General features: G+C 47.7%; 1 protein-coding gene and 2 long non-coding RNA genes across 14 annotated transcripts, besides 27 other annotated features; 1 reads left to right on the plus strand and 2 right to left on the minus strand.

Moving 5' to 3' along the window:
- Nucleotides 1260–1800: an enhancer, noted in NCBI's record as "H3K4me1 hESC enhancer chr1:48056158-48056698 (GRCh37/hg19 assembly coordinates)". NCBI's record gives its function as "activates a minimal SCP1, AML or CMV promoter by ChIP-STARR-seq in primed H9 embryonic stem cells {active_cell/tissue: H9 hESC(primed)}" and the evidence as "EXISTENCE:reporter gene assay evidence [ECO:0000049][PMID:30033119]".
- Nucleotides 53863–54418: an enhancer, noted in NCBI's record as "H3K4me1 hESC enhancer chr1:48108761-48109316 (GRCh37/hg19 assembly coordinates)". NCBI's record gives its function as "activates a minimal SCP1, AML or CMV promoter by ChIP-STARR-seq in naive H9 embryonic stem cells {active_cell/tissue: H9 hESC(naive)}" and the evidence as "EXISTENCE:reporter gene assay evidence [ECO:0000049][PMID:30033119]".
- Nucleotides 97614–98302: an enhancer, noted in NCBI's record as "H3K4me1 hESC enhancer chr1:48152512-48153200 (GRCh37/hg19 assembly coordinates)". NCBI's record gives its function as "activates a minimal SCP1, AML or CMV promoter by ChIP-STARR-seq in primed H9 embryonic stem cells {active_cell/tissue: H9 hESC(primed)}" and the evidence as "EXISTENCE:reporter gene assay evidence [ECO:0000049][PMID:30033119]".
- Nucleotides 98303–98991: an enhancer, noted in NCBI's record as "H3K27ac-H3K4me1 hESC enhancer chr1:48153201-48153889 (GRCh37/hg19 assembly coordinates)". NCBI's record gives its function as "activates a minimal SCP1, AML or CMV promoter by ChIP-STARR-seq in naive H9 embryonic stem cells {active_cell/tissue: H9 hESC(naive)}" and the evidence as "EXISTENCE:reporter gene assay evidence [ECO:0000049][PMID:30033119]".
- On the plus strand, nucleotides 99272–114799 carry LINC01738 (long intergenic non-protein coding RNA 1738). Its single transcript, XR_001738040.3, has 3 exons — nucleotides 99272–99356; nucleotides 104969–105008; nucleotides 113503–114799. It is a non-coding gene; the product is annotated as a long intergenic non-protein coding RNA 1738 (long non-coding RNA).
- Nucleotides 101295–105202, minus strand: LOC124904174 (uncharacterized). The gene is made up of 2 exons (XR_007066067.1): nucleotides 104862–105202; nucleotides 101295–101870 (listed from the first exon to the last, which is right to left on the minus strand). It is a non-coding gene; the product is annotated as an uncharacterized LOC124904174 (long non-coding RNA).
- Nucleotides 118831–119797: an enhancer, noted in NCBI's record as "H3K4me1 hESC enhancer chr1:48173729-48174695 (GRCh37/hg19 assembly coordinates)". NCBI's record gives its function as "activates a minimal SCP1, AML or CMV promoter by ChIP-STARR-seq in primed H9 embryonic stem cells {active_cell/tissue: H9 hESC(primed)}" and the evidence as "EXISTENCE:reporter gene assay evidence [ECO:0000049][PMID:30033119]".
- Nucleotides 121445–121514: a silencer, noted in NCBI's record as "silent region_860". NCBI's record gives its function as "represses an Ori minimal core promoter by ATAC-STARR-seq in GM12878 lymphoblastoid cells {active_cell/tissue: GM12878}" and the evidence as "EXISTENCE:reporter gene assay evidence [ECO:0000049][PMID:35858748]".
- Nucleotides 121584–122084: an enhancer, noted in NCBI's record as "H3K4me1 hESC enhancer chr1:48176482-48176982 (GRCh37/hg19 assembly coordinates)". NCBI's record gives its function as "activates a minimal SCP1, AML or CMV promoter by ChIP-STARR-seq in naive H9 embryonic stem cells {active_cell/tissue: H9 hESC(naive)}" and the evidence as "EXISTENCE:reporter gene assay evidence [ECO:0000049][PMID:30033119]".
- Nucleotides 135599–136166: an enhancer, noted in NCBI's record as "H3K4me1 hESC enhancer chr1:48190497-48191064 (GRCh37/hg19 assembly coordinates)". NCBI's record gives its function as "activates a minimal SCP1, AML or CMV promoter by ChIP-STARR-seq in naive H9 embryonic stem cells {active_cell/tissue: H9 hESC(naive)}" and the evidence as "EXISTENCE:reporter gene assay evidence [ECO:0000049][PMID:30033119]".
- Nucleotides 137031–137325: a silencer, noted in NCBI's record as "tiled region #13425; K562 Repressive DNase matched - State 12:CtcfO". NCBI's record gives its function as "represses a minimal TATA promoter and a strong SV40 promoter by Sharpr-MPRA in K562 cells {active_cell/tissue: K562}" and the evidence as "EXISTENCE:reporter gene assay evidence [ECO:0000049][PMID:27701403]".
- Nucleotides 171302–408159, minus strand: TRABD2B (TraB domain containing 2B). Of its 12 annotated transcripts, none has more exons than XM_006710640.5 (8): nucleotides 407462–408159; nucleotides 404808–405371; nucleotides 212247–212393; nucleotides 205360–205534; nucleotides 192239–192343; nucleotides 189228–189318; nucleotides 185944–186213; nucleotides 171302–176880 (listed from the first exon to the last, which is right to left on the minus strand). In XM_006710640.5, the coding sequence occupies exons 1-8, from the start codon at nucleotides 407561–407563 to the stop codon at nucleotides 176676–176678; spliced, it is 1659 nt and encodes a 552-aa protein (XP_006710703.1). In that variant the 5' UTR covers nucleotides 407564–408159; the 3' UTR covers nucleotides 171302–176675. The 12 variants fall into 12 exon arrangements, with proteins under 12 accessions (XP_006710703.1, XP_024302701.1, NP_001181915.1 ...); XM_011541443.4 differs by lacking the exon at nucleotides 171302–176880 and adding an exon at nucleotides 184478–185783; XM_024446933.2 differs by lacking the exon at nucleotides 212247–212393.
- Nucleotides 186089–186623: an enhancer, noted in NCBI's record as "H3K4me1 hESC enhancer chr1:48240987-48241521 (GRCh37/hg19 assembly coordinates)". NCBI's record gives its function as "activates a minimal SCP1, AML or CMV promoter by ChIP-STARR-seq in primed H9 embryonic stem cells {active_cell/tissue: H9 hESC(primed)}" and the evidence as "EXISTENCE:reporter gene assay evidence [ECO:0000049][PMID:30033119]".
- Nucleotides 196693–197193: an enhancer, noted in NCBI's record as "H3K4me1 hESC enhancer chr1:48251591-48252091 (GRCh37/hg19 assembly coordinates)". NCBI's record gives its function as "activates a minimal SCP1, AML or CMV promoter by ChIP-STARR-seq in naive H9 embryonic stem cells {active_cell/tissue: H9 hESC(naive)}" and the evidence as "EXISTENCE:reporter gene assay evidence [ECO:0000049][PMID:30033119]".
- Nucleotides 204989–205222: a silencer, noted in NCBI's record as "fragment chr1:48259887-48260120 (GRCh37/hg19 assembly coordinates)". NCBI's record gives its function as "represses an EF-1alpha promoter that drives an FKBP-Casp9 reporter gene in an ReSE screen in phorbol 12-myristate 13-acetate-treated (for megakaryocytic differentiation) K562 erythroleukemia cells {active_cell/tissue: K562(+PMA)}" and the evidence as "EXISTENCE:reporter gene assay evidence [ECO:0000049][PMID:32094911]".
- Nucleotides 264491–264660: an enhancer, noted in NCBI's record as "experimental_8222 CRE fragment used in MPRA reporter constructs". NCBI's record gives its function as "activates a minimal promoter by MPRAs in K562 erythroleukemia cells, with activity observed for both the introgressed and non-introgressed 1:48319474 variant alleles {active_cell/tissue: K562}" and the evidence as "EXISTENCE:reporter gene assay evidence [ECO:0000049][PMID:34662402]".
- Nucleotides 292430–292956: an enhancer, noted in NCBI's record as "H3K4me1 hESC enhancer chr1:48347328-48347854 (GRCh37/hg19 assembly coordinates)". NCBI's record gives its function as "activates a minimal SCP1, AML or CMV promoter by ChIP-STARR-seq in primed H9 embryonic stem cells {active_cell/tissue: H9 hESC(primed)}" and the evidence as "EXISTENCE:reporter gene assay evidence [ECO:0000049][PMID:30033119]".
- Nucleotides 292957–293482: an enhancer, noted in NCBI's record as "H3K4me1 hESC enhancer chr1:48347855-48348380 (GRCh37/hg19 assembly coordinates)". NCBI's record gives its function as "activates a minimal SCP1, AML or CMV promoter by ChIP-STARR-seq in primed H9 embryonic stem cells {active_cell/tissue: H9 hESC(primed)}" and the evidence as "EXISTENCE:reporter gene assay evidence [ECO:0000049][PMID:30033119]".
- Nucleotides 305389–306386: an enhancer, noted in NCBI's record as "OCT4-NANOG-H3K27ac-H3K4me1 hESC enhancer chr1:48360287-48361284 (GRCh37/hg19 assembly coordinates)". NCBI's record gives its function as "activates a minimal SCP1, AML or CMV promoter by ChIP-STARR-seq in naive H9 embryonic stem cells {active_cell/tissue: H9 hESC(naive)}" and the evidence as "EXISTENCE:reporter gene assay evidence [ECO:0000049][PMID:30033119]".
- Nucleotides 307854–308354: an enhancer, noted in NCBI's record as "H3K4me1 hESC enhancer chr1:48362752-48363252 (GRCh37/hg19 assembly coordinates)". NCBI's record gives its function as "activates a minimal SCP1, AML or CMV promoter by ChIP-STARR-seq in primed H9 embryonic stem cells {active_cell/tissue: H9 hESC(primed)}" and the evidence as "EXISTENCE:reporter gene assay evidence [ECO:0000049][PMID:30033119]".
- Nucleotides 308857–309382: an enhancer, noted in NCBI's record as "OCT4-NANOG hESC enhancer chr1:48363755-48364280 (GRCh37/hg19 assembly coordinates)". NCBI's record gives its function as "activates a minimal SCP1, AML or CMV promoter by ChIP-STARR-seq in naive and primed H9 embryonic stem cells {active_cell/tissue: H9 hESC(naive and primed)}" and the evidence as "EXISTENCE:reporter gene assay evidence [ECO:0000049][PMID:30033119]".
- Nucleotides 337484–337653: an enhancer, noted in NCBI's record as "experimental_8235 CRE fragment used in MPRA reporter constructs". NCBI's record gives its function as "activates a minimal promoter by MPRAs in K562 erythroleukemia cells, with activity observed for both the introgressed and non-introgressed 1:48392467 variant alleles {active_cell/tissue: K562}" and the evidence as "EXISTENCE:reporter gene assay evidence [ECO:0000049][PMID:34662402]".
- Nucleotides 338011–338305: a silencer, noted in NCBI's record as "tiled region #2886; K562 Repressive non-DNase unmatched - State 24:Quies". NCBI's record gives its function as "represses a minimal TATA promoter and a strong SV40 promoter by Sharpr-MPRA in K562 cells {active_cell/tissue: K562}" and the evidence as "EXISTENCE:reporter gene assay evidence [ECO:0000049][PMID:27701403]".
- Nucleotides 341886–342055: an enhancer, noted in NCBI's record as "experimental_8236 CRE fragment used in MPRA reporter constructs". NCBI's record gives its function as "activates a minimal promoter by MPRAs in K562 erythroleukemia cells, with activity observed for both the introgressed and non-introgressed 1:48396869 variant alleles {active_cell/tissue: K562}" and the evidence as "EXISTENCE:reporter gene assay evidence [ECO:0000049][PMID:34662402]".
- Nucleotides 344666–345181: an enhancer, noted in NCBI's record as "H3K4me1 hESC enhancer chr1:48399564-48400079 (GRCh37/hg19 assembly coordinates)". NCBI's record gives its function as "activates a minimal SCP1, AML or CMV promoter by ChIP-STARR-seq in primed H9 embryonic stem cells {active_cell/tissue: H9 hESC(primed)}" and the evidence as "EXISTENCE:reporter gene assay evidence [ECO:0000049][PMID:30033119]".
- Nucleotides 388238–388407: an enhancer, noted in NCBI's record as "experimental_8247 CRE fragment used in MPRA reporter constructs". NCBI's record gives its function as "activates a minimal promoter by MPRAs in K562 erythroleukemia cells, with activity observed for both the introgressed and non-introgressed 1:48443221 variant alleles {active_cell/tissue: K562}" and the evidence as "EXISTENCE:reporter gene assay evidence [ECO:0000049][PMID:34662402]".
- Nucleotides 408651–408700: an enhancer, noted in NCBI's record as "active region_1009". NCBI's record gives its function as "activates an Ori minimal core promoter by ATAC-STARR-seq in GM12878 lymphoblastoid cells {active_cell/tissue: GM12878}" and the evidence as "EXISTENCE:reporter gene assay evidence [ECO:0000049][PMID:35858748]".
- Nucleotides 416188–416738: an enhancer, noted in NCBI's record as "OCT4-NANOG hESC enhancer chr1:48471086-48471636 (GRCh37/hg19 assembly coordinates)". NCBI's record gives its function as "activates a minimal SCP1, AML or CMV promoter by ChIP-STARR-seq in naive and primed H9 embryonic stem cells {active_cell/tissue: H9 hESC(naive and primed)}" and the evidence as "EXISTENCE:reporter gene assay evidence [ECO:0000049][PMID:30033119]".
- Nucleotides 435447–436278: an enhancer, noted in NCBI's record as "OCT4-NANOG hESC enhancer chr1:48490345-48491176 (GRCh37/hg19 assembly coordinates)". NCBI's record gives its function as "activates a minimal SCP1, AML or CMV promoter by ChIP-STARR-seq in naive H9 embryonic stem cells {active_cell/tissue: H9 hESC(naive)}" and the evidence as "EXISTENCE:reporter gene assay evidence [ECO:0000049][PMID:30033119]".
- Nucleotides 444072–444572: an enhancer, noted in NCBI's record as "H3K4me1 hESC enhancer chr1:48498970-48499470 (GRCh37/hg19 assembly coordinates)". NCBI's record gives its function as "activates a minimal SCP1, AML or CMV promoter by ChIP-STARR-seq in naive H9 embryonic stem cells {active_cell/tissue: H9 hESC(naive)}" and the evidence as "EXISTENCE:reporter gene assay evidence [ECO:0000049][PMID:30033119]".

Raw genomic sequence — 451670 nt, forward strand, 5'->3', positions numbered from 1 at the left:
AATAAGCAAATAGAGAGGAGTCTTCAGAGAATTCCTTTCCACATGAGCTCCAGTGCTCAGCATGGGGTCTGGGAGAGAGTAGGATCATGGATTACTCTACATCATGGTTACCAACTTCAGCTAGGACCCAATCACAGTCTGCAGCCTTTCTGTTGAAGTACACAAATTCTCTTCTCTCTTCTCAGATCTTCACCCACCCTTTCCATCCTATCCTCTTACCCAGAAGACACCTTGTTCCCTACTCACAGAGACGCAGAAGGTGCCACATGAGACTTTCCTCAGCTTCCCACAACCAAAGCTATGTCTAGTTCCACCCTCACCATCATCCCTCCTTCCTCACCGTCTCCAGCCACTCAGCCCTTCTCTGCATTCTCTGGATTTCTTCCCGACTTCTTCTGCTGCCTGACTCCTCTCTTACACCATTCAGGTCTCCCTTAAGCATAATTTCTTCCAGGGTGAAAAGGAGGTGGTAGGGAGCTTCCCTGATGCCCTGTCTGCCCCTGTTAGAGGAGAGTTCTGTCTATTACAAACTTCAGTGGCTTTCCTTCCTTTTGCATAATACTCTGTGCATTTGCAATTTACTTCTTCAGTTTCTCTTCTTCCGTGGTAGACTGTGGGTGCCCACGGCAGGGATGGTAAATGCCTCCTTCACTTGCGACAGCTTCAGTGCCTAGTCCCTAGCCTGGTATGTGAAATGGGGGGCAGGGCTGGCATTTACTGTCTGTGGCTGAACAAATGTGTGACTGTGTGTGAAGTGAGGTATAAATGAATTTGGGAATGAATGCTATGAGTTCCTGTGGCTCGCTCCCCTTGACCTCATTTGCAACAGGGACCCATGGATCCCACAAAGATAAAAAATGGAAGGAACAGTACTGATTGTCCAAGTCTGTCCTGCTATTCTACCGCATAGGAAACTGAGACCCAGAGAGAGTAAAGAGGAATGGGCCTGCCTAATGTCACGTGGCCAGGAAACAGCAGAGACTGAGGTCCAAGTCGGGCTCCTTGCCCTGGTCTAGGGCCCAGAGGAGAGAGGTCGTTCAAGAGAAAATTTATTGGGAGTAGCTCCTGTAATACGAAGTGGTACCTCCATGTATACAGCCATTTAAGCTTCTGAAAGACTGCCACTGCACCCTCTCACTAGCTCTGCAAGATAGGCCATGCATGGCTGGCCAGCCCCTCTGTTTAAATGGAGAAACTGAGCCCTGTGCTCCTGGAGTGGGGCTGGGGCTGCTGCCTCCCTCCCATATTCCTGGAGAAGATCACCTCAAAGGAAGTGAAGATATTTTTGAAAGTGTGTGTGCGTGTGTGTGTGTGTGTGTATGAAATGGGGGAGTTTTCAGCATCAGCTGAGGATAGAGAGGGAGGCTGGGGTCAGGGGGGCCTAGAATGACAGGTTAAGGAGTCTGGGTTTTGCCCAGTAGTGGAATGGGAGCTACCAATGGTGTTTGGTCTGAGGGTGCCATGCTGGGAGTGGGTTTTCAGGAAGGCACCTCTGGTACATGGGAAGGTGGGAGGGTGGGTGTGAATCTGAGACTCAGGTCGGGGGTGCAAGCTTGATTTCTCTCCTCCTTTGGGTGGGCAGCTGGCAGCCTGCTGGGCAGGGCAGGGTGGGTGGGAGGCAGATAGTGGGGGTGAGCTCCTTAAGAACAGCATCAGCCTTCAGCCTGTGGAAGGATAAAGAGCTCACGTTTGGGAGCAGCCAGCCAGCATGTGTCCTGGGACTGGGCTTCCTAGCCACACACTTTCCTGTAAGGAATCCCACCCAGAGCTGTTCCTCCCAGGCCCAGCCCTCTGGGGAGCGGGGAAGGCGGGGCCTGGCTGTTTGCACTGCAGGGAACCAGGTGGGATGTCCGGGTCCCTTTTATTGTACTGCCAGGGGCACTGAGGGAACTTGGTGTGTAGGGTGTGTGCCCGTGAGAGTAAGACGGACTGGGGGCACCTGAGAGAGGTGTGTACAAGTGTGAGGCTGTGTGTGCATGTGAACAAGAGGACATCTCTTGCAATGTGTGTGAAGCTGAGTGTGGGTGAGTGTGAGATTGTGTGAGGCCTCTGTGCATGAGCATGAAACGGCACAGCAATGACAGGGGGTGTGTGTGTGTGTGTGTGTGAGTGAGTCTGTGAGGTGAAGGTGAGTGTGCTTGTGTAACTTTAGTGTGTGTGTGCCTGTGGGGTGAAGGGGTGTGTGTGTGTGTGCCTGTGGGGTGAAGGGGTGTGTGTGTGTGTGTGTAACTGTAGTAGGTGGGTGTGTGTGAGCCTGTGAGATGAAGGTGAGTGTGCATGTGTAACTGTGTTGTGTGTGTAGTGTGTGAGTCTGTGAGGTGAAGGTGAGTGTGCGTGTGTAACTGTTGTGTGTGTGTAGTGTGTGTGTGAATCTGAGGTGAAGGTGAGTGTGCATGTGTAACTGTTGTGTGTGTGTAGTGTGTGTCTATGAGATGGTGAGTGTGCGTGTGTAACTGTGTTGTGTGTGTCTATGAGGTGAAGGTGAGTGTGCGTGTGTAACTGTGTGTTGTGTATGAGTCTATGAGATGAAGGTGAGTGTGCGTGTGTAACTGTGTTGTGCGTGTTGTGTGTGTCTGTGAGGTGAAGGTGAGTGCGCATGTGCGTGTGTAACTGTGTTGTGTGTGTGAGTCTATGAGAAGGTGAGGTGCATGTGTCACTCTGTGTAGTGTGTGAGTCTATGAGATGAAGGTGAGTGTGCACAACTGTGTGTTGTGTGTGTGTAGTGTGTGTGTCTATGAGATGAAGGTGAGTGTGCGTGTGTAACTGTGTGTTGTGTGTGTAGTGTGTGAGAGAGTCTGAGATGAAGGTGAGTGTGCATAACTGTGTTGTGTGTGTAGTGTGTGTGAGTCTGAGGTGAAGGTGAGTGTGCGTGTGTAACTGTGTTGTGTGTGTAATGTGCGTGTGGGTCTGTGAGGTGAAAGTGTGTTTGCGTGTGTAACTGCATGGTGTGTGTGCGTGAGATTCTGTGTTGTGTGTGCACAGCCAGCAGCATGTAGAGGCAGGGAGGCCTGGTGGAGCACACCTGCTTCCCGGTGACTCCAAGTCTTCCCAAGGGTTTTCTTCCTTTGAAGTGGGCGGCAGGAAGGAGGGGCACTGAGAGCTGGCAGTGAGGGGCCAGCTCAGAACCCAGAAGCCCTTTTCAGGGGATCGAGCATCTGGGCCGCAGAGGCCCTCGGAGATCCTGCTGCCCAGCTACAGCTCACCTGCAGCGCCTGCAATGCCGTCGGGGCTGAACAGGCCAGTGCTGTAGCTGCCTCCCCGCCAAGGCCTCTGCCTGCTGCACCTGCTGCCCTGACCTGTGTGCTCCCTATTGTAGCTGAGCCCAGGACTGGGGCAAAGAGGCTAGGAAAACCTTGCCAGGTGAGCAGTTTTTGGAGCTGGCACAGTGCTCAAAATAAAATGAAACAAAACCTGGACTGGAACTCAGGAGTCGTGGGCCTGTCGCAGACCTGCTGGTGATCTTGAGTAAGCCCCTTGCCCACTCTGGGTGCCGAATGGATGAGCCTGGATGCCCTCTCAAGATCAAAGGGAACGATGAGGCCTGTCTGATCTCCCAGCTTCAGAGGCAAAGTCCTGTGACCCATTGAAAGTAATTTTATCTCCCAGCTCCTGAGCGCAGGTGCTGAGTGGGATTCAGTGAAGGGCTGGCGCACGGGGAGGGCATCAGGAAGTGCTAGAGGAACTGGACTGGGGACTGATCCCCTGGGGCTACTGAGTCTATGCCCCAGGTAACTGGCTGGGCACAGACTTCATCCCCAGGCTCTGGGAGAGAGAGGGGGAAGGGGAGGCAGGGCTGCCACTAGCCCTTAGGACTTGTTCGTGCGAATTAGAACAATTAGAAAAAGGCGCTCAGTGAGTGGAGCATCCTGGCAAAACCGGACTGGTGAAGGTTCTGCGCGCGTCTGCCAGGTGCCAGGGAAGGTCTCCCAGCGGTCTTGCGCGGAAGGCGTTATCAGCCCCGCTTATTAGATGAGGCGGCGCCTGCAGTAGAGGGGGCCGTCTCCGCAGGGTCTGCAGCGCCGGGGCCCGCACCTCCTGCTCCGCGGCCCGCCGCCGCCAGCCCGGGGCTGACCTCTCAGAGCAGGGCGGAGGATTTTCACAGCACAGCTTCCCGAGAGAGCGGGATTAAGGGGGAACTGCTCGGGTGGGCCAGAGCCAGGGGCTAGGGGGAGGCCGGGCGGAAACCCAAAACCTCCGCAGCTGTTTCCAGTTTGCCGCCCTGGCTGGACCGCGGTGGCTGCGTGCAGAGCGAGCAAGGCTGCGCGGGCCTGGAGCGCCCACGGGGCGCGGGACCTCTCTCTGTCTCCCCCCGCCCCGCGGGGCTCTCTCTCGTCCTCTCTGTCTTGGTGGGGCTCAGTCTGTCTCTCGTTTTCTCTCCCTGTTTCTAAGATCTCGTGGAATCAAAGACATTTTGGAGGTCTCTGGTCCATCTGAAAGGGGGATACTGGGTTCACCCGATCCCACGCTTTGCCTTCTAGAGCTTGCTGCCCTGGACACCCCCCACCCCATTCCCCCACCCCGACCCCGCCCCTCGGCCCCCAGCTCCAGGCCCGCCAACCCCGCCAACCCCGTTGCACTCCCATGCAGAGAGGTGGCCCTCCAAGCCCAGGGTTCAGAGCTCAGGTCAGGAGTCCTGGCAAGGGCTTTGGGGACAGGCTTTGCCTCCCAGCCAAACTCTGCCCTTCAGGCCCACACCCTCCTCTCCTGGGCATCTTTTCCACCTGCCTGCACCCCTAAGCCCCAGGCTTACCCCATGGGAGTCCCCATGAAGGTCCAGGGTCCCAGCACTGACTTTATACTCTAGGCAGAGGCAGGAAACCTCCAAGCCCCGCTCCCACCCAGGAGTCAAACCCTGGAGACAGCTCAGACAGAGATTGAGCAGTAGTGGAGGAGCCAGGGCCTGCGCTCTGGAGTCATACAGATCTTGGTGCAAATTCTGCTTTGCTGCTTACTAGCTGTGCTCCCTTGAGCAGACACCTTGAGCCTCAGTTCTAAGATGAGGGTGTACTCAGGAAGCAGTAGGTGCAGTGCTTGGCGCAGAATAGGCTTCAGGGCACAGGGGTTCTGCTCAATCCCTCTACAGCCCAATACTCCATATGATCCCATCACTCTCCTGTTCTAATGCCTTCCATGGCTCCCTAGTACCTATAGAATAACCCAAATCCCTCTATTGACAGTACAGGCCTTCTATGATGGCTTCCAAATCCACCTTTCATGCTCTTACCTCAAAAGCACTAGAGAGAGGCTGGAACAACACACTCCACGTTCTCCTACTGCCATGCTTTTCCTCAGTCTGTAGCTGTCACCAGGAACACATTTCCCACAACCTCCTGCTTGCCCACATATTTATGCAACTTAAGGTCTGCAAGGCCTTGCCTGGTGCCTTTCCTAGTCAATCTGCCAGAAAGGAGTGGTTTATTCCTTGCTTCACTTGACCATGCAGCTTCACAGACAATCAGCCAGGCCCTCAGCTGGGCAATGGGGTCAGAGAAGAGTAAGACCAGCCATATACTTGGGTAGCTCGAGTCTGGGGGGTTAGACCAGGTTCATCCTTGGCATCTGGCAGGTGCGGTGGTCTTCCAGGGAGGGGAGCATGTGGGCAGGTACTGCCGAGGGCAGCTGGCAGGAGCCGAAGTGGGTACTCTCCAAGAGCTGGCTCTGGCCCTCTCTTCTCTCCACAGCATGTGTCCCCACCAGACCTCATCACTTACCAACTCATCCACAGTAGAACTCCTGGGTTGAGCCTTAGAGTTTAAACTTCAAGTCATAAGCTGGGGCTGAGGCCACTGGTTTGCCACCTGATATAGTTTGGGTATTTGTCCCCTCCAAATCTCATGTTGAAATTTGATCCCCAGTGTTGGTGGTGGGGCCTAATGGGAGGTGTTTGGGTCATGGAGGTGAGTCCCTCATGAATGGCTTGTTGCTGTCCCTGAAGTAATGAGTGCATTACTGTTAGTTCACTGGAGAGCTGGTTGTTTAAAAGAGCCTGGCACCCCCGCCCCACTTTCTTGCTCTATCTCTTTCTATGTGACACACCTGCTCCCCCTTCACCTTCTGCCATGATTGGAAGCTTCCTCAGCCCTCACCAGAAGCAGGTGCCGGTGCCATACTTCTTGAATAGCCTGCAGAACTGTAAGCCAAGCAAACCTCTTTACTTTATAAATTATCAAGCTTCAAGTATTCCTTTATAGGAATGTAAAATGGACTAAGACCACCTTAGACAGGAAGCCCCTCCACAAGCAGGGGTTTCCAGCTTCCAGTAGCTCTCCTTTAGGCCAAGGAACTCAACACCCCCAGATGGGCGAGGGAAGAGTCAGCTACACCCATGTTTGAATTTTGCTTTCATTGCTTCCTTGCTTTAAAACCTTGGGCAAGTTCCTTAACCTGCTATAGCCTCAGCTGCTGCTTCTGGAAAATGATGATAAATAGAGATAATATAATAGGAGGTAATATAGAACAGTGCTTCTTAAACTTTAGTGTGCATCACCTGGAGGGCTTGTGAAAACAGATTGCTGTACTCCACCTAGGAAATTTTGATTCAGTAGGTCTGGGATGGGGGTTCAAGAATTTGCATTTCTGTCCTGCTCCCACTTGACAGCTGAGGGCTGCCAGACTACAGACCAAGTGGCACCGATGTAGAAAAAATGGACCAATACTGTTGTATTAGTCCATTCTCACACTGCTATGAAGAACTAACTAAGACAAGGTAACTTATAAAGAAAACAGGTTTAATTGACTCACAGTGCCACAGGCTGTACAGGAGGCATGGCTGGGGAGGCCTAAGGAAACTTACCATCATGGTGGAAGGGTGAAGGGGAAGCAAGCATGTCTTCAGATGGTGGCAGGAGAGAGACAGAGAGAGAGAGACAAGCACAAGTGCAAAGGGAGAAGTGCTGCATACTTTCAAACAACCAGAACTCATAAGAACTCAATCACTATCACGAGAACAGCAAGGGGGAAATCTGCCCCTATGATCCAATCACTTCCCACCAGGTCCCTTCCCTAACATTGTGGATTACAATTCAACATGAGATTTGGGTGGGGACACAGAGCCAAATTATGTCAACTGTCAGTTGCTGTTACAGTGTTGCATGACATGTGTCTGGTGCTCTCACCTCTTTGGGACAGAGCCCTAATTTATCTCTTTCCCACTGACTTGGCCCACCTCACCTGGCTGGGCCTGGGCAGCAAACACTCTCCCGGCTGCTGGTCCAGCAGCCTGTGTTGTCAAAGTCAAGTCCTTATAAACCTGACAGCCGCCCACAAGGCCACAAGATGAATAGTCATTTTAGCTCGGTTCCAGAAGAGACACAGAGAAGCCAGGCCTGGGGTATGGGATGGTCAGGGAAGAGGAATCATCTCAGGCCTATGACAACCCTCTCAGATCACTCACTGAGGGTTCTCCTGGGCTCTGTGGCCACCCCTGGGCCAGGCCACAGTCCAGACCCCTGCTATTAAAGCATGTCAAGAAGCCACTTTAATTCTCAAACTAAAAAGTCACAATGGCGGACATCACCGAGAGCTGGCTGCTTGGCACTCTGGGTAGTGCTCAATGTGCTTTTTCTTTAGTTCTGAAAACAGGCTTCTGAGCTTGTACTATACTTGTCCCTTAAAACTTAGAAGTCATTATCCTCAGCAAACTAACACAGGGACAGAAAACCAAACACCACATGTTCTCATTTATAAGTGGGAGCTGAACAATGAGAACACATGGACACAGGGAGAGGAACAACATACACTGGGGCCTGTGGGGGTAGGGGTCGGGGGAGGGAAAGCATTAGGAAAAATAGCTAATGCATGCTCGGCTTAAACCTAGGTGACGGGTTGATGGGTGCAGCAAACCGCCATGGCACACGTTTACCTATGTAACAAACCTGCACATCCTGCACACGTACCCTGGAACTTAAAATAAAAATAAAAATTAATTTTAAAAAAGTTCAGTGAAGGCCGGGCATGGTGCCTCACGCCTGTAATCCCAGCACTATGGGAGGCCAAGATGGGTGGATCGTGAGGTCAGGAGATAGAGACCATCCTGGCTAACACGGTGAAACCCTGTCTGTACTAAAAATACAAAAAAAAATTAGCCGGGTGTGGTGGCAGGCGCCTGTAGTTCCAGCTACTCGGGAGGCTGAGGCAGGAGAATGGCGTGACCTGGGAGGCGAAGCTTGCAGTGAGCCAAGATCACACCACTGCACTCCAGCCTGGACGACTGAGCGAGACTCCGTCTCAAAAAAAAAAAAAAGTTCAGTGACTTGATCTAGTTCATATAATGAGAAGACAGTACTTGTTTAAAGTCATAGAGTGAGTTTTTTTGTGGGGTGAGAGGCTAGGACCAGGAATTCTCCCCCGGGGTGCTTCCTCTTTTCCTTACATACCTATGACCATGGTGATGGTGGCACGCTGTCTTTGGTGGAAGATTTGAGGTAGCTGTACCAGGTGTGCCACCAAGACGTGAGGGGCTGGCTGTCGTTGTAGTACTGTGTGTGTGAGTGTGTGTGCTTATTTTTTGAGTCCTTACTACACGCCTGACAATACATGCATCTTATTTGAGCCTCAACCCACCCCTAATGTAGCAACCATCCTGATCCCCCTTTTAGAGATGACGTCACTCAGAGCCATCTTTGGTGCTTATCTCCCCAAACACGGAGCCTCTGCACACCTCGGGATTCCACATCCCCCCTCTGAGAGTACTGCCCTCACAGAGTGTCCTGGTGACCCTGGGCAGCTGTGCCCCTTTCTTGGTCTCCTCTTCCTTAGTCAAATAAGTGCTGGACCATGATCTTAAAAATCCCATCCATGATGCAGAATGATAAGTGCCCTAATCATGGTGATACCCTGAGACTGATCATAGCCTCAGGCATGGGGCACTATTGGTCGCAGGGGCACATGGAGAGTAGGTGCAGCATTGCAGCTTTTCTTCAAGGAAAATCTTTTGTCCACAAAGCACCTTTATTCTGTGAAGCTATGAAATTCTTGTGTATGATTATTTAGAATTTGGAAAAGGAAATAGACTCCATTTTTGTTCAGAAAAGTACAACACCAAAATGTCTATAATGAAAGACTTTTAAAGCCACCACTAAATGTGTAAGGCTCCTGACCTCAAAGGCAAGGCAGGAAGCATTTGTCCTCAGGGCTCAGAAACGGTGGGTGAGGATTGCCTTTATACTCACCTCCAAGGCTCTAGGGAAGTTTGAAGATTTGACTTCAGCTTTGTGCAGCCAGGGCCTTTGGCATTGCTTTAGGTTTTATTACCCAAACAGAATGTGTGTGAGTGTGTGTTGACCGGTCTGTGGGCCAGAGTGTGAGCCCGTGCCAGGATGAGCATGCGTGTGTGGTATGTGTGTGCTTGTAGGTGACACAGGCTGCATGTGATATGCATGGGAGGGTTGAATGTGTCTGACTTTGTTCCTGGGTGTGTGGGGTGGCCGGCATGGGGTAAGCGACTCCGGAAGGCCTTGGAGCTCCATGTATGTTGCCTGGCTCTTCGGGAGTTTGTTGTGGGTTTGTGGAAGGCTATTATGTGAGTGGTGACTGGATAGCAAAGCTGACTGGGACCTGATTAGGACACTAAACAAATACAAGAAACGTATGATCTTCTAAATCTCCCCAGAGCTGAGGTTTGGGTTGATAAAAAGGCAACAGTTTGAAAACAGACCATCAAACGAGACCGTTTCTGATCTACTTTTTTTGCTTTAAAAAAGAAACCAGCCCCAAATGACAGTGCAATTAATGCAAAAGTTCTGGCTTTCACAGAAAAGACATCTCTCCCCAGGGAGTCCAGGGCACAAAGCCAGTCATGAAGCCAGAAGGAGGAGTACAGGGGCCATAGGATTATGTGGCATTCTTGAATTTCCCCCACATTGCCCTCAATGGGTCACTGCCCATCCTGTTGCCACTGCAGGGTAGAAAACACCAGTGACAGTGATAATAACACATGCAGTGAATGGATCAACCCTTGAGCTTTCCACCTTCCCAGTTCCCATCAATCCTTGATTGCATCTGAGATATAGATGATTGCATCTGAGGGAGAGAGCTAACAGACCAGGAGGAACAATAATTTAAAATAAGCATAGTGAGAGTCCTCAAAGAGACAAAGTGGGATATGGGGACCATGAAGCACATCCAAGTAATTACAGAGGAGAAACAAGGGGAGCTCGTGTATGAGAGAGTTTATCACCAAAAACCTTCACTAAAGGAACTTCTAAAGGCATATTTGGGAAGAAGGATACTGAACCCAGAAAGAGGGAATGTGATGCAAGAAGGAACGCTGGGTAAGAAAAGTAAATATGAGGATACATGTAAACAAACACTGACTGTCAAACAATAATATAATATTAAGGATTATGACTAATTGGGGGTCAAAAATCAAGGTAGAACTAAAATACTGGAGAATAATATTGTATAAGATGGGAAGAAGAGTAATTTAAGTTGAAGCATTCTAAAGTCTTTGTATTGTTGGGGAGGAGGAAAAATATTACTTCATTTTAGATTGTGTTAAGAATGCATGTTAAAAATTTAAAGGTAACTAGTAAAAAAGTAGAAATAAAATGTATAACTTATAAACCAGTAAAGGAAAAAATGAATTAAAGAAAAGCCTTGATTAATTCAAAAGAGGATGGAAAATGAAAGTAAATAAAGAAGCAAAGAGAAGCAGGGTAAGCAAAAAGCAGAAAATAAGATGGTAGATATAAACCTAAATATATGAGGAACTGCAGTAAATGTAAATGGATTAAAATCTCTAGTTAAAAGATAAGGATGGTAATATTGGGCAAAAATAAACAAATATGTCTATCTACCCCATTTTGGCTGTATGCTATTTACCCCAAACACACTTAAAACATAAGGACCCAGAAAGGTTAAAAATAAAGTATTGGAAAAGGATGTCGTGAAGATAAATAAGACTAACGAATGATCCCTTAATCGCCAAATCCAGCAGTTTACTAAAACATTGTGACTAGTTGTGTTTATTTCATTAATGCAAAGATTATGTAACATTTTGAAATCTATTAACTCAATCCCAAATATTAGCAAGTTAAGAGGAAAAAAAACCAATGGTCCCAATGAATTAAGAAAAAGGATTTGATGAAATTCCATATCCATTTATGATAAAGATCTCAGCAAACTAGTAATATAAGGGATATTTCTAAACCTGAAAAGAGGTTTCTACCAAGAACTTACAGCTAACACAGTATGTGGTGGGAAAATATTTGAAGCACTTTCTTTAAAATTAGGAATTATGCAAGGATATCTGCAATCACTGTTTCAATTAAACGTTGACCTGGAATTCCTCACCAGAATAGTAAGGCAAGATAAAGAAATAAACTAGATTGTGATTGATTATGATAGGATATAATGATCTATGTAGAAACCTAAGAGCATCTACAGACAAACTATTAAGATGAGTGAGAACTAAGTGAATTTGCTCACTACAAATAAGATCAATGTACAAAAATCAATTGTATTCCCATATACCACAACAAAGTATTAAAAATAAACATTTAAAAAGATAGCATTTATAATATGCACAGAAAACATAAGGTACTTAGGAATGAATCTAACAAAATATATAAGAGACCTTTTGGGAAAAAATATAAAACTTTAAGATATCAAAGATCCAAATAAATTAAAAATATATAATATTAATGGATAGGAAGAGTCAATGTTATGAAAGTGCCAATTTTCTCTAAATTAATAATATATTTATTAGGATTAAAATAAAATACCAACAGTGCGTGTGTGTGTGTATGTGTGTATATAATTTTTAAAACTTATTCTAAAATTTACATGAAAGAACTAAGGTTCAGTAACAGTTAAACAATTGAAGAAAAGAAACAAGGTGGTTAAATTTGCCCTAGCAAAAAGTAAGACTTATTTTAAAATCTTGGTAATTAAGACAGTGTGTACATCTGGAATAGATATGGTTGTATAAATCAGCATATTTCTCCTTCTCTTAGAAATCATCCAAAAGCAACAAAAAGGATGAAAAAATAAACTCTATTTTTGGCAAAACTTGAGGACAGGTATTACCCAAGACTCCCAAGTATGTGTAAGAATTGTCCAAAGAAGCTGAGATTAGGAAGAAAATAAATAGGAGGAAATGAAGAGAAAGAAGCTCCCAGAAAGATCTCTTTGATGAGATAGCTAGGCAAAAATATTCTTCCTAAAGGTAAGGGGTATATATTCAGAGATGCAAAAGCTATATCTCCTATTTTCAAAAACAGGTGCGATAACTGGAGTGAAACGTGCTAAAGGGAAAAGACTTCTTGGACTTGATTTGGTTGAGAAAAACTGAAGATGCAGGTCTACACAAAAAATCATAAGGGTGAACCTCTTTTCAGAAGCAATTTGTTTCTGTGGCAGCAGAGAAGAGGCCCTTCTAGTAAAAACCAGCAAGTAAGGGATTCCATCTTGCCCTAACCAAAGTACTCTCCTGTCTGGCAGTGGAAAATCTAGGAAAACTGAACTCAACTTATTCAGTGCTAGCAAAGATTTTTAGTGCTATGAGGAGTTATAACAAGGATCTAACAGAGCATCAATACAAAGATATTATAAGAAATGCATCAATACAAAGATAATTTTTTGTACTAAGATAAAAGGAAAATATTCAGAAGTTTATTAATGGACAAGGACTCCTCCCCAGAGAAAGGTTGCCACAGAGCAGATAAAAATTGGGACCAAACATTATCATGAATTTAAAAAATCTTTTTGGAGCTATTGCCTATATGAAGTAAGACAACAAAACAAAGATGAAAGAGCCCAGGGAAGAAAAGGTATGATTACAGAAAGAAAAAATACATTAGCTGGCAAAATCCAAGAAAGGATTATTAAAAAAAAAATCCAGAAATGAAGATAGCTTAGAATGAGTACAAAGGAGAATGTACTTTGAGGAAAACAGTAAGTGAACTAGAGGATAAAAACGAGAAAAGCAAGCAAAATGAAACAGGAGAATATTTTTAAAAAGGATTGGGGGAAAGAAAATGATTAATATATAAAACAGGCAATGGGGGCAGTTCCAAGATGGTCGAATAGGAACAGCTGCAGTCTACAGCTCCCAGTGTGAGCGATGCAGAAGACAGGTGATTATTGCATTTTCAACTCAGGTACCGGGTTCAGCTCACCAGGGCTCGTAGGACAGTGGGGGCAGGACAGTGGGTGCAGCACACTGAGCATGAGCCAAAGCAGGGCGAGGCACTGCCTCACCCAGGAAGTGCAAGGAGTCAGGGAATTCCCTTTCCTAGCCAAGCAAAGCTATGACAGATGGCACCTGGAAAATTGGGTCACTCCCACCCTAGTACTGCACTTTTCCAATGGTCTTAGCAAACGGCACACCAGGAGATTATATCCTGTGCCTGGCTCAGAGGGTCCCACGCCCACAGAGCCTCACTCATTGCTAGCACAGCAGTCTGAGATCGAACTGCAAAGCGGCAGCGAGGCTGGGGGAGGGGCGTCCGCCATTGCTGAGGCTTGAGTAGGTAAACAAAGCGGCCGGGAAGTTCGAACTGGGTGGAACCCATTGCAGCTCAAGGAGGCCTGCCTGCCTTTGTAGACTCCAGCTCTGGGGGCAGGGCATAGCCAAACAAAAGGCAGCAGAAACCTCTGCAAACTTAAATGTCCCTGTCTGACAGCTTTGAAGAGAGTAGTCGTTCTCCCAGCATGGAGTTTGAGATCTGAGAACGGACAGACTGCCTCCTCAAGTGGGTCCCTGACCCCTGAGTAGCCTAACTGGGAGGCACCCCCGAGTAGGGGCAGACTGACACTTCCCACGGCTGGGTACCCCTCTGAGACGAAACTTCCAGAGGAACGATCAGGCAGCAACATTTCCTGTTCAGCAATATTCACTGTTCTGCAGCTTCCGCTGCTGATACCCAGGCAAACAGGGTCTGGAGTGGACCTCCAGCAAACTCCAACAGGCCTGCAGCTGAGCATCCTGACTGTTACAAGGAAAACTAACAAACAGAAAGGACATCCACACCAAAACCCAATCAATGTGCAAAAATCACAAGCATTCTTACACACCAATAACAGACAACAGGAGCCAAATCATGAGTGAACTCCCATTCACAATTGCTTCAAAGAGAATAAAATACCTAGGAATCCAAGTTACAAGGGATGAGAAGGACCTCTTCAAGGAGAACTACAAACCACTGCTCAACAAAATAAAAGAGGACACAAACAAATGGAAGAACACTCCATGCTCATGGATAGGAAGAATCAATATCGTGAAAGTGGCCATACTGCCCAAGGTAATTTGTAGATTCACCGCCGTCCCCATCAAGCTACAAATGACTTTCTTCACAGAATTGGAAAAAACTACTTTAAAGTTCATATGGAACCACAAAAGAGCCTGCATTGCCAAGTCAATCCTAAGCCAAAAGAACAAAGCTGGAGGCATCACGCTACCTGACTTCAAACTATACTACAAGGCTACAGTAACCAAAACAGCATGGTACTGGTACCCAAACAGATGTATAGACCAATGGAACAGAACAGAACCCTCAGAAATAATACCACACATCTACAATTATCTGATCTTGGCAAACCTGACAAAAACAAGAAATGGGGAAAGGATTCCCTATTTAACAAATGGTGCTGGGAAAACTGGCTAGCCATATGTAGAAAGCTGAAACTGGATCCCTTCCTTACACCTTATACAAAAATTAATTCAAGGTGGATGAAAGACTTAAATGTTAGACCTAAAACCATAAAAACCCTAGAAGAAAACCTAGGCAATACCATTCAAGACATAGACATGGGCAAAGACTTCATGACTAAAACACCAAAAGCAATGGCAACAAAGCAAAACTTGACAAATGGGATCTAATTAAACTAAAGAGCTTCTGCACAGCAAAAGAAACTACCATCAGAGTGAATAGGCAACCTACAGAATGAGAGAAAATTTTTGCAATCTCTTCATCTGACAAAGGGCTAATATCCAGAATCTACAAAGAACTCAAACAAATTTACAAGAAAAAAGCAAACAACCCCATCAACAAGTGGGCAAAGGATATGAACAGACACTTCTCAAAAGAAGACATTTATGCAGCCAACAGACACATGAAAAAATGCTCATCACCACTGGCCATCAGAGAAATGCAAATCAAAATCACAATGAGATACCATCTCACACCAGTTAGAACGGAGATCATTAAAAAGTCAGGAAACAACAGGTGCTGGAGAGGATGTGGAGAAATAGGAACACTTTTACACTGTTGGTGGGACTGTAAACTAGTTCAACCATTGTGGAAGACAGTGTGGCGATTCCTTAGGGATCTAGAACTAGAAATACCATTTGACCCAGCCATCCCATTACTGGGTATATACCCAAAGGATTATAAATCATGCTACTATAAAGACACATGCACAAGTATGTTTACTGTGGCACTATTCACAATAGCAAAGACTTGGAACCAACCCAAATGTCCAACAATGATAGACTGGATTAAGAAAATGTGGCACATATACACCATGGAATACTATGCAGCCATAAAAAATGATGAGTTCCTGTCCTTTGTAGGGACATGGATGAATCTGGAAAACATCATTCTCAGCAAACTATCGTGAGGACAAAAAAAAACCAAACACAGCATGTTCTCACTCATAGTTGGGAATTGAACAATGAGAACACATGGACACAGGAAGGGGAACATCACACACCTAGGCCTGTTGTGTGGTGGGGGGAGTGGGGAGGGATAGCATTAGGAGATATACCTAATGTACATGACAAGTTAATGGGTGCAGCACGCCAACATGGCACATGTGTACATATGTAACAAACCTGCACATTGTGCACATGTACCCTAGAACTTAAAGTATAATAAATAAATAAATAAATAAATAAATAAATAAATAAATATATATATATATATAAACAGGCAATGAAGATTCAACTTGTGGACTTTTGGAGTCATCAAAGCAGTTAACCAATATAATAATACAGAATGAATATTTAAAGCTTAATTCAAGAGGCTATTTCCTGAAATAAAGTAGGCTTGACTATATATATTAATTCATGGTAATACCAAGACATATTCTGGTAAATGTATTCTACCTTACAGATAAAGGAAGAATCTTGATAATCCAGGTAAGTTTAGGTCATGTATAGAGGAAAAAAAGAAATAAGAATAGCCTTAGATTTATTCAAATTAACTTTTAATGTTATAAGACAGAGAAGTAATATCTACAAAATCCTCAAGATAAGAAAATGATACCTGAGGGTTTTTATATCCAGCCCAAGTGCTCTTCAGTGAACAGTTCTTCGGTTATAAAGGCTATAGACAAGCAATTTTGAACATGCATGATTTCAGCATAATCAACCAATAGTTAATTAGGGAAGTTGGAGCAAAATAACTAAAAAACTAAAAAGAGTGTGAAGATTAGGCTGAGGAATAGAAGATAAATAATGTTCAAAAAATATAGGAATGATACAACTAATATAAATTATGAGAGGATCAGGAGGAAGATTGAAGGTAGAGTGTTTGCTGTTTGCTTAAACTTTTACAACCAAGAGTAAAAGCATGTATTTTAAAGCTGACAAATCAAGTGATTGAACTATATGCCTATTTAATAGTACAGAAGTATACACTGAAAAGGTAATATTAATGACAGAAATCGAGAAGTGGAGAAAAGAAAAGGAAAGGAGAAGAAAGAAGTACACCACTTTATCATTTTTCATAGGAGGGAACTAATAGATGATATCTAATGAAGTAGAGAACCAAAGAAGTTATATAAAGTCCTAAGTATAAATATAACCACTAAAACAAAAATGCAATTTTTCTAACTGTCAAAGTAACTTCACACACACACACACACACACACACACACACACACAAATAAAGAAAAGAGAGCTCATAGTAAAGAACTTGGCAAAGTAACATCAATACTGAAAAATATGCAGAAGCCAAGATCAAATACATCAGTCATATTAATAAATGTGAACAGGCTAAAATCACCTATTAAAAGAAAAAGACTGTCAGGAAGAAAGAAATTCTAAGCAGTATAAAAGAGACATATTATACCTAAAGCAAAGCCATTCATATAGATTTAAAATAAATATTTTGGCAAAGGTCTATCCATCAAATGCAGACACGAATAGAGAGATCATAATTAGACAAATAGGATCTCAAGTCAAAAAGCATTAAATGAGTCAAAGACAGACATGTTATATGTAAAGGTTGCCATTTGCAATTAACATATTTATTATCCATTGACGCATATCAAATTACCCTAACATTTAGCAGTTTAACCCAATGAACACTTATTATTTCATACAGTTTCTGAAGATCAGGAATCTTGGAGCTGCTTAGCTGGGTGGTTCTGGCTTGGTTCAGGGTTCCTCAGGAGGCTGCAGTAGGCTGCTGGCCAGGGATATAATCAGCTGGAAGCTTTACTGGGACTAGCAGATGCAGCTCCAAGCTCACTCATTTGGCTGTTGGGGCAGCAGAGAGAAAGGGGGAGGGAGGGAGGGAGAGAGAGAGAGAGAGAGTGCACCCGAGATGAAAGTCATGGTGTCTTTTATAACCTAATATCAAAAATAATATATACCATAATTTTTGTGATATTTTCATATTCTATTGGTCATAAAGACCAACCCTGATACATGGACTACACATGTATATGATACCAGGACATCATTGTTCATAACCATTATAGGTATCTATGCACAAAACAATATAGCATCAATATTCATAAAACTGAAACTACAGGAGCTACAAGGGGAAATAAACCATAAATACATGATTAAGGGAAGACTTAATTCAGTGATCATAGTATATGATTAGGCAAATGGACAAGAAATAGTCAAGGATAGAGAAGACTAAATATCATTTTGAAATCTATATTCCAAAAACAGATAATCTACCATTTAAAAATTCAGTTGGCCATAAAATGTTTGTGACAATTAATGTAAGACCAACAAGAAAACCTTGATAAATTACAAAAATAAAAATAAAAATAAAAATATTAATAATGTGGACACTGTAATGTTCCCAACAGAAAGAAAAGATAAACGTTTAAGGTGATGGATATCTCAATTATCCTGATTTGATCATTACACCTCATATACTGGTATCAAATCATCAACTAGTATGTATCAATACAAAAGTAAAAGTGATGGTTTAGACAATATTCTCTAATTCCAATAAGTTTAAATTAGAAATTAATACTAAAATCAGAAAACAAAAAAGCCCCTCTCTATTAATCAATTTTCACACTGCTATAAAGAACTACCTGAGTTTGGATAATTTATAAAGAAAAGAGGCTTAATTGACTCAGAGTTCTCCATGGCTGGGAGGCCTCAGGAAATTTACAATCATGGTGGAAGGTGGAGGGGAAGCAAGGCATGTCTTACATAGCAGCAGGAGAAAGACAGTGAAGGAATAACTGCCACTTTTAAACTTTTAAACCATCAGATCTTGTGAGAACTCACTCACTATCATGAGAACAGCATAGGGGAAACCATCCCCATGATCCAATCAACTCCAACCAGATCCCTCCCCTGACATGTAGGGATTACAATTTGACATGAGATTTGGGTGGGGACAGAGCCAAGACATATCATTCTGCCCTGGCCCCTCCCAAACCTCATGTTCTTCTCACATTTCAAAAGCAATTGTGCCTTCCCAACAGTCCCCCAAAGTCTTAACTCATTCCAGCATTAACTTGAAAGTCCAAGTCCAATGTTTTATCCGAGACAACAGAAGTCCTTTCTGCCTATAAGCCTGTAAAATAAAATATAAAAAACAAGTTAGTTACCTCCAAGATATAATGAGGGTACAGGCATTAGGTAAATGCTTCCATTCCGAAAGGGAGAAGTTGGCCAAAACAAAGGGGCTATAGGCCCTATGCAAGTCTGAAACCCAGCAGGGCGGTTATTAAATCTTAAAGCTCCAAAATAATCTCCTCTGACTCCATATCTTACATCCAGGGCGTGCTGATGCAAGGGGTGAACTCCCAAGGCCTTGGGCAGCTCCACTCCTGTGACTCTGCAGGGTAGAGCTCCTGTGACTGCTTTCATGGGCAGGTGTTAAGTGCCTGTGGCTTTTTCAGGTGTACAGTGCAAGCTATCAGTGGATCTACCATTCTGGGGTCTGGAGGATGGTGGCCTTCTTCTCACAGCTGTACTAGGCAGTGCCTCAGTGGGGACTCTGTGTGGAGCCTCCAACTTCACATTTCCCCTTCACACTGCCCTGCTAGAAGTTCTCCATGAGGACTCCACCTCTGTGGCAGACTTCTTCCTGGACATCCGGGCATTTCCATGCATCCTCTGAAATCTAGGTGGAGGTTCCCAAACCCCAATTATTCTCTTCTGCACACCCACAGACCCAACACCACATGGAAGCTGCCAAGGCTTGGGGTTTGCACCATCTGAGCTGTACCTTGGTCCATTTTAGCCATGGCTGGAGCTGGAGCTGCTGGGACACAGAGTGCCATGTCCCGAGGCTGCGAAGAAGAGCCGGGCCCTGGGCGCCCATGAAACCATTTTTTCCTCGTAGACCTCCAGGCCTGTGATGGGAGGGGCTTCCACGAAGATCTCTGAAATGCCCTGGAGACACTTTTCCCATAGTCTTGGCTATTAACATTTGGCTTCTTGTTACTATGCAAATCTCTGTAGCTGGCTTGAATTTCCCCCCAGAAAATGGGTTTTCCTTTTCTACCACATGGCCAGGCTGGAAATTTTCTAAGCGTTTATGCTCTACTTCCCTTTTAAGCATAAGTTCCAATTTCAGATCATCTGTTCATGAATGCGTATGACTGTACACTTTTAGAAACAGCCAGGTTACATCTTGATTGTTTTGCTGCTTAGAAATTTCTTCCACCAGATACCCTAAATCATCTCTCTCTAGTTCAAAGTTCCACAAATCTCTAGGGCAAGGGCAAAATCCTGCCAGTCTCTGCTAAAGCACAGCAAGAGTGACCTTTACTCCAGTTCTCAGTAAGTTGTTCATCTCCGTCTGAGAGCACCTCAGCCTGGACTTCATTGTCCATTTTACTATTAGTATTTTGGTCACAACCATTCAACAAGTCTCTAGGAAGTTCTAAACTTTCCCACATCTTCCTGTCTTCTTCTGAGCCCTCCAGACTGTTCCAACTTCTGCCTGTAACCCAGTCCCAAAGTTGCTTCCACACGTTCAGATATCTTTATAGCAGTACCTCACTCTCCCAGTACCAATTTTCTGTATTAGTCCGTTTTTACACTGCTATAAAGAGCTATCTAAGACTGGGTAATTTATAAAGAAAAGAGGTTTAATTGACTTACAGTTCCACATGGTTGGGGAGGCCTCAGGAAACTTACAATCATGGTGGAAGGTAAAGGGGAACCACAGCACCTCTTACATGGTGGCAGGGGAAAGAGAGGGAGGGGTGGAACTGTCACACACCTTTAAACCATCAGATCTCAAGAGAACTCCCTCACTATCATGAGAACAGCATGGGGAAAATCACCCCCATGATCCAATCACCTCCCATCAAGTCCCTCCCCCAATACATGGGGATTATGATTAGACATGAGATTTGGATGGGGACACAGAACCAAATAACATCACCCTCTATCTGGAAAATGAAAACAATCAAACAAAAACTTTGACCCAACAGCCTTGGGTCAAAGAGGAAATATGAATTGAAGAATATTTTAAAATGAATTTTGATGGAAATACTCCATGTCAGAGCCCATGGACTATGGTTAAAGGGGTGCACCCAGGCCAGTGTTGCTTGTGAATGAGTGGGTAGGGCAGATAGGAGCCACACTTTCTATACCTAAACTTTATCAGCAATAAAATAATATTTTGTCCTCCATCTGTTTTATTCTCAGTGGGTTCAGAATTTGGGCAAAGAAGAAGGATGTTATTTGTTGGACTGCCCGTATACTACTAAACGATGCAACAAGGCAAAAGAAAAATATTAGAGAGACAAAAGCTAGGAAGGAGGATGTAACATTAGCACTACTTGTAGATGATTTTATACCTGGAAGCCCTGAAGAACCTACAGGGAAACTATTGCCAACAGTAAGAGAATTTAGTAAGAGGGATACGTAAAGTTAAAAAACAAGAATTAACTACCATCATGTATAAATATAACCATTTGGAAGACAGAATGAAAGAAAAGATCTCATTTACAAGAGTAGTGACAATGACAACAACAAAAATAAACTACCTTTCAATAAAGTTAAAGGTAGTAGCAAGTCCTATACAAAGAAAATGTTGAAACACTTCTAAAGGACACAAAAGAAGACTTGAATAATTGGAAAGACCATGTTTTTGGCTAGGAAGACTCAACATCATAAAGATGTCAATTCTCCGTGAGTTAATTTCTAAATTTAATGTGAGCTCAATAAAATATCAGCAGTTTTATTTTTTAGCCAGACAAGCTGATTCTAAAGTTCATGTGAAAAAAAAAAAGAAACAAAAACATTCAGAAAAACTCTGAAGAGTACTATCAGGGGACTAGCTCTACCAGATATTAAAACATAATAGTCTCAGTAACTGAAACAGTGAGGAACTGATGCATGAATAGCAAGACAGGCCGATCAACTATAATAGAAAGTCCAGAAATAGAAGTTACTACACATATGGGAGCTTAGTATATGAAAAAAACTGGCTTCTAAGATCAGTGGGAGAAATGATTAACTGTTCAATAAATGTGGTTGGGGTCATTGGTTGGCCATGTGGAAAAAAAATAAAGTTAGATTCATACCTAGCACCATACACCAGGATAACTTCCAAATGGATCAAAGATTGAAAAACCAGAATAATGCCACAATATGCTAGAAGAAAACTTGAGAAAATCCTTTTGTAATCTTGGGATCAGAAAGATCTTTCAAATTATGACCTAAAATAGAGAAGACCTTAGAGAAAAAAAAATAGAAAAGTTACACTACATTAAGGAAATCTTTATGCCAAAATACAAAGCCAAAGATAACTTAATTGGGAAAGAATATTTGATACTCATTTCATCAGAAGGTTAATCTCCCTAATTTATAAAGTGGTCATAGAAACCAATGAGATAAAGAATCAAGAACTCAATAGAAAAATTGGCAAAGGATATGATCAAGTGGTTCACAGAAAAAGTTCTACCTCACTCATAATAGAAATGCAGATTAAAGCAACACCAAGATACCATTTTTCACCTGTCAGAATGATAAAAAAAAATCCAAGAATTTGAAATATATACTCTGTTGATAAGGCTGAGGAAACAATGCTGTTAGGGTATAAACTGGTCTGGTCTCCATGAAGGACAATCTGGCAAAAACCTATTCACATTAGAAATGTATGTATTCTCTGATCTAACAAATCTAAGAATTTAAAGGTTGATTTGCAGAATATGCAGAGGGAAGGGGCATATGCAGAGTTCTTTGTAATAGTTAAGATTGAAAACAACCTAAATACTCATCAATAGGGGAATGATTAAATAAACTATAATACATATATTATTCCCATACAAAAGAAAGCCATAAACCTATACAAAACATGAGGAATCTCTCAGTGTACTCACATGGCAGATCTTCAAGGCATACTGTTAGGTAAAATATCTAGTGTAAATGACACATCACAATTTGTGTGAAAAGATGGAGGGATAATTATATATTTATATTTGCTTGAATATACGTAAAAATCTGTGTTTATCTGTTTAGAAGTGGGATGGGGGAAAGAATGTGGGATGGACACTTTTATATCTTATTTTGCCTTATATAAATGTATTACCTATTTAAATAATTAAATACTTTTAAAAATCTCATAAATGAAAACATTTGATACTTGGTACAGGATTAAATAAATAGAGCAACAGATAAGAATAGAGAGCCTAAAAACAGACCCCTACCCCTATGGAAAATTTTTACATCAGGGGTCCCCAACCCCCGGCCACAGACTGATAAGGGTCTGTCACCTGTTAGAAACTGGGCTGCAGAGCAGAAGGTGAGTGACAGGTGGTGAGTGAGCCAGCCAGCAGGAGCAAACCTTCCTCTGTGTTTACTGCCACTCCCCATTGCTCGTGGTACTGCCTGAGCTCTGCTTTCTGCCAGATCAGCAGTGGCATTAGATTCTCACAGGATCACAAACCCTGTTGTGAACTGTGCATGTGAGGGATCTAGGTTGCATGCTCCTTACAAGAATCTCATGCCTGATGATCTGTCACTGTCTCCCATCACCCCTAGATGGGACCATCTAGTTGCAGGAAAACAAGCTCAGGGATCCCACTGATTCTCCATTATGGTGAGTTGTATAATTATTTCATTATATATTACAATGTAGTAATAACAGAAATAAAGTGCACAATAAACGTAATGCCCTTGCATCATCCCCAAAGCATCCCTGCCCCCATGTCCGTGGAAAAATTGTCTTCCACAAAACCGGTCCTCGGTGCCAAAAAGATTGGGGACCACTGTTTTACATGACAGAGGTGACATTCCAAACCAGTGGCAAATTGATGGACAATTCAATCAGCTGGGACAAGTGTTATCTATCTACAGATAGTTCTCGATCTATGGAAAAAGTAAAATTGTTCTGCTAACTCTCACTTTATGCAAAAATTAATTCTAGAATCAATATGGAAGAATATGGAAAACCAAAAACATAACAGTTTCAGATAAAAACCTAGGAGAATATCTTTCTGACCTCAGGGATTTCTTAAACAGTTTACAAAAAAACCAGAAACAAGTATGGGAAAACATGGATAGATTTGACTACATTAAAATTCAAATGTTTATATGCATCAAAAGACAAAGACACTACAAACAATGTAAAAAGAGAAGTTACAGACTAGGAGAGGATATATGCAACACATTTCACAAAAAAGTGATGAGTATGCAGAATACATAAAAAGACCTACAAATCAATTAGATATGCAAAGAACCTACAGAAAAATAGCCAAAATATGCCAAGAGTCAATTCACAGAAGAGAAAACCTGAATGGCCAATACATATTTGAAATGGCGGTTGGTCACACTATTAAGCAGTGAAAATCAAATTAAAATTACACTGTAATTATATTATGCACATATCATATTTGCAAAAATGTGAAAGTCTGACAATTTCATATGTTGAAGAGACTATGGGGCCATAGGAGCTCTCATACACTGCACATGGGAGAGGACATCTGTGAAACTACATTTCAGGGCAAGTTGGTAATATCTGATAAAGATCACACACAAACACATCTCATATATATATGAAATTCTCACATAAGGAAGCATGCACAGGAATATTTCTTCAATATTGTTTGAAAGAGTGAACAAGGCCGGGTGTGGTTGCTCACGCCTGTATTCCCAGCACTTTGGGAGGCTGAGGTGGGTGGATCACAAGGTCAGGAGATGGAGACCATCTTGGCCAACAAGGTGAAACCCCATCTCCACTAAAAATACAAAAATTAGCTGGGCGTGGTGGTGCATGCCTGTAATCCCAGCTACTCGGGAGGCTGAGGCAGGAGAATCGCTTGAACCTGGGAGGCGGAGGTTGCAGTGAGCTGAGATGGGAATCTCATTAAAAAAAAAAAAAAAAGAAAGAAAGAAAGAGTAAAAAGAAAATGCATGCAACCTAAATGTTGATCAAGAGCAGAATTGGTGAATAGGTTGTGGGATAACTCTATACTGTAAAGTACTATGTGTCAGTGAAAATAAAAAAAAAAAAGACCCAGAGCTACGTGAATCAATGTGGGGAAATCTCACACACACACTATTGGATGAAAACAAAACAAAACAGGACAAAACAAAAAAACAAATCGCAGAAGTATATACAGTAGGATAACATTTGTATGAAGTTTAAAGGCAGGCAAAATGATGCTATGTAATGTTTATGTTCACACAAACTCAAAAACATGCAAAATGATACTATACAATGTGTGAAGGAGTATAAGAGCATAAGATATAAATGGAAAGGATGCATCCTATCTGGGAGGGTGGTTACTCTAGTGGGAGGGAAAGGAATGAGGTTGAGGGGAGGTCCTCAGAGGTCTTCAACTGTATGTATATTGTTTTTATTCTTATCAGAATAGTGGGTACCGGGTGCTCATTTTCTTATTCTCTGTACCTTCTGATGTCAGACATATTTTATAATTGCAAAAGATTAAGTGTTCCTTTACAACAATAATAACTAACTAGAAAATCGAGTAAGTCCCCCCTTTTTGTTTTGTTTTGTTTTTTTTGTTTTTTTTTTGAGACGGAGTCTCGCTCTGTCGCCCAGGCTGGAGTGCAGTGGCGGGATCTCGGCTCACTGCAAGCTCCGCCTCCCGGGTTCACGCCATTCTCCTGCCTCAGCCTCCCAAGTAGCTGGGACTACAGGCGCCCGCCACTACGCCCGGCTAATTTTTTGTATTTTTAGTAGAGACGGGGTTTCACCGTTTTAGCCGGGATGGTCTCGATCTCCTGACCTCGTGATCCGCCCGCCTCGGCCTCCCAAAGTGCTGGGATTACAGGCGTGAGCCACCGCGCCCGGCCCCCCCTTTTTACAATAACAATAGAAACTATAAAGTAGGAATTAAGAGTGTGCAAGAACTTTTTGAAGAAAAATTTTAAACTTTAAGAAAATATAAAATAAGGCCTTAATAAAGGAATAGAAGCAACATATTGATGGACTGCATAGCTGTTAATTCTCCCCAAATTAACATATAAACTCAGTGTAGTATTATAACATTTCCCTCTCCCCTCATGCTCACCCTACTCTTTGAGAAAGACAGTTGATGTTTTCTTAGTTTTATAAGCCAGCATGTCTGAAGCACTGAGCAGTGTCTCACACACAGTAAACACCATCACATGAGACTATTATGATGGTTCAGTCCACCACCTCATAACGTGGACTCTTGCACTTTGATTTTTTGGGGGGACTCCTAAAAGATCAAGGTCCTTTGAATGTTAGCAGAATAAACGGTAAACCACTGATTGGTCAAGGGTGTGTGTGTATGTGTATGTGTGTGTGTGTGAGAGAGAGAGAGAGAGGGAGAGAAGTAGCTATGAGAGAGGCTACCATTTTCAATTTACAAAGGAGAAAATGGGACCTAGAGAAAGAGTTTTATTCAAGGTGTGCAGCAGTTGTGCTGAGAAGGAGAAGGAGGAAAGGTTGTGGAAGGGACTGGTGAGGCAGAAAGCTGGGACGGGAAAGAAGAGAGAGAAGGGAAGGCACAGTGAGGTTGCTGAGGAGGTAAGATTCCATTTGTGTCCCTCTGCTGGTTCACTGGTGATGGAAATAGTATTTGCTCTCCCCACTCATGGTCAAGGACACCTCCACCTCCTCTTCTGAGGAAATTACTTGTCAGTCTTCATGGAGCTGTTTCATTTCCCCACTGCAGTGGGGTTCTTTGGCCAGCTGGGCACTTCCAACCCTGACCACATCTCTCTGCACTCTCATGAAAAACCACGAGTTCTTAAATGGTCCAAAGCACAATGTCAGTTCCTGGGAGTTTCTACTGAAGGAATATTATTCATGACACTTGTTAAAGATGGTAAGGGAGACTTTTTCCAAGTGGGACTATTGCAACGGGGGTTTTGCAGGAGGGGAGAGAGATCAGGCTCAACTCTGAATACAGCAGGACAAATGGGGAATTATAGCCAAGGAGCAGGGTGGGGGGCAGTGTATGGAAAATTACTAAGAGGAAAGAAACATCAAGGGGAAGAGGGATTCTGGGTAACCTGACTCAACAGGATTCTTGCTGAAGGCAAGTTGGGTGATAAGCTATAGAGAGTGGGGATGAGGAATTTGATCATATATGGAGGGTGATCAGAGGCCGGGATTTTCACTAAACTGATCAGCAGGATTCTTTCTAAAAGTGCACTAAGCGAGCCAAGGATAGGGCCCTGAATCAGAGCCTAGTCCAGAAGAGGGCTCAGAGGAGCTGACTCAAGATCCGTCAAGGAGCAAGTCCTTGTCATTTCAGCCAGCATAATCCCTGGGAGTTTGGTGAGGGATGAGTGCCTGGGCCCTGCTTGGAGCAAAATCCCATGACTTCTCCCGGGCCAGTCCCTTGTGAGACTTGAGTCCAGCAGAACAGGATCATCAGTGGGACTGGTGTAGGTCTCCAACCTGGGGACAGATTCACCAAGGGTCTCAAGGCCCATGGGAGGGCTCTCCATCCCGAAATCATAGTCACCCCACACTGTCCATTTCACCTGCCCCCTCCATTGGACACAGTTGCATCTGCATGCACAGGAAGTGGTGAGCTGCTCTCTGGGTTAAGGCTGGAGATTCCTTGACTGAAAACATGCCACCCCTGTGGAGGGGACAGAACAGCCTCTCACTACAAGAAGATAGAGCAGAAAGTAGGGAAGGACACTGGTTTCCCTTCTGAATTCTGCATTCTGAATTGTTTCATCTTCACAATAACTCTATGAGATGGGCATGACTAATTCCTTTTCATAGAAGAAGAAAGTGAGGCTCAGAGGGGTGAAGTAACAAGGCAAGGAAACATAGTGAGCATATGGGGCTGATGGTGGTGGAGTCAAGAGCCAAACCTACAGACATCTGGTTGTAAAACTAGCTGTTTCTGGTACTATTCTATGATGCCTTGTGCTGGAATCACATGGCAGGGAATAATGTTAGAATTACTTTCTAAAACACTTGAGGCTGGAGCCAGAAAGACAATGACAGAATCCTAGAGCAAAACCTTGGAGATTACAAGGGAAGGACTCTCAAGAAGGGACCTAGTCCATGTCCTGATTATCTCAGGACATGAGGTCCTCTGGTCTTGCCTCCAAGTTTCCCTTCAGGTTGTAAATGCTCAAGCCCACAGCTCACTGAGCTCTCTGGAAAACCAATTTTTCACCTCTAAGCCTGTTACCCCCATATCACAATCATTATCCTCTGGGATGTGGCTCTTGGCCCATGGCATGGCTGCAGAGCCCAACCTCAGGCATGGACACCTACGGTTCCCACACTGGACTCCTGTGAAGTGAGAGACAACATCTTTGGTAGGTGAGGATGGGAATGTTTTATAGGAATGGTGGTCGGGGGCATGCCTCCAGGCCTGGGGCACAACCCTCTGTTGGAAGGAAGGGATCATACTGAGGGAGCCAAATCTGGAATCTGTTAAAAGTCGTCATCTCCAGTCCTCAATTTTCTTGTCCATGTTCCTAACTCTGGTGCCATACAGGTGGGTGTGCATGGGTGTATGGTGGATGTATATGCTTATGGCAAGTGTGTATAGATAATATTTACTTTGTGAAGTGCCTCCACTCTTCCTCATCCTTTTGCATTAATTCACTAAATCATGCAATCCAATAGGAAGAGCCATAAGCCTTTCCTTGGGTATCCGCACCTCTGGGATAATGTCCAAGCTACTCTGTAGACTACATCAGCCCTCCCTGACCTGGCCCTGATGGCCTCTTGGCCTCTTCTCTTGCCATTCCTACTTACCACCTGTACTACTCCCTCACCTCAGGTGCTTGCCATTCTCAGAGGCACCAGACTTACTTACCTCTACACTTTTGTACATGTCTCTCTGCCTGCAATGCCCATTCTCTCCCCTATATCTGGCCAACACAGTCAAGGGCCACTTCCTCCAAGAAGTCTCCTCTAACCTGACCAGGGTGGGCTGGCTGTGCTGGCCTCTGCTGAGGAACTTCCCCACACTCACCCCTGCCTTTGCCCCACTGTAATGACTCACTTTTTTTATTCTTCCCCTAGACCATGACCTCCTTGTGGGAAGTGGGTCTAAACCATCATGGTGTTTCTAGAGCCCAGTCCAGGGCTGGGCACAATGGAGGCGTTCAGTGAGTGTTTGATGAATAAATGAATGAATGAATGAGTTACACAGTGCCGGGGTTTATGAATGCTGGCCTTGGAATCCTGCTGCTTGGGTTGGAATCCCAGTTACTGAACTTGTTGTATATGACTGTGAGCAAGTTACTAATTTTCCTATGCCTCAGTTTTCTCATCTGTAGAATGGGGCTAAATAAGAGAAACTACCTCATAGTGTTGTTATGACGACTCAATGAGTCAATACATGAAAAACGTTTAAAATGGTGCATGGCACGTGGTAAGCAGCACAGTAAATATTAGTCATAATTATTGCAACTAAATCATTTATTCATTGATTCAATCATCACTCACTTTTTTCCATAAAAAATTTTCATCTAGTATCTTTTCTGTGCTAGGCACTTGGCTGGGCCTTGGAGCCACAGATAAAAATCAGGCAGCTCTTGTCCTCAATATGGAATCAGGGGAAAACAGAAGCAGATACTGGTAATTACATCCCCAGGGAGGGATGCCCAGTGCTTAGAGGGGCATGGCTCAGGGCCAGCAGAGACCCCGCACTTGGAATAGACAGGCCTCTCTCCTCCCAGAGATCCCTGGGGACAAGGCAGCTCTCGGGAGAGGGATATGTGTAAGTGAAGGCTGGGCCTGGAAAGCCTGTGGGGTCTGGAAGTCTCGGCTCGGCCTTCATGGACAGCTGAGCCCTGAAATCCAGGGCCTTTGATTTTTCATTGACTAATGCTGCATTTCATTGAACAGAAGCTTCCTGTTAAATCAAAACAGATGAGGTTTCAAAAATAATTCTAATTGATTCCATTCCTAAAGTTCACATCAGTAGCTCTCAGACCCAGCGAAGAGAGGAGTTGTGTCTGTACGTGTGTGTGTGCACGTGGCTGTGCATGTACATGCACAGGAGTGTATGATTGATAGATAACAAGAGCGGTCACTTTTCAAATACGTGTGATGCGTTTTTCCTATTTGACTTCATGTAGACTTCACAGCACCCCCAGTAGGTAAGTGCTATTATTAGCACCATTTCCAAATAAAGAGACTGGAGCTCAGAGGGCTCAAGTAACTTGCCCAAGATCATAAAGCTGTAAGTGGTAGAGTCAGGGCTTGATCTTCTTTCTCACTTCAAAGCCTCAATTCCTAGCAACACGAGAGAAAGATTAGGAGAGGAGGAGGCCACAGGGCGATGGAGTCACTGAGCCTGTTTGACCAGGCAAGGAACCTGAGAGGCGTGGAATGACAACGAAAAACAATCATGACAGATGCCATCTAGTGACCCCACCTACTACTTGCCAAGCTCTGTCACTGGTGATTTACAGATACTAAATCCTCACACTATTTCAGTGCAATAAGTATTATTTCCACTTTTCAGATAAGAAAATTGAGGTACAGAGGGATTTAAAAAAATCCTCCAAAGCCATATCACTAATGAATGTTTCCATTTCCCCAAATCTTTGTTTCTTTGTGGATATTATGTACATTATATGCACGTGTATATATGGCAGGAAGTTATGAATTGGGCCTGTTTCTTCAGAATATTGCATTTAGTTCTCATATTATGAGGTATGAGCAGCTTCATTCATTTATCCATTTGTTCACTCAACAACTCCCCTAGGCCCAGCTCTGGTTCAGGAAGTCAGAGCAGACAAGATGGACAAGGTCTTTGCTTGTCAGAGACAGACAATATGTCCCTGAATTGAGATAGCAGGAGGGCTCCAATTGGCTAGGGATTGGCTACTTTGGTAGGTAGATTTAGGAAGGGAGAACATTTACAAAAATAAAAAAAGAGCTGACTATGTAATGTTCTTGGGGAAGAGTGATTCAAGCAGCGGGGCAGCTACTGTAAAGATCCTGGGGCTGGAACAAGCTGGGTGCATTGGAGGACCAGAAAGAAGGCCAGCGTGGATGGTGCTGATGACAGGGAGCAGATGATTCCAGAGGCAGAAGCCTGGATTAAGTGGGCCTTGTAGACGAGCACAAGGAGGTTGGATTATGTTTTAATTGCAGTGGGGAGTCAACGGAGGGTTGTAGCAAGTGTGTAGCTTGATCTGATCTCCATTTATAAGGATTGCTTTGGCTACAGAGTGGAGAATGTTGAGGGACAAGGTAGGGAATGTGGAATCAGAGCAACCTGTCTGGAAGCTACTGCAGTGTCCAGGAGAAAGATGACAGTGACTGACTAAGATGTCTCAGTAGAGATCAAGGGAGGTGGATAGATTTGGGATGTGCTTCTGAGGAACAGTGCTTTCTGATGGATTAGATGAAGGGCATGTGGGACAGATGAATCAAAGATGATCTTTATGTGAGCAACCTGAGGCAGGGTGGAGACATTTACTGAGATGCAGGAAGACTGGGGAGTAGGATTTGGCGGTAAATCAGGAGTTGGACAGGAAAGTGGAAGATGCCAATTAGAAGCCTAAGTTGATGCATCTGGAGTTCATGGCTATGGATTTAGATTTTAGAGTCATGGTCAGAGAGTCAATATTTATAGCCAAAACACTGGCCAAGATCACATAAGGGAGAGTACGGGACAAAATCAAAAGGAGCCAAGGGAAACCCAATGCGTATCCATGAGTCAGCCATGGTTCTATTTCAAACTAGAAAGCCCAAAGTCCAGCCTTATGTGGATCTTTCAGGGCAACCATGGGGAAAGCAATGGGGGCTTCCAGGGAGGAGATCAGTGTTTGATCTCAGTCTGCTACTTTTATTATTTCCTAACTTCAGTGACTGCTCTTCATTGTGCCTTGGTTTATTCATCTGTCCAATGACAATAGTGCTCACCAGAGAACAGAATGAATTAATGACTGCAACAGTAATACAAGTATGAGGGACTGTACTGTTGCTTTGGGGTGAACTGGGAAGGAAACAAAATGCTTCAGGTAATTTAAGGTTCTGGTTTGAAACTGGAATTTCAATAGACCATGCTAACTGTAAATCCCAACCAATTTCAAATCATCCTCAAGTATTCTCCTTTAAAGACTTTCTCTAATCTCTCCAGTGCAGTGATTGACACCAATGCTACTCTCACTCCTGGCTGCCCCCTGGGGTAGAAGAGGAGGGGGAGGAAGGAAGTATCTGATTGCCAAGGTTGGGGAAAAAAAACTAGGCTTGAGTACCTGCTCACAGAGCACTTTCCCAGGTGACCCAGCCTCCTCTTATCTCCCAGCACCCCCCACCACCTCTCTCTCTCTATATATATATATATATACACACAAACACACACACATATGTGTGTATATGTGTGTGTGTGTGTTTGTTTATAAATGGAGTCTCACTGTGTGACCCAAGCGGTCTCTAACTTGGGTTAGTGCTCCCCCTACCTCAGCTTCCCAAAGTGTTGGGATTACAGGTGTGAGCCACTGTACCTGGCCAACACACTCATCTGCTACATGGGTGAGCCAAACCTACCACCCTGTGGACTTGTACTTTCTCTCCTCCCTTTTGCCTTCCTCCCTGAGGATGCTAGTGAATTGGCTAGAGAGCCATAGGTAGTGCTTCTGTTCAGCTCAAGTCCATAGATTGTCCTCGGCCTCTCTGTGCAGACCCTGTGTTGGGCCTGAGGAGATGAGACAATCCCATGAGAAACAACTGGGAATAGATCCAAGAGGGGATCAAACCCAGCGTGAAGTGTGTCACCAGGATCCTTCCAGTGCTGAAATAGTGGACTGAGACAGCCAGGGACATCTCCACTGCAGCCTCCAAGTTAACATGGTCCCGGCTGAGCCCACCATCTTCTCCACGCGCCCATGGAGTGTGTGCCACTCACTGCTGTCTCCTCCTAGACTGTAAACGCTGTGAAGGGAAGGAAGGTGCCAAATTTGCATTGTTTCCTTAGTGTAGGGTATAAAGCTAGTGTGGAGCTGGCCTGCAGACGGGTGATGAATGAGGAAACTGAGGCCACAGACCCTGAGGCTGCAGGGCCTGTGGAGAGAAAGGGACCCAGCAGGCAGGCTAGTGGGGCACAGGGTGGGCTCAATCCTGTTGGGTATGGTGCTTACAAATGGTTGTAGGGCTTTCTGAGAAGTGAGGGAGGACTTCTTGCTTGATTAGCCTGTAGTCTAGCTCTAGAGTCAGAATCACAAGAGACCGATTGAATTGGCCATTTACATGGGGGAAATTGTAAATGGGAAAGATAAACGTTGGAAAATTAGGCACTGACCCATGGGCTCACCAGTGGGACAGGGAAATCTGAACCGAGCTCATGGAAAAACTATAACCAGAGCAGGCTGAGCTGCATAGTCCCAGAAAAGCAGATGGGGACAGCCATAAAACATGACCCCTTTGAGTCAGCCAGGCCAAGCTGCACACTATTTTTAGATGCCAGGATATTTTTAAAGCATTTCTCTTCCTTTAAGTGCTGCCCTTTGCCCTTGTGGGCAGTGTGATTGGGGCAAGTCACTTAACTTCCCTGGTCTTCCATCTCCCCATCTGTGGAATGGGGTTTTATCTCTCTTTCTCTCTCTCTTTCTGTCTACCAATACAAGTCTGCTTGGGTTAAGAGAGTTCTAGAGAATGTTTTTTGCTAGAACATCCTAGATACTCTGAGATTTTTGATTCCCACCTTCACTTCCCCTCTAAGCCCTAATCTGACCAGGGAACCATGTATAATTTTTCTCTGGGTGTCTCTGGCCAGTCCAGTGCTCACATGGATTTTTGTTTATTGCCATTCTGACATGGCTTCCGGGTTCCCATCCTAACTTTCAGACATAATGTCCTCTAGAGTAGGGCAAGACCTTAAAGATGATCTTATCCAACCCCCACTTTTATAGTTGGAGAAACTGAGATCTACCTAAGGGCAGATTTAGGACACGAGTGTGGATCTTCTGACTCCGAGGCTAGGACTCTGCCCAGCCATGGCCTGCCTCCCAGAGCCTAGAGCGTCCTGGGCAGAATAAGATGGGGAGGCAAGGAGGGAACTGTGGCTGGTGGTCCTTGGATCTCACTTCTTGGGATTTGATCAGTCTCTCGAGGGACCCTTCTGCATCTCATTTCCTCCCATCCATTTTAAGGGCAAGTTGCTTGTAAAACAGTAAAACTTATGTCATCATAGCTGGGAAGTTTGGAACGGGTTATGAAAATGTGTGGTGGGAGTAGGGAGATTGTTTTTCTTTTTCCATTTCTCTTTTGACTTTCTCTTCCAAGAGCTGAACTGGAATTATCTGGAGCCCAGAACTCCTCAAAAATGAATGCCAGCAAGGGCCCAATTGTGGAAAACTGTGAGGAGCGGGCATCACTCAGGCAGGCATTTCCGGGAAAGGTTGGGTGTACACCTTCACAGGAGTCTGAGTGGACTGTGGAATTCCAAGGCTACAGCCTCAGAAATATATCTGAGACATTTCTTAAGAAGAAAGAGAACATGGAAGAAGTGAAGGAGATAGACAACAGGAGAGACTCAAACTGAAGCTGGAGTTTGGGAAAGAGAGAGCCCCACAGGAGCAGGGAGGGGGCCGGGGCCAAGGTGGTGGAACAGTGTAATATTGGGGAAAGCGCTTTTGCCTGAGTGTCAGAAGACCTTGTCCAGCCCCTACTGCAAACTCTGCAAGACCACGAGCATCTCCTGACCCTTGCTGTCCTCATCCCCAAAATACAGAGGCTGCTCCCTGACCTGCTCAAATGGCTGTTAGTCCATGGAGATTCTGGAGTGATAGCATCATGTAATGGTCTAAACAAAGAAAAGGAAGCATTTTGGACATCATTGTTATTATTTGTGAAGGATGGTAAATCTTCATCTTTGGCCTTGGGAGAATCACAGCAGAGAGAGCCTGGCCTGGGCCGCCATAGAGCCCTGAATGGGCATCTTGCCCCAAGGCCCTGTCCTATGGATCCACTGTCCAGGACAGGTCAGTGGCATAGTCTCCCATGTGCAGAACCAAACGGTACAGCGCTTCTCACTGTATGGGCCCACCTGTCCACCATCTAACGGAGTCCTTGCCCCAAGCCTACAGAGCAGGTACGGCAGAGATCATTGATATGATCTTATGGTAAATTGCTCAAAGCCATGTAGTTACTAAATGGAAGAGGCAGACCTGGAGCCCACACTTGCAAATTCTGACCACTGGGCCCCTTGCCTCCCTAACAAGTGAGTACCAGCAAGTTGGCCTGTAGCCACAAACAGAGTAGGTGTCACTTGTTGACTCTTGCTGGCCTGTCTCCACACTTACCTTGTGCCAGGCCCTCTCCTAAGTGCTCCACAAGCACAGCAATGCACTTTAATCCTCACATCAACTCTAGGAAATCGGTGCTATTATCATCCCATGTTTTCTGGGCAAACAGAGGCACAGAAAGAGCAAATCAATTGCCTGGGGTCACACAGCCAGGAAGTGGTAGAGCTGGGATTGGAACCCAGGCAATCTGGCTCCAACACCCCATCTTCTTAAACACTAGCTATATGCACATTCCCTGGAGGAATTTCTTGGAATAAAGTGGCATGTGATGACTATCTTATTCTTTCCTCAGATCAGCTCATAGCAGGAAGGCCAGAGAACCCCAGGCCTGCGGTGGGAAAGGCAGTCCCTCTGAGTTCCAGCATGAGGTTTGTTTAAGTCTCTCTTGGTACTGGGGAATCTCATGTGCCATGGGCCAGTTGACAAGAGCACTCTTGCCTCCCAAGCTCCTCCAACTCCATATGCAGCACCATAATCTGCCTAATTCTGTGAGCCATAAACCAGGGTGTGATTCCTGATCCCCCAACCCTTTGCTCTCCTTCCCCATAGCCAATCCACCTGCGAGTCCCATCCATTCTGCACCACCTGGTGCAGAGCCAGCCTCTTGAATCTGTTTACCTCTTCCTGCTTCCCCTGCTGCCACCTCCTGGACTCACAGCCTCTGCTTCCCCTCTCACCCCGCTACGGTCCATTCTCCACACAGCTGCAGGAGGGATTTTCTTAAAATGTAAATCAAATCATGTCACTCTTCAGCTTAAAAACTCTTCATTGCACTTAAATAAAATCCAGATTTCTGGCCATGCCTAGAAGATCCTGTGCGACCCAGCCCATTAACCTCAGCAACTTCATCTGTGCCTCTTTGCCTCTCACTCATCAGGCTCCAACTAGGCCAGTTCCTTTCAGTTCCTGTAACATACCAAGCAACTTTCCTCCCCAGGGCCTTTGGACATGCTGTTCCCTCTGCCCACACAGTTATCTTTCACTGTTCCTGATGAGAATCCTCATAAATGCCATGTTTTCAGGTCTTCTCTGGCTGGCCTCTTGTTGGTTTTCTTCATATTTCTTTTTATGGTTCGGGATTATTTTAGTTAGTTTTCCATTTTTCTAACCTTTCTCTTTAGAATGTAAAATCTTCAAAGAGAAGGATTCCTATTGAATCACCTAGCATCAACTGGCACATGGTAGATATGCATAAGTACTGTTGGATGAATGGATGGATAAATGAATCCTGGATAACCAAAAGGGAGTCTATGGAAACTTCCCTTTGCCAATTACCTTCTTCCCCTGCCCACCCCTGGCCAATCTCTCCACTCACAGACAGCTAGCTCCTCTCCTCCCTAAAATCCCTTGGGTGGGGGCACATTCACCCATTTTCCTGAAACAGCCTCATCATTCCTAGCCCTGGTCAAGCTTTCATTAGCTTGTTTGATCTATATGACCAGCTCATCTGGTTTGGCTGTGTCCCAACTCAAATCTTGTTTGGAATTGTAGTTCCCATAATCCCCATGTGTCATGGGGGGGACCCGGTGGGAGGTAATTTAATCATGGCGGTAGTTACCATCATGCTGTTCTCTTGATAGCGAGTGAGTTCTCATGAGATCTGATGGTTTTATAAAGGGCTTTCCCCCCTTTTGCTCAGCACTTCTTGCCATCATGTGAAGAAGGACATGTTTGGCTTCCCCTTCCACTGTGATCGTAAGCTTCCTGCGGCCTCCCCAGCCATGCAAAGCTGTGAGTTAATTAAACCTTTTTCCTTTTTAAATTACCCAGTCTTGGGCAGTTCTTCATAACAGTGTGAGAACGGACTAATACAACAGCCTTTAAGGAATATTTCCATTTTACAGGTGGGAAAGTGAGGAAAAGTCATGTCATTTGCCAAGGCAATAGGGATAAGAAGTGAAGGAGGCAAGCAGGACTCTAATCCAGGCAACCTGAGCCTGGAGCAAATGCCCACGCCATGGCCCATGTCCACTTTCTGTGACAAGCACATGGGTGTGTCCCTCCAAGGTACAAGACTGTTGAGTGACTTGGCATCTCACACAGTAGTGTTTCCCAAACTTGCCTGGTTTATAAGAATCACCTAGGGCGCTTAATAGAAATACAGATTCCAGATTCCCAGGTCCCTTGCCAAGGGGCTCTGTCTCAGTAGGGGTGAGGTGGGGACCTGGGAATCTGTATTTTTAAGAATTGCCACAGGTAATTCTGATGATCATGAAAGTTTGGAATACACTGGTCTAGAAGATAAAACCTCTACCACACAGCCTAGCCTACAAGGCCTTTGCTGTGGCAGCTCCTGTTCACTTCTCTGGACTCATCCATCCATGACACCCCCTGGGCCAATGCTCCATTCTTTCTATGCCTGTCTACTCACTGTTGCCAGAAAACCCATATGGCATCCAGACCCTGTGCCTTTGCTTCTGCTGTGTCCCCCACTGCAATACTCTCCCATCTTCTCTCTCTTGCCTCTTCCTCCTTCCCAGATGGTTCTGCTGAAATGTCCTATTCCTCAAGGATATTGTATCTAGATTGGACCCCTAGGGCAAGGTTGCGACTGGGGCTTAGAATTTCAGAACTTCAGAGCTGGAAGAGACAGGGAGACCTTGCCATCTAACCTCTTTATTTGACAAGTGAGGAAACTGAGTCCCAGAGAGAGGAATGGACCTACCTGAGGTCACAGAGTGCTATGGCAGAGCCAGCAGTGGGTGTATCTGGGGACCCACCTAACCCCTACTTAATTCAGTTAATTTTTCAGACTTCCTTCTCAACTGAGTATTTCTAGAAAAATCCATTCTCTGGTCATGAAAATGCAGGGCAGACAGTGGACTTCTTAGTCACTCACTCAACCAACACTGAGTTCCCACTGTGGGCCAAAGGGTAATGTTGGCTTCACACCTTGGAGCTCATAGATCAGGGCAGGGACCAGGCACAGGGGTCACGAGCCACAGTCATTGTGGTTGCCATCATGTAATAATATGTGTAATGGATAATTTTAATTGAGTGATGACTCTATGCCAGCCTTTGAATCAATGTTTACTTCTCCCTATAGCCCCGCAAGGTAGATGCTATTACCATCTTCATGTCATGGCAGTGCCTGCTCTGACCTTCAAGTCAGGGCCCAATTTGGGGATCCATGGAGGGGAGCCTTCCCTCTGCTGGCTGGAGTAGGGAGAGCTTTTTGAAGAGGAGTGATGAGCTCACCTTGAAGGATGAGTAGCTTGGACTTGAAGATGTGAGTTGGGGAGGGCATTTCAGGTAGCAGGAAGAGATTTCAAAAGACTTGGAAGAGGGGACATGTATAGCATGGGAAGAGGTGAAGAGGGTGAAGCGGTGGTGGTGGGGATCCCAGCAAGAGGGCAGGGCCAGGTGGGAAGTCAGCCCTGCTTATCCCTGAGGGCAGGACTCCCGGCCTGTGTTATCTCCACAGCCATATTAACAGCACCATCAGCAAGGCCTGGGGTTGTCTCTGAACTTGGAAATTGGGGCCAGGGAGCCTAGTGAGGCTGGGTTCTTAGTTGCAAGGCCCTGGCAGCAGCGACTTTTCAGGGTTGTCTGACAGAGGTCTCCACTCGGGTGACTGTGCAAGGTGAGGAGAAGCAGGCATTCCTGTGTGCTGGCCAGATAGGGCTCTGTAAACGCCTGTGGAATGTGCGTGCGTGTGTGCATGGTGTGGGTCTTCAGGGGGTTGTGCAAGCTGTTAAGTGTGGGATCTCTGTGTGTGTGCATGCGTGTGCATGCACGTGTGTTTCTAAGGGGTGTGCTGCCTGTTCGGCTCTGTGAACCTGTGTGTCTGTGAGTCTCTGCAGGCGGGTGCATGCATGTGTGTGGCGTACGTGAAGCTGTGGGTGTGGGGCCGTCCTGTGTGTAGTTGCTCCCCTCAGCTGGTGTTAAACACTCTTTGGACAGCTCAGTAGGTAAACATTCAATAATGTAATTTGGAAACCCGTCCCCAGGGCTCTGCTGTGTGGCCAGGCAGCTGGCCGGTGGTGGCTGGATTAAGATATTAGCGCATTAATGTCGTATCAAAGCCCAGTACCCTCAGCCTCGGGAGTGTCTGCTGACAGCCCCACCATGCCCAGGGCTTCATGGGCCGGCCGCCCCCGCCACATCCCTCTTGGAATCACAAGGAGGCCTTGTGTTCAGAGCCCACTCTGAGAGCTGCAGGGCTCTGCAGACATGAGCTCATGCCTGCCGGTCCCTTCAGGAGGAGGTGGGTGGCCTGCCCAACCACCAGGCCTCTTTCCCATCGCAGGGGCCAGGCCATGGGAGCAGTGGAAGCTGGCCTTTGGGTCTGAGCTGGTCTTTTGACCTGGCCAGAGTAGATTCTTATGTGTTTGTTGAATGAACGAATGACTGAGTCTCTTTCTAGGAACTTTCTTAAAATTCCTCAATAGCATGGGCCAAGTCCCTCTCACCTTGATACTCCCAGTGCCCTAGCAGTGCTTGGTACTCAGTTATTGTGTATTGAATAATAGACTGCTGGACTGCTGACTGCTAGAAGGGTACTGGACTGGAAGTCAGGAGACCTGGATTTGAGGCTTGATTATTACCTTTAATCTGCTTGGTGGCTGGGGATGGAGTGGGGGGTGGGGCAAGGCAGAGGGCCCTTTACCTAACTGGGGACACTGGGGACACCTAACTGGGGACACACGACGTAAACAGTGATTCTGATTCTAGCCTTTAGTGTCACACTCTGTGGGTATGCAGGTGGTGGCTGGGTCTGACTCCTTTTCCCTGGGAACCGAACATGTGGAAGGTTGAAAATATTGGCGGAAATCATCGTAAGGGGAGGTCCTCAGGACTGACAAGAAGAAAAGGGGCCAATGTGCAGATTTCTACCGAGTAGATGGGCTGGGGAAGGGAGGGGCACAGTGCTCAGATAGATGACTGGGGTGTCTGAGGCTAGGGCCATCTCAAAGAAAATTTAGCCTGATCCTCCATTGTATAGCTCTGCAAACTGAGGCCCAGAGGAGAGAAGGGGTGTGACCAAGGTTGCTCTCCCAGAAAAGCAGTGTCCATACTAGGACCGGGACCATCTCTGAGCAGAGGGAGTCTGCTGTTCCTGGCATCTGAGGCTGCAGGGAAGAGGCTAAATAAGGAAAGGGAGAGGGTAGAGAGTGAGGCTGGGCACTAAACCTCAGGCTGGTGAGAAACTTTACCTTTTCATCCATTTACCTGGGGCCTGCCCTGACCTCAGGTAGTCAAGAAGCATTTTCTGGCAATTAGACTGCTAAACAATGGCCAGTATTGTCAGTAATAACAGTAATAGGCCAACAGGATTAGTGACGGTAATAAAAACTACCTTTGATAAAGGCCTCACTGTATGCTGGGTGTTATGTTAAGTGCTCTACACATTTTGTCATATTAATCCCCACAAAAACCCTATTCTCACAAAAATCTCAGAAAGGGACAGTTATTTGCCTCAGATAACAGTGCTGGTAAGCCAAGGACTTCTTTACCACTAGATAATACTGTGATCCCTTGAGGTCTTGGGCTTCCTGCCTCCGGCACCTGAGCGGGGGCTGGTGGCCCCTTTAGGGGAGATGTGGAGGGGTCCTGGTTTTGAGGCCATTGAAAAATGGGGGAAAATATCAGACCTGATGACTTGTGAGTCTATCATTCTATTCCTGGAAGAGCTTCTGGCTGCTGTGAATCTATGCTCTATATGAAAGTCAAGGAGTTTCAAGACTTATGTTAACTTCTACCAGCCATCATGATTGTTTGCTCCTCTGACCTTGAAGGAGGTTGCTGATAAAAATAAGGAAACTGTCCCACAGCCCCATGTCTGCTTCCCAGACCAAGGAGGAGTCATATCCACCAGCAAATGAGGGACAGAGTGGAAAGGACACACTTTCTGCCTGTGGGGACTCTTGCTTCTTGGCGTCCTAGTTTTTCAGAGTTGGGGATTCTTTGGAGATCATTGGCTTGAGGCTCGCCTGCTGTAACAGAGCAAGTTAATAGAAGAGTCATACTATGGAATCATCTCATCGATTCATTTTTACCCCACTCAGCTCAGCTTACTTTAGCTCAACTCAGCTTAAATCAATGCAGTGGAACTCAACTCATCACTCAGCATGGTACACATGGAGCTCAACCAACTCATCCAACCCAAACTAAACAAAAGGAGCAGAGCTCAATCCAAACCGATTAATCAAATTCTACTCAGCCCTCAACTCATCGCAACTCGACTCACATTCCAGGCAGGAGAGACAACATGAGCAGAGACATGAAGGCAAGAACGCTTGCTTGGGGGAAAACAGGAGCATAGTGGGCCAGGGCAGCCTGACAGAACAGCACAGTGGAGCCAGAAGCACCAAAATGGCACAGATTGGGAGGAACCTGGGGGTTCTCACTGCCATGCTGTCCTGCAGGGTCAGGCAGACAGTTTTGTCTACCTCCACACTTGCCTGCCTCTCAGCTGATGCTGTGAGTTCCTCGAAGGAGCTCAACTCCGCAGAAAGAGGGGGTACCCCAGAGCTCTGCTGAGGAGCTGCGAGCAGCAGCAGTTGCCTACTAGGCCTCTGCTGTGGTCTTGGGGAGGATGCTGGGAGGGGAGGTCTAGCCGCTGCCCCTCCCACACAGGTTTTCCTGGGGAGCCACTGAGATTCTCCATAGTGTGGCAGAATCTGGAAGAAGAGGTTGCCTTCCTTTTCCAGGAGCTCCAGAAAGGAAGGGGGCAACCACCCCACGCTGCATGGCTTTGGTCCCGGCCATGCCACTTGTTAGCTCTGTGTATGGCCCATGGCAGGGCACATAGCATCTCTTAGTCTCCATATCTGTCAGTGGAGCCCTCATATGTTATCGTGAATGTCTAATGAGGTGGCACCTCCTAGATTTCAGGTGCTGTAGCTTGAACTTAGCTCATGCACGGCACTTGGCATCTAGGAGCTGAGGACAAACAGCAGAGTGCCCTACCTAACTTCCTCCTCACCAGGTGGGAAGAAGGCCAGGCACCACGCTATGGGGAACGACAACCTGGGTGACTATCCCAGCTCTGCTACTTACATCAACCAGTGATCTTGGAACAATTACCCACCCTCTCCTGAGCTTCAGTTTTCTCAAGTGAAGCCAATTCAGCATTTATCTTATGGCATTGACAGGACAGTTGAAAGCACTTGACACAGATCCTGACACTTAGCAAACATTCAATACATGCTTTCATTATTACCCACCTTCTCCCATTTGAGATAGAAATCAAAAATAAGAAAAAGCTCATTTTCCTCTGCTTTGGGCCGTGACATCTCCACCTGTCTAGTGGGTGTGCCTAGCACACTGCAAGGTCCCTTGCTTCTGATATTCTAGGATTTCTAGTCTATGCAGGGCATGAGTCTCAGGGCCAAGTAAAGGCAAGGGGACATGGGGTTGGGGGCAGTTTTCCAATATGCTGGGGTGAGCCCCAGAGTGTCCCTGAACCACAACCTCTGCAGGGCCCCGAGCCCGCCCCTCTGTCCTCCCCTGGGGCTGTCATGGGAACAGTGCAAACCGATGTGCAGCAGCTTGTGATAAATATGCATGAATGGGCTGTGGCCGCGGCCCCTCCTCAAGTCCATTTGGGGCACCTCAGTGAGCTAATTGAGGGTGGCCATTGTCCCTGTGCTCCCAGTGCCTGGGCCCCGTTTTCACATTCAAGTGCCTGGCCTCGGTTTAAAGTGGCCGAGTGGCGGGTGCTATTTTATGCAACAAAAGCCCCTCGAGAGGCTGGACAGAGAACTCCGTGGGCTGGCCCATTGCCTGAGCCCATTCCTGTCCTGGGCCAGGGGGATGGGGGGCCACACCAGACCACCTGATCGCAATTGAGGTGGAGGCGGCAGGCTGGGCACAATGGGTGCTCGAGAGGCCGCTCAGCCGCTGGGATGAATAGAGGGGACGCTTTCCTTCAGCCCCCATTAGAACCTGGTATAATTTCCCCCTGAATGGCAGTGGTGAGGGGTGGGCTCTCCAGGATGAGAAGGGGAAGGGGAGAAAGCCAGAGGCCCTTTGAGACCCACCCAAAAGGCCCTGCTCCTTTGCCCCCCTCTGCTACCAGGAAAATGTCCACTTAGCTTGATGATGCAAGTGGTCTTCATCAAAGGCAGAGAACTTCAGGACCACGGGTGGAGGGGGAGAGTGCGGTCATGCCTTGGGGTGTCTCACCTCCACCCACAACTCCATGGTGGGGGCTCTCAGCTGAAATATAAAGAAGAAGAGAACAGCAAGACACCACCCCCCAACATACACACACTCAGTGGGGGCCCCTTTCGAATGCAGGGGCCAAAGACTGGATGGTCCAGGGCATTAGCTCTGTGTCTGAGCTATCAATGGCACTAGCAGAGAGGAGAGGGCAGGAAGAAAGGGGGCTGCTGCACCCTAACTCCATCCACCGATGGGGAGCACATGTGGAGAGGGCAGCAGCGCCGAGGTCCCAGCACCTCTGTCCTGGGTGCTCCTCAATTCTCACAAGCCCACAGGGGGAGAAGGGGTCAGTTTGGTGTGATGGAAAGGCTGAGCTCAAACAGCTGTAACGACTTGCCCAAGAGCAGGCACCAGAAGGCAATGGGGCACAGTGGTGAGGACACAGCGTGTTGGAGGCATTGGCTCTGACCATGAACCCCATAGGGCATGTGGTCAGAGCCAAGGACAGAACCCTGGGGAACTGAATATGCAGAAAAGGTGTGTATTCAAAGAATAACAAGCAGAGAAAGCAGAAAAGGAAGTGGCCCGTGAAGAGGACAGTGGGAGAACTGGAGTGAGCACTGTCCCAGAAACCAAGAGAAGAGAGAATTTCAAGAAAAAGGGAGTAACCAACAGTTTCAAATTCAGCAGAAGCTCAGGCAAGATGAGGACCGGAAAGTGTCCATTTAGCACAAGGAGGTTCCCAGCAGCCTTGGTGAGCACTGGCTCCTGGCAGCTGATAGGTACCAGCCAGACTGGGGTGGGTGGAGGGGTGAGTGTGGTGTGAACGGTTTGAGAAGGGCTTCGAGAGGTAGGGCCAGAAAAGAGGGGCCTGTGGAGGAATAAGCGAGGGGCTGGGGGGATTTGAACCTGCTCAGAGGCAGAGGGGAGGGGCTTCTCAGCTCTTGGGCCATAAGGCAGTGCCATAGGCTGTAGTGGTTAAGAGCTCAGATGCTAGAGTTAGGCTGCCTCAATTCAGATCTTGGCTCTACCATTCTCCAGCGATAGTCCTTGGGGTTCCTCTCTGAGCCTCAGCTTCTGAAGCTTCATCATGGTATTGTCATGATGAAATGAATCTATGTCACCCCTTAGCACAGTGCCGGGATGTAGCCAACACTCAATAAAAGTTAACTCCGTTATTATCTTACTTTTATTATTATTCTCTGCATACCAAAGCTAAAGATTTCAAGCCACGTGGCACTGGCTGTGAATTCCACCTTTGCTACTAGCTGTGTAACTCTGGAGCAGCTCAGTGCATTCATTTCTTTCTTAAGGTGGGACAGCCGTACCTGTCTCACAGAGCTGCTGAGGGGTCACCCAAATCCAGTGGTCCTGCAACTCCCCCAGACTTTTCACCTGTTCTGTCATTTTCTTCATCATCAGCGTGTGAAGTGGTATCTTTATTGCTCCCATTTGACAGATGAGGATACTGAGGCTTACACAGGGACCTGATTTGCTCCAAGTGACAGAATGACATCTGGCAAAGCCACAGTTAGAATCCAGAGGTGTCTGGCCCTAACCTCTACTTTCCACTATTTCAGGCTTTGGAGAGGAGACACTGTCTGAGGACCACCCCAGTTTCAACCTGTCATGGAAACAAGGCTGGACCACAGCAAAGCCCAGGGAAGAAGTAGCATAGAGAGCTCAGAAGGCTTCCGGGGGGAGGTGGCTTGTGGGGTTATGGCATGGTTGGAAATAGTGTTCCCATCCTTGGGCATAGGATAGGAAAAAGAAGGAAGTGGCTCTGATGACAGAGAGCTAAAGGGCCAGATGGGAAAGGACCATCTGTAAGGATGGCCACCACACATCCCACTCTGTGCTGGTGGGAAGATTCTAGCTTGGGCATGGACAAGTCTCTTCCTTCTTTGACATCTCACCATCCTGTCCCTCCCTGTCTTCCTTTCCCTGCCCTTTACTCCATCCAGCCACTGTGTCAAGTTCTTCACTAGGCGCTTGGGATGAAGACATGAATCAGAGTCCCTGCTCTGAGGGTTTCACAGTCTGGGGGACAGGGCAGGGTGCAATAGAAAAAGGATATTAGTAGAAATCATTATGCAAGATAGTATTGTTTGATTGCCCACAGGAATAGAGAGCTCACTGCCCCATGAGTTCACCTTGCTTTCTGCTTTTCTCTTTTGCAGAGGCATATCCCAGGCCCAGAGAAAGTGTGGTTTTGCTAAGAACACATGAACCTTCACATCAGAGTCAAGACCTGGCCTCAGGGGCTCAGTGGGACTCCACTCAAATCTGCCTCTGGGCCTTTGGCAGCTTCCCAGAGCCAAGGAGAGACAGCAGGGGGACAGTGAATGGTAGAAATGTTTTTTGTCATGAGAGGCAGTACACTGGGGGAGTTAAGAGCACAGATGGTAATGCCAGACTGCCTGGGTTCAAATCCCAGCTCTGCCATTTACCAACTACTCAACCCATCTGTGCCTCTGTTTCTTCATCTGTAAAATGGGGATAGTCGTAGCAGACATCTCCTGGGGCTATGGTGAAGGTTACAGGAATTAAGATACATAAGGTGCAGCCAGGCACTGCAGTTGTTCCTCTGTAGCCATGGTTTTGCTTTCCATGGTTCAAGTTGCCTGTGGTTAACTGTGGTCCAAGAACAGGTGGGTACAGTACAATATTTTGAGAGAGACAGCGCACATTTACATAACTTTTATTATGATATATTTTTATAATTATTCTATTTTATTAGTATTGTTGTGAATCTCTTACTGTGCCTAATTTATAAGTTAAACTTTATCATAGGTATGTATGTATGTATAGGGAAAAACATAGCATACATAGGGTTTGGTGATCCGTGGTTTCAGGCATCTGGGGCGGGGGATCTTGGAGTGCCTTCTTCCAGGATCAGTGGGGACTGCTGTACTTGACTCTCAGGCAGCAGGTGCCAGTGCAAATGGCCAGGCTTGGTCTCAGATAGGCCTGATTTTATACTCTCTGCCTAATTGTACAGTGTGGCTGATCCCTCCGTGAACCTCAGTACTTCATCTATTAAATGGGACCATAGTAGTACCTGCCCCCCAGGCCTGTGGTGCAGATGGGTTGAGATGACAAGGCATGTGGACCGGGAGAGTGTCACATGCGTTACCTGCCTGCCACATCTCAGGTGCTGTCCTGGGGGTCAAGTGGTACCTGACAGCCACTCAGTGGAGACTTTCAGGGCCCAAACCTTTCTGCCGACGTGGTATTGCCCACTGTGCTTAATGTGGAGTTAAGTAGAGGAAGCCAAAAAGGCCAGGTGCACACACTCCCCCTGAACCCTGGCTTTTCCAGCTGGATGCTTCCACCTAGGGCACTGAATCTGGAGCTAGTGATGCAAAGAAGCAGAGATGATTAAAATTTATCCCAGCAGGAGCAGACAGGCTGCCTGAACCTGGCTGTTTCTGGGGAACGACCCTGGCTATGATACTTGTCCCTGGTTCCTGCCTGTTTTCTGAGCCTGGTTCTTCATTCAGGATTCCCTTTAATCCTGTGGACCATCCAAAAGCGTCCTAGTACATCCTTCTCCTCTTCTTCCTTTTCTACATCCTTTTCCTCCTCTGCCTCCCCTCTTCTTCTTCCTTGCCTTCCTCATCTTCCTCATGGTTGTTGCCATCCTCCTCCTCCTTCTCTTCATCCCTTTTCTCCTTCTCCCTCCACCTCCTGTTCCTTCCTTTTCTTTCTCCTTCTCCTCCTTCTTCTTTAAGTTAGTCAGAGTTGATTTCTGTTACTTGCAACTAAGAACCATGACTGATCCATTTGGAGATTTACTCATTGCCAGAGCTAATCTGAGGTACTGATTCATATTTAGATGTGAGCGGTTGATAAAGCCAGGAGGGCCTCTAGAGATTACAAAGTGTAGCTTTCTCATTGTGAGAAAATGGGGGAAATGGAGGTCCTAGGAAGTGAGGCAATTAACCTAGGATCACACAAAATTAATATCAGGGCTGTAGCTTGAATGCCAGCTGAGGGTACCATGAGTGGAAATTCTCCTGGAGACATTTTTTGAGGCCTTTTACACCTTCTATGTTGCACCAAGAACCCTCCATGGCTGTATTTAAGTTAATGGTGGCTATTTTTGGCACAGAAATACACCAGGGGAGGCATCATTGTATTGAGGCTTTGTCTTCTCGTCTCCCCACCCGTTAGGCAGTGGCCGCATGAAGGGCCAGCCCTGAACTCTGGAGCTTCCCTCCCTGTCCCGCGCCCCTCTGCCTTCATTTCCCCTGGATGGGATGGCTGATGGCTCTTAGAAATGCCAAGAATCACAATAATTTGAGCACATTATTGCTGCCTCTGATTTCTTTCCATCATGCTTTTCCGTGGCTGGTAATTTCCCCCCCAGCCCTGGGCTCCTGTCCTTTCTCTGCCACTGACTCCTTGTGTGACCTTGGCTAAGTCACTTGCTTCTCTGTGCCCCAGTTTCCTCCCCAGTAAAATCAGACCTGTCAGCTCTCAGAGTCACCTACCGTTCCGCTCTGCATATTTTGAGGTCAAAATATGGACTGGACTCATGATAAATGGTGACAAAAATCCCACAAATGGGAGATTTTAAAAGTTTTTATAAAAATCTCAATGATAAGAAAAAATTCCAGAGAAAGGAGGAAACTGCGAATGTTTTGGAGAAGAAAATGAGGGGAGGTGAGGGTGGGTGGAGAGCATGGTCTCCTCACCTTGTAGAATTGTCACAGGCCGATGAAGCAGCTATGATCTGTGTGGGGCACATTCACCCTGAGGCTGGGGTAAGGTAGGTTACAGGCAGGCAGATGCCAGTTCTACATGGGGAAGAGCTTAGCAGTCAGGGCTACTCCACAACAAAGCTAAAGCCCTTCAGGTAGTGAGGTACCCGCCAACAGAGGTGTGCAAGCAGGGAGTGATGCTGCCTGAGATGCTGCAAGGAGATTGAACAAGATATCTCTATATGCCTTTTATCAGAACCAAGAATCCTCTTAGTCACTGAGAGTGTTTTCAGTGTGCAGGGTAGAATGAAACCACCTGGAAATACTTGGCAACTAACTGCCAGGCGAAAGGCTGCCTGCTGTGCCAGCCCAGGAGGAATGTCCATGAGGGATCCATGGCAGACCACAACCTTGGCGAGACCAGATTTTTCCATCACAACTGACAGGCGTTGCTAGGATGGAGGAACGTCGGTGGCTGTTCACAAGAAACTAGGCCACTGGGATTTATAGGAGTACAGAGGGGCGGTCCTGGGTCTGTATCACCCACAGGTGGGGGCCTGGCCAAGTGGGTGAGCTGTATGTACTCAGCAGGGCCCCTGCCTGACCATTGGCCAGTCAGTCAGCAAGTATTTTATTGAGCAACTATTATGTGCTGGGCACTGTGCCAGGGCTGAGGCTACCACAGTGAATGAGATGAGCTGGGCCTTGCTTTTAGAGTCTGGCAAGCAGACACAGAAGTACAATAATAATGGATAACCCTTACCTGGCAGAAAGTGTCTACTTTCTGCCAGGCCCTATTCTAAATGCTTGCATTAGTCGGGATAGGACAGTTTTGCTGTAGAAACAAATGCCACCCAAATCTTGGTGGCTTAAAATAACAAGGCCTTATTTCTGGTTCATGGCATGTGTGCATATGGGTTAGCAGGAGGTGCTTGGCACATCTCAGTTAGAGACCAAGGCTGAGGCAGAGACAGAACAAGGGGGCATGGCAAATGTCTTTTAAGCTCCCTCTGGAAGTGGCACATATAACTCAAATCATTGGCCAAAGCTAGTCACATGGCCACCATATGACTTCAAAGGCAGTGGGGACATCAGTTCTACGGGCGGATGAGGATAGCTGTGAACAGTGGCTACCACAGGGCTTCATGTCCATTATCAATGTAAACTTCACACAACCCTCTGGAGTAGGGAATTGTGTTATCCCCATTTTACTGGTGAGGAAACTGAGGTGCAGGGAGGTTGTGGGATGGTCCTAAGGACACAGAGCTGGTGGATGGCAGAGCTGAGAGGTGAGCCAGGCAGTCTGGCCCCAAGTCCATACCCTTAACTGCTGTGCCTCACTGCCACTCACTGAAACAGGAAGGATACAGAAGTATGATTGCAGTGGCAAAGGGAGGGGGGCAAGGGGCTGAGGGAGCTGAGTGCAGGGGACCCCGGCACAGTGTGGGGTCCACGACGGCCTCTGAGGAAGTAACCTTTGTCCTGAGCCGGGAAGAAGGAATATGTGAGAAGAGGGCAGCTTCCGGGTGAAGGAGGAGCACTGTGGTGGCCCAGGGAGGGAGGCAACATGGCGTATGAAGCCCGGGCTTAGTGGGTGAGGTGCCTGGGTCGGTAATGAATAAGCCAGCCATTGTCAGGGGGTCACCTGCAGGGATTCAGGGGAGCTGGAGCTGGGGCCTGCAAGAGCCCAAAGATGACTCCATCCTGGGGGCATCGCAGAGAGCTTCCTGGAGGAGGTGAGATCTAAACTGGATAAGGGGTAGGGGAGGACAACCATGTTCCTCTCAGAGGGAGCACCATGAACACAAGCCAGGAGGAAGGAGGAAGTGTGGGGGGCCCAGGGAATTGCGGTTGGCTCACCTGCCTGGGGCAGAGGGTGGGAAGTGTGAGGGTGGGCAGAAAAGGACTGTACTAGAGAGGATCTCTGCTTCTCGTCATCCTGGTTGCTGGGAGTTTGGGCTGAAAGTGTAGAGGCAGGACTGTTTGATCTGAGATATTGATTGAGAACCTACTGTCTGCCAGGCCTTGGACCTGGGGTTTGGGCTGGCTAGAGTGGGCTGCTTCTGGCTGCCACATGCCCTGTTCTTATCTGACTTCCTTGTGGGTAACTGTCTGGCTTCAGGGTGCCAGGAACGCCACTCATGCCCTTCCGTCTGTCTGCGAGGGCCCCCAGACCCTTTTTCTTGGCAGGCAAACTAGGAGCACACCCAATATTCCATCCCAGAATGAAGCCTGGGTCCTTGAGAGGGCAGCTGTCCACTCTTTGTCTCTGGATGGGACTGGACTGCTCCTGTGTGCTGTGGGCTTGCCCATCTCCAGGCCTTCTCCTAGGCTGGCCCCCTCCCAGCAGAGCTTCCAGGCCCATCCTGATCCTCAGGTGAGGTGGGCCTTCACAAGTGGGACACTCTCTACTCTATTGGGAAAAGGAGACAAATCACCTCAATTTAAGTCAACTCATCTCAACTGCACACCTAACATGTGCTCTGGCCCTTGCTAAGTGCTCAGAAGTGACTGCTTATGGCCACCTTTACCCTATTCTCCACCCAAAGCTTGCATGTATAGTGTGTCCAGAGAAAATCCAGTCCTTGTTAGTTGTGTAAGAGTCCCACGTGGGAAAACCCAGAGCCACTCTTATCCCCATTCTCCCTCCAGCATCCTAAAAAGTCAGTCACGAAGTACCATCCACGCTGCCTCCGAAGCAGGTCTCAGATCCATGGCTGCATCTCCACTCCCTCTCCTGAGTACAGGTTGTCAGCATCTCTCTTACAGAGTCTGCTGGAGCCTCTTAACTGGTCTCCCACACACATCACAGCCAGGGAGACCCTTCTAACATGGAGATTTAATCATGGCTTAATTATAAACATCTCCTACTTAAAATCCTCTGATACTTCCCCATTGACCTCGGGATAAAGTCCAAACTCATAAGCTTGGTATGTGGGGCTCTGTCTCTTCTTATCCTTCCAGACTCAACTCCAGCCACTCCTCCTCCAGGAAGCCTTCTCAGATCACTCAATATTCGGAGATTTCTGCCACTTCCTCCATCCTTCCTGTCTGTCCTACCAGTTCTGTTCCAAATCGATTTAGCTGTTTACCCCTCCCTCACCTTTCACTCTTCTTCAACAGATGTTTTTGGCCAGGTCAATAGATACTAGAGACTGGTGAATGGCTGACTGACTGAATGAATAGATGCATCTCACTCCTTACAGGGCAGGAATCCAAGAGACATTCCTAGAGGAAGTGAAGACCGAACCAAGACTTAAAAAGGAACTGATATTTTCTAGGAGAGAGGAGTTTCACGTAGAAGGGACAGCATGTTCAAAGTTGGAAAGCGTAGGAAATGTTGCACTTTTAGAAGTGCGTGTGGCTGGAATGTGGAGTGGGAGGGGAGAGGTGGCAAGAGATGAGACTGGGAGAGGGCAGGTGAGCCAGGGCCTGAACACTGAGAGTCTTGCAGCCCTTCATCTTGACTCCAGAGTGGAAGGTTTTAAGCAGGGACATGACCTAAGCTCGTTTGGGCTTTAGATAGATGACTCTATCTAATATGATAATTCAGGTGAGTGGACAAATTCTAGACATTTAGGAGGTGGCCCTGGCAAGTCTTGGTGACTGATAAGATGGTTGGGGGTGGGGGTGGGGGTGGAGTGAGTGGGAGGAGGGGAGAATGAATATCATCACTGTGGAAATCCTAGTCCCCTGGGCTCTGACCACAGTCCACAGTGGGTCCCATTGAGTGCCTGGACACCATCCGTGGGGCTCTCAGCTTGGAGCTCCATGTGTCACTTACACTGAACACAGACCCCATGTCTTCTCTGGCCCTTGAGGCTGGTCCAAGGGCTTCACATGCCAGAGAGCCTTGGCTGAGATTCACAAAGCTTGAGGGGTGAAGTCTGAGACTCAGTGTATACATCCCTGTCTGCCCCTAGACACATCAGGGTGGGGCGGGGTGGGAGGGGGAAGGTGTCAGGGGCCAACATCTTGGTGATTAGAGGGACATGCAGGCTGAGCTCTCCTGAGGGCTTGGAGAGTAGGGAATGGATCAGAGTCAGATTTCACAAGCACTAATTGAGCTATTGCTATGTGCCAAGCACTGTGCTAGTTGCTGGGGGAGCCATAGCAACACAAGTCTCTGCCCTTGGAGAGCACCCAGTTTCGATAAGTAAAATGTGCTGAAGGGTGTCTGCCTTTTAGCTGCCCCAGCTGTAGGTGAAGGAGGCCGAAGGAGGCCAGAGGATAGAAGAGAGGGCTCAGGACAGTCAGGGGGGCAGCTGTGGCTCTGGCTCTGCACAGGACTCTGCTTTTAGACTGGGGATCTGTGACTGGCTTTGGACTGCTGGGGGGGTTAGCTGCAGGTCGTCATCCCCCTTCTTCATGGCAGCCCTATCAAAGACCTCCTTCCCCTTTGCTCCACTAGCCAGCCCACGGCATCTGCCCTCTGGAGCTCACCCTGTATGGACTAGGGCTTTATTCCCAAACCTCCAGGCTCCCTGCCACTCCTGATAGCTCTGCCACTGGATCTTAATCTATTTCTGTCATTCATATACTCATTCATTTATTCATTCAACACATTCTGAGTGTCCTTCCTTATGGGCATTTGAGCAGGCACTAGAGTAGGGTAGTAAACAAAGTTCTCAAGACCTGGTGTTCATGGAACTCACAGTCCAAGAAGGAGCAGACAATAAGTAGCCAATTCTCATAGAGTGTGAGTGGAGCTGAGAAAGCCCGGAGGAGGGGCTCCCAGCAGAGTGGGAGATCCAGAGCCAGCTTCTCAGGGCGAGGCCGAGGATGGGCAAGCGTTACCTAAGTGACTTGTGAGGATGAGGGCTTCAGGCAGAGGGAACAGCTTTCCAAAAGGCATAGCGGTGAGAGAGCATGGACTTTCAAGGCACTGAAGGGAGTGTGTGACTGGGGCGTTATCAACTCTTCCTGGCTCTCCCCTTCTGAGCACATGGGAGGGTGGCCCTCCTGGCTCGTTTGTGGGTGAATGGTTCCACGTGACCAGTTCCAGCCGATGCATGTGAGAAGTGGCATGTGCCATTTCCACATTTCCAGACCTAAGTAATTTTTTCTTTTTTCTTTTTCTTTTCTTTTTTTTTTTTCGAGACAGAGTCTTCCTCTGTCGCCCAGGCCGGAGTGCAGTGGTGCAATCTCTGCTCACTGCAACCTCCACCTCCCCGGGTTCAAGTGATCCTGCCTCAGCCTCCCGAGTAGCTGGGATTACAGGCGTGCACCATCATGCCCCACTAATTTTTTGTATTTTTAGTAGAGAAGGGGTTTTATCATGTTGACCAGGCTGGTCTCCAACTCCTGATCTCAGGTGATCCACCTGCCTCGGCCTCCCAAAGTGCCGGGATTACAGGCATGAGCCACCAAGCCCAGCCCAGGCTTAAGTGTTAATTGCCAATGCACCACCTTCCAAGGCAGCCTTTCCTTCCATCACAGTGACTGACAACTTTCAAGATGGCAGTTGCTCCAGTAGCCCAGGACCTGAGTGAGCCCCCATCAACTCTTAATGGCCATGTGTGAGTGAGAAACATTGATAGTTTAACTTTGAGAATTCTGAGATATTAGTTACCACGGCATATCCTATCCCATCTGGACTAGCACAGTGATGATGTGGGGAGTATTTCCTATGAAGAATTAATGTAACGGTTTTGAGCAGAGAGAGCCCAGGTAAGTTCTGTGTTTTAGGAAGATGGCCCTGGCTGCTGGGTGGAGGATGAATGGGCAGGTGGGGGGTCTGGACATCATTCCAGTACATGCTGCGGTGAGGCAGGCATGAAATGGTGAGGCCTGAACGAGGGCATTGTAGTGAGGCTGGAAAGATGTGAATGGATTTGAGGAATCGGTGGAAGAAAGGATGGATGGGGCTTTAGATTTTGGAAACTGGATGTGAGAGGAGAGGGCAAGAGAGGTGTCAGGGAGGAGTCCCTGGGTTCAGGGTGGGGCACCTGGTGGATGGTGGTGCTTTCTCTGAGATAGGGAGCACTGAGGAGGAGCCACTTCAGGGTGATGAAGAGTCCTGATTGGGACGTGCTGGGTCTCAGAGCCTTGAGACATCAAGGAGAGGGTGTCTGGCAGGCATTTGGATACATGGGTCTCCACTCAAGGCGGAAGCGCAGGCCGAACAGAGTCAGGATCGGAAGCACAGAGCAGTGGCCTGGGGCAGTTCCTGGGGCAGAGGAGGAAAGGAAGTGGAGAGGTCCTGACTACCAGCAAGGGGAGCCCATCCCCCTTGTGACCCCACCCAGCACTCTGGGGCAGAGACCCTTGCCCAGAGGCACTCCTTGTCCAAGGGTAGGAGCCTCCCTTCTGTCCTGAGGGCTCTCCCAGTCCCTGGAGGCTCAGGCACCTGTGTGGGTCTCCAGGCTTCCCAGGCCCCACTACCACCTCTTCAGCAAATCAACACTTCCAAGCGTGGAGACAAGTTCAGCATTTGGGATTCCCTATACCAAGGGGAGAGGCTTGGAGAGTCTAAAGTTTCTAGAGCTCTCTGCTGTTAAGAGTCTGTGCTTCCAGACGTCTCAGGCAGTTGGATGCACGGATCTGCAGATCCTGTTATTCTAAGACCAAGTGACTAGGGCCCACAGTAACCCCTTCCACCTCAGGATGCTGGTGGTGGAACAGATAGAGTCCCCGGTTTTGGCCTTGCCCGTGCTGGCTATGCCGTGTGTTAATGTGGCCCAGCGTGTGAGTTCATCTCAGCAGGTTCCCTGAGCGCGGCAGATGCCGCCTTTGCCGACTCACCACCAAAGGTGCCTTGAGTCCTCTGGGGAGTGTGGGTGCTTAGAGGGCCAGGTCTCATGTGGGGACGGTATGAGCTTCAGCCCTTTCCAAGTCTTGGAGTCCGGAAGCCACCAGGAACCAAAAGGATCTTTGCAAATCATTGTTTTGCAGCAGTTTCTTCTCCAGGGCAGCCAAAATCTGGCTGGGGTAAGAGCCTAGAATTTGACCTGAGGCTGCTTCCCAGGAGGAGGTGGCCGGAGCTTCCAAGGGAGAGGGCAGGGGGGTGGGCCAGGACTCTGGCCCTGGGCCCCTGCTGTCTTCTGACTCTCCATCTGGTGCTCGGGCCATATTAATGATTTAAGGAACAATTATTGTAAGACCGAATTTCTTTTTGCAAACGCAAATGAAATGTGTTCCATCCTGCAATGAATTCCAGATGGTGGGAGCTCTCAGTGAGGGAGCTGGCTCCTCCGAGGATGGCCTTCCCCTACAGAGTGACAGCAGGCCGAGGACGAGCCAGCATCTCCTCAGCACTCCAGGCTTTACAAGTTACCCGACCCCTTTCCAGTTTGTTTAAAACCTTTTTCTTTTTCTGTGCAGATGTTCCTCTGGGTGAGCAATCTTTATAGTTTTGAAAAGATTATATCAGTTTTCCATGATATTGTGTTACTGTATTTCTTGGGCTCCCCCTTTTTTTAATAGCACTAGAAAGGCCAATTCCTTAATCAGACATTACTAATGGAATGCAGAGAGGGAGGGTGGAAAGCCAGGCGAACTGGGAGAACTAAGCCCTGGGCTCAGAGTAATGCAGAAGGAAAACAGACTTCCAACGGACTCCTTCCAGAGGCAGCTGTTATGGTCAGAAAGCTGAGAAAACTGCTTGGGCCGTGCATTTTTCGATGATTATCAAAGGTGTTAAAATAGAGACAGAGGCACATGTTTGGCTCGAGGGTGGGAGAGGCTGCCACACAGTTTTGCAGGCTTCAGCTGTCTTGAATCAAAACTATCACTTTGATACTGGAAAATTATTATGAAAATGTTAGTTTTGGGCCTTGGAGCACAAAGCAAAGATTGCTTGGAAGGCTGGGGGCTCTTCATTTAGCATTTGTGTCAGGTCCAAAAATAACCTCTCTCAACTGTTGGATTTCACCTTTATCCAGGCTTAGAGGCAGCTCCATTCTGCCCCGCAGCTCTTCGATTAAGGGACCGACAGAGACATGAGTGAGCTGGAGGCCACCTAGTTTTCAAGCTCGGCAAAGTTGGAGGATGGGGAGGTCAGGGAAAGCTTCCTGGGCAAGAGGGATTAACTCCTGATATTGGGAGAGAAAAACAATTTATACAGGGAAAGAAGGCAAGAAAGGGGAACTGACATTTTTTGAAGGCCTGTTCCATAGCAGGAATCAGCCTCCTGTTTTAAGGTGGGGGTTCGAGTAGTCACACCACATCCAGGACACCTGGTGAAAGAGTTGAGGTTCCGTTGCACTTAACCCACTCCACTGGCCATGAGGGAGAGAAGGGGAGAGAGGAAAGGAAAGCTGGAAGCCCGTGGCCCTGCGGGGTGGGGAATAAATGATCCGAGGTCATCTCAGTTGCAATATGAGAGGGTGGGGTTGGGGCAGCCGTGACCCTAGGGAAGGCTGGCCGAGGAGGACTTTATTCTATTAGATACTGGGAGATTTAAACAACCACTGTTCAAATTTCAAATTGGTTTTTTTATGCTTCAAGTTTTTTTGCTGGGCTCTCTTCCCAGAAAGGAAAGGGAAGAGATCTAGACATTTACTGACCTCCTACCACATGTGAGGCTCCGGGAACCGGGGACCAGGAAGACATAAACCCTGCCCTCACAAGCTTCACAGTCCACCTGGAGAGGCAAGAGAAGGATGGGGCTGCAGGAGCCCAGAGGAGAGGCTCCTCCCTGAGATCGGAGGAGACTTCCTGGAGGAGGACTAGGGTACCTGCTCTGAGCTCTGGAGGACAGGGAAGAGATGGCTGAGCTAAGCCTTCAAGGATGGCAGGCATTTGCCCAGGAAAGAGGCTGGAGCAGTCTGTGAGACAGAGGGACTATGGGCAGGCCAGTGCGGCCACAGCTCCAGGGGAACAGTGAGAGTGGTCCTGAGTATCACATGGCAGTGGAAGGAGTTAAATCTGGGCTGAACCAACAGAGAGATCATGAGAGAAAGAAGGGGATCACAGCCCTTGCAGACTCCAAGCTGCTTGGACTATATTGAGGTGGGGTTTGTGACTCTGGCTGGGAGAGACACTCTGCAAGGGAGATGGAGAGGGACTGGGGTTCCGTCCTGGCAATGACGATGGCAGGAGCTGGGCAGCTGTGCCAGGAGTTGCTCAGACACAGGGCAGAGCTACTGCCTTTAAGTATTGGTAGGCATGTTCTGGGGCAGAGAAAACAGGTACGCTGTGGGGATGTAGCTCCCAGGAAGGGCTGGGACAAATTAAGGGCAATCATCAGCACTGTGAGCTTTGCACAGTGGTCAGTTGTCTACATGGTGTTCTCAGATGTGCCACCGTGCTTCGTTCCCCTTCACTCCCAGACCTTCTTTCCACTGGACAAATTTTGGCACCTTGAGCCTCGTACCTGTGCTCCTTTGGTGTGACTTTTGCCTCCTTTCTCTGCCCTAACATTTTATCTCCATCCTTGAGGCTGTTCATTCCCACAGGGCCAGGTTCTTGATAGAGTGCTCATTCTGGGGAATAATCTCATCTAACTTCAGGTCAGAGGACAAGCTACTGGGCCATGTTCCACTGATGTGTTGCATGATGCCTGGTAAGCCCATTCACCTCCCTGGGCCTGGGCTTCCTGAACTGGGTCAGGGAATTGAAGACCTCTGTATCTGCCTCCCTCCCCAAGGGCTGGAAGGGCCAAATGAGGTCAAGGATGGCAGTAAGCACATTCTGATTGTTAAGGAGGCAGCCCTGGGACTGGGAAGGACCTGCTTATATACTAGATCCTGGCACTTACTGGCCAGATGACTTTGGGCCAATTCCTTCATCTCTGAAGCCTCAGATCCTAGAAGTTCTTGCAGATGGGAGGTGAAGTTTTATCCATGATCACAAACTCCCACTGGCATAATCTTTTAAAGCTGTAAGTAGAGTTGTACGAAGCCCCTGTTGAACACAGTTGGGGGCTTCCTGCCTGCTCTGTTCTCTGTCTACTTTGCCAGCTTCACCTCATGCTACTTCCCCCTCTCTTTTTGCTCTCTGCCCATGAGAAGGAGATGAGTCAAGTGCTTCCCTGCCTCAGGGCCTTGGCACATGCTGTTCTTGTGCATGACACACTCTGCCCCAAACCCTTCTTCTGGCTTACTCTTACTCAGCATTCAGGTCTCAGCTCAGATATCATTTCTCCAGACAGGCTTCCTTCACCCCTACCCCTTTGAATGCTCTGTAGCATGCACACATGCACCTAGCATGTCCTTTTCAAAGCATTAACCCAATTTGTAAATTGTATATTTGTTTGTGTGTAGACTTGTTTTGCCTGTCTATCATGTCTGTTTTGTTCACCATCATATTCCCAGTACCTCATCCAATACTTGACCCACAATGAATGCCCAATAAGTATTTGTTTAATTGAATGAAGGAACTATCCAGTAAACTAGGAGGTCATTATTAATGTGCCCATGTTGCTTATAGGAAAACTGAGGCTCAGACAGAAAAGGTAATTGCCCAATTTCTCCTCACAAGGGAGTATAGTTTAGACATTAATAAATCCTCAGAGCCTGTATTGGGAATTAGGAGGAAGGGGAAAATAATCAGAGGTGGGAACTGTCCCAGCAGCAATCTATGGCCTTACCCTACAGCCCCTCAGTGTCTCCAAGTTCAGGCCAGTTGGGGGCTGAACTTGGTGGGCAGCCTGAAGCTATCGTGCGTCCAGGCCGCCTACAGGTGCAACCCACATGAGCAGGTGAAAATGCAGAGGTGCTGACAGCTCTCAACCCTGCACGCCCTGGGGCATCTGGTTTGGATTTGGTCAGGGTTTTTACTAGTTGTTTTAGAGACACTTAAGCCTGCACATTACACCTTGAGCCCACCACATGGCTCCTCCAGGGCCTCACTGAGCCACCCAGGGGCAGGGAAAGGGCATCCCACAGACCTGCCATAGGGAGAATAAGAGGTCCCTGCCAAGACCCCATTGGGAACCAGGCAATGAGCAATCTCCCCTGGCCTCTGACAGTGCCATAGACCATGCTACCAAGAGATGTAGGAGAGGCACGCAGAGTCCAGCCTCTGAGCCTCCTGGGCCTTTGCCATTTTATCCCAGCGTCCAGCATCTTCTCTTTTCCATTGTCCCATTGTGACCTGGACACCCTGACGTATTTACTTTCTGTGAACATGCCCCATGCTCTGGCCTCTCTGCTTTTGCTTATGTGCTTGTCCTTGTCAGAAGTGCCCTTGCTGATGCGGGACAAAGTACTGCGAACCCTCTTCCATTAGTCTGGCATTCTACAGAGGCCAGAACCAGGACAGGATGAGGATATTCCAGATTGTATTGATTCCAGAGCCATATAAGCAGTCTTCCCATCAGAGCCACCCAGCAATGAGCTGACTTGTCTCAGCTTTGTCCAGGACCTGGGAAATCCTCCATTAGCAGGAAACGAGACCAGTCAAGAAGGTCTGCCTCCAGTTTGGCCTTTCCTTATCCTATCAGGGGTCCCTGTGTCCTTGGTCTTTATTTCGGAGCCACTTCATGCCTCAGCAGAGCTCCTGCCATTTGCCCCTTTCTCATCCTTCGGGCCAGTTTCCTCTCGCTGGTATGTGTCCTGGTTGCCACCCCCTCACTGACATTGTACTGGAAATGTCTTTTCTTCTCCAAACTTGCCTCCCGTGCAGGGTGGGCTGGCCTGGTTGAAATAAAGCATGACGTACAGAGACCTCCAGCAACCTGTGCTGGCTCTGTGTAGCCCTAAGGTTCTGGGTTTCCAAGGTCCCGTGATTCTAGATTTTACTTATCTAATATCTTGTGATTCTAGATTCCAGGACCTGAAAAATTCATGATGCTACAGTTTGTAGGATTCTCTGACTCTAGACTGTCCTGTACTTTCAAGTCTCCAGGGTCCCACATAGGGCCTGACACCTTGTAAATGTTTAATGTTTGCCTGTATGATTCTCTGAGTTGATTACTTGGAAATTCTACGCATTTCCAAATTTCCAGGACTCCCCAGATCTGTAGTTGGTCATTTCATTTAGCATCAACAGGGACCAATCTTTCCATTTTCCAATTGATTGTTGCAGAGACAGCTTAAAAGAGGTTACAATGAGTCAGTGTTTGGGGAGTGGGAATTTGGAGTTGGGGGGGTGGCATGTAACATAGATGGCCCAGTTTTTTAGCTCATTTCCTCTATTTAGAGGTGGGTGGTTGGGTGGAGTCTTGGGGGTCAGCTTTTATTGGGGCAGGCTTGTATACTTGATAGGGTATGGAGGGAGTCAGGATTGATGGCCCAGCATGCATCTCAGGACAGCCTGTGTCTCAGGCAGGGAGGAGCTCTAACAAGTCACAGGCTGGAGCCAGCACAGGTCTTGGGAGATCCTCTAGGTAGTTGCTGTGCCCCCTTGGGACTCTTGTGAAGGAGATGGGAGCTTTCTGGGTCTTTAGCCCCTCACAGGTTGGACTCTCTGGGCATTTGAGGACAAAAGGACTTTCAGTGCTTCCCCTGAAGAAAAAACACGAGTGGCTTCTAGGCTATCCTTCTACTCCTTTTTAAAATAAATTTTCAACTTTTGTGGGTACATAGTAGGTATTTATATATTTATGGGGCATATGAGATATTTTGATATGTCTTTTATTCTTATGCACCAAAGGTGAGCCTACCCCAGACAGATCAAATTTCCTCTTAAGGTGGAAGGTGGGTCTGGTTTGGTTTGAGGCTGAACACCTGAGCGTGAAGGCAGTGCATGGGGAGGACCCATCTCTGGGAAAGAATCCCCTGGGGGCAAGAGTGAGGGGGGTCAGCATCCTGAGGACAACAGAGGGACCCTGCCCAATACTCATGGCAGAAGCCCTTAGGAGGAAGATTCTAGCCTGAAAGTAAGAGTGATCCAATCTTGGATACATACAGGGAATATGCAAGAGACTGCAGAAGCCCCAGGCCCAGGTGCTTTTGAAGGGAAATTGGTGACATGACTTCAATGGTCCCTTTCTGTTGAGGGAGTCTACAAATTCAGGGTGCCAGCGCAAAAAGGGGCCCTTAAGATAAATCTCTCATTGTGCATATGCAGAAACTGAGGACCCAATGAGGAAATAACTCACTGTGTGAGTAGATTGCAGAGCTGAGACAAGATGCCCCAGACTTTGTTTCAGATCAATGTTAGCATTTTTATTATTAGCAGAGTATTGAGTTTACATTTGTAACCCTCTTGGCCTCTGGAATAGAGTGGTTCTTAGTTAAAAACCTTTAGAGCAAGAAGGACTTGGTTGGGTTCAAGGACCAGCTAGACCACTTGGAACGATGGACTTGGGCAAGTTAATTGTTCCAAGCTTCAGTTTTTCATGTATAAAATGATAATAATAAGACTGCCATGGAAGCTTTCATGGCCCCCAGTCCTCAAACTATTTGTGGTGAAAGACTTTTTTATTTTCAGTCTTTTGCTGACCACTGATATTTCCGTAAAATACAATCAATGTTGTCATGGCAATGCCAACTATCTGTAAACATTTCTAATTGCTCTCTCTCAACTTCTGTGAACTCATCACAAACCGGTAACCAGTCAGGGGCTGGCTGGCACCAGGCCCTGGAGCACACTTGGAGTGGGCTGATCTAGGCTGTGTGTACTCAAGCACTTCTCGAGTAAGTTCAGGGCGGAGGAGTGAATCAGCATGAATCACAATATTGTCATGTATTAAGCACCTGCTCAGCGCCTGGTGGGCCACATACATTATTTCATGTAAAATCCCTTCCGCCTGCCTGGGTGGCATGATGACTGCATTCTGCAGGCTTCTCTCTGTTTCCGTGTTCCTTCCCCTGAGAGAAATGCCCTGGATGATGATCACATTTTATTCTCTGCTCTGCTCTAGAGTTGGCCCTGCAAGGGTTATTCAGGTTGAGAAAGTGAACATTTCCTGTTGCCTCCATGGCCCTGGTAAGCAGCTCTGGTCCCCATCTGGGGCAGAGAAAACCAGCCAGCACCTCCCCCAGCTCCTTTGTGGGGGTTCCAGACTTCAAAGGGACTCACAGGGACTTGACCCTTGGGTGATTGGGCACAGGACTCAAATCCATGCCTTGCTCTGCCACTCTGAGTGCACATGGGAAGGGAGATTTATGGTGGCAATCTGGGGGAAGGGATAGTTTATCTTCTAAATGAAAACTTGGGAAGCCTCTGCTTGGGACCCAGACCTCACAAGGATCTCATTAAAGGCCTATTAGTCAAACTAATTCCTGACATGACATCGGTTTGCATTAGACAAACATCTCTGACTTTTCAAACACCCTCTTGGGAGCCAAGACTAGATTGTGTGACATCTATTGATACATTATTGGGGAAATGGCTGACACAACATCGGGCTATCTGACGCCAGGGAGCTCGAGTGCTGGGAAATTAGGAGGGCTGGTTTTATATGGTTGGCAGGTGTTCATCTCATAAAACCTGTGGGACCCCATAGCTCTGCAAGGTGATTGCTCTCGTTGGTTTATCGATTAAGTAAATGATTAAAGATCTAATAGGGCCCTCGGTAGTGTCTGTGCTGGGCCATGAGGCTGCTCATCTCTGTGTCTCTATGAGCACACCAGGGCCCAGCACTCAGCAGGTGTTCAGGAGTGAGGCAGAAGGAAGGATCAGTGACAGCAGCCTGGCCTGCAAGCGAATAAACAGTCCCTGCCCTCAAGGAAAGCAGAGGCCAGAGGGTGGGTGCACACATAAACAGTGATGCAGTGAACAAGTGCCATGGCTGGGTGAGCAAGGAGCGGTGAGAGCTTGGGAGGGAGGAAGACTGTGCTTTCAAAGGCAGGGCTGCGCTCCACACAGTGCTGAGTGTAAAATATGTCTGCCTCAGGCATCAGGGATTTGGACATTGCTCCAGGCGTGGCTATGAGCTGCACTGAGCCTTTTATGTTCATTCTTTAATAACAGGCATCTGTTCATGAGGCCATAGGTGAGAGTCAGGGCTCAGTTGTGACAAGGATCTGGACTCAGTCTATAAAAGAATTAAACTTCAGACTGAAACTGGGCCCAGTCTGAGTTGGGCCTAGGGCTTAGTTCAGGGCTCAGTTTGCTGTCCAAAATCAGGGCTGAGTCTAGAAGAGAATCGGACTCGGACTATGATCAGGGTCAGGGCTCAGTCAACAGCCAGGGTCAGGGCAACATCTGTTTTCCCTTCTGAAAGCTCTCAGAGGCAGGGGACCAGTTCTTAACCATCTTTCTTCTCATAATCTTGTTGCACAGTGAGTGTTCAGTTAGTGTTTATCAAATCGAACTCTGCCGACTTAAATCAAGAATGATCACAGACTTCGCACAATTCTGCTGTGGCAAAGGAAACAGACAAAGGGCATTTTCTGAGTGACCCCACACAGAGAGCTGCCCCACAGCCTTTATAGGTAGTGAGCTTCTCATTACTAGAGGTGTGCAAGCACTGTCCTCACAGTCCCACATCAAGCTGAGGGAAGAGGGGATTCCTACTCTGGCAGGGGATGAGCCACAGTTCAGAGGTTTGGATTATGGGCATTTAGCTCCTGGACACTGACCAGCATGATAAAGAATCTGCGCAGATAGCAGCTTCCCAAGGCACAGCCAGGGACCAGTCCCAAGCTTCTGATTGCTCCCCATGTCTTCAGCTCGCCGGGGTCAGCCTCATTCATCAGCAATGCTGCCTGTCATTGGTGCTCTGACAGGCCTCTGGCCACCAGGGTCTGCTGCTTGGTGAAAGCCCTTATTAAAATTAATCTCATTTTTACGACGGCACTATCTATCTTCTGTCCAGTGGGAACTCGGGGTCACTGTATTTTTGTTTACTGTCAGGCTACTTCCTTTGGCCATAAATTGCTTCCCTTCCCAGCTGAGCTGGAGCCCTAGAGAACAACCCAATTCTGGTGTGTTTGTGTGTCTGTGTGTGTGTGTGTGTGTGTGTGTGTGTGTGTGTGTGTGTGTTTTCAAAGCCAACCCTGCTTGGCTGCCTCATTTCTCTGGCCTCTGCTGCTACCCTCCATCTGCTCTCTATTTGAGGAATCTGAAGATTTCAGCTTTTCCTGTCTCTTGGCGGCAGCCACCTACACTCTATCCTCTGTTCCCTCTTCTTGTTTAGAGAGTCTGTTCAAGGCTCTGCATGTTCAAGAGATAGTGCTGAGCATTTGTCACAACACAGACTTGCACTAAGGGAACCAGGGAGCACAGTCCAGCAGGAGAGACCAACGGGATGCACAGGGAGTGCTGCTGTTCCTTCTGCCTACAGTGCTTTCTCCCACTACCTTCCTCCAGGGAACTCCTACTCATCCTTCAAAACCCGGCTTCAACTGTGCGCCTGCTCTGGAGGCTTTTTTTTTTTTTTTTTTTTTTTTTGAGACAGTCTCACTCTTTCGCCAGGCTGGAGTTCTGTGGCCCAATCTCTGCTCACTGCAACCTCCAACTCCCTGGTTCAAGCGATTCTCCTGCCTCAGCCTCCGAGTAGCTGGGATTACAGGCAAGTGACACTATGCCCAGCTAATTTTTGTATTTTTAGTAGAGATGGGATTTCACTATGTTGGCCAGGCTGGTCTTGATCTTCTGACCTCATGGTCTGCCCACCTTGGCCTCCCAGTGCTGGGATTACCAGGTGAGCCACTGCGCCCCGCCCTCTGGAGGTCTTTTTGGATCCTCTTCCAAGGCTGAGTTACTTGTTATGTCCTCTGTGATTGTACAGAGCACATCCCGTACTATTTTGTAATTATTGGTTTAATGTATTGCTCCTTGAAAGTGGCGAACATTTCTGTATTTGTTTCCTAGAAATGCCATAACAAAATACCACAAATTGGGTGGCTTAAAACAACAGAAATTTATTCTGTCACAGTTCTGGAGTCTAGACGTCTGAGATTAACATGTCGGCAGGGCCGTGCTCCCTCTCAAGCTTCTCGGGGAGAAGCCTCTTTCAGCTTCTGGTGGCCCCAGGCATTCCTTGGATTTTGGCAGCACCTCTGCCTCTGTGCGTTTGTATCTCTTCTTATACTGACACCACCCTACTCCACTATGGCCTCATTTAATGTTACTAATTATATCTGCAATGACTCTATTTCTAAACAAGGTCACATTTTGAGGTACTTGGGGTTAGGACTTCAACTTGTCTTTTTGAGGCACACAGTTCAGCCCATCACAATCTCTCATTCATGATTATATTCCCAACATCTGGCACAACCCTTGGCTTGGAGCAGGTGCTCAGATCACATCGAACAAACGAACACTTTCCTAAATGATTAAACAATTATATAAAATACAATAGCAAGATATGTAAGCCCCAGTGAAAGACAGAAGTGAGTGTTCCATGCACCCAGTGGGAGGGGGGCTCATTCCACCTGGGGCTTCTGGGATGGCACTTCCACGAGGCTTTGAGGAATAAGTAGAGGTTCAACTCATGCAAAAGTTGAGACAAGGCACAAAAGGACCAAAATCATGGACACAAAGTGAGGACTATTCTCATTGACCTGAGGACCAGCTGAAGCTTGGACAGTAGACTTTATTTTGGGCCACACAGCTAGGAAGTGGCAGAAGTAGCACTGAGACCCGTGACAATCTGTCACTTTCTCTGTTATTATGTTTCTCTCTTGTGTTAAAAACAAGTTCCCTCTGTGGCCCCTGAAAGACCTGTGGCTCTTTTCTTGAAAGATCTTACTTGTCTTAAATAGGCAAGTCTCTGAAGCTTCTCTCCGAGACTTTTATAATTTATGTTGTTATTGTGGGTCTGTGGACAGATGTTAATTTTCACTTTGCAAGCCCATTTTTCAGATTGGCTTGTGGAAGCAGAGCGTGCTTTGGTGGCTGGTCCTTTCAGATCACCATGGAGTGTAGGGAACTGGACAGGCCATAGAGAGTGGCTACTTACCTGCTCCCACAAAATACCTCACATCCAATAATTCCTCTGGCATTTCTTTTAAAGCATATATTCAGGGGAATATGGCAGGCATGGAAAGCCCGCCCATTAACCTCTTTCTCTGCATCAAAGTCTTATGAGTGATTAACCCCACCAATGAAGCCTATCCATGGGGTTGTGTGAAGGGAAGAACTGGGTCCCAAATGACAAGCAGCCAAGAGTGGGGGTGTACAACCTGAACCCCAAAGACACATCCTGGGTTTGAATCTTGGTTTGGCCATTCATTAGCCAAAGGCTGTGCCTCAGTTTACCATCTGTCAGTGAGAATTATGGTGGCATCCACCCCATGAGGATTTTTGTGAGAATAAAATGAGTTGGTAGATGTGAAGTGCTCAGAGCAGCACCTGTTACAGAGCAGGCACAGACAGAAGTGGTAGCTGTTGCTATTGTTATTGTAATGAATAGAGCTTCATGTATGGAGTGCGGAGAGAACTGGGTTGGAAGGTTTGGGTTTCTAACATATTATCTATGATGATAGTAACTTTGGCTAAAGACGTTTAGCAAAATCCAGCATTATATCAACATCATTTTCATTGCACAAGAAGGCTGCTGCATGCTGGAAGGAGCTATTGAGAGAGAGTGGGAGGACAGTGTTTCAAGGCAGAATCTTAGTGAACGAATGCCTTGAGGCAGCAGGGTGAGGGTGCTTAGGGCTGGGAGAAAACCAGAGACTTAGGAAGCAATCATGAAACACAGACGAAACTAGAGAAAACATCAGTTTGTGCCTATTCCACATATTTATTTCAGTCTTGCTCATTTAAAAAATCTTGCTTTATATATATGTATAACTGAGATTAATCTTATCTTTTAAAATATGCTGTTATTTGAGTCCAAAAAATGGCCCATAACCAGCCTCTGGGGAAAACCAGAGGACTCTTTAAGGACAGCTTTTTCTTCATCAACCCCACATGAAGTCAGCTTCCAGATGCCTGAGTCCCCCTTTCCAGCCGCTCATATCTGTCCCCTTTCTCCATCCAGCCTGCCCTGGCCCTGCTGCCTCAGTATCCCTCACTTGGAGCCCTGCTGGAGCTCCTCCAGCTGGGGCAGGTTGGGCTTCCATCCCTTCAGCCTCTCCTCCCTGTGCCAAATGGCTCTGTTGCTTCAGGGCTGGGCTGGCAGAGATTGGCATCTGAGGCCCCCCAGGATTTGGCCCCAACCTCTGTTTCCAAACCTCTTTCCCACCACTCCTCGAACATATCCTCTCCTCTAGCCAAACTGGACAGCTTGTATGGGAAAAGAAAGGAAAAACCATTAGGCCTCATATGCAAAACCACAGTTAAAAAAAAAAAGTTCGTGTCTCTATAAAGTTTGTGATTTCTTTCTTCACCATGTTTCCTGAATGACTTCCCAGCTCTCTCCCCAGTTTATCTACTGAACCTCCCCTCCCTTGGCTCCCACCAGTTGTCCCAGCTCCACTCTGCCAGCCATTTCCCCTCGCCAGCCCTGCCAGAGAAACTTATGTCCACTCAGAGCCTCTACAACTCTTTATTTTTCCATTTCCTTTGACTTTGATCATTTTCTGCCTTTTATTATTTTTTCTATAGTTTCTCTACCAAGCTCTGAAGTCCCTGAATGAATAAGCTGTCATTCATTCACTCACTTACTCATTCACGCATTCATTCATTCATTCCACTGGACGTCCAAAATGCCAGGTCTTTTCCTACACTGTGATGACACCAAGATGAATAAGACAGGTCCTTGTTTCTAAGGATTTCAATTCTCAATTAAAAAGTTGAATAAAAAAGCCAGTGATTCTTAGCCTTTTGGGGTATTTGTCCCCTTAGAGAATTTGATAAATGTTTTCACCAGTGAAGATATGCACAAAAAATATTGTCTACTACTCGGGATGTTTCCAGATCTTCAGAAGCCATGGGTACCAGGGTTAACAGAGATGAGGAGAGCACCTAATAAGTGTCGGTTCCTGCAGAAGGTGCCTTGTTTGTATTGCCTCTAAATCATCACATCCACCAGTCTCTCCCGCTACCCACTGCAGACTGACACATTGGTGGCTCGGGATGAGCAAACATAGGCATGTATGAGGGGCACAGCTCCCCCTGGCCATGCAGCCAGTGCCCAGGTCACTTGGACCTTCTCTTCCCTGCCCTGTTGAGGGATGGGTGGAATGGAGGCTGCCAAGAAATTGCCCTCCAGATCAGAGGCTGTTTCTTTTTGCTGGGGGACTCTGTGTTCTCAGAGGCAATGGTTTCGTGTTTCTCTAAGAAACGGTTTCCTATTTTAGACTTGTCACTGGAACAGGATGGCCTTTGGCCAGCCAGCCTCACTGTGGGGAGGCAACTATGTTTTGGAGTGGAGCTGTCCCAGGCCTATCACACGAGAGCCTCCGTCTGGGCCTCCCTGACATTTATGCCTGTGCCTCTGCCTATTACAGCCCAGGAGCAATGGGAGAGGGTGAGGAGAGGTGCCCAGACTTACCCTTTCTGGAGCCATGGAAGTAAGGAGGAGTGGGGAAGAGAGGACTCAAGTCTCGAAGGAGCTGCGGCTGAGAGTTCTCACTGTAGCACAGACATGGGTCCTGGGACTTTGAATGCAGCCATCTTGGGTCATGTTTGCATGGAAGAACAATCTAGAAGTCCCTCCTTGGTCGCTCTCCCTTTTTTTTCCCCTCCAGCAGAAGATTTGTGGTATCTGGGAAAAAAAGAAAGGAAAAACTATTAGGTCTTGAATGTAAAACCACGGGACTTTTAAAAAAAGTGTTTATTTTTCTGCAAAGTTTGTTTTTCTTCCGATGGGAGCCAAGACGCTCTCTAATGCTGGTCTTTGCTGGCAGCGGGGAGCAATGGAAAAGATTGCTCTATATGGAAGAAGTCTGCTGATTGGGAAACAGCAGGCCCAAGCGGAGCGGATCTGATTCACACGTCTTCCTGCGAGTGGCTCATGCGGGGCAGGAGGAGGTCGTGTCTGAGGAGACAGGGGACCAAGAAGAATAGGAGGGCAACACATGGCCCCCTTCCCTGGGAAGAGAGCTATCGTGACTGCAGGGCAAAAATGATGCTACCAGTTCCTGAATACCTACTATGTGCCAAGCACTGAACTAGGTGCTTCACATTTATATAATTTGCTCCCCACCAGAAACCCGTGAAGTTGGTATTGTTACTATTTCACAAATGGCAACACTGAGGCTAGAGAATGTAAGTCATGAAGATTCCACAGCAGCCAAGTGGTACAGCTGGGACCTGAACCTAGGTGTAGCCAGATTCCCATACCTGTGCTTTAGAGTTCTGTTATTTAGTGTCTCTCAAGTGACACTTGAGAGACATTAAATATGCAAGTTACTCAACCTTTCTGAGCCTTGGTTTTCTGATATATAAAATGGATACTGCAGAGTTTTTCTGAGGATCCAATGAGAAGATAGGTGTAAAGCAACTTAGAGTAGGGCCTGTAAATCGTTACTGTGTAAGAGTTTGCTCTAATAAAAGTAATTATTAGTGCTACATTCTAACAGACTTGTGCTTGACAACATGGTATTGAGGGACAGATGAAGAAGGACATTGGTCTTTGTCCTCAGGTTGTGCATAGTCTGGTTGCACAGACAAGCCCCACCTATTTGGTCATTAAGTCCTTCATTCACACATGTGTACCCCCTCCCCAGCATGTGCCAGGCCTCAGGTCATTGCAGGGCTCCCAGGTGAGAGTCAGATGTAGTCGTTGCCCTGGGGGAGGACACAGCTTGTTGGGCAGAACAGATGGGTCCACAGAGGAGGACGACACAGCGTGATGCCCTGTGATGAAGGGCATGCTGTGATCTGCCCTCCCCTCTACCCTGGCTTCCACCTCGGCTCTTGCCTGGGCTGTCCCCTCTTCCTAGAGTGCCCCTCTGCCTGGCTAATTCCTCCATCTTTCAGCACTGACTCAGGTGCCATGTCCTCCAAGAAGATTTTCCCAACCCGGGCTTCACCCCCAACCCCCATCTCCAAGCTCCTGGTGCTCCCCTCTCCCAGTCTTGTGGTCATCTACTCCTCCGTCATTCCCATGCCGGGTGGGGACTCCGGTGCCTCACCCTGACCCTAGCACATGCTCAGGGAGTTTTTGCTGAACTTCTGTGACTCTCATTTTTTCCCCTCAAGGTAAGTGTGGCTTTGTCAATCATGCCAAAGGAAGTGCCAGAACGGTGTGACTTCAGGCTCTGGTTGGAGGAAGAAGGGATGTGTTGGGTGGGTGGAAAAGGTTTTTGGCCACAGCAGTTGCAGCAAGCCTGCATGGTGAGCATGCTTGCTGGAGTTGGACAAACATGGGCCAGAGACCAGGCTCTGACACTTTCATTAATGCCCTTATGAGTGACTTATTTAATCTTAGTTTCCACATCTGGAAAAAGGGTGCCAATAATACCTACTTCACAGACTTGTCAGGAGTTTAAATGAGTTAATTAATATAAAGTTATTGTACCCTGTGCCTATCCATGGTCAGAGTACAATAAATATCAGTGCTGTCACTGTCATTACCATGGCGATGATGACAGTGGTCAACCAATGCTAGCTGGACTGAGCCTTGGCAATGACCAACAAGTTATCTCTTTAAGACTGATTTCCTTGAAGAGTGCTAAGAGAGCCATTGAGACATCATCCTCTGTGCTGGAGGAAAGAGAAATGTGTGTCGCTGTGTAACAGTCATATTTTAAATGTCACAGCTCCTGCGTGGGGCTCCTCCTACAAGAAGCTTTCGCTGACCGTGCCTGCTTGGTCTGTTCTCTCCTCTTTGAGCTCTCACAGCACGTAGCCCCAAGCTGCCCATTCAGCACTTGATTATAGACTGTCTGGCTTGCCCTCTAATTGCTTTCTCTGTGTATGGGCTTGTCTGCCAGGCTAAATCACAAGATCTGTAAGAATAATGATTGCCTCTCATTTACGTCTCTCCAAACACCTAGTTCAGTACTTTCTGCACGGTAGAAATTTAATAAGTAACATGTTGATTTGACCTCCTTAGAAACATTTGGTGTAGTACCTGTCATAAAAGAAACATTAAGATCCCACTAGAAATAGGGCAGAAATGGCCATGTAAATGGCCAAGAAATATGAAAAAAATTAATTTGGCCTATTAGAAATCAAAGAAATGTAAATTAAATTGAGATCCCATTTTCCTTATTTGTAGACACTCATTTAAAATGATAAAAGTGCTAGGGAGGTGGGTTGGGGCTCTCTCAAATGTTGTTGGTGGGAGGGTAATCCAATTCTTTCTATGACAATTTGCAGTATTTAGCAAAAGTCTAAAAAAAAGCCTGTACCTATTGACTCAGTAATTCCACTTCTATAAATCTTTCCCAGGAAATACTAAGAGATATAGACAAATATTTATGTACAAGGATGATCATCACACTGCAATTTTTAATAGTGAATTTTGAAAGATGGGCTAAGTAAATTATGGCATAGGATGGAGTATCAAGGAGCCAATAAAACAATGGTTTTATTTGAAAAGATGCTGAACTCTTCCACAGTGAAAGAGATGAAAGTTAAGGCACTTTTTAACTACAAAAATAAAAAATAATAATTTATGAAACACACCGTAGAAAGACAAGCATTTAAACAGACTGTGAGGATATTCATCCTCAATGACAATTTTGCAAAAGACATCACATTTTAAAAATGCACATATCTTTTGTACCCCTAAGAATCTAGTCCATAGATATGACTTCCCTTATATGCACAGATATATGAATATGGTTATTTATTGTATATTATTTAAAATAGCAAAAAATTGAAAATAGCTGAAATACAAATCTCCTGCCTCGCCTCCCATTGGCAGCATCCAACCAGAGGACAAGGAAGCCACCGGATTAATTAAAAAATGAGATAGACCTTTATTTAAGGAAAGCGTGTGAAGTATGTCAAATGAAAAACAAAACAAAAGGTGTAAGGCAAGAACTGAAAGGCATATTATTAAGTGAATGAAATCACGATTGATATATATAATATGCTTCAATTTATACAAAATCAACAGACAATATTTAGATGAGGATAGATGTAAATGTTAGTGTAGTTTTCTGAGAGGCAATGTGTGTAAGTATATTTAAGAGCACAGATTCTGTAGCCAGGTTACTTGGGTTTAAATCCCAGCTCTTCCACTTATGAGCTGTGTGACTATGGGCAAGTCATTTAATCTCTTTGTCTTTCAATTGCTTCATCTATAAAATACTATACATGTCAGCAATTATTATTTTTAAACAAATAACTTTTGAGGGTGCTCAACTTTGAGCAGTAAACTTGGGAGCCTGCCAAAACCAGGGAAGAAGCCTCGTTTTCCCTGTATAACTTTGAAATGGCTAATTATTAGTGCACATGAAATTTTTATCCATGCACATGTTGTGCATGGATAAAACAGTCAGGGCCCCAGCAGGAAACAGATGGCCCAATCAACCTGGATAATTTGACAAGAGGTTATCAAAAGGGCTTTTTAGGAAAGTGTAGGCAGGGAGTAGGGATAGTACTCTAACACTAGCAACCACAGGTAGCTGTTAGCACCCCTGGGCCTTCGGGGCTAGGGGAGGACACGGTTAGTGAAACTGGAAAGAGAGCTGTGTGGAGAGGGCCTCCTGAGGGGGGCTGTGGCTTTGGGTAGAGGGAGGCAGCCAGTCTACAGCAGCCCCAGCAGGAACGGAGCCCTGGGAATAAAAACTCCAGCTGCTCTCTGTCTCCTGCCATGCCTCCCTTTGGCATAACCAACCAGAGGGCAGAGGAGCTGGTGGAGGCCGTCCATACACGTGAGCCCACTGAGGCCTGGGAGAAGGGAAGAGAGCATCCCAGCACATGCGGGTAATTCAAATGACATAATTCCTAGGCTGGGAGAATGAAATGGCTCCATACATATGAAATCCTGGAACGGTGTTGACATAGTGAACGTTCAACAAATGTTAATAACCATGAGTACTAGCATTATTCTCCATGTATCAGAGCAAATAGAAGACATCCTACGCACATGTATTATTAATATTTTCAGCTGGGTGCAGTGGCTCATGCCTGTAATCCCAGCACTTTGGGAGGCCGAGGCGGGTGGATCACGAGGTCAAGAGATCGAGACCATCCTGGCCAACATGGTGAAACCCCATCTCTATTAAAAATATAAAAATTAGCTGGGCGTGGTGGCAGGCGCCTGTAGTCCCAGCTACTCAGGAGGCTGAGGCAGGAGAATTGCTTGAACCCGGGAGGCGGAGGTTGCAGTGAGCCGAGATCACGCCATTGCACCCCAGCCTGGGTGACAGAGTGAGACGCTGTCTCAAAAAAAAAAAAATTATATATATATATATATTTTTTCATAACAGTTTTTAAAAAATTTTTGCCTTTGAGCCTTTGAAGAATTTCTAAGGACATGGGAAAAGTCTTATGGTGTGACATTAAGAGAAAAAAATAAAATTCCATATAGCCTAGGACTTCAAATTTATGAAGATAAGCAAGCAAACCATGTCCTACAGGATAAGAGACTTGGAAATAGCTACAAAATACCAGCCATGGTTGGTTGTGAGTAGTGGGATTATGGGTGATTTTTAAATGTTCATCTTCGTACTTTTCTATAATTTTTTTAAAAGAGATGGGATCTTGCTGTGTTGCCCAGGCTGGAGTGCACTGGCTATTCACTGTTCACAGGTGCGATCATAGTGCACTGAACCCTGAACTCCTGGCCTCAAGGGATCCTCACACCTCAGCCTCCTGAGTAGCTGGGACTACAGGTGTGCACCACTGTGCCCAGCTTGTACTTTTCCATGTTTTATGAGTTTTCTGTAACAAATATATTTTGCTTTTACGAAAGAAAGAAAGAAAACAAGAAACAACCAACACCTTTTTATGGTTCTTCATGGATCAATAATAACAGAGGTTTGACTCACAACAGGGTCATTACTAACCCTGTTTTGATATGAGGAAACTAAGGCACAAAGAGGTAAGTGACTTGCTAAAGGTTTACATGGATAGGAAATGGCCAAACCAAGGTTCAAATTAAGGAGCCTGCTTCTTGAGGCTGCTCTCTGAATTACTTTCGTCACTTTGCCACCTCCCTTAGTCAGTAAAGCTCAGATTTTACCTGATGCTGTTCACTGTTCCAGCCTCACTCTGCCTACCCTGACTGCTGTCCCACCTATGTTACAGGGATGCTTTCCTCCCAGATGTCACCATTGCCACACCAGTCCTTAAGACAGGCTGTTTCCTCTGCCAGGAACATCTTTGTCACCTTGTTACCTGCCTTACATGTCTTCATTCTTCAAGAACCAAGCCCAATGCCTCTTGCTTCACGGTGCATTCCTGACCTCCTTTGGCTAGGTTAGGTGCCTCTCCTGAGCTCCTGGAGCCCTGGGGCTTAACTTTCCCTGCATTTAACTCCCCCTTTTAAGATTATTGTTTGTTACTATTATTATCTCTGTTGTTGCCATTTAAAGTATTACCTTTCTTCCATCAATTTAGAGTTGCAAGCTGGAGGCCTGTGGGCCAGATTAGGCCTGCAGATGCTTAGACTATGCAGGTTAAAGATAGTTAAATTGTTAACATTTAAGCATTGGAAGATCTTGCGTAAGTGTCCTGATTTTTGGCTTCTCTTTAAAACTCTGCCTGGCAACACTGGGTACACATTCCTCAATGGCAGCAATTAGAAAGAGCTGAATAGAGGCTGTTTCCTTTAGATGAAGTCCATTTGCCATCATTTCCACTACTCCCTGTACCAAGCTAGTTTCACATATTTACTTACTGGCCTGCCTTCTAAGGTAAAGAGAGGTCTTTATGAGCAGCGTCTCAGTTATTTTTTGCTGCGTAACAAACCACACAAACCTCAATGTCTGAAAACAACAACCACGTATCTAGCTCACGATTCTGTGAGTTAGTAGTTTGATCTGGGCTCAGCTGAGTAGCTCCTCTGCTGGCGTTAGCTGGGCTCACTCAAGCATTTGTGGTTGCTTGGCTGTTGGCTGGGGTAATGAGGTGGCATGATTTTCATCATTCAGCAGGCTAACCTGGGCTTCTTCATATGGTGGTGGTTGCAGGGTTCTCAAGAGCAGCAAAAGGCCTCGCTGAAGAGGTGACATTTGAGGAAAGCCTTGATGGAAGTGAAGCTATGGGAATGGAGGAGAAAGCCCCCAAAGGAGTGGATTCTTATCTGGGGTCTGTGAGCAGAATTCTGGAGTCTGGGAGCATCTGGAAACTGGATGGATGTGTGTGTGTGTGAGTGTGGATAAGCTCAGTGTACATGTGCTTTTCAAGACATGCCTCCAAGTCGCATAATGTCCCATTGGTCAAAGCAAGTCATGAGGGCAGTCCAGAGTCAAGGGGTTAAAAAACATATTTCATTTCTTGGTTGGAAGGTTTGCAAAATGACATTGCAAAGTTGCAAGAATGAGGAGAGTTTGTGGTCATTTTTGCAGTGTACTGTGGGAAAAGATCTTATTTATCTGTGTGCCTGACACACAGGAAGGTAATCAGTAAATGTTTGTTTAATTAAATGGAAATGAATGCAAATGAACCTATCTCCCTCTGGTTTTGAAATCTCTTCAATAGACTCTTCTTGTCGGCCTTCATTAGCTCACCTTGCATCTTCAAAGGCCCCTGATGCTGAGAAGAAGCAGGGAGGATGGGCCTCTCAGGACCCTGAGGACAAAGGCCCTGGTTAGGGCAGATATTGGAGGAAGGCACCATTCCAGGCAGGGTTGTTGGCAGTGAGATTCTGTCGGATCTGTGGCCACTCTAGGCAAATGCCAGTGAAGCCACAATCGAAATGCTAGTTTGTTGATTGGTCCCCTGTGATTCTGAAATTGTGGTGAGAAGTTCCCAACATATCTAAAGATGACATTGTTTTGGGCGGGGATGTAGTAGAATCCTCTTGCTAAATGGCTGTACCTGCCATGTAACCTGACCTTGCCCTTGACACGGCCCATGGCCCACTGCTGAGACCACAGCCACCCCCGAGGCAGAGCTGGAGACAGAGGTACAGATGGTGACAAAGTGGCTCCAGGCTGGTGATACATGATGACCTGGTTTTCCACTCATGGAGCAGCCAGCTGCTAAGTCCTGGGCCAGGAATTGGAAGATGTGAGTTCTCATCTCAGCCCAGCAGATAACTTGCTCTCTGCAAGCAAACTCAGACTTCTGCAGTAACACAGGAAGGTGGGGATAGGATGAAATGTTCTTATGTTTTGTTTGTTTGTTTGTTTTGAGACAGAGTTTCACTCCTGTCACCCAGGCTAGAGTGCAATGACGCGATCTTGGCTCACTGCAACCTCCGCCTCCTGGGTTCAAGCAATTCTCCTGCCTCAGCCTCCTGAATAGATGGGACTACAGGTGCCTGCCACCACACCCAGCTAATTTTTGTGTTTTTAGTAGAGATGGGGTTTCGCCTTGTTGCCCAGGCTGGTCTTGAACTCCTGACCTCAGGTGATCCACCCGCCTCGGCCTCCCAAAGTGGTGGGATTACAAGCATAAGCCACCGCACCCGGCCAGAATGCAATGTTCTCTAAGCGCCCTTCCAGTGCTGAGACTTGAAGAGTTTGTACACACACACACACACACACACACACACACACCCAGCTTCAAGATGCTTCCAGACTCCAGAATTCTGCTCACAGATCCCAGATTAGAATTCCAATCTCTTTGGGGCTTTCCTATCCACTCCCGTGGCTTCTGTTACCTCCTTCACGATTTGGCTCAAATGTCACCTTCTCAGTGAGGCTTACCCCAACATCCCATTTAAAACTTTCGTCCCCTCCCCTTTGCTGCCCTCCCCTCATCCTGCTCTACTTTTTCTTTTGGTCATCACATTTATAACCTAATATGCCACATGATTTACTTATGCATTATGTTTGTTGTTATTGTATGTCCCCCCCCTGCAGAATGCAAGTGCCACTGGGCTGAATCTTTATTTGATTTGCTGATGTATCAGTGCCTAGAAAGTGCCTGGCACAACACTAAATGGCACAAAGGTATTGAATGAATTAATCAATCTCTGTGCCCATTAAGTGCCCCAGTCCACTCCTTCAGCTCCCTTCTGTGGCCTGAGTACCACACCCATAGACTTAACTGCCCACTGGGCTTGCCCAACATCCACGCCAGGACCTGGTTTTACCCTCACTGCCTTCCTTCTGGTGGTGGCCATCATTCCCATTTTATAGGGGAAGAAACTGAGGCCCAGTGAGAAGTGGAGGCTTGTCCACAATGCACAGCTTCTTTGCTGGACTCACCCCTACACTCAGTCACATTTTGAGGCTGTTCTGAGGTGAGCAGGGTAACCCTGATTCACCTGATCCACCTGCCTAATGCTTTTCCCACAGGTCAGGATGAAAGAGACCCTCAGAGGAAATGATCCTAGCCAGAGCAGACCAGACAGAGCCAGATCCACAATAGCAGTCACTGGAATAAAGGACATCTAGTCTAGGTCAGCCTGACATCTCTTCCCTCCAGACACTCCCTCTTCCTATGGGGAGACAGCTCCTCTCCTGCTCCATGAGACAGGTGCCTAGTCAGTCTGTCCTCTCTGTTCATGGAGTCCTTTAGAATACCCCATCTTTTTGAGCACAGAGATTGGCTCAGGGGTGGGCACGTGACCAAAGCTAGACTATGCATTAAATCCTTCCTTAGGATTTAATATATGGATACCAGGAAAGAGAAAGTCTGGAGTCATCAAGCTAGGATAATGTAAGAGTGGAGCTGTCAGAGATCATTCCTCCCCATCCCTCCACTCTCCACCCCAAGGCATGAAGGACAGTTGTCTAGAGACAGGAAGCCTGTCTACAGCAGAAGGTATTAATAACATGATGCAGAGAGCCTGAAAGAGAGGCAGAGTGGAAGCAGGTGCACACACGAGAGATCCGACAATTGTCCTTTGGTCCTGATGCTAGTGCCACTCCTGGACTTTCTAATAAAGTGAGGTAATAAATCCTCTTTTTGGCTCAATCAGTTTAAGTTGGGTTACTGTCAATTACAACTGAGAGTGCCCTGTGGAATGCTCCAGGTCAGGTTAGGAGGAAATCAACCAAGGAAACTCAATCCAACAAAACCCAAATGAATGGAACTAAATCAGTGCAATTCAACTCAATGATTCCAATCCAAATAAAACCCATACCAATGGAACTTAGCAAGTGGTCTCTCTTGTCTCCTGGGCTTCAGTGTCTGAGTCAGTGTAGCATTGAAAGAGCCCTATCGGTAGTCAGAGGCCTTTTTCTCCAGGCTTGTTCCTGGCCTAACAATAAGCCTTGGGTGAGCTGCTGTAGCTCTATGAAGCCTAATTTCTTTTTTCTTTTTTTTTTTTTTTTGAGATGGTGTCTTGATCTGTCACTCAGGCTGGAGTGCAGTGTCGTGATCTTGGCTCCCGGGTTCAAGTGATTCTCCTGCCTCAGCCTCCCAAGTAGCTGGGATTACAGGCACATACCACCATACCCGGCTAATTTTTTGTATTTTTAGTAGAGACGGGGTTTTACCATGTTGGCCCGGCTGGTCTTGAACTCTTGACCTCAAGTGATCTGCCTGTCTCAGCCTCCCAAACTGCTGGCATTATAGGCATGAGCCACTGCACCCGGCTGATGGCGCCTAATTAATAATCTGCCACATGTGGTTAATATACACCCAACCTGAGAATATCCAGTGAGATAAGAGACGGGGCAAAAATGGTCAAAGTTGAGTGGGTTCCTACTGTGGTTTGAATATTTGTGTCTCCTCCAAAATTCATGTTGAAACATCTCCAATGCAGTAGAATTAAGAGGTGGGGCCTTTTGGAGGTGATTAGGTCCTGAGGGCTTTTCCCTTGTTAATAGGATTAAGGCCTTTTATAAAAGAGGCTTCATACAGCAATTGCCCCTTCTGCACTTTGCCCTTCTTGTCTTCAGCCGTGGGATGACACAGCATTTGTCCCCTCCAGAGGGTGTCATCTTGGAAGTAGAGAACAACCCTCACCAGACACCAAACCTTCTGGTGCCTTGATCTTGGACTTCCCAGCCTCCAGAACTGTGAGAAATAAATTTCTATTGTTTATAAATTACCCAGTCTCAGATATTTTGTTATGGCAGCACAAATGGACTAAGACAGTTTCCTAGCATGTATGGTAATGACCCTGAGGTCCTATTCCTCATTCTAATGCTCCCTGCTACTCCCACAAGGGGTCTACCTGGCACTCACCTGGAGGAGAAGGCTGAGAAACCCTCAGAATGAGTTCTCTTGAACTATGGCAGGAGGCAGCATCAGGTAGCTCTGAGCACAGGCCCCTCTGAAGTAGGACTGCCTGCATCTGTTTCTTGACTCCAGCACTTCTTAGCTGAGTGACCTGGGGCAAACTACTTACTCCTAAACTTCAGCTCCTTCTCATGTAAAATGAAGCTGGTAAGTGTTAACTGCTTCCTAGGATTGTAAGGGTTTCATGAAATAATGTCTATAAGACATTCATAGCCCTGTGTCCGACACATGGAAAGTACTCAATCAGTGTTTTGACTATCATTATTGCTATTGACATTTACACAGCATTTTTCATTTCCTAATTTTATGCATAATTATATGCATAATTTCAGTTAATTATGATCTTACCCGTGTGAAGGAGAGTTTAAAATCCCATTATATGTAGAAAGACACTGAGGTTTGGAGAACAAAGGGACTTATCCAAGGTCACGGAGTTGGTGAGCGACAGAGTTTAGCACCAAATTCAGCGCATGTATCACCATGACTTTAACCAACACTTCGCTGTTTCAGATTTCTGCTCTGAGACAGAACACATCCATCCTCTGCTCTGAGACATCACAACTTGAAGGGAGGGCATGACTGAATCAACAAGCTTTTAGTAAAGACCCTCCAGGTGCCCAGCCTGGTACTGGGGTCAGGGTGGAGGTGAGAGAAGGAGGAGGTGGAGGGAGGTCCCTCAAGGTGAACCTCACTTGGGGACATCCCTACATCCTTCAAAGCCCACCTCTGGGAATCCTTTGCTAGGGAGGGAAAGGGAAAAGGCTAAGTCTTGTTGAGCACCTACTATGTACCAGGCATGTACCTGTGTTATCTTATTTGGCCCTCAAAATATCTTGGCAGGATCCCCCTGCTTTACTGATAAAAAATCTGAGGATGGAGAGTTTAAGGAACTTACCAGCAGTCCCAGCTAGAATGTGGTAGAGCTAGGACATGCCACCATGTCTACCTGATACTGACCCATGCTCTTCTTTTTGTTCCAACAACAGTTCCTTCAGCCGCAGCCCGAGGTCACTTAACGCTTGCACATCTCTGCTGTTGCACTGAGTGCATCATATTAATTTTTACTTGCTCCTTCTGTAGACTAAACTCCTTGAGGGCCAGCACTATATTAGTCATCTTTGTATCTCTACTACCTAGTATAGGGTTGGGTACAGAGTGGGAGAAGAAGAAAGTTTTGACAACAATGAGTTTGAGGGTTCTGGGAGGGGGCTTGTTCATGGTATGAAGTTTGAGTTTTAAGAGTCAGATAAGACATCTGGAAGATGGAACCACTGGAGTGTAGGAAGAAGATTAATTTTTTTTTTTGTTTAGCCTTTTATCTAATATAACACACTACAGAAAAGTGCAGAAATGAAGATGCGCTCTGATGATCACAAAGTCTATGCATCAGCACACCAGAAGCTTTGCTTATGCCCCTCCCCAGTCTATTCTCGCCTTCTCCCAAGGGTCACCACTACCTGACAATATCATAAATTTGTTTTGGCCATTTTAGAACTTTATGTAAAGCCAGGTGTGGTGGCTCACTCCTGTAATCCTCACACTTTGGGGGGCCGAGGTGGGTGGATCACTTGAGGCCAGGAGTTTGTGACCAGCCGGGCCAACATGGTGAAACCCCATCTCTACTGCAAATATGAAAATTAGCCAGGCATTGTGGTAGGTGCCTGTAATCCCAGCTACTCGGGAGGCTGAGGCACGAGAATCGCTTGAACCCAGGAGGCGGAGGTTGCAGTGAGCGAGATCGTGCCATTGCACTCCAGACTGGGTGACAGAGTGAGATTCTGTCTCAAAATAAATATAAATAAATAAATAAACACGTAAATAAAATCATGTATGTAAATAGAATCATATTTTTTCATTTCTTGCTGCTTTTAGGCAGCATTTTGTTTGTGAGACTTACACATATTGCTGTATGTAACTGCGGTTTATTATTTTCATTTCTGTATAATATGCGATTGTATGAATATGCTACAATGTATTAATTCATTCTACTGTCATTGGACATTTAAGTTGTTACTGGTTTGGAACTGTTACAAATACTATTGTTATGAATGTTCTTGAGCATGTTTTTTGCTTCACATGTCCATGTATTTATGCTGGACATAAATACCTGCCTATGAGTGAAATTTCTGAGTAATAGGGCATGTATATTCTCAGGTTTAGCAGATAATGCCAAACAGTGTCCCAAAGTGGTTATACCAATTTGAGCTCCCACAAGCAATACATAAGAGTTCTAATTCAAATCCTCTCCAACACTCATTACTATTAGTTTTGTTTGTTATAAATTTTAGCCATTTTGATGGGTGTGTACTATTCTCATTGTGGTTTTAATTTGCATTTTCCTGAGGACCAATAAGGTTGAATACCTTTTCATATATTTATTGACCATTTGGATTTCCTCTTCTGTGAGTTGGCTTTTGAAATCTCTTTTTAACTTTTTAATTGGTTCACCCTTTTCTTGTTGGCTACTAGAATTCTTTAAATATTCTGAATCAATTTCTTTGTCAGTTATACATGTTGCAGATATCTTCTTCCACTCTTTAGCTTGCCTTTTTGCTCTCTTAATCAAGTCTTATAATGAACAGAAGTTCTGGATTTTAATGTAATCCAATTCATTAAAGCTTTCTATTTATGACTAGAACTTTTGTGTCCTCTTTAAGAAATCTTTCCCTATGCCTAGTTCATGATGATATTCTTCTATGTTGTCTTTATTGCTTCTTGTTTCACTTTAGATCTATAATTTGTTTTTAATTGATTTTGTATGGTGTGAGGAAGGAATCGGTTTTAATCCCCTCCCTCCCTGCATATTATACACATTTGACTGAGTACCATTCGTGAAAAAGTTCATTCTTTCTCTAATGATCTGTGGTGTCATCTTTCTCTTTAAAGAAGCCCCCATATAAGCACGAGTCTTTCTGAACTTTGTTCTGTTGATCTATTTCCCTATCCTTGTGGCCAATTAGCAAAATAATTTCTGTAGGGTACTGTCTCTTTGTAATACATTTTTGTATCCACAGAATAAGTCTTCTAATCTTACTATTCTTCCTGAAGTGAATCTTGGATGTTTTTAGCTCTTTGCATTCTATGTAATTTTAGAATCAGCTTGTGAACTTTCATAAAGCAATTGCTGGGAATTTTATTAAAATTCCATTGACTCTATAGATCAAATTGAGGAGAACTGATATCTTTGCAACACTGAGTTTTTAATACGTGAATTTGTTATGTCCTTCCATAGGGTTTCTTTAATTTCTCTCAACAATGTTTTATAGTTTTTGATGTAGAGATTGTACATGCCTTTAATTAGATTTATTTATAGGTAATAAACATTGTTTAGTACTATAATATCTGTCACCTTTGAAGTGTTTGGTAAAGAGATACAGAAATAAAATTGAATTTTAGATTATTGATCTTATATCCATCAACCTTACTAAAACTTTACCTTAAAGTTTACATAGTCTGATATTAGTATAGTTACACCAATTTTTAAAATTATAGTTCGCATGTTATCTTAGTCTATTTTGTGCTGCCATCATAGAATACCACAGAAAGAGTAATTTACAAAGAACAGAAATTTGTTTATCACAATTCTGGAGGCAGGAAGTCCAAAGTGAAGGCACTGGCATCTGGTATCTGATGAGGGTCTGCTTTCTGCTTCCAAGATGGCGCCTTGAATGCTGAGTCCCATGGAGGAGAGGAACGCTGTGCTCACATGGCAGAACGCAAAAGGGGAGAAAGGGCTGAACTCCCTCATTAAGCCCTTTTATAAGGGCACATACTCCTATTCATGAAGGAGGAGCCCTCATGGCCTAATCACCTCTTAAAGGCCCCACCTCAATACTATCACACTGGCAACATATTCAAATCATAGCACATGTTATGTCCTTTTGCATCCTTCTATTTTCAATCTTTCTGTATATTTATATTTTAGGTGCATTTCTTATAAGCAGCATATAATTGATTTCATTTTAAAATATGGGCTAACAATTTTTGTTTTTTAATTAGAATACTTAGGTCATTAATATTTTAATGTAATTATTAAATTATTTAGGTTTAAATCTTCATTTCATCATTGACTTTCTATTTGTCCTTCCTGTTCTACATTCCCCTTTTTCCTTTTCTTGCTTTCTTTTGCCTGTATTATTTTTATTCTTTTACTAATATTTATTTAGAGATTATAAAATGTATTCTTAACTTATTGAACATTACATAATATATAAATTGATACTTTTACTTCTTCCTGAAAGTGCTAATTCCTTAGAACAATTTAACTACATTTATCTTTTCTGAACTGTAATAGGATTCTTTCATATTTTTAAATTATTTATATTTCTAACCCACACAAGATATTGCTGTTGTTATTTTACATCATCAATATTCCTTTTTATTTGCCCATACACTCATACTTTTTATTGTACTTTCTTTCTTTCAGCCTCTCCAACTTTCTATCTGGGATATTTTTCCTTTGAGAACTTTCTTAATATTTCTTATAGTTCAGATTTTCTGGTTATAATTCTTTTATTTCTTAAATTTTGTCTAAAAATGATTTTACCATCAATTTTTGATGGATATTTTCCCTGGGAATAGAATTTGAGATTAAGATTATTTTCTTCCAACTGTTTGATGTTATTCTACTGTGTAGTTTTGTTTCTGTTGAGAAGTAAGCTTTCAATCTACTTATTACTCTTTTGAAAGTAATGTCTTTTTTTTTTTTTTAATTTGGTTGCTTGTAAGATTTTTTTTCATCTTTGATCTTCAGCAGTTTAATTGTAATATGATATGGTTTACTTTGAGTTAAACCTTCTTGGGTTTTTCAAAGTTTATTGATTCTGTGGTTTGGTGTCTTTTGGCAATTTTAGAAAGTTCTCATTTATCATCTTTTTATATAATGTTTCTGTTCCATTCTTTCTCATTTTTCTCTCTGGGATTCACATTATAGGTATGTTAGGCCTGTCTTATATTCTGTTTTGTATTTCACATTCCTTTGCTCTCTGTATGTCATTCTGGTTATTTCCTTCTAATCTATCTTCTAACTCACTAATTCTATCCTCAACTACATCCAATTTGCCATTAAACTGATCCATTGATTCACTAAGTTCTTAATTTCAGAGATTTTAATTTTCAGTTCTAAAATTTCCAATTAATTATTTTTTTGTTTTATTTTCTCTGCTGAAATCCTCCAAATGTTACTTAATTTCTTAAACATATTAATGACGTTTTAAAAATATTTTAAATTGACACATAATAATTGTACATATTTATGGGACACATAGTGATGCTATGGTACATATAATATATAGTGATCAGATCAGGGTAATAAGCTTATCCATCATCTCAAACACTTACCATTTTTTTGTGTGTGAACATTCAATATCTTCCTTCTAGCTATTTGAAACTATATATTATTGACTATAGTCATTCTACAGAACTGTCTAACAGTAGAACTTATTTCTCTTATAACAATGGTTATTTTAAAATCTATGTCTGATTAACTAAATTATCTGGCTTCCCTGTAGGTCTGTTTTGTCATATCTTATATAGTTTTTTAAATTTGCAGTCTTATGTGCCTAGATATTTTAAGTTGTTTTCTAAACATTGTCTATGAAAAATTATAGAGATAATTTTGAGGCCTGGGCTGATATTATATTTGTCCAGAGATGATTTACCTTTTCTTAATAGTGGTTGTGGGTACTATCTGTGCTAGATCACTTTAATACAATCAGTGATTAAAATCATTTAAAACTAGGCCACAGTCCCTCATAGGGCAGTCTATTTCCTGCTCACCCTTTTCTCTTAGGATGTAGTCACCAGGATCTCCACCAAAAGCCTTAAGTGTTACTAGAATCCTTCCTTCTTGGCTGACTTTGAACTCCAGCTTTTGTTTCCTTGGTTTCGTGAATCTGTTGAAAGTTCTGTTCAGTTTCTCAGCCTCTCAATGGGTCTTCTCTGAAATCAGCAGATACACCTAGTCAAAAAGCAACCTTAAATGCTAAGTCTCTCTGTCTGAGTTTCTTTTTCTTTCAGTTTTGTTCCTATAATTCTTCACTGCCTTTTTAGCTCTCCAATGTCTTCAAACAGATGTGTTTTATTATTGTTCAGCTTTTCTATAGTACCTAACAGGAGATTCTGGTCTGAATTAATCAGTCTGCCAATACTAGAAGTCACACTGAATTATATGTAATAACAATGGTAACAAAATTAATGGCAACAGTGGTGTAGTGGCAAATATTTAAACTTGTCCCTCAAGAAATGTGTATATATGTATAATATACATATATATGTTTATTATACATTTTACTGATACAAAGAATGTGTAGCACACAATTTACAAATAATTAAATGTACAGTGTATTTATTTTATTGTTGATTGCATATTGCCAATTAATTCTTACAGAATGCTTCTGTTGATTTTTTTTATCCATAGCCAGCTAATGCTTATAGTTGATGAATGATGTAGTTCTTACAGAAACCTTGGTTGATAATTTTGTTTACATTAACAAGAAAGATGAAAGTATATCAACAAAGATATTATGTCACAATTTCACTCATTCATCAATGATGTTAACAAATTTCTTGCTGAATTGCACAATAGTTTTGAATGCTAAAGAGAATTTTTTCAAATTTTTGTGGTACAGACATGACATACTTTTAAGTTTACATTGCATTATTACATTTTCTCCACCATTTTCTTAAATCTAGACATTCAACAAAACAGTAACTCAAACCCTGATTGGTAGCCTTTGCAAATTTTGGGTATAATTACTCCTATCATAGCTAATTCCAAGCTACGAATCTGACATCACTAAACAGACTTGAGATGGTATGCACAGTAGCATATCATTATGTAGTATCTATCTATGCCACACAGATACAACAGCTGTTAAGAGTATAAATACCAGTAAAGTGTAAATCATTAGAAAATGATGAGTTTTGAATGTTACCATTGTTTTTAATATAATGCCTTTAATTGTAAGTTTATATATTTTAAGTTTTAATAATAGCTGGCTTATACAATTCCTGAACATTTAATAATCTTTGTTTTACAAGAGGAAATAAGCTGACTCCAACACTCACTTGACCACCCACTTCCGTATTTCCTCTGTGTCAGACACCATGACAAATTTCATACATTCATTATCTCATTTAATCATAACAACTGTGCAAGGGAAGTTCTGTTATGCTCTCTTTTTTGAAGGTATATACTCCGAGATTCAGAAGTTGAATAGTTTGTTCAAGGACACACAATTCAAATCCATATCTGTCTGACTCTTAATTACCAATAATAATTATCAGGATCATCAATACCTTTTACTGAATAGTAACTGTGTAGGGCTTTACCTAGGTTAGTTCTTGTAGTCCACTTAATTCTTTCAACCACCACCTTTGTTCTCTGCAGTCAATGCAGTCAACACTTCTGGAAATAAAAAGGACATTCTCCTGCAGGAGGCAGCACTAGAAAGGTGGGGTGGGAACAAGTAGAGTGGCAGTCAGATGGCAAGGCAGGCTCAGTCTCCCTCACATGGTCTCAGCTCCTTGGGCTTCTGTGGATGGTCCACAGGGAGTCTCTGAGGCTCTCTTTGTCCCTGTCCTCCTGACTGCATGCCCACTGAAAAGTGTTGGTGGGCCTTTCTGGACGGCAGGTCTGAGCACCACCCATGGGAAGCACTGGCTCTCAGGCAGGGCTATCCAAGAGAGCCCCAGGAGGTGACAGCAGAGGTGCAGGACCCTGGCAGGGAGGCCGCGACTCCTGCCTCTCCTCCTCATACCACACCCACACCAATCTGTCTGCAAATCCTGTGCACTCTACCTTTGAAACATCTAGAACCTGACAGTTTCTTACCACCTCCACAGCTAGCACCCTGGTTGGTCCAAGTCACCACCATCTCTTGTCACACCTATGGCAGTCACCTCCTAAATAAAGTAAGTCGTTTCACATCACTCCTCTGCTCAAAGCCCTCGCTGATTCCTTATTTCACTCAGAGCCCGAACCAGCACCTACATGGGCCTGCGGGACCCGCAAGGCCTGGCCCCTCTTCCAGTCCTGCCCTCATCTCCCACTGGGCCTTGTGTCCCCTCCCCTCTGGCCCACTCTTCTTGCTCTCCATGGACGTGCCAGGCCCGTTTTCCCTAGCGTCCTCACAGCTCGCTCCTCCACACTCTCAAGGCCTCTCTGCTGGGTCTTCCCTGAACTGGGCTGGTGTGAGCACCCTGCTTAAAATCACCAGCCTCCTAGCACTCTCTCCTCCTCCCCTGCCGCTTGTATTCACAGCTCCCATTCCCGCCTGCCATGCCATACATTGCAAGCCTTTGTTTCTTATTCTCTTTCTCCTCTCACTAGGAAGCAAGCTCCGTGAGGGTACATTTCTTCCGTTGTGTTCACTGTGGTATCCCCAGCAACAGGAGGACTGCCTGGCACTTAGTAGAGGCTCAATAAATAGTTACTGAGTGGATTCCTGTCCTAGTGGAGGCTGGACTTCCTAGCTTTCAAACTGGAGTCTGATGCTATGAAAAACACAGTGGTCCTTGGCCTCAGAGAAAGTGGGATCCTTTCCTTTCTTCTCTTCCTCCCCATCAGCTCAGCCAGGATTCCTGATAGCTCCCGCTTCACCAGCCCTCCATCATCACCACCACTGCAGCCCCCCCACAAAAGGGCTCTTTCCTCCACCTCCCTGGGCTCCCCTCACAGCCACCCACACCAGGCCTTCGACACAGTCCCCCTCCCTTGGGGACCCAACGGACCTGTGCTCTCATCCCCTACCTGTACTTCTGAGGACTTGCTGCTATCCAGGAAGTGGGTGAGCAGGCAGGTTTGCGTGACAGGGCCTGAGATTTGAATGGCCCATACATTTGTTCTAAATGAAGGTGGAACCAACCCACGTCTTTCACTGGGGTCACAGAGATTTGGTTTTTTCACCTCAGTGTCCTGTGTGGACTGTGACAGCCTCCTCCACATTGGCCTCTCCGCCCACAGCTCTTCTTTTCTCTGTCTCCTGGCCTCTTCCTTCACTTCTTCCTAGGCCCTCACTCCCTGTCTGTCTCATCTTTCGGCTCTGTCTGGAGCTCTCCCTTGCTGTCTCTCCGGCCTTCTTGCTGCCTCTCCATGGCCCCAGCCCACGCCGCCGTCGCTTACTGCACGTGTTTACCGTCCCTTCTCCCTCCTTGCTCTGTCTTTCCCTGTCTCTGAGGCTCTCCATCACCATGTGCTTTTGTTCTTGGGCACTTCCTCTGTTCCTTCCCTGCCCAGACTCTGTCTCTGTGTCATTCTCAGTCTTTTTGACTTTTGAGCTCTCTGTGCCTGTGTCTACATCTCTGCCTCTCTTCCCCCCTCTCTGCATCCCTGTATCTCTGTTTCTGTGGCCACTCTGCAGCCTCTGAGACCAAGAGGGTCTGGTGTAGAAGGGGCAGAGAGCCAGGCCAGGCTTCCCTCCCAGCCCACGAGAGCTCTGTGGCCCTCTCAGAACCTTTATGAGGCCGTTCTGCCCGGCAGAATGTGCTTGGGCTGAGGCCTGGAGCTAAGGAAATCCATTTGTCATTTCTGATGGAAACGGCCCCTTCCCAGGAGGCCCCGGCCTCCCCGTCGCCTGCCGGTGAACTCTGTGAGCACCTGAGGGAGAGCTCCTTGCCGGGAAGAGGGTTCCACGCAGGAGCAGCTTTCCAAGGAAAACATCGCCCTTGACAGATCATGTGTCGGGAGAGAGTTGGTCCCACACACCATAAATTGCCAGCCTGACCTTCCCCCGCAGGGCCCCGCGGTTCCCGAGCTGAGGTTCTCCTGCTGGGCCAGGCTGGGTCAGCACCGCCGGACTCGACGCACAGAGAGGGAGGCCTGGGTGCAAGTGGAGCTCGAGGACGCCCAGCAGCCAGGCTAAGACGCCCCAGCCCAGGAGCCGCAGGGGAAACTGGAGCCACATTAAGGGGGCTCCCTGGGGCTTTGTAGTTTGCAAAGTATGCTCATAGCCAGCACCTCCTCTGTTCTCAAATCAGGGGCCTTCCTGCCCCCATTTTAGGGAAAGTGGTATTAAGATTCAGATTCTGATAGGTCCACAGAAATTAGGGACAAAACTGAGAATGTCTGGCTTAAAATCCCATCCTTCCTCCCCTCCTGGTCCCTATTTATTATCAGAGAAAATCTTGGAGGAGAAAGGTGTTAGCTTAGGCCTGAATGTTGAGCAACATCATTCATTCATTTATACACCAAATATTTACTAGGTATCTACTCTGTGCTAGGTGCTCAGGAGACACAGGGTTGAATCTTACTTGATTTTTGCCTTCAAGAAGATCATAGTCGGCCGGGCACAGTGGCTCATGCCTGTAATCCCAGCACTTTGGGAGGCCAAGGCGGGCAGATCACCTGAGGTCAGGAGTTCGAGACCAGCCTGGCTAACATGGTGAAACCCTGTCTCTAATAAAAATACAAAAATTAGCCAGGCATGGTGGCTCATGCCTATAATCGCAGCTACTTGGGAGGCTGAGGCAGGAGAATCACTTGAGCCTGGGAGGTGGAGTTGCAGTGAGCCGAGATAGCACCACTGCACTCCAGCCTGGGTAACAGAGTGAGACTCCATATCAAAAAAAAAAAAAAAAAAAGAAAGCAGCTCACAGTCTATGGGTTGACACACTCAAGGTAAAAAGCGAATAGGGCTGTACGGGGGAAATACCAGTAGGAACTGGAGGAATCTAAAGGAGAATCTGGGGAAATATAAAGTCCCCTTCTAGACGGGACTGGGGCAGTTAGGGAAGACTTCCTGGAGGAAGTGGTCTGTAAGTTGCTCTTAGAGGAAGGGTATTGCAGGCAGCTGGAACAGGCAGGGTGGTGTGGAGGTGCAGAGACCTGAAAGCAAACTGTGTTCAGAAAGCAGGGGGCAGCTAACTTGGCTGGAAGGAGGGGCACAGTGAGAAGCAGAGGAAAGGAAAGGAAAGGGTAGTGAGGGGTAGGTCACGGGGCAGGCCCTGAGGAGGGAAGGTTGGATTTCATTCCGAAGACCAAGATGTCATGGGAGGGTTGAAGCATGGTGGGGGTGTTACAGGCTTAGATTTGCATTCAAGTGGTGGAATCTATGGAGGGGGTTGGCAGGAATGCTGGTCAGGAAGATTTTAGTGACCTGGTGCAGGGACTAAGATAGCTTAGAATCCTGTCTCGGCCACAGAGCAGCTGTAGAACAAGTTAACTTCTCTATGCCTCAGTTTCTTGATCTGTAAAAAGGGACTGATAATGGTACCTTCCTCTCAGAGCTGTCCTTGGGATTAGATGAACTCATGCAAAGACCGACACTGGCTATTAACACTGTCATGGGTGTGAATCTTAGTCCACACATTCAAGTATGCACGACACAGTGAGTCCCTGTATTGCTTAAAAAAGAAGTTGGCGTTTGAGTCCCCACTTCGCAGAGCTAGTAGGAAAGGTGACCTTAGTCACTCGCGATACAGGATTTTGCACTATGCTAAGGTGGGGAGGGGGCTGCTGTGGTTGTCAGTCAGCTGAAGTCACAGTGACATTAGAGCTGTCCCTCACCCCGTCACATGGCCCCATCTGGCCTGGCAGCTCTAGGAGGCTCCTGCGCTGTATTGGGGGTGTGTCTGTCTAGACATACCTCCCACAGATGCATTATCCCCGGAGCAGTCAGTCCTCTCCACTTAGGGGATCCACAGATCTTGCTCTGTTCCTCCGCACAGCCTGGGTCTGTGGAAAACCCTGCCTCTTCCTGTGTCTCCAAGCTGGTTCGTCTCATTTCTCTGTTTTAGCAACTCTGCACAGCCCTGCTTCTCTTTTCCATCTCCTCTGCAGGCCCTCTCAGTGCTCTTGGGCTTAAGCTTTTGGAAAGAAGCCAGGAGCCTTTGCTGACCACATTTTTTCTGCCACACACCTCCCATGGGGCAACAAGCATAGAGTCAGTCTTTGCTGGAGTGAGCGGGAGGGCAAGAAGAAACTACAAGGGGAGGAATGAAACATAACAATTATCTTCACATACCATCCACTATCACTGTCATAGTCATCATCTCAACAAGAGGAACAAAACCAGGAGCAGGGAACAAGCGCCCCGAGAGGGGACACATTACGTAGGCAAAGGTCTGACCGCTGAACTGAGCGTACTCTGTATAGGGGAGTGGGTCAGGGACAGGGACAGGTCCAAGGGGAGCCACTGCTGGCTCAGTTTCTCAGTTTTTCCCCTCCACCACCCCTCAAGGCTGGGCCTATGCTAGCTGGGCCCAACCTCACTTCAGAAAGCGCTTTCTGTGAGTCCACCTCATGGAGGGCCAGCAGCTCCAGCTCTGACGCCTTCCAAGAACTCAGCTGGGGCAGAGACCCCATCACTGCCCCAGCCACAGAACATTCCTGGAAGAGGAGGGTGGACACATGTGAGTGCAAGGACATACTTGACACACAGAGACCCAGACTTGAGTTCACATGCACCATCACTGACATGTTTAGACCCATAAAGACAGGCGCACACTCATTTTCATGTGAGCACATGGATATGCCCAGATGCACACTTGTGTGGAAAGCTCACAGACACACACACAGCACCATCCATGCTTACACTCCCGCACCTACCACACCTCTGTTCACACCTGACTATGTGCCCACTGGCAGGTACATCTGCTCTTACAGATAGATATACTCGGAAACACATATTCACACTGTATCACAGATCCTTGCATGCTCCGACATGTATAAGCATCACACACATTTACGTATATTCAATCAACAGATATTTACCTACAGCCTACTTCTGGGTGGGATGAAATGCTACGCTCAGGAGAACAAGGAGTAAAGAAGACAGTGTCCCTCAGGGAGTGTATGTCAGCTCAGGCTGCCACAACAGTGCCACAGACTGGCTCAAATGACAGAAATACATATTCTCAAAGTTCTGGAGGATAGAAGTCCACGATCAAGGTGTTGGTAGGGTTGGTTCCTTCCGCAGCCTCTCTCCTTGGCTTATAGATAGCCGTCTTCTCCCTGTGTCTTCAGAGGGTCCTGCCTCAGGTCTGTCTGTGCTAATCTTTTCTTATAAGGATCAGGGCCCAGACTCATGACCTCATTTAACCATAATTCCCTCTTTAAAGACCCCACCTCTGAATACAGTCACATCTGAGGCCCTAGCGGTTGGAACTTCAGCATGGAAATTTGAAGACACAATTCAGTTAACAAGGAGCTTGCCTCGAATAGGGCGGATGGGCACAACAGGTGGAAATAACGATTCAGCTGTGATGAGGGTCTGAATAAACAGCACAGGGTTGAGAGAGGCACAGGGAGAGTGGAGTCGTGCCTTTGGACAGGGCAGTTGGGTAGGAGCCTCTGCAGAGCTCAGGCCCCCTGCCCTGCCCTGGGCTGAAGGCTGAATGCACTGTGAGGCAGGGGGGGTTCGTGAATCTGTTCACCTTCCTGTCTCCAGGCTCCACACAGGCTGTGGCCCAGAGCAGAGTTCAGTGAGTGTGTTGGGTGGACGGGTGGATGATGGAGGGTGAGTGATTGTGGGGCTCCCTGCAGTTGAGGAGACTGGGCTGTCATGCAGGAAAGCCCTGCAGAGGTGTGCGAGGCTCATCCTGTGCCTGAGTGTCTGGGTGATCGGACAGGGTGTGGACAGCCTGGTGGGAACCCAGAGCCTGAGCCTCGGAGAAAAGCAGGAGAGAGGGAAGGATGGAGATGCTGAGGGCTGCCCTGAATGCCAGCCTGGGTCTGCTGTGTGACTTTCCGCAAGTTACCTTACCTTTCTGAGCCAGTTTCCTCATCTGTAAAATGAGAGATAAAACAGAAGCTGCCTCACAGAATTGCTGTGAGGATTCAATGAGATCATGCATGTAAAATGCTTAGCACGTTGCCTGGCACATAATACATGCTCAATACATGCAAGTGGCACCATGAGTGACTCAGGTGTGTGCCATGTGTGTACTCTTGTTTGTTTTCCTGAAGGAATACTGTGGCTAATAATGGTATTCCTTCTGGAAAACAAACATGGCACACGCCTGAGTCATTCATGGGCCCATTTCTCCCTCACCACACACACATCCTCCAATCACCAAGCTCCTGTCAACTCTGCCTCCTGCATGGGGCTTCAGTCTGGTCATGCCCCTCCACCCCTCTTGGTGATGGCCTTATCTATCGTCTCTCCCCTGGACATCCCACCAGCCTCTTCCCTGGTTTCTCAGCCTCCAGCCTCTTGCTCATCAGTCCAGCCTCCTCACCGGCTTCCAGAGAAACTTTCTAAGCTGCAAATCTGATACATGACCCTCAGGCGTAAAATCCTCCAGAGCTCAGTGCCACCCATGTGATAAAGGGCACTTGAGGCCTTTCAGGCTATAGCCTTGAATTCTAGCCTCATCTCCAGCCACGGTCAATGTGCCCCATACACTACAGGCATATGGGACCACTTCCCATGCCCCAACTATCTCAGGCTTTCTCAGACCTCTGTGCCTTTGCACTTACTGCTCCCTCTGTTGCTTTATTTGCACTTACTGCTCCCTCCCATCTTCTCAGCCTTGACTCTCTTACTCATCCTTTCAAGATGGAGCCTGAGGGTCAGGAAGTCAGTGAAGCTGCCCCTATCACCCCAGCCAGAGTCAACTCAGCCGTCTGGGCTACTGGGGAACCGGGCCCAATCCCTGGGACAGCCCTTCAGCTGCTGCACGGCCACGGTCTGGAGCCCCTTAAGAGCAGGAGCGTGCCTTGCTCTTCTGAATGCCCCTGGCACCTGCACAGGGCCTGGCTTAGTAGGTTCTCAGAACGTTTTCTGAATGGCCAAATGAAGGCTTGACCCTGCGAGGCCCATACTGTTCTCTCAGTTTCACAGATAAAGAAACAGGGGTTCAAAAAAGCTAAGCCATCTTCCCAAGCTTACATAACCAGGCTGAATCGTATGCAGGCATCTTTCTACACACCATTTTCTCTGCCTGTAATTCTCTCTTCTCTCTTTTTCCTGGCTCATTCTTTAGACTCAGCTTAGGTATCACTGCCTCGAGGAAGCCCTCCAGGGTCTTTCTTCTGGGCTCACCCAGCACTTCTCTCCCAACACTGCAGAGTAGACTGTTTTTCCCACTGGATTGTGAACACAGGGACCAGGACTGCCTCTAGGGTGTGTGAGGCCTCTGTCTCTGGAAACAATTTGTCACTTAAAATCAGTATGTCAGCGCCATTCTGGAGGCCCCATTTCATGGGATTCTATAAAAGAAGTACTACACTGGCCAGTGGAAGTGATCCATTTGCCAGACTGCTCTACTGGGACCAGGGCCTGGCCATGCAGTCCCAGGTAAAGCCTATAGGAGTTAATCCTAGAGTTCCTTAGGGCATCTGGTCAACCCCCGGTGTGAAGGAGAGGGTTGGAAAGAGCCCCGAAGGGGAGAAATGGACCAGGGCCTATACAGGTCTCAGTCTGGGCTCACAGCATCCCATCTGTAAGATACTGCAAGCCCTAGTCACCTGATACTGTCACCGGATCCAAGTACCCACAAATAATACTCAAACCTGGCTCAGACGTCACCAGCAGGGATCAGCAAAGACTAGCACATTCTAGGCCTCAGTTTCGCCACTTGTAAAATAAGGCTGTTAGGTTGAATAGTCTCTGAGGATTTTAGGATTGCTCCAGGAAATCAGTGAAGGATCGTTATTGATTGCCCCCAAATATTTCTTGGTATTTACTGCAAATCCCAAGTCCCAGGCAATGGAGAGGGATTTAGAAAATGTTGAGGTTGGCACTCAAAGTGTGAGGCTGCTTGAGAAGTAAGGCAGGAGCAGTGTCCCTGCACACCCAGGTCAAAGAGCAGTATTGACAGAGGCCTTTTCCATTCCATTCACCACTGGGGCAACGTAGTCATGGGCCATGCATATGGCCTGGGAGGTGTATACAACCCAAACCCAAGATGAGCCTATGGAGTAATGAAGCTGCTAAATGTGTGGGTGGCCCTAGCAGAAGAATAGTCTCTAGATCAAGGGAGGTCAGTATCTGCTATCCTTGCTGACCAGCCCACATCTAGAATTAGGCATTCCGTGATGAGCTTCTTGTTTCAAGAGGAACATGGAGGAATTATATACTATGTCTAGCTCTTAGAAGGGTCATTACATAGAAACAAAAGCAAAATTAATATTGTGAGACGCCAGAGGGCGGAGCAAGGGTAGACGATGCAAGTAGGGAGATTTCAGCTAGATTTGAGAAAGTCTATTCTAATAATCCCAGCCGCTCAGAAATGGACTCAGCTGCCTGGGGAGATAGTGAGGTCTCTGCCCCCAGAGGTGTGCAAACAGTGGGTGGATGGGCTACCTCTGAGAGGCTGCAGGGCAGGTCCCTGCCCCGGGAGCAGTTCTGTTAGACTCCCTTTAAGGTCCTTTACAACTCTAAGATTCTGAGACTAAATCATCATTGAGAATCTGTCTTGTGCTGGATGCCGTGGAGGTGAAAAGAGAAAAGAGACAGGACCCCAGCCCCCAAAGTGCTCTCATTCAGGTGGGCAAGACAGACAGGACATTGTCATTTATAATTGAGTGGCAACTGTCATGATTGGGGGTAGTGAAAGTACTGAGGGCTGTGAAAGCCTAGAGGAAGGGGCCACCTTGCACCATGACCACAAGCATGTCCTTGGGGCTGGTGATGGTGGCCCTTAGAACAGCACTATCCAATAGAACTCTCTACAGAGATGGAAATGTGTTATATCTGTGCTGTTCAATATGGTAGCCCTTGAATTGTGGCTGGTTGGACTGAATTTTACATTTTACTTAATTTAATAGCTGTATGTGGCAAGTGCCTACTATATTGGGCAGCACAGACAGAAGACATTTCTACCATTGCAGAAAGTTCTATTGGACATCACTGCTCTAACGAGTTAAAATAGGCAGCTCTGTGATCCCAAGGCGCCTTCCTTTCCTCCCCTCACCGTGTCAGTACCACAGAGAGTGAGGCCTGCAGACACGGGTGTCAGAGCACCGCACGGGCCAGCTTCCTGTGTGACACTGAATCAATCCCTCCACCTCTCTGGGCTACAGCATCAATAAAATGAGGCATCAAACTATAAGGCTTTACAAAATAATAACAATAAAGACTCTGAGGGTCTAGAACTAGGAGAAAAAGGAAGCTTCACTTTTTCTCCTTGTTCTTCCCTTTCCCCTCTATTGACCCCAACCTTCCACCACCCAGACCACAGCTCCCAAAGACCCCAAGAACTTTTGTATTTACCGCTTAGCACTTGCTATACGGGTCTATGACCTTCTTTAGAAACTTTTTCTTTACGAGTTTATTTTGGCTTGTGCTGAGCATTCATAAAATTCCTAGGGAACTGGAGGTTTAAACCTTGGGCTTGTAAAAGGAGTAGGTGGGAGGGAGTGGGAACCCGGCAGAGAAGGGAGAGGACTGCAGCCAGCCCTTGGAAGTTGGAAGACAAGACTAAGTTTTCCACTCTCCACTCAAGGCCTCGCCTTCTGTGAGTCCTGGGTCTTTTAGGTCATGAAAGGGGAGAAGAAGAGAAGGAGAAAGAGAAAGAGGGGTGGGGCGGGAGGTGGGTGGAAGGAATTAGAGGCATGAAGGGCTGGGATTTTCCCACTGAGTGAGCAGAGCAGGGCCCATTTCTGATAAGCGGTCTCTCTGTCTCCTCTTGGGTTTTTCTTGTCATTCATCTCTTCTCCAGCCAAGCTGCTCCTCAGCAGGTTGGAGGTGCTGGTGAATGGCTCAGAGAGCGCAGGGCATGTGAAACAAATTAGGTCTCTGTTACAGCCACCCAGAGGCGGGTGATGGATGGGGGCCTGTGTTCACGGCAAAGCTAATTGGCAACACACAGAGACATCCAAGAAAGTATATTATTTTGCCAGACTTCAGAGTCATTGGACTTTTTTTCTTATTGTAGAACATTATACAGCCAGAGATAAGCACAGTGAAAGTTTTAAATCTAATAAAAGCTTTTGACTGCGGAGTAAAAATAACATACACAGAGAAGTTTGATTTGGATTCAGGTTTTATTAATGTTCTTTCATTGCAAAATGTTTCCAATTATAAAACAATTCGGAGAGCTCTGCATTAATAAACTTGCCTGTCTTTCAGAAGGGCCAGAGATTTTGAAATGCCTGGTGGACAAACACACACATACACAAACACACATGCACAGTGTTACCAGAGGGTTATTACAACAATATCTAAAATGTTCCAAATTCAGACTTGTGTGGCTCAGACCTGGGTAGAAGTGAAAAACCTCATGACTGAGCTTAGAGAAAAAGCACCTGAAGTTTCCTTAGCATCACCTGTTCCAAGTACTCACAAATAATACTCAAACCCGGCTCAGATGTCACCAGCAGGGATCAGCAAAGACTAGCATATTCTAGGCCTCAGTTTCCCCATTTGTAAAATAAGGCTGTTAGGTTGAATAGTATCTGAGGATTTTAGGATAGCTCCAGGAAATCAGTGAAGGATCATTATTGATTGCCCCCAAATATTTCTTCCTCTTTGCTTTAGAAAAAGTTAACTAAATCTGAATTTGATCAGCAATGGGAAAAAGGACCAAATCATAGTTCTAACCTGACAAACCAGGAGCTGAAGCTTGTGCCAAGTTGTTTGTAAAGAATAACTAGTAGCATGACTAACTCCAAGTGGAAGTTTGCAGAATAACCAGCCATCTTCATAAAATAGGAGAGGGATATCAGATTGTTTTAAACCAGTAGTTTTCAAAGGAACTTCATGTTTGCAAAGTGACTGGTAAATTAATGTTTCTTGGTGAATTGCGGACAAGTTGTTTCTCAAATAACTGGCCATTTTCAATTCAAGTACTTGCTTAACTATATCCAACTGTTTTGTTTTCTGCCCCCACATAACTGAAGTTTTAACCCTGGGGAGGAAATACAATTCTAACTCCGGGCTTTTTTTAGGTGGCTTCAGCTGTTTGGTCCAAGAGGCCTGGCTGGTGTGGGTCAATGAAGAGGAGGTAATATCTTCTTAGGAGACCTCGCACAGGCTCAGTCAGCCCAGGGCCAGGAATTTTTATCACAAACCTAAAGATAAGCACCTCCTTCCCCAAAGGCAGGAGCAAGATCTGTTCCGGCAGGGTGTCAGAGAGGGTTGGGCTCAGGTTTCACTGTCTGCAGATTTGGAAGCTGAATGTACTCCTTAACAGCATCCCCCACCCCATAACGTCCCTCTTTCCCATCCATCCTCCTAGTCCCAGTCCTGGCCCCTGATCTAGAGCTCCCCAGAGAAGAGCAAAGACAGAGTCACTCAGTCAAGACAGACACATGGAGACAGGTTTCCAGAGCTTTCACTCCCACGAGCCCTGTGCAGCCAGCTCAGCACCACCTTAAAGCCCACTGCTTTTCCAATGGATGAGAGAAGGGAATTTACTTGTCTTTTCTTTTCAGTGGCTCCAGATCATACTCCAACTAGCCCTTCCCCACACCTGCGCTGCCCCATACTGACTTCAGGGGTCTGGAGAAAGGACACGGTCACCAGTGTGAAGTACGGGCCTGGTTTCCCCGGGGAGAACAGAGTCAGCCTATCTCCCTGCCCAACCTCACCACCTGAGGACCTGTCCAGGCCCCGTGTCTACACCACACCCCACTAGCCCTTGGCTGGCTCGGCCTGGCAGTGACCACGGGCCCCGGGCTCTCTTCTCTCCACCTTCCCAGGGCCTGGATGGCCTTTGAGTAAACAGATAGCCCAGCGAGGTATGTGATCAATTAGCTTTGCTGAAAATGCAATCATTTTGTTATTCCAAGCTGATGAGAAGGCCTGCTCTCCCAGCCTCCACATGCCAATCAGCCCGTGTCACCGATATAATTTTCCACATAAACACAACCTTTGTGCAACATCTACTCTTGTAAATAGATGTAATTCCCAAACCAAATAACGCACTTGGAGGGGAAATGGATATTATGCATGCAAAAAGAAAAGCCGGCGATTTTTACACTTTCCAGGCAACAAAAGATTACCCCTAATTGCGAACGGGGGAGGGGGTGGCGGCGAAGCAGGGAGGTGGCCCGCTGCTGGGAAGCCAGGGAGGCCAGCTTCCAGGCAGATTTTTTTCTCTCTCTGCACATGTGTGAGCACAGACCACCAGGAACTGCTTAACCGGGGACTTGTCCTGTTTAGGCAACTGGGGAGAACGTGGTTGTTGTTGTTGATATCTTAAAGGAAACGGAGAGTTACTTAATTATAAGGTTTGGTCTCTCTTGCCAGGAGAGACCCCCTCCAAACCCTAAACTATACACATCCTGTTGCAGAACTTCCTCCTACATTCCTGGTAGGGAATGGCCTCGCTGGGTTGTGGAGTGTGTGAGTTCCTCTGAAATGCATTGGTGTGTCTTTCTCAATGTTCTGCTCATTTAAGTGAATCCATAAATTAGACCTTGAAAGCAGCGGAAGTTCTCGGGCAGCCAGGGAGTGAGAACGCTGCAGAACCCACTTATAATCCTGGCCAGGTTCTGGGCACGGGCTGCTCCCTGGGCTCTCTGAATGCTACGGAAATGAAGGCTGGGACGCCTCTCCCGAGCCCCTGGCCTCTCCTCATCCCCTGGCACAAGAGGGAGAAAGCTCTTTGGGGTCACTGTCAGCCCCCTCAGAGCCCCGAGCCAAAGGGAGAGAGCAGCCCGGCACAGGGAACGGCAGGATTGCTGAGCTGCCCCCGTGTGGTGCCAGGGGGCCCAGGGGCCCCACAGGCAACCCCACCCCGGGCCAGGCGGTGTGGCCCACATGAGAGCTGACAGCAGCCTCTGGATGTACTCCCGTGCATCTGGAAGGGGAGAGAATCACAGACGATGTAATTTCAACAAGGACGATTTCGGTCTTTTGCAAAGACCCTTCTATTAGCAGGTGAGTAATCACATCTTGGCCTCAAGAAGGCCTCGATGTTTCCTATAATGCTTCTGGGTCTTTATTTCATCAAGGTTCAAAACAGTGTGTGAGGCGTTAGAAAGGGAGTGTGGGTCTCTATATTGACAGCGAGCCAACACGGGCGAGCGGGAAGGAGCAAGCAGCGTAACCACGGCTCCAGCTCCTTTCCAGGTTCTGTCCCCAGGCCTGGGAGGGGTGGACGGCCCCTAATACTTCAGCTACAAAACATTCTCCTATCTGACCCCCACCCCTCCCCCTGCCCACGGAACTCAGCCTAAGAACCCTCCTCTCTGAGCGTCCATCCGTCCCTGGCTCCCAAAGCCCATCTGAAACTCATTAGCTGCTTGAAATGATTGTCATGGGAGCCCTTGATGGGGAACAAGAAAAGGAGAGGGATACTTTTAAAGGACAGCAATCGGGACCCAAATGCTGGCAGATGTTTGGAAACCTGGCTTTTGAGGAGGGGCCTCCCGGAGGCATGGGGCCAACTCCTCGGCCTGACCCTGGCCAGGCCCCCACCTCCCATGCCTTTGTCTTTCCAGGCAGCTCCTGGAGCACTGGCTGGGTAAAGCAGCTGTCTTCAGGTCTCCTTTGCCACTGAGGAAGAATCCATGGCCATGGGATGTGCTCCAATCTGATTAGGAGGACAGCTGTGGAGGTCCCTTGATTCTTTGTCACTTGCAGCTTAATTCCTGCATTTTGTAGATAAAATGACTTTGTGTTTGTAATAATGATATCATAAAATATGAGACATGTTGGAATCATGATAGCATATAATATTAACGTTTCAGAACTAAGACTCCTTGACATTTAATCTTCAAAATACAGAACATTGAATAAAAAAAAAAATTGTATTGTAGGGTCTTAGAAACCCAGTATGTTAGAATCTTAGATTGTGGGAATTCTTGAAAACTTGATTTAAAAAATCATATAAATGCTTTAGATTTTTAGTAGCATAAAACATTAGAATTCTAGAATTTTAGGATTATGAAATCAGAATTCTAGAATACTAGAATTATAGAGCATTATAAATATAAAAGAATAAATTTATAGAAATACAGAATCATGACCTCTTTCAATCACAGAACTTGAGAATGGTGGAATATTAAATTAAGGAAACAATGATAGAATCTTAGAATTACAGGAGGATATTAGCATCATGGAATGGTAGAATTAGAGAACCATAGTGTTTAGAATTAGAGAATCATAGCAGTTTATAATTACAGACTCATTGGATTATAAACTCTTAGAATCACAGAACCTTAGAATCACAGTGTCTGTTAGAGAAGTATCAGATCTATGAATTACAGAATTTTAGAATTATAGGCTTTTAGACATAGCCTTGAAGAATTTCAGAGGCAAAAAGGGATTTAGAGGCCATTTGGCCCTACTCCTTGCTCAGTCCTATTCACACACACACACACACACACACACACACACATGCGTGCAAGCGCGCGCGAAACCTCTCGGTAACCCTGTGCTTATGTCTAGACAACGCAGTCTAATTTTATCGTTCCTTACATCCCCTAGAGCCGCCGACCTCCTTTTCTGTCTCCCCTCTCTGCCTGCCTCTCATCATTACAAATTCCTACCAGCCCCCTGTTTTTCAAGGGAGAGCTTGCTTTTCGTTTTGCAAATCATCCAGCATCTTAATTCACCATGCCTGTGTCTTGCAGGACAAGGCTATTTCAGTGATTAACATATCAGGGAAACGAAGCCTTGGCTTCATTTGGGATATGGGAGGGAGAGCAGGAGGGACAGGCAGGGGTGTGTGTGTGGCCTCCTAGAAACAGCATCAAGCAGGCCCACATAGGAACCCATGCTGCCCATTCCCTCTTGGAAGGAGGTGGGAGCCACGACAGTGGCTGCAATCATGCAGCCTGGCCTATCTAGGTGAAAGGAGATTCGAAACTGTAAGCCATTTCATGCTTATTTATTTTATGATCCTCATGGGCTGGGTTTACACAGATCGGACAACATGTGGATTAGATAATTTGCTGGGAATTAACAGCCTCCGATGGTTATCAGTCTTGGGGATTAAAGCTGGGTTGATGACGATGGTTCAGTGATGAGTTGATGATGTTATCCATGTCCTCATCGGGGTTCAGAGAGACGTGGTGGCTCATCACCCAGTCATAAATCCCCACCGGGACAGCATAGTGGAAGAGGATGGTTAGGTATCAACTGGAGATTAACACTTGGGATTCTATTACATTTAGGAATAAACCAAAAGCAAAACAAAGTCGGCTTCAGAGTCAGCCTGGTAATTTAGAAAATATTGCCTTCGGAATGAATTCATCCCAAAGCTCTGTAGAAGAACTAGCCGAAGATAAACAATTTAAATATGAAACCTCCTGCTTTTTATTTAAGCACTATAAAGACAGAGTCTGTGCAGTGACCGCCAAAAGACGAGGCTATCTTCCTTGAATGATCTTTTCTCCAGCTCAGTTCCCATGCAGAATCTCCCAGCCCCAGGATCACGTAAAGCACCTCCTAGGGGAGGGAGCAGCCTGGGTTAGAAATGCTCAGAGATTGTGGCAATCTTCCCATAGATGAAGCATTGAAATCAACCGCTTTTGCTGCTTTCACATCTATTCTTTTATTATTATTATTATACTTTAAGTTCTGGGATACATGTGTAAAATGTGCAGGTTTGTTACATAGGAATACACGCGCCATGGTGGTTTGCTGCACCCATCAACCCGTCATCTATATTAGGTATTTATCCTAATGCTCTCCCTCCCCTAGCCACCCCCTCCACCCAACAGGCCCTTGTGTGTGATGGTCCCCTCCCTATGTCCACGTGTTCTCATTGTTCGACTCCCACTTATGAGTGAGAACATGTGGTCTTTGGTTTTCTGTTCCTGTGTTAGTTTGCTGAGAATGATGGTTCCCAGCTTCATCCATGTCCCTGCAAAGGACATGAACTCATCCTTTTTTATGGCTGCATAGTATTCCATGGTGTATATGTGCCACATTTTCGTCATCCAGTCTATCATTGATGGGCATTTGGGTTGGTTCCCAGTCTTAGCTATTGTGAATAGTGCTGCAATAAACATACATGTACATGTGTCTTTATAGTAGAATGATTTTTAATTCTTTGGGTGTATACCCAGTAATGGGATTGCTGGATCTAATGGGATTGCTGGATCAAATGGTATTGCTGGGTCAAATGGTATTTCTGGTTCTAGGTCCTTGAGGAATCGCCACACTGTCTTCCACAGTGGTTGAACTAATTTACACTCCCACTAACAGTGTAAAAGCATTCCTATTTCTCCACATCCTCTCCAACATCTGTTGTTTCCTGACTTTTTAATGATCGCCATTCTAACTGGCATAAGATAGTATCTCACAGATCTATTCTTTTTTTTTTTTTTTTTTGACAGAGTTTTGCTCTTGTTGCCCAGGCTGGAGTGCAGTGGCGCGATCTCAGCTCACTGCAACCTCCGCCTCCTGGGTTCAAGTGATTCTCCTGCCTCAGCCTCCTGAGTAGCTGGGATTACAGGCATGTACCACCATGCCCTGCTAATTTTGTATTTTCAGTAGAGACAGGGTTTCTCTATGTTGGTCAGGCTGGTCTCAAACTCCCAACCTGAGGTGATCCACTTGCCTTGGCCTCCCAAAGTGCTGAGATTACAGGCATGAGCCACTGTGCCTGGCCTGACACATCTATTCTTAATAAACCATTTAGTTTAGAAACTGCAAAGCCACACAGCTAACCAAATTGCAGTGCCCAACTGGTTCTAGGAATACCATTTCGATGTAGCCGAGATTTTTCCAACACCGAAATGCGTGCCGGAGAGGTAGAGGATAGTCAGGCCAAACCCGCCTGCCATGCTGTGTGCCTTTGGGCAAGTTAGAGCTCCTTTCTGGTCCCCAGCAGGCCCACCCACAGATAGGTAGTTGGATTAAATAATCTAAATGTGGGAGCAAAAATATTAGAAACAGAAAAATTACAATTTGGCTTTATTCCTTTTCGTGAGTTGAATTTCAAATTAGTTAGGTGAGTATTTCTATTTATTTTAGAGGCAGTTCAACCAAGATCTGCTATTTTCATGGCTCTGGGTTTTGATTTCAGATGTGAAACAACAAAACCATGACCCCAAACTTCCTAGACTGTTGGCTGCAGCCATTGTACACAGTTTTCAGTGGTGTGGCATATTGTTAACACAAATGACAAATGTCATTACCTCCTCAATTCTGAAAGAAGTAAGAAAAGAAATGGGGAGTGAAAACGAGCTAATGGAATAGCACACTAGGTGTCAAGAGGCCTCATTCTATGACTCTCAGTTTCCCCATCTGTAAAATGGGGAGCGGGTGGAGGCCGGAGAAATCTAGAGGTTGTCTTCCGGCTCTGAAACAAAGTTTGAGTTTCTGAGGCTTCAGCCCTGATTCTAAACAAGGGTGTTGGGTGTGTTGTGCTCTGTTGCATCCATCTGCAGCTCTGCAGGGGCCACCCCTACTGATTCTGGAGATGGGAGGGGTGGGGCTGAGGAAAATGGAGAGTCTTTACAAAGGGCACAATGGTAAATCCCCGATTTCTGGACAAGTCCCTTTCACTGTGAGCCTGAAAGGCCAAGGAGGGGTGGGCAGGGTGAATGGGCTTGGGGGTGGGTGGGTGAGTACCCTCTTGCCACAGCCCCATTGAAAGTTGGTGGACCTGTCAGCAATGAAAGGAAGTGAGTTAAAGAGGCAAGTGAGGGGGCTGTGCTAGGGGCTCAGCAATCCCCCGACACGGATGAGGGACAGAACCGCAGCCTCGGTCCAGCCCACGTGGACTGCCTGGCAAGGCTGCAGGGCACAACGGGTCCTCCATTGGGACTTTCTGCCCTCTTGATTTGAATCCCAGTTTTAAACCTGTGACAATATTGTGTGTCCTTTCATGGTGGATTTGGCCGGGATTTATGCCTGAAACTCATGGAACTGCAATTCTCTGGAAAAGCCGAGGCTGGTGGTGAGGTTGGGGAGTGGGGCTGGGGTGATTGCAGGGCTCGGACCAGTCCATTTCATCAAAATATCTAATCTGGAAAGCTACACACCAACCAGCTCCACATCCACAGCTGACCGTGGCCGACAAACAGCCTGTCAGTTGAGTCCAGCAACGGGTCAGTTTAGATGAGCAACGGGCCAGTCCAATCAAAGCAATCAGTTCAGTTATAAAAATGGTAGCGGGGAAAGGAACAACAGAAAAACAACAATACCAGCAGTTCCGTTTTTACAAAGTGACCGTGCAACTTTCTTGACTATGTACAGGGAAGCAACCAAGCGGTTCCCCAACACAAGCTCAGCCTTGTCCGGTCAATCACTTGGCAGGTCTGGAGGTAGAAGCATTCAGAAATGATCCTGTGGTCCAGTCTGACCCCCTGTCTCATGCCGTGGAACCTCAGAATTACGACATTGTCAGAACTGGTAGAGTGGGGCTTGGGATTCATGCAGCCTCACCCCTCCTCATCCCAGGGGTTACAAAGAGTCTAGGGTCCTTACCAAGATGCCATGGCACTTCAGGAGATTCCGCTTCTCTCTCTGAGCTGAATGTCCCTCAGTGGCAGCTAGTTCTTCCTTGTGTCTAACCAGAGTCTCTCTCGCTGCAGGAGCAGCTTGGATGCTCCTCCTCATGGCCAGTCTCCAGAGGTGAGTGTGCTGGGATCCTGGCCTGGGGGTGGGCTGGTGACCCCTCTTCCCTGAGGTAGCAGAGGCCTGGAGGGCCGTCTCTGTGTTTGGTGAATAAACATCAGAGTCCAGTTGCCGGCCTGTCACTCTGCAGCCTTTCAGCGTGTGAGAGGCCAGGTGGGCCAGAGGGAGTTCCCATGGGCGGCATATGAAGAGGCCGGGGTCTGCGGGGGCTGTGGGGGGCTGTGGGGACTGTGGGGGCTGCAGGGGCTGGGGCCCAGGCAGGTCTGCTTTGGATAGCCAGTAGAATCAGCTTTTGCAGGCCATGGAACTTCACACCTTTGAAAGGCTCCAGAGCGGCCCACAGAAAAAATAAACCGTTCCTCCCATCCGTGGCAGATCGGCCATCCTTAGGGGCTCCCGGTCATGCACATGGAAACCCTGTAAAAGGGCCCAGTGTTTCCTTTGCCACTCCCTGAAAGGATATGGGCTGAGTCTTGCCATGGCTGCTGGGGTCGGGCAAGAGTGCTTCATCCACACCAATGAGGCCTGGGGCCCAGCCCCACTCCCCTGGGACAGCCACCCCAGCCTCTGAGCCTTAGTTTACACATCTGGCAAGCAGGCATTAAAAAAAACCCACCTTAGGGTTTTGTGTGTGTGTGATGGCAGAATAAGGCATATATGTGTATGAACATACTTAGCACACAGTAGATGCATGATCAATGTCTTCCTCCTCCTGCTGTCTATGGAACCTAGAACAGGTCGGATTTCCTTTAGGAGCCACAGTTCACTTTCCCGGAAAGTGGGGTAGCATCTACGTGTGTCAGGATGAAATGAGACAAAGGGCTTAGCACAGGGCCTGGTACCAGAAGGTTCTGTTATAGTATAATTTCTTTTTTCTTTCTGTTCCTCCTCCCCTCTGGGTCTCGGGGACATCATCTTATAAATGGGAATGGTAATACTTTCTTGACCTACTAGGTCAAGAATGCTGAGGATAAACGCAATGCTACCAGCACTTGATGAGCTTCATTATGCTGCAGAACCATAGGAGAGACTAGATCTCAAAACACTTTGACAGCAAGAAGAAAGATTACAAGGCTTAGAGAGTCCTAGGAGTATTATGACAAGACTTAGATGAGGACATGGCTCTTGTCTCATCGAGTGATGGTTCAGGCAGGAATGTTGGGAGTCTTAAGGAGAAAGAAGGGTCCCTGCTTCTTGTTGGTACCAGGGAGGGCTTGCTGGAGGCATGGTTTGTCCAAAGCTATGGAGCTCTGTCTTTTCATGGGTCTAGTTTGTTGCAAATGCTTGAGGCCTAGGCTGCTGCTGGCTCCCAGCAAGTTGGGAGATGTCCCCAGAAGTGTCTGTGGTCTCTTGCCTGGGCTTTTCAGAGCTGCAAAGAGACAAACTAGGACCAAGGGGGTTAGAAGGAGCGAAAGTAAGAGCAGATCCCAGTGTGAGCTCTCCAGCCACAGAGCTGGCTGTCTCCAGTGGCAGTGAGCTCCCTGACACGGCAGGTGCCCAGCAGAGGCTGGAGGACCCTGTGACAGGTACTGAGGAGAGACTGTGGCAGTGGGTGAGGGGTAGGATTATCTGAGAGATAGGCTTGGAGTCAGGTACCCTGGGCTCCTCCTGTTCAAGCTTTGCAATTTACCCCTGTGACCTTGGATTAGTCTCCTACCTTTGCAAAGTTTGTTTCCTTATATGTAAATTGCCTGTAATTCCTACTTCCAAGAGTTGTTTTGGAGATTAAATGAGATAATGCACATAAGGTATTTAGTACAGTGTCAGAAACTTGGGGGCTCTCCCTGTCACAGCTTAGATTCTAAGATCTTACAGGCTGAAATTTGTAGGGGAAGGTTAAGATCCTATTCTTTGAGGATCTGGAATTATAGGAAATTGAATCCATTTATTTAACAGGTACTTATTTAAAGCTTATCCTATGCTGAATACTTTTATATGGGCTTTATAAATATTCATTGAGTCTTCACAACACTATGAGCTAGGTACTATTCTTACCCCCAGTTTATAGATAAATAAACTGAGGCAGAGAGAAGGTTAAGTAACTTGCCCATGGTCACACAGCTAAGGAAGTGATAGAGCTGAGATTGAAGTCTGGTTCCAGAGTCTATGCACGAAGATTCTAAAACCATGAGACTTTAAAACCATTCCATATTCCTAAGGTTACAGAGAATTTGAGATTATGGGACTTATATTAATAATTGCAAATGTCCAGGATGAAACAGTTCTAGGGCATACTTTTTCTGCAAAGGACCAGGTTGTAAATATTTTCCTTTGGCTTGGCAGGCCATAAGGTCTCTTGTCACATTACTCAACTCTGCTGTTGTAGCCATATCTAAACAAATGGGTTCCAATAAAACTTTATTTACAAAAGCAGGTGGCAGGTGGATTTGGCCCTTGTGTTATAGTTTGCTGATCCCTGTTCTTGATGCATTGTCTGCTCTGCTGAGCGCCTTGGTGGGGGCTCCCTTCAGGACTGAGCCCCAGAGGAGCCCAGCTGTGCCCCTCATTTGGAGATGCAGAGGGGTCTGCGGGGGCCAGGCTGGCTCCCAGGGTGCGGGTGCCTCTGAGTGTGGCTCTCCCTTTCTGTCCTAAAGAGGCTGTTGAAAAGGCTCCTCTCTCCAGCAGTGGCGCCTCATTACTCATGGTTGGAAAACAATGTTAATTTCCCCCAAGCGGGAAGCAGCTGCACTTGTGAGCCAGGGCTCATTTTGCTGCATGAATATTTATGGCATGTCCCCTAATTAAGCTCAGAAATAAAATTTATCCTGCTAACAGGGTCCACAGAAGACTGGAAGGCCATGTCAGGAACCAGCCTCTTATGCCTGTGAAGTAGGTTTGTCAATGAAACATTTGTTTCCAGAGCCACTTGGCCAGGGACAGTGTCCACAGTAGCATTTCCTGGAAGGTCAAGCACCCTTTGTGTAGTCACATGCTTGTGCAAGGGGACACCTACACTACCTTGCTGAGCAGTGATGGATGGCTATTGTCCCAGGCCTGCATGTGGTGACACAGAGGTGACTCTAGGCCAGAGCCCTTAGCAATACTTCTTTTCTTTTAGCCAGTGTGACTCAGGTATTTTCTGATTGGGTGTCAAAGGCCACTCCAGTATAAATAGCCCAGTGAGAAAGCGCCCTGGAGTGGGAACCAGGAAAGATGGGTTTGAGTTGCTCCCCTGACACTGATTCTAGCTGACCAGGGGCCGGCCTGCCTGCTCTCCCAGCCTCAGGCCCCCATTTCGTTAAAATGATGGCGGACTGTCAACATCATGTAGTTACTGGGAATCATGGGAGACCATGGAAGATAAAGTCTTTTGGGGAATGATTCTCACCATGATTTGGAATTTCCTTTACCTCCAGGCCCTCCCTCCCTTAAATCCCCAGAACCAAGGAAAGCCTAGGCCTAGGCCAGTAACCTTGAGGGCTTCCGGAAACCATAAATCTTGGCCTTTCCTTGAGGGGTCCTATCTCCAGAGAACTGCCTGGGCCCTCATATCCTCTTCCACAAAGCCAATAAACCAAGCAAACACCATAAAGCTCCTCACCCCACCTGAGCTTTCCCCCACGGTCAGAGTCGGACCTGGTCAAGAGTCATGAGTTTCAGAACATGGCTATAAAATTGCACGTGGCTCCTCCCCATTTCCTTTCCAGAATGGAACTTACCTTTGCTTTCTCTCTTCCATCCTCTTTTTGATAAGTTTCCTCTTTAATTTCTTTCCAGCACCTGAGAGATCCCATCTTGCGTTCCCAGCCTCACCTCCCAGTTGCTGGTGGGGGCTTGGAGAGGAGGATGCTTTCCTAAGGCAGGTCCGGGGGTGTAATCAACCAGGGGCCTTGGCAACTGGCACACCTTGTAAATTCAAAAGTCAACAAGATGTGGAAGCAAAGGAGACCCTGGGGCTGGAGAGGAGGAAGTGGGGAGGTGAGGGTGGGCCTTATCTTGTGAAGTCGGTCAGGGGTGGCTTCTGTGCCCTCTGCCTCCCCTGGTGGGGCCTGCCCCACCCCCTGGAGCCTGGAACTTCCTGCTCTCATTCTTCACCTTCACATCCTGAGCTCAGAACTGATCACAGCTACAGCCTGGACCCTGGAAGGGGCCCTAGAGGCTTTCTCTCCCACACCCTCTCACTACAGATAGGGAGGCTGAAAAAACTGGGAGGGCCTTGCCCTAGGTCAGTGTCAGAGTGGAAATAACACTGGGCTGGGGCCAGGAGACCGGGTCTCTGGTTCTTGCCTGGGCTGAGTCCAGACCTCAGTTGCAGACTGTAGCCTTACCTCTAACCCCTAGGTTACCATGAGATGGGAGGAAAGATCACAGCTTCTTAGGGCCCATCTCAACCACAGAACCATATGAACCACTTAATGGCTATTTGCATCCGGGACACACTCTTCACTGAAAAAGGATGCCATGATCTTACCAATTTGGAAGTTTGGTGCAGTGGGCTTATTAGAGCACTGTAGCAGAGGTGTGACATTCACAAAAGTCACTTTAACCTCTCTGGACTTGAGCTTCCTCATCTGTAAAATGAGGATAATAATCCCCCTCGCCCCCCTCCACCCACTGCCAACTATCCCCTCAGCTTCTGATGAGGGTCAAAGGAGATACTGATTCAGTCTTTTGTTAGATGAATGTGTTTACATGTGAAAGAATAAATATTAAAATTATACCTATTGTTTTGTTATTATTTGGTGTTTACTCTCCTTCCTGGCTAGCCAGAAAGAGCTGGTGTTTTTTGAAGACCTAAGCCCGGGAGCAAATTTTTCCTGGTCAAAGAGGCCAAGAGTGGGCCCAGGATCTCTGCCAGGACCTGCCAGGGCCCAGAAGATTTGGGGAGGGGAGCTGCAGCATTAGAGGGCTGAGACCCCTTTATCCTTGATTAGGTCCAAAGCTGTTGGGTGGAACTGTGGCACCTGCAGAGTTAACCGCGTCCATGGTGTATCATTGCGCTAAGACAGGCTTAGAGAGAGCTCAAGGGGCCTACATTTAAATACACACCTTTCTGTTTCCACAGCTCATGTATTTTAGGGAGGAAAATTTAATCCATATACTTTTAGTTCATTTGCATTAAAGTCATCACAAAGCTTTGTCTGAGCCATTTTGAGCTTGTGTGGCCTGTTGGAGAACCTTCACTGTCTTTCGAAGGCCTTTTCTTCCTCTCTAGGCAAACAGGAAATCATACTCTGCCCAGGAGCAACCAACCTGAAACCTTCAGCGCTGCCTGCCTCACCTGCCTTCTCACACCTGGAAATGACAGGCCGAGATCAAGTTCCTCTGGAGCCCAGGAAACTCTCATGCCTGACAATTAAATGCCTCCATGATTTGCCCCAAGCTATCTTGATAGCAGTTGTACCCTAACCACCAGGCAGGGTGATGTTCATGGAAACCTCTGTTCCTGCCATTCCCTCTCCCCTGGCTACATTTCCTCCTGACATTTTGCCCATTCTCTGAGGCCCAGCTGCGGCTCAACCTCAGCCTTCCCTTGATCATCCTTATGCAAGCAGTTGCATAAGCAGTTGCCGGCTCAGGATTCAGTACTAAGTGTCATTGGTAAACGTTTATTGGATGGATGAATGGAATGGTGGATGACAGGGGCTGGGATAATTTATCCTATATTTTCTTCTTGCTTCTCCCTCTTCTGAAATGTGTCTGGCCCAGGTTTTGGTACACACGGAGGTTTGAGGAATGCCTAAAGAATGAATGCACGTGCAGTGAATGGATGGCTGTAGAAATCCATTTATAGAGCACATGCTATGGGCTCTGCATGGGGCCAGATGCTGGTATCACAGCTGTGAAGAAGACATGCTTCCTGCCCTCATCTTTCACATTGTAGCTGAGAAGTCAGGCAGACACTGGGAGTTGCACAATCTATGATGTATTTAGTTACTCTTGTGATAAGTTTGAGGAGGGAGGAAAATGAATATGTGTATGAGTGAAGAAAGGAGTAAACAAATAGAATGAGGGAGGAAATGAATATGTACATGAATAAAAGAATACTGGGGAGAATAATTAATGGAATGATGGATGAAGATGAATTCATTGTGAAGGAAAAGACCCCAAGCCGTGTGACACAGTATTTGTGGACACAAGGCCTAGAGGCCACTAGGCCACTGTGGCCTGAAGTCAGCCCCTCTTTTGTTTCCCAGGGTGCAGGAGCAGCAGGTGGGTGGGGAGAGGTAAGGCCCTCTGCATCCTGAGGTTGGCAGCACTGCTACCATCTTAGCATCTCCCAAACTTTAGTCTCAGAAAGGGTGGGTGTTTGTGACTTTAACCTGGAGAATCTCAGGGCCTGCAGGGCTGGATTTTTCTTTTTTTTTGAGACAGTCTCACTCTGTTGCCCAGGCTGGAGTGCAGTGGTGTGATCTCGGCTCACTGCAACCTCCGCCTCCTGGGTTCAAGCAATTCTCCTGCCTTAGCCTCCTGAGTGGCTGGGACTACAGACGCACACCACCATGCCTGGCTGCTTTTTTTTTTTTTTTTTTTTTTTGAGATGGAGTCTCGCTCTGTCACCAGGCTGGAGTGCAGTGGTGCAATTTCGGCTCACTGCAACCTCGGCTCACTGCAACCTCCATCTCCTGGGTTCAAGCGATTCTATTGCCTCAGCCTCTTAAATAGCTGGGATTACAGGCATGCGCCACCACGCCCTGCTAATTTTTGTATTTTTAGTAGAGATGGGGTTTCACCATGTTGGCCAGGCTGATCTTGAACTCCTGACCTCAGGTGATCCACCCATCTCGGCCTCCCAAAGTGCTGGGATTACAGGAGTGAGCCACCCCACCTGGCCACAGGGTCTGAGTTTTGCTCAGCACATGGCATAATCCTCAAAGCTTTCACAATCATATCCACACCACACGTATCCTCCACTGGGAGAAATCAGCTGGAGAGGGAAGGGCCTGCCCAAGGCCCCAACACCAGAGTCCTGACCTCCAGGAGCCTGAGACAGACAAGGCCCATTTTGACTTAGCTCCTTTCGTCCCCCTCTGAGTTCTCCTAATCCTCTCCCTTTGTGCCCCCTCCAGCCCCACAGGCCCTACCCTCTCCTGGCACATGCTGGGCACGCTCCTGCCTTGGAGCCTTGGTGCTCCTAATTCCCTTTGCCTGGGATGCTCCCTCTAGATGTCTGCAGGGCTCACTCTTGCTTCCTTCCAGTCTTCTCTCAGAAGTTACCCTATTAGCGAGGCCTTCTGTGGCTACTGTATCCATAATTTTGTCACTGACCCCTTCCTTTGATATCCCATTCCCTTGCTTTGATGTTTCTTTATAGCACTTATCCTTATCTAACACTGTATGTTTTTCTTATTAGTTTATGATCTGTTTCTCCCATGATCTGTTTCTCCCACTAGGATGTAAACTCCAGGAGGGCAGAGATTTCATATTGCTTTGTTCACTACTGTATCCCAGCAGCTGGAATCCAGCCTGACACACAGTAGTTGCCCACCCCATATGCACTGAATGGATGAATGAAGCAAACTCTCAAACCCGGCCTCTCCTCTCCATCTAAAAGTCACTCTCATTGTCTTTCCTTGCTGGGACCCTGCAACAGCCTCTTACCTGATTCTCAGCCTCCTCTCGGACCCCTCAGCTTCCTCCCTGACGATCAGCCTCCTCCCTGACCCCTCAGCTTCCTCCCTGACGCTCAGCTTCCTCCCTGACCCTTCAGCTTCCTCCCTGACACTCAGCCTACTCCCTGATCCCCAGCCTCTTCCTTAACCCTCAGTTCCCTGCCTGACCCCAACCTCCTCCCTGACCCCCAGCCTCCTCCCTGACACTTGGCCTCCTCCCCTACTCCACAATCTCTTCTTTGGCTCAGAGCAATGTTTCCTCTATGGTAAATCTGACCATATTTTTTGACTTCTGGAAATTTCTTACTGTGTTCCCTTTCCTTTCTCTTGATTCTGTCTCTCCTGATCCTGTAAAACATAGATCTAAAATAACATACGTGCAGTGTCTGACCCACAGCGTGCACTTGTAAGTGGTAGTTCTCGCCACCCCTGATGACAGGGCCTCTGGACGGACGGTGCAATGAGGAGGGTGTGCTGGGTGTGGATGGCATGGGCAAGCAGCTGGGGGTGCAGTGGTGTAGAGTGAATGGACAGGGTGTGGCCAGGCCCTGCACACCAATTTTAGTAGGAGGATCCTGGGACGCCAGGTGAGAGGATTGGTTGGGATCAGATCCCAGAAGGTATTGACTGTAAAAGTGAGAGCTCTGCCCCATTCTGCAGGCAATGGGAAACCTCTGTGAGCTCCTTCAACAAACTCAACATGTTGCCAAGCACTGATTGTGAGTAAGTGCTATAATGGGCACTCTCATGGGCAGGCTTCAATAGTATCCTGTACCAATCCGTAGACATCTGTATTACTGTCCCCATTCTACATATGGGGAAACTAAAACACAAAAAGTTTGAATAATTTCCCCTAGGTAACCTTGGGAAACTAATACAGCGGGGAATTGAGCCCAGGCCCAGGAGACCCTAAATCTTTGTATCTTTTCACCATCCAGAGGCCTACTGCTCACCAGATGTGTGGATGAACAAACCTGAACAGCCTGGAGGCTGGTGATATCTACCCCCACAGCGCTTCTTCCTTGGTCCCCCAAGCAGGCTCCATAACTCCAAGACTTCACGCAGCCTTTTCTGAACTTGGAAGTCAAGAGAAAATTCACAGAACTTTGGAAAATACATTTTCTTTTAAGGAAGAATTTTTTGTTTTCATTTCAACAGCCCTGGCTGGTGATGAGGGGTGATGCGAGGTGCCCTGTTTTCCATCCTAACACCTATTTCCAGGTGGGGGCAGGGAGGGCTCCAACCTGAAATGTTATTTCAAAACCTTTCCGGGCCTTGCAGCTCCATTTCCAGGCCACATGCTGCAAAGCACGGCACGATTTCCCATTACGTGCTGTTGCCCTTTCTCGTCTGAGCACCTTTCAAAGTGGGAAGACCCAGCCTGCTGCAACACCCTCCCTCCTGTCCCCATAAATTAAGTCTCACTGCCTGATGTGAGGCTTAAATAAATAGCCTTGCCCGGCACCCGATGGCCACACTCCTGATAGATGGGCTTGCCAAGAGCAGCAAACTCAGCTCGCTCCTCCTTGCCCCTCCACAGAGAGAAGATGAAACTGGTGTTTTGCAAATGCTTCCTGCCTGCTTTCTGCCAGCCAAGGCACATTCCAAGAAGGAGCAGGCCAGCAAAGTCTTGTCATCTGACGGGGTGAGGACAGAGATGGATGATGCGCTCTTTGCCAGAGAAGGCCACGTTCAGACACTCCCAGATAGCCAGCTGCCACTTTATTAACAGCAAAGATCCCCATCTGAACGAGGCTGGGAAAGAAAATATTTATGCTTGCCTGTCAGGAGGACCTTCATTTTTCTTCTGGGGAGCCAGCCAGGGTGCTAGTCCAGGGATGGAGGAGTGTGACGTGCCTATGGGGTTGCCCCAGGCCCTTCTGCATCCCAGGGTTGATGGAGAGTCCAGAATGTTCCCAGGGCAGCTCTGGATGGGGTCGGGAGGTTTCAGAAGAGCTGGATATAGGGAGTTCAGGGCCTGAGAAAGCAGAACACACCCTGGCACCTGTTAACTGCAAACAAGAGGACCTGGGTGGGGGAGTGGGTGCTACAGTTAGAAATCAGTGGCAAATAGGCCATTAAATGATCTCATTATTAATTAAAAACACATAGCAGCATGCATCTGATAAGAAACTTTGTACTAAGGATAAAATAATTTTGTATTGGCAGAAAATATCAACACTGGAGCAGAGCTTATCATTTAAGCTGGGCATATATTAAAATCAGTTTATATTATTACTCTTCTCATGGTCATTATTTTGAACAAAAGTTGAAAACCAGTTCTTTAACGGTTTCAGAGATGCCTGTGAATCTGCACTTGGGAAGACCTTGCCACACTCTGGGAGACAGCTGTACCCAATTACAGTAAGTGAGTCATAAGGTGCTAGGCTGAACAAGTCCCGCGCCCTAGGGAATGGAGGCTTTGGCCTCACTGGAGTGCCAGGATTGTTCTCTTAGACCCTACTGAGGTTCCTCTCCCCCAGCTCTGAATGCTGGATTATTTATGATCCCGATGGAGCATGCACATTGGAGTCAGCAGACCTGAGTTCAAATCCCAGCTCTACCGCTTAGCAGCTGTGCAATCAACCCTGAACACCTTATTCATTTTAGCCTCCTGTTTTATAAAATGGAGCTAATAAATGTCTCCCTCTTGGGGCTGTCCTGAGAATAAAGTGAGAGGAAGTCTGTGAAATGCTCGCCACGGTAAGAGTTGCATACATAAGAGGCAGCAGTAATGGGAGCAGTGCGCACACATTCCACTATGTCTCTAGGAGTGTAGCAATAATTTTCATTGATGTGTGACTGAATATGAGCAAATGTGTGCAAGCACCATTCCTAGTGCATATCTGTTTAAGTCTGCTCAGGCTGCTATGACAAAATACTATAGACTGAGTGGCTTAAACAACAGACATTTATTTCTCATAGTTTTGGAGGCTGTGAAGTCCAAGATCAAGGTGCCAGCAACTTTGGTTTCTGGTGAGGACTTTTTCTGGCTTGTGTGTGGCCACTTTCTCCCTGTATCCTCAAGTGGGAGGGGAGAGAGAGAGAGCGCGCGCGCGCGAGAGAGAGATCTTATAAAAACACTAATCCCATCATAGGGTCCCACCCTCAAGACTTGATCTAAACCTAATTACCTCCCAAGGGCCCAACCCCAGATACCATCACATTGGGGGTTAGGGCTTTGACATGTGAATTTTAGGGGAGCACATTCAGTCCATAACAGTATCTACATCTGATATCTGTATAGTTCATATCTCTATCAGCTGGTGAACCTGTATATTGTATAGGTGTTATTGTCTACTTATGGAGGTATGGAGGTTTATAGATATTGTGTACACCTCTATGTATGGACCTTTCTACACATGAGAGTGTACCAGAGGTTAAAACCAAGGGCTCAGACTACAGGTGTGTGTAGCATGTGTACACGTGTGTATACAAGCATGGGAAGGGCATGACTTGGGCTACAGTAGGCAGCTACCCCTCAGCCCAGTATGGCAAGTCTCCTGCTCCCACCAGCCCATAGCACTGCCAAAGGGACCCAGGCAGAGGGACTCAGAGGTTCACTAGGACTGGGGATCTGTCAAGCCTGAGATCCTCAGCTGCAGGTACCTGAGGATTTGTCTGTGCTGTGGCAGAGCCCCTGCCCTTGAGGGTGCAGTTTGCCTGGGGAGGGGACATGGAGCCTGTCCTTGATATTATGGGAACTTTATTAGCTCATCTTCATCCAGTGTGGGACCCATCTTCATCTATTCAAATGGATCATTTTTCTCATTGAGAGCCTTCCAAGCTCCAGCTCAAATGACATTTGCTTAGCAATTGGCCTGTTTGAAAAAGCCGACATATTGGAGTTGAGGCATGCACAGGCTGCACCATCTTTCCAAGCTGGGGGTGCAGGGAGACAGACCCACGGGAGAGGGTAGAGGGAGGTGGGGGCATTCAGTTGGTCAAGAATCCCGCGGAAACAGGCAAACACATTATCCACTCCAACACAGGCAATTTTTTCCCCAGGGTAGCTAATTAGCAGGCAGCTGCACGGGCTCTCTACTTGACTTGCAGAATTAGAATGCTCAGCACAGAGATCTGTGTTTATGCTCAAAATCTGTTGTCCCTCTTCTCCAATCAGGAGAGGAGCTCTGTCAGCTCTGGAGCCAAGAGATTGCTCAACTGGCATTTCAGGGGCCTGATGGGCTCCTCCTCCAGAGAAACTTCTTCCCTGTTGGAGGCTTCAGAAAATGGCAAGCCCATCAATGAAGGCACAGGACACATCCACACAAGCACAAATATTTCCTCATTTACATAAACGTGACACAAAGGCACAGTCACACACATTTGCCCAGAAGCATAGGCACCCACCCCCAGAGACACATGTGTGTAGCATATGCACCTTCACAGCTTCTGGGAACATATGTGTAAGGGTACACACACAGAGAAATTGCTTAAATCTACAGAAACAAAAATTCTCAGAAACCAGCATCAGTGATTCTCAATTGGAATCTCAGAATCAGAGACGAGATCACATAAGAATGATAGGTATAAGATATCTGACACTGGATTCAGAAATTATATGAGAATCAGAATTCTCAAATCAGAATCACCAGGGAGCTTTGTATAAATACTCATATTGGGTTCCTCCAGAATCTGGTAAGTCATCAAGTGAGACATGGTAGTAGCCATGTGAATTTTGAAAGGCTCACTTGTGTAATGAAAACAGAACATTTTTATTATTAAAAATAAAATTAAATGGCTCATCCCTATTAAGGTGAAGAATAATTTGATTTGGTGAGAACTGTTATGATTTAAAAAAATTTTTCTAATTTTAGTTTTTTTGAGACAGGGTCGTGCTCTGTTGCCCAGGCTGGAGTACAGTGGCATAATCTTGGCTTAGTGCAACCTCTGCTTCCTGGGCTCAACTGATGCTCTCATTTCAGCCTCTCAAAAAGCTGGGACTACAGGCCCACACCACCACACCTGGTTAATTTTTGAATCTTTTTTGGTAGAGATGGGGTTTTGGCATGTTGTCCAGGCTGGTCTCAAACTACTGGGCTCAAGCAATCCTTCAGCCTCGGCCTCCCAAAATGCTAAGATTACAGGCCTGATCTACTGTTCCCAGTCGTGATTTTTTTTTTAAAGTGATGGCATTCTTGTTTTGTTGTTTCAAGAACAGAATAACTTGAAGCTGGAACTTCCCTGGTGGATGTCTTTATGTCATTTAAAACAGATAGGAACAGTGACAAATACAACTCGTCCAGGAGATTTTGTTTCCATTACAGGTGTTTCAGACTCACTGTCTAAATAGGGAGGGCCTCTGGTTCCACCTTTCCTGCTACAGATAGGGAAACTGAGGTCCAGGTAGGACGAGCTACTGCTTGAAGTCATAGAGCCATTAGTGATTTCTGTGAGTAAATGTATACAGAGCACACAGTAAGTGGTCAATAAATGTTAGCTACTATATTACTATTATTGTTATCATCATAAGTTATTATGATTAGCAGAGCAAGACTAAGACTCCAGAACTCCTTCTCCCTCTGGTTTATGGGCTCAAGATCTCTCTCCCAGTTGAGAAGACACTGAAGGTGAAGTAGAAATCTGGGCCCCCACCCAGTCCTATCTTCTGTAATTAAGCCTAGTGGATGTACTCCAGTTCTTCCAGTTTCCAGAGAAAAAGGCTAAGGAAGGTTGTTAGGAATAAGTGGGGGCGGGGAGAGGGGGCAGCATGATGAAACTTTGAAGGGAGGTCCTGTCTTGGTGAGGGGCTTCAAAAGGCAGCAGCCTACTTGTGCAACCTTGGGAGAGGCCAGCCTTTGGAGACACCATCTTTGATTAGCATGGGCAGGACACAGCAGCTGCAGGTCGTGGGGCTGGCAGCACCCTTTCTGCCTTCAGTTCCCTGGGGAGTCTCTTCAGGTCAAGGAAATCTTTGGTTCTAACCACTTCTCCGAGCCAGGACTGCTGGGTGGTCTAGGGGCAGGAGGGCAGAATGAGGGTGGGTCAGGGCAGGCCTCTGGTGCAACAAGGGGTGTGGGGTGGAAGACTTGGGATGGGGGGAGGTGGAATCGATGTGAGTGGGGTGGGGACGGGGAGGGCTGGCGCAAAAGGAGAGTTGAGGTCAGCGTTGGGAAAGTTTGTGGGGGGGGGGGGGTGGGGAGGGAGTAGGCGGGACCAGCAGATGCCAGAACGCTAAAAGGGTCCAGGGGACCCGGTAGGGGTCCATGACAGGGTGGAGAGGAGACTCCCTTCCCCCCAGATCCCGCTGTCCCAGGTGGCTAGCAGGAGGGGTACACCGCGAGTCACTGAGCTCCCCCTACATTTTGCGTCTGAGGCTCCAGAACATGTGGCCGACACACCCCTACTCCCAAAGGGCTGTCATTTGGAACGTATTTGCAGACACATGGCTTGTTTTTAAGTTAATGCTTTTTAATTCACTGTTTCCCAGTTGTCGTTTTTTATTGCAAAGGCGGATTCTGCCCGTGTGTGTTCCTTTGCGGGGGCGGGGGATGGGGGTAGCTTCGCGGGCAAAGATCCGATGAGAGAGAGGCAGAGAAAATGAGAGGCAGAGACAGAGGCAAAGGCACAGCGAGACACCGGGGAAACGGGGAAGCAGGTCAGAGAGGAAGAGAGAGACAGGCCGGAAGAGACTGTGCCCAGGAGCCTGGACAAGGGATGCCGTGCCCAGCAGCCTGGACAAGGGATGCCGTGCCCAGGAGCCTGGACAAGGGATGCCGTGCCCAGGAGCCTGGACAAGGGATGCCGTGCCCAGGAGCCTGGACAAGGGATGCCGTGCCCAGGAGCCTGGACAAGGGATGCCGTGCCCAGGAGCCTGGACAAGGGATGCCGTGCCCAGGGAGGGGAAGGCCAGGGGCCGCTCTAGCGGCGAGGGGCGGAGGGTGTGCTGAGAAACCCGGCTCCGGGGACCTAGGCTGACGCCCCCATCTCCGCCTAAGGCCCCTGGGGCTGAGCTTGCTTCCCCCTGGCTCTCTGGTTCCTTTCCGAGTGGAGGAGGGTGAACTGGCCCTTGGGAGAGGGCTGGAGGGACGCGGCGGGAACGGGCTGAGTACGCAGCACCCGGGTCGGCAAGGGCTGGGGTTCTGAGATCAGAGAGAAAAGAGGACCTGGGAGTCGGAGGCGATCTCCCTGGCCCCAGCCGACCCTCTGAGCTCTAGCGAGCCTGAATCCGGCTCTGGGGGTGGCGCCCCCCGCCTGCTGCGGCTCCCGGGGCCAGCGCCCTAACCTTTCAGAGCCTGGCCCTGCCACCTGTAGAAGGAAGGCGCGCTGGTGGCCCGTTCAAGCAGGCAGTGGCAGCACCGGGGGCCTTCTAGAAGGGACGAAACGGCTCAGGGGCCGGGGAAACTTGTTTGGCTTGACAACGCCTGGGCTGGGCGGTTACAGCAGCAATCCCGGGATTCTCGGCCCCGGGGGGTCCTGTTTACGCAGGACTCGCGGCAGACTGGAGGGAGTGGGGCGCTAGAGCTTCCTTCCTTAGCAGCTGAGAACCATTTCATCCCCACCACCGCTATCCTGAGACCCCCTCCTCTCCCCATCTGCGTCGGCTTCCCGCGAACCTTCCCCGGCGGCATCTTCAAACACACAGCGGCGGACACACAAAGACGCTCGCGAGCCAGCACTAGTGTAGGCACTCGGGCACACACAGATACACGACGCAAGGTCCCGGGGACTCGGATGGAGCCGCAGTGTCCCCGGCCCGGGCGGAGAGGGCTCGCGCGTAGGGGCAGCTGCTCCCGGGCCGCTCTCACACCGGGCGCGCGGCTCTCAAGCCGGGAGCTGGCGAGCTGAAAGCCCGGGATAATTAGCGCTAATTACATGTGTGCAAACAGCCGCGGCAGAGGGCGCGGGCTAGGCCGCGGGGCCGCCCCTCCCCCGGCCTGACCCTGGCAGTCCCACCGCAGTGGAGGGGCTCTGCTGGCGCAGCTCGAGCCGACCGCTAGGGGAGAGCGCGCAGGAGCACCCACGAGACCCGGGAATCGGGGTGCGCCGTCAGTGCCCAGAGCCACCGAGCCCCGACCACACACGCGGGCGCGCGTTGCGGCCCGGCAATCTCGGGATGGCGGGTTACAGTCGGGCCAGAGGCTGAGCCCAGAACTGGGGGCCGAACACCCGCTGCCCTTCGCTGCCCTTCAGCGGGGACCGGGCGGGGTGGGGCTGAGCATTCTGGCCCCTAGGCTTCTCCGACTGTTTTGGCCTCCGGAGCAACCCGGTGTCTGCGGAAGATTGGAAGCGACTCTCCAGCACCCCGCCGCCGAGGCCCGCTCTCCCAGGCCATGCCGGCTGGCGCCGAGGCCGCGGGACCTGGAAGGGTCGGAGTCTGGTGCTGGTGCCGGAAGGCCAGCCAGTCTCTGTCCGGATGAGCCACATGATCCCAGAAAGAGCAGCCTGAGCCTTAGTCTGCGCGCCCAAAAAATGAGAATGCAGAGACCATTCATACCTCGCTGGAGGGGCTTCAGATGCTGAGTACACGGGGGTGGGGGCGGGGAGAGCAGGAGAAAGGGCTTTACATGAATCCTAACGTGTGAATGTTTGCACTGAGAGCCAGACTTAGCCATCTCTTTTTATGGGCCTAGGTGCCTGCGGCGGGCTGGCTTGGCGTGGCGGCAGATAATTATATTCCTATAATTATAAATGAAGCTCAGAGAGGCCAAACGTCTCACAAGAGGTCACACAGCAGTAAGAGGCAGCTGGTTTTTCTGACTTCAAATTTCAAGTTCAGACTGCACAACTCTCCGCCATCCCTCCCGGACGCCCCTGGAACCCCACGCACCTCCAGGCCCTGAGCGAAGCCTGGAAGCTGCGGGGCGAAGCGGAGCGCGAGAGAGGTTGCGCTCTGCGGGTCGGGCAGCCGGGGCTCGCTGCAGGCCCATGGCGCCCTCTTGCGTTCGTGGCCGGAGGCGCAGGCGGCTGCTGGGCTGACCCGTGTCCCGCGGTCCTGCTGGACTTGGACGCGGCATCTGACTCCTCTCTCTCAATGATTGCGCAGGCGAGGATCGATTAGCTGCGGAGAGGGTGACCTGAGACCACACGAGGATGCATTTTGTATACCGTACGCTTTGTATGCTGTAAAGCACATGGGACACCCAGTCACAGCGTTTGAACACCACGGTAGTTTTCCACTCGCTTCCACCCCGTCCTTGATTTTTTACAGGAGTCCTGTAAGGCCAGCAGGGCAATAATTATTATTCCCACTATACAGATGGGGCAACCGAAGCAGGCCCAAGGCCACTCGCTGGCGAGTAGCGGAGCCAGCACCCAGACTGGATCTGCTTCCCCCCTCACGTGCACCCGGCTCCCAGGCTAGGGTCTGGCTCTCACCGAGGTTTAAGGAAGAGGGCTTTGGAGTCAGACAGACTCGGGTTCAAATTCTAGTCTAGAACAGGCTGTGAGGTCTCAGACAAACTACAGAACATTTTTGGGTCTCAGTTCTGAATCTGTAAAACCGGGAGGACCCCGCCTCTTAGGACTGTTGGGGGAGGGGTGAATTACGAACCAGGGCCAGGCGACTGGAGCACTGAGTCCAGCGCGGGGTACCAGCGCCATGGCTGCTTTAATCAGGGAGGATGGCATTTGGTGTGACTACTCCAGCTGGTGGTGGGTGGGCGGCAAACCGAGGATTACATACCTCCGTGGCTAACCAGAGAACCGAGAGCTCAGGGTTGGGGCTGCTGCTGGGACATGAGCCCAGCACTGTGTTGCCGGCTGCCCACAGTCCTGCAATTCAGCAACTTTTCTCCAGGGCCTTGGACAGGTTCTGGGAGGCCTCCTCCTCCTTACAGGTGGGGACACAGACCCCGAGATGAAAGCTGTAACCTTCCCCATCTGCAAGACCCGGAGTCTAGGGCTGTCTTCAGAGCCAACAAAAACCAGTGTGGGGAAGGTGGGGCTTCCTGAGATCTAGCTGGGGAGACAGGTGCCTGGCTGCAGGTGCAGGGAGTTGGTGCAGTTTGAGCCCAGTGGTTCTCAAACTGCTGGAGCATCAGAATCAACTAGAAGCCTTGCTAAAACACTTGCTAAGCCCCTTCCCCTAGGGTTCCGACACATTAGTTCTGGTGTGGGGCAGGAGAATCAGCAGTTCCCAGGTGATGCATGACACTTTGACAGTCACTGCTCTAACCCTTCAGAGAACTTCCTCTGAGGCTTCTCAGTTCACCAGCTCCACATTCACACTACCTCTGTCTGGGCTGCTCTTATTCTGGTCAGTTTCACAGAACATTTCTGGGCTGGCCCTCAGCATCAACAGAAGCAATGCGGCTGGGCCTCCAAGCCCCCTTCCTCTTGGTCCCTTCACACCTGTGGCTCAGAGGAGAACGACTTCTACAACTGCCAGATAGGACAGTCAGGCCAACTTTCTGGAGGAGAACTGAACTTGAAGATCTGCTGGAGGGGAGTTAGGGCCACAGCCTGGCCAGGGAGTGAAAGGTGAACACTGAGCCAAAGTCAGACCCTCCGATGGTTGCATGCATCTAGTCAGCAGGGACTTAGGGTCCTGGCTCTAATCCTTCTGGTGGAACACTCACAGCCCAGCGCTGGAAACAGGGGTGAAGGGGATGGCAATAAGCACTCAAATGAATGAACCGCTGCCAGCCAGGCAGGCCAGGCCCAGGTGGCAGAAAAGTCCTTCAGATGGTGGTTCAAACAGGAGTACGGCAGGGGGCCACAGTAGCTGCCCTTCCTGCCTTGGTTTCTCCATCTGAGGAATGCACGTCATGTGTTTGCTGTTTCCCTGACCTTCCCAAGCTGCCAGCAGGATAATATATGGAAATTGCTTTGACCTCCTGAGAAAAGAGGGTCTCCAGGAATAGAAAGTTCAGCTGCTAATCCCGTCCCCCCAGACTTCCCACTAATTCCGGCTTCCGATGTCAGCCTGGCAGGTTGAGTTTAGCAAAAGAAAGAACAACTTAGAGGGCTGATGGTTTTTCTAATGGCCCCAGTTCTCCAAACACACCCACACACAATACACATGCACACACAGCCTGGTCACAGACCTCCCCACATGCACAGCCTTCCCTACCCTCGCTCACACACGCACCTCCCGCGGAGCAGTCATAATTGTAGAGAATAATTAGAACTAACATTTGCACAGCGCCCTGCCATTAACAAAGCAGTCCCACCCAGCACTTTCATTTAATCCTCACAACCACCCGAGAGGCAGGGATTATTGCTATTATTAACTGAGGCTCAGCAAGGTTAAGTGACTTGCCTAAGGTCACTCAGCTAGTAGGTGACAGGCATGGATCCAACTTGGGTCTCCTGACTCCAAATGTTATTCTCTTGCTGCTGGCCCACGCTTCTTCATGCATTCACGCGCATTCATTTGTTTGCTCGTTTATTCATTCATTCATTCATTCATTTGTTCACTAACTCAACAAATATTTATTTTGCATTAGTCGTGGACGAGACTCTATGCTAAGTGCTAGCTGCTTTGCTGCACCTTTTCACCTATCCTCATAATGACCTGGTGCTTTTCCTGTCCTCATTTCGTAGTGGAAGAAATGGGGTTGAGTAACAACAACAAGTAAGTGACAGAGTTGAGATTGAGCCCACAGTGTGACTTTTCCAACCCCTCCTGTCTCAGGCAGGGGCTGGAAGAGCAAGTAGCCCTGCCCAGGCCCCATGGATCAGAGCTCCTAGCTCGTCCCTGTCACCCAGACATTTCAACTGAACAGGCCCAGAAAATCAAGGATAGGATTTTCTCCAAAATGCCATTGGCATCTCTGGGGACAGAGTCACATTTTCCTACTGATTACACAACACGGTAGCATTTACAATAGTCGCTCCATCCATCAATATCAGTCAGAGCCAGCAAGAAATGTCCCCCTTCCCCCAACCCTGTGGTGACCCAGACTGAGAGCAGAGGCAGGATGGAGGGAAGAGGGGACATGGCTCTGCCCTTCACAGAGCCCAGGGATGAAGGGGAGATGCGCCCCTTCGGGGGGAGCGTGGGAGTTGTCTGGCATTGACGCCTATGGACCTTGGAGTCACACAGACGTGGACTCTGATCCCGGCTTTGCACTCTCTAGCTCTGTGGCCTTGGGCAATTCAGTTACTTCTTCTCTAGAAGCCTCAGTTTTCTTATGTGCAAAATGGGTATAATGACCCCTCCTTCTGAGGCTTGTCTGTGCAAACTGAATAAGACCATGTTCTGAGCAGTAACTACTTGGAGGCTGGTTGACTGAGTAGAGAGATATGGTCTCAGACTCCTGTCTGGGCTGGTTATCCTGTCCTCTCTTGGAAGGGCGAGCACATTTTCCAAATGGAATTGTCTGGCACCTCCTCTATTCTCTGCCTCTAAAAAGAGTCTAACTGAAGGCAGACGATGGAGTGGGGTGATGTTTGTTGTGCACCTACCATACCAGGACTGGGTCAGGCATGCTCGGAGGTCTGAGTGCAGAGGCCTCTTCCCTTGATCCTGAGCCAGTGTGTCAGGTCCAGGAAAACCCAAGGAGCAGAGATGGGATAAGACTTCAAGGACTTGGGACAAGGGGCCCTTGTCACAAGGGCTCTGTGTGTGTGTGTGTGTGTGTGTGTGTTTCTGAACATGGGTTTCTGACATTTGGATTTCTTTCCCCATTTATTTAGTAAGCGTATATGTGCATTGAATAAATGTAATTGAGCACCTACCATGTGTCCTAACTGTTCAAAATGCTGGGGCTACAACCATGAACAATGAGGCAAAATTGCAAACCTCATAGAGGCTGGATGCTAGTTAAGGAGACAATGTTTATGTAAACAACAACCAAAAAATCAAATCCTAGCCCTGCTGTGTGACTTTGGGCAAGGCACTTAGCCTCTCTGAGCATGAGTGTCTCTCTTTGGGATGTTACCTAATGACTCCTGCCTTACAGAGCTACTCAGAGAGAATGTATGTAAACTGAAACTGCATTGCAAACTGGAAAGCTTTGTGCTTATATGCATTACTCTGCATGTAAACATGTGTGCTTGCCAGCACCCATTTTCCTTGGCTCAGTGAACACAGCACCTGTGGGACTCCGGAACTGGTCCCAAATTCCATAAAATCCACAACGCCTCCCACCAGAAATGTAGGGAGGGAACCATATGGCTCTGATATCCTGACTTTGGGTTTGGTTTTGCCCCAAGACAACACATCCTGCAAGTTTCTCTGCTTGTAACTTAAGTCCCAAGCCTCTTGCTCTAATAGCTTTCATGTTAAGGAGGGCAGAAAAGGTTGAGCTGAACATTGGAAATGCCCTAAGCCTGGAGAGAGGTCTGGCTTCAGTGAAGGGGACATGAGCCTGGCCCCAGGAAGTGGAGAGGAAACCCAATGAGGGTGGACTGACAGAGGTGCTACTATCATCAATAATGTCATTCTCCAAGTCCTCCCTTCCTGGCTCTGAGTGAGTAAAACACTCACACTCCACTGCTCTCAAAGGGCTTGACACCAGTGCCCAAGCACTGGCCTCACTGAGGCTCTCAACATAAATCACCTATCCTGATCCAACTCCTGCCAATGCTGCCTAACCCAGCTCAGTCCTGCTCACCTAAGTATAGCCCAAACTTTCCAACATAACCTAGTCCAACCCATCCAACACCTCTCTTAACCTAGCCTAGTCCAACCCAGGCAACCTCGTCCATTGCAACTCATCCCAACCCAACCTGTGTAGCTCAATGGTGGTAGAAACTGTAGACTGATTCATTCAGCCCCTTTCCCTCTCTCCTTCTAGTGTGCCTTTTTATCTCATAGGGGCTGAAAAGCTAAAAACTGTATTTCCCAGACTGCCCTAGAGTTAGAATGCAGATGTTATGTAGGTTTTACCGCATGCCATACATTCATGCAAGGCTTGAAGTCAGAAGTGTATTGAATGGGCAGAAAGGCAAGGAATGAGCCGTCCTTTCAAAACAATAACCATAGAAAAAACTCATGCAAAAGAAGAGAGAAGAGTGTGATGTACCTCTATCTGTATGACCCAGATTCAACAATTAGGAACATTTTTCCAATTTTGTGTTACCTGCCCAAATAATTTCCTCACCGTACTTTTTTTTATCTGGAGAGAAACCCTGTCAATGCTTTCACTGAAGTGTGCATTTAGCTAGTGTGGACATGCAGGTGAGCATGTTTCTTGAGTCAGAAGCCAAATTGGTGGCTTCCTGACTTGGCAGATGGTTTCCTAATGGTTGCAAAAGGAGCAGCTGCCTTGGTGGTCCATTCTGCAGCCTAACTTTGGGAGTTGGTCCTGAAGATGAAGCCTAGAATCTGTTTTCAGCTCTCCAAATATTTCTGTGAGCCATGAAATACTGTTAATACATTTATTTTTGCTTAAACTATTCAGAGTAGATTCTGTCTCTGAAACTAAAAGCTAATACATCCCCAACCAAATATATCCTCAGCTCAGTCTAACCCTGCTAAAAACCAACCCATCCTAAAATCATTCCAACCCACCCAAGCATGTTAAATCCAGCCTGATTCAAATTAGCCTAGCTCAGCCAAACCCAGCCCCAACCAAGCTATGCCTGACTCACCTCTTTCTACCTCAGCCCATCTAAACTCAATGCAATCCATCACATCTCAGCCTAGGTCAATTACCTTAATTTAAACAAGCCATTTAATCTGCACCTCAGCTTATATGACCCATCCAACTCATCTCAACTCAGTCTCTCCCAGCCCTAATCCCAACCTACCCAATGAATCTCAACCCAACCCATTCCATGGGAGTTGAGTGACACAGCCCATTTAATTTCACACGTATTTACTGAGTATCTTTTGGGGCCCCTGTGAGAGAACAAAGGGAACTTGAACTTCTTTACAGATGTAAGGCTGCATTCTTTTTTTTTATGCATTTCCTTTGTTCTTTTTTGCCTCCTTCTTTCCGATATCCCCCCCACTATAGACCCTGCCTCCTTGTTTACGTCCTTTCACCTTGGCTACCCAGTGTCCCCACAGTGCTTTCCAGGTGTTCAAGACCTCCAGTGGGAAGCCCCTCTCCTTCCCGGTCCTACCTGCCTGGAGAGTACCCCTAGAACCTCCACTCCTGCAAAGCTTATCTATTGTAGTAGTCAGAATTTCTAAAATGGGCTCCCAAAGATGCCCTTCCCTGATTCCTGAAACTTGTGAATATGATTAGACATCGCTCCTGTGATGATGTTATGTTATATGGTATAGTTGGCCTTAAGATAGGGAAGTTATCCTGAAGTATCTGGTGGTCCCAGTGGAATCAGATGAGCCCTTAAAAGCAGCAAGCTTTCTTTAGCCAACAGCAGAAAAGGAAGTCAGAAGAAGGAGATCTTGGAGATATTTGAAGTATGAGAATAACTTGCTGCATCATTGCTGGCTTTGAAAATGGAGAGGACCATGTGAGAAGGAAAATGAATGGCCTTAAGGAGCTGATGGCTAGCAAGGAACCAGGGACTTCAGTCTACAACTGCAAAGAACTGGATTTTGCCAACATCCTGATTGAGCTTGGAAGGGCATTTTTCCCAGAGCCTTCCCATAAGACCCCAGATGGCTAACACCTTGATTTTAGCCTGTGAGACCCAGGGCAGAAGACTCACATAAGCCCACCCGGATTTCTGGGCTACACAATTATACCATAGTAAATAGGTACTGCTATAAGTTGCTAAATTTATGGTAATTTGTTTCATAGCAATAGAAAACTAATATGCCTAGCCTGTGTTCACTCTCTCAGAATTATCTTGATTTTTTTTTTTTCCTAATCAACCTAAGAGATGAATCATCACAGAATAGGGAAAGAATACAGTATTGAACACAAATACACCTGGGTTCCAATCCTGGCTCAGTCACCTACTAGCCATGTGACTTCAGCCAAGTTACATAACCCTTCTAGGAAGAGCTTTATTCATCAATAAAATATGAGGATGATAACTTTCCTGGTCAGTTTGCTTGGAAAATTAAATATAATGCACATTGCATGTCTGACACATAGTAGGGGCTTAAATGTTTCTTTTACTTGTTTGGGATAGCAATAAGCTAATATTAAGTAGTCAGTTTAAAGATGTTAGAGTAAGTGCAGTTATTTTTTTCACTACCATCATTAATAGTCGGACAATTTTAATAGCACATCACTGACTTGACCTAGAGGGAGAGCTACTAGTGGAATTGAGGCCATGCTGATGAAGAGGGGTACTTGGTAGAGTGCCCAACATCACAGATCTCTAAGCCTATGTCAGAGTCTGGGTCTTGGATTAGTCACTGGACACACTATGAGACCAGGAGGAAGGAAATAAGCGGTGAAAATGACCCAAAGTTAAATTGAGAAATACATGCTGTACTCTGGAAATGAAATCACCTGATCTCCCTTTCTGGACCCAGGGAGCAGGTGACCCCAGCCACGGCTTCTTCTTTCAGGAACTGCAAAGCAGGCAGGACTGAGCTCATACTGCCACATCCTGCTCAATCTAGGAGGGTATCAGGAACCAAGCCATTTCCCTTTCTTCTCCCCAAGTCTAAACTTTACAAGTTATCAGAGAGAGCATAGAACAAGCAATCTTGAGTGTGTGGAGAAGGAAGACCTATTGAACTTTTCAGAGCTCTTCGGGGTTCAGCATTTTGTCCCTCTCCTTTTCCTCCTATCCTCATAGCCCCACTCCTCATCTACATGGACCCTTGGGGCCGTTGGATTTGGTGGTATCCTGTAAAGGTCTCCAGGCTTGTCAGAAAGCCTAGGTTCTGGTCCGTGGTGTGCAGAGCTTGTTTGCACCCACTGGCCAGAGCTGACCGTAAGTGCCTCTATTCAACTGCACTATCAAGTGATCTCACTTCAGTTTGAAATCTGCCATGGTGAGAACACACCATAGAAACTGGCAAAGACTGCAAATCAGGCTTTCTCTTCTCTAGAGAGCTGGTGTTAAATTTACCAGTAGACTGATGCTTCTAGCCTTGGCGGCCTGGGAAGAGGCAGATTCCTGCCCTTTTCTGGGCCTCAGTTCCCTCTTTAGTCAGTGCCTTAGCTACCCTCTAAGGGCCTTTAAAAAAAGCTCATTAGATACCAAAGAAAAGAGAGAAAGTGTGGATAACAAAATTATTGCTTTCATGGTAATACTTTCACAATAAAAATAGGGTTCACAATAGTCACATTTAGAAAGAGCTCTCTCTTTGCTAAATACCATGCTATGTATGTCATCTAAGGCCCTCCCTTGCCTTACTTAACCCCCCCTCACACCTGATTCAATCAGCTAGTGAGGTACGCAGGGCTGAAGATTTTTCCCCACTTGGCTCTGAAATTTGAGTGTCTGCATATGATTCTGGGCTCCACCACTTTCTCAGTTAGTTTGACTAAGTTATTTAATTTCTTTGTCTCTTGTTTCCTAACATGTAAAATGGAACAATAATAAAAGTTTCTACTTCTTCAGGTTGTTATGAGTATTAAGTGAGAAAACCCATGTAAAATGCTTGGATTAGTGTCAGTCACACAGTAAGGGCTAAAGGAATGTTGAGAAATGTCTTAACATTGTCTATCCCTGCATCTGTGGAGCCCACACAGGCCTGTTCCATGGTAGATGCCTAATAAATGTTTGTATTGGAAAAGAAGGGAGGCCAATAGACAAAAATGACAGAGAGAAATATTTGTATTAATAACTAAATGAATCTTTCATGTTTACTCACCTCGGTCTTTCCCATTTACTTTCACCAACTTATCTCATGACCGCCCTCATAGATGTTCTACAAAGAGTTGGAAATTCATTTACGTAGTCACTCAACAAATATTAATTGAGCCCCTCTGGTGCCAGGTCCTGGCTAGATGCTGAGGCTACCATTGGGAATGAGCTCTGGGTTTAGCTGGCGTTAGAATCGTGGAGTCCTTGGTCTTCTGTTGGGCAGACAGGCTCTGAGGGGCCACAAGCTTTGTGCTTGCAGGTACAAGGGGTGATGTGCTATGTTCCACTGCCACCTGCCACTCTGATCCCTGGGTTAGATGATCCTACATTTGAACCTTGGCTCTGCTATTTACAAGTGATGTCTCTTGTTCTTGGACAGGTGGTCCCCTCTTTTTTCTAAATCCCTCTTTCCTCTTAAGTCAAATGGATAAAAACATCCACCCTACTTCAAGGTTCAAACCTGTGTTTGAGGGGTAGAGCAGATGCTGGCATCTGGCACGGAAAAACACAATAAGTACATGCTTGCCCCTTCCTCTGGGCCACAGTCGGAGGTAGGCCCCCATTTTTCAGGGAAACAGAGGCCCAGGGAGGTGAAGAAACTTTCTTAAGCTCCCCGAACCTTGTGCATGTGGTGGGGAGCAGGATTCCCACCCACCTCTGCAGCCTGAGCTTTGCCACTGCATGAGTCCCCTGCCCATGTGGGAGGAAAGGCACTGGGGACCTTGGGCTATAGCAGGCCCAGGCGGGCCACAGGGGAGGGTGAGGGGTGTACAAGCCTGGCCCATGGACATGCAGAGAGCCCTCGCTAGGAGATTGGCTAGCCCCACACAAATAAACCCAGACATGGGGGCTGGGCCTGGGACTCACTGGGGACTGCTCCAGGGCAGGGCTGGAGTTTCACTTTTCACCCAGCTCAGATGGGGAGTGACAGGGCTGGGGGCTGCCTGACAGTTCAAAGAGGGTATGTGGCTCTGAGGTCGCAGTTCAGCAGAGAAGTCATTCCCCAGCCCCCTCAGCTGGGAAAAATGTGTTCAAGCTGTTCCCCCTCCCGGAGTGTTCTTGCCTCCCTCTCCCCTCCCCCTGTCCCTCCCACTGCACTGCTTGCAGGGGTTGGTGGGGGTGGTACTCCAGGACCCACTGGGCCACTCCTCCTGCAGGAGGTCTACGCTGAACATTCTTGCCCCCTCAACCTCTTTATTTCCTTCACTCTCATTTCACTGAGCACCTGCTATATGCCAGGCCCTGGGCCAGGCACAGGCGATGCTGAGATACATAAACTCTGTCTGCTGAAAGAGCTCATGAGGTGATGAGAGAAATAGACAAAAACAGATAATGTCAGTGCAACATGATAGGAGCTAAGATAATGGTAGTTTCCATTTATTGAGTGCTTGTTATGAACCACAGGTTTTATATGTAGTATATCATTTGCTCCTCACAAGAAATATAATCCCTGCACAGTAATTACTCCATTTGACAGCTGAGAAGACTGAGGCTTTGGAAGGCAGCCTGCTCATGTCACATGACAAGCTCCAAAGCCTTGCCCTTTCTACCATCTCCTCCTGCCCCAGGGGCTATGAGAAGTCTGGAGAACCTTGGGAAGGAGAGGTGGGTTGGGGATGCTTCCTGGAGGAGACTGTACCTGGGCAGCACCTTGGACTAGGCAGTGGCTAGCTGGCTTGGTGGGGAGATGGCTTTTCAGACAGAGAGAGGAGTTTGTATAAAGATCCCGGGAACTGAATGCCAGTCCTCTCTTGGGCACCATGCTTGGCTGTTCTGACTGCTTTCTCTGAAGTCTTTTCCTGGCTCATCCTCTCCTCCCAGGTGGTTAACTTCCATTCTGCTTCCTCTCCCACAGATTCTCTCTCCCTACATGACCTCATCCATGCCCTTGGCTTCAGCTACCATCTCTCTGCCAATGACATGAACATCTCTCTCCCATAAGAACCGTACATCCCACTGCTTACTTGACCCCTTCAGTTCAGTGTCTTAAAGGGACTTGAAATGCCAACATGCCCCAAAGAGAATGTCCATTCCAGGGCTCTTGTCTCTGGGCCTGGTAACAGCCTTCAGCCTGCAGCCTGTACCCAGGGCAGAGTCAGCCTGACACCTCCTCCTCCCTCACCTCCGCAGCTGAGCCCTCACCAAGGCCCATGGATCCTGTCTCCATCCACATTTCCCATCTCCACTTCTGCTGTCCTGTCTGAGCTACCATCCCCTGCCTAGATTATAGCAAAGCCTCCCCAAATGGGCTGTCCTCTCCACTTCTGTTCACAATGCAATCCATGCTCAACATCGTTGCCAGTGTGATCTCTTGAACACACCTTACATTCTGCTGCTTACATCCATGACTTGCTATTGCTTTTAGGATAAGAGTCCAGTTCCTTCTGGGGAACTGGGGAAGCCTCCAGGGACCTGTGTGATCTAGGCCTGCCAACTTCTTCAGGTTTATCTTTCGCCATGGAACCCACTGAACCATCACGTCACCATTGTGGACTCTGGTTATTTGAAATGTTCCCGGCTTCCTCCCACCCAGGGAAGTTCAAATGCACAGATTCCACTGCTAGGAATGCCCCTCCTGACTCCAGGCCGGCCCTAGTCAATTCCTCTGTGTAGTCACATCTTACATCCACTCCGACATTCACTCCTCACTCAGGAAACTTCTCCCGGCACTCACAGTAGGTCGCCCTTGCCTGTTGGTGTGCTTATTGTCCCCTGAGCTTTTCTATCATAGCACTTATTCACTTGTGTTTCATATTAGGTTAAAAATGACGCCGTTTCTCTCCCGCATTCGGCTGTGAGCTCCTCCAGGGCAGGCCTATGCCCAGGTCATCTCTTTGCCCCACAGTGCTCAGCACAGTGCCTAGCCAGCCCAGGCCCTCAGCCAGCCTCTGCTAAGGGAGCCCCCCAGGAGCTGGTGTGGTTTAGTGGCAGTGGCTGTTGTGCAGGCTGTGGCTGAGACTGGCCAGGGAAATGCTAAGCGGCATCTGAGAAAAGCATCGCATCTGCAGCTCACCCTTTATGTCTCAGCGCGTAGGCAAGCTCTGGCTTCACCTCTGGCTTGCTGTGTGACCTGGGGCAAGATCCTGTACCTCTCTTGGCTTTGAATTACTCAGGGGATTGGACCCATGACCTTGTGGCTCAGTCTAAGACTCCAAATGGATAAACCCTCTGATCCTGAAGAGGAGGTTGGGGTGTCAAGGGCCCATTTGCAGAAGTCTCTGGAGAGAGTAGAGTGGTCTGAAGCTGTGGAAGAGGAAGATTTCAGGCTCAGGGTCCATGGAGCTCTTTTTCCTGCTCCTACTGCCCATGAGGAGGCAGCCACAATAAGCCTCAGCCTCCCCCTGCCACTCCCTGTGACAGCTACCACTCACATCTGGGGAGCAGCCTGGCATCCCCAAGGTCACGTTAGGACAGGGAGCAACTCACATCTTGTGTTCATAAAAAGGTAGTGGCGGCAATGGATGGAGGCCTTGGCCCCCCAGAGAGGTGAGCACTGCCAGTGATGTGCCCCTACTCTTTATCTCAGGGACCTGGCTTGCCATCTTATTTTACAATGGGGTAAACGGAGGTCCCAAGCAGGGGCATTGTCCCCTAGGGCCACACAGCCAGGCACTGAATGGCAGAGCTGGTACTAAAGCTGGCCATCAGAAGTCATTGCTCAGGGATATGTTGGTTGGTAACCCGGGCCTGGCTGTACTAGGGGAAGGTGCACATTCACAACCCTGGGCAGGGAGCCAGGAGCTGGTGTGGTGTGGAAACCTGGGCTCTAGAGCCACTGACTCGGTGTTGTGACCTGGGAAAGTTGCCCTGTTTCTCTGGCCCCAAGGTCCTCACCTGCCTGATGGGAGAAGAGCAAAGGATCGGGCTGAAGTGGCACAGCATATGTTGGAGCGTGGATGGTGGCCCCTCAGCTCCCAGAGCTCCGAGACAGCATGGTGGGCCTGCGGGTGGCATGACCTTGCCAATGATAACCCTACAGGGCTCGGGGCCAGGCCCCTTCTCTCCGTGGGTCATTCATTTACCAAGGCAGAGGCACCGGGGAAGAGGACTGGGCAGGACCTTATCTTATCAGGACTGATCAAGGAAGGGGCTGCTAGGGGGCTGAGGGGAAGAGCGGCAGGAAGGAGGCCACTCCCCAGCTCTGGGGCCACCTGCTTCCCTGGCTCCTCAGAATCTTGAGTCAGGTCCTCCTGGGCATGACTGGTATTCTGGGCAGACAGTTATTTTGTGTAGGGCATTAGCACCTATGGCAACTCACTGTGACAAAATGTTCCCAAACATTCCCTAATGCCTCCTGGGGTGACATGCAAACCCCTCTGGGCCATCCTGTCATCCCTTCTGCTCAGAGCTCATGAGTGCACACCTGCCTCAGTGCACTGATTGGGGCCTAGGCCACAAGAAGGCCGTGGGGGAGAGTGAGGTACTCATCCCCCAGTGGGGAGACTGCCTGAGTCTCCTTCCCCCGACCCTGTCACGATCATGCTGATGGCTGCCATCTAGAACCTGGGCCCCCTCTGTAGCACACATTGCAGACAGCCAAGACCAAGGCGAGCAGCACACCACAACCTATCAGGAGTCTAATCCCTGTTCCGGTGCTAACTTGCTGAACAAGCTGAGGCAACTCTCTTCCCCTCTCTGAGCCTTTGTTTGCTCGGGTGTAACATGTGGGGGTAGGAGGAAGGATCTCTAAATAAACCAGAAGACATTCTCTTAGCGCACAGGTGGGTGCACTAAGGTGGGTGCACAGCATTGTCCTCACCCGCTTCCTGCCAAGGGTCTGCCATTTCAAGTTGCCCATCCCCAGAGCTGTCACCAGCAGCAGCAGCAGGGTGCAGTAGGCAGAGCATGGTTTGAATCCCAGTTCCTCCTGTTGCTGACTTTTATGGTTCTGGGCAAGTTGCTTCCCCTCTCTGAGTCTCAGTTTGCTCAATTGTAAAAAAAAAAAAAAAAAAAAAAAAAAAAAAAAGTGGAGAAAAGAATAGGTACGAGAATTAATGTGATACCTTTGCAGCGTTGGGCGCTTCAGGGGCATTTATTAAACACGCACTGTGGCTCCTGTCCTGGTGGGAGCTGGTCTAACGCGGTGGTACATGGTGTGGGGCTGCCTGTGCTGCAGTTTCCAACAGACAGCAAGGGGATTCCCAGCGAGGAATCGCTAAGACTTAACTCGGATTGCTGCAGCACCTGGGCACACACCACAGCCACACCTTGGGTGTAGCCACACCCATGTCCATGCACACATCCCAGATGTGCACTCACACAGCCTAGCCACCCACGAATACGCGTGTGAATGTGTCCTTGCCTGTCCAGGGCCAGGTGCCCTCTGACCTGCCTGTTTCAGGAGATGAGTCTGAGGCTGAAGCAGGGAAGTGACTTGCAAGAAGAGATAGGGCAATGGCAGAACCAGAATTCTGGCACACAGAGCTCTGGCTTCCCAGACTGGCTGGCTCCAGTGTTCCAGGTAGCCCACGCCAGATGTCCAGGTGCGAGGGTGCACGCCCAGGCACACTCTCACAAGGTTACACAGGCCGTGCATTCAAACGAGTGGCCCTGGAGCAAAAGCTAAGGCACAGCCACATTACCCTACCCATCCAGGACCCACCAGAGCCCAGGAGGGTAACCCTGAGGGAGACAGACCAGGGCACCGCACACTGGGTCCCAAGCACATCTACCCTGCGGTTCCCCTGGGCCAAGCCGAGTCCTCCCCAGCACAACAGCGCGGCCCCTCGGCCTCCGCTTAACCTGGGCGCGCGGGCTGGCTGGGCCGGGGCCATTATGCGGGCGCATGGCCGGCCGCGCCGGGGCGCAGAGCAAACTTAACCTTCATTTGGGAGCGCCCAGCGGCCGGAGCGCGCGGCGCAGCCATCGATCGCGGCTAATGGCCTCGTCTAAATGCGGAGCCGCTGCCTCCGCCCCCCGGGTCAGGGCGCCCCCGCCCTCGCCCCCCGCTCCGTGCAAAATGGTGTTTACCAAAGTCAATATTGGCCGCGGCGCCCGCCCGGGGCACCCGGGAGCCCCTCTGGCCTCCCCCAGCCCAAGGCTGGATCTGGGCCACCAGAGCCTCATCTTGGTGTCCCAACTAGCCCCGGCCCTGACAAGGAGTCTTTTGAGGGCTAGACACAGGCGGGTCTCGCCCAGGGTCTCCCAGGACCCGACCTGGAGTCTCAGGCCTCCTTCCTGTCTCGGCGCTGTACTCCCTGGGCAGCGCCTGCAGTGGGAAGAGAGCCTCGGCTTGACTCCTGACTCCATCTCTGTATAGATCTGGGCAGGTCCCTTCCCCTTTCTGAGCCCTCAGAGCTGTCATTTTTTTTAACGCCTTCCTCAAAGTGTTCTTGAAAGGATTGCATTAGAGATAATGCAGGCCAAGTGCCCAGCACAGAACCTGACATTCGGGGTCGTTTTGGGAGGGGCTACTCTGACATAAGGCAGAGGGGTGTCTGCCCCTGTCCTGTGTCACCCTTCCCTGTCTTCTGTCTGGTTGCCTCCTTCAGGGCACTGCTGAGCGGGCTGCTGCCAGCATCAGCCTAACGGAGACACAGCACCGGCCGTGGAAAATTCTTTATCTTAATCCTACCTCACTACTGAAGAGCCTGAGGCAAATCCTTGACCCCTTGGATGCTCTCGTCTGTGAGGGCAGCAATGAGAATTCCTGCTCTCCCGGCCGCTGGGCAGATGTGCCCTCGCAGATGAGTGGGTGTCTGAACTGGGGGCACTGAGGACCACACAGCTCCCAGGCAGGGCGGCGGTGTGAGAGGCCCGGAACGTGCTGATGCGTCGTCTCTGCCTTTCCAGCCTGCAGCCAGTGAGCCGTGTTGAAACGGCATCATATTAAGCTCATTTCGTTATGAGACCTCCACCCCGCTCTGGGTCGCCTTTCATTCTTGCATTGCGGATCTTTGGATTGATAAGAAAAACATGGTAATTGCAACTTCCCCTTACTCCCCCTTCATTCTCTGTTCACATCAGAGAAAGGAACTTTTAAATGAGAGCCAGAGAGAAGACTTGAGGGCTGGTCCCAGAGCTCCTTCAGCCACCCGGTTATGGTTACGGAGGGACTGGTAACCTGAGCCTGCCATCTGGTGGCCATGGCTGTGCTGACAGCCTTGCTCCTAGAATGCGGTCTCAGTCCTAGTCCCTACGAACTTAGGCTGATGTGTGACATCTGAGAGTCACAGAGTCCTAGAATCACAGGATGGTACTTACTTAGGATGGGAGAATATTCGATTCTTGAGATAATGCATTCATGGAATGTTAGAACAATAACAATACCTACCATTTCTTGATAGCTTTCTCTGTGTCAAAGTATTAAGAAAGTGCCTTGTGGGAGCTGTTTCATTTAAGTCTCTCTCCATCATCATCACATGGCGACGACATTTATCCCCATTGTATAGGTGAGAAAACTGAGAATCTCATTAAGTAATTTGTTCAAAATCACATTATGATAAGCAGTGGGTTGAAATGTGAACCCAGGTCTCCTGACTCCAGACCCAGGCTGTTAACCACCATACTTTACTATAGAACCTTAAGATAGTACAATCTGAAACTGCCAAATTTTAATATTATAGGATCGTCGGGTATGAGAATCTTAGAATTGGAGAATCTTAAGATTTTGGAATCATAAAATTCTGGGAGGAGTGCGTCTTAGACTTGTGGACTCAAGAACCATGGACAGTTAGGGCTGAGACGGTCTTTAGGGGCCCCTGGTTTTGCACATGAGGTCAGACAGGAAAGGCGCCTGGTTGGATGGTACAGCGCAGGGTGGGAAGTCTGGGCTTCCTGTCTCCTGACCTAGAGTTCTTTCCACTGTGGGTTTCTCAATCAAGGCTTTTCCAATTATGCTCTTTTATAGCCACTGCAATAAAGCTGTGGACTTTTGCTCCAGAACAGCACATAAAATATCCCATTATTTGCCTCTTAACCTGAGCTTCTGTTTTACATTTTAAGTCTAAAGTGTAAGCCTCATAAAAGGTAATCATCTAAGGCCTGTTCAAAGAGAAGCCATAAATTGGCCATTTAGTCCAATCAGTGTTTATTGTGCTCCTACAGGGTACCCAACCAGTACTAGCGTGTGTTTTGTGGAGAGGAAGGGGGAGCATAAACCTCAGTCCCGACCGTAAGCTGCTTAACTCTCCTTTGGGGAGGAGTGCAGAGATACAGTGTCAACCCGAGACAGAAATATCACAGGAGGTGTCACTCCATAGTTAGGTACAAGACAGAATGGGGGACACGGGAGAGGCCAGTGTGGGCTGTGGAAGAGTGAGAGCAGAGGGGGGCTTTTTTGGCTACTAATTATTAAGTAATGACTATGCCCTAGACCCTGGGCTAAGTCTATGAGGTACATTATCACACAGAATCTCGTAATAATTTTATGAGGTCGTATGGGCAAACCGAGGCTCAGCGTGGTTAAGTGGTTTACCCATAGTCACATAGTAAATTCTGGAGCTGGGATTTGGACCTAGGTCTATTTGACTTCAAAGCCTTTGCTTTTAACCGCTGTGTCACACTGCTTTGGAGCTGAGCCTTAAATGACCACAGTGGTTTATGCATGGAGGCCATGTGGGGTATGTGGATGTGCAAGGCTGGGAGGCAGGCAGAAGGTAAGCTCAGCTAGAAAATAGCACCTCTCCCTGCTGGCTCACCCTGCTCACTCTGGTCTTATTCTGCCCTTCAAAGTCTCTGAGTTGAACAAGAAAACAGGTCTTCTCATAGTACTGGTAACCCAGAATTCAGCTCCACCGTTAGGCTGTCTTGGGCTGGGCCGGGGCCACGCTGCTTTAGGCAGCCCAGGCTCCCTGGAAGCCATCTCTCAGGGAAATATCCCAACCCAGTTCCAAACCTCCTCACTAGAGGAGACTCCCTGCTATCTCCCCTCTCTCCCACCAACTCCCAAATCTTCCCAAAACCCATAAAAGCCCAGGTTTGTGACTCAAAACTATTACACAAATTAAGATTATTATATTATTATTATTTTCCTTTTTAAACTTCATTCCTGTTGCCTGTCAAATTTCTATAGCAGTACAACTCTTAATGAAATAATGTTTTCCCAGCACTTTGAGATGATAGCTAACACCTGCAGAAAACACAACATTAAATTTAGCAATAGATACTGGGTAGACAGCTTGAGAGCCATGCCCTCCAAACATCCCTTGTTGCACAACTGTGGCTAAATGGGTTTTCACCCATTGCTTATCATGATTGGTGACTCACTTCTAGTCATCATTCTCTCCAGTGTGAGACCAGACCAACAAACTGGGAGGTCCATTCCGGCACTGAGGGATGATCAAAATCTAACTATGGGGTGATTAATCAGCCATGCTTTCAGAGAAAGATCTTAATTAAAAGGAGAAAATGTGAAAGTTGTCAAAATCAAAAGAAAGCCACATGCTAAAAATTCTCACAAATGGAATCAGGGGAGGCCATGAAGGAAGGGTTGTCATGTACAAATACCTGATAACAGGAGCTATCACAAAAGACTGTGTAAAAACCACAACCTTGAACAAAGGTGATCATACTCTAACACACACACACACACACACACACACACACACACACACAAATACTTGTATGAGGCCCAGTAACTGCCTGTCCAACCTTGGACTGGCAACACCCTTGTTATTGATCCTTGTAGCCAAAGACAATTACCTCAAAACAATTAAGTAATCCTCCTCATTTCTTTCTTTCAAAACCTTTGTCTTTCTTTACCTACCTGATAAGCACATAGTTGACTTTGGCACACATATTCCCATTAAAGTGCCCATTTCCAAATAAATATAATTTTCCTTTAGAGAGCTGATATGGTTAGGCTGTGTCCCCACCCAAATCTCATCTTGAATTTTACCTCCCATAATTCCCACTTGTTGTGGGAGGGAACAGTGGGAGATAATTAAATCACAGGGATGGTTTAGCCCATACTGCTCTCATGGTGGTGAATAAGTCTCACGAGATCTGATGGTTTTATAAGGGAAAACCCCTTTCACTTGGCTCTCATTTCTCTCTTGTCTGTTGCCATTTAAGGCACGCCTTTCGTCTTCCACCATGATTGTGAGGCCTCCCCAGCCACGTGGAACTGCGAGTCCATTAAACGTCTTTTTCTTTATAAGTTACCCAGCCTAAGGTATGTCTTTATCAGCAGCATTAACATGGACTAATACAAGAGCCCTTTAGGCTGACACCTTAAATGTGGTCTGGTCTGTGACTGCTTTGACCAATATAGTGTAACAGAAGTGACTATACTAATTTTGGGCCTGCCTTTAAAAGGACAGGCTGTTGTCATTTTCATATCTGGGAACCTTGGCCATGTGAGAAGTCTTCTGACCATTCTCCTGGAGAGACGATATGGAGAGGCCCTGAGACTTCATAGACAGGGCCCAGCTGAGTTCAGCACTCTAGCTATGCCCACCAAGATACTAGACTTCTGAGTACATCTGTCTTGTATCCCAAGCCCAGTTGCTAGCTGAAAACTACTGAGTGTTCCCAGCTGACACTCTGTGAAGCAGAAGAACTACCCTGCCAAGCCCTGCCTGAACTCTTGACCTGTGAAATCAAGGGATATAATAAAAAATTTACCGAGTTTTGGGATAGTTGGTACACAAAAGTAGATAACTGAAACAATGACCAAGTGGTGTCTGGGCTTGGAGAGAAAGACTCACTACCACTGGTATTTAATAAAAAATATTTTTAAAAGATATTATTAAACATCAAATAATAATTAGAAACAAAGCAATATTTAAATATTTTAATATGCTATAAACTTAAATAAGCACATTGTTTTACATAGTTTAAATTGCAATTATACATTTTGCAATATATACTTTTGACTCTTTCAAACTCAGGAAGAAAACACATTAAACATATACAAAACAGAATTATTATAACTTATGACTATGTTGCCATTTATACCTGTTGGTTTCTTTTTTTTTTTTTTTTTTTTTTTGAGATGAAGTCTTGCTCTGTCGCCCAGGCTGGAGTGCACAGGTGCCATCTCGGTTCACTGCAATCTCCGCTTCCCGGGTTCACGCCATTCTCCTGCCTCAGCCTCCTGAGTAGCTGGGACTACAGGTGCCCGCCACCACGCCCAGCTAATTTTTTTGTATTTTTAGTAGAGACGGGGTTTCACCATGTTAGCCAGGATGGTCTCGATCTCCTGACCTCGTGATCCGCCCACCTCAGCCTCCCAAAGTGCTGGGATTACAGGCGTGAGCCACCACGCCCGGCTATACTTATTCTTAAAGCATCAGTTCCATGGGTTAATTTATTTCTTTGTTATTTCTATAATGTTATATCTTCTTAGCTTTTCATATATTTATTTTGATACCTACCTAGGGTGCAACAACTTTCTAGGTTGAAGCAAAAAGTAATAATAACCCAGGATACGATGTGGGTTACCTATTCAATTCTTAATTTGACATGGAAACTGATTACTTTTTCCAAGGGTTTTGAAGAGCCATTGGGTCAACAGGCTGGGCTGCCATTTTTTTTTTTTTTCTTGGCTTAATCTTCACTTGTTACATCAGTGAAATTTGTAAGTCTGGGTCTTTTACACAGTCTTCCGTTTTATTGCAACCTGGTGTCTCTCTCCAAAATTTTATACATTGCAAGTCTCACTTGGCCAATGTTACATAACCCATTGTCCTGTCATTGTGACATATGGATCTGGTCTGTGAGCATTATTTAAGACTGCTAGATACCTTTTATTACCTTGTAATTAGTAGGGTCATCTAGAGGTTTCACAGGAGATGAGAGATTGGGTCTGCGTGTTTTTCTCCTCCCCAAGACATTCAGCTAATCCATCACTGTGAAACACCTGGCAAAATGTTCCATCTACTTGGTTACTGGGTCCACATGCCTGCCAGGGCTGGCTCACCAAGCTCATCTTCCATCTGATTGTCAGTGAGGCCAGCAGTGCCACCTTGTCCTTTTGGTTGTCTTACCGTTTCCATGACTTCTTAGCTTACTCATGGGTCCCCGTGATTTTTCTTTCCTGTTTCTATAGCTAGAAACAGATACATGGTAATAAGTTATAAAGAAATACAATGAATAGCAAAAAATAAAAGATCCATATGTAACCATACCTCAACTTATTGGAATAATAAAAACAAATAGATCTTATTATTTTACCTTTTAATTACAACCACCTTTTTGTATAACTTATATGAACTTTTTTAGTGTCATGAATTCATGGCTTTTCATTAACTTATCTTGTTCTAATCAACTATATTTCATCCTCTTCTCCTCATTTCCTTCCCTCTTTTTGCTGTTCAGATGATCACTTTGCCAGTGGAAAGCGCTTTCATCTGCCCCCTCCCCTCTTTTAATGCTACACTGATATCCTTGAAAGCAATCTTATTTTCCGCCAACAGCAGGATGCTTGATAGCCATCCTTACTTTCCATTTTTTCTCCAAGGCATAGAACCACCTACCCTCTAAAAGATCCCAATTCCTTTTAGTGGGGAATAGTGTTAGAGCCCAGGATCTGAATACGATGTGGGTGTGTGCAGTCTCGGTGCCCAGGATCTGGGATCTGAATACGATGTGGGTGTGTGCAGTCTCGGTGCCCGGGATCTGAATACGATGTGGGTGTGTGCAGTCTTGGTGCCCAGGATATGGGATCTGAATACGATGTGGGTGTGTGCAGTCTCGGTGCTGTGACTCCAGCTCTTCTGTTTGGGTCTCATGTCATGCTGCCCCATGGGACCAAACACAATTGTACTTCAGACTCATGGTGCTCTGCTAGAGGCTGTTCTTTCCACCACTGGCCTTGGGAAGCAACAGAAGCTGTTCTTCCCACCACCACTCTGGCCTAACGTTCCCTTAATTTCTCATAGAAGAGTGGAGATTGTTCATATCTTTTGATGGGAAGGTTCAGGGAAAATGGAGGGGGCATTCTGTAGAGGATAACATAATCTCTACTATTGGGGGTTTCTCTTAGAGCCCTAGAGCCCAAGTCCATTCTAAAGTCAGTTTCAAAGCATTGCCTGCTTACCTCCCTACATGTCTCTGCAGAAGAGAGGCTGGAGCACCCCCCCACATCCCTCATCCTAGCCAGGAATTCACTGAGGATGTGTATGTTACAAGTTTGGCCCAACCACCACAAGGCCCAATGAGAAGTTTTCTCTCATTTCCACTGTCAGGATCGATGGCTGGCCTAGATGGTTGACAGTAGGGATGTCTACTTCCTTACCCATATTTGTAAGAATGAAGCCTTGTCCTAAGTGTCCCAAGACAATTACATCGGAAAGCAACAATCGAACATCAGTCAGCACACTTCCCAAAGCCTGAGTCATTTAGGCTTAAGTAACCTGTGGAGGACATCATAACCGTGGTCAGCTAGACCCAGCCAGCTAACCCAGCCCAGTTAATTATTACCATTGGTCCTTCAGGTATCATGTCTGGACATATCTCCAGACTCTCAGCTTAGACTGTCTGGAGAACTACTATTAAATAAGAACACACACACACACACACACAGACACACACAATCACACACAATGAAGTCTAACTCATATAGAGCAAAGAAATAGTTTTTCTATTTTTGTGTGTTTTTTTAAAGGACAATAAAACCTACAGAAACACAGCCCTCATCACAACAACAAGATCAAATATCCACTTCAAGCTACTTAAATGTTCCCCAAAAAGAAACTGGAGGGTATTTGCTTTATAAGATATTACTAAATGGCCAGTTCATGTATTTTCCCAAAATGAATAGATATTCTGCCCCCAAAGACTGAAATCACATGTAAATTTTTGTTTTTCTAAAAAACTTTATTTTAAAAATTTATTTTAAATTCATATGACCCTAACTATAGAAGTTACAAAAGGATGTACAGTGAAAAGTCTTTTGCCACCCCTGTCTCCAGCCTTTCAGCCATCCTCTCTCCTGACTCCCACTTCTGGAGGACCCAGTGTCTCTTTCCAGAGATATTTTTATTCATTTGTAAATGAATGTGTGTATATGGTCACCCCATCCTGCTCCTTTTTAAGAAACAAATGGAAGCATACAAAAAATTAGTGGGGCATGATGGCAGGTGCCTGTAATCCCAGCTACTCAGGAGGTAGAGGCAGGAGAATCACTTGAACCCAGGAGGCAGAGGTTGCAGTGAGCAGAGATTGTGCCACTGCACTCCAGCCTGGGCAACAGAGCGAGACTCCATCTCAAAAACAAAGAAACAAACAAACAAACAACAAATGGGAGCATACTGTTCACTGTGTTCTTCTCCATCTCACTTTTTGCACCTAACAATGTATTTTGGAGAACATTCCTTAGCAACTCACTAAGATCATTCTTATTCTTCTCCATGGTTGCAAAGAATGGAATTGATGAGTATACCTCAATATATTTAAATGTCCCCTATTAATTAACAATTAGTTTGTTTCTAATTCTTTACTATTACAAACAATGCTACAAATAACAATTTTTGTACTAACATCACTTTGCAGGTGCATAATTATGTCAGCAGGATAAATTCCTAGAAATAGGGAGTTGCTGGTACACAGAGTACATACATATGTACTTTAATTGCCATTCAAGGGAGCAGAACTAGTTTACACTCTCCAGCAATGTGATGTTGGCTTCAACATATCCTTGCCAACATAGTATATTATTGGATTTCTTTTATCACGGCCAGTCTGGTAGGTGTAAAAGAGATCTTAGTGAAGTCTTAATTTGCATTTCTCGTATTTTAATTGTGAACATCTTTCCACACACTTAAGAGTTGTATTTCCTTCTCTCTGAATTGTGTGCTTTATATCCTTTACTTATTTTCAGAGGTAGGGGTGAAGTGTTGATCTTTTTAATCAATTTTCAGAGCTTACATTTTAAAGGAAATTTACTTTTGCCTGTGATATGAGTTAAAAGTATTTTTCTCAGTTCATTATTTGTCCTTCAACTTTCTTATAAATCATTTTTACATATTTACTTTTCCATATGAACTTTATTTAATTTGTATTATTTTAGATTCAATGGGTACATGTTTCATATGAATGTTAGAGTTTGTGAAGTTCCAAAAGAAAATTTTTTTTTTTGAGACGGAGACTCACTCTGTCGCCCAGGCTGGAGTGCAGTGGTGCTATCTCCGCTCACTGCAGCCTCTGCCCTTCACCCCCCACCCCTCTGGGGTTCAAGCAATTCTGGTGTCTCAGCTTCCTGAGTAGCTGGGGTTACAGGTGGCTGCCACTGCACCCAGCTAATTTTTGTATTTTTAGTAGAGACAGGGTTTCACCATTTTGGCCAGGCTGGTTTCGAACTCCTAAGCTCAAGCAATCCTCCCACCTTGGCCTCCCAAAGTGCTGGGATTACAGGTGTGAGCCATAGCACCCAGCCAAGTTCGAAAAAAAAATCTGTTGATAATTTTATTGAGTGTTTTTGCCATGAATAAAATTTATAGTTTTTTTTATAGTCAAACATTAGCTTTTTAAAAATTTGAGACTTCTTGATTTTGTCATATTTAGAAAGGTCATCCTTGTTCTGAAATTATAAAATCATTCTCTCATGCTCCTTTGAACTTTTATTGTTTTACATTCAAATCTTTGATTCATTTGAAATTTATCCTGAAGTAAGGTGTAAGGTTAAACTCAAATTTACTTTGTCCCAGAAGACTACCTAGTTGTTGCCATACCATTTATTAAATAACGCATCTTTTCCCTACTGATATGAAATGCCACCTTCACAATACACTAAATTCCAGTCTGTATCTTCATCTTTTTCTGGACTTTTCATTCTGTTCTGTTGATCTGTCCGTGTGCCAGTACCACATTGTTTTAATCAGCGTGGCTTTGTAAATGTTGTTTTAACTATAGGGCTAGCCATCCCTTATTACGCTTCCTTTTTAGACTTTTACAGAATATTATTGCACACATTTTGCCATATAAACTTTAGAATTGACTATTCAGTTAAAAAAATATTGTTGATCCTTTCATCAAGATTACATTAAATTTTATATTAACTTAGGGATAACTGGCATCTTTATGACGTTGTGTCTTCCCATTCAGGAACATGGGCTAGCCTTTCCCTTTGTTCGAGTATGTTTTCATGTCTCTTGGGAATGTCTTTAGGATTTCTAGTTGAGTTTATTCCTAGATATTTTATCGTTATTGTTGCTATTATAAGTTTTTCCTCCATTACACTATATCTTCGAATTGAATGTTATTTGTATATATTAGAGCTATTTATTTTGTATTCAACTGAATTCCTGAGCCCTCTTAATCTTTCTGTAGATACTTTCTCAGGTTTTCTCTTCTTCATTTCATTTTTTTACACCTCGATTTTGTTCGTCTTGTCTTACTGCATTGATTAGTACTCATGGAGTCTCAGGGGATTCGATTAATACTCTCCTCTTCCCTGCTCAAGACAGGGAAAGTACAAAGCAGACGCCAGCACCAGTTTTATCCACGAGGACTAGTTATTGGAGAATGTGACTCATATCTGTAAGGTAAGGGGATCTTCTAAAACAGACTTACTTACCATGTCATGGGCACTGTGGGATGAGTGTGGATGCTCTCATGTGGTGGAGTGAGTGGCAGCTGCTCCTGTAAGATTCAGGTATGGGGGTGGGTGCAGAGGGGAAGGTGTATTCTCTGTGGGCAGGTCTCTCCCAAAGTAAGGCTCCCAAATACACGAGTCTAAGCCACTCCATTTTCCCTGGAGTGGAGTGAATAAGGGGTGGAGAAAGGCCAGGTGTGTTATTCTGATTGGGCTCCCTCCAAGATGAAGAAAACATCAGAAGTGGAGAAGAAATAGTTCTGCATCCCTGCCTCCTGCAACAAGTAAATTCAGAATAAGCAAAAATAATAGTAGAAGAAGTGGCCATTCTTATCTTTCTCCTGGATTTCAGTGATAGTCCTTTTGTGACATTAAAGCTGATACTGCTTTTCCTTATCCCAAGGAAGATCTACTTAGGAACATCCATCCATTTCCACTCTATTTTGCATTTTGTTTCTTTTTCATCAAGAATTGTTAAGTTCTGTAACATATCTTGTCATTGTCCCTGGGGATCATCATCTGATTTTTCTTCTTTGCTCTTTTAATATGATGAATAATAGTAGATTTCCTAATATTGACCTATCCTTACATTGTGAAATGAATCCCACTTGGAAATAGTAGTATTCTTTTAATGTTCTTCTGTATCCTGATTGTTAATATTTTAATAAAGATTTTGCATCTAAATCTCTAAGTGAGATTACCCTGTAGTTTTCTTTTTGTTTTTGTACAGTATTTATTGTTTTTTTCTAACATTATGGTCCATTTTTGAAAGATGTTTTGAAGATTTCCTTATTTTTTTCTATGCTCTTGAACAATTCAAATAATATCAGCGTCACCCCATCTGGGACCATGTGTCTGTGTGTGTGTTTAATATTCACAATAACTCTACAAGGGAAGCATTATTATTGTCTTCATTATGCAGTTGAGGAAACCAAGGCCCCAAGCAGTTTCTTGCCCAAAGTCACATAATGAATTAGTGGGGATGACACTTGATTCAGGGTCAAGTCAGACTCAAGGTCAGGTCAAACTCAAAGTCAAACTTCTATTTCCCTTATATGCTCCTTCATGCAGCCACTCTCAAGACAGAGAATGTGGGGCTTGCAACAGACAGATCTTGAGACAACATCTCAGTTCTGCCACTTTCCAGAAGTGTGCCCTTGAACAGATCACTTCACCACTTGACATATGTGTTCCGTTCTCTGACAAATAGGTATAATAATGTCCTCTTCCTCATGGGGTTGCTGTGAGGATGCAATGGGGCAGGATACGAGCAAGAACCTAGTGGAGAAGGATTCACATTCAGCAAGTCTTCAATGCTCACCCACCGTATGCCTGGTAATGCCCACAGGGTGTGGAGAGGAGACATGGCCTCAGCCCCTGCTCCTCTGTAATTGCACAGCCACCACACAGGGTGGTCGCTGTGGCATATCTTAAAGTGGTGGGAGTTGGGGAGGAGCAGTCACACCTGCAGTAACAGCTTTCACACAATTGTCCCCAGTGTTTGATTTGCTCCTCTCAGTAGACTGTGATGCTCTGTGGCAGGCCCAGTGGTTGAGATATGTTCCCTAACGCTGGGATCCAATCACATTTCTAAGTACCGAGGAGATGTTGGCTGAGCCCAGGGCAATGGGAAGACATTTGTGATTCCTTCTTGACCTTGAATCTGGTGGGTCTCAGAAGACCTCGAAACTCTCTATCCCCAGAGTAGAAAAAGTCCAAAGACTTCCCAGTTTGATAATGAGCTTTATAGACTATTTGGAGAACCATTTCCCCACTAATGCAATACAATTGTATTAGCTTTAGTTTTCATGTGGTACCTTAGGCCTCTCAACTTGTTCATCCTACATATGTGCTATTATATATGCTTTGACCTGCGTCTCCCATTCTCTCTTCCCTTCTCTACCTGTAGTAACCACTGTTTTATTCTCTGAAAGAACCATCTTAATACAGATTTATTTCATATTTTTAAATATTTCTTTTCTTTCAGATTATTCTAGTATTTTTTAGGTTTATTCTAATTTTTCATTGTAAATGAAACACAAGCTCATTACATTTTCGGGAATAAAGAAAAATAAAAAATGAATTCCGCAGAACAACCATTAAGAATATTTGAGACTATTCTCTCATAATCTTTCCACACATGTATTTTTATTTTACACAATTGAGATAATACTTCCTACACAAGTTGTAAACTGTTTTCCTACCCCCAAATTAGCTCAAAACTAAGTCCTCACGTTATTATACAGCACTTACATGCATTATTTTAGTGGCATACTATTCAAGCAAGTGGATGTGCTATAACTTAGTCTTCTACTGTTGGGCAGGTTGGTTGTTTCTACATGTTTGCCATTACATGCAGTGATGGATTGTGCTTTCTTATTCATGAACCTCTGCCCACATGATGAAATTACCAGACCAGTTTTTGAGGCATTCAGTCCAAACTGCCAGAACAATGCCTGTGGGTTTAGAAAAGCAATAGTAGCTGAGAATAAGAGAAATACTTGTTTCCTTTCACATGCCTTCTCTCATAACTGTAAGTTCCTCTTGATACCTTGCATGGGGTCTTAAATATTGTTGTTACTCATGAAATATTTGCTGTATTGTAATACCAATTGGAATTATTAGCTAAAGTTGAGAAGAGAAAAACAGAACTGGAGAGAAGAAGGGAAAGACAGGTAGATCAAACATTAGAGGGAAATACTTTGAACCACATCTGTCCCTCTCTCTGCCCTGCTGCAGTTTTCTGTTTTAAAGTCTCCACTAGGCACTTAGGGAATTGTAGAAACGGTAATACATTGAATCCAGGAAAATGAAGTGTGAAGACCCAGAGATGTGCTCAGAACATAAGGTGGAGGGGCCAAGGCAGAGTTGGGCCGCACTAGGCTGGACAGCGGTCAAGGGCTCTGGGGTTGGCCCATCTCATAGATGAACTCTAGGTGGCGCTGTGGCCACAAAAGTTTTGGGCTGAGGAATTTTGGCAAAGCTGTTAGGAATCTGTGGGTGGGAGCGAGGAAGGGAGAGAGGTAAAGAAAGAATAGTGGACTGGAGTGAAGGAGACACACACACACACACACACACACACACACACGTAGATGGGTGGGGGGGTGGGGGTGGTGGTGGCAGGAATAAGTGAATGGCTCAGACAGTGCTTGGTCCAGAAGAGAGAAAATAAACTGAGGGATCATCAAATTCATTCATTTACTTAATATAAGCATTGATCAAGCCCCATCTTGTGCCTGTCGCTGGGACAGATGGTGGGGATAAAAGGGCGCTTGAGCAGCCACCTCCCTGAGGTCCTGTGGCTTATGAGAAGTGAGTGTGATGGCCATCCATTAGCCCCCAGTGAATCAGTAGTGGCAGACTTGAGATGGACCCTGAAGAAAGAAAAGGGGGCCTATGAAGGGCTGTGATGAGGAAGTGACCTGGTTTTGTAGAGAAGGAAGGATTGCAGAGATGGTTGCCCAGTGGAAGGTACTAAAGGTGAGATCTGAAGGTAGCCAAGACTGAACCGGGGAGAGAGGATTGCCTGCAGGCTTGGCATGTTCTGCTCTGCTCCTTCTTTCATGTAGGAAGCATGTTGGGGCAGTGTCTGGCCTGCCTTCTAGAGTTTATCCAGAGTTTGTACCCTCTTTGCTCCTATTATTGTAGTTCAGTGGGCATATAGAAGTGATTCTGCAGGAATATGTTTGCTCTGCTGACCCAAATGCTCACCTGGGTGCATCACCCAAAGGACTTGTGTTGGGATAAGTTTTAGGAAGTATGATTGTGGCCATACATCAAAGCAGCCTTTTCAATCTATATTCACCAGTACTGAGGCTGATATTTTTATCTCCTCCTATATGATTCACATATCTGTCTCTCTGTTGGTTTTGAATGGAAGAGATGAGTGTGAATTATTGCCTTAGAGACAGCTAAATGCAGATGTCAGCTAGGTCTGAAACTTGGACAAGAGGTCTCTCTGGACCAGAGAGATAAATGTGAGTCACCAGTGAGAGATGGGAATGGAGGAGAAGAGAAGAGGTCTTAGGCTGAGCCATGGGGAGCTCCAACATTGAAAGGCTGGGAACAGGAAGATGATCTTACCAAGCGATCAAATGAGGGAGAGTAGAAATAAATTCAGGAGGAGGTGTCACTGAAGCCTGTAGAAGAGGGTGTTTCCACATGATTATCTCAATAGGCACAGAATAGGCTTTCAATAAAATCCAACACCGCTTCATGTTTAAAACACTCAATAAACTAGGTATTGAAGGAACATACCTCAAAATATCAAGAGCCATCTATGACAAACCCACAGCCAACATCACACTGAATGGGCAAAAACTGGAAGCATTCCCCTTGAAAACTAGCACAAGACAAGGATGCATTCTCTCACCACTTCTATTCAATATAGTATTGGAAGTCTTAACCAGAACAATCAGGCAAGAGAATGAAATAAGGGACATCCAAATAGGAAGAGAAGAAGTCAAACTATCTGTTTGCAGACAATGTAATTATATGTGTAGAAAACCCCATGGTCTCAGCCCAACAGCTCCTCCAGCGGATAAACAACTTCAGCAAAGTTGCAGGATACAAAATCAATGTACAAAAATCACTAGTATTCCTATATACCAACAATAGCCAAACCGAGAGCCAAATCAGAAAGGCAATCCCATTCACAATTGCCACAAAAAGAATAAAATGCTTAGGGATACAGCTAACCAGTGAGGTGAAAGATTTCTACAATGAGAATTACAAAACACTTCTCAAACAAATCAGAGAAGACACAAACAAATGGAAAAACATCCCAGGCTCATGGATAGGAAAAACCAATATCATTAAAATGGCTACTGCCCAAAGCAATTTACAGATTCGATGCTATTCGTATCGAATTACCAATGACATTCTTCACAGAACTAGAAAAAAAATTTAAAATTCATATAGAACCAAAAAAGAGCCCGAATAGCCAAGGCAATCCTAAGCACAAAGAACAAAGCTGGAGGCATCATGTTACCCAACTGCAAACTATACTATAAGGCTACAGTAACCCAAACAGCATGGTAGGGATACAAAAACAGACAGATAGACCAATGGGACAGAATAGAGAGCCCAGAAATAAGGCCACACATCTATGACCATCTGATCTTCTACAAAGCTGAAAATAACAAGCAATGGAGAAAAGACTCTCTATTCAATAAATGGTACTGAGATAACTGGCTAGCCATATGCAGAAGATTGAAACTGGAACCCTTCCTTATACCTTATACAAAAATCAACTCAAGATGGATTAAAGGCTTAAATGTAAAACCCCAAACTATAAAAAACCTGTAAGACAACTTAGGCAATACCATCCTGGACATAGGAGCAGGCAAAGATTTTATGACAAAGACATCAAAAGCAATCACAACTAAAGCAAAAATTGACAAGTGGGATCTAATTAAACTTAAGACCTCCTGCACAGCAAAAGGAAACTATCAACAGAGTAAACAGACTACTTACAGAATGGGAGAAAACATTTGCAAACTATGCATCTGACCAAGGTCTAATATCCAGCATCTATAAGGAACTTAAACAAATTTTCAAGAGAAAAAAAAACCCATTAAAAAGTGGGCAAAAGACATGAACAGACACTTTTCAAAAGAAGACATACATGTGACCAACAAGCATATGAAAAAAAGTACAATATCACTGATCATTAGAGAAAAGCAAATCAAAACTACAATGAGATACCATCTCACACCAGTCAGAATGGCTATTACTATTTAAAGTAAAAAAAAAAAACAACAGATACTGGGGAGATTGTGGAGAAAAGGGAACACTTATACACTGTTGGTGGGAGTATAAATTAGTTCAACCATTGTGGAAAGCAGTATGATGATTCCTCAAAGAGCTAAAAGCAGAACTACCATTTGACCTAGCAATTCCATTACTGGGTATATACCCAGAGGAATATAAATCATTCTACCATAAAGATACATGCACATGAGTGTTCATTGCAGCAGTATTCACAATAGCAAAGATATGGAATCAACATAAATGCCCATCAATGGCACAAGATAAAGAAAACATGGTACATATACACCATGGAATACTATGCAGCCATAAAAAAGAATGAGATTATGTATTTTGCATGAACATGGATGGAGCTGGAGGCTATTATCCTTAGCAAACTAACTCAGGAACAGAATATCAAATACCACATGGTGTCACTTATAAGTGGGAGCTAAGTTATAAGAACCCGTGGACACAAAGAAGGAAACGATAGACACTGGGGTCTACTTGATGGTGGAGGCTGGAAGGAGGGAGAGGAGCAGGAAAGGTCACTATTGGGTACTGGTCTTAATACCTGGGTAATGAAATAATATGTAAAAACAGACCCCTGTGACGTGTGTTTACCTGTGTAACAAACCTTCACATGTACCCCCAAACCTAAAATAAAAGTTAAAAAAATTCCCATTAACCGATGGGAGCACTTTGGTTTATAAGAAAAGGCACTTGGAGCTTAGGAGAAAAACTAGCATGGTATATGAGCTTTCCCTTACTGCCTCCCTCATACCTTGTAAATTGTCACAGAAGTCTCCCTCACTAGATTCAGTTTTAGAACAGGAACATAGTTTATTTTTGTTAAATCAATCAAATACATTTACCAAATACTGCTTAACAAAAAAAAAGAAGGTGTCTGTTAGGTTAAGAGAAAGGGAGGCCGTTGGTGACCTTAGCAAGCCATGTTTGGGAGAGTGATGGGGGTCGTATAAGCTGGATTGCAGTGGGGAAGAGAATGGGAGATGAAACAGAGGTAGCTAGTGTAGACAATTCTTTTGAGGAGTTTGTGTGAGGTGTAGGAGTAGGCACCTGTCATTCTTTTTGGTTGCCCAGTAACTGCATCATCTCCCTATTTTTGGAGAATTCTCTACCTATGAATCTTGCTGAGAAACAGAGCCTGTCTCACATTACACATGAGGAAGGTACCAGATAAATACAGTACCTGTCTTCCCAGCTGGCCTGGAGTGGGGATGAACATAGGACAAGGCTTATGTATCAGAAGTGTTATCCCAGACTCAAAATCAGGAACAAGTAATGCACAAGAGGAATGTGTTCTGAGAGCACTGCTGGCTGTAAAATGATGAGTTCCTGGGATAGCAGAGCTAGCTACAGTGGTGTAAGCAGGGCTCACCATGGCACCAACAGAAAGGGAAGCGGTGGTAGTGGTAGTGGTGATGGTGTTAGTGGTGGTGATGGTGGTGGTGGCAGTGGTGGTGATGGTGGTGGCGGTGGCAATGGTAGGGGCAGTGGCGATGGCAGGGAGGTGGCAGTGATGGTGATGGTGATGGTGATGGAGGTGATGGTGATGGCCATGTTGGTGGAAGTGATGGTGGTGGTAGTGATGGTGGTGATGGTGATGGTGGTGGTGGTGGTGGTAGTGATGGTGGTGGTGGTGATAATGGTGACGGTGGTGATGGTGGCGGTGGTGGTGGTAGAAGTGGTGGTGGTGGTAGTGATGGTGGTGGTGGTGATAATGGTGATGGTGGTGATGGTGGTGGTGGTGGTGGTAGTGGTGGTGGTGGTGGTGGTGATGGTGATGGTGGTGGCAGTGGTGATAGCGGGAGTTGTGTTGGTGATGGTGGTGGTGGTGGTGGTGGTGATGGTGGTGGTGGTGATGGTGATGGAGGTGGTGATGGTGGTGGCAGTGATTATGGTGATATTGGTGGTGGTGGCCATGACGGGGGTGGTGGCAGTGATGGTGATGGTGATGGAGGTGATGGTGGTGGTCGTGTTGGTGGAAGTGGTGGTGGTGATGGTGGTTTTAGAAGCAGACCCAAACTGGTTTCTCCAGCCTCCTGGCAATTCTGTAAGCCAACCAAGTATGTGCGCACCTGTTAATTATGTATGTATGTATGTATGTATGTATGTATAGCTTTAAAAGTACACTTTATTGAGGTACAAGTCAATGAATTTTGAAAAATGTGTACCCCTATGTGATCACTTTTGTAATCAAGATATGGAGCACTTCCATCACCCCAAAAAGTTGCCTTGTGCCCTTTTGCAGTTCATTTCCCACCGACTTCTGGTCCAAGGGAACTGCTTATTGGTTTCTATATCTATAGTTTTTCCTGTTCTAGAGTTTTATACAAATTCAATCAATATTGTTGTATCTGACTTCTTTCCCTCAGCTTAATGTTCTCGAGAGTCATCCATGTAGGTGTGTGCCTACCTACAGTAAACATGTTTATCTACAGTGGTTAATGCTTTCTTGGTGCTGGATCATATTCTGCACTATTTAATATACTGCATGTGCTTATCCACTCACCTGTTGGTGAATATTAAAGCCATATCCAGTTTTTGGCTACGATGAATAAGGCTGCAATGAACATTTGTGTACAGGTCTTTTTGTGGACATATGTTTCAATATCCTTTTAATCAGTTCCATTTTTGCTTAAATCAGCAAGTGTTGGCTCCTGTTACTTGTAGCTAAGAGATCTGACTGCAATAGAATGAGAGGAGGGAAATTAGCTGGCAGCTGGAAGGGGATGTTAGGTCACAGAGAGGATTTTATTTTTAAGGTGTAAAAGACTTAAGCATGTTTAAATATTGATGCTCATAATCTGGTTGAGAGGGAGCTGTTGAGAAGAGAAAATTGATCTTGTGAACCCCTGCAAAGGTGGGAGGGGAAGAGTTCCAAAGCCGAGGTGGCAGAAATGTCTTTGAAGGGGAGCAGAAGCAGGGCCTCAAGTGGAGCAAAGGGGAATGAGGAGAGGACAGGAAGGTGGGTATGGAGGGAGGGTAGCAGGAAGTTGAGGAAGCTCTCATCTAAGGTCTTCAACTTTTACTGGGAAGTAGCAGGCAAGATTACATACTGAGACTGAGGGAGGAGATGGGTGTCAGAGGTCTGGGGATGGGGCAGCTATGCAATGGTCATTACAAGGAGCTCAAGAGGGAAGTGATTGTGGAAATAAAGCAGCAATGCCAGGCAGCCTTGAAAGCCCAGCTGAGGCTGGTGACTATAACATAGAGTGATACCAACAGCTCCACTGTTGATGTTCCAGCATAGCTGAGGTCCTTGGAGACAAGCCTGGGGAAGGGGGTGAGGGAATGGGAGATTTTTCCAAGAGTTAGGGGCCTGTACTGAAGATCCCTGCCCTACCCCAGGATCTAGCACAGCACCCTGAGTTGTATTCTGTTCTAACATTAGTATTTGTTAAATGGATGAATGAGTTTAGAGGGCACGAAGAATGAGAGCTTAGCATTGGACTGGTAACCCCTCCTGGTCATATAGAGAGAAACCCTGATATACAGAGAGGGGAAAGGACTTGGCCAAGGTCACATGGCAAGCCCATGGCAGGGATGGGATTTACCTTTGGGTCTGTCTGATCTCAAGTCCAGGGCTCTTTTTATGATTGAATGGACAAAGAGGTCTGTGTTCAAATCCTGTCTCCACCAGTGGCTTGCCATAAGACTTCAGGCAAGTCACTTAAATGCTGGAAAGCATTATTCACTCCATTTTGTTGTTGTTGTTGCTTTTTAAAATTTTTTAAAATTTTACTTTAAGTTCTGGGCTACATGTGCAGGTTTGTTGCATAGGTATACATGTGCCATGGTGGTTTGTTGCACCCATCAACCCGTCATCTAGGTTTTAAGTCCCACATGCATCAGACTGCATTTTATAGATGTGGATACTGAGTCTCAGAGACATTGAACAGGAAGCCCTGACTATGTCACTGGAAACAGGTGGAGCAAGATTTCATGCATTCCTTTGTTTAGTCAATATTTATTGGTTGCTGGGGTAGATTAAATTTTGGGTCCCAATTCTTCATTCCATTGTAATAGGATTACACACCCACACTCTTTACCATGTACTTTTGCACTGAGAAAAGTAATTCCTCCTTCCATTGATGTTGGCTTAGCCATATGACTTGATTTGGTCGGTGGTAAATTAGTGGATGAAACACAGCAGAGGATGTAAAGGAGCTGGTGTTTTGGTGATTTCCATAAGAAGAGCGTGCTCTAGAAAGCCACCGCCCCTTCAGCCTGCCCCAGAATGAACACACACGGGCTAGACTTAAGCTCAGCTGCATCCTGGAGCCCATCCAGCTGCTCTTCAGTGTGGACATCATCACCCAACTGAACCCGGATTAGAACAGTCACACTGAAGCTGGCCTGCAGTCAGCTCCTGAGCAGGAGAACAAATGTCTGCTATTGTAAGCCATTCAGCTGGGTGGTTTGTTATGCAGTATTGTTGCAGCAGTTATTGACTGATACAGGACCAGGTCCCATGCTAAGTGTAGACTTGGCTTACAGAGATGAATCAGATACTGTCTCTATTCTCAGGAGTTCACAGTTCAGTGGAGGTGGGGATTTTTTTTTTAACAAATTCTTATTTCTAAAATTCATATCTAAATCTAAGAGGCAAATGCAAATTTGTTCAATGCTTCTTTTAAGGGCAGCCTTAGATTATCCTTGGAAGATGAAACTGACAAATAAAGAAACACTTAATAATTTCTGCAGTTTACAAACATCAGAATTTATTTTGGGATAACAAGAGATGGGTGAGCTGGGAAGCTGCCTTTACTGAATGATGTCATCAAACAGTATATTTGATGAGTCCAAAGACAAACGTCTTTGGCAACAATTTTAATGAATGAGATTAACTTGATACTTTATCCTAGAGTTGTATAAAAACAAGGATGTTAATGATTTGACCATTTTATTACTTTTTTCCCCCAATGTATAATATCATGTCTTTGCATGTTAGTTTGCAAAGTGCTTGAAGCAATTTTCAACCAAACGCGAGTGTTTGGTGAGGGTTGAATCTGCTGGACAAATCCATGGCTGTGTGAGCACCTGCACTCAGGCCACTGTGTGGTCCTGTCAGGGACTTAGTTTCCTCATCTGTAAAGGGGATAATACCACACTGTCTAGGGTCACTGGGGAGATTCACAGAGGTGATCTGAATGTAGCACACAGCACCGGCACAGTCCCACCTCCCCTACACCCACCTCCCATCTCTTCCGTGTGGGACGAGCTTCCCTGCTCTCTGGCTCCATCAATAGCTTGTAAGTCAGTTTCCCTCTCCAAGCCTCAGTTCTCCATCTGTAAACCCACCAACACCACATTGATTTATGGCTCCCTAGACTGCAAAGTCCTTGAGAGCCAGGCCTGTGTTTGACTCACACGCACAGCATCCCTAGGATGTGCCCAGGGCTGAGTGTATGATGGGCTGAGTCAAGGCTACTTTTCATGAATATTATTATTGTTTTGGTAGAGGTTTCTGTCACTACAACCCAGAGTAACACCCTTAGTAGGGCAAGGGTATAACATCCATGGTTTGGAAAGCTTGCTGTTAACTGGTGGCCCACTCATATGGACCAGAAAGAAAGTTCTTTACTTCAGCCTTCAGTCATATCCTGAAGAGCATGTGTTATTTCTCTGTGGGTCCTCATGGTCCAGGCAGGGATTGACACATTGCATACATCTGAGATCTGGCCAATGGGTCAGGCCCCTGAATTGAGGTTTGAAACCAGCCTCAAATTTTCCTATAATTATTTTATTTATTTATTTAGTCTATCTATCTATCATCTATCTATCTATCTATCTATCTATCTATCTATCTATCTATCTATCATCTCTCTATCAATCAGTCAATTATAGGGTCTCACTCTGTTGCCCAGGCTGAAGTACACTGGTGTGATCACGGCTCACTGCAGCCTCAACCTCCTAGGCTCAAGCAATCCTCCCAGCTTACCCTCCCGAGTATCTGGGACTACAGGCACACATTAGCAACACCTGGTTAATTTTTTATTTTTTTTGTAGAGACAGGGTCTTCCCATGTTGCCCAGGCTGGTCTTGAACTCCTGGGCCTGAGCTATCCTCCTGCCATGACCTCCCAAATTGCTAGGATTACAGGCACGAGCCACCATGCCCAGCCTAAATTTACCTATAATTATACACATTTCATAAAAATACGTAACCCTAATTTCATCACAAACAAAACTTTTCAACACTCATAGCACAAATATTTTTTTGAGAGCTGGCTCTGGGCCAGAGAGTGGAGGCACAGCAGTGGAGATGCAGAAAAGGTGTGAGCCACAGGCAGCTCCTGTTCTAGTGGTGGCGGTGAATGCTGACCTCAGGCACAGAGAAATCTGCAGTATGATGTCAGGTGGTGACTGGTGATACAACGAAAACTAATACAGGAAAAAGGATAGAGAAAGTCTTGGGGGCAATATTTTATATGAAATGACCAGGGAGGGCCTCTTTGAGAAGGTGACGTTTAAGCAGAGATATCAGAGGAAGTCAAGAAATGTCTAGGGAAGAAAGTTCTGGGCAGAAGGAACAAGTGCAAAGCCCTAACACCGGAAGATGCTAGGGATGTTTAGGAGTGACAAGGGGACCACTGTGGTTGGCATAGAATAAGCAAGGAGAAGGGGGTAGGGAATAATGTTGGGGGTAGGGAATAATGTCAGAGGAAACTGGATCCTGGCAGGCCATGGAAAGCAATGGTGATTTCATTCTAAGTCTGATGGGAAAGCAAGGGGGGCTCTGAGCAGGGGAATGCCATGATCTGACTTACATTTTAAAGGGTTTGTGACCTTGTCGAGTGTAGACTGGAGTTGGTGGCCACAGTGGCAACGAGGAAACCTGCTGGGAGGCTGGAGAGATGAGGGTGGCTTGCTCAGGGTAGAAGCAGTGGGGGATGAATGTGGCCCGTTTCTGGATGTGTTCTGATAGTAGAAGCAAGAGGATGGAAAGGATGTAGGGGATGAGAGGGGAGAGTGATCAGGGTTGACTCCACCATGTCTTGTCTAAGAGACCAAGTAGACAGTGGCACTATTTACTGAGGTGGGTGCTGGAGATCTGGGGGAAGACGTCACAAGTTTGGTTTTGAATATGCTGCCTGGGAGATGCTTTCTGACCTCCAAGTGCAGAGGTCTCAGTGGCAGCTGAGTGTCAGGGGAGAGGTGGTCTGGAGTGTAAGTTTGGGATTCAGCAGAGTATTTAGAACCATGAAATGGGCTAAGGTCACCGGGGGAGTGAGTGTGGACAGAGAAAAGGACTTAGACCAAGGGAGCCATTAAAAAAAAAAAAAAAAAAAGATCTGGCTACCTGTAAATATCATTACATTAGTCAGACTGCCATGTGCTGTAAGAGAGGGCAGGTATTGTAGTGTGATGGGGGTCGGAGGAGGAGGAAGATTCTTTGAAAGATGGAGTTGGGCTCGGGACTGGGGGTGGTTAAGATCTGGACATGGCAACATTTTAGTTTCCAAAAGTCAGGGCTGGGGCTGGGGCTAGGTCAGCCCCTGGCTTAGGGTAGTTGAGAAAGCACAGGTTTAGAGTCTTATGGGTCTTAATTCCCAACCTTGCAGCCACTTCTTAGGTGCGAGTTCTGGAAGAGGTGACTCACCTTCAAAAGCTCAGTGTCCATGTCTATAAAACAGGGTCAGTAGCACTGACCTCACTGGAGAAGTGCATGAGACAATTTATGTACAGTGCCCTGCATGAGAACACCAGAAAAATGAGGCCCTAAGATAATGGATATTAATGGGTATTAATGGATGTTTCATACCAGCCTTTGCATGGGAAATGTGAACTTGAGTGCCAAGTTTGTGAATCAAGATCTTACTTTAAGTCAGAGATATGTCACTTTTGAGAATCTTTCATGGAGAATCCCTTGATAAAATGTACCACCCCATAGTGGTGGGTGCTGGATGCTGACTTGGTTCTCTCTGGGCTCCAGAATCTGGACTCTGATGATCTACCCAGTTAAGTTATATCCACATAACAAAATTTGCAGGCTAAAAAAAAAAACAACTCAGAACTTTCATCTGGGGAGTGTTTGAGCCATACCCTAGAATGAAAATTATACACAGCTTACTATGTACTTAACACAATCATATTTAATTGCTCTGACGTGCCCCATCAGTGGCTTCTGAGATGGGTCTCCAATACCTCCTTACAAATGAACTGGAAAGAATGATTGCCATGGTACCTGAGGGCAGAATCCCAGTGACGGTCTGGTTTGAATTCCTTTTCTCCTTGCCCCGCCTGGTTGCTACTTGTGTGGCCTACTCCAGTGGCCTGGTTTCCAAATGTAGCCCGCTATTGATCCAGTTGGACTCATTGGGGCACCAAGAGAAAATAACTTTAATTTTTTTCCAACTCCCACTGCCCTTTTGACTGGCTATATGGCAGACCACGTCCCCATCCCTGGAGGGCCTCTCATGTAGATTCAATAGCTTTCCTTGTCACTATCAGGGACACTATCTCCTTTTCATCTACAAAAAACTCTCATCTGATCAAAATCAATCTGAATTTTTCACCAAATTCAAAGTGTTTGTTTCCCCTTAGCTCAGGGAAAGCCCAAGCCTCTTGTCCCCTCTGGAGGCTGCTTCTGGCTCCTGCAAGGATGGGTGGGAGGTGAAATGAAAGGAAAGGAGGACATTGGTGCCCTCTGTGTGGAGACATCCAAATGCCAGCTCTTTCCCTGACTAGGGGCTTATATGTGGGTTTTTTCAGAGCCACTGTGCTCTTCCTTGGTGTGGGCAAAGCTCTCCCTGGCTGGTGTCTTCCAACCCCCTTGCAGCTTCTGCTCTGACAGTCCACTCCTCATACCCTGAGGATGGCTGGCTTCAATCTGGCCCATTGGTTGGCTGGTTGGGGAAAGGTGAGAGGGTGGGGGCATATGAGGTTCCAAATCAGTTTTGCTATCCCTCAGCAAGTCCTGCATGAGTGGACTGGCTGCCTTCTTCTGAATGGGAACATACTATCTTCAGCTTTGGAGCCTCAGATGTGACTTCCAGATACCAGGAAAAGTTCCAAGTAATATTCTGTTATATAACATATTAACTTTCTCAACTCAAATGCTCAACTTTTATCTTCAGCATAGAAGAATGGTTAAGTCTGCAGTTCTGGAGTCTGACATTGGCTGGGTGACCATGAGCAAATCATTTAACCGTTCTGGATCTCAGTTTCCTGATCTGTAAAGCAGAGGCAATGGCCTTCACTCTCAAGTATGTTGTTTAGATTGATTTGTTCTTCAGGTGCCAGGTGGCACATAGCAAGCCCTCAATAAACGGAAGCCCTTATTTGTATGTTTCTGAGGAGTCTTCATTTCCTCCAACCTAGACTGGATGTCAGTGCTTCTTGCTAATCCAGGTACCATTCCCTCCTGCCATTTGCCTGGCCTGCATGGCTGTCTTTGATAATAACACTTAGTGTATCTCGAGCATCACTATCTTATTTGCATCTCACAACAACCTTGCAGGATACATATTATCATCATTCCCATTTACAGATAACAAAACTGAGATTCAGGAGGAGGTTGAGTCACTTGCACAGGGGCAAACAGCTTGTAAATAGCAGAACTGGGGTTTGCCCCCAGACCTGTCTGATCTCAGAACCTGCCTGTTCTACCACTCGTTTTATCTCCTTAATTATCTGTCCTGTCTCTTTGTGCCCTCTGCCAAGAGTAACTCTTCTGCACTCTATGGACATAATAGCGGATCCTTTGAATGAAATCACTTCCTGCTTGGAGCGCACCCTGAAAATGGATCCCTCACTGCCCAGTAAAATGATACTTCCTGTGTTACATAATAACAAATTCCCAAAGCAGATTTGTAGAGGTAATATTGACTCCATCCACTTCCTGTGTATGGTTATTCAAGTTATATAAAGTTGCATTCTCATGAAAAGCATCCGGTTACTGTTGGTTCAGTACCTACCTGGTGTCCAATGCTGGATTAGCCAAGAAGGGAAAGGTGTTTTCTGATCTTAAGCCTAGAATCTATTTTGAGTGTAAGACAGGTAAAAAAAATTACTGCCAGTGCCAAGATGTTTGTAGTAAATACCTGTGAGGGGTCACCAGAAGTAAGTACCATAGGAACTTAAAGGTGGGAAAAATCAAGTGGCTGGGTGGGTGGGGAGGGGTAGGGAGGAAGTCACAAAAGGCTTCCCGGAAGATCTGGAGCTGGGGCTGAGCGTTGAAGGCCAGGTAGAATGTGCAGAGGTGAAGGTGAGAAAGACATGTTTGGTGTGTTTGCAGCAAAGGAGCAGGGGCCCAAAGAGGCAGGAACCCAGCATGGGTGCAGAGACTCATTTTTCCAAAACAGTCTCTCTTTTACAACCATGAGCCTCTTTGCTCCCTGCGTGGAGATTTTTATGACCCCATCCATCTGTTTGCAGTCAGCCTTAGGTTTGCTTTGAAATTCAAAAGCTGAAAGGGAAGTGTTATATTGAAGCCAGAGCAGCAGGCTGGGCAGCTTTCTCAGAGGAGGAGGGAGCGGCCTCATGGAGCATTAACCACTGCAGGCAAACACCTCTTCTTGTTGGCCTGAGTCCCTGTGAAGTATGGGACCAGGAGCGCTCAAAGGGGCGGTGGATGACCAGCCAGGGAGGAGCTTCCAGCACGGGTCTGAGCTGACGGCTTCATGCTCACCAGTAGGCAGGCCGTGAGCGTGCACGGCCAAGCATGGAGATTCAGGAGACCTTCAGCTGGGGCTTCGTGCCCGCTCCGGATCCGTCCGGCCTGTGTTTATTTCTCTTTCCTGCTCTGGCAGACGGGCCTGGGCCCGCTGGGAGAGTTGGCTCAGCCCTCCCTGGCTCCTGAATTCCCTAGCCCAGCTACCACCCCCTGCATTCCTTAGGAGCCTCAGTGTCCCAGAGAGACACGATTTTTTCCATCTTCTTGAATAAAAGACTTTTAGGGACAGTCATTGATCAAATCCAAAATCCACAGTCCGGGCTTCCAAGTCCTGCTCCAGACCCTCTACTTCTCTCAGTTCCATGTGCTCTAAGACCACACCCTCGCTAACATGCTTTGCCCAGCGCCTCCTCTAGCACGTCTCTCCATGCCCTCCTTCTCTGTCATTCATACAGCCACCAATGGTCTACGGCCCCCACCCCCCTCTTGAAAGTCCTGCTGGATGGCTCCGTCTTACCCAGCCTGTCCACGCTCCACACTGCCACAGCTGTCTTCCCTGCCTCCCCTTCTGAGTACCCCCTGAGCCCACTCTCTGTGCCCCGCCCACCACTAACTCTGGCTGCACCTTCGTGCCTCTGCCCGAATGTGTGTGGAACGCTCCTAACGTGGATTTGGAGCTTCTCTTCATGTCCTGGAGACCTTAAAGGGCCCCTTCGAAAGAGGATCAAGCTGCCAGGCTGGAAGCTGCTAAGGGCAGCAACTAGTTGTTGGGCTTTAGCATTTGATGCAAATTAATTTTTTAGAAGGGGTGGCTTTAAAATTTGGGAGTTTTATTAAGAGGTTAGAGGGTAGAGAAAGATCTTGGAATCCTAACCTATCAAACTTAGAAGGCTCTTCAAAGATCATCTGCTCTAATTGCTGCATTTTTTTGAATAGGGAAACTGAAGCTCAGTAAGGAGATGCCATTGGCCTAATGTTATTTATGAAGTCAGTGGCAAAGCAGGAATGGAACTCTCTTTGGGTCCTGAATTAGTCAAAATCTTCCACTCACAGCACCTGGGGTTCTTGAGCGAAGCTTGAAGCATTGTGGAAATTCAGGGGCACATGCTTCTTCCCTCTTTCAAGAACCATGATAACATGCATTGAAGTTGATTTTGCAGATATAAAGCACTTCAGGCCTGTTGTCTCAGGTCATCGCCATTATAGCTCTATAAAGTAAGTCATATTTATCTCCATTTCCCAGATAAGGCTAATAATACCAGGGTTAAGTGACATGCCCAAGGAAAAATAACCAGTAGGTAGCCAAAGAGGGTCTTGGGCTCAGGCCTGTTGCTATGTGCAATGTGTCACTCTACCTCCTATTCCTCGAAAGGTGCTCCACTCTTTTAGAAAATCATGCAGAAAAGGCTGCAGTAGAAAATAGAATAGCTCCAGGATCCAGGGACTGGTACAACAGCTCAGGACATTTCATTTCTCGTAGTGGAAAGAAACATCTAGAACAGGGGCTCTTTATCCTTTCAGACCCAGGATCCCATTTTATCACAAATACTTTAAAGTGTCCCTTCTGTACTGAAATGAAACTTATGAATAATATAACACACCTACACATATGATTTTTTAAAAATTAATTCAGTGCCCTAACTATAAGGAAAAAGAAATAGTAGCTTATAATAAAATAATATGTAATTTGGTTTGTCCACACTTGGGTACATCAACACTTGTAGACATAATGTAATAGTCAAAGCTTGTACCTAACTGTTGAGTCACCCTGAAAGTGACAGCTAAAATACCAAGGAGTACAGCTGTGTGTCTCTCTGACACCCGGAATACACAGGCATTGTTGTTAGTAAGGTGGCACTCAAAAATAGTGAACAACTCTTGGTAAAGTTCAGAACAAAATGAAGCACATTCTTCTCTCAATATACATGGCAATTACATTCCTGTAAGATTTAGTGCACATTAAACCTTTACAAACAAATACTACGTGTTTACGTAAAATGGATTCAGGTTCTAGGCTCAGATAATTACAAATGATTTTTTTTTCTCCCCTAATGAATGTTTGGCAAAACATGCAAAAATTTTGCAGGATGGGGGATAATTCTTTATGTGGGGCTCTTAGCAGGTCACTAAGTGTCGCTAGCCCTTGACCACAACTACCCCCGCACCACCCCGCCCCTGCAACAGCTGTATGAAAGCCAAAAACTCCCCGACGAATTCCCAAAGCATCCTATGGGTGTTGATACTACCCCTGCTGAAAAACACTAATTTGGAGATTTTCTCTGAGAAGCCAGGCATGAAAGAGGGAAGGCTCAGACCTCTATTGTACCTAGATGTTTGGATTTCTCTCAGTTTTGCTTTTGATGAACATAATTTAATACTAACCTTGGATGATGCTTAGTCTTCAGACTTAAAATTAATGCAATAAATGTTGACCACGTGTCCTCTATTTTAAAGACTATTCATCCAGGGGATGGAAAAATGAATATGACCTGGGCTCTGCATGCACGGCTTTCCCTTTATCATATTCTAAGGGTGATAAGCCATACGAAACCCATCATCTAAGACTGGATGCATACAAAGGCTGGGGCTTCAGGAGAGGTGGAAGTGTGAGCCCGGGGGACCAGAGCACGCTTCTACGAGGAAGCACAAATTAAGTGAGGCCTTGAATACCAGGAAAGAAGTTTTCAGGTGAAAATAGGGGGAATGAGCAGCTAGCTGTGGAAGGGACAGTGGGGATGGAGATGGAGTTGGGAAATTGCAGATACGTTCAGGGAGCCCGAGTAGCTCTCTATGGCTGGAGCATGGTTTTAGGGGAGGGGAGGAGACACATGTCTGGAGAGATTCGTTGGGCAAACTGTAGAGGGCCTGTGAGGGAGCACTGCTGGGAGGGGAAGGGAGGGGGAGAGGAAGCAAATGCACATTCCATATTAATTTTAACTTCTTGAGGAAGGTCCCCAGTACTATGGTAACCATCACATACTTGATGGATGCTACTCAGTGTCTGCCTCCCCCACCGAGCTGCAGGCTCTGCATTTCTCTAGTTGGGCCTGGCACCCTGCAGGCTCAGGTTTGGGATGTGGAAGGCTTTTGGACCCAAGGTGAACTGGACTCTTTGGGCCAGTTCTCTGTATCTAGGTGAGCCAGTGTGCTGAGGCCAGAAGGGGGGCCTGGGAGTCTGGACTCCTGGGTTGGCCTCCGACTCGCACATGCCAAGAGGCCTTGGGTGGGTCCATCTCTTGGTGTTCCCCTTATCTGTTCAGTGAGGGGCCTGAGCCCACAGAAGAATCATGTCCCCTCCAGCTCCCACTTTCCTGCCTTGTTCCGTCAGGTCACCTGTTTAGAGCCTGAGGTCACGACCTGAGTAGCACTGCCCCCTGGTGGCAGCTGCTGGATGGCAGGAGAGACAGTAGCACCTTCCAAGTCCAATCCCCCTACCAGTACCACCTTCCAAGTCCAAGCAGAGGTTGGCCCAAGCTTCAGTGTCTGTCTTTGGGTATGGCTCCAGAGCAGAGGGGTGGGCAACTCAGCAGAGTCAGTCCCTTCCCAGGGGACTCCCAGTAGTGCTTCCAGTGCCCTCCCATGACCACCCACCATCACTGAGGAAAGTCCCTGGGACCACATGACTTCATGGGTCATTCTGTCCCTGGGATCGGGCAAGGGGCATAGGGGGAGGTGGGGCTCAGGAAATACCGTCCTCCCTCATCTTCATCATCATCACCACCACAAAGCTCTTGGAGTCTACGAGCACAGGCAAACCTGCCTTATCCTAAATCCTCACGGTATCTCTGTGGGGTGAGGCTATCCTCTCCCATTTTATTGATGGGAAAACTGAGATTCAATGGGAGGAGGAGATGGCCCCAGGGCATCAGGCTTTTCCTCGACCTCTATGCCACTCCTCTGTTCTTAAGCTGCCTGGGGCTCCTGCTGCCCACCGGGTGGTGTCCTCATGCCTTGACCTGTGAGTCACAGCCTCTAAAGCCTGATTCCACCAGCTCCAGAGAGTATCCCCTCTGCTGCCACTTGGAGCCTGGGCACTCTGAGGCCAGCCCTCCACCTGTGCTGCTGGTCTCTGCTGCCTGTGGGGGTGGCAGTAACAGCTAACACGTGCTCTGGGCCTTGGTTTCCAAAGCTTTCTTACATCCACCATCTCATTAAAACCTCACTGCAGCCTGTGCCAGAATTAGTTTTATTAAACTCACCATAGAGATGAGAAAAACGAGGCTGAGAGAAGGGAGGGACTACCTGGCGCAAAAGCAGGTCCAGGACTCTGGCTCCCCCTGACCATAAGCCCAAGACCCCGACTGAGCCGGGACAACCTCTGGGACGGGGTGAAGGGTGAGAGGCTGAATGCGGGGAGACTGGCTGGCCCTGGAAGCAATCTGTGTTTTCAGGTCTCCCCGGGAGCAGGAAGACTGCTGGACCCAGGAGCTGTCTCCAGTGGCCCGTCTGTCTTGGCCCCTCAAGCCAGGCCCCAGCCTGTGCTGTGGATCTGAACCAGGCCTCCTCCCTCTTGCTGAGACCCTGCTGTGTTCTGACTCCAGCCAGTCCTGCCTCTCTCTGTTTCCACCCATGCTCGTCTGTGTTTTTCTGCCTCCCCATCCAGGCTTCTTCCGATGACTCCCTTTCATTCTCCCCCTTTCTCTCTGCCTCTCTCTGCTTCTCTGTTGCTGTCTCCTACTGTGTCTTCACTCTCTCTCCATCCATCTTTCTATGTGTTTTTGTCTCTTTTGCTTATCTTCTCCTTCACTCTTCGTCCCCACCCTTGGTCACCATCCTGCTCAGCCCCCTTGTCCCCCTCTTGGGTCTCAGGGCAGCAGAGGTGAGGGAACACTGGGAAGGGATGTCTGGGGACCTGCAAGTCCCCAACCCTTCCTTGCCTGGGAACTTGTGTCTTCAGGTTGGGAATTTTATCACTGTTTTTTTGTGGCTGATCAGGGAGGAAGAAATGAAAACTAAGAAAAAACAAAACAACAACAACAAAACAAACCAGGAACTGTTTTGCAAGCCCAGAACCAACTGATATGAAACAAGATTTTACGAATATTTTCTGAAAATAATTTCATTTTGCGATACCGTAACAGTGGCCAGCCCAGCTCCCCTGGCTGGCGGCTGCTATGAGCAGCAGCTGGAGCCCCTACCTCCTCCCCTCCAAGCCCAGCCCATCCCAGCCTTCATTCTGTCCTGCTGGCTAGGCCAGGGTGCTCCCTCTGCTGCAGCACCCCTAGAAGGTAGTTGTGAGGTGGGGGGTTTCTTGCCTGCCTGAGAGAGCCCTGCAGCTCCCAAGTCCCTTACCTCATGAAAGCCCAAGGCTGGCAGGTCTAAACTTGTTATTCCCAGCTACCTGTAACCCAGTATTGCTACTGCAAAGTACCTGGTTAAGACACTCTTGGCACCCTACTCTGTGGCTGAGGTTCCAAGCCCTCCCAGAGTGCATGGGCTCCCTGGGGCTCACACACTTGTGATCTTGGTCTCCAGCTTGCAGCCTCTGCTTTACCCCATGTCTACTTGGGGGCAATCAGCCCCTTCCATGGTACCACCCCGCTCCGTCCCAAATCTTCACAGGCCATGAGGACCTAGTGGAGACTGGCAGAGCAGATGGGGGTGGGGTTCTTATGGCCACTGTGAAAATGACTGCTGTTGGCAGGTTTTCTCCCCATCAACGAGATGTTCCTCCTCCTTCACTTTCTCTCCATTTGCCTAGCTCCTGACTTCTCATCCTTCTCTCTTGATTTCCTCTGTCTCCTGCTCTCCTTTTCAGGAGTAAAATGATAAAATTCCTACCCCAGTCATAAAGAATACCTTCTCTCTACCTCCTTTGAGGTGGGAGACAGTGGTTTTCCTTCCTACCTCAAGCCCTGATAGAAGCAGTCTTTCAAAGAAAGATGCTGCTCTTTCTAAAAGGAATTTTAGTGACTACAATTTGCTCCACTTTTTGCTCTTTCTATGCAGATAAGGAGACAGAGGTCCAAGAATGGCAGAGCTTGCCCAAGGTCACACAGCGGGCCAGCTGAGCTGGGACTGAAACCCAGCACCCGTTGTCCTCATCTCAAGAGTCCGGCTGCTGCAGGACATCATTGTCCGATGGTTCCTCTGAAGGGCTAGGCTGTTGAACCCTAGATGTTCAGGGACAGAAAGGCCTCAGAGAATGCAGAAAGATGGAGAGGGAGTGAAGACCTGCTGCCGTACGGAGAACAGTGTGTCAGGAGCTCTGAGGAATCCCTCGCCCCTCCCTCAGCCACCCATTGCGTCATGTCTGAGAGCCTATTTCTGGGCCACGGCCTCTCCAGGGAGTAAGTGAGCTGGGCACTACCGCCCCTAAGAAAGGACAAGACCTCATTCGCTCACCGAACTTCTGGGTGGATGGATGACAGCAGCCTCCTTCCTGTGTGTGAGGGGCAGAGAGGACAGGGGTCACAGCCACAGCAGGAATCCTCACACCATTGACGTCAGCTCTTAAGACCATCATCGGGTGTGGTGGGGAGTGGGGCAGGGCTTCTCTGGATCTCTGCCCAGAGTCTGATGAGTGGGACAGAGGTCTGGGCAGGCTCCTGGACATGGAAGAGGCTCACTGTGTTGGGCCTCAGTCGCTTCCTGACTTTGTCCCCCGCCTGTGAAATGTGGATGCTGGATGCATCCTCGCCCACCTCGCAGGCCGCAGCCCACACCTGACATCGCGGAATTGCCGGATAAAAATGAGAATAGGCCTGGAGCTGGACTACTTGGGTTCCCAGCCTGGCTTCAGCATTTATAAACTGTGTTGGGTTACTTAACCTTCCTGTGTCTCAGTTGCTTCATCAGTAGACGGAGATAAGGAAGAGCAGCCACGTGAGTGAAATGATTTAGTATTTATAAATGCCTAGAACATTGTCTCATGCATCATAAATGCTCAACAAATGTTAGCTTCCAGTTGCATTCTTGTCACCCTATGTGCAGGTGAGGCCACTGTGTGGAGTCCATATTCCTCTTAGTAGGAACCAAAAGAACTCAGTAACCATGGGCAATAAATCACCTCTGGTAGAGGCTTCTGGGGCTTTAGAATAGAGTCCTCTTCCTCTCTAAACTTCTCAGTGACCTGTCCCTCCTTCCCCGCAATTCCAGTGACTAAGTCTCTCCCGGTGAAACTTGCTGCAGGAATACCTTGTGTGGTTCCCAGTCAGCTGACACTGGACGGTATGTTGTGCTGTGATAGAACAGATATGACATGTTGTATTTGAAGTCTTCCCTTCTTTCTTTCCTCTTTGTTTACTCCATCATTCTTCCACAAGTCCCCACTATATATAGTGTCTATATGGCATACATAAACGACTGTGCTGAGGCTGACTTCACAGAGAGGCAACCCGTGGCCCTGGCACGAGGAAGCCAAGGGGCAGAGTGGGCACTACAGATCATCTCAGCACAACCTTAAGTGCTCCGAGGAACAGCGAGCTGTAGGATCAGAGGGGAGGCATGGCTTGGGGAGTTGGGGAAGTCTCTGTGCAACAGATACCACTGGAGCTGGGTTGTGCAGGATGTGTAGGAGTTCAACAGAGCAATGGGTGAGGCATAAAGAGGAAAGACTGGCAGTGCTGTGGAAACAGCAAGTGCAGAGGTGGCGGGTGGTGAAGCGGGGGATGGAGTTAGAAAACACTGAGGCTGGCAGTAACTCTGGAGTGTGGAATGCTGGGGGAAGACTTGGCAAGGCGCGGCTTTCTTGTAGGAGGCATGGGCAGGGACCAGATCTTAGAGGGCCTTGTGTAACCTTTGTCAACCTCGAGGAGACACTGAAGAATTTTCAAAGCAGGGGAGATATGTGGTCATTTTTGTTGGTTGACAGCGCTCTCTGGCTGCCGAAGGAAGAGTGGACTGGAGGGGCCTGGCTAGGTGGCAGGGGCTCAGGTAAAAGGTCTGGACCAGGGTGGAGCAATGGGGATGAGGGAGTGTGTAGGAAGAGCTGATCGGGAAGAATCAGTAGGTCTTGGTGAGTGAGAAAGGCAAAAAAAAAGGGAGACTGCAAGCCTGAGCCCCAGATTTGAGCTGTGTTTAAAGTCCCCGAGCAGCTCCTTCTCCACATCGTTGGGCAGCTCAATCTGGCTGGGGAGAGGGTATCTGGACCTCATTTGGCATGAGGCCTCTCAAGCCATTGGGTTCCTGCTGAAACCATCCTCCCAAAGTCTGCCCGATTCTGTGCATGAAAACCGGGCTCATTCCAACTCCTCTGCTTCACTGCAGGCCTTGGCCCTCACAGCAAAGGCAATTTTCCTGAACGTTCCCTGGCAGGAAGAGAGGAGCTGTCACACAGAAACACTAAGCCATTGAATTCATAATATCTTTTATTAATATATTATGCTACAAAAATATTTTTGGCAAAATAACATTAATAGCATCTTTCTTTGTCTTCTATTTATACTCTTAAAGGACTCTTCATGATAATTCACAGAGGTGAGGGGCAGAGGTGATAAGAGAACAACATCATGAATACCTTTCAAATACATGAATCTGAAGCCTGTGTTGCACAGTGAATCAACTCGGGGACAAGCTCTGTGAGGCTCAAGAATGGGGCAGGGGCTCTGGCTTCCTCTGTTCTGGGCTAGAGCCTCCTTTGGCTGAATCAGCCCCTGCCCACCCCAGCCACTGGGGACCCAAGATGTCTGAGAGCCCTTTGTCCCTGGCAGCTCACCGGAAACATCTTAGACTTGGATCCCGTTCAAAGCCCACTTTCCCCACAGCAGGACTGGGATGAAGGGGGCCTTGGAGGCATGCTACTCTGTCACCTTTCCCACCTCCACATGCTTTCAATCCCATGGCAGCCTGTGGGTCCTGGGAAGAAAGCCAAGCACCTCATCTCCATGGAGGCCCAAGATTGTCCATGTCACCCCTGCCCTCCAGCCCTAGAACTGCCCAGGCAGGAATCAAGGTCTTCATTTGACAGATGAGGAAGTGAAGGCTCAGAGAGGGACAGGAACTTGCCCAAGGTCATCCAGCAAAGTGAAGGAGTATCCAGAGTATCTCCGGAAAGGAAGAGCCCAGCTCCCACTTGGAGAAAGGGTGAGGATAGCCGATGCTCCCTGGAAAGAGCCAAGTAGGGGGTCAATCAGTTCTCGTGAACCCTTTCCTCCCCTGGGGTCAGGGAGTGGGGCAGAGCGGGAAGGAGCTCTGGGCTGGGCTGCAGGCCTGGGTTCCAGTTCACTCCTCCTCCACCTTTCAGAAGTTCCCCCACCCAAAGGCAGCAGTCAAGCCCAGCTGGGTCATTGAAGGGGGCGCTGTGAGGGGTGGTGGTGGTTGTGGGTGGAGTGGGGAGGCTGGACTTATTCCTGAACCTTACTGGTTTAGACAGCCAGCGGGGTGATTTTTTTTGGCTGCTCAGATGAATTTCTGGAAAAATAACAATGTTCATAGAACTTGATCATTGCAGAGCCAGGAGGGACCCTCAATGTCATCTACACCAGGCCCTTGGCAAGATGTCAACTCTCCTACCACTTCTTCAGCCAGTGGGCACACTGCCCCTGCTCAAACACCTCTCCCGATGGGAAACCTGCCACCCTTGGGGGCTCCGGGCCATCCCCAGACAGCTTTGGCTTGGTGGAAATTATGCCACTGGTGGAACTAAGGTCTGCCTCTCTCCTTCTTTTCTGCCTTCATTCCTTTCTTCCTCCCCTTCCTTCAGCTTCCTTCCCTTCCTTTCTCTCTCTACACATCTGTTGAGCACCACCTTTGTGTCAGATGAGGGTACAAAAACAAATTTACATGACCCCTGCCATTAAGCTGCTCACAGTCCGAGAGGAGCAGATACACACTAGATAGTCACAACACTGGGCAGTGGGTATTGTGATAGATGCTAAGAAAGCACAAAGGAATGGGAGGGGGCTTCCTGGAGGAAGTGCTATCTGTGTTGATCCTCAATGGATGAGCAGTTACAGGGGAGAGAAGGGAGTTTCCAGGGGTAGGGAGCAGCATGTGTGAAACATCCTGTCTATTCTAGAGATGACTGCACATCACGCTGGCCAGGCACAGGGTAAGAGACATGAGAGACGTGGCTGGTCAGCAGGGTTGGGTCACGAAGGGTCTAGCGGACACTTCAGGGTGAGGCTGAGGACTCTGGTTCTTATCTCACAGTCACTGAAAAACTATCACCAGCCCCAATTCTGCTGTCTGCCACACAGGATGCCATCAAAGCTGCAATTCCCTGGAGAACTTCTCTTGTCCTTCACAGCATTTTCAATAGACTTTCCTTTTGGTAGAAGGACTTTCCCTCCTCTTTGGGATCCACTGTGACAATGGCCCTGGGCTGGAGATTAGGCAAGTGGGACAAGGGGCCTGAGCACCTAGGCTTGTCCAGGTCTAGCCGAGGCCAGGAAGTTGTAGATAACACATTATTTAGCATGAAGAAAATATGCTTAGGGTCTTTCAATGCAAGGACAAATTTGTTCATAACCAGCACAAGGTTCCATGCTTCCTAGATCCCAGATCTTTGACTCTCAGGACTGGAGGCATCCTCAGCAGCCCTTTGCAGCTCCCTGGCAGCCTGATTCTTCTCCCTCCACTGTGGATGACAGGGCTCTCCCTGTCTTCATCTGGCTGCTGGTGCATCAGACCCACCACTGGAGGAAGACCTGGGGACATGGCCATTCCAACATGCCCCAGAGAGCCCTTCATCACACAGTCAGCTTTCGTGAGAGGTAGAGGACCCAGGGCCACAATAACATGCTGCCCGACCTTAAGCAGATCACTTTACCTGCTGGGTCTCAGACCTTTCATCTTTCCTGCCTGCCTCACAGTCAAACAGAAAAGTCTAAGAAGTGCACACAAATTTCTCAGAGCAACAGGAGCATTTTATGAGGCTGGGCACAAAGAACGTTTCTGGAAGAAATGTCAGTTAGTGGTGGATAGATCGTGTCAAAGGTGTGGGTTGCTGCTTATGGAATGGTGGTTCTCTGGCCCAGGATGAGAGAATTCAAGTGCCCCAGACATGCAGATTCCTGCATATGTGCCTCAAGTCTTTTGGGTCATAAGTCAGCAAGTTGAGTTCATTTCAGACCCTGGCCAGCTGGTGGTCCTCAGAGATCAGTGAACTTTGGCAACAGATGTCTGACCACATTGGCTCTTGCTCTCCTGTAGGTACATGTCTACTCCATCGGTTAGTCTAGCCATCTTTCTTTAAACACTTGAATTAGGGTAAGGGAGAGTTTAGGATCCCCTAATATGCCCAGAGGAGGGATCTGGGAAAGACTAAGGCTGAATCTTCCTGAAGTTAGGGGCCAGGACGACGTAATCTAGCATTGCACTGCTTGTCCCATCTTGATAATGAGTTCCTCTGGGCCAAGGAGAGTGGTTAGATTCAGCTCTAATACAGAGCCTGGCATTGCATGTGCTCAGTAATTACAAGCTGCATTAATTTACCTTCTTGGCTCAGTGCCTGGCACAGATCTGGGCACACGGTCAGGTGCCTGGACTGTTTACCCAAATGCTTCATCTTTAATTAACCTCAAGCTCCATCTCAATACGTCTCACGCCATACTCTGCCCCAAACAGAGAGGAATCTGGCCTGTGTGCTTCTAATTCCTTTACACTTATCTCATCCAAATAGTGCACTGCACGATCCGTTTGATGTCCAACTTCTGAGCCTGCTTTATAAGTCAGCTAAGCCCCTTCCCGCTCAGAAATAGGAAGTCACATTTTTGCCAAGGATAAACCAACTCCAGCCTGGATTGAGGTCAAGTTCAGTTTAGAGCATGGTGCCCACAGGGCTGGCTGGGCCCTCTAAGGCAGAGCTCCAGTCTCCTGCCAGGTCTCAAGCTCAAACACGTCCATCAGGGCTGAGCTGTAAAGAATTCAGCTGCCTGCCAAGATGCCCGTGGGACTCCTGACCATCCCATGAGCTGCCCAGAACTTGCCGTCTCAGAAGGGAGATAGCTGCCAAGCTGGGCAAGATGGCACTGGGGCCAATTAGCTGCCATCAAGCCTGCCAGGGAAACCCACGAAGCTATAAAGTTGGGGTGCACTGGGCTGGGAGTCAGCAGGCCCACCCGGCTGTGCAGCCTTGGAGAAGTGTCTCCTCTCTGTGGGCCTTATTATTCCTCCTACTGTTACTATTATCCATCAAGTGAAGGGTCCTTTCTGCTGTCAGGTTCCAGGACTCTGTAATTACTGAGGCACCTGCCCCATAGGGTTTCAGGCCTCCCAGGTGGGAGTTAGCCCACCTGGGTCCTCTGTCTCCTCAACCACCACCTTGAGGAGCCGAGGGGCTAAAGTCTCTCGGAGTCCCTGTCACCTGCCTCCCCACTTGGCTGCTGTGCCTCCCCAGGTGCCCCACAGCTGTGCCCACCTCTCAGCCTTTGATTTGGCAGGAAAGCTTCTCGTGGGCTCCAAGATCTGGCAAGTCAGGACATGCGACACATGGCACATGCAGTTGCCAGAGCCCTTTGGCCAGAGGGGTCAACATAAGCAGCCGGCCAAAAGGTTTCTTGGTGGAGTGAAAGCTTGTGCTGGCCCCAGTTTGGGTGAGATCTGCTCCCTTGCAGAGAGAACGTGGCAGAACAGGGAACAGGAGGCAGGAATTGTTTTGCATCACACTGATCTGGGGCCACATCCTGGCTGGGGGATCTTCAGCAAGTCCCTTCGCCTCTTTGGGGGGCTCAGTTTCCTCATCTGTGAAATGGGGATAGTCACATCTCACAGAACTAGCGCAAGAATCAGTGAAGCAAGTGTGCAAAGTGCTTGCCACGCTGCAGGCTTTGGAAAAATGGCAGCTCTCATTACTATTAACATCATGTGAGGCCTAAGCCCCTGTCTCTAAAACTGCCCTCCTGTGCCCACTCCAGTCCCTCGGCCCAGCTCAATCCATTTAGCCAGGACTTCAACAGCCTCTCCTTTAACCCAAGCTGGATTCATGACACCAGAACAGAGAGGTCTGGATTTATGTCCTCACTCTCCCACTTGCCGTGTGACCTTGGGCTACCCACCTGGTTCTCTCTGGATCTCAGTTTATTCATTTGTTCTGTGGGGTGGGGACTGCTTTCCTCAGCACCAGTATCCCACCTCCCACCCCACCCCAGCGCTTTGGTTGAAAACACTTACCAAGAGCTCTGGAGGGCCAGATAGACACTCAGGGGTTTCACAATAGCAGCATTCTCTTTCCTAAATTATCTTCCCAGGCCGCGGGTGCATCCAGCAGAGGGGAGGATGGCCAACGTTCACACCTCTGGCTCCCAAATCCAGCTTCACAAAGGCTAAGCCTGCCTGCCTGCCCCTCCTGCTGAGGGCCCCACAGTCGGAGAAGCCAAACCCAGACCCAGGAGGCTTCGGTGATCCAAGAGCAAGCCAGTCCAGAGCCACAGTCCACAGGAGGTCACTGATGTCCCGGGTTCCCCTCCCGGGCCAGCACTAGGGCTAGGGGGTTATAACACAGGCCACATAAGAATAGTTTTATCGGTAGAATAAATACATTTTTCTTTTTTAATATGGACACGTATTTTACAAAAGAGCCCCATAGCACTATGGGAAATTAAGATCCTTCTACAAAAAAGAAGATGTAACTTGGGTACAGTAAAGCTCTAGAGTGTCTAGCCAATCCCATGTGGACTGCCCTCGACGTGTTGGGCACCCCCTGGAGGTGGTGGCAGGAGCAGTTGGGTGTGGCCGAAGACCCCTGTGTCATTTCTCTGGCTTCTCCACTTGGGGTGGCCGAGGTCAGGAGGGCCCAAGGCTATGCAGCAGGAAGCAGACAGCGATGGTGGTGGCGATGGCGGGGAGAAGGCCCAGGGTGGGTGCCGAGCTGCTGGCGGGCCCTGGCGGGTCCTGCTGTTGTAGCTGGTCTGAAAGCTGGAAGGGGGGCTTGGCGGTCCCCGAGCTGTGGGTGGGCTGCAGGGGCAGCGGGGGTGGTGAGGCGGTGGTGCTGGAAAGGAGGAAGCACATGGCAGAGTCACCATCGGCAGCCTCGTCCTGGGCAGAAGCCTTGGGGCTCAGATCTGATTTTTTCAGGTCTATTTTGCCTAATACAATGGAGAAGGGAACAAGGAGCTTGAGCAGGCAAACCGGGCAGCCCAGAGCCACACAACCAGCCTGGCTGAGCTCCAGAGTCCACACGGACCCCCTTTGCCGGGCTCTGGGGGATGGGCCAGGCCCTGGCAGCCACAGGTTGTCACATCTCAGCCACTCAGATGTCACCACTCGAGAGAATGGGTCCCAGGCAGAAAGAATAGTGTTTTGGGGAGATAGATCTGGGGTACCATGGGGTGGTCAGTCATCGACGTACACAGGTGCCCTGCCTGCTGGCTGCTCTCCCCTTGCAGACCGCCAAAACACGCAGAAAACAAGACAAGCAACCCCACCGCGTTCCCTGCCATTATCATAACTACCGCTTGTTGAGCATCCATCATGAGCTCAGCACTTTCCAAGCAATATTTCTGATCCTCATAACAAGCCTTCAAAATGGGTCTCATTGCTCCCTTTCCATGAATGAGAAAACTGAGGCTCAGAGAGGCTGTGTGGTGGCTGGCGGGGAGGCTACCTGGTGGTCAGGTCCCAGAGGAAAGTGGGAGTGGGACGCCATGAAGCAGGAGCCCTGGGTCTGCCTTACTTTGCACAGTTGCAGGATATGTTTAGTGAGAGGTGCAGTCTTTCACGAATTTACAAAAACAGAATCTAGTTTTGGAAATAACAGGTGAGATTCTTGGCTCAAGAAAGCCCACGTGACAGAGAGAGATGGAAGGAGAGTCAGGGCAGGAGCCAACTGGAAGCTGACCTGAGCCCAGCACACGGTGGCCTTGGGAAGCTGGAGGCGGGGGCAGGGGGTACTCAGGGCCAGGTTACTGGCTCAGGTCCAGGAAAGAGACATAGGAAATGGACAGGCAGAGAGAGACAGAGGCTAACACAGGGACTGAGGAGGGAGTGCACAACTACAGAGGCCTAGCAGAGAGGTCAGGAGGCTGACAGGAGACCTGTGGACGAGAGGGACAGGCTCTGGGATAGAGAAACAGGCTGGGCCCTGAAGTAATGGCCATGCCTATCCTCGAGGAACCCTGAGCAGGCAGGAGGCAGACAGAGATGCAGATGCAGACAGAGGAGCCCACAAGCCCCGTCACCCAGAGGGGAGCACCGGGGGGCAGCAGGTAGATGAAGGGAAGGCCATGAGGGCCTCCCGGAAGCAGGGAGGCCACAGTCAGCCTGAAAGGCATAGTGAATTTAGTTTGAGCATGGGGAGGGCACTCCTGGACGGTGAAAAAAGAACGTACAGAGCCCTGCCCCTGCACCAGGCTCTGTGTGAAGCACTGGCCACTCTTTAACCTTTGGACCTCATGACAACACTGGGAGGCAGGGATGACTGCTGTCCCCATTGTACTTAGGAAGAAACTGAGGCACAAAGCGGTTAAGTGGCTTTCCTCCAAGACACAAAACAGGGCCAGGATCTGAACTGGGCACACAGTAGGTGCTCAATAGCAGATGGGTGGGCAAGAAGCTTGCCCTTCCCTTTGGGCTGGCCAGCCTAGAGGGTAGGCTGTAGAAACAGGGCAGGGCAGGCTTCATGGGGTCTGCAGCATGCGTGCCTTCCTGCCACGCTTCCCACTGCTTGCCCCACCTCGACAGGCTGCCCTGGGTCACTCCGGGCTGCATTTCCTCGGGCTGGGCCGTGAGGTCCTAACAGCTGGCCATAATCACAGTGGTGACAGCCTGTAATCACCACCACCAGAACTAAGTCCAGGCCACCGTCCTGGCCAGACGCCTCTCACATAGCCCTGGCTCAGCTTCAGCTAGGCCAGGTGGGCAGGGGAGGGAACCCGGGGCCACCAAGCATATCCTGACTCCACATGGGCTCTTGGCTTGGGAGCAGGTGTCCAAACGGCCTCTGGCACTCTGTCCTGGCTTGACGTATGTCATTAAAGAGAGGGGTCCTCACTCACTGCCCCATCCCTCTCTCCCTTTACTTTCTTCCGGTGATGCTCTGGCCTTCAGCACCCCCTGCAGTTGCATAAGGTTCCTTTCAACCTGGTGTGATGTGCCATGATCTTCTGTCTTTAGAGAGACTCCAAGGAACTATCAGGAGGGGAGGGAGCAAACTCTTGTTCCACCCAGAGGATGCAGGGATGGCGTTTCTGAGTAGAGTGTGTGTGTGTGGAAGTGGGGGGGGAGGGCCAGGTGGCTTCCAATGTCCCTTACACACCCACAGAATCAAGCATGTTGTGCCTCCCACCCCATGCCGGCCTGATCTGGCCTGACTGCCCTCCCCTTTCATGGTTCTCTCAACACATACCACCCTCTCCATCACACCTACAGTCTTGCTGCCATTTTCCTACTCACCTTCGAAGGCCAGACTCAATGCCCTTCCCCTGGAGGGCTTCTTTGATCTGCCTTCCATCCCTCAATGCCACTTGGGGCAGTTAAGGCTTCTCCCAAACCTTGTACATTTCTCATTGACCTCTCTGTGTTGTAGGTCTCCATTTATTATACGTAGTTTGCATGGGTTTCTATATGTAACGTGCTTTGAACAGTGCCTGGCACACAAGAAGTGCTAGAAGAGGTTGGCTATTTTTAGCATCATTATTAATATTTTTGTGTCTGTGTCTCTCCTAATAATAACACCTTCCACTTATAGAGCACTTACAATGTGCTGACATACATTGCTTGGTGCTATACACGTGTTATGTTATTATTATTCCCCTTTCTAAGGTGTGGAAACTGAGCTTGAAGGACTTCAGATTTCTTGCAAGAGACAGTGTCTCCCCAGCCTGAGACAGGCCAAGGAGCCGTCCCTGAATGAACAGATGAGCAAACCCCTGATGGAGAGCCCATGAGCGAAGCGTGGGTGCTTCCGGCTGAGATCTCTCAAACCCGCAGATGGAGGCTTGCCAGGCGGGGACACTGAGGCCTCATCTGGCCTCAGCCCCTGGAGGGGATTAGTGCCTGTGCCGGGCAGGGATCATTACCTCAGCCCCTTTCCTCCCTTTCTTTTCTAATGAAAACAAAAACAAAAATAAAAAAAAAGAAACCCACATACAAAACACAAGAAGTCCATAAAAACGTCCTCCTAGCTGCTGCCCCATCCTTTCAGCCTGAGGAACTGTTGGTTTGGTGGGCTGGCTTCAGGACAGCAGGCTGGTGTGCCCCTTGAGGTGCCCGGAGCTGGGGCCCCCACCATCAGAAGGCGAGACCAAGTAGGAGTTATGAATACTATGTCTCACAAGGTGCCCAAAGGCATTTTCTTTCACACTTTGAAAACCAAAGATGAAAACTCCCGCTTGGAGCCTGAGTGGGCTTTTTATTGCTTGGCAGGAGTCCCAGAGAAATGGGGCAGGACTGGTGGGTGGGGGGTGTGGAGGACAAGCCCCTCCAAATGCCCCCAGCCCACCTCCTGGGCCTGATTCTGCTCACAAAGCTCAGTCCCCCAGTCCAGATCCCCACCCCTTCCTAGGCTCACAATGGGGGAAACTGTCTCATGGCAAAGTGGCCTCAAAGCCAAACCAAACACTGCAAGTGTTCCCAGGCTCCACAGATGGCTGGCACCAAGAGGCCGCATCGGCTCTGAGTCAACAGGGACCCCAAAGTGGGGAAGAGGCCCTCTGCTTGGGCAGAAGGCAGAAGCCTGGCTCTAGCCTGTAGTGCGTTCCTGGCTTGCTGTGTGACTTTGGCAAGTGCTATCCTCTAGACCTCGGTTTCCCCATCAACACAATGAACAGGAACAGACCCGTGGACTTTAAAATGTTTACTAGCAGCAGAAGCCAGAGCGAGATCTTAGGTGGAAGCCCAAGGCAGAAAGCAAGGCTGTGTGTGTCTGAGACACTGTCAGCTGTCTGACCATGAGGCACCTCCAAGGGGCTCCCTGGAGCAGGGGTGGGTCTTGGCACTAGAGGGTCTCTGAGAGCCATCCCAGTCTAGGATCTGGGCATCCCAAGCCTTCTTGCCGGTACAAGGGGCTGGTGGGCTGTACCCTGACTGACCTCCTTAGAGAGCTTTTCAGCCTGAGGAGACCGGATTTGGGGCACACAGGGCCTGGGTCACAGGTGGCCCTCTGCCTGGGGATAGAGATCTCACTGTGATCACTTAGCAGAGACCCTGTTGTGATGCCAGTCTGGGCCTCAGCCTCTCTGGGCCAAGCAGGTCGGATGAGAGATCCAAAGCAACTGGTTTGCCTGCGGCTCTGGGTATCTAGGACTTTGTGATATCTAGGGCTCCTCCCGCCTCCACACCTTTGTCCACATGGTCTTCTGTGCTGGGAATGCCTTCACGCTTTGCTCAGCCTCACTGGGCCATGACTGATCAATTCCATCTTGGGCACAGGGCAGACAGGCTTGTTTTCTAATAGCTTCATAGCAGACCATAGCTGGAAGGGCCTGTCTGTCCCTCAGATGGGAAACTGGGCCCAGAGAGGAAACGGGACTTACCAAGATCACTCAGGAGAGCTGAGGCAGGGTCTCTGGACTGTGGCTCCAGGGCTCTTCAGTGGCACCACACTGGAAGCCATCTGTCCCTGGCCATGACACGAGACTTTTCCTCTTCCTGTCCCTCACTAGCACTAAATGCAGTATGTGCCCAATATGTTCCTGTCAAACTGGGGGAAGTTCACAGCACCCAACCAATGCCTCATTTAAGGGTTTGGCCAAAGGCCCTTTCTGCTAGGGTAGGGGGCTGGTCATCTCAGACCAGAGACTCTGAAAGTCACAGGTGTCAATACCAGCTGCAACTGTTACCGAGTGTTACTGGTGGTCTGATGCCAGCTTAAAGCTTACGAGCATCATCTCACATAATCTCTAAGCCTCAAAGTAAGTAAAAGGGGGGACTGGATTTGAACCCCATTCTGCCTGAATTTGTCTGTTTTTATTCATTGGATGATCCTGCTTCTCATTCTCATGGGGGCATCTTCTACCTCGAATCTGATGGGGTCATCTTCTGCCTCTAATCTGATGGGGTCCTGTCCTCACCTGGAGACTCTGCCCATCTCGAACCATCCCAGAAGGAGGACTGGCTGTGCTATGGGGAACTGGAGCTGGAGAATCTGGGGGCAGGAGGGAGACACTGCGTCTCTTCCCCTCTTTGAGAGCTCTAGCCATCTGCTCAAACTTCAGGGGAAGCTGAGACCCAGAGGACAATGACTCTGTGGCACATGTGTCCTGCACCCCCTCCCCCTGCATGGTGGAACTCACCAAGGCTCTGTATCTGTCTTGTCACCCACCTCTGTGCCCTGCTTTGGGCCATGCCTGACACTGGGAAGGTAGTCTCTTCCCTACACCTGGCCAGCATGACTTGCCCAAGGACTTCCAATCTAGATGGCCCAGACATTCTGCTCCCTGTTTATGAAACTCCCCTTCCTCTCCCATGTCAGCTGTGGACTTGGAGAATAAGAGCTGGCATGACCTCCAAAGACCCATCAAGGCCCTAACTGCACAAAAGGAGAAACAGAAGGAGTAGTACAGGTCCCACGCTGCACAGAAATGACCTCTACCCTGTTTTAGAGCACCCTGGTCACAGCCCTGCCCTTCCCCCAAGCCTGGCTCTCAGCGGTGGGGGTTCCCCAAGAATATTCTGCCACTGCACAGCCATCTGTGGACACACGCTTCGTCTGCCCTTTCCATGGGTCCCCATAAATCATCCTGCCATGGGCTACTGCTTCTCTAAACTTCCTCCAGTGTGTGTTTACATCTCCGGTAATGAGGGGCAAGGGGGAGGCCAGCCTGTTCCAGGTGGCATCCGGGACAGGCACTCCAGGCGCGTCCCTGGCTCACTCCCTCCTTCTCACACTCGCTCCCAGCCCAACCCGGATCTGATCCTCACGGCCTCCCAGCCTGGAGCATGAGTGAGGACTCGCAGTCTGTGCTACTGTGTCAGGACAGGGGCACCCACCGGCACTGCGTGGAGGAAGGGAGGCCTCAGCTGGGCCAGGGAGAGGGGGAAGGGCAACCACATGGTGCTGGGTGATGACAGCGACCCTTAGGGTCAGGCAGGTCTGCCTGACTCTCTGCCTGGCCTTAGGCAAGTTACCTAACCTGCTGAGTCTGTTTCCTCTGGTATAAAATAGGCCTACCTTCCACAATTCTTGACAGAAAAAGGGACAGAATGGAGGCAGGTATCTGGCACAGCAGGGGAAGCTTGACAAATATCCACTGGCACCCCACTCCAAGCAGAGAGAGGAGCAGGACGAAGGTGTGGAGGTGGGACGGGGCACCTCGGGTGGCACTCAGCCTGGTGAGGACAGGGGCAGCAGACCTCGAGGAAGCAGTGTGGTGGCTGAGGCGGAAAGAAGGTGAAGGCCCTGCATCTGGGCTGAGCAGCGGCGTGGGGGCACTGTAGGACCCCAGGCTGAGGAGCGGCCATATGGGAGGGCACTCGGGGCCAGGACGACAGGTGCAAGATGAGCTGGGAGAGGTGATGGGGAGTAGGAGATGGCTCCAATGGGGTTTCGGAGGAGAAAAATGAGAAATGGGAGTAAAAGCTTCCCCAAAAATGGTTTTGTTAGAAGGACTATCAGTGGGCCCCAGGTCACCCCCAGAGAGCTCTCATCTGCTTCTCTTAGAAAATTGGAAACCTGGGGACTGCAGGAGGGTGGGATGAGTCCCCTGGGAGCAACGGAGGCTGTGCCCTGCACCTGGGCCTCTCAGGGAGCTCAGGGCCTGCTCCCCTAGAAGCGGCAAGAAATTTCAACAAACAGGCTGCCAGGCGGTGGTGGAAACTTTCTTCTCCAACCCAATCAGATGGAATAAAGTTAGCCAACTGCAATTTACCTGTGGGGACAGAAAAGGGGCTCCCTTCTTGCCAAAGAAAAGCTGTTTTCTTCTCCTGAAATCAGGCTCTGTGTTTCGGAGCTATGTGTTGTGAGAAGGAAGCCGTTTGGAGTCATTTGCTGAAATTTACCTTCAGACATGGTTAGGGGCCGGAGCTCCATTGCTGGAGCTGACAGCCCAGCTTCCCGTCACCCCATGGGCTGGCCCCACCACTGGCCAGGTCTCCTGATTACCCTAGTGTGTTGATCAGGGCTCTGAGTGACCAGCCTAATTGGAACTTTTAATGGGTTGCCAGCTCCTTCACTTGCTTCAAGCCTCCCTGGCAGCTTGCAAACCCTCCCTGCCACTGACGAAAGTGGCTCTCAGTAACTCTATGCCCTCACTCCCGATTAGAAGGGGGAGGCCCATGCTGGGCACGTGAACCAAATGTGTCATAGCCAATATAGCCACAGTAATGCCTCTGCCTTAGGCAGGCAGGGTGATATGGTTAGGCTGTGTCTCCACCCAAATCTCATCTTGAATCGTAACTCCCATAATTCCCACGTGTTGTGGGAGGGATCTGGTGGGAGATAATTGAATCATGGGGGCGGTTTCCCACGTACTATTCTTGTGGCAGTGAATAAGTCTCATGAGATCTGAAGGTTTTATAACCCCTTTGGCTTGGTTCTCATTCTCTCTCTTTGCCTGCTGCCATGTAAGATGTGGCTTTGCTCCTCCTTGCCTTCTTTCATGATTGTGAGGCTTCCTCAGCCATGTGGAACTGTGAGTCAATGAAACCTCTTTTCTTTATAAATTACCCAGTCTCGGGTATGTCTTTATTAGCAGCATGAGAACAGACTAATACACAGGGCCAGGTTCTGCAGAAGTACATTTCTCAGTAACCCAAGGTTCTCTGAAACCAATGCCCAAAGGATCAATGGGCTTGACTCTTATTTGCTGGAAGTCTTTTAAAGATAGTGTGTACCCCACAGTTTATGATAATGGGCTGGACCATGGCAACATTTTGGCATTGGCTCTGAGACCTGGCTGTAGGAGATTCATGAAGTGCAAAGTGCAAGAGGCAGCCCTTGATTCCTTGTGGGGACCCTGGTCAAACCCTCTCCGACTCAGGCCTTGGTTCACCATCTATAATGCACAGTGTAGTCAGGGCTTCCCACAGCTGCTCAGAAGAATCTCCAGGTGTACACGCAACATACAGAGTCCCAGGCCCTTGTCCTACACATTCTGATACATGAGGTCTGCGGTGGGGCCTGAGAATCTGTTTATTTAACGAATAGCCAAGGTGATTCTCTCTAGGGTTTCGGGGGAAAATCCTGGATGGCGATCTCTAGGGTCCAGATGGAGAGTCTAAGGCTCCCCCTGATAGAGACTCTGAGATGGAGACTCTATGACTGCTAAGCATGGCATATTCAGAGCTGGGCCAGTGCAGTGGGTAGGATTCTACCCCATCACTGACAGTCCCTCCCTGGGACATTCCTTGTGCTCTAGCAACACTGTTCACTAAATATGGAGACTCCTGCCAAAAAGTGGAATCTGGGGAAACTCCTGTGTACTGAGATTGCAGGCAGAGGTTGGAAGACAGCATCCTGGTCACAGCAGGACTTTGGTGACAGACAAGCTGAGGTGGGTGGTAGAGGTGGCAGGAGGGGCATATAGGAAGAGGACAGAAGGGTCTCCGTGCATTAGGATGATTTCTCCTATCTGTCCATTTTCAACAAGATATATCACAAATCCCCCATCCACTCCTAAGACAGAGCCCACAGCTTCAAGGGCATTGATCACCATCTATCCCATCTCTCTCTTAGAGCACGGTTCCCTTTGCAGCCTCCCTGCCAGGGTGTCGGCTACTCACAGCTTCTAGGCACAGGGAGCTCATGCCTTTTGGCTTAGCCAGCTTGTTCCATTTTCTCCTAGTTTCACCTCCAGTCCATGGGACAAATGGCGCCCTGTTTGTACAGGTGTGTCCCAGGAAAGCTGAGTGCAAAGCAGATTTGTGCGCTGTGCCTGAAGAAAGCTTCTATTTCCTCACCTTTAAGGTGCAGAGAATTGTACTTGTTGTTGAATTGCTTTTGTTTTGAGAATAAAACTGAAAAATCAGATGGGAACGTGCTGTAGAAAGCCACCTGCCACACTTCCTTAGAGCAGGGCTGGCCTGACGACAGTGTGCCCAGCTGTGGGGGGTTCAGGGTATACTATCCCGGGTGCAGACGCCCAGCTCCTGGGCAGACCTGCCCTCCCTGGCTCACCTGTCCTCGATGCGGACCCAGAGGTCATTGAACTGCCGCGGCCGCTGGTGTGTGCTCTGCCTCTTGTGCCACTTCCTCTGCCGGCCAAACTCCTCCAGCTGGCTGAGGCTGTCGGGGAGCAGGAGGTGTGGGGACAGGGCTGGATCCTCATCCTCTGGTGGGGCGGTGGGGGTCACAGAGGGTGCTTCGGGGACAGCGGCAGCTGGGGTCACTGGGGCCGGGCTCGTCGAGGTCCCCTCAGGAGAGGGCGCTGGGCTCTGGGGGGCAGGGCTGGAAAGAGGTAATGGCACATGGGGCACATGTGTTGGAGAATGTCATCCATGTGTGGTGGGAATACAGTCCAATTCAGTGGGAGTTTGTCATGGCAGGAGAAAGTGCCAGGGTGCCCCTGCTGGGCCCGGTGACAGCAGCCCAGGAAAACCTCGTCTGGTGCTGAAAGCCAGTGCTTTGAGTCATGCCTTCATTTGTTTAGTCGACGGATATTTACTGAGCACCAACCCTGTCCCAGGCACTTTTTTAGGAGGTAGGTATCAGCATGATGGAAACAGACAATGCCTCTGATCTCTGAGAGCTTACATTCCAAAGCAGCAGACAGAGAGTAAAACAGAGGATGCCAGACGCTGCTAACTGCCGAGGAGCAAATGAAACAGAGACAGGTGTGAGAGTGGGGGTGAAGGGTGCTACTCAGGGAAGGTGGTCTGGTCACCAGCAGGTGACATTTGAGCCCAGGCTAGGAAGACGTGAGGGAGCGAGCCCTGGGTACGTCTCTGGGGCGTATCTGAGCTTGGTCAGGGTCTCATTTATTCAACAACTCTGGCTGAGACTTTAGGTGAGTTTAACCTCACTGTGCCTCAGTCTCCTACGCTGTGAAATGGGGGTGTTGCAGACTCTATCTCACAGGGTACTTCATCAGGATTATGAAGGTGAACACCGGCAAAGCACCGAGAACAGTGTCTGGCAAATAGTAAGCAGCCAAAACATTTAAGTAATTAAGATTATTAGCATTGTGCATTCATCCAACCTTCCATTCATACATTCAATACACATTTCCTGTGCACCTTTTCAGTGGAGCAAAGACAGTGTTAAGTAGTCAGAGCTGGAGGTAGACTGATGTGGGTCCACAGCCCGGCTCCACAACTTGCAAGCCGTGTGATGAAGGGCAAGTTACTTAATCATATCAAGCAGCAATGAGCTATAGCACAAGAATAATAATACTACCTACTTCATGGGGTTGTCATGAGGATGAATGAGATGAGGTCTTAACACAGTGCCTGGCACATAAGCCTCTCTTGGATGTTGGCCGACAAGCAAATAGACCTGGCTGTCAGGCAGGCGCTAAAGTGTCATTTGTCACATTGTGGAATTCATGTTTTATACAGGGGCATACACGTGCACCGCTTAGCCCAAGGGCACCCTCTGTTTTTCTCCCTTTTATTCTTTCCTCTCCATGGCCACAATAGAATTTGTTTTAGGGACATGTGATCCTGGGAGAAGGTTGGGAATGGTTTCAGGAATTGTGGCTGAGTGGGCAGCTTGCAAGGTTAGACAGTACCCAAGACAGCAGGCAGGCCGTCTTCCCAGCCCACTCTCACACGGCACGATGGGTGAGGAGCTTCTCTCTTTGAAGGAAAGAAGGCCATCAGCTCAGCCTCTCCTCCCCTACCCCCATGGCAACCCCAGATTCTCAGGATTCAGGCTGCCTGGAGATGCCGCAGCTGCTGGGGAGATAATTCAAAACAGTCAGACAAAAAGCTAGATCCAGGAAGCACCTGTGGCCGATGATGGCTTTTATTGTTGGAGCCTCCTCAGCATTCCCGCCCCCCTCCGCCCTGCCAACTCCCTTGCTCCCCCGTGCAGGAGGCTAAGGCTGAGAGTCCTTGGAGCAGAGCCCATGGGGGAGCTGTGGAGGGCCCCCTCCCCTAATGCCTGGGCTCTGAGATGAATAGGAGGCTCGCTAGCCTCACTGGCCTGCCTGCCTCCCCTGCCCTGGCCAGAACAGACACAATGAGCTTCAAGGGGAAGGTCCTTGGGGCTGCTGGGGTGAGGGCTGGGGTGAGGGGAGAGGAGGGAAACTTGAAGAAGGCTTTGTCCCTGAGGCTACCTTGGAATCCCCAACCCTCAAACACATGCTTGCCCCTGGCCCCCAGTATAAACTAATGCGTGCTGGGCCCAAACGGTTCAGGTAGGAAGAGCAGCCTTGTCAGTTTGACTCAGATGAGAAGTGGTGGGAGACTGGGATGAAGTCCCAATGTGAGGGTTTATCGAGACCTCAGTTCACCCTCAGAGCTGGTACAGGGAGTAATAGTTCAGGGAGGCCCTGGAGCCAGACTGCCACTTACACCGCTGTGTGTCCTTCTGCAAGTGACTTCACCTCTCTGGGCCTCATGTTCCTCAAGGATAAGGTGGGGAAACTCATAGCTTTGACCTCACAGGGCTGTTATGCAGATTAAATGAGTTAAAAGGTCTTAGAGCCTGGTACGGAGAGAGCAGTTAATAAATACTGGCTATGAAGATCCAAGCTTCTTTCAAACTCCGGGTCTTTATGCTGGAGCACGAGCTGCATGGAACCCTGGAGTCTGAGGATCCTGTCACTGACCTCTGGGGCTCCCCGGGACTCAGAGCCTGGCTCTCGCTGACACCTCTCATGTCTGGCCTGGTGCTGGTGCTGTGGAACCACAGATGGACTGAGCTGGTCCCTACCCTCGGGCAGCTCCCAGACTGTGGGGGTGGGGGTTGGAAGACCTGGCAGGAATAGCGGATGGCCATTAGTGGCTATTTGAGCAGGGTGGGTATGCCCTGGCAGGAAAGTTAGGGGTGAGGGGCATAGCCAGAGACAGCAACGGAGAAGGTGAGGACCAGGAGTGGGTGGGGCAGCAGGGCTGCCACAGAGTGGGGCTGTGACCCAGGAAAGAGACCAGGGCCCTGCCCATCCTCCCAGTACCATCTCGATTCAGAGCCAGGGCAGCCACAGTCTTCCAAGCAGCACCCAGGAGTTCTACTGAGTCCCTCTACCCCCGACCCAACCCACCATCTGTAAATCATAAGTACCTCTCCAGTCTTAACGCTGCTCTCACTCCCACCCATGCTCTGGCCCTGCTGTCACCTAGAGCCAAGACGGCTCACCAGCTCCTTCCCAATCTCCTGCCTCCAGCCCAGCCTTTCCATTCTTGCTTCCTGGTAGAGACCTGCCTCTGCCTCACCAGAAGCCTCTTCACAGCTCTCCTGAAAGCCTGGGCAGGAAGGCAGGGTCAGTGAGGGCCAAGGCACACCCAGATGTGGCTTACCTGTGTATGGCCTGCCCGGCGGGTGTGTGGTCCACCTCCAGCCCTGCCTGCCGCAGGATGTCGATGACTGTGTTGTTCCCCAGAAAGTGACCTGGAACACAAGTGACAAAAGGGGCTCAGCCACATGCCAGGCCACCGGCCACAGGGGACTGCCCCAGGCCATCCCCTAAGTTTGTATCTGGGCCAGTGACCTACACCAAAGTCAATGCCCCAGATTCCCTGAGAGGCAGTATAGCATAGAAGGTAAGACATGGTCCTGGTGCCACCCTGCCTGGGTTCAAATCCTGGCTCTGCCGCTCATTAACTGTATCTCCCCATGCCTCAGTTTCCTCATCTGCAAAGTGAGAATGGCTGTAATAGCAACATCCAGGGTTGCTGTGAGGATTATAAAAAACAGCTACCTGCACGTAGTAAGGGCTCTCCGTGCTTCCCTGGTGCATCTCTGTGCCTCACACCATGAAGCTGACCCCAGCCCCCCACAGTCCAGGCTGGGACAGCCTCCAGCAGTCACTCAAAGCCCAGCTCCAGGGAACCCTCAAGCCCCTAGCAGGGCTATGGCTCATCTTGGTAAGTTCTACCAGCAACTCAGGCCTCCCTCCTTTAGCATGGGAGTGGGGTTCTGTGTGTTCATGTGGGCCTCCTCACTCAGCTCCCAGAGAGCAGAGATGGCATCTCCACTGCCCTGCACAGGCTCAGCACCTACTGGCTGGATTCACAGACTCATCCACCTAGTACCTGTGGAGAACGCACTATGGGCCAGGTCCTGGGACTCACTGAGGTGTAAGATCCCAGCCGGGGTAACCAAAAACCCTGACTGATTGCAGGGCCTGGCAGACAGTGACGGTCACCTACAGGAGGCAGAAACATAGAACTGAACCCTCCAGAGGTGTGTGTGGGGAGAGGGGCTGGCCTCCATGTCAGTCCCCCACTCACTATTCATTCATTCAGCAAACATTCATGACAACCTTGCTCTGTGGTCAGTTCTGCACTAGGAACGATGAATACAGAAATGGGCAATTTAGTTGAAAGCCCCATTTGGGAGTGGAAATCGTCTTCCTGTGTTGGAATGCAGGCTTGATGTCTGAGTACTCAGGGGAGCCTCTCCTGGGCTCTGGTTGGGAAGAACCCTCAGGAGGCCCAGTGGCTCTGGACACAGGAGGTGCTGGGAGTCAACACTCTGGGATGTCCCTCTGCCTCGGGGGCCTCAGTCTCCCCCACCTGCTCAATGTGGTGCTTGTTCAGGGCCCATGGGCCCCTCCTGCCATGGGCCTGCCCTGTGGCTGCACTCATTAGGGAAGCACTCTCCCCTACTGCTCCCTGTTCATCCTGAACCCTAGGGGAGATCCCTGCACTATTCCTCTAATTGCCTGTGAATGGTGGTGACAGGTGGAAGCCAGAAGGTCAGCATGCTGACAGCCCCAGGGAGGTCTAGGAGAGTAGAAAGTGGACAGGCTGTTGGGGAACAGAGATGCTCTGGCAGAGGAAGCCAGCATAGAACTGCATAGTGGCTGGAGCAGAGAATGAACCGTGCTGCTGTCTTGCCCCACCAGCCTCGCACACCTCTGGGCTGGTTTCACAACTCCTCAGGAAGTCTCCCAGCCCAGTGATCTCCCTCTTGCTGACCATGCCCTGCCAGAGCATCTGGAGTTACCTTAGGCCTGGCTGACCATGCCTGACTATGTGCCATGTGGCTGGCTGACCCTGCCTCCCTGAAGTTTCACTTGAGGATCACTGGGAAAGGTCACTGGGCTTGGAATGTCAGAGGGCTCTAGTCTGGCAACCACCACACTTACTCTGAGACCTCAGGCAAGCATATTACCCTCTAATGCCCTCAGTTTCTTGCTATGCATAATATCTATAGGCTCTTCTGGCTCTCAGAGCCTATGGGGAAGGTTTTTGTTTCATTCCAGAGACCCTTATGAAAAGATACCTCCCTCTCTTATTTCCTTTCCCCACCTATTCATCTCGTTCATTTAATGAACACTGCCTAGGTGCATATCTTGTGCTGGGTAGTGATGAAGAGGCAGGGTCTTTTTCCAGGCACTCACAGACTTGAGAATGGGAATCCTGTAATCCGGGCACTAAGTATGATGGAGAGGGAACTGTTCACACAGGAGGCTGTGAGGGCACACAGGAGGCCTCTAAGCCAGCCTGGGGTCAAGCAGACTTCCTGGAGGGGGCACTGCTAGCTGCAGGGTGGGATAAGAGTTATCGAGGTGAGGATAGGAGTGGGTGGCACAGTGGGGGAGGCTGTTCCAGTAGGGGGAACAGCATGTGCAATGACTAGGAGGTGAATGAGGCACATTTGGGAAGCTAACTGCAGAAGAGGCATGGGCAGCACAGGCATGAACAGGCCCTTCCGGAGCTCTGGCCCTGACCTAGTGCTGTTGAGGACAAAAGATCCAGGCTCCCGCCAAGGCTCTCATTCTGCCCCGCAGCCTGTGATCCTAAGCAAGTGGCTTCCCTGCCACCAGCCTCAGTTTTCTTGTGCGTCAAACGGGCCTACAGTTCTTTGACCGACTCCTTGGGGCAACTGTAAAGCCCTAATGAGGCAGAAGAAGTGGATGTCCCTTGGAAAAGCCCAGAGTGCAGTACTGAGTGATGGGCTGGAGACAGTCCCCGGCAGGGCGGGGTCATCCCCACTCTTGCCTTTCCCCACAGCACCATAAAGCTGGAAAGGGACGGGAAGAGGCAGCCTCCAGCACGCAGGCTGGAGGAACTCTCTGCAAGCGGCTCTTGGACTCTACTCCTGGCAGCAAAGGCAACTCCTTTTCTGCCTCCTTGGAGACCTGTGCAAAGACAAGGCCTCCCAGCCCAACAGCGGTCCTCGCGTTTGCCCAGAGGATTTCAAGAGCTGCCAGGAAAAAAAGCCCTGCCTCGGGCTGTACAGGAGCAGCAGCAAATATTTACTGACTGCTGCGCGGCTGCTCCAAGAGGAGCGTTTCTGGGACTGAGTAGAGGAGACACTTAGAGGGCCCAGGCCTCAGCCCGGCCGATGGTGCAGGCCTCACCGGATGCCCACTGGATCCTGAGCACTGCGCGGCAATGGTCCACGTGTCTGGCCGGCGTTCCTATCCATCCCCTCAACCTCAACCATTCCACACCTTTATTGTTTTCTGTAAGACCCAAAACAGAAGACTTCAGATGCTTTGAGAAAATGAAACCAATCAGGAATAATCCTTCCAATTCCCATTCTCTCCTTCTCTAAGCCACACTCACCTTCCTTTCCCTCTGCCAGGGCAGGGAGAATGGTCACCTCCACCCAGGTGGCTACTCCTTGCACAACTCCAGGAGGCGCCATTCCCATGTGGCCTGTGCCCCAGAACTGTGTAATGCGGTTCCTGCGCTCCCGAGCCCATGTTTCTACCACCCTGCCCTCTCTGGGCTTGGTTTCACAGCACCCCACAGCTGGGTTGGCAACACTTGCAACGGCCCCAGTGCTCACGACTCCATTCCATCCTGGTTCTCTCTGTACTTCTCTCACTGCCCCCTATCTGTCCTGTTGGTGGGCTCCTCTTTCTCCTGCCCAGTCAATGTGGGAGCCCTGGGAACCATGCCCTTGGCCCTCTTCTTCTCACCCACAGACAGATCATCCACCCTGATGGTTTTGGTAACTACACAATGCTGACCACTCTGGAATTGCCACTTTTGCCCAGATGCATTTGTCCAGCGACCTACTGGGCATCTCCACCTAAACATCCTCAGAACCTATAGAATCCAACTCTTCCTTCTCTGCAACAATGTCTTGCGTCTCAACCAGGCTCTGCTATTCAACCTAAATAGGTCCTATCTTGATTCTCCTCGCTCCTCATCTTCATACGATCAGTTCCCAGAGGCCCCCTGCTGTGACCTCCTAAACGTGCTTGACTCTGGCCTAGGTCACCATCACCTTCTGCCTGAATCACTGCAGAAACTGCTCTCCTTGCTCTCTCTAGTTCACACCCCAGAGCTGACTTTGTCAGAACGTGCTCCCAACCCACCTGAGGGGGATCTAAGAGCTTTTTGAGGGCAGGGGTCATGCCTGATTCATCTTTATCCCCAGAGATAAACTCAAGTCTGGCATGTGGCAGTGGCTTTGTGAATGTGTGTTGAATGAATGAGTGAAAAAACCTGTTACTCCATATCCTTTCCATGATCTCATCCTATCCCCAGGAGACCTGAGCTCATGGATCTCCTCTTCTTGTAACTCAGCCCTGCCCCTTGGTGGTGCTCCTCCAGATTCTACCAATCCCAGGAATTTGGCCCTTGGACCAGCCCGAGTCAGGGCCCAGAGCATGCCGTCCTCAGGAGCTGGCAGACAGGAACCATGCTTGCCTCCAAGGTCAGAAATCCTAAAATAGGTGCCACACCTATCCTGGAACCTGCAGGGAAAGTCATGGAAAGTCTCCAAAGGGGCCCCACGATGTTGGGGCTCAGCCTGCAAGGCTTGCCCAGGCTCCCCAGGTCTCCTGGCCACGGCTCAGCAGCCCCTTCCAACACTGACAGCTGTTCTCTGGCCAGCTCTCTGCAGGAAGATACGTTCCATTTCATCTGCTGAGGCCTCGTGGATGAGAAGAGGAGGAAACAGAGGGAGGACCATGGGGTGGGGGGGTTGCGGCACACAGAGCCATGCAGACAAAGAGAGGGAGAGAGGAGAAAGAGAGAGAGAGGTAGGGAGAAGAGCAGAGAGATACTCACAGAAAGGGGCACGGAGGAGGAAGAGAGCTTCAGGAGCAGATGGAGAGCAGAAAGGCAATGTGGAGAGAAAGAGAAAGGGGCCCAGAGACAGGCAGTAAGAGACACAGAGACAACAGTAGGGAGAGAGGGAAGAAGAGACACCAAGAAAAACAGAAAGAGACAAGGACAGGACAAAGAGATACAAAGACACAGAGACAGAGAGGTAAGGAGAGAAGGGAGAAAGAGGAGAGAGGGAACTCAGAAATGAAGACAAAAAGCGTGGTGGAGACCAATTCACTGAGGACATCAGGGAAGGCTTCCGAGAGGAGGGGCTCATGTATCCAGTCATGTATCGAGGACTCCCCCAGGATGGGTGGGATTCAGATGCAGATGTAAGAGAAGACAGGCAAAGTAAGGAGAAGCAAGGGCCTAAAGGTGGACTGGATCTTAAAAATTGCGGGGCTGGGATGGTGCCTGCCTACCTTGAGAGAAGCCAGGGTCCCACATAAAGGACACTTATATACAAACAGGAAGAGGTTCCCTGCTCTGAGCAGGTGCAGCCCCCATGATGTTTTAGTGCAAAGAAAAAGACTCCCTTTCTCCTAAGCGCAATCTAGCCTATGCCAGGGCACAAGGCTCAGTGAGCAGAGCACAGGCCAAGGCCAGATCTACCCCGCCTCCCATCAGCCTGGCACAGCCTGACAGCCCCTGTTGATCCTCTGACATGGGAAGGCAGGGTAGAGCGAGTGCTGTCCTAGGGTTAGGACTGTTAGAACACCCCACTCATCAATTAACCATGTCACCTTGGGGAGTTTCCAGTCTCACTTTGTGCCTCAGTTTCCCCACATGGTGTTGGGCCCCATGGTCTCGGTCTCATGGGTCCTCCCACCTCTATGATTCCTTCGTTTGATGACCTGCACACATGCTCATACTTAGTGGGCCTCCCGAGTACAGGATGCTTCTCAAACGTCATTTCATTTCATCCTTGCAGCGGCCCTTTGAGGTGTTGCCAGTTTCCAGATGAGGAAACAGGCTCAGTGAGGGGACGTGACTCGCCCAAGGTCACACACCTGGTAAAAGGCAAAGCTTGGACTTCAATCCAGAGATGTCCCAGTTTACTGCATGTCCTACTACACCCACTCTGAAGTATTGGCAGCTGCAAGGGATCCTGAGTTCACATTTGGGGGCAGGAAATTGTCAGAAACATGCGTCCCTTCCAAGGTTCACCAGATCGGAGAGGAGAGTGTGCAAGTGCTCAGCAAGAATAACACACAATTAACAGGGCAGTTTCAGGACCGTGTTGAGGGGCTGGGCAGAGGGAGGAGGGGAGAACCAGATGTTCCCACAAAGGCTCCAAAGCAGCACTGGCTCCCCCCGATCAGCACACATGTTTTCTCTCCAGTGAGTATGCTGGGTTTCCAGTTTTCTCCTCCTGGAAGAGGCATCCCAAGCCCATATTTATGTTCCGTCTGAAATTAATGCAAGGGAAACTTTCAAATGCTAATCTAGCTGCCAGGACAGGCCGGCCGGATATCAAGCTATGGCGGTGTTTTTTTTCCTGAGGAAGTATGACAGGAGGGCTGGATGGGAGGGCCAGTGGAGGATGGACAACTGGTCTCTCAAAGAGTGTCTGGAGGGACACTGGCAGAGCCGAGCTTCCTTTCTCCTGCTTTGCAGGCCGCCCAGGGAAGGGCTAGGGACCTTTCAGTTCAGTGGGGCCTGAGATGACACCACCTCTGTACCCAACCTTGTGCCAGGAGCTGACACACAGTCCCCTCCCCTGAGGAGGTCACGGTATGGAGAGGGGGAGATGGGCAGGCAAACACTCACAGGACAGCATGAGCCATGCAGTGCCAGGGGCCATGGGGTTGAAGTGGAAGGAGAGGGACCCAGACTAAGGAGATGAGTGAGGAGTGAGAGGAAGAGAGGAGAAAGGGCATTCCTGGTAGAGCACAGCAGGATCAAATGCACGGAGGGGAGAGGTGGTGTGGCACGTGCTGGCCAACAGCAGTTCTGGGTTGCAGTAACATAAAGTGAAAGGAGAGGTGGCAATAGTGAGGGTTGGAACACGAGGGTGTCCCTCCTCCATGACATTCTGATTGCTGCAGGACATGGTGAAGGGGACAGATTCAAGCTGGGACCAAAAAACACTCTCCCAGGCAACTGTCCAGCTGTAAGGAAGTGAGTGCTCCACCCTGGGAGGTGTGTAAGCTGAGGGTCGAAGAGCACTTGTCAGGCCTGTGAGGGGTATTCAGACATCCTATGGGGAACTGCTGTGTCTGGGTGGAACCAGAGATTCTGCCTGCTTTAGCAGCCTTTACCAGCTGCTCCTCTTTGGAGGCTGTTAGAACGCAGGACGTCAGAAATGAAAGTGCCCCAGGTCTTCAGCTGGACAGCTCAGCTCTGCCATGAACAGCGCAAAGATGGTTACAAATTCCGAGAGGAGCAACCCTGCTGAGGCTAACAGAACTTGCCCTGTGTCACGCTGGCAGAAAGGGGCAGAGCTGGGCTCAAGCCCAGGCATGGCACGGGGTGCATCCATGTCAAGGCCCAGATCCAGGCAATGGCCATGCAGGCTGATTCCAGGTCAGCACAGGACAGAGCCTGTGATGGGTTCTGTGAACTGCAGGAGGCAGTGCTCAGCCAGGGATCTCCATGGCCATGTCAGTCACTCTTTACAACATCCAGAGGCTCCTTTTTTAGAATCACAACACCCCAGGACTCCTGGGAGCTCCCTGTTGGCAGGGACAGGGCCCCACGCCTCCTGAGCCTCAGTGCTACTTGGAGCTGAATTTGGCTCTTGGGGTTTTGCCACAGCGTCCCAGTTGCATCCTCAGAGGCCACCAAGCACTTCTGCCCCTCGACCCCAGTGGCTCTACTGTCTCCTGTGTGGGAGTCCTGTTCTTAGAGGACTTCGAGCTCTGAGGGGCCAGGGACCCTGAAATAATGGTGGCAACACAAGAGCTCACATTTACGGAATGACTGTGCAAGGCCAGGCCCTGAGTGCTAGTGAGCTGGATCTCAGGCTCATCTGCAGAGTGGGAGGCCGCAGGCTGAGAGAAGTGAAGCAACTGATCTGCCCAAGGCGACTTCTGATCAGGAGAACGCAGGGTTTCTAACTCACACAGTCTGGGTCCAAGCCCATGCTTTTAATCTACACTTTCTTCTCTTCTTGCCTTTCTCACACTGTCCAGGAAGAATGTTGAGCTCCCTGCCAGATTTGTACATTCTCCTTCACTGATGGAGCAGCCCTGGGATCTGTCCTGGGGTGTGGGCACTCTGTTCTTCTAGACTCTCCTCTGTTTCGGAGGGTGAGGGCTGGCTCCAGCTAGGGACAAGCCAGGAGGGGATGTTCCTCTGGCTGGCTGGATGTTCTGGCCTGAAGCAGCAACGGCGACTCTGGCCAAGGATTGCAGCCCTTCACAGGAATGCCAGTTGCCAGATGCATGCGTGGTGGGGTGGCAGGACCCTTTGAAGCACCGTTGGAAATTCTGAAACACTTCAGATGCTGTGGCCTCAAGCTCCAGCTTGGGGAGGGTGGCAGACCAGGGCGCTTGCCAGTGAGAGAGGATAGCAGCTGTTATTTTTGTTTGTTCATTTGTTTTGTTTTTTTTTAGAGATGAGGGTCTCACTCTGTCACCCAGGCTGGAGTGCAGCCTTGGCTCACTGCAGCCTTGACATCTGGGCTCAAGCAACCCTTCCACCTTAGCCTCTTGAGTATCTGGGACTATAGGCATGCATCACCATGACTATGACTGGCAAATTTTTTTATTTTTGTAGAAATGGGGTCTTGGGATATTGCCCAGGCTGGTCTCAAACTCCTGGCTTCAGGTGATTCTCCTGCCTCAGCCTCCCAAAGTGCTGGGACTACAAATGTGAGCCACTGTGACTGGCCTGCCTCTTGTTTCCAAGGTGAAAAAGGCCCTATATGGACGATGGCCGCTCTTCTGTGCCCAGCTATGAGCTCTGAAGGGCTGCCATTCTGACGCCACCAAGTGAAGAACCATGATGGGGAAGGAGGTTGGTGTGGGTCTTGCCCTGAGGACTATGGAGATGATGAGTAAACTGGAAGGCAGCTGGATCTGCATCAGGGAAATTTCAACTGGTTTTCACCTCCTCCAGGAAGCTTTCTCTAACTTACCCTGCCTCCTTTCAGTGCCAGTCACTCAAACCTCTGTTAGACATGTGTGGAAACGCTGAATGTTGGGGGCTAAAGGGGACCTTGGACCTAGCTCTGTCTAAAGCCCCTCACTGTGCAGACAGAGGAGGAAAGACTCTGAGAAGGCCACATAGAAGATCTCAGAATCCCCTTTCTACCCTCACGTCTTTGGCGTAACTCTCACCTTGCTCTATTTTCTTTCTTTTCTGGCTTTTCCCTACCTAATCATCTTGCCGCCTCCCCTCCCTACAAATGCTCCTGCTTAGCACTAAACTCCCCCTCCTCTAGCTGTGATTGCATGGTTTACTCAGCAGTACCTGGGACTCTCTTTCCTTAGGTCTTTTCACCTGTCAATCTAGCCTCAGCTTCCAAAGGCAGATGTGATGTGGTTGGACCCCTCAGTCTCCCACCATGGGGGCAGAAGATGTAGGTTTTAGGCTGGGTTTTGCTGTGGGATAATGTAGAAGCAGGCAGCATTTCTGTTTATGGACCTCAGGGTTGGTGCATTCATTCATTCATTCATTCATTCATTCAACAAGTGGGTAATACGCACCTTCTTAGTGCTCAGGGAGTGGACATCCTAGACTGGGAGCATGAGAGAGGCTGTGATAGCAAAATCCTGGAGGCCTATGGGAGCCCAGAAGGGAAATCAGGGAAGGCCCAGCAGAAGAATTCCCAGCAGAACAGAGGGCCCAAGTGACAGCTGGATGGATTTTTTAGGGATCAGGATGACTTCCTGGTCATCAGGAAGAATGACCTAGACAATGTGACCACCATTTCACTTCAGTTCTAAGACTCTCTGACATCCCATCTGTACTTGGATTTACTGACCAGCCAAATGGAATAATAAATACCATCCTGTTTCCCTCCAAGAGGAATTGAGGATGTGGAAGGGCCATATAAGTTGATGGATATGGGAATTTTTTCAAGCAGGATGGTGTCCACTCTCTAGGGAGCAATTTCTAACGTTATGAATTTTAAAAGGTGTTAATGGTATTCTGTGTGTTGGTCTTATATCTCTCCCTTCTCTCAAGCCTGGGTGCTTACCTCTGATCTGCTTCTGTGTCCCAGCTTCACAGGTGTGTTTTGGATTATGGGGTCTGCGGCACTCTAGCTGGGGTAGAAACAGGCTGGCATGAGCCTGGGGGCTGCATGTGCCAAATGTGTGGGTGCCTGAGTAATGGAGCCAGCCTCTCTGTCTCTGGTGCTCACACTGCTTGCCTCTTAACTCTTCAAGTTCTGCCTTCTGCCTGGACTTCTGCTCCCTGTGGAGCAGGTGACAGCAGTCCTGCGAAGAGTGATTTCCATTCCTGGAAGGCTCTTAGCTCCATACTCCTCCCAAGGAATCCAAGAGAGGCTGGAGCAAATAATGCTAGCATGTTAGAAGGCTCTGATTACAGCATGCTGGAATATTAGAGCTGTGCAACTTTAAAGCAACAGCATGTTAGGGTCAAGGATTTTGGAATGTCAGAAGTTAGAATTATACTCAGATTATAGCACGTGCTAGGGACGGAGTGTGTGATAACCACTGGTTCTCAGAGTTTGAAATGAATGGGCCCTAGAGGTTACCTGGTCCACCCCTGAGTCCGGCTCATGTCTCCAGCCCAGTTCCTCTAATTCCTACATTACTCATTCTAGTCCAGGAAAAAAGAATGCTAGAAGATTTCTGGATGGCTGAACAAGTAAATATCCTGAGAAACCTGTTTCCCTGGAACTAAGGGTAAAATTGTAATTTTCTTCTAGTGCATAAGACTGGACCCCACCCCCACAATTGGGCCTGGAGATACCTTGACTCAATGGAATGAACTTCATTCTGTGTGATTTGGTCCAGTATGTCCTCACAGAACATCTCCTAGGTGTCAGCAATTCTGAGGCGTATGTGCCCTGTCCTGGAGTAGTTCACATGCAATGGGATGATCACTGAGCAGTGGGTGCTAGGATAAAATCAGCACACAGGCCTGGGTGACAACATCCACATTTACACCCCAGCTGCTTGGTGTTGCTGGAGAAAATCTTACACCCGTGACTTGGCAGGTTCATGGGCCCTCATTGCAGTCAGCATCCTCTATGTTCCTAGCATAGACAGAGCAGATTTGTAGCTGGCATGTGCCCTAATCTCGGTCCCCAGCAGACATCACAAATCAATAAGGGCCTCTTCTCTGCTGGGCTCTGATGCGACTTTATCATCTTATACCATAACGTTCCAGGCAGGTGCTACCAATCAATCATAATGGCCCATGGGAGGAAACATCTTTAACTTCTTGTCCTGGTCAGTTCTTGTGGCCAATTTCTCTTATGTCAAATAGTCTCACCTCTTCAAACCAAGAATCCTCCCTTCTCTCTCCTCTTCCTCTGTGGATGACTTCACCTTCTACTTCAGACAGTGGTGCTCTGATTAGAAGCCATCAGCTGAGAATTTGCTCCCTTTTTGGCTGCCAAATTACTTGCCTGCCAGCCTCCTCCCTCCTTCCCTTCAGTTACAGGTGAAGAGGTGTCTTCCTCCACCCAAGGCGTCCTCCTCAACCCTGCACCCAAGCTCTGGTCCCCACCTTGCTGCCTTCTTGGAACCTCAGGCTTATCATTTTTCCCCCCTCTCTCCTGTATCATCAGCCTCACTCATCCTAGAATATTCTCTTCCTCATATTTCAAGCATGCTCAATTCTTTCTCATCTTAAAAAAAAAAAAGGTAGGTGAGTGGGAAGAACAATGCAATTACCAGATTTTCATTTTGCCAAATGAGGACTTTGAGACTTTTATCTGCTTCCCACCATCATCTTTTTAATTTTCTTAAGTAAGGAATATTTTAACTTCAAACACAGTTGAAAGGAGATAATTTCAGAATATAAACCTGTAAATTGAATAAATTTAGCTAACAAGGAATTCACCACCTTGTACTTATTTTTCTGTTAATTGTACCAGAGGAAACCCAAGGACCTGCATCTACAAGCAACTGGACTAGAAAATCTTGGGGGGCTCTTGAGGCTCAGCCTGTCCAGCTACAGGAGCTCAGCAGACAGAAAATGGGCTTTTCCTCCCCTCTGGATGACACACCCCTCCATGGCCACAGCCTGGCTACTTCCAGAACATCTGGGCTTGCACACTGGCCACAGCCACCTCCTGGATAGGGAGGGCTTCCATCTGGGCCCCCCCAGCATCACCCAGGCCTGCTCAAGGTTGTCACACATTTGCACCCCACCTGCCCTGAACTGCAGGGTAACCTCTAGAAGAGGTCACACAGTGCCAGGTTGCAGAAACATCACAGATGCTAAGAGTATTTCATGAGAGGCACCAGCTAAACAGGCACTCGTTTCCACAAAATCATCAACACTTTTGTATGCATACAGCAAGGGCACCACGTGCAAGGGAAATGGCCACACCTGGGACTCAAGAGGCCAGGCTTCCCATGGCAGGTCTGCCTCCATGGCCTTGAGGAAGCCGTTCATCTTCCCTGAGGCTTTGTTTTCATCTGCAAAATGAGTATCATTAAAATCCATCTCGTGGTGTTACGTAATCAGAGAGCCTGGAATGGTGGCTGGCACATAGTAAGGGCTTTTATGATAAGAACCCTTCCACCATGGAAGAGCATTTTAATACTGTGTTCTCAAATGAGTGTATCCAGAACAATCCCATGAGGCAGATGTATTGTCCCAGTTTTACAGATGAGGGACTGAGGCCCTTGGAGGTGAAATGGCTTTCCCAGCATCTCTTAGCTCACAGTGGCAGAGCCATACTTTACACCCAGGCCTCCTGACCCCAAAGCTCTTACCCTTTGCACTGAAGCCCCCTCAGAGCAGAAGAGAGGAGAAGCCAGACTGCAGTCAGCACTGGAAATCCCTGTCTGTCCTCGCAGGCTCTCAGGGCAGGATTCTGGAGCTGGGCTGGGTCGGGGTTGGGTCCTAACAAGCACTGGAGGGGCCAGGCAGGCGGAGGCTCAATCTCTCACCTTCACATGCTTGGCCCCATCCAGACTCCAGAACCACAGAGCTTTCAGGAACTTCAGCTGGACACTGAGGCTGGGCCTGTCGTGGAATGACAGAAGAGCCCCCAGCAGGGGCTTGGCTCAGACACCTGGCAAGGCTGGGTTGGTGGGGGTCATATGTTTCTATTTCCAGAGATGTTTCTTAGAGATACCCATGGACTCTAGGCTTGAGAGACATTTGCATGAGCAGACACATGCCTGGGGGATGGATAGCTGCATTCCTGGTAGTATAGACCCTTCCTACATCCCATAGCCTTGGGGGTCTTATGAGTTATTTGGGACCTGGCAGGCAATGGGCTGCGAGAGCCCACTGAGTCCCAGGGTCCCCACTGCCCGGCAGTCCGGGGACAGAACTGCAGGGGCCCCCAGGTGGGTAGGTGAGGAGTGGAGCGGGTATGTCTTCAGGTCTCACTCCACCAAGAGAGTGCTTAGTCCCAGCTCTGCACGTAAGTCAGCCTGTCACCAGATGTGGGACTCAGAAATTACATGATCATAAGAATGTAACGAGGCCGGAGTGGACTTCCCTCACCACAGCTTTCATGCGGATGCGTTCCATGTCAATAGGATGACTCTGTAACAGGCCCGCTGGGGTGGCTCAATGCCCTGCACACAAAAACAGAGCCCTTGGATCATAGATCCTGGGCCTAGGGTACGGTTCTGGCCTTGTCCTGGACTTTCTGGGGGCTTTGCTCATGTCCCTGCCCTCTGTGGACCTCAGTTGTCCCACAGCCAGGATGAGGTGGGCAGCTCAAGCTCAGAGGCTCTGTCCAGCTTGGAAATTCTTGGGTGGAAAGGAGATCTGCTGTGCAGAGTGGGCCATTTGTTCCAGGCATGGCTGAGCCAGGAGAAGTGGCAGCTGCCAGCAGGATCTGCACGTGGCTCCAGATCTGTTGTTTTTGGAGAGTGGATTCATGAGAGCGGAGGTGAGTCTCCCTTTGCCCTGACTTTACTGCTGGCCTATCCTTATAAATTCACCAGCCCAGAGGAGAACAGGATGGGAGACCCTGGTCAACGTTCATTTCTTCACTCATTCATTCTTTCATTCACTCAGCAAACTTAAAGCCTATTACATGCTACCAAAGACACAGCGATGATTAAGTGGTGCCCCACCTCTGAGGCGAGCATGGGAGACAAAGCCAGCACCACTCACTGACCACAATGTGGGGAGGAGTCCAGAGGCAGGGAGGAGGGGAGGAGGCTGGGACTGGGATAGTGCCAGTGGGCATGGACAGAATGGATGGGTGTGAGGTCTTTCTGGTGGCCTGTCAACAGGATTCACTGGGGACTGATTACATTTTGGAGATGGGAGAAGCTGGCGTTTGGCATGCCTGTGTGCTGGCCTGTTGCTGGAGTGGACATCAGTGCCCCTACAAACCTAGGGTTTCAGGAAAAGGAGGTTAGTGTCCACGGCTCCCCTCACTGCTGTGATTTTCATTGTTAGACTCTTCTGCTTTCTTGCTCACAGACAGAGCTGGTGGTAGCTACCCCCAGCCCTGGGAGACTCTGCTCCTGGGTCCTGGGGCAGGCAGGACTACTCAGGTGGGGTGTGTAGAATGAAGGCCCCTTCACTGACTGCACTCTCTGGGGGCTCCCCTTAGGCCTGGGGAGGAGCCTGGGGGCTGGATGACTCAGGGTGGTTCCCCATTTGGAGTCTACTGGGGGCTGTTCCAGAGCAGGATGCACTGCCCTGATGCCTATAGGAGGGAGGGCGGAAGAGGCAGCTGGATGGTGAGGGAGTGGGAGGGGACTCTTCCCTGCACAGTCCTCAAAGCTGTCCTGACTCACACCGAGCTCCCAGCAGGTGCCCTGCGGCTGGAGAGTGGCTTACCCTCTCCATGCTGCCAGTCAATGTCCTGCTCCTGCCCCTACACCCCTACAGGAATCCCTCCCTTCTCTAAAACCTATGGCTGAATAGCTCTGGAATCCTAGATGGCCCAAGTGAGTCCTGGCTCTTCCTGTTCAGATGGGTAAACTGAGGCTACAAGAGGGAAAGAGACTTGCCGGAGGCCACAACAGGCCACAGCAGAGATCCTGCATGAACCCAGAACTCTTTCTGCCCAACTGCTGTGCCTTAAAGGTGCTGTCCCAGGAGGACTGTATCTACTTCTGAGCCCCTCCCCTGTGTCTCTACTACGTGAGGGCTGCAAAGGAGGGGCGAGGCCCAGCAGATGTGCCTCTGGCTCTTGCCCTTAAGGATGAATGTTCAAACAGTGGACATATCCCATTACAAAATCAGGACATCCACAAGGGCCCTGGTGGGTTAGACTGACTGCTCGCCCTGGAGGGCGGCATGAGGGTGACAGGAGGGGAAGGGAACACAGTGGCACCAGGTGTGGTGAGCATGTCCAGGAGCCATCTCATTAATTCTCACAATGCAGGAGGTGAGTTCTGGCAACCCAAATTGCAGGTAACATGAGCAAGAAATAAATGTCTGTTGCTGTCAGTTACTGAGCAAAAGCTGGTTAGTAACAAGAGGCAAACACAATATCCTGGTCCCAGTGTAAACATAGTGTTACTGGCAGGGACAGCCATATAGAAGGAAACAAAGAGTGAGGGAGGAGAGGAAAAATGAAAGGCAAAGGAACAGGGAGAGAAATGCTAAGTGAGCCCTGCACCTGAACATGTAGACTCCCCTTTGCATGAGGAGGCCAGGTCCCCCAGAAGCAAGCATCAAGTTCACTGTTCCATGTGTGATGATCACACTTATACTCAGTATCATCATCATCATGATGATCATTGCAGCTGCCTTTTTGAGTTCCTACTATGTGGCAGGTTATTTTTAAAATATTATCACTAATCTTTACAACTATTCTACAAAGTAGATATTTTCAGTTCATCAAATAGTTATTGCTATCACTGCCCATTTATATAAGAAAGAATTGAGTCTTTGAGAAGGTACCAGCCAAGGTGATGTGGATGGGCTGGGATCTAGAGCCAGGACTGTGGGACGCCAGAGCCAGCCTCTCCCTCTGGGGCCACATGTGCTTCACAGCCTTGCTCCTGGCTCTGTGGGTGGGCCTGAGGCTGGGCTGGGCAGTGGGAGCTGGCTTTAGTCCTGGGCTCTCACATGGCTGCCTGGGGGCATGAAGGCACCACAGAAATTATCCTGGCCATGGCAGGGGTCATCACTCCCCTTTCCCGTGGGGACCGTTATGGAAGAACCCTTGACCCGAATCAGGAGAACTGCCTTGGATCTCGGTGCTGCTGCTAAGCACTGTGTGGCTTTTCCTGCCCCATCCTGGGCCTCGACTTCTCCCTCGATGAAGTAGAGGTTAGGGGAGAGCCAAGCAAATCTCCCAGGATTCTGCAAACAATCCCTTCCCCACACTGGCCCAAACCTGCTCCGAAGGCAAAGAAGCAGATCTTGTCCTCGTTCTCCCGTAGAAGCGCCATGACCCTCTTCCCCATGCGCTCATTCCTCTTGTAGATGAGCTCCTGGCGGAAGTAGCTGTCAATCTCCTGGGCCGTCACCTGCTCGTGTGGCGGGAGGGTGGTGTTGATAAAGTTGGGCAGCTGCAAAGGCAAGACAGAGGCTGCCTTCAGTTTTTTTTTTTTTTTTTTTTTTGATAAAGGGTGTTACTGTCACCCAGGTTGGAGTGCAGTGGCTCACTGCAGCCTCAACTCTCTGGCTCAAGCCATCCTCCTGCCTCAGCCTCCCAAATAGGTATGAACCACCATGACTAGCTAATTTTTAAATATTTTGTAGAGATTGAATCCCACTATGTTGCCCTGGCTGATCTCGAACTCCTCCTGGCTCAAGCAATCCTCCTGCCTTGGCTTCGCAAAGTGCTAGGATTATAGGCATGAGCCACTGCGCATGACCTGCTGTCAGTTCTTTATGGAGCAAGGTGGACTTAGGATAAGTATGCACAGCCCCAGTGGGGCTGGGCAACTTCCTTTTATGAGGCCCCTACAGTGGGCTACATGTTTTGTACATGTTTCTCATCAATTCCAAAATCCTCTCAGATAAGCATTGTTATTCCAGTTTTACAGATGAAGCAAGCAAGAGTGGAAAAGATCCAGAGATGTGCTGGCAGTGCCAGGATAAGGCCTAGCTTCTGGGCTTCCACATGTGTTGCTCTGCCTTGTGTCTCTGCCCTGCTGAACCTCAGCAGATGCTGAGGTCTGGGGAGGCTGGCACTGTGCTCATCTTGTTAACTGCTCTCACTTCACCGCCGAGCCTGGTGCTGGCAAGTACAAGGAATTTAGTTCAGCAAGAGGATGTGCAGGGTCAGTTGAGCTGCCTGGTACAGCGGGAAGGCCACTGAGTACAAGAGTAGGCTCACCCCCTGTTCTGATGCTGCGTGGCACCGGGCAAGTTACTTAACTTTTCCGAGTCCCAGCTTTGTCACTTGTAAGATGAAACTGATGATATTGTGGGGATTCAATAAGAGGATGGGGGCTGTCATGGGCTACATTCAGCACATGCCACCCTACAGAGATGAGAGAAAGGATCATCACTTTTGATTTTCCCAATGCCTGAGCCACCATCTGCTGCCACCACCAACTCCCCATCCCTGCACCACCACTTTCCAGGACATAATGCAAATGCCTCCATCCCTTTTTGAATACCTCAACCCCAGGACCATGGCTTCCCCCAAGTTGGCTTGCTCAACAACCTAGCTTGGAGCTGCCTAGGTGTTTTGCCATCACCCCACACTATACGCCCAGCCACATGGCCTGGGAACAGCATTAACAGGGTCTTGAACTAGGCAGAGAGCTTCCTGGGTTCAGGGACAGAGCTTTTGTCATTCCTGGCCCCCAACAGCCGGCACAAAGAAGGTACCCAGATTCCTTGAACCTTGAACTTAAAGTTGTGCTGTCCCTTTCTGACCACAGTTGCCCCACTGTGTTCTTCTATTCCCAACATTTTGTCTTTCCAACCTGGATAACAGGCCCAGGTGCTCCTGCACTGTCTCCTCCAATATGCACATGGGGCTGTTGAGGAAATTGAGGCAGGGAATCAGAATATACTCTCTCTTTCCTCACAACCTGTCAGTGTCATTCCAACCTCCAAGCTCCTGCTCACAGGATGGTTTCCACCTGGTGTCCCCTCTTCCACTTCTCTATCTTCACCTACCCAGGCCCAAAGCACAAGACACCAGACCTTGCAAACTGAAGGGTGAGGTGGATGGAGAGCCTGGCATGAAGAGGCTAATTTTCTACAGGATTAAGCCCCTAAATGGCCCTGCAGCCCAGCCACATGGCTTCTAGAGCCACTGCAGTGTTGTCAACACTCCTTCTGAGGAAAATGGAGTCAATGGAGGCTGAGCCCTAAGGGACTCTAAGGAGGCTAGGATATTTGCCTCTGCTATCTGCTGGCCAAGGCCTAGTGTGTTCCCCAGAGTGAGAGGAGAGGTAAAGGTACATGCACCATGGGGCTTCTCTGCCAGAAAGGCCTGACTCACCGCTCTGGGATGAACAAGACAATAATATGGCTGATGTCCCCTAACCTTGTGCAGTGCGCAACCTGGATAGCTATAGACAGCAGTGTTGCTAGTGCCCAATCAGAGTTGGCAATGGAATTCTTACTTCCCTACATACCCCCTTTGAAAGCGATAATTGGAAACCCTAACACAACAGGGCATGCTTGAACTTGATGCAGCTATGGGAACACTGACGGCTTCTGAACGGGGAGAAGCACAGAAAGCCCATGACTCAGAGGAGTTATTTCTGGAAATGTGACCCTCACAGGTTCTACCGTTCTTTAGGTATGGAAAATAATGTGAAAACTATGTTGTACCACCAAATAAATATTTGTCTAATCAGTGAATGAATGAGTGAGCTGAGGGGCCTTAGAAGTATGGGGCTATGAATGTAGGGCCTGAAGTCAGACAGCCAGGACAACTTGGGTTGGAATCCCTCTTTTGCAGCTTACTAGCTGAGTGGTCTCTCTAGAACCAGAAAGTGACTTGGCCTCTCTAAGACTAAGTTTCCAAATTGGTAACATGGGGGTAACACACATTATTGTAGGGATTAAACAAGATGTGTTTTGGAAAGTGCTTACTGAGCACTGTGCCTGGCACAAAGGAAGTCCTGAATCAATGTCAGCTATTACACAACTGGCCTGGGGATGGAGCTGGCTTCATCACTTTTCCCAGTGAAGGGTGGCTTTGGGCACAGGGTAAGGATGAAGATGACAAATAAATGGCTCTGAACCATTGGAGAGTACCATGAAGGCAGCAGTCCACTTCCCCTCTCCTTCCAAGGGTCCCTGGAACCTGAACACGGGTCCAGCCCCTCCTCCTATGCTTCCTGACCACAAATGTGCATGTACACAAAGATGATTCTCCATTTGTTAATTGGGGAGTCAAAAAAAATTAACAAGGACAAGAACCCAAAAGTGAAAGTTTAAAGCCATGAAGGAAACTGGGCTAGCTCCCCAGGCTCCAGGGGCTGGCCAGCCGCTGGCCAGCATTCTCTGCATGTTTCATGCTGATGGGCCTTGGCTCCTTGCCAAGGATGAGTTCTGGGTTTGGGCCACGGCTGGGATGGAAGCAAATTAATGATGTCATTAGACTTGTTGGGGGCCTTAAATCTTCTATGACAAGTTTAAGTGCAGGATGCACAATGACATTTTAAAGAGGACATGTGAGGTCTCCAGGGATGGGGTGATGAGGTGATTGGTTGGACAGGGCTGGGGTGGGGCTGTGGGGGATGAGTTCAGTGTAGTCTTCCCTGACCCATGAACCATGTCAGGTCTAATAGTCAAATGCTCAGGTCTGCTGACACCACCTATCTAAACTCTGCACCCCTTCCCTGTAGCCCATCCATCCAACAGACACCCTGTGGGAAATTCCATGAGCCGGGCCCTGTGTTGGGCTAGGGGGCCTGAGAGCTTCCTCAGACTGGGTCTGCTCCTCTTGATGAGGGTCACAGACTGATGGGGGAGTCACATATGCGCACAAGAACACTGATGGATATGCGCTTTGAGAGGACAACGAGGAATGTGTGAGCCCAGAGGAGGCACCTAATAGGGTAACTACGTGTCTTGGTTTGACCAGAACAGTCCAGGTCGATGGCTAGAGGAGATTGCTCCATGCCTGTTAATTATCTTGATCCTCAATTGTATCTGACTCTCAAAATTATCTGGGTTTGGACAATAAATGCATGCAGCAACTCTACACCTAAGGCAGTCTTGAGGCTCAGGCCAGGCTTCCAAGGGGAAGGCCTTTGGATCACCCTGCTGTTGCTAGGCACAGACAGTGCCAGTGGCCTGGGGGCTGCAGAGGCCAGGGATGCAGCCATTGCTGCAGGTGGGGACAGTGGAGCCAGGATGCAGGCCAAGGATGAGGTGCCCCTGGCCCCTTTCCCAGTGTTATCCACCCAGGCCTGCACCTGTCCTGCCCTGGCCTCCAGATGTTGCTTCCTCATCCTCCACATTATAGCCAGAGGCATCTTTCTGACCACATTGCTCTCCAGCTTGCGCTCTCCACCCCTCAGCATCCCCTCTTTACCCCCATCTAGGGGACCCTACTGCCAAGCCTGGTTCTCGTATCACTGTCTCCCTAAAGCCTTCAGGCAAAGGCACTGTGGCCCCACAGCCTCCGTATCCTCAGTGCCCTGCAGACTTTGAGGCCCCCAGCTACAGACACAGCCCCACCTCCAACAGATCCTCATGGGAACTGGATTCAGCCTTGCTACCCTGACACCAGGCTTTTCTGCACCTTGGGGTAGGGTTGCCTAGCCCCTCCTCAAGCGACTAGATTCTATCTGTGCATCCTTGGGGCAGCCTGGGTTGCTCTTCGAATCCAGGTGGCCCAATCCACCTACCTTCTGTCCCACTTCAAGTACGGGAACTGTTGGGAGACCTCTGAGGCAGTTCCACTTGCCAAAGGCAAATCAGTGGTCTGGACCCAAGCTCAAAGAAAATCTGAGCTTGCCTTCTCCTGAGGTCACCTCATGCCTCCGTTTCTCAGCTTAGGGTCAGCCACAGTCTGGCCAGCACCCTGTCCTGCACACTCCCGCCCTCCTGGCCACATCATGGCCAGACCATCCTAAGTCATGACCAGGGTCTCCTTTGCCACAGAGCTCCCTGGCTGCTCAGGACTCACGGGGGTCTCCCTCAGCAGATGAAGCAGGGTGGGCCTGGCCACAAAGGGGGTCACTCGTAGGTGAGATTCCTAGGAGCCTCGTGGTGTCAGGGTGCTTCTCTCCACCCTCACTTCTCTGCCACTGAGTCAGAGCTCTCGGAATCCTGAGTGTCCTGCAGCAAAGCCTCCAGTTCTTTTCTCTTTCATTCTCTATGCTGCTGCAAGGATGCCACATGCCTACATTTGCTCGGGTGACAGTCACTCACTGCCATGTGCTCTGTGCCAGGCCTAAGCTGGGCAACGGGGACCAAGATAGGCAGCACACCATCACCCTCAGGAGCTCCTGGTCGTGTGGGGGCAAGTACTGATGGAACACCATGGCCCGGCCCGGTCTGTCTGCAGGCTATACTCTCAGCACCCCTCTCCGGCTCACTGGTGCATGGTTTCCTCTGCTGGAATATTATTCCTCCCCTTGTCTATGGCCAACTCAGGTTCTTCCATGCCCTCTCATCTTGCAAAAATCTTTCCTTCTCTCCCCAGTCCCAGGCCCTACCCACAAGCCCATCTAAATCAGCCGTTCCTTCCACAGGCTCCAAATGCTTCCTCCACTCCATCCTCATAGCAAGGATCACACTTTGGTGCAATTCATTCTCGAATGTCCCCATCTTCCCTATGTGACTGTAAGCCCCTTTTCATAGCACTGTGTCTAGCATTTATAAACTATTTCATTCCTTCCTTCCTTCCTTCCTTCCTTCATTCATTCATTCAGCAAATGTTTACTGAGTCCAGCTCTGGGCCAGGGGCTGCTCCAGCCAGTTGAGATAAATCCATGAATAAAACAGACCGAACTCCCTGCCCTCATGGAGCTTATGATCTAGTAGGGAGAGCAACCAATAAACAGTCACTAATCAATGAATCAAGTAGATAGTGTGTTAGAGGATGGCAAAGGCCATGGGGAAAAAAAGTGGAGCATAATAAAGAGGGTGAGAGTGTGGTCATGCAGGCCAGGTTGCAATTCTGAGTCAGGTGGTTGGGGCCAGCCTCACTGAGATGACGAGATTTTAGTTAAATGCTGCAGGCAGAGAGGGAGTGAGCCATGGTCATACCTGGGAGAGGCATTCGGCAGAGGGAGCAGCCAGTGCAAAGGCAGAAGCTGGTGAGTTGGGTTCGCACACCAGCAAGAAGGCCCATGCAGCCCAAGTGGTGTGCAGGAGGGGAGAGCAGAAAGTGACAGGGTAGGGAGAGAGCATGGGGGCCATGCAGGCCACTGTAGAGACTCTGGCTTTCACCTTGATAAAAATGGGAAGTCCACGCAATGTCCTGAGCAGGGAAGTGGTGTGTTCTGCCTAATTCAACTGCTTCTTGAATGAACGGGTATTCAAGCACAATGACAGAGGAGGCACAAGGCCCTAGAGGTGCCTGGGAGAATGCCTGACCCTATCCAGGGGCTCAGGAAGGTTTCTCAGGAGGTGACATATGACTATGACCAAGTGGGAGGAACCCTGGAGGAGAAAGGAGCCTGAACAAAGGCCCAGAAGCTTGAAAAGACAAGGTACAATGGAAGAGTTGCAAGTTCCACAGTCTGCAGAGCAAGGTCTGTAGGGTGGAGGACCTGGGCTGTGACAAGGCCAGCAGAGGGCACGTTGTAAGGTCCTTGAATGCTGGAGGAAGCATCTTGGAATTCACCATGAGAGCAATGAATGGGGAGGCATGGTGGAGTCTGAGCAGGGGTGAGCCATGCTCAGCCCCTTGGGTTCTACTTGCTGCCCGACCAGCTGGTGACAATCTTTCCTCTGAGACTCAAATCAAAGCAGAATGCTCTGGGCTGGACTCAAGTCCAAGCTCTGAGTAACTGTGGGCTTTTCCTTCCCTGGAACTTAATTTCCCCAGATGTAGAACTGAACCTCTGAGGCCTCCCTGGTCTTACAAGCTAAGTTTCCAGAGTCCTAGGCCCCAGAGCCACATAGATCTGGCTCAAGTTGCTGCTCTTGGTAACTTAAAACTCAACAACTCATAAGCTGTGTTGCCTTGGACAAATCTCTTCTCATCTCTGAGCCTCAATTTCCCCACCTATAAAAGGGGAATAACGATAGCTCCTTCTTGCCATGGCTGGAGAGAAGATTACCTATGCCTGGCACGTCATAGGGATCTAATAAATGCCAGGTATCCAGGTCTTTGGAGAGGAGCCTCACCTGGGATGTGTCGTGGTTGAAGATGACTGCGCTGAGGTCTCCGCAGTTGTAGTGCTTGATGAGGTCCTCCGTGGTGTAGGAGGCCTGCAGGCTCCCGGCCCGCACACTCTCCTGCTGCAGCAGGGTTTGGTTCAGGGCAAACAGCACCTGGGCCGAGGAAAGAGAGAGGAATGAGGGCTGTGCTCAGGGACCCTGGCTGAGCTCTAGGACTGACCCTCCTCCCTCTGGACTTCAGAGCAACAGGCCTGAAACAGAGAAGGTGTGTGGGGCTGGCACCAGCTGGCTCAGGCTGTGTGTTTCCAGTTTCTGCTCCTGCCTCATGTCTCTGAGCACGTTCAGCCTGCTCTCACCTCCAGCCCTTTGCCCACACAGGTCCCCATTCCTGCTCTGGGTCTCAACATCTTATTAAAGAAGCAGCAAAATGAGAACCCAACTTGTGTCTGGGTTTCGGAATGATGGGTGAGTTTTTCTTTTGACTCCTTTGTGTTCCTGTGCTTAAAAGTGCATGAATTAATTTTGTAATCAAGAGCATCCTGCAAACAAAGCAACAGGACAAGAACAAAAGGCCCGGTTGGATGTCAAGGCCCAACCTAAAGGCCGCCTACCCTGGAAGCCTTCCTCACCCAGGGAAAGGCCTGAGGAGCTCGGTCCTGAACATCTGCTCTATCCTTGTATTCAGCATGCATGTCCTCAAGCTCCTCTGTCCTCGGGGCCACCGTGCCTGTGCCCAGCCAGATCTGTGGGCATCAGGATCACTGTGGGCATCAGGATCACTGACAAAATGTCAGATGCCCAGATCTCGCCCTCTGGGATCAGAGGCTCTGTATTTTTAACAGGATCCCTGCACACTTCCTAAGCAGTCTGACCGTCTCTGGCATTTGAGGATCGTGGCTCTAATGGAACACAACCTGCTCATTTTAGATGGGGACACTGAGGCCCAGGGAAGGGAAGGGAAGGGAGGGACCTGCTCAATTCACATAGCTAGGCCTGGAGCTAGTTTTAGGAGACAGAGTATCCCAGACTCCTTTGTTCAACAGAAGGGAGGAGGCTGATCATTATTTGGGCTATTTAACACAGATAAAGAGAAAAACTTGGTCCCTGTACAGAAAGTCAGGAGGCTGTCTCAGGGAACTGGTCCCTGCTGTTAGCCCAGCCTAGCCCTCAGTCTTTAGGCCCTGCTCATTCTGTCTGCACAATGCCTTGGACACCAAGTTCCCAGCCTTGTCACCCACCTCAATTCAGGCCCCAGCATTTCTCGTTGAGTCCCCTGCACCAGTCCCGCCCATCTCCGGGCACACCCCCTCCCTTCTCTTCTATACCATAGTTATCTGTCATGGTCCTCTTTTAAATGCACAAATCTGATGATTTCTCTCTCTCTCTTTTGCTCAAAACGTTCACAGGTCCCTCCCACCTGCAGGCTAAAGGGCTAGCTCTTGAGTAGAGCCTCCAAGGCAGTAACCTGGACCCTGCTATGGTCAATAACCTCATTTCTTACATGGCTTTCATGCCTCCAAATACTAAAATACTCAGCATTCCTTCAAGCAAAAAAAAAAAAATCTTCTGCCTTTGTGCCTCTGTAAATGCTGTTCCATAGGGAAATCCGGCTCCCTCGTCTCCACTTGCAAACTCAGACTTAGCTGTCCAGACTCTCCTCGGCTGTCTCCTCCAGGAAGCTTCTCTGACCACCTGGGGACTGGGTTAGGCCCCTCACTGGGGGTCCCACAGCCTCCATGGGTGGCAGACTGATAGATTAATGGCCCTAAACCTTAGCCCCTCCCTGTATTCATGCCCTTTTCCATGGAACTTTGTAGCTCCTTTCCAGTCTGACCCTGGACATCCTTCAGCCAAGGGGATGCTAGTAACCATTATAAATTCAGGCCTGAAAAGTAGTTACGTGCTGCTGATGCTGCTGCTGCTGTCTGCACCTCTGCCACTGCCCTGAGAACAATCCAGGCTAGACTGCTGGATGATGAGAGACATGTGGCGCAGAGCCGTCCAGCGAAGGCCATCCTCCACCAAGAATAGCCAACAGCCTGCCAATCCCCATACATGCAAACTAGCCCAGCCAAGATCAGCAGAGACTATTCACAATTGTCCCCAGATGCATGAGTGGAAAACTCTTATTGTTATTGTTACACAGCATAGTTGTGGTGATAGATACACCATGCTTCCTTCCACTACGGAGTGAACATTATATTGTATTTGCTGTTTAGCTACCAGCCTCCCACATTAGGCTATGAGCTCCTTCAAGACAGGAATTGTGTCGTGTTCATTTTTGAATTTGCAGCACTCAGCACTGTGCCTGGTGAAGATAAAGTGTCACTTCATTGTTTCTTTATTTCTTTGACACTGCTATGGTCACTTCATAGTTCAAGGCTGCTCATTGAGTCCTTAAATCTAGCCCCTACAACTTCTGCACTCTGCATTTTGAGGCATGCCACCACCTTGTGGCAGAAGGTCCCACCAAGTGGCAGCAGTCACTTGGTTCAAGAACACATAATCTGACCAGAAAAGCTCATAAAATAGGTGTGCACAGCCAGGCCAAAGTACTAACATAGGCAACAGGGCCAAGCGTGTGCTCATGAGATCACCTCCCTCCCCTCTCATTTTGTTCATGGCTGGGCAGGAGCGCTAGATTGCACTGGATGCAGCCCAGGCTGCTCCACCTAATGAGCTGGCTGGAGATGAGGTCAGCCCCCACCACCCCCTACCCAAAACTCCACCTCTGGGCCTTCTCCAGGCCTCTAGGCTCTGGCCGCCACCATTGAAATCTGATATGTAGCCATCTGGTGCAGGGTGTCGATGGCAGCATGGTGGCTGGGGATGGATCACAGGAGGCAGTGGCCCTGTTGCTGTGGGCATTGCTAAGGCAACAGGCACTTCCTCCCACACGGCACATGCCTCGGATGAAAGTGTCCATGTCGAGTTGATCCGCTCTCCTTCCCTGGGGGCCTGGGACACAGGCTTCCCGTGACTACACTCGGCCACTGCACACACCTGCTCCCTTGTTTCTCGGCGTCGGCTTGGCCAAGACACCACCTGACCTGTGGTGAGGTCATCGGCCCAGGCACCCAGAAGAGCTGACTGGAGGAGAAATGTCTCCCCAGGACCTTGCTCGACTCACAGAGTTGCTTCTGCAATCATGCAACCATCACAGAGCTGGAAGGTGTTCCAGTGAATTTAGTATGTTATAATCTGTGGGGTGCTAAAAACAGTCCTGGCATGTAGTAAGTGCTGGATAAGTGTTTGTTAAATAAAACTGAGAGGAAAATAGACCTAAAGCTTCCCAGATTGGAGCTGGAAGAGCCCTGGAGGTCATCTGGTCCAGAGGCTTTTCAGGCCTTTTAAAGCCATGTTCTTGCTGTTGTTTTCCAAAGGAATCTTACTTAGAACTCAAAATATGGAGAAGGTAAAAATGGAAACTTCCCTGGTTGATGTAAGGGAGGCAGGCGGGCGCCTGAAGTCTCACTAGCTCAATGTCTCCCTGCAGCAGGGACTTCTGCACCAAGGCCCTTCTGTGGAACCCACAGGTACCCTGGAGCCTAGTTTGAGAACCACTGATCTCATCCTGTGGCCTCCTCATATTAAAGAGGAGAGGAGGCTAGGGTCCAGAGCAGGCAGGATGGGGCTTGCCTAAGGCCACACAATGAGCTGTGGGCAGAGTGGACTCAACCCCAACTCTTAACTCCTGGTCCAGAACTCTGCAGTGCCCTGGACCACATGGCTGGATTTCCAGATGTCCACAGGCACAGCCCACATTCATCCACACACACTGCCACACCCATTTTTTTTTTTTTTAGAGCCTTGTGAAATAGCCAGGGAATATTTATTGTTAGTCTGTTACTAATAAGTCTGTTATTAATAGTCTATTACAAATATATAAAACAGAGGCCAGACCATTTATGAGGCCTTCCCATGTGTCACAGCAGGAGTGTGGTGGGGCCAGGACTGAAACCCAAGCCTATCATCCTGATTCTCCCTACCTCGGTGGGGTTTGGTGTCTCCCAAAGACCCCTGTCCTTCTTTTTCCTTAGACACTTATCTCACTGAATTGTCCCTGTTCTCTGCCTCTCTGTTTCCTGCTGAATCCCAATGTCTCCATTAGCAGACATTCAGGAAGCACTGCAAGAAGAGGTATGCTGATCCAGAATCATGCGCACTTTCCCTTACACCTCCTGCCCCGTACCATCATTTTGCAATTTATAAAGAAGTCTTCATCCATTCATTACCAGGATTACGATGTTTATTGAGCACTTACTATGTGTCAGGAACTTTCTAAACTCATGTTCATTTATTTAATCTTTACAGCAACTCTGAGGTAACTCTATTATTAGCTCCATTTAATTAAAAAAAAAAAACTGCAGCAAAGAGACATCAAATACCTTGCCAAAGGTGACAAAGCTGGAGAGGGATGGATCAGGCATTTGGGCCAGGCCTGGAATGTATCCTCCTAGTTAACCACTGTCCTGTAGGCCCTCCCTCTGCTCTCCCTGGAAGAGAGCCAAGAGGGATGTTGTCCGTAGTCAAAGATGGGAAACCAAAGAAGCAGAAGGGAGTGATGGGCACAAGGCCACACAGCTGGTAAAAGACAGGGCTGGGGTTTGAAATTACGTCTGGCACCGGACCAGGTTCTCACAACCAGGACTTCAGCGCGGTATGTGCTCCTTCACCAGCATCCTTGGTGCTTCCAACAGACAGAGGGAAGCTACATCCATTCATTCACAAACATTTACTTTCAGCTCCTCTCTGCAGGGATTTGAGATTAGTAGATTAATTGGACTTGGCTTCCATCTGTGCAGAGCTCATTTTAGAGGCAGATGTGCCAACTGGCCAGCACAGCAAGGGTGGTAAGTACACAGGCTTTATAATGAAGCGCCTGGCCCTGACTCCTGCCTCTCTTTCACTCACCCTGAATTCCCAAGCCTGGTGCTGCTCAGACTCGAGATGTCTTCTGCTCCTGGCCACCTTAGAATAACAAACCTTCTTTGTACATAGCCTCGGTGGCCCACTCTAGGATAATGTTTATGATAAGGCTTTGACATGGAATAACAAACATCGGGTGAAGGCTAGAGCTGCCTCTCTCACCCTGGATGGCTGTGTGGAGGCCCAGCCACCAGGAGCTCCAGAGCATCCTCTGTGGACTCCCCTCACCAACGCTGGCTGGACATGAAATGGCTTGTGGCATCTGCTGAATGTAGGCCCAGAATTTAAACACGTCTTCAAACGAGGAACTAGGAAGGAGTGAGGCAGGCGCCAGGAGGGTGGGAACAGGTTTATTGTTCCAGAGTAGTCCTGTAAACAGTCCTAGATGGGCTGGAATGGTAGACTTGAAGGCCTATGTTCACTTGATGGCCCAGCAATGGCACTGAGAAGGCAGCAGGACCCCCTTAGTCAAGAAGAGGGTTTAGAGTCAGGGTCCCTTGGGACAAGCCTGGCTCTCAGCTTGCAAGTCTGCTCACCCAACTCAAAGCCCAAGGGAATCACTGCAAAGGCCCCAATCCACTCAGCCATTCTTCCTGAGCACCAGGCATTGTTCTAGGTGCTGGGGAGTTAGCCAGGGACAAAACAGACTTTAAAAATCCCTGCCCTTACAGAGCTCACCTGCTAGAGGGGTAAAGTGAGAATACATAAATTATTAGTAAAAATACTAATATGCAGCATGTTGGACACACAACAATGGCTTCATTAAACTGGAAGTGAAGACTGCCACCCAGCCACATGGATTCCTCACACCTCTGAGTCAACAGGCAAAGAAGGGGTTACTATGCTGCCTGGAATGATTGATCCTGACTACCAAGGGGGAAATTAGATTGCCACCCCAGTGGAGGTGAGGAAGAGTGTTTCTGGAATGCAGGAGACCTTTTAGGGCATCTCTTAGTATTACCATACCCTGAGATTAAAGTCAATGGAAAACCACAACAACCCAATCCAGACAGGACTACTAATGGCCCAGACCATTCAACAATGAAGGCTTGGGTCATGCCGCCAGGTTAAGAACCATGAGCAGTTGAGGTTGTTGTTGAAAGCAAAGAGAATACAGAATGGGTAGTAGAAGAAGGTAGTCAGCAATACCAGCTATGATAACGTGACCAGTGACAGAGATGAGAACTGTAATTGTGATGAGAGTTCCTCCCTCTTTTGTTATTCATATTTGTGTGTGTGTGTGTCTGTGTGTGTGTTTCTATCTCAAATATCTTTGCTTTCTTCCCTCTCATCCCTTTATCATATAACATAAGATATATTGACTTATAGTATTTAGGTATTGTTAGCTTTACATCATATATTTAAGGTACAGGATATCAAGAAAAGTAAATGTCACCCAAAGACTTTGCATCCTCTTCTGGGGAAAGAAACAGAGCATTTTTGGTGTATGCAGGATAGCAGCATCATGTTAGGTGGAACTATGGCCATGTTATTGTCAGTATTTGGAGATTCAGTATGGTTGAAGATGTGTATGGGAGCCCAACTGAGAAGGGGTGAACTTGTGATGGTTAATTTTATGTGTCAACTTGGTTAGGCCACGCTATCCAGATATTTGGTCAAACTTTTTTTAGATGCTTCTGTGAAGGTACTTTTTAGATGAGACTCATATTTAAATCAGTAGGCTTTGAGATGCAGATTACCCTCCATAACGTAGGTGGGCTTCATCCGCTCAGTTGAAGGCCTTACTAGAAAAAATCTGACCCTGTCAAAGAACAAGGAATTCTACCAGCAGACTGCTTTTGGACTTGAACTGCAGCATCAACTCTTCCCTGGATTTCCAGCCCGCTGGCCTGCCCTGCAAATTTTAGACTTACCCACCAATGTCACCAACACTACGTGTGTGTGTGTGTGTGTGTATAAAATGTATATACCTATATATATATTTACAGAGATACATACACACATACATATATTCTATTGGTTCTGTTTTTCTGGAGAACTAATACAGAATATGTTATAGAAAAAAATAAAGCAGTAAATTGGATGGGGAGTGATGAAGGAAGGGGAACCAGCAGGTGCAAAGGCCCTGTACATATGTGAGGAGAAGCAGAGGCCAGCGTGGCTGAAGCTGAGCCAACAAGGAAGACAGTGATGGGAGACAAAGTTAGGGTTAATGAGCAAGCCCCCAATTACATGGAGCATTGTAAAGATGCTAGGAAACCATCTCACACCATAATTCTTTCAGATAAGGACTATTTCCATATGACAAACAAGGAAACTGAGCCCTTGAGGAGGGTAAAGTCACTTGCATAAGGTCCCACATTGAAGAACTAACGAGTTAGGATTCAAACTCAGGTCCAGCTGGCAGGTCTGGGTTCTTTCTGCTGTCCCTGGTCCTGGCCCACCAAGCCACCTCCACCCAACCAGCTGGTAGGAAGTACAGACAAGAAGAGACAAGTAGGGGCCAGTCTTTGAGGCCCAGGTTCTAAGCTGTCAGCTGGGAAGGAGAGGGGGTGTTAGAACTTTAGCTGTGGTGCACTGTCAGAGCTGCCATATGAGAATAAGAAAGAGGTCACCCTTGCTAAGGTAACCTCACCTGGTTCACGGCCTCCCCAGTCTGCTTTCACTGCCCAGGCTGACGAAACCTTGCTCCCTGCCCAGGATCCCCTCCTCTGCACGTCCTCTGTCTGGAAACCTCTCTCCATCTACCAGCTGACACTCCCCTTTGCACCTGGCTGTAGAGGCTCCTTCCCTCAGGAGAACTCTGAGCCATGGACTGCAAGGGTCCCCTGCTAAGTGCCCCCAAAGCACCTGACACTTCCCAGGCCAGGTACTCCCCATTTTATTACTAACACTCGTCCTTCCCGCTTGAGGATGAATGCTCTGAGGTCAGGCAAATCCTCTGTCTTCATCTTGACTATGTTCCCAGAGTGCAGTGCCCAATACACACATAGCAGCTGCTTGAGGAATGCTTGTAGGATGAATAAGTGAATGGAAAGCCAAGTGAGTCGCCCGTCACAGGACCCCCACCCTGAGCAGCTCCCTGCCAGAAGCCAGTACCTCCCATGGTGCAGAGCTGGGAGGAGCTGCGCCTGCTAGACCCTGGGCCCAAATCATCTCTCAGCACTGGGTAGGGGTGGAGGACAGCTCACTTCACAGGAAGCCTTCTCTGGCCTGGGGGACATTTCTTCAAAGGTTAGAGCTGCCAGGCTCTGGCTGAGATTTATTTATTTATTCTCCTTGCCCCATCGGCAGCACCAAAGCCATGCCGACTACCTCCCTGCTTCCTGTTCAGTATTCCGAGTCTCCTAGGCCTCCAGCACTGAATCCTGTCTCCGGACACTGGGCTACTGAGCAGCAGGCATCCAAATAAACACAAGATTTCCTGGAGCTGTGGACTGGCTCTGGGCTGGGAGCAGGGACCAGGGATCTAGTCACCACTGGACTCTTCACTACGAACCTCTGGGTGAATTATTTTCCTTCCCTGGGTCTTGGTTTACTCACCTTTGAAAAGAACTAATTTACACATTCATTGAACAAATATTTATTGAGCACTTATGTAGCAGATGCTGTTCCAGGCCCTGGAGGTATAGGAGTGAACACTGCAAATAAAGATCCCCACCCTAAAGGAGCTTTCATTCCAGTAGGAGAAAGCTGACCATAAAGAAACAAGAAGTAAACCATCCAGTATGTTGGAGAGTGATAGTTGCTATGGAGAAAATAAGGCAAAGAGGAATATAGGGTGTGTGTGTGTGTGTGCGCGCGCGCGCGCGCACGTGTGTGTGTTGGGAGTTGATATTTTATTATTATTATTTTAAATTTTTTTAGAGTTGGGGCCCTGCTCTGTTGTCGAGGCTGGAGTGCAGTGGTGCGATCTCTGCTTGCTGCAGCCTGAGCCTCCTGGACTCAAGTGATCCTCCTGCCTTAGCCTCCCAATAAACTAGGACAACAAGTTCGTGCCATCACCCCCTGCCCCCCCGCCACCCATTTTAGATAAGATGTCCAGGTAAGGTTGCAATGAGAGGTGACATTTGAGAAAAGGTCTGAAGGAGATGAGGGAGGGAGCCACGTGGGTATCTGAGAGAAGAGGGAACAGGCCCTGAGGCAGAGCAGGCCTGATAGGTTTGCAGCCAATGTGGCTGGAGATGCATGAGCAAGGGGGAGTGAGGCGACGGACCTGTGTTAGGCAGGGACCCAACAGCAACCAGGTGGCACACTGCCAGTGAGATGAGTTCCAAAGAAGTAATTTCAGCTGAAAGAGTGACTGAAGAGCAGTGATTGTCAGAATATTCACGAAGGTGTGGGCAGGCCATAGTGAGGCAGCAGGGAGTAGCTGCAGGGGGAAGCTTACCTGTCTCTAAACCTTTAGGGGAAGAGAGGGAGCAGGGATCTGGACCTGGCACAGCCACAGGCTTGAAAGGGAGCACAACTATGGCTGAGCATGGCCTGGACCACGGCAACGCCAGGGAAGGAGGAGAAGGGTGGGCGGAGGTAAGAAATATTCAACTCCCTTTCCCTTCTGCCTGCCCATCTCCTGCCAGGGAGGACAAGGCGGGAGCCTAGGTGATGCTGCGTCAGCTCATGCACAGGGTGGGGCAGGGAGAGCAGAAAGTGGATCTGGAGAGGAAAGTGGAGAATTTCCAGCACAAGGGAGAGAGGTCATAGTGAGGTGGGTGGTGGGCAGGGCCTGTAGAGCCCTGTGGTCTTTGAAGGCCTGTGGCTTCCTGCTGAGATGTGAAGTCACGGGGAGTCTGGGCAGAAGAACGTGGGGGGAGCTGTGTTGATAATGGAATCTAGGGAGGCAGGGGTGAAGCAGAGAGGTCCAACTGAAGATGAAGGCAGCTCTGCCCTCCTCCCTTCCCCTCACCACCCCCCCATCGCCCACCCAGTGCCCAGCCACAACCCAAGAAGCATGGACTTGGCCTCTAGTACAGCTGTCGCCTGCCCCGTGGACTTGGTGGTGCTGCCCACACCTCCATCTGCCCTGCAGTGGGCTGGCTGAGCTCTCAGTGCTTTCCTGGGCGGGCATCGGGAAGCCTGACTCACCCTAGCTTTCTTTCCTTCTTTTCTCTGAATGCTTAGTTTCTCCACCCAAAGACCACCCTTAAAGATCCTAGTGTTCCTCCTCTGTCCTTCAAGTCATGCCAGGAAATGCTCATAAATCCGGAGCCACCCACATGATGAGATTAGCATTCTGCTGGGTGGGTAGGGAGGCTGATGGTTGGGACTGGCTGGGGCTGGCCCAGAGGCTTGGGGTCTCCAGGAAAGGAGTTTATGTGGGGTCTGCCCTGTTGGAGGGCAAAGGGATCCCTTCGATTTTAGCTTTCAGTACAGCTAAGTCCAAGGGCGCTCAGAGATGCATATTCTGGTGCTGTGGGCTCTGACCCAGACCAGCTGTGAGACCCACTCTCTGGGCCACAGGGTTCCTCTGAAACAGGAGGGTGTGGGAGTACCTCCTAGCTCTGGAAGACCTATTCCAGGAGCCCAACATTTCAGAACATTACACCTACCATCCCATGATTTCAACAGTCTATGTTTCCAAATACTTTACATGTGGAGGCTCATTTATTTTTCTTCAGAGCCCTGTGAGGACAGCATTATTGAAAACCCAAGGCTCAGAGCAGTAAGTGGCATCCCTTGTTCCCCAGTGATGGGGCTCCATACCCAGGGCCTCCACTCTGCCCAGGCTTAATGCATCGAGCTCTCTCTGCTTCTGCTGTGAATCTTCTATTTCTATTCTTCAGTAACTACCTTTGATTTCATAAACCGAACACACTCTGTCCATTGAGGAAAATAATAAAACATACTGGAAAGTCCCAGAGAATCACCTACACCAACTTATCCTCAGTTATAAAGCTTTGAGCAACTTCAAGGTGATGGAGGAGATGACGGAAGGCACGGGTAATTATAATGTGGTAAGTTAATAATAAAACACAGAGGTTGGGGGCCTCAGAGGGGTTTCTGACCCAGCCTGGGAGTCGGTGAGGGAATCACAGGCTTCAGCTGGGCTGCAAAGATGAGTAGCGTTGAGAAGGAAAGTGTTCACCGCAGGCTGTGCATGGTGGCTCACATCTGTAATCCCAGCACTTTGCGGGGCTGAGGCAGGAGGATGGCCAGAAGTTTGAGACAGGCCTGGGAAACACAGGGAGACCCCATCTCTAAAAACAACAACAAAGAGCCAGATATGCTGTCACGTGCCTGTAGTCCCAGCTACGCAGCAGGCTAAGGTGAGAGGATTGCCTGAGGCCAGGAGTTCAAGGCTGCAGTGAGCTATGATCTTACCACTATACTGCAGCCTGGGCAACAGAGTGAGATTCTGTCTCAAAAGAAAAAACAAAGAAAGAAAGAAAAAGAAAGTGTTAACTGCAGAATGATATAGAGGAGCATGGTGTGTTTAAAGACGAGCCAGCAGTCAGGGCTGGAAGACATTCAGTAGTGGAGGGTCTTCAATCTCATGCCATGGACCATGCACTCAACCCAAGCAGCATACATGACCCTCTCTACCTGATCTTCAGACAGTAGACAAGTCACCTGTGGAGGCTGGAATGGATGAGAAATCAGAGATGAGCTGACTGAGGCCCATGGAGGGATAATGGTCTACACGGGAGGCGATCAGTCAGCGGTAGCCGTGGTTACCATTATCACTGTTATTGTTATTAAGCAGCTGCTTCCATTGGTTCGAGGCATGTCATTTTTATTTTCCCTGCTGTCTCAGACCTGCCCTGCTGACACAGCTGCCTAAACTTCAAAAGGCAAGTCTCCATTTTCATTTGCAAAATCAGTATGAAATTCCTAGAGGGCCCCTCTAATTCCTCTGGTCTGACCACATAGCAATTACCAATTTGCAGAGGAGGGAGGGGGTCTCACAGGCCCTCCAGCAGTATGGGGACCTCTGCTCTTCCTTAGTCCTGGGCAGTAGCCAAGGAGGACCGGATTGGAGGGGGCACCTCCAGGTGGCCAGGGATGGAAGGAGAGGAGTTGAGTCTGGGAGTGCTCAATACTGATGAGAGAAATTGTAACATGCCTCTCTGTTTGTCTGCTAAGCCACCGGTTACCAAGCCTTCAGAGACAAACAGCAGCTGAAAGGGCAGAGATCTGACCCAGTTTTAAACCTAGGACCTGCTACATGCAGGCTGTGTGAAGTTCTTATTCTGGCTCTTTGGGGCAGACTCTTCTCTTCTCTTTGCTGCGTCTCAGCTTACCCATCTGCCAAGTGGGGTGTATATTTGTCCTGCCTGCTTGAGACTAGCATTCTAAAAACCTTGTAAAGCAATATTGCCCTTCCTTAGGACACATACCCACACCCACACACACACTTTAAGAAATTTCTGTTCCCTAAGCACCGGGGTGGGTCCCAGTTGCAGGAGGTGTTCTGAAGAGAGGCTGGAATTCTGCATATGTGGATGAGATTTCCGTTCTCTCTTCAGTCTTCAGTATGGACTAGTGCTAGGCTCTGTGCTGGGTGCCAAGGCCATGGGACCAAATCAGTACCCTGTCCATCCTTGACAAGCTCAAAGGCAGGGTGGAGCAAGGGAGGAAGTTCCAGGAAGACTTGCGACAAGATCAAGTAACATTCATTAAGGCTGGGGCTAAGGGATGGACAAGGTGCTGTGAGAGTCCAGCAAATGTGGGGGACCACAAACAGGATTCCCAAAGGAGGTGGCTCTGGCTCTGCAGCAATCCCCTGTGGGGACACACATTTGCCACACAGAAGGGAAAGAAAAGGAATTCCAGGCAGTGTCAACAGCCCATGCAGAGGAATGGGGGCTGCGGTGAAGCTGGCATGTTCAGGGCCGTGTCAGTGACGGCAGGGGCTGGAGTGCAGCCTGTGGCTGGTGGAGGTGGACATGGGATAGACCCAGAGCAGGGAGTCGAGGTGGATCTGGAGCTCAGACTTTACTCTACGGACAATGGGATGCCACTGAATTTATTAAGGAGGGAGTGATCATCAGGCTTTCTCTTTAGAAGCTGCCCCTGGCTGCTGTGTGGAGAAAGGCTTTGAGGACACTGACTGTAGCAGGAGACATTCTTGGCTCTGGACAAGGAGAGGTGAGAAGGCCCCACTTGGGCCCCAGGGGCTTTGGGGAGGCATGGAGGAAGGGAGGGGCAGATTAGAATTCCAAATCTTTCCTGGCTTGCATGTTTTAGAACTCTCCAACTCAGGGCTCTGAGGCTTTCCTATTGCCCATTACTGCCCCCGCTCTCCTTCCCCGACTTTTGAATCTGGGCCCTCCCCACTCCCTTCCCTTTTAGGAATCCTTGAGCCCCACTTGAGGGAGCGGTTGGACAAATGCAGATGAGACCCAGAATGGCCGGAAGAAAAGAAGACTGCGTGGGACCCGCCTGGGACTCTGTGGTGCTGACAGTCCAGGGAACAGATACTCCTCCCAGGGTGCATCAAAGGAGACAGCTGCGCAGAACTTGGCCTCACAGACAAAACTAAAATGCAGTGCCAACTTCTGCTTTTTGCCTGTCTGAAGTCACAGGAGACACTTCCTGGCAACAGGATGGGAACACTGGAGACTCTGGCACTGCAAGAGACGGTCAGGCGAGGGAGGGTCCTTAGATCCTGCATGGGGCTTCTCGTTGTGCAGAGAGAACACTGAGCCCCAGAGAGGGCAGCAAAGTGCCCAAGGTCACACAGCAAGCCAGGGGATGCAGAATAAGGCAAGAACAAGGGATCGGTCTGCTTCATTTGGGCAGCTCGGGTCTCCTATGCTCCCTTATCCCCTCCTTCCCCCTACCACAGAAAGGGAAAATGTTTTTAGACCCAAGGCAAAAGAATGTGAAACTGAAATCTGAGCCTTGGGTCTTGGGAAAAGAACACAGAGAAGTCAGACACATTCTGGATGAGCACAGATCTGCTTACACTGCAGATGGGAAATACTCAGGGCTATCCAAGGCCTCCTTGTTGTGCAGGTCTGACCTGGGAGGGCGGGCTGTATGTGAGGCGATGAGAGCAGACAGGGGCCCTTGAAGGAGCAGGTTAAAGGGGCCAGTCTGCTTCCAGGATCCACCTTGGGCAGAGGGAGGACTGCTCCAGCCTTTTAGCTCCCTGCCCAGAATCTTCTCAAGGAGCCTCAGGCTCATGCAGGCATTCCAGCATGGACCTGCCACCAGGGACCCACCAGGTCAGAAACAGGGGTCCCTGCTGGCCACCACTTGTCCACAGCCCAAGCATCCATCCTGCCCCACCTGGAAGCTCACCTCCTCCAAGAAGGCCTTCCCTTCTGCTCCAGCCTTTATTTGTCTTCCTCTTGTGTGAGCTCCTGCAACCGGGAAGCACAGCTGCAGGCCAGAGCTTCTTTCAACCTGGAGTGTCTGGGGCTCCAAGTGACTGAGGGTTGTGTAAGAATGTGTGTGCACACATGTGTGGGCAAGAGAGAGGTAGAGATGGTGACAGAGATAGATAGATAGATAGATAGATAGATAGATAGATAGATAGATAGATAGATAGAAATAGAGTCAGGAGTGTGGACTGTGCTTTGTGTTATCCCAGCCATCAAGAGACCCAACCACAGACTTATATTCACACATGTAACAAGCATATGTGTTTGTTCTTGGTCAGGTGCTGTGCGGGGGTCCTGGGGAGACTGAGATTAATGGGACTTGGTTCCCTCCTTCCTGACACCAAGGAGCCCCATCAATCATTCTCCATGGTCTGGTCTTAGACTGACTTGCCAGGCCCTTTGTGATCTGGTCTGGCTGTTTTTGTGTCTTCAGCCTCACCCCCTTCCCCTCTCTCTCTTTTACTTTTACTTCTTGCTGCTGGAGGGCATGCACACAGTGATCTCAGGCCCTGGGGCCCGGGGTCTGGGCTGCATCTTGAATCCTGAGCAGCCCTGACCTGAGGTAGGGCCCACTGGTCTTGGCCTAATGGGGAAAGGGCATGCTGTGTGTGGGTGAGACCACGGCACTCTCCCAGGCTCAAATTCCCCATGGCTCCCCTCTGCCCTGGGAATAACCATGAACTTCTTCAACATGGACTCTCAGAAGTACTTGGCAGGGACCTGTCTGTCTCTCTGGACTCCTCCTGCTCCCTAACCTCCTTGCTTTGGGTTTTTACTGCCTTCATGTGCCGCCCATATAGTTTTTTTGAATGTGCAATTTGTTTCCTGCTTCAGGACCTTTGCACATGCTGGTCCTTCTGCCCGGTATGCCATTCCCATCATCTCTCCCCTTTGCCTCCTTAACTTGTAATATTTCAGACAGTTGCTCAAGTACCACCTCCTGCACACTCCTTCCCTGATCCCCCAGATCCACTCAGGGGCCCCTGTTTGAAGCTCTCCTACACCCTGGACTCTTTATTCAGAGTACTTATAATGGTTTGTCTTTATATACTTATGAGGTTAATCATTTGTTCCATGACAGGGAGTATGTGAAGTTTGTCACAAGTATTTCATTCAAATCCTGCCAACTCTGTGAGGTGGTTCTCAATTTTATCCCTATTTTACTGGTGAGACAAAGGAGGCACAGAGAGGTTAAGTGACTTTCCTGAGGTCACACAGCAAGTAAGTGGTGGATGAATGAAAATAGTCTAGCAATTTTAGCCATGTGCCAAACAGTCATCTACCGACTTCTCTGCAGATGTAACGAGAGTGGGGGCTATGTCAGCTTTACTCATTCTCGTATCCCAGTACCTAGTCCAGGACCTGCCATTTGTAGCCACTCACTAAAGGGAAAAAGGGAATGGAGGAAGGAAGTGGGAAGGAAGGAAGGAGGGGAGGAGTGGCTGGTGTGCCAGCTGTTAGAGAGATATCCTTGAGCAGCCTTTCCTAGAGGGGCGGCCTCCAGAGGCCATGTTTTCCATCCCCCCCAACACCCCTGCCCCAGCTCCTGGATCCAGGAGAGCCAGTGTTCAAAACCAGTCAGTGTGCTTTCTCAAAAGAGGATGGAAGGAGCACACTGGGAACCCAGATGTGAACCAGAGCACTCCCATCTGGGTTCCCAGTGTGAAGCCAGGGCAAAAGCAACAGAACCTCGGGATTGGGGGCCCTGAAACGGTGCGTCCAGGGGTCCTCAGCTGTGGAACCTCCCTTTTCAAAATACCTCCCCTTCCCTCTACCTCCAACTCCCACCTCATCTCCTTGGGGAACATGCCTCAGCTACAGGGAGAGACATGTCAGTGTAGTGACAGGGAGCTCATCACCTGCCTGGCTGCTCCATGCCCTCTCGGGGCACGGATGTCGGCTGTGAAGAGGACCTTCCGTCTCTGGTCCTGAAATCTGTCCCCAGGAGGCTTCATCTCTGCTGGGGGAGCCCAACTCCACCCAGCCTGCTCCCAGGACTGATATCTGCTCCTCTAGGGATGAGGGCCCAGTCCCTTCACGGGCTCCTCGCAGGACATGCAAGGAGGCCTCACTGCTCTCTCTTGTGGCCAGACTCCCACCATCCCCAGCCACACCCAGACCGAAGCTGTCCAGAGCCGCTCTCAGGGGCCGTGGGCCCAGGAGCAGGCCTGGGAGGTCAGCAAGCCTGGGAGGCTTCCACCCCAGCTCCTCCACCCCCGTTTGAAGGGGATCAGGTTCCCCCACAAACATAATTGAACGAAAATATGAGAGAGAAAAGGTCTTTGTTCTCCCATTTACAGCGTCAGAAAATATGTAACAAATTAGCCGTTTATGAGGTAAGAGAGCAGGGCTGTGTGCCGCCGCGGAGAGGCAGGGCTGCGCATAAGGGGGCCTTTCAGCCGGCTTCAGGGGGCGGCCAGGCGGGCAGGCGTTGCGGGGGACCGGCTCTGCCCCAGGCCTGCCAGTATGGCCTGGCACCCATGGGATGGAGGGCTGGGAGGCCCTGGTTGACCTCTGGCTTGGACTCTGGGTGAGGCTTGGCAAATGGGGACGTGATGCCCACCAGCTCATGATGCACACAGCTCTTGGAAGTCAGATGGCCAGGATGGGGAGTGGGGACCACAGGGCTTGGCTCCCAAACATGCCACTCACCTGGTCCCCTGAGTAACCCCGAGTCCTTCTTCTCCTTCTTGGGACCTGTTTTGCCATCTCTGACAGGAGTGGGGTGTTCACAATGATATCTAATAGTTTGTCCAATGCTCTTGGGGCACCAGTGTCCAACTGCACGGACTTCAATATCTTCCCTGCTGGTTTCTCTGAAACTTAGGAGCTGGGAGGTGGTTCTTGGTATTACACATGACTTTCCTCTCAAACACCTTTGATTTCTCTTCCAAGGTTTGATGAAGAGTTCCAGCGGAAGCATCAGCCAGTCATTAATTCCAGGGGAGGGTGCACGTGGAACCAGAAGGGGTGGCTGGCCAGGCAGGAGGCTGTCCCTCACCAGGGAGAGGAAAGAGCGCTCCTCTCTCCAGCCTTGCTGTGGCCTTTAACTTGCTTCACTGGGTGTCCAGAATCACAGGCGGGTGGAATGACAGCAGTTTGAATGACACCTGGTAGGCAGACAGTTTGGTATTGAAGTGCTGGGATTTCACATCCTCTGGGTTGTCTCGCTGTGGCTCCGATGCCTTTGACGTGAACAGCTCACAAGTCCATCACTCGCATTCTGTGGCGTCTGGCCATCTCCCAATTTGGAGTTTCTGATTCTGTGGTTAGACCTTATGTTTCCAGGGCCTGGGCTTTTCATTCTTTCTAATTTTTTAAAAATGTATGATTATTGTCTAGAGACATTATTTTTAAAAAGTATAAACCATCCCAGTGCTGACAAGCCTGTTGTGGGGAGGACTCAGCGTGATAAGGCATCTCAGGGTGCTGGCATTTAGCCTCCAATACAATCTAGCAGGGCTAGGGCACAGGGCCAGCGGCCACCCTGCAGGCTCACAGGGACAGGATTCCGCTCTGCAGTTAGCCCCAAGGATGGGACTCTCCAGCACTTTTCCCTCCAGTCGCTCCAGGGCGGGAGGATCACGGCCCATGCCAGTGGAGTGTAAGGAACCCCCTGGAAAAGCGGGGCGCTTGAATATCCTGAGTGTTTGGTCTGCAGTCACCAACACATCGCTTTCCTGGATCTGATTTTATTTATTTTGATTGGATCTTTAACAGCTCTTTACAAGGCTGAAACCGAAGCCGCCTGAGGTCCCCAGGAGGCTTGCTAAAACTTCAACTGCACCCAGTTTAGCAGAGCAACTTGAAAGTTAATCAGCGGTGAGGGACAATTTGCCTCATTATTTCCAGCCCTGGAATTTGGCGGCAGATGGAATTTGGGGCCTGGTGTGGACACGGCAATGAACACAGCAAGGACTGTCGCCCCTTGGTATGGCCTTGTGGGGTCTGGGCCTGGATGGGCTGATACTCCCTCTGAAGACGGGCGGTGCCGGGAAGGATTTCCCACTTGAGAGAACAAGGGCAATCAGGCTGCCCTATCTCAGGTCCAGGCCAGTGTGGAGTAATCCTTAGATACACAGTTCTGAGCACGTATTCGGGCTGAACCCTGCACTGGATTCTGGGGAAACAAGAGTGGAATCCGATACAGTTGCATCCAATATAGGACGCAGACCAGAGACACTGGGGTAAATTCTCACAGGAGAGGAACACCTGTGGCTGGCACCTTCTGCATGAATCTGCGAAAAACAAATCTGCCCCACTTGCCCTCACTTTCTCAATAAGGTCCACTCAGACCCTTGACTTTAATGTTAACCCCCTCCCAGGCACTCCCACCTCCACACTCTGCCATACTCTCCACAGCACATAGCACTGACCACCTTCTAACACACTATGTTAGTTCCTCACTTATCATGTTTATTGTTTATCACATCACCTTCCACAGGAAGGTAAGACCCTCCTTCCATGAGGGCAGGAATGTTTGTTTTGTTCATTAGTCTATCTCCAGCCCCAGCACATATGATGCACTCAATAAATGTCGTGTGAACAAATGAATGAACTGTGTGGCCTTTTATTACCTGTTACCAGTCCCAGGCCCTCCTATGTAAGTCCAGTCCCCCTGAGCCTCCATCCTTTCAGCAGCAGGGTGCTGGTGCCTAGGGAGAAGGCAAGGTGGTGCTTACACAGCAAGTGAAATTGCTTACTTTACAGAAAAGCTCAAAGAGGGGCAGGGGCCTGTCCAAGGTCACACAGCACGAGAACACATGTTTAGACAGACCGTGGGATATGCCTGGGCCTGGCCTACCTCAAGCTTGGTGAGGTACCAGGAAAATGCGCCTAAAAGGAAGAAGTGGAAGCTCTCAGTGAGGTCAGCAGCGGTGGGCAGGGCTAGGGCCCCTGGCTACCGGGGCATCCTTTCCCACCCTGCTTTTTTCCCCAGCCAGCCCTATGCCCTCACTGCTTCCAGCACCCTGTGTCCTGTGACTCAAGGGCCCACTTTCCCCTGTTGGTCTCATGTCCGTCCTCCATCAACAGGTGGGAATAGCAACGTTAAGGCAACAGATACCATTTATTCAATACTGAGAAGTTCACACACACCACACACACACACACACACACACACACACACACACACACAAAATCTTACTTACTCTTCCCATAATCCATGAAGGAATTATTATTTCAGTTTTTAAAATAATAAGACTACGGCTCAGAGAGGCTGAACAAGTTGCCAAGGTCACTCAGGTAGTAGCAGGAAGTTCTGACCTCAAAGAGTTCTTTCCTTCCTCCTGGACGTTTGGACACCCACCGTCCTTGCATCCTCTGGGCATCTGTGTATCGTGATGGTGCCCCTGTCTGGGTTCCCCTCCCCTTGATGCTGTCTTGCAGACCGCTCCCTGCAACATGAGCACAGGCTCTCACCCTCTGAGCTGAAACGGCCTCCTGTTTCTCCCAGTAGTGTTCCAGAAATGCCAGGGCATCATTTTCACATGATGGTGCTACAGAGGCAGCAAGCCAGTCAGTGGCACCCACCAGTGGCTGTTCTGTATAAGGCTCTGTGCTATGGAGTCTTGAGAGGTGGACAGAGAAACATATTAGCAGTCAGAGGCCCTGGGTTCAAGTCCCCCTGAACATGGTTAGGGACAATCAATTCACCCCTCTGAGTGTTCCATGTTCTCATCTGAAAAAATGGATATAAGAAATCCCAGGACTGTTTGAGGAATGGTAGGGGCCCACAGGAGTCTGACTCAGCTACAGGACTTGGCTGTGGGAGCAGAAATGAATAGCCCCAAATATCAGGACTGGAAGGAACCCGATTGTTTCTCCAGGGCGGGAGTTGCCCTGGCAATGCCCCTGACAGGCAGATGCTCAGGGCTGTGCCATGCCTCTGTGGCAGGAGCTCAGTATCCCCAAAGCAGCCTGCCACATCCTTGGACCACTCCCACATCTAGAATGCTTTTCACACTGAGCTTGACCCTGCCTGCCTGCCTCAGTCCAGCCCAGTAGCCCCTTAGAACTTGTCTGCACCCTGTGATCCTGCAAAGGCCTGCAGAGATTTAGGGCAGCAACCACCAGTGTCAGCCAGTCCTTCTCCAGCATGGATTCCAGGATGCCCCTCAACCCTGGTCACCCTCTTTGTACACCCTTCAGGCTGTCATCATCCCTCTTCAAAAGCAGCAGATGCAGACATTTGAGGAAAAAAATTATTCTACAGGGGGTGGAACAATGAGGCACTGCTGATTAACTCTCAGCCAACCAGAAAATGTAACTGCCTACCCCTGGAGCACTGGGTAATGTGTTCTCTCGTAGACATTCACACAGAGACGTGCACAAACACGTGCATGCACACACTCTCAGTCATATTCATACTCTAAAACACACCACTGACATCTTACACAAAGGTACGTTTCATGTACAGACACAAATAGATGCACACAGACCTCTAGGCACATGTGTGTACACGTACACACACACACACACACAAACACACATACACTCCTCCAGTGGAGATTCAGCTCACCCCCGAGGCCTGACCGATCCACTACACATTGCTTTGGGCTCTCTTCCTCCTTCCCACACATCTGTGGGCTCACTGTCGGGAAAGAACTCTCCACCTTTCTACTCTGGGCATCTATAAGTCCCAGAAATTAGGCCCCTGCCTGGTTTTTAGGTTCTGGAGTGAAGTGCAGATACCACCTCAACTATCTTGGGACTCAAACAGGCTTTTCAGTACAGTGCCTGCTGAGCTCTGAGCTTCCCTGTCACAGGGGTGATGAGGGGAGGGGGGCAGGTAGAGAATCAGGCTGTGGAATCAAATTTTCTGGCTTTGCCACTTGCTCACTCTGTGACTCTGGGCCAGTCCCTTGACCTCACTGATGGCATTTTCTCATCTGTAAAATGGGATGTCTTTCTTGCAGGGTTGCTGTGAAAGTTGGAGCTAACATACATACTATGCTTTTCATTTGTTAATAACTCTTTTAATCCTATAAGGTAGCTACTCTTATTATCCCCATTTCAGAGATGAGGAAACAGAAGTTAAATCACAATACATGGTTGTGATGATAATTTGTAGCATTGCCCTTTCCCAAGATGCCTTTACATTTTAGTTCTAGCAGCTGAGGGTCAGGACACGAGTAATAAGAACACACTTGTAAGCACTAGCAACTCCTGATCCAGGTGGTCTCGTAGAAGGCTGTGGTTCCATCCAGCATGTCATCCAGAGAGAGTGCCACCTGGCCACACCCTCAGCTCCTGGATTATCTGAGTACCTCCAAGGTGCCATCTTCCCTGAAGGCCTCTCATTCCAGGGGTGGACTCCTTCTCCACCCTAAGTGAAGAGTGGTGATGGGGACATGATGCTGGTGAGGCATTCAGGGCACTGAAGTGAGAGATGGGGCCGGCCTGGCAGATCCATCTGTGTGATAGGGTCTTGCTGTGCTCATGCATCCCCTGGGACGCCACAGGTTCTTGCCTGGAGATCTGCTGCAGGCTGGGAAGGCAGAGGTACTGAACATGTAGCTGCATGGGGGAGGCAGACGGCAGAAAGTCTGCCAAGCTGCTGCAGTGTCAGCACATTCTTGGAACAAATGCACTGAAAGGCTGGTCCTCCGATTCCACTTCCAAGTGAGAATCAGGACCTTGCTGTCCCAGCAGGTTCGTGCCTGGGTCACTGACTGGGGCTGGAGGCTTCTGGGGGAAGAGGAGAGGCTTCAGAGCTCTGCCAGCTGCCATTCTACAGAGGCAAGCCCCTCCGGCCCCATCTGGCCTCCCTGACCCAGGGCGCTGGCCTCTGATTGCATTCCCCTAGTGACAGGGAGCTCATTAGGGCCTGGGGCTTTGGGGAAGGTTGTTCCTCTGTAGGCATGCCTGGTTCTAGAGAATGGATATGTGTGTTTGCTGGGGCTGTCAGAGCAGGGGGAGGTGCAGACAAATGGGGAGGAGAGAGGCACATCCTTGCTACAGACTGAGAATGGGGTGGTGAGAGAGAGGCCTTCAGCCCGGCTGAACAGGAAGGCAGAGACTTTGTTACAGAGCAGCAGCATCCAGGCAGCCGAGGCCTGTAAAGATCTTCCTTCTAGTCTAACCCTCTGGGTTTTCACAAGGTGGGACCAAGGCCCAGCATCAAAGTCTGTCGATTCCTACTTCAGAACTCTTTCTGTGGGGTAGCCATGAAAGGGGTGAGATTTGAGGGGCTCCAGGAATCACTACCAACATCAACAGGGCTCTTCTGGGGCCTGCCTGCAATGGCTCCTTGCTCCCTCTGTTTGGAAGGTTGTAGGTGCCTGATAATGTGGACAGCTTCTTGGGTCCCCTGCTTGGGGGAATGGGTGTATCCCAAGCCTGGAGGCCTGATCGCTGTCACTGGCCTTCAGAGGAAAGTTGGCAATTCTCTCATCCTTCCTGAGCCTGGATTTCCTCACGGTGAAGTGGGGGCTGCTCCTATCTACTGCACAGGGTTGCTGTGAGGGTCAGTGACACATAAGGACATCACCCAGCACAGAGCCAGGCTCGCTCGTGTCCTCTTTCCTCACTCCTTTTTTTGGAGAAGGCAGTGTCTGGGCAGGCCCAGCTCCTTAGGCAACACAGATGGGTAAATCCAGTTCCCGCCAGTTCCACAGAGGCAGGTCTGGGGGGAATCTTTCAGCAACGTGAGTTACCAGCGCCCCCTCAACAGCCTGCAAATTCAACCCTGACTCTGACGCCCACCTACTGACCACTCACTTTGTGCTGTACATGCCCTTCATCCCATGCTGTAACTGGTCAGACTGGTCCAACAAACCTGTGGGTGGATGGGGTTAACACACCCACTTCACAGATGAGGAAACTGAGGCCCAGGCACACAGTTCACCTGGTAGGCAGAGGAAGTGGCACTCAAACCCATGTCTGCCTGACTTCAAAGCCCATGCCCTATTCATTCTGATCTCAAACTTGCTGGAAGCAGAGGACACAGGCAGAGAAGACCTTTGTGGGAGAGAGGCCCCACAACCAAGAGGCTGAGAGCAGGTGCAGGATGAATTATTGAGGGTGACATTCGAGGCTCCTGGCCCTTTAATAGTTCCTTTCCTTCCTCTGTGTTCCATTGTTTCCGGGCCCAGAGCTGCCTGTGGAGCTGCTAATCATGGGCAGTTACCAGAGTGGCACATCATAAATAGTCTGTAAAGGGCCCAGGGAGCTCAGCCCACACCCTCAGAGCCAGGCAGCACCCTCCAACATATGCATATTCACACGGCTGCCCACAGGAGGAGGCCAACTTGGCCAGCACAGCCCTGGCTTTGCACTGTCTTCTTCATGGTCAGAAGTCCCTGCGACGAGGATGAACCGCCAGCCCAATTTTACCCACGGGGGAATCTCAGGCTCAGAGAGAGGGGTGACTTTGCCAAGGTCACAGAGCGGGCTGTGGGAGGAGCAGGGACTGGATGTCTTTGTTTCACAGAACAACATGAGCAGGAATAAAGGCAGGCCCCACTGTGCTTTCCAAAGCTCTTCCAAATCTGGGGTCTCAATAATTCTCACAATAGCCATTTTGCAAATGCAGAGAGTCAGGCTCAGAGAAAGAAAGTCAAAGTCCATCATGAGCCCTGCTGATGGAATTACCTTCCCACAGCACAAATCCAACAGCACTGCCTTGCTCCAAAGCCCCGTGTGGCTCCCACTGCCTCCTTATCCTCCACAGCCTGTCACCTCCTTTTTACATTCACTGTCCCCTCATTCACACCATGGTTCTGAAAAGCCAAATAACAACTCATGAGTCTCCCAAGACCCCATTCTCTTTTACTCCTCCACACTTCTGTTAAGCTATGCCCTCCACCTAGAAGGGCCTCCTGCCAAACCTCCACCTGGCTGACACCCACTTGCACTGAGCACCCATCATTCTTTACCTGTGGGATTGGATGCTGAGCTCTGCCAGGGCAGCATCCTTGGCACAGTTCCCAAAACCCAGCCTGGTGCGGAGTAGGTGCCCAGAAAGGCCCTCACTTCAAGAATCACTGTCTATACTCTCAGAAGGCACCCACCCTCCCAACCCTTAGTTCAGGAGGTTCAGGAAATCCTCAGGGTGGGCACTGAGCCGGGAGGAAGTGGCTGAGTTCCCAGCATGTAGTTCTACTCTTAAGGAAGGGAAAGCAACTCCCTGAGGCTCTAACAGTGTGTAGGGCCTTGGACTGGGAGTCAGGAGCCTGGGTTCATGTTCTGCCTCCACCACTAACTTGCTGTGTGGAACTGGGCAAGTCACCAACCCTTGCTGGGTTTTGGTTTCCTCATCTGTTCAACAGGGAGAGGTTAGAGGTTTCAACAGAATGGAGACCAGGTCTGTTTCCTCACCAATGCAGGTCCCCCATGCCTGGCAGATGATAGATGCTCAGGAAACATTTATTTACCCAATGGCAGTTGGGCAAGTGAGGTTGGAAGGTCGCATGTAGTTTGAAAGTCTAGCAGCCCAACTGGCTTGAAGGGGACTGTGGTGAGCTCCATCCATCACACATACATCAAGGCAGAAGGGCTGGGCTGGAGCTGAGCCACAGACTTAACTGTGGTCAAAGGAGAAATACCTATCTTTCTAGTTGAAAGGACATTTCTAATTTTACCATTGTGTTTGGTTGTGGTTTAGCTCATGACATATAATTTATTTAATATGAAATATATTTAAGTGGGGTGCAAATCTGGGGTCTCACTAATTCTCACAACATCATTATATCATATATCATTACACATGTGATATATAATGTATTTTACATATGTAATTTATTTTAAAATATATATTTATTTCAAATAAATAAAAGAGAGTTTGAGCTGCTCAAGTTGCATTAAAAGGAGCCATGATGTTAAACATACAAAGAGTTGAGAAACACTGTCTTGGGTGAAGGGACGTTTCTAGGAGCCATTTTTTTGGTGGTGGTTTGTTTTTTTTGAGACAGGATTTCACTCTGTTACCCAGGCTGGAGTGCACTGGCGTGATCATAACTCACTGCAGCCTCAAACTCCTGGGCTCAAGCAATCCTCCTGCTTCAGCCTCCCGAATAGCTAGAACTACAGGTGCGTGCCATCATGCCTGGCTAATTTTTAATTTTTAGTGGAGACGTGATCTTGTTATGTTGCCCAGGCTGGTCTCAAACTCCTAGCCTCAAGTGATCCTCCCTCCTTGGCCTCCCAAAGGGTCAGGATTACAGGTGTGAGCTACTGCGCCCGGCCTAGGGAGCCATTCTTGGAGAAGATGATGTTTAGGAAGTCATCGGGAAGTACTGGGGCAGGACTCTTGAGTTCTATTTCTGTAGTGACCCCCACACACTGTGGGGCCTAGGGCAAAGATGGGGAAACCTTTGGGGCCTCATAGTCTGGCTCTGCCAAGGTGTCCACACTCCATGGAGGACTGAGTATGAATGGGTGTGTGACTGTAGGGTGGGGAGGGCGAGGATGCAGCACGGGCCTCGCTGGGGCTGCCAGGGATGCCACCCAGACTCTTTACTCCCTGTAATGCCATCTATCCCAGCAAGCTCCCCAAACTCAGCCTCCGGCTCACAGGGTGTGTAATGGAGGAGACAGCCAGGGAATTCCCCAGCTCATCAGCTCAGGGCTCCGGAAACATGAATGCATCAGGGAAATCTGCAGGCAGTGCCGAAGACACGCTTGATTTCTCAAATCGAGAGGCACATTTTCAGCATCTGCATGTGCTCTGCAGTGGGACCACCTAGGTTGGAATGCCTCTGTCTGTGTGGCCCATGGCAAGACCCTTATCTCTCTGCTCTGCATGCAGGGCCTTTAAATTGCTGGGACATGAAACATTTGGGGTGGAGCTGGCCAAGGGAGCTCCTAAAAGATCCAGAGCCTGAAAGAAGCATTTCCCTCCCTTCAGATTCACAGCACCTGACTTGTCTTGTTTGTGTTGAGGTCAAGGCCCACAGCCCTGAGGAAACAAACGGCAAATTGAGAAGGGGCCTATTAGGGAAAAATAATCAGAACAGCCACTTGTCACTGCTCTGAGAATGGGAGCTGAGGCCCCAGCAAGGGACAACCACCAACACTTTGGCCCACAATGAGGTACCCCCCTTTTTAAACAGGAGGGATTTAAACAAGGTTTGAGTCCACTTTGGCCCACAATGAGGTACCCCCCCTTATTAAACAGGAGGGATTTAAACAAGGTTTGAGTCCACTTTGGCCCACAATGAGGTACCCCCCTTTTTAAACAGAAGGGATTTAAATAAGGTTTGAGTCAAGCTGAGCCACCACCACCTGGGGACAGCTACTCCAAGGCTTAGTCAAGTGAGCTTGGATGCAGGGGCATAAAGGGGTGGGAGTCCAGCAAGGTCAGAAGGCTTGGCCACCCTTCAGCCCGGGCATCTCAGGCTAGGATCCTCAGTTTCCTCCTGTTAACTGGGGACAATGAGCCCTTCCTTGCAGGCCTGCCTGAGGTATTAACAACATACATACAAACGGGAGCATAAGGGCTCAGTCCAGGGCCACACACAGTAGGTGCGACCTAGATAGCCGATGTTTCCTCCTTCTCTCTAGGGCTCCTGGGTTCTAGCTCTCACCCTCTGTGGTCCCACCCCCATGGGCAGCACTGTCCCCCTCGCTGGCTGGTCCTTGGAATTCTGAAGTCTTCCAAACTCCCCTCCTTCCTCACAAACAGGCTCCTGAACTGAAAATCCCCCACCAAGTCCCTGGCGTCCCCCTATGTGGGTGAGGGGGACAGTATAGGCAGAGGGGTGAGTGGCGACCACATCACTTGCCCCTCCTGTCTTCCCATCCCCTTTAATTGTGCTAGAAAGTCACTGGGATTTGACAGTGCACGAGGGCCGCTCAGTCAGCAGCTGCTGCAGCCTTTGAGGAACATATGACCTACGGTTTGTAGAACAAATAATAAAGGAAAAATACTCAGCAAATGATTCCCTTTTGTGGCCAGAGCATGCCGAGGCCAGAGGTATAAGTCCCTTTGGTCAGGAACTCTAAGTGGCCCCTTGTCAGGATTTGGGTTCCCAGAGGGGCTTCTTCATCCTCAGCCTCTCTCAGAAGCTGCCCCTGGTATTTCCTATTGTAGATGGACTGAATTTAACCCAATAGCAACATTGGGTGAGCCTCAACATTAAGCACCCACACCCTAGAAAGTGGAGCCCTTAAAAGATCAGGGAGTTTTAGACTCTCACGTGACAGGTGCCACCTAGAGCGGTCTCACAGCACACAGGTGGCAGAGGCAGGGCTATGACCCAGCCCCCTTCCCCACGAGCCTCTCAAGCTCCACAGCCTGCCTCCGTCCTGTGCACACCTACTGTGCGTCTGCATCGGCCAATGCTGCGGATGCAGGAACCATGGCTGGAGGACAATGCTCTCATTTGATGCCTACCCTGAGCCTGTGATGTGGGGAGGGCAGGGAGGGTCATTACTGCTGAGGAAACTGAGGATGACTGGCCCCAGGGACCCCAGAGAGGTCCTGTGCCTGACTTGTCTCTTATGTTGGGACATCAGTATGGGTCTGGTCTTGGCTTTTCAAATGCTTACAAGAGGCTAATTTTAAATATCCCAGGGGACAAGAAGGAAGGAATGTGCTGGCTTCTCAAACCTCGAGCTGCCCATAGAGTTCTTCTTTCAAGGAGCAGTCTCCAGCCAGTTCCTGGAGGGGCTTCACTTACCCCCACTCCCCTGGGAGAGGGGCTCAGTTAGGGCAGGCTGTGAGCGGAGCCCAAGTGTTTAGAAGCTGCAGCTTGAAGAACCTGAGGTTGCAGCTCAGCTCCTACGCAGCCTAGGAGTGACTGCTGGCATATCACTCCTGTGCGCTAGACTCCTCACTGTCGATGGCGTGCATAATCCACATCCGTCTGCAGGAGCAGATGCCCTGGGCTGGGGTCAGCCCGGACTCCATCCTCTCCATCACCACTCCCTGCCAGATCCCCAAGCCTACCTCCCAAATCTTCAACCCAGAACTCCTCTCTGTCGCCACTCCCATGCTCAGGCCACTTTCCTGGTCCTCCCTTCCTTATCCTGTCCCCTTCACTTCACTCGTCATCAGTTCTAAGATTTAAATTGGAACACAAGCACCTATGGCACATTCAATGACTTCCCGTGAATAAATTCATGCATGACACTTAGGACATTCTAAAAAATATTACCAACCACAAAAAGTCCTTTACTGCACCCCATTGTTCTTAGGAGAAAGTCAGTTTTGTCACTGAACACTGGGGCCAGTGGCCCCCATGGCCACTTCCTCTTGGTCTCTTGTCACTACTCACCCCATGGTTTTACCTGGCTATACTGGGCTTCTTTGTGTCAGGCCTTCTCTGGTCTCTGGGCCTTAAACTTTCTTCTCTCTTCCCTGCCACCCCCCAAGCCTCTTCCATGACCCCCTCTGCCTAAATTCCATCCGTCCTTAGAATTCCCAGCTAAGTATTATTCTTGAGACCCTTTCCTGCCTGGTCAGAAGTGCTCCTGTGCTCTTGACTCTCCATCTGCTCTTCTGGGGTCTTACTGCCTTGCCCCAGGATGTCCCCCTCCCAGATGGGACCTCCCTGAAGGCAGCAGCATCGCACCCTCATTCACCCCTTGCCCCGTTCCCAGCCCCAAGGATGGGCCTGGCCCAGAGGATGGCCCTCAATACATCTTTGATGAACACATGAAAGACAAGTTGCCTGTGATAACATTAAATTCTAGACCCTTGGGGAGACAGTAAGGACAGAGAGATCACAGGGGCTGCATATGCACCAGGCATTTGCTACCAAGAAATGAAGTGACTTCGTAAGTTCACTTGCATGAGAAAACCCACCAAGCTGGGAATCAGAAGGAACTGGGTTCTAGTCCCAGCTCTGCCTCAAAGCCAAAGCACCTTCATTCTCCAGGGCCTTGGTTTCCCCTCCTAACAAAAGGGATGTGCCCCTCCCTGCTTTGCACATCTTTGAGGATTAAACAATGTAAGAGTGGTGAAAGGAGGCTTTGACAAGTACAAAGCTCTAGTCAGACATATAGGATGACGGATATTATTCAGGCACAAAGAGAGGTTTCTCCAAGGCCTGTTATCTCTTTTTTATTTTCTTTCAAGGAAATGGCTTAGCCCAGCCTGCCTGCATTATTGTTGGCACTGTGAGCCAGGGAAAGACGGAGGCAAAGAGGGAGAAGGAATCTTTAAGAGAGACTCTCTGGGGGACACTAATATTTTTAATAGTTTGTGGGTTATGAAGCAAATCTCTGTTCTCTGTATTATATATCTCAGCTGAGCCCGAAGAATGTTTCCAGCGTCTTTAATGAAACTGAAGCAGTAACCCAGCAGAGAGAGAGAAAGGCAGAAAGAGGAGATTTATTTGCAGAGATGTTTGCTCAGAGAAAGGTGAAAGCGACCAGAGAGGCAGGGGGCCCGACTGAGCCACATTCCCCCAGCCCTTGAGTGCCCTGATTCTGTCCTTGGTTGCCACGTGTCCTCACCTTTGAAGAGTATAGGCAGCTACGTGTGCTGGTCTCCTATCCCCATGGCTGGGGGGTGCCTATGCTTTTCCCTCTAATTGTCTGGAGACGGGGGGCAAACTCACCAACAGTTGGGAGGACTGGCTTTTACAGCACGTAAGAAAGCCGGCTGTAGCCCAGAGCCTCGGTGGGAGAGCAGAATTATTAATAGGTCCTACTGAGGCCTCGGGAAAAATGCAAGACTGCATGGAGTTTAAAAGGTCAGCGTGAATAACAAAAACAGACTTTCTGGGGAGTCAGAATGGATTTAAAATACACTCAGAGGAGCCTGGGGCTCCTTTGCTGCTGCGGGCGCAGTGTGAACGTCTTTTGTGTGTTCGCAGGCATGTGTGTATACACCTCCAGGATCTGCAGACATTTGTCAGCTCCCAGGGAGCTTGCAGCCTCACAGGGTGTGTGCTCTGGGCAACTTTTAGGTGCCAAGAATGGCAGCTCAGTGACAGAGCTGCTGTATGCTGGGTGATCACTCCCCCCTCTCTTTATAAAGAGAGGAGAGTGGATTAATTGGTCTTAAGGACATTTCCAATTCGAAAGTCGAAGCCGTGGAGGATGGAGAGAACCTTTCAAATCACCAGCGGGTCGCAAACTGGCTAGGTGACTCTGGGTGAGTTGGCATGCTCCTTGGCCTGGGTGTGTAGTTCCCACCCACAGCTACTGCAGGACGACTGGCACACGGAGCACCTGGCTCTTTCTCCTCTTGCCAGGCTTCTTCTTCCAGTATGTCGTCGCTCATCCTTTACTTGAACTTTGGAAGACTCATTCAATGAGATGAGTATTTACTGAACACCTACTGTGTGCTCCAAGTGCTGTTCTAGGCACTGTGATACAGCAAAAAAACTCCTATGGTCTGGAGCTTATGTTTTATGATCACTGGTGTCTGCCTGTCCTGGAGTCATGTGAGTCAGACTCTTAAAGAAGAGGTCGGGCTGGGCGCAGTGGCTCATGCCTGTAATCCCAGCACTTTGGGAGGCCAAGGCGCGCGGATCACGAGGTCAGGAGATCGAGACCATCTTGGCTAATGTGGTGAAGCCCCATCTCTACTAAAAAAATACAAAAATTGGCCAGGCATGGTGGCGGGTGCCTGTATTCCCAGCTACTTGGGAGGCTGAGGCAGGAGAAAGGCGTGAATCCGGGAGGCGGAGCTTGCAGTGAGCCAAGATCACGCCACTGCACTCCAGCCTGGGCAACAAGCAAGACTCCGTCTCAAAAAAAAAAAAGAGGTCAGACGTGGGTCCAGTCCGACCAGTCATGACCACAGGGGAGGCACATCATCTCTCAGAAACTTGGCTTCCTAAACTGCAGAATAGGGATAACAATAGCAATCCTGTTTTGGGGGGGATGATTTAAATGCATGGGACTAGCAGGGGCTTAGCAAATATTTGTTAGTGGATAACTAATAGGTACCAAAGCATTTACAAATTTAAATGGCTATAATTCTTCCTTCCTCTCTCCCTTTCACAGTCTTCTGCAGGTGCTGAAGGGCTGCACTGTGACTATCAGGAAACCCTAGTTAAGTCCCAATAATTTTATAATAGTAGGGACTAACATTACTTGAGCACCTGCTGTCTACAAGTCTTGACGCTGGGTGCTAGGGGCACAGAGAAGAATCTGGTAGTTTCTTTGTTCTTTTTATATTTGGTGTGGTTAGGGAGACACAGTTGCAAATAGTCACTAGCTATTTGGGGCTCTCAGAGTGGGGCAGGGGGAGGCACGGGAGCTTGTGAGGACCTGGGAAGGCACCTAACTCTGCTTTGAGGAGCTGGGAAGGCTTTGTAACTCCCTGAAAAAGTGACCCTCCACCTGGCTGTCACAGTCATAGGCTCCTAGTCTCAGAGGGTCCTTATTTAATAAGATCCTCCTGTTTATTTTACAGCCATAGAAATTCAGACCATATAAATTGTGTGGTAAGTGGCAGAATTCATTAGGATTGACTCCCAGGCTTGTAACCCCTTGAAACTTGTATTTTAGCAAATCAGAATTCATTTAAACACAGATGCTTGGACCAGGCAATGATGTAGTCAGCACTGATGACTGGAATCCCAGGCTCTGTGGGGGATGGTGGCAGAGAGGTTCTGAGCCAGGGAGTCTTGATCTGACTCCTGATTTGCCAAGGAGTTCTGAGTCCAGATTTACCTGACCCTGGGCTCTTAGGTAGCAGGGGAAAGGACATGTTACAGGTGAGAAGAAGATGTGGAGTTAAGATAAAGTCTCAGGTCCTACCTGGCTGAGCAGGTCAAAAGGTGCAGCCTTGAAAAGAGGTTGAAATTTAAAAACTAAAACCAACTTTCCCAGATAGGGCAGTAGCATTTGGTTGAGTTAAGATAACCATGACCCTGGTCAAAGATCTGGCTGGGGAATGATCATTGGCAGAAGAGGTTGTCAGGAGACAGAAGATGCTGGGATGGGTGAACACATGCCTAGTCCTTCCCTCTTGGTAGCTGGAGTAATCTGGAGTCTCACTGCCTCTAGTAACATTTACCTGTTTTTCAGTCTACCTTAATCATGCCCTTCTGAGGGCTTCTATGACCCTTATAATACCCATACCTTTTGCCACTTAGTAGATCTTCAGGACATTGCCTTCTGCATTCTCTTACATCCAGCTTGCCCTTTCACACCTGTATATCCTGCCTCCTGGCAAAAGTGGAAGGAGTTGGATATCAGTGAACCATTTGGTGGACTAAGGACCTCTGAAAATTCTCCCCTTCATAAAGCAACAAGAACACAGACAAAAATGGTCAGAATAAGCTTTTTCAGAACTCTGGAAATTAACCAAAGGCTTGCGGGATTCCAGGGAACATTAATCAGCAAAATCTCAGTAAAAACAGTAAGCTTTGTGGCATTTTAACTTGCCCTATTACCCATACGCCTTCTGCAGTATCCTTGAAAACCAACACCTGCAATCCCAGTGAAAACCAGCAGCCTGGCAGTCACTGGCAAAGGAAAAACTGGGTTGGAGCTCCTTCAAAATCCCATTCCCAGACAACTATCACTGTTTGACCCATCTGATGGTTCTCTGGAAGATCCTACCCTCAATGCTGTCTGTATTTGATCTGACCTAAAGCTTGCTTTGTGCTAACAGCATTTTCCCCAGGGGCGTTTGTTGCAGACAATCAGAGTCAAATTTTTGAACATCACAGCAGCCTGAGGCATTCGAAAACAGCTGGATCATACAAGAGACTAACCAAAAAGCTTTAAAGGAAAAGCTAGGAAATAAGATGTCCACATGGGCTCTGAGAAGCTCCAACATATTCCTGAGAATCTAGAAGGCTGCATGCAAGCATAGGGCTGTGTAAATGCCCAGAGCTATGTACATGCTCAGGAAAGACCTGAGAAGGCTCTAAGCTCTCACCTCTGCTAACCTTGAGGCTTTAAAACAGGAAGTGCAGGCTAAGGCAGAGTTGTAAACTGCATGGATGGGTGTTAAGGATGTGCTCCAACACACACACACACGCGCACACACACACACACACACACACAGAGCCCTTCAGCAAAGACTGAGGGACTTACTGGTTCCAGACGTTTAAGTAAATCTCTGTCTAATCATTAGCTGATCACAAAGCTAACTGAGCAGAGACTTCAATGGCTTTACAGACTTTACAGAATTAGTTCAGAAAAGTCATTAATTAAATAGTGACAACAAACAGCAAAGGCAACAACAAATCCTGAGAAGGGAAGAGAATCTGATTTCCAGATTTGCCACATTATATTCTTTTAAGTGTCAAATTTTCAACAAAAATATTACTAGAAATACATAGAAACAAGAAACTATGAGCCATAAATAGGAGAAAAAAGCAGTTAATAAGGAGTATCTTTGAGGAAGTCCAGAAGTTGGACTTACTAGGCAAAGACTTTAAATCAGCTATTTTAATATGATCAAGGAACTAGGAAACCATGTCTGAAGAACTAAAGAAATGTATGAGAATTATGCCTCATCACATATAGAATAGTAATAAATAAACAGAAATTATTTTAAAGAAAGAACCAAATAAACATTCACATATTGTATAGTTGAAAAGTACAATAACTGAAATGAAAAATTCACTAGAGGAGCTCAAAATATTTCAGCAGGCAGAAGAATCAACAAATTTGAAGATAGGCCAATTGGGATTATTCAGTCTGAGGAACAAAAAGATAAAATAATTTAAAAAATGAACAAACATGGCACACCATCAAGTGTACCAACATATGCATACTGGGAGTTCAAGAAGGAAAGGAAAGAAAGAAGGATAAAGGATTTTGATGAAATAATGGCTGAACACTGCCAAAATTTGATTTAAAAACATTAATCTACACAACCAAGAAGCTCAGTGAACTCCAAGTAGGATAAATTCAAAGAGATCCACACCCAGACATATCATAATCAAGCTGTCAAAAGCCAAGGACAGAAAGAACCTTGAAAGGAGCAAGAGACAACTGAACCATCATACAGCTCAGTAAGATTAATGGCTGATTTCTCAACAGAAATCATGGAGGCCAGAAGGTGATATATTAAAAAGTGCTAAAAGGAAAAGAACGTCAATGAAGAATTCTATATCCAGCAAAACTATCTCTCAATAACAAAGAAGAAATTAAGATATTCTCAGATGAACAAATATTGAGATAATTTGTAACCAACATACCTTCCCTTCACTAAATGCTGAAGTGAATCATTTAGGCTGAAATGAAAGGACACTAGACAGCGACATAAACCCAGGAAGAAATAAAGGGTACCAGTAAAGATAACTATGTAGGTAAGTATAAAAGACAGTACAAATGAAAAATGAATTTTGAAGGGTTCTGGTTCTTAGTTCATTTCTTCATTTGTGACTTTTTTCCACTGTCTGATTTAAAAGGCATAAAAGCAGTTATAAATCTATACTGATGAGGTACAAGGATGCAATTTGTATGACAATAATGGCACAAAGGAGGAGGGAGGAAAAGGAGCTACACAGAAAAAGTTTTTATATATTATTGTCATTAAGTTGATATTAATATGAATTTATAATTCTCGGGGCAACTACTAGGAAAACTAACTCAAAATGCAAGTAGTCATAGACCTGGGTTCACATGAAAAAGCTGTCATTTCAGTCTAGATGACCTTGGGCAAGTAATGCCCCATTTTTGAATCTTAGTTTCCTTATCTTTCAAATGGGGATAACTATGGACAATCCAAGGTTTACCTATATCCCTAATAAGGTAATGAGTGTGCCATGCATGTCAAAGAGAAGAGACTGACCTCCAGTGGACTGTGGGAGGCCACCCTGGTGGCCTGGCCTGAATCTTGCCCCTCAGCCTTCTTAGCTGTGTGGCTTGGGGCAATCATTCAACTTCTCAGGGCCCCAGTTCCTTCTTTTGTGCAAAGGAGAAACAACAGCCCCTCATCTAGAGACTGCATGGAATTATGTGTGTTGTCCTTAAAGCAGAGTGCTTGGCATATAGTAGGTATCCAATAAATGTTGGTATCCAAGAAATGTTGGCGATTATTCTTAACTGTGAGCAATCCAAGAGGGCAGTGATGCCTTCATAGACAGAATGTTTTTGTCCCCTCAAAGTTCATTGTTGAAACCTAATTCCCACTGTGATAGTATTTCTAGGTGGGGCCTTTGGGAGGTAATTAGGTTATGTGGGCGGAGCCCTCATGAATGAGATTAGTACTTACAAAAGAGACCCCAGAGAGGTCCTTTGCCCCTTCCACCATATGAGGACACAGCTAGAAGACTGCCTTTTATGAACCAGGAAGCACACCCTTACCAGACACTGAATATGCTGGTGCCTTGATCTTGGACTTCCTGGCCTCCAGGACTGTGAGAAATAAATTTCTGTTGTTTATAAGCCACCCAGTCTATGGCATTTAGGTCCAATAGCCCAAATGAACTAGGAAACCCTCTTAATCTGGGGTCCCCCAAAGCCTGTCATAGAGTGGCTTCCTATTAGGTGTGGTGTTTGTTCACTGAACTGAAATTCACTGGCCTTTTTGTCATCCAGAGAGAAGCCTAAAATCCTGTGAAAGTTCACACCACAGGGGAGAGCACTGGGGCTCAGGAAGCCAGGGCTGGGATGAGAACAGTTGCTGGTGGGATCCAACCCTCTCCCCTGCTGGGCTCTGGGAGTCCACAGCCAGGGCCAGCAGTACAGTGGACTCCTTATGAGGAAATGTCATAACCTCAGCACCAAGAGGGAACAGATCTGCATTTTTCCCACATTAGGACGTCTTGTTAAGAACGGGTTCTTGGCCCTGACAGATATTTGGGATCCAAGGGTGACCAGGCCTGTTTAAAATCTCTTAAAGGAACCCTCACACTCCCTCTACCCAATGCAGCCCCATCTCCTTCACAGCCGATCTCAACAGTCTCCATTTCCTACTTCCCCATCTCCTACCAGATCTAATTTGACTTCCACCCAGACCCTCCCTGCCTCTGCTCCCGCCAAGGTCCCCAAGAGCCTCCTGTGACTGTATCTGAGTTCAGTGCCTTGGACTCGCCTCCTGTCTGTATCACCTTGACCATCAGGCCTCTGCAGGGCGGAGAGAGAGACGAACCGGGCTTCTGAAGAATGCACATTCCATGGCCCGAGTCCTCCTGAAAACTCTGAGTGATGAGCGGAAAATGATTCCCGAGGGCAATTATTGCACTAGGTTTGCACAGCGGTGCAAATAAGCACGAAAAAAGGAAGAATGTAGCCTGCTATGGGCCAGGCCTTTTCCAGGCCCCTTCCATGGGTTTCCTCATTTAATACTCACAGCAACCCTAAGAGGCAGATACTATTATAGCCCATGGTTCATCTCATGAGGAAACCGAGGCACAGATAGGTTAAATTATGTGCTCAAGTCTACAGAGTGAGAAGGTGGAGCCAGCACGGGGATTCAAGTAATCTCAGGGCGAAGTCCAGCCCTTAACCAGAATCCCATGTAACCTTTCAAGGCTGGACACCTGCCCTGGGCAGGCCGGCACAGCCCTGCCTTTGTGTAATTTAGGGCCAATTTACACAGCACTCAAAGGAAGCAGTGTGAGACAGTCTGTTTGCAATGAGACTTTGCCACTGTCCTCCCTCTCACCCTACCCCACTTCCAAGAACACTGGTTTCCCTTTGTCAGACACATCCATGGCTGGTTTCTAAGCTAAGCTGACCTTTCTGGAAGTCATTCATCCAGGGACCCAAAGGCATCTGGGCAAGAAGGCAAATGTTAATTGTCCTGCTTGGAAGATGAGGCAGGGAAGGCTGAGGCTTGAGATTATCAATGCCCATAGCAGAATGGACTTCCCAAGGAGGTGGTGAGCATCCATCTCTGGAGGAGGGTCAGCAGGGTCTGCAGCCCAAGAAGAGCGGCTGCAGCTCATGTCTGAGGTTCCTGCAGGCTCTGTGAGGCTCTGAGTCTGTCTGCAGCTTGCTGGCTGCTTTTGGGCACTTCATTAACTTCTCTGAATCTTCTGTTTCCTGGTCAGTAACCCAAGAGTGTTGAACAATAGTCCCTAGGGTCAGTTACTGCTGATAGGTTTAGATATTCACTTCCAAGTCATCCACTGAAGAAGACTAAGTCCCTTTGGTGACACTTGTAAGGAGACGCAGTGTAAACCACAAATGGTCAGTGCTGGAAAGACATGGCTATCGACTGATGCAGTCACATGGCTGACAGATATGATGGCTGACGCCCAGAAGAGTAAGGGACATACTGAGGGCCACACAGCAGATTCAGCACACTGGGGCCTGACCAAGAAGAGAGGAGGAAATGGAGAAATGAGCAGTCCAATCAGAGGGTCAAGGCTGAGCCCTAAATACTCCTGAGACGAAACGGGAGAGATGTCCAGGCAGGGGCGAAAGCTGGAGCTCCAGCTGGCTTGCGGCCTGGGCTGTTTCTGTCTGCCCTTGTTACTCTGATACCCTCATGTGGCGGGAGGGCACTGGGTTGGCACGGAGGCCATCAGTCCTGGTCCCCATCTGCTGTGATAAGCCACACCCTTGGCGTCAGGCCTTGTGGGATAGATTGGAACGCTGCCTTCAAGACATTGTGGGATAAGGTGAGATCATGGATGCCAGTGCTCTGGTGACAGGACGTTATACAATGGAGTAAGCGTTACCCGAGAGGTCACAACCCCACCACAGAGTCTATTCTCAGAGAAGAGACTACTGCATAAAGGCCAGGGGCCTGACACACACACCCGTGAGCAAGCAGAGTGGGCACGGGGACATATGGGATGGCCTTTAGCTCTGTGCACACCTCCACTGCAAGTGCTAGGAGCCTGCCCCCTCACTCCCACCACACACACACACTCACCCACACAGAAACACATTCACTCACACCTAACCAGTCCCCCAGTGAGACTGATTCAGCCTCTTCAATGTCTCTGGATGCTACAGCTTTCCCTTTATCAAGCTGACACTACCTGGCTTCAGGCCTCATGGTCCTCCACCCAGAGTAGTGGATCAACCTCCTCTCTGGATCCCTGCCATCCACGCTCCAGCCTGCAGCCAGAGGGAATTTATGAAATGCAAACTACACCTCTGATGGGAAGGGCAGAGAGAGAATGAACTGAGGCTGTTCAAACCCGAGGGTCTGGAGCAGGCCCAGCTCCTGCATGGAGTGCGTGGGAACTTTGGGCAACACTGACAGTGTCCTCGCCATCATCACTGCTGTTACTATAATGGCCAGCAATAAATGATGAGGGGAGGGCAACCGCTTAACTCCGGTCACACCATTTAATCTCTCTCTGTGACTCTCTCCATAGCAGTAAAGCAGAACCCCTGGCTACCTGGTAGAATAAAGTTGAGGGTGGGGAGCTGGACATGGGCAGTGTTGAGTGCTGTGTCTGGCTGCCCCCTCCATCGATGGCCAAGCTTGTTGCTGCCACTGTCATCAGCCTTTCTGTAGGTCCAGGGTAGTGTGGACATCTCCCCTGTAAACTGTGAGTTCCTGGAGAGTGTTTACCTCCTCGGATTCTGTTCTGGGGCCTGGGGTGCAGCCCAGGGCCTAATGAGAGTCTGGGTTTGCTGAGTGAACAATCGGAGGATCTTGGTCTCTGGACCAGGACCATGAGTCCTGGTCACTATCACAGCAGATGGTGGGCACTATCATGTAGGGACTGGGGAAGTTAAGCACGCTCACTCCAGGGCCGTCCTTTCCTCAGTCAACAACTGATGGGCACTCGCTACATGCTGAGCCCTTTCACATACATTGCCTTAAGCAGTCTTCGACAAGGCCCCCAGAGGTACGTATCATCCTTTCCATTTCCAGCAGTGGAGACTGAGGCCCTCAGAGATTCAGTAACTTGTTCAAGGTCACACTAGTCAAGCTGGTAAGTGGTACAGCCATGATTCCAAGGCAAATCCCCTGAGTCTTCCTCTAACATTCTTTTCTCTGCTTAGACAGACCCTATAGGCCCAGCCTCCTGTCCCTCCCTGGTCCACAGCATTCTTTAGAGCACTCATGTTGGCAACAGAGTTTGGCAGACCCACTGGGATTAATTAATGACAGGCCTGTCTTCAGGGTGGCCCTGGTGGCTATCGAGGCTGCTTCATACCTGTTGATTACATAATCCATAAATATATTTGACATCTTTAATTGGAATCAGGCCCCCCCAGGTCCTGACCACAGTTGAGTTATGAGCTCCAAACTCCCTGCTGGCAGCACTGAGCTTCTGCCTGAAGTGGGGCCCAGGGAGAAGGAATCAACTTGGGGCGTGATGACATTTCTCAAGGATTAAGAAAAAGAGAAAAATTTGCTGCTTAAGTTTAAGGATGGAGATTGTCCTTAAGCTCTGTGGCTGTAGCTCACCTGCCAATTCCATCTCCCCTCCTCCAGAAAGCCTTTTTGACCTTCTGAACCCTGGGCTGCTGGACCCATGTGACAGGGAAGGAAAGAGAGAGAGAATGAATGAAGCCTATTCAAACCTGACAGTCTGGAGCAGGCCTACCTCCTGCGTGGAGTGCTTGGTGACCTTGGGCAACACTGACAGTGTCCTTGCCATCACCACTGCTGTTACTAAAATGGCCAGCAATAAATGACTGACGAGGGGAGGGCAACTGCTTAACTCCTTAACTCATTTAATCTCTCTCTGTGACTCTCTCTCCATAGCAGTAAAGCAGAGCCCCTGGTTACCTGCTGCCTGCACCCATTTTGGTTTTGCTGTAGGGCCTTTGGACTCTCTTGCTAGAAAACTGGGTAAGGCACACAATTTGCCTTACCTGTCTTGTCTCCTAAGGCAGGCCAAGGCTTTCCCCAACCCAACACACATACCAGATGTTGCAGCAACAAGATAAGACTCCCTGCTCCCCTGGATACAAGGTTTTCACCTGTTCCTATATCTGCAGGGGCAGCCAGGCCAGCGCCTGAATCCCTGAACTGTCACACAACCCACCCCTATCTTCTTTCACTCACTCTTTCACTTATTCATTCATTGTCACTGAATGCTTACCACTTGCCAGGCTCTCTGGGAGGTGCAGGAAGAGGCATGGATGGGGAGTTACACTGCCGAGGAGCTCCTGGTCTAGAGGAGCCCACAGCCCGGTGGGAATCATGTCAGCAGAGAAGCCAGGGGAGGCACAAGCCAGGGACTAATGAGCTCAGCTTGGGGAGGGGCAAGGTGGAGGAAAGGCAGGTTCCCAGAGCCAGGGGCAACCAGTTGAGCAGTCTTTCTGGACAGGTCTTGCAAGGATGACCCAACCTTCTCCTTTTCTTTTCTTTTTCTTTTTTTTTTTTTTTTGAGACAGAGTCTCGCTCTGTCATGCAATGGTGTGATTTCAGCTCACTGCAACCTCTGCTTCCTGGATTCAAACAGTTCTCTGCCTCAGCTTCCTGAGTAGCTGGGATTACAGGCACCTGCCACCATGCCTGGCTAATTTTTTTGTATTTTTAGTAGAGATGGGGTTTCACGACCGTGGCCAGGCTGGTCTTGAGCTCCCAACCTCGTGATCCACCCGCCTCAGCCTCCCAAAGTGCTGGGATTACAGGCATGAACCACTGCGCCTGGCCGAAACCAACCTTCTCCTTTGCCTTGTTTGATAACAAAGCTGGCTCCTGTGAAAATTTAGACAAAAGGTTTGTAGAAAGTGCCGGGCACAATGTAGCTCTTTGATTTTAGCTTCCCTTTCTGAGCTTTTCCCCATCTAGACTCTCATAGAGAATGGTGATACTGGCAGGGTGCACTAGGGTAAAAGGCAGAGGCTGCCCACGGTTGGAGGCCACTGATTCAGGGGCTCTGGCCACCTCAGAGTTCGTTTGACCACCCCCAGGGCTCAGGGGATCACATTTTGGCTCACCTTGCCTCAGGGCAGTAGACTCCATCTGTCCCCAGGCTCCCTCCTTTGCCTTTCTTATTCTGCCTGGTCCCTGCTGGGGCTATACCCTCCCAGGGGGGAGGATACTGGTCCTACAGACATCTGCCTTTCCTCTCCCTCCAGCACCAGCCTCGGTGGAAAGCTTCCAGGTGACATGGTTTGGAAGTTCAAACTTCAGGAAAGAAAAAGCATGCTCTATAACACAACAAGTACGCAGCCAGGACTAGATTCAGTCCCCAGTGTGGGCACTCACTTGGGCAAGTGGCTTACTTCTCTGAGCTTCATTTTCCTCCCTGCAATGCTTCTGAAATAGCTAATTGGATGATTCATTCCTATGGATGCGTCTGCCCCATTCAGAAACTGTTTATGGCAGTGAACAAAACTAACTCTCTAATGTGTGGAGATTTCATTGTAGCAGAAGAGAGGAATTAACAAGTGGATACTTGGTGTGTAGGGTGGTGATAACCCCTGTGGACAAACATAAAGCAAAGTAAGGGAGGTGGCAGGAGCTGTTCTGTTTAGTGTGGCCAAGGACAGCTTCACTGGGATGGGGATGTTGGAGCTGAGAACTGAAGGGGCTAAGAGAGCTGTCCTGGGGAGATCTAAGGACCATTTTAGACAGAGGTAGTGTCATGATGAAGGAGCATGGCAGCTGCCCGAAGGACAGCAAGAGGCCAGTGTGGCTGCTGTATAGTGAAAGGGGGTGGAGGAGGGAGGTGTGAGATGAGGTCAGTGGTGACAGTAGGGGTGGGGTGATTGTCAAGCAGGACCTAAGGCCATCCTGAAGACCCTTTTCCTTAGAGCAAGGAGGGAGCCACTGGAGGGTTTTAAGCCGGGGGCATAAGACCTGATTTGCATGTTAAAGGCTCCCTCTGCCTGTAGAGTGGAGGAGAAAATGCCAGGGTGCAGGGCAGACGCAGGGACCCTGGTCCAGCGGCTTATGAGAGAAGGGGAGAAAGTGAGCAGGGGTGTTCTGGATGCAGACTGAAGGTAGAGCCAATAGGGTCTGCTGACCAACTGGACGTAGGGCGAGAGCAAGAGGAGTCAGCATGAGCCCCGTTGATCTGGCCTGAGCAACTGTCGGAGTGGAGCAGGCTTGGGAGTAGGGGAAGATTTGGAGTTTGGTTTAGGGTATGTGCATTTTGAAGTGCCTGCTGAACAACCAGACGGAGTGTCAGGAAGGAAGTCCAGGATGGAGTTATACATTTGGGAGATGACTTTTTAAAGGAAGGAAGACAGAAGAGAGGTTTATGGGTAGAGACCTTAATGTTTAGAGGTCAGGGGCATGAGGAGGAACCAGCTGGAACACTGTGAAGGAGTGGCCAGCCAGGCAAGCAGTGAAGACAGAGGGGTGGCCCGAAATTCAAGTAAGAACTGTTTTAAGAAGTTGCCAACTCAGTCAAAGCCTGCTGACAACAGGACTCCCTTGCAGGAGAAGGCAGATGAGTGGGGTGTGGAGCCTGAAAAGAAGAGGAAACCAAACATGGGGTAGTTTATCCCCTCCCAAGATGCCAATTCAGAATAGATCTTTTTGGAAATGGAATGGCCAGGGCTGTGGAGCCTCTCTCGATGGGCACCCAGCCCCAGGCCCGTAACATGTGGAAGAAAGCCCCAATAGAAGCTGACTTTAGCCCTAACTCCTGGAATGTCTTTGAACCCCACAAGGAAAAGCTGGAGCTCGGAAGCAGGTAATTTCAGCCAAGTGCACTGTGTTTGCTTAGAGTTTGGGTGCAGCAACCAGTTAATTACTCAAGTAAATCATGTCACCGTCCCCTGCAGCCCCAGTGCAATAACACCGTGCTGACCACACTTTAAAAAGTGATATAAGCCTCTGAGTGCAAGCTAAGAGGTTTTATAGGCCACCCTTTGAATAGGCCTTTTTCTCCCGGAGCCCACAAGAGTCGTGTGTGTCCATGCCTGCCCAGAGTTGGGGAGGGAGGGTGGCTCTTGGGGGCCACCTTCTTATACGAGGTCCATATGAGTTGGGGCCCATCCAGGGCTGGCTGGCAGCCCAGCTTGGAGGCGGGAGAAGTTCATCTTTTCTGTGTCCTCTGATCACATCAATGTGATGTGTTTCTCTCATTGCCCAGATGCCGTTAGCCCTCCAACTCCAATCCCTATGATCTCAATGAACATCTTTTGGGCCAGGCTCTGGCCTGAGTGCCTGGGACTCAGGTGTGCTAAGGTACAGTGCTTACTCTCTGGCAAACCCAAGAGATGGGCAGACGCTCTGCTCCAAGGGTAAGGCAGAATGAACTAAATTCTTCACAGGAGAAAAAAGCATAAAGTGATGTGAGTCCCGGAGAGGGAATGATGGATTCAGGAACATCTGTTGGGCCTACGAGGATAAGATTTCAACAGACAGGATTCATGGTAAGAGAATTACAGGCAGTGAAAGCAGCATGAGTAAAGGTCAGGAACTTGGGTAAATTCTTCAACTGGATATTAACAGAAGCTGAGATCCTTTGACTTAGACACTCAGAGTCAGACTCTCAGGTGGCTTGAGTCACAGACTGATGGGCCCCTGTAATGTAAGAACTGCAGTTCTTTGAGCAAGACAGAAGTACACCTGGTCACATCCCTCCCCCAGGGCAGGAGATCCTCCAGCAGTCACCAACAGGTAGCACCTTCCAAGACAGGTGGAGACAGGGTGAGGATTCCATCCTGTGCAGGCATCCACCCAGCATCACTGTCCCCCGTCCATCAATCTCCAGACGCTGGTCAGGTGCGTGCTCGTGACCAGCTTTGGCCCCTGTGTTCCAATGACTATGCCTTGCCCCTTCCACCTCCAAGAAAAGCTCACCTTCCCACCCCTTTTTCTGCCACGTTATGGAAAGAGCATGTCCGTTAGCATGGTAGTGATTGATAACTGGAGATGATCTCATTTAGGAGCTTGGTCTCAGGTCTAACCCTACCCTGACATATTTTACCTCCTTAATCCACACTTTCTCTTCTTAATATTAGGATAATAACAACAAAAATAGTGAGTAATTATTTTGCTCTTACTAAGTGTCTGGCACTGGGGTAAAACCTTGACAGCCATGATCTTTGCTAATTTTCAAAACAATCTATGCTACAGGCACTATTATTCTCCTCTTACATATTAGGAGACTGAGGCACAGAGAGGTAAAGTAATTTGCCCACAGTCACCCAGCCAGTAAATGGTGAAACTGGGATATGAACCAAGGAAGTCTGACTTTAGAGACTGCTATTAATGACAATGAGAAGAAAAATTATAATTATAATCATAATAAACTATCTCTCCTCAGGCATATGTGCAGCAAATTCATTATAGAGTGGGTGTTTAAAGTCTGCTTTTAGGGGCTTTAGATACAAGGTATGTGAATATATGACCACAGACAATGTGGCTGCTGAGAGATTATTTTTGTATAATAAGGAATGTATTTTTATAATCTGAATAGTTACCTCCTAATGTGTTTAGTCCTCATTGAACTGTGGGCTTCTTAAAGGAAATGAACACGTTTTATTCTATTTGAAATCCCTAGAACAATGCCTGGCACATAGTAAGTGCTTAGTAAATGCTTGCTGAATGAACTGACACACACAGTACGTTTCCTCTTTCCAGGGCTGACCTGCATGCTGGGAAAGTGAAAGGGTGGAGGAAGTGTCTCTATCTTCATAAATTTGCAAAGGGGGTCTGCGTGAGTAGCCAGGCTTAAGGACTTCCCATACCTGGCTTTATGGCAATACTTTAATAGCTGCTATGCAAAGACTGCTAGAGCTTCTCAATGAAGAAGTTAAAAAAAGAAAAGAACCAGCATATAGCTAAGATGTGGTTAATACATTCAGCATGCTTCCCCCTCCAGTTAATTAAAAAACTTGATTACAGGAAAGTTGAAGTGGCTTTTCTTTCCAAGGGAAATGCACCAACTTCTGAGGAATGGGAAAGAGGGATGCCAAGAGCTGCCCCATTGCCATTTCCACCTGCTCCAACTGCCCATCTGGCTCATCTGTGAAATGAGCTAGACTTACTCCTGGGCAGTGAGAAGGAGCTGATGTGGTAGAAGTGATATGTGCTCATCCAAGAGCCGAAGGCCTGAGTTCCTAGCCTGTTTCTCTAATTCTCTGTATGACCATAGCTGGGGCTGTGCCTGTTTGGGTCTTCATTTCCTCACCTGTGGAGGGGATTGATTGTGACCCTCACGTCTGAGGTGCTGGGGAGGTTGAGTGAGACAGTGAGAGTGAGGTACATGAAACATAGAGGCCAGGTCTCAGGGAAGGCAAGGCATCTGGTCAATTCAGGGAACAAAAGGAAAAAAATCCCTGCAGGGGCTCACTGAGTCCTGTAGACGAAACATCTGGGGGACTTACTGTATTTTTCAGTTTGAACCACTCTTGAGTTGGAACATGGACAATGGGTGAACATCCATATAGATCATCCACCTAGACTGGGAGTGATTCACACCTGTAACACATTCTGGCTTAACATAATGCAGGCCAGGTTAAGTTAAAACATGCATACACACACACACACACACACACACACACACACACACACAAATGAGGGCTGGGTGCCCTCTGACCCTCAGCTCGATAGCTACCTCCTGGGCAGTGATCTGCGGGAGATAGGAGTGTCCAGATCAAAGGATGGAGAGGGGTAGATTTATGGTGTGCAGGGATCCTCCCAGGTGTTTCTTCTCTGACCTCCTCCCCACTGGAGCATCTGGAGAGGAGGTGTTGGCCTTGGGAAAGGAGAAAGAATAAGGGCTTTTCCTGGAAACTGCTCCTTCTTGGGGGAACTTGGAGGTGGTCTTGCACTTGGGGAGGCTGGGCCTGCCGCCAAGGTCTTAGCTAAGGTTAAAGAGGACACTACCTCAACTGAAAAGCTCTGCAGTGGGTCATTCCTAGCCAGGTAAAATGGACTTATCTTCCATGGTGCGCTGCCACACCACCCCCTTCACAGGAAGGACTGGTCGCCTCTATGTTCTGAAAGCATGCAACTCCTTTTGGAGAGTTCTTCCATCTTGGAGGAAGGGCCCATATTGATTATCTTCGTGTCTCCAATGGCCAGCACAGTGGCTGGCATGGGTCATTATGCATGGAAATATGTCGGGTTGCAATGAATTGAATAGTTTTGACATTGTTATGTCAACTGACATTGAATGGTGCCCTCTCACTGGACTGATGGGGAAACTGAGGCCCAGAGCTGGAAAGTCAATTGCACACAGTGGCTGCAGGAGTCAGCAGCAGATGCGGAACTGAGCTCAGTATTCCCTCACATCTGCTCCAGCGCCCTGCAGCCCTTGCACATGGATCTGGGCCTCAGAAAAAAGCTCTCCCTCTCCATCCTGCCTTAATCCACTCAACTAGGTTGTGCACAGCCCAGTCAAGAGGGGGAAATGTCCACATTACCAAAATCATACGAAAGAAATTATGGATGGAAAAATCATTACCTTATAAATCGGCCGAGCTGTTCAGAACTTGTAGGAAACGGCATATAAAACTCATATGGCACGTTAGGGCTTTGATAGCGCCTCATTACAGCCCTCAGACTCCAGTGAAAAATGTCCTCACCCAGAGGGGGCTAATTTTCCTTTATTAATGACATGGGGCGGGGCTGACGCCATAAATTCCAGCTACCTGAGAGCCCTGAGCTTGAGACAAACTCTTCTAAGAGACGTCTCTCTCCAGGCTAGGCTGCTCCACCCCGTTTTACTCTGCTGTATGCAAAGGAAGCAAGACTAGAGAAGACAGCCTCCCCTGACTCAAGGACCCCAGCCCCTAGACTAGAGAAACACATGGAGAGACAGCAAGATCTTTCTTTTCTCTATGAGGGCCAAACCCAAAATGTTAAGTAATTCAGGCACTTAATAGAAAGTAGAGGGCTGAGAAAAGGGGGATACACATATTACCCCCAATTTTAGGTGTGATTTCTATAATGGAAGTTGTGTGCATTCTACCATCTACATTCCTCACAGCCAGTCTGTGACCAGGGTGAGGGGTCAGCTATGACCAGGATCAGGGCTCTGGCTGTGACCAAGATTACGGCTCAGGCTGTAACCAGGATCAGGGCTCAGGCTATCCTGAGTGGGCAGAACTAGACCCTGCTCACAGGCCCACAGGGGATTTAAGAATGTAGTCACAGTCATCATATCAGAAAACACTCAACCAAACCTGGACCCTAAAAGCAAACGTGGCTTCCAGCCCATGGTTTTGCCTTTGTTACAGATGCATGAACCCCCAGAGTGACACAGCTTAGCATCTTCTAGTTTAAATTCTCAGCTTGCCCATGACACAAACGAGGAAACTGAGGGCTGCAAATATTCCCTGAATGTTGGGTTAGTAACCTGGAAGGGCAGGGAAAGTTTGTCCAGGTCACCAGACCCCCAGCCGAACACAATTTCCTAGCTGCCTTCACTTGCTCCACAGCAAAGGAATAATGGGAAATCATGGCCTGTCAAGTCTGGCTGTATGGTTCTAATCCTTGACCATGTGTCCCCAGGAGAAAAGAAAAGGGAGAGTTTGTCTGTCTTCTCAGGTAGTCACATGTCCTTAAGGATATTAGGCTATCTTCCCTATGGACATGGCTCCCTGAAATGCCAGAGGCCTTCATCCCTGTGGGTCCCCATCGGCAACCCTTCCTGTCTATATGTGGCTATTAAAGGCTTCATGCACATTGCCTGATGTGAGCTCTGCAGCAGCCTTTCAGTCTCTGGTACAGCTGAGAAAATAATTGAGGATCACAGCAGTTAAGTGGCTGATAAGGCTGAATTGTGTCCTACTCCCTCCTAATTCATATGGTGAAGCTCCCACCCCCAGGACCTCAGAATGTGATGTATTTGGAGATAGGGCCTTTACAAAGGTAATTAAGTTTAAATGAGGCCATTAGGGTGGGCCCTAATCCAATCTGACTGTTGCCCTTATAAAAAGAGGTGGATTGGGAAACACAGAGACACCAGACATGTGTACAACTGGACAATCACGAGAAGAGGCATCCAGAACACTGCCATCTGTGAACGAAGGAGGAAGGCCCCAGAGGAAACCAATGCTGGCAGCACCTTGACCTTGGACTGTGCCTCCAGGACTGTGAGGAAGTACATTCCTGTTGCTTCGGCCACCCAGTCTGTGGTTCTTTGTTACGGCAGTCTCAGCAGATGAATACAGTGGCTCACCTAAGATTTGCCAAAATAAGACAGGAAAATCTTCCCAGTGCTGAATTCTTCCCTACTGTGAGTGGGCACCTCTCAAAGCCCCAGCTAGCTAGAATGTAAGTTCTGAGATGGCAGAAGTTGTGTCTTTACCTCTCTGTCTCCATCTGGCATTGGGCATTGTCAGTCTTTGTTGTTTTGTTTGACCTGGTGTGAGCCGGTGGGATTGGCTGCTAAGTGAGGGGATGGGGTGCGGGAGGGAGGACAGGGCAAACCTGGCCCCTGAAGGCCAACGTGGCTCCCGCCCAAGGTTTTTGCTTTTGTTACCACTGTGGTCAGCACCCTGCCTTACACAACTGCCTTCCTGCTCCATCCCCACCCACTGCAGCCCAAAGTAGAATCCCCTGATGGGACATTTGGCTTAACCTGGCATTTCACAGGCCTGTTCCTTCCAGAAGAAGCTGCAGCCCCAGCCAGCACTGGCCCACAGACTCACAGGAGAATTGCAAAACCAAGGCATGCACCCCAGATCAAATTCCCCTGCCTTGGGTCTTCGAGCTACTTGTTTATACAAAAGAAAATCTATTTCCCACCCTCAGCTGGGAGGTGGCTGGACCACAGACAATCCTGTCACTGGGGCCTGCATAGGAGGTGTGGCTTCTAGGGAGCTTTCCCCTAGTCACAAGTCCTAGAGGATGCTGTAGACTTCTCACAGGAGCTGGCCCAGTCCCTCTCAGCCAGGACAGGGGCAAAGGCCTGAACACAGAGTCAGTAACCAAGAGGACGTGTGATGGAGGACTTTCTCACAGTCTGTGCTATCTCATGATGGAGTAGGCTGTCCCAGGCAGAGCTGAGCTCACCAGGAGGAGTATATGCAAGCTACTGTCAGAAACTGAGGAAAGGCCCCTAACACCATATGGAAGCTTGGCCAAAATAATCCGAAAGGCCTCTTCCAACCTTGAAAGAGCAGGGGTCTAAGAATCTAGATTCATGCATTCAATGAACATTCATAGGTGCTCTCCACCCTAAGGGCACATTGCATGGACACTGCAGAGCTAGAGCTGAGCCTTGACCCTTGGTCTCCCACACTCCAGCTTGTGCCCTTCCCTCCAGGCCAAGCCACCTCCCCATCTTGGTGCCCCAGTGCCTGACTTGGGATTTGGCCTGGACCAAGGGGTGAGTGAGTGCTGCCTGGCACCACTAAGAAGGAAGTGCAGACGGGAGGGAGGGAATGAATGAATCCTGCAGGTGGGCCCCTGCCCACTCTCCGCCTCCTCTGGCTCATGTCTTCTATATCAGTGGTCCCCAACCTTTTTGGCACCTGGGACCGATTTCATGGAAGACAATTTCTCCACAGACTCGGGGGTTGGGAGATGGTTTAGGGATTAAATTGTTCCACTTCAGATCATCAGACCTTAGATTCTCATAAGGAGCACACAACCTAGATCACTTGCATGCACAGTTCACAACAGGGTTCATGCTCCTCTGAGAATCTAATGCCACCGCTGATCTGACAGGAGGCGGAGCTCAGGTGGTAATGCTCGCTCACCTGCTCACCTCCTGCTGTGTGGCCTGGTTCCTAACAGGCTATGGACTGGTACCAGTCCACAGACCAGGTGGTGGAGACCCCTGTTCTATATGAATGTTCTACCTGAGAAGGAGGGCAGAGTCTGGGCTCACTGAGGACTGACTGGTGACAGGCCCCATTCTCCTTGTTTCAGGCTGTCTTGGACTCTGCTGCACACTCATGACTCTCCTTCTTCCCACCCCATGCTCCATGGCCCACCCCAGCCCTTCAGAACTAAAGCAGCTCATCAGCACATAAAATATAACAAATTATAAATAATCAAAATGGGAAACCAGCCTTTTAAATATCAAGGCCTCTTGGGATAATAACTATGTCCCCCAACCTAAGGAGAGTCACAAGAATGTATGTGAACCTGCGGGGTGGTGTGTGTAGTCACAGAGTGGGACATGGGTGAGGAAAAAGAGGGAGGAAGGGAGGGAGAGAGGGAAAGAGATTGATTTTTGACATTATGCTCAGTAAGAAATTTAGATCTTCTTTTGAGTTATACTGGAGCTGAAGAAATGTCAGAGAGTTTTGTAGAGTCAGAAGTTTCTGCTCCAAGTCCTTCTCTGTCATTTGCTCGGACAAGTGATATTCAGTGTCCCAAGCCACAATGGGAGTGACAATCCCCACTTCCCAGGGCCACTGTGAGAATTAGTTGAGTGTGTGTGTACATATCCCACAGAGGCTGACCTACTAAGTACTAGACATGAGCAAATCGCACCACATGCATCACTGTCCTGGGCCTTCCCATTGGTTCTGTGAGCATTATCATTTTATTGGCGAGGAACCCTAGGCTTAGAGAAATTGCGGAAATAGCTCAATATAACTCAGCTAATATGTGCCAGAGGTGGGATTTGAACCCAGACTGTCTGGCTACAGAATTTGTGCTCTTAATCAATGTGATTCACAAAGTAGGCTCTTGACAAATGTCTATGAAATGACAAAAGGGCAACCCAAAGGCAGAGTGAGCAAAAGCAAGGGAGGCTAGCAAGAGTCATTCTAGAGCTCTGTGCTAAGGGAAAGGAAAACAGAAAGCTAGAAACTGTCCAAAGAATAACCCCAAACCCAAACACCCACCAGCCACCGCCATGGGCCCTGGGGGACTAGGCTCCCGAGAAACCTCCGGGGCTCTGGAATGAGAGCTGGGCCCAGACTGCGGCCTGAGATAGACGAGGCCAGGCGGAGGTTTGGGGCAGAGTCCCTTGGTAAGGCGTGCGGAGCTCCTGGCCCCATGGAGCCACACACATAAGGATTCTAAGGCAGCCTTTGTTGCTGTTGGAGGCTAGGAATTCCAGGCCAAAGTAATCTAACCGACCATGAACAGAATTAAATTTCTGCCTCCCCCACTTCCTGACCCACTATGGGATTCATTTTCACGATCCCCTTTCAATGATGTGAGCCCGTTTCAGAGAGCTGGAAGCAGGCCCCATGTGGCTGCGCAACGCCAAGAATCTGAGCCTTCCCTGCAGCCCACCAGGGCCACCATTGCTGGTCACGTCTGGCCAGAACTCTCCGGGAATGTCAGCTCTCAGCAGGACCAGCAGACTCTCAAAGCACGCTGTGATTGCCCGAGCTCCCTCTGAGCCTATCCATTTCTGCTGTGTTCCAGGCACTGGTTACATACTATTTCAATAATCCCAGAGGAGGAGGTACCATTGTTATCCCCATTCTGCAGATGAAGAAATGGGGTGGGTGGTGGTGGTGCTGCTGAGGTTAAGTTATTCATCCAAGCTCATTTTCCCAAGTGTCTTCGACTGAAGAACTCTTAACAACCATAATACCTGCCCCAAAGTTGAGTATTTCAAAGTATATATATATTTTTGGTCATCTTTAAAACAGGGCGATGGTGACTAATACCTCTTTGAAGGCCCAGCTGAGTTCTCATATTCTCTTTGATTGGGTTTAAGAGTTTCACTTCCACGGCTCCCCAAAGGCAGCCAGGGCTGGTGGGGCAGGTAAAGGGGGGTGGGTGGGAAAGCCTCCCCAACATCCTGGAAGCATGCCTAGCAGAGAAAAGCCTTTTCTAATGAATGTTGGCTAAGCAGAGTGGCCACTGAGCAAATACCCTGAACGGGGGCTTGGTTGATGCTAGGGCCGAGGGCCACTCACTGGGAGATGGTCAAGCTGGGGAATGTCAAGATCTGGGAGTTGAGCAAACACATATCCCTGGGACTCCACATTCCTCAGTCTGCAGCCTGGGGCCCAAACCCACCAACGCACCCCGGCATTGTCTAGCAGTGGCCCGAATTAGCCAAGGGGCAAGATCAATATTTGCTGGTACATATTGGGTCCCACCTCCGGCAGCATCTGTGTTTGGACAGTGCTGCCTCCCACTGCCCAGAATCTTTTCCCAAACGCACTCTGGGCCCAGCAGGTCTCCACAGGGTGGTGGTCACTGAACTTGGAGGCTGAGGGTTGGGGATAACTCTGGTGGGATTTCTCATCATGTCTGACCTCAAACCTTTCCACATATTTCAGAACCAGGAAAGTCACGCAGGAAAGAGTCTAAAAGGATCTCTGGGAGCCTAGCTCAGGGACTGTGTGGAGACCATGATGGTTAATATGGGTTATCCTGGGAGAAGTCATCTTTGATTCCTCCCCTACCATCCACTCACCCATCCATCCATCCACCTATCCACCCATCCAATATTTATTAGATTTTGAATAGCTCTGTCAATCTGTCTTCTTCTCAGCTGTCACTGGCCCTACACAAGCTTAAGCCCCTCTGGCCTAGAAAACCATAACAAGACTTCTAACTGGGGTCTCTGTTTCCCACCTCTTACTCTGCAATTATTCTCCAAGTCGTAGCTAGAGTGGACTTTCTAAACCACAAATATGATCACATCTCTCCCTGTTTAAACCTTGCAATGGCTCCCACTGCCTGCAGCAGCAAGCAAGCCTAGCTCCTTAGATGGCTTACAGAGAGACTATAATGATTTCATTACTGTTTCCTTCTCCCACTAGCCTCATTCTGGCCTATCTCCCACAATTCATATGACATAATAGTTACAAGCAGAGCTTTGGGGTCAGAAAGACATGGGTTTCAACTCTGCTACTTACTAGCTATGTCATTTTGGGCAGGCCACTTCAATTTCTGAACCTCTGTAAAATGGGGACGGTCTCCTGGGTTTGAAACTAGGAAAATATATGTCAGATTCTTAGCACAATGCCTACTGTCTAGAGTTGGCAGGGTCAGTCATGCTACCTCTTGGGAAGGGGTTACTAGGAAAGGTTGTGAATGACTTACCCTCCTTTGGCCTCTCTCATGAGGCTGTTGCAGCCCCTGTTCTCTTCCTTCAGCTGATCTCCAGAGTCTGGTTCTGTTTTGATCAGGGAAGGAAGGTATTGCAGATGATGCTTCAGGCGTCTGAATTAAGGCTTTTTTCCTTTGAGGTCACATAATCAAGATGTAACTGGAGCACAAATGTTTTATCCAATCAATGAAACTAAATCACTTTGCTAATTGCCTGGAATAAGTCATAGTCCTCTGTGATTTGATGGTGAGGGTCTCAAAACAGAGTGTAGGGTGCCACAAGCCACTTTAGCAAGTAATAATGACACTAACGAAGTGCTTTAGACCCTGCTAGGGAAGTGACCTCGCAATTTGCATTTTTTTACATTTAGAGCAAGTAAAGCTGAAAGAGGGAAAGTAGTTCACCAAAGGTCACAGATAGGCAGTAACAGAGGTAGAATTCAAGGTCAGGCTCTGCCCCTGAGCTTGTTTGCATTTTGTTTGGTGTTTGTTTATTGAAGTTTGTAGTATTTTATTTAAAAAGGCAGCTTGTATAGGTGGTGAGAGGTAGGGGAGAGAGTATGCCTTTGGAGTCACATGTAAAAAAGTTTGGAGCTCACATTTTTCAAGTGAATAGCTGTGTGATGTAGGGCAAGCTGCTTACCACCTCTGAGCCTATTTCCTCATTTGTGAAATGAGGGTAATAGGCCTTCTTGGGATCATCAGCAGATATGATATAAAATGGCTCAGAGTACCTTGGCACTGAGCTGAAACTTCAGAGGCCCTTAGACTGTGGTTCATGTGGGTTTTTGAATAAGACTGGGTTTTGTTTAAACCTTTTTATTTAAAATGAAATATTTCAAAAGAAGAGTACAGAGAAATCGAATAAATATCTATGTATTTGCTACTGAGAGTTAACACACATTGATCTTCCAATATATTTGTTTCCCATATTTTTTAAAATATTGATCTTCTACTATATTTGTTTCACATGTTTTTTAAAAACAAAATGTATAGAATCATAAGTTCCCTTTCCTCTCCTTAATCCCAGTCCCTTCTCTTGTCCTCCAGAGGCAATCACTTCTGAGGCTGGAGTGTATCCTTGTCTGCATTTTTACTCTTCTATTACATGCACATATGTGCATAAACAGTATGGGATATCGTTCTGTTTTTAAATTTGCATAAGTAGAAGACTGCACATATTGTTCTGATTTGCCTTTTTAACCGGATATTATCTAAGTAAGATTTACCCATGTTGACACGCATAGGTCATCCATTCTGACAGCTGTCTAGTATTTCACTCTGTGAACATAGTATGATTCGTTTATCCATTTGTCCACTGCTATGGATGGAATGCTTGTGTTCTCCCAAACTTCCTATGCTGAAATGTGATGGTAATTGGAGATGGGGGCTTTGGGAGGTAATCAGGTCATGAAGGTGGAGCCCTCATTAGTGCCCTTACAGGGAAAGACACAGAGGGCTTACTTCCTCTCTCTTTCCACTTTGTGAGGGCACACTAGAAGACAGCCATCTGCAAACCAGAAGAGGGCCCGCATCAGAACTTGACCATGCTAACACCCTGATACGGAACTTGCCAGCTTCCAGAACTAAGAGAAATCAATATCTGTTATTTAAGCTATCCAGTTGGTGATATTATGTTATAGCAGCCTTAGTGGATGAGGGCGCTTGCAGATGAAAAATGCCCCAGACCCTGGCCCCTAGTTTTTCACTGTGCTGTCATGAAGAAGAGAGATGTGAGGAGAGGAGAAACCATTTTCCCTGGAAGGATGGACAAGCCACTTTCTAAGCATGAGATTGGACTCAAAGAAAGGCCCCTGAAATGCTGTTCAGCCTGGATGAGTGGCACAGAGATAGCTCCCTTTCTGCCCACCATGTAAGCGGGGTCTGCGGGCAGGACCCCTGCCTGCTTCCAGGCACCCCTTCCACACACACTGTGGAGTGCTTCCTGACCCTACTTTGGGATCTCTCTGCCTCCCTTGCCATGGATCCTGCTCTACCCTCTGCTGTCCTACTGCTGCCATGGTGCTTGGCACACAGTATGTGCTCAGTAAATATTAGTGAGTGAACGCATGAGAGTGTGAAGTGAAAATGAATGTGTGTGTGAATAATGAAAGGGCTGGGTGGATGAATGCAGTTAGTTCTTGGATTTAGGATATGTTTGGGCTTAGAATACCATCTCCCTCAACTTTGAAAAGGCATTTTGAGGTGGGCTGAGAGTCCCAGTCCCTGATTCTAGGACCAGCTTTGCCATCGTAGGACACAGCATGGTGCTTAGAGAGGCTCAGAGTTTTTCCAGTCATGATGTCCTGATGGTCTAAGTGGACCACTTCACTCCAACCATGCACCCACCCTCAAGCTCTGGTTACACACTGTCCACACACAGCCTCTCATTTTTCAAGAGCACAGTCTGGGATGAATTCCTTGCTCACCACCTATGCTAAAAGAGATTTATTACTCCCACAAACTCTTTTTATCCCACTCCTTCTCAGAGACTTTGATAGATCTTTATCTTGATAAATGATGAGGCCTGGGCCCCGCAGGCAGAGAGAGAGGTGAGTGGTAAGATGTGAGCCTGGAAAGGAAAAGGAAAAGGAAAACGTACTAGAGGCTGTCAGCCATTGATGTGCAGGAGAAGCTGTCACTCAGAGCTCCTCCACAGCCAGCTGAGAATAGCTGAATAGGAGGTTTTTTGACAGTTTCAGCAATGGTCCAACAACTTGCCAGGTGACCGCAGTAGCACTGCCTTCGGTCCTTGAGCCTGTTGGGAGATGGCCTTTGCAGCCAAGCAAACTGTGGCCTCTGTTCACCTTTATGTTTTGGAGTTGACCATCATAAAGGCACTTTCTGCATCCAAGTGGGCAGTCTTGGTGCATTGCAAGGATTTTCCTGAAGTGGCTTCCCCTTCCCTCAGCCCCTGGGCCTTTAGTAGGTGCTCCCTAATCAGGGAAACCCTAGTATCCTGGACCCTCCCCCTTCCTGAAGCCACTCCCAGAGCTTGCTGCCTGAGCTCTCATCTTCTTAGCCTGCAGACTTGGCAGGTGCTCCTGTTTAGGCACAATGAGCCGGGCCAGCCACCGTTGCTGCATTAGCCCTGCCCCACCGTGTGCCTACCTAGCAACCTTCTATGCCTCCTTCCAGGCACAGAACCATAGACTTCTCCTTGGGGAAGCCTTCCCTGATCCCGTGAGCAAGGGGGTTAAGGCCCCCTTCTCAGTACCTACCTCTGGGTGTCCCTCTGAATTCCTCCTGACTGCTGTGCCCGAGGTCTGTCTGTTCACTTGTCTGTCCTTTCAGCTGACCTCCTAGGGCAGCATTCTGATCAACATCAGTTTCCCAGGGCCCTGCCCAGGCTGGGCACAGAGAAGGCCTCCAAGAATAATGAAAGAGTGAGGGAGTGAAGGAACTCTCCCCAGATCCCACCCCTACTTCTAGGTGGTCTACTCCCTGGATGTAGCCACTGGCCCTTGCTTCTCTTAGCATCATTTTGACACACAGTAAGTCCTCATTGAGGAGTAACTGCTAATAATGTCTGTGTGCAAGGACTGTGCCAAGCATTTTGTATCTTAGTTAATACGGTACCCACCCCCCACCCCTTATCCACAGTTTCACTTTCCATGGTTTCAGTTACTTGCAGACAGGTGAGTACACACAATAAAATATTTTGAGAGAGATAGATAGAGATCCCATTTGCATAACTTTTATTAAAGTATATTGTTATAATGGTTCTATTGTATGATTAGTTATTATTGTTAATCTCACTGTGCTGAATTTATAAATCAAACTTTATCATACGTACGCATTGGAAGAAACAGCATATACAGGGTTTGCTACTATCTGCGGTTTCAGGCATCCTCCGACAAGGGGCAACTACAATAGTCATTCATTCTTTATTTTACTTTATTTTATTTTATTTTATTTTATTTTATTTTATTTTATTTTATTTTATTTTATTTTATTTTATTTTTTTGAGACAGGGTCTTGCTCCATCACCCAGGCTGGTGTGCAGTGGTGCAATCACAGCTCACTGCAACCTCAAAATCTTGGGTTCAAGCAATCCTTCCGCCTCAGCCTCTTGAGTAGCTGGGACTACAGGCATGTGCCACCATGACTGGCTAATTTTAAAATTTTTTTGTAGAAACAGGGTCTTGCTATGTTGCCCAGGCTGATCTCAAACTCCTGGCCTCAAGTGATCCTCACCCCTCGGCCTCCCGAAATGTTGGGATTACAGGGGTAAACCACCACACCTAGCCACACTATATTCTTAATAGCCTTACAAAGTGAAATTTATTAATCCAGTGTCAGATAATGACAGTAAGCCTCAGCAAAGGGAAGTGACTTCCAAGTTTCCCACAGCTTACAAGTACAGTCAGGATTCAAACATGACTGCCTTATCCCCAAAGCCATGTGCTTTAACTCTGCCTCATCCTGAATGGTGGTAGGCAGCCAGTGTTGCTGTCTCTTCCAGAAGCCTGCCAGACAAGAAGAGGCCTTTGCCCTGCTAGAGTGGCTAAGCCTGCAGATGCCTCTAGAGAAAGGTCCTCAGGATGGCGGCCTGGTGGACTAGTGGGATAACTGGGCACAGCAGAGAGCTCCTTTCTGGGCATGGGAACCATGGTGGCTTAGTCAAGGTGGGCAAACCTGTCTGCTCCTTAAATCAAATCCAGCCACAGTTACCACCCCTCCTCACTCACATACACATACTCGCAGGCTGGTCTTTGAGCCTGCTTAGGGGTGGTCTTTGCAACCAAGCAAGCTGTGGTCTTTGCTCAGCTGGCAAGGAACAGAGGGGTACTTGCTGAGAGTTATCATTTTCTGGGACACAAAGCTGCCCCTCTTGAGGCTGGCATGGTGCTTCATTCCAGCAGACTGAAGCTTTGCAGCCCTGACCCTTTTGTTTCCCCCATCCTTCCTTTCTTTTTCCTGCCCTCTCTAACCCATCTGGCCTGCTCCTCCCACCGCCTTTGCTGTGGTCTGGTGGTTACCCACAGCCAGCCAGCCTCACACTGGCTGGGAAACGGATAGGGCTAACCAGGTACTCACCTGGCCTTTGTGGTTCATCTGAGCTCCAGTTGGACCCCAGCCCTGTACTCAGAATCAGCCCCACAGCCCTGTCCACCCCACACCCTCCTTTTATACTTCTTCCCAACAACTGTGTGTGAGGATAGTCTCATGTAGCCCCTGGGCATTACCTGCCTTAGTTTTGACTTGTAGAGCTCTGGCCACAGAATTCAGAAGTCTTTCTGCAGCAGCCCCTTTCTGGCCTGACCCTGGAGTTTGGGGAGGTTTGTGCATGCACCAGCAGGCATGTGGCCAGAGCATGCCTTAGCTGCTGCTCATCGTGGTGGAAGAAGCAGTGATCACATCTCCTGGCTCAGAGTGGCCCCCACTTCCCCACCATCTCCACCTGCCCAAATCAGACCAATCTGACAAGTGTCTGTCCAGCTTCTCCCTTGAGGATGAAGTCCTTAGCACCTTCCAGCCTTGGCACCTCTATCACAGGGCTGACGTCATTCTATTTTGTATAATAATGATCACTCCTCACATCGACAACTCTTCACGGTTAACCAAACCCTCAGATTCATGAGCTCACTTAGCCCTTACTACAACCTGGTTAGTCCTGTTGACAGATGTGAAATGAAGCTCAGGGAGGTGACGTATCTTGCCCAGGGTCACCCAACTGGAGATGCAGTGGAACCAGGGTGTGAATCTGCTTGGTCAGACTGCACTACCTTGTGTGCCTCCCAGGTGCTAGACAGTGCAGGTACCAGGGCTGTGATGGCGGACAGGGCAGTCACTGGCCCTTGATGTCCTGAGGCTTTCATTCCTGGAGAACTAAATGCTGGTTGATCTAAACCGACTCAAATCACCACCTGCACTCCTTCATTCCTGCTGTTTCCCTCTCTTAAAACTCTCCTTCAAATTCCTGAAGGCTCAGCTGAAGGCTGCTTTCTCCTATAAGTCTTTCCCACCTAGTTGTTACTAAACACTTGCCCTCTTCCAAGCTACCACAGCTGCACAAGCTCACCCTGATGGTGTGCAGCCATTACTGTGACCTATGTGAGTTGGGTCTACCTGAACATCTCTGTCTCCTCCTTCTCTTTGTCTCTTAATGAGTGTCTCCTGGCATAGGACTGTACACTCAGAAAACATGCCTCACAGACCACCCAGGGGCTTGAGTCTGCTTGAGAAATGGTCCCAGGTGCCAAATCCCTGTTACAAATGACATAGGGACCTGGGTGAGTCCTGGATTCCTGAATGACTTTTCTCCTCTGGGCCCCAGCATCTTATTAGTAAAATGAGGCTGTGCTATGGTTTGAATGTGGTTTGTCTTTGCCGAAATTCATGTTGAAGTTTAATTGCCAGTGTGGCAGTATTGGGAGGTGGGCCTAGTCAGAAGTGTTTTGGTCATGGGGGGTCTCTCAAGAATAGCTTGGTGCCATTCTACAGTAATGAGTTCTTGCTCTCATGGGTTGTTATAATGCAAGGTTCCTCCTCCCATTTGGTTCCTTTTGCACATGCCTGCTCCTGTTCTGTCTGCCATATTATGATGTAGTATGAAAGCCCTTGCTAGAAGCCAGCACCATGTCCTTCAACTCCCCAGCCTGCAAAATCGTAAGCCAAATAAGCCTCTTTTCTTTATAAATGACCTAGTCTCAAATATCCTGTCTAAGCAACATGAAATGGACTAAGACAGGGTCTCATAGACCAATGGAATGTTAGCCTTGGTGATCATCTCTTCCAATTCTCTTGTGCTACAGGGGAGGAGATGAAAACCAGAGATGTTTACTGGTTCCCAGAAGAACCAGGACTACATCTGGTCTGGCTTAGGTGACCTCAATAATCCCTTTTAGGTTTAAATTATTTGATTATCTATAGCAGTGGTTCTCAAACTGGGGATAATTTTGCTATTTCCCATCCCGAGGAGACATTCAGCAACACCTAGAAGGCATTTTTGGTTGCACAAATGGTGGTGGTGGGGGTGGCGGGGGTATGTTATTGGCATCTAATGAGTAGAGGCCGGGAATGTTGTAAAACGTCCTACAATATACATGACAGCACCCCCCACCCTGCAACAATGATTATCCTTCCTAAAATGTCAATAATGAGAGGACAGAGATAATTAACATCAGAAATAAAGGAGGGTACTTCCTACAGATTCCATGGACATTAAATGGAAAATAATAAGACACAACTTGATAACCTAGATAAAATGGGCCAACTCCTTGAAAGACCCACAATCTGCCAAAACTCACACAAGAAGAAACAGACAATCTGAATAGGCCCATTTCTACTAAAGAAATTGGATCGATAATTAAGAATCTTCCAAAACAAAAAGCACCAGGCCCTGATGGATTCACTAGTGAATTCTGCCAAACATTTAGGAAAGAGATTATACCAAGTCTCTAAACCTCCTTCAGAACACAGAAGCAGGGGGATATTTCCTAACTCATTCTGTGAGGCCTAACCTCAGCCAACCTCAAACCAGACAAAGACATTACAGGAAAAGAAGGTTACAGACCAATATTTTTCATGAATATAGGTATAAAAATCCTCAGCAAAAGATTAGCAAATTGAATCCAATAATGTATAAAAAGAATTACATACCACAACCAAGTGGGATTTATCTCAGGTATGCAAAGCTGGTTCAATATTAAAAAATCAATTAACATAATTCATCAAATCAGCAGGTTAAAGAAGAAAATACATGTAAAAAAAGTATTAGACAAAATCCAACACCCATTCATGATCCAAGCTCTCAGTAAGTAGGAATAGAGGGGAACTCTGTCAAGTTGATAAATAATAACTACAGAAAACCTACAGTTAACATCACACTTAATGCTAAGAAACTCGAAGCTTTCTCACAAAGATCAGGAACAAAGCAAGGATGTCCTGTCTTATAATTCCTTTTCAACACCGTACTGGAAGTCCTAGCTAATGTAATTAAGAAAATGAAATAAAATATATACTTATTGAGAAGGAAGAAATACATCTTTTTTCACAGATGACATGATTATCTACGTAGAAAATCTGAAAGAATTGTCAAAAAACTCCTGGAACTAATAAACAATTATAACAAGTTTGCAGGATACAAGATTAATACACAAAAGTCAGTATATTTCCTATTTACCAGCAATAATGATGATGAACAAGATGAATGTGAAATTAAAAACACAATACCATTTACATTAACACCAAAAATATGAAATGCTAGGTATAAATCTAACAAAATATGCACAAGATATATATGAGAAAAACTACAAAACTCTTATGAAATATAAGAACTAAATAAATGGAGAGATATTCCATGTTCATAGATAGGAAGACAATATTTTCAAGATGTCAGGTCTTCCCAACTCAATCTACATATTCAACACAATCCTAATCAAAATCCCACCAAGTTATTTTGTGTCTATCAACAAACTGATTCTAAAGTTTATATGGAGAGGCAAAAGACTGGATAGTGAACACAATATTAAAGGAGAAGAACAAAGTTAAAGGAATGACAGTACTCAATTCAAGACTTATTATAAAGCTATAATCATCAAGACAGTGTGGTGTTGGTGAAAGAAAAGACAAATAGATCAAATGCAACAGAAAAGGGTGCCCAGAAATAGACTCACATAAATGTAGTCAACTAATCTTTGACACAGGCACTATGGCTGCCTTTTCAACAAATAGTGCTTGAACAAATGGTCATTCACATGTAAAATAATGAATCTAGGCACAGACCTTACACTCTTCACAAAAATTAAGACAAAATGAATCACAGCCCTAAATGTAAAACACGAAACTATGAAACTCCTAGAAGGTAACATAGAAGAAAATCTAGATGGCTTTCAGTTTGGTGGTGACTTTTTAGATAGGACACCAAAGCATGATCCATGAAAGAAAGAATTGATAAGCTGGACTTTATTAAAATAAAAAATCTGCTCTGTGAAGGATACTGCCAAGAGAATGAAAAGATAAGCTCAGATTGGGAGAAAATATTTGCAAAAGACTGATAAATATAAATATATATATATATATAGGATAACTGGATAATTGGATATATCCTATATAATTTTATATATATATATATATATATAATCTCTTAAAACTCAACAATAAGAAAACAACCTGATTAAAAGATGGGCCAAAGACCTTAATAGACTACTCACCAAAGAATGTACAGATGACAAGTAAGTATATAAAAAGATGCTCCACATCCTATGTCATCAGGCAAATGCAAATTAAAATGACAATGAGATACCACTCAACTATCAGAAGGGCAAAAATCCAGAACACTGATAGTGCCCAGTGCTGGAGAGGATGTGGTGCAACAGGAACTCTCATACATTGCTGATGGGAAGCAAAATGGTACAGCCACTTTGGAAGATGGTTAGGTCTTACAAAATTAAACACACTCTTACCATGTGATCCAGCAATCATACTCCTTGGTACTTACCCAAAAATTTGAAAACTTATGTCCATACAAAAACCTGTACACAGACATTTATAACAGCTTTGTTCATAATTGACGGAACTTGGAAGCAACCATGATGTCCGTCAGTAGATTAATGGATAAATAAACTACAGTACATCTAGCCAATGGACTATTACACAGCACTAAAACGAAATTGGCCATCAAGCCATGAAAAGACATAATGGAAACTGAAATGCATTATTACTAAGTGAAAGAAGCCAATCTGGAAAGATTAGTTACTATATAATTCCAACTATATGACATTCTGGAAAACGCAACAAAACTATGGAAACAATAAAAAGATCAGTAGTGGCCAGGTGTTGTGGGGAGGGAGGAATTAATAGGTGGAGCATAGATAATTTTTAGGGCAATGAAATAATCTGTATGATACTATAATGGTAGACACATGTCCACCATTTGTCCAAACCCACAGAATGTACACCACCAAGAGGGAACCCTAATGTAGTCACTAATCTTTGGACTTTGGGTGATGTGTCAATGAGCTTAATCAGTTGTAATGATGGACACATGTCCATCATTGGTGGACACGTGTCAATGAAGGTTTGTCAGTTGTAACAAATGAACCACCCTGGTGGGAGATTTATAATAGGGGATGCTGTGCACATGTTGGGCAGCGGTTGTATGAGAACTCCGTAACTTCCTCTCAATGTTGTTGTAAACCTAAAACTGCTCTAAAAAAAAAAAAGTCTTACAAAAAGGTCAATAGTGTTGAGAAACTTTAGTCTACACTAAGGAAAATTACTCAGTTTTCTCAAAAATTCATTCTTGTGATATCTGTGGCCTTTTCCAGAGTGATCTGAAGTAGCCTTAGTTTGCTTCTTAGGAACAGATGGTGCCTCACTGGGTTTTCCTCTTGAGTTAACTTTTCCTTCTTCTGCATCAGGCTTCCTGGGAGCCTCTTCCAAATCCACATGGCTGCCTGATGACATGCTGAGGGGCCTAGGTGGGGACACTGCTCCTGCTGTGGGTGGTAGTGGGGAGGGGGCCCTACTGCCTGAAAACTAGTCATCTGCCTGGAATCCCTGCCTTTCTCATTTCTCTCTGTGCGTTGGGTGGACGATCAGGGCTCAGTTACCCCAACAGCACCCAGGTTTCTCCTTTTTTGTCAAATAGCCACTCCTAAACCCTGCCCTGGATGAGTAGAGCCCCTGACTGCCCTCTGCCCTAGGCACACCACCACTGGCTGGACACCTGGCCTTGGCTTCTGCAGCTCTCAGATCATGGGGGTTGGGGTGGGGTGGGGTGGGGTAATCTCCCAGGGAGGCAGATGGGACTCTGCAGAAAACCTGACTGCTGGCGGGAAAGGAGGTTACAAGTGGGTCCTCCCCAAGAACTGGGCATGAGGCCTAGCAATCTGCTCCCTTCTTTTGAGCAACACTTCTTTGGGAGGTCATTGCCCATTTCTGCCTTCAGCATCACAGTAGGGCCCAGGCCTCCTCTCCGCTTGCAGCTGGGACCAGGAAGCCAGGAGCAGGAAACAAGGCCTCGTTTCCTTCTGGTTGGTGGTGTCTTACCCCCACCATTCCTTCCTCTGCTTGCTACTTCTATTTTACAAGCTGACCCAAAGGCCCCACCTCTCGCAGTACTGATTTATAGGGACTGAACTTCCACCCAAACACTGGGATATGGGGCCTGCTGGTGGATGCTTTACCTGACCAACTAATGCTTCTGACCAAGTTTCACTGAAGGTTGAACAGTTACATGGAATTTTGTTAGACATCTGTGGTTCATTTTTATGGAAAATAATGCAGTTTCATAGCATGGGCACTTGTCCCAGGGTTCAGGAAATATGGTTTGTGGAAATACAAAAGAAAAGTTAAGGCACTGGATTCTCTGCCCAGCTCCAGAGAGGTTCTCATCCTCTTTCTGAGCCTGTTTTCTCACTTTAAAATAAAGGGTTTAGACCTGCAGGTTTCTAATGATCCTCTGGCCTTGCATCCTAGGCGCTTGTCACATCCTTCCAATGGTGATGATAATTCACACCAGACTACGGCTCTTAGTCAAACATGCAGACAAGTGAGAGTGGCAGACACTTCCAGGAGGCAGAAGGATGTTACCATGCACTCAGTGGGTTTGAAATCAGTTGAGCCTGGGTTCCCATCTCAACTTTCCACTTATTCTCTGTTGCCCAGACAGGCTTCTCCATTCCTCTGTGCTTCAGTCTCTTCATCTATAAAGGGAGAGACTCAGGACTGCTTTAAGGATTAAAGTCTGAACATAAGGCTCTAGTAGAGTGCATGAGTAAGTACTTTGACTCTTGTTAATCATCATCACAGGCCAAAGAGCGCATTTGCACTGCCACTGTATTCTGCTCTGTGCGCAAGCAGGAAGGTGAGCCCTGTCCATGTGCTTGGCAACCCCCAGTCTGGAAGGAAATCAGCCTCGGCATATAAAACATCAGGAACAAGCAGGAACGAGCAGACCCAGGCTCTAAAGTCGATGTCCGAGGGGCTCTGTCCCTTGGAAGTCATAGTCCAGGGAGGCAGACACAGGACCAGTATCTCAGTTCAGGGCTGGCTAAGACAGTCAAGAGCAAAAAGCAAATTTCTGTATTAAAAGGGAGCCTTTAATTCCTGGAAGATCAGAGAAGGCTCAAGAGATATAATTTGACTTTAGGCATCTTGACCATTTCTCTACACCCTACCCTTTTTCAGAGGGTCACTGTGAGGCCACAGGGAAGCCCCTCCTGACTGCTTCCCATGCTGTGAGAGGGAAGACACTGGCTCAGTTTCCTTGATGCTTCTGAACCACTGAGTGCCCAGCCAGGGCAGCGCTCCCTGTTTGCCAACCCTACTATCACCAGCACAAACTTCCCAAACCCTTCCTAGTCTAGGAGAGTCCTGGAAAATTCCCAAGGCATGCGCTGGAATGAGGGTGAAGGATAAGCCAGAGGAGGCCCCTTGGCTGTGTTCCTCCTATGATGTATAACTTGGCAGTGCCTGTGATGCAATCCAATGGTTGTGCTCCCCCTTGGACCCCTCTCCATCCCACTGGGCCTGTCCAAGCCTGTTATTCCCTGACTTTCTAACAAACACCCAAATGAAGGCAGGCTGAAAGGCCTTGGGCGCCCCAAGGTCTAGAAATGAGCTACTAATGGATTTCAAAGGCCCAGATTTGATTGCAAAGCTGCAACCAGCTAGACCTCCATTCTCAGGCCCTGTCACAGCCAATCTGCCCCTTACCTGCTGGTAGGAGGAGGCCGCCCTACACTCAGCTATACAAACTTCACAGCCACCCGCCTGTCTCCTGCAAGGAAGTGAAATGTGTAATGACAACTGCGTTTACAGTGCTGCCCTGGATTGTGGACCCAGATGCTCTGAAATCACTCTTGGCTGTCATGTTTGCAGTGGCACATCTGCTTACACATGAGAAAACATGGACTTTAGCCAAGAGGGAAGGCAAAAATGTTGGTTCTTTTCTAGCTTGTACCAACATCCGGGCTTCCATATCTATATCTTTTTCTACAAAGTGGGGAAAAAAATGGTGTGGCATCAGGATGTGAAACTAGGAGCTGGTGGTGGTAGGAAGGGAGGAAACTGATAAAAATGCAACAAAGTGTGGGCTGCACGTGCTGCTTCCTCGTGGGTGACTTGAGTCAAGTTAGCCAGCTTGTCTGAGCTTCAGAAGGGGCTGCTAGGAGGATTAAATACGATAATGTTTGCAAAGTACTTAGCATTACATGCGCTGGCTTCCTTCCATTTTTCTGGAAGGAAGGTGAGAAGGACAGAGGGAGTGAAGAAAGAAAATGGTGATCCCTTCCAAGGACAGGCAAACATGCCCAATGGACATCAGAAGTGTAAAATTGTGTTTTTGCAGCTCCAGAGTAACTTTCTTGTGACATTTGGGGTTTTAATGGATTCCAGAAACCTGAAAGTTTCTCTGCAGTCAGAACAGGATGTTTAACTTTCGTCCTTTATGAGAAAAAAAAATGATGCACTCACTAATCTCTTCATTCACTGGAAATACGTGGGAAACAATGAGAAATGGGCTCAAAAAAGCAAACATGAAATGTGCTATTTTAAAATACTAGCAACCAACAGAGTGTTGCAAAATGTGGCTGGAATCAATAACAAAACTTTTGGAGATGAATCATTGAAATCGATGCTTTATCAGGGGTAAAATGCTTGGGAAGCTCCAATTTTGGAGGCCTGAAATGGAGTTTGGACTTCCTTTATTACCTCGAGGGCAGGAAGAGGAGATCCATTTGTTTGAAAGGGGTAGGAGGTGAACCTGATTGCTGAAAAAACACCGTCTCCTTGTTTGTTTCTCTTGAATTCCTACCTAATGTGAAATGAGGAAAAGGGAACTATTTTACAGAAAACCTCAATGTGGAGCAACTCAGAAGTCCCAAAGCACCATTCGCATTTGGTGTCTAGAGGGACAGGATCATTCTTCAATTTAAAATGACATGAATTCCTGAACTACATGCTTTATGAAGCCAAGGCCTGTGCTGACTTTGGATATCACTATTCCCAGAGCCTAATCTAGCATCTGACATATGGCTGGTAAACACTTTTCAGTGAAGAAAGAAAGGACAGAAGGAAGACAGCAAAGGAGGAAGGAAGGACAGAAGGAAGAGAGAATGAGGTCATGGTTGGGACTCTGTAGACTCTAAAGCGGGGTCCCCAATCCTGGGTCATGGACTGGTACATGTCCATGGCCTGCGAGGAACTGGGCCACACAGCAGGAGGTGAGCAGTGGGCAAGTGAGCGAGCATTACCGCCTGAGCTTCGCCTCCTGTCCTATCAGCAGTCTCATTAGATTCTCATAGGAGCAGGAACCCTATTGTGAACTGCACATGTGAGGGATCTAGGCTGCATGCTCCTTAGGAGAATCTAATGCCTGATGATCTGAGGTGAAACAATTTCATCACTAAACCATCCCCTCCACCCTCCTCACCCTAGACTGTGGAAAAATTATCTTCCACCAAACTGGTCCCTGGTGCCAAAAAGGTTGGGAACCACTGCTCTAAAGCACGGTCCAGACTAGGGGGACATCACTCTACTCAAGCGCAATCTGCCTAGAAACATAAAGGAATTTTGAACTGTAGACTTCATCTTCCCCAGCTGGGCAAGTGTCCACAGTCATTTTTGTAAAAACTGAGATATTCATTTGTTGGTAAACTGGAGACTCTTCATCCCAACAGTCCCTTCTTGGGTCCTCACTCTGGACTCTGCCCATGAGCATCACGCAGCAGTTAGAGAAAGGTTTGATGCCTCTGGGAAGATTCCCCTAATTGGTCCCCTTCTTCTTTCCTCCCTCCCTCCTTCCCCCAAATGAATTATGCTCATCCTCTACCTGTGCTTCCCCCATAAGAATTCCATGTCATGGAATTGTCTCTTGAAGTATTCATTTCTCCCACCTTGAGGGTAGGAACTGTCTTACACATATTCCATTCATACACATACATGTATACATATATACAAAACCATTCATATTAGGTTGGTTCTCAATAAAATTTTACTAAATAAATGGACAGACATTGCTGATTAGCAGGAAAAAGAAAAGGAAAAGTCTCAAGACTTGTTGAACCTAAGACAAATAAAAATATTTTCTGATTTCCAGCAATAGGTCTGCAATGTGCTGGAAAGTAAACTCATTGTAACCACCAAATCAGTCAGCAACAACAGGTGTGATCACCGATTTAAGCAAACATGCGCCACGGTGGTCCGCAAAAGAAGATGATGCTGTGATGGCATGTGTCCTCTCCAAAGGGCACCCTGTTTTCCATTCTGGATATCTGCAGTCTCCCAGGTTCAGAGATTCAGCATGGGGAGGTAAGGACTGGTTCGCCAAGTCTTGGGGCTGTGGAGTTGACCAGTTCTTGGCCAGGGTTACTTCTTCTTCATCAAGGGAGAGGGCAGAGAGAAGGCAGGAAAAGAAGGCTTGAAGAACCTATTTCTGAGGCTCAATGGCCATCAGATAGCGCTCAAAATCGCATTGCCTTTGAGCACAGGAGAGCTGAATCAGAAACACATGGCACATTCCCTCCCAATCACATGCGGTTTGGGAAATCAAGGCAAATCAAAAGCAAAGAACATTTGGAAGCCACGGAGGCAGCTGGGGCTGGGTCCCAGCAGTTGTGCTATGGAAGGGGTATGAGGGTGGTGGAGGGGGAGATTCTCTGCAGACCTAACCCATCAGACCAACAAGAAAGTGGGAGCCCCTGGGTATCAGTCAGGATCCAATCAGGGAACCACACAGTAATTTGAGCACACCTAGCGTCCCAAGAGCTGGACTGAAGATCCCCATTTCTTACCTTGAATAATGATTGCCTTTGCCTACCTGGCAAGGAAACCTGCAGCTAAAGATTTAAAATTTCACCAATCAATATGTTATCTGGTATTTCTTGTACTCCCATCCCACCTGTAACTGCAAGGGAGAAGCAGGCCTTCATCTCAGAGTGGAAGTAGAGATGGGGGTTAGGGAGGGGAGCCTGGAGATCAGTGGATAGATCACTCCCCATTAGAGATGCAGACCTGAACCCAGCTCTGATGACGATAAACAACACTGTATGATGATGTTCTTGCATTACACAGAGAAAACTGATGGGAATTCTGTGTTGCTGGTAGCTGCAGAACAGTTTACACCTATGAAGCACTTCCACAACTAGCTGGAGGCTCACAGCCTTACCTCATCTTCCTCAATTTCCTACACCCCTTCCCCCTAGCCTCAATCAGAATGAATCCCTCTCCCAGGCACCCACCTATGTCTGTCTGTGTCTTTATGATGGCACTTGTCACCATGCATCAGGATTACTCATGCGCACGTCCCCTCCTGTTTTCCAGCACACACGGAAGGAAGGAAACATGCATTGCCCACATCACCTGCCTCAGGCCTTGTGCTTGTGTTAGTGACACAAAAATGAATCAGTTGTACTTCCTAACCTCAAATGGCTCAGGGTCTAGTGTGGGACACAGACATGGGAGGAGGTACATCACAAGCCAGCATGACCTACGTTAAATGGGAACAAAGTGCAGCAGGAAGCCTGACTGGGATGTGATGCACTCTTAAACTTAGTGTGTCAGGGAGGATGGGTCAGTTTGAGCTGAATCTTGAAGGACAATGGGATTGTCTAGGCAGATCAGACCAGGAAGGGCATTTAGGCAGGGAGAACAGCATATGAAGAATGTGGAGGCACTGAATTTTATAAAGCATCAGGACTGCAGGGAGACATTCCTTTGGGTTAGAGCATACAGCATAAAAATAATCATAATCAGGGTAATAATGATAGCTACACCTACATCTTTTCTTGTTTTCTATATGCCAGACTATTCTAAGTGCTTTACATGTGTTGACTCTTCTTAATCTTCACAAACAAGCCTATGAGGTAGATAATATTATTCCCATTTTACAGTTAAGGAAACTGAGGCACAGTCACTTGCCCAAGTAGTAAGGGGCTGAGAGTTATGAGAGTTACAGGGTGGAAGCTAGAGAGGTGGGCAGGAGCAGGAGAATGTGCTTGGGTGAACTGCAAAGGACCCAGGAAACCCCAGCATACGCCGTCAGTGTGGCCCCTCCCAGATCCTCCCCTGCCCTCAATCCCTGCAGTAACCAGAACCAGACCTGGATTAGGGTTTGAAATCTGACAGGAGGCAAGTTGGCTCAGAGCCAGCAAGGAAATTCATTCACTTTCAAAAACAAACCAGCCCCCACAGCCACCCCGCCACACGTACACACTGCATGCCTACTGAACAGAATGACTTGGAGCCCTGAATGAACCGCCCTGAATGGCCGCCCAGGGAGTGGAACCATTTTCATCCTCTGTGGGCTGGTTCCTGCAAGGCTCATACCTGCCGCTCACACACTCAGAGCCAGAGATGGTCGGGACAGGTGGGAAGATGTGTTGGAGGGAGCTAACCCTGCCCACTTCACAGGTAGGGAAAGCGAAGCCCTGAGAAGGCAGTGGTTCCCAGTGAGCTGGTTAGAGGCAGAGCCTGCTTAAGGATCCTGGTGCTCTGACCTCCATTCCAGTGCTCTGTCTTTTCATCGCTCATCCATTTCCTCCTGGCCCCCCCAGGAAGTGACTAGCTCTCTACACCAGCAACATGGGGATCTTGGTACAAACAATGGCCAAATGGCCTCTGCAGTGATCAGGGACTTCTCCAAGGAAGGAGAAGGACCAAGGGGGCCAACAGGTGCCTGTGCGTCAGTGCACTGGTGCACTCCCAAGGGATATCTGGGATATGAGTCATCTTGCATCTGCTCTGGGGAACAAGAGTCTATTAATGAGCCATTGAACTCTGGGCTCCTGCAAGGCAGGGCAGTTCCATGTTCAGGATGGACCAGGTGTGTGATGTGTCGGTCTGATGCACCTTGGGAGGACAGCAGCATGCAGGGTCATGGCAGCACTAGTCCCATCCTCTCTGGGGACCCTATGTCTGTGGGCTCAGGCCTGTTTTGCATCTACAGTCTAATTCACTCCAGTCCCTCTGGACCTGTGTCTGGCCTCCCAGGATAACATTCCACTCCCTTTCTGGGTCATGGCTCAGGCTTGCAAGTCTGGCTGTTGTGGTTTCAGATGACCTTGAGCAGGCTGCTTGTATTCCTTAACCTCATAGACCTCACTGGCTGCCACTCTCCCTGCCACCTCCGGGAGACTGAAAAGAATTAATGAATGGAGGAATGGATGGATGGATGAAGAGGTAAATGCCAGGCCCCACAAGGAACAGGGGCAGCAACAGAGCTAGCAGCCTGGGGTCCCAACTCCCAGCCCAAGTATTGCCTTTACCTCTCTGGCTTCAACTCCCCATGTGCATGTGGGGAGGCAGCTGAGCAGAAGTGGGTGGGCAGCTGGTATAGATGGTGAGAGAATGAAGATGGAGTGAGGGAGAAGTAAGGCCAAGGAAGAGTCAGAGAAGGACTGAGATGTCTACTAAGAAGCTGTCCCATGAGAACAATCCTTATACGTTATTTACCTTATCTTGGGGAGAATCTGGCTCCCTGGAGGGATAGGGAGTCCCTTGAGAAGACTGGGTTGGTGGGGAAGGTCCAGGGAGTGGGGGGAAGGCTGGGAGTTTGACCTGGGCATGGCTGCTACCTGTGGGGCCCTCAGGGCTCCTGTGCCTGACAGACAATGATGTCTCCTATCTTTGTCCTTTGGGGCTGCTATAATGAAATACTATAGACTGAGAAATTTATAAACAATAGGATTTATTTCTCACTGTTCTGGAGGCTGGGAAGTTTAGATCAAAGTGCCGGCAGATTCAGTGCCTGGTGGGGCCCACTTCCTGCAATCATAGATGGTGCCTTCTTGCCATGTCCTCACTGGTGGAAGGGGCTAGCTAGCTCTAGGGGGTAGCTTTAATCCGATCATTAATCATTAACAAAATTAATCATTAACAGCATTAATCCTATCGTGAGGGCAGAGCCCTCATGACCTAATTGCCTCCCAAAGGCCCCACCCTAATACCATCACCTTGAAGGTCAAGATTTCAACATGTGAATTTTGGGGGGATAGAAACATCTGGACCATAGCACCTCCCATGCTTAGAGCCCAGAACCTGAGTGAGGGATGAAGCTGGTGTGTGGCTCACCCAAGTACCAGTAAGGGAGCTTTTCCAAAGTGTCCACAATGTTGATGTCAGGTAGTCTTTATTTGCCTCTCTTTACCAAATTTATGGGGTGGATATATCCATTTCTGGCTCACTGTCTAAAGAGCTCCAAACATACACTCTTTACAAGCAAAAGTCAGCAGGGGCAGCAGACAGCATGTGGCTGGGGCGAGGGCGTGTGCTACACAGAGCAAGCTCACAGGACCAGGACAACGAGGGAAGCAGGGTGTTGGCTGCATCATCTTCCAGATGTGTCTACACCAGCAGATTTTCCTGTCTAGACCATGCGACTGATTTTCCACTCCCAGTGGAGAAGGTCTGAACACGTGTCAAGCCATGCACGGTCTTGGTGGCCCTGTGAAGCCTGAGAGAGGACCACACCAAGAATCTATTGTGTGCCAGGCCCTGGGGACTAGAACATTGTCCAGCACATTATTTTACTATGTCAGAATCTGCATGAATTAATACAAAGGACTAAACACCAAGAGTCGGTTTGGGAGTCATTCTGACACTATATAAAGTAGGTGTTTGCTTTTTTTCTCTCCTTTTAAGACAAAACACTGGCTTTCTGTGTAAGAACATGGGTTATGAGAGGACACAGATGCTAGGAGAAAAATGTGTGACTGGAGAACTTGCTGTCACTTGCCTCAAAGCTAACCATGGCCAGACTGTGACCCTGTCTTAGAGAAAGAAGACTACCTGTCTAGCAGAGGTCAGGATAGAGTGAGTAGCTTGTAAAAATGGAAACTTGCAAAGAGAGCCCCATCTCTAGTGCAAGGGGTAAGTGGGTGAATTCCTGATGGGCAAAGTGGCCTAATGAGTGAGCAACTTGGGAACTTAGAGATAAAAGAATTCAATTCTGTTCCCTAACTCCCAGACTATTTTATTTTTAAATTGATTAATTAATTTTTTTTTTTTTTTTTTTTTTTTGAGACGGAGTCTCGCTCTGTCGCCCAGGCCGGACTGCGGACTGCGGACTGCAGTGGCGCAATCTCGGCTCACTGCAAGCTCCGCTTCCCGGGTTCACGCCATTCTCCTGCCTCAGCCTCCCGAGTAGCTGGGACTACAGGCGCCCGCCACCGCGCCCGGCTAATTTTTTGTATTTTTAGTAGAGACGGGGTTTCACCTTGTTAGCCAGGATGGTCTCGATCTCCTGACCTCATGATCCACCCGCCTCGGCCTCCCAAAGTGCTGGGATTACAGGCGTGAGCCACCGCGCCCGGCCTTTTTTTTTTTTTTAAGAGACAAGGTCTCCCTGTTGCTCAGGCTGGAGTGCAGTAGCAGGATTATAGCTCACTGAAGCTTTGAACTCTTGGGCTCAAGGGATCCTCCCACCTCAGCCTCCTGAGTAGTTGGGACGACCGACATGCACCACCAGGCCTGGCTAATATATATATATATATACACGCACACACACACACATATACACATATATTTTTAAGAGACGGATTGGTCTCCAATTCCTGGTCTCAGGTGGTCTCCCTGCCACAGCCTCCCAAGTGCTGGGATTACAGGAGTGAGCCACTGTGCCCAGCCTGCACTCTCATTTTAGACAGGAAAAAACTGAGGTCTTGAAACAAGAAGTGGTTATTCTTGTCTCCTCACTCACTGCTTCTGAACCCAGGAGCTCCTCAACTCAGTCTGTCCTCACACACTTGCTCATAGTGACTTCAAGATCCTGGTGGGGTTTTGGCGAAGGATGTAGCGCTTTCACCCAGGACTCTATATGGGTGACAAAATCAGTGCTGTAAGGCTCATGGGCTCAGACTGAGAGGTTTGGAATATGTCTCTAGGGCAGGCTAAGCCTTAGGTGTTAAAAGGAGATCAGCCCCTCCCAGATAGGAAACAGTCTGTTCCAAGTTGTTAAAAGCATGTTAGCACTCCATGGAGACTTCTTCCTGAGTACAGTGGAAGACTGAAAATTTCCTACCACAATAGGAGCTGAGAGTGTTCTTTAGTATTCACGCACAGCACGCGGCAACACTAGATATGCTGCCCTTAAAGCTAAAAAGTCCTAGATTTCAATAAGCTTTCTCTTAAGCTAAGAAGGACAAAGTGGGCTGGGCGTGGTGGCTCATGCCTGTAATTCCAACACTTTGGGAGGCAGAGGCAGGAGCACCGCTTTACCCCAGGAGTTCAAGACCAGCCTGGGCAATATGGCAAAACCCTGTCTCTACAAAACATATAAAAATCAGCTGGGTGTGGTGGTGCATGTCTGTGGTCCCAGCTACTCAGAAGGCTGAGGTGGGGGCATCACTTAAGCCCAGGAGATGGAGGTTGCAGTGAACCATGATCGTGCTACTGCACAACAGAGTGAAACCCTGTCTCAAAAAAAAAAAAAAAAAAAAAAAAAAGAAGAAGGAAAGGAAGAAAGAAAGAAAGAGCAGAAAAGAAAAGGACAAAGTGACTTCTTCTACCTGCAGGGAGGTCATTATACTTCCTCAATATCCCAAGTCCCCTGAGAGTTCTGATCCTGGCCCCCAGGTGAGTTCTCAACCCAGCCACAGATCAGTGCTGGCTGTGGCCACAGCCCTGGCCTCTCTGCACACTCACATCTATTTATATTTGTGTTTCCCACTGAACCTTCCACAGTGCTTTGTGCTGCATCAGCACATGATGTATATTTACAAAATGAACATGTGAAAGAACAGTGTCACAAACAAAGCCAAGACAGACAGATATATTTTCCACAACCAAAGGAAATGGTGCTCCCTCCAGCCCACTGGAGGTCCCAGCCTCCCAGAAGGTCCACTCCACTACTCTACAGTAACAGGAATGAAAAGAAGTGTCTGGAGTCACACAAGCCTGACTTGTCACTGAGCTTGAACAAGCGCGTCACCCTCTCTAAGCCTCAGTTCAGTCAACTCAAGTGGGGAGCATAACCCTGAGATCACAGGGCTGCTGAGAAAAATCAAATCAAATAACTCATGGGAAAAAGCCACATAAACCCGAACATAGAACAGTGTGATGTCGTCATTGCCCTGACTTGAGAGAACAAAGCACAGATCCAGTGAAGGGACTTCCCATGGCAACCTGGGAACCATAACTGTCTCTGACTCCTGGCCCAGAGCACAGACTCTAGGTTAGCCAGCCAACCCCATCTCTGCAGCATTAATCATTAAGTCAAAAGGTCAAGAGGCCTCTAGCTGGGAGACAGACTAAGTACCTACAAGTGGGGCTTGTGTATGGTGGTGGGGAGGGGCTAGGAAATCCCCGCAACTTCAGGATTCAGAGCTCTCTGGAGAAGTACAGGTTCATGGAGAAGGAAGCCATAGCCCTGTTCCTCAGAAGCCTACCTGCAACATGCCAGAAACTTCCCCTGGCCCAGCCGGGGGGCCCACAGCCTCCAGCAGTGCTGGGAGGGGTTCCGGGAGGGAGTGAGTGCTGCCCCACTCAGAGAGCACTGACAGCAGCAGGCAGCACTCCTTCATGTCTCTGTTTACTCTTTATATACGCACATACTAAGCACCAACTGTTTGCCAGGCACTGGGCTACATGCTAGGTCATTCATGCATTCGTTCATCCACTCATCATTCCTTCAATAACAACTGTCTGTCAAGCTCTTCCTGTGTGCCAGGCACTGTGCTAGGCACTGCAGATCTATAATAGTAGCTAGTAAGTCATGCATGGCCCCTTTCACATTAAGCTTACAGTCAGGTAAGGAAGAGAGACAAAGAAATAAACATTGCAAATTGTGATAAGTATCATGAAGGGCTCAAATTGGGGTTAGGGAATAATGATGGGGACAGGAAAGAGGCACTCAGAAAGGGACATCTGAAAAGGACTCTTTGAGTTTGTGAAATACAAGCAGGGGCCCAAAGGACTAGAAGTCAGCTCTGTGTATATTTTGGCAATGGGGCTGGGGGGTGGGCAGGTGAATGTTTCAAGCACAGCAAACAGCCTGTTAAGGCTGTTGGGAAGACAGCTTGGTGTGTTAAAGGAGCTCACAGGAGGCCAGCTCCAGGGCAGCTGGAACAGAGGGAAGGGAGAGAGTGGCCAAGCAGGGGATGGTGATCTACTCTAAGTGCATATCCAGCTTCAAATGGCAAAGGCTTGGGTCCTTTGAAAAAGACAAATACATCCGTGTCCTCCCTTACTTCCCTCCCTCCCTCTTCTGTCCCTTGAATAAATGATGGTACCCGATATTGGCAGGTGTTGTGAACACAGGGATTAGTGGAAACCATCTGAAAGCATCTCGCCATCTCTATTAAAAACCTTAAAAATGTTCAAACTTTCTGAGTAGCAGTTGCACATCTCAGAACTCACTTGAAGAAAAACACACTTTGGAGGCATGAAAAAATTACCTGAAGGGATGTGTGTAGTAGCAGCATTTATACAATTATAAATAACCTAAAAGTCAATTATAGAGAAGTGATTTTAAAAAGATGCAGTCTTCCATAAATAAAATATTATGCAGCTACTGGTGGACTGCCTGAGGTTAGGAGTTCAAGACCAGGCTAACATGTTGAAACCCTGTCTCTAATACAAATAAAAAATTAGCCGGGTGTGGTGGTGCACACCTATAGTCCCAGCTACTCGGGAGACTGAGGCAGGAGGATCACTTGAACCCAGGAGGCAGAGAAGTTGCAGTGAGCCCAAGAACATGCACTCCAGCACTCTGCACTCCAGCCTGGGCGACAGAGCAAGTCTCCATCTCAGAAAAAAAAAAAAAAAGAACGTGTTTGTGGTCGGGCACGGTGGCTTACGCCTGTAATCCCAGCACTTTGGGAGGCTGAGGGAGGTGGATCACCTGAGGTCAGGAGTTCAAGACCAGTCTGGCCAACATGGAGAAATCCCATCTCTATTAAAAGCACAAAAAATTAGCCAGGTGTGGTGGCGAGCACCTGTAATCCCAGCTACTTGGGTGGCTGAGGCAGGAGAATTGCTTGAACCCGAGAAGCGGAGGTTGCAGTGAGCCGAGGTCACACCACTGCACTCCAGTCTGGACGACAGAGAGAGACTCTCCCCTGCACCCCCCAAAAAAAGAACATGTTTGTAAAAATGTTTTCAGTGAGTAGGTTATAATGAGACAACGTGATGTGCCTAGACAGAAGGGATTACACTGTGGTGATTCACACAATGTGGCATCACACAGCCACGAACTAGAAGGGCCACCAACACAGGCAACATCAGGGAAGATTTTTAGTGACACCATAGCGAGTGAAAAAGCAAGTCTCAGACGTCTACGCATACATCATTCTCTCCTTAATGATGTCAAAAAAGCAGGCACAATCAAGCAATAGCATTTATATGACACTACTACATTTTTAAAAATTAAAGGAATGACAAATACAAAATCTAGAATTGAGCTATCTCTTGAGAGGCAGGGGCCAGGAGAGCAGGTGAGCACACAGGTAAATGTGAGTTACTGGTAAGATTTTACTTCTTGGGTTAAGTGGTAAGTTCAGAGTTTTTATTATGGTATTCACAAATAAATAAGCAAACAAGGAAAAAGAAATAAGGTTATGGGCCAGGCACAATGGCTCCTGCCTGTAATGCCACCACTATGGGAGGCTGAGGTAGGAGAATTGCTTGAGTTCAAGAGTTTGAGACCAGCTTGCACAACATAGTGAGACCGCATCTCTACAAAAGATTTTTTTTTTTTTTAATTAGCTAGGTGTGGTGGCATGCACCTGTAGTCCCAGCTACTGAAGACACTGAGGTGGGACAATCACCTGAGCCCGGGAGGTTGAGGCTTCAGTGAGCTGTGCTTATGCCACCACACTCTAGCCTGGGTGATGAAGTAAGACCTTGTCTCAAAAAAAAAAAAAAAGTTTATGCATAGACCAGTGATGATAGTACGACATGTAGGAAGCATTACGATAAAAAGTATTCACCAGTATATGGCCTAGTCTCAATTTTATTTAAAAAACACACATACATATAAATATATAATCAGGTGCCACATACTGATGTTTTTGTTCAATACAGTCCACATATGCAACAGTGATTCCGTAAGATTATATTTTTAATATGTAAAATTTTTATTTTATTTTACTTTTTTATGTTTAGATATGTTGAGATACACAAATATTTACCACTGTGTTACAATTGCCTACAATATTCAGTACAGCAACATGCTGTACAGGTTTGTAGTCTAGGAGCAATAGGCTATATCAGACAGCCTAGGTGTGTAAAAGGCTACACCACACCTTCTAGGTTTGTGCAAGTACACTCTATAATGTTGGTACAACTATGAAATCATCTAACGCGTATGCGTGTCATTAAGTCATGCATGACTCTATACCTGTGGAAAATAGGTAAGAAAGCAATACATTGACATGGTAACAATTATTTCAGAATGATTTTTATATTATTTGTACTTTTCTATTTCTACAATAAATTTACATTGAACAACTAGAACAAAAAGTTGTTTAAAAGAGACAGCTCATTTAGATGTCATCTATAACTTGTTCTTAAGGAGGCCAAGAAGGGCCAGAAGTGAGAGTGGGGAGACCCCAGAGTCCAAATGGTTGATGCAGTGTAGGGCTGTTACTGATGTGGCTGAGATGTAGACAGGGAGCTGTGGGGAGGCCACCCCTGCCAGGCTGACCCCTCTCGTGCTTTCTCCCTCCCATTTTAGTCATCTGTGTTGATTCTTTGTCTGGAGTAACAACTGCTTCACTCCTTTTCCACCCTTAGCTTCTAGGAGAGAGGAGGCTCCTTAAAGATGTAAATACAGGCCAGGAGCAGCGGCTCACGCCTGTAATCCCGGCATTTTGGAAGGCTCAGGTGGGCAGATCACTGGAGGTGAGGAGTTTGACACCAGCCTGGCCAATGTGGTGAAACCCATCTCTACTAAAAATAAAAAAATTATTGTATATTTGGGGGTGGTCGTGGGCACCTGTAATTCCAGATACTCATGAGGCTGAGGCAGGAGAATTGCTTGAGCCCAGGAGGTGGAGGTTGCAGTGAGCTGAGATTGTGCCACTGCACTCCAGCCTGGGTGACAAAGTGAGACTCGGTCTCCCCACCAAAAAAAAAGAGAAAGAAAAAGATGTAAAAACAGAAATGAATTGATCATCAACCAATCGATCATTCAGTCAATTCCTTTTGGGTGAAGGTTTTTATTTTTATTTTTTGAATCAGGAAACAATAATTACACAGAGACTGTGAGACAATCAGTTTTGTTTTAAGTCGTTAAGTGTGTGGTCATATTGTGACACAGCATGGAACGCGGATACCAGGTCAAAACAGGGGCTATGAGAGAACAGAGTGGGGAGTCGCTAGGTTTTAGACATCAAGGGGAACTGTCCGGGGAGGTGTCATGGGGAAGCAATGTGGAGGCACAGCGTGTGCACAGGTTCTCCTCTGCCCCTCCGTGTTCTAGGTCTTACCTGGGGAGATGCTCCATGGGAGGCCTGCTTCCTCTGGCACTGTCTGAGTCCTGGGACTGGGTCTAACCAATTCTGGGATCCAGTTAGCAGGCTTCTCCGCCTCTCACAATAAGATATGAGGGCCAACCTGAACTTTCTCAGTAATAAAGGTTATGCTTGGGCCCCCACTTGCTATCATTTGCTTTTTTTCCTCAATTGCTGAGAACTAGAGGGTACTGTTCATTGGGGGTCCCCTCGCAGCAGTGAGAACAGCAATCCAGCGGGGAGGAGTGAGGTTCGGAGAGAGACGAGAGCACCCCATGGCGGTCCATAAATTCAGGCTCGAGCTTAGATCTTGTCCTGTAGGCCATGGAGAGTCACAAAAAAGTCTGTGTGTTTCAGTGGCTACAGACTACACCGCAGGGCATGGGCCTCCACAGCCAAGAATCTGGTTTTCAGTTTTCCTTAATCCTGCATGGTCTGGTCCCATGCCCATGATCAACTTGGGTTGCAGTGGTGGTGGTGGTGGTGGGCCCGGGAGTGTGTGTGTAAGCACAGGCCTACATGAGGCAGGTCCATGCAGGCTTGCTGTGAGCTCATGTGAATGGATCTGTTGTCTCTCTGTGTGCCCCTGTGTCACTTGGTGCAGATGTGTGTTTGTGTGTCAGAATATATTTGAGTGTCCCATGTTTATGTGTAAGCCCATTACTTGGACGGTGTTAAGACAGAATAATACCAGTTAATGTTTGTGGAGTGCTTAGTATACACCAGGAACTCTGCTAAGAACTTGACATCCATTTTCCCATTTTTATCCTCATAATGACACCATGAGATTGGTACTATTGTTACCGCACTTTACAGTTGAGGAAACTGAGGCACAAAGCTTTACGCTAAGAAACAAACCCAAAGGCACAGTTCTAGCAAAAGGCAGATTCAGGAGCAGACTGAAGCTTTCTGGTTCTGAAGCCATGTCTACATGTATCCTCGTAAGTCTGTGGGTATGTGACCAGGTGCTTGGGTGACTGTGTTCTCATGGGCTCTGAAAGCACGTGTGGCGGGCTTATCTGAACCTATGTGGCCAGGCTATCTTTTTCACTATGTGCTCATAGACACCACATGTCTGCATGGCTTGTGGCATCTGTCTTTGTGTCTGCATGTCCTGATATAACTGTGCATCCTGGTGGCCCATGCTTATTTGCATGAATCAACATGTCTCTGTGTTTCTGTGTGTCTCTGGCTGCCTGTATGTGGCCGTTCATCTGCACACCCCCATGAGGAGTTGGGCAGGGCTCAGAGCCACATCTGGCTCTGACGCATTGCCTGTGGGGAGAGGGTGACTGCAACAGTAATCCCTGCCATGTGAGCGTGTGTGCCTTCTGCCCTCAGAAGCCTGGAGAAATCCAACAGACGCCCCGCTCTGCAGCAAGCAGGCAGGCAGGCTGCGCTGCTGGGGGCCTGGCTGGGTTTATTTTCAGCAACCGAGGAGGCCCTGTGGCATTTAATTAATTCCATTCCTTATGTAAACACCAGCAAACACAGGGCTTCAATGGCAGAAGCACATCCTGCCTCATGCTCCCCATGCTGCCGTTGCATGGGACTTCACTGTGGGGACTGCACGTGTGTGCCTGACCACCCGCCACAGTGATCTCGTCCGTTCTGCCACTGCATCACCCCCAGGATCTGCCCCCTGAGTCTGATTCCTCATCCCTCTCCTCCACCCTGTGACATCTCCCCTGGCTCAGGCCTTGACAGCTCTAGCCCAGACCTTTGCAAAAGTCTTAGGGTTGCGGGTGAGGGGGTCTCTGTTCTCAGCTCCATCTGGTGGTCCCAGGGTGAAGGAGAAACTTATAAAATGCAGGTCCATCAGATGTTTGGTTCAGATAGTCTGCTGACTTTGTCATGCACATAGGGGTGTTTGTGTATGCAATAGTCACCTTGTATCTAACACAGACAGCACCTATGTGAGCAGAAGCAGAATGCCCACCATAGCCACCAAGGCCCTGGGTTTCAGTCCTGGCCTTAACAGGAGAGCTCTGTGAACGCTAACATGCCATGCAGCTCTGGAGGGGAGCAAGGGTCACAATAACCTCCAAATCAGGTCATCAGGAAATAGCCATAAGTTGGTAGCTTGTGGGGAAATTTTTTATTTGAGGAACGAGGAAGGTAACAGTGAGGAAGGAGGCACCTGGAGGGGCAAAGCAGACGATGCACCCCAGGAAGGAGGCAGGTAAAAGGATTGGGAGAGGAGTCCTGGAGAAGCTGCTCATTCCCACAACCCCCGGCAGGTCTCGCAGTACCATGTGGTAACAGCATAACCCTGGGCAAGTCACTTAATAACACAGAAATCTTTCTCCAATGTGAGCTTTCCTTGAAGAACTTACAAATAATAATTATCATTCTAGTAGTTCTCACTTTTCAAGACACACTGTCAAGTGCCTGATTTGTCTTATCTTACCCACTCTTTACAACATCCCTATCAGCTCTCTGCCTCCATATACCCAGCTTGTAGGCCAGGAAACGGAGGTTCAGAGATACTAAATACCTTGTCCAAGGCCACACCTGGGTTAAGCAGCAGAGTTGGGACTTAATTCTAAGTCAGGCTTCTCCCAGAGCCCTTGGTCTTGACATTGTCTCAAAATTGAGTTCTCTAGCTCAAAATGCTGGTATTTGAGTTCTGTAGCTCAAAATGCTGGTATTATAGGCTTGATGTTCAAGTTCATCTCAGTCATCATCAGAATTTTAGTTCCACTGAAACTCATACCTCTTGGCAACAAGACAGAGACATAACTAGGGGGTAGGGAGTAGAAAAAGAAGGCTGAGACAAGACAGCTGGAGGAGACTCAGGGATGGAAAGTAAGTGTGGCCCTGAATATGGATGTGTCTTGGGGCAGCTTCTCTGAGATCTTAGAAGGACCAAGAGCCTGAAGCCTTCAGCTGTGTCACAAGTCAGGACATCTGGATGGTTAGCCAGACCCAGAATAAATAAATGCCCCAGTGCATATGTACTGTCTTCACCAAAACACATTTACAATCTTCTTGTTCCAACTACAGGGAGGCAGATGCTCAGAGGGATGGCAAACGCAAACCCACTGTTCAGTCTCCATGATGTCTCACTTAGATGTGTAAGTGCCACTGGCTTTCTCTTTATTCAGCAAGTTGCCTGTATTGCTCATTTTAGTGAAAGTAAAAAATGTGCTCAAAGCATCTGGGAGGTCCATGCCTACTCAACTTTACCAAAAGCTCTGAGGTTCCTGAGCCATGATCTCTCTCTCCATGGGGATTTTAGGAAGCTGAGCCTGGTGTCTTGGAAAGGATGATTGTGCTTGACCCCCAGGGGATGTGGGAGGATAAAATGTGGCCAGGTACATGGAAATAAATTCTAAAAGCACTGGATCAGCATTTGTGACAGTTAAATAATGGGAAAGCCATAGAGCCTCTAGTCTCACAGTGCTAGTCATTAGGTGCCCAGTCCATAAATAGTCTGGTTCTGCAATCTTCCCAGAGCCCTGTAGGGTGGCTCTTTCCTATGCTCTTTGAAAACAGCAGTGGCCGTGTGATTTGCTTTGGCCAATGACATGTGAATGGAAATGGTGCCTGTCACTTCTGGGTGGAAGCTTTAAGAACCAGTGTGGAATTTTCCTGTCCTTTTTCCCTCTCCAAGTTCTGGACAGTGGCTGGTCTGAGGCCCCCAGCAGATCTGTGGTGTTCACACAACACGGTAGAAAATAACTCTTTCTTGTTTGAAGACACTAAGAGTTTTGGGGTTGCTTGTTCCAGCTGCACACCCTGGCTATCATGATGGTAACTCCTTACAACCTACACACCGGCTGGTAAGCCCAGAAGCAAAGTGTGAAGAGCATGTGTTTCATCCTAACTCTTCTAATGGAGTCCAGCCTCAGTCTCAACAGTCCATTCTCCACACAGTAGCCAGGGTCATCTTTTTATTTATTTATTTTATTTTTATTTTTTGAGACAGAGTCTCGCTCTGTCGCCCAGGCTGGAGTGCAGTGTTGCGATCTCGGCTCACTGCAACCTCTCTACCTCCCAGGTTCAAGCGATTCTCCAGCCTCAGCCTCCCAAGTAGCTGGGACTACAGGTGCGCGCCACTATGCCCGGCTAATTTTTGTATTTTTAGTAGAGACGGGGTTTCACCATGTTGGCCAGGCTGGTCTCGAACTCCTGACCTCAGGTGATCCACCCACCTCAGCCTCTCAAAGTGCTGGGATTACAAGTGTGAGCCAATGCACCTAGCCAGGATCATCTTTTTAAACTACAAACGTTATCATGGCACTCTGCCTCCCACTTTAAGTGCCCAGACATTCAAAACCTGAACATAGCACCCCTCCCCTTCCCCTGCCACCCAGCTGCTCAAAACTACAAAAGATAAGGCTCAAGGATATCATGGACCTGGTCCAATTCACCTCTCCAGCCTCAGCTCTTGCCACCTCTTGCTTCATACTCTAACCCCTATTAACCAAAATTACTTCATTACAAGGTGCCATGCTTTCTCTCACTTCCAAAACTTTTGCACATGCCATTGCCTGTACCTAAAACACTCTTCTCTGTCCTACTCACTTAACCAACTCCTACACATCCTTTGGGCCTAAGCTTAGTGTCCACCTCCTCCAGGAAGCCCTCGCTGACTCCCAGGCCAGGCTAGGTGTGTTCTCAGTGCCTCCACTCTTACCATGTGTATCACTGTGGACCGTCTTATTTACTTGCAGCACCCCCTTTCAGGCTGTGGGATCCTTGAGACAAAGGGCTGTGTCTGCTTTTTTCCCCATGGTATCTCCAGTGCCCATCACTGCATCGGCCATCTGGTAACTGTGGAGCATCTTCTGAATGAATGGATGATGAATCCCTCCACATACAGGTCCTCTGTTGGTGGCAGGGGACCGTGATTTAACGAAGCAAGGGGAAGTTTCTTTATGTGCTCTCCCCCCAAATCTCTGGGTTGAAGCGGGAGGCAGGGAGTTCATGGTGATAAATGAGGGCCTTTCAAGTAGCTCGGTGGCCGGGACACTTGGAGGGCAGCAGCCTGGGGCCTCCTAGGGAGCTAATGGTTTTCAGGAGCAGTTTGGGAAGGCATCCTGCAAATAGCCAAAAGAAAACATAACCTCTCTAGGCTCCTTCTGTCCTGAGTGCTCAGCTGAGATAGAGCTCAAAGGAGCTTAATGAATTATTATGTCCACATTGCTTGCTGATAAATGACAGTCTCATGCTCCGTTACCAAATGCTGGTTGTAATATTTAATCAAAGTCTAGTTTTATGCATCAGTTGGTTTTGAAAATAATATTTATGGGTCTGGAATGCCTTCAACCTTCAGGCATATGGCTGAAGAGAATCTTTATTTTGTAGCTATTGGATAAGAATATAGGAAGTGAGATAGAGAAACTGCGAAGTTCACTGAGATGGATACTAATTCCTTCATGCCAAGGATTCATCCTCAGGTACAAACTTTTTCCCTAAGATCCTTCCATCCTCACCCAAACCTGGTTCATTGTCTAACCCATCAGTTCAAACCTGATTCATCATCTAACCCACCTCCTCCAGGGAGCCCTCCATGACCAACCCAGTCCCCAGGGATCTCCACTCCTCCAAGCTCTACTTGGTCTCGGCCACTATGCAGAGCATATGCACTGTTCAGCATGATGGATGAACTTTACCCGCTGAAGTGTTGGCCGTTCCACTCGGCTCGGGCTCCCGTGGGGCAGGCGGGGTTTGCTTCTTGTTCCTCTCTACCTCTCCTCACTGCTGGACACCTAGCTGGTGTTAGGGAAATTTCTATCAAATGGTTGATAGAACTGAATTTATAGTCTCTGGGCTTTGCACACATGAGAAGTTCAAAAGTTATCTGAGATCCTATTATAAACCACTCCCTGAATTTTGTCCTTTTCCCTGTTCTCTCCACCTCAGTGAACATGCCAAGCCAGACACCTGGAAGTCATCCATGAGTCCCCCAACCCCTCTTTTAATCATTTGTTCATTCGTTCATTCATTCATTCTTCTATTCCTTCAGAAATAACAACAAAAAATATTATGTTTACTCACTGCCAGGCCCTGTGTTAGGGGCTAGGGACAAACAGTGGTGAATTGGCCAGAAATGGTCTAGGGGGAATTTTAACTTCTAAACAGTTTTTCAAACAGTTTTTCTCTTGTACATCCAAAGGGCCTGCCTTGGTCCGGGGCCATTTCATCTCTGACAGGTTTCTAATGTGTCCCTGGCCCCCTGCTCCAGCCTTCTCCACCTCCACACCATCATCATCACACTTGGTAAACAGTTTTGAGAACATGGAAGTGGGAGTGGGGTGGCGCAGAGAAAGCACTGGTCAGGAAGGCTGGGTTCTAGCTCCCTGTGAGAAGCTGGATAAACCCTTCCCTCTCTAAGTCTCAGTTTGTTCAAAGGTAAAGTGGGCTAATAATCTACAACTTGAGTGTGGCTTTACCTTGAGGTAAATCTAGTGATAATAATTCCATTTCTGAGCAGGCCAAACACATTACATGTATTAACACAATCCGCTCAACAATCAGGGACAGGCAGAAGTTCCTATTACTGCTATTCCCATTCTGCAACATAGCAACTGAGGCTCAGAGAGGTTAAGTAGCTTGCCCAAGGTCACACAGCTATAAGTGGAGAACTGGAATTCCATATACAGGACTGACTGACCCCAGAGGACCCTGATCTTAACTTCGACATGCTACTAGCTCTCTCAGTCTGTGGAGGATGCCCTTATGCCTAGTGGTTTTATCTGTGGCTTTGAGTGGGGTGGGGCTTGGGAGTCATGACTCAATTTCCCCTAAGCAGGGACCAAGAGACATCCTATGTTTTGAGATAAGCACACTTAAATCTCCCACTTGTTAAAACATTTTCAGGTTCTTTGCCATAAGTGAAGGATGTGAAAGTCCTGGGGTGGGGGCCGGCGGGGGGTGGGTGATTACATGACAAAGCCAATGAACAGTCTTAACCTGAGCAAAGCATGTGGATTGGGCCAAGGGCACCAAGTGCAAACAGTGTTGCTGCAGGCAGGGGTACCCGGGGAAACCAGCCTGCTTCCTATTAGCGCTGAAGAGCAGCGAAGAAAGGGTGTAAATCAGGAGAGGACGGGGCCAGGTTCCTGTCTCCCAGAACCGCCTTTAGTCTTCTTCCCCAGGTCCCTCCAAACCAGTCCTGGGTGCTCCCCGCCACCCCTGACAGCTTCCTCTCTCATTAGGATCTCTCTGACAACCCTGAGGATTTACAACGTGAAATGTTTCCATTTCCCTGACAAGGTGTCTCTGCTTCAAAGCGCCTGTGCCTGCCCTCCGGAGCCCAGGATGAAGGTGACTTCACAAGGGAGACAAATGAATCAAAGGGCTGACACCCATCCCTTTCTTTCCCCCCATAATACATCTGTTTATTATTGAACGGGGGCTTGCATGGTTCGTGATGAATTGTCTTCTCCTCCATAGCCATGTCCCCAGACGGCTGGGGAGGCTAAAGTGTCTTCCAGGAGCATCTGCTTTTGATCTCTGGTCCTTTCAAATCTTAGGTTAAAATCTTTAGCCTGACGGGCCTGAAAGGCAGCCTCCAGCAGCAAAGCAGGGGCAAAGGAGTGTTAAAACCCTGGAGAGGATCATCTGGGTTCTCCCGTGGAATTCCCTCTGATGGGCTGAAAATAGAGCAGGGGGCTTTCTGTTTGGAGGGAGGCCCCTGCTTGGGTTTGAGGGCAGGGTTCTCATCTGCAGGTGCAGTGCCCTTGGGACCCTGGGAGAGGAGTGGAGGCTCAGGCTGTTCACCCCATACAAGGCTGGGCACTGGCTGCAGAGAGGAGGAGCCTGTGGTCCTCTGGTCAAAAAAGCACCAGTCACCTGCCATCGCTACCTCCTGTCCCTTCTTCAGATCTCCTCTGAAATGTCACTTCTGTAGGGAAAATTCTCTTGATCACCTCCAAACTGGGAGTGACAGTGACTGTCACCTGCTTACCACACCCATATCCTCTTCTTTCCAGGCACACAATTCAACTGCCTTCCCCTAGCCTCCTCTGTAGGTAGAGAAGGCCATGAGACTGACTCTGGCCATTGGAGCATGAGGCCACTTCCAGGCTTGGCCCCTGAGACCCTCCCAGTGTGATCCTTGTCCCTTCCCACGGACGCTGACTGCTGTTTCTGCCCATGAGAGAGCTTCTGTCCACCTAGGGCCCTGAGTTTTCCCTGGCCCACTGGGAATACTCACATTGGAGCTGTGAAGCTACTGAATGATGGGGGCTTGTTGTCACAACAGTTAGCATCACCCACCCTAGGTCAGGTGCCTGTGGCCCGCGCTCCCCAGCCCCTGTACTTCTGGGTTGTACTTGGCGCCCTTGCTTACACTGCACTCTCTGGAGTAATTTGTATGATGTCTGTCTGTCTCAGGAGACAGTGTTCTCCCTGAGGGTAGAGACCGTCTCTCTTCTTCACCACTGAAAATGTGGGCCTAACACAGCCCAGTGCACAGAAAGAACCCAATGAACAGCTACCAGATGACTGATGGACCAGGTGATGGTGAATCCTTCTGAGATCCACAACACACCTTAGCCTCATGGAAGCTGCCCAGAATGGGAGGTCAGGATCGCTGGCTTGGATCCCAGCTCTGCCCCACCATGCAGAAGCCGAATGTCCTTGGTCATTTCACACCACTTCTCTAAGCCTCAGCTTTCTTATTTGTCAATTGAAACAATTTCTCACCTCTCAGGGTTTGGGGGGAAATAAAGGACAGAGAGCCTGTGCAATTGCCAAGCACGGTATGTGGCTTGTCATGTCACATTGTTCATGTGTTCATGTCACATTGATGACAGATACCTGAATCTTATTGCCAGATGTGGGGATAAGACCTTGGAAGTGACTCAAGCCACTGTTGACTCTGCCAATAGCAAACTGTGAGGGCAGTGAGGCATATGTCACCAGAAGATTGTAAAAATAAGACCCATACAGGGTTATCTATTAGGTCAAAGATGCATAGCTGCTGAGAGTTGGTGACCAAAGGATTCAGTGGAAGGATTACTCTCCAGGTATCTAGAATCCTGGACTGGGGCATTTCTACTCAACCTCCAGTCCTTGGCCCCTGAGGCATGAGATCTAGAGCCAGGCAGTACCCTGCCACTGCCCAGCTGGGCAACCACAGGCACAACCTTTACCCTCTCTGAGTCTCTCGTTCTCCATGTTATAAACGAGGAAGACAATACTTAATGTCTTGAGGCGCAGTGTAGATTACATGGGTCAGAATTTGTAAATGTGCTTAGGACAGTGTCTCATCTAGAGGAAGCCAAAGTAAATTATTAGCTCCCTTTGTTCACTGAGCTTTTTGCTACCTGGATGGAATGAAGTTGCTGAATATCTCTGGCTGAGTCTCCTTTTTCTCATCTGGCACAGGTTACCCTGCCTGCCTCACCCACCTGCTGTGACAGTCAAAGCAAGCATGGATGTCACTCTGCTTTGTACACTGCAGAGTATGCTACACAGGTAGGTTGTTAATAATAGCTACAACTATTAGTACTAGTAATAATAATATCAGTAGCTGTGGTTGGAAATGGTAGAAGTAACTACAACAGACTTGGGTAACAGGATCGGGGTCAGGTGGTAATAGCAGCAGTGGCTGTGATGGATGTAATAGCAGTGAGGGTGGCCAATGCCTAACACTGCCCCAGTTAGTAGCAATGGCCATGACCAGCGTGGTCATGGAGGTGGCAGGTACAGTAACAGTAGCAGCAGTGATAGGCTGGTGGCAGAAGAGGTGACAGAGGTAGTCATTGTGCTCAAGCCTTGCTGGCCTCCTTTCTGTTACCAGGCCCATGGAGCCTGCTGCTTGGGGAGATGCTGCAACTTCCTGGGCATCAGTGTTCTACAGGGTGACCAGGCAGTGAAAGAGCATTTCTTCAGCTTCCTACTGCTGGGGGGGCCCAGGTGTCCACAGGTGACTGAGCACTGACAGGTGGGCCAAAGGATCCACAGACCTGATGCTGCAGGCCTCTCATCTGCCAAATGCCTTCTCACATGGTCACCCCTAGGAGCCTTTGAGAATCTCCTGAGCAAAGTTAGGTGTTTTTTCCTCCATTGTCCCTTTAACGTTCATTCAACAAATATTCACTGGAGCCTACTGTAGGCCCTGAAGAAGAAGAATATAATTCCCAACTTCAAAAAGGCAACAGCTTCGAAAGAAATCCTCTGTGCATCTTCATTACAGCAGGTAGGTTGCTGTATTAAGGACGTTTATGGGGCTGTCCTTGGCACTAGTGCCGGTTCCCATCCCTATCTTGTTTGGTATGGAGTCTGGAGGTGCACAACAGCACTCGCTGGATCCCATTCATCTAAGAGATATTTTTGGAGTAGTTACCCAAGGAGAGACATAGGGAACAGTGGCTGAGTTCCAATCCCGGCTCACTATAACCTTGGACAAGTTGCTTAATCTCTGCCTCAGTTTGTTATAAGGATTAACTGAATTATTATTACAAGTAAACTGTTTAGAATAGTGCTTAGTGTACATAATAATGCTATAGAAGTATTAGCTGTGAAAATGTGCCAAGGATCATACTAGGCACTGTTCACATAGCAATGAGTCAAACAAAGTTCCAGCTGTCATAGAGCTTACATTTTAGCAGGGGAACAGATGAGAAACACACAAATATACACGCCATGTAGGAAAAGGTGCTATGAGCAATAAAGCAGGGCGCAGAGACAGAGAGTAAGCGGGGCTACTATGCAGGCAGGGGAGGCTTCTCTGGGCAGGTGATACTTGAACACAGGTTTGGATGAAATGAAGTATATATGAGCCACGGGACTACCTTGGGTAAAAAGGGTTCCAGGCAGAGGCAAGAATATGTTTTGTGTGTTCAATAAGAGCCAGGCACGGTGGTTCATGCCTGTAACCCCAGCACTTTGGGAGGCTGAGGCAGGAAGGCTGCTTGATCCCAGGAGTTCGAGACTAGCCTGAGCAACATAGTGAGACCCCATCTTTACAAAAAATAATTTTTAAAAATTAGCTGGGTGTAGTGGTGCACGCTTGTAGTCCCAGCAACTTGGGAGACAGAGATGGAAAGACTGCTTGAGCATGGGAGGTTGAGGCTACAGTGCACTGAGATCATGCCACTGCACTCCAGTCTGGGCTACGGAGCAAGACCCAATTTCAAACAAAACAAAACAAAACAAAACAACAACAACAAGAAAAAACAAAAATGAAAGAAAAAAAAAAGAAAGAGCAAGGGACTAGTATGGCTGAAGTGGAGTAATGGTGTCAGTGGTCCAAGATGAGGTCAGTGAGGTAGCTGGGGTCAGATTATGCAGAGGCTCTTAGGCCACATTAGGATTTAGCTTTTGCTAGGAGTAAAACAGAAAGCCAGTGGAGGGTTTTCAGAATTAATGTTTTGAAGGATGGCTCCAGGCTCTGTGAGAAGCACAGCCTCCTGGAGTGGGAGAAGGCAACAGAAGGGAGACCTGTTACAGGCAGCTTATTACACGCAATTGTGGTGGTGGCTGAGGCCATGGTGCTGAACAGGAAGGGTGGGGAGAAGTAGTGGAATCCTGCTGTCTGTAGGATGTAGACATGACAGAAACTGCTGACAGACTGGATGGAGGTTAAGAAAGAAAGAGAACAGTCAAGGATGACTCTAAGACTTTTGGCCTGAACAACTGGCAGAATGGAACTGCCATGTGCTGAATTGAAGAAGTCTGGTAAGAATCAGGACTGGGAACCCATGAGGGGGAGAATCAACTATTGGTTAAAAGTTGTTAAGCTAGAGATGTGTATTTGCCACCCAAGTGGAGATTCTATATCACATCTGGATATATGAATCCAGAGAGTTTGTACGAAGAGAGAATTTGGGCTGCAGATTGAAATGATGGTCTCCTCGGTACAAAGTAAGAATGGATAAGTACAGAAAGAAGAGGACTGAGGACTGAGCCCTGGGACCCTCCAGAGTTTAGAGGTCAGAGAGGTGAGAAAGAAGCAGCAAGGAGACTAACAGAGGCTACTGAGGTAGGATGAGTGAAGGACATATTTCAAGAAGGGGCATGTGCTGATGGGTTGAGAAAGATAAGGACTGAAAATGACCCTAGGATTCTTCTATGTGAATGAATGGTGAGGAGGTGATAACAGCTGAAGAATGTATCACACACTGGAGGAAATGGAAGCCATCATCGGAATTCAGGTTGACCATGTGGCTCTGGGAAGGCCAGCACCATGAAACAGCAGGTACAAATCCAGTCTCCAGTTTTAGAGCCTTGGGAAGTGCAGTCTGACATGCAAAGCTTTTAAAATTTTACGAGGGCATCCAGAGGAATAGGAAGAGGAAAAAAGGTAAGCTGGTGGGGAGTGATTTATACACATTACAGAAGTACATAAATGGTGCTGAGGGCTTCCAGCACCCTGCAGAAGCCATTGTGAGGTCAGTGGTGAGACAGGTCTATGTCCAGACGCAGTGTCATCTGGCCAGATGGCCCCTCAGCTGGTGGGTGTGTTTCATCTCCCCTGGGTTACCAGGAGAAGTGGATAAAGTTAGTGACTTATTTATTGTTTTCTGTTTCACATTTCAATTCAGTTGATTATATATAGTTTTCAAATATCTAAAAAAAAAAACAAAAACAAAAACTGATTTGCTTCCTAAAAGTGTCCTCCTCATCCCAACTCCTGGTGTTCTATGGGACAGAGTGCATTCACAGAACCTCTGGGGGGCCAGGCAGAGGGAGTGGCCAGTATGTGGAAAGAACATCCTTTGAGATCAGACTTAAGTAGAAACCCTCACTCCATCACATACCATCTGGGGGATGTTGAACAAATAAGAGCCTCCCTGAATTCTACTCGGGTTTCCTGGGTGTTGCCTTTTTAGGAAAGCCCTACTTTTACCTGCCCTTAGCCCAGGCTGGTGTAGGTTCTCTTTACAGCCATGCTCTTAGCGCACCTTGCCTCACATTTCAATGCTTGAGAGCTTGTTGACACTTGGCTATGAGCTTTTAGAGGGGAGCCCTTGTGTTTGATTTGACAATGAGTACACTGCACAGGGAAGTTGCCAAACATGCTGTTGTTGATTAAATGCACAGTCGCTACCTTCCTAGCGTTGTTCCAGGGACTAAAAGAGAAGAGTTATGAAAAAGTTCCCTGCCCACAAATCAACAGAGGGCTCAGGCATGTCTGCAAACTGCCTAGATTCATCAGAGGGGCAGGCTCTTGGACTCTGCGGGGGCCCAACTTCTCGGGCTGCTTCAGGATCCTGGCTTTGGTGATGGAATCACCAAAAAGCGATTTGTGAGACAATGCTCTTCCAGGCCTGGCATTATCCCGAAACCCCCAAATAACCTGCTGTGGATCCTCCCTCTGATTGTTGATTGTGCTCCTCCTTGAACTTACTTATATTGTCAGCCTATATTCATTCATTTATATTCTTTCTTTACTTCAGTAATTCAAATACTATTATTGAGGGCTCGGCGCATGGGGAGGCACTGTTCTGTATGCTGGGGATACAGTGATACACAGTGTGGGTGGGGGTGTTGCGGATGCAGCCTACAATAATACTTAGGACTCTGCCATTGAGAGCCAAGCCGCCTTGGTTCACATCCTGGCTCTGACACTTAGTACTGTGACCTTGGGCAAGCTACTGAACTTTTCTGTGCTTCAATTTCCGTATCTCTGTAATGGAGATATAATGGTACTTGGTTACTGAGTTTGGGAGGATTAAATAAATTCATCACATAAAGTGCTTTGAACAGTGCTTGACACATGGCAGGCACTCAGTAAGTTCTTGTTATTCTTATAGCAGTGAACACAGAAAAGTCACTAGCCTCACAGGGATTACATTCCAGTGGGGAGACACACAACAAGCACCTTGACAAGGAGCTACCTAATACCAAGTGCCACGAAGAACAGCAGAGTGAGAAGATGGAACAGAATGGGACCAGGGTGTGCTATGTGAGATATGGCAGTCAGGAAGGCTTCTCTGAGGAGGTGATATTTCAGCAGGGCACTGAATGCATTTCGGACCACATGGGACCAAGTCATTGTGTCAATTAGCACCCCACCAGCAGTATGTGTGAGTGCTGGTAGTGAAGGAGGACACTTCCAGTAGCAGAATGAACAAGCCAAGAGTGAAGAATAGGGACAGGGAAGTGAACATGACGTACCACTCCTTCCACAAAGAATCTGGGGCACCGTGACACATGCTCTGCAACATGTGCTGAGGACACAGACATGACTCAGATGGCACTCCTGCCCTCAGGGGAGTGGCCAGACGTGGCCACAGACAACCAGAATACTGGGTAGGAAGAGCTCAGGAGGAAGAGCTCTGCCAGTACAAGGGCAGGAGCCTCCTGCCTCCTCCTCCACCACCCCAGTCCTGGCTCAGCTTCCTGCATAACAAGGGATCTAAAAACGCATCTCAAAGGGTTGGGAGATATTCAAACAGCCCTCAGGACAAAATCATATCCTGCGGCCCCTGCCTCACCCCAAGGATATAGATTTGACACTCAACAAAGGAATTCCCCAGGAGACGGCCACAGGGAGGAAGACCTGAGTTTCATAGCCTGAGCCTACACTGGACACAGAGGATGAGCGGAGGGGACGTGGATAGTCTCTTGCAGCCCACTCGCCCCACCCCCCAGCCAGGAAGCCCAGCCCAACACCCGCTTCTCACTGAAGTTACCATAAAGCACAGCCTGTATCTGATCACTCTGTGTGAGCACTGAGCGAGCTGTGGGTTGCTCTGCTGAGCGGAGGGAAGCATGTACACTTCCAAGTTCAACAACCTTGATGCCTGGCAGTGGGTGCCCTGGGACTGCCCAGCCTGGACCCCACTGCCCCCCTCCCACCACAGTTAAAGAAAGGCTCCTTGTTGAGGAGAGGAGCTGGTCAGGTTGCCCTCAGGTCTCGCTTCCCCAAGGACCAGGTGTTTTACTCGGCAGCAAACCAGAGCTGTCCTGGAACCAACCCTGTTCAGACTTTGTCACCCTGTCCATCACCCTGGCTTGGCTGCAGGGCCCAAGGTGGCAGGAGACAGAGTTCACTCCTCATTTATTTTCAACATCCACTCTAGGGAGGTTGGATTAAAAGTCTCCTGGAATGACAGTGCCAGAAAGCCCTTGGGTGATCCTCTGGGCTGAAAGGGGCCCATAGGGCAGAGATTTCCTCAGGTCGCACTGCTGAGGAGGGAGGGGCAGAGATGGTGCTGGCACAGATCCCATGCCCACCCCACTCCCAGGCCTGCCTCCTCGTACTAGTGTTTGCTTTCCCCCAGGCCTGCGCATATTCTCCATCACTGGGACTTGTCCCACCAGTGAAGGGGGGAAGGTTCCTGTGTGCCTTGGCCCCAGTGGCAGGACTCATTCCAGCAATGGCTGCCGGGGGCATGGTGCCCAGCACTGGGCTTCACAGGCACACATTGTGATCTCCAGCCCCTAAACCACAGGCTGTCCCTGCATCTGTCAAGTGCGATCTCTCCTGGCCCCTGCTGGCCCCTCCAAACAAGCTATCTTTATGAAATGCAATGACTGCCCTCCATATATTAAAATAACACCTCCCCAGGAAGGACCTCACGTCAGGGCTGCCGCACAAAGGGACATTCACAGGATGGCAGAGGGAAGCCAGCGGAGGCTTGGCCCAGGGCCTAGAGGGAAGAGAGGATGAGGAGTTTGGGGGTCTCGGGTTACAGAGAGAAGGGTGGGTTAAGGGAGGCAGGGATGGGGCTGTGGAGGCTCAAGGCTAACAAAGAAACTCTGGGTTCAACAGAGTCACGCAGCCCACTCCACACTGATGATGCAGACCCTGGGCCTGGCTATTTCCAGCCTGGGTCCAAATGCCATGGCCTGTACTGCCCAAACCTCCCTCTGGAACCCAAGCAGAGACCCTGGTGGGAAGTGGGGATGGAAAAGGCCTCAGATATTAGGATCTGCTTCCCAAAGATGTTGTAGCGAGAGTGGGCACAGAAGCCCAGTCTGTGCGTCACTAAAATCAGGCAGGCTTGGGGAACTGGGCTTGCCAGGCTATGTGTGATCTGCCCACGAGCTGAGCTCACCCTCTCTGAGGTACCTCTACCTCTCGGCCTGGGGAATACAGTCTAGATTCCGACTGGCCTGGGTTCTGATCCTGGTACTGCCACTTCTTGGGCAAGAAACTCCAACTCCCTTGGCATCAGTTTCCTCATCTGAAAAGTGGGAATCATGACAACTCATCTAAAAGATGTGTTATGAGGATTAAGCAAGATAGTGTCAGTAAAAGTAGTTGCACATAGTAGGCTCTCTCTCCCTCTCTCCCTAACACATATATACTGAGCCCCTAGTATATGTTGAGCACTGTTCTCAGTATGTGGGATATTCAGCATGCAACAGGCCCAAATTCCTGCTCTCCTGGATCTCACAAGGTATTGGATGTGATAGGGTAAGATGGACAGTAAACAAAAAACATAGCAAGTAAATTATGTAACATGTTAGATGACAGGAAGTGTTATGGGAAAGGAGAAAGTGGAGCAGGAACAGGGGACAGGTGCACTAGGCTGAAGTTTTAAATGGAGCAGTCATTGAGAAGGTGACATTTGAATAAAGACACATAAGAGATGAGGGACAGCAAAGACCCTGAGACAGGATCATGCTTGGCATGTCCCAGAAACAGCAAGGAAGACAACGTGGCTGGAGGGGAGGTAGGAGACGATCAGAGAGGAAGCGAGCTGGGGGCAGCTGATCATTTTGGGCCTTGTAGGCTGCTGTACTGCACTTCCTAGGCGGCCATAGAAGGAGTAACCTGCGGAATGGCCCTGATGGATGAGGAGGAGTTCACCGAGCCAAGAAGCAGACAGGCTCAGAGGTGTATCCAGAAAACAGGCTCTTCCACACGGGGAGGACCCTGGAGGGCAGCTGCAAAGATGGAAGATTTTTGATGTGTTTTGGTAAAATGTGAATTGCATCTGAGGAAGAAATAGCTCTTCTTTTAAAAGGCAAGGTAGGGCCACCATATCTCAGATCCTGTATTCATCACCTTTCTTCGTAACTACATACTTGTCCTTATCACAGCTCAATCAGTTTCCTCCCTACCCCTCATTTGCACCACACAGGTGTACACACACACACACATATACAATCTGACCTGCCCCTGCCCAGCTAGAGAGCAGGTACCCAATGGGCCAGACACTGCAGCCGACCTACTCTACCTCTCTGAGCTTCTGTATTCTTAAGCTGGAACTGACCATATCTTTTTTAGAGGGTTGATTATTGGTAAGGATTAAACTAACATGTAAAAATCCCTTGCAAAGGATAGCGTTCTATACAAACAGAAGTGTTAGCTATTTACCTGATACAAGAAAAAAATAACTGGAAGTTACTTTTATCCTATAAGAATTTTCCTTCAGTATCTACACTGTCCCAATTCACTGATAATCACTCCAACAACACAGGTTGTTGGGTGGCACAGAATACTGGCTCAGAACATTTTTGTTAGATGAATGAATGAGCAGATGAAGGAAGGGAAGAATCTAGGCATAAAAGGCATAAAAGCAGGCAGGTAAGCTACTGGTGAGGAATGTGGAGGAGGCAACTTGTCAAGCAGGGGCTACGAAGGCTGGAACCCTGAGCCCTAACAATGGCAAGAAAAACAGTCACAACCTCCCCCATTCCCAGAGGCCTCCGCCCCAATCTTTGAGCCCGGGCTGCTCTGGCTCTCCCTCTGATAAAAGTCACTGCCCTCTCACTTAGGTGCCATTAGGATGCTAATGATGTGTGATTAGACCTGCTCTGAGACTCCCATTTGACTGACCTCAGGATGGCAGAAGTTTGCCTGGAGGCCAGGAAAGAAAAACACACAGAAAAGGAGAGGCCTAGGCTCTGGAGGGAAGCCAGGGAGGCACTGGGTGGGAACAGTCAAGAGCAAGTTAGGGGCTCTGCATCTTCAAGGGGACTTTTTTGAAGCCAGAAAGAACCTTGATGGTCATACGAGCTCTAACTCCCTTATCTACAATTCTGAAATCCAAAACGCTCTGAAGAATGTCTTTGGTAACTTGACCTGAACTTATCCAAGGCTATATATAGCCTTGATCTCTCCCACGTTTTGTGAATATTCATGTTTTGCTGCACAAATGTTAATGTATTTGATTAAGAATGCTGCTCCAGGCCACAATGGGGTGTTAAATGATGTATGGATATATACCATATTTTGCCATCTAACATCCAAAAAATTCTGAATTCTGAATTCTGAAACAAATGTGGCTTCAAGGGTTTTGGAAGAGAGACTGGAGATCTACTCTACTCAGCTGTGGATTTCTTTAAATTGCTTATTCCTCCATTGACTCATTCACTCATTCATTCATTCATTCATTCACGCATTCAGTCTTCACGGCCTTCACCACCTACATGTATCCTTTTGCTGTTGGAGAAGGCCTTACATCCATATTTTTCCTCAGCAAGTGCCCACTGAGTCTTTCTGGATGTGAGACCCTGGCCTGGGCCCATAAGGGCTCATCTTACATATCTTTCTGTCTCTGCATTTGTCCACTGGGCTGTGTCCTCTGTTTCCATCTGACTTCCACTCCAGGTGGGGGTTCTTATGTGCACAGGGCATGATCTTCTGCTTGCCCCACAGATCTTGGCATGCATGTTGGTCTCTGCAAGTGGAGTGCCCTCAACAACCTCCTACAGACATGGAGAAGGCCCAGGCCCTGTTCTCTAAGGTGCTCATGCACACCTGGAGGAGTGGGCCACCCAGAGTGGGACCTAGAGAATCACAGATCAGTAAGGCAAGAAGGACCTGCGAGCGCTTCTGGTTTAGCCCCTTCTGGTGCTTTGGTCCCCTGAAACAAGGCCCTGCAAGGCCACTTGGACACTGCTGTGGCCCACTCCATTACATACAATGCCACCTCTAGAAAACTGCTGTCTGATAAGAGGATATCTGCCTACGTGGCACTCTGCCCATGAATCTTGGGAGCAGTGAGAGATGCAATCATTCAAAGTTGGGGAAACCATGGAAGGCTTTCTGGAGGAGGTACTATTAGAACATTTTGAAGAAGAAAAAGGATTTTGGTAAGTTTTGTGTGTTTGTGCAATAGTGGTGGTGGTGGTGGTGTGTGTGGTGGGTAGATACAGCATTCCAAGGGAAGCCCTTGGAAATGATAATGAGCCCTGGTTGTGGTGGACAGGGCGATGCAGCCCCCAGGTCCCATGTTAATGAAGGACTTGTTGCCCCAGCTGCTGTCAGTGCTGTCAGAGTGCAGCCTTGCACTGTCAGTCTCTTTTGCCCCAGTTGCAGAGCCTCTTTGCTCAAAGTTGGGCCCTTCAATGCACGACCCATATCCAATGAGAGTCAATTCAATGAGGAATAAAGGCAGGTATGCAAAGGCCCAGCCAGCTATTTCAGATCCAAGTTTCCCTGTGGAAAGTGCTTGGGCCTGCATCTCAGCTTGACTTCTCCCTCTGCTCCATTTGTTTTCTCCACCCACCCCCAAGGACCTCCCTAATAAATATACATGGAAACCACCTCAGAGTCGGCTTCCCAGAGAACTCACCTGCCAGACTGAGGGGGTGTGGGGGAGGAGGTCAGAAGAGGGTGCTGTTGGCAGATTGTTGTTGGAGGGACTGTTGGAAGATTGGGCTGGAGAGGCAGGACCTGGCCAGCCCACAATACTCTCTCTCCCCGTTTGGGTTTAGGGTTCCTAAGGCAGGGCCCACTTGCTCTCACACGACTTCAGGAGAGAGTGCTAAAGCCATGAGTTGGCAGGAACCGAGCAAGTGCCACCTGCCAGGCACTCTGTTGGGTACTTAGTGCCTGTTATTTAGTGGGATCTTCACACCGACTTTACCTGTAGGTTGTATAATTATCTTATCCTTAATAGATGAAGGAACTGAACACTGAAGAGTTTCAGTCATTGCCAAGGTCATGCAGCTAGAAAGTGGGAGCACCTAAAAGTGAAGTCTGATGCCAAATACACAAGCCTGTGTATTTCCTCCAAGAGGCCCCCACCCCTCCATAGAGCAAGAGCACTGTTATCTCTGATGGCCAAACCTGTTCAAAATTTCTATGTTTGCTAAATGAACGAAGTAAAAACCTAGTTTCCTTTTCTTGGTGTCAGCTAAGTGCTCCGACTATGGCCGGGGTCGGGGCTCTGTGCCTCACCTGATGCCAAGGCCTAGTTGTGTGTGTGATTTTGGGTTCAGTCTGAGACCACAGGACAGCATTTTTGTCTTGGTAAAATTAACTAACCATGACACTATTGGAGGGCCATCCTGCTCTCTCAATCCAAGCACCATCTTTTAAGAGACAAAGAAAGCAGAAAGGGCTGGGAGTGGGCACCAAGGAGTAAGGAGACGGATTTGAAGGGGTTCTATTCAACCTTTTATCTATCATCAAAACCCTCCATCATTAGGTTAGTTGTGCCCGTCTGTCCCATAACATTTACAGACAATCATAAAAGGGTGGGTAATGACTGCAATTACAACTGAAGGACTGGTTTAATGAATATTAAACAGCTTTGAACATCAAAGTACTGGCTAAAGTGGAAACCTAATATCTCTCCTCTCAGCCCCTGCCGCCCTGCAAAAGGGTAAGGCAGATGGCCTGGCCTTCTGCAGGGCTGTCAGGAACAATTTGCAAGAGTCACCAAGTGGCACTTGGAACAAGTTCTTCTGCCTGGAGGCCAGCCCAAGAAATAAAGGGATCTGCCATTATCTTCTCTGCAGCAATCAGCAGGGGAGAACAGCCATCTCACAGAGGAAAGGAAGTCCACAAGAAGCAGAGTCTCCCTTCCTAGGGAAGTCTGCTCAGGTGGGACCACAGGGAAGCTCTTGCTCAGCCAGCATGGCTCAGCGGCAGGGGGCATGGACAGCCTGCTTTCACCTCTCCACCCCTCCCAGTCCCTTTCCTGATTCTGTCTGCCTCCAGTCCTCTGCCTCCAGGCCAGCTGGTATTCAACAGCCTCCACCTCCCTGACTTAACTCATTCACTCAGGTATTTAGAGAGCTGAACAAGACGTAGCCCCTGCACTCAAGGAGTTCATGGTCTAATGGAAGCAACAGGTACATAAGAAGTAACACTGATATAGATTGATTACAGCCATGGGGGCAGACTTCTGGAGAAGAGTGGTTCAGGCTAACGGAGCAGCATAATTAACCAGGCAGGTCTGTGTCCTCAAGGAAGCCCAGGGTCTAATTAGGGAGACAGGCACGTTGGCAGTCTGTGGGACAAGTGTCATGTGAAAATCCAGGATGAGGGGCAGTTGGGGCTCCTTGAGCAATCAGAGAAGGCCTCACAGAGGAGGTGACATTGAAACTGAGCACAGAAGAGGAAGAAACTCACCTGTGGGGCAAGGAGCCACAGGGTGCCCTAGAAACAGGCAGCTACTGTCCTGGTAAGTCTCCTCCTGATCCCTCCACCCACTCTTCTGCCCACTCCCCTAGTACAACCTTCAATTGGCCAGCACCTCACAGTTGCCCCAGTGTTTACTGTTCATGAACGGCCAAATATTTTGACCAAGCCTCCCACAAGGTGCATCTTCCCTGGTTGGCCCTGACTGGTCTTTACCAAGAGTTTACATGGGACACGTGATGTGCTCACTGCTTTCTCATAGGACCCTTGGAACCTCATGGCTTGCGGTTCTGAGGAGGCTTCTAACCCTTCTCCCATAACCAAGTTCTCAGGCATGTGCCTCTCTTGAAAACCAGGGGCACAATAGGTGTTGATAAAATGGTGGGATGAAAGAGAAGCCTCTGAGTTCCCAGGGTGACTGCCAAGTAGATGGGCAAACAGGGGGTCCAGAGAAGAACCGAGACCCACGAGAAGGAGTCCAGGGTCCTCAGGCTCTTTAGGATCCACAGTGGCTCTATACTCTAAGGCCAGCACTGGGCAACTCGACTTCCTGTGGATGGAAATTCTTTCTTTAAGAGACAAGGTCTCACTCTGACACCTAGGCTGCAGTGCAGTGGCACGATCATAGCTCACTGCAGCTTTGAACTCCTGGGCTCAAGTGATCCTCCTGCCATATCCTCCTCAGTAGCTAGGACTACAGGGTTACACCACTATGCCTAGTTAATTTTTTATAGAGTCGGGGTCTTACCATGTTGCCAGGCTGGTCTTGAACTCCTGGCCTCAAGCCATCCTCCCACCTTGGCCCACCAAGGTGCTGGCATTACAGGTATGAGCCACCCTGTTCGGCTTGATGATGGACATTCTTTAGTACATGTGGCTGTTGAGCACCTGAAATGTGGCTATTGAGACTGAGGAATATAATTTTAATGTTGTTTAATTTTAATTAAATAGCCACATGTGACTAGTAGCTATCATATTTGACAGCACAGGTCTAGTCATAAATTCATCCTGGTATCTTAAACATGCCAGATTTTTTCATGCCTCACAGCCCCTTCTGCCTGGAAAGTCATTCCCCTCTTCTCTGTCTGGGTTCATGAAGCCACTCAAGAGTCACCTCCCTGGAGGAGTGTTCCCAAGGCTGAGTGAGATGCCTCCTCCTGTCCCTCAGAGCTCTTGGGCTTCCTCTGGTCATGGCACTCACTGTGCACAGTGTTGCTTATTTATGTGTCTATCTCAGCTTCTAGACTGGTGACATCTGTTGGAGGGCACCCTTGAGAGTGTACGTCAAATTGCCTTGGGGCTTCTATACACCCTCTCCACCTGCAACTTCTGCACACCCTACGTCAGGGGGCTTCTGACACCCCTCTGCCTAGGGGCTTCCAACCATCCCCTATGCCTTGCCATTCACAGAGACCCAGCTGTGCCTCTCCTACTGCCCAGCTGTGCCTCAGGGTCTTGGTGTGAAGATCTCGCTGTGACATAGTGCATAAGAAAAACGGTTGGGAATCATTTTCTGAGCAGGGGCTCCTTGAGGAGAAGGAGCTTTGTCTGCACTGTGTCTGTGCCCCCAGGGCCCAGCAGAGCCAGGCACAGAGATGGGGTGAAGATTGTGTGAGGAGGGAGGCAGTGGGAGTTTCCTGCGGGGTGGAGTCAAGGCTTGAGACCCTGAGAAAATAGTTGGAAGGGAAGCCAAAGCTGAAGCTCCACTACCACAGGGCTTCCTGGGCAGGGGCAGTTAGAGTCAGTGCAGTTCTGAACCCAGATTGCAGGCAGGTGGAGGAGTTTCCTTTCCAAATCCCCCAGGGTGGCAATGCCTCTCATTACCATAAATGAGAATGGCTGCTAAATCCTGCATTAAGCTAAAAACTTAACACCCAGTAAATATTTATTGATCACATGTAACCCTGATTAACCCCAAGAGCACTGGGGGCTCACCAGGCCAGGCTACAGGATCTGCCTGCCTGCTCCAGTTTGGTCAGATCAGGTCACTCTCCTGCCTCTGCCTCCTGCTCTGAGGTGTCTCTCCTTGACCACACCCACTGAGCACAACCTTTGGGCCAGGCCCTATGTGATGAACCCATGAGCTCATCCTGGGGAAGAAAAGAGATGGGCATATTTCCTCCAAACCTAACTTGAGCACAAACTAAAATAAGGCCTGCAGAAGGAGCTGTAACAGGGCACTGATTGTGAGATTTGGAGAGTGGGATGATGTTTGCAGAGGGAAAATGAGGGAAGGCTTCCTGGAGGAGGAGTGATCTGAACCTAACCTTGAAAGATGGGTGGAAAGAATGTGGTAATAGGTCAGGGTCTTGGAGGCCATTAAAAGAGATGGAAATAGCATGATCAATGGCTGGGATGGGGGAAGCACAGAGTGTGGTGGAGGAAGCCCTGGGGGCTGAGAAGCAGGCAGGAGAAATCGAGTTTAGATTTTACTCAGTAGGTGAAGACATTTATATGATGGTTCCTTTCCCATCCTGGGGCAACTCTTATAGGAGCAAATATTCAACCCCTGATGGAAACCATGTTACCGTGTTACAGCAGTGGAGCAGTGGACAGGGAACAAGTAACTGGAAAGAGGGAGAAATCATGACTGCTAAAGCAGGGATTCACAGGACAAGGGGTGCTTGCGAAAAGCCCCAGGGTCCTGGGGCTCTCGCTGTTCACCTGAGAGAATCTCATCTTCACAACAGGATCATGCACTCCCAAGGGAGAGACTATGCAGCCTCCTTTGTCTCCTGCAAAGCCTAGTACAGGAGAGGAGGAAGGTCCTGGAAAGCCATGTTGATTCACAGCCCAATTCCTCTCTATCACACTTGCCTCCATGCCAGAAATTCCACCATTAACACTGTTCTTCTAATTGAGTTAAGCATTGCCCTCCATATATTACATTCTCACTCTGCTTTCAAAATATAATATCCTCTGTGCTCTCTCCCGATATAGGCTGACTCCTAATGCTCCAAATCACTTAAATTATATTCAGTATGCCTCCCTAAAAATTAATCAGATTTAAGTTAACATACTCTGATTCTACAGAAACCAGCTGACATGTTGAGCCCATAGCCTGGGCTCTCTGTGGAGGAAACAAAGGTAGACACAGGCTGAGCCTGCTTTCAGGGAGCTCATGGTCAAAGAGGAGGAGAGGAGACAGGGAACAAGTAACTGGAAAGAGGGAGAAATCATGACTGCTAAAGCAGGGATTCACAGGACAAGGGGTGCTTGCGAAAAGCAAATGGAATGAGGTAACACATGTATAAGCATCTGGCTCATGCCTGGAGGGGAGCAGGTTCTCAATAAATAGTGGCTAAGTTTAAACTCCATTCCTTCATTTTTCTCAAAGGATCCAAGACCTGGGGACTACTATGGCGTGAGGAGCAATGAGAACCAACTTCCCAGAGGAGCCGTCCTGGCAGCTGGGGATGGGGAAGGGAGTGGTAGCTAGATGTCTGAACAGGGAAATGTCTGAAGGTTTCCCCAACCCAGACTTATCTTTGGGCCTGTTTCTGGTTGAGGTTCTCAGGGAGTACATGTTGCAACCTACCCCATCCCACTCAGCAGAAATAAACTAGCACCCTACATCTACATGGTTCCCTAGCCATCCCTGTCCCCAGCCTCCCATGGCTGTGCCTCCACTTTGGAAAAGAAATCTACATTTCCCATCCTTTGCACCTGATGCCACAATTCTTCCACTCTGCTGCTCTACATAAACTCTCTTGACATTCTCCTTTTCTCTCTCTGTATGTCTATCTCTCTGCCTCCTTCTCTCTCTCTCTCTTTTCTTTCTCTTTCTACCTCCCTTTTGTCCCCAGCCCTCAATCTCTATGGCATATGGTGTGAAAGAATACAGTCATACATATTTTGGAGGGGTCACCTCACTGGCCTCCAATACTGAACCAGCTGCAGAGAGAGCGAGAAGTGGAAGGCAAGGTTTTAATTCTGGGGAAGGGCTACCTGATGGTTGTTGCTTCCCATTTGGAATCTCACCAGCCTCTATCCCTTGCACCTGCCGCTCTTAACCCCAGCACTCCACATTACTCCTGGGCTTAGAGGTCTTCCAGCACTCCTGCCATGTCTCATTTTTTTATGCCCAGAAACAAGTAAACAATGGCTCAGAGAGTGGCACACCCTTGCTCAAGGTCATACCTCAGGCCTGCGGCAGAGCTGGGATCAGAAGCCAGGTTTCCTGAGTGCTCCCCACTTCAATGGCCCTCCTGTGGCACTGACTAAGGCCCCATGAAAGAAAAACACTATTGGCTACATCGTGTGTTGTGCACACAGTGTACCAGCCACAGGGCTTCGTGCTTTGAATGACTCATTGAAGAAACATAACTCATTTATAATGAGTTACAGTCTTGATAACCCTAGGAGGTGGACACTATTATTTTCCCTATTTCACAGATGAGAAAACTTAAGCTCAGAGAGGTTAAAGAACTTGCTAAAGGTCAACAGCAGTGAGTTCACGTTAGCATTTGATTCAATCCAGGCTTTCTTGCACCAAGCTCCACGCTCTTAGCCATGGCGAGATAATGCCTTTCTGAGAACCCAGGAATTCTGATCCCAGTTTTGAGGTTGCCTTTCTTCCCCTCTTCTCAGCTCCATTCTCCCAGATAGGATTCGAGCGTAGCAGGGCTCTGTCCAATCTCCCCATGGGATGAGACTGATTCCCCAAGCCTAGACGGGTAATACTGCAACCCTGCTTGGTAGCAGCCTGGCTGGAGGCTGTCAGCCGGCTGTCAACCACACCACAGGAAAAGCTGGATTTCTCCACAGCTGCCCCTGCAGTTCAAAGGAACAGGGGCCCAGAATCTTGGCTAGGATGGCCTGTATTATGACAGGTCTAGGAACCTTAAAAGCAAAAGACAGCTTAATAATGCAGCAAAGAAAACACAAGTCCTTTGGCCTGGCTCTTGAGGGCAGCCAGAAGCTTAGCAGGGGGACCTGCCAACACCAATCCCTTGTGCTGTCGGTCCCCCTCCGGCAATAGGCACAATGTTAGAAAACACAGTGCCTGCCCAGTTTCAGCCCCTTCCCCGGACAGTGATGGCCTGCTCCCTGGAATAGGCTTGGCGGTCTCCTGCCTGTACATGACAGGCAGCCCGTGCGAGCACCAGCCGGCCGCTGGCGTGGGGAGGGAAGGAAGTGGGGAGTCTGGCTCCAATAACACACACTTTCCAGGCACAAAAGTGTGGCTATTCAGGCAAAGATGCTATAAGCTCCAGCAGCTGGGGCTGCGGGCCCCAGGCTGCCTTCACAAATACACTTTCATGCTTATTAGAAACACTTTCTTTCATGACCAGGGATTTGTTCATTAGTCGGGCTGGGCTACTAACATGGCTTTTTACAAGAGAGTCATGGTCATTGAATTTGGTTTTCTAGCTCTCCTCAAGCCACTGAATAATGGAGATATTAATGCAAGAACAGGTGGGCCCACCTCTCTTAAAGAAAACTTCTGAGAACAGGAAATGATATAATATCAGAAAGTATTTGAGTATCTATTCTGTACCCTGCACCTACCAGGTACCTTTCATGTTTCCTGTGTTCCTTCCACTTAATAGATGAGGAAACTGAGGCTCCAACATGAGTTAGGACTTGTGGTTGCCCTGTAAATAGGGAGGGGAACTGGGATTAGAACCTGGTTTGTATGACTTTTGGGCCTGGTGCTTTCTCCATTATGCCATGTCAGGAGGGAGAAGCCAGTTGCCGGGTGCACTCATGTTTGTTCTCACTCTTTAACCATCTAAAGGAGGAGGATCCCAGGTCGCTGGAGGCCATGAGAAAAGCAAAAGGAGTCCTGAGTCTAGAAGTCAAATTGGTAGGAAAACCCTCACAGTGTTTCCTTTGACCTGCCTCCCTTCTGTGTAATAACTGATTGAAAGAACTGAGCTTTAACTGTCTTTCTAGCAATAATGTTAACTGCAGGATTCACTGGCATCACAATGTCGTAGAACCCACTTGGTAAGGCAAATTGAGGTACCTGGCTGTGGGTGGAACAAAGAGAGGGACTAGGTAAAGTTTTTGCCTCCTCTCTTCTTCCAAATTTTCCGTATTTCTTTTCTTTTCTCATTAAAAAGTAACCTGAGAAGTGTTCTCTCCCATGAAACTGTGGAAACCTGGAAATGACCTAAATGTGGTCTGTGGCCATTAGAAATGAGACCATGGATATGTATTTACCTTAGTGGGAAGATGTTCATGATATATGGTGAACTGAATACAGGAAGTTTCTGAAGAGTATGTATAATAATAATCCCATTTTTATAACTATGTATTCATCTATATGCACATATAGAGAGAGACACAGACTTGCAAAGGGAAATGTCTAGAAGGATATACATCAAATGTTAACAGTGGGTATCCCACCAGATGGTGGAATTTTATAATTTTTTTGTTTGTGCCTTTTACGATGATTACATAAAAAGAGAAAAAAAGAGGATTTTTAAAAAGAGGAAAAATTTTGCAATCAGATAATTGATTGGGAGAACTCAGGCCAATCAAGAAGTCCTCTGGGCCTCAGCTTCCTCATCTGTAAAATGGGCTTCTACCCCACCTCCAGAGTTGATGCAAGGGTTAGATAAATTCCATGGACGGACCTGGTGCCTGGGACTACCCAGTCTGCACAGGCTCCTATTCTCTCCCTCCTGTGCCTCTCCTTCACTCTCATTTCCTGTCTCTTGCCACCTCCTCTGTCCCTTTTCCTTCCTCCATTCTGTCTGCAGCTCTTTCTCCTCCAAGCCTCTCTGGCCTTTTCTTCAACCCTCAATGGCCAAGGAGCCAGCTCGGCCAGGCACACAAGTCCCACCAGTGTCCCATCTGGGAGGCAGCAGGCCATGGAGGGCTCTGGCTCCTCATACCATGTACAGAGATGGTTTTGGGAGGGGGCAGTTCCAGCATTCTGGAACACCTGCCCCTGAGGCCCTTCTGACTGCTCCTTAGGACAGTCTGTCTGAACTGCAGCTCCCCGAAGACATAGCGGACTTCCTTTACAGAGCTTCAGCGCATGAATCTAGGACGGCTGACAAGGGCTGGACATCAGGAAGGTCTTTCAAACCTCCAGGAACCTCCAGCAAAAGCTTCTGCTGAGCTCCTGCTGCTCTTGACTTTCTGCTTTCCAGGCCAGCCTCCTGAGTGGCCTGTGCGGTTGGTCACCAACTGACCTTGGCTCCTGCCATTCTTTTTGCTAGGCATGCTCTTAATAATAACTGACATCTATTAAATACGTGTGGACACGTTCTAATTTTCTCTTTAACTGTGCAAGGTAGTGTGTTAGTCTGTTTTGCATTGCTATAAAAGAATACCTGAGGCCGGATAATTTATAAATAAAAGGGGTTTACTTGGCTCATGGTTCTGCAAGCATTACAAGAAGCATGGCACCAGCATCTACTTCTGGTGAGGGCCGCAGGCTGCTTCCACTCCTGGCGGAAGGAGAAGGGGACCAGCCATGTCACAGGGCGAGAGAGGAAGCATGAGAGAGAAAGAGAGACAGAGAGAAGGGGAGAGAGAGAGAGAGAAGAAGAAGAAGAAGGAGAAGGAGAAGGGGAAGGAGAAGGAGAAGGAGAAGGAGGAGAAGGAGGAGAAGGAGAAGGGGGAGGAGAAGGAGAAGGAGGAGAAGGAGGAGAAGAAGGAAGAAGGAGGAGGAGGAGGAGGAGGAGGAGGAGGAGGAGGAGGAGGAGCCAGACTCTTTTAAACGACCGGATCTCATGGGAACCAATAGAATGAGAACTCACTCATTATCATGGGGAGGGCACTAAGACATTCATGAAGGATCCGCCTCCATGACCCAAACACCTCCCACCAGGCTCCATCTCAAACACTGTGGATCTCTCCCTCCCTCCCTTCCCCTCCCCTCCCCTCCCCATCCCCCCCCCCCTTCCTCCCTTCCTTCCTTCCTTCCTTTCTTGCTTTCTTTCTTTCTTGTGGGTTGTATTTATGTACTTATTTTGAGACACTTTGGAACTGTTACCCAGGGGGGGGGCTGGAGCACAGTGGCACAATCATGGCTCACTGCAACCTCCACCTTGTGGGCTCAAGCAATCCTCCCACCTCAGCCTCCTGAGTAGCTGGGACTACAGGCACGTGCCACCACGCCTGGCTGATTTTTGTATTTTTTGTAGAGATGGGGTTTCGCCAAGTTGCCCAGGCTGGCCTTGACCTCCTGAGCTCAAGCAGTCAGCCTGCCTTGGCTTCCCAAAGTGCTGGGATTGTACGTGTGAGCTACTGTGCCTGGCAGGGATCATGTTTCAACATGAGATTTGGTGGGGACAAGCATCCAAACCATATCAGGAAGGTATTCTTACTACCTTCATCTTATAGGTGAGGAAACTGAGGTTTAGAGAGGTTAAATAAAGTGTCCAAGGTCAAAGGCTAGACAATAACTCCAATTCATCCTCTAGGACAGACTTCCCTAAAACCTGACTCCTCAGAAGGCCTTTCCTGACTACTCAGCCAGGATCAGGGACTCCTCCTGTCAGCTTTCACAGCTCTGTCTGTCCAGGATGGTCTGCTCATTATTTGCTGAACGGAAACAGTCACAATTAACCAACAAAGTTCTAGGATGGCCATGGGAAGTAGTGAGTACCTTGTCACTCAGAGAGTGGGAGAATGAGTTGGTGACCCTCAGTCACAGAGCCATGCAGTGGACCGGCACTGGGTAGATGTACCCTCCCCCATGGGAGTCCAGGACACTTCTTGAAGCTCAAAGCCCTAGAGTGTAGTAGTTAGAAAAAGCACAGACCTGTATGCTGTGCGTCCTGGGCCACGCCATTTCTCTCTCGGAGCCTGTGTCTTCCTCTATAAAACAGAGGTAAAATACCTATCCTCATATGGCATAGATTGCTCTTTTACCTGCATGTCGATTCTCTCCTTTTTCCATAGTAATAAAACTCCTCATTTTCATCTGGGCACATGGCCACCCAGAAGAGACCCCATTTCTCAGTCTCCTCTCACAGTTAAGTGTGGCCAAATGACCAAGTTGTGGCCAATGGCTCATGAGCAGGACCGACGGGTCTAATTCTGGGCTCTGCCTTTCTCCTTGCCCAAGGCTGGAATGGCCAGGCAGAGGATGGAGCCACCTTTGATCGGAGGCAATTCCTGGTGATGGTGGAGAAGCAGTGAAAGGAGCCTGAACCCTCCATAGCTTCCTGGAGCAGAGCGCCAGCCCCAGCCAGGATTTTTACATGGGGGAAAATAGAAATGTGTAATAGAAAGCCAGCCTACCTTTAGATTGAATCTGCATTCCTTCTAACAGCCTTATAGGGTAATTGTGACAATTAAATGAGATAATGCACATAAAGGGACACCTCAGCAGGGTGTAATGTGCAGATGGCATTCTGGTGGTTAAATTCATTGTTTCCAGTGAGCTGACCCTTGAGGACCCACTCTGCACAGGCCTGGGGAGACACCATGCCAAGACCAGTCTCCTCAGAAACTACTGGTGCAAGTTACAACCTTTTCCCCAGGCCTTTCCTATGACAGAAAGAGTAAGATGTGATAGAATGATAGAAAGACACAGACAGGAGGCAGCAAGTGACTTTCTCCTTAGATAAAGAACAGGCCGAAGAACTCCTGAGTCACAGAAGTGGCTGGACTGACTCAGGCTAATGCATCGTCTGTCAGTTCTGTAAGCGACACTCACCTTGCGAACACCACCCTCATGTGGACGGGTCCCTGGACATGGGTCCCACATGGTCCTGCTCCAGGAGGAGCTTATGGGCTATTGCGAGCCCCTTGTGTCCCCTATGGAGCCACAGCTCCAGAGCGCAGGCCCTCGTCTCCTCTATCCCTGTGTTGTCTCTATGCTTTCTATGCTGTCTGTCCACCAGGACGGGCTACATAATTTGCAAGGTCCAGTGCAAAAGGAAAATGAGGAGCTCCTTATTCATAAATCATTAAGAATTACATAACAGCAACAGCAGAAGATGAAATAAGCACAGGGACTTGTGTGACACGCAGGTTTCATGCCTGTGAAGGAAGCCCTGCCACACTGGGTGCCCCGTGCTCTGTGCCACACACAGTAGGCAGTCATGGAGTGAATGTAATCAGTGTGGATCACGCAACGCCCAAGTACTAAGGCTTCATCATCAAAGCAGTTGGGATGGATGTGGTTTTGTTTTTCTTTTTCCCAAGCCCAATTCTTTGCATCTCTTGGAGGAGGGGGCTGAGGGAGGCATGGGGATCAGAGGCCAGAGGTCAAATAGAAAACAAACTTCCCTGAATGACTGAGTGGGCAGGAGTGAGCAACAGGCATTTCTGAGCCGTTCTCCTTGTTTCTTGCCACAAGATATAAACTAATCTATTTAGTTAGAAAAACATGGTTTATTGCAATTGAAGTAATTTGTATTTCTTTTTCTACCACAAGATGTAAACTAATCTAGTTAGCTAGAGCAAGTTGGTTTAACTGAATTCAAAGTAATTACCTTCCAAAGCAAAGCAATGTGTGCGTTTTTTCAGTTTGTCTGGTTTTTAAATTTTTTTCCTTTCCAGTATTCAAAGGTTGAGACATATATGTACTTATGATTAAATAAAACCCAGCCGTCTTTTGGTTTTGGTTTGTTGGGACCTTGGCCTTTCTGGAGGGTCTCAGCCTCCATCCCACCACCTGGGATTTCCCAAAAATGTGCTGGAGGTGGCATGGAAAATCCAGTATGTGTTCTAGTGGAAAAACAATTTGTAACAACATTTCCTGGAGTGGTGGAGTTTTAACTCATTGAGAGGATATTTACCATATGCTGGGAGGGCTTAGAGAGGGCAGCCCAGTGCTGGGGAGACACTGGGCTTCGTCTCGGTCACCTCAGGTTGGGGGTCCTCCGGGGCGGCCCTTCTGTGTATGCTCAGCCTTGTGAGACAAGGGACACTCACTCTTCTCAGGCCCACCTCGTCCCAGGAGCTGGCAAGGAAGCATCTCACTCTCCCTAGTCATTACCATCTCCAGGGCATGGGGGAAGCCTGAGGCTCAGTGGGAAGAAAGGACCTGTGGTGGCCACAGTTCTAGGAAGCAGCACAGGCCGCCCCTAGCACTCCTAATCCGGAACCCCCTGTGCCTTCCACCAGAGGCCACAGCAGGTTACTGACTGATTTCAAGTGTCTGGGCAGCTCTTGGCTGTGAAAAGGTTCTTTTACTTCTTCAGTTCAGTTCCCCGACCAGGCCCAGCTCCATGCTCTGTAGCCCTCTCTTTAGCCTCCACTCCAGGGCAGCCCAACAGACTTTTGGGGAAAATGACTTTGTCCTTCCCAAGCTTCTCCTCTCCATGCTTAGCCCCAGTTCTTACAGTTCCTCGTAGCTCCCAGGTTCACTCTCACCACCTTCCTATAGATCGATCCACTCTCTCCTGAGCACTCATGGGCACTGGGTGCTGCCTTTTATCCAAACTGTCCTGGGGCTGGGAACGGGATTAGGCTGGAGCAAGCCAGTATGGTTTCCATGTTAGCTCTCTGCAAGCGGGATACTTGGGCGCGACCTAAGTGTGCTCTGCACCCATCAGAAACAACACCATTTCTGATGGCAGAGAGGCACCCAGTCGGTTCTAGGAAACCCAGCTCACTGTTTACCCAGTGCCTATTTTGCACTTTGTCCCCAGACAAAGGTGTCTGACCTTTCCTGCCTGGCTTTCTAAATGATACTTTTGAATGGCTGCTTTGTTGTCCCTTGAGGTCCCAGCACATACCCAAGACAGGAATGCATGCAGCGGTCAGCACCCCATGAATACGAACCGCTATGAAAGCAGTCCGGGGCAGCATGGAGTTCCTGCTTCCCTCTTCCCTTCCTTTCCTACCTCATCATGCTGCCATCATCTGGCTCCAAGAGAAGAGCAGCCATGTCCTTTCTAGTTGAAAACATCAGGAAAAGTACAATAAACAATTAAATAAAGAAACTTAAGGCAAGGAGGGGAAAGAGCCTTCTATGTGCCTACACAGGAAAACTCATTTCTTTTAATCCTCCTATCAACTCCTAATGAGGGGTACTATTGCTGCCATTTTATAGATGAGAAAACTAAGGCATGGTTGATTAATTTGCCTAAGTTCAGCAACCGAATAAATGGCAGAGTCAGGCTGGGGCCTGTGTCATTGGCTTCTACAGCCCAAACATGGCGCCTGCCTTGGTAAAGTGCTGGAACTGCTCACTCTGTCGCAGCTTCTCGAATTCTTTGTAGACTTCCAATGTTCCCAAACACACCATAAGGCAAAGCCTGGATAACTGGAAATGGGGGCAAATTATCCACCTTTGAAATCAATTCCAGCACCTGGCAGGTGACGTCGTGAGCCCCAGTCCCAAAGATTACAAATACCTTCCTTTGCAGTTGCCTTGGTAAAATGACCCCTGGTTGAGAACTAGCCCAGGGAATGCAAGCATTGCGCAGACACAAGAGTAGCAGGAAGAGAGGTGTCTGACCTGAAACCGCTCACAAGCACAAGTGTTTTTCTTAGGGAGTTTCCTCCCCCTCAGCTATTTCAGGCTACCGTCCTGGTGACCTGGACAGATTCCGCGGTGCCCGCTGTGGGAAGAGCGGGGAGCTCCTTGGTGACAGGGAGGGAGCCAGAGCAATGTAGGGAGGGGCTGCTGGAATGAATGGAGTGAGGGCCCACAGCCAGCTCATCTGCCCAGGGGCAGTTTTAGCAGCAGTGTGCAATTGGATAACTGAAATCTGGGGTGAGTGCTGGTACACAAGGAGTGGCTTCCAATACAAATAGAGAAGACTACGCCAGCGCCCACTGTGCCTCTTTCCCTCCATTGCCAAATCTTCCGGGGTGTCTGGACCCGGCCCCCTCCATAGAAAGAGCTGGTCCATTGGCACTGCTCAGAAGGCCTGAGTCAGCAGAATCGGAACCAGGTCTTGGTAGAGGATGGAGATGGAGTTATCCTTTCTGCAAGGGCCAGGGAATGAGCAGAGCTTACCTGAGCCCTTCACTTATTCATCCAAAGGCACTGGCTTTAGGCTGAATGCTGGGGGGGCAAGGATGAACCAGATAGACACAGTCCTCTGTGGCCCGTGCTCTGGGTATAGACCTGGTTAGATGTCCCTGCCTTGCAGGAGCTCAGTCATGGGGAAGACAGACATGAAAGCAGCCCACTTCAGTACAGCGAGACAAATGCCATGAGGCAGATTCATTAACAAGGAGCAGAGGCACCTGAAGCATAAGGAGGGTCTTGCTCACTGGTGTATTCCAAGTATTTGCAACAGGGCCTGGCACACAGTAGGGGTGCAGTTAGCACATCTTGTTACTGCAAGGAATGAGGAGATTAGGTCGAGGCATTCTGGGCAGATGGAACATCATGCACAAAAGCAGGGAGGTGCAAGAGAGGGGTGACCTATGCAGGAGACTAGAAGCAACTCCAGAGAGCATTGCCTCGGTAGGCAACAGTAGAATGGAGGCTACAGACTCTTCTCAAAGGCCTCTGAAGTTGGGAATACCTTGCTGAAGTTCACGCAGTCTTTCAGCGATGGATTTCAGAGCCAGAGGCACGGGGACTTACACTTAACAAGTGTATTACACCCAGGCCCTACATTGGATCATTACCATTTGCATGTGTATACGCTGCCTGGCCCAGTCCCATCCCACTAACAGGCTGTGAGAGTCTTTACTGACCCATTTTACAGATGAGTAAAGTAAAGTTCCAAGAGGAAAATAGGTGCCTAGGTTCACACAGCTTATAAGAGGCCAGGCAGGGATTCAAAGCCGGTGATTTAGGACATTCCATGTTCCCACACTCCCTGGAGTGCAGCTTAAATCTGAGATGGTGAGGTAGGAACAAGGGCCAGGTCTTTGTGTCCAGCTGTTCATACAGAACCAGAACTCCCTGGCTCCTCTCGCCTTTGGGGGATGTGCTGTCAGTCACAGCCTCCTGTCACAGGGCATGAGGTGGCTGCTGCTCCCTGTGCCGGACCCTGGGAGCTGAACATGCAGGGTAAGCCCTGTCGTGCCCCCACGCTCCCCTACCCCCACCAGGCGGTGACCCCAAGCTGCTGCGTAGCCATGGCTGACAGGTCTCCGGGAGACACCTGTTTTTCATTGCTGGCCCCTGTGGCTCTCTGGCAGTGACTGTGTTTGTTTTGGGGAGGAGGGTGCAGGCTGGGAGGAAAAAGCCTTTTCTGCAGGTCTGCAAGGACCTGGGGTTGCTGAGGACGCCGCAGACAGCCCTAAAGGGGACAAGAGAGGGGAAGGCACCTCTGGAGCAGCAGTGGACAATGGCTGCTCGCCTGCTCCTCACTCCTCACTAGCTGGGCGGGGGGCGGGGTTTGAGGGGGAAATGCAGTCTCAGCAGCAGACGGAGATGAAATCTGCTGAGGCCCAGCCCTTACAGAAGCCTCCCCTGCTTCACCACCTCCCCTTGCAGCTGTTCACTCATTGGTTCATCCATTCATTCAACACTCCAACATCCACTAAGGAGTCCACTACTGTTGGGAGCCCTGGAAGCACAAAGATGGATCAAACATGCCCCTGGCATCAAGGGACTTCCAGACAGGTGGGGGAACACTGAAGGAGGGGACCAGGCGTGGGATGAGCACTGTGACTGAGGGCAGCAGCAGAGGGCTGGGTGAGGCATGCAGGGCTGGAACAGCTAATTACTGGGGACCAGGTCAGTCAAGGAAGGCTTCCAGGAAGAGGAAGCACTTTGCCAAATCTTGGAGGTCAAGTACAGGTGGAGGAAAGTAAGAAATAACATCTCACAGAGGGTGACGAAATGGAAGCAGGAGAAATTTCTGCACATTGGCTGAATGACAAGAAAATCCACACAGGTGGAGAAGGGCCCATTAGGGAAGCTGCAGGACATGGGCCAGCAGTGGGCAGGGTCAGACTGGGGGGGCTTGCACCCCCTCTTCTAACGCCTTCCCACCTGGCTCTTCTCCTTCTCTATTCAAACCCACTTCACAGTTGCCTTCTCTTGTCTCTTTTCTTCTCCCCATTCTGTTTCACACCCTCCCCAGTGTATGAACTGACTGTGATCCTGAGAGGCACAGTCGAGAAAGCTCCAACTATGTCTCAGGCACTAGCCAAAGCACTGTACACAGTTTAACGTTTGCACTTAAAACTGTTCTATGAAGCAGGTACTGTTTTCCCGTCTTGCAGATGAGAAAACAGACCCTGAGAGGTTAAGTGATTTGTTCAAGACCACGCACAGCTCCTGCAGAGCAGGGTCAGAGACGCATCCAGACCCAACAGATGGTGTTCAGGTGTCATGGACCAAGTCCAGCACGCAAGGACGGGCTCCAGGACTCCCCTGGAAGTTGGTGGGCCACAGAGGTGAGAAGAGAGAGTTCCACAGGCCCTGGGCAGGCAGTCCAGATAGGCCAGGAACCCCGGAAACCCTTAGAAAGTGAGTCTGAAATGCTGGGTGCTGAAGTCCAGGATGCTCCACTGAGATTCTAGCCTATCTTTCCTGCCACAGTGAATATCCATTCCCTCATATCTGCGGATGGGTGGGCGTCAGGCAGCAGGCTGAGAGGCTATTACCTCTGTCACTCATGGGACACTCCTCCCAAGTTCTAATGGGCTAGAAACCAGAGTTCTTGGCCAGGTGCAGTGGCTCACGCCTGTAATCCCAACACTCTGAGAGGCCAAGGTGGGAGGATTGCTTGAGCCCAGGAGTTTGAGACTAGCCTGGGCAATATAGTAAGGCCTTGTGTCTATAAAAAATAAAATAAAAAAAAAAAGCCAAGCATGGTGGCATGTGCCATGTGCCTGTGGTCCCAGCTACTTGGGAGGCTGAGGTGGGAGGATCCCTTGAGTCCAGGAGTTTGAGGCTGTAGTGAGCTATGATTGCACCACTGCACTTCAGCATAGGTGACAGAGTGAGACACTGTCTCAAAAAAGAAAAGAAAAAAAAAAGAGCAAGAGAAACTAGTGTTCTCACCTCCCTCTTGTCTTTTCCTGAACAAATACTCCCGGATTCTTTATGATCTATGACATGCATGTTGGCCCGCAGGCGTGTGCTGCTGGGGAAGGGCTTTAGACTCAGGTTGGCTGGGTTTGGTTGGTTGTTTTCATGAAGAAGTGCTCTTTCCCATTACAAAGCCTCTTAACATGTGCTGTCCTGTCTCATTCTTGCAACAGTTATTATTCCCATTTTGCATTTGGAAGAGCTGAAGGTCAGAATAAAGTAATCTAGCAGTCAGAGGTGCTACCTGGATTTAGAAAAGAAAGCCTCCTATGTACTCTGCTTTTAAGGCCCAGTCAGAACATCACCTTCACTCTACAGCCTGCTGTGGTTCCTTGAAGTGCCCTGAGTGGACCTGAGACCCTGGCAGTACCACACTGCATGGAAGGCAAGGGTTCACCTGTCTGTCTCCGTGGCTGGGCTGTGAATGCTTTATGTGTCTGCATAGCCAGCTCCTTTCTGGCAGTCCTGCACATGGCAACTGTGCTACAACTGTGTAGCAAGTAGATGAATAGGAAAACATTAGCCACCATATTTGGAGAACAGACTGTCTGTCAACAATGGTGACACAGAGAATGTGACCCACCCTCCGAGTTACATGCTATTAGCCACATTTTACAGAGAAGAGAACAGGCTCAGAGGGACCTGTCCAAGATCACATAGCTAGTACGCAGCACGGCAGAATCTGAATCCATGTCTATCTGATTCCAAACACAGTGGCCTTCACTGCTCTCCTGCCCATAAAGAAATTCTTGTTGAGTTTATGAATACCCCCTCCCTCCTTCTCTTCCTTTCCTCCAACTCAGGCAAGCAGGGGTAGAGGAGACCACGTGGAACTGTGCACCCAGATAATAATCAGGAAGCCTGGCCATAAGCCAAGACGGGGACGGAAAGAAAGGACTCCAAGCTCTTCCTGCCCAGCCAGACTCATACCATTCTATGCCTCCATGCAGACTGGGGAAAATCAGCGACCAAGGTCCAGAGTCAGGGCTAGAGGTAAACATATCCAAGAACTCGATCTGAGCCACAGTCTGGGCTGTGGTTCCTTCTGCCTAGGCTGACCAAAAGCCAAGGGATTTGGGAAGCTCAGCTCTAAGTGGCCCCAGAAAACCACATCAGGAGCTAACAGATGTTCCTTCCTCCTCTCTCACCTGGACAATCCTTGCTCATTCTTACAGGCCCTGTTGGGATGTCACTCCTCTGAGGTGTCTCCTTGGAGCTTAGTCACTCCCTCTTGGGCTCCCGCGGTCCGCCAAGCTGCCTACTGTACAATCATTGTGTGTTGTGGTCATCTGCTTTATTATAGGTCTCCCCAGTTCGTGCAGGCAGAGTGCTCTGTGCTTGTTAAATGAGTAAAGGAATAAATGGGTCAGTGAATAAGTGAATGAATAGACAATTATCTGAACAAATGAAAAGGGAAGTAAATAAATGTACAGATGGGAAAATAAAAGAGAGTGAATGGAGTAAGTGGTGGCTGGCTGGGCCAGTGAATGAACTGCATGCGCTCAGCCCTCCCCATGGTGAGCTATCCAAGGAGACTGAAACATCTCTTAGCCATAGAGGGCTCCAGAAATCTAAGGGGAGCCAAACAGCAAAGTCTATCTTAAAAGCTGCCTGGAGCTGTAGTACTATCCCTGTTGGGGGTAACAGGAAGCAGAGAGGAGCTTCCTGCCTTCAAATCTCTCCAAGGGAAGCTGGAAAAAGCAGCTCCGCTGCTGGTTGGGTTCCACCTTATCTGCTGGCTGACTGTGGGGAAATCAGCACCTCTTTATGGACTTTGGTCTCCCCATCTGTAAAATGAGAGGATTGGACTGGACTAGACAGTTTGTGAGGACCATCTAGTGGAGCAATGCACAGGGCAAGAGTTCTAAGGAGGACATCACTCAAGGGAAGAGAACTTGCATGCCCATGTCAGTTCCTGTGCCTGAGCTGGGTCACTGCTCCAGTCAGCTCCTGTCATGCCCTTCCAACAAGGCATGCTAAGTGCACAGCACTGCATGTCAAGTGCTCAGAAGGAGGGATATGGTAGGGCTTCCTGGAGAGGGGGGTGCTGGTGCTGGGGCAGGAAAGAGAGGGAGGATGTAAATAGGAGGAGAGGGGTTGAGAGGGCTCCTGGATGTCGCACTGAGCATTAGTGATTGTTCCTTTAGGTAATGGGACAGGAGATGAAAGAGATCTGGGAACAGACCTGCCTCAGCTTCCTGTACAGACTTTACACAGAAAGCTCAATTACCTTTGGAGACATTGGTCTGCTACTTTCTAGTTGTGTGTGAGACTTTGGTACATGTATAGTAAGATGAGACTCATTATGGCACCTGTATCATAGGGTTTTCCTGAGGATCGAGTGGTGGATGATGCCCAGTGCCTGGCAGAGTACTCAGTGGCTCTGTGAATCAGAGGCAGGTGTTATAATTATTCTTGTACAGTGAAGGCAGTGAAATTCAGAGAGGGGAAGTGATGTGCCCAAAGTCACATAGCAAGTCAACCCTAGATTTCTGGATGTCCTGTCCCTGGCTTAATCCCCGTCAAATTAGAGGTCAAGAGGGCTATAGGTTTAAGACCATGGCCTCTCCTGTCCTCAAAATGATGCATGACCTAGACCATGTGACTCTGAATCAGAGCACTTTCCATCCAAAAGAGTATTTCCCCATTCAAGGTGGCCCTGGGGAGGCTGGGTGTTTTCCCCTGGGGGCAGCCCCACTGGCTCTGCCCTGGGTTGCTGCCTCTTTGGAAGCCACTCTGGAAGCTGAAAAGCATTCTTTAGCATGGCTCTGAAGTGGGGAAACCTTGGTCTTCTGAGCTGGAAGCAGCCAAGATGTGCAGTCAAAACTCAGAGAAAAATGGAATTTAGCCACTGGTCAAAGGTCCCTGGCAGTGCCTGTCCCCTATCCTGAGCTGTAACTCCCTGCAGGGCAGAGACCCTCTTTTCCTTATTGGTGTTTCTACAGTGCTGAGCACAGGGTTGCGTGCTTAACAGGTACTTCAGGATGAATGAATGAATGACACTATGGGAGATCTGGAGGACCTCTTAGACATCATGTGGTCTATCTCTTGTACTTTATGAATGGCCTGGCAAGGGGAAGGGGCTTTCTCAAGGTCATACAGTCAGTGATGCACACAGAACTGCAATCCACCCTCTTGGACTCCTCTCGGACTATAGTGTTCCTTCTGCTGCACAACTGCCTTAACTATGGAACTACCCATTTTATTAAAGGAATTTAGAAACACCTTTGAGGTTTGCACTCTCAACTTGCTGCACCATACTTGGCCTAGACACACACTCACTAAATGTTTGTCAAACTGGACCACAGAATTTGATCTGTGCTTGGTGCTCACTGAAACCTTTCCCTGCCACATCTGCACCCTTGGTGGTCTCTTCCCAATTTCAGACTCCTTAGGAATGACAGGTCACGGTAGACCAACTGCTGGGTCAGAATGACCTGTGAATTTCCAGAAGTGGAGACGTTTTCTGGGCTGGAGATGATGATCTCCAAAGACACAAATATGCAAGTTGCCTCCGCTGCCAGGGCCAGCAGCTAAGAAAGACAAGTCCCAAGGTGGGGCTGGCGGGCAGAGCAGAAGCTTCCCAGGTCCTTTCCAGATTCCTTCCAACAACCATCAGACTTCCAAAGGGTCTCCAGACTGTGACACACACAACTTTCATGACAAGAGAGGAAAAATGAAGTCACTGTTTCCCTCCAGGCATCCCAGATGTCTCTCTCTTCCCACCCACCTATGTGACAGTGTCTCTGCTGTATTTTAGAACTGGATTATTCTATGTTTGTATTTTTGTTGTATGTTGCAAAAATGCTTCTGAGAATCTGATAATGCAGGGCTCAGCAAAGCCAACTGTCTCTAAAACCCTCTTTGGCTTCACGAACTTTTATTTACAAAGCACCTACTATGGATGTGTGCTATGTGTGCGATGGAGTGTGCTAGAAATTCTGATGCAATGCCAGGAGACTCTGGCCGTCACCCTTGCAACCTCGGCATCTAATAAAGGACCCTGAATCCAAATACATAGTAGTCACTGAATAAGTGACTGTAAAGAAAATTAGGGGATCTGATATGTATTGAGTACCTAATATAGGCTAGAGTCTATACAAGCTCACTAATCCATACCTCAACTAGAAAAGTAGGTCTGTGATCCCCAGTTGACAAGTAAGGAAACATGTTCAGAGAGGGAAAGTAAGCTGTCCATGGTCACACAGCTAATGAGAGGCAGAACTGGGGTGCAGGCTCAGGGCTGTCCATCTGCAAAGCCCACGCCATTTCTGCCATCTGTGCTGCTGCAGTCCTCCAGGTCTCTGTTTAGCCAGCGGGATGATTAATATCTACACTCTCTCATCTGGTTCCCTAGATAAGCAGCAGTGTGAGCTGGCCTGGGGGAGAGGGATCCACGCTGTGGCTAACATGTACCTAGCCTACTGCCATGGAGAGTGGTTACTTGCTATCTCTACCAAGAATAACAGAATCAACAAGCCTTGGCCCAGGCTCCACAAGAGGCCAAGAGCACGACTGAGTGGGTGACCAGGGTCAGGGCCTGGTCAGAGGCCAGGTAGGAATCACTGGGGCCAGGTCAGGGCTGAAGCTTGTGGTCAAGGACTCTGAGTGGTCAAGGTGGATCATAACACAGAGTCTAAACCTTGGCTTCATCAGCCCACACAGAATCTAGCACAATTAAAGAAAACCAGCCAGAAAGATGCCAGGGGTGGAGTTGCACAGGCCTGGGCTGCACTCTGGCTTCGCCTGCCACTGGCTGGGTAAGTATGGGCATCTCCCTGGGTCTCTCTGAGCCTCAGCTGTCATCTATAAAATAAGATAATGATATGCACCTTTGATTCCTTCCTTTCCTCACCTCCCAGATCCGATCACACACAATGCTCTGTTGATTCCACCTCCTCAATGCACTCAAATCTGTCCTCTTCTGTTCATCTCCACAGCACTTCTTCCCCTGGAAATCTAGACTTATTTCCTAAGTTTCCACATCTACTCCGACCTCCCTCTAGGCCATTCTCTGCAGTCCACTGATGGTGTGCTTTTCAAAAGAACAAATCTTCTCATGGGACTCCCCTGTTTAAAACCCTTCAAGGGTCCCTAGTGCCCTTCAGCTAAAGTGAAAGATCCTGAATGGCCTTATAAAGCTCAGGGTCTGGCCTCGGCCTTCCTCTCTGTCTCAAAGAGGACCTCCCTTCCTTGTGCACTGCAAGGCATGTACACAGCTGCTTCCCTCTGAGCCTCAAATGCGCCAAGGCCTTTCCCACCTTAGGTCTTCACACTCGTGGTTCCTTGGCCTGAAACCTTCCTCTTCACCACCTTCCCCTGCCCAACCTGCTCAGCCTTCAGGTTTCAGCCTGAGTGTCACCTCCTCAGAGGAGCCCCCTCCGGCCTTGGTCTCAGGCCACGCCCCATGCCAGTCATTCTTACATGCTCTGTACTCCTCCTTCTCTGAGGGATTCATCACCCTGGTAATTAGACAGTAATGCATTCAGGCAATTACTTGTTCAAGATGAGTCTCACCACTGGATTCTCAAGAGGGCAAGGAATGGGTGTGACTTGGTGGACGCAGTATCTTCAGCACCTAACTGTGCCTGGCATAAAGTCAAGGTTCCATGCAGCCAATTTACAGGATGAATCAATGAACCCTGCCCATCCCTGACCACTGCACAGGCTGCTAGAGGATCTTGGGAAAGGATGGCTGAGAAAGGGATTTTTCATCATAACTGGCTCTTTAGATGTGGATGATGGTTAATTTTATGTGTCAACTTGGCTGGGCCATGGTATCCAGATATTTGGTCAGACATTATTCTAGATGTTTCTGTGAAGATATCTCTTTAGATGGGGTGAATATTTAAATCAGTAGACTTTGAGTAAAGCAGATTACTTCTATAACGTGGGTGGGCCTCATCCAATCAGTTGAAGGCTTTAAGAGAAAAAGCCTGACCTCCCTCAAGGGAGAGGGAATTCTGCCAGCAGATAACCTTGGACTCTTCCCTAGGTCTCCAGTCTGCTGGTCTACCCTGAAGACTGTGGACCTGCACCTTTAAAATCTTGTAAGCCAATTCCATAAAATCAATCTCTCTCTCTCACTCTCTACACACATACACACATACACACACACACACACACACACACACACACACACACACACACACACACACACACATCCTATTAGTTCTGTTTCTCTGGAGAACCCGACTTATGAAAGTGGCCTGAGATTTATGGTCTAGAATGTTTCCGGTCTTTATTCAGCCTTCAGTATCACTCAAAGGGGCAGCTGTAGAGCCTTGGGTCTGCATCTAGGATTCAAGGGGAAGTTTTCACTCTGCCACGGAATACGTGGGTGGCCTCCCCCATACCAGAGTCCCTGTCCAGGTTCCCACAGGTGGAAAGGGAGTCACAGTGAAATTTACCGGCTCAAGCATCTTGGCTGCTTCCAGGAACTGGACTCAGAAGACCAAGGTTTACCCCCTTCAGAACCATCTGAGGAATGAAACAGGCTCTCAGGCAGATCAAAGCAGAACACAGTACAGCAGTGCATTGTGAAATGAAAAGTACAACTTAGGGCTGAAAAGCTCTTCTCCCCAGCCTACACCTGATGCTCAGAACGTGGACTCCTACCCCGGTACATGGTCCCTTAAGGAATTCAAGCCAAGGCTGCTTTCTCTGAGAACAAGAGGAGCAGTGATTGGGTAACACTGAATGATGTAAGATGATCCTATTAGCTGGAACAGATGCACCCAGCCCTTTCTGTCCCCTGTCTAGTTCCCACCTTCTCAGACTTGACCCCCAGCTGTGGAGGGTGCCAACAGAACCCAGGGTAGACTGCTGGACAAACGACGTGGCATTTTCAAAGCAGTAATTTTGCCTGCTCTTAGCCTGAAAGAGGAGTGGAAGTAAGCAAGCAGAGGACACATAAGTTCAAAACCTCTTCCCACCACTCTGCTTGCAGTCACTTCTCTCAGTGAAAGAAACTTCCTCTGGGGCCATCTAGGGCAGAGGACCGGTGCTCCCGCTGGCCTGCCTGGGGATGGGAAAGGTGCAGGGAGCTATCCCTCACCCTTTCTTAGTCATGGTCCCTTAGTGACTAAGAACCTACTCCTGTGAAAAGGGCAAGTCTCTGTCTGCAACCAGAGGCAGCGCTTGGCTCAGTGTGGGGCCAGGGTCAACTGTTAGGCTGTGACCCCCAATGGCTTTGATTCCTGGGAAGTCACCTAGCCCAGAAAGTAACTGAATCTTTCTCTTAATATTTCCAGCAAACTGATCAAGCCTTTTTGAAACTCAGTCCAGAGATCTCACCTTCTCTACCTCCTAAGGTAGGATAGAAACTCTCATGATTCCAGTTTGATTAGTTTGACTTCCAGTCCTTCTTGTTACTCTCCCTCAAAACATCCCTATCCCATCCTCTGGTGTCCTTACACAGTTTCATGAGGATCTTATAGAAAATAGACTTTAAAAACATATTAGCACTTCTCAGAGCCTTTTATCCTTCATAAACAAAGAATTCAAAAAGTATTAAGGAATTAAATTGAAAAAAGAAAGCAAAGAACAAGGATATGAAAGAAGATTTTTTTTATTTTATACTGAAAATAATTCCGATTAAGATTTTACTTCACGAGATTCAAGAACTGACCTCCAAAGAAATGGGAAAAAAAATCTCTGCAGTGTAATAGCAACAGCAAGTAACATTTACTGAGAACTAATCACTTAGCAAGTTCTGTTTTATATACTTTCTTTCATTTAATCCTCACTAAGCTACTCAGTGAGGTAGTTTCTATTATCTCCATTTCACACAGTGCTGAAGATGCTGGAGCCTCATGCTCTGGTTTGGTTTAAATTAGATCTCAGAGGACACAGTTTGTCCTAAGGAGTAAGTGTTTCTCTCAGAGTTCAAGAGATGGAGCTTTTCTTTCTCTGAGCACTTACTACATGCCAAGCATAGGCTAAGCAGTTTACAAGCATTATTTTGTTGAATTCTTACATCCATTTACAAGTATCATTATCCTTTCTTACAGAGACAAGAAAGAAATGTCTGAAAAGTCTAAGCTGCCATGGTGCAGGAGGAGAGGGATTAAAGAAGAGGCTGGTATATATCTTCCTTTATTTATATCTTTATTTTCTTTCAATACATTTTGTAGTTCTAGGATAGAAGAATTATACCTCTTCTGTTCAACTTTTCCCTGTGTCATTCATATAAGTGTGATGCAAATGTTATAATCATTTAAATGTTATGCTCTATTTGTTTTTGATACGTAGAAATCTAATTGACTTTTACATGTGGACACAGTATCAAGTGACTTTGCTAAAGTCACTTGTTTATTCTTATAATTCGTTTTTGATATTTTAGGTAAATCATATGTTATCTACGAATAATAAAAAGGAATCATTCCTTCTCAAAAATAAAAAGAAGAAGAGGCTGGGTCCCTGCCCTCTCAACTTCTTACCATGTCACAGAGGAAAAGGCACCGAGGCCCAAGGATAAGACTGGGGAAGTAAAATCTCATACATACAGCAGCACGGCTCCAATAGTGCGTTCTATTGCACTGTAGATCTGCCCGGGCCAAGTCATGGCTCCTGGGGGCTCCTGGGGATGAGGTGTTCCCAGCATCTGGGGAGGAGGAAAGCATCCCAGAGGCTCTTGCTCCAGGAATGAGTGCTTGTGCTTCAACCCTACTTGATCTGCCAAGGCTCTCCCACTTTGCAGGACTGTTGGTCCTGGCTGTGCCAAGCACTCTGTCCTTTTAAAACCCCTCCCTTGGCATCCACCTAGACCACCTCCAGATCCTCCCATGCTGTGGGATAAGATCTGGCGGCAGGCCCTCTTCCTGTTGAGAAGGGCAGGCATTACTACCCAATAGTTGTGGGTACAGAGGGGTTGGAGAGAATGGGGAGGGTTGAGGATAGGGCATAGTTTCCAAACATTTTTTAGAGGAAGGAGGCCAAGAGGAATTCCCTGGGGCATGCAGCACCACAGACTGGTGCCAACTACTCAGCCCTACTCCCTTCCTCTCCAGCACACCCTTCCTGCCTTGCTTTAGAGAGCTCATCCTATAGTCTTTGCTAAGCGCTGACTGTGTATTCAGCTGAAGGATGCAGGTTCAGTATACATCCTAGTTCCCAGGTTCAAGAAGTAGGTTAAAAACAAGATCCACCCACAAACAAGTCCATGCAGCATACATCTATACACAGGCACTATGGTAGGCAAGTGCTGGATTGTATGACGCAGGCCAAGTTCAAAGAAAGGATTGATGGAGGTGAGTGGGAAAGCTGCCTTGAAGACCTTTGGAGGGTCTAGCAGGACTAAGATTGAGAATGGCACAAGATAAGAGATCATTCTTGGGAGGGGGACCTGCATGAGTGAAGGTGAGGACAGAGGCTAAGCTGGTCTTGGTGAAGGCCTGGCACAGTGGCCCCAGGGCTGGGTGTGCTGAGACCACCAGAGGTGCCGGGTGCAGCCTTCCTGCTCTGGCTGAGTCAGTCTTGCAGCCCCGTCTCCCTGACAATATGGTAAATACAGAGCCTATAAATCCAACTGCAAACATCCACTCTTCCGGTGCCTTCTCCCTTCCAAGCCAACAAGCCCAAAGCCATCCCATGGAACGTGAGCCTGCCAGTGCCAAGCACTACGGAGCTGGCTGCAGGCACGTGGACAGGCTTCTGGGCTGAAGCTGGCTCCTTCTCAGAGCACCTCCCTCCAGAGAGCCCAGGCCTGTCTCAGTCTAACCAGGCTGCAAGTGAGGGACAGACAGATGCTCCAGCAGCCACTAGCAGCAGAAAAACACTGAGGCCATAAAAAAACACTCCATGTTTGTCAGGAGGGTCCTCCCCATTAGGGGAAATATGGGGGCCATCCATTATGGGAGGTGCCTACTAAAGAGGCTGATCTCCAGTGTGCCAAGAAGAAGCTGTCAAAGGGGGAAAGGCACCCTGCAAGCGCTGTTCCTCTCTGAGCCTCTGATTCCTCATCTGCGAAATGGGAGACATTCTCCTTGCCCTGATCTTTGCATAGAAACTGAATGGAATGAAAAAGAATTGCAAGAATAATCTTCGCCTGAGCAAGACCTCTGCTTCTCTCCCCAACAAGAGTCAATCTTTCTGGATGGGGGACCCTTGGAGAGGGTTAAGCCCTTCGTATTCAAAGTGCAGTCTTGGACCAGAAGCATAAGCATCCCCTGGAAGCTTGTCAGAAATGCTGACTCTTGGGCCCTACACTAGAACTTCTGAATTGGAATCTGTATTTTAACAAGATCCTCAAGTGATCCGTGGGCACAGTAAAGTTTGAGAAGTATTGTTCTAGTCCATGGAACGTAACCCCTTCATGTTACCAGTGAAGAAGCTGAGACCCAGTAGAAATAAGTCACTTACAGGAAGCCACACAGTAAATAAGTGGTAGACATGGGCCCAAGTAGCAGTGCAGTGCAAAGGAAGAATCACAGGCCCTGAAATCAGAGCTACTTAGGTTCAAATCCTGCCTCTGCCATAACATACCCTATGGCCTAGGAAGAAAGCTAACTAATTTCTCTGAACTTTGGTTTTGCCACCTGTAAAATGGGTATAATAATAGCTATCTTTTAGGATTAATGATGAGGATTAAAATGAGATGATGCATCAGATGCCTTGCACTGCATGCATTTCATGTTTGATGTTCACAAGCTTTGCCTTCATCTGCACTCCACAACCTCTAAACTCCACACCCCATGATTATTGGGCCCAAGAATCTGTGAAAAGACTGCTTTTCTGCCTCCAACAATGCAGACACAGTTGCTGAGCTGAGAAGAAGGGAAAGAATAGGAAGAGATAGCAAGGCTCTTAAAGTCTAGACTGACTTATCCTTTAAATTCTGAAGAGTTCCCAGTCCAATCCTCTAGCAAAAAGTCAATCTGCAAACATCATCAGTTACTGTGGTACCTAAGTGTACTAGTACATAGCCCATGCTCAGTAAGATTGATGAATGCAGGACTGAAGGGTCCCTCAGGCCCTCACTCTGAGCTCTTTCAGGCTCACATCCCTCATTTTCACATGTCTGGATTCTGGTCATCCTTCAAGGCCCAGCCTAAACATCATGTCCTCTGAAAGTTCATGACTAGATCCCCTGTTGGAATTGATCTCCCAGGTAAAACCCTAACTGCTTTAACATAACTTACAAGACTATCTACCTCTCAGCCTTGCATTTTGACCCTAGATTAGACAATTTGCAGGTCTCTGGGCACAGATGCTTCTTGCCTCAAGGCCTTTACACATGCTGTTCCCTTTATCTGCAATACTCTTCTCGTAAAGCCCCCTCTATCTAATTCCTACCCAGCCTTTATGTCTCAGCCTAGATGTTAATTTAGACATACATTTTTCCTGCAGAACTGGGACTAGGATGAGGCAAGCAAGGCACCTGGAGCACAGAATTTACAGAGGTCCTGAGTCTCATGTGCCAACCCTGCACTTGTGTGACTTGAAGAGAGAGAGCCTCCTTAAATTTTGAGTCCTAGATGCCTCCTTTGCCTCTCCCTGGTCCTCTGGATGTTTCCTTGAATCCCCTGCTATTTTAGAGTCCCTGCTCTGTGCCATCCCCTGGTCATAGTCTTTACTTAAGAGGACTGTGATTGCCTGGGTGTTTATCAGTCCTCTCTCTGAACTGTTAAGCTCCAGAGCAAGAATACTTCTTCCTTGCTCCCCATTTCATTCTCAGAGCCTGGCAGAGGGCAGACATTGCATCAGCACTTGCTGGATGTGCATAAAAGTGTCATCTCCCTCATCCTGTGCTCTCAAATCCCACTGAAGGACCCAGTGTCCTAGCACCTACCAATCTCTGCCTTCTGATCCACAAAACTGCCCTCATCTGGCTAGACTGCACTCCCAGGGGTCGGCCTTCACTTTGCATGCTCAGAACCCAGCTCGGGACCTGGCAGAGTGGGTGCTCATGCGCATTTGCTGGGCAGGGTTAGCACTGGAGGAATGCTGTAACGATGGGCAATGCACACTAAACCTGGTGTGGACAACTCCAGCAACATCCTCATCTCCCTCTTCACCTCCAGGCTTTCCCTGCCCAGCTCCTCTTTAGCCAAATGGGCCTGTCAGAAACATCTAACTGTCTCTAGCTCCATGTCCTGAGCCAAATGCCCTTGCCCAGCCCCCCAATGCCCTGCTCTGGTATGAAAAGAGGTGGTTACGTGCATACCTGGCTCCCTACTTCTCCCACCTCCCTGCTCCACATACATACCAATTCTACTGTGATACACTGTGAGACCAACTCTCCCTCGTCTTTGGCTCCCCAGGCCCAGCCAGGGAGGTGCCCAGTTCTGGAGTGGAGGCTGTGGGGAACAGCACACCCTTCCCCTTCTCCCTGCCAAAAGGCAGATCCTGAGCCATGGTGCGCCAAGGTTTAGGGTCCAATTTCCCAGATGCCTTTCAGTGTCTGATAGGAGATGCCAGAGAAGAGAAAGACCAGGAGGCCAGGTGATTTATGAGGGAAATCTTGGCTTTGACAAAGCTTTAGCCCTAGAGATTAAGGCAGGCGAAAGCAGAGTGCACAGCCTCTTCCTGAGGGGTGTTGGGGTTTCTCTGGGCATCTGGATCTGGATCCCTGAGGATAGCGCTGAGCTCTTGGCTGACTCCAGCTACTCCTCAGCGCCACATCCTGGAGCAGAACAAGGCCCCTGGTGGCTTAGGAAGTGGGGAGAGAGGAGCTACGAGTCCGCGATAGTAAACCAGGCCTGCTCTGCCTGCCCTCCTCCCTGCTACTGCCCTGCAGAGGCTTCAAAGGACAGCAGGAGCCTCAGAACTGGCTGTGTGACAGGAGACACACACATACTTTGGCTTATAGTTGGCAACAAACAGGTGGAGACTAATTTTGCCTTCATCCTCTGGTCTCCTCTTCAAGGATCCCTTATCCCGAGAAAGAACATCTCAAGCCTGTGAATCACACAACTCCTCTCTCCCTCCCAGTGGCCTTCACCTCCAGGGCTCTCTGTGGTTAGAACATGCTCATGTCCCTCCCTTTACAGACAGGCAGACTGAGGCCCAGAAAGGAAAAGGGACTGACCCAGGGTCTCACCAGCAGCTTATGAGACGAGCTGGGACCCGACCCCACAGCTGTTGATTCTCCCTTGGTGCTCCCAAAGACCACCCCTTCCTGATGGGAGCAATGTAAAAACCGTGGCCACCTTCAATCTGTGACACTGACATTCCAGAATGTGGGCATCTGCTTACTTTATATATCCTGTGTCATTCACCAGAATATGGGCTCTGTGAGGGCTGAGACCTTTTCTGTATTATCGACTGCTCTATCCCCAGCACCTAAAACAGTTCCTGGCACATAGAAGAGATCAGAACAAATGGGTGAAGGAATAAATGAATGAGCTAACGAATGAATGATTATGTGTAGAATAGGCCACTTGTCCTGTACAGGCTTTAGGATTCCTTCTTTTTTAAAAAAGTGAGTTGATTATTCTTGCTTCAGCTTTGGAGTCCTAGATTGTTCTAGAGCAGGAAGAACTTTAGAGAGCCTCTAATGCAGGCCCATGAAGGTATAGCCAGATCTTTCTCTTTTCGCCACCAGCAGCCATACCCCACCTTATGTTTTCTCCATCTGGACACGTGTGCTGAGAAGACCTTTGGCAGGGGGTCTATGTCCCCACTCCTCAGATCTTGGTGGGTTCTGCAACTACTTTGACTGAGACATCAGGCAGAAGTGATGCTGTGCCTGTTTTCTGGCCCAGGACTCAGTAACACTGGCCGTTCCCACTTCCTGTCTCCTGGCATACATGCATGGGTTCCTGAGGTGCCACGTGAGAAGTTCAACTATGCTTCTGGAGACACCACGTGGGGAGGGCAAGTATCGCAGCTGCCATCTCCCAGCCATACCTGCCTTCTAGAGGGAAGCTTCTAGAACTCATCACACCAGCCCAGTTGCCTGCCTAATACCCGAGTGAACTCTCAGGATGCTACAGACAGCAAAATGGCCCAGCTGCTCCCTGTCCAAGTCCTGATCCCATGGATCAAGAGCACAATAAAAGTACTGTGAAGTCACTAAGCCTAGGGTGGTTTGTCACACGGCAATAGATAACCCCAACATCCAAGTAGTAACAAGTGCTGTGAGGGAAATAAAGCAGAGGAAAGGGACAAAGAGTAACAGGGCTGTACCTCTCTGAGAATGTCTCTGAGAATATGATATTTGATCACAGGACTTAACGGAGGGTTTTGGGCCTGAATCATTCACTGAGATGAAGTCCTGGGGAGGAGGAGTTTGAGAGGTGAAGGAAGAGTACCTGAAATCAAGAGTTCTTTTATGAACATGTTAAATTTAAGATGCCTGGTGCACATCCAAGAAGAGTTGCAGAGTGAACACTTGGAGACTAGTCTAGAGCTTTAGGGTAGAGACTGCTCCAATTTTAAGACCTCTACATGATGTAAGACCATCCATGAGGTAAACAACAGCATCAGTGGAATGCCAACATGGATTCAAGGCCATGGAGCTGGGTGGGATTCCCTGGAGTATAGCTACAGAAGGTGCACCAAGGAGAGGACCAAATGGCTGACCAATGGATTGAACAAAAGTGGTGGCAAAGCAGAAGTGAGGATGAAATAGTGATAAGGATTGGATTGAGAAGACAATGGAAGGCAGTGAGGACAGACGTCCGTGGAGGAGCTGAGTTATAATGGGAAACTGAGAAATAAGGCAGGAGCTGAGGAGGGATGTGGAGTCAAGGGAGTTGTTTCTAGATGGGAGATCCTATAGCATGTGTGTCTCCTGAGTGATCAGGAGAGAGTGAGAAATTGATGCAGGGAAGAGAAGGGATAAGCACAGGAGCAAAAATTCGTGCAACAGGAGAAGGAACTTGTGATTAAGGAAGCAAGTGAACAAGCGGGTGTAATTTATCCACAAGAACAGCCATAACATGGCAGAGCCTTGGGTTCTCAAAGAGGAGAAGCCACAGGTAACAGTCCCAGCCCCACTATTTAATGGCTGGTTGACTCTGCGCAAGTCACTTCTTCCTCATCTGAACATGGGGATTAATGATCCCTAACTCACAGGGCTGTCAGGAGGATCATAGATACTGACAGTTGTCAAGTGACTAGTTCAAAGAACGGGTGGCTCTTACAGCAGTTGATACTGGGGTTCTTGGTCCCAGAACGTGAGCTTGGGTCATGTGATCTGCTTTGTCATGCAGCAAACCTCTTTGAGTCTGAGCTTTGTAATTCAGCACTAGCACAGGGCAAAGGACATGAGTGGCAATGAGCAGACCAGGAATTGAACTCAGTCTCCCATCTCCTTGGCGTTCAGAGCCCTCCGTGAGCCCCCATCTCCTGTCATTTTTTTTTTTTTTTTGAGACGCAGTCTCACTTTGTTGTCCAGGCTGGCATGCAGTGGTGCAATCTTGGCTCACTGCAAGCTCTGCCTCCTGAGTTCACGCCATTCTCCTGCCTCAGCCTCCTGAGTAGCTGGGACTATAGGCACCCGCCACCACGCCTGGCTAATTTTTTTTTTTGTATTTTTTTAGTAGAGACGGGGTTTCAACATATTAGCCAGGATGATCTCGATCTCCTGACCTTGTGATCCACCCGCCTCAGCCTCCCAAAGTGCTGGGATTACAGGCGGGAGCTACCACACCCAACCTCTCCTGTCATTCTTTACCTTGCACTTTGTGCTTTGGCAGCAATGAGTTTCTGATAGTCTCACATATGAGACTATGAAACAACCACACTGCTGTTACTCAGCTTTATATCTTTGGGAATGCTCTCCTCTCTGCCGTGCTACCTAGAATGCCATTCTCCACTTTGATGTATATAAATAGCAGCTGAGACATTCCCCTCCAGAGAACCTTCTCTGACTCCCTCTAGTCCTATGTAGGTGCCCTTCCACTGGGGCTAAACTCTTGCACACACTGCTCTGTTGGTACACTGTGTGCCCCTGGAGAGACAGAACAGAGCTCCAATCATCTTTGTAACTACAGGGCTTGACACAGTGAGTATCTGCTGAACCAAACTTTTCCCAGATAGCAGATGAATCAGAGGGATAGACAGCACTGTCCAACAGAACTTTATGCAACAACAGAAATGTTCTGTGTCTGTGCTTTCCAATACAGTGATCACTCAACACAAGTTTGTGGTTATTGAGCCCTTGAAATGTGCTGGTGCAACTGAGAAACTGAATTTTTAATTTAATTTAGTTTAGGTTTAAATAGTCACAGATGGCTAAGGGTTGTTTTATTGGACAGCACAAGTTGGAGGGTAGAAAGAAGGGGTTGGGGAAAAGCTGATGTTATTAAACACTTAGTATGTGCTAGGCTTTTGACACTCTTTAGTATGTTAATCTTTACAATAATTCTGTGAGATGGCAAGCACTATTTTCCCATTTTAGACAAGGAAGTTGAACCTTAGAGAGAGAGTCAGTGACTTGCTGTGAGCCCTCAGCTTGGAGACTGCACAGCAGGTCCCTGACTCCCCAGTCTCTGGTTCATCCCACCACACTAGGCTGACCTCACACCTATGCAGGGCCTGGCCCTGGAGGTGCTTTGTGAAGGAGTCCTCCCCATTCCCACACCCCCTCCCACAGTCCCTGCAGGCACACAGGTCAGGCCCACAGCCCTGTCCTAGCTGGTAAGGCGCATTCTTCTGGCAGTGCTGCTGCATCACTCACAGACGTCTGGGGGCAGAGGCTGAGTGTGGTGAGGCAGGAGGCCTTGGCTGCCAGCGGGAGGGGCAGGCGGGCCCAGAGCCTGCTAGCATTCTGCTCCTTGGATCTCCCCTCGCGTGAGCAGCTTTGGGGAGTTCTCTTGGTGCTGTTGTAATTTATTGTTTCTGCTCTAATGATTGCTCCATGTCTGATTATAAATGCCTTCTGGCTGGGGGCCCAGACTCAGAAAATTCCCGTGATCTGCTTCCAAAGCTGATGGAGCCACAAATGGGACTGATGTCTCTGTTTCGTCATCGGCCACATTTACAAGGGAGGAGGATCCAAGGCCAGACACAGGGCTTAGAGTGGAGATGTAACAGGAGGCATCTGGTGACCTGGAATTCCCATCAGAGCCCCAACAGGGCATCTCCTGAGTCCTGGAGAACCTTCAAGATGGTACTCAAAAGAGCCTACTCCCTTCCTCTCAAAATGCAAGGCAGAGTCCGAGTTGGAAGCAGCAGGTGATACAGTCACAGTGAAAGGGGCCTCCGAAAAACACTGTCCAACCCTGCTAATGCCCTCTCTTTATCCACCTGGAAAATTCCTACTCATGCCTCAGGAGGCAGCTTTGGCATCCTGCAAGAAGCCTGCTCTGACACCCACAGCCTCCCACCCGCAGGTAGACAAGTAGTCTCTACTCCCTGTAAATCTCTTCTAGCATGGCACACCATAATCATAATTACACCTACTATTTACTGAGGGCTTCCTCTTTGCCAGGCACCATGTACCTTATCTATTTTTCACCTCATCCCTGGGAGAAAGGCACTATCCTTATCCACATTTGACAGACTAGGGAACAAAAGCTCAGAGAGGTTAAGGGAGTTGCTTAAGGTCAAACAACTGCCAAATAATGGAGCTGGACTTAAATTCAGAAGATTCCAACCCAAAATTTAAGCCTTACACCACATGTGTTCGCACCCGTCGTCACTGTATTGCAACAGGCTGTTTTGTCTCTTGCTTCATTAAAATAGAGCTTCTGGGGACATATCTGACCTCAATAACACGGGTACTCAGGAAATGACCACTGAGCAAACTTCACATAAAGAAAGTCCTAGTGCACTAAGTAGGTAATAAAATTAGGGCAGTCACTTATTACTGCCCTACTGCAGGATATTTAAGAGGACTCAAAAAAGCAATGGGCAAAGGCTTCAACAAGCAAGTAAGATAGGACTGCAGGAAAAAAACACTATATCTCAACTGGGACTGAAAAGTCCTGAATTTTCTAGGTTAGTCCTACTTTTAAATACCATATCTCATCAGTTCCTTATGTCACCAGAATGACCTAGAAACCCCAATATTTAGATATCTAAACTGTATCTCTTATATGATATTTCATGCCCACGCATCCCAAATATCCCACTATGTCTTGTAATTTAGGATGCAGGAAATAAAGCCACAGAAAAAAAGAGCTTCAACTTTAGAGGAAGGCAGACTCATGCTCAAATTCCAATTTTGCTGCTCATTAGCTGTGCAATCCTGGACAAACTGTTTCCCTTCTCTGAGACTCAAATGTAAAAATAGAGCTAAGAGCTGCTGCCTTGCAGGGCTGTTAAGCGTAGTAAACAGAAGAACATATGGGAAAGCACCCAGAATGGCACCTGGCACACAGGAGGGACTCAGGAACTATGAGGTCTCTCCTCTCTCTCAAATGAGGTCAGGCAAGAAAGCCATTCTTAGCAACAGACTCAGCTGAATGCAAAGGGTGTGATGTACTGGTGGACCAATGATCAAAGAGAAGAGATTGGTTTACTTGGGGCTGAGGTCATGAATTGACTTCTTCATCATTTATAGACTCACAATGAGTGTGGATGAAATAACAGGCCACCCTAAGAGCAGCCCTACATTAGGGCAGATGGAAAGAGATGGGTAAAATCTTGCCCCACTCCCAACTAGGAGCTCACAGGGTGCTGGAGCAGAAAAACAACAGGAAAGGTGAACAGAGAACCCAGCAGGTATGAGGGCAAAGGGCAGACAGACCATGAGGAGGTCTACCAAGCCTAGAGATGTCAGGAGAGGCTTGTGGAAGAGCTGAGTCTTGAGGAAGGGATAGAACTTCTAGGAAAGCGTATCTTCAGTTACAGAGGAGTGCTGTACAGACAAAGGAAAAGGCATAAAAAGGATAATAAGTTTTAAAAATTAGTTTGCCACTATATTTCGGATTTTGGAGGAAGCTTAAAAAAACCTATTGCACTCTCCTTGTTGTCAAAGGTATTCTGTTTCCTCCGCTTATGAGCTGCGTGATCTTGGCCAAGTTAATCATTCAATGCTTCAGTTTTCTCATCTGTAGAATAAGTATGATAACAGTACCTGCCACATTGGAATGTTCTATGGAATAAGTATGTGGAAACCATTTACAACACATTGATCAACAAATAAGAATCATCATCATCATCACCACCACCACCACCATCACCATCACTACCATCACCATCATGATCATCACCATCACCACCACCATAATTATCACCATCACCATCATCACCACCACCATCATGATCATCACCATCACCACCACCATCATGATCACCACCATCACCATCATCACCACTACCATGATCATCATCACCATCACCACCACCACCATCATTATCATCATTATCACCATCATCATCACCACTACCATGATCATCACCACCACCACCAGCATGATCATCACCATCACCATCATTACCACTACCATGATCATCACCATCACCACCACCACCATCATTATCATCATTATCACCATCATCATCACCACTACCATGATCATCACCATCACCACCACCACCATGATCATCACCATCACCATCATCATCACCACTACCATCATGATCATGACCATCACCACCACCATCATGATCATCACCATCACCACCACCATCATGATCATCATCATCACCACCACCGTCATGATCATCATCATCACCATCACCATCATAATCATCACCATCATCACTACTACCATCATGATCATCACCATCATCATCACTACTATCATCACCATCATCACCACCACTGTCACTATCATCACCATCATCATCACTATCATTGTCATCACCACCATCATCATCATTATTACAAATGAGAAAACTGAGGCCCAGAAAATGGAAGAGGTTTGTTCAGGGTGACTTAGAGAGTCAGAGGCAGGCCCTGACACTTTTACTTTTCTACCATTCACAGAATTTTTAGGAAAAAAAAAAACAAGCTTCCTGTCACAGGTAAGAGACCCAAGATCCTTGATAAAGGAGTAGGGTTCATGGAGGTGGGGCCACCCAATGTTTAAGTGAAGGTATTGTCTCTTAAGGCCAATCATTCTGCCTCCTGCCCTGTGGATGCAAACTGTCCTTCAGCTCATACCACCTGCAGCCAAGGACAGAGGGGAACATTCCAACCCCGATACCCAGGGAGATAAATCAAATGCTCCAGACTCAGTGAAGGATTGAAGCAGGGGCAGTGCACATGTCTGTCATGACTTCCTTGTTCCAAGAGGATATGGGAAAAAACTCCTAGCTCCCCACCTCAATCCCACAGTGGTCTCCAACAATATTATGATTCTCCAGTTCTACTACTCATGATATATTTTGCCAGCCGCAAATGGGGCCTAAATTACATATTGTAGCCACCAAACTTCCGGCACAGGCCCACAGAACAAGGCCTGAGGGAAATTAGATGAGGCCAAAGGGAACTCAGGCCTGGAAGAGACTAGAAAACAGAAAGGGATGTATAGTCCATTAGCAGGACCCTTCTCTCTTTTAAGTGTTATACAGGTGAGCGGGGTTCAACGCTGCAGGCACAGAGAGGCCACAGAAGGTGAAGGAAAGGAGAGCAGAGAGGCCAAGCAAGAGTAAACTCAGGATTAAAGAGTCAAACCACCACTGGTTATTTTAGTCCCAGCTCTATCTGTCTCTGGAGTATGGCCATCTACAAACCTTTTCACCTGTCCATCTGTTTTTCTGAAAACTATGGTCCTTTCTGTCTCAAGTCCTGGACTAAACATAGTGGTGGATAGGGAGGTAGGAAGCAGTGGTAGAAGGCATCTGCTCCAACCTGTCTTCTTTTTGGAAGCACTAGACACTGGGAAAATGCATCTTTCTCCTCTGCTTTGAGAATAGTGCATACTCCATGACTTTAGCTTACTAACAGCTGGAGGGATCCCAGAGGAATTCTTCTCTCTGGGATTGAGAATGGGAAATGGAGAAGAGAGATCTCCCACTTTCCTTTTACTGGAATCATGTGTCCCTGTCTAAAACGATGGTGTTGGACTGGATTCAGTTCAACTCCAGCAGGAAGCACACAACATTTGAGACCTGTGGGGTGAAGACAGTGCACACAGCCGGAGAGAAGGTCTTGGCTGAGAACCAGAGGACTCATTTCTTCTGGAAGCAGGGATTTGAGATAGTTTCTTGGCAGGAGGAGGATAAGAGGTTGACTTTAATGGGTTCTGAATCTCATACACAGAAAAGTAAGAGTGTGTGCATGAGACAGACAGAGACAGAGACAGAGACAGAGAGGGGCAGACTGACAGAGGGGTGTGAATTAGGAGGAAGAAACAGCTTAGGGAAAGATGAGTGGCATGCAGGAAAGAGCTTTCCAGGCTAGGGTGCCTGGGATAACGGTGATGAGGAAGAGAACGAGGATCACGGAGACCACATGGTGAGGAGCCTTGAATTCCTAATGCCAACCCCCCCACCCCCAGGATTCTGTAATTATCATTAATTAGTAAGTTCCACTTTCGATTAGGGTATGCAGGCAGAAGATGGGATTGAAAGCACAGGCAGAGAGTTTTGAAAGTTTTTGAGGTCAAAATCCAATAAAAGCCAACATGACAATGAAGAGAAGACATTCAATGAGCAGGCTGGTGCACACAGACCAGGATACCAGGATGGATGTTGTGATTTAAGTTAGAGAAGTTCTACTTTTAAATGTTATCATTAAATGATAAGAAGATTTTAAATGATAGTAGTAGTAATACTAAGAATAAAATAAGGTAGCAGTGAAGAACACTGATGAGAGCTTACAGTTATGCAGGATTGCCATTTGCCAGGTGCCATGTTCTCTGTTCTGTCTGAGTTCTCTTTTAGTCCTCTCAACAGCCCTATGAGACAGGGACACTGTAATCCCCTGGACAGAAAAATTACGGGAGCTTGAAGAGGTGGAGTTACTTGTCCTAATTCACCCAGCTCATGAGAAGCTGGGCTGGGAGTCTAACTCTGATACTAACCACAAGACTATTTCAGTGTCACTGTTACAGACAGGAAAACTGAAGCCTCCAGAGGACAAGTGACTTACTCAAGGTCACACAAGGAGTCCTCCTTTCCAAGTCCTTCATTCAAACATAAACTCAGAGCTTCCTAGGAACCAGGCTCTGTCTAGCTCAGGCCTCTGGTAACTTCTGGACTATTCCATAGCCTCCTTACTGGCCTTCCTGCCTCTAGCCTCTCCTTTCTAGTCCACCTCCCTCCCACACTGAATCCAGAGTGGTCCTTCTGAGATCCAAGCAAACCTTGCAGAGCTCCCAATGCCCCAGGAAACACTCTATCATGGAAGGCCCTTCACGATCTGGCTCCAACCGAATTTCCTAGCCTTCCGTTCCCCACCATCCCTGATGCACCCTTTATTAAGCTTCTCCCTGGCCCTGATCACCATGTGGTTTCCCACAGGGACTCTTGCTTACACCGTCTGCTCCTGTTTACAGTGCCCTTAGACCCCTTCTCTGTCCTATCCGTAAACTCTGACTCTTCAAGATGCAGCCTTGCTGAACCTCCCCTGGCTCCCAGGTAGAATGGATAATGCTTCCAGCACCCAGCACCCTGCAGAATTCTTGTGCAGCAGGATCACTCTCCTTGCTTCACAGGTAGCTGAGTAGTTACCTGTCTCCACCATCAGACTGTGAGCATCTCAAAAACAAGTCACTGTGTCCGACGATGGCGATGATGGAATTTGTTGGGGTGTACTATGGACAGGGACTATTATTATATAATACTTGAGAAAACTGAGGCGCAGAGACAGAGGAATGGCCCAAGTCCACACGCTCTAGGAAGAATCAAGCTGGAGCTGGTGCAGAAGTCACATGCCTGCCTGCTGTGTCACTACTGCTTCCTGGAGAGCTCTAGATGTGGCAGATGTGACTACACGTTCCCTCCCATGAACTGAAGATCAGTGGCTGCAGGGCCAGGACCCCACAGGCTTCCTGAGCCCCGCTACAGTGCTCTGTCCCCATCTGCCAGGGGGGCTTGCTGGACAGGACCTTGCCATCCAGCTTCGACCTGAGTCATCTCCTAAAGTCCAATAAAACCCAGGGACAGAGGCAGGATGCAGGAATAAAAATAAGCTTCAGCCAGAGAGAAATAAAGGCAGCAGTGTGGGGGAATCTCGAGAGCATGGCAGTCCAGGAATCCGGAGGGGAAAATGCCCATAATGGCGTATTTTCCAGCAGTGAAAAACATTAAGACCCACTTTAGAAATGTAGTTCTCACCACAGCTATTCCTGGACTCCAGCCCAGAAGAGCAGTAGGGCCATATGAATGACACTCTCCACCCACACTTACCCACTCCCGACTGGCTGGCTGTCTCTGTCCCAAAACATCTTGTGCTTCTTCCGTGCAGCCTTCCCAGACTTACCCCTCCTCCTTTCTCTCTGTGGCCAGAGGATGCCAGAGAAGAGCAGCACCTCTGAGACTCTCACCCTGGCCACTCCTCATCCTAACCAAGGAGAGGAGAGGGGACCTATTCAAGGTCCCAGAACCTCAGTGGTAGAGCCAAGATGAACACCAAGTTCCTTAGAGTAGAAGTCCCCAAGCTTCCGCTAGCCACACTGTGTCTCATTACCCTCCCCCGCCACCAGACCCCATCCTGATAAGCACACACGTGCATGTACACACACCCATGCACACACATACACATCTATGTGTACACATGAATATACACACAAACACACTTGTATGCACACACTCGCAGACATACATGTACACACATATACACATACTTGCACACACAAACACATAGATGTGTGCCCACTTACCCACAAAAATGCACCTGGTTCAAGAAAAAGTGAACTACATTGAGAACTGGGAAACCTGACTTCCAATTTACCTGGACACTGCCTAGCTATGTGAACCTGGCTAAGTCATTTCACAGTCTCAGTTCTCCATGTATAAACCAGGCTAGTAATCACCTTGCCTACCTCTCCAGGCTGTCTGTTACAAGGTTGAAAGGAGAGGTGTGAGAAGGTACTGATGAGCTACGCTCACTTGCCTCTGTCTCCTTGGAAGCTGATGGCTTGGAAGCTCAGAGGCCCAGCCACTTGGGTTTGAGTCCCTTCTCTGCCACATACTATCTGTGTGACCCTGGGCAAGTAAGTTCACCTCTCTGTGCTTCAGTTTCCTCATCTGCAAAAAAGGAATAATTATAGAACTTAGCCACCAGGTTTTAGTGTGAGGATTCAATGAATTAACACTTGTGAAGTTCTTGGAACAATGCCTGGGCTATTATAAGTGCCAATAAATGTTAGTCAATGGAATACCATTGTCAAATTAATACTTATTAACTTAGCTTTGCCTGGTGCAACACAGGAGTTCAGTAAATGTTTGTCTAATGAATGACTAAACACTATTGGAAGAGGAGGGTGATGCAATCAGATTTACTCACACCTGGTACTGGGAGTAAATCTGACTGCATTATGGTCTCTCTGAATTAGGTTCTGCCTTCCTCTTCCTTCTTTTGTTCTCAGACTCCCTGGTTCACCAGGGACACCAAGAGTCCCCAGTACCCCATTCAGGATGTCACGTTCTCTACCTATGGGTGAGCAAAAGCCTCCTGCCCTCTTTGGAAAATAAGCATGGCAGTTCCTAGGCTCATTGGCCCAGAGCATTTAAGCACTTAAGAGCAGAGCAGGGCCAGAGCTGGAAGTGGTTGGAACGGGGTGAAGGGGACGATCAGGGGAGGCAGTGGCTCCATAGCTGCAGTGTTTATACATTTGCAGTGTCCTGCTCCAGCAATCAGCAAGCACTACTCCAGACCAAGTAGGGTTCAGGCACTCTGCTGTTCCTCTGCATGACTCAAAGGAGATGTGGCTGCTGCTATGATGACACTCTCAGGACATCCCTCACCACCCACCTACTGCCCTCCTGATCAGAAGAAATCTCCCAGATCCCGAGGCTTGGATCAAAATAATGATGACTACTGCAACAACAATAATGTTAATGACAATAATTTTGCACATTTACCAGGTTCCAGGCAGGCATTACTTTAAACTCTTTATGCATATTAATTTATTTGATGCTTGTAACAACCTAGGAGGCAGATACTATTATTACACTTATTTTACAGTTGAAGTAACGGAAGCAGAGGAGGCTTAGGAACTTGCTCTACACAGGAAGACTGGTAGGGGCCTGAGCTGGGATTTGAATGAGGCTGGCAATGTGAGAGCTCATGCTTCTTACTTGCTATACCCAAGCATTTACTGATTCGTCATTTCTAAGTATTTTAGTTGTTACTGGATTTTTCTTTTCTATTTTGAAAGCCTAAACCCAAACGTACTTGAATCCAAAAGAAGAGCACAGGCTTTGAAGTCAGGGAACAGTGGGTTCAAAGTCCAATCATTTGGTTATTCTGAGCCTTTAGAAAAGTTTCTTCCTCTCTCTGAGCCTTGGTTCCCCAATTTAAAAAAATGGGGATAACACTGGTTACTCCAGAACGGGGTTCTGAAGATTCAACGAGGACACGCACACGCAATCCCCACTCAAGGACATGGCACATGACTAGTGTTTAATCCATGTTAGGGTCCTTCCATTTTTGGCACGAAATTTCACATGTGTGTGAAAGATGCCAATGTTCCCCCACAGGTAAACTGTAAAATGTAATTAATATCAAGTTATAAAGTGATTATTGAGCTTCTACGTCCCATTATTACAAGTCAATATTGTGCACTTTCAGCCTTCATGGAGAAAGGAGGTTGAAAAAAGCACAAATAATCTCAAACAAAAAACAAATGCAAGCTCATTTCATTGGTTCTACACCCTAATGCAAGACCTTAGTTCCACAAAGATCACAGAAATCAGAGTCCAATTCTTCATTACAGATGGGGAAACAGAGGTCCTTAGAAGGACAGGGTCATATATTCAGCTACTGGAAGAGACACCCCCACTCACGCTAGAACTTATTCTCCTGACTCCAGCCTGGTGTGCTGGCACCACAAGAGGAATGCACATTTGCAACCTCTGCCTCAAAAAAGCAAAACAAAAACACAATGTAGAAAATTTCACTGTCTCTCTCTTTTCCAACTATACGTGAGATGCATCCAGAAAACACACACACACACACACACACACACACACACACACACACACAGAACACAATGGAAAGAAACATCAGCTGCAATTTATGAGATATGCCTTCAAATAGAATTTACTGGAACTCAACCATGAGCATTTACCACACACCTACTGCCTGCCAGGCCCCATGCTTGTTGCTTTACACACATTATGTCTTCTAATCAATGCTGACAATAGTCATCTGAGATTCAGCCAGACACTCAACTAATCATTTCTGCAACCTAATATATGCTATGCACTGTCATGAGCAATAACCAGGGCCAGGGGCCATCAAGGGAGGCTTCCCAGACCTGAGGCTTGGCAAAGCCTTAAAGGAGGAAGCTACCTGGGGAATAAAGGATGATGCTGCAGGACACGGGAGTGCATGAGCCCAGGAATGGAGGGGCCACAGAACATGAAATTCTCAGGGGTGTGGAGAGAGGGAGCAGGGGGAATGGCAGAAGAGTTGGATCCAGCTAGGTCCTATGAAAAGAGAGCAACCTTGGCACTGAGCTGTGAATGGTGGGAACTCTGGATGGTGGTTCTCAAGAAATATTTGTTGAATGAATAAATAAATGTATGAATTCAGAGCCAGTGGAGAATGAAGTAAAGACCAATGGGAAAAAAGAAATAACCATTAGGAAGTGTCTCAGGGAACAGAAGCCAAGACAGAGTCAGAGGTGCAAGCAACTCACTGGGAGTAATGCTTACGAAAGGCAAAGGACAGAAGAAGCACAAGTAGGCAAGGAAAAAGTTGACTGTAGTGCAGGCCAGACATGGTGAAAAGAGCAGGTGGAGGAAGGAAGAAGGATCAGGTAGGAAGTGCTGCAGACTGAAGCCCCTCTACACATTTCTCAGCCTGCCCAACAAGAAGCTCCGGTGCAAAAATTGTCCATACAGGAGTTTGGGCAGAAATGGTCAGGCTTGACTGTTAGCTGGAAGTCTGCCACTTCTCTCTACTCCCTGGCAGCAGACTCTTCCCGAAGGCAGATGTAAGCAGCTCACGGACATGGCTACCACAGTAGAAGATGTGATAAGCAGGCTGATTCCAGAACACCAAGGAGGAAATAGCCAGCTCTGTCCTGGGCAAACTTCCCGGGAGGGAACATCTCAGAGGAGATTTGGAGGTTGAGAACAAACACTCATTAGATAGAAAAAAGGGGGCTACAATTCTTGGAGTAGAAAATGAACCCCCAAAGGCACTGATGCGGGGACAAGTCTGAAATGTGCTGCAGGACATGTAGTTCAGTGATTCTGGAGCTTAGGAAGGGCTGGGGAAGTTGGGGGTGGGTGGGGAACAGATCTCCAAGGGCTGTGTATGCCACGGGACTGATTCAGACTTCACGGCCCAGGCAATGGGGAGCTCTGAAAGAAGGAGTTGTGTGTGCATTTCTGTTTTAGATCTCTGTAGCAGCACTTGGAGATAGTGAAAGGGCAGGAAGGCAGGGAAGCAATGTTGCCATGTTCCAGGGAGACGATGAGCCCCCAGGCACATCTTGGATTGGACATGGATGTAGCCGTAGCTCTGAGCTCTGAAACTAGTCTAAGGGAAAGAGGCTTCAGGAAGGATTTTACCAGGTCCAACAAACATTTGCATGCTTTCTGCCTGTGTTACAGACCTTAAAGCTTTACTAGCCTGCTCTCAGAGCTTTCATGGTTTTCATTATTAAAAAATAATTTACATATAATAAATGCACCTTTTTTTGGTGTATGGTTCTGTGAGTTTTGATGAACATGTACAGTCATGTAACCACCCAAATTGAGATATAAAACAGTTCCAACACTCCAAAGAATTCGTGTCCCTCTGTAGTAAACCCTCCCTCCTCCTCAGTCCCTGACAATCACTGATGTTTTCTGTCTCTATAGTTTTTCCTTTTCCAGAATGTCATATAAATGAATCATTTTTCGGTCTGACTTCTTTTCATTCAGCACCATGCATTTGAGATTCATCAATGTTGGGCCTGTATCAGTAGTTTTTTTCCTTTTGTTGCTGAGCAGTATTTCATTATTTGGATACACCACAGTGTGTTGTATTGTCTCCCCAGTTTAGGGATATTTGGGTTGTTTAAATTTGGGGTAGCTACAAAGAAAGCCACTATAAACATTTCTGTGTGAACAGAGGTTTTGATTTCACTTGGTTAAATACCTGCAAGTGGGATTTCTGGATGTGGTAAGTGTATGTTTAATGTTATAAAAACTGCAAAACTGATTTCCAGAGTGGTTGTACCATTTTGCATTCCCAGCCACAATGTACAAGATTTGTAATAGCTCCTTAATCTCATCAACCCTTGCTATTATCGGTTTTAATTGTAGCCACTGGATTAACTGTACTGTAGTACTCCACTGTACTTTTACTTTGCATTTTTCTAATGACTAAACATGTTAAGCATCTTTTATTATGGTACTTACTTGCCATTCATATATCTTCTTTTGAGAAGTGTTCAAATCTTTTGCTTATTTAAAAAATTGTATTTGTTTTCTTATCATTTAGTTTTGAGCATTCTTTATATATTCTAAAGACAAGTTCTTTATCAGATATGTAATTTGCTTTGTCTCTGATCTTAGGGGAAAGTATTTTATTTTCACCATTATATATGATATTGCTTGTAGGTTTTTTGTAAATGTTCTTTATCAGATAAAGTTCTCTTCTAGTCCTAGTTTACTGAGAGTTTTTATCATGAGCAATATTGAATTTTGTCAAAGGCCTTTTCTGCATCTAATGAGATGATCATATGGGTTTTTCTTCTTTAGTCTACTGATTTAAGAAATTACATTGATTGATTTTTGAACATTAAACCAGCCTTGTATTCCCAGGATAATTCCTGGGTCATATTGTATTATCCTTTTTATATTTTGCTGGATTTGAATGACTAATAATTTTGTTGAGAGTTTTTGCATCAATTTAATGACACAAGGGGTTTTGGTCTATAGTTCTCTTATAATTTCTTGGCCTTGTTTTGGTATCAGGATAGTCCTGGCCTTATAAAGCTGGGAAGTGAGTTAGGAAGTGTTCCCTCCTCTACCCTCTCAAAATTTTATATTTTGTCCTTTCACTATTCTTTGTAGTCTTTTTCATCTGTGTTACTAGTTTTGCTAATTCAGTTTGCTTCAGAGACTCAATTGTGCTACACACAATAGCTCAAGGTGATGAAAAAAGACAAGTAAGACTAGGTTTTTTTTTTTTCCATATGGAGGTAAAGAGAAATAATAATAATAGGTACCTACCCTTTATTGAGCTCCTGGTCTTTTCCATGCATTTTACTCATATGAACACCAAACCTTTGTTGCAACCCTGTTATGCCAGCTTTAAGCATTTTAAGGATGAGAAAGTTTAGGCTTAGAAGAGGGAAGTAGCCTGTCTAAAGTCACATTATTCTCAAAAGCAAGAGCTGTGGTTTGAAGCCTGGTTCAAAGCTTATGTTCTTCCCACCTTATTTTGTCATCTCTACTAATGCTTATGAACACCTACTAAGTGCCATCTATTTTAAATCTTTTATTTCTTGTCACTGTTAATCACTGCAACTTTATGAGATTTGTGCTACTTTCTCCCACGTTAACAGCAAGGAAATTAAGATTCAGAAAGGCCAAGGACCTCACCCAAGGTTGGTCAACACTGTTAGGCACCAAACACCCAGGAGTGATGGGGCAGGAGGTAATTAGCATAATGGCGTCATTAACACATACAATATATAACTCATACAAAGCAGCTTTGCAGAGTGCCACAACTGAGGCATAAACAGAGAGGCTGAAGGCAAGGAAGAGATTAATTATGACTTGGGCACTCCTAGAAAGTGTACAGGAAAGAGGTCAAGCAGCCAAGACCAGAAGACATGGTTGGAGGAGTTCGGGCGTCAATTGAGTTAAAAATCTTGGTAAACAGCAAAGGATGGCCATGGCCCATAGAGTGAATAAAAGCCAAAACAAGGAGGTCATGCAGCTAGATTTTCCAGTGTCATGACGCTGATGCTGAGCAGAGCTGACATGCACTAACACAGGAATAGCTCACATCTGCAGAGCACTTGCCTTCCAACACATTATCTCCCGCAGCTCACAGGGTGATTACCCGCACTTTATAGGTGAGGAAACCGAGGCTCAGAGGGTAAAGCCCCTGCTGGTGACTATACACAACCTATCAGAAGCTCCAGGCCTAGACCTGATTCCTAGTCCAGTACTCCTTAAGACAGAAAGTCAAGCACAGAGCAGCCCAGGTGTCATGAATCTGAATGAAGCCAGATAAGTACCCCAAAAGGCTCTGAGACTTTTGGTGACATGGACTCTTAAATCTGTGGCAACAAAAATTCTGGAATTTGGGGGGCCGTGGGCTTTGGAATCTTGAGGTCAAAAGGTCTGAAATTCTAATGACGCAGGCCGTAAAATCTTAGGGTCAAAGATTCCAAAATAGTGCTAATAGGCTCTGGGACAGTGGGGATAGAGAGACTTGGGCATGTAGGCAAAGGTGCTGTTATCCTGAGGGCATATCCTGAGTGATGGCTTGCCAGGGATGTCCTTTAGGGGGAGCAGACAGACCAGCTAAAGGCCAATAAGCAAAATGGCTTTGCAAAAGGTACAAGGAGTCTAGTCAAACATTAAACTTCCCAATCAGGCCGGAACTGTCACCCCAGCAAACCTGCTGTGCTTAGAGCACCTGGTGGTAAACACACCTATCTCAGGTTGTTAACTTTTTACCTCTTCTTGCCCCTGGAGACAGGAGACAAAAGACAGGAGTTGAGGGTCGAGTACAGCCTTCAGATTTAAACCTCGAATGTCTAGACCTCCCTATCTCTTTCCAACCCTTTAGGTTTAAAAAATCAGACCATATTTTCATTTTCAAGAGAATGAGGGAGAGGAAATGCAGCTCCAAGACCTCACCCCAAATTCTTTTCTTTGCACTTGGTTTATTGAGAAGAATACAAAATTCTTACCCCTCCATAAGCTTCTAAGACCGTCCCAAGTGACAAATAAGATGACCTTTCTCTCTCCTTAACCTCAGTATTCCTCCTTCAAAATTTCAAGATGTTTCCCTTCCACTTAGTTCCTTACACCCGCCACTTCTGTGCATCTGAATCATCTCTCTCACCACCCTCTCGCCAAGCCTCCTCATCACCCCTCTCTCACTTTTAGTCTCCATCTTTCTGTCCCTACATTTCCAGCTCCCATGACTTTGCTAAGTTTTTAAATTAAATCCTCATGACAAATCTATAAGACTAATACACTGACATTAACCATATTTTATAAATAAGAAAACTGAGGTTCAAGGGGGTTACGTGACTAACATAAGGGCACACGGGTTGTAAATGTCAGAGCTGAGTTCAAACAATAACTTTAATGCTATTACTAATAATAGTAAAATTGCTAATACATAGTAAGAGTAACTGCAATTAATGCTACTATGATGCATGCTGTGGGACAGACACTATTCTAAGCACTTTTAAAATATTAAAGTAATTTTTGAGGGTGATATGGCTATTATTATTCTCATTTTACAGATGAGGAAACTGAGGCCCAGAGAGCTGAGTAAATTGCCCAAAGTCTCAAAGTTCTGTTTGACTCTGAAGCCTGTGAAGCCTGGTCACTTCCCTGCCCAACTCTATTGGCCTCTCCCATCAGTCCACTCTATGATTGTATTTTCTTTTCTTTCTTTTTTTTTTTTTTTTTTTTTTTTGAGACAGGGTCTCACTCTGTCACCCAGACTGGAGTGCAGTGGTGCGATCTTGTCTCACTGCAACCTCTGCCTCCCGGGTTCAAGTGATTCTCCTGCCTCAGCCTTCCAGGTAGCTGGGATTACAGGTGCGTGCCACCATGGCCAGCTAATATTTGTATTTTTAGTAGAGACAAGGTTTCACTATGTTGGCCAGGCTGGTCTTGATCTCCTCACCTCAAATGATCCACCCGCCTCATCCTCCCAAAGTGCTGGGATTACAGGTGTGAGCCACTGTGCCCAGCCTATGATTGTACTTTCTAGGCTATGGTTCTTCGGATCTGTGTCCCCAAGGTCCCAGAAACTTTCTAGAGAAAATAATACATTTTTCTGAGAAAAAGTCCCTGAAAATCAAGACACAACATTTCAGATTTCATTCATTCATTCACTCATTCAAAAAATAAACATATTTACCAAGCTCCTAGGATGTACCAGGCATGGAGCCTACATTCCAGTGGGAGAGACAAAACTATAAGAAGGAGGCAACTAAGTGCCAAGATTTCAGGAAGTGACAAATGGTGTAAAGAAAGGAGAGAGAGGTAGGCGGGGCACAGTGGCTCACGCCTGTAATCCCAGCACTTTGGGAGGCCAAGGCAGACGGATCACGAGGTCAGGAGATCGAGACCATCCTGGCTAACACTGTGAAACCCCATCTCTACTAAAAATACAAAAAAATTAGCCGGGTGTGTGGTGGGCGCCTGTAGTCCCAGCTACTCGGGAGGCTGAAGCAGGAGAATGGTGTGAACCTGGGAGACAGAGCTTGCAGTGAGCCGAGATCGGGCCACTGCACTCCAGCTTGGGCGATAGAGCAAGACTCCGTCTCAAAAGAAAAAAAAAATAATAATAAAAAGAAAGAAGAGAGAGGTAAGGTGTTCAGAAGCATGGGCAGCAGGAAATCATGCAAATCTAATGGACCCTTTATCTGTCCAGGACCAGCCACATACACACATCAGAAGAGAGCTCTGTGCAGATGAGCTCAAGTATAAAGGCCCAAGACAGAAATGAGTTTGATGAGCTGAAGAAACAGCAAAGTTAGAATGAGATCAGAATGGGAAAAGACAAGGGAGATGATGAAGCTGGAGAGGCAGACAGAGAGCACAGAAGGAAAACAGGGGCCAGGGGATGGCTCTGGATTATTCCACATGTGAAGAATGGCTTCAGCCAAGTCACAAGGGAAGTGAGAAGAGATGGCTGCAGACAAGCAAACAAGGAATGCTGAGCTCACCAACAGAGGCTGCCTCGGTCACTCTCAGCCTCTGCTGATTCACTCGTCTTTGCCTCTACCAGAGTGGTGGAAAAATGTGTCCCCAAATTTTCAGCCACCAACACCTCCCTATGTGAACTTGGCAAGTCGCTCAGCCCCTTGATGTCTCCTTTATTTTTTATCTGCAAAAAGGCAATGGAAACTCCACTGGCAGTGGTGAGGGGGCACTGGTGGGAAGGGTACTGATGCTCACCTGGGACCTGAACCCTTGGGCCTGCTTCCAGTAGAGAAGAGGGTTTCATTTCCGTGGGCACAGTGCCCCACACAGAGCAGGCCTTCAATGCATTTTTATGAACTAAATGTCCCAAACAGAGATCTGGAGGTCACAGGGGCATGGTGGTCCCAAAAGTCCTGCAGGGCATGGTAAGCCAGGCTGGACTGATGGGCTGAGACTTCAGGCGTCGACTCTCCTTTCCTCCCCAGCGCCAAGCCAAGCGGGCAGCAGCAGGCCCACTGCACCAGAGGCAGACAGGCAGGCGGGCAGGCAGGGGCGAGTCATCGGGCACATGGAGAAAGGAGGGCATTGTCTGCTGAAACCCAACCAAGGGGCCAGGGCCACAATGCGGGGGATTCTTTTGGGAGAAACAGACATGGCTTTCTTTCCACCAACTGCTGCTTAAACAGCCCACTGGATTTGATTCTATCCCATTTCACCCCAAACAAATGATAAATAAATAAACCTTGGTGAGCTCAGAGCACTGGAGCCAGGACCCTGAGCCTAGAACAGACTGGATGCCGTCCTCCCAGGGCCAGGGAGTTCCTTTGTCAGGTGGGCCCGCCTACACTCCTGCTGCCAGGTATGTGGGTGAGTTTGCAGAGGGGCAGGCTCCAGGCTAGGCTGCTGCGGCCTGAGGAAGTCCCTCCAGATGTGGGGCACAGCTGGTTGGCTGTGCCATCTCATACCCAAGGTAGAGAGGGTGGGGCAGCAGAGGAAAAGATGGGGGCCTGGCTGCAGGGAAGCAGGCTGAGCAGTCCCTAGTAGCCCGGTGTCCTCTGACCCCTCACCTTGGTCCAGAGGCTTGGTCTGGAGAGACCATCTGCACAGTCCTCTGAAACTCTCAGTGAGGTGACAGCAGTGGCCCATGCTTCTCCCCACTTTATATACTAGGGAACAAGTCCCAAAAGTGATGTGCCCCGCTCAATGTCACAAAGTGAGATAATCACAGAATGCCAGAGGTTCCCTCCCGTGTCCTTTTTTTCTAGATGGTCAAACTGAGGCATAAAGCAGTCAAAGGCATTGCCTGATCCCATAGGAGCTGGGAGTTCTGACCCCTGCATCGCTCAGCACCCTCAGTGCCCTGAAGAGGGAGCAGCGACTTCTATTGCAGAAGCCTTCTTCTGACCCAAAGCTTCCTCCCTGGCACTCACTGCAGTTGGGAGAAGTAAGCTACAGCCTCACCTAAAGGAGCCAGGCATTATGCCATGTGCCACACTCCAAGGCACCTACAGTCTGAGGCCCCCTCCATGTCAGGTTCCCATCCTGCCCCTGGTTCTTTGCTCCTGTTGAGCTCCTATCCTGCTTTCCTTCCTACCTGTCCAAATGTGCTCCTTCATTGAGGCCCCAGGTACATCTCCTCCAGGAATCCTCCCTTGCTCCCTCCTGCCTCTGCTCATCTAGCCCTTCTTACAGCCTCTGCTGCCCATTCTGATAGCTGGGCTCCACTAAGACCCTGAGCAGACATCTGGTGGCCTTTAGATAAGGTGCAGAGGGCAGCCAAGCCCACAATGGCCACAAACAGAAGAATGCCAGGCTACTTCAGGCCTCCAGTCCCATCTGCTGACTGCTGTTCTCTGTATCTAAGACACCCTTTCTGCTCTTTGTATGGCAGTTCCTAATCCTCCAGGACTCCTTCCCTGACACTCGAAGGCCTCGAGCACACCTCTCCCTCTGTCTCAGCACCTGTCACCCACTCCTGGACTCACATGTGTCTGTCTATCTCTCCCACTAGACTGTGTGTCCCTCAAGGGCGTAATACATTGTGCAGAGAGAAGGGCCACCCAGGGCTCCTGTGACCCAGGCCCTCCTTGACTTATACAGTATTTACTGAACACCAAATGAGCAAAATGAACTATCCCCAGTCTTACAGAACTACTCTCCCACATGACCTGTCTCCTGGAGGACACCGAGGCCTCCCCAAGGGCAGGTCCAGTCTCTTTCTCTTCTGGGTCTTCTCGACTATCAGCTCCCAGAGGAAGGTGCGGGTCTCCTCTTGCCCTGTCTTTTGGGACAGCCGCACTCTGCTGTGACAGAAAAGGGACTCTGCCTGGCTGGCATCTCTGGCCCCAGGTTCTGGTCCAATCCATGGGGCAACTCAGCAATCCCTAGCTACCATTAGGGGAACATTTGCTTGGGGGAACATTTGCTTTAATTTTCTTAGCTCCTGACAGTGCATAATTGAAAAATGCCACAGAGGACTGCCCAGCCCAAGCAGCCCAGAAAAATGGGCCGAGAGCACCAGGCATGCAGGTACTGCACTTGTCCCAGTGCAGATGATGCACAGAGGGGTGTGGGGCAACTTTGAGAAAGAACCAGCTTTTTGAGAGAAATCAGGACAGCATAAATGGAACACATACAAACGTGCAAAAGCCTAATTTCTTCCTTAGAGCTTGGAGAGACGCACTTTCACAGCTTTTCATGACATCATGTCAAACATTTCCAGGCATCCAAGACACAGTTTTGCCCTAAATACTGTGTATTCAAGTCACATGGTCCTTTGCTTTTAAAATCATAGGGCTGGACACAGGAAGCTCCCCACCCTATACCTTCCTAAAAGCTCCGTCCTACCATTTCTCAGACAAAAGGAAACCTCTCCTACTTACAGAGGCCTCCGGGGCAGTTGGGGTGGCCATACAATCAGGCAACCTGTAACTTACCAGCTCTGAGACCTTGAGCTAGTCACTTCACCTCTTTGAGTCCCCCTACTTTCTTAAATAAAATGAAGATAATGAATCAGCACATAAGCCAGTATCCCAAGGTTGCTATATGGATTAATGAAATAAAATGAGTTCTGACCTTTATGCCTGGCTTCAGAAGACACTTAGGAAATGTGAGTTTCTTATTCTTTCACCTAGCTTGGGGTTTGGTGGCTGAGTGGGGGCTGAATCCACCCAGTGCCTCCCACTCCAGTGCTCCAGTGCTCTTTCTAGTAAATGGCTCAGCCTCCCTCATAGCTGTTCACATGAATTCGGAGAATCAGACAACGTGAGCTCCCTTCTGTCTGAGTGGCCGACTCTTTTTCTTCTTTCAAGAGTTCTCATTTTAAGAATGTATAACATTTAATTCAAACTGGCATTTCTTGAGGGCCTACTATGTACCCAGTCATGGGAGAAGCTCAAGTCACAGCTTCACAGGATTGCAGAGACAAGAAATGCAAGTAACAAGGAAAGGCCAGTGAGGGTCACTACAGATTCAAATCACGGTAGAGATGGTAAGGAGGTGACTGGCAACTTGGAGATGAGTGATTCCTGGCAGCTGGAAGTGTGGGGTATGTTCCCCAAATTGGACTTCCTCCCCTACCACCTTCCACTCTGACTGCAGTCTCAAAGGCCATGGCTGAACACCCAGGGGCTTTTCCAGGCCTCCGTTTACCCCATTTCCCTCCCTTTCCCTGGAAACTGTCTCCTCAATGGGCTGATATCCATTTGGGAGTCACTACAGTATCAAGTACTAGCCAGGGCTGTGGCACCACAGAGAAAAATCAGACCTGCAAAGCTCACAGTCTAGTGGGGAGACCCTGAATAAAGCAGGTGACTGCAATAGAATCTGACAGGTGCTATGGAGAGGGAGGAGCCATGGGCTTACAGAGGAGGGAATAACTAAAATGGTGCTTGGGACAGGAACTGCTGAGAGTTTTCAAGGAGAGACAACAAACATTTGAGCTGTCATGTGAATAAGGTCGTGGGGTTGAGCTATGTGCATGTCACTGTGTGTGTGTCTGTATGTGTGTGCCTGTGTGTTGCGGAGAATGGATTTCAGCAGAGGGGCCAGGCTGGACGAAGTTGCAGAAGCTCTCAGCGGCTGGCACAGCAGGAAGTTGCACTCTTTTTGCTTCCTGCATCTCTGGCCATGGTGACCCTTGCCTTCTGAGGCTGCCACATCTCCTCTTCCTGCTCTTAGCTCCAGGTATGGCTGTGGTCCCAACTTCTGTCATTGGTCTCCTCTCTGTCTCTGTGCTCCATCCCTCCAAGCCTGTGGCTTCGGCTCTGCCCAGAGGCCTCCCACATCTTCATCTCCAGCCCAGACCCTACTCCCTAGGGCCCAACTGCCTGACAGCCTGTCCACTTGAGTCCTTCACATTCACCTTGAGTCCTGTGGGATGGAAATGGAATTCCTTTCTACCCACAGCTGGCCTCTTGGCCTCTCCTCCTAAACAGTCCCCCATTCCCCATCCACACATGTCTTCTGTAGCTCATCAGCCACTAAGCCCTAGGGCTTTTTCCTTCATGACATTTCTCCCATCTCTCCTTTCCTCAGTTTCTACTGCCTCCACCTAAGCCTTTTCATTTTCCAGACTATAGTTACAACTACTACGTTAAGAACCTTCTCCCGCTGTTTCTAGTCACCTCCTTCCCCAGTCCCTTTCTCCTTCCACCACCTCTCCCAAATCCCGCCTGTTACTGATCCAGTTGTCTACAGCACAGAATAGTACAGACTCCACGTCACCATCTGATCCATTATCCTAATACTCAACTCTGACTATAACTGTCTGCTCAAAGAATGGCCAGTGGCTCTTCACCACCAGCTCAGCCTTCAAAGCTCCCCATTCTGGCCTTATCTCCTCAGTCTGATCTCAGGCTTCTCCCCTACAAGCACTGACCATCACTTCATTCCAAACACACAAATTTACTCATATTTCTGGATCTCATCATGCCCAAGCCCACCTGAATCTCCCCTTGATTCCTTCCTCTGCCTGGAATTTCTCAGCTCTGGTCATCCAAGCCCTAACCCTCCTTCTAGGCCTCATTTCAACTCTAAGGCCCTCATGAAGCCTCCTACCCCAACTCATTAGCCTCAGATGTCTCCAGGACCCCCTCCCATCCAGGCTTCAGGTCACTGCTGACTGTGCTCATGTGGTCCTTGGGCCAAGCCTGCCAGGCCAGGAGTCCACTGCTCAGCAACCCCAGGAGGGGGACAGATAGTCTGGCTACCACAGATTTCAGTTATACCTGCAAGGAACTCTAAGCAGCCTGTACCTCCTAGGCTGCTGCCTCAGTCTCCTTGCTTGGCACATAGATGAATCTCTGTATCCTGGCCTACCTAGTTGGCTTCTGACTGCCCTGCCTGATCTTGCCAGTTTCCTGGATGCTATTTGCTAAACTTGCTGCCATTCAGTAAGAGTATGTGGGGGTGGGAGGTGGTGAGAGGTATTTGTTGCTCAGAACCACAACAAGGAGGAAGCTGCTGGTCACTTAATTTTGCCTATGATCTCCTGCCTCTACCACCATAGAAACCCACCCACCACATAAGACCTGAAGACTACAGAGAACTACAGCTTCAGAAACCCAACTCATGGAGGTTCCAAGATGGCCAAATAGGAACAGCTCCAGTCTACAGCTCCCAGGGTGAGTGACGCAGAAGACGGGTGATTTCTGCATTTCCAACTAAGGTACTGGGTTCATCTCACTGGGGCTTGTCGGACAGTGGGTGCAGCCCATGGAGCATGAGCTGAAGCAGGGCGGGGCATCGCCTCACCTGGGAAACTCAAGGGGTCGGGGAATTCCCTTTCCTAGCCAAGGGAAGCCGTGACAGATGGTACCTGCAAAATCGGGTCACTCCTACCCTAAGACTGTGCTTTTCCAATGGTCTTAGCAAACAGCACACCAGGAGATTATATCCCATGCCTGGCTCAGAGGGTCCCATGCCCATAGGGCCTTGCTCACTACTATCACAGCAGTCTGAGATCAAACTGCAAGGCGGCAGGGAGGCTGGCGGAGGGGCGCCCGCCATTGCTGAGGCTTGAGTAGGTAAACAAAGTGGTGAGGAAGCTGAAACTGGGTGGAGCCCACCACAGCTCAAGGAGGCCTGCCTGCCTCTGTAGACTCCACCTCTGGGGGCAGGGTATAGCTGAACAAAAGGTAGCAGAAACTTCTGCAGACTTAAACGTCCCTGTCTGACAGCTTTGAAGAGAGTAGTGGTTCTCCCAGCATGGAGTTTGAGATCTGAGAATGGACAGACTGCCTCCTCAAGTGGGTCCCTGACCCATGAGTAGCCTAACTGGGAGGCACCTCCCACTAGGGGCTGACTGACACCTCATACAACCGGGTGCCCCTCTGAGACAAAGCTTCCAGAGGAAGGATCAGGCGGCAACATTTGCCATTCTGCAAGATATGCTGTTCTGTAGCCTCTGCTGGTGACACCCAGGCAAACAGTGTCTGGAGTGGACCTCCAGCAAACTCCAACAGACCTGCAGCTGAAGGTCCTGACTGTTAGAAAGAAAACTCACAAACAGAAAGGACATCCACACCAAAACTCCATCTGTATGTCACCATCATCAGAGACCAAAAGTAGATAAAATCACAAAGATGGGGAGAAACCAGAGCAGAAAAGCTGAAAATTCTAAAAATCAGAGTGTCTCTTCTCCTCCAAAGAAACGCAGCTCCTCACCAGCAACAGAACAAAGCTGGATGGAGAATGACTTCGACGAGTTGAGAGAAGAAGGTGTCAGATGATCAGTAATAACAAATTTCTCCGAGCTAAAGGAGGATGATTCAATCCATCACAAAAAAGCTAAAAACCTTGAAAAAAGATTAAACGAATGGCTAACTAGAATAAACAGCATACAGAAGACCTTAAATGACCTGATGGAGCTGAAAACCATGGCATGAGAACTTCATGACGCATGCACAAGCTTCAGTAGCCGATTCGATCAACTGGAAGAAAGGGTATCAGTGATTGAAGATCAAATGAATTAAATGAAGTGAGAAGTTTAGAGAAAAAAGAGTAAAAAGAAACAAAAAAAGCCTCCAAGAAATATGGGACTATGTGAAAAGACCAAATCTACATCTGATTGGTGTACCTGAAAGTGACGGGGAGAATGGAACCAAGTTGGAAAACACTCTGCAGGATATTATCCAGGAGAACTTCCCCAACCTAGCAACGCAGGCCAACATTCAAATTCAGTAAATACAGAGACCACCACGAAGATATTCTTCGATAAGAGCAACTCCAAGACACATAATTGTCAAATTCACCAAAGTTGAAATGAGGGAAGAAATGTTAAGGGCAGCCAGAGAGAAAGGTCGGGTTACCCACAAAGGGAAGCCCATCAGACTAACAGCTGATCTCTTGGCAGAAACTCTACAAGCCAGAATAGAGTAGGGGTCAATATTCAACATTCTTAAAGAAAAGAATTTTCAACCCAGAATTTCATATCCAGCCAAACTAAGCTTCATAAGTGAAGGAGAAATAAAATACTTTACAGACAAGCAAATGCTGAGAGATTTTGTCACCACCAGGCCTGCCTTACAAGAGCTCCTGAAGGAAGCACTAAACATGGAAAGGAACAACCGGTACCAGCCACTGCAAAAACATGCCAAATTGTAAAGACCATCAAGGTTAGGAAGAAACTGCATCAACTAACAAGCGAAACAACCAGCTAACATCATAATGACAGGATCAAATTCACACATAACAATATTAACCTTAAATGTAAATGGGCTAAATGCTCCAATTAAAAGACACAGACTGGCAAACTGGATAAAGAGTCAAGACCCATCAGTGTGCTGTATTCAGGAGACCCATCTCATGTGCAGAGACACACACAGGCTCAAAATAAAGGGATGGATGAAGATCTACCAAGCAAATGGAAAACAAAAAAAAAGCAGGGGTTGCAATCCTAGTGTCTGATAAAACAGACTTTAAACCAACAAAGATCAAAAGAGACAAAGAAGGCCATTACATAATGGTAAAGGGATCAATTCAACAAGGAGAGCTAACTATCCTAAATATATATGCACCCAATACAGGAGCACCCAGATTCATAAAGCAAGTCCTTAGAGACCTACAAAGAGACTTAAGACTCCCACACAGTAATAATGGGAGACTTTAACACCACACTGTCAACATTAGTCAGATCAGTGAGACAGACAGTTAACAAGGATATCCAGGAATTGAACTCAGCTCTGCACCAACCGGACCTAATAGACCTCTACAGAACTCTCAACCCCAAATCAACAGAATATACATTCTTCTCAGCACCACATCACACTTATTCCAAGATTGACCACATAGTTGGAAGTAAAGCACTCCTCAGCAAATGTAAAAGAACAGAAATTATAACAAACTGTCTCTCAGACCACAGTGCAATCAAACTAGAGCTCAGGATTAAAAAACTCACTCAAAACTGCTCAACTACATGGAAACTGAACAACCTGCTCCTGAATGACTACTGGGTACATAACGAAATGAAGGCAGAAATAAAGATGTTCTTTGAAACCAACGAGAACAAAGAAACAACATAACAGAATCTCTGGGACACATTTAAAGCACTGTGTAGAGGGAAATTTATAGCACTAAATGCCCACAAGAGAAAGCAGGAAAGATCTAAAATTGACACCCTGACATCACAATTAAAAGAACTAGAGAAGCAACGGCAAACACATTCAAAAGCCAGCAGAAGGCAAGAAATAACTAAGATCAGAGCAGAACTGAAGGAGATAGAGACACAAAAAGCCCTTCAAAAAATCGATGAATCCAGGGGCTGGTTTTTTGAAAAGATCAACAAAGTTGATAGTTAGCAAGACTAATAAAGAAGAAAGGAGAGACGAATCAAATAGATGCAATAAAAAAATGATAAAGGGATATCACCACCAATCCCACAGAAATACAAACTACCATCAGAGAATACTTTTATAAATACCTCTATGCAAATAAACTAGAAAATCTAGAAGAAATGGATAAATTCCTGGACACATACACCCTCCCAAGACTAAACCAGGAAGAAGTTGAATCCCTGAATAGACCAATAACAGGCTCTGAAATTGAGACAATAATTAATAGCCTACCAACCAAAAACAGTCCAGGACCAGATAGATTCACAGCCCAATTCTACCAGAGGTACAAAGAGGAGCTGGTACCATTCCTTCTGAAACTACTCCAATCAATAGAAAAAGGGAATCCTCCCTAACTCATTTTATGAGGCCAGCATCATCCTCATACCAAAGCCTGGCAGAGACACACACACAAAAAAAGAGAATTTTAGACCAATATCCCTAATGAATATCGATGCAAAAATCCTCAATAAAATACTGGCAAACCGAATCCAGCAGCATATCAAAAAGCTTATCCACCACGATCAAGCTGGCTTCATCCCTAGGATGCAAGGCTGGTTCAACATATGCAAATCAATAAATGTAATCCACCATATAAACAGAACCAAAAGACAAAAACCACATGATTATCTCAATAGATGCAGAAAAGGCCTTCAACAAAATGCAACAGCCCCTCATGCTAAAAACTCTCAATAAACTAGGTATTGATGGGACGTATCTCAAAATAATAAGAGCTATTTATGACAAACCCACAGCCCATATCATACTGAATGGGCAAAAACTGGAAGCATTCCCTTTGAAAACTGGCACAAGACGGGGATGCCCTCTCTCACCACTCCTATTCAACATAGTGTTGGAAGTTCTGGCCAGGGCAATCAGGCAGGAGAAAGAAATGAAGGGGATTCAATTAGGAAAAGAGGAAGTCAAATTGTCCATGTTTGCAGATGACATGATTGTATATTTAGAAAACCCGATTGTCTCAGCCCAAAATCTCCTTAAGCTGATAAGCAATTTCAGCAAAGTCTCAGGATACAAAATCAATGTGCAAAAATCACAAGCATTCCTATACACCAATAACAGACAGAGAGCCAAATCATGAGTCAACTCCTATTCACAACTGCTACAAAGAGAATAAAATACCTAGGAATCCAACTTAAAAGGGATGTGAAGGACCTCTTCAAGGAGAACTACAAACCACTGCTCAAGGAAATAAAAGAGGACCCAAACAAACAGAAGAACATTCCACGCTCATGGATAGGAAGAATCAATATCGTGAAAATGGCCATACTGCCCAAGGTAATTTATAGATTCAATGCCATCCCCATCAAGCTACCAATGACTTTCTTCACAGAATTGGAAAAAACTACTTTAAAGTTCATATGGAACCAAAAAAGAGCCCGCATTGCCAAGTCAATCCTGAGCCAAAAGAACAAAGCTGGAGGCATCACACTACCTGACTTCAAACTATACTACAAGGCTACAGTAACCAAAACAGCATGGTACTGGTACCAAAACAGACATATAGACCAATGCAACAGAACAGAGCCCTCAGAAATAATGCCGCATATCTACAACCATCTGACCTTTGACAAACCTGACAAAAACAAGAAATGGGGAAAGGATTCCCTATTTAATAAATGGTGCTGGGAAAACTGGCTAGCCATATGTAGAAAGCTGAAACTGGATCTCTTCCTTACACCTTATACAAAAATTGATTCAAGATGGATTAAAGACTTACATGTTAGACCTAAAACCATAAAAACCCTAGAAGAAAACCTACGCAATACCATTCAGGACATAGGCATGGGCAAGGACTTCATGACTAAAACACCAAAAGCAATGGCAACAAAAGCCAAAATTGACCAATGGGATCTAATTAAACTAAAGAGCTTCTGCACAGCAAAAGAAACTACCACCAGAGTGAACAGGCAACCTACAGAATCGGAGAAAATTTTTACAATCTACCCATCTGACACAGGGCTAATATCCAGAATCTACAAATAACTTAAACAAATTTACAAGAAAAAATCAAACAACCCCTTCAAAAAGTGGGCAAAGGATATGAGCAGACACTTCTCAAAAGAAGATATTTATGCAACCAACAGACATGTGAAAAAATGCTCATCATCACTGGCCATCAGAGAAATGCAAATCAAAACCACAATGAGATACCATCTCACACCAGTTAGAATGGCGATCATTAAAAAGTCAGGAAACAACAGGTGCTGGAGAGGATGTGGAGAAATAGGAACACTTTTACACTGTTGGTGGGACTGCAAACTAGTTCAACCACTGTGAAAGACAGTGTGGAGACTCCTCAAGGATCTAGAACTAGAAATACCATTTGACCCACCCATCTCATTACTGGGTATATACCCAAAGGATTATAAATCATGCTGCTATAAAGACACATGCACACGTATGTTTACTGCAGCACTATTCACAATAGCAAAGACTTGGAACCAACCCAAATGTCCATCAATGATAGACTGGATTAAGAAAATGTGGCACATATACACCATGGAATACTATGCAGCCATAAAAAATGATGAGTTCATGTCCTTTGTAGGGACATGGATGAAGCTGGAAACCATCATTCTCAGCAAACTATTGCAACGACAGAAAGCCAAACACCACATGTTCTCACTCATAGGTGGGAATTGAACAATGAGAACACTTGGACACGGGAAGGGGAACATCACACGCCGGGGCCTGTTGTGGGGTGGGGGGATGGGGGAGGGATAGCATTAGGAGATATACCTAATGTAAATGACGAGTTAATGGGTGCAGCACAACAACGTGGTACATGTATACATATGTACCAAACCTGCACGTTATGCACATGTACCCTAGAACTTAAAGTGTAAAAACAAACAAACAAATAAATAAATAAAAAGAAACCCAACTCATTGACTGCAGCCCAGCAATAGATTATTTCCTATTGTAGCTCCTCTTCCTTTCACCCCTTCACCCATCTAGAAACTGAGGTGTCCTACAGTTTGCTCTGTCTCTCAGATCCTGATACCTGCCCCCTTTGCCCTTAATAATAATATCAGCATGAACAACAGCTAATGCTCAATTAGTCCTTACCACGTGCCAGGCACTGCTCTAGACACTTTACATATGATTGATTCATTTAGGCTTCACAGCAACCCTTTGAAGTAGGTACTGTGATTCCTCCATTTTATAGATGAGGAAACTGAGGCACTGGTACAAAGTGGTGAAGTTAGCACACAAACCCAAGCAATTCAGCTGCAGAGTGTATGCTCTATACCTCTCTGTTTCTCCCCAGATCCCATCTCACCCAGTGGGGCCACCCTGCACACTGATGCATTCTGACTCTAGCCCAAGGGCTCTTGGTGAGGACAAGCCATGTATTGAGCACAAGGCTGCCTCCATTCACAGGAAGGGGTATCTACTCCCACATAACAAAGATGCCATGCAAGCAGGCCTGCTGCCCCGCCGTGAAACACAATTAGCCTCCCTGGTTTACCTCTGAGTTGGAATTGAAGCTCTAGAATTTTGGCATCCATCCATCCATTCATTCATTCACTAAATATTAATTGTATGTGGGATGCCATTAGATGCAGGGAGACCAACTATGTCTGTGCCAGGGCAGTGAGCACAGACTGACTTAAACACACATACGAATTTATCTGATGGATCGTCTCCCAAAGACAGATTAACATAACAGGTTTCTGGAAGCAGGGACCATCTCACAAATAGGTGACTTGCAATATGCATTCACTGGATATTCAAGACATGCATGTTGAATACAGCGACAGATGGCAGGTGACATCTGGACAAGGCTTGGAAGTGCTCTGCTAGCCCCATCCCCAGGTTACAGGTGGTGAACAGAGAGACCAGCAAAGCATCAGAGCCCATCCCTCTTGATTCTCAGGCCAGGGCATTTTCCCACTGCCAGGAGCTGCCTCTTAGGGACCAAAGCACTTAGGAGAAAAAGAGCAGGCCCTTGCTTTAAGCCAGGACATAAAGAAACATGAGAGTAACTTCAATTAACCCAGAATGTGGGAAGAATTTTGAAGGTCAGGGAAATGGAAAAGGTAAGTCATGAAAAAAGTTAGCATTCAGCAGTGGAGATAAACTGAGCTGATAAACGGCCTTTGAACATTTGGGTTATTTATTTATTTGCTTCCAGTCCTTGTGCAGTTGTTAATTCTGGCTAAAATTTCCCAGTGCCTTGCTTGCATGTGTGGTACATTATGTACCCATCTGGCAGCAAGACTGACACCTCCCCTGGCAACCGTCCTATGAAGTTTCAAACACACTTACATGTTTGCGTCCCAATAACAACAAGACAGAAAGGGAACAGAAAAAGAACACCCCGGAGTTTACTGCGCTGACTCTCTGGCGGAGTTAACAACGTCTAGTCTGCAACAGGAGCTCAACAAACATGTGAGCAAGTGAACTTGGGCCAGGCCCAAAGGCCAGACTGAGACACCTCATGAAGCAAAAGAAAGATACAGGCCATGGTCACCGTGAGGCTACCATCTGAGGTCCCCTTTGCAGAAATAAAGATAATTTGTTCTGGAGTGTTGTTTTTTTCCCCCTACATTCCCCCTGCTTAAACAAACCCTGGTGAAAAGAACTCCTGCTCTGATTGTCCATGGAAAGTTTCCCTGGAATGTTGGACCGAGTTTCTGGAATGTATAGATTTAACGAGCCAATTTGGAAATTAACAGAGATGAAAAGGAAGCGTTACGGTCACATTACACACTGAATTCACTACCTGAGTCAGGCCCAAGGGGTCAAGGAGGTTCCCTGAAACTTCCCATGAGTGGGCTTAGCAGGTTCCAGACCCAAAACCTTGTCCAACCCGCAGTTTTAGGGGAGAGTCCACAAAGATCACCAATAGACTTGCTGAGGAAGGAGCACAAACTTCATTAAGAATTCTGAAACACTGTATAAACATCGTTTCCAAACTTTTTACTGAGATAAGACCTGCCTACCCTTAGACTACTGAGTGTCATGTTTTGAAATATTTTCCCTATTAACCAAACCACATCCCTGTCCCAAATGATTGTGTCAAATTGCCAGTCCAGGCTTCTAATCAGGAAAAAGATGACAGAGTTTGAGCCATGGATATTGATATATTTTGGGGGGTAGAAACTTGAAATTTTAGTTATCTTTATTTGCCTCTAGCAATTTGTTTTTAATGCTGAACAGCCTTGGGATTTCAACTAGGGTATTACGGTAACACCATATTACTGTATTCCTTCATGTCTAGGGAGCTCTGGGGTCCAGGCCGGACTTAGTTACTTCATCCAGTTTCTCTCATGTTGCAAAGGAGGCAGTGGAAGCCCAGAGAGAGGAAACAATGTACCGGCCAGGCACTGCATAAGTCAGAGACCCCTTGGAAGCCCTGCCCAGGAAGGATGCGGCCCCCACTTCCTACCCCAGGCAGACACCATTTCTTCTCATCCCAGATTTTTACCTAACTCTTTACAGCCTTTTCTCCTCCATTCAGGGCACTGAGCCATCTGACTCGATCTTCAAAGAATAAGTCTTTTTTGTTTAGAGATGTACTAAGGGGCTTTAAGCATTGCACATGATTCTTCCTCAATAGCCTTTGATTTTTCTTCCAGGACTTGATCAAATAGGTTCAACTCAAGCATCAAGACCAGGTTGCGGTTTCAACCAAAGCCACTAGGGAACAGGGAATATCCCATCAGATTTGGCGGGGGGCGGGGGGGGGTGGAGGGGGGGGTGGGGGGGGTGGATGGGGAGGTGGGGGGAAAGTTTCAACAAGAGTACAAGTCTGACTTTTCTGCAAAATTGGGGCTACATCTCTGCATTCAAAAGCGACAGGGTGTCTGGCAAGGTCCAGGACAAAGTTACAGATCTGGACTTGAAATTAAGCATCTCCTTCCCTGCAAAAAAAAAAAAAATCTCCTTGGGGGCCAGGAAGTCTAGTGCACTCCTGTGGATGAAGCCCAGGCAGAGGGAGGGCAAACCAGATGCCCCTGGACTCACTTTGGCAATATCTGACTGCCCCTTCCCTCCCCTTTTCCTGAGAATGTCTGCCCTGCTGACCCGGGCCCCAGCCCTCCCCCAGCCCCAACCCCAAACCCAGGGGACACTGGGGGAGTCTGTTTCTGAAAGGTCTCTGACAAGGTGCCCAATACCTAAATGTGACATCACACCTCTCTTCCCACTTCAGTACATGGGGAAATGGGGCTACCTCTTCCTTCATGACACCATGTGATCTGGCGTTGTTTTAAGTCTATGTTGAGTCTCTTCTACTTCTAGGATACTAGGATGACCACTCAGGATTTCAGATCATGAAGAGCAAGGGTACTCGAAGAAGGGTCTGGAAACCTAAGGCTATCCCAGACCCATGGAGAATAGAGCAGGAAAGGAAGAATCTCTGACTCTCCCATCTCTATTCCCCCTCTATCCCGTCAAGAAGAATATTTTGCAGCAGACACCCCTCACTGTTTATGAAGGGGGAAATAACCTAAACAAACAAAAAGCCCCAGCTGCACTCCACATCACAGCCATATGAAGCCATACATGTCACTTGAAGAACTGTCTGGCGCTGTTTACAAAAAGGCCTATTAAGTCCTCTTGAAGGTCAGCACGGGGTCTGAGGGTTTGAGTCCCATATACCAACTCAGGCATAGACAGCAGGGAGGTGGCAGGGCTGTGTGTTATGACGTCTGGAAGTGCCAGGGCAGGGGGCTGTGGGAACCCTTAGGAACCCTGGCACTGCTCCCCAACACTGACCCATGTAGCCCAGAACCTCCAATGTGACTCTGGAAGGCAGCCTGGCCACGCTTGTCAGTATTTATGGCCACACGGCTGGGCTCTTGACTTGCCCAGCTGTCAGCTGACACCAAAGAAAATGTCACCCATTTCTAGTTGTTAAGGTGAATATCTCACCTGAGGAGGTGAGAAGGGACATATCTCCACTCAGCTTTCAGTGGGATGACAAAAAGGAGGCGCTCACCAGACTGCCTGCTGAGTACATGACAGAAACTGGTGATTCCAGCCCACCTGGGAAGAGGAGTGCTAAGCTGAGCCACATGTATACAGTAGATGTGCAGATTTATATTTGGCTAACACAGCTTTGCCAATCTCAAGAAGGAATTTAAAATCAATCAGGTTGGCCTGGTGCAGTGGCTCACACTTGTAATCTCAGCATTTTGGGAGGCCGAGGTGGGCAGATCACTTGAGGTCAGGAGTTTGAGACCACCCTGGCCAACATGGTGAAACCCCATCTCTACTGAAAATATAAAAATTAGCCAGGTGTGGTGGCGCACACTTGTAATCCTAGCTACCTGGGAGGCTGATGCAGTAGGATCGCTTGAACCCAGGAGGCAGAGGTTGCAGTGAGCTGAAATCACACCACTGCACCACAGACTGGGTAACAGAGCAAGACTCTGTCTCAAATAAAATAAAATAAAATAAAATAAAATAAAATAAAATAAAATAATCGGGTCAATCCTTCAAATACACAGTTTAGTGTAGTTCAATAAAGTTGAACAAATCTTAAAAATGGGAGAAAAACAGTTCAATAGCTTGGCAGATGTTTAAATCCCCTTGACCATGTGCTTGGATGGTTAGTGGCCTGGCCTCTGCTGGCACACAGCTCCTTGACAGGAGCTCATACCCTCAAGGCAGCTATTCTAAGACTGGACTTCTCTTTTAGCAAGTTCTTCCTACTGAGCTGAAATTGCCTCCTGGAAGCTTTTATTCACTAAGCAGGGCCATAAAAAACACATTAGATCCTGGTGCTTAGAGACAGCCCTTCAGAAATTGAATTAGCTGAGTTATCCACCCCTCACTATGTATTATGAGTGTATGTGAATAAGCAAGAAAACACACACACACACACACACACACACACACACACACAGCAATACTTCGCTTATCCAGAAGTCCACTATCTAGCAACTTCCCGTATCCAGAACATATGTTAAAACAACAAAATTAACACCGCACCACATCCATACACTTGACTCCTAGAACAATACCTCACCATCTTCACCTGAAATTATTTAGTTTATCTTTGGACTCTCGTTTACGTCTGGTTCTCTGGCTTTCTAGCTCACAAAAGATTAAAAACAACCAATACACTGCAAAGGATGCTGGCTCCAGTAAGAAGTCAAAATGTTCTGCCTGACTCTGTTAAGAGAGATAGATAAATGACTGGAAACTAGAAAAATAGGAACTAGAAAATAATAGCAGCCTAGAGTCATCCAGAGAAAAGGCAATACTATATACACCTCACCATGTGATATCCAAGAAAATTATAAATGACACTGAGTCTCCAAGAAAACTGTGAACCAGTTCAAGAGTTGGCTGCTGTACACAATAAACATACTTCTATAAACTTTTCATCCAACATGGTTATGCCAACTAACATCATGATACCTAACGGTTATAACTTTTTATCCAGATAATTCATTTCGGTGGAAGACTTCACTCTACAGTGATGTTGACTAAATGAGGTGTCACTGTGTGTTATCTTACAGTGTACAGCATGGTTTTCAAGGGAAGATGAGACTGATTGTAATGCATAATGCAATGATGAGCATGTGGTGGGCACCACCCTAGCTGACTGATTGCCATGGTAACTGGAACTAGGCAAGAAAGTATTACCTACTAGAGATACTTACATTACCTGCTTTCACAGAGATAAGAACTGTTCAAATTAGCATATTAATATTTGATCCCAAACAAATAACATCCCTGCCTTGTGATAACTATGCGTTCATGACCCAGATGCACATTTCCTCATGAATATGTATTTTCATTCTAATTTGCTCAGCAAATCCTTTTCCTAGAGTCCGAGAAGGTAAACTGCAGGCTGCTCCTACGACAACCACTATGGTTTTACTCCCCCTACTACTCAAGTCCCCAAACCAGCTGCCAGAAGGCCAGGACCTTGGGAGTGAGCTGCCACAAAGGGACAATAACTCTTAGCTGTCTGGGCAGCTAGAGGAAGTACAGCTAATATCAAACAACGGTTACTCCAGAGTCATTCATCTTGGGCTCAGGAACACAGGTTCACACTTTGGCATGCACATGCGTGCACACACACACACACACGCTCCAAGACAACATATCCCTTTGAATCACCTCAACCACTCACCATGTATGAGCCCCCAGGCAGAAGCTCCAGCAATGGTTAGGGTTCATAGGCTGCTCTAACTACATCAAACAAGACTAGCTCTGGGGTGGGCGTGGCACTTCAAGAGCCTTTTCACCCTGTTCTTCTCCTATTTCCACAGCACACATTACCTTCCAATCTACTATTTTATTTACTTGTTATGTTTATTATTTGCTATCTATCTGTCCTCACTAGAATGGAAGCTGCCTGAGGACCCTGAACATTGTTTTGTTTTGGGGTTGCGATTTCAGTACCCAGGCCACTCCCTGACAGTAGAGTAGGGGCTCAGTAATAACATGCTGAATGAAGACAAATGAATGGTGGCTGATCCTGCAGACTAAAGAAAGATATCAGCCCTGGTAAGCATATGCTGAATTGCAGTGTCCCATGCCTATCATTAACACATTATAGCCCTGTGTCAAGTCCAATAGAGCCTCAGAATCATTCTCAACCCAAGATTTCAGGAAGCCACTACCATTAGGTCCTCGTTAACATAGGAGCTCTGCTCACCATTCCCAGCCCAGGCTATTATCACAGAAGCCTGGAGGTTTTGTTTGCTTGCTTGTTTGGTTTTCTTTTGCAAGTGGATCCACAAGCAGGGATTTAGTGTCTTCTGACCTTGGGTAGGAAATAAGTGCTCACTGGGTATGTCTGCTTATAGGCAGGAACTCTGAGATGCAGGGCCAGGCTTTTAAAAAGCTGGCATTCTCTAAGTTTACACTCAGCCTGTCCCCCAGGTGCCATCCTCCAAGATCTTCATGCCGTGCAGAGGGAGATGAGACCACCACTCACAAGGGCTCAGTTAAGCAGTGATTCACTCAAGGACAGAAGCCAGCATAGGGCAGTTTGAGTAGACCTTTCAGTGATCATTTCACAGATGAGGAAAAAGGCTGGGAGAGGTCCATGATGGGCCAAAAGTCACACTTTAGAAACTTACAAACACTGGACTGTGCCCTCCTCTAGGGAAGAGACCTCTCAGTCACTGATGTTTCCCCACACCCAGGTCAGTGACCTAGAACATATAAATGATCGAAGGCGTAGACACAAAGCCTAAAACGATTGGACAGCATGGCATTAGTAATTTGGCCTAAAAAGAAAGGCCAAATAGAATCAGATTCACAAACCTAGTGTCCCTTGCAGAGCCAGCCCTGGGGTTCAGAGGGAGGACAAGTGATGCTGTCCTGGTCCCAGGTGAAGCCAGCAAGGTGATGTTTCCCCTGCCATGTCCTCATGATCAAGAGAAAGGAGCATGCCCTCCCTCGAAGCTGCCCCTTCCAGTGTCCGACTTCACCTCCCCCACCGCTCCTCACTCTCACATTGCAGCCTGACCTCCTTGTTGTTCTGGTCCCTTTTCCAAAATGTTTGGGGAAGGACCCTATGGATCTCTCTTCAGGCTCTATCCAGCCCTGACCCCACACTCAAGCACTTACTCATTTTAAGAGCTCAGCAAACATTGGTGAATGGATGAATGGGTAAACGGATGACTTATCAGAGACTCCTGTTTTCCAAGTCCTTGTTATCAAGTGCCTGGACAATTCTGTTACACATATATTCATTCAACAAATATGAATAAATATGGAGTACCTACTAGATAAGAGGCAGGGTGTCAGGCTCTGGAGTTCAGTGGGGGACAAAACACAGTAGCTTTTCAAAAGGTCTTTTGACTTTTAGTTCCCTCTCCATTTTAACCATTTTGCACTTATTTTCAAATTTACCCTTCTATAGCTGGGTTTGGATCTCACTCCTCCTGACTCAACAACTTTCAATGCCTCCCACTGCTTATTGGAAAATGGCCAGATTCCTTACACTGACATTTAAGACCTTCTAAGATCTAGCTGAAATCTATGTTCCCATTTTCATCTCCCATCCCTCATTCCCTCTTTCCCTCCATGACATAATTTACGGTCCTGCCCTTGCCTGAAATGCCCTTCTCATCTGTACTGGTCAGCTATTGCTGTGTTACAAACCACCCCAGGCCTCTGTGGCTTAAAGCAATAATCATTTATTTTCACTTGCACGTCTGTGGGTCAGCCGGGGGTTGGTTGATCTGAGTTGGACTTGGCTGGACTCAACCTATGTGTCTTGGGGGTGACTCTTCATTGTGGGTTGGACTCAGGTCTGCTGTGTGCATTCTGGGACCCAGGCTGAAGAGGCAGCAGCTACATGGAAGATTCCCTTCTCATGGTGATGGCAGAGGCACGAGAGGATGAGCTCAACTAAAGCAAGCACATCTAAGGCTCTGGTGGCGCATGTCTGCTAGCGTCTCACTGGCCAAAGCAAGTGACAAGACAGAGCCCAAAGTCAAGAAGCAAGAAGTACACTTAGCCCACCAGAAAGCCAAAGCAAGTGACATCGTCAAACTCTACATCACTGGAGGCTGGGGGAAGGAAGAGGCAGAGAGTGAATATGTTTGAACAATAATCTAATCTAACACACCATCTCTGCCTAATGAAATTTGATAGCACGGTAAAAGAAATCAGGCTTGGAAATGGAAGGCCTGGCTTGTATCATAGGTACACATCCTACTTTCTGAGAGACTTAGACACAGTATACTCCCCCAATACTTCATTCATTCAGTGCACATAAGCTAACAATCTACTATATATAGGAATATCATGCCAGACCCTGAGCCAGTTTTGTAAACCAAACAGACATGTCCCTGCTATCCTGGTGGTATGAATGTAGCTCTTAACCTTCTGAATGTCAGCTCTCTCAATACATGAGAAACCTTGCAATAAATGGGAAAACCCGTGGAAAGCCAGCCTTGGGTATAGTTATAAGTGGAGAAAGGCTTATCTCCTTGGAAATGATCTCTCTCGCCAATCTGAATTCTTAAAACAATTAATTACCAAACAGGTAAAGGCCCAACCAATCAATGAGAATTTATCCAGGTCTACCTTGTGCCAGGTAGGCCTGCCCAGCCCTAACTCCCTACACTCAGATACCACACCTTAACAGGAGGACAGGTGTGTTCTTCCTGCCTTCCCTGACAGCACGCAGCCTAATGCCACACCCACAATAGGTACTCAATATATGCTCCTGACCAAGACTCCAGAACCTCCTCAATTGCTTTTCTTACTCTTTCCTGGATACAGCCTCAAACAATGAGGTTTCCACCAAAGACTTCCCATTCACCCAGAAAGAAAAATTCAGTTAAAGCAATCTGGCCTTTTCTTTCCATTCCCACCACCCCTCCCACTCTCACCCCAGATGAAACCTCCCTAAGTGATTAAATGTTATAATAAGGATTTGACATATTTGCCTTATCAAAGATTGTGCTTTTGTGGTATCTCATGGAGCACAAACAGATGAAAGAGCCAACAGTGAGATGGACTATCAGCAGAGACCAACCAGGAAAGAAAACAGCAAAACCTCAAGATAAGTCCACAACCTCTAATCACACAAAGACAGGGCCAAGCATGCAACTAACTGAGACTTTCTGGCAAAAATAATGCTAATTAAGTAGTTATAAAAATTATTGTTATTATTAGCAGTATCATTATTATTACAATAAATTAAATACTGGCTAGAAATTCAAGTCTTTCTTCGGGATCTGGTTTCTTCCAGTTTTCTTGCACACAGGTTATATCCAGCAGTGGTCCCCCACTACCCATGGGAGCCACTGAATTCCTCATTCTGGCCTGAGAGTCCCTCCAGGCAGCAGTATCCACCTACTTTCCAATCATTCACTCATTCAACAACTAGTTTTTCAGCACTGTTATGTACTGAATGTTTGTGTCCCCTTAGCCTCCTGACTCAAATTCATGTGCTGAAATTCTAACCCACAATGTGATGGTATTAGGAGATGGGGCCTCTGGGAGGTAATAGGCCATGAGGGTGGCACCCTAGTGAATGGGATTAGCACCCTTATAAAAGAGACCCCAGAGAGCTCTCTAGCCCTCTTTCCACCACATGAGGACAAAACTGGAAAACGGCAGTCTTGCAATCTGAAAGAAGACCCTTACCAGAACCCGAACATGCTGGCTTCCTGACCTCAGACTTCCAGCCTCTAGAACTGTGAGAATTTTTTTTGTTTGTTTATAAGCCACTCAGTCTGGTACTTTGTTACAGCAGCCTGAGCTAAGACAAGCACCAATTTTTGACCCTCATGGTAGTCAAAGTCCATAAATTTACCTTTCCAATCCTTTCTCTCGCTAATTCTCTAACAGAAACCCCAAAGACATGGCCCACTCCCCTCAATGCCCTTCAGATCTACAGTCTGTGTCCATCTCCAGGGAGCCCTCCTGGATCCCTCCTAGTAAATGAGGCATCTCTAAGGACATGTGCTTTCTCTCTTGTGGGGACTGTACGTGCATGGTTGTGTACTCTTTACTGGACATGCCCCCACACACTTCATTCACCTTGTGTATGCCTTATCTACCCACCTAGACAGAGATCATGGCTCCTGTCTAAGACAGCATTACGCAATAGCTGGTGTTCAATAAATACTTGTTGACAGACTTTACTGTGGAAGTAATTCAACACAAACCAAGAGATGCTGATTTAGTGGCAGCTGGGATAGGAAAAAATAAATTGCTATGGGCTGGACACTAGGAAAGGCTAGAAGGTATACAGTTCAATGACAGGCACACAGGGCCTGGGCCAGCAGGGGGCAGCCCCCGCAGCCAGGTCTCTGGCAACTGGTGTGCACTTTACATCCAGGGTCCCCAGCCATGCACACTTGATATTTGCATCTCCTATTTCAATAGTATGGACTACTGGGGAGAAAGGGGGCATGGGAATCAAGAAACAGGGCATTATTCTAATCTCACCAGGTAGATGATGTAACCCGAAGATGCCACTAACAATGTTGCCAACAAACGAATTCCAGGAAGCTTCTCTAATGAACCACATAGTACTTGAAATTTTACAAGTACTGTGTGTATACTCGTACTTGCTCCTCCTCCAGCCTCCCCTAATTTCAGTGAATGGCACCACCATGGACCAAAATGTGCAAGTGCCACCCCAGATTCTTGAAATCTCCACAAGCAACCAACAGTCATGTCTCAGCTTCACCTCCAAAACAGAGCCACACCTACCTCACTCCTCCCCAGGTCAACCACTAGTGTCTCCCACCTGAACTATTCTAATAGCGTCCATGCTGGCCTCCCAGCTTTCTCTATTCTGTTCTCCAGGAAAGTCCATTTTGCATACCACAGGCAAAGCAATGTTACATTTAAAAATTTAATTAGGCCGGGGCCGGTGACTCACACCTATAATCCCAGCACTTTGGGATGCTGGGGTGGGCCAATAGCTTGAGCTCCGGAGTTCGAGACCAGCCTGGGCAAGATAGTGAGATCCCATCACTACAAAAAATACAAAAATTAGCTGGGTGCGGTGGAATGTGCCTGCAGTCTCAACTATTGGGGAGGCTGAGGTAGGAGGATAGCTTGAGCCTGGAAGGTCGAGGCTGCAGTGAGCCATGATCACACCACACCACTGCACTCTAGCCTAGGGAACAGAGTAAGATTCTGTCTGCATCTCCTCCAAAAAGTAAATTAGATCACCTTCTGCTTCAAACCAATGACTTCCACTGTTGGAATAAAATCCAAGTACTGTCCTATTACCTGTAGGCCAGGTGAGATCTCACCTCATCTCCTCTCTGCTCCATCTCCTGACATGCATGTCCTGTACATGCATGGCTCCAGTTACATCCTTTCTGTCCCTTAAGCAGCCTCAGGTCCTTGGCACGTGCTGTTCCTTCTACCCAAAATGTGCCTTCCCCAGGTGTTCATGGCTGGCTCCTCCTCATCCTTCTGGATTCAGCTCTTAAGGCACCTTCTCCCCAAACCCCAAGGACACCAAGCATCTGTCCCCATCCAAACCCCACCCACTTGCAGCCTGGTCCCTCTCTAGCCTACTGATTTTTGTTTTTCATTATACCCTTATCATGACCTAAAATTATTTATTAATTCATTGCTAAATCCTCACTGGAATAAAAGTTCCATGCAGGAAAAATAAATCTTTTATGTTTTGTTCACCACTACATTTTCAGCATCTGTACCAGTGCCCAGTGCAGACTGAGCCTTCAAAACGCACTTGTTAACGACAGAGCAGTTAACTCCCCACTTTTTAGGAATGGGTTGTTCACAGCAACTCCTTTCCAATGTGTGCAGTATGAAAAGATGGAGGGAAAAAAGGGTACCTCTATAGTGGAGAAACCTGACAAATACTACTTCATCCAGGTGATCAAGGTTAATATCAACAGTAATAAGTCATGTTGCTAGCATGTACCTTTGATATGATGTGAGGAGAATAGCACTTTGCCTCTGTGGCCTTCCTCCCCAAAACACACAATTCCACTCTAATTGTAAGAAAAACATCAGACAAATCCCTATGGAGGGACAGTGCTCTTCAAAACTGTCAAGGTCATCGAAAACAAGGAAAGTCTGAGAAACTGCCACAGCCAAGTGGATTCTAAGAAGGGATGATAAGTAAACGTGATACAGTACCCTGGATAAGATCCTGGATTAAAAAAATAACTTTAGGGGAAAACTGAGGAAATCTGAGTAACATATGGACTTTAGTTAATAATGATGTATCAGGTTCATTCATTATGACAAATGTACCACATTAACATAAGATGCTAATAACAGGGGAACTGGGTGTGGGGAGCTCTCTGTACTATCTTCTCAATAATTCTGTAAATCAAAAACTGTTCTAAAATTAAAAGTTTATTTAAAAAACATTTGTTAGGTGAATGAATGTGCAGTAATAAATGCTGCACATATATTTTCAGGTCTTTTTGTAAGCATTTACTGAGCACAGGGTTTAGCATGATACTAGAAAACAGACGAATTCCTGAAGTCTGTTAAGCACTGTCTGGGTCATACCATTTGCATCATTACTTTGTGCACCTGAAACATTGTAAAGGCAGACATTGGTTCACCCGAAACTGAACCATCAGTGGTTCTAAGTGAGGAAAGTTGGGGTCAATGACAAAAATAACAAATCTTGCCCTTTTTGAGGATGAATTCAGTTATCTCACTGTTCTCAAGTCCATTCAGCCACAAGCACTGCTGAGGGCCTACTGCACACCCAAGCCTGGGTTTGGCTTAACAGCCAGCTCTTGTCCTAGAGCGGCAAACACAAATCTGGCCAAACACAAGACTCTTCTAAGGGGTCAAATGAAGCAATACAAACTATAAATGGCAAATATGTTCAGAGAAAACTGATCATGGAAGTGGGGTAGTCAAAGAGGCCTTCCTGCAGGAAGGGCCAGGCTGGACCTGAAATAGGAAACAGGATTTGGAGTGACAAGAGGAAGGACAGAGGGCACCCCAGGGTAAGCACAGAGTCCAGAATTAACTGCAGATGGTAGTCTGAGTACAGCTGTGGGGTTCCCTAGAGGGGCAATGGAAAAGGAGGTTGGTAGCTGAGCTGGGGCCAGACCAGAAAAGACCTTCCAGACCTTCAAGGTCCCCTGCTTCATGTTCCTTTTCATGTGTCATTTGCATTCTTGTCCCATCTCTCCTACTCCACCTGTAAGCTTCCTGGGGGCAAGATCTTTTCCTGCCTAATTTCTGCCTGCTCTAAAAGGTCTTGCACTTAGTAATGGCCCAAAGGAATATCTGGTGAGTGAATAAAACAGAGAATTAATCAGTGAATTATAATCTAAGAAGCCAACCTTCTACCCCTTACACACTGGGAGGCCTGCAGGGTTTGTAGAAAAATCCAGGATCAAAATGACATTTCCTCCACTATCTCCCCAACCCCTTCCTTTGCTTGTTTTCATTCAGCATTTATCTCTCTCTGACTTCTTATTAATCATTTGTGTACTTTGCATACTTGTTTCTTATCTGTCACCTTCCAGGCATTCAACAATCATTAACTGATTACCTACTATGTGCTAGACATAGTAGGTGCTAAGAATACAGACGACACACAAATATTTCTACTCTCATGGAGCTAGCATTGTAGTGATGGGGTGAAGAGCAATACGTAAAATGTATAGAACGCAATTGATGACAGGTGCTATGGTAGAAAAGGGCAAGGAGAAAGGAAAGTAAATTCAAGGGAGTGATTTGCAATTTCAAATAGGGTGGTCAGGGGAAAACATCTTTGAGCACCTGAGGTAGATAGGGATGGAATTCTTTTCTTTTGCATACATGCTTGGTACATGAGCAGTACCTGGCATGCAGCAGGCACAGAAGAATGAATGAGTGTATGAACTGAGGGTGTTGGGAAGATTGATCCATTTTTTAAATTAAACTTTTAAGAGAATTGTAGATTCACATGCAGTTGTAAGAAATAATACCCTTTACCCAGTTTCCCCCAGTGGTAACACCTTACATAACTATAGTACAATATCAAAACCAGGGAATTGAGGTTGATAACAATCCACTGATGTGATTCAGGTTTCACCAGTTTTACATGCACTCAGTTATGTATATGTGTGGATGGTGTATTTAGCTTTATGCAATTTTAAGGTTTAGTCCTTTTTTTTTTTTTTTTTCCCGCGAGACAGAGTCTTGCTCTGTTGCTCAGGCTGGAGTGCAGTGGTGCGATCTTGGCTCACTGCAACCTCTGCCTCCCAGGTTCAAGTGATGCTTATGCCTCAGCCTCCTGAGTAGCTGGGACCACAGGTGCATGCCACCATGTCACCAGCTAATTTTTTAAATCTGTAGTAGATGGAGTTTCACCACACTGGCCAGGATGGTCTTGAACTCCTAGCCTCAAGTGATCCCCACTTTGGCTTCCCAAGGTTCTGGAATAACAGGTGTGAGCCACTGCGCCCAGCCAGGTTAGTCCATTTTTAATATGTGAGTTAGAAGGCCACTTGAAGGGTGTAGGGCTGAAGGAGAGTGGGACAAAGTAAACCACCAGCCACTAGGCACGCTGTTCATTTTCACATGCCTGAGCTCCATTTACCCGAGCAATCATCCTAAGAAGATAGGTATTCTTATCTCCATTTTATATACGTGAAGACTGAGGCACTCAGAGAAGGAATCTGTTGGAAGTCACAGCAGGCAGAAAAATCAGAACCCCAAATCTCTGACTGTCTAGCTACTTCCTGGGACTCTTTCTTGAGCACAAGAATGGCCGGGATGAAAAAAAAAAAAAAACACACAGGAATAAGGAACCAAGAGGAAGGACAGGCTCCAGGAGACATTGGAGGAGAGAGGAAATGAGGGGGAATTGAAAAGTATGCCTCTGGATTCTGAGTTAGGGAGAACAGAAGTATCATCACAGGAAGAGGAAATGAAGAGCTGGAGGGCTCTAAAGGAGAAGAAAAGGGAGATGTCCTGGTTCAGCCCTGATTTCATGTGTGATCTTGGGTGAGTCAATTTACATCTCTGGGTTTCATGTTCCTCATCCATACAAGGGTGGGAATGGCCACCCCATTCCATCCATCTGGTATGCTCTAAATGTCCATAATATGTTCCCATTCACAAAATTCTCCCCCAAATTTGTGTCCCTCCCCAACCCCCAAATTTATACGTTGAAACCTAATCCCCAATGTGACGGTATTAGGAAGTGGGGATTTGGGGAGGTCATTAGGTCTTGAGAGCGGAGCCCACATGAATAGTATTAGTGCATTTATAAGGGACTGAAGGGGCCATAGTTCTCCCCTTCTGCCATGTAAATACACAGAGACATGGCACCATCCGTGAACCAGAAAGCTGTTCCTCACCAGACACTGAATCTACTAGTGTCTTGATCTTGGACTTCCTGGCCCCCAGAACTGTGAGAAATAGATTTCCGTTGTTAATAAGCAAACTAGCTTATGGTATTTCGTTATAGCAACATGAACAGACTAAGACAACTATCCAGGACTGCTCTAAGGCCAAGGAGCGATGATGGGGCAGCCCTCTGCAAAGCAAGGTGCGAGGCCAACTGCCAAAACCGGAAACAAGGCAACCCAGCACAGGCCCAGACTGCCTGTGGTATCCCGACCCGAATGACTGGCTGGCATTCCCAAAGATGAAAATGCAGAATTTAGGTCAGCACACACAGAGAATCTCACTTTGTTTACATGAGACAGAGAGTGTGTGTTCCTACGAAATGCCTTTGAATCCCAGCGATGATGAGAGACCCAAGGCTGTTTATGGCTTTGGATATTTACTTTTCTCATAAACAAATCAGCTTGGGTGCCGTCAGAGCTGACGCCACTTCACACTGCGGCCCTCTGACGTCCTCGCTCCTCCCCGGTGCCCCACACATGGTTTGAATTTATTGGTTTTAGCAGCTTTCATTTATATTGTGTGAGGATCACGGAATGACCAGCAAACAGAAGCTCTGATCCGTGCTCTGGGAAAAACACAGAAGCACGAAGAAGGAGGTTGTGGGGAAGAGCTGGGAAGTTTCCTCCAGTCCAAGGAGAAGCAGCTCCCACCCACAGGGTGGTCCAGTCAAAGCCCTTAGGGCCCCTTTGGAAATGGAGGATCAGGGGGATGCTACAGCCGCACCAGGAGTCGGTCAGAGCACGAGGCTGAGAAGGCTCTCAGTGGTCACGGCCTCCCAAAGCCAAAGCACCCAAGGACTGCCGTGGGAAGTGGAGGTGGCTGCTGAGGTACTTGGCCTCCTGGAACCAAACATCTAGAAATGTGGGAACAATGCGGGAAGGGGGCTTCCTGTTTTCTACCAGGATACTCAGGCGATGATGTGTAGACATGGTCAATAATTTTACAGCTACACACAGGGTCCCTGCATGTGTACTCAAAGCCAGGTGTCAGGGAAACCCAGATTCATTCTACGAGGTTCCTTCCCACAAAGAACTTCAGTTTAATGAAGGAGACAGACATGTGAACATATAAAAGACAATAACATTTAAAATGCCACTTTCCAGTGAGGTCAGAGCCAGCTTAGAAAGTGGCTTTGCAGCAGCAGGGGTATGGTTTATGGTTTACCAACCAATCTCACACCCACCAAGGGGGCTGAGCGAGGGGAGGGACTTGCTCTGGTCATGCTGTGGGACTCCCAACCCAGTGCTCTATTCACCGACCAAGGATCCTCCCATCCCCCACTTCTGCTGGGGCTGGGGCGAACATCAGGAATCGCCTGCCTTACCCCGCCCCCACTTTGAACAGGTGGAATCCCACAAATAAATCACATAAAATAAGTGACACAAAATGCAGGAAATGTTATCCTCCAGCAACGACGTTAGAAATGGTGGTCAAGGTCTCAGGCTCCCTCACAAAAGGCCCTGTAATGTATAACTACTCTGGTCTCATTCAGTCACCAGATCGCTTTCACCACCTTGTTTCTAAAGGAAACCCAGTCCTGAGTTCCTGTCCCAGAAGCTGGGAACCCTTCTGCTCTGGCTCAAGCAAGAGGGTTGGGAAGGTACAGACAAGCCTGGGTGAGGTGTTCCAGTTTAGCCAACAAAGGAATGAGTGGGTGGGCCAATTATTAACCAGAAGGAATTCTGAAATGCAGAACATGAGAGTGAGGGTCAGTGGCCCCCCAGTGCACCCAGGATGAAGCCCAAACTTCTTAATATGGTCCTAAGGCCTCCATCATGTGACCCCTATGTGCTTCTATAGTCAATTGCCTAGTCTCCCCATGCTTCCCACTAGTGTTCTCCACATGTGAGTGTTATGAGTAACTATATTCCTTCAATCCGGATCAATATCACCATCAGCACCCACCCCCATAACATGGTGCCACTCCTGAACCCAGGACATGCCCACTTGTCCTTCAATACAGCTCAAGTGGTATCACACTAAAGCCAAACCAGGTACTCACAAGGAGGTGAGGCCAGTCTATTGTATACAATTGAGTATATGCAACAGCAAAGAGAACTAACTCCTAGACAGCAAGAATACAGGCTCATCCATTTGGTAGCATCCATAGGACCCTCCAGATCACCTGAGCTCTGCAAAGCCCCAGCTGCCATGGGGGTGGGGGACTCAGGGTCAGCACTCAACAGTACACTAACACAGTAGATTGAATGACAGGTGGGAAGCGACATTCTGTCCAGCTACTGAGGCAAATTGAACAGAGATTCCTCTAGGCTGGGGGTGGCCCTCCATCACATTTCCCCTTTCCCTGCCCTACACTAGAAAGCTCTGCAGAGAAGCATCCCAGCCATCTAGACTGGTGGCATTACAAATTTGGCACCTGTACGTCTGTTGGGCCCCTCAGCCTGCCCTGCCATCGCTTCAACTGCCAAGGTCAGCTTCTGCTCTGAATGCCCACCACAGACTTTCTCCTCACACTCCCTCCTCATTCTATCTCCTAGAAAATGGACTATCTCACTCTCTGCTTCCCAGGGCCACAGCCTTCCTCAAGAGGGACCCTCAGAAGTCTCTCAGCTCCTTGTCCCTGTCACCTCCTGGCCTCTTACCTTTCATCACATCTCCAGTTTCAGAAGGGCTGTCGCCTCTACTCTCAGATTCCAGCTCCACCTCCTCTGGGTCACATTCCCTCTTTTCTTTTTTCTTTTCTTTTTTTTTGACAGAGTCTTGCTCTGTCGCCCAGGCTGGAGTAGAGTGGCACGATCTTGGCTCACTGCAACCTCTGCCTCCAGGGTTCAGTTCAAGCAATTCTCGTACCTCAGCCTCCCAAGTAGCTGAGATAATAGGCGTGCATCACCAAGCCTGGCTAATTTCTCTACTTTTAGTAGAGACAGGGTTTCACCATGTTGACCAGATTGGTTTCGAACTCCTGGCTTCAAGTGATCCACCCACCTCGGCCTCCCAAAGTGCTAAGATTACAGGCATAAGCCACTGCACCCGGCCACATTCTCTCTTTTCCTTAGATGCAGATAAGTCAAGAGAACAGGGGTCTGCAGCCAGAGTTTCTGTGTTTAAACTCCAGATCCTCCACTCATTAGCTGTGTGACCCCAGGCAAGTGAATTACCGCTCTGTGACTCAGTTTCCTCACCTGTAAAATGCGGCTGAATCTACTTGAGAGACTGCCATGAGGATTAAGTGGGGCAGTGCACATAAAGGGCTCAGAATCATTCCTGGCACTCTGCAGTGAGGCACCTCTCTCTCAGGTCTCTTCAACCCCACCCCCTTCCCCACTAGCCCCATATACCTCTCTGAACCCTCAGGATCTGGAACTGAGCCTGGCACAATGTAGTTCCCAGCAGTGCTTTTCAAAGAAATGAACAAATAAATGAATGAACAGTTTAATAATAACTAATTCAATTAATTATTTATGGGGAATTTCACTTTGGGAGAAAAGAGGAAAAACACATGCACCTCTAGCACTACTGAGAGCATAGAGCACCTGATGGCTGATAAAGGCCTTCTCAGACTTGATCCCACTGGATTCTCCCAAGAGCTGTAAGCTGTTGCTAGGTAACATCCAACCTGTCTGAGCAGTAGAGGAAAAGGATGCTGAGAGGCAGGAACCCCAGGTCACAGATCTAACCCAGGGCAGAGCTGGGCCTCAAGCTGGGGACTCCAGCCTAAACCTTTCACTCCCTCCTTTTGGTGTGTCCCAACTCCAGAGAGTAGTGGGAGACCACAGTGAAGGCAAGCCAGAATGAATACAGTCAGACATTACACACTGCAGATGGTCAGAAAAATAAATGGCCATGCTCTGGGTGGTCCAACCACATAGTTCCCATCAGACCAACCAACAACCCATCCCTGCACTGGATGATGCTCAGTGTGTGAGAGACCAAAGGACCAAGAGCCATCTTTTGTACAGAATGGGCTTCACTTCAAGACAGACATTGTGAAAATGGGCCAATAATAATAATGAAAATGACCATTACTTAAGCCACCACAGTTAACATTCATTAACTCTTACTGTGTGCCAGCCACTCAGCTGTGTGGTTTATATGCATTATCTCATTTATGCCTCACAACAACCCCAGGAGGTAAATACTGTTGTGAGCACCATTTTTTCAGATATGGAAACAGATGTTCAGCCATCTAGCCAAAGTGGAGGAGCTGGATTTCCAACTCCAGTCCAGTTTCTTCCTTAAGGTATCAAAAGATCCAAGTAGAAATCCTGGCTCCATCATTTTGAACAAAGTACTTAGCCTCAGTGTCCTCAAAATGAGGGAAAAATGCTTACCTTTCAGGATTGTTTTAGAAATTTACTGTGATAAACCAGAGGCCTAGCATATAACAGGCACCAAATAGCAATGGCTCTCTTAGGGGCTGGATAGGAAACAGGAAGAATAAAGCCAGTGGAGGGAGTGTAGAAAGGCTTGTTCTGCATTCCCTCTGCATTTTCCCATCCTGGCACTTCCGTGTAAGTCTGCTTCCTTTCCACCTCATCTCCAGGGGCCCAAATCCTATCCCACCTGCAAGGTGTCTCTCAAAGCCACCTCCATCAAAAAGCCTCCCCACAAAACTACTGATGGAAGCAGAATATTAAATTACCTCCAAGACCACCAGCAGGCCTCACCATGCGGGTTCTGTAGTGGTGGGTCAACAAACATCACTGTCTATACCCAGAGGACTATAAATCATTCTACCATAGAGACACAGGTTTGCTAATGTTCACTGCAGCACTATTCACAATAGCAAAGACATGGAATCAACCTAAATGCCCATCCACAGATTGGATAAAGAAAATGTGGTACATACATGCCATGGAATACTAGGCAGCCATAAAAAAGAATGAGATCATGTCTTTTGTGGGAACACGGATGGAGCTAGAAGCTATTACCCTCAGCAAACTAACACAGGGACAGAAAACCAAATACTGCATGTTCTCACTTCCAAGTGGGAGCTAAATGACAAGAACTCAGGAACACAAAGAAGGGAGCAACAGACACTGGGGTCTACCTGAGCGTGGAGGTTAGGAGGAAGGAGAGAAGCAGAAAAGCTAACTACTGGGTACCGGGCTTAATACCTGGGTGATGAAATAATCTGTACAAAAAACCCTCTGTGACAGTAGTTTACATACGTAACAAACCTGCACATGTACCCCTGAACCTAAAAGTTTAAAAAAAAAATGACAGTCAAGGTCAAGCACAATGACCAAGCATTGTTATCACCGAAGTCCCCAAGTGGCTCAGTTTACCCATCCTGTGACCAATCCACAGCTCTTCCAGCTGCAACTCGGCCCCAATACAGGGTCTGGTTCTCAAAAATGTACTATAATCCAGTGGATGCTGGAGCCACCCAGCTGGATATCTGGGGGTCCCAACGCCTGGCACTCTGAAGCAAATCCAGTTCCCTTTCTGAGCTCAGTAACCACACTGGCAAAAAAAGAAAAAAAAAAAAAAAAAGAGGAGCCAGGAACAGACTAACACTAGAAGTGTCCTTGTTGGGGACGGGAGGGAACGCGGTCGTGCATGTGAAAAGCCTCTGGAAATTGCAAACCGCGATGCAAATGGTTGAAATTATCATTGCCAATTAGGCTTTTGTCTCTTTTCAGACTCAAGGCCAAGCAGCTCAAGAAAGGGAAACCGTGTGAACTAAAGCTAAAAGATGAGCCAGAGAGATTTCCAAATGGCTTTCTCCGCTGATATCATTCTAAAAGGGGCTGTCGAATGGGACCCCAGGCTTAAATTACTAACGGCCATGAAGGCGCATTAAGTCCCCAGGAGATAACACTGGCCAGGAAACTTTAAATAACCTTAATAGGGAGGAAGGAGGCAAATCCTTTAAACAGAAGACAAGGAGGGGAAGGCCTGTCCTTTTATCTTTGCACCGTGGCTGCCCGGGCAGGGCTGGCCGCGCGCCGCGCCGCCTCCTCCACCGCAGGAACGCCTCGCCCCGAGGTGCCTGTCCGCAGGGCTCCGCCTGTGTCGCTGCCTGATCGAGTGACGGGCGAGGACATACACACTGCGGCCCCCAAGGCGCAGCCGCCCAACCGCTGCTCTTTTAGGAAACGTGCACTTGCGCTCGCGGAGGCCAGGCCAGAGAGGCGGCGCGGCTCGGGCCAAACGCGTCATGCACAGAGCGCTCGCCTCTGCGCCAGGGCGTGAAATGGGCACAGTCATGCAAGCCTCCCGGGGGAGCGCCAAGGTGAACTGGAGGTGGAGGGACACCAGCAGGCGGCTTTATGCAGCATGGTCTCTCTCTAGTAGCAGTCCATGCAGAGAGCGGCCAAGCTGAACTGCTCTCGGCCCTCAAATGCACAACTCGCGCCCCGTCCTCTAGCGTAGGTGCCTCCAATCTCCTGAGCCTAGTACTCCCTAGGCTTTACCTGGCTTTTTTACTCCCTCCGATCTCAGGTTCACCTGGGCTTCTTCCAGGAAGCCTTCCTGGATCTCCTCAGGGCCAAGGAAGCTGTGCCTCTTCTGTACTCCCACAACACACCACAAGACAAGCCACAGCCTCCCTCCTCCCAACACCTGCACGGATGCTGTGTCCCCTACCAAGAAAGGAAGCACCTGGGCAACAGCAACGTTCTTCTCGCTCACTACGTCCAGCACTTATCCCATGTCTGGCACTCAGTAGGAACTAACAAACATTTCTTGAAAAGTTGTATAACGATAATTTGAAAATGAAGTAATAACTATGAGCTAGTATGTACTGAGCATTTGTGTGTGTGGCACTGTGCTGTAGTGCTTTACATTAATCAATTAATCCTCACAGCAATCCTATACAGTTGACATGAGAAAACTGACGCACAGACAGCTTATGTAACTACCCCAAGGTTACTTACACTCCCGATAAGTGCACTTATTCTGGGAACTGAAGGAGCACTGGGCCATCCGGCCAATGTCTGGAAGTTTTCCAGTGGAGGGGACTCCTGAGCTGAGTCTGCACTATGACGTGTAAACTTAAAGACTGACTTTTGGTTCTGAAGGTAGAATCAGACCAGGATGTTCCTCTGAATAAGGGAGGTGGGAAGGAGCTTAATGTCTCCTCCTGCCCTTCCTGAGTCAATGGGAAGTAAAGGGAGAATCCCAAGAATGAAGGTGACAGAGTGTCAGCATTCAGGGCAGGGGTGGTGGTCAGGTGCTGTTTGGAAAAGCCCAGGTTCTCCCAAGGAAACCACCTTGTCTAAGTCCTTCGGAAGGAACACAGAATCCAGCAACAGGTGCAAAGGCAGAGACCACACATCTCTTAAGGCCCTAGGTTGTCCCTCAGAGATGGCCCCAGGGCCCTGACTTTTATAGGCATGGTCTGATGACCTCATGGCTCTTTTCCAGTAAAGCCAGGCATTCAGTGTGGCCCAAGTACAATTTACCTACCAGTTCTTTCAAAAAACAATGCTAAAAGCCAATTACATTGTTGCACCTAAACTCAAACTACTGAGTTATGATTACATGGCATCCATCCAATCTGATGACCATGGATAAAAGTCTTGCTGTAAAGTGACATTTGTTTGACGAGCCCAAGCTTTTAACATGGATGGTCCTCAGGGGCCTTTACCAATTCAAAGGAGTAAGAGTTAGCCAGAAAATAAAAACTGGGAAGGGGCTCCCAGGTAGAGGGAACAACATGAGCAAATGCATGGAGGCATAACTAAGGAGTATATGTGAGAGGGAGGGAGGGAGATATCATACAGCTCAGCAACCCTGGTGCTCCAAAACCAAGATAGCAAGCAAAGAATAAAAAGCATTTTAACATGAAAATAAGTGGAGGGATGCTGTGAGCCTGGAGAAGATCATGTGTGCTCTGGATAGTGAAGAGGAGAAAAACAGAGACTTGTTTGCAAGTAACAGTTGAAAAGGAAGGAAAAAAACCCAAAATATCCCAGGATGGAGATTAATGAATCCAACAGGGACCCATGAATGTTACAAAGTTTTGACCAAATGGGCCAGCAACAGTACTGAATATGTCTCAGGTGGAAAGCCTAAGAAGTTTCTGAGAATTAGAGAGGCCAAGACATAGTCCCTTTTTAGCATCCAGAGCTGCCAACACTCCAACCACAGAATATACCACAAAGCCCCAACTTCAGAACTGGAGAACATTCAATCTAATTTTGTAATCAATTGTGAGCACATTTTGAGCTAGGTTTGAATCAGAAGAGAAAAGACTGCCTGAGAAAAAAGTATAAACAAAATATATAAGTGCTGAAAGAATGTCGTAAAATGCCATAAATAATTCCACAGAGGGGAAAAATATATGTGGCTGGGTCATTAAGTAAAGCTTTGGCCCAAGTCTTTCTGAGCAGATTAGACCTGGGAACATTCTAGGAAGACTTCCTGGAGGAGGTACAGCTTTAAGCTGAGCCTTGAAAAATCTCAGGATTCAGAAATAGAATAGAAAAGGAGGAAATTCCTAAAGAGGGAGGGGGCCTAGCAGAAGCAACGGCGTTTCCAAGCTTGGGGCAACAGTTTTGTGTTCCAGCGGATATAGTGCACAGATTTAAAAGCCTGTGGATCCTGGAGGAGCTGCTCGGCGAGACGGCTTGGCAGCCGCTGAACAGAACTGAAGGCTCGGCCACCGGCTGCCTGTGGATTAAGTGGGCGGACAGAGAGCCAGTGATGGGAGATAAAAGGGAGTGAAGTGGATAATATTTAGAAGCAAACTCAAGGGGAAAAGAGCGTCAGCAGCCCGGCTGGCAGGCTGTGGCGCTCACGCCGGCATTCTTGTTTCCTCCCTAGGAAAGCTGCATTACCAGGCGACCTCTTCTTGGCTTTGAGAGACGTCCAAATGGGAACTATTAACAAAGGCACGCTCCCATTTTTATCTCCGTCAGAAAGTGCTTTGCCGGTCAGGTTTTCTCTGCTTGGCCTGGGATTGGAGAGCGGGTTGGGGGAAGATCAGACAATATGTTTGCGGATGAGGGTTCTTGGAATTCTTGAGAGCTGGCCCCTTCCAACTCTAAGATTTTAGAAGTCTGTGTCCATGAGCTGACAATTCTTCAAAGCTAAGAGGCTAGGATTTCATGAAGTGAAGATTCTTTGAGTCCCTAAATGTCTCTGAGCCTAATGTTCTGAGATTTCACCATTCCTAGATTCTTTGAGCCTCAGAGTTTGGATTTATGGTTGGAGATTCTCTGAGCCTAGAAGTCTTCTTGCTGTGAACTTCCAATTCTGAGACTAGAATATCTCATGACATTTTGGTCACCTCCAGCTTTAGGACCTCACTCTCCTCTGATGGAGGTGCATAAGCTATCCTGTGCTCCTGCTTCTGTGTGTGTTATCCCCCTACATTTAGATAATATATTAAATATTAAGACACGAATGAACCAGGTCATGGAGAGGGGATGGACAGAGCTCGCCATGCCTGCAGGGGTTCTTCACAAACAGCCCTCTGGGCACAGAAATAATCTGAGTGAGCACATGCCCAGGGGTCCCTGCTAGGGGACACCCGGTGATGGACATTTGCTGAGCAGCTCCTTACCAGATGGCTCTGTGGGGGAGACACAGCGGGTGTGGCAGACTGCCGAAGCACAAGGTGAAGGTCGCGCCAGAAGAAGCCTGTTTCTCAGTCCAGGTTCTGGAGGTATATGGTATAGGCGATGCCAGCCTGTGTTTAATTCCACGGTGATGGAGGGGCTCTCCCTCCATGGTTGACTTCCTGGGAGAAAAGGCTTCGGCACGGTCTGAGGTCCTCCAGGGGTGTCTGGGGCCTCGGGGAAGGCTTGCTCCCTCTACTCTAAGGAGCGCACATAGATCTGACAAGAGATCTGACAAGGTATAACACTGTGGGCTCCAGGGCTGCCACAGAGGCCCAGAGAGGGCTGGAGGACTCAAGGATGGCCATTCTTGGAGGACAGGAAATTAGAGAATGGTTCTGAAAGGTGGGAGCATACAACCAAAAGGGGAAGAAAGAACAGGGTCTCTATCTGAAGTGTGGAGAACCAGGGCACAGGAGAGACTAATATTCAGGTGCTCTGTGCCTCAGTTTCCATGCTGCAAACAGGACTAATAATACCCACCTCTCAGGGCATAAAAGCAATGGGGTGCACACTCAGGTAATGAATTCTCGGCAGGCAAAGACACATTTCGAAGTCTCTTCCCAGACCCTTCACTGGCACAACACAGTGAGGTGCTCTGGTTGAATGAGTGAGGAGCAACAGAGGGAGAAGAGTCACAATGAAGGAGAGCAGCTGAGGCTGGGTGGGTGTCCAGCAGCCTGTGCCGTGACAGGCTGGGGCTCTCCTGTCTGAAGCCTGGCAGCAGGATCACCCACTGGAACCAACAGGCTCTGGACAAATAGGTATCAGCAGCAACTGCCAAAGACAAGCCTGCCAGCCCCTCCCAACTACAGATAACTCAGGCTCAAAATTTCAGACTTGGTTGGCCTAGGCTCTCCAAAATATGGGAGATACGCATCACAGAAGTCAGACCTGGGCCAACACTGGAAATCACCTAGCCCAGCGCTCTCATGGGACAAAGGGGGGCAAATTAGGCCTAGAAAGGGAAAAGGGCTGGCCCAAAGTCACAGGCAAGGTACTAACAGGATCAGGATTAGAACCTGCTTTGAATACGACCTGCCTATGCTGTGGTCCAAATGTATGTGTCCCTCCAAAATTCGTATGTTGAAACCTAACCACCAAGGTGATGATATGAAGAGGTGGAACTTCTGGGAGTAGATTAGTTCATGAGGTCTGTACACTCACGAATGGGATAAGGACCCTTACAAAAGAAGCTAGAGGAAGCTTGTTCACCCTTTCCACCATGTAAATACACAGAAGGCATCACCTATGAGAAACAGGCCCTCACCAGACACAAAATCCGCTGGTACCTTGATCTTGAACTTCCCAGCCTCCAGAACTGTGAGCCATAATTTCTGTTGTTTATAAATTACCCACTGTAAGGTATTTTGCTGTAGCAGCCTACATGATAATTTTGACATTTTTTGTCCTTATAGGATGGAAAGGAGCTTTCAAAGTTCAGAAGGGGGCTCCTTGCTGTGATTTATACTTTTCTTCATCGTTCATTCCTTCAATGATGCTGCATGGTGGAACGGAATCAGGGATGGTCACATCATGATTTTTGACCATTTGCTCATTAATCCATTCATGCTCCCAATAGTTACTCAGCACTTACTAATACTTGCTGGCCCCGCCAGGGTGTAGACATAGGAGCTCTGACTATAAACCAAGGAGATCTTTATTCAACTGTGCAGGCTTAGCCTATATTGGGGGGTGTGTGTGTGTATGTCTTCACAGCAGTGGCTTAGAAAGTTTGGGACATATTCCCTGGGAGTAGCTGATGCCCAGAATGTCTTTGAGAACTCCTATTTTAGAATCACCTTGAGATCCAATTTATAAGTCAAGGAGAAAATCAGTTCCAGCACTTTTCAATTCTCTCTCTCTCTTTTTCGGCAAGAAATGATGGTCTACCACCATTCCAACACACACACACACACACACACACAAACACACACACACACAATTCAGCAGAAATGTCATCTAATAAAAACCAGGTCATCTTTCAGACACTGGGAAAGCAGGGGTTGTGGTAATGGACTCACCTGAGTTTGAACACTGAGTCTACTTGGCCTGTCTGTGTAATCACAGCCAAATGACTTCACCTTTTCAGATCTCAATTTATGGTCTTGAAAATAAATACGATAATAAATCTTGTTGCATCTCTGTGAGGGTTAGAGATAATGTAATTATGAGGTCTAATGCAGCACCCTGCATAGAGACAAAACTCAATAAATGGTATTGTGGTTTCTAACTCCTCAAGTGAGGGACTTGTAGAATTTTACAAACATTTTGCACACCTTTGGCAGGCACGGTTCTGTGTTCAGGCGCTACACATATTAGATGGGTAATGCTCACATGCTTGGTAAAGTACAGAATAGCAGAGTCCTTGTTTTCTTATTATACCTCACAGAACCATGTAACTTTGAGGTCTCATCCAGTGTCTCCGACTCTGCCATGCAGGGAGTTGAAGGGGAGGACTCAGGTCCCCTAGAGGGAGAAGTAGTGGCAGCCGGTACCAGTCCCTGGTGGCAGCAGGCAGAGCTGATAGAAATCTGCAGGTCTCAAGCTTGTCATAAGATCTGGACTCAAGACTTAGGCATCCTTGGGCCCCCAAGGGCAGGGGCTCACCGCCTCCTAATACTCCAACGTTCAACAAGGGATGACGAGTGGATATGGCTGCTGGGAGAAGGGAGTGGCAACTTCCCATGCAGCCTTCCTCTTTCCCTGCCCTGGAGCCAGCCTAGACTGTTTGCCAAGCACAAAACCAACATCCAAGTAGTCATTTTAACCCATCAACAACCTCCCACAGGTAGTATCTTCTCATGTCCCCACAAAAACCAGCTCAACTTTGAAAGACTGGTAATTGCTGCCCCATTGGATGGATGGGCATACCAAGTCTTGCCCAAGATTATATACAAGTTGTTGGTTTTAAAACGTTGGTTTTATATATATATATATATATATATATATATATATATATATATATATATATATATATATATATATAAAACGTTGGTTTTAGTGTTGAGGCTGGGACTGACACCTGGAAGCAAGTCTCCTATCTCCAGCCCACTGTGCTGAGCTGTCTACAATACAACAAGAAAACCTTCAGAGACCTGCCTCACCACCAGCCTCATAGCCGAAGGAAATATCTCTACAAGTATAAATTTTCCAAGAAAGACAATTTTAAGCCCTCAAGTCCTAAAGGGGAGAGAGAAACAGAAGAAAGAACTAAGGAATGATTACAGAAGATATCAAATACCTAGACAGGAGGAAGTCTAGAGAAACAGTGTGGGGAAGCTGGGAGAACACATCCTTCATACAGAGTCAGGCTGACTGGCTCTGTTCCTTATTAGCCACGTGACCTTGGGCAAGTCATTCAACATTTCTGGATGCCCACCTTAGAAAGCCATAGGGTTGTTATGAGAATTCAATGCAGTGGAAAAGCGTGTGGAGCCTCCTGCAGGGTGCCTGGCACGTGGAATTGATTAGAATCATCCTATGGAATGTCAGGGCTAGAAGGAGCTTGAATGATGACCTCATCTCAGTGTCTTATTTCACAGACCAAGAAAACAGGGCCCAGAGAGAGGAAGTGACTTGCCCAAGGTCACATAGCAAAGTCACGGTGATGTTGGGTCTAGCACCCTCAGTTTATTTTGAAATCAAAGACCAAAACCTAACAATAGACCTGATCTTCCAAGCTGCGCAAGGGTGGAAGAAGCTTTTTCCAGGGTTCCAAAACTTAAGCTTTCTTTCTCCATTTAACAAGCAAAATTATGGTTATTTCTGTCCAGAAAAAAATACAAAAATTTTAAAAACAACATTAATACTAAAATCCCAGATCTTAACAAAAAGACACTGTTTTAAGCCTTATTTTTCCCGCCTTCTTCTCTCACTGTCTCCCCAACCCAAATATTTTGCAATAACAGTAATGCTGCGAGGAAAGAAAAAATAAAAATCTGATGCACTTAACAGATATTTCAGTGCACTAATGCATCACAGATGTTCATATCAAACTGTGCACGCGTGCATGTAATTTTACTGAGAAGGCTGTTGCATTTCTGATTTTGAATTTTTGGATCCCTAATGACCTCATCTGCCTAGGCTCCAGAATCCCACCCTTCCCATTTAGTCCAAGGCTGCCCAAGGGGATGGAGGAGAGATTTCATCGCCTCCCTACAAAATGATAACAGGACAAATTGGCATGATTGGACACTCTGGCAGGTGGTGAAGGGTATGGAGATTAGGGAACTAAGAGGAGTTCTGTTTTCTTTTGTTTGGGACTTGCTTTCTGCAGCTCTTTTGAGGAGCTGGACCAAAGAACAATTTTAAGAGTGGGCCCAGGCTGGTGATGGGTTGGGCACATTTTTGAAATAGAATTGGAGTCTGTTTGATCTTCAAACATGAGCTTTGGAGACTGTCAGCAGGCTCCCTCCCGGCCGATGAATGGCTCTCAGTAACTTTTCCTAAAACATAACCTCACACACACTTTCCAGCAAATGTTTTCACCCTACCAAAGCCATCATTTGGTTGAACAGGAGTGTCTCCCGACCCCAAAGAAAGATAGTTTTGTTGTTTTAAGAGAGACGGATTAAAGACAGGGGCTGCTTAGCCAGAGTTTGTGTGTGCTCCCTTCAGCCTTTGTCGGATTCCTCTGTGGTTGGTGCAAAGAGAGTGTTGAGAGTGATGGTGGATACCTCACCTCCCCATCCTAAAAAAGATATCGAGGCCAGACCTAGGCCTCTGAACAGAGAGGCCTCCCACAAACCTGCCTCCGAAATGAGATGGGCGGTGAGCGCCGGGGGTCCCGACACAGATAATATCAGCTCCCGAGGCTGGCAAGGGAAAAGTCACTTCAGAGGGAGAAAGCGGCTATGTTCAGAGGAATCAGCACTGGGCCATAGAATACACAGGATTTTCCCCCGTGGAGAAGGAGTCAGGCGTAGTCAGAACCCTGCAGGGCGTGACTAACTGCCCCAATACTCCTGCCACTGGGGCCCTCTGGGTAAGGACTCCACAATTATGGGAGAGCCAGCAGGAGAACCGACAAACCCGCCTTTCATTTGGCCGGCAAATCAATCTGGCTTCTTACCTCCCCAGGGACAATATTGCATTTCCCTTGGAAAAACAAAGGCCAGAGATCTTGGAAAGGGGATCAGTTTCTGCCGCTGTTTCCCTGGTGAAGAGCTTGCAACATCTCCGGAGGAGCAAGCAGGTCTGATTCCAATGGTAGTTTCTGGTCCAGCCAATTTATGAGGCTGTCTCCTTAATGGGCAGCACGTCTCTGAGCCATGCCTCACTCAGGAAATTGACCCAAGCCCCATCTTGGGGCCTCCTTGAAGGAGTCCCCATCCTGGGATTGACAGCCCCGTTCTCAAGGCACAGATGTGAACTCATTGTTCCCAGGGTCTCAGAGTTGAGTTTGGGGCCAGTGAGTAGCAAGTGACCTCTGCCCATGGAGAAGGGGCTTTTAATGACATTTTGCTCTATCAGATCTCTGGCAGCCAGAGACTTTAAACCTCTTAAGCCCCTCCCTTCTCTCCTACTTCTGAGGTTCAGAAATCAGGACTGTCAACCTTTAAGCGAACACGCTTCTCTGAAATTATTAACCTTAAAACTCTCCTGGCTGACTTTCTCCTGGCCTTAGCGAGGCGGTCCGAGGGTCACCTAGAGCTTTGCACAGAGCCGGGAAACTGATGGTGCTTAACCTCAAATGGCAAGCAGCACTCTACTGTCGCCAGGTCCCAGGCAACTCCTTGTTGGCTCAGCCCTGGGAGCCATGCCTTCCTCTTACTTTCTTGGGCACTGTCCACACACCAGCCTCAATACAGCCTCCAGGGCCTCAGGAAGGCCTGACACAAACCGGAAGCCCCCTCTTTTTGTTTTTGATCACTCTGATGCTCTGAGGGAAATTCTTTCTGCCCAGGCAAGCACAGCAGGTGAGGAGTGTACATCCCCAACATGTAATACTGCTGAAATAGAAGCAAACACGCAGACTCTTACCCCAAATTCCAGTATACGCCACTCTCAACTGATACCACCAGAGCAGCCAGGTGCTGCCTCGCTGCCCAGCAGAACCTCTCCTTCCAGAAAAAGGACCTGACTCTGGCTGCCTCCCCCTCCCCCTCGGAGAAGAAAGACAATCAGAGAAGAGGACCCAGGTACCCAGGGCTGTCAGCTCCGGGCTGGGGCACTGCATGCCTACCTGGGAGAAGTTGAGCCCGTTGTTGAGGGGATGGCACTGCTCCTCCACCTGCTCCACAGCCCCTGTGGTCTTCTTCATCTTCTCAGCCTGCTGGGCCAGGTAGAGGTCGAGCACGGGCACACCACGGAAGCGCACGTCCCTCTCTGTGAGCGAGTTTACCATGAGCATCACCCAGACGGGCCTCTTGCGCTCCCAGTTGCCCGCGATGGCATTGAATAGGTAGTCAGCATAGAGCCCCTTGCCCCGCTGAGCGGGCGTCATCCAGGAGGGCATCATCAACTTCACGTAGTCCAGGTGGCGCTTCAAGCGCCAGTAAAGCTCGTGGGGCAGCACGTCCTGCAGGTTTTCCCCGTGCGGCAGCAGCTGGCAGCTGGCCAGGGCCGAGATGGTGTAGGGGTCTGTAAGGTCCAGCTCAAAGTAGACACGGGTGCTAGCCTGGAAGGCTGCCTTGGAGTTGTCCGGGATGAAGTCCCAGACGCGGGTGTAGGGGACGTGAATAGTGCCAAACAGGTAGGCCGGAGGATCACGCCGAATCGTCCACAGGAAGGAGTTCAAGTCCCTCTGCTGCAGGAGTAGAGAAGAGGCAAGGCAGTGAGGCCGAAGGCAACAGAGTAGAGTCAGGGTAGCCCAGAGGCACGTTGCAGAGGGAGGTGGGGATGGGAGGCAGAGACCATACACAGGCCGTGGTAAAGAGCCAGGTCTTTGGAGCCTGAAAGACCCACATTGAAAACCTAGCTTTGCCCTGTCTTAGATGTATGATCTTGAGTGAATCATTTCACTTCCACAGGCTCAGTTTCCTCATCTGTAAAATGGGGGTGAAAGCAACTACCTCGGGTTGTTGGGAGGATTAAAAGATACAATATATGTATATTAAGCCCTCAGAGCAGTGCCAGGTACAGAGGAAGTCAGCAATGAAGGGAAACTCTCATGATTAGCGTTCCCTGTGAGTGCCAAGGACTGCCACACCACCTGAGAATATTCATGCTTGGCCAAGTCAAACCTTCACCGGTGGTGTTTCATGCGGAGGGTGGGGAAAGGAGGACCAAGAGTCCTGCTCTGGCAAGAAGGGAGGAAGTCATATAACTTTTAAATCCAACCATTAGAAGATATAAGCCAAGAGCACTTTGAAAGCAGAACACCTATTAAAAATAGCACACCTATTTAAACAGCTACTTCACATTCATCACGGTGAATACACTTTTCTTTTTGGAGGGCAGGTCTGGGGTGTCAGCTACTTTGCTCGACCAGCTGAGACCATAGATGAGAAAGTGCTTTAAAATCTTGCAAGGCCAAGTCAAGTTTCAGAATCTGGTTTGGGAGGAAAGGATTCCATTACAATTAGTCCCAAGAAATGTACATATTCTGGGTACTTTCCAGGCTCCTCCCCTAAAAATGTATACCTGATTTCCAACCCCAGTTGTTTGTCATTTTCTATGACCTAAGCTCCGACTTAGGGGAGTGTGTGTGCGTGTGTGTGTGTGTGTGTGCGCGTGTGTGTGTATGTAGGAGCTGAAGAGAGGCATGCAGACAGGGGTCCTTTCTACAGATCCAAGTCAGGGCTAGGCATAAAGGGCAAAGCCATTTTCCAACCAGAAAAATCCCTGGAGTGCCCACTGACCACTTGCAAGCTTTAGACCAACTCATAACACTTTTCTGCCTGATTCTGGCACAAATGAAAAGTATGTGTTGGGATGGGTGGGTTGTGGGAGAACAGTACCTTACTTTACTAACAACCCCAAACTGTTAATCCCAGCATGTTGGCGATAGACTGAGAGCCCAGTCAGCCAACGAGCTCCCTGTTTGTGCACAAGGCAGGCTGCTGGAGGTGCACCTTGCCCAAGGTCAGCGAATTCCGGGCTAACAGGCAGCACACCTACAGCAGCCAGACCCTATGGTCTCCTGGCCTCCAATTCAGGGTTACTGTCAATGCATTAATTTACACTTAGAGGGAAAGATACTGAAGGAAATAAAGAGGTTCTTTGTTTTGGAAGGAATATTAGGAGAACCAGTAATTACTCGACCCCAAGAAATATTAGGCCAGTATGTCCTGGCATTGCCTTTTCCTCTCCTCTGAAATCTTCCCTCTTTTCACGAAATATGGACGCTTGGGAGAGTAGGTGGTGGGAGCCTGGGCCGCAGAGATGGAGGTGAGAACGAGGAACAGGGAGAAAGTTTGTCTTAGGTCAGAGTGGGAGGGCAGGGAGAGAGAGGGAAGCCTGGGAGGGGGCAGAGTGTGTGAATGGGAGAGCAAAAGGGTTCGATGGAAGTCAAGAGAAGGGCAAGGAACGGTAGAAAAACACAGTCAGAAGCGGGCAGAGAGACCAGAAGGGTAAAGACAGAAAAAATATGAGAAAGGAGAGACAAAAAGGGGCAGAGAGAGAGGAGGCGTCCAAGCAGGACCACAAGTCAAGAGGAGAGCCCCAGAGCGGCAGCGTGTGGAGAAGGAACCGGAGAGGGAGCGCCCCTTCTCGCTCCTGGCTGGGAGCTGGAGCCGGGACAGGCAGGAGCGAAGGAAGGGCGCCCGAGGCTGCGCCCGGGGGGTGGAGGTGGAGCGGGCGGGCTAAGGTGGGTGCGGAAGCAGGACCCAAACCATGGTCCCACGGGACTAGAATACCCAGGCAGGCGGGAGAGTGGCCGGGCAGGCGCTCGCTCACCGATCCGGGCGGCCGGCACTGTCCTCCGTCCGGGGGCTGCGGGCGGGCGCGAGCGGTGGCGAGGAGGGCGGCGAGCAGCGGCCCCGCCAGGGCGGCGTGCATCCTGCCAGGGCCCGCGGGGCGCGGGGGACCCTCCTGGGCGGCGCCCCTCAGCGGGGCGGGGAGCCCCCAGTTGGGCACGGAGTTTCCTCTGGAGCACGGGGCTCCAGCCGCAGGATGCTGGGCGCCCTCTGGGGCGTGGCTGACTGTCCCTGTCGGACCTGGGGGTTTCTCTGGGGCCGGGCTCCGTCTGTTGGAAGAGGGAGACCCTCTAGGGCTGGGCCCCTCCCCCGGGCGCTCAACCTCGCTGGCCGAGCCCCCGGGTGCTGAGGGCGTGTTGGGGTCCGGGGGCGCGCGGGGTCCCGGAGCTGCGTCGCGGTCCAGGGGCGCGCGGGGTTCCTGGGGCAGAACCGAGAACCCGGGGTGCGCAAGGGTCCCGGGGTTATGCTGGGCACCCGGGGCACGCAAGGGTCCCAGGGGTGCGCGGCGCTCCAGGAGGCGCGCAGTGGGACAAGTGCGGCGGAAGGCGCGGCAGGGGTGGGGGGCGGCTCTGGGGCGACCGGCTGCCCCCGAGCCCGGCTCAGAGGGGCGGCGGGCGGCCGCGCGGCCGCTGCCCGGGCTCCGCCATGCTGCTCCGCGGCCGGGAGGGAGGGAGAGAGGAGGGCGGGAGAGCGGCGCGGAGCCGGGCCGGGCTGGGGGCTGGGGCCGCTGGGGCGGGGGAGGGGAGGACCTGGCGCGGGGGGCGGGGGGGCGAGGGGCCGGGGCCGCGCCGGGCCGGGCCGGGACGGGCCGGGCGGCAGGGAGTCAGGGCTAGCTCCGCGCCCGGGCGCGGCGAGGCGGGGTCTGATGGGCATGGCAGGCGCTCGCTCGCTCCTCTCTCGCTCCCTCGTTCGCTCCCTCACACGCGCGGAGGGAGGCGAAGCCCGCAGCAGCCACTTCCCAACTTTCCAAACTTCCCAGCGCAACTTTTTCCTCCCCTCCCCTGCCCGCGCCTCCTCCTCCCCCATCCCTCCTCCTTCCCTTCGCCAGGCGCGACCGGGCCGCAGCTTCCCCGTGCGGCCGCCAGAGGGCGCCCGGGCTAAGGACCCGCTCGGCCAACCTCCGCCGGCTCGGCGGCGGACGCGGACTGGTGGCAGCGACAGATTTGGGGACCAGCCTCGCCCAACGCATCCGTCCCGCAGATCCTGGCAGGAGCGAACAGCGAGAGGGACAGGAGTTGGACTGGGGAGGCAGCAATCACACAAAATTCAGAAAGCTGCTGTGTGCAACCTTATGTCACGCGTAGCTCTGGGATGCGCTTGGTAGATGCTCTGCAAACACCAAATGTAAAAGAAAAGAAAAGAAATCCTCAAAATTCCTTGGAATCTTCCATTTAAGTAATCCCCTCTTATCTATGTCCTTGGACCCACGCAGGATCCCTGTGTCTGTCTCTGGAAGAGTGAGAATTGATATCCCAGTTTCTTAGACCACAAGACTTGAAAGACCCCTTAAACCAACCTACCCTTCCTCAAGAGGCAAATGAGACTTAGAGAAGGCCAGAGCACAAGATCTAAGCTTCTGAGCCGTTTCCAGCAAATGAAGAAAGGGAGGCACAGGCACCCCTGCTTGGTTCTGTTAAAGGAGAGTTTGTCGTCTCTTCCTATCCTGACAACAAAGATTGACAGATGAATTAGGTCATACTGTCAGGAGCCCACAGCCTAGAGAAGGAGACAGACAGAGACAGATATGCAAAGACGCCATTAAAATACAGATGATGAGGGCCAGGAGAGACAGAAGCACAAGGAAATGGGAGCAGAGAGGAAGAGCTCCTAACACAGCTCAGAGGCCCAGGGAAGACGCCTGGGAGATGGTCTTGAAAAATAAGTCAGAGGTAGCTTAGAGAAGGAGGTGCACATGCCTTCCAAGCGGAGGAAGAGCAGGTGCCAAGGCGCAGCAGTGTGAGAGCACACCTGCAGGGGACTGCAAGCAGTTACCCATGGCTGCGGCAAAAAGCAAGTGGCAGGAGCTGAAGTTGTGTCTTCTGGCCAAGCTGGGGAGTCTGTCCGTTCTAGGTATCAGGTCATAGGAAGTCACTGCAAGATTTGAAGTTTAAGGTGGCTAGAGTAGATCTGTGCTCATCGGGGGCATGAATTGGAGGGGGCAAGTTGGAGGCAGGGAGACCAGTGGGCAGATAGTCAGTGAGGAGGGAGCCAGAGCCCAAGCCTCGGTCTCCTGACTCCCAGCCCAGTGTTCTCCCCACTTCTCCCACTCATGCCTGCAGGTACCAGATTGAGCAGCTAGAAAATGACCATACTAGAAGGCTGAGTGAGAAAGACCAAGCAGGGCTGGAGGGCCAGAAAGGTTTTCCAGAGCACAGGATCTGGGTGGTTGGGAGGAACACGGGAAGGAAAGAAGGGGACACCAGAGACTGGCAGGTTTACCCTCATGTGCACATGAAGTTGCCACTTTTGTAAGTTACAAGTGAATGCATGTTGGCAATTTCATATGGTTCAACTTACTGGGTGTCTGGAGCAACCTCAGCCTCTTAGCTACACACACACTTGGTGACAGACACCAAGCAGGCCAGAGTGCCCAGACGGTATGTATGAGAGCACAGGACAGCGCCATGCTTCCCACACACAGAGCTCTGAGACCTGCAGCTCTGACAAGAGATGTCCTTTAAAGAGTCTCCACTTTCCGGAGCTCCAAAACTCCCTACAAGGTCACCACTCTGCTGGTAAGGATGAGGGGAAGTGAGAACTGAATTCCACTGGAGGGAGGGTCATGGTTCTCATTGGAGAATTAGAAGACACAAGTCAGATAGTGGATAAGAAAGAGCCTGATCAATTTAAAACAATGATGTGTGTAAATATGTGTGTGGATTTAAAAAACCTTCCCCTGCTGTATTGTAAACAAAGTTTCCCTGGTATCTTTTTTCCTAAAATTATAAAAGTTTTGTTGGCTAATTTTCATGAGTGTCAGCTATGACTTCCTCCTCCATGGTACACGTGGTGACTGTGACCAAGGCAGGACAGTTAGCTTTTCTGTGCCTCTCTTTCCCCAGCCAGTTTCCTGTCCCCCTCACTTTCTGTGCGTCAATGTGTGCAATAATGTCTTAAGATCTTTACCAGTATTGTTACTGATATTCTTAAAGAGAAGCAAGAACAAATAGATTTTTCTGTTCCTAGATATATACCCAAGAGAACTGAGGACATTCATCGACACAAAAACTTCTACGTAAAGCCTGATAGCAGCATTATTTATTATAGCCAAAAGGTGGAAACAACCCAAGTGTTCATCAACTTATGAATAAATTAACAAAATGTGATATATAAAAATATCATATCATATGCTAAATATATACATTTAAAAAACATGTTATAGTCATATGATGGAATATTATTTGGCCATAAAACAAAATGAAGCACTGATACATGCTATTTCCAGGATAGGATAAATCAGTCTTGAAAACATTATGCCAAATGAAGCCAGTTGCAAGAGGACGTATATTATATTATTCCATTTATATGAAATGTTCAGAATAGGCAAATATATAGCAAGGCAGAAAGTAGAGTGGTGGTTGCCTAGGGCTAGGAAGAATGGGGGCAATCGTGGGGCCATAGCTGAAGAGTGCTGGGTTTCCTTTTGGAGTAATGAAAATATTCTAGAATGGTGATGGTTGCACAACTCTGTGAATATATTAAAAACCATTGAATTACATTTTAAATGGGTGGATTGTAGGGTATGTGAATTATATCTCCATAAAGCTGTTACCAAATAAATAAATAAGTTTGGGGCCTCAGGAGAGAGTGTTCCTCAAGACTCAAGAGCAAGGGTCTCAGTGTTTTCAAACCATTTTTTTCCTCCCACATCGTGTAGTGTGAGAAACCCTGGATGATGATAATCCTAAGTCCTGGAGACGTATCCTTCCTCTGCTAACATCTCACGAGGTAGCTTTGGGTAATTCACTTGTTCTCTCTGGACCTGAGTAGGAACTGAGGTTCCATGTCATCAGTATGAAGAAGTTTGTGGAGCAGGTCACCTTTAGGAGCCTCTATACATAACACTGGAATTCTGAGCCCCTTGGCCACAGCCTGCTTAGAGCCTTTAGGCAGGATGGAGAAGAGCACAGGGCTCAAGGGAGAGTCAGGGGACTCGTAGCTTGCCTCCTCTCCCCTGGGCACATTTGGCTCACTTTCCTTTTATTGCATTTTAATTAAGTTGTTCAATCAAATTGGTACCAGGAATTGAAGGCTGTAACAGTTAGGGCAGGAGCAGAAAGCCTTGTAGCGGAACTAAACCAACAAAGTCTGCCTCCTGAGCAGATCCAGGAGCCAGCCCAGTGCTGCTAAAGGGCATCTCTCAGGGAGGCAGAGGAGGGGCTCCCCTGCTCCAGTCCACTGAAAGGAGGAGCTTTGCTGTGGGCCTGAGGGCTGCCCTCCTGCAAGGCCATTGCCCTGGCCATTGGCCACACTGGCATTTTCAAATGGGCCTGGCCTGGCCTGACTTCCAGCTCTGACTCCTATCCCAGTCCTGCTCCTTCCTACCCACCCTCAGGCTCTATCTCCTCCACACCCTCTCCCCCAACTCCCTCACCTGGGTTGGCAGTTAATCCTTGATGATGGAAGGTCATGGGGTGTGGGAGGGAAGGACATGGGGCATGGGAGGGAAGGACAGCTGACTTTAGGACCAAGAGGTTGGCAGTTAAGACAGTCTAGAGTGGTGGAAAGAGCCAGAAAAAGGGCTGGGCACAGTGGCTCACACCTGTAATCCCAGCACTTTGGGGGGCCAAGGCAGACGAAACGTGAGGTCAGGAGTTTGAGACCAGCCTGGCCAATATGGTGAAAACCCGTCTCTACTAAAAATACAAATAATTAGCTGGGCGTACTGGCAGGCACCTGCAATCCCAGCTACTCAGGAGGCTGAGCAGGAGAACCTCTTGAACCCGGGAGGCGTAGGTTGCAGTGAGCCGAAATCACGCCACTGTACTCCAACCTGGGTGACAGAGAGAGACTCTGTCTCAAAAAAAAAAAAATTAAAAAAAAAAGAACCAGAAAAAGTGCAGAAACTAATTCAGAAAAGGGCATTTTCTCCTGGCAATGGGAAAATAGACACATAGTCACAAAAGTGCAACAAAGGATTAAAATTGCCATATAATATGGCATTCATTAAAAACAAAACCCCTACGTGGGCCTGCCCAGTGGGGGAGTAGAGAGTACATAGGAATCAGTCCAGGGTTTTGTTCCTAGGGAGCTTGCAATCCAGTGAGGAAGACAGAGATGCAAACAAACAGGGGGCTTTGGGAAACAAATAGAGGGGACAAAAGGAGCAACGAAGTCAGCCTTAGGAGAAAGGAGATCAGCAAAGGTCTTTGCTGAGAAGGTCATGTTTCAGTTGATTTTTAAAGATGAGCAGGAGTTGGACAGGGAATAGGAAGAAGGGAAGGTCAGGCAGTGGGAACTGAATGTGCTAAGACATGGGACTGCAATTGCTTGGCACATACAGGGATTGTCAACAATGAAGGCGGAGAGGAGAGGCAGAATGGAGGAGAACTACTGGGGAGACTCAGAAATCAGACTGTACCAGGAAGGACTATGCATTATCTTGGAAATCCCTTCATCCTGCCATTCAGAGGAGATAATCCCCTGAGCTTGCTCTGCATAAATTGTGGGTGCTGGTTGAGGGTGGCTGACCTGCCAGGTACCAGACGGGCTGTGTGCAGCCTCAGGGATATAATAGCAATGAGAGGCATTGGCTGTGTTAACTCACAAATATTTACTGGGTCCCCATATGAATTGTGGTGTCTTAGGCAGGAAGGAATATAGTCCTGCCCTCTGGATACTTGCCATTTCTGAACAAGACAAAACATGGGTAGGTGGTAAGTTAAGATGCATTTATGTGAATAGTGCTGCGATGAATATGGTAGGTATAGATATCTCTGGATCATGCTGTTTTCATTTCCTATAGATATATACCCAGAAGTGGGATTGCTGGATCAAATGGTAGTCCTATTTCTAATTTTTTGAAGAGCATTCATTCTGTTTTTCATAATGGCTTTACCAATTTACATTCTTACCGACAGTATAGACGGACTGGTCAAAAGTATAAATTTTCAGTTATATGATGAATAAGTTCTGGGAATCTAATATACAGCAAGTGTGGTGACGGATGTGTTTTTTACTTTGATTTTAATAATCATTACATAATATATACATATATTAAATTATCACTTTGTATACCTTGAATATATACAATCTTCTTTTTTTTTTGAGATGGAGTTTCCCTCTTGTTGCTCAGGCTGGAGTGCAGTGGCGCAATCTCGGCTCACTGCAACCTACGCCTCCCAGGTTCAAGCAATTCTCCTGCCTCAGCCTCCTGAGTAGCTGGGATTACAGGTGCCTGCCACCACGCCCAGCTAAGTTTTTGTATTTTTAGTAGAGATGGGGTTCACCATGTTGGCCAGGCTGGTCTCGAACTCATGACCTCAGGTGATCTGCCTGCTTTGGCCTCCCAAAGTACTGAGATTACAGGCATGAGCCACAGCGCCTGGCCAGACTTTACAATCTTTATTTGTCAATTAAATATTTTTAAAGAGAAAAAGAGTTAGAAATCACCACCCACCCACTCGCATGCATGGAAGGGCCAGGGGAGTGGTGCAGTATTGTAAAAGTCCAGGCAAAGTCAGTGAGCTGAAGACTCTCACCTTCGTATAGAACTACTAAATGATCCTGGCGGAGGCAGGATTTGAATTAGGCTATAAAGGAAAAGTAGGATTTAAATCGATGTAAAGGGCCTTGCTTGCATTCCAGATAATGGGAATGAGGAAAGTGAAAGGGCCAACATGGGGTAGGGAAAAGAAGGTTCTGGTTAGAGTAGAAGGGGTGAATATTGAGATAGCAGGCTGAAGTCGGGACTGGGCTGGGGTGCAGTTTGGCCATGAAGGAGGAAAAGGAGCTGGGGGTTATTGCAGACCAATTCTGTGAAAGACCCTGTATCTAAAGGATTGTAATGATGTTGTGAGACAGATATTTTTATCCCCATTTTAAAGATGAGGAAACTGGGTCTCAGAGGGGAGGCATGACACATTCAAGTCATATAGCTGATAATTAGAAGAACTGGACTGTCTAGCTCTTTCCACTAAAGCATTTGCTTCCTTTAAGACATGAATGGGAAGGTAGCACAGATAGCACAGGCCAGATGGTATGGCTAGTAAACACACACACACACACACACACACACACCACACACACACTGGGGGGCACATACATACCAAATATGGCAATTCCTGTGCTGTGGCTCCCAATCTAATTAGTGGGATGATTGCCATTTAGGAGACTTTTGCCTTTCACTTTAGCCCAAGCTGTGTGAGGCTCCACTCCTCTATTTGGGATTCAATAGGAGTATGGAAAGGGAAAAAAGAAATGTGATGCTTGAAACAAAATACCCCGTCGAGCTGACCACTAAATAGCACTTAGACCCCAAGTATACACACAGCTGCTTTATGTAATGAAGGCTGTGGACCATGTTCCTGGATATAAAATAACAAACCACATATAAAGTTTTATGTTGCTGTGTAATTAGCACAGATCTGTGAGTGAGCATGCAGGCCCGGGTGAGGGGAGGGGTGCTTAGGCCCCGGGCAATGAGCTGTGGAGGAAAGAGCATGCACGGTGGAGCCCAGAAGACAAGAGTTTGAATTCCTGCTCCACCACTTTGTAGCCCTTTGACCTTGGGCAAGTTATTTAAACACTGTAAGCTTCCAATTTCACACCTGTCAAGGGAGGCAAAGCGCATGTCTTATAGCAGTGGTTTTGCCCTCATCCTGGCCTCCAGAGGCATCTGACAATGTCTAAAGACACTTTTGTTTGTCATAACTTGGAAGGTGCTACTGGCATCTAGTGGGTGGAGGCCAGGATGCTGCCCCCACCCTACCCTCACAACAAAGAATTATCCTGCCCAAAATGCGAATCCTGCCAAGATTGAGAAACCTTGCCTTCTAGGTTGCTATGTGATGACATAATAATTACAAACTTTTACTGAGCATTAACTATATGTCAGGCACTGTTCTATCACTAAAGTGTGTCAACCTGTATCTGTTAATAGCAAAGCTAGGAGGGTGGTACTACCATTATCCTCATTCTCTAGATAAGGAAACTGAAGCACAGAGAGAAAACATGCCCCAAATCACACACCTAGTAAGTGATGGAACCAAGGCAGTGTGCCCGGGTTTGAAGCAAAGCAGTGGCATGAACTCATGTGTGTCTACTTCAGTGTCTGGAACGTGGTGGTGATGGTGACTTCTCCACCTCTAGAGTGGGAGGATTCATTCATCCATTCATGCAACATATATGCATTGAGAGCTTAATCACAGCGTGGTGATAAAGAATTGGTTGACAAGATAGGCAAGGTCCTTGCTCACACAACTTATTTTCTAGGTGAGAAGAAAAATTATAAACAAGCAAATCAATAAAAATGGAGATAATGTAAGTGATAGAGAATGTCTGGTGAGTGTTGAGAAGGAGTCTGCCATGAGAAGATATGGGGGAAGAGCATGTCCAGCAGAGAGAACAGGCTGGGAAAAGGCCCAGAGGTGGGGAGGCACCTTGGTCAGTTCAGGAAATAGAGAGAAGTCCAGTGAACCTGGACCTAGGTCATGAGGGAGGAAATTCTGTTTGTTTGTTTGTTTTTGAGACAGGGTCTCACTCCATTGCCCAGGCGGTAGTGTAGTGGCACGATCTCCGCTCATGGCAGCCTCCGCCTCCTGGGTTCAAGCGATTCTCCTATGAGGGAGGAAATTCCAAGAGATGACATTAGAGAGATAGGAGGGGCCAGGTGGAGTAAGACTTTGTAGGTCAAGGTAAGGAGTTTGAATTCCAGCTTTGCTGAGAAGCTATAGGAGGGTTTTGAAGAAGGGTAACAGGATCCGATTTACATTTGTAAAAGAGCATTCAGATTTTGATGTGGGGGATGATGAGGCCAACACATGGGGAGTTCAGGGAGTGATTCAGTAAGGACGCTAGGGCAGTAGTTAAAGGGTATGATGATAGTGCCTTGGCCCAGGGTGATTGTAGTGAAACTGGAGGACAGTGAGCAAATGTGGTTCACATACAGTGACTGTTTTGTGGCATACATCATGTGAGAGGGAAAGAAAGAGAGGAATCAAAGGTGACGCTGAAGTTTTTATCTTGAGCAACTGGCTCCATCAGCTGAGATAGGGAGGCCTGAGGGAGGAGCAGGGGTTGGAGGGAGTGGAGGGAAGGTATCAAGAGGCCACCATTAGGTCATGTTAAGCAAGAGCTGCTTGCTAGGATCCAAGTAGAGGTGTGAAGAAAACAGCTTATAAGTGAGCCTGGGGCTCAGGGCAGCAGTCTGGGCTGGAAGAATAAATGTAGTATCCATTGCACAAAGATGATATTTGAAGCCAAGGTGCTGTTAAAGAGAGGGAGAGAATGGAAGAAGGCCTAGGTGTAAGTCAGGGAACTCATTCATTTCAAGTTTGAAAGAGAAGCATTCATCAAAAGAGACAGAAGTAGGAGAAAAACCAGGAGAGAGAGGTATCAAGACATCCAACAAAATAAAACAAAACAGGGAAGTGACCATTAAATTTGACCACAGGAGGCTGACATGAGACATTTCAGTGAACTCTTGGGGATGCAAGCTCAAGTGAAATAGGTTGAAGACAGAGAGTTGAGCAAGTGGAGACAGCCACTACAGGGAACTCTTTCTAGGAATTTTATGGTAAAGGGTAAAGAAATGGAGTGGAGTAAGAACAAGGGTCAATGGTGAAACTATTAAAAATATGAGTCATATATGTATTTGCAAGCCAATGTGAAGGATCTGGCAGAGAGAAGGGAACTTCTGATCCCAGAGAGAGAGGGGTTCACGGGAGACATCCTTGAGAAGTACTAGAGCAGCAAGAGGCTTGGGATCCAGAGAGAATGGAGTGGCTAATTCTTTTTTTTTTTTTTTTTTTTGAGATGGAGTCTCACTCTGTCGCCCAGGCTGGAGTACAGTGACACGATCTTGGCTCACTGCAGCCTCTGCCTCCTGGGTTCAAGCGATTCTCCTGCCTCAGCCTCCCAAGCAGCTGAGACTATAGGCATGTGCCACCATGCCCAGATAATTTTTGTATTTTTAGTACAGACGGGGTTTCACCACATTGGCCAGGGTGGTCTTGATCTCTTGACTTCTTGACCTCGTGATCCTCCCGATTCGGCCTCCCAAAGTGCTGGGATTACAGGCGTGAGCCATTGCACCTGGCCCTGGAGTGGCTAATTCTTGTTAGGACATTTCATCTGTGATTATAGGAGAGAAGGCCTCAAGCATGTGAATGATGTAGGTGGTCTGGTGGCTAGATAATGCTGTTCTGGGAGAATGATTTCCACTTTCTCAGAGAGGAAGATCTGAGCTCTGACCTGAGCCACTGGTCAGCTCCTAGCCCTGACCGTTGATACAGACTGAGCCAGTCCTGGCGCCAGACTGAGCTCTTCTTGTAGACTGAATGTCTAGTTCTGTCCAGACACCTCCCTTTGTTGATAAGAAAGAAGCTGGGAAAGCTTCTTTCACTATGGTGACTCAGCATAACCCATCTCTACAGCTGAAGAGAAAACTTGAAGCAAAGCCAGGCTCAGCAGGACCTGGATAGGTCCACAGATGAAAGGGAATTCCCCAAACTTGTCAGAGGAGGGGTTGGTAAGAGTAGAACCACTGATGGGGCATGTCATGACCAGATAGAGCCAAGAACAGGAGGTTATCGAAATGGACCAAAAGTTGGGATTCATTAGAAGGAAAGGCCCAGACTGAAGTAGGAATGGAAAATGAATGAGACTGGCCATGAGGACATGCAAGCAGATCTGAATGAAGTGGGTTGGGTGGAGTTATGGGTGATCCAGCTAAATCTCAGACTGCTAAGTGCTCTTCAGTGTTTTCCTTCTTTGTGGACTCTTGCAGGGCCAATGTGGTCTACGCAAATAGATTTACACATTTATATGGTGATCGAGAGTTTATAACTGTAAAACATATGCTGTGTAAGAAAAGGCTTTGGCCAGGCACAGACTCACGTCTGTAATCCCAGCTCTTTGGAAGGCTGAGATGGGCAGATTGATTGAGACCAAGAGTTTGAGACCAGCCTGGGCAACATGGTGAAACCCCATCTCTTCAAAAAATAAAAAAAAATTAGCTGGGCATGGTGGCAAACACTTGTAGTTCCAGCTACTTGGGAGGTTGAGGTGGGAGGATGGCTTGAGCCCAGGAGGCAGAGGTTGCAGTGAGCCAAGATCATGCCATTTCACTCCAGCCTAGGCAACAGAGTGAGACCTTGTCTCAAAAAAAAAAAGAAAAAAGAAAGAAAGAAAAGAAAGCCTTTACTACCATTAGTAGTGGATTGGATTGGGTTGGATTCTCCGCTCCCATTTTATGTTTGAAAGCCCTTTTGGTCAGTCTTATCAAGCAGTTGTCTGGACACTGCTTATGATATTTAGTGACAAGAAGCTCACTAAAGGCTTCACTTAAGGCCTAGCTTAATCTCTCCAGACCTCAATTTCCTCTTCTGCAAAGTGAGGAACAACAGTAATGTGTATCTTACAGCTTTGTTGTGGGAATCAAGTTAGATAATGAATGTGAATGCACTTTGTGTACTGTAAAGGGCTGTGAATATTACTTCTGTCATCATTATTAACAATACTAAGAAAAAGAAGAGGCCTCAAAAATATTTCCTGTACTACTTTCAAGTTCTCTTAAAAAGTCATGAAAGGGCCTGCATCACCTTCAACATGGATGCCCTGTGGAAGGAGCCATGGAAGTCTGTGTCATGGTGGCACCCGGGGCCACTGCATGGAGCAGGTGGGCAGGTTGCACTTCGCAGGAGGGGGCTCTGTTAAGGAGGTGAGTGGTAGTAAAATCCAGCCAGCACTCCGCTTGTCCAGCCTTGTGCCCTGGCAAGGAGCTGCATCTACAGTGATTCCACCAGGCACCATATAGGCTAGCACCCACCGGCATGCTTCCTAAAATGTTTAGGTTTGCTTGACCTTTAATTAGCAAATCCATTCATGGAGAATCAGATGAATTTCTGATCTTCAGCCATTGGAATTTTATGATGACTTTTCCATCCCTATACCCAGCCTGCTCTTTCCTCTACTTGAATGCCTTGCTTTCCTCTCAAACTCATTATGTCCAAATTCATACAACCATTTTTCTCAGTTGAGAGTTTGGGCTGGATACTCTACTCCCATTTTATGTTTGAAAGCCCTTTTCTTGAATCTTATCAAGTAGTTGTCTTGACACTGCTTATGACATTTAGTGCCAAGAAGCTCACTACAGCCTCAGATAGCTGATGCTGCTTTGAAGCAGCTCTTCACATTCAGAAACTTCTATCTACTGAGTCCACACCCGCCTACCTGGAGCTTATACCCACTAGTCCCTGGTTCCTGCCCTTGGGACCACATGGAACAAATCTCTATCTTCTTCACGACAGCTGTTCATTGATTTGGATAGAGGGATCGAGTTACCCTGTGTCTTACTGCTATTTTTTCCATTTCTTATATAAAAGCTTTTGCTTCTTTTCACTCTCCTGTCCACTAAGAAAATTCTTTGTGTCTAGAAATGGCACCAATAATTTATAGTTTTTTTCATTCATCGATTTACTAACTCATTCATCCAACATCTATGTGCCCTGGGATCCAAGGCTAAGAGAGATGAAGTGATTTGTCCAGGGTCTTACAGCTCTTAAGCTTTTCTCTGACCCAGATCCATGTTATTTCACTAATACACTGCCTTTATGTAGAAGCTGTAGCCCTGGAGTCCAGGAAACTTCTGAAGTGGCAGAAGCTTTTGCAGACTCACCAACTTAATTGATTCTTTTGTTGTTGTAATTTTTAGTTTAGCTTAGTTTTTTGCCTCTGAGCTTTTTAGTAATCTATCTGTAGTATTTAGCATTCCCATCTCTTTCTCCCCTTCTCAAATCAGCAGCTTAGCCAGGCACAGTGGTTCATACCTGTAATCTTTGGGAGGTCACTTTGGGAGGCCAATCAAGGTGGAAGGATGGCTCAAGCCCAGGTGTTTGAGACCAGCCTGGGCAACATAGGGAGACCCTGTCTCTACAAAAAATTAAAAAATTCACTGGGCATGGTGGTGCACACCTGTGGTCCTAACAACTGAGGAGGCTGAGGTGAGAGGTTCGCTTGAGCCTGAGAGGTCGAGGCTGCGGTGATCCATGATTGCACCACTGCACTCCAGCCTGGGCAACAGAACGAGAAGTGAAAAAAAAAAAAGGGAAAGGAAAAGAAAAAAAAATCAACAGCTCCTGGTCTAACCTATTCAATATAAACTATTTTCTCACAGTTCTAGATCTCTTTTCCAGTAATGTTATAGATGGAAATCACCATTTCTAGCTATAACATAAAGCATTAGCCCAGGAGTAGAGAAACATGAGTCTTTAAGAGAGTGAATTCAAAAAATTCTCACATATACAGGGAACAAGTGTGGTTAGACAGACGCTTCATGAGAGTAGAGACCATGTCAGGGTTTTTCATTTTGCATTGTGTGTAGCTCATATTCATAATAGCTGCTACTGCTAGCTGCTATGACTAATTGCTAATATATTGGAGCACTAATTATATGACAGGCATTTAACAATGTATGGGAGTTCCAGTTGTTCGCCTCCTCACAAATACTCGGTCTTGCCAGATTTTGTAATTACAGCCATCCCAGTGAGTGTGAAGTGGCATCTTACTGTGATTGTAATATGTCTTTTTCTTTTCTTTTTGTTTTTTTGTTTTTTGTAACAGGGTCTTGCTCTGTCATTCAGGCTGGAGTGCACTGGTGCCATCTCAGCTCACTGAAAGGGGCTCCTCATGGGCTCAAGGGATCCTCCCACCTCAGCCTCCTGCATAGCTGGGACCACAGGCTTGGACCACAGGCTTGCACCACCACACCCAGCTAATTTTTTAGTTTTTAGTAGAAATGAGATCTTGCTACGTTGCTCAGGCTGGTCTTGAACTCTTGGGCTCAAGCGATCCTCCTGCCTTGACCTCCCAAGGTGCTGGGATTACAGGCATGAGTTACTGTGCCTGGCCACTAATGATTAATGGTGTTGAGCATGTTTTCATATACTTATTTGCCATTCTTACATTTTATTTGGTGAAGCCTTTGTTCAAATCTTTTGCACATTTATATTGGGCTGTTTGGCTTTTTATTTTTGAGTTGTGATAGTTCTTCACGTATTTTGTATGCAAGTGGTTTGTGAAACATAGTTTTGCAAATATTTTCTCATGGCTTGTGTTTTTATTTTCTTAACGGTGTCTTTTGGACAGCAAATATTTTAATTTTGAAGAAATCCAAATTATCAATGGTCTTCTTTAATAATTTGTTCATTTTTTCTTCTGTTTAAAAAATCTTGGCCTAACCCAAGGTCACTAAGATTTTCTCTCCTTTGTTTTATTCTAGAATTTTTATAGTTTTAGGTTTTCCACTTCGGTCAGTGATCAGTTTTTACTTGGACCTTGTATGAGTTGTGAGATAAGGACCACGGGCAAGGGTGCCGCTGCTTCTTTTCCTCTTCGTCCTACTACTCCCTCCACCTCTCCCCTTGTTCCTCTTCCTTCTCCTCTTCCTCATCTCCTTCTTTTCTTTCCTCCTCCTTCTCACCTTCTTTTCCCCACTTCTTCCTCTTTCTTCTCATCTTCCTCCTCGTCATTCCCCCTTCCTTTTCTTTCTCTCTCTCTTTTCCTTTTTGCTAATGGATATATCTATGTCCCAACACCATTTGCTTTTTTTGTTTTTTTCACAGCATCTGGAAAAAAAATCTTTAATTTCCCTCTTTCTACAGCCCCTTGTAGCCTGGGAACAAAGACCATCAATTCTGAGATTTGTGAGGCAAATCTAGACCCTTCATTGGTTGCCTATATTTTGGATGAGTGGAGAATTCCATCCGTCGGGGCATTTGCTGCATCACAGCAGTTGCTGAATTTTCTTTAGGCAACAGAAGAACACTGTCTACCAAAGCTGGCAGTCCCTGAATAGCCTGAGTCCAGGGGAAACAGAGATGGATCTTCTGGTCACTTGGGAGTGAACTCGGCGTGGAATCTGTAACAGTGGATATGATGTAAGTCATTGGTGGGCTGGGTGATTACAAGCTTTGCTTTCACTTGAAGGTTAAGGGGATTCAGCACCCCATGATGTTTTAGTTTACTACATATTTGCCTGACAACATTTATTGAAAGATTACCCTTTCTGTATAGAATTGCCTTGGTACCTTTATCAAAAATCAATTATCATTTTTGTGTGAGTCTGTTTTTGGACTCTGTTCTGTGCCATTGGTAGATATATCTACATTTACAGCAACATCACACTGTATTACTATAGTTTTATACTTAGTCATGAAACCAGGTATTAAGTCTCTAATTTTGTTCTTCATCTTTGATATAGTTTGGACATTTGTCCCTGTGTAAATCTTGAGTTGAATTATAATCCCTAATGTTGGAGGTAGGACCTGGTGGGAGGCGTTCGGATCATGGGGGCTGATCTCTCAATAATGGCTTGGGCCATCCCCTTGGTGATAGGAGAGCTCTCGCTCTGAGTTCACATGAGATCTGGTCATTTAAAAGCATATGGTACCTCCCTTCTACTCTCTCTCTCTTTCTCTCTCTCTTACTCCTGCTTTCACTATGTGAAGTGCCTGCTCCTGCTTCACCTTCCTCCATGAGTGAAAGCTCCCTGAGGCCTCTCCACAAGCAGATGCCTGTATGCTTTCTGTACTGCCTGCAGAACTGTGAGCCAGTTGAACCTCTTTTCTTATAAATTACCCAGTCTCAGGTATTGCTTTATAGCATTTGTTTGGCTATCAAATTATTTGTATTTTCATATAAATTTTAAAATCAACTTTCTGCAAAAAGTCTCCTGGGATTTTGATAGATATGGTCATGATCTCTAGATCAATCAGGGGAGAATTTACATCTTAATAATATTGAGTCTTATAATCCATAGGCATGGTTTATCTCTGTTTAGATTTTCTGAAACTTCTCTCAGCAATATTTTGAGTTATTCAGTGTACATATCTGTACACCTTTCGTAAAAGCTTTTCCAAAGCATTTCATGATTTTTAATGCTCTTAGAAATAGTATTTAAAATTTTTCAACTTACAACAATTCCTTGAAAGTATGTAAAATACAGTTAAAAGTTGTATGTTATTCTTGGTTTCTATAACCTTGCATTTTCTGCATCTGTTGAAATGATCAAATGGATCTGTAAATAAATCCCCTCTTCTTACTCTTGCTGCTAGTAATCTGACTCTTCTATTTTTTGTTTTTCCTGGTCAATCTGGTCAGAGGTTTATCAAATTTATATCTTCCCAAATAACAAGCTTGGGCTTTACTGATGTTCTCCATAATTTTTCTCCATTCTATTTCCCCGTTTTCTGTTTTAATTTTCGTAATTTCCTTCCTTTTCTGCTTGCTTTGGTTTTAGTTTTCCCTCCTTGTTCTCAAGTTTTAAGATGTAAACTCAGGTCATTAATTATCCTTTCTTTATTTCTAATATATGCCTTTAATTCTACATATTTTTCTTTATCTGCATTTCATAGATTTTGGTATTTGTTTTTTCATTTTGATTTAATTAAAAATACTTTGTAATTTCATTTCTGATTTCTTCTTTGTCCCATGGGCTATTTAGAAATGCATTGTTTAATTTGCAAATTATTGGTTGTGTTCCAGATTTCTTCCTGTTATTCATTTCTAATTTAATTATCTTGTAGTCAGAGAACATACTTTGTATGATTTTTATCTTTTTGAATTTATTGAGACTTGTCCTATGGCACTGAATAAGATTTATCTTAATAGATGTTCTGTGGACCCATGAAAAGAATGTTTATCTGTTGTTTGGTGAAATGTTCTACAAATGCCAATGACATCAAGTTGATTATAATGTTTTTCAGGTTATCTTAATCTTATTTTTTGTCTACCTAGTCTATCAATTATTAAGAGAGGAGTGTTGAAGTCCCAAGTATGATTCTGGAGTTGTCTATTTTTCCTTTCGCTTCTGTGAGTTTTTGCTTCATGTTCTTAGAAACTCTACTATTAGATACATATACATTTTGGTCATGTCCTCTTGATTAATTGAACCCTTCATCATTATGAAATGACCTTTTTTATCTATGGCAAGATTTCTTGCTCTGAAGTCTATTTTGTCTGATATTAATAAATCTATAACCACTTTATTTAGATTAGTGTTAGCATCGTATATCTTTTTTCCATGTCTTGCTTATAACCTACTGTGTCTTTACATTTAAAATGGATTTCTTGTAGGCACCATGTAGTTGCATCTGCTTTTTTGTTCCAATTTGACAATTTTTTTAATTTAATGTGATTATGGGTCTGCTTGAGTTTAAATCTACCATTTTGCTGTCTGTTTTCTATTTGTTCCGTTTAGATTAACTGACTATTTCTTGTGATTTCATTTTCTTTTATAACCTTGGTAGCTTTTTCCCTCCTCTCGTCTTCTTCCTCCTTCTCATCTTCCCCCTTGTTCTTCTCCTTCTCTGCTTTCTACTTCCCCTTACCTATATCCTCCTTTTCTTTTTAAATAAATTGTTGCTTCATGGTCTATTGTGCACATGCCCCGGTTAGTGGCAGAAGTTAGTCTCTCTCTCTCCTTCTGTCTCTCTTTATTTATTCTCTTTTATTCTCATATCTCTTTCCCTTTCTCCTCACCACACAGGCAACAATTACGTTTAATGCATTTTTTTGTTTGTATATGTCCTTGCAAATATGTATACCTATTTTGTGTGCATATATTTTTAATTTAGATAAATGATGTTGTGTAATTAGTCTGACTCTGTTCTTTTCTTTTGCATCAAAGACTATACTCTTAACAATCAATTTATTTCTTCTGACTGCTATGTAACACTCAGTAGTAGTATTTCACATGTTTTACCTGTCTACTCTCTGAGTGATGATCTTTCAGGTTGCCTACAACTCCCTGACTCCAGAAATAATTCTCTTATACACGTAGATTGGCTTTTTTAGGGAATGCATATCCCAGAGTGTAATAGCTAACTTATAGACTATGCATATACCTAATTGGACATAGTGGTGGGGGATGGCTCCACCACTAGAATGGCTCCACCACTCAATAATCCTGCTATATGAGAGTTTCCTATATCCTTGCAAATCTTATTGTTTATCCAGCTTTCTAATTTTTATTGGTATAAATTACATAAGGGACATTTCTCTGGCTACTAATAATTTTGAGCAACTCTCCTAATACTTTTCCTCTTTTTGAGTTTCCTCTTTTTAAAATTACCTATGCACAAATATCCTTTGCTCACTTTTCTCATGGCTTTTCTCTTTTTCTTGTTGATTCGTAGCAGTTTTTGTATCTTTTCAATGTTAATCCCGTGCCAATTTCAGATGTTGCGAATACCTTCTATTATTTATTTTATTTATTTATTTTCTCCATAGAGCCCTTCATTGGATAGAAATCTTCTAAAAATATAATGGAGTAATATTTATCTTTTCCCACATTGTTTGTGCTTTTAATGTTTTTTGTGTGAAATTATTCCTCATATCTAAGTCATAAAGATAAACTTCAACGTATTCTATTAACTTTAAATTTTTTAGATCTTCTATTAACTTTATCATTCTTCTGATAACTTTATTTTTTCTTTCACATTTGTGTTTTTAATCCATATAATATCACTTTTGTATATGATATTAAGTAAGAGATCCAGTTTTCCTCTTCTACATATGGTGAACTAATTTTCCAACATGACACACTTAATTTGTAGTGACTGGATTCGTCATATTCTATTGTATGTGAAGTTATTTTATATATGTATCTGTGAGCATCCTAGCAGGACACAGAATGCAAGCTGAAGTGGGGTGACGGAGGAGAACTTAATGAAGGACTCCCAGGTTAAGGACACCAACAAGGATGGGTAGGATACTCAGTAGCAACAGTGGGGAAGTCTTATCTTCCATCCTCCAGCTCCTACCCACCAAGTATGAACAAGCCGTTGAAGGGAGTGGCTATCAAACCCAGAAAAAGCTGTAGCTGGTGTTCTGGTCTTGGGCATATGAGTGCAACCTGGCAGGGGAGAGCTAGGGCGTAACTACCCTCTAACTCCTTTTCTCTCCAGCCTCCCTCCGGTGACTCTCTTTGGCCAAACTCAATAGGGGATCACAGGGCAAGTAAGTATGGTTAATGCAATGCAGGGAGGCCAGTCTCTCATATGAAGCTAGAGAAGGGTGGAGAAAGGATGTGGAGGGGCAAACCTAGAGTATCCAGTGCAATATATGTGAGAGTGTGAGGATGTGTCTCTGTGGCTCTCTGTTCTGTGACAGTGACTCTATCTGTTATTGGCCATTATTACAGTGTGTTTATTATCTTGCTTTTGTAGCATGTTGATATCTGGAAGAGTGAGGTTTTCTTCTTTTCTTTTTTCTTTATTACGATTTAACATTTTTAGGTTAACTCCATTTGAATTCCTCCGTGTACATTTTAGAGTAAGTGTATTGCATCCTCAAGAAATCAACTGATATTTTGATTGGCTTCATATTATATGTTTATATTGATTTTGGAGAAGGGGCATGTTTTTAATATTAAGTCAGCTCAATCATGCACAGGAATGTCTCTCTACTTATTCACACAATCTTCTATGCCTTATGTTAGTGTTATACTCTTCTACATAGAGATCTATTGTATTCTTGGTTACATTAATTCCTAGATAATTGGTTAAATTAACCACTTATCTTGTATCTTGTTTTCTTGGTTAAATTAATTTCTAGATTAATTAATTCCTAGATTAATTCTTAGATTTCTACATTGTGGATACTATAAATCGTGCACATATTTAGTGAATGCCTTCTATGTGCAGGCCCTATGCCTGGTGCTATGGATACAGTAGTGAGCGTGACATGGTCCCTGGTTTCGTAGACCCGACACTGCAAAGACAGACATCACACATTTAAACAGACAAATATATGACCACACGTTGTGTTGAGAGCTCTGAAACAAAGGCCCAGCTTTCGTTCCTGGCCTTCTGCCTTTTCTGTGTCATTTCTCAGTGCTCTGTGTCACTACTCTTACAAAGATCCAGGCCAGATGTCAGGAGACAGGATTTCCAGCCCCAAATCTGATTCTGTCTGGCCAGTTTGTTCATCTTTAGAATGAAGGGTTGGACTAGTCCGTCTTTTAGGGCTCTTTAGCAGCATCCATCTTCCTCCCTCCCTCCTGCCCTGACTTTCTTCTTCCATGATTGAGTGTGAAAGAAAGAACAGTAGTACCTGGGGAAGGGAAACTGCTCTGTCTTGTTTTAAGTGCTATGGGGATACTCAGCTGTTAAAGTGCCCACCACCGTAGAACGTGCAGGTGTGGATCTTAGGAGGCTTCCATGCTAGAAGTGTACAATTCAGGGATACCACTTGAAGTCCTGATGTGAATGAGAGAACTTAGAAAGAATGTATACAGAAGAAGAGTAGGACTAAGAATAGACCCTGAGGAGCTGAGCCATTTAAAGTAAAGTAAGAAGGGAGGAGGGTCCTTCAGAGGAAACTTGCCACAGGATCAGCATTACAGGGAAAAAAGTTTTACATCTCCTATGAAGGCACTTTGGAAGCTTAATTAATGACCATAATCAATCTTTTAGAATCCTTTTTACATCACTCTTACTCTGGAGAAAAAAAAAGCTCGTCAAATTGATGACCTTCTGTGATTTCAAAAGTATAGCACTTATTTTTAATGAGTTTGTTTCTAAGATGTTAGAGCGAGCAACCTTATTGGTAGTTGCCTCCATTTCCCCATTTATAAAATGGCCATAATGAGACTTACTTGATGAGGTTGTGGTGAGGGTGAAACTGGATTCTGGGAAAGTAAGAAATTTCTGCAGAATTAGGAAATCCTACTGTTATTCTTTATGATAGTACCAAGGGTTAAATTTGCTTTCTGTCTTTGACCTTTTTTCCCCATTCTGTGACTAACTTTTTTGTAAACTAATGTTCATTCCATTCTCATATATCTCTTCTGTCCCAGTTTCTCTGGGTTCCCCACGCCCAGCAGTTGGGAGGTCAGAAAGATACCATCTGCTGATTAATAAACAGACATGTATTCCTTCCTAAGTTGATTGAATCAGGGTGTCTCTTGACCCTAATTCTGGATGTTCATACATTCCACCACATATTCACTTATCTAAGGTCACACCCAGAGGCTCTGTGGCTGGGATGAATCACATCTGAACTGACCATCCTTCCTGGAACCCATGGGCTGCAATATGTGTGAGCTCAGCTGAAGTAAACACCTTCCACGTACTGAGAACAGGGCTGGCTCCTGGCGATCTAACATCTTACAGTCTACAGGGGCCCCTGATCAGTAAGGGCTGAGGATTGCAGATAGAATGTCTACTGAGCACCCCACGTGTTCAGTCCTAGGGTGGAGGGTGTTGATGGTGGAATAAAAACAATCAAGAGACTGGGTCCTAGCTCCTCAGGAGGAAAGAAGGTGGCTGAGGATGGTGGCAGGTTTGGAGTGAAAACTTAAGGCATGTATGGGCAGATTTTAATTTCTCTATCTAGATTAGATTTGGGGTCCAGATTTTGGGTCTAGCAGCCCACAACTCCCCAAAATGAATTATACTCTGCCTTAAACATCCAAAAATCTCTCAAGTCTCTCTGAGCTGATTGACTTCCATTGGCTCCCCTCTCACTCTGAAGCGTGTTTATTTCTCTGGGAGTTGCAGGCTCTCATGTTCTCAGGGCTTGGTGAGGGCCTGGGTCTGTACTCCTCCAAGTGGAAATGAAGAGCTACAGATTTATCTGGGCTCCATGGCCATCTTCCTTGCATTCTTTATCCCCCAGCTGGGTGTCCCAGAGACATTAATAAGGGGGGATTGTTTGCTTTTTCTTTCTTTTCTTTTTTTTTTTTTTAACATATTGAAGAAACAGAACGAAGCACAAAGCTAAGAAGAGTCAGTCATCCCTCTGCCTCAAAGTTTATAAGGGCAAAAAATCCTGTTATGAGGAACGGGTGAGAAGCACACCCACATTAATGAGTTTGCGTGGCACTTCCACTTAACACACAATAGTCTCAGGCCAAGAAAGTTTAAAGTGCTTCTCCAAAGTCTTGAAGAAAGTCAGTACTAGAATTGAGATTAAAATCCATGTGCTCTTCCTCTCAGCTCAAGCCTCCACCCTGTAAAGCAGGGAAGACTTAGGGCAGAGGAAGAAGGAGGCTGTGCGGCTCCGTAGGGCTGGGCACAGAGCCGGGGCAGGTCTGGACAGAGACTGGAGCTTGCGGTTATTCTCTTCAGGGCCTGCACTTGACTCACTGGGGGCTCAGGACAGTCCCTCCTTGCTTTCTGTTTTAGTCTGTTCTCCTGGAAGTTGGGCTTTTCAGAAGTGTTACCATGAACATAACAGGGCAGATCTGGGGTGGCAATGTGGGGGCTGGGGCTGTTTTGGTATGTCTAGGCTCTCCAGGCCAGCTCCACGCTGCATGCTCAGCACTGAAAGCAGGATCTGAAAACCAGTGGATGGTAAGTGGATATTGCTATTGTAGATGAAACTGAGGCTTGAGGGTCAGACAGATCTAAATTTAGAACCCCAATTTACTAATTCTTAGTTGTACCAACTTACATAAGCTTCTTTCTCAGACACGGTTTCCAAATTTGATTTTCACACCAACCTTTATGAAGAAGGCATATCAGAAAACTAAGAGTTAGTGAGAGTATGGCTAAGCCAACATAATACTAATAATACGAAGCTGATTTAGCTCTCATTCCATGCCAGGCATCATGTGTTAATATACACCTAAACTTATACCAGCTCTGTGAGGGAAATGCCATGCTTGTCCCATTTTATAGATAAGGAAACCAAGGTCTAAAAAGAGTAAGCCCTTTTTTGGTACCATGTATGTCCCTTAAGTGTTTCCTGAGGCAGGCAGAGAAATCCTTCCCACTTTACAGATGAGAAGCTGAGACATAAAGAGGAAGATAAACAATGGGCTCAGGGTCACCCAATAAGGAGTCAGTAGTGGAGCTGGCTCTGAGTCCAGATCTCCTGGCTCACAGCTCAGGGTTCTGTCACTGCCTATACTTGCCGGGCCCAGCCAAGCCCAAGGAGGGCATCCTGCCCTGGGGTGGTGCTCTCCTAGACCAGCCTCACCCCTCTTGCCAGAGAATCACGGCTCCATCCCCTGCCAAACAGCCTTGTTGCCCAACTTGAGGGTAGGAGCCAAGCCTGGCAGTCTTTGGTGGGCATCCAAGTCAAGTTGCTGTTTCCTGGGCTGAGTTTAGCATGTAGCATGGCTTCATCATCCAAATATGTCCTGCCAGACAGGCCTCAGCTGCTGGCCAGCGGGGCATTTGGCAGCCCAAGAGAGCTTGACGCTAATTGGGCCCAGCCGACATAAATCATGTCTCTCATTAAGAGGAAGTCCAGCCATTCTCTGGAAGGGGCAAGAGGTGGGGAAGGGGAAGAGCCTCCCACTGAAGGATTGAGTTCCGCCAGGGCCCAGTGACCTTATGTAATTGTGCAAATCACTCTGGCCCTCTCTGTCCATCTGAAGAGTGAGGAGGCTACACCCAGTGATCTCTGGTGGTTCATGCCAAACTAGAGGGCTGTCCTGTGACTTTTGTGTGTGGGTAATGTTGTCTTTCCTTTCTGCTTGGAGCACCACTGGGGCAGGTCTCATATTCTGTGATGGAGTGGGCTAAGAATCACCTGACTTGGGCGAGGTTAGAGAAAGTCCTTTCCATGAACAAAAGAACTCCCCAAGGGCAGCTTTGATATCTAGAACTTTTGTAGCAGAAAGCTTGGATTCACCTTGAAACAGAGTAAAGAGCTCCAGGAGGGGAGTGCTTCTAAACTAAGCTGGGTCACTTGTTGACAGATGGGTAGGGGGGAGTTTGAGAGGGTCTGTTTTGTCCTAACGGAAAATTTGAGCTGTCAGTGATGGTCAGCTGTGCTCAGATGAAACTGGAAAATGCTGGGTCAGTTTGAAGACAAATGATATCAATCTTACAACTCTGGCTTTCCTAAGCATGCGTCAACTTAAGCACCCATGCATTTATTAATACATTCACTCGTGCACTCACCATAGTAGGCACTAGCTACATTCCAAGTACTATTCTAGGCACTGAGAATATCAATGAATCTGACTCAATCATTGTTTTATTCAGAGCCATGGTCTACTGAGAAGAACAAGCACTTGAAAAATTGATTCTAAAATGTGTGATAAATCCTGTACCAATGAAATGTGCAGATTCTCTGAGTGGAGGAAGAAATTAGGGACTCTGACTTAGGTGGGGTGAAGGAGACAGGCAGGCTTCCCAGAGAAGGTGGCATCTCAGCAGTGCTTTGGAGAATAAGTTGAGAATACTGAAGAGGACAGTTAGAGCAGAGGAAAGGGCATGAGCAAAAGTTGAACAAGTTTATGTCCTTTGTAGGGGCATGGATGAAGCTGGAAGTCACCATTCTCAGCAAACTATCGCAAGGACAAAAAACCAAACACCACATGTTCTCACTCACAGGTGGGAATTGAACAATGAGAACACTTGGACACAGGAAGGGGAACATCACACACCGGGGCCTGTCATGGGGTCGGGGGAGGGGGGAGGGATAGCATTAGGAGATATACCTAATGTAAATGACGAGTTAATGGGTGCAGCACACCAACATGACACAGGTATACATATGTAACAAACCTGCACGTGGTGCACATGTACCCTAGAACTTAAAGTATATAAAAAAAAAAGTTGAACAAGTCTAAAAGGATACTATGGTCAGAGAACAGCAAGTAGTTTCATGTAGCATGAGGGAGGCTGCGTGAACAGCATTAGGGGGGCGCAGGGTGCAGGTGATGGAACAAAGGCCAGAGCTGAAGCTGGGGCTTGGCTGATCCAAAGATGTCCCACCTGGGAGGGGCTTTGTTCCAGTGATTTTCTACAGTTCCCAATCCTGTCTGTGCATCAGTATTACCTAGAAAGCATTTATAAAATGCAAATAGTCAGTCTTCATTCCTGAGATCCTGATTTAGCTGGTCTGGTGGGGTTCAGGAATCTGCATTTTTAAACAAGCTCTCCCAGGTAATTCTGAGGCAGCTAGCCAACAACTTAGCACTTTTTTAAAAATGTAAGATACTGATAAATGCAATGGAGAGAAATAAAGAAGAGGAGGAGACAGAGAATTCTTGGGGGGGTGGGGGTGACACAACTTTAAATAGTGTGATCAGGAAAGGAAGACCTGAAGGAGTGAAGGAGGTAGCCATGGGTAGATCTGAGAAAAGATCACTCCAGGTGGAGACAATAGCAGATACAAAGGTCCTGAGGCAGGGATGACTGATGTCCTGGAAGCCAGTGTTGCTGGAACACAGGAGATGAGGTCAGAGAGGTAATGGGAGCAGACTGTTTGGATAGGGCTTACTCCTGGCCTTTCTGTAACCATTGATTTAATCGAACTCATCCACCGTTTGGAGAAAAAACAGGCCTGGAAAAGGGACATTTTAATAGATGCATCTTCTCTGTGTCCTTCTTTTTCTCAAGGCTGTGTACTGGGCCGGGTGACTTGGTGGTGTAGAGGAGCATAGAGATGAATGGAATACAGACTCTGTCTTCCCAGGGATCCCAATCAGGGAGGGGCACAGGCTCATGCAATCCTTTCCAGTAGAAATACATGCTGCTATGCTGATTCTAGCTCTAACAGAAATGGCAGCTGCAGTTTGAGGTGGTCGTGGAGAGAGATGGGCATGTGAATGAGCAGACTGGGACAGAGTAGCTCCTTGAAGTTGGGGGTAGGGAGTGGGTCAGACTTCAACAGACACAGCAGGAACGACTTGCACAAGGAAACAGAACAAGTGCATGGCTGAGACTGACCCAGAATGGATGTCTGTTTGTGGTTTGGGGGAGGCAACTTGAGAGTATGGGGTCAGAAAGTCCTGGGTTCTGAGCCTGGCTCAGCCTTGACATTTGAGACCAATGTGGGCCACGTGTCTTTACCTCTTTGAGTCTCTCTGGCCTCAATTTCCCCATCTTTTCCATGGGATTAATCCCTACTCTGAATATTGACTATGAAAATTAATGAAGTAATGCACGGTCGTGTGTCTACAAGCCCAGGGGTTGGCATGTGGTAAATGCTCAGGAAGGGAACTTTGCATCACCCCCAGCATAATTTGATCTGTTTTTCTCCCCACGTACAACACCACTTTCTGCCTTCATGGAAGCTACTATGGGCAAGCTGCCACCCAAAGGTCCCACATAACAATTCGCAAAGCCCAATCCCGTTGGCCAATTGAGCTCCATATTTCAACTACACCCTGAAAGTGGCATTATTATTATTATTGCCCCATTTCATGGGTTAGGGGAGGTGGGAGGAGGGTAGCGTCATCCTTGAAGGAGCCAGGACTTCTCTGTGTTTTTTTCTTCTTTATTATGTTGACCTTCATGGCTGGGCCAAGGACACAGACCACTGAGGAGCTCTAGGAGCCAAAGGGAGCTGCTGAGTAGAGCCTGGAGCTGGGGAAGCTGTCCTAACCCCATCCACATGGAGGGGTCCTTGGTGACAGTGGTCATTTGGCCCTGCCCCTTCTGCCCCGCCTGGGCTCCCAGTTTGGCCATGCCCCAGCCCTACCCTCTGGGCTCAGCCTGGTGTGCTCTGCCTGGCCTAGAATAACCAATCAGCAGGGACCCCCTTCTAATTTCATTTAGGTTGCTGGGGATGGGGGTAGGTTCACACATACAGGTTAATGCTTTCTCTGCCAAGGATGGAACATTTCTGAGGCAAGTTCTTTGTTCTTTTGATCATTCATTCTTTCAATAAGCCCTTCCGTAGGTCTCTTTGGCACCGTTCCCTGGGTTGACACTGGGGATAAAGAGGCAAGTTAGACCTAGCCCTTGACCTGGACCACCGCCTCTGAGGAGGCAGACGCAGAGACCCATAATCACCAGCTGTGCTGGAGGGCTGTGAGAAAAAAACAAAGCCCAGGGTACGCAGAGATGAATTCTAGGCCAAGAAACGTTCCTCTCAGTCAGCATGGTCATTCATTTGTTCATTCAGCCAACACACTGACACCTGCTGGGCTCTGTGGGCCTGGGCCCTGGGGAGGCAGAGATGACTCAGACCATTTTTAAATTTTTTAAAAATCTCAGACCTTGAGGTGGTGGAGGATGGGCAGACACACTGAACTCTGAAATAGGTCATTAAAAAGAGAGTGGTAGGAAATTGGGGGTGGGATGGTGCAACCACTTTCCTGGGGAGGAGGGTTAGAGTAGTGGGCAGTGGGACAGCTTCTAGGACTTAGGCCTTGAAGAAGGGAAAGCCTTTAGCTACTTGGAGCTATGATGATGGGCTCCAGGGGAGCCACATTTACCACCTGCCGGGTGTCCTGGATAATTCTTATTTAAAAAATTAGGGTTTTAGTTGAATGGATATATCAATTATTGTCTGACTTTTGTGTTTATTATGTAATACTCTTTTCACTAAAGGTATTATGTGTTCAAACTTCCTAACATTTGATTACTTTGATCAAACTTTTTGGAAGAAGAAATTAAATAAGAATAGGCCATTTTTTAGACCACATGTTCTGATTTCTGATTCAGAAGCATCATTTCTATACTTATATCCACACAGCCAGGGTCTAGTTTGACCCCTTCGCCCAACCACAATGTGTCTCAGGAAAGATTCTGTCCTCAGTCATCTCCCCTGAAGCAAGGTAGAGGTAGGGTGGGGGTGGATAAGAAAAGAGCCCTCACCAGGTAGATGGCTGGGTGGAGTTAGCATTTGAAGCTTGGAATGACCCAGGCCTCAAGAAAGTTCAAGGATCAGGGTGTCTTGGCTATATTCATGGTTAAGGACAAGGGATTTTGAATCAGCTGCAGCTGGGTTTAGTCCATTGTCAGATACATATGTCTGGACAAGACAATTAACTAATGTACCTATGCCTTGTGCAATTTCTGTAGGATTATTGGCAACATTATATGAGATAATGCCCTGTATCTGGCATTTAGTGAAGACTCGAGGAAAGGTGACTGATAAATTAATGGTAGTAGTTGGAGGACCTCAAGTCTGCAATGGATATGACTTTTGAAGCCAGAACCCTCACAGCCTCTGAGATCCTGTTACCACCAGGACTGTCATCCAGCTCTCCCTCCCCACTTACAATTCACACCCATCTGAGCAGGTGTGATCAGGGGCCAGAAGCTGAAGTGCTCAAAAATCCTAATAACACACTGAATGAAGACAATGTCAGCCCTGGGGCTGCCATGTGAGGATCTGAGCCTGCCCCCACCCCATCCCCCCTAAAGCAAGCAGCACCTATTTGGCTATCACTTCAGAAAAGACCTAGAGCTCTGCTTCCTGCCCAGGGTCCCTGCCCCTTTAAAAGACTCTGTCTTCTCATCTTCATTCTGCTGGTTCTATCCATTACCCCTGAATGGAAATTGAAGCTTAATTTTTCTTGCTTGAAGCCATTAACACTCTGGGCCCTTGACAGGAAACACAGCTCAGCTTTAATTAGCCACAGCAAGCTCCCTGCATAAGCTTCTAGCACAGCCCAGGGACTTCAAAGATAAAGACTTCTCCATTCTTGCTAATCACAGCTATTAATGAGCCAATTAAGGCTGACTGGGGCCAGGGCAGGCAGCTCTCTTAGTACCTTAGGCAGACAGCTCTGTCCTGTTGCTGGGAAGCTCCTCCCCCTACAAAGCTAGAGTCTGGTGTCCTTGGGAGCAGAATGACAGGGATTTGATGTCCCCTCTGGGTTGGGACCCCAGCTCTGCAGCTTATCTGCTGTGAGTCCTAGGACTGAACAAATGTCCTTTCTGAGATGCTTTCTACAACAAAAAATAATAATGCTATTTTCATGAGAAGCTAGTATTATAAGGGGAGTATAGGTCAGAGGTTCTCAAACTTGAGCGTGCTTCAGAACCACCCTGAGGCCTCATTAAAACTCTTGACTGGGCTCTACCCTGACTTTCTGACTCAGGTGTTCTGGGAGGCGTGGTGTGCAAGAATTTGCATTTTTAACTTGTTCCCAGATGATGGTGATGATGGTAGTTCAGGGACCACATTTGAGAAGCCCTACTCCAGACTACATAAGGGGTTGTACAAATGTGAGCTATTACTTAAAGATTTTGATTGTATTTCCCTCAATAAGTGTCTCCCCGCCACTTTCCTTAACCTATGTCTCCTATGGCAATTTCTAGGAGCTTCCCATCTGGGCTATCAATACTTGGACACCCCAGCATTTGTCACTGTGGTGCCCTGATAGTGTATAATACTCCAGGTACGCTCAGTCCTAGGCAGAAATTGGCAGGACCACTTCTTTGCCCAATCTTGGTACCAAGATTCCAAATCCTGACATTGACATCTTAAGTCTCCAGCATCTTCTCTGGAAGGACAAATGCATTGGGACCTCTGATTCCAGAGAAAGCAGAGAGCATGGAGCCTTTAGAAGTCTTTTTTTCGGAAATGAACTGCATGGTGGAGGCTGGGAAGGTGGAAATGTGCAGAAAGGAAGATATTCATTGCTGGAGGCCATGCTTCTTTCACCTGAGCATTACAGTGTGGGGAACATAAGCAATGGGATGGTGGTAGGACAATGCATGTGGTTTAGGGGGGATTGATTAGAATTTTCTACTGATGGCCTAACTAATGTCTAACTAAAGTCCTTCCTGCTGCATTCTGCTGTTTCCTTAGGCAATAGGGACACGTACTCATATTTATTTCAACTACTGGCTCCTGCTTGCAACACCTGATAGCATGACTCAGAGTCACACTGAGCTTCTGGCTTTAAAGACAGGCTTTTGTGGTCAAAGAAGACAACAGTTCATGGACTTAAGATGTTGAGTTTCAGCTGAGGCTGTCTTCTCCTGGTCCTGACCCCTCATGCTGCTCACTCTCAACTCTGTGCCTTTTCTCTGTTGCACCACCTCACATACCCTTCTTCCTACTCCCTCTTATTCACGTCTCATTCAGCTTTCACCACCCACCTCAGATTTCTCAGAGAGCTTGTTCCTGAATACTGCCATTTTGATGATCTTTGCTTTATAGATAGCGTATCTCAAAGTGTGTGCCCAGGGGCTTTGGAGGATGTTATTATAGAAGCTATAATGCAACTGAGGTGTCCCTCAGGAATGTTAGGCTAGGTAAAGTTAGTCTGGTGTCTTCTCTGCAGGACTTCTCAGAGCCTCGAATATGCGACTGTGGTTTGGGAAACTTAAGAGAAATGCTTAACAAGCAGCATTTTCTAAACACGTCACCACAGTATGCATAATGTACTCTTTTTCCCACAGAGGATCTTGCTTTGATGTGGAGGAAGTAGGCCCTGAAGGACAGATGACTTTAGAAAAGCTTCATAGTCCAGCCAACTTGGGTTCCAATTCCAGAACTTATCTCTTTGAGCCTATCCTTTCATCTGTAAAATTGAGATAGTGGCCCTTACATTGGACAGCTGTTGCAAGATTTACGTGAGATGACATGAGAAGTGCCTAGCCCGGAGTGAGGTATACAGTAGGGGCTCAATAAGTGTGTAATTTCTCCTCCTCCTTTTGCCTTTGCTAGTGGACTTTTACAATCTGAATCAAGAATGAACTGTACAAAACAGGATGTGTTGCACGTACTTGGCATATGAGAGTGAAGCCACAGTCAGGTGCACAGGGTTGGAGGAGTAAGAGCTCGTAAGTGACCAGTGCAGTCCAAGCAGGCTTCCTGGAGGAGGCGAGTCTTTGCTGGGTCAGATTCCAAAGATTAGTTCTCCAACAAAATCCTGGGATGGGGGAGGTGGGGAGATTTGAGAACTGCATCTCTCTGTGAGCAAGCTATGGCAAGAATCCTTCTCTTTATTTTCCTTTTCCACCCTGGAGGCCTACTTCCCCACCAAATCCAGCTGATGCAGCACTTGCCTTCCCCTCCCACAGCCTGAACTTAGCCAACATCTCAAGTTCGCAAGGTGTGAACCTCAGAGTAGGGCCCTCCTGGCTTGTGAAAATTCGCTTAGCAAAGCCTCTCTGGCTGCCTTCTGTGCTAGTGCCCTCTGGAAGCTCTAGGCAAACAGGTCACCAGACCCAAACAATCTGGGATGCTGCCTTGGGGCCTACTTACCCTAACCTTGTCCATAGGTTGAGGGGGAAGAGATAGTTTTGTAGATTTTCTCTCTGAGACTCTTTATCACCTCCTGCTCCCTGGCCCCCAGCAACCAACCATTTCAGGAAACCTCACTTTGAACCAGGCACATCTGCTCCAAGGTCCTTTAATCTCTGTAATATACCTAAAACAAGCATTAAAATTCCCATTTTATAGATGAGAAAACAAAGGCTCAGTTAGCTTGAAAACAAGCCTGTTTGGTCCAAAGTCCAAGTTTTCTCCACTGATGCTATGAAGCCCTGGATTTCCCTTAGTGCCTTTTCTAGTTAATCTGGCATGTCACCACCTCCAGAAAGCCTTCCTAGTCATCACTCAAGGCCATGCTCATATCCCCTTCTCCTGAGTGTCTGCAATTGGAACCACATTGCGCACTTTCCTTTAATCCATATTTCTGGGCAGAAAAGGACTGAGTTAATGTTCTGCCACTGTATCCTAGTGCTTGGAACAGCACACATATTAATCTTCATGGAGAGAAGGAATAAAGAGGTATGATTTTTGAGACTACATGGACATATCATGTACTTTGCATCCCTGTCAGTCCTGAGTCACTCAGTATCTTTCACACTGTCCACAATTCTTCACCCTCCTCTTACACCACACATGGGTGTTTCCGGGCTGGGCTCACAGGTACTCACTGACTCGACTTTGTAACACGTCACCTGGTTTACCCTCCTGCACATCGGTTTGCTTCTCAGGTTTCGTCAAGGCCTCCAAATATTCATGAGCAGACCCCTGTGGCTAGACCCACTCAGGAGGGGCCCCGTAAGATCTCGGCTCCAATTCTCTACTCATGAACTAGCTGCAGTTCAGCATGCCCGCCTCAGACCCACCACCGGCCAAAACTCCCTTCAGTGATTAGCGGAGGTGGCAGGGAAATTATGAAAACCATGTGACAGGTAAATGGCTGTTTCTGCAACTTTCTTAAGTTTCAAAGGGATAACAGAATGCTTTGCTCCAGCATGTGGGCTGGGAATTCAGGCTTTGCAAGTGCTTTCCAGAACACACAGGGAAGAGCAGACCTACCAGGATTCTGCGTTTCCCTTTAGTGGAGTACAGCTGGGCCTCTCTGCCTGAGGGACTGAGCCTGTTCATAGAATGGGCTTCATGCAAACACGATGGCTTTGTTCCCCTGTGTGAAGATGAGACATGCAAGTGAGTTCTGAGTAGAAAGAGCTTCTTCTCTCAAACCCCAGGCTATTGTAACTTTAAAATTTATCTCAAATCTGTCTCTTTTGGATTTTTTTTTTTAAGATGGAATTTCACTCTTGTCACCCAGGCTGGAGTGCAGTGCGATCTCGGTTCACTGCAACCTCCACCTTCCAGTTTCAGGCGATTCTCCTGCCTCAGCCTCCCAAGTAGCTGGGATTACAGGCACATGCTACCATGCCTGGCTAATTTTTTTTAGTAGAGACAGGGTTTCACCATGTTGGCCAGGCTGGTCTCGAACTCCTAACATTGTGATCCCCCTGCCTTGGCCTCCCAAAGTGCTGGGATTAGAGGCGTGAGCCACCACGCCTGGCCAATCTGACTCTTCACCATTCACATCACTACCTCCCAGGTCCAAGCCACTGTTGTCTCTTGCCTAGTCTGCTGCAGTGGGCTCCTAACTGGCCTCCCTGCTTCCAGCCTTTCCTACTACAAACCATTCTCTACGCAGCAGCCATGGCATCTTCTTGCCATTATAAATCAGATCATGTCCCTCCTATGCTTAAAACCCTCAAACAGATCACTCAAGCCCAGGAGTTGGAGGCTGCAGTGAGCTATTGTCGTGGTACTGCACTTTAGCCTGGGCAACAGAGCAAGATTTTGTCCCTAAAAAAAAAAAAAAAAAAAAAAAAAAAAACTCTCAAATAGCTTCCAATTACAATCTTTACCATGTCTTAAATCACCACTCTTGCCTGTCTTCCTATTGCCACATCTTCCACTCTGTCTTGTTCTCCATGATCCAGCCACAGTAGCCACTTTCCTGTTCCTTGAACAATCTAACCTTAGTCTGTCACTTTTGTCTTTGTACTCCCCTGGAAGGCTTCTTCCAGATCCTCTCAGGGCTGGCTGCTTTCATAATTCAAGCTCAAATATCACTTCTTGGAGAGGTCTTCACTGACCATTCTACAGAGTAGCCTCTGTTATATCTGCTATTCTATCGTTTTCACACTAATCATCTCTATACCAAGAAATTTTGTGTATTTGCTTCCGTATTTCTTTTCTGGTGTCTCCAGCTACAATCGAAGCTCAGTGATGGCAGAGATGATGTTGACTCTCTTTGCTGATATATCCCCAGTGCCTCTAGCACTCCTGGTGCTGAACACTTGATAGATAAATATCTTTGAATGATTGCATGGAGTGGCATCTCAGCATACAAAACTTTATGGGAGAAGGCCTTTGTGGGCTTTCTGGGTGAGCCATAAATGATGGGTAGGATTTGCATAGGCGGAGAGAATCAGAGCAGGTATCCCAGGAAGCAGGCTTGGCAGGGAGCGTGAGTTGAAGGATTGGAAGGAGAGAAGAGTACAAAAGAGAGCACCGCAGCAGCAGGGAGGCTGAGTGCCCAGCAGAGACAGAGATAAAGTTAGTTCTGCACCTAGGCCAGAGGCAGGGGTGGGGGACACAGGTGGTGGGGAAGGGGCAGGCTCTGGATGCCCTTGAAGGCCAGACAGGAAAGCTCCTTGTACCTTTTCCCTCTGCCCCCTGCCCACCTCTGCACGGTTTCCAAATCCATTCCCTGCATCTTTCTTTTTTGTAGGCATATGGTATTATTTCCAATTGAAAATGTAGATGGGAGTCACAGGAATGTATAGAGTCACATAATAAATGGAAATGAAGCTCACCTCTGCTTAGGCTGAGCAATGTACTTGCCAATAAGGGGTCCTTGCCAATACGGCTCACATAGAGAAGCCAGGGCAGGATTTGTCTGGATGGGTAGGAATAGCAAGTCATAGAATCTTTGCCCACAAATGGGCTTAAATGGAATCCAGCTACAGAATCCTTGAGTCACACACTTTCAGAACACAGTGCTCTACAGACTCGCAGAGGCCATCTGGTCCAACCTCCTATGCCCTTTGGCCTCTTGTCCAAAAGGCCATCAGTTGCTCCTGGCACACCTCCAGTGATGGAAAGCTCCCTGCTCATGTCACCGAATGGCCCTGACTCTCAGAAAGCCTTCCTTTTCTTCATATGGAAATGGATCTAGTTTCCCTAGAATTCTTCTCCCCAGACTTCTCTCTGTTTCTGGGGCTGCCCACTCTGCCCCCAGGCAGCATGGTGGACATATAATGGCAGCTGTCACATCCTCCAGGGCTTTCTGGCCAGACCCACACTCTGGGCCTTCCACTGCCTCCTCAGTGTGGCTTCTGGGCCCTCCCCATGCTGAGCACCTCCTCCAGGCTTGCCCTCCTCATCATCACTCTGCTTCCATTACTTTGAGGAACATCTTCAAAGCAGGGTGCCAGGTACCCCTGGAGGCAACTCCTACTTCGAGACCACACACATCATTGCTGGTGGGAATATACCATAGTACAGCTGCTGTGAAAAACAGTATGGCAGTTACTCAAAAACTTAAACATAGACCCAGCAATTCCGCTTTTTAGTATGTACTCCAAAGAATTAAAAGCAAGGACTCAGACACGTATTTACCAATGCTCATTGCAGTGTTATTCACAATAGTCAAAGAGTTGAAACAACCCAAATATTCATCAATGGGTAAATGGGTAAATTAATATGTGTATATACATACAATGGAATATTATTCAGCCTTAAAAAGGAAGAAAATCTATCATGTGCTACTACATGGATGAACCTTGAAAACATTATGCTAAATTAGCTAGACACAAAAGGACAAATATTGTGTGATTTCACTGTTATGAGGTACCTACAATAGGCAAATTCATGGAGACAAAAAGTAGAATAGTGGTATGTGTGTGTTGGGGGTTAGTGAACAGGGAGTTATTGTTTAATGGATACAGAGTTTCTGTTTGGAATGATGAAAATGTTCTGGAAATGGATAATGGTGATGGTTGCGCAACATTGTGAATTTTTTTTTTTTTTAAGAGACAGGATCTCACTCTGTCACCCAGGCTGGAGTGGAGTGGTGAGATCATAGCTCACTGTAGCTTCAAAATCCTGGGATCAAGTGATCCTCCCACCTTAGCCTCCTGCGTAGCTGGGACTACAGGCATGCACCACCGTGCCTTGCCTGGCTAATTTTTTTTTTAGTAGAGGTAGGGTCTTGTTATGTTGACAGGCTAGCCTTGGAACTCCTGAGCTCAAGCAATCCTCTTGCCTTAGCCTCCCAAAGTGTTGAGATTACAGATGGGAGCCCGCCTCGGCCTCCCAAAGTGCTGGGATTATAAATATGGTAAATTTTTAAAGATAGATTTACCTTAATAAAAACATTTTTTTTTTTTGAGACGGAGTCTTGCTCTGTCACCCAGGCTGAAGTGCAGTGGCGCGATCTCAGCTCACTGCAAACTCCACCTCCCGGGTTCACACCATTCTCCTGCCTCAGCCTCCTGAGTAGCTGGGACTACAAGCACCCACCCACGCCCGGCTAATTTTTTGTATTTTTAGTAGAGATGGGGTTTCACCATGTTAGCCAGGATGGTCTCGATCTCCTGACCTCATGATCCGCCCGCCTAAGCCTCCCAAAGTGCTGGGATTACAGGCGTGAGCCACCGCGCCTGGCCTAAAAACAATTTTTTTTAAAAGGCCACACATATCTACCCTCTGTTTCTTGCCAAACATCAGTCAAACACCAGGCATTCATAAGGTGCCTACTAAGTACAGAGCCTGTCTTAACACACTGTGGGCTGATGTGACTAGCAGTAGGGACTGCCCCTGTTTACACTCACAATAATAACCAAGCACTAGCTTAAGCAATTAACAAGCATTCCTTTATGTAATCCACACAGATTTCTCAAGTAACTATCATTGTACCAATTTGATAAATGGAACTGAGGCGAAGTAGCTTGCTTAAGATTACATAGATGAGCTCAGGATTTAAATGTGAATGTCTCATTCTAGAGGTTAGGTTTTTAATCATTATACTTGCCTATTTCTTGAAATAAACATGGGAAATGCTTAAGAGCAAACACACACACACACGCATGCACACACACATGCGCGCGCACACACACACCCCTGAGATGGTTCAATGGGTGAAATGTGTGCAAAGGTTTCTTATAAAAGGGAGTGGCCATAACCCCACGAGTGGACAACTCTTCTCTCTCATCGGCTGCTCTTTCCTCAGTGAGTATTTGTTGAATGGTGCCTGTTGAATGACCATGGGTGTGTCCTGAAATCAGATTTCCTGAAGGAGGTGGCCTTTCAGCTGGGTCCCTTGGTTTGGGGAGAAGAAAGGAAAGAGCAGCTCAACCTGGACTTTGTCTGGAAGCCTGGGCTGACCTCCAGGCTGGGCTTTCAGAAGCCTGTGTCCGTGTGCCCTCCTTCATCCCCAGGATTCCTTGTTGATGGAACCTACAGCATCATGGGCTGAGCTTGTCAGTTCCCTGCCCAGCTAGATGGGCATTGCTGGCAGTTAGGGCCCTGTCTAATCCTCTCTGTGCCCAATGCCCAGCTGGGGGCTGGCACAGAGTTGGTGCTCTGTAATTTCTCATGGAACAGAAGAACAAAGTGGGGGTTGGAGAAACTCTACAGAAGAGTTCAGCTATGAGGAGCTCTTGTTCAATTCTCCTTATTTCCCTATAATTAGAACAAATTCCCTGTTAGCTCAGTTTCCATTCCCAAAGATGGGAGGAATTCAGGAAACTTCTCCCAAGATGCCGAGCCCCATTCTCAGTCTGACTGTCTAGACATATGACCCCCAGGCTGCCCTTGGCATGATCTTGCGCAGAGCTGGTGGGGGCTGCAGCAGCAGCTGGGGCACATTACGTCTGGGGCTGGCAAGGCATCCGTTCTGGGCTGAGGAGTCCTCATCTTGGAGAAAAGCAGCCCTGACTAAATGGCTGAGGCACATACCTGGCTGGCAGTTGCTTGTGCACATGAAGGCTGGGCTACTGCTGCGATGCACAACCCCACGGGGCATAATTCACATAGAATACAGAGTGGACGGTGTTCCCTGGAGTTGTGTATTGCTGCCGTACCGGGCAGAAGCGAGGCTGCTGGGGACAAGCCTATCATTGGGGCCATCCCAGCTATATGTGAGCCTGATGTCCTCAGAGCTCCATTGCCTGCCCAGGATCCCTCTGTTCTGTGGCCTTGGATCTCCCACTGTTTGCACTGCATGTTACTTGGATTGAACTTCTCTTGCCTCCAAGTGAACAATCCAGAGTTATGAAGGAGTACAGGACAGACCAGAATCCAGACCTCAATGATCCACTTCTTAGCTGTGTGACCCTGGAAAAATTACTTGGCCTCTTGGAGTTTCAATCTTCTTAGTAAATTGCAGATAATAGAACCTACCTTCAGAGTTCTTAGAAGTATTAAATGAAATAATATTAATAAAGTGCTTCGAACAGTGCCTGGCACATAATAAGTTTTATATAAATGTTGGTTAAATGAATGCAAATTTATGTAAGTAAGTCAAGTTCAATCCTAGAACTTGGGAGGTGGTAGAAAAATGATTGCGGGATAAGTGAATAAATGAAACCTGGATCTGCATTCTAAGCTTACCAGGAACATGTGATGTGGCTTTGGGTAAGTCCTGTGCCCTCTCTGTGACTTCCTTACCCATTTGTACAACTGGAGTCTGTGACAAAATAATCCTGAAAGTCTCTTCCAGTTTGAAATGCTACAACACAAAAGTTTGTAACACTAGATCCACCATCCTCCTTCAGTAAGCTCTAGTCTTGATCTAGTTCATTCCCAGCTACCCTCTGATGCACAGGCCTGCAGCCTAGAAGATCTGGGCCTTCTGTGCTGCATAACTCAGGCCCTATGCACATGACTGGGCCAGGGACTATAATGACAGATCAGTTCTGGAAAACAATAAGGCCAGCAGAGTGCTCCAGAAGGTCTACCACTGAAGTGGCCTCAGGGGAGAATTGAGAGAAAAGGGCAGTGGAAAGCTGGCATTGGAGGTTTCTTGATCCTGGGGAATTTAGAGCCACTGCAAAGTGAATTATTCAAAAATAGGAATTTGCTTCTCCTCCCAGCCTCAATAGACTGCCTCTGCAGAGAGAGAGGTTTTGGCTTAATTTGGCCAAGCTCACAGTTGAACACATTCCTCTTTTGGAACTAGTCTGGTTGGTGGATGGAGGGCTCAGAACTAGTCTGATAGGGGGATGGAGGTGCTATGGGAGAAATTAGAAGATGGTCTCTTCAGGTGTCCCCTACACGGACATAGAATGTGCCAAATAAATGTGGAGGGGGTATCCTTGATCATCATATGGCGTTTGTGGCTTAGTAGGCCTCAGAGTTGTCTTGTGTGGTCCTTTTAGATGGAGAAACTGAATCCCATGGAGGAAAAAGACCAGCTCAAGGTCATTCTGGAGCAAACTAAGTTTATGTCAGAGCCAAGGCTAAGATCTGGGTCTCCTGACCCTAAAGTTCACTGATTCCTACTTCTTTAGACATGCAGCTTCTGCACCAGCCACAATCAGCATAAACTAGTGCAATGAACAATTTTACATGCTGATATTTATTCAATACTCACTTACTAAGCCTTTGCATGTGCAGGTTGTGAACCAGGCATAGTCATGGACAAGGGTAATGCTTGAGATGGGACAGAGATGAACCAGCTGCTTGACCTCCAGCTGCTTAGGCAAGAACATTAGCAGCCTGAGAATAGATGCTTTCAAAGGAAAGAGCAGGGGGAGGGATGCACATCTGGCTAGAAGGGGGAGGGGGCAGAGGGCTGGGAATTGGAAAGCCTCTCTTGTTTTCTATTTTCTCATTCTCATTTGTCTTATATCCTCTCCTTGTGTAAAAGAGGGATTAAGTCTCTCTCATTAGCCTGGGAGCTCCCTCTAACTGGCTATCTGATTCAGCCTCTCCTCTGCCAACCTCCAGCATGTCCTCCCATTGAGTCTCCAGCCTCCAGCATGCCCTCCCATTGAGAACCAAGTTTCAGCATGCCCTCCCATTGAGAACCAACCTCCAGCATGCCCTCCCATTGAGTCTCAGCCTCCAGCATGTCCTCCCACTGAGTCTCCAACTTCTAGCCTATCCTCCCATTGAGTCTCCAGGCTCCAGCATGTCCTCCCACTGAGTCTTCAACCTCTAGCATATCCTCCCATTGAGTCTCCAGCCTCCAGCATGCCCACCCATTGAGTCTCCAACCTCTACCATGTCCTCCCATTGAGTGTCCAGCCTGTAGCATGCCTTCTCATTGAGTCTCCAAGGTTTAGCATGAGCTTCTATTGAGCCTCTAGCCTCCAGCATGCCTCCCCATTGAGCTTCTAGCCTCCAGCATGCCCTCCCATGCAGTCTCCAATAGATGGCCTCCCATTCAGTCCCCAACAGCAGGACTTCTCAATGAGTGGCCCTCTGGCTTTCCCCAGCCCAGATCCTGCTTGGCTCAAGCCACATCATATCCCACCTGATGTGTTACTGAGCTCCTCGTCTCCAGCCCCCACCAGTCTTGTGATTCCTGCTTACTGGTTCTAGAGTGGCTTTTCTGAAGCCAAACAATCTTTAGGAACTGAGTTTTGTAGGAATCTGACATTGCTTCCAATTCTCCTCAGAGCTGTTCTGGGACATGTACAGCCAGAGAGGGTCTGTGCGGCCCCAGAGGTCAGAGTTAAGACCAGTGGGAGGAGCACAGGGGGCAGGTTTCAGCTCTGAGGGAGGTAGCACAACTACCAGCCAGAGAGTCTACTGTTGTAACAGACTGCTCTGGGGCAGAGAAGATAGGGTAGTAGTGGTTTCCCCCATCAGTAGAGGTGTGTGAGCAGGAGTTTGAGACCTCTTTTCTTCCTCCAACATTGTAGAGGATTCTTAGGCATCAAATACAGGTGTCGAATTCCAAACCAGGACCCAAGATTGTAAACACTCCACTGCACTGTCTCTATTTCCATGTCTGCATCCCTTCTTGGGCTGGGAGCAATTTGAGAGCCTTTGTGGTTGGAAATAAGCATGTGGGTCTGATTCATCTCCAGAGCCTAGCACTTGCTAGGTTCAGTAAGCACTTGCTGAGTGAATGAATAATGTGTAAGCTTCTGAGATTCCGGAATTACTGATCCCGGCCTCTGCAGCTGAGGAATGGCAGGGACTTGGTGTGGAAAAAAGGCTCCCCTCTGACTGCCAGTCTCTGAGAGCTCCCTACTTCAAAGGGCTTGTAGAGAAGAAGGGCTTTCTGGAGTAAGTGAGATCCTGCCCCAACCCTCCCCTCCCCTTTCCACATACACACCAAATGTGCACATGAAAATCTAGCTTTCTTATCTGCCTAGGCTCAGATTTGGCACCCTGGGGCTTAAAAGGCTAAGGGGAGGGAACTCACAATCCATCCAGATGTCCTTAAAGGCCTCCAGCTGTGGACCATAGGACATTGCTCCTTCTGAGGTGTCAGTTCCAACTTCTACCTGCATGGAGGTGTGAGGCCCTGCAGAATGGGAATGGAAGAGGCTGCCTGGAAATAGGAAAGGCAGAGAATATCAACGAGGGCAGCAGAACTGGCTGGAAGGATTCCAGGAGAGGGAGAATGAAAGGGGACAAATAAGGCAGAGGTTCTCACTTTTGGAGGGGAATTCTCTAAAGAGGACAGAGTCCTTAATTCACGTGTGATGAGTGAATGACTGGAGATGGATGGTTGAGTGGATGACTGGAATGAATGGCGGTCCATTCAAGGACTTCTTGAAAGTTTTCTTAGGCTCTGTGCAAAGAGTCACACCCAACGTCTGTCCCCAACGAGATCACAGTAAACAGATGGATGAGACCACAGTTGTAATTCAACATGGGGACAGACCTTGAAAGATGGAAAGGGTGTGGCTACAGGCTGAGGACAAGGTTGAGCCAAATTCTCAAAGAGAGTTCAGGGTCACTTCCATAGGATTTGAGAAGCTCTGAACATTTCATGAACCACTTTGAGGTGAAATTCAAAATGGCCAAATATCTTGGTTGGTGTTAAGTTTATGCCTTCTTAAATTGGGCTTTGGTATGGGTAAGATATAGTATTAGGATAAATAGCTAATGCGTGCGGGGCTTAATACCTAGGTGATGGGTTGATGGGTGCAGCAAACCACCATGGAACACGTTTACCTGTGAAACAAACCTGCATGTTGTACACATGTATCCTGGAACTTAAAATAAGATTAAAAAAAAGATACAGTAGGCATAAAAATTCATGAAAAACTTATGGAAGAAAATTAAAAATAGAGAAAACCATATTCTTAATGTAATTTGTTTGAGTGTGAATTGAAAACTTAAATGGGAAGTGTACTCTCTGTACATTGTTTCATTTAATACACTTCATATGAGAATTATTACACATACTTTTCATATAGGAATGCTTGAGTTCAGGGAGGTTAAATAACTTGTTCACAGTTCCACAGCCAAAGGGGCAGAACTGAGATCTGGTGCTTCAGTTCTGACTTGGAAGCCTGCTAATCTGTATTATACCACAGGGATCTTAAGATCCATCTCAGCAGAAGGACTCCCGAGTACAACTCCTGGAATTCCTGAGCCCACAGGAACAGAGCTTGGAAGCTTTGAGTCTGAACAAAGACCTGGAGGCAGGAGAACCAGGGGTGAGCTTGTTGGAGTAGTTACTCTTCATCATGACAGAGGAGAGTGTTTGCTTAAGGGAGGGGAGGGAGCTGACGCTAAGAGGGGGATTTGGGCCTGTGCACTGGGGGCTTTGAACATGAGACCAAGAGCTGCTCACACTTTGCAATGCCCCTAGTATAGAGTTAACATCAAATAGCTATTTGTTGGAAATACTTGCAAGCCAAGAAAATGCAAAAATAAGCTTGGTATTGTGGGGGAAAAATGAGATTTGAGTTATTTCAATTCAGTTTCTGCTGTTCCTATGAACAGAATTTATAACAAGGTCATTAAATATTAGTTAACATTTATTGACTACTTACTTTGTGCCAGGCACTGTTTTAATAACATTACATGAAGTAACTCATGTGTCCTCACAATAATCCTATGAGGTAGGTACTGCTATGAACCTATTTTACATATAAGAAAATGCAGGTAGCCTTGGACAAATGACATATGTTCTCAGGGTCTTGGTTTTGCATCCATTACATAGAGAAATGAACTATATAAAATTGCTCATGCATGGCCAACACACGGTTGGTGTGCAAGAAGTGTTTGTTGAATCTCAGTCTGACACGAGTCTGACATGAGTAATGAAGTGACAAGGCCAAGGTTTTCTGACTCTAAACTTTGGTTCCTCTGCCACCCCATTCCTCATCCCAAGGGTTTTGCACAGCGTAGGTGAGCATTAAATGTGTGTTAGACGAATTCCAGGGTCCACTTTGGTGTGGTTGCCTCCCTGCACTTGACCCATAGGAAGGATGGGTTGGGCTCTCCTGAATTGGGAAGTCCCCGCCCGCAGACAGGCACTGCTTCCCTGATTCACAGGGCCTGATCTCCAAACGGAAAGTTTTCAGGCAGCCTCTGGGGACAGGTGGCAGGCATCCCCTGACAAAGTTTTTTTTTTCCTTTATGCTTGTGTCAGCCCTTGGGCAGGGTGGATCCCCAGCTCTCTGGGTGGTATGTGCAAGACCGTATCAGCTTGTCTGAGAGCCAAGTGTGGATGAAAAGCGAATGTGTCTCACATTGCTGAGTGGGCGTATAGCAGCCTGTGTTTGTGTTAGCGTGAACCAATCAGTCTTCATGCCCATTTCCTCCTAGATGTGTATTATCTGATCCTTCAGGAAAAAAAAAAAAAAAAATCACTCAGCTGAGGAAACCCAGGCTGGGAAGTTCTGACTGTGGGTATTTGGCCATGGATGTCCTGCATGTGCTCTTTGCAGGGAGATCTTTTCCCTAACATCCACTCCCTTCTGAGATTGCTGCAGAACTGGTGACAGGACCCTTAGGGTCACAATATCTGCAAAGGCTCTGGCTTTAAATGGGCTCTGCAGGGAGGAAACAGGGAGAGGAAGCTAGCGCTGTGTGTAGGACTCTGGGGCGGGGAGAGGACAGAGAGGGAGGGTGCAGTCAAGCAGATGAGGAAAGCCAGTGGGGGTTCCCAGACCTTCTGTCCCTCCCAGCAGCATGGTAGTGCAGTGAGAGGTGTGTATGTCACACAAGCCTGGGACTTGCTGAAAGGTTTTTAGTGCAGCGCTAACCAGACAGGGACCCTGCTGCACTTGGAATGAGGGTAGGGGGTTGAGGATGGAGGTTGGGGGTTGGGATTTGTGTGTGGGTTTGGGGTGGGACACATTTTCAGTTTTAGAGTTCGACTGCTGGCTGAGGTCTCAGCCTGGCTCTCGGCCCCTCTCCTGAGCCTGACAAGGATGGATTCTAGGCCACCTTGGGGTGGGAGCTGTTCTCAGGAAAGCCTGGCTCACTGGACCTGTCAGACCCCCAGACCCTCCCCCAGCACTCCTTGAACCGCCCAGCTGGAGTATGTTTGCACAGCTGGGGATGGGGAGAGGAGTGGGTGGGGAGGGGCTGCCCTCTGGGACCTGAGGCTCTGGCCAGATCTTCTTCGGACAGTTGGAAGTGGCCCAGAATGATGGAAAGGGCTGTGCGGAGCCATGAGTGGATGTGGAGCCACAGGGCTGCTGCTTTCCAGCAGCAGGTCGTGGAGCTTCCATGTCCTTTTCTGTAATGTGGGGAGGATAACATACGTAGCAGTCTGTGGTGGGAGCTAAACCTAATCATTCACATAAGGAACCAGCCTAACGCCTGACACACAGTGGGAGCTTAAAATATGAGTTCCCTTTTGTTTCATCTTTTCTTTCTAGTCTGTTTCTTCTGTTTTTCATTCTGCAGAATCATCGTTAATTATTGCTGTATACATTCACTGAGTGGCACTGGCAGCAGGCAGTGTGGATGCTGTGGTGAATGAGATGGAACCCAGCCCTTGGAGCAGCCCACAGACTCGTGGCAGAGACAAGCAGATGAGGACAATCCATATAGTAGGCAGGAACAGGGACATCACAATCCCTGGAGCAATGCTGTGAGGTGCTTAATATGATCACTCTCATTTACAGATA

The sequence above is a fragment of the Homo sapiens genome, chromosome 1 (assembly GCF_000001405.40).
Source record: "Homo sapiens chromosome 1, GRCh38.p14 Primary Assembly".
Lineage (NCBI taxonomy): Eukaryota > Metazoa > Chordata > Mammalia > Primates > Hominidae > Homo > Homo sapiens.

What these genes read in the sequence shown, in the direction of transcription:
- TRABD2B (XM_006710640.5), bottom strand. Translation starts at nt 407,563, where the DNA reads ATGCACGCCGCCCTGGCGGGGCCGCTGCTCGCCGCCCTCCTCGCCACC. An exon ending in ACGGGCTCAACTTCTCCCAG is followed by an intron (nt 212,394 to 404,807) that starts GTAGGCATGCAG and finishes TCCTCGGCCCAG; the next exon opens with GTGCTGTTTGCCCTGAACCA. An exon ending in CTTCTTTGCCTTCGGAGCAG is followed by an intron (nt 192,344 to 205,359) that starts GTTTGGGCCAGT and finishes TGGGTCTTACAG; the next exon opens with AAAACAATAAAGGTGTGGAA.